Source organism: Phoxinus phoxinus (assembly GCF_949152265.1).
Source record: "Phoxinus phoxinus genome assembly, chromosome: 17".
Classification (NCBI taxonomy): Eukaryota; Metazoa; Chordata; class Actinopteri; order Cypriniformes; family Leuciscidae; genus Phoxinus; species Phoxinus phoxinus.
Genome location: NC_136892.1, coordinates 3,135,217 through 3,603,637, shown reverse-complemented (window position 1 = coordinate 3,603,637; position 468,421 = coordinate 3,135,217). Strand labels below are relative to the sequence as shown.

The following is a 468,421-nucleotide window of genomic DNA, read 5'->3' as shown; positions in this document are numbered from 1 at the left end:
GTTTTGGGATTTGTTATTGTGTTTTTATGATTGTGATTTGATTTGCACCTCTCGGGCCACCATAGGTTTCCTAAAAATTTTTAAGTTAAAGGTTGGGTAGGTAAGAATTGTCTAAAGAACTTTTTTTCTTCAAATTGGCTTAAACTGTCTTTATATACCAATACATAATTAAAATGTAATTACTTTGAAAAAGAGAGTATACAAATTAAGTGACTATAATGTATTTAATCTTCAAAAAACACAGCTCATTAATTCCTACCGGGACGAAACAAGTGATTGGCTTGCGCGACTGTCACTCTCCGTCGCCATGACTACCGCCGCTATTACTGGCTCCGCCCACGTGCGCGCAGTCGCACACCCGTTTTTAGCTGGGAGTGAATGGAATTAATGAGCTGTGTTTATTGAAGATTAAATACACTAGAGTCACTCAGTTTATATACTCTCTATTTCAGAGTTCTTGCATTTTAATTATGTATTGGTAATTGAAACAAATTTGAATAAAAGTTTTTTTAGACAATTCTGACCTACCCTACCTTTAAGTCAACTGATCACTTTTTTGCAGTGTTCAGTAAACCTTTACGCATTTATGTTTTTAAGAATCATTTACATAAAAAAATGTTGCTTGTGATGGAGGAATGAGGCGCGATACAATACAAAATAAATATATTAAAAACCAGGCTAGTCAGTATTAGTTTTCCCACTGAACAGCAGGTTGGTTGCAGTCGTCTACGGGTAAACAAAAACTGCTAGTGTGGATGGTTTGTAGTGTCTCTCTCTCTCTCTCTCTCTCTCGATCTGTCTCTTTGTCCGTTCAGTTTTCCGGCAGTGAGGAAGACGCCTCTCCTCAGGGGTCCTGACCACAGAGATGCGGCAGTCACCTCACTAACAGGCCCTGAGTCAGCACACATCACTCCTGCAAAGGCGTCCATCTCGCTTTTCATTTCCCAAAGTGTGTGTGTGAGTGTGTGTGAGGAGAGACGGAGAGAAAGAAAGGGGTTGTGGTAGATCACGGCGGGTCCCTGCATGGCAGAGATAATCCGTGATCCTCCAGTTGGGTCGATGATTGTGTTTTTGTCACGCTTGTATTGATCTGTACGTGTGAGTTCAAGCATTCGGTCCTGGTTCTCCGCAGAGGTTTGATCAAATCCAGTGCGGATAATCCCAATAAAATCCATCGTCATTAACTGTGAATTTCCCACTTCTACACAAGCAAAAACAAAACAGCCAGTAATACACCTTGAGTCGTGGCAACCGGACGACTGCAGTTGCATGCGACAGCTCCAGGTTGCTCCAAATCCTGTGTGCGCAAGGACAAAACCTCAGATCAGTTCAACACACCGTACCGTACTGTCCTGGACCAATCAAATCCTACAGGACTAATCAACAATATTATCCAAAAGTCCAAAAATGATTCCAAACTATTGTGAAAAAATAAATGTTTCAGTAATTTTATAAATGCATGTAAATATATAAATTCTTTATAAAATGTTGATATATATATATATACCGGTATGTATATAAATCAAGTAGTGTGATACAAGATGTCAGAAGAATGCATCGTTTGCTTTGGGTTCATGTAAAGTAGCAGCAACTCATCTATTGCTACAGTTATTACTCATATATGTTATGTTTAAATGTGCTTTTTCAAATTAATCCAAATAGAATCCACAGGATAATAGGAGTATCATTTAACCCTCTGGTGATGTTCGGTCATGTCTTTTTTACTTCATCGTGAATGGTATGAAATTTGGTAAATGTTTTAGCACTTGCTGTGTACACACACACACACACACACACACACACACACACACACACACACACACTGGGAAGCTATTTTCGTCTAGTGGAACCGTTTGATAGCCAAACAAAATTGGTTTAAGTTGGAAATGAAATTTTCAGGTCCATGCTCAAAAAGTGAATAAATGGATTATAACTATTGCATGAATATAATTTAGTACCATAAAAATCCCCTAAAAATACAAAATATTAAATAAAAAACATTGTCAAACTAAAAGAGTACAATAATTTCATTGAAATAAAAAACGGTCATTTTTGACCGACGGATGAACAGGACCACAGAGTTAAAGAAAGTATGGATGCTGAAATACCAATGTGCAAGTAATTATGGTTTTAACTGCTGGCAAATAAGTAAACAATAAATAAAGGTCATGATTCATGTAATGTCCTTATTAGCGTACTCAGCTAGTGACTCATGAACCCCTAATACTACACTGTAAAAAAAAAAAAGTTGGTCTAACTTAAAAAAGCAAGTTACCTTGTTGCCTTAACATGTTGAGTTCATTGTAATTAAAAAATGTGAGTTAATACATTGAAGAAGAATGGTTTAATAAACATGTATGTTATCTTCACACATTAGTTATCGAGGTTGATTTGACAAAAGATAAAAAGTTGTGATAACAAATAATGAAAATATTTGTTTACAGTGTAGTCTCAGTCAGGGTCTGAATCAATTATATTGAACTGATTATACTCATAAACACTTGAACACAAGGAAGAGTCTGCACTCACCTCTGCAGGAGATGTCACAGACATCAAGGCCAAAGAATAAAGGCAAGAGAGAAGAATAAAAAGAGAAATAGAAACTGAAAGAAAGAAAGAAAGAAAGAAAGAAAGAAAGAAAGAAAGAAAGAAAGAAAGAAAGAAAGAAAGAAAGAAAGAAAGAAAGGGTATTAATTAAGGTTACAGCCAGGAAAATTAGCAATATTTAAGGGATAGTTCACTTTAAAATGAAAAATTGTCATATTCTCACCCTCAAGTTGTTTCAAACCTGTATGAATTTCTTTCGTCTGCTGAACACAAAGGAAGATATTTTGAAGAATGTCGGTAACCAGATAGTTAACTGGTCCCATTGACTTCCATAGTAGGAAAAAAAATTACTATGGAAGTCAATGGGACCAGTTAACTGACATTCTTCAAAATATCTTCCTTTGTGTTCAGCAGAAGAAAGAAATTCATACAGGTTTGAAACAACTTGAGGGTGAGAATATGACAATTTTAATTTTAAAGTGAACTATCCCTTAAATATTAGAACAAACAATGGAAGACATGATCATTCTGACAGATCATCTTCTGTAAATCATTGGTTTAGTCCGCTAGTAACCACAGATGTTATACGTCCGCCATACCTTCTCCTCTAGATCTTTAATCTGCCTCCTCTGAATGTCAGTCTTATCCTCCAGGTCTCGGATCCTCTGCGTTGACAGAAACACTCATATCAGTGTGATCATCTCAATACGTTATTATCGCTCAGTGATCTCGCTGTGAAGCTGAGGTCAGAGGTCACAGTGTTATCACAGAGATCAATCATAGAAATCACAAACACAACTGAAAAGATGTGGGTTTTATTATATGCTTTGGTATTATATTTGGTATTTCCTGATCATTTGCTGCCCTCTTCTGTATATAACAGCGATTGCATCTGACACACATCACACAAAACCAACACATTAAACCAGTATGAGAGGTTTGTATACACATTAACTGCCTTTTATAGTGTCTGCATTACAGATTATCACTGCATTTCACTCGCATTCATCAGTGACTGGGAAATACTGCAGCGATATTTCCATTTGTTTATTGTTTGATGGTATAATGCCCTCTAATGTTTCCCAAAAAACAGTTTATAAATCGACTGAATAGTTAAATAAACTGAATAGATGACTCTGAGAGAGACCGTTCGGTAACACTTAACTTGAAGGGGTGTGTGTAAGACTGACATGACACCTTCATAATCAAGACATGACGGTTTTATGCATGTTTATGACAACTGACAACAATTATGACATTTTTTATGCAAATATGACATTGTTTGAGATGTATTTGTTATGACACCTTGACATTACTAAGACAACATAACCTGTCATAAATATGACATAGCAGATTAATGATCAAACTTAAGAAACCACTTAGCTTTATGGGTTAACATTACATTAAACTGTCATGTGGAGGTTTTGACATTGGCTGTCATGAGGACATTATAACTGTGTCATGAATATGTTTCTTGACCTCAACTACAGTGGTACAAATTTAATTTGTCATTAAACGGTAATTTAATGACATTATGTAGTTTCTTAACTACTGAAGCTAAGTCGTTTCTTAAGTTTGATCATTAGTTGATCAAGTTTGATGATTAATTATTGATCATTAATCTGCTATGTCATGTTTACTACATATTTATGACAGTTTATGTTGTCTTAGTAATGTCAAGTTGTCATAACAAAGACATCTCAAACTATGTCATATTTGCATTAAAAATGTCATAATTGACCCTTCGCAGGGAGTTTGATTGACAGGTGATCTGCTTTTGTCCGACAAAGCAGTCAGGAGAGTTAGTAGATTAACGTTGGAGGATTTGAGCTTGAGAAGCGGAGTGTACTGACGTCTTTCCGCGGTTAAAACAACATTCCTTCTGATGTTCATTCATGTTTATTTGATGCTATAAATGAACTAGAAGGAAGAGATGATCGGTTCACGAGCGGCTTTAACTGAGGCGACACAGCGATCTGACACACACATTAAAGAGCCACAAAACGCTATTCATTGTTTACATTTCTTTTAAAAAAAAAATCCAAATTTGAAAGGTGAGACTTTGTTTAATACGTTTAATATCAAAAGTAACCGAAAAGTAAACTGGTCTGTCCTAAACTGTCAGTGTGTTGTCAGTGTCTCTGCTCCGCGATGTGTTTTTCACTGCGTGAGAACATGGTGTGTGTGTGAGAGCGATGTAGCTTGTTGGACATAGCAACAGTAACTAAGGGGGGCGGGTCTTTGCCAACGGTCAATTGACAGTTGTCATAAACATGCATAAAACTTCCTTCATATTCAGTCTTACGCACACCCCTTCGAGTAAAGTGTTACCGGCCGTTTTCATGATGATCACTCGCTTAGGTTTTGTTGTAGTAAAGTTGTAACCTTGTTCCTTGAAAAGTCAATAGAATAATTTTAAACGATACTGAAATGTCATTGTTTATATCAGTAATGAAGCAACAACACACATCTGACTCTTATTGAATATCATATTAAGCGTATACGGTCGCAGTTTGAGGTTCCTGAGGGAGTTCAGTGGATCACTTCATGTTGTCTGTGCTCTTCTTCTTGCATTTGGACATTTCTTCAACAATGTATCATTTATTAATCAGTGGGTCGTGCTACAACACACACACACACACACACACACACACTGCAGATGACGAATACAATGATGATTGAGGGATGTGCAAATAAACACTCCTCAAAAGCCTGATGTATCATATTTGATACATACATTTAGTCATGCCAGCAAAATGCCCTCAACCACATCACAGAGCAACTGGGTCTCCTAGATTTTCCTCCAGTCCTTACAAATTTTAAGAAAAAAAAAGAAAGAAAAAAACCTTTATATGATTACTTACCATGATAAACTTAAAGTTATAATGTTTTCATCATGAGGATTCATTGGCCTGTCTCTTTGAAAGTATGGCACATGCATTTTGGAAAGAAAGTGTGTGTTGTGCGCAGTACCTGATGGGCCTGATGGAGCAGCTCCATGCGCTCCTGCAGAACCTGGCAGTCGTACTCTCGGCTCTTGCGCAGCATCTGTCTGCGCAGTCTCTCCACGGCCGAGCGCAGCTCGTCCTTCTGCAGCTCGTCCAGAGGCTCTCCGTACTTGATCACTTTATCCTGTTGCAGCGCGTTGTACAGAGTAGCCTCCAGCTCCTGGATTTGCTGTTGCACACACACAGGTACAGTTACATATTGCAACTGTAAGGTTTTTTTGCATTGCATTTAAAAAAATTACAATAAAGTAGAGGTCGACCGATTCATCGGTTTTGCCGATTAATCGGCACGGATAGTTGATTGGTGGAACTATCGTTATCGGCAAAAATATATACCGATAGTATTTCCTGGTTGCGTCCGTTGCTGGAGCGGCTGAGAAGCGCGCGCTGTCATTCATTACACAGTGTAAAGAGCTGAGAAGGGTCTGCTGGCATGATGCAGTACAAGAGCGGCCTCTAGAGGTGTAATAAAAACTCGTGCCTCGTGTTGTTTATTTCGACGCGTGATGCTGCGTGCTGCACTGAGAGCACATGCTGCGTGGAGAGCGCTGACATCAGATGCGCGTTTAAAGCACCGACAGCTCAAATGTATGTATACAGTACATTTTGTCATATCATTATAAAGTGATTAATTTGTTGACTAAATGCTGCATTAGTAGAGAAAGAACAGCACAACAGTATGTTTGTTTGCCTTCGAGGCAGAGAGGACGCTAACATTAGTAGTAGCCTACCTCAAGCGGTTAAAACACTGACAAAAATAAACGTAAGTCCCACCCGAATGTTTAATGTCACAATTGTTACCTCTATTTGCATTAGTTCATATCCACCTGGTCTCTTTTATGCACTTAATATGCAGAGAAGTTGCATATTTAAAGCTAGAGACGTAAGCAAACTGATATGTTCATACAGCCGACAGAAACATAAACGAATCAGAAAAGCATTCGATTTCGGTTATTATTTTTTTTCATCTTCACTTTAATACAAATTTAGTTACTTTTTTATTAATTAAGTTGGCTTGAAAAGAACAGTTAAATAGTTACATTTTGAATGTAACTGGTTTTATTTGTTATTTAGAGTATTACTTTTTGTTTCAGTTTGAATGAATGTCTTTTATTGACTTAAATATTTATTCACATTTATATATTTATTTCATTTAGCATGTTTTCATGGTTCAATACAGTTTTATTATTTTATAATAAAGTTCAGCACTGTTTTACTTGGAGTGTTATGTTTGTTTTTATCCAGTATCAATTTTAGAAACTATCGGTTCATTAATCGGTTATCGGCAAGTATGGCCCAACCTAGCTATCGTTATCGGTAAAATCCACTATCGGTCGACCTCTACAATAAAGTATATACTGTATATACACTATACTTTATACTATACGTGACCCAAAGACCACAAAACAAGTCACATTTTTGAAATAGAGATTTATACATCATATGAAAGCTGAATAAATAAGCGTTCCATTGATGTGTGGTTTGTTAGGATAGGAAAATATTTGGTCGAGACACAACTATTGAAAATCTGGAATCTGAGGAGCAAAAAAATCTAAACATTGAGAAAATCTCCTTTAAAGTTGTGCATTTATGTTCACGATTGTGCTGCATTCACTCACAAAAATACATGTTTTATATATTTACGGTAGGAAATTTACTAAATATCTTCATGGAACATGATCTTAATATCCTAATGATTTTTGGCATAAAAGGAAAATCTATAATTTTGACCCATACAATGTATAGTTGGCTATTGCCACAGATATACCCGTGCGGCTCCAGACTGGGTTTGTGATCCAGGGTTACATTTTTGAAAGTGGCTATGGTCAGTAGAATTTTTATTGGAGAGAATCAAAATAAAGAGAAAGTAGATATTAAACAGTCCACTAATACTCTAATGAGAGTTAGTTGACATATAGTTGCAAAGTTACTTATAGTTAGTAGAATGTCTAAAGTGGACCATCAAAATAAATTTACTGACTGAATGGTATAATGTACTTATTGTATTGCTAAATACTTTTGCTGTTCTTGAAGTGGGATACGGTTAAGCTGAGGGACATGTTAGGTTTAAAAGAGTTAGTTCACCCAAAAATGAGTCAAAAGTGTCATTAATTACTCACCCGTATGTCGTTCCAAAGCCATAAGACTTTGGTTCATCTTCGAAACACAAATTAAGATATTTTCAATGACATCTGAGAGATCTCTGTCCCTGCACTGACACTCTACGTGACTACCAAAACTTTCCTAAAGAGTTCATAAAACTAATCCATGTTAATTGTCCAATTCAGTCCAACATTTCTGAAGAGGCTAAATACCTTTATATAATGAACAGATTTAATTTAGGCTTTTATTCACATATAAACATTGATCAGTGAACATACACAGAAGCTCAAACGTACTTGCTTGATGTGCAAGAACAAACCTCATTGGTTATGTGAATAAAAGCCTAAATTAAATCTGTTCATCATATAAAGCGATCGAGTCTCTTCAGAAAATTTGGACTAAAACGCTTGATTAATTCTGATAAGTTTTACGATCTCTTTATGAAGTGTTAGTTGCGTTGACTGTCAATGGAGATATACAGTATATCTTAATTTGTTTCTCAAAGATGAACGAAAGTCTTACAGGTTTTGAACGTCATGAGGGTGTGTCAATTATGACAGTATTTTAATTTGTGTTCACCCAACCAACTCTTAACTAACACTTTAAGGGTAAGGGAAGGTTAACAGTGTAAATATAGATGTAATTACAGAAATTAATTATTACATACAGGTATTTTTCTGAATATTGTACAATGTAAAAACAAAAACATGTATGTACACAAGTGCAGTCTATCAAATGATTAATTTAAATGTTAGTACATTGTATTTAAAGATACAATATAAAAGTGGGACTATATAGTTTTTCATATTTGGATTAAAATCAAATAATGGTTGGTTTGGTTCATGGTTTAGAGCACCAATGCAGAAAATATACAGTAGTGCCAAAATACACTTTGGAAGAAAGAAAACGTTGTTGGCTGCCGTTGAACTGGTCCATGTGAATTTTGACAATATACAACCCTTTCATGGCACTATGATGAAAATCTGTTTGACTACCAAATTAAAAGTCATATAAAAACACTAAAAATGGTACATCATAAGCAGATGAAGATTTTACCGCTATGTCTTTCTAACAGTCTCGAAAACCCAAAAAATTAAAATGAACACAATATAGACCCTTTTACTGTTTGTACACAATGATGACGTTGCAACGTATGCGCACGCATATTGGCAACGGAAGTATGGCGAGAATCAGCAGCGTGTCAATTTTTTATTATGCATTTTTTATTATGTCCTCGCTCCAATCAACACGTTTAATCGCCTGCAGCCACAGGCGCTGCCGGTTCTTCTGAAACGGCCGTGATCCTGTCGGAATCCTACAAAACTTAAGCCCCTTGGTGGAATATCGATTAGTGCAACCGTAAACGCAACAACCAGACATTTTGATGCTGGGAAATCGTTTTGATAAACTTTTGGAGTTGCTAACACGTTAGAGCCAGTGGGGAACAACACCAATCCCGTTGCCAAAATGCGCGCGCAACTATTTGATCACATGGGCTGTAAAAGGGTCTATATGTCACTTTCTAAAACAGAACATCATAGTAATTGTTCATAAGTTCATAAAAGTCTGAAAATGGATGAATATTTTACCATATAAGCCTGGTCCAGCGCCTGCTTCCTGTAGTCCAGCTCCTCCTCCAGATATCCCTTTTGTTTGCAGAACATCTCCTGCAAGTCAACCGTCAGTGCTTTTAATAAGCATGTTGTAGATGCCATTAAAACATTAGTCCGAGTGTGCCAAATTAAACGACTTAATTCAACAACTTAATTAAACTGATAGACTCGTTACATATAATGCAACCCCTAAAAGTTCAGTTCACCAAAAAGCTACTGTTAGTGAAAGAATAACAATGATAGATTTTCCATTTACCTTTTAAACAAGTTGAGTCGTGAACTCCCAGAGCCAAGTAACACATATCTGAGTGGTCTGTGCAGATCACTAATGCAAATATAAATCTGCAGCAACATATTTTGCTTAGTTCATAACTGTAAATGTCTTTTTTTTTATGTTTTGTTTTTTTAAACAGAGGAATTCGTTCAAATTACACATTAAAAAATATTTGTTCATCAGATTAATGTTATGTACTGTACACTTCTACCTGACTGAATTTACATTACTCAAATCTTAAAGGTTTAATCTGAAGGCTTATGTCTAAATGTTTGACACTGGTTTTGTATATAAAAACTGTGTGTGAAGCAGGGCCGGGCCGCAAGCCGCGAGGACGGAGCGAAGCCAGTGGCGCGACTGTTAATGAGCTACTTTTTCTCACATTTTTAGGGCCCAAGCCTTGAAAAGGCGAAGGCCCTATTGTTTTCCTTCGGATTATTATTATTATTCTTATTATTATTATTATTATTATTATTATTTTTCTTACGACTATTCGGGCACTTTTGGGTATCTTAACGTGCTCAAAAACTCTTGAAACTTTGCACATGGGTCAGAACCCGCGGCCATTAGGGCCGGGCTGAAGTTGGGACCCGGACGTGGCAGGGGGGCTCGACAGAGCCCCCTGGAACGGGGTCCGAAAACTTGGTCCATAAATCAAACACGCTTGCATGTAATAATATGAAAATCGATATACTTATAGATCTCATCGGTTCATATATCCTTCGTGCTTTTACTTTTTACGCCAGCCCAACAGGAAGTCGGCTATTTAGGGTAGTTCAAAAACGCATGTTCTGGCATTTGAAATACTCCTTCCTAGAGAATTAATCCAAACACCACGAAACTCGGTCAGCATGAAGTCAAGACATTGAGGATGATAAATTGCCAGGGGATTTTTGATATCTCGAACGGTTTGGCCGTGGCGAGGAAACGAATTTATGGCGAATATTGGAAACAGGAAGTGTGTTATAACTTCTGCATACATTAATTGATCTTGATGAAACTTCAGCAGTGTGTTCATTGTAAGAGGCCGATCACATGGATGTGACTATTGTGAGTCAACGTTATAGCGCCACCAACTGGCAGCAGGAAGTGTGTCACTTTCAAAATGCTTTAAAATCACCCTCTTATTTTTACCCGATTTGCTTCAAACTTCATCTGTATAATGTAAACACACGGCAGATGTGGACCTGTGAAAGGATTATTGATATCTTAAATACTGTTGCCATGGCAACGCATCAAACTTTAATATTTTTTTCTGATGTTTTTGAGACTCTTAGCATGCTTGAAATTGCATGAAACTCAACAGACACATTACATTTTTAAGCTAGTAGATACGTGCAACGTTTCAGAAACGGGCGTGGTGAGGGGCTCAGTAGCGCCACCTTTAGTCAAAAATGGGGTATTAGTTTTACCTACAGTAACAAAAATCAGTATGGATATTGTTCTCCTCGAGCCGGACAACTTTCTAATTTACACTCATTAGCCCCGACCAACAGGAAGTCAGATATTTTGGTTTGAATGGGAGAAGATCTGAGAATTTTGCCAGTCTCTCTCAGTGTCTGTGTGTGTGAGAGAGGAGGGGGGCTTTGTTAATCCTTTCTCTGCTGTGTGCGACTTCTCGGGCACTTATGGGGCACTTGACGTGCTCAAAAACTCTTCAAACTTTGCACACAGGTCAGAACCCACGGCCATCAGGGCCGGGTTGAAGCTGGTACCTGGGCGTGGCATAGGGGCTCGACAGCGCCCCCTGGAATGGGATTCGAACACTTGTCCATATATCAAACACGCTTGCATGAATAAGTATGAAACTCGGTACACATTTAGATATCATCGGGCCGAACAACTTTCGTGCTCTAAGTTTTACGCCAGTCCAACAGGAAGTCGGCTATTATGGGTTGTATGAAAACGCATGCCCCTGGAATTTGATATGCTCCTCCAAGAAACATTATCCTATCGCCACCAAACTCGGTCAGCATGAAGTAAAGACATTGAGGACGCTAAATTGCGGACGGATTTTTGATATCTCGAATGGTTTGGCCGTGGCGAGGAAATGAAGTTATGGCGAGAAAAGAAAAACACAATGTGTTACAACGTCTTCATACATTTATTGATCTTGATGAAACTTCAGCAGTGTGTTTGTTGTAAGAGGGCGATCACATGGATGTGACTATTGTGAGTCAAAGTTATAGCGCCACCAACTGGCAGCAGGAAGTGTGTTACTTTCAAGATACTTTTGACTAAAGTGGTGGGGTTATTTTTACCTACAGTCACAAAACTCGGTCTGTATATTGTGCTTATCGATCCGGACAACTTTCTCATTTACAGTCATTAGCTCCGACCAACAGGAAGTCAGATATTTTGGTTTGAATGTGGTTTTGTCTCTCTCTGACAGAGTTCCCCCTGCCATTCTCTCTGTGTGTGTGTGTGTGTGTGTGTGTGTGTGTGTGTGTGCGTGTGTGTGTGTGTGTGTGTGTGGGGAGGGAGGGAGGGAGGGCACACACACAGACAGCCCCCCCCTTTTCTGTGTGTGTTTGGAGGGGAGCAGAAAGACTCACACTGATACAAGCTCTAAAGCAGACTTCTTCTCGACAGTCAAAGCGGGGTTACGTTATTGCCCGTCGTGCACAGAAACCCGAAAGGCAACGGGGTGGCGGCTTTTTATATATATATATATATATATATATATATATATATATATATATATATATATATATATATATATATATATATAAATATAGCTGCAAGCAGCGATGGAGGGCCCAAGCCGGTGGCAGCGCCAGCCCGGTGCCTTTAGTGTAACTAAAGGCACCAGGGTGGCGGTGCCACCGGCTTGGGCCCGTAATCGCTGCTTGCAGCTATATTATTATATATTTAATTTATTTATAAATTAATGATTCAAAGTGGATAGTAAAGTGGCATACATGGGTATAAAAATTACATTGGTTGTCATTAAATAAGAACAAAATGGTTCTTTTTTATTATTCTAAAATGTGTCCAAACTTTTAACCGGTACTGTATGTAAAACAAGTAATGTGTAAAGATAAGACTTGTTGTTTGTACCATCTCGATCTCCAGGTCCATCATCTTCTGATGCAGAGCTGCTTCTGTTCCTTCAATCTGCTGAATCCACTAAACCACAGACAAGAATACACACATTCTGTCATCTCCTCATTGCAAATCATTACACTGGTCTACAATTTTCAAGAAGTCGTCAGCTTCAGAAATAAAATGTGCTATTTATTATGTTATTTTAATGTTTTTAATCCATTTTTTGGCCAAGTTTTTATGTTTTTTTTTTTACTTTTACACTGCATTAGTTCAGCAGAGTGATGTAAGCTTCGTTATGATTGCATCATCCGTGACTTCTAGGAATACCACAATGCAATTCATACCAGCTTCAGATTGCATCATTCATTGTTTTGCCTCAAAAAAAGTCCTGCCCAAACCTAGTCATAGATTTATTCATGGGTCTACACTGTAAAAAAATAATAAAAAAAAACTGCCAGCTGTGGTTACCAGAAATTTACCGTAAAAAATACGGTAGCAACATTTTAGGTTTTACAGACTTTGCTTAAAATTTACAGCAATAAACCGCATTTTATTATCTGATATAATGTTAATTTACTGACCTATTGAAGTATTTATATCTGTTTTGTTCCATACACTTACAACCAATAATCACAGTAGTAATGAGAGTCACATGTTCAATCACAGCTCATCACAAGCATCTCTTCCTCAAGTAAGTAAATACTAATATACAAAAGCTGCACAGTGTCATTCACACAAACACTAAACACCACCATGGTAACTTGATGAAATTTTTTAAATGCAATAAACATTAATTTAACAACATTAAATGTAACATAAAACCCTAATGTACATAAATAATTAGAAAACTATGAAGAAACATTGTTAAAAAAACATAAACTTTGAAGTGTCACGCAGGGAATTGTGGGAATGTCAATTTACGTTTTTTTTCCCTGAAAATTATACAATGTTATTTGTACTTCTTCTTTTAGTTCTTTTTCACTAAATTTAACGGTATTTTACAGTAAAATTACATTAAATGTACCATTAGATCTATCACAGTAATTTACCGTAAATAGTAAGGAAACTTTCTGTTAACCAATTTACAGTTTTTCACAGTAGCACTTTTACAGTTTTTTTACCGTTAAAATCCCAATCATTTTTTTACAGTGTAGTCAAAGATGTATTTTAGTAATTTCTGATTTCAATTGAGATCCCTCCCCTTTATTACTCACTTATCCTTCGCCATTCCCAAGTCAAGGGTCGTATACTCACCCAATAGCATATCTTGAAAACTAGAGCCAATCAACAATTTTAAGCATCATTTTCATTTCGAATTAGTAAAGTTTGACATTTATTTCAGAAGCCCTTTGGCTGTAGACCAGTGTTATTATTGTCCTTTACTAACAGATTGAGAAAAGTAAATGTGTATGCATATGTATATGTAAAGAAAAGTAAATGTAATGACAGTCAGACTGTTTTTGGTTCTCTAGTGTACTTAAATATCCTGAACCCACGTACCTTCTCAGCGAGAGACAGCACAGTGCTCGCTTGAATAATGGCCACCTGCTCCTCATTCCTCAAGTTCTGTGTAAAGCCAGAAACACATACTGTGCATTTACACTACAACTGCTCATCATCTAGCCTATGACAGAAAGATGAATGTTGTGGTGTGTGACGTACCCCGTTATCCCCGAGTATATCCAACAGCTTGATGAGGTCTGGTATACACACGTCCTGTTGAGAGAAGGGGACAGCAGAACCGGCTCATGAGTTCTTACTGTTATTAAAAGCAAAGAGGCAGTTCATGAATGCATACTTACCTTCACTCCCTCCTTTATACAGTAGATCTGTAGTGCACTCACTCCCTCAGAGAAAGGATGGATTTGAAGGTTAAACGGAGGCGATCTCCTCTCACGCTCCTGACAGATTACATCAAACACACGTTACACACACCACCACCACACCAACAGCATTATCATGTGCACTCCAGTCTAATGTCTCCACTATACTGTCCACAATAATAGATCATTTAAAGGATAATTCCGGTATTTAACACCTTGAGTCTATATTGTAGTTTGTTTTGGATGAACAAGAGTGGTGGACAACATTTTGACAATGGTTCCTCTCTCGAGTTTTTGACTATAATAGAATTGGCCATGGACCCATTTAACATTGGAGTCAATGGGCATGTCCGAAAATGTCATTAAAACAGCCAATAATGTTCGTTTACAAAATTGTTAAACTCACCGAGTGGTTAGTGGTGTTAGTTGATGTTCCAGAAACAAAAAGTGTTGCGAAATACAGTTTCTGTCGTGTTTTATTCGTCATTTTGTAAAATCCCATTGAATTCTGTTGAAGGACTGAGTGCTCGTTAATATAAATGCGCTACCGGAAACGGAAAGGGGGCTGTTTACATTTGGTCGATGTAATCTTTTTGCTCGCTTCCGTTTCTCATAAGGCTAGCGAGCAGAGCAACTGTGCTCCGGGAGAGTAAGCCAAATAAACAAACAAAACCTTCATTGTTACTTGTATTATGAAGTTGAACTCGACTGTGACCGTGAGTGTCCCGCGAGACATAGACATCGGTTATCGCCATCAAGTGGTCGGGAGTGTGCTAACGCTTCAGATTCAAATATTGAGCGGAAGTTACACGGTTGTGAAGTGTCTGCAAAATAGTTCCACTATAGCAAAATAAACGGATTGGAATCAAATATATCGCGACGATATATTGTTTATAATCATCAACGAACACCACTAACCACTCGGTGAGTTTAACAGTTTTGTAAACGAACATTATTGGCTGTTTTAATGACATTTTCGGACATGCCCATTGACTCCAATGTTAAATGGGTCCATGGCCAATTCTTTTATAGTCAAAAACTCGAGAGAGGAACCATTGTCAAAAAAATGTTGTCCACCACTCTTGTTCATCCAAAACAAACTACAATATAGACTCAAGGTGTTAAATACCGGAATTATCCTTTAATTACAGAAGGCTGTTGCATTTCTGTACTTCCACCACTAGGTGGATGCATGCATTTGGGAATGTAAAACGAGATGAGAGACAAAGAGTGTTTTTGTTAGAGGGAGCATTTTTGGCACATCAACTATCCATGGAAGTATGAGCTTTCCTTTCCATGTTTTACTTACAGATAAATAAAGAGCTGTGCAAACTTCATGCTGTATGATATATAATACTTGCTCAAACAATTAAATTCTGAGTTTCTCACAAACTTGTATGTATTGTAAAGCTACACTGTGTAGGAATTACTCCCATCTAGCGGTGAAATTGTATATGACTACCAGCTGAATATTACTCTCTAGCCCCTCCCACTCCGAGGGCGTTTTAACTCCTACGGTGGCCGTATTATTTCAAATCTGCCGGCAGTCGCGAGTAATCTCCACTTGCATTCGTCACGGCGCCACTGAGTGTAAAAACACGAAAGGCGAAGCTTGAATTTCCACGTGTGTCCCTCTTTGGCAAATGTATTTTCAAGATGGAGGCGCAACATGGCTTCCGCCATTCGAGCAGCTCACCCGTATTATTAATGGCAGATTCTACGCTTACGAGAATACTTGATTAGTTGGTAGAAGTAATTATACATTATTGAGCACATATAATTTTGAAAGAACTAAGTGTTTTTTTGCGAAGAATCAACTTAAATTACACAGTGTAGTTTTAAGTTGCAATTTAAAGAGGACCTATTATGCAAAATATGCAGTTTTATATTGTTTTTGAACATTTGTCCGCATGGTAAAAAATCCATTCACTCAGTTTGTTACTTTCCTCATAAATCTGAAACAGTGTCCCAAAATGAGCTGTTCAGGAATGTGCTCCAATATGACATCACATCGTCACAAGCCCCGTCCATGATTGCAGACAGACTCCGCCCTATTAGCTTAGCCCCGCCCCTCAGTGAGCTGCAAACAGTCCGCCATGTTTATCTCCTCGCCAGAGCATTCAAGTAAGAAATATATTCTCATTAAAGATACTAAAGTTATTCAGTCGAGAGCAGTGAGGGATTTTCTGTTTTTCTTTTGTTGTTTGGGTCATGTTTACAGCATATATAGCAGTAGGTAGTGTATATTACGCTGCTTTTACTTTAATACACAGATCTGATATACACACGTGATTTCTTTCCCTGCTGTTTACATTCATAGACATAACGACTGTGTTTATAAGCTCTGTGTGTTTTTGGCAGTTTACTTCGGATGTGTGTGCCCAGAAAATGCAATGTCATGTGAGTGTGACCATGTATCCGAGGCACGAGCTGTACAGGCTCCGCCCTCTTCTGGAAAGGGGGCGGAGCATCATCTCATTTGCATTTAAAGACACATGCACGAAAACAGCATGTTTTTCCTTCCACTCAAAAATGGGACAACATGGTATAATAACTGATCTGTGGGATATTTTGAGCTGAAACTTCACCGACACACTCTCGGTACACATGAGGCTTAGGCTATATCACATCTTGTTAAAAGGTGAATATTTGTGGACAGAGATAGAGCTCAAACCTCCAGCTCAAGTATGCGAAACTCCAGAAGTTCATTCTGATCTCTCGAGTCCTGTAGTTCCTGCTGCAGCTTTCCGTTTTCAGTCTCCAACTTTTCAACCTGTCAGAGAAACATTACAAAATGTGACTAATGGACCTTATGCAAGACTTTCATTGATTGTGCTTTTTACAAATGGATGTTTTTGAGTCCTACGAACCTCTCAGTATGTATACACTATATAACTGTATACAACAGAATTTGCTTGAAATAGAAATATTTTGTATAAATGTCTTTACTGTCACATTTGAACAATGTAATTCATTTTTGCTGATTAAAAGTAATGTTTCAAAATCATCAAAGTCCCCCTGTAGTGAAAATCCAGCTTTTAATGTTGTTTATATGTCTATGTGGTGTTTTTAATGTTGTTTATATGTCTATGTGGTGTTTTTAATGTTGTTTATATGTCTATGTGGTGTTTTTTAATGTTGTTTATATGTCTATGTGGTGTTTTTAATGTTGTTTATATGTCTATGTGATGTTTTTAATGTTGTTTATATGTCTATGTGGTGTTTTTAATGTAGTTTATATGTTTATATGTCTATGTGGTGTTTTTAATGTTGTTTATATGTTTATATGTCTATGTGGTGTTTTTAATGTTGTTTATATGTCTATGTGGTGTTTTTAATGTAGTTTATATGTTTATATGTCTATGTGGTGTTTTTAATGTTGTTTATATGTCTATGTGGTGTTTTTAATGTTGTTTATATGTCTATGTGGTGTTTTTAATGTTGTTTATATGTCTATGTGATGTTTTTAATGTTGTTTATATGTCTATGTGGTGTTTTTTAATGTTGTTTATATGTCTATGTGGTGTTTTTAATGTTGTTTATATGTCTATGTGGTGTTTTTAATGTAGTTTATATGTCTATGTGATGTGTTTAATGTTGTTTATATGTCTATGTGGTGTGTTTAATGTTGTTTATATGTCTATGTGGTGTTTTTAATCTGCTTTAAGACAAACCATGTGTAAGTTCATAAGTCGACAGCATTGCTGAGTATTTTCTGCTTAAAACTGCAGTGAACCAAAGACAGTCTCAAAAACACGGTTTGAAATCGCTGGTGTTTCTGACGTCACAAACTACCTTGACCAATCAGATCAACGTGTGATCGTCAACCAGTGGATCTCTGAGTGAGTGAGTGAGTGGAGGCGGGGCTCATTTGCATATTCATAGAACCACGTATACTAAATGAGGCAAGGGTGTCGAGTTACATTCAAGATATTTTAAGACATGAAGAAAAATTTTCAAGGAAAAAACATTTAAATATATAATTTTGGTGATTAAAGATGAGTTTTAAGTGATACAATTATTGACTACAGGGGGACTTTAAAAAAATAATCTTAAATATTCCCAAACTTTTGCATTTGATACAAATATTGTAACATGTTATTACAGTTTACTTACATTAGCTGAATGTAACTACATGTATAATAAAACTCTTGATCCTAAACTTGCCCGTGAACCTCCCCTACAATTTTAAAGACACCTAATATAAAGTAAGACCCAGACTTTTGCTGGAATATGATGACATTTGGTGACTTGTTTTTAATTGCTACTGCCACATTAGGGGCTTTCAAACCGGAGGAACATTTTCATAGTTCCTAAAACTATTGGCGGAAGTTCCCGGATTTGGGCGCGTTCGCACCGCAGGAACTAGGAACTCCTTTTGGATTAACTACTTTAGCTCCTACTTCAGATTCGGGTCTAAACCAGCACTATAGGAACTACCAGTGACATTAGAGACGCTGATTGGCCGAACGCACGCGAAACACCAGCACACGCCATTTTTAAAAAGGCAGTGTAAACACTCAGATTATAACCTGCCGGTATATATTTACTCCAGAAACTAACTCTACAAACATGGAAAACAGTGATAGATGATCCTCTTAACCTTTACGCTGAGGAGAAAATTCAACTTTGAGGAGACCAAAAGAAACATGATTATGTATTTCTGCTCAGCTAGCAATATTGAACATCAACCACACGGTAAACGCTAATAACTTTTCAATACTGTCTACTTTCTATGTATAATAGTTATATCTAATAACATATTAGACAGGACTGTTAGATCGTAAACTAATGAACACGGAGAATGCAAGTGCTGCCGTTCTCAGCAGCGTCAAAATAAAAGCGAATGCAACCAGGAAAACATTCCTATGGGAACCATTAGTTCTGTCAGGACCACTATCGTCAAATACGATTGACCATTAGCATATAGTTTGGATTGGCGGTATGGTTCTGTTCTGGGCAAGATCTCCCGGCGCATCCATACAGCCTAGCATAGATAAGAGCAGCAATAACTCCCCTTGGGGAAAACAGAACAGAACCAACATGAATGTATTGCAGATATCATTAATTCAAGATTTTAAAGTACAAAGTAATTCAAGAATTTAGTCAGATTCAAAGGGAACTCAGAATGCCAAATCCTGACTGACGAGCTGCTGAGTCTGTAGCCATTTTTAAGAAACTGCTGAAGACGTATCTTTTTCGGTAGCACTTGATCCAGTCCTACTAACACTTTCTTATCTATTCTAAAAAAAAAAATTGCGTTGAATTGTACTGTGAAGGGTCATAGCACTTACATACTGTTGTCCTACTGCTAGTTTAATTGCTTCTTTTGTTTCTCATTTGTAAGTCGCTTTGGATAAAAGCGTCTGCTAAATGAATAAATGTAAATGTAAATGACGAGAGGAGCTGGGGAGGGAGGAGGGTAATCGTCTCCTTAAATATGTATACAGTGATAGGCGTCATATTCCTATAGGTAGACGTGGATCAGCTGAGAGTCACTGATGCGAGCTTGACTAACGTGACCTGCCAGAACTGGCACTACGCTTGATTTCTCGGGGATCCATCCTGATGGCTCGTTCCTAGAACTACATATACATTAAACCAGGGTTCCTCAAACTCGGTCCTGGAGGGCCACTGTCCTGCACAGTTTAGCTCCAACCCTGATCAAACACACCTAGCTGTGAGTTTCTAGTGATCCTGAAGACATTGATTCGCTTTTTCAGGTGTGGACAGTGGCCCTCCAGGACCGAGTTTGAGGAACCCTGCATTATACATAACCTCCAGTTATTGTTACCCTTTTCCTGCAGAGTCTCATGAAACCAGCACGTAGAATTGAGGGAATGATCTCTTTAGTCTATCATTAGTTTGTTCCTCCTCTGAGTGTGGCAGTGTTGAGAAGACAGCGTGTACACACACCTTATCCAGCAGCTCTTGATTACGCCTGAGGAACCGTTGCTTCTCCTCCACCCATCTGGAGTCCTGCGAGTAAACGAGGAAATCATATGGGAGTTAGTCAGACCTGTGCCATACTGTGCTTTGTGACCAGATACCCAGAACAAATCAGTTTGTAAGTATGGAGAATCACTCAGCAAGATAAATACCACACTAGATATTGATTTCTTAATTGCAAGTAACTGTGTATGAATTGTGCATCGCTAATACCAATAGTAGCAAAAGACATTTACCTGTCCTTTTACAGCAAGCTCTTTTTCCAGGTCTTCGATTTTAGCTTTATACCTGTGAGAGTCGGCCTGGAGCTGCTCATGAGCCTACAAACATAAAGTAACGATTAAATACAACAGTCATTTACCTGAATATGCACTATATAGTAGAGGTCTTCAGGTGAACCCGTTGACCCGGGACCCGACCCGGGACCCGTACGGGTTCGGGTCTATATTTTAAATGATCAGCCGGGTCCGGGTCGGGTCGAATCTATTACTTCGGGTCCCGGGTCTGTTTAACATTGTGTGTAATACCCGTGCGAGTCATCAAATCTCAAAAATGCGTCTTGTCACACTCATATTTAATATATTTTAAATCAGTAACATAATCTGAGGTGAACTGTCACATGAATGTTTACTTTGACACTCAAAATAAATTGCGTTAAAAAGCATATTTTAGGTTGATCCATCCAGCTAGCGCGCATTTGCAGTCAAGCGCGTGTCATGTTTCTATGGCAACCAGTTACCAGAAGCAGAGCTTCAGTGAGGGACAGCCAAACCGCGCTTTAGATTTTACAATGTCAATTAATCGTTTTGTTCAATCTTAAAGTTTTAGTGGTCAGATTCAGACTCGATGATGCAGAGCAGAGAGCACGGAGATGATAAATAACGTCAGCGCAGCGGCCATGGCACTGAACGAGCAATCGTTATTATAGTTCAAAAAGGCAAACAGCCAAAAGTTATTGTGCGAGTTAGCAGCTAACTCGTTTAATTTGTCATCCGTCACCGTGAGTCCGTGACATCATGTGGACTTTTGAAGCTGAAATAACAAGGATTAAGCTTGGACTTGGTGGAATAACGAGAGGAATAACATGGATAACTTTCTTGTCGGAGCCGAAGGATTGTAATGCATCACAGCCAGTCAGGTAACGTAACGTTACAAGGAAAGGATGGAGAGACTACTAACTTTACGCTGCTACGGCTCCTTAAATTAGGTAAGACAAAAAGTTGTAATTTTTCGCAACAGGTTTATTGACTTGTAATAGCAGTTTAAGGTGGAAAATGTGACAATCGGGTCCAGTCGGGTCTGTGTCTTCCCGGCAGTTTCGGGTCCAGCTTACAAAAAATGTATCGGGTCTGCACGGGTCCGGGTCCAGCTTTTGAAATAATAGTCGGGTCCGGGTCGGTTCGGTGTAGCAAATTACGGGTCCCTTCCGGTTCGGGTAAGAATTTTTGGACCCGTGAAGACCTCTACTATATAGGCCTGTGGGTTCAATGTAGCTAAGCAATGTGTTCTTTTGAGCTCATAACCTTTCAGAAGCTCATCCACAGCTGTATTTTTACTGTATGTTTATTAAAATTTCAAGCAAAAATTTTAGTTTTTTTATAGTTCAGGAATACCTTAGCCTCCATCTCAGCATCCAGCACCCCCCCTTTCTGCTCCTGTAACAGGGCATACGCTCTTTGAAGAGCCTGATATTCACGAGTCAACTGCTTGAACCGCAACTCCGACTCTTCAGCCGCCAGACCCTAATAAAGAGAGCGTGAGAAATAATGCACAATAATGAGTATGCGAAATAACCCAGACAGCAACATAGTGTCGGCCCAGATCCGTGTGGCTTCAACGTGTACCAGATGTGGGCCGGATCTGGGCAGACACTGTTGCGGTTTTGGAAAGGCACAATAATAATACAAAAAACACCATAGAGAAGAAGTCGAGATAAACGCAGGAACCCTTAGTGAGAAATTAGTGAGTTAAAGAGATTTTTGCGGCATCTAGTGGTGAGGTTGCGAATTGCACTCAACAGAAGTTACGGTGGCCAACAGGAAGTGATGTCGTCGTCTGAGACAGCAGAGAGTAGCCACTTAAAGCTACACTGTGTGATTTTTACCCCCATCTAGCGGTGAAAAGGTATATGACCATCCAGTGAATATTAGTTTCTGTTCCTCTCAATTCCGATTTCGTTTTAACTCCTACGGTGGCCAATGTAGTCCAAGATTAACATGGCTTCCAGTTCGACCTCGTCCATGAGTGTTCCTTCAAGTGATGAGGTTACTTTAGAAAACTATTATAATTTGCAGTAATTTAATTTGTCAGTTAACATATAGGTTATGACATCTATGTAAAATGAATAATAGTTTTATGTTTTCGTTATTTTTTTTACCATTTCATTGCTAACATCAGCTATCAGGTAACTATTGGAAACTATGATACAAATTTTCATGATTCTTTGATGAATAAAAAATTAAAAAGAAATTTTTTATTTTCATTTATTTACAAACGAAATATTTTGTAACATTACACACGTTTTAATGTCACCTTTGATAACTTTAATGCATTCTTACTGAAAAAAAAAATCTGACTAACCAACACATTTTTGAACGGCAGTGTACATTCAGTAGGTTATTATTTATTGCAATATATACACTGTCAGAGTGATAAACAAGGTATCTCTTCATTTACCAGTCGAAGACGGAGCAACTTTCTGCTCTTATGTTTACTCCGTGCACTGTCAAGGTCTTCATCATATTTGTCGTGGTACCGCTCTTTGCAGCAATTATTTTACCGCAAATACTGCATCGCGCGCTGTTGGCATCGAGCCTGGAGAAATGTACCCACACTTTTGATCGACTTTTCCACATCTTTAAGGTATCATGTCAGTGTGCTCGCGTCTCAAATGAATATGTGCGCGGATCATTTGTGTGTGTGTGTGTGTGCTCGCGTCTCAAATGAATATGTGCGCGGAGAATTTGTTTGTGTGTGTGTGTGTGTGTGCTCGCGTCTCATATGAATGTGCGCGGAGAATTTGTGTGTGTGTGTGCTCGCGTCTCATATGAATGTGCGCGGAGAATGTGTGTGTGTGTGTGTGTGTGTGTGTGTGTTTCTCGCGTCTCATTTGTCTTGTTGATTTGCCTGTTGCGTTGCGTTGCCGTCTTAATTCTCTTTTTCGCTTCCTTGGCGACTCTGATACATATCCTCGAGAATAAGAGTGATCCTCCATCAGCAACAGACTTTCAAAAAGGCTTTCAGGTTTTTATATAGCAGTCTCAAGCAATCCCCCTCTTCACATGTGCCGACACGTGCCGTTCCATCGAGTGTTAAAACGCGAAAGGCGAAGCTTGAATTAACGGGTATGTCCCTTTTTGGCTAATGTACTTTCAAGATGGAGGGGCAAAATGGCGACCGACATTCGAACCCCTCACCCGTATGTATTTTCAATGGCATATTATACACTCACGAGAATACTTTATTACTTGAACGAAGTAAATATACATTAATGAGCACATATATTTTTGAAAGAACTAAGTGTTTTTAGCTAAGAATAAACTAAAAAAGTTACACAGTGTAGCTTTAAGCAATGAGGTTTCTTTACAAAGATAAATGAAGAAATTAGGTTTACTTGATTATTCATTAAAATGTTATTGCGAATATTATTGTCACTTGTTCATCATTGTGTCAGTGTTTTATTCGCTGACTTTAGCTTTAGCTTCTTTGCACTAAGAACAACATAGAGACAAAACGCGCTTGTCCGTTTAGGGCCACCGTAGAAACATGTCGATGTAAGCGGACCCGCGGTGTGTGTAGATAGAAATGCTCATTCTAAGGTAATAAAAACATAATGGTTCATTATGTAAGGTCTTTATACGCCACTGGAAACATAGTTATGTATATGATGTTGCATTTCTGTCAACAGGTCCTCCTAAATATTACACAGTGCACCTTTAATGTTCCTAAATGCTCACCTCATCTAAATCTTCATCTGGTGTAGCCGGGGTTCGATCCATGCGCAGAGAAGCCACTGAGGAAGTTTCCGAATCCATTGACTCTTCATCATACCCGTAGAATGTGTCGACAACAATATGCCTCTGCGAGGGAAACCACAAGGTAAATGCTTCGGCAGTCCCAAACCCAGCGTCACTGTTACGCCTAACGTTTATAGACAGACTGCAATGTCTTGAAAGCGGACAGGAGAAAGTATTGCAACACTTCACCTTTATAGGTCTGCTTCGTTTATGCCTCTTCTTCCTCAAGAGTTTTTCTCTATCCTGAAACATGGAGCACAAGAGAGATGTGATACCTGTGTGTTCAGTGCTCACATGACTTCAGTCTAGGGCTGTAAACGATTAAAGGATAATTCCGGTATTTAACACCTTGAGTCTATATTGTAGTTTGTTTTGGATGAACAAGAGTGGTAGACAACATTTTTTTGACAATGGTTCCTCTCTCGAGTTTTTGACTATAATAGAATTGGCCATGGACCCATTTAACATTGGAGTCAATGGGCATGTCCGAAAATGTCATTAAAACAGCCAATAATGTTCGTTTACAAAACTGTTAAACTCACCGAGTGGTTAGTGGTGTTCGTTGATGATTATAAACAATATATCGTCGCAATATATGATTCCAATCCGTTTATTTTGCTATAGTGGAACTATTTTTTCAGACACTTCACAACTGTGTAACTTCCGCTCAATATTTGAATCTGAAGCGTTAGCACACTCCCGACCACTTGATGGCGATAACCGATGTTTATGTCTCGCGGGACACTCACGGTCACAGTCGAGTTTAACTTCATATAGCACTGGTCAGTGGTTACGTCTTTCAATATTTTCAAGGATTTGTTTGTTTATTTGGCTTACTCTCCCGGAGCACAGTTGCTCTGCTCGCTAGCCTTATGAGAAACGGAAGCGAGCAAAAAGACTACATCGACCAAATGTAAACAGCCCCCTTTCCGTTTCCGGTAGCGCATTTATATTAACAAGCACTCAGTCCTTCAACAGAATTCAATGGGATTTTACAAAATGACGAATAAAACACGACAGAAACTGTATTTCGCAACACTTTTTGTTTCTGGAACATCAACTAACATCACTAATCACTCGGTGAGTTTAACAGTTTTGTAAACGAACATTATTGGCTGTTTTAATGACATTTTCGGACATGCCCATTGACTCCAATGTTAAATGGGTCCATGGCCAATTCTTTTATAGTCAAAAACTCGAGAGAGGAATACCGGAATTATCCTTTAATCGCGATTAATCGAATCCAAAATAAAAGTTTGTATTTACATAATATATGTGTGTATTGTGTATAATTATTTTGTATATATAAATACACACACATGCATGTATATATTTGAGAAATATTTGCATTTATATACTGCATATATATTTTTATATGATTTATATTATATATAAATAGAACTATTTTATATATAAATAACACATTTTTCTTAAATGTATACATGCATGTGTGTGTATTTATATATACAAAATAATTATACACAATACACACACATATATTATGTGATTACAAACTTTTATTTTGGATTCGATTAATGGCGATTAATCGTTTACAGCCCTACTTCCGGCTCAGGTTCACTCACTCGTGTCAGCTCGTCGATCATACTCTGTTGCTCCAGAACCTGCAGCTTGAGGAACTCAATCTCTTGGTCATCATTGGCCTGATCCAGATCATTCAGAGACTTGAGTTTCTTCAGCGGAGGATGCGATGTAATCTTTTCCTTCTGAATACAACAACAATACAACAGGATAAATGCATTCTGCACTCAAAAATATCAAAATTGTCTTGTGCAGCTACAGTTGAGGTATTTTCACTTGCAGAAACCGCTTTATTTATAGTTTACAAGAGATTTTGTAGTGATCATCCAATGATTATCAAATTATGGAGAATTATATCAGGCAAAAGCTACCGTAATTCTTTGTGAATTCTTACAGTCTGTCATGTCCATCTGAGAGATTGAGAATTCACATTAAAAAAATATTTACGTTAACATTTTTTTACAAAATAAATGTATACGCTACCAGTCAAAAGTATGAAATAATTAAGTCTCTTCTGCTCACCAAGGCTGCATTTATTTGATGAATAATACAATAAACATAGTAACATTGTCAAATATTCTAAAATACATTAAAATAAGCTGATCTGGTGCTCAGCAATCACTTCTTATTATTATCAATGTTGAAAAGTTTTTATTATTTTCTATGTTTTATTTATGGAATATTGAATTTATTATTACATTTTAAAATGTTATTTATTATTAAAACAATTAAATATTTAATTGTTTGGGGTAAAAAGTATAAGCAAAAGATTAAGATTAAAATAAAATAAAAATTTGATTTTAAAAAGTTTATTTTATTCCAAAAGGATGCAATAAAATTATCTTAAGTGACAGTAAAGACATTTATAATGATACAAAAGATTTCTATTTAAAATAAACTTTTTTTAAAATAAAAATATAATAAGCAGCAAAAAACATTATTATTAACTGAGTACCAATTATAACTGATAATAATTGAGCATCAAATCATCATATTAGAGTGATTTCTGAAGGATCATGTGACACTGAAGACTGGAGTAATGATGCTGAAAATACAGCTTTGATCACAGGAATAAATTACACTTTACTATATCACAATAAAATAACTGTAACTTTAAATTGTAATATTTTACAATATTTTTTTTAATAAATAGTCTAAATGCAACCTTGATGAGCATTAGAGACTTTAAAAAAACATAAAAAAATCTTAATGATACTTTTGAATGGTAGTTATATAAACATTTATCTCAGGTAATCTGAACACAAGTGATTATAGTGCTGAATACACTGTAAAAATGCCTCAAAATATTACGTGATTATGTGATCTCAAAAACATGCATTTATAGTTCAGTAAATACAGATGCTTAACTAAAATATCATTGAGCGGTCTACTCAAAATGTCAATGTTTGTGGTGAGATTAAAATCTGAGGAAGTTTAAGAACAACATTGTGCTTTGTTAGCATTTGGTAATACACTGACATACAGGGCCCTATCTTGCACTTAGCACAATTGACTTTATATGCCGGCGCATGTATCATTCCTATTTTACACCTGCGCACAGCGACGTTCCCCTCCACAGACGCACGCCGGTAAATTAGGGAATTAACTTGCGCTCGCGGGGGTTCAGTGAAAAGAAGAGCGTGTTCCGGCGCAAACGTTCCCTGGTGATATTCTGCAGTTTCAGAAAACAATTCATCCACTGACCAGGAAAAACCGAGTCTAAAGTCAGTGCCACGTTATTCAGATGCTATTTTAAGGGCGCATGCTTGGCCATAATGTAACGTGGGCACAACACACACACACTTTGTTTCTCTCATCTACACAGACTCAGCAGTTCATATTTTTGCAAATCATACATTATTACAAAGACAAATATTACCACACGAGGGAAATCATTGTGGTGTCCATGAAGATGTGGAAAAATAGGGATAAATCTAGCAACACATTTACCCAAATTATTCAGGCTAATTGTAGTAATGACGGATCAAACCAGTTTGATCAATAGTGGCAAGACACATCAGTATATAAGGACATCTGACACAGTGTGTTATCCGTCAAGAACCAGGAAACTAACTGTGTGCGCTGGCAAACCCGCCGTTATAATAGCAATCCGCCATGGAACAAGCGCGCCGGCTCTTAAAGGGAATGTGAGAGGATGCTCTGATTGGTTTATTTCACGTTACGCCCAAACCACACCTATGAATAATGAAGAGCTTCAGATCAAACCATTTTAGATTTGCGTCGAGATCCGCCCACAAAGTTACTTGCGTTTCGCGTTTGATACTTGCGTTTCAGATCGTGTAAATATGGCCCATTGAGTCGAAAGCTGTACATTTAATCACACACTACAACACTTGCAGATCATAAAGCTTTGACACGTGTTAGAAAGAAGAAGAAGAGGAACACACCATCTCCATGTTCTCCTTGGTTGTGGATTTAAGTTTATCCTCCATCCTCTGGAGGGACTGGCTGAGGTCGTCATTTTTCCTACTTAATAATTTGTTCCTCTCCAGTAACGGCTTACACTGTTTCTCTGTTTCCCGAACACGCTTCAGCTGAGAGGAGAAAAGCAGCGTGAGATATTCAGAGACAAAAGACAATGTTTCCAAGACCACACATAAAGAAGACACATAATGTTTTTATAATCCTGTACAACCCAACAATAATGACACAGTTGGCCCAGCTCTAAATTAATAACAATAAAAACAAACATAATAATAATGATCAAAAACACAAGAGAACTCTATAAGAACATCAATGAGAGATGTATCGAAACATACCAGCTCATTTCTTTCATCCACCAAGATTGAATTGCGGTCCTCCAGCTTACGAATGGTGGATTTAAGTTCACTCATGCGTTTCTGGTTTCTTCTCATGTCCTAAAAACACATATTTAACATTTTCAAGCTTGAAACACATACCGTATATTGTGCAATAAAGGAAAATGAACACAGCGATGTAAAATGTTTACAATATTAAGCAATATACTGGGAACCAAGCTGGCACAGAAGAGCTCAAAAGCATTAGTGTGTGTGTGTGTGTGTGTGTGTGTGTGTGTGTGTGTGTGTGTGTGTGTGTGTGTGTGTGTGTGTGTGTGTGTGTGTGTGTGTGTGTGTGTGTGTGTGTGTGTGTGTGTGTGTGTGTGTGTGTGTGACTGAGAAAGAGCACTCGCTTTTAAGATAGTCATTTAACTGGCTCATAACAGTAACGCTTCATTAATCTTAACTTAAAATGATACTTTACAAGAATTGACATAACCATTTAGATTAGCCCTAACCATTCAGTCGGTACATTTATTTTGATAGTCCACTTTAGACATTCTACTAACTATTCTACTAACTTTGTAATATATGTCAACTAACTCTCATTAGAGTATTAGTAGACAGTGTTTAATATCTACTATCTCTTTATTTTGATTCTCTCCAATATATATAGCCGCTTTCAAACATGAGACCCTGGATCACAAACCCAGTCTGGAGTCGCACGGGTATATCTGTGGCAATAGCAAACAATACATTGTACGGGTCAAAATTATAGATTTTCCTTTTATGCCAAAAATCATTAGGATATTAAGTAAAGATCATGTTCCATGAAGATATTTTTTACATTTACTAAATATATAAAACATGTATTTTTGTGAGTGAATGCAGCACAATCGTGAACATAAATGCACAACTTTAAAGGAGATTTTCTCAATGTATAGATTTTTTTGCACCCTCAGATTCCAGATTTTCAATAGTTGTATCTTAACAAAAATATTGTCATATCTTAACCTTAATTTAAATAAATTGACCCATGTTTTGTGGTCCAAGGTCACATATAGTCTTTACTAGTAAATTACTGTTAAGAGATCATGTGTGAACAGGGCTTTTTCAATAATACCAGTAAATCGGTTCTGGTAACTTACCGGTATAAGAAGTTGTAACATTACCAGTAAATGACCAAACGCACTGATGTCAGAAGTCTGCTATGGGCCAATCATAAAGTTCTTATGGAGATGACGTGATTACACCGCGCTGTTTACAGTAACTTGGACACTTAGGGTGTATTCACACCAGGAAAGTCCGATAGTTCACTTGCTTTGGTCCGGACCAAATAATTTTTTTTGTTTTTTTGTTTGGTACGGTTCGCTTTCACACTGCTCTTTTTGCAAGTGAACCAAAATGTGTAAACAAAACCACATGTGTGCTAAGGTCGTCCATTCATTGGACAAGGATTCTCAAGTAGGGAAATCAGGAAGTGCAACAAAAAAAGGCTCGGAGATATAAAAAATATAAAAATTAATTAAAAATAAATTTGGAGATATTTCGTAGGCTACTGCAATATTTGTTATTTTACTGTCTCGTTATTTCGAAATAATATGTGTGCGTGCATCTGTAAATCCGGTGACGCGTGTATTGATTTTTATTAATAAACAAGTGTTTTCTCTAAAAGTGTCGACTCGGCTGCAAAGATGAAGTTGACGATCGCCATCTCCGTGAGAACGCGCTTATAGAGAGAAATGCACATAAATAAGCCTAATAATGGATTACATAATCAGAGAGTAGCCTTTTTCTTTTTGAATTATTTCGTTTAAAGACATTTCAAGCTTTGTGTATTTGATGTATTTGTCATGTCTGTGTGAGGCATACACTGAGATTCGTTAAGTTAGGATGTGCTCAGTTCACGTGCAATGCAAGTGAGCGCGCGGGCGCCTCCGTTATATTTGTTTCGTTGGCCTATTCATTAAATACAGGCAATTGGTTGATGAAAAATGTATTAAAATTAAGATACAATTTATACAAAACGAAATTCACTTTAAAGAAAGGCTTTCTATAACAACTTCAACTTCAACGGTCAAAATCATGTCTGACCCGCTCCATGTCTCATATTGCGCATCCTATCTCGGTCGTGCTGTTCACTTTTCATAAATCAACATAAATTAACAAATATGAAACGCGCTTTTTTAAATGGCTACAACAGTATATTAGGCCTACATATCCTACTCTCTATTTGTACAAATTTCTGCACATTAATTTAATTCTGAATTTTGCACACACAAGTTGAAAGGCATTTGTTCAAATCAAGTTCACGGATAATTGTGCGTGCATTTATTAGCCTAATCATTATGATACTAAAATCCTAACAAATAGGCAAATATGTACAAAAAAATCAGATGAGTTCTCTCGAAAAATCTCTCGTTCACGTTCATTGTATTAAAAGTGATTCGTTCAGCGTTCGGCGAAAATATGAACGCGTTCAGTGAACACGTTCATGCACAACACTGCCAATGATGCACACACGACGCGCAGAATGACGCGCAACAGTATCGTGTGGCCAGACAGCGCGCCGGAATGGAATTCTCTTTCGCACTTGAATGAACAATATTGGGTCGATATTGATATTGGGCCGATATTGGGTCGGTTCATGTTCACATCGTAAACGAACCGTACCAGAGTTCGTTTGGAACCGTACCGAGACCACCTCTTCAGCTGGGTCTCGGTTCGATTGTTTGGTCCGCACCAGAGTTCGATTGCTGTATTCACACCTGCCCAAAAGGTCCGCACCAAGGGGGGAAACGAACTAGAGTTCGATTCAATCGAACCAAACAAGGCAGGTGTGAATACACCCTTAGAATTTATATGGAAACAAGCTTTATTAGCTTTCCATCTTTACTCTCCTCATGTTACGTTGCATTCGGAGATCGACTACTTTTGACTGACAAAATTCCAGCCACCGGAAACACTGACTGATAAAGTGAGTCGTACAAAACCTTTCTTTTTAGTAATCTCTGTGAACACAAATAATGTAGTCAATGCTGGAGTTCATGTGAAGAGCCGCTGGTGACACTTCAGCACAGTTTCATGTTGTGTCGAGCCGCATTAGTGTTTAAAAAACAGCGATTTTGATGCTATCACAGAAGAGCCGCTAGCACTCCCATTCAAAAGCCATTTTGACCGAAACCGAAAATACGGTCAATCTTAAAAGTGGCGTTTCCATTCTAATAATGCTTTTACACGAATGTTTGACTCAGGTAGATTAACAAAAAGAGCCTAGGTTCAATGTTGGGGACAGTTACCCTTTAACGGTAGAAACTGGAATGCCATTGCTTGTGTGAACAGCATAATTGTGTATTTACCAGTAAAGTCATTCTAATAGTTTAATGGTAATTTACTGGGATTACTGCGTGAGTAATTTTGCTTAAAAGTAATTTTGCAAGTCATCTTATTCTACTAAACCTAACCTAACCTAACAGTCTACAAATACTCTAATGAGAGTAAGTTGACATGTAGTTGCAAAGTTACTTGTAGTTGAATGTCTAAATTGGCCTATCGAAAATAAAGTGTAACCTTTCATTCTTTTAATCTTACTCAGAAATAGTTTGGTTTAACATTTTATTTTTTGAGTTGTAGATTGTATGTTTAAAACTGCAATGACTTATAATACAAGAACGTGTATCTGCGTATTGGAACGTCCATTTGTTTATGCGCATGTAAATCTGACAAATGTCCAAATCTGGTTTCTTTACCGGACTCCCACAATGCTCTGCTCCATCGCCGGCGCGGCCGGGGATCTCTCTCTTTGGGCTTCCCAGGTTGCATTCGGCCTCTTTCACCAGAAACAGCTGCTCATCGAGCAAATCCTTCTGTAGCTGCAACTTCTGCACGAAACCTGTCGCCGTTTCCAGCTCTTTCTCCAGCGAGAAGATTGTTCTGTCCTTTGCCTTGATCTCATCCACCTGGACAGTTTAACAAAGGTCATACTGGATTAGCACAAGGGGTCAGGGTTTGGCCAGTCAGATTCGGTAGTTAACACCTAACACTACAACATCACGCAGGTCTAGACCTACAATACCGGAAGCACATATGAAATCATAGGCCCTGTTTACAGCTGGTTTTAAGATGCGTTTTGGTGGATCGGATCACAAGTAGATGAGGGAGACACATTCCCGTTTACACCTGGTGTTTAAATCCGTCTCTTCTGTCCACTTTCAACCACATCCGTCCTGATTTCTTCGAGGGTCTATGGGCGGGTGTGTGGGTGTGTGTGGGTGTGTGGGTGTGTGTGTGTGTGTGTGTGGGGGGGGGGGGGTCAAATCTTTTGATCTAATGGACAAAATTAGCTCACGCAATTTACATATGAACACGACCGGAGAACATCACCTTTAGTTTCTGCTCTAACAGCCACAAGAGTGTGTGTTCGACATCAGGAATGCTGAGAGAACATTGTGTTTGGTACGTTTTTCATCTTCACACCAAACTTGTGTCTTCAGCCGATAAAGTTTAAACCCCGTCCGGCTAGATCTCTTCTCATAATGTTCACTCATTATTCAGTAGACGGAGAGAAGACGGCCTTTTAGTGGCTGTTTAAACACATTCGATCACATGAGCGTTTACACTACGAAAGCAATCCGGTCTAATGTTTACAACTCCCTCTGGAAGTGGTGAAAGTGGACGAGCTCAAAACATTTTAGACCCGTTTACTCCTGTGTGTAGTGTCGTCCACTTGTGATCCGATCGACCAAAACACATCTAAACACCAGCTGTAAACACGGCCTCATGGGACCACAGAAGTTATTAGAAATTTCTACCTTAAGAATGAGAATGACAGCTTACCAATCGACGAATATCTTTCTCAGAGTCCCACTTGATCTTGGTGATTTGTTCCTGGTGCGCTTGATGTTCAGTGCGCAGGTCCCCTGCCTTCATCTTGTCGGCTATAATCATAGTGCTAAGCGCTTCATCCGTCTGCCGTTTGGTGGACTTTAGCTCTGTTATTTCTTGCAGGAGCTTCACACGCTCCTGGTCGAAGAATCGCCGGGCTTCTTCTCTGGCCTCGAGCGTCAGCGCAGTGCGTACTTTCTCTCCACTGCCATCGCGCAGCGCACTGAGTGCAGTCCGTAAGCGCTGGATCTCGCCTTCTTTAATCTTAGCGGTGCGAGATATTTCCTGTTCATGCTGCCGAGTTAGCGATTCCCTCAGCGCAGCGAGCTCCTTTAGCTTCTCTTCGTGCCAGCGGGCCCGTTGCTCTGTCAGCGCCACCGTGTGCCGATGCTGCTCCTGCTCGCGGATGCGCTTGCCTTCCTGCACCTTTTCTCGCTCCAGTTTGGTCACCTGCAGAAAAGAGTTCATGAATACCTATGCCACAAGCAGGGAACTACACTGCATATGCATATGCAACCTTTTGAAATGCCATTGCGACCCTAATTTTTAATGGGTCTCAAATGTATCACTGATTATTTTTGTACCCTATGTTTTAGGCAATATGCTATGATTTACTATGAGCAATTATTAAAACAGAAATGTGTATTTTAAGAATACGTTTTATAACGTGCTCTGAGCATTTAACACATCAAGTTGGCTTCAGCCCCGCGATAATATCGATAATCAAACAGCTTATCCATAAATCTAGTGGAATAACACTAACACCGGGAGAGCCGCGATCGGATTGGGGTAACGTAACCTTAAAGTTACTCAGGGGTAGTAAGCCGTCGATTAACAAAATGCTTAAATATATTTTAAAGTACGTCAGTGAGCCTCCGTCTTGCCTTTAATCGTCTTATTTTACGTTCAAATATATGCATTATGCACACAGAACCGTCATTATTTCCAAGCAATATTAGGTTAGGTGTGTTTGTTAATCCTGAGGACATTAGTTGTGATTGGGGCGTCCCACACCGCTTGATCCACGCCCGGCATTTCTCCCCTCGGCTTTTAGGTTTCGGGAAGGAAAAAAACTCCACCCCACCGTCCAAACTTTTAGGATACCGGGTATCAGATTTGCACAATCCATACGCACAACGCTTCGGCATGTTTCCCTCGCTCGAAACCTTGCCAGACCTCCCGCGCATAGTTACGGTTGCTAAGCCACGATTGGCCAGTGGCGGTTTTCGGGCGTGGCTTAGCGAAGGGTCAATTGACTCCTTTTTTAAGAAGGGAAGTTCAAGTGTAACAGAACCATCACTTGATGTCGATTCGATATGTCAAACGGAGCCTGTGAGTGAGAATGATGAGGCTGAGGATTCGTCAGGAAAAGCACACGCGGAAAAAACGATACGGATATATGAATTTCGACACCAGTGGCTCGAAGAATACCAGTGGCTAAGGTACCAAGACGAACCAATGTACTGTGTAAATTATTTGGGCCTTCAATTGCAGGACTGTCCAAATTTGTAACCTCGATAACTAATGTGTGAGGATAACATACTATTTTGAGTTTCTGTTTATTAAACCATTCTTCTTCATTGTATTAACTCAAATTTTTCATTACAACGAACTCAAAATTTTAAGGCAACAAGGTAACTTGCTTTTTTAAGTTAAACCAACATTTTTTTTTACAGTGTATGGTAAAGTTTGTTACTCCAGAAATGCCTTATTACTCAAGTACGGTTTTCAAGTACTCTTTACACCTCTGCTGATTCTGGAAGGGATCCAAGACATGCACTTGTTAAAAATGGCATTTTTACATTTTGGCAGAGAGTATGAAGGGTTCGTTGTGAATGCTACACTTTCAGATTTCACTAGTACTCTATGTAAATTTGCCTACCTTGCATTTTTCTTGATGCAGTTCAATTTGAATATCGGTTAATTTGGACCTGAGATCTTCATTGGCCGCCTGTAAGGCTGAGATGAGTGCTTCAGGCTTCTCGCCCTTGGCGCGGCCTTTCTTTGCCATTGGGTCAGATGTAGGGGTTCCTCAAACACTCGTATTATTATCCATCACGTCAAGTTACACTGTCATTTCCAGTTCCGTCTTTTCCTCATTATCCTTGGAGTCAGAAAACCTGTGGGTGTAAATGGGAACACAAATTTATATTAGGATTTACACTAATGGTAATAACAGAGGCCCAACTAAGCATGCACACTGTAGACTAGAGATGCAAGATTAAATTACAGATTTCAGATCTGTGTTTGCGCTGCCGCTGACCCAGAGAGAAGAGTCATCATCTTCACACAGACAGTCTTTTAAACCACACATTATTTATTTCGTACAGTAATTCAAATGATCACAGAAGTACTGCGATAAAAGTTTATAGTTCGGATACAAACAGATCAAAATATACCCCTTTTCCACCAAGGCAGAGCTGGTGCTGGTTCGGAGCCAGAGCCTAGTTTCAAATCGGTTCTTTGTTTTTCCACCGCCAAAGCACCAGCTCCGAACCAGTAAAACTGGTTCTTAAGTAGCACCAAATCATTGCAGGGTCTAGAACGGAGCCAAGTAAGAACCGCTTGCGTCAGGGGCTGGGGGGCGGGGTTACCGTGACCAACACGTCGAATAGAAACTTGTGACCGCCATTTTTAAATAGCAGCTAGTCGAGCTAATAGCAGCTCGATTATAATATACGTCTATGTAAGTTACGGCGCGCTGCACGGACGCGTTAGATTCCGATGTATTTTTGCAATCCCACGAGCATCCATAGTATTGCAACGTCCGTTATTGTTGATGGCTTGTTCGAGATGCATCGGAGCGGCGAGGACCGATCGGAGCTGCGGTAGTGTTTGGAGAGCATAGGACTCTTTGTGCTTTTAGATCGCTATCACAGTGCTTTGATGTCATCTGCAAGAAGCCGATGCATCTCGAACAAGCCTGGCGTGTTTGTGTTTGGCGCTACCGCGCTAGCGTTGCTGGGCAACATGAGACGTATACAGTGACGTAAGATCTGGCTCTGTTGTGGCTCTCTAGCCGGTGGAAAGGCAAACCGGTTCTTAGTAAGCTCGTCAGTCGAACCAACTCTGAACCAGCTCTGGCTCTGAACCAGCACCTGGTTCTTGTTGGTGGAAAAGGGGTAATAGAGCAAATCACCTTTTGAAAGTAACTTGCCGCTTCAAATAACGATTGTATCGATTGCATCGTTACACCAGTAGGTGTACTGCGACTGTTAAAGGGGCTATGTGTAGTTTTTCTACTAAAATTAATCCTTTTTTTATTGCCTGTGTGTGAAGGGGTTGTAATCTCACATTAAAATGATCCACTTGGCGGGTTTTCCTATTACCTCTGAAAGCAAGTATTCCTATTTCTATGTGATGTTTCGGGTCGGATTTACCGCGAAATCCAGTGCCGTGACTGAGACCTGCATGCGCACTCCCGAGCCTCTCGCCTCGTCTACTGACTAACAGCGACGACACTGCAAATTATGACATGAAGTCTGCTAATACTAAGAAACGACCGGCTCCCAGCACAACACAGACTCCAACACAAACTCCACATAATGATAAAAAACATTGTGAATCGGCCAAACGTGAATCGGATCAACTTCAGACGAAAACACGGATCAACATCGGCAGGGCTTTTGAATCACGGAGAAACCTCTGCTTTGTTTTGGGTATTAAAACAGACCCGGAGTTGGCTTTCATCCTATTGGACAGGTAAGCTAACATTACTACAAAGCATGTAAAATATATCTTGATTTTATATTTTGCACGAGCACTCGCTTGTAAACGTATTGGTTGCAATCTGAAACATCACCGCTAGAGGCCGCTGAAAACTACATATAGCCCCTTTAAAAAATGTATTTGTCATTGAATCATTGATTCAAGAGATTTGTTCAAAAATTACAGGATTCATCCTGTAATGAAACAAGTGAAGTTTTTATGAGTGAGTTGAATCATTAATTCAAACCATTTTTGTATATTTTGTAATTCATTCTGATTAATTAAACATATTTAAATAGACTGCAGCAATTAATACTTTGTCAGCACCTCTAAAATGTATTTTATTTAGTTGTCTGTTCAGAATCTGGGATAATCATGGAGCTCAATTTATCCAAAATAGTGCAGCTCTCCTGTACACTATTTAAATTAAAATGCAATGATCTGTAATAAAAAATAATAATAAAAAATAAATAAATCAGATGTCCTTTGAGCTTCTGGCACTTGTTGTTCCTGTGGTTCAACCTGTTTTTTGTTAAAACTGATTTCAACTTCAAATTTCTATTTTTTGGTTATAAGAGGAAAACTTTGAATTCTTGGTAACTTGGACCATGTCTTATTTATTTTTTCATAAATAAATTTTGCTGCTTTTTTTCAAATGCTTTAAGTGTGGATTTCATTTGACCAGACCAGGGGTGTCCAGTCCGGCTCCTGGAGGGCCACATCTAGCAACATTGAGCTCTAGCCCTAATCAAACACACCTAAACCAGCGAGTCAAGGTGTTCAGGATCACCACAAACTTCCAGGCAGGAAAATGGGCCTATAGGAGGAGTTCACACTTTCAGTCTTAAAAAAACCGAAAATCCATAAAAAAATATATGATTACATGTTATGATCTAAACAAAGAGTGAAATAAACATAAGCCATTTAGATTTTTATTGGACTTTACATTTAAATATGGTTATTGGTTACACTTTATTTTAAGGTGTCATTGTTACAGAGTACTTAAATATTTAATAACTGAGTAATATTAAGCAACTACATGCACTTATAGGGTTAGGGTAGGATTGGGATTTGGTTGAGGGTTAGTAGGGTTAGGACACTGTAAAATAAAGTGTTACCTTAAAAAACTATGCAATAAAATAGCCAACTTCATGGTTTTTGCAAATTAATTTGAATGTGGTGGAAAAAATACAAAAATAAACAGAATTTCCTGGTGACATATTTATGTAAACACTTCAAAAAAGCCAACACACTGTAACACTGAACAACATACTACATGAAATGAATGAAACTCACTGCATAATCCAATAAAGATTCAATAGTGATACATTTTAAACAAGAAAAAAGCAGAAAACGAGAATATAAAGGAAAAAAATAATGAAATGTTTAACAAAATTAGCCAAATTCCCCCGACATGCTTGATCACAATATTTAAATGTGTCCCGACAGCCTGCAGATATGAATCTATACAAACAAATACAAATAATATGATCGTTTCTGGGCTATTTTTCAGTTAGATTTAAGAACACAGCTAGACATTGTTAGTAGACTAATTAAATCGACAAGAAAAAATAGCACAAAAATCTTGAATAGGAAACTATCTATACTATTAATAATAAACAGCTTTTCTTTGTCCAGTTTAATTTTGGAGGAGACTACGTAGAAGCTATTGACAGCCAAGCGTTGCCTTGACAACACGTGCTGTAAACCAGTCTCCCACACACACACACACACACACATACACACACACACACACACACACACACACACACAGGCGCTGTCACACAAGCAGTGAGATACTAAATCTAGGCTGCTGACTGTACTAAACAACAGGGGATGTTGCTCGTGTCAAACACACTTCACAGGCAAGTCAGTCTACTTCTACAGCGAGACAAACTCAAGAAGACCTTCATTACATAAACAGACTACAGTATGCAGAGGAGTTATGATGATTAAGAGATTGTGAATGATGATGATGATGAGGCATGACGGTGATTAAGAGATTGTGAATGAAGACTGAGACACTGTTTCTGGAGCTAATATAACAGTGCAACACACCAGACACCCAAACCAATACAGATAAGCCACAAAATAAGATGTGCTGGTGGTGCAAGACAGCATTTGACAAAGCACTGAACATTAGAGCATCTAACAACACCTAAACGGTAAAAAAAAAAGTCACGGGCTGAGTCAAAAACATCTTTATGATATTCTGTCTCTGAATCTGAATATGACAGTATGGAGGTGTTTGGTAATATGACAAAACAAACACCTCCACGTTGTCCCTATTTAAATACAGTTACACGAGTGGACCGAGTGCTATTCCGCCATACATTATAGTTATCCTTTTTAACCCGCTTAGAAAAGCGCCACGTTTTGTTTTGTGTCACCACACTTGGTCGTGTAACTACTCGTGTAACTGTATTTAAATAGGGAAAACGTGGAGGTGTTTGGTCGCTTCTAACTTCATCTCTGTTTGGTCCCTAATGAATGAACTGGGCTAAGCTAAGTGCTATCAAAGTGTCGCCGCGCGCCAGAGCGATTGAGTGCACACACTGAGACGAGAGAGGTATGTATCAACTCGTCTTAGTTAAGGGAATAATAGTTTAATATGAAAAAAACGGTGGAGTACCCCTTTAAGCTTTATTGTCGGCCCCACAGTTCTACCAAATACTAACTCAGTGGCTTCGATGCGGCTGCCTTCAAATGATATTCTGCAGGCCTGTGAATTTAAAATAAAACTGCACATTGTAATTTTTGTACATTAATCAGTTCAAAAGCAAAACGAGTGAAAAAATTGATCCCGAGAGTTGTCATGACAGATATTGTATTACTGTAGTTTTCTCTGTGAAGGTCTGGCAGTCTTATTAACAGACCAGAAATATCACAATCTGACTTTGACAGAAGTTAGTCAAATATAAAAACACTAAAATATACTACATAGCAGGTAATTCACATATACGGTATTTGCAAATAAAATAATTAGGGCTGTCAAAAGATTAATCGCGATTAATCGCATCCAAAATAAAAGTTTGTGTTTACATAATATATGTGTGTGTACTGTGTATAATTATTATGTATAAATACACACACATTCATGTATATATTTAAGAAATATTTGCATTTATATACTGTATATACATTTATATAATTTATATTATATATAAATATTTTGGTAACACTTTACAATAAGGTTCATTTATTAAACATTAGTTAATGTATTAACTAACATGAACTAACAACGAGTAATACATTTGTTACAGCATTTATTAATCTTTGTTAATGTTAGTTAATATACATAAAGCTGTTCATTGTTTGTTCATGTTAGTTCACAGTGCATTAAGTCATGTTAACAAGATTTTAATAAAGTATTAGTAAATGTTGAAATTAACATTAACAAAGATGAATAAATGCTGTATAAGTGCAGTTCATTATTAGTTAATGTTAACTAATGAAGTTAACTAATGTTAACTAATGAACCTTATTGTAAAGTGTTACCAATATTTTATATATAAATATAACACATTTTTCTTAAATACACACTCTAAAAAATGCTGGGTTGTTTTAACCCAATTTTGGGTCAAATATGGACAAACCCAGCCATTGGGTTACATTTTTAAATTGCATTTTTGTTCCAACGTTTGGGTTTGTCCATATTTGACCCAAAATTGGGTTAAAACAACCAGGCATTTTTTAGAGTGCATGATTGTGTGTGTTTTTATATATATAAATAATTATACACAGTACACACACATATATTATGCAAACACAGACTTTTATTTTGTATGCGATTAATCGCGATTAATCTTTTGACAGCCCTAAAAAAAAAAAAAAATTTAATTCTAGAATCCAACATGAATTGGCTGCAGTGAGTGCGCCCAAAATTAGAAATGTTGCCACAATGGCTTTAGTAGACAATGCATCATCGCACCGCTCGATTGATTCTCTAATTCTATAATGGTTCTGGAGACATTTCCCATCGAACCAAAGTACTTACTGAAACCATCAAGCACATGAGGGATCAGGCACAGAGTGTGTTAGAGATGTTCACTGTCTTGAATATATATATTTCACAGGTCATCCACGCAGGGTGTTTATATTCTGAGCTCAAAGCGAGAGAAAGTGTGAATATGAAGCGTGATTCGCACACTCATCACTTTAATACACAATCTATCAGCACTTTTCAACTGACAACTAAACACAACTGGACTAATCTCTAGAGATTTCATGTAAAACTGCCAAACAAAGAGATCTGTAATATATCAAACAATACAAAAAAGTAAATCTTGATTTATATTGTCCATAAAAAATGCCTATCAAAGTTGAGTCCTCACTTTGTGTCAACACAGAATAAAAAAATTATAATTCTGAATCAATCAGGCAATATCGTGGTCGACTTTAACTCTGAGGACCCCTTTCCTATTTCCTGCTCATTGTGCATCTCACAGTAGTCCCGAAGGTTTTATGTATTTATTGTTTTATATTTTATACAAACAATGTTGAAGTCTTTGCTGTCACAGCTTTAACATTTCAACTCCATCATCCCGCCACTGTACAACAAGTGGTTACGGTGGAAAAATATTACGTTTTGTCAAACGTTGTAAGCCGATGGAGTTGACAAGTGCTCACAAAACTATATATATATATTGCATATGGGGAATTATTTTCATAATTAGCAGCATCTTTACATCTACTGTCATCATGAAATCAAAATTGATCATTCTTATTTTGGCAACACTTTACAATAAGGTTCATTAGTTATGTAATGTATTAACTAACATGAACTAACAATGATCAATATATTTGTTACAGTATTTATGAATCTTTGTTAATGTTAGTTAATAAAAATCCAGCGGTTCATTGTTTGTTCAAGTTAGTTCAAACACAGTACATTAACTAATGTTAACAAATACAACCTTTGATTTGAATCATTTATTAGTAAATGTTGACATAAATATTAGATTAATTAATGCTGTAGTATATTGTTCATTCTTAGTTCATGTTAACTAAAGTAGTTAACTAATGTTAATTAATTAACCCTATTGTAAAGTGTCACCCTTATTTTTTTATGGAATATTGCAGTTGTTATTATAAATAAATAATCTGTACACATCTTTTTTTTTTTTTTTTTTTGATTAAGTCATGCAGGTCAGGCACAAATCAAATGTAATTGATGTGGTTTACATTTACATCACATTTTTTTACATACATTTTACATCTGTGGCTACAGATCTTTCACATTGGGCACATAATAATGATCATCAATAAACTGACCCGAACATATGATTCTTGTATTCTGAGATCTACTGGAGAGCCAGAATAAGACGTCCTGTACAACTAAAACCAGTGGAAGGGTTGTGGTATTAAATTAAATATTAACTTAAAAAATAGTTGTCTATCAGTTGTTGTACTCCAGTTTTTAACATCCTCAGATAAAGGTTTCTGAACATTTTGAAATAAATATTTTATTATTATTTCCATTTAATGTGTTAAAATATTAAAACATCAACTCAACTACATGATATTATGTCTGATTTGCCTAAGGACATTGGTTATGTATGTTTCATAATAAAAAGGACGGTAGAGAATTGAGGAGTTTAGGAACTGGATTGTTCATAACCCAGGAAAACATTTTTTAGAGAATGTATTTTTCCACTTATCCCCTTTACTGAACACCAATTATTACATCATTGAAGACTTTACACTGTTGTTGGATGAATCAAATTAAATTAGCATGCTTTGTAATGCGTCTGATGGAGCTGACACATATTATGAAGTAAATAAATGTACATTTTTAGAAAAATTACACCGTAAACAAATTCTAACCTCCCCAACTCAAACTTGTCTAGTGACTGGTCACATCTAAGTCTACAAATATATCAGTTTATTTGTGTATTATTCAATAATAAAAACTAACTTCTAACATGTTTTGTCCCGTATTTAGAAGATCAGTGATATCATTGGGGAAACTGCTACATTTACTGTATATTTTCTTACACCGACTTTGTTGGCATGATGCTGATCGTCTCGGTTATGTCATGTACCAGCTGATAGTTTGGTTAATCGTTCTGCCCACCAGAATCTAAGATTTAACAGCTTTACATGTTTTGATTATACTGTGCGAGTCTGACAGCAAAATCCACCAGATTCCTGATGCTCTGTCCCTCCAGAGAAGCTCATGCCAAACTCACTGTCATATCCCAATACTGTACAACTGACATACATTTCTCTCATATCCTGTTTCATAATTAATATGGAGGAATAATATCGGTCACAGAATTGCCTCTCTGGACATCAGGTTCAAATGGGTTCGGTTTATTTGTACACCAAATTCTACTTTTAGCAGATTATGCTAACTTTAATCATGCATAGATTTTATTTATATGTATTTAATTAATCAGGCACAGTACACATTAATAGTACATAACAATATGTACAATGCGCCAGATTTAGACAACACGGGCTAATTTTCATCCGTTGTCCTTTTTGCAGGTTGATGTTAAGGACATTCACCACACAAACACACACACACACACACACACACACACACACACACGCACGATATATATATATATATATATATATATATATATATATATATATATATATACATACAGGTGAAACTTGAAAAATTTGAATATGGTGCAAAAGTTCATTTATTTCAGTAATTCAACTTAAAAGGTGAAACTAATATATTATATAGACTCATTACATGCAAAGTGAGATATTTCAAGCCTTTATTTGCTATAATGTTGATGATTATGGCTTACAGCTTATGAAAACCCCAAATTCAAAATTAGAATATAGAAAAAAAATTAAGGCTTGAAATATCTCACTTTGCATGTAATGATATTAGTTTTACCTTTTAAGTTGAATTACTGAAATAAATCAACTTTTGCGCCATATTCAAATTTTCCGAGTTTCACCTGTATTATATATACATGTTTTAAGTATATTATTATATCTAATCACTGTACACATGCATAAAAGACAACAATTTACTATTTAGAAAAACAGAATGCATCTTGACGCCACACTGACTGTACAATGCCATAAAGACACGATCACTAATACCATATTAACCCAGAAACCACTGAATCACAAAAGCGCACACTGTAGCCACTGGATGCTAAATTTAAAAATATATATTTGTGTGGGGCAATAATCTGATTTCTCCTCTCCCATCTGTCTGCAGACCGTCCAGATTAGCTGTGCATCCGGTCGGATTTAGCCGTCTATCTATCATACGGTTCTGCATCCATAAAGCCCTCTGAAGGAGTCTGTTTTTACTGTTTATGCATGATAAGTATAAGTGGAAAACATATTTTTTTAAAGGAGCTTTGCATTCTAGTAAGTGCAACATTTACTGTAAATCTGCTAACACATCTAACACATCAGATGCACAAATTACCACAGATGCATGAAATTACATTCAATGCTGTATATATTTAGTGAATAATCACATTATCCCACTCTTATATTCATGTTATTTATACAGAGAAGGCAAAAGTACAGTTATATTATATGGCCTATTATAAAAATAAACTATATTTGTCAAATCAACGTTATTTCTATACCGCTTTTTATACAATACAGATTGTTTCAAAGCAGCTTTACAGAGATAACGGGAAAATAATGCAATAAAGTTTGTTTCCGCAGTACAGCAGATCCAGATGCAAGTCATTGTCAAGTCCTCCTGTGGTGAAAATCCAGCTTTTAATGTAGTTTATGTGTCTATGTGGTGTTTTTAATCTGCTTTAAGACAAACCATGTGTAAGTTCATAAGTGGACAGCATTGCTGAGTATTTTCTGCTTAAAACTGCAGTGAACCAAAGACAGTCTCAAACACACTGTTTGAAATCGCTGGTGTTTCTGACGTCACACACTACCTTGTAACCAATCAGATCAACGTGTGATCGTCAACCAGTGGATCTCTGAGTGAGTGAGTGAGTGAGTGAGTGGAGGCGGGGCTCATTCGCATATTCATAGAACCACGCATACTAAATGAGGCAAGGGTGTCGAGTTACATTCAAGATATTTTAAGTCATGAAGACTTTTTTTTCAAGTAAAAAAACATTTAAATGTGTCATTTTGGTGATTAAAGATGAGTTTTAAGCGATAAAATTATTGACTACAGGGGAACTTTAAGTAAGTTTTTAATTGTAAAAATCATTCATTTAGGGGCCGCTTACACGACACCGTTTTCAACTGAAAATAGAAAACTTTGAATGCGTTCAGGCCGATCATTTACATGAACACGGCATTCTGGTGGCCTGAGAATGCAAACTTTGAAGTAGATTTCAAAGTGCAAGTTTTTGAAAACGACACCCTTACCATCTCCGTGTAAACCACAAAACAATGAATCTGTGAACACGGTGACGGCATGCACATCCGTACCACAGGGCGTTTCCACACCTGAAAGTCTGACCCAAAGTTCATGCTTTGATACATTTTATACATTCGGTAAGTTGCATACATTGCAATTATGCGAGCGCACTAAATAACTTTACATGACAGACCTGCGTCCTGTCGTCATCATCTCTGTGGGCGGCATCTCGACAGTGATCGGTTTGTAAACGGACGTGCGTCTGACGTCAGCGTGTTGTCGAATCGGCAGGTAACTTTGACAACAATGAATGAACAGACGCATATCGTTGCAACTACACTGTTACTATTACAGCATTACTGCCTGCAGCTCCAACTACTGTATACTCGAGGCTAGTTCAAATTCCCCAAATGAACATCCTCGTTGTGCAAGCAATCCTGCGAGAACCAGCGGATCTTCCTGTAAATGCTCTGAAAGTCTGAACCATACAGGAAATGCGTTCACACTAGAAACGAACCAAACCTTTGTTCAGTTTGATCCCGACCGAGACTACCTCTTTTCGTCTGACCAAATTTCGTGTGTTTGGTCCGGCCCGTGGTCAGGGGGAGGAGGTTTCACACCTGTGATTTTGATTCGGATCAAACTGGAAAGTCAGAAAATCCGGACCAAACAAGGCAGGTGTGAAAGTCTATAGGCGTGCGTGTTTGACGTATGTGCGGAGAAACTTCTTGGGAGAAACCAGGATCATTCAGAGGGTCAGTTCTCCTCTGGCCAATGAACAAACATGCTGTGATTATGATTCACAAGTCAGAAATCAGGTTGTGGATTGCAGCATTCAAATATCAATTTAGTTATTTTTGCTTGAAGATCGGATTCATTGGTCTGTGCAGAGGACCTGTCTGGATCTTGTGGTCTTTTCTGAGGATCCGTGCGGATGGCTGTCGTGTCGAGCGGTCTCTGTTGACATTCTGGGCTCTGGTGTGGTCGTGTCTACGCGCAGATCTTAGAAAATATTTGTAAATAGTGGCGCTTGCCAGAGCAAAATTTGCTGCCACCATGTTAGAGAGATGAGGTGTTTGCCACAGGTGTGGGACGCACCCAAGTTTAACACTTGACCCCTCCACAGTTTTTGCTGATTCCAAACCAAATCATACCAAAAACATTTCTCCGGGTTCGAAATGTGACTAGGTGGTTGCTCAACTTCTATATGCAAGCTTGTCATGTAGCGTTGTCTCTATGATAACCATGACACTCATTCATTCTAAAACCTCTCAGTAACCAGTATAAAGACACAAGCACGATGAGTTATATAGTATCTACATATTCTGCCATTGATTAACAATTTGCGTAGGCATGCACTGATATGAACATTTTGGCCGATACCGATAACCGATAATTCTTTATATTTGGAAGCCGATAACCGATATATTGGCCGATAAATCTAAATCTAAATTTGTATATTGTTTTTGAGAGCCTGATTACAAAAACAAAAGTCTCACCATTAAAAGCCATGTCCCAAGCACACAATTATAATGTTCTCTATAATTTTATTAAGCCTATACAGACTTGCACATGTTGCACTGAACTGTATTTTCCTTTTTTGACATGATTCCAATCATATTTCAGGCTATTCAAAACCATCATGTTGAACAGTGCGCATCTGAAGTGTCTCAGCTGAAGGAAATAATACATTATTTATCGGCTTTAATGTATCAGCCAATTTTTCTTATCGGGCCGATAACGATAACTTAAAAAATTAACATATATCAGCCGATACCGATATGGTGGCCGATATATATCGTGCATCCCTCAATTTACGATTTCTTTTTTCACTTTTATTCTATATTTCATAAGCAAGCTGAAATGTGCACATTAAACTCTTATTTCATAAACACATTGTTTTTCTTTTTTTTTATTCTGTATTTTCTTAAAATCTACAGCTTCCTTATCGTTTTTGGAAAGGTATCTCGTCTTCTCTTTTATATTTTGTTGGCAAATGTGTAAGCCACTTAAATGAAATGGGCCCAATTTTTCAAAGCAACAAAAGATCTCGCCAGATTTACCTAAATAAGCTTTAAAAACAAACGAATACATAAAAGAAAAAAGAAAAACTGAGGTTTGGTGTGTTTTACTTCCACTTTTCAAATCATTCGTACTACTAAAGTTTGTCAAATCTACAAGTATGCATGAATGGTGATGCTTGCCTTTGCAAACACCACTAATAAGTCTGCATGTGACGAATCAGTAGACTGAAATTTAGCAATTTAAGGTAAAATTGATGAATAAAGACATTTTCACTGAGCAAGAGCCGCACATTCTTGGAGGTACTGGGATGTTAATGGGATGTTAGAGTCTTCCAGATGCACTGGCCCATTTCCTGTCAGCATGAGGCAACCGTACAAACACACTGGCATCATGACCCAGTTTTACATCCACTGACACCAGACGCCAGACCCCACAAACACAATTACAGAGGGTTACAGAACACTTCACTATCCTTGGCTTGGGTCAGGTTCACCCACGCAATGAAAAAAAAATCCTAAAATCCCTGTTTTCTGGTAAGCTGGAAATTGATGCCTGTGCAAAAACACACAATACAATTCTGTTTCAAAGGGTTTCTCTGAAAACAGTCTCTAACAATAATTCAGTTCAATCTAAGTTAAACCAGTGCATAATGATCCGCTGTCTACAATATCTATACAAAATGTTTTCACTTGATTTCGTTTTTTTAAGAAAATATCACATCAAAAATCACCCAAAATCATACAGACAACACTTTGAATGTTGTTCTTTCAGAGTTTTAATTAAACAGATATATTCAGAATAATAATATGTACAATTAATATAGTATAATTGTATTCATATGTTTTAAATGGTTAAATATGTTGAATCCATATACTAAGATGCTAAGAAACAATAACTGTAAAATGTAAAGCACACTGACCATTAAGCTTATCGACATTTATTTTCTTTGTAATATATTGAAGACTAACAAACTGTTAATCTATAGAGTACAAAAAAATGCAATATAATATTGTTTTTAATAACAATAAGCATTTTAATAAAAAAAACTAATCACATAATCAGGCCTACTGCTTTTTCACTTTTGACTGAATCCAATAGAAGCTCGTATTTGGGTCCCTATTAAATATGCTAAGGATTCCTATTAGTATTTCTATCATAATTTGGAACCAATTCTAAAAAATAAAATAAAAAAATAAAATCCAATCAACTAACACTAAGTTTTAATAGGACTTCCATGATTCCCAAAAGGATCAAATTCCACTGTAAGACATCAAAATTAATTTTGAGAAAATCTTTTGGGATTTTAAAACTCATACATCTTCCCAATCCCAAGAGATTTTCTTTAATTTAAAGCAAGAGTAGAGTTATATTCAATATTCAACAGGATTCTAAGATTCAGTTTATCCATTTTAAGTGATTCTTATTTGACCCCATAAGTAGCCTATGGGTCACAAATTATAAATAATCGAAATCCCAATAGGAATCCTCCCTTATGAAAATTAACCATGGTTTTATTATAGTAAAAGTGAAGAGGGCTAACCATTTATTTTTTTTAATATTTTTTTTGTGGATTGAATACCATTTGTATAACCACAGTAGGCCTATTAGGACAAATACCATGGTTAAAGTATGGTTAGTGCAGCAAACCCATGGCTAATTTGTGGTTACCATGGTTTAACTACAACAACCTTTTTTTTTTTTTTTTCTTATTTAAACCTGGTTAATTTTCATAACGCTGTACACAATCCTAAAGCATTTTTAAGTAGGGATGAACAGCAACAGCCGTATTATAGGCCATATTATTATAGCCATATTATTATGTATTAAATAGCCTATATTTTTAAAATATTTGAAATATCTACATGCTTTTCCCCCTTTTATAGGAGTCACCGTTTCGTTTTGACACAGCGGTAGATGTCACGTGACTGACTGCCTTAGGCCTGTCAAATGATCCGTCTTTGATGAGAGCTGGACGCTATTGAATATGAGTAGCATCAGTGAAGACATGTATGTGACTGCATAATAACCGGTAATGCACCGCATCAGTGTGTCCTCATCACGGCCTGCAGGGCTGGATCACACGCGTCCTGATGCAGGCCGAGCTCGCCCATTCACACTCACATATCCACACAAAAATAACACATCACACGACAACCAAAGCACACACAGCAAGCTTGCTTTCTCACATGCCTTCATTTCAGCCGTTTTCCACCCGTCTGCATTTGCATTCTATAAGCCATTAATTCTGTCCGGTGGCTCTCTGAAGCACATCTCAGCGACGGCGAACACACAGTTAAAACAGCAGAGACTCAAATGCGCCCAGAATAAAGCTATGCTTACCTAAAAAACAATCCGCCACGATGTGCCACAGTCCACAAACCTCAAATCCACAATCATGGTCCTACATATTTCTCATCGCGACCTCTCAGCATCTGCAGCCGTACAATAAAACGACAAGCTCCGATGATGCTGCGTAACACCGCCCTCCTTCTCCTTCTGCTGTCGGGATGATGCTGCGAAACCACGCCCACTCAGGCTGTCAGAATGATGCTGCGTAACCCCGCCCCCTTCGAATGTCCGGAGTCAGAATGATGCTGCGTAACCCCGCCCCCTTCGAATGTCCGGAGTCAGAATGATGCTGCGTAACCCCGCCCCCTTGTCCTGTCAAAATGACCTCATCACATTCACAGTTTACTCACTGCAGTCCTGATTTATTTACCTCATACTTAAGATGAAGGGAAACTTTCTATCTATCTATATAGCCTATCTATCTATCCACACACGCACGCATGCAGGCGCACACACACACACACACACACACACACACACACACACTCTCTCTCTCTATCTCTCTGTTTTCATTTGAGTTATTAGCATATGTGTTTATTATTATTTTATGTATTTGTTCAGAAATGTTTTCACCTTGTTTGCTGTTTAAAATATATATTTTTATCTAATTGAATTGAAATAGTGGTGTGGTTGGGGGGAAGGGACTGATGATATAAATGGTATATTGTATAAAATGGTAAAAAAGTTAAGTTCAATAACAAACTAAATTCGTGCAAAAACCTTGATGTCCATGTTTTCTCTGTCTTCATGCCTATCTCGCAAATGTTACAATCCAACACATCGTTTAATTTGAAGCAGATAAATGTAGAAACATTATATCACAACACTCCAGTTACAGACGTTAAAGCAAAAAGTGTTCCTCTAAATAACTGTTTGAATCCATTGTCTCCTTACTGGTTCTCATTACTGGGATCATGAATGTTTTTTTGCAGTCTGCTTTGGGTCTTTTAATCAGATTTGATTGTAGAGCACTTTCTTCTGAACTCTTGCCCATAGGTACGAATCCACTTGTTGGCAACTAGAATGAAGAATTAAAAGTAAGAAGTTTTACATTGTGTAATAATGTCTAGTGCACATATATTGTTTCTTTGATTTTGGGATGAAATGTGACCTGGTTGTGTTTTCTTGATTTATTTTTCACTAGTACAATACAAACCTCACAGAACACTTACCCCATTTATTGCCTACAAACACAGGACACGCTGCATGTAAAGTTCTGGCATCTTCATTTCCATTTCTCAGCAGGTTAAACCACACCACTGCTGTACCCTTGTGGAATAGATTCATGAACATGTGGGCACAGATTAAAGAAAGTCATTTAATCCATTTCATATTTTAATCTGAAATCATTGTGACTGGTAAATAAAGGTGCTTCAACTAACTCTCTTTGGCTGAAGTGCTGCGCCAATGATAGGGAACACTGTTGCCCCACCAATGTCCACATCACTCATCTAAAATAAAGCAGTTAACTGTCAATAATCTGAAAAGTGGGAATTATTTAAAATATATACATGATTGGTTAGATTATACTCCATAGATTACACCCTCACATAAATTAGGACAGTTGAAATCCGGCCTCCTCTGAGTTGAAAGTCTGAGTCATTTGTCAACTGTGGAGAGATTGTGTAACAAAGTTATGAAATAAAGGCAGTACATGCTCTATTCCAGGTACATATCTTCAAAAAATAAATTAACACCTTCATACAATATTCTACCTTTGAGTCATAATGTGGCTCATACTGGCCTCCAATTCCATAATTTGCAATCTGTAAAAATAAATAAAAAAAGTGCATTTGTAGTTACAGATCGACTCCTTCCTGAACTTTAGCCAGCTCCTTTGTTTCCTGTCTGCCATTATTGGACAAACTGATTAATCCAGGTGTGCCTGACCAACAACAATAATCAGACACACCTGGATTAATCAGTTTGTCCAATAATGGCAGACAGGAAACAAAGGAGCTGGCTAAAGTTCAGGAAGTAGTGCAGCTGTGCATAAAGTCCATTCTCACATGAACAGTCAATTCTGGCCTCTGTTTGAATGTCTCAGGAACCAAACAGGGTGCGCTGTACGTTCTCCAGGTTCACTCATCACGGAGTAGCGGTGATGCAATGGGAAACGCCTCGTGCGCTGCTGATTGCCTGAACCCATATAAAATCACGCCAATTTATTGTCGGATGGCGCAGGAGCCGCCTCAGAGGCGCTAAGTCACTCACTCTTGATTTAGTGATCGTGCCATCTGCTTCTCAGATTTTCTTCTTCAGAAGGGGTTTATCTGGTCCGTGCTAGTTAAGCTATTTCCATTGGATGTACTCAATTTGCGTTCAGTTGAACTTGCCTTTATTCTCCTCTCGATGAAGAACATGGATCTTCGTCATTGCGACGGCCCGCACATTAAGTGTGTGAAATGCCTCTGCCTGTCGCATGCACGTGAGGCTATTTATGCCACTTCTGGCTGCATGTTTTGTGAAAATGTTAAACTCTCTGGCCGAGGCATGCTTGCTTTGATAAGGATTCATTCGCCCTTCATGAATGGGCCTGGGGATCGGATGTTGAGCTATGAGCAGGCCAGTTTCTCCCTCTCTCTCTCTCTCTCTCTCACACACACCAAAGCGCTCGCACCCTGCTGATTCGTCTGTAAAATTTCTCCACGATTATTTATACCCAAGTCCAGAGGACTTTCGTTTCAGTCATTTATACCCAAGTCCCCCTGTGTTTCGTTTCAGTCTTGGCCATCATGTCGCAGTGGGCACATGCCGCAAGGCTTCTGGGTCTCATGGCAGCAGACTCTCCTGTGCTGCCTATAGGTCTGCTTCACGTGAGGTTTTTCCTGTGGTGGATGAAACTCAGGGGCATCCGTTCTTTATAGCCAGCTTCGTGCTGTCTGGAGGAGGAAAGACCCTCTCTTTTTGTTACAAAGGGTCAAGATGTGTGTGGTCTGCCGCCGTTAGGTTAACAGGACGGACGCCTCCCTGACTAGTTGGGGTGCGGTCTTGAAGGGCAGACTGGCTTGCGGTGTTTGGACAGGCAAGCTTCTTTCGTGGCACACAAACTGCCTAGAGTTGCGCACCGTCTTTCTGGCTCTGGATCACTTCCATCCGGCCTTGTTGGGCTCTCATGTTATTATCAGGACAGACAACATAGCAGTGGTGTCCCACATAAATTGCGTGCCGCCTCCTCCTTTCGAACCTTTGGAATCAGCTCCCGACCGGATTCTGACCCTTAAGGTGGTGTTTTTACTATTGTTGGCTTCTCTCAAGCATGTGGGGGATCTGCAGGTTCTCTCTGTGAGTGGGCCTTGCAAGGAATTCGCCTTTGGCTAAGCCACACCCTAGAATGTAGATTGACCAATCACAGCGCAGCCAAGAACGAGCTCGCACAGCGGTCCGACACTTTTTCACAGCGCTCCATTGACTTTAACACAGGCGTCTCATATTTTTGGTCTCGGCAGGCTATTACCGTCGTAGTTTTATTAAAAATATGGTTAGACGTTGTGCCTGGGGCATTTGTAACACAGATACGCGTTTCCCAGAGAGGTTGGAGGCGGGTGTCCGTTTTTTTCCCTTCCCAAAACCGAAGTCAAATCCTGACAAGTGTCGTCTTTGGATTAAACTGTGTGGACGTCCTCAGTCAGCGAAACCCCTCAAGATCAACAAACACACTTTTGTGCTCTAAGATACATATAGCTTTTAACCTTACTGTGAAGTTATACTAGTTAGACAGTTTTATGCTGGTTTAGGTTATGATTTCGGTTCTCTACCCAAATTGTTGATACGCTAGCACACGCTGCTAATAAATACAACTTTATACTCGCGTAGTCCGTTTGCTTTGTAATAACGATTATAGAAGTGAATAGATCTACCCAGCTTTGCATGAACAGTGTTGCTCCTGATATTGTTGAACACTTGACAGTGTTGCTCCGTCTCGATATGCGGTGGTTCATTTTTTGACTGTGACCGTTATGCTTTTGCCTCTATTTGGATGCCTTGTTGTTGCTTGCGTTTCACCGGTATGTCTTGAATATAGCCTTCGGGACACTTTATTTGCTGCTTTATAAAAGTTTGATAAAATTTCAGCAGGAAGAGCTTTCACAGCATAAGCCATGTTGATACCAAACCAGAACCCAGATGAAGTTGATGGACGTAGCAACAGTAACTAAGGGGGGGCGGGGCTTAGCCAAAGGTGAATTTGCCCCGGGTCTTGTGAAGGTGTTTCTGCGACCCAAGCGTTCTGTCCACGTTTTTCTGGCCAGTGGTGCAAGTCGTCTCAATTATGTGTGTGCTCTGAGCACAGGATCTCTCACTGATCTCTCATTGGTTTAAGAGACGCAATTTCTTTGGCTTATGAGGTGCGAAAGCTCCCTGCACCCCTGGGCATTATAACTCACTCTACTAGGAGTGTCGTGTCTTGCCAGGCTCTTTTTAGAGGAGTCCCTTTGGAGGACATTGGTGTTGTGACAGGTTGGTCCTACCCGCACACTTTTATCAAGTTTTACAAACTGGTTCCCGGGTTTTTCTCTCGCATGAACCAGTCGGTTTGGTTGAGTTTGGTCTGGTTAAAAAAAAAAAAAGTTCTTTGGGCCAGATTTGGCAGCCCTTAGCTTGGCGTATGTGGTACATAATTCCCATTGCTTCATCACAACGCAGCGTTGAATGAACCTATGAAAAATAACTTCTTGGGCTATTGATGTAGCCGATGTTCTCTAAATAGGGATAATAGCGTCTCGTTCCCTATTCAGAGAAGATGGGTTACGTAAGTTACCCTGAGATGTTTTCTTGTCAGAAACTTTCCCATAAAATGGGAAATGTAACCTACAGTACATGTTTGATTGTGGTCTCTACATTCATAGATCTACAAGAAATCTGATAATGCTATTAAAGAAAATCATATTACAGTAATTAAGAACAATTACATGATCAGCAATTACATGAACAGAAACAATCTGTATGGTTTGATCCAGTTGATCCAGTTCTGTAATATTCATGGACTGAAAGTCAGCCATTTAAAATTAGCATGCTATACAGATCAATCCATTATACTAGTTTATGCTTGAAATTCAACCAAGCATTTTGATTCGGTTAAAACTGTGAATACCTGGAGCTTCTCTGCTGTCTCCAACTCTAGACCAGTGACATCGGCAATTCTTTGGTTGACCTGTGTGATCACAGGATCTTCATCTTCAGAGAGCCACGCACTGAGAGACATAAAGAGGACGATCACATTAAAGAGGCTATATGCGTTTTTCTGAAATTTAAACTCGCGACTGACACCTGTGGCCAAAAAACAGAACTGCTCTTCCTTTCTGCTCGCTCTCTCAGCGCGCTTTGTACGTGCACACTTCACAAGTCATCTGCTGCAAGGAGGTCAACATTATGTTTACAGAGGTAAGAACAGTCAAATACATATATTGTTTGAGATAAGTGTTCTGAGTTATCTTAAACGTTTAACATGAACGCGCTTGACGTCACATCCGCAGACAGCGCGGGAAAAATCCGACCCGACAGAAAATAGGAAAAATAGGATACAGGCTTATAGGTGCACCCACTGTGAGCAGACAAGGTGTCCGTATGCTCATCAGGAGATGTTTGAGTCATAAATGGTAAAATAAAAAGGCTATTGTTACGTTTATTTTGGGAGGAAAGTTCCATATAGCCCCTTTAAGAACTAAATGTCCTGTGTCCTTCTTCTCAACTGCTAACTGCCCTGGACTATAAGTATTCCCTTATGGAGTAGTTTTCTGTTTTTCATGTTTTGCTTTGTGTTTTTTTATTTATTATTATAAGCCCATACTAGAACACACTGCACATGAGTCATCAACCTTGACATTAATAACATAACTCATTGTACACAGCTAAGCTCTGCATACAGTATTATACAAATGTACAATTATGTGTCATGCCAATGACTATTATTTACTGTATATCAAATAGACAAAATGTGGGGGAAGGGTGTCACACCACAATCTTGTGTGCCCGTTCTTCCTTGATACCCTCAAGGGTCTGTCTGGCTACACATGCCACAATCTGGGATTCAGCAAGTGGCAGTTCCCAGTGGGTCATTTACCCATTATCTGCACATCACTGCTGCTGGGACATAAGAGACTGTTAGAGCTGTTTGCCCCTAGAGAATACTGGCACTGCCTTTTCAAAAAAAGTCCCTTGGTCCAAAAGTTTGTCTGTTCCCTGCAGTTCAATTTCAGGACGCCGAACCGAACATTTCCCGCCTCCTTATTTCAGGCTTTGCCCCAAGTCAGTTAGGTTGACCAGAACGGGCACTAGACACCCTTTTCAGAACATTTGCCAGCATGGCATTTTCTGAAAAATGTGTTATTGGGATCTAGAAAAAGGAAAGCACAGTCCAGTTCTAGAGGTATCCGTCCCTCTTTAACGGTGTGCTCCCCACTGTAGTAAGCGTTCGGGAAACCCTGTTTTTAGCACAAGAAGTGCAGTGTCTTTTGGAGAGGGGCCATAACACCTGTGGGTGCAGCCCTGGCTCCTCTGTAACTCCAGGGCACCCATGTTCTGAATTACCTTGATGACTGGCCTAATCCTAGCTCAGTCCAAGGCTTTAGCAGTTTAACATCAAGATGTTGTTCTAGCTCATTTAATGTGACCATTATAATATGGACTCAAGAGCAGAGGGATTGCTCTTGGTGTCACCCTCTGCAAGCCACAAGGGTTACACGGAGGTTCAGAATTTGATTTAGGGTGTCCAACTGGGACAATTTATCATCCAAAGATTATTTCAATGGAAGCCCCATATACGGGCTGCGGTTGAAGCCTGGAAGCCGGACTCTAGGAAGGCCGTAATCTCACTTGGCACATAAATTGCTTGGAAATGATGGCAGTGCTTCTGGTGTTGAATTACTTTCTCCCAGACCTGAGGGGCTGAACAGACAACATGTCAGTAGTGTCATATATAAATCACCAAGGCAGGTTGAGTTTGCACCTACTGTTCAGGTTGGCGCAGCATACTTTGTTTTGAGCTCAGGGTAAACTACCTTCACTGAGAGCAGGGTTAGGGTTAGGGTTTTTCCTGGGATGTCTGAATGTGCTTTCTCCAATAATACTGCTCCCAGTAGTTCTGGCAAGAGTATGGCAAGACAGAGTCTGAAGCGACCTTCTGTCTCATGTACAGGTTTAAATATGGTACCCTCGTCCTGATATATGGAAAATATGGGTTTTGTCCCTGAAGAGGACCTATTTCTAGAAAAGGGTCTCTTGACTGAGGTTGTTGATACCATTTTGAATGCTAGAACTCCCTCCACAAGGAAATTGTAGACTCTGGGTCCTATCATACACCCGGGCGCAATGCAGCGCCAGGCACGACACAAGTGTTTTTTGCTAGTTTGAGCCCGACGCAGTTATAATTTTTACGTCCTGCACCACATTGCTTAAATAGCAAAAGCATTTGCGCCCATCTGTTCGCCCACGGGCGTGCTGGTCTGAAAACGAGGTGTGTTCAGGCGCATTGTTGGTGCGTTGCTATTTTGAGGAACTGAAATGGACTGCGCCATTGACCGACTGAAACCTGCTCTAAAGTCTATTTGTTTTTGTGATTTAAAGAGCGCATCAGTAATATGCACCTTTAGGCGGGTCCACAACGTGCGTACACTTATTACACACACAGGGACTACAACTAAACAGGGACTAAAAATAAAAGGATTACAACATAAAATATTATTATTGTGTACATAAAGATATGGTGGAATCCGGATTGTCCCGTAGATGGTCTCTTTAACCTCGTGCTCGAGCAGATCCGTTTTCTCTTTGGAGACACGTTCAGTCTTTCCGCTTGCAAATTCTGCCATAAAGCCGAGTGCAACTGCACTGTAAAAAAAAATGCTGCGATTATTTAGCACAACTTAAAATCCAACATTGTTTCAACTTTAAAAAGTATGTGTTCAAGCTTGACTTAAAATATTAAGTTTAGTTAACTTAAGTTTAGTTTGGTTAAGTTGGATTTTTAAGTTATCTCAACAAATTTTAACTAATCGCAGCCACATTTTTTACAGTGTGGCTTTTAAAGGGAATGGGAGATGAGACTCTGATTGGTTTATTGCACATTATGCCCAAAACACCCATTACTATTAAAAGAATAGGGACAACCATTTTAGACCATGCGCTGGGCGCGCCAATCTTTTTTCCCGTCATTAAACTAGCAAAAGTGGATTCCGACACGCCCTAAGTGCACTTGTGCCGTGCGCTTTAGGCCGTGCGCTTTAGACCATGCGCTTAGATCCTTAAAATAGGCAAACCAGCACTTGACTGCAAACACAGGGAGAATAAGGCCATGTCCACACGGACACGGGTATTTTTATAACCGGAGTTTTTCCTCCTGCGTTTTTGAAAAAATCTCTGTCTACATGAAAACGCAAAAACATGCTATCAAGCGCCGTCAAGAGCATTCCACACCAGCAGTCGGCGATATAACCCTAACCGTAAAGCCACGTTGGCCAATCAGAAGCCGTCAGCGACGCACAATCTGACGTCAAACACAGCGGATAACGGCTCGCACTTTGACGTCGCAAGGCAAAAACTCCGGTTTTACTGTCTACACGACAACACTGCAACCGGCGTTTCTGAAAATCCTCACCCTGGCAGGGGTTTTCAAAAATGTTCGGTTTCAGTGACCTGATTCTGCGTTTCCGTGTGGACGAACGGGCGAACCGCGTAAAAAAAGTACCGGTTATAAAAAATACCCGTGTTCGTGTGGACAAGGCCTAAATAGGGAGCAAAAAAGGCAGGTAACAAGGGAGGACAGGTGGGGCAAATGAATCAATAATCAGGTAACAAGATGGGAGGGGATAGACAATCGACAGGAGAGCACATGGCACAAGGAAACATACATGACAAGCCATGTGCTCACAACAAACAGGACTAGAACACAAGCACATGGCCAGTAAAACAAATCACAAGTCACGTGTTCACACAAAACATGACAACATGAAAGCACACAGCTAGTGTAAAACAGGAGTTGTCAGAGCTCTGTCACAAAACCAAGAATGAACTAGACAGAAGTGACAGAACCCTGACAAATATCTGCCCATCAAAAGTTCCTTAGGATCTTTCTTTAGTCCTGGAAGGGTTATCAGGTGTTCTGTTTGAACCCGTCTGAGAAACTTTTGACCCTTAAGGTGGTTATTTTACTGGCCTTAATGCTCCAGTCCGTAACTTTTTTGGGTTAAAAATTATCCAAAATAAATTTTGGAGCAAGTACATAACCAGCCAGTGTTCAAAACTAGCAGCTTGCCTTAGCTCGATTCAAAACGGTAAGCTTGTAATAATGTTTTTAATTCCAGTGGTACTGGTGGATTTCTGTGGGAAATTCGAGCATGTCTTTGCGTCATTACGTCACATCTGTACACATAAAGAAGAGTCTCGGCTTGAGTCGGCTAGTTGGCTATATTGCGTGTGAGGATGCTGGAGGTGGAGATTTATAGCCTTTACTCACAGCACTTGATATGATTAAACTTATCAATTTGATGGCGGATCCAGAAAGGTTCAAACGACAATCACCAGAGACGAGATTCACCCGTTGTAAAATACAAAAGACTTCAGAGTGGCTACAGAAAAAAAGACACTGCAACCGGACCCATACGAAAACGAGGATAAATATCGGAAGGGCTTTTGAAAGGTCGCTTGAACTCTGTGTTTTGAAGGGGGTCAAAACAGACGCAGAGACGGCTTTTTTTTCTGCTGGACAGGTAAGAAATTTCAACAGTTCAATTATGTAACAGTAGCGCTCTTGTTCGCATAATTCATTCAATTACTGAGTAGGCTACTGAAATACATGTAGTCATGCAATGTTGTAGTTCAATAAACAATATAATAATATGGTCTAAAATGTATGTCAATAGTTTCAAACAAAGCCACAGGTTGTGATGTGTTAATTCAGTGCATTTGGGGAAAAAATCGGTTGAGTAACTGATTCAAAGACTCTCAAGAAAGGATGTGAGTGTCCCTACAGTGTGTCCTACTCACTCCAAAGGTCAAAGCACTGAAGTGGGACTCTGGAGGGAGCAGGGTGATTGTGTCTTTTACTCTTCAGCTGCACCCAGAATGTGATTCACAAATATAAGTAGCCTGAACTAGTAACACTCATATTATTATAAAGTATAATTTGCACGGTTTGACGTGATATAAGCGATCGTTAGATTAAATCAGCGTGATTTACTGCAATGCTTTTCCCCCCTTAGTTGGTCAGAACAAAAGTAGATGTTACTTATTTGTTCAGATGACATTTTCCGGTGAAAATGATTATGTTGGTCATACTTCCAAAAAGTAGAATCTGTGATTCTGAATGACAGCATCCACACCGGCGCGGTGACATAATATACAGCCGCACATTCTCCTCAAAACATTGTGTTCATCCGCGCTGTTTCATGCCGAGGCACAACTCACGTAAAGTTGATAATCCGCGAATAACTGCAATTGCAGATTTCAAACAGAGATGGCGACAAAGAGGAAAATCTACGGACTGCAGCTTTAATGTCCCTTAAAAAAAAAAAAAAAGAGTTGGAGATTTGCATGCCCTTTCAATTGTTTCATCCTGCTTAGACTATGCCCCTTGTCAGGTCAAAGTATTATTGCTCCCTAGGCCGGATAACGTTCTGAAGGTGTCATCTTGTACTGCTCAGTCGGTCATGTTTCAAGTATTTGGTTACCCTTTATTTGACAGTGTCTTTGTTATACGTTACACATACTTATTGTAGTAATAACTATAGTAATAACTAAATAATAAGCATAGTTACATGCAGCTAGCCCTAAACCAAACCCTAATCTTAGGCCCCGTTTACACGATGGGAAAACGCAGATATTTCTCTGCGTTTTGGCCTGTCATTTACACGAAAATGCCGTTTTTATCCCAGAAAACGATTATTTCTAAAAACTCCGGCCAAAGTTGAGATTTCTGAAAACGCCGGTTATATGTTGTCGTGTCAACTGGGAGAAACGGGGTTTTAGGTTCTCTCGTGTCGATTCTGAGGATTCTGATTGGCTTGCATGGCTTTATCCTTCTCCCTACACTGCCGCCCATAGGTTTGGCATAGTTATAAAGGCGCTCGACGGCGTATTTATGCGGGTTGTGTGCACGATGTTATTATTGAAAACGGATGGGGGGAAATATTCGTTTCTTTAAATACCCGGCTATGTGTAAATGTGGCCTTAATGCTATAGTAAGTACATGTTTTTAATTAATATTACTCATTTATCAGATTATATTGGATATGGATTTGACCCAAGGATTAGGTCCTTTTGGGTTAATAAATTTTATTTATCCACAAAACTTGTGCAAGATTTCTATTAACAGTTTGGGCAGGCATTTTGCAGTATGGCACAGTGGGTATAAAGCTTCCCATAGTGTCAGCTCATGATGCAGCATCTCGTTCCCTACTCAGGGAACCAGGGTTACATGTGTAACTAAGACCTTTCCATCTAGGGATATCACATTAAAAAAATACTGGATGGAAACTCCAAGATGGCCATGAATTAAAAACATTAGCATAATAACTTATGCCCTCAATTGAGGCAATTGATAAGCCTCAACTATAAACATGTGCATAAACTACATTTACAGAATAAATTCCTTGATGTGCAACAAAATCTCACGTGACTTTGCCTTAACAGAGTATGTGATTAGATAACTCGACAAACCAGCAGATCAATCACATCACGGCAACTCAAATGTGGGTTTGGTGGTTCTGAAATGTCTGAGCCAAAGTCGGTCATCAAAATGGTTAGGTATAATTACCTCCCAGAAATATCTCACACAATTCTGTTCCCTAACATCAGGCATCCACCTCCAAACACACGATAACATGGCAGTAGCGTGGTTTCCATTAAAGGATTGCACAAAACTTTTGCAATATTTTCTAAATGTCGATATAAAACTATTGCGGAACGACAGCGTTTCCATTAACCGATCTCATGCGACTAAATTATTAGTATTTTTCTCAGAAAATTAGTACGATTATTAAAACTTTCTAGTTATTGTCTTGGCTGTGACTGGTCCTTTAACATACTACAAAAAAAACAATGATGCAATGATGCTTTAATTGCTGACCCATACATACTTACAGTTTACATCCTTAAAGTTCAAAAGGATGTAAACACAAGGAAAAGTGTAAAGAAGAAGAAAAAAAAGTTCACTCACTAGCACTCTGGTTTTGCTATATTTGTGAGGCTATCTAAGAATCACATGCATTTTAAAGGGATACTCCACCTAAAAACAATACAAAATAATAGTAATAATAAATTAGCATTTACTTACCCTCATGTGGTTCCAAACCATTTTTTGCAGAACACAAAAAAATATATTTTTAAGAAAATTAGGAACCAAACAACAATGAAGTTCATTCCATTGTATGAACAAAACAAGCAAACAAACAAAAAACAAAACAAAAATTAGACATGTCTGAAATATCGTCTTTTATGTTTCACAGCAGAAAGAGAATAATGCAGTTTTGGAAAGACCGGAGTGTGAGTAAATGAGTTTTTATCTTGGGGTGGAGGCACATACCTCTTTGACACACGGGATGCAGCAGAAACTTTTTTTCCAGAGACTGGATCTATGACTTTAGCTCTGGAAAGCTAAATATAAACAGAGTTTTGTGTTGCATTAGATGAAAATTGTTAATTACTAATAATACATATTCTATATTTTAAAAAATGTGCAGAAAAGTATCAATAATACCAGTTATCAATTACAAATGTATTTAATTCCATATACAGTACATTCCCTATAATTCCCCTACACACTGATACACACTGGCCATTGTGATATTTTGAGAATGAACATCTGAATATTTTGTTTTATGAACATCTGATCTGAACATGCAATATATATATAAAAAAAGAACAGAACCTATGCTCTGTTCTGTCAATGGCAGAAAAAATGTAAACATGTTTACACTGAAATAATACTTTAAAAGAGCAGTTTAAAATATGTAAATGCAACCTGTTGTAATTATTTTATATAAAGATTTGATGAACATGTTGTAGTGCTACTTAATCAAACATAAATGGCATTTAATGTACCTTTTATATTAAATTTGCATGTACCTTTGGCCTGGCCAGTGTTTTGATGAGGTCCATTTCTCCTTCAGAAAGAAAGTCATGGTAGCGTAGTATCGTAGGCTGATCCCACTCCACTTCCTCTTTAAACAGCACCAGCGGGTTTCCTCTTCCTGTTCTGTACCTGCACACCAGTTTTCTCTCTCTCTGAGGCGTCTATAAGCCATAATGCAATGTTACTCCACATTGACACATTCAATCTAATCTTCACCACTTTAGATTACAGTATTAAACCAATTTTCCAATTCCAATTCCAATTCCAATTGGAATTCCAATTTTCCACTTTGATGTGTAATGTTTGTTTTATGAAACCTTTTGCTGCATAGATAGTCACAGACTCTGGGCAGCGCCATCTTTGGCTTAACCTTGCAAAGATGACAGATGCTAAGAAGGTGTGCTTTCATGATGCTCCCATCTCCCAAGTTGGCCTCTTTGGCGACTCTGTCCAGGACTTCTCTCGGCAGGTAAGAAGCAGACGGAGATGATTAGACACATATTTCCCCGGCACAAGTCGGCAGCCACTTACAGGCTTCTGCGGTCCCGAATCCCGTCTGCCCATCGCAGACGCACAGCCTCCCTAACAGTCACAGACCAATTCCATTGCGGGCTCTTGGAGTAAGGTAGGCATTTCAACACCTCTATGGCTACAGTCACTAGACCGGGACGCAAAGCCTTGCAACATATCACCCTGTAGCCCAAGACTGGTTTCCCACTGAAGCTAAGCGGGGCTGAGCCTGGATGGTTAGTACCTGGATGGGAAACTCCTGGGAAATCCAGGTTGCTGCTGGTAGAGGTGTTAGTGAGGCCAGCAGGGGGCGCTCACCCTGTGGTCTGTGCGGGTCCTAACGCCCTAGTGTAGTGACGGGGACACTATACTGCCAAAAGAGCGCCGTCCTTCGGATGAGACGTTAAACCGAGGTCCTGACTCTCTGTGGTCATTAAAAATCCCAGAAAGAATGTCTTTCGAAAGAGTAGGGGTGTAACCCCGGCATCCTGGCCAAATTTGCCCCATTGGCCCCTGTCCATCATAGCCTCCTAATCATCCTCCTATATATATACTAATTGGCTTCATCACTGTCTCCTCTCCACCAGTAAGCTGGTGTGTGGTGGGCGTTCTGGCGCAATATGGCTGCCGTCGCATCATCCAGGTGGATGCTGCACATTGGTGGTGGTTGAGGAGATTCCCCCCTTCTATGTAAAGCTCTTTGAGTGTCCAGAAAAGCGCTATATAAATTAAATGAATTATTATTATTATTATTAACATGGCAACCTCTGCTCCGCCTCATTGCGAGGCACCAAAAACAGTTACGTCAATAACGTTTGTCCCCTTGGTGCCCCTCCGGCGGACATCAAGATTGGTTTGTGGCAATTTACCTAAAGGACGCATACTTTTACGCATCACGTTTTTCTCTCGACACAGACCATTCGTACCATTTCCCTTTGATGAACAAACATATCAGTGCAAGGTCCTCCCCTTCAGGCTGTCCCTGTCACCTCGCTTCTTCACGAAAGAAGCCCCGGTTGGGGCTTCAGGTCCACTGGGAAAAGAGAAAGCTATCCCCAGTACGGAGTTGGACTCAGTCACAATGACAGCACATCTCACGTTGGCTTGCGCCCAGTCGCTGTTAAGCTGCCTGAATTCATTACACCGCTCGGAGTGATGCATATGAGATCGCTTCAGCACTGGCTTCAGACTCAAGTCCCGATATAGGCATGGCACCGCCGCACACATCGCGTGGTCATCGTAATGACGGTATCCATTCTCGTTGCATGTCACAACTCGCCCTCCATCTTCTCCTTTGGAGTCAGCTGAAGTCACTGCATGTCACTGCATGTCAACCCTAATTAAACAAGCCTGACTAACTAAACACCTGAACAAGGCAATCAATGTTTTCAGGATTACTAGATATATACAGGCAGGTGAGTTTTCATCAGGGCTGAAGCTAAACTCTGCAGGACAGTGGCCCACCAGGACCGAAGTTGCCTATCCCTGCCCAAGGGTGTCCAGCTGATCTGGAGTCGATTCTCAGAAGTACAGATAGATAGGTTTGCTTACCAGGAGTCTTCCCACTGTCCTCTGTAGTATTCCCTGACAGAAACTTTAGGAGTCACAGCTGGACCAGGGGTCTGCGCAAGCATACGTTCCCCCCAGTGAGCCGGATTGCACAGACGCTGTGTAAAGTCAGGGAGGACCGTGAGGAAGTCTTGCTGGTTGTACCTTACTGGCCCACCCAGACTTGGTTCTCGGAGCTCATGCTTCTCGTCTCAGCCCCTCCCTGGCAAATTTCTCTCAGAAAGGAACTCCTTTTGCAGGGGAAACAATCTGGCACCCACGCCTAGACCTCTAGAACATCCACAGTGACATACACTATCACTCAAGCCAGAGCCCGCTATACGAGGCGGCTGTATGCTTTGAAGTGGTTTCTTTTTGCTAGTTGGTGCTCTTCCTGAGATGAAGACCCACAGAGCTGCACCATTGGGTCAGAGCTTTCTTTCCAGCAGAAAAGGCTGGAATGGTGGTTATCCCCTTCCTCCCTAAAGGTGTACATGGCTGTTATAGCGGCACATGACACAGTGGACGGTAAGGCCCGGATCACACCTAACGCGTTTTTTGCAGTGAGAGCCGCCTTTTTTCTATTGTTTTCCTATGGCAGTGAGCGTTCTGCGCGCTGTTTATGCGCCCGCTGAACCTCGAGTTTTACCGCCTGCTGCGCCTCGCGTTTTTGACGTTGAAAAAAAATAAACTCAGAGCGGAAAAAGCGCCCGACATCATCGCGTTTTTTCCACTGTCCAATCGAATGAATGAAGAGGCGGGACTTCCGTTGTGGTTGTGACGGAAGTTTACAGTTGCTTCAACGTCCACAGACTACGATGGAGGAGAAACTTGTGGTGGCCGTTTCGGGTTACCCGGAGCTCTACGATTTTACAATGTGACAGTTTACTTAACAACAAACCAAAGTTTTTTTTGCGTGCACGCCCGCTATTAGACTGACAGCTGACTCAGTGGTTGCTTAGCAACATAAAAACCGCAGCGAACTGCTATTTCAGGTGTGATCGGGTATTTTTTTAGCAGTGCTGTGCACCTCGCGTTTTCGAACCTGAAAAACGTGTTAGGTGTGATCCGGGCCTAAGTCCTTAGAAAAGCACGGCCTGATCATTAGGTTTCTCATTCCCCTTTTCCACCAACAAGAACCAGGTGCTGGTTCAGAGCTAGAGCTAGAGCCGGTTCGGAGTTGGTTCTACTGACGGGTCTTCTAAGAACCGGTTTGCCTTTCCACAGGCTAGAGCGCCACAACAGAGCCAGATCTTACGTCACTGTGTGTACATCTCATGTTGCCCAGCAACGCTAGTGCGGCAGCGCCAAACAAAAACACACCAGGCTTGTTCGAGATGGTTCGGCTTCTCGCAGACCGATCGCCGCATGACATCAAAGCACTGCGAAAGCGATCCAAAAGCACAAGGAGTCGTATGCTCTCCAAACACTCCCGGAGCTCTTATCGGTCCGCGCCGCTCCGATGCATCTCGAACAAGTCTTACATCAACAATGGCGGTCGTTGCGTTACTATTCATGCTCATGGCTTTGCAAACCTACATCGGCATCCAAACACGGCGAATCAAACACGTTCGTGCAGCTCGCCGTAACTTGCATAGACGGAGATTACAATCGAGCAGCTATTAGCTCGATTAGCTGCTATTTCAAATATGGCGGTCACAAGTTTATTTTCGTCTTGTTGGTCACGTTAACCCCGCCCCCAGCCTCTGACGCAAGCGGTTCTTACTTCTAGCCCAGCAATGTTTTGGTGCTACTTAAGAACCACTTTTGCTGGTTCGGAGCTGGTGCTTTGGTGGTCGAAAAACAAAGAACCGATTTGAAACTAGGCTCTGGCTCCGAACCAGCACCAGCTCTGCCTTGGTGGAAAAGGGGTATCAGAGGCACCTTTGGTGCTTCTGGCCCTACAGAGAGCTCCATTTGAGCCCTTGGAGTCAATTGACCGTTCGCAAAACCCCGCCCTCGAACGGTTCTCGTCCAATCCTGGCTTAGCAACTGTAACTAAGGAGAAGGACCTCCGTCAAACATTCCGATTTCAGCAAGATCGTGAAACGATGCGCCTATGGCAGTGAGGTCTGCACGGGCTTAAAACTTGCTGTATTTTATGATTGCTTGCAACTATTATAAAAAAATAGGCTACATGTACAAACACCGTTTCACTACGGCACTGCGGCCCCTCATCAGTCAGCAAACGAGAAAAAAAAGAGAAAAGCATGGACTTACTAATTACGAAACTTTGATGTGGTTGAACAGGAACACAGTCACAAATTCCTCTGGAACTCAAACATTAAACTTCAAAACAAAGTTCGCGCAGTTGCACAACTATTTACACAAATATATCCTTCTCAGTCGGCTGAGTTATGAATAAAGAGAACCGCATCGAGAGTTGATGTTTCAGCGCGTTCTCTGATTGCAGTGTTGTGACTGAAATAGCGCGCGCGGGAGCACATGCGCAAAACAGTTTTGTAAAATTATATATGATCAAATAAAAATGATTGATGTATAATTTTACAAAACTGTTTTGTGCATGTGCTCCCGTGTGCTATTCTGTCGTGCCCTGGAGGATATGTCCGCTGCATTACTCCAAAACCAATCACTTAATGTATGGATCTCAACCCAGCCATGGCTATGGTTCTCAATTGTTTGACGGGCGTAGTAGCAATAACTAAGGGCTTTGGCTTTTGCAAACAGTCAATTGAGCTCTTTGAAGACCGCACAGAGAGCTTCAGATGCTCTGAGCAGCTTTTTGTCTGTTTCGGGGGACAACAGAAGGGAAAGGCTGTTTCCAAACAGAGGATTGCCCACTGGATTGTGGATGCCATTTATTTGGCATACTCTGGACGCCGTCCTATTCTCCATTCAGGATGTGGTCTCTGCAGTGTCCTTTTACCCAGTGTCCTTGAGTGAGTGACAAATAGGGAACAATTTGGTTACTATTGTAACCCCCATACTCAGACGGAGGCAACTAAACATTGCACCCCTCCTGTCACAACACTGAACTACCCGCTGAAATGGTCAGGACATACTCCCAGTTCCTCAGCACAAACCTAAATGAGTGGAGCCAGCTGTGATTGGAAATCAGGTTTATTTCACCAAACATTGATTTCTTAACTCTTCCTAAGTTACGAAATTTGTGTTGTCTTGTTTAAAAAGAAAATAAACTTGTTTTCTTTGCTTTATTTGAGGTCTGAAAACATTGCATCTTATTATTATATTATTTATAATTATATATTATATTATTATTGCCAGTTGTCATAAACAAAGCTCTTAAGGACAGTTTTTACTTGACACAACGTATAGTAAATCCAGAGAAACTGCTAATTTTATATTAATAAAATTAATGTTTAATGTTTTTTCCAAAGCTATACAATATTTCTAGATCATCTCGGGCTTCTACTCACCATCACAATCCCCTTTCCTGTGCATAGAGCCTCATATGCTTTGTCCATGGAGTGAACAGGTGAGTCCAAATGAGTAATGTATTTTGCAGTCCAGGTCTTAATGGTTTCTTTTATGTTTTTGTAAAGTGCAGGCTGAAGCAGATCTCCCTCTGTGTGGTCTAAGAACAATTGCAAATTAGATACATTATACTGTATACATGAGTGTGAATTAGTGCATTTGTTTCAGGTGATCTTCATTTAACCTTTGTTGGTTATTGTTAAAGCACACTGTTAGCATGTTGTCACAGGTGGTTGCAGTAAGGCAGACGAGGATATAATTCCAAAACGAAGGTTAATGGACATTCAACACAGGACAGTTGAACAGGCAGCAACACACACTAAACATAACGGAGATCAGACAAAGACTGACTGAACAGACAGACCTTAAATGCAAACACAGATGACACTGATTAACAGAACACAGGTGTCACAGATGATGATGATTAACTACACAGGTGATACAGCTGAACTAATGACAGTGAAGATGACATGTGACATGTGATGACAGGCAGACAAGTCCAAATGAAAACAAACTGGGGGGATTAAGTCTCTTAGCTCCTCTAAGGAACCGAATGACTAAACCGTTCCTTGCTATGGACTGGCCATGCGCAGTTTCAGAGAACGCCGCTATGGCTGCCACATATACTTTGAGCGTGGAAGGGGATCTCCCTTTGTCCAACAGCTCTTGTAAGAAGGATAAGACCTCCACCACTCCGCAGTCTGGAGGTGACACGCCACGAGACGTGCACCAACCAGAAAATACTGACCACTTAGACGCATAGAGACGTCGCGTAGACGGAGCTCTAGCCTGTGTGATCGTGTTTAACACTCCCTGTGGGAGGTCAGCGGATACCCGTTGATGGCCAACACGTGAAGGGACCATAGTTCCGGGTGAGGATGCCAAATCGAACCATTTGCTTGAGAAAGGAGATCCCTCCTCTGAGGCACTGGCCACGGGGCGGTGCTGGCTAACTGCATCACAGCTGGGAACCAGGGTTGATTCAACCAGAGCGGCACTACTAGCAGCACTGAGCATCCCTCCTCCCTGATCCTCTCCACCACTTGGGAGAGGAGGGAGACAGGGGGAAAAGCATAAAGAGGACGGCGGGGCCACTGATGGGCCAGGAAATTTTGCTTTTTGAGAAAAATTCTGGACAGTGAGCGTTCTCTGGAGACGCAAACAGGTCTACTTTATATGAGGCAGTTTATATGAAAGAGCTTCTCCCGCTCTGACCATAGGCCAAATAGTGGTCTGCCCTCGAGCAGCGCTCTCCATCCTGCATTGGATGCGTCCGTAGACACCACCCTCAGTCTCGAGGAAGTCCCCAGGCTTACACCTGAAAGGTACCAGTCTTTCGACTTCCAAGGTTTCAGAGCTGCGACGCAAGCTTGATTGACCTTGAGGCGAAGCCGACCGGTGGCCCATGCATTGCGGGGCACCCTCCCTTTGAGCCAGATCTGCAGTGGGCGCATGCGCAGCAGGCCCAGCTGGAGGACTGACGATGCTGAGGCCATCAGACCCAGCATCCTTTGAAAGCTCTTTAGAGGGAGAACAGCGCCGCAGCGGAATAAGCTGACTGTGCGCTGAATATGTAGTGTGCGCTGTTGTGACAGCTGCGCTGTCATTGACAGCGAGTTCAGTTCTATTCCCAGAAAAGAAATAATCTGTCTGGGGAATAGCGAACTTTTTTCCCAGTTTACTGTGAGACCGAGATTCTCGAGGTGACTCAGTAACAGGGCTTTGTGCGCCATGATCTCTGAGTGAGATTGGGCTAGAATGAGCCAGTCGTCCAAATAATTCAGTACTCGAATGCCCTGAAGTTTGAGGGGAACGAGTGCTGCGTCCATGCACTTCGTAAATGTACGGGGTGCTAGAGACAAGCCGAACGGCAGGACTGTGTACTGGTATGCCTGACCCTCTAAGGCGAATCTCAAAAATCGCCTGTGACATGACGCAATCTGTATTTGAAAATACGCGTCTTTTAGATCTATTGACACAAACCAGTCTCCCTGGCGAACATGCGCGAGGATTTTACTGGTCGTTAGCATCTTGAACTGGCGCTTCATAAGCGCTTTGTTCAGTTGCCTCAGATCTAATATGGGTCTCAGACCCATGTCTTTTTTGGGTACCAGGAAGTATCTGCTGTACAGCCCCCCTTCGCTCTGATCCTGAGATAAAGGTTTGATAGCCCCTTTTCTCAGAAGTTTCTGAATTTCGGCTCGAAGTAGGTGTGCTACATTCGAATCTACCGAAAGCTCGACGCACGCCTACATTCTTATCTTATTCTTATGTGAATCTTCATTCGCGGGCCACACGGCGCGGGGCGGCGACAAGAAGAACGAGAGCGCGGCCTCGAGCTCTGTGTCTGGCGGCGTTGAGATGAGGCGCTGGGCGGAGGCTTAGGCTGAGCACTCTGAGCAGACGGTTTCGCACGGCCTGCTGCAGAGTTGGAGCGCTTCGGAAGGAAGTGCTTCATCGCCTGAGTCGCCTTCTGAACCTCAGCGTACCTGTCGGTGAAGTCCTTCACCGATGTCCCGAAGAGGCCAGCAGGGGAAAGCGGCGTGTCGAGGAACGCGGTTCGCTCCGCATCCGGCATGTCTGAGAGCGTGAACCAGAGGCCTGCGCCGCAGACTTCGAAGCGCGAAGAGCTAGGTCCGTAGCGCTTCTCAGGTCCGCCACACCTTCGGGTCCGTTCTCGTCCATTTTCCGGAGGAGATCGGCCTGGAAGATCTGCAGTGTCGCCATAGTGTGCAGCGATGACGCAGCCTGTCCGTTGGTGGCAAAAGCGCGGTGGAGCAGGGATGACGTCATGCGGCAAGCCTTTGAGGGCAGCGCCATCTTAGCACGCCGTCCAGCGGAGGGCGGGCATAAGTGCGCTGCAATAGGCTCTTCGACCGGCGGGAGGGAAAGGTAGCCTCTGTTCTTAGCATCGTCGACCTCGGAGAATGCCATCGAAACAGAAGACCTCGTCCTCGTTGAAAACGGGGAATTCCAAGCCCTCGCTTAGAAGCGGGTGAAGACCGCTCCCCGGGCAGAAAATAGCCGTCCAGTCGGTTGTGGGCGGGCTGCTCGGGCAAAACCCACTCAAGGCCAAGGCTCGCCGTGGCCTGAGTGAGCACGCGAATAAGCTCCGCCTCAATGCTTGCTCTCTTCCCCGTCGACGCACGGGCACGGGGCGCGAGGTCCACGGAGCTCGCCCAATCCTCACTGCCGGACGCCAGGATAGAGCAGGAATCCCCATCTCGCAGCATAGCGTCGAGTTCATCCGCGTCGGCGACGGAAGCGGCGGCAAGCTGCGGTCGCTGTCCGTCCGGAATCGACGATGAGGAAGCCGGAGAAGAAGCTCGCGGGCGCACTGGCGAGCTTTGGCGGCTGGCAGATGGTTCGGGGTTCCGCTGAGCACGGCGCTTTTTACGGCGCGGCACTACAGCGGAAAACACGGGCTCCTGGAACGATGCCAAGCGAGTCCTCAGAGTCGCTAAAGGCAAAAGTTTGCAGTGATTCGCAGCCGCCATCAGAGAGAGCGAGAGCCGCGTGTTGCTCACCCAGGCAGGAAGCGCAGATGACATGGCGGTCCCCGTCGCTGAGTGTGGCCCGGCACGAGCCGCAGGGAGGCATCTTAAAAAGACGCTACTCTTTTAGATCACAAGCGTGAGTCGCGCCGGGGAACTCAAACACACAAAGAGCAGTAAAGAAAGGATATAGGCGCCGGATAGCGCAGCTGGAAGGCGATGAAGGCGGCGAGGCCAGCAGCTTCTCGACTCTTTCCGCTGAGTTGCTTCTTCGACGGCGCAGCTTCTTCTCGGATCAGCGATGTGATGTCTTCGCTTGAAGGATTAAAAATCAGAGATGATAAGCCTGTGAGCGCATTATATAGACCTAAGCCACGCCCGTTTCGGCGGGACGTGACTCATTGGGTGTGACGTCACTCAAGGTCTCGCTCGATAGGCTTAAGCAGTTGCCCTCACAGCAGCCAATAGGCGTGCGAGCTGTCTCGCCTAGGTCTGTATGCTGTGGCAATGCGTTTTACATTTATACAAAATTAAGGATAATTTTTGGCTTCAGTATTCTCGTGGAAAAGGATTTCCCCCAATGCGTTGCTAAGACAACGCAGTACGAGAGTATCTCTCGTAAGAGAACTAAACCAAACACCACTGTGACACATGTAGCATTGTTTTGGTTTGCATTATTACACATAATGCATTAGAAGTCCACATACAGTGGGGAGCAAATGTGTAAGACCACTTTAAAAATCATGGTTTTTTATTTATTTTTGTATCCACTTTGGAAATTTGTTTAAATAAAGAAAGTAGTCAAATAAGTTAAGTCAACTTAACTTAAACTTAAGACATTTGGATGGGGCGTTTGTTTCTGAGATCTTTGGGCTCCGCACAGTATTTAAATACACATTGTTCAAAATTATTATGTAAGTGACATATCAGCAGGATTCTGTTATATATGTAGCTAAATGTTGTGCTATATGAGTAGTGACCACTAGGGTGCATCATGTTCTGTACTGGACTAAGTTCTTGGTTGTGAATAAAAACAGTTCAGAATAAGTGAGTGAACAAGCAAGCGCGTGTGAGTAGGCTTGGGAATAGGTTCCAGGTTCCGGTTTGGAACCGGTTCCAAACATTCCGATCCATCGGAATCGTACACGTCCACACGTTAACGATTCCATTAACGATTCCTAATGTTGCTTTCCATTAGGGCTGGGCGATAATTTGATTTTATTGATTAACTCGAATGTGTAGTGTACGTAGATATGTTTGAATTAAAATCGTTTTTCTCTTTAACATCCGCCGACGCTCCCCTCTGGGCTGGGCTCCCGTAGTTCCGAACGGTGCTCAGCGCGTTTGCCATAGAGATACACAAACAACATAGCAAATGAACAAGACCGCGGCTGCACAAGCACACCCGCCAAAAACATTTACAAACTGAATCTGCAGGGCTGCCAACTCTCACGCATTCACCGTGAGACTCACGCAGTTGTCACTTTCCACTCGCTCTCACGCCACACACCCATTTTCTCACGCAGAGAAAATCTTGAAGCAAAGAGGACACTGACACCGACAGAGAAGCTTACGGTACTATTGACATGAAACTAATTCTCAGATTCTGTCAATTTAATTACAAAATTCAAACAATAAACACTGTTTTGGCGCTTGTAAATGTGATGTGACAGATCTCAGTTTAAGCGGCACGTGAACCGATCATCTGTTACTACTAACTAATAGTAAATGAACTTCGAATGATCAATAGGTAATTTGAAAGATACAGTTCAACTTACCGAAATGTAATAAAATCGATCGATCAAGTGTTTTTCAACCGCAGAAAGAGGTCCATAAACAGCTCAGTCACGTAACGTTATGTTCACCTCAGGAAAGCCATTTAATAACCATAGCACGTAGTTGGACTTAAACAATTGTCTGTAGAGATGAGTATTTTGCTAAATATTTATTTAGCTAAATATGATAACTATATTACATATTTATTATATTTTTACCTATATCATTAAAATATTATAAGTATTTATATATTATCATTATAAAAAAACGCATTTTATTATAATTTGAGATGCTATTTGTAATCCCAAGTTACCCCAAGTCACACTAAGTGTGATTACAATACAAAGCTTTGTTTTAGAAATGTTTACTTTTTTTTTTCTTTTTTTTTTCAAAGCTTTCAACTTCTGTATTGATATTGCACACTTGGTTTTCTTTCTCTAAAACCACTTTAAATTAGACATTCAAAGCCAACAACTCTCAAAGCCACCCTGTAAGTGTTCAGCAAATGGTACAGGAATCGATATGGGAATCGATAAGGAATCGCATCGATAAGCAGACTTGAAAATGGCATCGATATCGATAATTTCTTAACGATGCCCATCCCTACGTGTGAGTGTTACTCTGTGTACAAATATTGTTTATATCAAGGCATTAAGAGTAAACATCACAGATTCCAGTAAAATAAACATTCAGATTTTAGTTTTTCAAAGAAAGTGTTTGTTTTATTTCTCATATATTTTCGTGCTTAAAGAGGTTGTTCCACATTACTAAGTCAGTTCTCGTGTAATATAGGGAAATCTTTCCTAAGATGAAAAGTGTGAAGTGCAATATCTTGCAAAAGTCAATTATCCTAGTATATTATGGAAACTGTAGAGATTATTGTACTGTCAAAAGATTTGTGAGTCATTTAGAGCACAGAAGAACTTGGTCAGTTAAAGGTAGGGTTAGATTTAGGGGTAAGGATATATTTAGGATTTTTGGAGAGGAATGTTATTCCAGGATCAACAAATTATATTGACCCAGAATACGTCTAACCCTAAAAAAAGGAGTCATGGACTATTTTAACAATATTTTTACTACCTTTCTGATCCTTAAAAGTTGCAATGACGTTAGTGTCAATGGATGGACAGAAAGCTCTCAGATTTCATCAAAAATATCTTCATTTGTGATCTGAAGATGAATGAAAGTCTTACGGTGTTGGAACGACATGAGGGTGAGTAACTAACTAATGACAACATTTTCATTTTTGGGACCCTTTTTTCAACCCTTTAAATAGTATAGTAGTACAATTTATATTTTTGTACTTTCATATTATTATGATTTTATTAGTTCTGAGCTGAAGAGGTAGATGAATATAGTGGATAAATCTCTGAATTAATTACCGTTTGTGTAAACTCCTCACCTTGCCCAGATGACAGCTGGATCTGATGGGAAAATGAAGCAAGCTGGTAAAGAACCTGCTCTTCAGTAACAACGGCTTCCTCGCCCTGACTGAGTTTCCTGGCGGTTTCTTCCATCCAGAGGAGGGCATACTGAAAGCGTTGATGGAGATAAGAGATCATGCCGATGTGGAACGTTTCATCTGGATCCAATCTTAAGTTGTGGTTCGTTTCTGAAAAGCCACACATCAAGTTGACGTCACTAAAACCCTCAGAGCCTCAAGTACAAACTGAACAAGATTTTTTCGTGTTAGCAATGTGTGTGGTTGCTAAGGCGTTGCTAGGTGGTTTGTTACTCTTCGCATATTAAAGTGCCCAACCCAAGTCTCTTTTCTGGTCTCTAGATATGACTCCGTATGGGATTTTTCATTTAAAAGCAGCTTAACTGAAAATCACAGTGTTAAAGGTGAAGTAGGTAAGATTGACAGCTATCTATTTGAAATGACTTCTGCAGTCCAAATTACGATGTATTGGAGAGGGTTGTTTCTCCCGCCCTTCCTCCTCAGACTCGATGCTCACGCGGGTTTCCAGATTGAGGACAAGTAACATGACCGGGTGTATTGACAATGGAAGGCGAGGAGATATACACACTTTTAAGTTGATATGTTGATTTATCTGTGTTTTATTATGCTCCCGTTCATAGAGATTTTTAGATGGATGCCGATGCTTTTTAGGTCGGGTAGAATGTGCGATCTCTGACCTAGTTTGTTTGCTGGTTTCCAAGGCTGCAATATGCTGTGTTAAAGGAACACTTTTGTTGGAAATAGGCTCATTTTCCAACTCTTCTGTAGTTACATCGTGTACTAAGGCCAACAGAAAATGAAAAGTTGTGATTTTTTAGGCCAATATGACTAGGAACTATTCTCTCATTCCTGCGTAATAATCAAGGAACTGCGGCCATACCAGCAGCGCAATGATATTACAAACTTAGTGCCGGTCACGTTGGAAGTTACCGAGCTCGGGACTATTTTCAGGCGCTGTGTAATATCATTGCGCTGCTGGTACGGCTACAGCAGTTCCTTGATTATTACGCAGGAATGAGAGAATAGTTCCTAGTCATATTGGCCAAGAAAATCGCAACTTTTCATTTTCTGTCGGTCTTATTACACGATGTAACTACAGAAGAGTCAAGCTTTAAATAGGAAAAATATCTAAACTCTTTGGACATTTTTGAGAAAGATGCTAACGGTCTAATCAGATTCAATGATCTATGCTAAGCTATGCTAAAAGTGCTACCGCCAGACCCGGAGATCGGCTGAATGGATTCGAAAACGGTAAAACTGTTTAACTCTAGGGGAGCTGGAAAATGAGCCTATTTCCCAAAAAAGTGGAGTGTTCCTTTAAGGTCCTTGCTCACCATTTACTAATAAGGTCCGAGGCCAATATTTGTATTTTTTTGTATTCGTCATTCGGTGGCTCTGAATTTTCAAAACACCTTTGCAAAATGCTTGCTACGGATGTGAAAAACACAGAAAATGTAACCCGCTACAAAAATATTTTATGACGGACGAAGACAGTGTGTAAACGTGACTGACACAACGTGTCAGTTTTTTTTTGTTTTTTTACGTGCTACATTTTTGGACGAGAATTTCTGACTTACTATTGGGTAAAATGGCAGTGGGCGGAGTCACACAGATCAAAACAAAAACACACATTCTGACGCAGAACGCACATTTCAAAGTAGAATAACTGGCTGTAGAAATGTTTTTCAGAGAAATAAGTATGTGAACTTAGAATCTTTCCTAAATCTCTGCAAACATATTATGGTACTTTTATGCTTTAGTAGTCAAAAAGTTACACACAGCACCTTTAATGTTTATATTGTTAAAATGTTAATGTCATGCCTTATGGTTGCATTTAGCAGATTAGAGCTCGGTGAAAATATACAGTAGGCTAGTTTACATTTTGCGACAATGCAAGCAATCAAGCAGATAGAGCTCTATGCAAGAATATGTGCCGATAAAGTGATATACTTATATATCCAACTTTATATAAAGAACTGGGTGATAATAAAGTTACATTTTGTGATGAAATTAAAAAAAAAAATCAGGCTTTATAGTGTTACACTGTTATACTTATGGTTAGGGGTTTGTTCAATCACTAAGCAAACCTTAGCAAACAACACTAGTCAGGAGAGTGTTAAAGAACAAATAAAAGCACATGAGACGCACCAGAAAATAACGTGATGCTCCTCGGATCTAATCTGTACATTTCTTGCAGTCTGACCAAAGCCATCACTACTCCTTCTACATCATCGGCACCGGGGAGCGTCCGAGCGCAAGATTTCAGGTCTTCAAACGCATCTGTGAGAAACTAGAGATGTTACTGACTGTCACCGGTTTAGTTTTTCCTCCCGCAAATGATTATAGTTAGTCTAAAAAACTGATGAAACCCGTCAGATAACTCAATAACAGCACAAGTCACATTACATTTCAAGCCTAAATAATATAATAATGGACTAATAATTAACTGCACTTGCAGCATTTATTAATCTTTGTTAATTTCACCATTTACTAATACTTTATTAAAATCTTGTTAACATTAGTTAATGCTCTGTGAACAAACATGAACAAACAATGTTATTTTTATTAACTAACATTAACAAAGATTAACAAATACAGTAAAAAATGTATTGCTCATGGTTAGTTCATGTTAGTTAATACATTGACTATGTTAACTTCTGAACCTTATTGTAAAGTGTTACCATAATAATTCGGTAACGCTTTAGTTTAGGATCCAAATCTCACTATTAACTTGCTTATTAGCATAATGATAGGATATTGGCTGTTTATTAGTGCTTATAAAGCACATATTAATGCCTTATTCTGCGTGATATTCTACATTCCTTAATCTTACAATACCTAAACTTATCAACTACCTTACTAACTATTAATAAGCGTTAATGAGGAGTTTATTGAGGCAAAAGTCGTGGTTAATAGTTAGTTAATAGTGAGAATTGGACCTAAGATAAAGTGTGACCAATAATTGATATCATAATGAAAGGTTATGAGAAGTTCCAGTGTCTGAATGATATATTGTGAGTTTCTACAGTTGTGCTTTGACCTTGTGCATGTCTTTCTTCTATAATGTCCAGTGTATTCGGCCAGACGTGACTTAGCTTCCTCACAAGCTGGTACGCTGCGAGAGGGTTGCTGATGAACTTCTCTGGATCTTCAGGAGTGTCATCAAAGTCCTTCTCAAATGCATTCAGAATCCTGAGAAATAAAGTATATCAATAATTCAAATATTTACAGACTGTGGTAAAAAACAAACAGAGAAAAACACTCTGTGTCCTGTTATTTAACTTACTGATAATTAACAGACACTAAACTAAATTAAATGCACCATATTTAGGCTAATTAACGTAATATAAACTTAATTCAAATGTACTATTTGTGTAGTAGTTGCTCAAAAAATGCTTTTTGCATTTTGTTAATATTGAACGCAACTTTCATAATCCAGTCTCAACTGGATTTAAGATTTTAAACTATCTTCTTTAAACTTTTTCTTGGTAATTCAACTTAAAAGGTGAAACTAATATATTATATAGACTCATTACATGCAAAGTGATATATTTTAAGCCTTTATTTGTCATAATTTTGATAATAATCATCAAAATTATAACAAATTCACCATAAATGTTCACCATTTAAGTTGAATTACTGAAATAAATGAACTTTTGCACCATATTCAAATTTGTATGTGTAAATACACTATCGCACGCATAATAACACTCACCTTTTCAGAAGGTCTGCTTGTCGCTCCAGCGCTTCTATATATTCATGAAAGGATGTGGCAAACCTTTTTTTGATATCTATAAGTTGAATCATATGATCTGCAGAAAGCATATCACAGTCAGCACTTGTTCAAAAACATACATGGTTAAAGAGAGAAGTGTTTTTGACAGATGTCATAAACATGCCGTTCTATCATCTTGGTTTCACTTTATTTGAAGGTTTTATTTTAATTTGAAGGTCCCTTTAACACATTCTGTTGACTATAAATAACATTGCACCTACATGTCTACTAACTATCATTAGAGAGTATTAGTTTAGTAAACTGCTAGGGTCAGAATGAGTTGACATGTAGTTGCAGAGTGACTTATAGTAGCGGCACCCCCCTTTTTTTTAATAGACATGAAAATGCACATTCCGAACTTAAATGGTTGTAATTCAAGAATGCTTTGGAATATAGATGTGAGATTGGTCTTGTTTTTAAGAAGACATTTGCCAGATTTTTGTAGAAGTGAAATAAATTAAGAAAGTTAAACAGAAAAGTTTGAGTTCATGAAAATGTACAATGTTAAAAATTTAATTATTCATATTTTATATAAAATATATATTTTCAAAACCTGGTGGACTCTAAAAATGCAAAAAAAATCAAAGCCAAAAATCTGAACAAGTTGTGTTTCAAATTTTAGGTTGATATCTCAAAAAAATCAGCTTTCAGTGAGATTTAGTTTGGGTGCAGTACCACACTTCTCCACTAGTGGACATTACTGCCCATATAAGGGCGCCTTCATTTCCATATGTTGTTTGAGTGATCCGAACCATTATTTTTACAATTTTCATACAATTTATGAAGTAGACATCCTATTCAGAAGTAGTGTTGGAAGTTTGGCAGATTTTGAAATGAATTCAACCTCTAAGAAACACAAAAGATCACGTATGTGCATTATAGCTCGCCGCCACATCACTAATGCTGGATCTATAATTTTTTTCTTTATATTTAAAACATTTTCAGACCTTTTTTTCTAAAAGAATTGAATGGATGCAATCTTTTGAACTCTTGGCATGAAATCAAACGGCGGTTTCTACCATTCTTTCATGATTTTTCATGTTCATCACTATTTCAAAATAAAGGTCTGAACACGCCTTAGGAGTATGAACATATTCTTGTTCCAAATTGATGAATTACGGCTCCTCTGTCATTTATTTTGAAAATCAGTCAATTTCTAAACTAGAGATTGTAAGCTTTGAAATGATATATAGTTTGTCAAGATTAGTTTAGGTTTAGTATAGGTCATGATATTACTGTTTTAAATATGTAATGGCCGTGGTATGCCAATATAAGGGGTTAAAAAGACCATCAAAATAAAGTGTTTCCATCATCTAATAATTGCAATAGACTAACCTGTTGAAGAGTAGAACTCATTTACAGCAACACAGGAAATCCAGCATGTTGATAATAACAATACAATCCACTTTGCTTCCATTTCGAGCCGTTAGTTGAGCTGAACATTCAGTCTCATTCTGTTCAAGGCTAAACTAGTCTCTATATATGTAATGATGCAATATGGAGAGTCTTTCAACACCTTTCAAAAAACAGATTACAGCTAATTGTGTTATTGTCTGACTCAATAATCTCCTATGATTAGACAGTGACAGGTTAGACTTCTGGGTAATTACACCAGGGAACATACTTAGACTGAGGTTTTCATGTTGAAAAGAGAGCTGTGGTCGCAACAAGCAGTAAAAACATTACAAAATCAAATCCAACAGAGAAACCGGTCATTACAGACGCTGCTTATGCTTGAGTCATTTCATAATTTCTCAAAGAACTGAGAACTGATAAGAATGTAAAAATGTGTACGTTGAAATGCAATGTAAGTCGCATTGGATAAAAGTGTCTGCCAAATGCATAAATGTAAATGTACATTTCATAATCTTATCGTTATTCCTGGTTTATATTCACTTGAATTCTAAAGACTATAATAATAACTGAACACAATGTCACAATAAAAATTAAATATATGAAGAGTATAATAAATAAATATATACTCGTATAAATTTGTGTGTGTGTGTGTGTGTGTGTAATGCAGGAAGTTTTCTGTGAGGGTTGTGTTTAGGGGTAGAATTAAGTGATCAAATATACAGTTTGTACAGTATTAAGATCATGTCTATGGACAATTTCCATAAAAACTGGAAAAGTGTTGCAGACAAAGAAGCATAACTTAAAATTTAGATATTTTTATTGCAAAATAATACAAAATAAACACTGAAGAACAATAATTTATGCATTACATGAACACACCGAGTTCTGTTATGACGTGATACTCCAGTTTAGTCTGCTAAGACTAGTTAAGCAATGGGAAAAAGAACGTTGTGGAATAAAAGAGAAATCCCCAACTAGTCCTGACTGGATCTGAAGCGTGTCCTGGAGTGTCTGATTGTGTCCGTGTTTGCCGAGTCAAGGCACAGACGGCAGAACTGAGCTCGAACGCTGGATCAGTCCACGTCGGTCAGGCCACACGGCCGTCTGAACTCTTGACCTCTCTCGTGGATCCATTTGTTTGAAACTGCCAAATGAGAGGAACTTGTAAATGCAAAGTGATATTTGATGGTTTTAAAGGTACAATATGCAAGATTTTCTGCCGCTAGAGGCGCTACATTCCAAATAACAACACCGGCGTAGCTTGATGACGATGTGAAGGAGCGAGGAATGATGGGAACTGTTGTTTTAACTCCACCGTGGATGTAAATCAGTCAGACGGGAATCTAAATCATGTTCATGGATGAGGTAAAGCTCTATTTTTATAAATGTTGCGTTTAATGACATGCTTTTATTTCATTAAAATGAATTAACCGCAAGAAAAGTAAGGTTTAATAATAAATTGGTTATCATAGATGTTTCTGTATTTGTCGAATTCATAGTTGTGATAACGCTGCACAGTTTTACGTGTTCTAAACAATTGTTGTAAAAGTGCATTCGAACATTTCCACATAATTTGCCAAAAGACGGATTAATCTTTATGTATAACACATGCTATATTTATTTACATGGCCATAAACACCAGACGTGATAAACAATGTTAATAAACTAAACACAAACCTAAAGCAATAATACTTTCCTTACATAAACATAACTATTACCGAATGCTACATTTGGAATATATAAAATTGACCCGTACGTTTATGGGACTTGTCTTTGTCGACAGAACCGGCTGCAATCGGTAAAGAATAATTGTGTTCATAACGACTGCACGAAACAAGCTAACGTTTGTTGCTTGATAGACGCTACAACTACAACTTCCGCATTTGTCCAGGACTCCGCGCAGTGCGAGCGGAAACCGAGGGTAACGCGGATATGACGCATTGACTGGCGACTCCAGCTCACCGCCGCTCACACGCCCCGCTTCCTCGGTTACAATCACAATTTAAAAATAGTTGGAAACATTTGGGATATTGTAAGTAATCAACTTAATAAAATATATAACACTGGCCTCGTGATTTTGGGATATTTTAATGCAAAAATCTTACATATTGTACCTTTAAAACAACCAACTGTTCATCCCATGATAAAAAAAATAAAATAAAATGAACATTAAAAAGTAATTGAGAACGAGAATGAGCATTGTTCACACGAGTCTGTATTTAGTCCACTTACCCCATTTACTGCCCACTAGAACAGGACAGGCTGCGTGTCTCGTTCTGTAGTCTCCTTCTCCACTTTTAAAGAGGTTGTACCAGAACACCGCTGTCCCCTACAGAAAGAGGAGGATAGGAGTTCAAACCAAGCGGCAACCTTCCAGTCTCTCTCTCGAAACTAACACTGAAGTGACTTAAACTGCAGTTCATCGACTGGCCACTAGAGACCGGCTGCAGAAGAGTCAATCCCATAAACCCCCATGTTAAAATGGCCAACTTTACAGCAAAAAAAAATATCTTTACAGCCTGGTGCAAAAAGTGCTTTTGGTCTATATAGCTAATTTTGCCCTTTATGACGGCTGTGAGGGGGGTGAATATTTTTATAACTTTTTTATAAGCCCCGTTCACACCGCCAGCGACACACAGGGACAAAGCGACACGATCCCATTCATTTCAATGGAGCGCTGGCGACTTCCGGCGACAGTGACCGTTGGCGACAGAATGTGGGCATGTCAAGCGACAGGAGACAAGCGACAAAAGTTCAGAAATGTAAACTTTATGCAAATGAGAATCGATTTTTGTGAGCGACAACCAATAGGAAAGAAGACTTTCAGTGGAGCTCACGTTACGTCACCGTCTCGAGTGCAGGCGAGACAGAGTTCAAGGGCGATTTCACTGTTTTATATGATTTGACTGTAACCACATTCATGGATATAATAAAATGATGCATGGAAAAGAAACTGTCGACAGTCTCAGTGAGTTTAATTCATACATTTATAGTTCGAGCATTCATGCATTTATGCAAGTTTTTGACACATTCACTTTACAGTTCCCCCTGCATTGTGTTGACTATTAGAGACAAGAAACTGTATTATTTGTCAAATACGAATGATGTTTTAGTCATTTATGACCGTATGAGTGAGTTTAATTTGTTGCTTGATCGATCGTTAATCTAGTAAATGATTTAATCCACTGAACACTGCTGTGGTAATATAATTTTTTTTTACATCCGTAAAATGTAAAACACTACAAGCTGACGTCAGATCCGATTGGCCGATGGTCCATATGATTCCAATATATGAAATTAAACGGTAACACTTTATTTTATTTTTCTTGTTACTAGTAACTGTAGTAATAGTAAGAACTATAACTGATGCAACATTACATGCAACTAACCCAAAAACCAACCCCTAATCCTAACCCTATACATGTAGTTAATTATTATTATTACTCAGTGCTTAAATATATCATTACACTGCAACAAGGACACCTTAAAATAAAGTGTAACCAATTAAACCAACCTATATTTACTTATTATCACAAAATATTTATTAGACATTGATTGGCAAGGCATTTAGTAGATTTTGAAATGGACACAAGAGAAAGATGACAGTTCGGGAAAGCGGACATTGTTATTCGCCAATGCAATACCCCAACCCCCAGAAAAATGTGTTAGTTCCTGTTATCTTAATCAGTTAGAATGTGAGTAAGGCAGTCCCATCATCATTGACATTGATCATGTTTTATTTAAGGTTTGGTGTCCGTACCTTTCTAGGCCAGATAGCAGCACCAAAATCCGGAAACACCGTCGCTCCACCCGCCTCAACATCACTCATCTGTGGCGTACAAAGATTATTAACATCAACACTTCATTTCAAAGAAATACAACATGGCATGTCATCAGTGTTTCCGTGTCTACTAATACTCTAATGAGAGTTAGTTAGTATCATTCAGAAGAACGTCTAAAGTGGGCCATCGAAATAAAGTGTCGAACCAAGAAATATCACAATTTGTAGATGTTGGAATTATTTGAATGCTTGTTTTGTGTCCCTGGCTGAGATCCACTGGAGTGTGTGTGTGTGTGTGTGTGATGGGCAGGTTTAGGGATAGGGGCAGTGTGTGTGTGTGTGTGTGTGTGTGTTGGGCAGGTTTAGGGATAGGGGCAGTGTGTGTGTGTGTGTGTGATGGGCAGGTTTAGGGATAGGGGCAGTGTGTGTGTGTGTGTGTGTGTGTGTGTGTGATGGGCAGGTTTAGGGATAGGGGCAGTGTGTGTGTGTGTGTGTGTGATGGGCAGGTTTAGGGATAGGGGCAGTGTGTGTGTGTGTGTGTGTGTGTGTGTGTGTGTGTGTGTGTGTGTGTGTGTGTGTGTGTGTGTGATGGGCAGGTTTAGGGATAGGGGCAGTGTGTGTGTGTGTGTGTGTGATGGGCAGGTTTAGGGATAGGGGCAGTGTGTGTGTGTGTGTGTTGGGCAGGTTTAGGGATAGGGGCAGTGTGTGTGTGTGTGTGTGTGTGTGTGTGTGTGTGATGGGCAGGTTTAGGGATATGGGCAGTGTGTGTGTGTGTGTGTGTGTGTGTTTGTGTGTGTGTGATGGGCAGGTATAGGGGCAGTGTAAGGGGATAATATACAGTTTGTACAATATAAAAACAATTACGCCTATGGAGAGTCCTCACAAGGATAGGAAAACAAACGTGTGTGTGTGTGTGTGTGTGTGTGTGTGTGTGTGTGGATCCGCAGTAGCCGATGACACAATACCTGATGCCAAGTCAAGAAGAGTAATCATATAACACATGAGTTCTGGAACCAGGCACCACAAGATACACATACTTACATAATTTAAAAAAGTAGCCACACGATTTCCAGTGCCTAATGATTTGAAAGCATCAGGTTCGTCTTTCTATGAAGATACAATTTTAGAGTAAAGACAGGCAGAGAGGCAAGAAACGCTCGTCTCCGAGCGCACACACATGTACTTACGTAGTTCAGAAAGGTGGCAAGTCTATTTCCATCAACCTTGAGGTTGCTGTCAAAAGGACGCTGCAACAGACGTGTGTAACTTTTAAACCAGACTGAAGTGGGCAGGGGACATCTCTGCCTCGCAGGCAACTTACTCTACACTCGATATGCTTATACTCACAACAACACAACTGAGTGTTGGGTGTCAATCAATTCACAAACATGTACTCAATCTAAAACAATAGGAAAATACTTTAGCTCTAGTGATTTGTCAATCAAAAACACTAATGCATTCAAGTGTTCAATCAATCAATCAATCAATCAATCAATCAATCAATCAATCAATCAATCATTCAATCTCTTTCAATCAATCAATCAATCAATCAATCAATAAATAAATCAATAAATCAAAATCCAAGTCAATCAATAATATACAAGCTTATATTCCAACATTTAAATCACAGGAAAAAAAGTTTGCCATCAAGTGACACACTATAAACACATAAACATATTAATAAATATAAATAATAATTTCAAAATTCAATTAAATGTACCATGTCCTAGGCCAAAACAAATCTTCTATGGATAAAGATGAGACATGGATGTTGTGTGTCAATTGACAGTAAAAAATAGAATTAAAATATTATTACTAACAATTTTTTTTACTAATATTTCTACATGCACATGCCCATGATTGTTTTGGTCTGAAATATCATGTCACATTTAATTGAAAGAAATGCAGTTCTTACCCTTGAGAAATCATAATGCGGTTCATATTGACCTCCAACGCCATAGTTAGCAACCTAAGATTCAACAGAATTCATAAGAAGATTGTTATCGAATCAGAACAGAGATGATTCATAATCACATAAGCAAACAACAAATCATGTGCCTTGCACTAGTGTACCGTTTACCACAATGCAATGCATCATTCCCAAAACATCCGTTTCAATTTGTGTTTTAATACCTGGAGAGGCTCTATACTACTAATTAAAACTGTTCATTGAGGAATATTGTGTACATAATTGTACAATTTTATTGTTTAAAGTTTTTTATTCTGAAACTCTTTATTGTGCATTGTCCCTGTTACACATCTTACATGTCCATACTATAGTATTAACAGTAAATTATGAATAATTGCAAGCATAAATATATATGCTATAGTATTACACTGTTTGTCCGACTGTTAGTACTGTATTTTATTTTAAAAAATTATTCTAAACTGCTTTAATTATTCTTATTTCTTTTGATTATTTTAATTTCTTCTATGTTAAGCACTTTGAATTATCATTGTGAATGAAATGTGCTATATAAATAAACTTGCCTTGCCTATTAACATTAAATTATGAATAATTACAATCAACTAACCCTAAACCAAACCCCAACCCGAATTATATAGCAAGTACATGTTAACTAATATTACTCAGCACGTATTTGTATAATTACACCGTAACAAGGGCACCTATTCTACATTACACTGGTGTGAGCCTGAAGTCAATGGAGAAGAGACGTGTCTGGAGCAGATGTGAGACCAAGTCATTGTTTTGCAAGTCACAAGTAAGTCTCGAGTCTTTGCATTCAAGTCTCGAGTCAAGACAAGCAAGTCCAAGTCAAGTTGCAAGTCCTCGATTATAAGCTTCAAGTCTTAAACAAGTCGTCAGTGCTTTTTGAACAAATTAGTGTCTCAGTGTTAATTACTGTAGTAAATGAAATGTATACTAATTTATCTCAGGAAGGCTTTTTTTGCAATGCAGATTTAAAAATAAAAGTAACTGTTCATTGGGAAAATTAAATGTGATTTGCTACACAAAAAGTATTGAGTCCCTGGTTAAATTATTTTGTTAACGCGACCGTAATTGTAGAACATTCCTATTTTCATGGCGACGTATCATACGCCACGTGAAACTTTTTGGAGCTACGTGCCTGTCATATACAAAAAGTAAATCCATCCATTTCTCCCGAAAGACATGAAAGTGAGAGTCTGGTGAACAGGGAGAAGACTTTATAGTTACCTATAGGCTTCCGCTTACTTAGACACTGCAGTGTTTTTTTTGTGTGTGTTTTTTTTAAATAGTTTGCTAGTACTTGTGTATTTAAATGCCTGAAACAAAACAAAAAATAACATTATTTGGTTGAAAACTGTCTTAACGTGTGATAAATGACAACACACAAGCGCTGCTGAACACTATCAAGCGCTCTCTGGCTCAGTGCCAAAAGTGCGAAAGCCGCGCTAATCAGCGCTGTGATCATGCGTCAATGATACAGTGCTATACTACAGTGATTACAACTCTGATCTGTGGTTTTAGAAGGTAGGTCAAGTCTTTCCAAGTCACAGGGCTCAAGTCTGAGTCAATTCGCGAGTCATTGTTGTCAAAGTCTAAGTCGAGTCGCAAGTCATCTTTGATTATGTCAAGTCGAGTCGCAAGTCATCAAATTTGGGACTCGAATCCACAACCCTGGTCTGTCGTATTGTGAATGAATCACCTGTAGCAGTTCTGCAGTGTCCACAGTTAATCCAGTGATGTCCTCTATTCTCTGATTGACCCGCGCGATCACCGGATCATCTTCTGCTTCTAGCCACGCGCTGTAGACACACCAGAACACAAACTAATAATGACAAAACCACTAATAGACAAAATGCTGTTAAACGTTTGTATCTCAAGTACGTACACTCATTAATGTAATACATAGGGGTGAGCACTATGACCAAATCACTAAATATTTTTTTTTATTTCACAGTCAGGGTTTCCCATACACTGATTTATTTGTGGCGGCATGCCACAATATCAACATTAGCCGCCAAACATAGATTTCAGTGCGTCCCGTTCATTATCCAGACTGTGGCGGCCCGAAAATATATTTAAACTTCTCATAATAACATAAAAGGTCTTTAATGTCGTGTTTTTCGCCATTGCTGTCAAGCTAACTAAAACCAAAAGCACAATAAGGCTTTGTGTCCTCATCAAAAGACTGTCTGTTTGCACTTCGCTCACGTGATCAGCTCCGTGTCTCAGTTCACAGTGAGTGAATGCAGTGAACTCCATCTGTGCATGTGCTGAGTTTAGCGTGCATTTGGGAACGCAGTTACGATTATTTTATTACATTTGCATAGTTGTGATTACAGAATTTCACTAGATTTGTAATGAGACGAGTTTGTAAATTTGTTTTTGCCAAAATAAAAGCTTGTCTGCAGTTTCCGTCAAAATAAAAGCTCACGTGTTTATCTCTTGCATGTATAGAAATTAGGACAAAACTAATTATGAAAGTTTCAGTGGATTTGTTTTACAATATATGACTATTACTGTGATTGGAATAATAACAACATTATTATTATAATTATGTAGTGAAATGTAGACTGAGACACTATAGACCCCTTTTGCGCCGACGTCACAGTCACAGTTTGCTGGAGGCAAAACAAAGTGAAAACTGGAGGCGGCCAATACAAACCAGCACAGATTCGACTACATAATAAGGAGCTTACATTATTATTATTATTAATAAATGTCATTTTGTTGTGTTGTTGGGTTCTAGAATCGATGGAGTACAGGCTCCAATTTGACATTTTATCGCATAATGTTTTCAAAATGATTGTGATTATTTGTGAATCATCTATGATTGTTTTGATTGATTGTGACTAGACTTTTTGAAGAACCTGGTAAGAAAGAGTAATCAAACACATAGTTAAAAACTGAATATGCTGTATCTGGAATCTTTATTTCTAGAAAATATTCACATGATTAAGATTGCACCGTAATGTCACTCTTTACATCGTCGTCTTCTTGGCGCTGGATATGCAGAATCTCGGGTCGTACCACACAAGTCTTGTAAGTGACCATTCAGCACACAGTTATTGGCATCTAAATATTTATATACACTCAGTTTCTCTTTACGCTCAGTTTCTTCATCTGGTCGGTGTAGAAGTCAGGCTTCTCGACCGGAGGCAGCGCTAACGTTAATCCTGTCAGATCATCCATTGACTGAGCGTGTACGGGTCGGCCAATATGGTTCCGTCCGTTAAAATTAACTTTACAAATAACAATCGTGGTCCTGGACAGTGAGTGAGCTTGCACATTAAGATCAAATCTGATTTTCTCCAGTCATTCTTAAAAAACAAGCTAACAAAACTTGCTAACTAGCATTAGTGAAGCGGCCAGAGGGATCGCTCCGCCTCCACCTAAGCTCCGCCCACAAAAAAACGTCACCATGTTTACTAACTGAAAAGGGGTCTATATCACAACTAAAAAGAGACTTTAAAGTTCAGGTACAAGTCAATGCACTGACTTTTTCTTTGTTCAAGTTGCACACTGAACATGGGTTGGAGCTCTTAATTTTGGACTCTCAAAAATTGCACCAGATTGACGAATTTAACCAAAAATTTTACAAAATTTTCTTTTCTTTGGGGGAACCCAAACCCCCCTAGAAGGACCGAGGTCCACCCACCACAGTTTCACTAAATCCTGTGGGAAACACTCAGGCATGAAAACAGGTCAGGGGTAAAAAAGGTGAGAAGGATGCGGCATATATCCCCCCCCCCCCAAAAAAAAAAAAATGAAACAACAACAACAAAAAAAACAACTTGTAATCTGCATTGGCATTGTAGTAGGCTACCAGTGTTTCTCACAGGATTTTTGGATCACTGTGATGAGTGGTCCTCTGCCACTCTAGGGGGGTTCGGGGGCATGGTCCCCCGTAAGAAAATTTTGTGCTTTTTAATGTGAAATTCATCAATCTGGTGCAAATTAAACAAAGAAAATTTCAGAACTCTTTTAGTTACAGTGTCTGTCTACATTACTACTACAATAATAGTTATAATATTAATCCCATGATAGTAATAGCCATATAGCCTATTGTAAAACAAATGCACTGAAAAATAAAGGAAACTTTCATAATTAGTTTTGTACTAATTTCTATACTTGAAAGAGTATATTTCTATACTTCACATTAAAGATGTGATTGGGCTAGCCCAGTGTCAATCAAGAAAAGAACCAATGGGCCGCTGATCTACATATTTCATCGGGTCTCAGAGAAAAAAAACTATTTACTACTACTATTTATCCCAAAAATGCCCCAAACCAGTCGTCTGTATGATAATCTGAAACAAGCACTGGTGAGCCGTTGTCCTGCTTCACTTCACAGATGCTGAGTGAAAGGAGAATTATAGAATGAAAGGATATTCATTTATATGACACTTTATTAATCAGGAGAACAGCTTGTTCAGCGCGTCATACGTCGTCCTTTCAGTTTCGGTTTTCAATCGATCAAGTTTTTTCACGTTCTCTCGATAAACCACCCCTTTCAATCCGATCGAAATAATTTGTAATAGAGCTGACACTTTGAGTTTTTAACGGGTTATGTTAAAGCCCTACTTGTTATGTTTTTATAAAATATCTATAGTGAATGCATTATCATATCACCGTATTATTTACCGCCATGCAACTGCGAGCCACAAATTAAAGCTTGGCGAGCCGCATGAGGCTCGCGAGCCGCGCAATGAATACTTGTTCCTGCTCGCTCAGCGCTCACGGCGCCCGCGCCCACTCGCGATATTATCTCGCCCACTTCTATGTCAAAATAAAAAATAATGACATTGGCAACATCGCTGTCTGTATCTGACTGGACAGTTAACATTGTAAGCTAACTTACCTCAGGCTTGCTTTCCGACGTGCGGTTCTTTGTTCGGCAGTGTGTCCAGTTCTCAGACTCGCGGTGTAAAAGACTTTGAAAACATTTCTGCCCTAACGTTACTCTGACTCGTATTGGCTGTCATGTTTCGGCATTCGGAATGATGATTGTTTTTTAAAGCTTATAGTTTTGTAAAGTTTATGGTAACTTTATAGGGGATAAATGCTGGCCTCGACCTCGAACACCCCCCCCCCCCCCTCCCACCCCTAAAATATTTTCTCATCGGATCTGCACAAATCACGTAGGTGACCCTTTTAGGTTTTAAAACGGCGAATTTCGCCGAAAGGTGAGGAGTTTTCATGCCTGAACACTGACAGTACAGGTACAGTATCTATCATAATCTAGCTAGTTTGCTGGAAATTGAATGAAGAAACCAGCAATATCACCATGAGCAAGAGCACTGTTGTTCTAAAGATCCGCAGCGAACCACAAGATAATCGCAGATGTGGAGATGTCTTCTTATTTTCACATTACTTCATGCTTCTTTTTTGGTTATACTTAAGTGCAGAATTGTATCTATTCTATCTATTGTAATATAAATGGTATGGCAAAAATCAGTTAACAGTTCGACCACCATATCGCCCAGCCATAGTTTCCTCACATTATGTTCTAATAAAGCCAGACATGAACACAATTAAATGATCTGAGGTATATGAGATGTGCTCACCTTTTGGAGACTCTATAATGGGCAACCGTCAACACGCCGGTTTTAGGATCTCTCACTGTGGCCCTCGCAAGCTATAGAGAATAACTCATTATTAGCCAAACATGCAAAATATTTCAGTTTCTTCACATATCACAGAGACTGAGCACTGGGAACTAGATTACAAAACTTGAAAAGGATAGTTCATCCAAAAATAAAAATTCTGTCATTGTTTTCTCACCCTTGTGTCATTCATTCCAAACCAGTTTGGTGATATACTATTTTATTATCTGTGATGAACAGACCAAAACTTCAGTAGTTGTTCACTGATCATCTTAATTTTAGTCAAACCTAGCATTCATAGCTTGTACACATGTAGTAGTAGTAGGCTAATTTTTTGTAAAGAGAAAATATTTAGAAAATACTTCATGATGTTTTTGTTTTTTTGGAGTTAGTCAGACATGTTCACCATGAACTGCTATTGTTTTTTAAAAAGCTGCTTGAAAATTCTTTAAAATGTATTTTTTTTTTTTGCACAGATAAAATAACAGCATACAGATTTGAAATGACACAATAGTAAGTAGTAAAAGTGAGCCTTTCAGGTTTAAGCTTTACATGTTTTCTTCGATGTCATACACAGGCAAACAGAAATGGCCTTGTTTAACTATGAACTGGTCTCTTAACCTGTAAAAAGCCTTGAAAAAGTCTCACGTTGTCAATGCAGCAAGTCTATGAGACGTTATTTTTAGTATAGTGACTGTAGTCAAGTCAAGTCAAGTGACCTTTATTTATATAGCGCTTTTTACAATACAGATTGTATCAAAGCAGCTTCACAGTGATAACATGAAAATAATACACAAAAACAATTTCATCATCGTCCACCTTAAGGCAGATCTATAATATTGTTGAATATTAAATGTAATACATTTTTCTCAGCTTGCCCAGTTTGTCTCCACAACGTATCTGTGTAAAGTTCAGGATTAAATCCGCTAATGCTTTTTGTATGACGTTCTTAGCTTAGCGGGTTTATTATAGGAGAACAATGGTGCAGTTATGTTTACCGGTGTGTTCTATTGACCAAAAAAAAGTGATATTTATGGATTATAATAACAGATAGAACATTAAATCTGTTTGGCTCAAAAGGATTGTAAATAGGTTTAATTTCATATAGGGATCAACTGTTTTCATAGAGTTTTATTGTTTTACAGCATCTTGTTCAACTCCCTAAACCATAAATGATTGCTATTTATTTACATTTCTCTTTATAGCATTTTTGAATTCCTATCAACACTGAGCCAGTTCCTTATAAACAGTTTTATAAACACACAAATGGGCTCATATGGTACAGTATGTGTGATTTTTGGATGAACTATTCCTTTAAACTGGTCTACTGGTTTAATACGGACCTTGGGTTTGGCTAACTCCTTGATCTTCTCGATCTCTTGGTCAGACAGGGCTTCCAGAAAGCGGACGATGTGAGGACTGTCCCACTCGTCCTCCTCCTTCATCGGCTTCAGCAACAGACGCGGGTTCCTGTTGCCGTCCTGATAGCGGCAGAACAGTCTGCTACGTCTCTTCAGAGTCTGTTGGGGAAATTAAGATTAAATAAAAAAGCTTCCCAACATTTTAGGCAAGGCAAGGCAAGTTTATTTATATAGCACGTTTCATACACAATGGTAATTCAAAGTGCTTTACATAGAAAAAATTAAAATAATCAAAAGAAATAAGAATAATTAAAACAGTTTAGAATAAGAAATAAAATAAAATACAGTACAAACAGTCGGACGAACAGTGGCACAGTGCTCATTCAGTAAATGCACAGCTAAACAGATGCGTTTTGAGTCTGGATATTTGAATATTAGGATTTTTAGATATTTTATAAGAACCTACAGCTTACATAGGTTGAATTTAATTAATCAAAACTTGTTCATACAAACAACTTGTTTAGATTTAGATAAATGGAATTCTTTGGCAATACACTGAAAATTAAAAGAAAAAGAAAAATACATATTTGTGAATAAAAGCCCAAGTTCAATTTGTCCATCATATAAAGCGATCATGTCTCTTCAGAAAATTTGGAGTAAACCACTCGATTCATATGGATTAGTTTTACGACTTTTTGAAGCGTCAGAGTGGTAGATGCGTAGCTGTCAATGGAGAGACGGAAAGCTCTCAGTGAACTATCCCTTTATGCCCTAAATCCGGGGGTTTCAAAGTCTGGGCGCCAGGGGGCGCCACAGCAAGTTTTTTAAAAAAAACTTTAAAAAATTTATATTATTATGAGAATTGTTATGAAATATCATTATAATAATTTGTCGCATAGGCTATCTGAACATTATACTTTTAATGCTAATCTTTTAGAGATTAGGCAACCGGCCGGTCAGTCTGATATATGACCATTTTATGCCGGTCAAATGCAGTCGGGCACTGCATGATCAACATCGCGCAACATCAGCATCACACATGCACACGGAGCGCACATGTGGGAAACCTCGTGAATTACGGCGCGTGAGCAGCGCATATTTTTTTCGCCGCGCATGTTAATAAATGAGTGCATTCACACCGCGAGCAGGAGCGTCACGTGAGCAGCAGTGAAGCGCGGGTTTCGTTGCGCTGCTCACGCTCAATTAAAGTGAAAGCACACTTTTGATGGACAAAGTAAATATGATTTCACACAAAAAGTGCCTAAAATGCACATTATTTGCATGTCTAGTGTGTTTTAACAAGAACTGGAGTAGGCTATGTCAGAAAAGAAAAGACTCTAAAGAATATTTATAGATATATTTATAAAATTTAACCATTTAAACTTGTTTTTATTATTCAGTTTGGGTAAAAGTATATGGTGTTTTATAAAAATAAATAAATAGAAAATATTTTTTTTTGTGTGCTGTAAAGTGGTTAGAAAAATTAAATCGGTATCGGCAGCTCAAACTCAATGAAAAATCGGAATCGGCCTAGAAAATTGTAATCAGTGCATCTCTATAACTTTCTGATTGGCTGGTATCAAACACCATCACATAATCTGATGTTCACAGATGTTTTATTTATTTATTTCAACATTTGCCGTAGTATTGTCGATGGGTTCAATAACACATCCTGCAAAAAGGGGGCCTTGGCCAGAACCTCGTGGTATTTTCTATTGTCATGGAAAAGTTTGGGAACCCCTGCACTAAATCATCATATCAGAATGATTTCTGAAGGATCATGTGACACTGAAGACTGGAGTAATGATGCTGAAAATGTAGCTTTGCATCCCAGAAATAAATTACATTTTACACTATATTAAAATAGAAAACGGTTATATTTTTATCAGAATTTATCAGAGAATTTTTTCAGAAACATTAAAAAAATGTGTCCTGATCCAAAACATATGAACTGTAGTGTACATATTAATATATTCACAATACTACACATTTTTGCTTTCGTAAGCTGATGTTATGGAGTTATTTACAGTGTCTCATGTTTCAAACTGTGTTTATTGTGAAGTTTTTAAGTGCAAATAATTGAGTGCTCACCAGCTTGACGCCCTCTCCCCTGCACAGCGCCTCATAGACCTCTCTCTCGGGCAGGTAGTCTTTGGGCCGCTTGTACGTGTCGAGCTGGATGGGCCTCTCGTCCGTGAGCTCCTGCTGGCTGCGACCCATGTCCCTCAGCTCCTTCGAGAGCAGACGCTCAAAGTAGTGCAGATTTCCTCCTGCCCTCTGGTGGCTGGGATCTGCACGTACACACACAGCATAGGACACGCATAAATCACAATGGTTAGTTTACTTTTTAAATATGATGCACTGCAGCCAAGAAATACAGCCAAAAAATGTATCTGGTATTAAGGATATTTTCTTTATAATCTATTTAATATTTAATTATATGCAAGCAAAGCAAGGTACGAGAGGCTGTGCTGTATCGTGAATAAGTCACGGCTGACTCCGCTTCGAGTCGTGCCTAACAACGCCCTTCAGCCGTGACTTATTCACGATACATCACTAGCCTCAAGTACCTTATAGCTTTTATAAAACAGTTACCACACACACAATACAGATATTAAAGCCAAAAAATATGTATCAATACAACTTTCATGAAGTAATATCATAAAAGCCTTCATTCCGCTGGGAAAAAAAAGTCCCTGACCGTGAAGAGCAACAGAAGTTACATTATAACGCCATTAGATGGCGGCAACGACTAAAGGGAGTCAGTCAGTAGAAAAGACTTTTACATTGAAAGGACTGAAACTTGTGAACATGGAGAAGCAAGACACAACTGACAAATGACTAATGTGTCGGGCCACGGGAAAACCCCTTAACTGTTATCATAGATATTTACACTAGATGTCGCCTTGGCTAAGGCAGTTCATTGGAACGAATGCGTCAACAGAGCCGCCATCATGGAACAGGGAAGCCCCTCCTCTTTAATGCATCAGTGTCAATGTAGGCAAAGGGTTAGGGTTAGGGTTAACCCAACGGCCAGATTTATCATTGAGTCCAGAGAAAAATGTAAAAAAAATAAATAATTTAAACATTCTTCCTAGTTCAGATTTCGTTCGTGTGAACATCCATCCGCAGCACAAAAGTCCGGCATCATCCATGAATTCGAAGTACAGGCGGAGATAGCAGCGTTGCCTAGCTACTTCCTATGACAAGACCCCTGTTCCAAGATGGCGGCGGTTTTGACGCATGCTTAGAACCCCAAGGCGACATCTAGTGTATATATCTATGAACTGTTATGAGGACAAGATATCGCAGTGGACATTCAAACAGCGGATTTTTTCATTACGAATGTAGGACTGACCTGAAGGAAAATGCTATATCTCCTGTCAATGCAGGTACACTCGCTCACTCACAATACTCTATAAGCTGAACAATATCAATGAGAGCATATGTTTACGTTGCTAAGAGTGGTTGCTAAGGGCGTTGTGTAGTGATACACAGAACCGTTGGGTGAAGCGGTCATAGCCATGTTTTATCGTGAATAAAACACAGCTATTTACCAATCAGAATCAAGGACGGGAACTAACCGTTTTATAATATGATATGAATTACATTATAAAATTATCTTAATGTGCTTTTTATTTGGAGATTACACTTCCAATATAGAGAGACAATGGCCTACCAATGGCCACCAGGCGTCGGGTGAGTTCGATGGCTCGTGGCAGATCCCCCATCTGATAGACAGAGTAACTAAGATAATCTAAAACATCAGCCTTGATGGTCTTGGCGTCTTCTCCCGAGTCCATCTGTCTCAGCGCCTGCTGCATCCACAGCACTGAATGATAGTAGTCATTCTCATTGTAGGCCAGTTTCCCCATGTCAAAGCAGTCATCCACCGTCAACAGAGCATTGTAGCGCACCCCTGTGGACAGAACATCACATCATTTATCATAGGACTTGGTAAGGATTTGATATTGGACCTTTATATTGGAAATCTGGCTTATTTACTTACAGTGTTGGGCAGTAACGCGTTAGAAGTAACGCGTTACTGTAATCCCATTACTTTTTTCAAGTAACGAGTAAAGTAAGGGATTACAATAGCAAAAACAGTAATTAGATTACTGTTACTTTCCCGTAAGGAGGCTGCGTTACTGTGATGTTGTTTCGTTAGACTGTCTCGTGAGTCGTGGCTTAATTTGAGCCGGAACACGCCCGACGTTGGATACGGAACCTTTTTATTGGATCCGGCACCTCCTATGTCACTAATTAATCGCCTAAATAAAAAATAATAATACTATTTGTGTAGCCTAGTGTTCAATGTTGTTATCGATAGAGCTGCGCGAATGGGGTATTATTTATTTAATCCGCAACCGCATCACAAAACTCATCATCCGTTAATGCTGATGCGAGCCGCGAGAAAGCCCTTGTCTTTTCTAGAAAGGATGCAGCAAAGATATTTAATGCTAATGTATGAGACATCGGCCTACGCTGAGTTTCATTCATTTATGAGGTGCGCGCTCTAGTTAACAATGAAAGTGAAAGTGAACGCGGCGCGCCGGCTCCTCCATGTCACGGTTATTGTCTGCTATATTTGCCTTGTATTTGTTAAATACATGCAAATGGTTGATGAAACATTTATTAAAATAAGATACAAAAATAATTGAATTTATACAAAACGAAATTAACTTAAAGAAAGGCTTTTAACAATGCAATGCCAGTGAACGCGGCGCGCTACCGCCTCAATGCATGGTTATTATGTCTGCTATATTTGCTTTTTATTTATTAAATACATGCAATTGGTTGATGCAATATTTATTAAAATTAAGATACAATTTATACAAAACGAAATTCACTTTAAAGAAAGGCTTTCTACAAAGGAAAACTCCATGAAATGGTAAAAACATGTCTGACGATTTACAAAAACAAAACGAATCTGCTCTTTAATGTTAAAAGACGTAGGCTAACTGTTAATAATTTGGAATACAGTCATGACAGACTTTCATTTTAATTAGTTTATTGCTGTATTTTATTTGAATCTAATCGAATAGAGGATTTTACAAAAAAATATTTGCATTTTATATGCTGGAATATGCAGAAATATAAGTTAACAGAAGAAGGACTTTGTGTATTTCGTTAAAATATGGTGGACTGCAGAAATTGGTTAAATGTTCAACATTTTTCTTCAAGTCTGAGACTGTTGCATTTAATTAAATTTTTGGTTGATGCAATGTGCATAAAGTTAAAATATTTAAACTAATTAAACAAGTTTTAAAAAAGAGAATGTTTAATTTGATTCAATTTTAGATGATGGAATATGCAGAAAGAATATAATTAGGCTGAAAGGTCTGCTTTTATAGCATTTTCAGGTCGTGCATCATGTTTTTGAAGTAAAGTAACTAGTAAAGTAACTAGTAAAGTAACTAATTACTTTTGAAAATAAGTAATCAGTAAAGTAACTGGATTACTTTCTTGGAGAAGTAATCAGTAATCAGTAACTAATTACTATTTCCAAGTAACTTGACCAACACTGTTTACTTATTATCTTTTCAGGAAAATTCACATAAAGCACATAGTTAGTGGTTATTCACTGACATACTAAAACTTCGGGCTTGTTCACAGACAGCACAGAATGACGCACAGTTGAATGTGTCTTATGTAAAAGAAAGGAGCAAAACAAAAAATATCCTTAGTATTGATGGAGAAATATAATACCATATTACCAAAACAAGTTACAATTTCAATTTAAAATAGAGGGATTGAGTTAGAGACTCCACATTTGGTGTGATGACAGTTTAGACCGTCCTATATCAATGTGCCAAATTTCATAACTTTCCTGCAAGCGGTTCCATTGGGGTGCCATAGACTTCCAGAGCGGAAGAAGAAGAAGAAGAAACGGAATAATAATAATAATAAGAAGAAAGCCAACGGATACAATAGGTGCTTGATGCCCAAATAAAAACTAGTGAAATACATTCACTAAAAAATATTCAACTTCTCATGAAGACGCTATTGAAGTCTCAGAAACCCATTGCACTGATAGTGAGGGTGTATTTGATTTGTTCCCCATTTAAAGTGTTGCGATGATGGGTTGCGTTTTATCACCGCGACGGAAGCCGTGTATAAAATGAACACAAAGAGATCTCGAAACAAGAGTGTGAGTTACCCGCGTGCTGCCTCTGACCTGGCAGTTTGCCTTTGGAGAAACTCTCCGAGTCCAGTTTATACGTGTCCTGCAGACGCATGAGCGCTTTGGCTGCTCCCTTCTCATCCTCCTCGTCGGGGAAAAACTGTCTGTGCACTGACATGTTTGATATGAAGCCTTCAGGGGGAAAGAGAGAGAGAGAGAAATATATTAGACATGGCTTGAAGGTATCTGGTGTTTGCTGAAGAAGAAGAAGAAAAAACTGTTTACTTTGACAACCAATTTGTTTACTTTGACAACTGGTGTTTGCTGAAGAAGAAGAAAAAACTGTTTACTCATTGACAACCAATGAGAATCAAGTACAGTACACCAATGGCAGTGTTATATGGTCAAATATTTTTGATTAATGAGTTTAACTGTATAAATGTCCTGCTCTTTCCAGCTGTGGTAGTTGCATGTCTCTCGACTGCATGCATCTTTCTTCTCACATTATAAAGAGATTTTAACTCAAGAGTATGTACATGTATGTATTTCATAATAATCTGCTTCATGTCGGGGTCCGGATCTCCCTGTCAGGGTTACTTGGCTGACTGTACATTATCCTTGGCTTTCATTTTAAGTGGAAACATTCTCAAGAACTCCACGTGTCAACATGTTGCAAGTGCAACACATGCTCACACAAGTTCACATTGGTGAGAGTGAAAATAAATGAGAGCTGCAGTGACTGACTCTATTCACAAGCAATCAGGCCGTTGAGATTTGCTATATAGTGTATATGAGTGTACTACTGTATATGCTTGCAGATTTGCAGTTTGAGTTGTATTTAGGTTGCGTTTTTGTTAATCCTGGTTTCTCACAACTTGTGTGTTTTTCTGAGCTGAACTGAGACGCAGTTCACAAATGTGACCCTGGATCACAAAACCCAGTCTCGAGTCGCATGGGTATATCTGTGGCAATAGCCAACAATACATTGTATGGGTCAAAATTATCGATTTTTCTTTTATGCCAAAAATCATGAGGATATTAAAGCTACACTGTGTGATTTTTACCCCCATCTAGCGGTGAAAAGGTATATGACCATCCAGTGAATATTAGTTTCTGTTCCTCTCAATTCCGATTTCGTTTTAACTCCTATGGTGGCCAATGTAGTCCAAGATTAACATGGCTTCCAGTTTGACCTCGTCCATGAGTATTCCTTCAAGTGATGAGGTTACTTTAGAAAACTATTATAATTTGCAGTAATTTAATTTGTCAGTTAACATATAGGTTATGACATCTATGTAATAGTTTTATGTTTTTGTTATTTTTTTTTACCATTTCATTGCTAACATCAGCTATCAGTCCCAGACGAATGCAAGCTAATCTTAGTAAAGAAACTTTTATCAGTGCTATCGTTATTCTGTATATTGTACAACATCACTAGCGTAAGGCAAAGTTTACATTGTAGGCTATATCATTTTCTCCGTGAGCAGTCAGCTGATGTGACGGAGGTGCGAGGGAGAGGGAGAGGGAGAGGGAAAGGAAAAAATAAAAACAGGGCCGGTGCCAGTGAATTGCGGAGACGCGAAAGGTGAAGCTTGAATTAACGGGTATGTCCCTCTTTGGCTAATGTACTTTCAAGATGGAGGGGCAAAATGGCGACCGACATTCGAACTCCTCACCCGTATGTATTTTCAATGGCATATTATACACTCACGAGAATACTTTATTACTTGAATGAAGTAAATATACATTAATGAGCACATATATTTTTGAAAGAACTAAGTGTTTTTAGCTAAGAATAAACTAAAAAAGTTACACAGTGTAGCTTTAAGTAAAGATCATGTTCCATGAAAATATTTTGTCAATTTCCTATCGTAAATATATAAAACATGTATTTTTGTGAGTGAATGAAGCAGAATCGTGAACATAAATGCACAACTTTAAAGGAGATTTTCTCAATGTTTACATTTTTTTGCTCCTCAGATTCCAGATTTTCAATAGTTGTGTCTCGACCAAATATTGTCCTATCCTAACAAACCACACATCAATGGAAAGCTTATTTATTCAGCTTTCAAGTGGTGTATAAATCTCAATTGCAAAAAATTTACCCATGTGACTGGTTTTGAGGTCTAGTTTCACAAATGTGCACGTCGTGCAGCTGTGCAGAGAAGCCCAACAGCCAAAGTCAAGAATTTCATTAAATAATACATACATTTTTGGTTTGTTTTCCACGAAACCCTATCATATACCCCTAGAACTCTAGAAATATATGGCATGTGTCGCATGGGATCATTCTGTGATACTTTTGCGTCTTTTTTTAAAAGCTTGATGCTGGTTGCTATTCACTGCCATTATATAGACGAGCGCGAGCGGTACATTTGTTAAATTCTCCTTTTGTGGTCCATAAAAGACTGGAGGGCGTACGGCATTAGAACAACACCAGGGTGAGTAAATGATGACCTAGGGTGAACTATCCCTTTAATGATTACAAACTTTTGACCAGTAGTGTGAACTGTATATTTGTGGGCGACTGATATATTGGCAAGGCTGATATATCGGCATTTTATAAATATCGGCATCGATAAGTTTCTCTGTTTGGCCGATGTGTCAGAAGCGGGACTTTTATTTTGAAGCTGGTGAGTATTTGTTATTTTACGTAACTGTTTTAACAGTCCTATCTAATATGTTATTAGATAGAATTGTTAAACAAAGAAAGTAAACTGTATATGAAAAATTATTATAGCGTTTGCTTTTATATTATTAGTAATATAAAGGCAAACACTATAATACTTTCTCATTTACCGTCAGCATTCAGCAAATAAACATTTATATCATTTAAACAAATCTTTAAATATCTACTAAACATTTCATTGCTCAAACCTTGCAGACTTAGTTGAATTAGATCAATATCGGTCGACCTCTAGTATATATATTGTGACGAGTGTCTCTGGGCTCATCAGCGTCGCCCTGGCAATCAACACGCTACACCTGCACGTCCTCATCACAGGCCGATCGCTCCCAGCTGCCGCGCGTCAACACAGAGCTTAAGAAGCCAGCACCGCTCTCACTCAGGGAGACTAACGTCTCATGCAGATCGCTCTGGTACTAACGTTCCCTCTCTTTGTTACGCAGAAGACAGCGAGTGACCGACGGCCGCAGCACGCACGCCTGGACGCCTCTTCACGGACACCGTAGAAACACCAGCCACGATCGCACCGAGCACCCCTGCTTTTCCCCACCACCTTCACTTCAGAGGATTAATAAAATCCACCCTCCGGGGCCATTGCACTGAGCTACCTTGTTGTGTGTTTTCTCACCCGTGACATCTGGTGGAGAATGCGAGCAATGCATGAGAAATCACACACAAGTGTTGGCATTTACCCGCACTAAAAAAAAACAAAAAAAAAAAAACATTTTCTGTTCTCTTTCTCCAGCACTGGTCGGCGTCCTCTCTCCCCATGGAAGTGGATGAACTGTTGCAGCGCCTGACTGAAGTCAGCGTCCGCCAGCAACAGATTATGGAACATCTGGCCACTCGACAGGGCGGGACCGAGGCGGAACTCGCCGCCCTCCGCGCCCAAGCGGCCCCGCACGTTCCACCACCTGACGCCCGGATGCAAGCGGCCCGGCTCTTGCCGAAGATGACAGTATCTGACGATGCGGAAGCCTACCTCCAAATGTTCGAATCCACAGCTCACCGTGAGGGATGGGATCCGAACGACTGGGCTTCAGCGCTGGCGCCCCTTCTCACTGGTGAGGCTCAAAGGGCGTTCTTCTCGCTACCCCCAGAAAGGGCTGGTGATTATGGAGAGGTGAAGCGGGAAATCCTTGCCCGACTGGGACTTTCCCCCATTTGTGCTGCACAACAGTTTTTCGAGTGGGAATATAAAGTCCGGGTGCCAGCGCGAGCCCAGGCGGCCGAACTCGTCCGCTTGGCCCAACACTGGTTGATGGAAGGAGAGCCCACCGCCGCCCAGATAGTGGAACGTGTGGTGGTCGATCGCCTCCGACGAGCTCTGCCCCGAGCCCACCGCCAAGCCGTCGGGATGAGGAATCCCGCCACTGTCCTGGACCTAGTCGAGGCGATCGAGCTGGCGGACGCTGTCCAACATCGGGAGTTTGGGGAGAGGGCGCCGCCGTTTCCCCGGAGGGTGGTCCAGGAGCGACGCACGCCGGAGGGCACCCCGCGCGCAGTTGGCAGGCCGACGGTTCCCTCACCGATGGACGAGCCAATGCCCACCGCTGACCCCACCACGTCCCCGCGGACCTGGCTGCCGGGGTGCATCGTACATCAGCGCGTCCCACCTGCGGCCCCAGAAGCGGACGTCACCGTTAATGGCCAACCCATACGGGCGCTTCTGGACTCGGGCAGTGCGGTCACCCTCATTCAAGCAAGACTGTGCCCTCCACGTCGCAACCAAAGGAGTCTACTACCCATTACTTGTGTGCACGGAGATACCCAACAGGTTCCAGCTCGTCGTATCAACATCGCTGCAGCTCATGGCAGTTGGCCTGTGGAGGCTGGAATAATGGAGAACCTTCCGGTCCCTTTACTCCTCGGCAGGGATTCGCCCGGGTTCGACCGCCTGCTCGCTGCCGCCGCCCAGCCCGCCAGCCAGGAAGGGAACCGTCGTCACCGTAGGCAGCCACGAAGACCCCGCCGCCGGCCGGCACTGCTAGCTTCGGACAGCGGGCGAGATGGTGAGTCCCCCTCTCAAGCTACTAACCTTTTCTATGATGTTTTCCGTCAGGCCAGTGTGAGGGGCTCTTTTGCCAAAGAACAACGGGAGGACGATCGGCTGAAACATTGCTGGGGACAAATCCGCGCTGTGGATGAGAAAGACGTCCTCCCACGACCCCATCCTCTCCCGCACTTCATTGTCCGAAGGGGCCTGCTATACTGCGTCGCCCAGCGACGGGGGGAGGAGAAGGAGTTGTTAGTCGTCCCACGGACCAAGACGGAGGCCATTCTGGAACTTGCACACTCCCATCCTATGGCGGGTCATCTGGGAGCCGCGAACACCAGTCAGCGTATCCGAGACCGGTTTCACTGGCCAGGCATGGAAGCGGAAGTGAAGAGATTCTGCCAGGCATGTCCTACCTGTCAGCGCACCGCGCCCAGATCTCCTCCCCCCAGTCCGCTCATTCCTTTACCCATCATTGAGGTGCCCTTCGAGCGGATCGGATTGGATCTTGTGGGGCTGTTGCCTAAGTCTGCCCGAGGTTATGAACACATCCTTGTCATCGTCGACTATGCCACCCGCTATCCGGAAGCAGTCCCCCTGCGTAAAGCAACAGCGAAGGCCATCGCCCAGGAGCTGTTTCTGTTGGCCAGCCGGGTCGGCATCCCCTCCGAGATACTGACTGACCAGGGTACACCGTTCATGTCCCGGCTAATGGCAGACCTCTGCACCCTGCTGCGGGTGAAACAGTTGAGGACGACTGTCTACCACCCACAGACCGACGGACTTGTAGAACGCTTTAATCAGACCCTCAAGCGGATGCTCCGTAGAGTAGCGGCCGAAGACAGACGTGACTGGGACCTCATGCTCCCCTACGTCCTGTTTGGAATCCGGGAAGTACCCCAGGCCTCAACTGGTTTCACCCCCTTCGAGCTCCTGTTTGGCCGCCAGCCACGGGGGCTGCTGGATGTCGCTCGGGAGGCTTGGGAGCAGCAGCCGGCACCCCACCGCACGGTCATCGAGCATGTGAAGCAGATGAGGGAGAGGATCGACCGGGTCATGCCATTAGTCCGGGAACACCTCAGCAAGGCACAGCAGGCCCAACAACGCCACTACAATCGGACAGCCCAACCACGGGAATTTCAGCCGGGAGACAGGGTGATGGTCTTGGTCCCCACCTCTGCGTGCAAGTTCCTGGCGTCCTGGCAGGGTCCCTATACGGTAGTGGAGAAGGTTGGACCAGTAACTTACCGACTACGCCAGCCTGGACGAAGACGAGCGGAGCAACTGTATCACATTAACCTACTGAAAAAATGGCAAGGGACCAACGAACAGGTAGCTGCCCTCAGTCTCACCGATCCCGTGGTCGTCGACATGAATCCCCATCTGTCGGCTGCCCAAAAGACAGAGCTGCAACACCTGGTCAGTCAGTTTAAGGATGTGTTCTCCTCCCAGCCAGGGCAGACCAACGTCATCCAACATGACATCAGGACGCCCCCTGGAGTGATCGTCAGGCAACGGCCCTACCGAGTCCCAGAAGCCCGTCGGCAGGCTATTGAGGAGGAAATTCAGCAAATGCTGAAGTTGGGGGTAATCGAACCGTCACGCAGCCCATGGTCCAGCCCCATCGTAATGGTACCCAAGCCGGATGGCACCCTCCGCTTCTGCAACGACTTCCGTCGTCTCAATGAAGTTTCCGAGTTCGACGGCTATCCCATGCCTCGGGTAGATGAGCTGTTGGATCGGCTGGGGAGGGCCCGGTACATTTCTACTCTCGACCTGACGAAAGGTTACTGGCAAGTTCCACTCACCACGTCGGCCAAACCGAAGACAGCGTTCTCCACTTCCAGCGGACACTGGCAGTACCGGACCCTTCCCTTCGGCCTGCACGGAGCACCCGCCACCTTCCAGCGTATGATGGATATCCTCCTGAGACCCCACCAAGCCTATGCAGCCGCATACCTGGATGATGTCGTCGTGCACTCCGAGGCGTGGGATGAACACTTGGAACGTCTGCGGAGGGTGCTCTCGGAGCTCCGGCGGGCTGGACTAACCGCCAACCCCCGAAAATGCCACTTAGCGCTCTCCGAAGCGAAGTACCTGGGCTTCCAGGTCGGCCGTGGCCTCATCCGACCACAGGAAAAGAAGGTAGAGGCCATACTTACCGCTTCCCAACCCCAGACGAAGACCCAGGTACGAGCCTTCTTGGGGTTGGCGGGGTACTATCGCTGTTTTATCCCCAACTTCTCCTCCTTAGCCGCCCCTCTGACAGACCTGACCAGGAAGGGGCAGCCGGAAAAGATACAGTGGACAACAGCCGCCGAGGAGGCCTTCGCCTGGCTCAAGACGGCCCTTACCTCGTCACCAGTGCTCCGCGCCCCCGACTTTAGCTGCCCCTTCCTGTTGCAGACGGATGCCTCCGACATCGGACTCGGGGCCGTTCTATCACAAATCCAGGAAGGTGAGGAGCATCCTATTATTTATATCAGCAAGAAGCTGTCCCCGGCCGAGAAGAACTATGCCGCCGTTGAGAAAGAGGCCCTGGCCATCAGATGGGCAGTCCTGGAGCTGCGGTATTACCTCCTCGGCCGTAAGTTCACCCTGGTAACCGACCATGCCCCCTTACAGTGGATGGCCCGGGCTAAGGACACCAATGCCAGGGTGACCCGCTGGTTCCTCGCGCTCCAGGACTTCCACTTCGAGGTTCGTCATCGTGCAGGGACCGCCAACGCCAATGCAGATGGGCTCTCGCGGATGTGGACAGCTTACGCAGGTCTGTCAGGGGTCGTTCCCCACCCACCCCTTGTTTCACCCCTACTATCTCCATTCGTTCCCAGGGCCAGAACGACGCTTAGGGGGGGGGAATGTGACGAGTGTCTCTGGGCTCATCAGCGTCGCCCTGGCAATCAACACGCTACACCTGCACGTCCTCATCACAGGCCGATCGCTCCCAGCTGCCGCTCGTCAACACAGAGCTTAAGAAGCCAGCACCGCTCTCACTCAGGGAGACTAACGTCTCATGCAGATCGCTCTGGTACTAACGTTCCCTCTCTTTGTTACGCAGAAGACAGCGAGTGACCGACGGCCGCAGCACGCACGCCTGGACGCCTCTTCACGGACACCGTAGAAACACCAGCCACGATCGCACCGAGCACCCCTGCTTTTCCCCACCACCTTCACTTCAGAGGATTAATAAAATCCACCCTCCGGGGCCATTGCACTGAGCTACCTTGTTGTGTGTTTTCTCACCCGTGACAATATATATATAAAACGGTTTATATTCTTATAAGCGTTTTAAATGGTATTAAATTATATTTGACCAGGTCTGGAGTCTCTATCTTCCATCAGTCAAAAAGTTGCAGACCCTTCCAGACCATTTTCTTTGATTATATGATTCTTCAAAACAACTTTCTCAAGTTAAATCTACCACGACTTGTTTGTGATAAACGTATCCACCTTTTTCCTGACGAGCCTGTACTGTGTTTTAGATTATCAGAGCCACTTCCGGTTTGGGGAAGTTCCCCTCAAAAAGACTGTAACAAATGATTTCAAATCATAAGGTTGTGCTACAAATAATCCTTATCCATCAGTTTGACTGAATGAGCTGTAAAACGTCCTTCTGTTCTCATGTTCAGACTTTAAGAGAATAACATAACGTTTGGTATTTTAATGTGACGTGGGATGACAAGGATATCTGTGGAAAAGCTTTTCAGTCGCTGCTTTTTTTTCCTCCTGATCATTTTATTTTTTTCCTTTGCATTCTGCAGTAACATTATGAAAAAGGACAACATATACTGAGCATTTGTGGCCTGCTCTCCGGATTTAATTCACGATATATTCCATAATTCACTGGAATACACGAATAATATTTAGTTTTTCTCCCCAAATCCTCATGTCTCTTTCCAGGTTTGTTTTCACACAGATGCTTTAAAATGTAATCGCCTCCCCTTTTCACTTTCAATCCATATTATCAGTGTTTCCTGGAATCTTTCTAAAGAATGTACAACATTTAATGTCTGTCAAAATGAGGAACATTTTATCACTCAATCTTCCAGTTAGTGAACATTTTTGATTAAAGGATAATTCCGGTATTTAACACCTTGAGTCTATATTGTAGTTTGTTTTGGATGAACAAGAGTGGTGGACAACATTTTTTTGACAATGGTTTCTCTCTCGAGTTTTTGACTATAAAAGAATTGGCCATGGACCCATTTAACATTGGAGTCAATGGGCATGTCCGAAAATGTCATTAAAACAGCCAATAATGTTAGTTTACAAAACTGTTAAACTCACCGAGTGGTTAGTGGTTTTCGTTGATGATTATAAACAATATATCGTCGCAATATATGATTCCAATCCGTTTATTTTGCTATAGTGGAACTATTTTTTTCAACAATGGGATTTTACAAAATGACGAATAAAACACGACAGAAACTGTATTTCGCAACACTTTTTGTTTCTGGAACATCAACTAACATCACTAATCACTCTGTGAGTTAACAGTTTTGTAAACGAACATTATTGGCTGTTTTAATGACATTTTCGGACATGCCCATTGACTCCAATGTTAAATGGGTCCATGGCCAATTCTATTATAGTCAAAAACTCGAGAGAGGAACCATTGTCAAAAAAATGTTGTCCACCACTCTTGTTCATCCAAAACAAACTACAATATAGACTCAAGGTGTTTGTGATGATGAACCAGGTTAATCTCATCATCACTAGAGTGCCAGCCTAGGGCTAGTTTGAATTTATTTGGTGTGCTGCTTGCAGAATGGGTGTATTGAGTATAATGTATATGTGGATAGACAGTCCCAACATCAAGTATTCAATGTGTTAATGTTGTGATGGATAAGAGAGAGTCATTGTTTGTTTTAAATGATTTCTTTATTGTGTAAGTTTGCATGTTATAGCACATTTTAGATCTTACCTGTCTGAGCCTGTGTTTTGGAGGTGGGTTCTGGTAGTGCGCATAGCCAGAACGTACCATTTTACAAAATGGAGGGGGACATTAGTGCTATGAGGTGTTAAGTATTTGAGTTTTTGGTTGTATGTTATGCATGTTGGTATTATTATCATTGTATGTCAAAAATGAGTTCTTGAACAGTATTTATATTATTTATGTACTAATGTTTTGCTGGGGAAGTCAGTAATGAGTGTCACGGGGAAAGGTTCCACCCCGTGATAATGGTTCAACCCACTAGTGTTTGGCGGGAAACTGGTATATTTAAGCCATTGTCTGAGTATGGTTATGAGAGGTTGCAGCCTGTGTACACTGTGCAAACGCTTGAACTTGTCTGAGGTGAGACATGCTGAATATTTTTGTGGACGTGCCACTAGGCATTGTTTAGTGCCAGTTTTTGCTGCTCACAGCATTTTTCTTTTGTTTTTAGCACCAGTATGTTACATTAAGTGTTTGTTACTTTGTTTTGTTATTTGTGCTTTGAAGACTACACCTTCAGCTGTGAAATCCAGCTTCTAAAATAAACCACCACTAACATTTTTGAAAACCACTCCTGTGTACTGAGCCTTCCTAACTTCTCCCAGGCCTCTCGACAATTCCCTACATGACACATGGTGGCAGCGGTGTTTCCAGGCCAATAGGAGGCTAGTACATGGGAAGGCTGCATGTTTGGTGGTGCAACAAACCCTTTTTCAAGTTGGTGGCAGGAGAAACTGTTGGTGTTAATCGAAAATGCCACCAAAGAAGCAAGATGCAGCAAAGGCAAGGGATGAGTCTAAAGTTCCAGATGAGTCCGAAGCTACGGGCACAATGCCAGATCAAAGTGAAGTTGTAACTGGGAGCACAACTGACCAACTTATGGATATGCTGCAAACGTTTTTACGTAGGCAACATCAAAGAGAGGATCGCTTGGAAAGAGAGGCGCAGCGTCAAGAGCATAAATGGCAGGTGCTTCACCATCAGTTTACACAACTGCAGTCGGAAGTTCATCAAGACCAACAACAACGACAGTCAGTGGCACAGGTAGCAGTACCAGCAGCTACATCAGCGGATACAGCTGTGCATCGGCCTTCAACCATTCATACAGGTCGACAACCCTTACAGGATGAGGGATCTGCGTCGGCGGGCGAGAATCCAACTGAGGGACAAGGACCTGCAATGCCATGTTTCCAAAACCCGAGAATGCTTCCTTGGACCCATGACGAGGATATAGAACACTATCTAACAACTTTTGAACGTATTGCTCAAGCGTGCAGATGGCCAAGACAAGACTGGGTGTTGCATTTGTTACCTCTCTTATCTGGTAAGGCGAGGGCAGCTTATGTGGCCATGGAGCCTGACGACTCATTAAACTATGGCTTTGTCAAACAGGCTATTCTTGACAAGTTTGAAATCAATGTTGAAATGTATAGACAACGCTTCAGATCGTACAGCACTCAAGAAGAGGAGACCCCAAGAGAACTGCAAGTAAGACTAAGAGACTTGTATGAGAAGTGGATGGATCCTAAGAGTCGTACAAAGGAGGAGATCGGTGACCAGATAGTGCTAGAACAGTTCCTCAAGTTACTCAATCCAGAGACAAGAACATGGGTGAGACAGAATAACCCTACCTCATCTAAACAAGCAGCAGAAATGGCAGAGACCTTTATGGCTGCAAGACGATCGGTGTATCAACCAAGACGATGGCGGAGCTATAACAACAGCCCAACCGGTAAGTCTGGGGATGGTTGGGGTAGTGGTCTGAGCAATATGGGTTCGAATACCGGTGTATCACAGATCAGTTCTGGTATGAACACTAGTAAACATCAGGGGACAGTTAATCAGTATAAGGGTAAAGCTGTGATTGTTTGTCATGGATGTGGCCAGCCAGGGCATAAAAAAGCAGATTGCCCTTTACAGAAAGTTACTAATACCCGCCTTTGTTATGTACCAAGATCTGCTTTGGGGTTAAAGGAGGTGGAGTCGAATACAGACACCGTAATAGAGGTAAAAATCGGGACTAAATTCTTTAAAGCTTTAGTTGACTCGGGTTCAAGCCAAACGTTGGTAAGGACTGAATGTTTGGGTGAAGCTAACGTATTGAGGCAGGACAAAGTGAGGGTCCGCTGTATTCATGGTGAGGAAAAAGAATACCCGAAAACTGATGTGGTAATTGAAATAAGTGGTCAGGCTTATTATCTGTCAGTTGGTGTTATGGACCAGGCGCCCTATCCAGTTATTTTAGGTAGAGATGTGCCCGTACTTGTAGATCTTTTGCAGAATGACAGGGAGATAGCAGAAGCTAGGGTGGTAACAAGAGCCCAGGCTAAGCATGATAAGACCTGTAAACAGCTGTTGCAAGACTTACCTTTTGGTGGGGGTACTAAAACTAGGAAATCAAGACGTGAGAGGCGTCAGAACAAAGTTGAGGGTACAGAAATGGTCGAAAAGTTGCCTGAACCTCATATAGAGGATATTGAATGCTTTCCTCATGATATAGTGGAACTGCAAAGGCAAGACAAAACCCTGAAACCTTTGTTTGAGAAGGTAGACAAGGGAAACACCGTATCAGCTTTTCTGCAGAAAGATCATTTTGTGATTAAAGAGGATAGGCTGTACCTAGTAAGCGAGGAGGGAGAGAGGTTGGTGGTCCCTGAATCTATGAGATGGAAGGTATTGCAGTTGGGTCATTCGGTACCGTGGGCGGGGCATTTAGGCCAGCAGAAAACGCTAGCCAGAATTGCTAGTAGATTCTATTGGCCCAGGCTGTATATGGACGTAATGGATTTTTGTAAGTCTTGTCCAGAGTGTCAGTTGGTAAGTCCAGCTAGAAAGGGCGATAGAGCACCGCTAGTAAGTCTCCCTATTATTGACATCCCGTTTTCTCGTATTGCTATGGATATAGTGGGTCCGTTAGAAAAGAGTAGAACAGGGAATCGGTATATTCTGGTTGTCGCAGATTATGCTACTAGATATCCAGAGGTTTTTCCTCTTAAAAACACAAAGACGAGACAAGTTGTTAATGCCCTTGTTCAGCTATTTTCACGGGTAGGCTTACCCAAGGAGATAATTACAGACCAGGGGACCAACTTTACATCTAGACAAATTAAGCAAGTATATTCAATGTTGCGTATACACCCTATTAAGACCACTCCTTATCATCCTCAGACTGACGGTATGGTAGAACGATTCAATCAGACATTGAAAACAATGTTGCGCAAGTTTGTGTCTGATACAGGTGCAGACTGGGACCAGTGGTTGCCGTACTTGATGTTTGCCTATAGAGAAGTCCCACAATCATCTACAGGCTACTCACCCTTCGAACTGCTCTACGGACGTCAGGTTCGTGGACCCTTAGATGTCTTAAAGGAGGCCTGGGAAGGAGACAATGCAAGTGAGCAAACCAATATCTTGTCGTATGTCATTAAGATGAGGGAGAAGATGGACTCGATGGCAGAGTTGGTAAGAGTCAACATGACTAAGGCGCAACAACATCAAAAACAATGGTACGATCAGTCAAGCAGGAAGAGAACGTTAAGTCCAGGTCAGAAGGTGCTACTGCTCCTCCCCACATCTGACTGCTCATTACTGGCAAAGTGGCAGGGGCCATATGAAGTGTTACGAAAACTAAGTGCTACTAATTATGAGATCTCTCTACCGGATCGCAGGAAGAAGTCTCAAGTTTTTCATATTAACCTCTTAAGACCGTGGCACGAGAGAAAAGGCTCATGGTCAGAGCAGCTGTGGGCAAGAAAGGTGGATGAAGAAGAGGAACTGGAGGAGCAATACTTCCCAGTGGATCAAAAATCCATTACCTTTCCAGCAGTAGATCATCTTACACCTAAAAAGCAGAAAGAGTTCCTGAAGCGAGTACCAGAGAATCTCTTCAGTGATCAGCCTGGAAAAACGGATCTTCTACAGCATGATATTCGCCTTCTGCCAACAGAGCCTATTAGGCAGACTCATTGTAGAGTGCCCGCCCGCCTGATTCCTGCTTTGAAAGAGGAAGTGAAAGTGATGCTTGATTTAGACATCATAGAACCATCTAGGAGCGAATGGTGTAGTCCAGTGGTACTTGTACCAAAAAAGGATGGTTCACTTCGGTTCTGCGTCGACTTCTCGAAGCTTAATGCAGTGTCAGCTTTTGATCCATACCCGATGCCAAGAGTTGATGAGCTAATTGAACGACTGGGCAAAGCTAAATATTTAACAACTCTTGACTTGTGCAAAGGATATTGGCAAGTGCCACTGACTGACTCTGCTAAAGAATTGACTGCGTTCCGTGTTCCTTCTGGATTATATCATTTTAAATTTATGCCTTTTGGACTGCAGGGGGCAGCAGCAACCTTCCAGCGCTTGGTGGACCAGGTGCTGAGAGGAGTGGACAGTTTTGCAGCAGCTTACATAGATGACATTGTCATTTTCAGCGATTCGTGGGAAGAACATCTGGAGCATCTTGCTGAAGTGTTCAATAAGATCCAACAAGCAGGTTTGGTTGTCAATGCCAAGAAATGCCAGATCGCCAAGCAAGAAGTCTCTTATCTAGGCTACGTCGTGGGAGGAGGATCAATCAGGCCTCAGGTAGATAAAGTGCATGCTATCTTGTCGTGTGCACCCCCAACGACGAAGAAGAGTGTTCGATCATTTCTGGGCTTGGTGGGCTGGTACAGGAGATTTGTTCCTAATTTTGCTAGCAGAGCTGCAGCGTTAACTGATCTTACAAGGAAGAGTAGCCCCATAAAAGTCAAGTGGACCTCAGAGTGTGAGCAAGCTTTTCAAGATCTAAAGGGTTGTCTGTGCAAAGATCCTGTCCTTCAGAGCCCAAACTTTGACCTTCCTTTTGTGGTTCAAACCGATGCATCTGGACTGGGATTGGGTGCAGTACTGTTACAGGGTGAAGGGCAAGATCGACACCCAGTACAGTACATTAGCAGGAAGCTGTTTCCTCGTGAGACTAACTATTCAACTGTTGAAAAAGAAGCTCTGGCCATTAAATGGGCCTTGGACACGTTAAAATATTATTTGATTGGCAAAGACTTTGTTCTCGAAACTGATCATAGGGCTTTGCAATGGATTAATAAAATGAGAGACAGTAATGCAAGAATTACAAGGTGGTATCTTTCCCTCCAACCTTTTAAATTCAAAGTCCAATATAGGGCTGGAACATTGAACATTATTGCAGATTTTTTGTCACGCCTCTCTTGAAGAGTGGCTGTCTTGAGGAGGGGGGTATGTGATGATGAACCAGGTTAATCTCATCATCACTAGAGTGCCAGCCTAGGGCTAGTTTGAATTTATTTGGTGTGCTGCTTGCAGAATGGGTGTATTGAGTATAATGTATATGTGGATAGACAGTCCCAACATCAAGTATTCAATGTGTTAATGTTGTGATGGATAAGAGAGAGTCATTGTTTGTTTTAAATGATTTCTTTATTGTGTAAGTTTGCATGTTATAGCACATTTTAGATCTTACCTGTCTGAGCCTGTGTTTTGGAGGTGGGTTCTGGTAGTGCGCATAGCCAGAACGTACCATTTTACAAAATGGAGGGGGACATTAGTGCTATGAGGTGTTAAGTATTTGAGTTTTTGGTTGTATGTTATGCATGTTGGTATTATTATCATTGTATGTCAAAAATGAGTTCTTGAACAGTATTTATATTATTTATGTACTAATGTTTTGCTGGGGAAGTCAGTAATGAGTGTCACGGGGAAAGGTTCCACCCCGTGATAATGGTTCAACCCACTAGTGTTTGGCGGGAAACTGGTATATTTAAGCCATTGTCTGAGTATGGTTATGAGAGGTTGCAGCCTGTGTACACTGTGCAAACGCTTGAACTTGTCTGAGGTGAGACATGCTGAATATTTTTGTGGACGTGCCACTAGGCATTGTTTAGTGCCAGTTTTTGCTGCTCACAGCATTTTTCTTTTGTTTTTAGCACCAGTATGTTACATTAAGTGTTTGTTACTTTGTTTTGTTATTTGTGCTTTGAAGACTACACCTTCAGCTGTGAAATCCAGCTTCTAAAATAAACCACCACTAACATTTTTGAAAACCACTCCTGTGTACTGAGCCTTCCTAACTTCTCCCAGGCCTCTCGACAATTCTCTACATGACAGTGTTAAATACCGGAATTATCCTTTAACAACGTGTTAATGCAGACACATATTACCACAGTAATATTTAACAGTCCGTAATATTGCTGTGGAAATAAAAAAGCTTTTGCGGTCTGTTGTAGTTAATTTATTAATACTTTTACACTTTAAATTTTCACTGGTTGAAGGGCAAGTAGAATAATGTCATCTCATTATACCCAGGATTTGAAAATGCTTATTATTGTGTTCATAGAGCAAACCTTTCACTGACTGTTCACAGTTTAACAGAGGTTACTCCCATAATTTACACATGCATCATGAGGCTTAGGAAAAAGATGGATAGACTGTACCATCTGACGGGTCTTGTAGCACCAGGCTCTCTAACTCCGACCACTCAGTGTTGAGTCTCTTCATCAGCTTGTAGGCGTTCACCGGGTGAGCCAGGAAGCCTTCGGGGTCCGACGTGGATGCATGTGTCAACAGATCTAGTTTATTAGCCCAGCTGAAGCCAGCAGATGGGCACCAAGAAAAATAAACACACCAATGAGTCATGGGTTCACTTCAAAGTCACGTGAAAGTTATTTTAGTTAAAGATTCACCTCTTCACAGCTTCAAGTTTCAACTCTTCCGCCTCAATGTATTCTTTCAGGGATTTGACGAGCTCTCTCTCTGTAAATATCAGGTCTGTCATTTGGCCTATGAAAGAAGGTGGAACAATTTTACCATAAGAAAAAAAAGAGCACAAGACCAAAAAAGCACATGATTTGGCACATTTATTTACCATCAAGCTTTACCACATGATATATATTACCACATGAAGCATGTATTACTGGTAAGTGTGGAACACTTTGGAAAAAATTGACTTTTTTAAATATTTCAGCTGTCGAGACATAATTAAAGTGTTTATTCTTGCATTATATTTAGATCTACTCCCATTGCATTGTCCAGTGTAAACAGCATCCCAGCAAATGGGAATTTTGGTAAAGTGTAGAAGAGATAAAGTCTTGATTAGAAGCATTCCTTGATTGCTTTCTGTATATAATCATAATTTAAAATATAGCTGCAAGCAGCCATCATTGGGCCAAGCCCTTCCAATGGTCCCATGGGTTACAAAAGTAGCTAAGAAATATTTAAGATGTTGAATGTGATCAGCATGATGAGATCAATGGGTTCAAGAAGTTTGTAGAAGTACTTTGTTTTTTTCTTCATTTTCTTTGTATGTTGATGTTGATATTTGTAAGTTATGTTATGTGTATATGTGTAAGTTAAAAAAATGTTTTGACAGAACATTGGTAAAATTGTTCCGGTAAAAATGGTTTAAACTATTTAAACATGCTTTTGTTTGGAAATTCTGTAACTAAGCTTAATGTGTCTCAGAGATGACAGCCTTTTGTTTTGATATGGGAGAGAGATTCAAGGTGAGAATTAAACATTTTTAAATGACAGAAAAAACTAGATAAAATATACTAGTTTCAATAGAGAATAAAGTCAAATAAAGTCTTGTATGAACTTGGCATATAAGTACTAATTTGGACTTTCCGCCATATGGGAAATGAGCACAGATTTTCTGACAAACTGTTAAAAAGTTATTAGCAAAATAGCAATTTTTCAGATCTCATGACCTATAGGTGGCAGTGGCACTGTTCCCAAATTTGGCATGGCCTCCTAGATCATGTTTCCAAAGAAGCGTACCAATTTTCATTTTGATTGATCAAAGTTTGCCTGAGATACAGCCTCTGAACCAATTTTGGGTCGACCTAGTTAAGTTCACAACATCATAACTTTTTTTTGACCAGTGGGTATTGAAAATCTGTGTCTCGTTCCAAAGACAATTTCTGCCAATTTACGTAAGAATTGCACAAATTTTGAAGGATGAGTAGTGAAAAAACAGAATACTGTACTTTTCAAAATGGCCACTACTGTAATAGGTGGAGTCTTAATGTATGATGTTGAATGTGATCAGCATGAAGAGAGGAATCAGGTGTAATAAACTTAATTTTTCTAGATCAAAGGGCTTCAAAAGTTATAGCTGTTTCAAATGTGATTTTTTTAACTGGTGGTGGTGCTATGGAGTTGATCCTAGAGACTCCTAACATTGGTCAGATTACAATTCATTACCATCACTACAAGTGAACCAATTTTCATCATTTTCCAACTAACGGTTCATAATAAGGAGGAATAATAAGCAGAAAAAATGGATACAATGGGGCGTGGCCCCTAAAAAACAGGTGATGTACATGCTACTAAGGGGAACAGTGTTAAGTTTACCATTTAGTCACTGGCTTGGCAAGAAGAAAATTAGTTGTTTTGGCAACTTGGTTTCAAAAGAAGCCATTTTTTTGACTAATAAGGAAGTTTCCAGTATGTTTTATAGCATAATGAAAATATTTCTTGAAATGTATATCATTAAAGAATCAGTGTGTAATTTCTGCAAGATTGGTATCACCAAATGGAATTACAAAAGGAATGTTTGCCAAACACTCCCCTCATCTGCCACTTTGCAGACAAACAGCTGTGTTGGGGAGGACAAGAAGCTCAAACAAACAGCTACATTGTATTAGCACTACAAAGCCACAGTATTGCCACGGCTTAGGAAGATCAACCTTCCAATGGTTTACTCACAGTACAGTTGTCTCTGCAAGTTCAATTGAAAAATAGAATGACTTAATTCAGAAATTTTACCGATTGACGTGAAGATTTCTGCTTGCGTGGGTGAAGAGAAGAACAGAGTCAACAGCGTTAGCGCCAGAAATGTAGCCATCGTCAAGCAAAACCTACGAGAAAACCAAACAGATATTTTAGAAATGTGCAGATGTACTGTATATCCCAGTGGACTTAAAGTCTTTAACTGAACATTGCTGAGGTTGTCAAAATAAATGTTGTATATACTGTACACAATATCAGTAAAAAGTTTGAAAACACATTTTTTTACATGTTTTTGAAAGGAGTCACCAAGGCTGCATATATACTTGCAAGTCTACACATATGCATGTTAAGTATTTTATTTTTACTATTGAGGGCAGACATAAATACTAAGTCAAGTCAGAGCATAGACTGAAGAAAGCTCTGGTGTTTAACCACAAATGGGTCAAGAAACAGCTGCAGGGTTTTTCTTGAAGACCAAATAGAACATTGTGCTTGTGTACTGTAGATTGGAAAACTTGCCATGTAACTAAGCGACTATACAACGATATATTTTTATACAGCAACCAATTCAACTTGCATAGAGGAAAGAAATTAAATAAAATCTGAGACCAATATATTCAGCTTGATGTCTGACTCAAAAAGTTTCTAAACATGTTCAATGCATTACATTCATAAGAACTGATGGCTCAAGTTGGCTGAATTGAAGAAGGAACCTGCTGACTTGCATCTAGGGATTATATCTAGGGACCAAACGTGAGGCCAGTAAAGCAACCTCAAAGCAATGGGTAAAAACTACAGAGCAAACACTTTTATAAATCTACCAAGAAATGGGGCCAGTATACAACTATGCATTCACCAGAATAAAGTTTACATGTAAAGTAGCTTATTTATTATTAATGCTTAAATATGATGTAATATAGATAACAGCCACTGAATAGATTATATATATAACTTTTTATGGTTTTAAGAAGTGGAATTAGTTACTGTCACAAACAACAAACGTTTTGGTACAAATGTGACCAACTCCTTTAGCTAATGACCAGTCATTACAGTCAAAGCATAAAACCCGACAGAACGAAACGGTTTAACTGGGCGTGGGTGAAATTGGTTAAACTCGAAATGGAAACCACAGAGAGAATCCACAAGTCTCTTAAAAAAGTTCACCAGAGACCTCACGATTCCATTCCTTTTTAGATTCAGGAAGTCACAATCCAGATTATGTATAAAACTACTAACTACTAAAATCTGTTTACGTCGTTTATGGATCAAACCACCATAGTCTGAGAAAAAAACTGAAAGTCTCAGTTTATCTATTTTTTCTTCACTCCTAAGAGTGTGTGTTATATTTGTGCCATTCAGTTAGTAAAGAGGTTAGAGGTCACACTTCCGCCGGAACTAGACTTGCATATGGCCGTTACCGTAATCTAGTGAGTATATAAAAGTTAAAAATATGGATATTTTTCAAACAAAAACGCATGGTTTGCTTCAGAAGGCCTTCATTAACCCCGGGAGTCGTATGGATTACGTTTTATAATGGATGGATGCGCTTTTCTGAGCTTCCAAATCTAAATTCACTCGCATTATAAATCTTGGAAGAGCCAGGATATTTTTTAATATAACTCTGAATGTGTTTGTCTGAAAGAAGAAAGTCATACACCTAAAATGGCTTGAGGATGAGTAAATTACGGGATAATTTCCAATTTTTTAGTGAACTAACTAACCCTTAACTTGACTCCAGCACTTTGGCAAATAGTTAATTAAACAGTAATACACAGTCAGATTCAATCTACTTCTTAAACATCTGGAGTTCAGATTGACTCTGCCTTCACACCTACTTTAAAAGTAATGTAAACTCAGCTGTGTTTGACTCTTTAGCCGTTCATGTTTGTGCTAATGGTCCTTAAGGGTTCTGAATGCTGACAGCTCATTGGACGAAGCTGAAGATTCTTCCGTGTGGGAAAATAGGACACAATTCCCACTTTACCGATGACCTGCATGCTCCATCTGAACAGAGTTAGGAATTCAGATGAATAAACCAATGTTCACCAAATACCAAAGGCAAATCATGTAAGCGTACTGTTAGAAAAAGAACAATTATACTTTAAGAGCAAACCAACACTTCCTCTAAAGTTAACTCTCAAATGTTTCTGAAGTCAGTGCTCAAGAGCAATGACGACATCTTCTAGAAAATTTCCTGTCCACCCCATGAGGATTTGCCTTGAGTTTCAGCCGCTGCAAAATATCAGCAAAAATCTACCATCACTTAATAAAACGATCAATTATTTTATTTCACACCTTCAGCTGAATTCAGACACCGATGTTAGCTCTTAAAAATACAGTAGATACTACATTTATTCATATTAATTAGACTCATCACAGCTAACTGTGAGCCTTGAATTCAATGAGTGAAAAGTGAAATAAATACAGTATATTATATATTTATATTATATTACACACACACACATATATATATATATATATATATATATATATATATATATATATATATATATATATATATATAACCTAAAACATTATATTTAAGGTGTTCAATGAATGAAAATAAATATAAAGCAGTACTAAACGTACAAGTAGGCTAACGTATCCACACTTATTTTATTACAGGGTTTAACGTTACATGAATTAAAACACCGCTTTACTTCTTACATTTCACCATCTGCTGATAAACTGCACTTTCAAACGTGCGTGCAACTGATTGCAATAGCCTAACGTTACTCTGAATAAAACACGGATAACGTTAGAATAAGAAACATTGGACGTGAAATGTTAGAGGTTTCTAATGATGTTGCAGATTTAAACAATCGAGTTTGAACCATTAAACATTAAACATGTATGAGCTCTTACCTCGTTTTGAGTTGAAAGTAAAGTGTGATGGGGCAGACCCAGTAAAAGAGTTTTATAAACACCCCTCCACTGTTTGTGTTTCAGGGTTTGCAGTGGTTTTGGTCGCTGCCACGTACAGAAGACCCAACACTTTCCACTCGCGCCCACAATCCTTATAATAAACGCGCACTCACATTCCAGAACTACGTGACGATCCACTATATCAGGGAAAACATTCGGCAAACAGCATTTAATGTCGTGAAATACATCATTTTATCATCTGATCCATACTTCACTACCACCAATCTTCATATTAAAGGTCAACGAATCTCTAATGACGTCAAAAGACAACGTGTAAACTCAGATGAAGGATAATCATTTGTCCATTTTTCGTCTCTGCGTCGCCTTAAAGCCTTGATAGTTTGAACGAGAAAAACGTTTCGACAGAATTAACTGTTTTGATCCTGTTATGTCCAAATGAACGGCAGGTTGCTGGATCTTAATCGAGGCACTGAACTAGAAGAATACCCCTAAAGTCGACCATCTGAGATCGACACGACACAACAGATCAGGGAATATACGGTGGTTTACGGTAAAACAGATTCATGCAGGACTGCACGTTCTCTTTTTGACTTGGGGCTCTGGTGAATCATTCAGCTGTGATTGATGTAGTGGGCTATGTGACATTATGGGGGTAGAATCATTCCTTTATTTCAAATAAATTGATTGGGATCCACAAATATAGGAGTTAACAAAAATGTAGCTATGAAAATAACAAAAAAAATGAAAATTGGCAATAAAAAACATTCACAAACAGTTTTTTATGTGACAAACACAACTCTGACTGGCATTAATTTGTGAATGACTTCCTGTGTGTTTGTGGATGGCTTGTGGATTTCGATGTGCAATCAAATCAACATAGACTCCACTGTCTACTTAAATTAGTTAACTTTCAAAAAATGTTTTGCTGATAATTTACTCACCCCGATGTCATCCAAGATATCCATGTCTTTCTTTCTTCAGTCGAAAAGAAATTAAGATTTTTGAGGCAAAAATTCCAGGATTTTTCTACACAGAATGGACTTCAATGCCAACCATCTATCCCAATGTTTAAAAGAAGCAATGAATGTCCGTCTCAATGCAGCTTCAAAGTCTCGACACGATCCCAGTCGAGAAATAAGGGTCTTATCTAGTGAAACAATCGGTCATTTAAAAAAAAAAAAATATATATATATACACTGTAAAAAATGATTTGTTAGTTTGACTCAAAAAAGTAAGTTACCTGGTTGCCTTAAAATTTTGAGTTCATTGAAACTAAAAATGTGAGTTTTTACAACAAGTGATTTTGTTGTTTCAACTATTATTTTGTTATTTCAATCAAAGATTATTTTTTAACTTAACGTTGTTTTGTTGTCATAACTTAAGATTACATATTATATCAACTTATTCAAGCAATCAAAGGAATTAAGTTAACTTACAAATGTAAGTTCACTCAACTTAACCTTAACTACATATAGTTTGTTGTAACAATTAACTGAAAAGTTTACACGGTTGCCTTAAAATTATGAGTTAAATCAACTACATATAGTTTGTTGTAACAATTAACTGAAAAGTTTACACGGTTGCCTTAAAATTATGAGTTAAATCAACTACATATAGTTTGTTGTAACAATTAACTGAAAAGTTTACACGGTTGCCTTAAAATTATGAGTTAAATCAACTACATATAGTTTGTTGTAACAATTAACTGAAAAGTTTACACGGTTGCCTTAAAATTATGAGTTAAATCAACTACATATAGTTTGTTGTAACAATTAACTGAAAAGTTTACACGGTTGCCTTAAAATTATGAGTTAAATCAACTACATATAGTTTGTTGTAACAATTAACTGAAAAGTTTACACGGTTGCCTTAAAATTATGAGTTAAATCAACTACATATAGTTTGTTGTAACAATTAACTGAAAAGTTTACACAGTTGCCTTAAAATTATGAGTTAAATCAACTTCAACACAACTTAACATGACAAATACTTTTTTGTTAAAACGAATTCTGGAATAACAGCACAAATAAACCATAACTTTAACATTTATTATAACATTCACACAAATATGAATTCATTGAATTGTCTGACAAGTATATTTTAGTATAAATGAGTATGATAGAATTAACTGCTGCTTCAATAAAAACATTAAAACACATTAAAGCAGCAGGACACAAGCTGTTGCTATAAATGTCAAGCATGTGTGAGAATAAACAAATGCCAGTGTAGTGACATTAACATCAGCTTGAATTAAGTGCAATAGAATAAAAAAAAAAAAAAAACATTTAATGAACATGACATGAAAATTTCATTTTTCAAATTTCAAAAATCCTTTGCTCAAAACAATATTTTGTCTGTTCAATAAAACAAAACAAGTATTGAGTATGCGAGTATGTAGAACCTCATAAAGTGAATGAAATAAGAAAACTGTTGACAAGATAACCACAAAATATCAGGCCAGTGAGGCCACATTTCATAACAAATCTCAACAAATATTAAAAAGCATTTCTCAAACAGCATTAAAAGGGTTAGTTCACCCAAAAAATAAAATTGTCATTACTCACCCTCATGTTGTTCCAAACCTGTAAGACATTTATTCGTCTTTGGAACACAAATTAAGATATTTTTAATAAAATCTGAGAGCTTTTTGTCAATCCATTGACAGTCTATGCAACTACCACTGTCAAGCCCCAGAAAGGTAATAAAGACATCATTGAAGTAATCCATGTGACTCCAGTGGATTAACCTCAAGTTTATGAAGTGACGCGAGTGCTTTGTTTGCTCAAAAAAAAAAATATATTTACAAAATATTAATCTATCAATCTCCAACGCACGTTCAAGTTTTTTTTGTGCAAACAAAGGACTCGCGTCACTTCATAAACTTGAGGTTAATCCACTGGAGTCACATGGATTACTTCAATGATGTCTTTATTACCTTTCTGGGGCTTGAAAGTGTTAGTTGCATAGACTGTCAATGGATTGACAAAAAGCTCTCAGATTTCATTAAAAATATCTTAATTTGTGTTCCAAAGACAAATGAATGTCTTTCAGGTTTGGAACGACATGAGGGTGAGTAATGACAATTTTAATTTTTGGGTGAAATAACCCTTTAAAACTAACCCTGCAAAGCAGGTTTCTTCATCTATTCCAGATTTTTAAAGGCTTATACCAATTTATAACATTTTATAATGAAAGGGTTAGTTCACCCAAAAATGAAAATTCTGTCAGTAATTACTCACCATCATGTTGTTCCAACCCCGTAAGACTTTCGTTCATCTTCGGAACACAAATTAAGATATGTTTGATTAAATCTGAGAGCTGTCTCACTCCTCCATAGGCTTCTTAAGGGATTGAAACTTGCCAGCCCAGAAAGTTATTAAAAACATCATTAAAATAGTCCAAGTGGCTCAACCATATGTTTATCAAGCGACGAGAATACTTTTTGTGCGCAAAAATAGGGATGGGCATTTTTGTCATTTTCTCATTTCGATCATCAACAGGTCTCAAAAACGAGTAATTAGGGGGGCGGGGCTTGTGCGGGGGGCATGGTGTGTCCGTCATGAAAATGTTAGGAAATGTTACATGTAAGACTGTTACGATAATTAATGTTGACAAATAAAAATATGACATTAAACATGAAAACATGAACATCAATGTTTTCGAAAAAGAAACATCTAAAAGGAATAGCTGCTTGAGGTAAAGCTAAAGAGTAAATGATAGTAAACTGAAGCACGTTCTACGACAACCTATGAGATTAATAATCAGATATCCTAGATACAGAACATAAACGTAACATTACAACTTGCATTAACAAATATACTATTTGATATTCTATTTGCGTAGTATATCTGCGCAGCGCGTCTGTGTTGCACGTCACCACGTAGGCTTACTATTGGCCGACGCTGGTCATGTGTGTGACGCGTGTGACGTGCAACACAGACGCGCTGCGCAGATATACTACGCAAATACACTCAGGCCAACGGAAAATATAATAAATAGTGGAATAAAGTCATTAGTTCTGTTTGTTTTTTTGCGCACAAAAAGTATTCTCGTCGCTTGATAAACATACACAAGATATTCAGCATTATAATGAGAACAGGATTGTGATAGAATGTTGTAAATTCTCTGCTTTAGTTGCTCGTGTATCAGCGCGCTGTTAAGGGAATAGCGCATCCAAAATTTCCCTATCAAACCACTAGTTCACATGCGCATTCACATCCTTTTGTTCATGCAAGTTGTAATGTTACGTTTATGTTCTGTATCTAGGATATCTGATTATTAATCTCATAGGTTGTCGTAGAACGTGCTTCAGTTTACTATCATTTACTCTTTAGCTTTACCTCAAGCAGCTATTCCTTTTAGATGTTTCTTTTTCGAAAACATTGATGCATCATAGTGTTATTTTTTCTAGTCATACGTTCATGTTTTCATGTTTAATGTCATATTTTTATTTGTCAACATTAATTATCGTAACAGTCTTACATGTAACATTTCCTAACATTTTCATGACGGACACACCATGCCCCCCGCACAAGCCCCGCCCCCCTAATTACTCGTTTTTGAGACCTGTTGATGATCGAAATGAGAAAATGACAAAAATGCCCATCCCTATTTTTGCGCACAAAAAGTATTCTCGTCGCTTGATAAACATATGGTTGAGCCACTTGGACTATTTTAATGATGTTTTTAATAACTTTCTGGGCTGGCAAGTTTCAATCCCTTAAGAAGCCTATGGAGGAGTGAGACAGCTCTCAGATTTAATCAAACATATCTTAATTTGTGTTCCGAAGATGAACGAAAGTCTTACGGGGTTGGAACAACATGATGGTGAGTAATTACTGACAGAATTTTCATTTTTGGGTGAACTAACCCTTTCATTATAAAATGTTATAAATTGGTATAAGCCTTTAAAAATCTGGAATAGATGAAGAAACCTGCTTTGCAGGGTTAGTTTTAAAGGGTTATTTCACCCAAAAATTAAAATTGTCATTACTCACCCTCATGTCGTTCCAAACCTGAAAGACATTCATTTGTCTTTGGAACACAAATTAAGATATTTTTAATGAAATCTGAGAGCTTTTTGTCAATCCATTGACAGTCTATGCAACTACCACTTTCAAGCCCCAGAAAGGTAATAAAGACATCATTGAAGTAATCCATGTGACTCCAGTGGATTAACCTCAAGTTTATGAAGTGACGCGAGTCCTTTGTTTGCACAAAAAAAACTTGAACGTGCGTTGGAGATTGATAGATTAATATTTTGTAAATATATTTTTTTTTTTGAGCAAACAAAGCACTCGCGTCACTTCATAAACTTGAGGTTAATCCACTGGAGTCACATGGATTACTTCAATGATGTCTTTATTACCTTTCTGGGGCTTGACAGTGGTAGTTGACAGATTTCATTAAAAATATCTTAATTTGTGTTCCAAAGACAAATTAATGTCTTTCAGGTTTGGAACGACATGAGGGTGAGTAATGACAATTTTAATTTTTGGGTAAACTAACCCTTTTACTGCTGTTTGAGAAATATTCTCCTTTAATATCCTTTTTAATATTATTTTAAGCCATCAAGCACAATGTCCTCCTCTAACACCACAGCCACATCAATTATTTCCTTTGGGAGGAGGTTTGCAGTGTTCTCCTCTGTGACCACCAAGAGTCCAACATTCATCCCCTTCACCACCTCTTCCTCATCAGTTGGCTAATAGGAGAAAAAGGAAATTATTATGAATCACAAAATTACAAATTTACAAAGCATTTGTAGGTAACAATGAATGTGTTTTAAAGGAACACTCCACTTTTTTTGAAATAGGGTCATTTTCCAACTCCCCTAGAGTTAAACAGTTTTACCGTTTTCGAATCCATTCAGCCGAACTCCGTGTCTGGCATTATCACTTTTAGCATAGCTTAGCATAGATCATTGATTCTGATTAGACCGTTAGCATCTCTCTCAAAAAAATTACCAAAGAGTTTTGATATTTTTCTTATTTAAAGGGATAGTTCACTTTGAAATTAATTTTTGATATGTTTTAGCTTACCTCAAGGGCATCCAAGATATAGGTGTCTTTGTTTCCACAGTATTTTCAATTTTGATATTTTTAGGTCAAACCGTTCTTGTCTGTCAGTCATATAATGCAGGTCTATGGGGTCCACCTCAAAGAGCATGCACAGAGAAGTCCAAATTAAACATGACTTAATGACTCGTAAATGTAAGTACACATTGATGGCCTAAGACACGAAACGAGCCGTTTGTGTGAGAAAACTAACAGTATTTATATCGTTTTTACCTCTTGTAATCACAGTCACGTCCTTCTGTGTGACGTGTACGCAAACTGATGCATAGATATATATACACTAGAAGCCGCATTAAAGACATTCGTTCAAATGAACTGCCGTAGCCAAGGCGGCATCTAGTGTAAACATCTATGCACCAGTCTGCGCACACGTCACACACCAGGATGCACTCGCGCCCTCAGATCACTTTGGACGTGGCTGTGTTACAAGAGGTAAAAACGATATAAATACTGTTAGTTTTCTCACACAAACGGCTCGTTTCGTGTCTTAGGCCATCAATGTGTACTTACATTTACGAGTCATTAAATCATGTTTAATTTGGACTTCTCTGTGCATGCTCTTTGAGGTGGACCCCATAGACCTGCATGATATGACTGTCAGACAACAACGGTTTGACCTAAAAATATCAAAATTGAAAATACTGTGGAAACAAAGACATTTTTAAAGACATATAAAAATGCCCTTGAGGTAAGCTAAAACATATCAAAAATTTATTTCAAAGTGAACTATCCCTTTAAACCTGGACTCTTCTGTAGTTACATCGTGTAATAAGACCGACGGAAAATGAAAAGTTGCAAATGAAGAGTATAGTTCCTAGCCATAACGGCCTAGAAAATCGCAACTTTTCATTTTCCATCGGAAAATGAACACATTTTCATTAATAAAAATTCAATAATCTATATTCACCTTTCATAGTTCACTTCCAAAATATTCAAACTGTTTAAAAATACAACCTATAATATTCAACAGGCAATTTTCAGTCCATTTTATTTCGTTTTACAAATTCACTTCCACAAATTCGACAGTAAATTCAACATAGACATCCAGGAACTGCAGGAAAAAGCAGTAGATTACCGAGCATAATCTCCATCTGCTGTTAATCAACCTCACCAGCAGGGGGCGCAAGCGTGTGTTGTTGACGAAGACCAGAGCAACAGTTAGAGCAAGCCATTCATTCATAAAAACTGATTTATAGAAATGTAAGTGTATTTGTGATTATTATGAGGACTGTTTTTATGTTTAATTCAGTGTCTTCACGGTCCCTGTGTAGCCTACATGCATCTTTCTCTACCGTGAACGAGATTATAATGTTATTCCCCGATGCTGATGTACAGAACGAATGTTACATTTGAGGTAGAAATATATTTCTCTTGGTTGTTTAGTTGCCTTAACTTTATATCGCGGCGATGTGTTGCAGGCTACTGGGTTTCCCTCAATAATTCAGGATTGCTGGACATATAAAACGCTTAGCTTAAAGGACAATTCCGGTGCTAAATTAACCTAGTGGTAATTAACACATGGTTACCGAGTCGATGGTTCTCTGGGATGCGTTTTCATGATAATCGAATGTAAATAGTTTTATCTCTAAAAACAGATTAGCTTATAACGCTAGTATATGGGGCATCGAATATAAGTAAAAAGAAGTCGCTAGTTAATACCACTAACACGGCTCAAAATAGCCTCACACTAACACGGTAGCATAATGAGGGTCCCTACATGCAAACCGAAGCATTTAGAACTTTGTAAGTGTACAGACAGTTTAATAAGAAGATACTTTATAAAGACAGTACACGTCGCGTATACAGGCAGGAGCCATCTTTGGAAAACAGTCTCGACCAGTTGAGCCACGAACGGCGTGCTACGTGAGCTGAACTGTGACTTAAACCTATCGACTAGCACAACGTTCGTGGCTTGACTGGTCGAGACTGTTTTCCAAAGATGGCTCCTGCCTGTATACACGTAATATACTGTCTTTATAAAGTATTTTCTTATTAAACTGTCTGTACACTTACAAAGTTCTCAATGCTTCGGTTTGCATGTAGGGACCCTCATTATGCCACCGTGTTAGTGTGAGGCTATTTTGAGCCTTGTTAGTGGTATTAACTAGCGACTTCTTTTTACTTATATTCGATGCCCCATATACTAGCGTTATAAGCTAATCTGTTTTTAGAGATAAAACTCTTTACATTCGATTATCATGAAAACACATCCCAGAGAACCATCGACTCGGTAACCATGTGTTAATTACCCCTAGGTTAATTTTTTCGCCGGAATTGTCCTTTAATAGACGAATACAGTGATATAAAAGTTAGAGGATGGATACCCGACCCGAGCCCGACGGGACCCGCCGGTACCCGACGGGCCGGGCCGGGTTCGGACAGATAACGTTATTTAGAAATGATGTTCGGGTTCGGGTCGGGCTCGGTCACATCAGAGAGATAAGGCATTGAACATTTTAAATTTAAAACAGCTTATTATGTAGGTAGCCGATGTGCCTGATGCTTTCGTTTCACTTGATGCAAACGTTCGTTTTTGAGATTAAAATACATGTAAAATATTACCATAACATCTGTCTTCCTGTGTGCGGACATTTGTTTATGTAGCCGTGACAACGAAACGCGTGCATAATGTGCGCGCGCCTGTGTTAAGAGCGCTTGTTGCTCCGCGCGCTGATGCGCTTGTCCTGTTGACATTTCCGAGTGCCTTCCTACAGTTGCTTAATAAAAGCGGGCTTTCCACACAAACAAACGTACAATTGTCATTAGTATGAGAAAAAAATGGGATTTTAACTGCCGGTCTCGGGTCGGGCTCGAACATAAATATCTTTATGCCTGTCGGGCTCGGGTCGGGTTCGGTTACTGCTCTGTCGGACGCGGGCCGGGCTCGGACTGAAAAATTCGGCCCGATCCGCACTCTAATAAAAGTCCAAACTCGCACCTTATTGAGAAGGCTGTATTATTTGGCTACAGGCAAGCATAGTCAGAATATGCACAAAATTTCACACCAAGCGTTTCCCAGTGATATACTGGTTATAAAGTTGGCTTGACGTTGGACATTCGCGCATTTAGGGGCCGTCTCTAAAGTTACACGACATCGGTATACACGTTTCTAACTTCAATAGCATTGGAAGAGAATGACTTCCAGTCATAAACCAACTCTAAAGTGTTCATGTAGGTGTCAAGCATGATGTACACCTTTTTCATTTATTTATATTTATTCAAATAAATAGAAGTTTGCTATTGAAGTTAGAAACGTGTATACCAATGTCGTACGTAACTTTAGAGACGGTCCCTAAATGCGCGAATGTCCAACGTCAAGCCAACTTATAACCAGTATATCACTGGGAAACGCTTAGCGTGAAACTTTGCGTGTTAAGTTCATATTCTGAGTCTGTTTGCCTGTAGCCATATAGTACAGCCTTCTCAATAAAGTGCGAGTTTGGTCTTTTATATCACTGTATTAGTCGATTAAGCTAAGCGTTTTATATGTCCAGCAATCCTGAATTATTGAGGGAAACCCAGTAGCCTGCAACACATCGCCACGATATAAAGTTAAGGCAACTAAACAACCAAGAGAAATAATGTCTACCTCAAATGTAACATTCGTTCTGTACATCAGCATCGGGGAATAACATTATAATCTCGTTCACGGTAGAGAAAGATGCATGTAGGCTACACAGGGACCGTGAAGACACTGAATTAAACATAAAAACAGTCCTCATAATAATCACAAATACACTTACATTTCTATAAATCAGTTTTTATGAATGAATGGCTTGCTCTAACTGTTGCTCTGGTCTTCGTCAACAACACACGCTTGCGCCCCCTGCTGGTGAGGTTGATTAACAGCAGATGGAGATTATGCTCGGTAATCTACTGCTTTTCCTGCAGTTCCTGGATGTCAATGTTGAATTTACTGTCGAATTTGAACCACTGAATTTGTGGAAGCGAATTTGTAAATAAAGTGGACCAAAAATTGCCTGTTGTATTTTTAAACAGTTTGAATATTTTGGAAGTGAAATATAAAAGGTGAATATGGATTATTATTATTATTATTTAATTTGTATTAATGAAAATGTGTTTGAAATGAAATATTCACAGCTTAAATATACAACCATGTTGAATTTCAGCCCATAAAAATGCAATGCATTAAAATGCAAGCATGGTTAATGCAATGCATTTTTTTTTTTCAAGTAGTGCAATTCAACAGGCTTTTTTATTTCAAAAACATTTGCCATTATTTTACTTCCATACGACTCGCTTCTGCTTCGTTCATGGTTTTGGAGTAGGCGTGGGTTTGGACATGATTTGCAAGGAGGGGGATCTATGTTTTCAAAGCTAGCAGGCTAAAGTTAGCATTTCCCAGATGACCTATTCCACCTTTAACTTATATTATTTAACTGTACAGTTGTGGAGTAAAATTCACTTTAAATAAGATCCCCATTACTCATTTTCATTCATGCAAATAACATGGACTATTTCTGCCACCTGGTGGAAAACAAACACTTACAATTATATGAAATTTCTGCTCTTGGCTCATTTACCATTCATTGCTTTTGGATTTACTATAAAATTACTATGATAACAAACTGTAGCACTTTTACTGTACTGAAGTATAGCAAGTATAACGTTAGTAAAGTCTCATGCCATTTAGATGAAGCGATTTTTTTTTTTTAACAATACCAGACCTCGACAGCCTAGAAGGGTAATAAGTTAACTTATTTTAATCTTAGACTAAACCAGTTGAGACAGAGACATATTGAATTTTAAAATGAACGTTACTTACCATAAACAGCCCAGCTGTGAAGAAAATGGCGTCTTCCCGTTCTGGTGTGATCCAAGTTAACTGTTACGTCGTGTGGCAAACATGTCCATAAGCTTAACAAGTCTGAAATATCACAAAAAACACTTATTGCTTCAAAAGCATAAGTATAACAGTAACGTTAACGTTACAATCTCTATAAGGCGACTTATTGCTGTTCAACCTGAATGCATTATTAACGTTAGCTGCTATTACTTTAAAACGGGCAATAACGTTACGCATTCGTGTTTAATCACGGGGAAAATGAAAAATGACTAAAATATTATTATTTATCGGGATTATTTGAAGGTTGAAACGCTTCACTAACAGCCTTACTAAACTGTAACGTTAAAGATGACATAAGAAACACTATTTTACCTCAATGGAAACTTCTGGAATTTCTGAGGGGAAATTATTACTTATAGATTAATTTAAACCATCTTCTGATTTTCTAGGAAATAAATTTAATTACCCTTAGACAAAAACAGCTTATAAGACATTGAATTTAAAAATTACTTACCATAAACCGTCTTTCCTTGCTTCTGAAGAGGCTGAGAAGAAAATCGCGCCTTCGCATTCAAGTGTCGTCTCTGTTGTTTACTCCCGGTCGTTCGGCGCATGCGCAGGGAAAATTAAGACTCAGAGGTCTTGTGAACTATCTCTATTAGTAGAATCAACTAATGTTTTTATTTTATATCAGTGCATTGCCGTCAAGCCATTAGTTTAATCAACCTAAACTAAAAATGTTTTGTTATCTGAACAACCTTAGTGAATCTAAGTTGATTTGACAAAAGAAAATTTGTTGTGTTAACAAATCATGGGAATAATTTTTTACAGTGTACAGTCATGGCCAAAATTGTTGGCACCCCTGGTAAATATGATCAAAACTGGCTGTAAAAAATAAATCTGCATTGTTTATCCTTTTGATCTTTCATTCAAAAAATTGCCAAAATTATAACCTTTCATTGAAGCAAGAGAATTGAAAGTGGGGCTAAATCACATTATGAAATAAATGTTTTTCTCCAAAACACGTTGGCCACAATTATTGGCACCCTTTTATTAAATACTTTTTGCAACCTCCTTTTGCCAAGATAACAGCTCTGAGTTTTCTCTTATAATGCCGGATGAGTTTGGAGAACACCTGACAAGAGATCAGAGACCATTCCTCCACACAGAATCTCTCCAGATCCTGCAGATTCCCAGATCCATGTTGGTGCTGCTTCTCTTCAGTTCAGCCCACTCATCTTCTATAGGGTTCAGGCCAGGGACTGGGATGGCCATTGCAGATCTTGGTTTTGTGCTCAGTGACCCATTTTTGTTTTGATTTTGATATTTGTTTTTGGATCACTGTCCTGTTGGAAGATCCAAACATGGCCCGTTATAAGATTTCTAGCACAGTCTGTTAGGTTTCGATTTTTTATCTGTTGGTATTTGATCCAATCCATGATGCCATGTATCTGAACAAGATGTCCAGGACCTCTGGCAGAAAATTAGGCCCACAGCATTAAATATACAGCAGAGTATTTCATTTTACACATGGGGTACTTTTTTATCCCTGTGTGCACCAAACCCATCTTAAGTGTTTGCTGCCAAAAAAGCGATTTTTTTGTTTCATCTGACCATAGAACCCGTCCCGTTTGAAGTGCCAGTCGTGTCAGGTACTTTTCAAACGTTCTATGGACAGAGGAACCAAAAAAATCGCTTTTTTGGCAGAAAACACTTAAGATGGGTTTGGTGCACACAGGGATAAAAAAGTACCCCATGTGTAAAATGAAATACTCTGCTGTATATTTAATGCTGTGGGCCTAATTTTCTGCCAGAGGTCCTGGACATCTTGTTCAGATACATGGCATCATGGATTGGATCAAATACCAACAGATAAAAAATCGAAACCTAACAGACTGTGCTAGAAATCTTATAACGGGCCATGTTTGGATCTTCCAACAGGACAGTGATCCAAAAACAAATATCAAAATCAAAACAAAAATGGGTCACAGAGCACAAAACCAAGATCTGCAATGGCCATCCCAGTCCCTGGCCTGAACCCTATAGAAGATGAGTGGGCTGATGAGTGCGTGTGTCCGTTAAGTCTACAAATAGGATCCCATTTGTAATATGGAAGTAATGTTTATTTATAATGAAGGTAGCCTATAATCGTGAGTTGGCTGACATAGCGCTAGCTCTAACCCTATAATTAAACACACCTGGATCAGCTCAAAGTCTCCAGGATTACTGGAATCTTCCAGGCAGGTGTTTTGGAGCTGGTTGGATCTACATTATGCAGGACTACTAAATGTGAAGTCTTGATTTTCTAATAAACTCATAAATGGTTCTTTTGGCTTCGTCTGTAGCCAGAACATGACATGCTTTTTTTCATCTACTCGACAGTAATGATCACTATTACAACATCAGGAGAGATAATCAACAATAATGCTTTTGTGATGATATTGCAGCTTCACCCTTATATGAGTTATTTGCATTATGCATTTTTTGTGTAAATACATGTACATGAACAGCATTAAATAGTCTGTGTAAATTAGCATATGCCATGCATGTCATGGCATAGTATATTCCAAATGTTAACATTTAGAGTTATTATCATTCATGTTATCAGTCTGAGGTCTATCTGACTACATGTCATTGTCGGTTCCCCTTTTTGTCTCTCTTTCTGTCAATCTGTCCCTGAAGTTTTTTCTTTCTTTCTTTTTTTCTTTCTTTATTTCTTTCTTTATTGTTTGTATGTGTTTTTTGTTCATTATCTGTATGTTAATGTAAGGTTTCAAATCAATTCTCATATCACTCATATTTGCGTTGTGTCATTTTTACTTCAGGAAAAGGAGCACATATAGATGTTATGGGGTAGGCCTAATTCATGAGGTGGATGCCATAAAAAAATAAAAATAAAAACAGGGTTGAAAAAGTTGACATTTTTAGTTTATATGTATATGTATTATAAACATGTAGGCTTAACAAGGACACTGTAAAAAATGTTTTGATATATTTTATGTTAGTAGATGAGGTATATGCCGTCTTAAGCAACAATGTCATTTTGTAGAAAATCAGAATGACCAGGCTTGAAGATAATAAATTAAGTAGTAAGCCTATTTAAATTCATTTCAAATAAAAATGTCCCGACTCCAGGGGTTGCCAGGGAGCATTAGGAGGTCCACAGAAAATGTCAGGGGAAAAAGTTGCTTTGCACTAATATTTGTAAAATATAGTAGGCTATACAAATGAAGTTTAACCATTAATCAAACCAAAATTAGCAGTAGCCTAGTATATTCCAGATATTATTTTAATTATTTGTAGATTACAACATAAATTACAATTATTACGTATTAAATATGTTATGTTTAACGTTTTAAACAAATGTATAACATCACTCTTACAATTTTTCTATATAAATAAATCCTAAATAATAAAAAATATAATTATTATGGTATTTTTGCACTCCCGCGTGTCGTGTGACGTAAGCGCTGACGTTCATCCAACTTCCAACGGAATCAACGGAAACTACCGATCGAAATGTGAAGAATCGACAACTTTCAAGCGTACAATGTAAGTAAAGTTAATACAAATGAGTTAATTTTAGCATTACAGTAATATCCAAATACGTTGATGTAGTTTTTACTTGATTCGTAAAGGTTTTAAGTTGTCACTTGGTTTGAATTCAGTAACGAATCAGAAAACTGAACTGACTGTCGACATTTGTTGACAGCGATCGCTTTTTCTCTTCTTACTGCTCTAAAATGAGATCTGCATCGTTAGTGTAGCTACTCTTATGTTGTGTCAGAGATTAAAGCTGAGATCTTGTTGCAGATGCACGAAGCTAAGGAGCTGGAGGATGAGGAGTCTGTTTATTCTCCAAAGCAGCGTAATGTTCGTGTGTGGAACGCGTTTATTTCCTTGACATGTCTGGCAGCAGTAACAGTGGCTCTGTATGAGGTAAGATGTTTCTTTAGGCCTTAGTATGTTAGTTTGAGTCAATTCTTAGAGGTTGTAGTAGTGAAAAGTTAATGCGTTTCATGTAAAGTTAGTTTAATCAGGGCCAGGGATGTCAAGGTATGGCAGGGTAACGTTATTTTAGTCTGGTCAGGGGCCACAGTTGCCAACTCTCGCGAGACAAATAAGCAACTGGAGCTTCAAAAACAAGCCCAAAACACGCCCAATATTATTATATTATTTAACTTTCAGCATTATCATTTATTACCAATAAATGAGCCTGCAACATATTAAACTGAAACAACTCCTTTATTACAAAAGGATAAACAGATTAGGAAAAAAAGGATTAAAAAAAAATCAGTGAACTGCAACAAAGCGGAGGGCACGCACTAACTTATCCTCATCTCCGATCACCTGTGAGGCTGACCTATCCAGTCTTTAAGTTGTTTATCCTTTTCCCAGTCTTTGTTGTACTTTTTGCCATACTTGGACCACTTCGTTGGAGGCATATTTTGTAGAAATTGAAATGTTTGTATTTATTTACGTCTATCATAGCTTACAGCGTTGCGCGCGCCTGCACGTTGAACGTGATTTTTCCTCCAATGAGGGGGATAAGGGGGCGGATTCGGCGGAATGTTTTGCCACAGCACTTATATTATTGCACTGATTGGCTATAGCTATAAGCAGACAGTGTCAATCATTGTATTGGAGATTGTGAAAACGGCAACCGTGACCATAGATGTAAAGAAAACTAAGTTGCCTGTCAGATTTTCCTAACAAGCAACCATATTTTTTTAATAAGCCCAAAAAAACGCAACCCGCAACCCGTGCTGTTTTAACGCGACTTACTAATAAAAAAAGCCCAAAGTCGCTTATTATAAGCGGACTTGGCAACTATGTCAGGGGCCTCATTTATAACCGTTGCGTAGCAGCTACGCACAAAACAGGCCCAGAAAGAGGCGTACGCCACTTCCGACGCATAAGTTGTGATTTATAAAAACAAACTTGACGGGAAAATACATAGACATGTATAGAAAGGCTAACGTTAGATGGCTTACCGGCGCTGAGAGCCAATGGGACCTGACGACGTCACACGGCGGCCATCTTAGGACAGGACCGCTCGTCCAGTTATAACATTAAAGTCTATTGTGCATGTAGTGCTGAAATAACTATATTTTGCTCAATTTTCAACCGATTTTCAAACGGCTTGGTGTGTCATAAAGGTCAGGGATGCGGCTATTTAACTGCATACTTGTGAAAAATTATAGCCACGGAGTTTATTAAGCTACAATTTAAACATCGGCATCAGCACAAATCATAGCCACGTTAATAAGGTTTGTAATAAACCAAACCGTTTGTAAATCCGTCAAGAATTCAGCAAGTTACGAGCATTTTAGTTGGCGTATGTCACTCACCTTCCGTCCACAGCAGCAGGGAGCAGCAGCGCAGTCTCCTGACCTAAGATGGCCGCCAAGTGACGACACAGCTGACTCCGCCTTGAGCCATCTAGCCTTTCTATACATGTCTATGGGAAAATATGCGCACCTGCACGCAAACTCTGACCCATGCGTACGAACGTTTTGGAGACGGAGCAGTTTGGCGACGGCGTGCGCACGGTTTTATAAGTCTCCATTTTTGGCTTTCGGGAGCACGTCCACTTTTAGTAAGGATCCTACGCACAGTTTTATTAATGAGGCCCCAGATCAATGCATGTAAGATGAAAAAAAGCATGTCATGTTCTGGCTACAGACGAAGCCAAAAGAACCGTTTATGAATTTATTAGAAAATCAAGACTTCACATTTAGTAACTTTAGCTGTCCTGCATAATGTAGATCCAACCAGCTCCAAAACACCTGCCTGGAAGTTTAACAGGAGACTTTGAGCTGATTCAGGTGTGTTTAATTATGGGTTAGAGCTAGTGCTATGTCAGTGGCACTATTATCTCGGTTATGGCTTAAGTAAACAGCAGAGAAAGAGCATATGTGCTTATATTCTTGCTCTTGTCTGTGGTCTTAATGTTAATCTAACTACAAAAGACAAAGAACTCTCTCCCTGCTCTTCACTGAATAAATAAATAATAATTTCTGTACCTGAAAACTACTTTTAGACTTACCTGAAAAAGCACTGGTTATTTCATTTGTATCTTTGTTCTATTGTATTTATTTATTTGTGTTATTGCTTGTAGTTTAATTTTTTTTAATTTTTTTATTATTAATAATGACTGTTTACTTGTTTTTTAATAATCATTTAAATTTATATTAGAAGTTTTAGCTCTGGTATTGAAATTTGAATCGAGAATTGTTAAATTTCACTGGTACCTAAAATTTTGGGTGTCATAGCCTTATTTATTACATTACAATACAAGGATTAATGGGTCAAAAACAATAACTATTTTATTGATTTATTACTTTCTTTTTGGTGGGGCCAGTGAAAATGAAATCATTGAAATTAGTGAATCGAATCAAGAGTCGAATTGAGATCTTATAAATCGGAGTCGAATCGGGACATCTGAATCAATCCCCAGCCCTAGTCTTGTGTCAAATATGAACTCAATCAACATTTTAAGAGATACTGAGCAGATTCTCAGATCCTCTGATTGGTTATTATTTTCAGCAGAAATCACTGTGATTGGCTACAATACTCAACGCTGCAAAATCAGGTTGTAAATAGACAGCGCCGTTTTAACTCATATGGCAAGAATAACAACCATATTCGCTTTAATTTAAAATACAAATTCTATGTTAAACGTAGTAATATAACTATTAATCCTGCTGCAAAATTATTTTTTTTATTACATGGCTTGGTTAAATTCTAATGTAGAATGCGGTCTGTTATTTCTTGATAACAACCGCTGCTAAGTATAACACACCGTTGCCATGAAAAAACAGAGCGTTGCCATGGACACGATGTTCTTTAACGGAAGCAGTACAATCGTTTTTAAATCAATAAACTCCTTTTTAAATCAAAATTTTGTGTCAAATTATTGATTTATTTGGCAGGTAGCCATGTCATAAGCAGGATAATATATAGCGAGGCGGTTGTTATAGCAGATACAACCCTTCAGGCTCTGCTTCGAGCCGGGGTCCCGATCAGCCTGTCGGGGTTGTATCATAGACAGTATACGATGGACACAGTGACCCCATAGATTTCAACGGAGAAAAGTGAAGTCAATTACTAGAAGCACTCACTTCCTGATCGCCAGGCGAACTGTGCAGACTCAAACTGAGCTCGACGACTGTAGATGTGACGTGAGCCTGTCTGACAGCTGTCAGTCTTCTAGTAGCTGTGCCGAGAGAAATCTGAATCATCTTCCGGATCTCGCAGAGACGGAGAGCGTGAGTATTAGCTGTCCATGAGCTAGCAGCAGGAGCAACTTTATCACTCTCTATGGGCTTCTCCCTTGACTTTATCAGACTTTATGCCTCCACGTCCCCCCTATTGCCCGTGAGCTTCTCCGCCGGTCTATACGGTAATTTCTCGACTGTGCAACAGAGAGTCGCGTTGTTATGACGCAATCGTTAGCCTATTTTTACAAAAGCTGCTTCTGCGGGGCCATAACGTGAGATACAAGGTAATGGAGCCTTTTATACATTATCGTGTTTCTTTAGAAATAAATAATGGACAAATGGAGTCTTTGGACGCCTCAGATGTAAAGTTATTCGCTGTCAAAGTGACGCCAAAATGAATGGGAGTCAATGAAATGCTAACAGCAGGTGGGGTCCGCTAATCAATGGCGGCCCCGGGGAAGCCTCAGTTTCCGGCTGATGGATTACACCCTTGGGTTGTATCATAGACAGTATACGATGGACACAGCGACCTCATAGGTTTTAACAGAGAAAAGTGTAGCCAATTAGAAGCACTCACTTCCTGATGGCTGAGCGTACTTTCAAGCTGAAAGCCACACCTGCATCACGATTTAAAATATTAATTGTGCAGTTTTGACAGATTCATTGATTAAATCTGGAGTTTTTTCACTAGATGACTTTGCACTGAACTGACTGACAGCTTCAGTGATTATAAAGTAGGGGTGGGCGATATGGCAAAAATATCATATCACGATTTTTTTCAGGAAAATCACGATTCACGATTTTATCACGATTCCTTTTCATGTTGGTTTTACTATTTTGCAAGTGACTGAGCATCACTGCCAAACTAATGTCCCTATTTTAAAAACAAAGCCTTAGGTAACAACATATAAAATAAAAAAGAATGGCAGACATTTAGGCCAAAGTGGCGAAGATAAAAAATATTTAGGGCCCAAGCCTTGAAAAGGCGAAGGCCCTATTGTTTTCCTTGGGATTATTAGGGCCCAAGCCTTGAAAAGGCGAAGGCCCTATTGTTTTCCTTCGGATTATTCTTCTTTATTATTTATTATTATTATTATTATTATATTACTACCTTTTGGGCACTTTTGGGGGCCTTAACGTGCTCAAAAACTCTTGAAACTTTGCACAAATGTCAGAACCCGCGGCCATTAGAGCTGGACTGAAGCTGGTACCCGGGCGTGGCAGGAGGGCTCGACAGCGCCCCCTGGAACGCGGTCCGAAAACTTGGTCCATAAATCAAACACGCTTGCGTGGAATAATATGAAACTCGGTACACTTATAGATCTCATCGGTTCATATATCCTTCATGCTCTGACTTTTTACCCCAGCCCAACAGGAAGTCGGCTATTTGGCGTAGTTTAAAAAACACATGCAATGGAATTTAAAATACTCCTCCTAGACGATTTAACCAATCACCACGAAACTCGGTGTGCATGAAGTCAAGACATGGAGGATGAAAAATTGCCAGGGGATTTTTGATATCTCGAACGGTTTGGCCGTGGCGAGGAAACGAATTTATGGCGAATATTGGAAACAGGAAGTGTGTTATAACATCCTCATACATTAACTGATCTTGATGAAACTTCAGCAGTGTGTTCGCTGTAAGAGGCCGATCATATGGATGTGACTATTGTGAGTCAAAGTTATAGCGCCACCAACTGGCAGCAGGAAGTGTGTCACTTTCAAAATGCTTTGAATTCACCCTCTTATTTTTACCCGATTTGCTTCAAACTTTATGTGTATAATGTAAACACACGGCAGATGTAGACCTGTGAAAGAATTATTGATATCTTAAATACTGTTGCCATGGCAACGCTTTAAACTTTTATATTCTTTTTGGGTGCATTTGAGGCTCTTAACATGCTTCAAATTGCATGAAACTCAACATGCATATCAGATTTATTAGGTACTAGGCATGTGTGAAGTTTCAGAAACGGGCGCGGTGGAGGGGCTCAGTAGCGCCACCTTTAGTCAAAAATGGGGTATTAGTTTTACCTACAGTAACAAAAATCGGTATTTATATTTATCTCCCCGAGCCGGACAACTTTCTAATTTACAGTCATTAGCTCCGACCAACAGGAAGTCAGATATTTTGGTTTGAATGTGATTTGATGGGAATTTTGCCAGTCTCTCTCAGTGTCTGTGTGTGTGAGAGAGGAGGGGGGCTTTATTTTAACCCTTTCTCTGCTGTGTGGGACTTCTCGGGCACTTTTGGGGCCCTTAACGTGCTCGAAAACTCTTGAAACTTTGCACACAGGTCAGAACCTGCGGCCATCAGGGCTGGGCTGAAGCTGGTACCCGGGCGTGGCAGGGGAGCTCAACAGCGCCCCCTTGAACGTGGTCCGAAAAACTTGGTCCATATATCAAACACGTTTGCATGTAATAATATGAAACTCGGTACACATATAGATTTAATCGGGCCGAACAACTTTCGTGCTCTAAGTTTTACACCAGTCCAACAGGAAGTCGGCTATTATGGGCTGTATGAAAATGCATGCCCCTGGAATTTGATATACTCCTCCAAGAAAAATTATCCTATCGCCACCAAACTCGGTCAGCATGAAGTCAAGACATTAAGGACGCTAAATTGCGGACGGATTTTTGATATCTCGAACGGTTTGGCCGTGGCGAGGAAACGAAGTTATGGCGAGAAAAGAAAAACACAATGTGTTATAACGTCTTCATACATTAATTGATCTGGATGAAACTTCAGCAGTGTGTTTGTTGTAAGAGGGCGATCACATGGATGTGACTATTGTGAGTCAAAGTTATAGCGCCACCAACTGGCAGCAGGAAGTGTGTTACTTTCAAGATACTTTTGACTAAAGTGGGTGGGTTATTTTTACCTACAGTCACAAAACTCGGTCTGTATATTGTGCTTATCGATCCGGACAACTTTCTCATTTACAGTCATTAGCTCCGACCAACAGGAAGTCAGATATTTTGGTTTGAATGTGGTTTTGTCTCTCTCTGACAGAGTTCCCCCTGCCATTCTCTCTCTGTGTGTGTGTGTGTGTGTGTGTGGAGTGGGGGGGAGGGGAGGGAGAGAGGGCACACACACAGACAGCCCCCCCCCCCCCTTTTCTGTGTGTGTTTGGAGGGGAGCAGAAAGACTCACACTAGAGTGCGGATCGGGCCAAATTTTTCAGTCCGAGCCCGGCCCGCGTCCGACAGAGCAGTAACCGAACCCGACCCGAGCCCGACAGGCATAAAGATATTTATGTTCGAGCCCGACCCGAGCCCGACAGTTAAAATCCCATTTTTTTCTCATACTAATGACAATTGTACGTTTTTTTGTGTGGAAAGCCCGCTTTTATTAAGCAACTGTAGGAAGGCAATCGGAAATGTCAACAGGACAAGCGCATCAGCGCTCGGAGCAACAAGCGCTCTTAACACCTGGCGCGCGCACATTATGCACGGGTTTCGTTGTCACGGCTACATAAACAAATGTCCGCACACAGGAAGACGGATGTTATGGTAATATTTTACATGTATTTTAATCACAAAAACGAACGTTTGCATCAAGTGAAAGCATCAGGCACATCGGCTACCTACATAATAAGCTGTTTTAAATTTAAAATGTTCAATGCCTTATCGCGCTGATGTGACCGAGCCCGACCCGAACCCGAACATCATTTCTAAATATCTGTCCGAACCCGGCCCGGCCCGTCGGGTACCGGCGGGTCTCGTCGGGCTCGGGTCGGGTATCCATCCTCTAACTCACACTGATGCAAGCTCTAAAGCAGACTTCTTCTCGACAGTCAAAGCGGGGTTACGTTATTGCCCGTCGTGCACAGGAACCCGAAAGGCAACGGGGTGGCGGCTTTTTATATATATATATATATATATATATATATATATATATATATATATATATATATATATATATATAAATAAATATAGCTGCACGCAGCGATGGAGGGCCCAAGCCGGTGGCAGCGCCAGCCCGGTGCCTTTAGTGTAACTAAAGGCACCAGGGTGGCGGTGCCACCGGCTTGGGCCCGTAATCGCTGCTTGCAGCTATATTTATTTATATATATATATATATATATATATATATATATATATATATATATATTTATTATTATTATTATTATATTACTACCTTTTGGGCACTTTTGGGGGCCTTAACGTGCTCAAAAACTCTTGAAACTTTGCACAAATGTCAGAACCCGCGGCCATTAGAGCTGGACTGAAGCTGGTACCCGGGCGTGGCAGGAGGGCTCGACAGCGCCCCCTGGAACGCGGTCCGAAAACTTGGTCCATAAATCAAACACGCTTGCGTGGAATAATATGAAACTCGGTACACTTATAGATCTCATCGGTTCATATATCCTTCGTGCTCTGACTTTTTACCCCAGCCCAACAGGAAGTCGGCTATTTGGCGTAGTTTAAAAAACACATGCAATGGAATTTAAAATACTCCTCCTAGACGATTCAACCAATCACCACGAAACTCGGTGTGCATGAAGTCAAGACATGGAGGATGAAAAATTGCCAGGGGATTTTTGATATCTCGAACGGTTTGGCCGTGGCGAGGAAACGAATTTATGGCGAATATTGGAAACAGGAAGTGTGTTATAACATCCTCATACATTAACTGATCTTGATGAAACTTCAGCAGTGTCCTCGCTGTAAGAGGCCGATCACATGGGTGTGACTATTGTGAGTCAAAGTTATAGCGCCACCAACTGGCAGCAGGAAGTGTGTCACTTTCAAAATGCTTTGAATTCACCCTCTTATTTTTACCCGATTTGCTTCAAACTTTATGTGTATAATGTAAACACACGGCAGATGTAGACCTGTGAAAGAATTATTGATATCTTAAATACTGTTGCCATGGCAACGCTTTAAACTTTTATATTCTTTTTGGGTGCATTTGAGGCTCTTAACATGCTTCAAATTGCATGAAACTCAACATGCATATCAGATTTATTAGGTACTAGGCATGTGTGAAGTTTCAGAAACGGGCGCGGTGGAGGGGCTCAGTAGCGCCACCTTTAGTCAAAAATGGGGTATTAGTTTTACCTACAGTAACAAAAATCGGTATTTATATTTATCTCCCCGAGCCGGACAACTTTCTAATTTACAGTCATTAGCTCCGACCAACAGGAAGTCAGATATTTTGGTTTGAATGTGATTTGATGGGAATTTTGCCAGTCTCTCTCAGTGTCTGTGTGTGTGAGAGAGGAGGGGGGCTTTATTTTAACCCTTTCTCTGCTGTGTGGGACTTCTCGGGCACTTTTGGGGCCCTTAACGTGCTCGAAAACTCTTGAAACTTTGCACACAGGTCAGAACCTGTGGCCATCAGGGCTGGGCTGAAGCTGGTACCTGGGCGTGGCAGGGGAGCTCAACAGCGCCCCCTTGAACGTGGTCCGAAAAACTTGGTCCATATATCAAACACGTTTGCATGTAATAATATGAAACTCGGTACACATATAGATTTAATCGGGCCGAACAACTTTCGTGCTCTAAGTTTTACGCCAGTCCAACAGGAAGTCGGCTATTATGGGCTGTATGAAAATGCATGCCCCTGGAATTTGATATACTCGTCCAAGAAAAATTATCCTATCGCCACCAAACTCGGTCAGCATGAAGTCAAGACATTGAGGACGCTAAATTGCGGACGGATTTTTGATATCTCGAACGGTTTGGCCGTGGCGAGGAAACGAAGTTATGGCGAGAAAAGAAAAACACAATGTGTTATAACGTCTTCATACATTTATTGATCTTGATGAAACTTCAGCAGTGTGTTTGTTGTAAGAGGGCGATCACATGGATGTGACTATTGTGAGTCAAAGTTATAGCGCCACCAACTGGCAGCAGGAAGTGTGTTACTTTCAAGATACTTTTGACTAAAGTGGGTGGGTTATTTTTACCTACAGTCACAAAACTCGGTCTGTATATTGTGCTTATCGATCCGGACAACTTTCTCATTTACAGTCATTAGCTCCGACCAACAGGAAGTCAGATATTTTGGTTTGAATGTGGTTTTGTCTCTCTCTGACAGAGTTCCCCCTGCCATTCTCTCTCTGTGTGTGTGTGTGTGTGTGTGTGGAGTGGGGGGGAGGGGAGGGAGAGAGGGCACACACACAGACAGCCCCCCCCCCCCCTTTTCTGTGTGTGTTTGGAGGGGAGCAGAAAGACTCACACTAGAGTGCGGATCGGGCCAAATTTTTCAGTCCGAGCCCGGCCCGCGTCCGACAGAGCAGTAACCGAACCCGACCCGAGCCCGACAGGCATAAAGATATTTATGTTCGAGCCCGACCCGAGCCCGACAGTTAAAATCCCATTTTTTTCTCATACTAATGACAATTGTACGTTTTTTTGTGTGGAAAGCCCGCTTTTATTAAGCAACTGTAGGAAGGCAATCGGAAATGTCAACAGGACAAGCGCATCAGCGCTCGGAGCAACAAGCGCTCTTAACACCTGGCGCGCGCACATTATGCACGGGTTTCGTTGTCACGGCTACATAAACAAATGTCCGCACACAGGAAGACGGATGTTATGGTAATATTTTACATGTATTTTAATCACAAAAACGAACGTTTGCATCAAGTGAAAGCATCAGGCACATCGGCTACCTACATAATAAGCTGTTTTAAATTTAAAATGTTCAATGCCTTATCGCGCTGATGTGACCGAGCCCGACCCGAACCCGAACATCATTTCTAAATATCTGTCCGAACCCGGCCCGGCCCGTCGGGTACCGGCGGGTCTCGTCGGGCTCGGGTCGGGTATCCATCCTCTAACTCACACTGATGCAAGCTCTAAAGCAGACTTCTTCTCGACAGTCAAAGCGGGGTTACGTTATTGCCCGTCGTGCACAGGAACCCGAAAGGCAACGGGGTGGCGGCTTTTTATATATATATATATATATATATATATATATATATATATATATATATATATATATAAATAAATATAGCTGCACGCAGCGATGGAGGGCCCAAGCCGGTGGCAGCGCCAGCCCGGTGCCTTTAGTGTAACTAAAGGCACCAGGGTGGCGGTGCCACCGGCTTGGGCCCGTAATCGCTGCTTGCAGCTATATTTATTTATATATATATATATATATATATATATATATATATATATATATATATTTATTATTATTATTATTATATTACTACCTTTTGGGCACTTTTGGGGGCCTTAACGTGCTCAAAAACTCTTGAAACTTTGCACAAATGTCAGAACCCGCGGCCATTAGAGCTGGACTGAAGCTGGTACCCGGGCGTGGCAGGAGGGCTCGACAGCGCCCCCTGGAACGCGGTCCGAAAACTTGGTCCATAAATCAAACACGCTTGCGTGGAATAATATGAAACTCGGTACACTTATAGATCTCATCGGTTCATATATCCTTCGTGCTCTGACTTTTTACCCCAGCCCAACAGGAAGTCGGCTATTTGGCGTAGTTTAAAAAACACATGCAATGGAATTTAAAATACTCCTCCTAGACGATTCAACCAATCACCACGAAACTCGGTGTGCATGAAGTCAAGACATGGAGGATGAAAAATTGCCAGGGGATTTTTGATATCTCGAACGGTTTGGCCGTGGCGAGGAAACGAATTTATGGCGAATATTGGAAACAGGAAGTGTGTTATAACATCCTCATACATTAACTGATCTTGATGAAACTTCAGCAGTGTCCTCGCTGTAAGAGGCCGATCACATGGGTGTGACTATTGTGAGTCAAAGTTATAGCGCCACCAACTGGCAGCAGGAAGTGTGTCACTTTCAAAATGCTTTGAATTCACCCTCTTATTTTTACCCGATTTGCTTCAAACTTTATGTGTATAATGTAAACACACGGCAGATGTAGACCTGTGAAAGAATTATTGATATCTTAAATACTGTTGCCATGGCAACGCTTTAAACTTTTATATTCTTTTTGGGTGCATTTGAGGCTCTTAACATGCTTCAAATTGCATGAAACTCAACATGCATATCAGATTTATTAGGTACTAGGCATGTGTGAAGTTTCAGAAACGGGCGCGGTGGAGGGGCTCAGTAGCGCCACCTTTAGTCAAAAATGGGGTATTAGTTTTACCTACAGTAACAAAAATCGGTATTTATATTTATCTCCCCGAGCCGGACAACTTTCTAATTTACAGTCATTAGCTCCGACCAACAGGAAGTCAGATATTTTGGTTTGAATGTGATTTGATGGGAATTTTGCCAGTCTCTCTCAGTGTCTGTGTGTGTGAGAGAGGAGGGGGGCTTTATTTTAACCCTTTCTCTGCTGTGTGGGACTTCTCGGGCACTTTTGGGGCCCTTAACGTGCTCGAAAACTCTTGAAACTTTGCACACAGGTCAGAACCTGTGGCCATCAGGGCTGGGCTGAAGCTGGTACCTGGGCGTGGCAGGGGAGCTCAACAGCGCCCCCTTGAACGTGGTCCGAAAAACTTGGTCCATATATCAAACACGTTTGCATGTAATAATATGAAACTCGGTACACATATAGATTTAATCGGGCCGAACAACTTTCGTGCTCTAAGTTTTACGCCAGTCCAACAGGAAGTCGGCTATTATGGGCTGTATGAAAATGCATGCCCCTGGAATTTGATATACTCGTCCAAGAAAAATTATCCTATCGCCACCAAACTCGGTCAGCATGAAGTCAAGACATTGAGGACGCTAAATTGCGGACGGATTTTTGATATCTCGAACGGTTTGGCCGTGGCGAGGAAACGAAGTTATGGCGAGAAAAGAAAAACACAATGTGTTATAACGTCTTCATACATTTATTGATCTTGATGAAACTTCAGCAGTGTGTTTGTTGTAAGAGGGCGATCACATGGATGTGACTATTATGAGTCAAAGTTATAGCGCCACCAACTGGCAGCAGGAAGTGTGTTACTTTCAAGATACTTTTGACTAAAGTGGGGGGGGGGGGGGTATTTTTACATACAGTCACAAAACTCGATCTGTATATTGTGCTTATCGATCCGGACAACTTTCTCATTTACAGTCATTAGCTCCGACCAACAGGAAGTCAGATATTTTGGTTTGAATGTGGTTTTGTCTCTCTCTGTGTGTGTCTCTGTGTTTGTCTCTCTCTGTGTGTGGGGAGGGAGGGAGGGCACACACACAGACAGCCCCCCCTTTTCTGTGTGTGATTGGAGGGGAGCAGAAAGACTCACACTGATACAAGCTCTAAAGCAGACTTCTTCTCGACAGTCAAAGCAGGGTTACGTTATTGCCCGTCGTGCACAGGAACCCGAAAGGCAACGGGATGGCGGCTTTTTATATATATATATATATATATATATATATATATATATATATATATATATATATATATATAAATAAATATAGCTGCAAGCAGCGATGGAGGGCCCAAGCCGGTGGCAGCGCCAGCCCGGTGCCTTTAGTGTAACTAAAGGCACCAGGGTGGCGGTGCCACCGGCTTGGGCCCGTAATCGCTGCTTGCAGCTATATTTATTTTTCTTTATTATTATTAGGGCCCAAGCCTTGAAAAGGCGAAGGCCCTATTGTTTTCCTTCGGATTATTCTTCTTTATTATTTATTAGGGCCCAAGCCTTGAAAAGGCGAAGGCCCTATTGTTTTCCTTGGGATTATTCTTTATTATTATTATTATTATTTTACTACCTTTTGGGCACTTTTGGGGGCCTTAACGTGCTCAAAAACTCTTGAAACTTTGCACAAATGTCAGAACCCGCGGCCATTGGGGCCGCGCTGAAGCTGGGACCCGGGCGTGGCAGGGGGGCTCGGCAGCGCCCCCTGGAATGGGATTCAAAAACATGTCCATATATCAAACACGCTTGCCTGTAATAATATGAAACTCGGTACACTTATAGATCTCACCGGTTCATATATCCTTCGTGCTCTGACTTTTTACCCCAGCCCAACAGGAAGTCGGCTATTATGGGCTGTATGGAAACGCATGTTCTGGCATTTAAAACACTTCTCCCAGAGAATTCATCCGATGACCACGAAACTCGGTGTGCATGAAGTCAAGACATGGAGGATGCTAAATTGCGAGGGGATTTTTGATATCTCGAACGGTTTGGCCGTGGCGAGGAAACAAATTTATGGCGAATATTGGAAACAGGAAGTGTGTTATAACATCCTCATACATTAACTGATCTTGATGAAACTTCAACAGTGTGTTCGCTGTAAGAGGCCGATCACATGGATGTGACTATTGTGAGTCAAAGTTATAGCGCCACCAACTGGCAGCAGGAAGTGTGTCACTTTCAAAATGCTTTGAAATCACCCTCTTATTTTTACCGATTTGCTTCAAACTTCATCTGTATAATGTAAACACACGGCAGATGTAGACCTGTGAAAGGATTATTGATATCTTAAATACTGTTGCCATGGCAACGCATCAAACTTTAATATTCTTTTTTAAAGTTTTTGAGACTCTTAGCATACTTCAAATTGCATGAAACTCGACAGACACTTTACATTTATTGCCTAGTACACTTGTGCACAGTTTCAGAAACGGGCGTGGTAAGGGGCTCAGTAGCGCCACCTTTAGTCAAAAATGGGGTATTAGTTTTACCTACAGTAACAAAAATCGGTATCTATATTTATCTCCCCGATCCGGACAACTTTCTAATTGACAGTCATTAGCTCCGACCAACAGGAAGTCAGATATTTTGGTTTGAATGTGATTTGATGGGAATTTTGCCAGTCTCTCTCAGTGTCTGTGTGTGTGAGAGAGGAGGGGGGCTTTATTTTAACCCTTTCTCTGCTGTGTGGGACTTCTCGGGCACTTTTGGGGCCCTTAACGTGCTCAAAAACTCTTGAAACTTTGCACAAATGTCAGAACCCGCGGCCATCAGGGCCCGACTGAAGCTGGTACCCGGGCGTGGCAGGGGGGCTCGGCAGCGCCCCCTGGAATGGGATTCAAAAACATGTCCATATATCAAACACGCTTGCATGTAATAATATGAAACTCGGTACACATATAGATCTCATCGGGCCGAACAACTTTCGTGCTCTAAGTTTTACGCCAGTCCAACAGGAAGTCGGCTATTATGGGCTGTATGGAAACGCATGTTCTGGCATTTGAAACACTTCTCCCAGAGAATTCATCCGATGACCACGAAACTCGGTGTGCATGAAGTCAAGACATGGAGGATGCTAAATTGCGGACGGATTTTTGATATCTCGAACGGTTTGGCCGTGGCGAGGAAACGAATTTATGATTAAAAAAGGATGCATAAAGTGTGTTATAACTTAGTTATAGTTTTACCTACAGTTACAAAACTCATCGTGTATATTGATCTTATCAAGCCGAACAACTTTCTAATAAACAGTCATTAGCTCCGACCAACAGAAAGTCAGATATTGTGGTTTGAATGTGAATTGTGTCTCTCTCTGTCTCTCTGCCATTCTGTGTGTGTGTGTCTGTCTGTGTGGGGTGGGGAGGGGAGGGGGGATCTGTGTATGTGTGTGTGTGTGTGTGTGAGGAGGGGGGCTAGTTTAGTTTAACCCTTTCTCTGCTGTGTGGGACTTCTCGGGCACTTTTGGGGCCCTTAACGTGCTCGAAAACTCTTGAAACTTTGCACACAGGTCAGGGCACACACACAGACAGCCCCCCCTTTTCTGTGTGTGTTTGGAGGGGAGCAGAAAGACTCACACTGATACAAGCTCTAAAGCAGACTTCTTCTCGACAGTCAAAGCGGGGTTACGTTATTGCCCGTCGTGCACAGGAACCCGAAAGGCAACGGGGTGGCGGCTTTTATATATATATATATATATATATATATATATATATATATATATATATATATATATATATATATATATATATAGCTGCAAGCAGCGATGGAGGGCCCAAGCCGGTGGCACCGCCACCCCGGTGCCTTTAGTGCATTATTATTATTAGGGCCCAAGCCTTGAAAAGGCGAAGGCCCTATTGTTTTCCTCCGGATTATTAGGGCCCAAGCCTTGAAAAGGCGAAGGCCCTATTGTTTTTCTTCGGATTATTATTTATTATTCTTTATTAGGGCCCAAGCCTTGAAAAGGCGAAGGCCCTATTGTTTTCCATGGGATTATTATTTATTCTTCTTCTTTATTATTATTATATTACTACCTTTTGGGCACTTTTGGGGGCCTTAACGTGCTCAAAAACTCTTGAAACTTTGCACAAATGTCAGAACCCGCGGCCATTAGGGCCCGACTGAAGCTGGGACCCGGGCGTGGCAGGGGGGCTCGCCAGCGCCCCCTGGAATGGGATTCAAAAACATGTCCATATCTCAAACACGCTTGCATGTAATAATATGAAACTCGGTACACGTATAGATCTCATCGGGCCGAACAACTTTCGTGCTCTAAGTTTTACGCCAGTCCAACAGGAAGTCGGCTATTATGGGCTGTATGGAAACGCATGTTCTGGCATTTGAAACACTTGTCCTAGAGAATTCATCGGATGACCACGAAACTCGGTGTGCATGAAGTCAAGACATGGAGGATGCTAAATTGCGAGGGGATTTTTGATATCTCGAACGGTTTGGCCGTGGCGAGGAAACGAATTTATGGCGAATATTGGAAACAGGAAGTGTGTTATAACATCCTCATACATTAATTGATCTTGATGAAACTTCAGCAGTGTGTTTGTTGTAAGAGGCCGATCACATGGATGTGACTATTGTGAGTCAAAGTTATAGCGCCACCAACTGGCAGCAGGAAGTGTGTCACTTTCAAAATGCTTTGAATTCACCCTCTTATTTTTACCCGATTTGCTTCAAACTTCATCTGTATAACGTAAACACACGACAGATGTAGACCTGTGAAAGGATTATTGTCATCTTTAATACTGTCGCCATGGCAACGCTTTAAACTTTTATATTCTTTTTGGATGCATTTGAGGCTCTTAACATGCTTCAAATTGCATGAAACTCAACATGCATTTGACATTTATTGTGTAATAGACATGTGCGAAGTTTCAGAAACGGGCGTGGTAAGGGGCTCAGTAGCGCCACCTTTAGTCAAAAATGGGGTATTAGTTTTACCTACAGTAACCAAACTCGGTACGTATATTCTTCTCTTCGATCCGGACAACTTTCTAATTTACAGTCATTAGCTCCGACCAACAAGAAGTCAGATATTTTGGTTTGAATGTGAGTTTTGGTATATTTTAGACTCCGAGTTTTTAGCGGTGGTTTATTTTATTCACACCAAACTTTTTCAACATGATGAAAATACATTAAAGATGCTAAATTGTGAACGGATATTAAATATCTCAAACGGTTTTGCTATGGCGAGGGATTAAAGTAATGTCCAAAAAAGGAAACACTAAAAGCCTCATATCTTCTAAAAAAATTATTATACACCATTTATTTCTATATAAAAGTATACAAATATCAGAACTAAACCCATTTTGTTCTTTTATTTCAATTTAAGAATTATGTATAAGTTAAAAAACAGCCAGAATGCACTTTTTAAGTAAAAAAATAAGTCATACATAGGGCAATACTGCCCTCTTGTGGTCAAAATCGGGTAGGCCCATTGTATATTGTATCTATATAAATAGTGACTGTTAGAATATTTTCCTACCGGTTAATCGATGTGCAATTAAAGCGGGGGCTTTGAAATCGCTAACTTAAAAGCCAAAGTAGTACTGGACGTCCAGTAGGAATGAACTAAAAACATTCACTCTGTTCTGCTCGTTCCTCGCCGTGAACGCGTTATTGCCCGTGCAGCCATGAGCATTTAGTTTAATTTTAAACATAGCGCCATTTCGGGGATGGGATTGCTTGAATTGCGTGTTCAATAGCCTATTATTCTTAATCTTTTCAGTCAGCTTTTCACCCATGATTAATGAAATTGGACTCCTTGTGCTGATGTTTGCTGCGACTCATTCAGCTCACGATTTATTAAGCGGACACATTCAGGTTTTAATAGGCTAGTGCCCACTATATTTGAATATCTGTATATTGTAATATCTACACCTAGTCACACCCTACTCTTATTAAATGTATGCTTCATAGTTCATTTTTAATTTCTAAATTTGATCAATAAATTAAATTATTTAGAATAATAAGACACTATAGGACTGTTAGCCTACCCTGTGGCTGATCAAATTAAATATTTTACACTGAAAAATAACAATGCATTAAATAATGTTTTAAGATTGTTTTAAATATAAGTTAATTAACGATCGTTGCAAAGAATGAAAGGCTACTTTTAAACATAACACTAAACCTCCTATAGGTGTCGCCAGGCGACCGTCTTAATGAGCGAGTCATTGATTCATTCGTTCAAACGAGTCGTTCGAACGACTGAGTCATTCATGAATGACACAGATCTTTATGGATTGATCATTGAATCTTTGAGTCAAGCGATTCTTTCAGAATGCGGAATCATTCACTAATGAAAAAACACGACCGTCTTAATGAGCGAGTCATTGATTCATTCGTTCGAACGACTGAATCATTCATGAATGACACAGATCTTTATGGATTGATCATTGAATCTTTGAGTCAAGCGATTCTTTCAAAATGCGGAATCATTCACTAATGAAAAAACACTGTGAGATGCGCGATGGTTCTGCTGTGACCTTTGTTTAACTATTTTCGCTGCTGAAACAGAACAAAAATAGTCAACATTGTTGTGTGTGTGTGTGTGATTTTGGTTGGGTGACATTTGTATGTTACAGTTTGACAAGAGTTTATAGAGTTAGGGTTAGCACAATGTTGTGTTTTATTGCAAGTGCACACAAATATAAGGAAACACTTTGCAGTTTGAATGATGTCCTGTATGAACAAAATGACGGAGTATGTTTTTCGATCGATCCTCGTATACACACACACACACACACACACACACACACACTGCAATCTTGACATCGCAGCCACACACACAGACAGCCCCTCCTGTGTTTGTCTGTGTGGGGAGGGGGGCAGAAAGACTATTAAAAATAGGTATATTGTGCCATCTAGTGTTTTATACTATGTATAAATGTGTTTTTTCTTTTAAACAAGTGTTTTAAAGTACACTAATTTCAATTAATTCAATGCTGCATTTTTATGTATATTTAAACATTATCAAAGACTACTTTCTGTCAAAGTTAGGATGTTATTTTTTTAGTAAAATATTTTCAATAGTTATCTGTCTCTGTCGGTCATTCCCCTCCCCTATTCCTGTTTTTCATTGCACGCTTTTAAATGTAAAAAAATCTTTCTGTTTTGATATATTTAAACTTTTTTAAAAATCTAGCAAAAAATGCGCCTTTTTGCACAACCCATTTTTATTTTTTTTATTTTTTCACTGTTCTAATCAGGTCAGGCAAGTCAAATGATCTGTCTTGTCCCTTAAAAAAATTAATATATACCACACTTCATATGAATTTTTGGTCTTGTGTACTTACAATGGCTGCTGATTTCATGTGTCCGTTAAGTCCATGAAACTGTAGGGTGTCTAATTTTTCATTTTAGTTTTCAGAACGGTGCTCACGCCCTCGATGCGCACTTTTGCAGAACCCACACTGATGCAAGCTCTAAAGCGGAGATACGTTATTGCCCGTTGTGCACAAGAACCCTAAAGGCACCGGGGTGGCGGTTTTTTATATATATATATATATATATATATATATATATATATAAATAAATATAGCTGCAAGCAGCGATGGAGGGCCCAAGCCGGTGGCACCTCCACCCTGGTGCCTTTAGTGCAACTAAAGGCACCGGGGTGGCGGTGCCACCGGCTTGGGCCCGTAATCGCTGCTTGCAGCTATATTTATTTATATATATATATTTATTATTATTTTACTACCTTTTGGGCACTTTTGGGGGCCTTAACGTGCTCAAAAACTCTTGAAACTTTGCACAAATGTCAGAACCCGCGGCCATTAGGGCCGGACTGAAGCTGGGACCCGGGCGTGGCAGGGGGGCTCGCCAGCGCCCCCTGGAATGGGATTCAAAAACATGTCCATATCTCAAACACGCTTGCATGTAATAATATGAAACTCGGTACACGTATAGATCTCATCGGGCCGAACAACTTTCGTGCTCTAAGTTTTACGCCAGTCCAACAGGAAGTCGGTTATTATGGGCTGTATGGAAACGCATGTTCTGGCATTTGAAACACTTGTCCTAGAGAATTCATCGGATGACCACGAAACTCGGTGTGCATGAAGTCAAGACATGGAGGATGATAAATTGCGAGGGGATTTTTGATATCTCAAACGGTTTGGCCGTGGCGAGGAAACGAATTTATGGCGAATATTGGAAACAGGAAGTGTGTTATAACATCCTCATACATTAACTGATCTTGATGAAACTTCAGCAGTGTGTTCGCTGTAAGAGGCCGATCACATGGATGTGACTATTGTGAGTCAAAGTTATAGCGCCACCAACTGGCAGCAGGAAGTGTGTCACTTTCGAAATGCTTTGAAATCACCCTCTTATTTTTACCCGATTTGCTTCAAACTTCATCTGTATAATGTAAACACACGACAGATGTAGACCTGTGAAAGGATTATTGATATCTTTAATACTGTCGCCATGGCAACGCTTTAAACTTTTATATTCTGTTTGGATGCATTTGAGGCTCTTAACATGCTTCAAATTGCATGAAACTCAACATGCATTTGACATTTATTGTGTAATAGACATGTGCGAAGTTTCAGAAACGGGCGTGGTAAGGGGCTCAGTAGCGCCACCTTTAGTCAAAAATGGGGTATTAGTTTTACCTACAGTAACCAAACTCGGTACGTATATTCTTCTCTTCGATCCGGACAACTTTCTAATTTACAGTCATTAGCTCCGACCAACAAGAAGTCAGATATTTTGGTTTGAATGTGAGTTTTGGTATATTTTAGACTCCGAGTTTTTAGCGGTGGTTTATTTTATTCACACCAAACTTTTTCAACATGATGAAAATACATTAAAGATGCTAAATTGTGAACGGATATTAAATATCTCAAACGGTTTTGCTATGGCGAGGGATTAAAGTAATGTCCAAAAAAGGAAACACTAAAAGCCTCATATCTTCTAAAAAATTTATTATACACCATTTATTTCTATATAAAAGTATACAAATATCAGAACTAAACCCATTTTGTTCTTTTATTTCAATTTAAGAATTATGTATAAGTTAAAAAACAGCCAGAATGCACTTTTTAAGTCAAAAAATAAGTCATACATAGGGCAATACTGCCCTCTTGTGGTCAAAATCGGGTAGGCCCATTGTATATTGTATCTATATAAATAGTGACTGTTAGAATATTTTCCTACCGGTTAATCGATGTGCAATTAAAGCGGGGGCTTTTAAATCGCTAACTTAAAAGCCAAAGTAAGTACTGGACGTCCAGTAGGAATGAACTAAAACACATTCACTCTGTTCTGCTCGTTCCTCGCCGTGAACGCGTTATTGCCCGTGCAGCCGTGAGCATTTAGTTTAATTTTAAACATAGCGCCATTTCGGGGGTGGGATTGCTTGAATTGCGTGTTCAATAGCCTATTATTCTTAATCTTTTCAGTCAGCTTTTCACCCATGATTAATGAAATTGGACTCCTTGTGCTGATGTTTGCTGCGACTCATTCAGCTCACGATTTATTAAGCGGACACGTTCAGGTTTTAATAGGCTAGTGCCCACTATATTTGAATATCTGTATATTGTAATATCTATACCTAGTCACACCCTACTCTTATTAAATGTATGCTTCATAGTTCATTTTTAATTTCTAAATTTGATCAATAAATTAAATTATTTAGAATAATAAGACACTATAGGACTGTTAGCCTACCCTGTGGCTGACCAAATTAAATATTTTACACTGAAAAATAACAATGCATTAAATAATGTTTTAAGATTGTTTTAAATATAAGTTAATTAACGATCGTTGCAAAGAATGAAAGGCTACTTTTAAACATAACACTAAACCTCCTATAGGTGTCGCCAGGCGACCGTCTTAATGAGCGAGTCATTGATTCATTCGTTCAAACGAGTCGTTCGAACGACTGAGTCATTCATGAATGACACAGATCTTTATGGATTGATCATTGAATCTTTGAGTCAAGCGATTCTTTCAAAATGCGGAATCATTCACTAATGAAAAAACACGACCGTCTTAATGAGCGAGTCATTGATTCATTCGTTCGAACGACTGAATCATTCATGAATGACACAGATCTTTATGGATTGATCATTGAATCTTTGAGTCAAGCGATTCTTTCAAAATGCGGAATCATTCACTAATGAAAAAACACTGTGAGATGCGCGATGGTTCTGCTGTGATCTTTGTTTAACTATTTTCGCTGCTGAAACAGAACAAAAACAGTCAACATTGTTGTGTGTGTGTGTGATTTTGGTTGGGTGACATTTGTATGTTACAGTTTGACAAGAGTTTATAGTTTAACAAAAGCACAATGTTGTGTTTTATTGCAAGTGCACACAAATATAAGGAAACACTTTGCAGTTTGAATGATGTCCTGTATGAACAAAATGACGGAGTATGTTTTTATGTCTCCATTTTTCGATCGATCCTCGTACACACACACACACACACACACACACACACACACACACACACACACACACACACACACACACACACACACACACACACACACACACACACACACACACACACACACACACACACACTGCAATCTTGACATCGCAGCCACACACACAGACAGCCCCTCCTGTGTTTGTCTGTGTGGGGAGGGGGGCAGAAAGACTATTAAAAATAGGTATATTGTGCCATCTAGTGTTTTATACTATGTATAAATGTGTTTTTTCTTTTAAACAAGTGTTTTAAAGTACACTAATTTCAATTAATTCAATGCTGCATTTTTATGTATATTTAAACATTATCAAAGACTACTTTCTGTCAAAGTTAGGATGTTATTTTTTTAGTTTCAAAAGTTCTCTGTCTCTGTCGGCCATTCCCCTCCCCTATTCCTGTTTTTCATTGCACGCTTTTAAATGTAAAAAAATCTTTCTGTTTTGATATATTTAAACTTTTTTAAAAATCTAGCAAAAAATGCGCCTTTTTGCACAACCCATTTTTTATTTTTTTATTTTTTCACTGTTCTAATCAGGTCAGGCAAGTCAAATGATCTGTCTTGTCCCTTAAAAAAAATAATATATATATATACCACACTTCATATGAATTTTTGGTCTTGTGTACTTACAATGGCTGCTGATTTCATGTGTCCGTTAAGTCCATGAAACTGTAGGGTGTCTAATTTTCATTTTAGTTTTCAGAACGGTGCTCACGCCCTCGATGCGCACTTTTGCAGAACCCACACTGATGCAAGCTCTAAAGCGGAGATACGTTATTGCCCGTTGTGCACAAGAACCCTAAAGGCACCGGGGTGGCGTTTTTTTATATATATATATATATATATAAATAAATATAGCTGCAAGCAGCGATGGAGGGCCCAAGCCGGTGGCACCTCCACCCTGGTGCCTTTAGTGCAACTAAAGGCACCGGGGTGGCGGTGCCACCGGCTTGGGCCCGTAATCGCTGCTTGCAGCTATATTTATTTATATATATTTATTAGGGCCCAAGCCTTGAAAAGGCGAAGGCCCTATTGTTTTCCAAAGGATTATTATTAGGGCCCAAGCCTTGAAAAGGCGAAGGCCCTATTGTTTTCCTTCAGATTATTAGGGCCCAAGCCTTGAAAAGGCGAAGGCCCTATTGTTTTCCTCCGGATTATTATTATTATTATTATTATTATTATTATTATTATTATTATTATTATTATTATTATTTTTCTTACGACTATTCGGGCACTTTTGGGTCTCTTAACGTGCTCAAAAACTCTTGAAACTTTGCACAAATGTCAGAACCCGCGGCCATTAGAGCCGGACTGAAGCTGGTACCCGGGCGTGGCAGGGGGGCTCGACAGCGCCCCCTGGAACGCGGTCCGAAAACTTGGTCCATAAATCAAACACGCTTGCGTGTAATAATATGAAACTCGGTACACTTATAGATCTCATCGGTTCATATATCCTTCGTGCTCTGACTTTTTACCCCAGCCCAACAGGAAGTCGGCTATTTGGCGTAGTTTAAAAAACACATGCAATGGAATTTAAAATACTCCTCCCAGAAAATTCAACCAATCACCACGAAACTCGGTGTGCATGAAGTCAAGACATGGAGGATGAAAAATTGCCAGGGGATTTTTGATATCTCGAACGGTTTGGCCGTGGCGAGGAAACGAATTTATGGCGAATATTGGAAACAGGAAGTGTGTTATAACATCCACATACATTAATTGATCTTGATGAAACTTCAGCAGTGTGTTCGCTGTAAGAGGCCGATCACATGGATGTGACTATTGTGAGTCAAAGTTATAGCGCCACCAACTGGCAGCAGGAAGTGTGTCACTTTCAAAATGCTTTAAAATCACCCTCTTATTTTTACCCGATTTGCTTCAAACTTTATGTGTATAATGTAAACACACGGCAGATGTAGACCTGTGAAAGGATTATTGATATCTTAAATACTGTTGCCATGGCAACGCAGCAAACTTTAATATTCTTTTTTAAAGTTTTTGAGACTCTTAGCATGCTTGAAATTGCATGAAACTCGACAGACACTTTACATTTAATGCCTAGTACACTTGTGCAAAGTTTCAGAAACGGGCGTGGTAAGGGGCTCAGTAGCGCCACCTTTAGTCAAAAATGGGGTATTAGTTTTACCTTCAGTAACAAAAATCGGTATTTATATTTATCTCCCCGAGCCGGACAACTTTCTAATTTACAGTCATTAGCTCCGACCAACAGGAAGTCAGATATTTTGGTTTGAATGTGATTTGATGGGAATTTTGCCAGTCTCTCTCAGTGTCTGTGTGTGTGAGAGAGGAGGGGGGCTTTATTTTAACCCTTTCTCTGCTGTGTGGGACTTCTCGGGCACTTTTGGGGCCCTTAACGTGCTCGAAAACTCTTGAAACTTTGCACACAGGTCAGAACCTGCGGCCATCAGGGCTGGGCTGAAGCTGGTACCCGGGCGTGGCAGGGGAGCTCAACAGCGCCCCCTTGAACGTGGTCCGAAAAACTTGGTCCATATATCAAACACGTTTGCATGTAATAATATGAAACTCGGTACACATATAGATTTAATCGGGCCGAACAACTTTCGTGCTCTAAGTTTTACGCCAGTCCAACAGGAAGTCGGCTATTATGGGCTGTATGAAAATGCATGCCCCTGGAATTTGATATACTCGTCCAAGAAAAATTATCCTATCGCCACCAAACTCGGTCAGCATGTAGTCAAGACATTGAGGACGCTAAATTGCGGACGGATTTTTGATATCTCGAACGGTTTGGCCGTGGCGAGGAAACGAAGTTATGGCGAGAAAAGAAAAACACAATGTGTTATAACGTCTTCATACATTTATTGATCTTGATGAAACTTCAGCAGTGTGTTTGTTGTAAGAGGGCGATCACATGGATGTGACTATTGTGAGTCAAAGTTATAGCGCCACCAACTGGCAGCAGGAAGTGTGTTACTTTCAAGATACTTTTGACTAAAGTGGGTGGGTTATTTTTACCTACAGTCACAAAACTCGGTATGTATATTGTGCTTATCGATCCGGACAACTTTCTCATTTACAGTCATTAGCTCCGACCAACAGGAAGTCAGATATTTTGGTTTGAATGTGGTTTTGTCTCTCTCTGACAGAGTTCCCCCTGCCATTCTCTGTGTGTGTGTGTGTGTGTGTGTGTGGGGAGGGAGGGAGGGAGGGCACACACACAGACAGCCCCCCCCTTTTCTGTGTGTGTTTGGAGGGGAGCAGAAAGACTCACACTGATACAAGCTCTAAAGCAGACTTCTTCTCGACAGTCAAAGCGGGGTTACGTTATTGCCCGTCGTGCACAGGAACCCGAAAGGCAACGGGGTGGCGGCTTTTTATATATATATATATATATATATATATATATATATATATATATATATATATATATATATATATATATATATATAAATAAATATAGCTGCAAGCAGCGATGGAGGGCCCAAGCCGTTGGCAGCGCCAGCCCGGTGCCTTTAGTGTAACTAAAGGCACCAGGGTGGCGGTGCCACCGGCTTGGGCCCGTAATCGCTGCTTGCAGCTATATTTATTTATTCTTCTTCTTCTTTATTATTAGGGCCCAAGCCTTGAAAAGGCGAAGGCCCTATTGTTTTCCTTCGGATTATTCTTCTTTATTATTATTATTTATTATTATTTATTATTATTATATTACTACCTTTTGGGCACTTTTGGGGGCCTTAACGTGCTCAAAAACTCTTGAAACTTTGCACAAATGTCAGAACCTGCGGCCATCAGGGCCCGACTGAAGCTGGGACCCGGGCGTGGCAGGGGGGCTCGCCAGCGCCCCCTGGAATGGGATTCAAAAACATGTCCATATCTCAAACACGCTTGCATGTAATAATATGAAACTCGATACACATATAGAACTCATCGGGCCGAACAACTTTCGTGCTCTAAGTTTTACGCCAGTCCAACAGGAAGTCGGTTATTATGGGCTGTATGGAAACGCATGTTCTGGCATTTGAAACACTTGTCCTAGAGAATTCATCGGATGACCACGAAACTCGGTGTGCATGAAGTCAAGACATGGAGGATGCTAAATTGCGAGGGGATTTTTGATATCTCGAACGGTTTGGCCGTGGCGAGGAAACAAATTTATGGCGAATATTGGAAACAGGAAGTGTGTTATAACATCCTCATACATTAACTGATCTTGATGAAACTTCAGCAGTGTGTTTGTTGTAAGAGGCCGATCACATGGATGTGACTATTGTGAGTCAAAGTTATAGCGCCACCAACTGGCAGCAGGAAGTGTGTCACTTTCAAAATGCTTTGAAATCACCCTCTTATTTTTACCCGATTTGCTTCAAACTTCATCTGTATAATGTAAACACACGGCAGATGTAGACCTGTGAAAGGATTATTGATATCTTAAATACTGTTGCCATGGCAACGCATCAAACTTTAATATTCTTTTTGGGTGCATTTGAGGCTCTTAACATGCTTCAAATTGCATGAAACTCAACATGCATATCAGATTTATTAGGTACTAGGCATGTGTGAAGTTTCAGAAACGGGCGCGGTGGAGGGGCTCAGTAGCGCCACCTTTAGTCAAAAATGGGGTATTAGTTTTACCTACAGTAACAAAAATCGGTATTTATATTTATCTCCCCGAGCCGGACAACTTTCTAATTTACAGTCATTAGCTCCGACCAACAGGAAGTCAGATATTTTGGTTTGAATGTGATTTGATGGGAATTTTGCCAGTCTCTCTCAGTGTCTGTGTGTGTGAGAGAGGAGGGGGGCTTTATTTTAACCCTTTCTCTGCTGTGTGGGACTTCTCGGGCACTTTTGGGGCCCTTAACGTGCTCGAAAACTCTTGAAACTTTGCACACAGGTCAGAACCTGCGGCCATCAGGGCTGGGCTGAAGCTGGTACCCGGGCGTGGCAGGGGAGCTCAACAGCGCCCCCTTGAACGTGGTCCGAAAAACTTGGTCCATATATCAAACACGTTTGCATGTAATAATATGAAACTCGGTACACATATAGATTTAATCGGGCCGAACAACTTTCGTGCTCTAAGTTTTACGCCAGTCCAACAGGAAGTCGGCTATTATGGGCTGTATGAAAATGCAAGCCCCTGGAATTTGATATACTCCTCCAAGAAAAATTATCCTATCGCCACCAAACTCGGTCAGCATGAAGTCAAGACATTGAGGACGCTAAATTGCGGACGGATTTTTGATATCTCGAACGGTTTGGCCGTGGCGAGGAAACGAAGTTATGGCGAGAAAAGAAAAACACAATGTGTTATAACGTCTTCATACATTTATTGATCTTGATGAAACTTCAGCAGTGTGTTTGTTGTAAGAGGGCGATCACATGGATGTGACTATTGTGAGTCAAAGTTATAGCGCCACCAACTGGCAGCAGGAAGTGTGTTACTTTCAAGATACTTTTGACTAAAGTGGGTGGGTTATTTTTACCTACAGTCACAAAACTCGGTCTGTATATTGTGCTTATCGATCCGGACAACTTTCTCATTTACAGTCATTAGCTCCGACCAACAGGAAGTCAGATATTTTGGTTTGAATGTGGTTTTGTCTCTCTCTGACAGAGTTCCCCCTGCCATTCTCTGTGTGTGTGTGTGTGTGTGTGTGTGTGTGTGTGTGTGTGGGGAGGGAGGGAGGGAGGGAGGGAGGGCACACACACAGACAGCCCCCCCCTTTTCTGTGTGTGTTTGGAGGGGAGCAGAAAGACTCACACTAGAGTGCGGATCGGGCCAAATTTTTCAGTCCGAGCCTGGTCCGCGTCCGACAGAGCAGTAACCGAACCTGACCCGAGCCCGACAGGCATAAAGATATTTATGTTCGAGCCCGACCCGAGCCCGACAGTTAAAATCCCATTTTTTTCTCATACTAATGACAATTGTACGTTTTTTTGTGTGGAAAGCCCGCTTTTATTAAGCAACTGTAGGAAGGCAATCGGAAATGTCAACAGGACAAGCGCATCAGCGCGCGGAGCAACAAGCGCTCTTAACACCTGGCGCGCGCACATTATGCACGCGTTTCGTTGTCACGGCTACATAAACAAATGTCCGCACACAGGAAGACGGATGTTATGGTAATATTTTACATGTATTTTAATCACAAAAACGAACGTTTGCATCAAGTGAAAGCATCAGGCACATCGGCTACCTACATAATAAGCTGTTTTAAATTTAAAATGTTCAATGCCTTATCGCGCTGATGTGACCGAGCCCGACCCGAACCCCAACATCATTTCTAAATATCTGTCCGAACCCGGCCCGGCCCGTCGGGTACCGGCGGGTCCCGTCGGGCTCGGGTCGGGTATCCATCCTCTAACTCACACTGATGCAAGCTCTAAAGCAGACTTCTTCTCGACAGTCAAAGCGGGGTTACGTTATTGCCCGTCGTGCACAGGAACCCGAAAGGCAACGGGGGTGGCGGCTTTTTATATATATATATATATATATATATATATATATATATATATATATATAAAAATAAATATAGCTGCAAGCAGCGATGGAGGGCCCAAGCCGGTGGCAGCGCCAGCCCGGTGCCTTTAGTGAAACTAAAGGCACCAGGGTGGCGGTGCCACCGGCTTGGGCCCGTAATCGCTGCTTGCAGCTATATTTATTATTATATTACTACCTTTTGGGCACTTTTGGGGGCCTTAACGTGCTCAAAAACTCTTGAAACTTTGCACAAATGTCAGAACCTGCGGCCATCAGGGCCCGACTGAAGCTGGGACCCGGGCGTGGCAGGGGGGCTCGCCAGCGCCCCCTGGAATGGGATTCAAAAACATGTCCATATCTCAAACACGCTTGCATGTAATAATATGAAACTCGGTACACATATAGATCTCATCGGGCCGAACAACTTTCGTGCTCTAAGTTTTACGCCAGTCCAACAGGAAGTCGGTTATTATGGGCTGGATGGAAACGCATGTTCTGGCATTTGAAACACTTGTCCTAGAGAATTCATCGGATGACCACGAAACTCGGTGTGCATGAAGTCAAGACATGGAGGATGCTAAATTGCGAGGGGATTTTTGATATCTCGAACGGTTTGGCCGTGGCGAGGAAACGAATTTATGGCGAATATTGGAAACAGGAAGTGTGTTATAACATCCTCATACATTAACTGATCTTGATGAAACTTCAGCAGTGTGTTCGTTGTTAGAGGCCGATCACATGGATGTGACTATTGTGAGTCAAAGTTATAGCGCCACCAACTGGCAGCAGGAAGTGTGTCACTTTCAAAATGCTTTGAAATCACCCTCTTATTTTTACCCGATTTGCTTCAAACTTCATCTGTATAATGTAAACACACGGCAGATGTAGACCTGTGAAAGGATTATTGATATCTTAAATACTGTTGCCATGGCAACGCATCAAACTTTAATATTCTTTTTGGGTGCATTTGAGGCTCTTAACATGCTTCAAATTGCATGAAACTCAACATGCATATCAGATTTATTAGGTACTAGGCATGTGTGAAGTTTCAGAAACGGGCGCGGTGGAGGGGCTCAGTAGCGCCACCTTTAGTCAAAAATGGGCTATTAGTTTTACCTACAGTAACAAAAATCGGTATTTATATTTATCTCCCCGAGCCGGACAACTTTCTAATTTACAGTCATTAGCTCCGACCAACAGGAAGTCAGATATTTTGGTTTGAATGTGATTTGATGGGAATTTTGCCAGTCTCTCTCAGTGTCTGTGTGTGTGAGAGAGGAGGGGGGCTTTATTTTAACCCTTTCTCTGCTGTGTGGGACTTCTCGGGCACTTTTGGGGCCCTTAACGTGCTCGAAAACTCTTGAAACTTTGCACACAGGTCAGAACCTGCGGCCATCAGGGCTGGGCTGAAGCTGGTACCCGGGCGTGGCAGGGGAGCTCAACAGCGCCCCCTTGAACGTGGTCCGAAAAACTTGGTCCATATATCAAACACGTTTGCATGTAATAATATGAAACTCGGTAAACATATAGATTTAATCGGGCCGAACAACTTTCGTGCTCTAAGTTTTACGCCAGTCCAACAGGAAGTCGGCTATTATGGGCTGTATGAAAATGCATGCCTCTGGAATTTGATATACTCGTCCAAGAAAAATTATCCTATCGCCACCAAACTCGGTCAGCATGAAGTCAAGACATTGAGGACGCTAAATTGCGGACGGATTTTTGATATCTCGAACGGTTTGGCCGTGGCGAGGAAACGAAGTTATGGCGAGAAAAGAAAAACACAATGTGTTATAACGTCTTCATACATTTATTGATCTTGATGAAACTTCAGCAGTGTGTTTGTTGTAAGAGGGCGATCACATGGATGTGACTATTGTGAGTCAAAGTTATAGCGCCACCAACTGGCAGCAGGAAGTGTGTTACTTTCAAGATACTTTTGACTAAAGTGGGTGGGTTATTTTTACCTACAGTCACAAAACTCGGTCTGTATATTGTGCTTATCGATCCGGACAACTTTCTCATTTACAGTCATTAGCTCCGACCAACAGGAAGTCAGATATTTTGGTTTGAATGTGGTTTTGTCTCTCTCTGACAGAGTTCCCCCTGCCATTCTCTGTGTGTGTGTGTGTGTGTGTGTGTGTGTGGGGAGGGAGGGAGGGAGGGAGGGAGGGCACACACACAGACAGCCCCCCCCTTTTCTGTGTGTGTTTGGAGGGGAGCAGAAAGACTCACACTGATGCAAGCTCTAAAGCAGACTTCTTCTCGACAGTCAAAGCGGGGTTACGTTATTGCCCGTCGTGCACAGGAACCCGAAAGGCAACGGGGTGGCGGCTTTTTATATATATATATATATATATATATATATATATATATATATATATATATATATATATATATATAAATAAATATAGCTGCAAGCAGCGATGGAGGGCCCAAGCCGGTGGCAGCGCCAGCCCGGTGCCTTTAGTGTAACTAAAGGCACCAGGGTGGCGGTGCCACCGGCTTGGGCCCGTAATCGCTGCTTGCAGCTATATTTAGGGCCCAAGCCTTGAAAAGGCGAAGGCCCTATTGTTTTCCTTCGGATTATTCTTCTTTATTATTTATTATTATTTATTATTTATTATTATTATATTACTACCTTTTGGGCACTTTTGGGGGCCTTAACGTGCTCAAAAACTCTTGAAACTTTGCACAAATGTCAGAACCCGCGGCCATTAGAGCCGGACTGAAGCTGGGACCCGGGCGTGGCAGGGGGGCTCGACAGCGCCCCCTGGAACGCGGTCCGAAAACTTGGTCCATAAATCAAACACGCTTGCGTGTAATAATATGAAACTCGGTACACTTATAGATCTCATCGGTTCATATATCCTTCGTGCTCTGACTTTTTACCCCAGCCCAACAGGAAGTCGGCTATTTGGCGTAGTTTAAAAAACACATGCAATGGAATTTAAAATACTCCTCCTAGACGATTCAACCAATCACCACGAAACTCGGTGTGCATGAAGTCAAGACATGGAGGATGAAAAATTGCGAGGGGATTTTTGATATCTCGAACGGTTTGGCCGTGGCGAGGAAACGAATTTATGGCGAATATTGGAAACAGGAAGTGTGTTATAACATCCTCATACATTAATTGATCTTGATGAAACTTCAGCAGTGTGTTCGTTGTAAGAGGCCGATCACATGGATGTGACTATTGTGAGTCAAAGTTATAGCGCCACCAACTGGCAGCAGGAAGTGTGTCACTTTCAAAATGCTTTGAATTCACCCTCTTATTTTTACCCGATTTGCTTCAAACTTTATGTGTATAATGTAAACACACGGCAGATGTAGACCTGTGAAAGAATTATTGATATCTTAAATACTGTTGCCATGGCAACGCTTTAAACTGTTATATTCTTTTTGGGTGCATTTGAGGCTCTTAACATGCTTCAAATTGCATGAAACTCAACATGCATATCAGATTTATTAGGTACTAGGTATGTGTGAAGTTTCAGAAACGGGCGCGGTGGAGGGGCTCAGTAGCGCCACCTTTAGTCAAAAATGGGGTATTAGTTTTACCTACAGTAACAAAAATCGGTATCTATATTTATCTCCCCGAGCCGGACAACTTTCTAATTTACAGTCATTAGCTCCGACCAACAGGAAGTCAGATATTTTGGTTTGAATGTGATTTGATGGAAATTTTGCCAGTCTCTCTCAGTGTCTGTGTGTGTGAGAGAGGAGGGGGGCTTTATTTTAACCCTTTCTCTGCTGTGTGGGACTTCTCGGGCACTTTTGGGGCCCTTAACGTGCTCGAAAACTCTTGAAACTTTGCACACAGGTCAGAACCTGCAGCCATCAGGGCTGGGCTGAAGCTGGTACCCGGGCGTGGCAGGGGAGCTCAACAGCGCCCCCTTGAACGTGGTCCGAAAAACTTGGTCCATATATCAAACACGTTTGCATGTAATAATATGAAACCCGGTACACATATAGATTTAATCGGGCCGAACAACTTTCGTGCTCTAAGTTTTACGCCAGTCCAACAGGAAGTCGGCTATTATGGGCTGTATGAAAATGCATGCCCCTGGAATTTGATATACTCGTCCAAGAAAAATTATCCTATCGCCACCAAACTCGGTCAGCATGAAGTCAAGACATTGAGGACGGTAAATTGCGGACGGATTTTTGATATCTCGAACGGTTTGGCCGTGGCGAGGAAACGAAGTTATGGCGAGAAAAGAAAAACACAATGTGTTATAACGTCTTCATACATTTATTGATCTTGATGAAACTTTAGCAGTGTGTTTGTTGTAAGAGGGCGATCACATGGATGTGACTATTGTGAGTCAAAGTTATAGCGCCACCAACTGGCAGCAGGAAGTGTGTTACTTTCAAGATACTTTTGACTAAAGTGGGTGGGTTATTTTTACCTACAGTCACAAAACTCGGCATGTAAATTGTGCTTATCGATCCGGACAACTTTCTCATTTACAGTCATTAGCTCCGACCAACAGGAAGTCAGATATTTTGGTTTGAATGTGGTTTTGTCTCTCTCTGACAGAGTTCCCCCTGCCATTCTCTGTGTGTGTGTGTGTGTGTGTGTGTGTGTGTGTGTGTGTGTGTGTGGGGAGGGAGGGAGGGCACACACACAGACAGCCCCCCCCCTTTTCTGTGTGTGTTTGGAGGGGAGCAGAAAGACTCACACTGATGCAATCTCTAAAGCAGACTTCTTCTCGACAGTCAAAGCGGGGTTACGTTATTGCCCGTCGTGCACAGGAACCCGAAAGGCAACGGGGTGGCGGCTTTTTATATATATATATATATATATATATATATATATATATATATATATATATATATATATATATATATATATATAAATAAATATAGCTGCAAGCAGCGATGGAGGGCCCAAGCCGGTGGCAGCGCCAGCCCGGTGCCTTTAGTGTAACTAAAGGCACCAGGGTGGCGGTGCCACCGGCTTGGGCCCGTAATCGCTGCTTGCAGCTATATTTATTTATATATATATATATATATATATATATATATATATTTATTATTATTTTACTACCTTTTGGGCACTTTTGGGGGCCTTAACGTGCTCAAAAACTCTTGAAACTTTGCACAAATGTCAGAACCTGCGGCCATTAGGGCCGCGCTGAAGCTGGGACCCGGGCGTGGCAGGGGGGCTCGGCAGCGCCCCCTGGAATGGGATTCAAAAACATGTCCATATATCAAACACGCTTGCATGTAATAATATGAAACTCGGTACACATGTAGATCTCATCGGGCCGAACAACTTTCGTGCTCTAAGTTTTACGCCAGTCCAACAGGAAGTCGGCTATTATGGGCTGTATGGAAACGCATGTTCTGGCATTTGAAACACTTCTCCCAGAGAATTCATCCGATGACCACGAAACTCGGTGTGCATGAAGTCAAGACATGGAGGATGCTAAATTGCGGACGGATTTTTGATATCTCGAAAGGTTTGGCCGTGGCGAGGAAACGAATTTATGATTAAAAAAGGATGCATAAAGTCTGTTATAACTTAGTTATAGTTTTACCTACAGTTACAAAACTCAGCGTGTATATTGATCTTATCAAGCCGAACAACTTTCTCTTTACAGTCATTAGCTCCGACCAACAGAAAGTCAGATATTGTGGTTTGAATGTGAATTGTGTCTCTCTCTGTCTCTCTGCTATTCTGTGTGTCTGTCTGTGTGGGGTGGGGAGGGGAGGGGGGATCTGTGTATGTGTGTGTGTGAGGAGGGGGGCTAGTTTAGTTTAACCCTTTCTCTGCTGTGTGCAAAATCTCGGGCACTTTTGGGGCCCTTAACGTGCTCGAAAACTCTTGAAATTTTGCACACAGGTTAGAACCCGCGGCCGGGCTGAAGCTGGTACCCGGGTGTGGCAGGGGGGCTCGACAGCGCCCCCTGGAATGGGATTCAAACACTTGTCCGTATATCAAACACGCTTGCATGTAATAATATGAAACTCGGTACACATATAGATTTAATCGGGCCGAACAACTTTCGTGCTCTAAGTTTTACGCCAGCCCAACAGGAAGTCGGCTATTGTGGGTGGTATGAAAACGCATGCCCCTGGAATTTGAAACACTCTTTCTAGAAAATTTATCCAATCGCAACCAAACTCGGTCAGCATGAAGTCAAGACATTGAGGATTCTAAATTGCGCACGGATTTTTGATATCTCGAACGGTTTGGCCGTGGCGAGGAAACGAAATTATGGCGAGAAAAGAGAAACACAATGTGTTATAACGTCTTCATACATTAACTGATCTTGATGAAACTTCAGTAGCGTGTTTGTTGTAAGAGAGCGATCACATGGATGTAACTAATGTGAGTCAAAGTTATAGCGCCACCAACTGGCAGCAGGAAGTGTGTTACTTTTGACAAAAGTGGGGGGGTTAGTTTTACCTACAGTCACAAAACTCGGTATGTATATTGTGCACATCGAGCCGGACAACTTTCTCATTTACAGTCATTAGCTCCGACCAACAGGAAGTCAGATATTTTGGTTTGAATGCGGTTTTGTCTCTCTCTGACAGAGTTCCCCCTGCCATTCTGTGTGTGTGTGTGTGTGTGTGTGTGTGTGTGTGTGTGTGTCCGTCTGTCTGTCTGACCCCCCCCCCCCCCCCGTGTGTGTCTGTGTGGGGAGGGGAGGGAGGGCACACACACAGACAGCCCCCCTGTCTCTGTGTGTGTGGGGAGGGGGGCAGAAAGACTATTAAAAATAGGTATATTGTGCCATCTAGTGTTTTATACTATGTATACATGTGTTTTTTCTTTTAAACAAGTGTTTTAAAGTACAGTAATTTCAATGAATATATATACCACACTTCATAGGAATTTTCGGTGTTGTGTACTTACAATGGCTGCTGATTTCATGTGCCCGTTAAGTCCATGAGACTGTAGGGTGTCTAATTTTTCATTTTAGGTTTCAGAAGGGTGTTCACGCATACTTTGTGGTTGATATGTGCCCTCGATGCGCACTTTTGCAGAACCCACACTGATGCAAGCTCTAAAGCAAACTTCTTCTCGACAGTCAAAGCGGAGTTACATTATTGCCCGTCGTGCACAGGAACCCTAAAGGCACCGGGGTGGCGGTTTATATATATATATATATATATATATATAAATAAATATAGCTGCAAGCAGCGATGGAGGGCCCAAGCCGGTGGCACCGCCACCTCGGTGCCTTTAGTGCAACTAAATCACTTTTGCAGAACCCACACTGATGCAAGCTCTAAAGCAGACTTCTTCTCTACAGTCAAAGCGGAGTTACATTATTGCCCGTCGTGCACAGGAACCCTAAAGGCACCGGGGTGGCGGTTTATATATATATATATATATATATATATATATATATATATATATATATATATATATATATATAAATAAATATAGCTGCAAGCAGCGATGGAGGGCCCAAGCCGGTGGCACCGCCACCTCGGTGCCTTTAGTGCAACTAAAGGCACCGGGGTGGCGGTGCCACCGGCTTGGGCCCGTAATCGCTGCTTGCAGCTATATTTATTATTATTTTACTACCTTTTGGGCACTTTTGGGGGCCTTAACGTGCTCAAAAACTCTTGAAACTTTGCACAAATGTCAGAACCCGCGGCCATTAGGGCCGCACTGAAGCTGGGACCCGGGCGTGGCAGGGGGGCTCGGCAGCGCCCCCTGGAATGGGATTCAAAAACATGTCCATATATCAAACACGCTTGCATGTAATAATATGAAACTCGGTACACATATAGATCTCATCGGGCCGAACAACTTTCGTGCTCTAAGTTTTACGCCAGTCCAACAGGAAGTCAGCTATTATGGGCTGTATGGAAACGCATGTTCTGGCATTTGAAACACTTCTCCCAGAGAATTCATCCGATGACCACGAAACTCGGTGTGCATGAAGTCAAGACATGGAGGATGCTAAATTGCGAGGGGATTTTTGATATCTCGAACGGTTTGGCCGTGGCGAGGAAACAAATTTATGGCGAATATTGGAAACAGGAAGTGTGTTATAACATCCTCATACATTAATTGATCTTGATGAAACTTCAGCAGTGTGTTTGTTGTAAGAGGCCGATCACATGGATGTAACTATTGTGAGTCAAAGTTATAGCGCCACCAACTGGCAGCAGGAAGTGTGTCACTTTCAAAATGCTTTGAAATCACCCTCTTATTTTTACCGATTTGCTTCAAACTTCATCTGTATAATGTAAACACACGGCAGATGTAGACCTGTGAAAGGATTATTGATATCTTTAATAATGTCGCCATAGCAACGCATCAAACTTTAATATTCTTTTTTAAAGTTTTTGAGACTCTTAGCATACTTCAAATTGCATGAAACTCGACAAACACTTTACATTTATTGCCTAGTACACTTGTGCACAGTTTCAGAAACGGGCGTGGTAAGGGGCTCAGTAGCGCCACCTTTAGTCAAAAATGGGGTATTAGTTTTACCTACAGTAACAAAAATCGGTATCTATATTTATCTCCCCGATCCGGACAACTTTCTAATTGACAGTCATTAGCTCCGACCAACAGGAAGTCAGATATTTTGGTTTGAATGTGATTTGATGGGAATTTTGCCAGTCTCTCTCAGTGTCTGTGTGTGTGAGAGAGAGAAGGGGGGCTTTATTTTAACCCTTTCTCTGCTGTGTGGGACTTCTCGGGCACTTTTGGGGCCCTTAACGTGCTCAAAAACTCTTGAAACTTTGCACAAATGTCAGAACCCACGGCCATCAGGGCCTGACTGAAGCTGGTACCCGGGCGTGGCAGGGGGGCTCGGCAGCGCCCCCTGGAATGGGATTCAAAAACATGTCCATATCTCAAACACGCTTGCATGTAATAATATGAAACTCGGTACACATATAGATCTCATCGGGCCGAACAACTTTCGTGCTCTAAGTTTTACGCCAGTCCAACAGGAAGTCGGCTATTATGGGCTGTATGGAAACGCATGTTCTGGCATTTGAAATACTTCTCCCAGAGAATTCATCCGATGACCACGAAACTCGGTGTGCATGAAGTCAAGACATGGAGGATGCTAAATTGCGGACGGATTTTTGATATCTCGAACGGTTTGGCCGTGGCGAGGAAACGAATTTATGATTAAAAAAGGATGCATAAAGTGTGTTATAACTTAGTTATAGTTTTACCTACAGTTACAAAACTCAGCGTGTATATTGATCTTATCAAGCCGAACAACTTTTTAATTTACAGTCATTAGCTCCGACCAACTGAAAGTCAGATATTGTGGTTTGAATGTGAATTGTGTCTCTCTCTGTCTCTCTGCCATTCTGTGTGTGTGTGTCTGTCTGTGTGGGGTGGGGAGGGGAGGGGGGGGATCTGTGTATGTGTGTGTGTGTGTGTGTGTGTGAGGAGGGGGGCTAGTTTAGTTTAACCCTTTCTCTGCTGTGTGCAAAATCTCGGGCACTTTTGGGGCCCTTAACGTGCTCGAAAACTCTTGAAATTTTGCACACAGGTCAGAACCCGCGGCCATCAGGGCCAGGCTGAAGCTGGTACCCGGATGTGGCAGGGGGGCTCGACAGCGCCCCCTGGAATGGGATTCAAACACTTGTCCGTATATCAAACACGCTTGCATGTAATAATATGAAACTTGGTACACATTTAGAACTCATCGAGCCGAACAACTTTCGTGCTCTAAGTTTTACGCCAGCCCAACAGGAAGTCGGCTATTGTGGGTGGTATGAAAACGCATGCCCCTGGAATTTGAAACACTCTTTCTAGAAAATTCATCCAATCGCAACCAAACTCGGTCAGCCTGACGACAAGACATTGAGGATACTAAATTGCTGACGGATTTTTGATATCTCGAACAGTTTGGCCGTGGCGAGGAAACGAAATTATGGCGAGAAAAGAGAAACACGATCTGTTATAACGTCTTCATACATTTATTGATCTTGATGAAACTTCAGTAGCGTGTTTGTTGTAAGAGAGCGATCACATGGATGTAACTAATGTGAGTCCCCCCCCTTTTCTGTGTGTGTTTGGAGGGGAGCAGAAAGACTCACACTGATACAAGCTCTAAAGCAGACTTCTTCTCGACAGTCAAAGCGGGGTTACGTTATTGCCCGTCGTGCACAGGAACCCGAAAGGCAACGGGGTGGCGGCTTTTTATATATATATATATATATATATATATAAATATAGCTGCAAGCAGCGATGGAGGGCCCAAGCCGGTGGCAGCGCCAGCCCGGTGCCTTTAGTGTAACTAAAGGCACCAGGGTGGCGGTGCCACCGGCTTGGGCCCGTAATCGCTGCTTGCAGCTATATTTTATTATTATTATTATATTACTACCTTTTGGGCACTTTTGGGGGCCTTAACGTGCTCAAAAACTCTTGAAACTTTGCACAAATGTCAGAACCCGCGGCCATTAGAGCCGGACTGAAGCTGGTACCCGGGCGTGGCAGGAGGGCTCGACAGCGCCCCCTGGAACGCGGTCCGAAAACTTGGTCCATAAATCAAACACGCTTGCGTGGAATAATATGAAACTCGGTACACTTATAGATCTCATCGGTTCATATATCCTTCGTGCTCTGACTTTTTACCCCAGCCCAACAGGAAGTCGGCTATTTGGCGTAGTTTAAAAAACACATGCAATGGAATTTAAAATACTCCTCCTAGACGATTCAACCAATCACCACGAAACTCGGTGTGCATGAAGTCAAGACATGGAGGATGAAAAATTGCCAGGGGATTTTTGATATCTCGAACGGTTTGGCCGTGGCGAGGAAACGAATTTATGGCGAATATTGGAAACAGGAAGTGTGTTATAACATCCTCATACATTAACTGATCTTGATGAAACTTCAGCAGTGTGTTCGCTGTAAGAGGCCGATCACATGGATGTGACTATTGTGAGTCAAAGTTATAGCGCCACCAACTGGCAGCAGGAAGTGTGTCACTTTCAAAATGCTTTGAAATCACCCTCTTATTTTTACCCGATTTGCTTCAAACTTTATGTGTATAATGTAAACACACGGCAGATGTAGACCTGTGAAAGAATTATTGATATCTTAAATACTGTTGCCATGGCAACGCTTTAAACTTTTATATTCTTTTTGGGTGCATTTGAGGCTCTTAACATGCTTCAAATTGCATGAAACTCAACATGCATATCAGATTTATTAGGTACTAGGCATGTGTGAAGTTTCAGAAACGGGCGCGGTGGAGGGGCTCAGTAGCGCCACCTTTAGTCAAAAATGGGGTATTAGTTTTACCTACAGTAACAAAAATCGGTATTTATATTTATCTCCCCGAGCCGGACAACTTTCTAATTTACAGTCATTAGCTCCGACCAACAGGAAGTCAGATATTTTGGTTTGAATGTGATTTGATGGGAATTTTGCCAGTCTCTCTCAGTGTCTGTGTGTGTGAGAGAGGAGGGGGGCTTTATTTTAACCCTTTCTCTGCTGTGTGGGACTTCTCGGGCACTTTTGGGGCCCTTAACGTGCTCGAAAACTCTTGAAACTTTGCACACAGGTCAGAACCTGCGGCCATTAGAGCCGGACTGAAGCTGGTACCCGGGCGTGGCAGGGGAGCTCAACAGCGCCCCCTTGAACGTGGTCCGAAAAACTTGGTCCATATATCAAACACGTTTGCATGTAATAATATGAAACTCGGTACACATTTAGATATCATCGGGCCGAACAACTTTCGTGCTCTAAGTTTTACGCCAGTCCAACAGGAAGTCGGCTATTATGGGTTGTATGAAAACGCATGCCCCTGGAATTTGATATACTCCTCCAAGAAAAATTATCCTATCGCCACCAAACTCAGTCAGCATGAAGTAAAGACATTGAGGACGCTAAATTGCGGACGGATTTTTGATATCTCGAACGGTTTGGCCGTGGCGAGGAAACGAATTTATGATTAAAAAAGGATGCATAAAGTGTGTTATAACTTAGTTATAGTTTTACCTACAGTTACAAAACTCAGCGTGTATATTGATCTTATCAAGCCGAACAACTTTCTAATTTACAGTCATTAGCTCCGACCAACAGAAAGTCAGATATTGTGATTTGAATGTGGATTGTGTCTCTCTCTGTCTCTCTGCTATTCTCTGTGTGTGTGTCTGTCTGTGTGGGGTGGGGAGGGGAGGGGGGGATCTGTGTATGTGTGTGTGTGTGTGTGTGTGTGTGTGTGTGTGTGTGTGAGGAGGGGGGCTAGTTTAGTTTAACCCTTTCTCTGCTGTGTGCAAAATCTCGGGCACTTTTGGGGCCCATAACGTGCTCGAAAACTCTTGAAATTTTGCACACAGGTCAGAACCATCAGGGCCGGGCTGAAGCTGGTACCCGGGCGTGGCAGGGGGGCTCGGCAGCGCCCCCTGGAATGGGATTCAAACACTTGTCCGTATATCAAACACGCTTGCATGTAATAATATGAAACTCGGTACACATTTAGATCTCATCGGGCCGAACAACTTTCGTGCTCTAAGTTTTACGCCAGCCCAACAGGAAGTCGGCTATTGTGATTGGTATGAAAACGCATGACCCTGGAATTTGAAACACTCTTTCTAGAAAATTCATCCAATCGCAACCAAACTCGGTCAGCATGAAGTAAAGACATTGAGGACGCTAAATTGCGGACGGATTTTTGATATCTCGAACGGTTTGGCCGTGGCGAGGAAACGAAGTTATGGCGAGAAAAGAAAAACACAATGTGTTATAACGTCTTCATACATTTATTGATCTTGATGAAACTTCAGCAGTGTGTTTGTTGTAAGAGGGCGATCACATGGATGTGACTATTGTGAGTCAAAGTTATAGCGCCACCAACTGGCTGCAGGAAGTGTGTTACTTTCAAGATACTTTTGACTAAAGTGGGTGGGTTATTTTTACCTACAGTCACAAAACTCGGTCTCTATATTGTGCTTATCGATCCGGACAACTTTCTCATTTACAGTCATAAGCTCCGACCAACAGGAAGTCAGATATTTTGGTTTGAATGTGGTTTTGTCTCTCTCTGACAGAGATCCCCCTGCCATTCTCTGTGTGTGTGTGTGTGTGTGTGTGTGTGTGTGTGTGTGTGGGGAGGGAGGGAGGGCACACACACAGACAGCCCCCCCCCTTTTCTGTGTGTGTTTGGAGGGGAGCAGAAAGACTCACACTGATGCAAGCTCTAAAGCAGACTTCTTCTCGACAGTCAAAGCGGGGTTACGTTATTGCCCGTCGTGCACAGGAACCCGAAAGGCAACGGGGGTGGCGGCTTTTTATATATATATATATATATATATATATATATAAATATAAATAAATATAGCTGCAAGCAGCGATGGAGGGCCCAAGCCGGTGGCAGCGCCAGCCCGGTGCCTTTAGTGTAACTAAAGGCACCAGGGTGGCGGTGCCACCGGCTTGGGCCCGTAATCGCTGCTTGCAGCTATATTTATTATTATTTTACTACCTTTTGGGCACTTTTGAGGGCCTTAACGTGCTCAAAAACTCTTGAAACTTTGCACAAATGTCAGAACCCGCGGCCATTAGGGCCGGACTGAAGCTGGTACCCGGGCGTGGCAGGGGGGCTCGGCAGCGCCCCCTGGAATGGGATTCAAAAACATGTCCATATATCAAACACGCTTGCATGTAATAATATGAAACTCGGTACACATATAGATCTCATCGGGCCGAACAACTTTCGTGCTCTAAGTTTTACGCCAGTCCAACAGGAAGTCGGCTATTATGGGTGGTATGGAAACGCATGATCTGGCATTTGAAACACTTCTCCTAGAGAATTCGTCCGATGACCACGAAACTCGGTGTGCATGAAGCCAAGACATGGAGGATGATAAATTGCGAGGGGATTTTTGATATCTCAAACGGTTTGGCCGTGGCGAGGAAACAAATTTATGGCGAATATTGGAAACAGGAAGTGTGTTATAACATCCTCATACATTAACTGATCTTGATGAAACTTCAGCAGTGTGTTTGCTGTAAGAGGCCGATCACATGGATGTGACTATTGTGAGTCAAAGTTATAGCGCCACCAACTGGCAGCAGGAAGTGTGTCACTTTCAAAATGCTTTGAAATCACCCTCTTATTTTTACCCGATTTGCTTCAAACTTCATCTGTATAATGAAAACACACGGCAGATGTAGACCTGTGAAAGGATTATTGATATCTTAAATACTGTTGCCATGGCAACGCATCAAACTTTAATATTATTTTTTAAAGTTTTTGAGACTCTTAGCATACTTGAAATTGCATGAAACTCGACAGACACTTTACATTTATTGCCTAGTACACTTGTGCAAAGTTTCAGAAACAGGCGTGGTAAGGGGCTCAGTAGCGCCACCTTTAGTCAAAAATGGGGTATTAGTTTTACCTACAGTAACAAAAATCGGTATCTATATTTATCTCCACGAGCCGGACAACTTTCTAATTTACAGTCATTAGCTCCGACCAACAGGAAGTCAGATATTTTGGTTTGAATGTGATTTGATGGGAATTTTGCCAGTCTCTCTCAGTGTCTGTGTGAGTGAGAGAGGAGGGGGGCTTTATTTTAACCCTTTCTCTGCTGTGTGGGACTTCTCGGGCACTTTTGGGGCCCTTAACGTGCTTGAAAACTCTTGAAACTTTGCACACAGATCAGAACCTGCGGCCATCAGGGCCGGCCTGAAGCTGGTACCCGGGCGTGGCAGTGGAGCTCAACAGCGCCCCCTTGAACGTGGTCCGAAAACTTGGTCCATATATCAAACACGTTTGCATGTAATAATATGAAACTCGGTACACTTATAGATTTAATCGGGCCGAACAACTTTCGTGCTCTAAGTTTTACGCCAGTCCAACAGGAAGTCGGCTATTATAGGTTGGTTAAAAATGTATCCCCCTGGAATTTTATATACTCCTCCTAGAAAATTATTTCGATCGCCACCAAACTCGGTCAGCATGAAGTCAAGACATTGAGGATGCTAAATTGCGGACGGATTTTTGATATCTCGAACGGTTTGGCCGTGGCGAGGAAACGAATTTATGGCGAGAAAAGAGAAACATGATGTGTTATAACGTCTTCATACATTAACTGATCTTGATGAAACTTCAGCAGTGTGTTTGTTGTAAGAGGCCGATCACATGGATGTAACTAATGTGAGTCAAAGTTATAGCGCCACCAACTGGCAGCAGGAAGTGTTACTTTCAAGATGCTTTTGACTAAAGTGGGGGGGTTATTTTTACCTACAGTCACAACGGTATGTATTTTGTGCACATCGAGCCGGACAACTTTCTCATTTACAGTCATTAGCTCCGACCAACAGGAAGTCAGATATTCTGGTTTTGTCTCTCTCTGACAGAGTTCCCCCTGCCATTCTGTGTGTGTGTGTGTGCGTGTGTGTGTGTGTGTGTGTGCGTGTGTGTCCGTCTGTCTGTCTGACACCCCCCCCCCCCCCCCCCCCCGTGTGTGTCTGTGTGGGGAGGGGGGCAGAAAGACTCTATTAAAAATAGGTATATTGTGCCATCTAGTGTTTTATACTATGTATACATGTGTTTTTTCTTTTAAACAAGTGTTTTGAATATATATACCACACTTCATAGGAATTTTCAGTGTTGTGTACTTACAATGGCTGCTGATTTCATGTGTCCGTTAAGTCCATGAGACTGTAGGGTGTCTAATTTTTCATTTTAGGTTTCAGAAGGGTGCTCACGCATACTTTGTGGTTGATATGTGCCCTTGATGCGCACTTTTGCAGAACCCACCCTGATGCAAGCTCTAAAGCAGACTTCTTCTCGACAGTCAAAGCGGAGTTACGTTATTGCCCGTCGTGCACAGGAACCCTAAAGGCACCGGGGTGCCGGTTTTTATATATATATATATATATATATATATAAATAAATATAGCTGCAAGCAGCGATGGAGGGCCCAAGCCAGTGGCACCGCCACCTCGGTGCCTTTAGTGCAACTAAAGGCACCGGGGTGGCGGTGCCACCGGCTTGGGCCCGTAATCGCTGCTTGCAGCTATATTTATTATTATTTTTCTTACGACTATTCGGGCACTTTTAGGTCTCTTAACGTGCTCGAAAACTCTTGAAACTTTGCACACGGGTCAGAACCCGCGGCCATTAGAGCCGGACTGAAGCTGGTACCCGGGCGTGGCAGGGGGGCTCGACAGCGCCACCTGGAACGGGGTCCGAAAACTTGGTCCATAAATCAAACACGCTTGCGTGTAATAATATGAAACTCGGTACACTTATAGATCTCATCGGTTCATATATCCTTCATGCTCTGACTTTTTACCCCAGCCCAACAGGAAGTCGGCTATTTGGGGTAGTTAGAAAAATGCATTCAATGGAATTTAAAATACTCCTCCTAGACGATTCAACCAATCGCCACGAAACTCGGTGTGCATGAAGTCAAGACATTGAGGATGAAAAATTGCGAGGGGATTTTTGATATCTCGAACGGTTTGGCCGTGGCGAGGAAACGAATTTATGGCGAATATTGGAAACAGGAAGTGTGTTATAACTTCTGCATACATTAACTGATCTTGATGAAACGTCAGCAGTGTGTTCGCTGTAAGAGGCCGATCACATGGATGTGACTATTGTGAGTCAAAGTTATAGCGCCACCAACTGGCAGCAGGAAGCGTGTCACTTTCAAAATGCTTTGAATTCACCCTCTTATTTTTACCCGATTTGCTTCAAACTTCATCTGTATAATGTAAACACACGGCAGATGTAGACCTGTGAAAGGATTATTGATATCTTTAATACTGTCGCCATGGCAACGCTTTAAACTTTTATATTCTTTTTGGATGCATTTGAGGCTCTTAACATACTTCAAATTGCATGAAACTCAACATGCATATCACATTTATTGTGTAATAGACATGTGCGAAGTTTCAGAAACGGGCGTGGTAAGGGGCTCAGTAGCGCCACCTTTAGTCAAAAATGGGGTATTAGTTTTACCTACAGTAACCAAAATCGGTATCTATATTTATCTCCCCGAGCCGGACAACTTTCTAATTTACACTCATTAGCCCCGACCAACAGGAAGTCAGATATTTTGGTTTGAATGTGTACTTTTAGGAGCATTTTCCCTCTGCCCCTCTGCGTCTGTGTGTGTGTGTGTGTGAGGAGGGGGGCTAGTTTAGTTTAACCCTTTCTCTGCTGTGTGCAAAATCTCGGGCACTTTTGGGGCCCTTAACGTGCTCAAAAACTCTTGAAACTTGGCACACAGGTCAGAACCTGCCGCCATCAGGGCCGGCCTGAAGCTGGTACCCGGGCGTGGCAGGGGAGCTCAACAGCGCCCCCTTGAACGAGGTCCGAAAACTTGGTCCATATATCAAACACGTTTGCATGTAATAATATGAAACTCGGTACACATATAGATTTAATCGGGCCGAACAACTTTCGTGCTCTAAGTTTTACGCCAGTCCAACAGGAAGTCGGCTATTATGGGTTGTTTAAAAACGAATCCCCCTGGAATTTTATATACTCCTCCTAGAAAATTATTTCGATCGCCACCAAACTCGGTCAGCATGAAGTCAAGACATTGAGGATGCTAAATTGCGGACGGATTTTTGATATCTCGAACGGTTTGGCCGTGGCGAGGAAACGAATTTATGGCGAGAAAAGAGAAATGTGTGTGTCTGTGTGGGGAGGGGAGGGAGGGCGCAGACACAGACAGCCCCCCTGTCTCTGTGTGTGTGGGGAGGGGGGCAGAAAGACTCTATTAAAATAGGTATATTGTGCCATCTAGTGTTTTATACTATGTATACATGTGTTTTTTCTTTTAAACAAGTGTTTTAAAGTACAGTAATTTCAATTAATATATATACCACACTTCATAGGAATTTTCAGTGTTGTGTACTTACAATGGCTGCTGATTTCATGTGTCCGTTAAGTCCATGAGACTGTAGGGTGTCTAATTTTTCATTTTAGGTTTCAGAAGGGTGCTCACGCATACTTTGTGGTTGATATGTGCCCTCGATGTGCACTTTTGCAGAACCCACACTGATGCAAGCTCTAAAGCAGACTTCTTCTCGACAGTCAAAGCGGAGTTACGTTATTGCCCGTCGTGCACAGGAACCCTAAAGGCACCGGGGTGGCGGTTTTTATATATATATATATATATATATATATATATATATATAAATAAATATAGCTGCAAGCAGCGATGGAGGGCCCAAGCCGGTGGCACCGCCACCTCGGTGCCTTTAGTGCAACTAAAGGCACCGGGGTGGCGGTGCCACCGGCTTGGGCCCGTAATCGCTGCTTGCAGCTATATTTGTCATTGTCTTTGTTATTAAAAATTAAGAACAAAGATACACATACACAACTTAAAGGGATAGTTCACTTTAAAATTAAAATTCTGTCATCATTTACTCACCCTCAAGTTGTTTCAAACCTGTATTAATTTATTTCTTCTGCTGAACACAAAGAAAGATATTTTGAAGAATGTCAGTAACCAAACAGTAGTCTGTACCCATTGACTTCCATAGTATTTTTTTTTCCTACTATGGAAGTCAATGGCTCCAGTTAACTGTTTGGTTACTGACATTCTTCAAAATATCTTTCTTTGTGTTCAGCAGAAGAAATAAATGAATACAGGTTTGAAACAACTTGAGGGTGAGTAAATGATGACAGAATTTTAATTTTAAAGTGAACTATCCCTTTAATATACAAATTAAATAAACAGTGCTTTATTTTTTCAGCTACAGGTGTATTTAACAGCATTGAAGAAAGTAATTAAATGAACAAATATGAAAATAAAACACAACATCGACTTCACTATATAAATTTTACATTGATTCTTATTAAAGCTACTATTAAAGTTCTTAGTCAAGAGTGAGTGAGATGCTCTTTGTATTTTGTTGTTTTATTAACATAGTTCTCCCAAAAATTTAAATTCTCTCAAGCCGCTTTAAACCCGAATAAGTCTCCCTCTTCTGTTGAAAATAAAAGTTATTTGGAGGAATGTGGGTAAACAAACAGTTGATGTACCCCAGTGACTTCCATAATAGTTTTTTCCTACTATGGTAATCAATGGGGACCAGCAACCGTTAGCCACACTCCTCAAAATATCTTCTTTTGTGTTCAGCACAAGAAATAAATTAATACAGGTTTGGAACAACATTAGAGAGTGAGTAAATAATGACAGAATTTTTATTTTTGGGTAACTGTCCCTTTAAGGACAAGCGGCAGCATGTTTACTATTAGGGCTACTGTCACTTTAAGATCTGCGCGCAACGAGTCTACACGCATTTGACAAGGCAGATTTTTTCTTCATTTTTTCTATTGTTCTTTCACTTTAGACATAACCAACTTTGTTTATGTAAACCTTGTGTGTATTTGACAGTATTAGCGCAATAAGATAACTTAGTTCAGTAACGGGTGCTGTTAGACAGGCTTTTAGTGCATGTGCGCGTCGGGTCTATTGCGCTCAGAAAAGCGCCCGTTAGAACAGCGCATCAGCAGCGAATGACATGTTTAACCGGCAAGGCTTTAATAAAGCACATGCAAATAATTCATTTTTATGAACTACAGTGTCCCGTTCCTCTGCATTTCATGTGGATATACGTCGCGCTGTACAGTATGTTGAGACGGAGGCGCCAGAAATGCAAACTGATAAAATGGACGATCCTACGATATTTCTTCAAAAGCAGATCGTGGAGACATTTTAATCGTCCACGATCAAAAATCGTAATATCGCACACCCCTATTATGAAGCGCTCTTTACTCGCTGTGTAATTTCATTCGCATTTTGAAGAGACTTTGTGACTTTTCCTACATACTTTTACATACATTTTTAATTATTATAATAGTGTTTGCTGATCACTAAAATTTAAAATACATATTTTAGTTTTTCATCATTTTTGTCAATTGACGCCTCTGACTTGACACCATTTTCTTTGACTGGAAAATCCAGTATAGTGCAGTCTTAGCACACCTCCTGTTCATAAGGCAAACCTTATGAACACCTTTGAAAACCTTTTCACAATATTCTAATTTTGAATTTGGGGTTTTCATAAGCTGTAAGCCATAATCATCAAAATGATTTGTCGACTTGAAAACTTGATAAACCGATCGGTCTGTGCAGCGCCGGTTCAAGTCGACAAATCTTTTTGATGATTATGGCTTACAGCTTATGAAAACCCCAAATTCAAAATTAGAATATTGTAAAACATTGCAGCTCTTGAAGGAAGAGGGGGGAATGGGGTTACCTTATTTTAAAGGATATTACTATGCTGCCCAAATTAGACCCTTTATTAACCTATGTTCTCCAAATTTTCAAGCCAGGTGGAAGGATATTGAACTCTCAATCATGAAGGATCCTCCAATTCAAGCACTACTGGCCTGTACGAACCTAGACAAGCTTATAAAAGATACTCAAAATCCGTGGATCAAAACCCAATAAAAAATTTGGAATAAAGTAAAAAGAGAGTATCACTTAAATGATAAAATACAGATAATCCAATGGTGTGCTTTTGACCCTGGTTTCAGGCCAAATTTGACGGATAATCGTTTTAAATCATGGATTTCTAAAGGTATAACAACTTTCTATACACTCACAGAAAATGGGAAATTAAGGAATTTTGAAGATCTGAAAAAGGAATACCATCTTGAAAACTCAGATTTTTTCCGATACTTGCAAATACGCAATTATTTTGAACACAGTATTAAACCTAAATAAGATCTTAATGACCCAATATTAAAAACAATTTTGGTTGCATACAAAAATGTTTCTGTTAAAGGGGTTATTTCTAAGTTTTACAAAGGTATCTTGGGGAAAAATACCCACTCCACAGACTACATAAAAGAAAAATGGGAGAAGGAAACTAATGTGTCAATATCTAGAGATGACTGGTTAAATATATGTGAGTTTCAGTGGAGATGTACAAACTCTTATACTGTATATGGCGTGAATTTAATTGGAAATGTCTTGTTCGTTTTTTTATAACACCGAAACAAAAAGCACATTTTGACCCTGGTGGTAGTAAATGCTGGAGGATGTGTGGCGTTTGGGAGGCTGGTCACTGGCATGTGTTTTGGGATTGCCCAAAGATGAAATTATTTTGGGCAGAATTTCACAAGATCTTAAATACTATTCTCAACAGTAGGGTACCTTTAGAATTTTCCTCTCTTTTTTTGGGGAACTGTGAGTTTTTGACCAGAACTACTGATAAGTATTTGTATGCCATTCTTACTTCTGCCTGCAAAAAAGCATTTACAGGACGCTGGCTGCTTCCTGAACCTCCCACGATCTCAGAATGGATAGATATTGTAAATGACATGTATGTAATGGAAGCAATTACTTTTTCCATTCGTTTAAAGAAAAGTACTTTTGTTAGCCGGTGGTCTAAATGGGTCAAATATGTAAAGCCTTTAAGATTGGACTTTGTTGAGGTACTGAATTAATGATCCTGTGCTTTATACTATATTTTATTTATCTTTTTATGCCACAAATATTGTAGTAATTGGTACATTATGTAATGCACAAGTTTCCTTTTTTTTCTTTTTTTTTTTCTTCTTCTCTCTCTCTCTCTCTCTCTCTCTCTCTCTCTCCCTAATTGTTGTATATGTTCTGTTAAAAAACAACATCAGCAAATTGACAGCTATTGTTACTACTTGTGTACTGTAACTCAATTTTGCTGTTTGAAAATAAAGAATATATAAAATTAGAATATTGTGAAAAGCTTTTCATAAGCTGTAAGCCATAATCATCAAAATTATAACAAATAAACTCTTGAAATATCTCACTTTGCATGTAATGAGTCTATATAATATATTAGTTTCACCTTTTAAGTTGAATTACTGAAAGAAATGAACTTTTGCACCATATTCACATTTTTTGAGTTTCACCTGTGTATAGGCTACATTTTTTTTTTTTTTTGAAATTATGATGTATCAAAAATGAGTAAATATGAAATAATGAATAGCATTTATGCTATTCCTCCAAGCAAGACCATGTATGGTATACAATTTCTGCTAATAATCCCAGATATTTAATATTTACAACATAATTACATACAGACATTTTATATTAGCTCCGAACAACAGTTAGCTTTTCACTTTACACCTACCTTACCATAAGATTTAGTCTCAGATGTGCGCTAGGCCTTCTACGCAGGCACATTTAACGTCCAGCCTAGTCTTACAACTGGATGTACGTCCGGGTGGCATTCCTGTAAGGGTGTGACGTCACAAGAAAATTATGAATCGGTAGAGGCTACTGAAATTTAAAAAAATCTAGTATACAGCTCCTATGTTAGACACACCCATTCTATAAGAACGGGTCGACACTATGTCTCAATGGCTTGGTGACAGAGAGCAGTGAATCATTCTTAGTTAATCAGTTCTAATCTAATGTATTTGAAATAACTCATTTGTTTTAATTCATTTTTTTCAGCTGTTTTTCAACTCTACTGTCACAGCACTCATCTTCACGAGATACTGTCTTGATTTGATCTTCGTCCTTAACATCATTTCACGGTTTTACATTGGATATGAAACCCATGGAGTGGTTATAACAGACCCTAAAAGAGCCCGGAAAAAATACCTCAGGACTTGGTTTTTATTGGATCTCTTGTCTGTTTTACCCCTTGAAACATTCAAAATAGCTGCGTCAGGGCTGAGGTTTATGAATGCAAATAGATGTCTGAGAGTGTTCAGATTGTTTGGCATGATATGTAAGTTATTTATTTATATACTTTATATAATTTATCATGCAATTCAGATATATTCACCAGTTAATGTTTTTTGTTTGTTTCTAGCCTCGTTCAATCAGGAACCAGACACCAACAAACTTCATCTGACGATTTTCAAATCGTTTTCCATTATGGTCCTGTGTATACAGACCTCAGCCTGCCTTTGGTAAGCCTGATAAATGAACAAATATTCTCTTTGAAAAAGGGTCCTTTTCATCGTTGTTTGATTTATCCAAAGATATTGGCATATAACTGTATTACTTTTCTTTATTTACTTGTAATGCAGCAGTTTCTCTATTTCTTTTTTAATGTTAGAACAGAACAATGGCAATGGTTTGTTATCGTTGATTCCCAGATATCTCAAAGAAAACATTGCACAGCTAAAAAGTAATGATGTCTTGTTCCTTCAGGTTTCATCAGGCATGTGTTGCAGCTTATGGTGGTCATGTCAGGTATTGCCCCAAAGAGGAGAACTGGTTGCAGCTGCTACCAGACTGTAAGGGTTTTTTCCCATTCCATTCCCAATAACATATAAAAAGGCCATTCTTTTTTTAGAGGGGAAACAAAAACCTTAAAATGCACTATGGAAGATTTTTGTTTAAAATTGATTAAATGTAATTATTAGGCAAATTCAAAAAAGCGCATTTCACATGTGTTCTTACCTTAGCCCTGGTCACCATGTTAAAGGCACAATATGTAAGATTTTTGGATTAAAAATATCCAAATATCCAAATATTAAAATATCCAAAAACCTCTAAAAAAAATTATATTTTTTGTTGACTTATGTAGTTCTACTAACATTATCCCAAATGTTTCCAACAATGTTTAAATGTAGAGATATCAGCATTATATTATTTTAAACCAGTGTAACTGGTAATGTACCGTGTCATTGCGTAGCCTGTCAATTACATCATATTCTTGATTTCTGGTTTTACTTCCCTAGAAACCATGGAAAACATCAAAGATGCTTTTATATATTATGGGTGGGTTACACCAATAAGGAGTAAATTAAGCAAAGTTTAGAGCTAATCAAGGATTTGTTGATCTGGATTTGATTTTAAATCGAGTTGTGTTGCATCATTTTATTTTAAATAAAGAACAACAAATCAGGGTTTGGAATTCTAACCTGTGATTAAAACCTTCACTAACGATACATTTTCTCAGCCATGATGAATTCGCCATTGTAATTAAACCGCAACAATGTTAATATTCCATTTCCTTCTTTATTGACCACCAGAAACTCTCTCTCCCATTCTGACATAAGTTGCTCTTGCCGATAAAGGAAATAAACTTGTAAAATGTCTTTATAAACTTTTACGTTGAGAGACCGTTACTGATCAAGCAGGTAATGAAAACATTGTGGTAGTGTGTGCGGATTTAATAAGCCTGGAAATATATTTATAGTGTCAATTAATGGAGTAATATGGCAGCATAACATATGACAAAACAACCGAGATAAGAAAAAAAACAACTGGCATGATTCACAGAGTGACTAACTCTGCTCTCGGTAGCGTCGCCCTGTCCGTGTGATCGCCACGCGTGGAGTGGGCATGAATACTGGCGCTAACCTCATCATTACCCGTATATTAAATATATTAAAATATATTACTCTTTTTTTTCTTCTTTGTCCGACACCGAGGTGCACCAAGATGAGTGAAGGATCCGCATCCCAGACTTGATAGCAGGTGTAAGATTTAGGGCCGCCATGACCTTCATACTCTGCACTTTGATTTTCATTTTTATTTGTACTGGTAATAAACACCTCTTTTGAGACCTGACGACATACCCACTGTTTCTATCTTTGTTCAACCAACCACATATTTTAAGCACAATAAGACGTATAAGAGAACTTAATTTGATATTCAGGTGAAGTGCCGTCTGACAGCCAGCTTTCTGTGCGTGTGCTTCGGATGTGTGTGCTCAGAAAACCATATCTTTAGATTGATATGGCTTTAAAACGCTTGCAAATAATAAACTTTCATGATGACGAAGAACTGCAATGTCAGGTGACCGTGACCACGATAGAGATGATAATCAAAACCAAACAGATGATTTGTTCGTTTTTGGCAGAGTAGTCAAGGCACAAGCTGTACAGGCTCCGCCCTCTTCTGGAAAGGGGGCGGAGACCAGCAGCTCATTTGCATTTAAAGACACATGCCCCAAAACAGCTTTTTTTTCCCCCCTTCTACTCAAAAATAGGAATTTACAACATGGTATAATAAATGATCTGTGGGGTATTTTGAGCTGGAACATCAGACACATTCTGGGGACACCTGAGGCGGCATTAAAGGGGCATAATAGGTCCCTTTTAAATCTCCCTGTGACATGTTTCTGAATGATGATATTTTAAATGACATGTTTTTTCCTACAGTTTCAGCCAATTCGTCAGGAGTTACAGACATGGAGTTCTATGCTACATCGCTTTACTGGGCATCCATTACACTATGTGCCATAGGGTGAGAATTGTCATTGTTATTTGTTATGTACAGTGTGCTACAGTATTTGAATTATCTTATATATTTTCTAAAATAGTTTTTTCTTGGCTTTTTTAAAAGAATCAGTTGTATATCATCCGTATAAACTCAATAGCAATAATATCAATAATATCAAAGCAGTGATATTAAACACAGATTTCATGACCATTCACACATTTACTCCTCAAATTAATTTAGCCCAAGAACTAAAATTCTGTCACTACCTATCATTTAGAATTTTCATTTTTGGGTGAACAATCCCTTTAATGTAATGTGAAAAGTTCTACAAGAAATTGATTTAAAAAAAAATGATGTATACTTTTCCTTAATATAAATAAAAGAAAAATAAATCGTTAGCATGCAACGTCGTAGTTACGTTGTCAATTAGTACGTCATGTAATAAAATAAAGTAAAGTACAAAAAAAATTATGTAACTGGTACTTTGTGTGTTAGCTGGTATGTGCATGTAGGTTTTATGTTCATTCTTTTCATCACAGTATGGGTCTCATGGGCAAACCAGTTCAGAACGATGATGTAAAGGACATGAAACACGAAATGCAATAAGAAAAAAAAATGTTTTTCACAAAAACATTTTCTTAAAATGCTCATGTGCGTCCCACATAATGTGCATTATCTTCCAATGCATGTTTCCCATTAATTACATAAACTCTGGCAGCCCAACACAGTCTAATCTGTCCCGCCACATCTTCATAATGAACTAAAAATATTTTTATACTTCTCATATTAACATAAACAGGCTTTTGACACATCGTTCTAAACACCGCTCTTAACCCCCATGTAAAGGAGCATTTCACATTTGTAATTTAGATGTGGGGTTAATTTAGTAGTGGTTGCGGTGCCAAACTTGTAAAGTGTGAAACGATGCTGTGTTATAATGTAACTAGATGCTCAGCAACCGACAACGAATCGCGTGTCTTATATTCACACGCTTTGGGCAGTCATGGAAACACTGCGCAATGTATATAAATAGTCGTTTCTGAATATGATAGGAAAAATGTCAAACGGCGATGGAAAACGCGAAGAAGAAGAGAGTTTCATTCTTACCTTTATAGTGCGAAAAGTTCACTAAAATTAAAACCCTTAATATTACAGTCAGTCTGTAATGTGTAATATAAGCACACACAATGCTAGAGCCTTTATGTAAACAGGTCATATGCAAATAAGGACTTTAACCACAGCAGCTTATGAATACCCAAGATTAACTGTTAACCTTGAGTATTGTATCTTTTCTTGTCAAAAGACATTTTTTCATCATATTGTCTCATTAAATGTATTGAACAGCTATGGAGATATACATGCCACAAATTTGGAAGAGGCCACAGTTGCAACACTGGTGATGGTGGTTGGATTTCTTGCCTTTGGAATCAGCATGTCTAATATGAGCTCGGTTATAGGCAACATGATGGCACAAAGAGGAAGATTCTACCATAGAATGGAGGCTGTTCATCATTATATGGTTTGTAATAAGAAGATTTTAGCCTTTCATCTGTCATTTCTACTAGTAATTTCATCTTTATTTCCCCCTTTTAATAAAAGAGACATATGGAATTGCCAGAGGAAATCCAGACGTGGGTGCACGACTATTATTACTATCTTTGGTACCACCACAGGGGTCGTGTCATTCAAGGACTCCTGGATGATCTCCCATTTGTCCTGCGTTCAGATGTTTCAAGTTGGAGCCACAAATCTCTGATTAAAAAGGTGAGTAATCTAATAAATTGTCTGAGGCCATAATGGCACATAATAATAATGTTTTTGATTAACTGTTGATACAATTACAAATACTTTTTATGTATATCATAAAGTGGTTATCCATCTTTCTAGGCCAAGTTGTTCAGAGACACAGAACCGGGCTTTAAAAGGGCTTTGTCGCTGAAATTAAAAACCTACATGTACAGTCCTGGACAAATTCTGGCTGAAACTGGAGAAATTAATCAAAATCTGTATTACGTCAAGCATGGACTTCTAGAGGTATGCCTAACATTAGTCTTTGAGGACAATGATTTAGTACGTTTTGACGTACAAGGTTTTCTGAACTCATTTGCTTTATTTTTCAGGTTCTAAGGGAGAATTCTGGGGATGAGATTGCAAAACTGCTTCCTGGTACATTGGTTGGAGAGGTATGACGCTCAGATCCATGTTCTCTATATTCTATATATGATTTAGTAAAATATCATAGGTATAATATACCTAATTATTATATCCTAAAAATATTTTAGTCTAAAATGCTTGTTTCAAACTGAAAATATATAATTTGAACAATAATAATCTCTGTTTGTTAAGGTATTTCGGGTCAAAAATGGCCCGAAGCGCTTAAATAATTTTTTTTTTTTAAAAATCGTAGCTTCATCGGAATGGTCCGAAACTTGGTGACTTTATTGGTACTTGGTATATGAACACCCAAAAAAATTGGGGACAGGATTTGATAATTCTAAGTGGTCGTAAAAAAAATAGTCACACTCAGGACCTTCGGGTCAAAAATGACCCCCATAGGAAATGAATGGGAAATTGGCAAAAATATGAAAATACAGAGTTTTTTTGTGCATACAATCTACAAATCAGCCAGGATACAGAAAAAAGGACTCAACAGTGAAGGGGTGAATCTCTAAAACATCAAGAGTGAGAAACAGACAAAAAACACACATACACACTTATACACACAAAAACACACGCACACACAAATGAACGCGTGTCATTCCAAAAGCTAATTTTGGGAAATGTGTGAAATAAAAGCAATTATTAACCAACCAAACAAATAAAAAACTTTACAAAAATAGTCTTTGAGAATCTCTTATTATATATTAAAATCCACAACCTGAAAAAAATAGGGAAATCTGGCAAAAACAACTAGAATTCACAAGCCTTTCTTAAAATATGATATTGCACAATAATTATGCTCACTACATCCACCAGATGGCACCAATCTAAATTGTTTTCTATAGGCCTAGTCTCTACTTTAACCTGAAATACAGCATTAATAATAATAATAAATAAAAAAATCTATTATGTTCAATGGGGAAAAAATGGATCTTAATTATTGCATAAATATTAATTATTATCATCAAATTCTCTCAAAACACCAAAGAAAAAAAGAAAAAATATTATTGAACAAAAATATATTTCATTGATTTTGCTGAAGAAAAAAAAATCTGAATCCCGCCCTCCGGGTCATTTTTGACCCGAAAGTTCTGAGTGTGAGTCATAAATGAAATACCCTAGGGCAGGGGTTGACAACTGGCGTTCCGCGGGCCAAAACTGGCCCGCCAGCAATATTTTCTGGCCCGCCGGATTATTTTGGAAGTCCGTTTTTTTTTTTTTTTTTTTTTTTTACTATAACGGTTTACAAATAGGCCCTGTGAATCAGTGATGCGCGGGATGATCCAAAATGAGCGACGAGTGCCTGCGGTCACCCGCGGTTACGAGTCATCCAAAAATATTTTTAATGATATTCGGGTCGCGGTCGGTCGGGTCGTTTGAAATAATGCCAATTAAACCATTGTAATTTCTATAGTACTAGAAACAATGTTCTATGAAATTCATAGGTCTACACTTTATTGGCTGAATGCGCGAGGATGACGCACGAGCTCAGTCTGCAGAGATGACAGCGGGAAATCCTTATTTACCTGAATGTTGAGCTCGTTATTAACTTTTGAATAAGAGCTGAAGCGGGACAAAATGCCCGATTTCCCAAAACGTTGAACTGAGCAATGCCATTGTGCCATTTTAATAGGCTACTTTTAAACGCATATAGCTCAGTAATGCGAGTTTTATGTATTTTCTGAGAGGGGGCAGGGGGGATTTTTGTTGGGAAATTCGGAGGAGAGACGCACACTTCGATTAGACTGGATAATCACATGCAGCATCTTAATTGTTAAGAAAATGAAACTAAATAAATGAATAAATCAAGCCTTTATTACAAAACACAGCATTCAGAAAAATGCGCACCCCTAGTTCCTACGTCTATGGACCAATTTGCGGGCCAGGAAGCGGGTCGGGTACAATATTTTCTTTCTTTTGTTTGCGGTCCGAGTTGCGGGCGGGTTGAAAACGTCGGTCGGGTGCGGGTTGTTTATACATTGACCCGCACATCACTGCCGTGTATCATTCGTTCAATCGTTTTTTTCCCCCCAAATTAAAACCAAAAATAAAAAAATGAAAAACGACTTGTTTTTGAGATTTGAGATTCTGAAAACGAGATCAAAATTTTTAAAGCAGGTGAACACTTTTAAGCTTTCACTTTTAAGTATTTTAAAGGACAAGTTCGGTATTTTACACTTAAAGCCCTATTTACAGATCGTATCTGATGAAATAGAACGGTTAAGTTTAAAATTTGGACACATGTTCCAGTCCCGAGAATTTTGGGTTTATTTCGCTTCCCCCCCACCCCCACACAATGGTTGTCTATGGCCACTGGAAGATTCCTTCCTAAAACACATTAAACTTTCGTTTACAAAGACGTGAAACTCACCGAGTGGTCAGGGGTGTTCACTGATACGGGCCCAAAAAAAATCGCTGAAAAAGATGCTTTCCAACAGGTTTTATCGTAGTGTTTGTCCACCTCCATTGACTTGTATTGAATGTGCTGTGTGAGGTACGATATTCCTCCGCCGCTTCTTCTTCTGCTTCTTCTGTGTATTAAATGAAATGCCAGCGGTTTGCTTGCAATCGGCAAAGGTGCATTATCGCCACCAACTGGTGTCTATTATTCAAGCTCTCAACGGAAGAATCTGGGTGTGACGCGTTTGTCAAAATAGGTCCACAAACGCTAAATAAAACTAAAATTCTCGGGACAGGAGCATGTGTCCAAATTTTAATCTTAACCGTTCTATTTCATCAGATACGATCTGTAAACAGGGCTTTAAGTGTAAAATACCGAACTTGTCCTTTAAGCGGTTGCTGAATTGAACCTTGTGGGAGCGGGACGGAAAAAAACAGTCCCGCGCAGACCTCTTGTGTCCCGAATAAATAATAATTTAAAAAAAGGAATAAAGTTCAAAAGTTGTACAGTCCATTGGTAATACAATACTAAATCAGATATATGTACAATAACATGTCCAACAATCGATTTAAATAGTACATGGGGTTTAATTTATCGTTAATAACATGTATCCGCGGCATTTTCTTGTGTGCTTAAATGGTCCAGTGGTAGAACTTTCGTCAAGTGTGTAAAAGGTCCTGGGTTCTAATCTGCATTCGTATAGTTTTTTTCTTTTCTTTTTTTCTTCTTCATCAAAACCGATTATGCTCATCAGTGGTTGTATATAAGTAGTAGGGACACGTTTGTGTGCATTATATTTTGTGATTTCACCGTAACGAATAGACCTATTCCATGTAGCTGGCCCGCCATCTACTGGATAAAAAAAATATTGGCCCGCGGCCAAAGTTACTTGCCGACCCCTGCCCTAGGGTTAAGAGGTTAACACTTTTCATTACTAGTGTATGTTGTTTTTTGAAAACCTAATTCAATTGTATATTTTGTAAACATTTTTTTTTTTCAGTTCCATTTGCTGTACAAAATCCCTAGAAATGTTACAATGCGTACAACAACACTGTGTGAGATTACGGTGTTGAAACGCAAGGATTTGTTTTCACTCTTTGCCGAGTATCCTGAAGGTAATAACCTTTTGGAATGCTCTGGGATTTATCATGATTTGTTTTTTACTACAAGAATCCTCAATTGCTGCACACTGATCATATATTTTTCTAAAGCTGGTGTTAAGATTGCCAAAACTGCCAAGACACTTCTTCAAAACTTCAAGAGTCCCTTACGAGAAGCACATGCATATGGAGTTGTCGCCGTCCCACAAAATGTTGCATTTGAAAAGGACCAGGGCATCAAACTTCAGGTTAGTGACTGAAGGACTGCGTTTTACTTATGATGATAATCACATTATTGGTGCACAAGTAGGACTTAATCACCGTTAGTTATTTACATGACACGAGCAAACCTCTTCACTCCAGTTTACATGCGATTTTTATTATTCTGAATTATTCGCTAAGAATTGTGGTTATTTTTACCGCTATTTTTCAAATATGCACATAATAACTAATTCACATACATGTGTTATTGGCATCTTTTTTTATCTATTTCTTCAAATGCAAAACACATTTCTATGGACTAGGTAATGCTCTTTAAATGTTTTTTTGTTTTTTTAACCATCAATATACTCCATTATATTAATGTCGCACTCGCACAACATTGTCAACATGAACTCTTGCCTTCTTTACCGCTATCTTTACGAATCTGCTCATGATAACATGCGTGTACGTCAGTAGCACATGTGCACTTTGATCAGAGTGGAGTAGATGCGATGTGTTTATAAGTGCTTACATGTAGTGGTCGACCGATATTGTTTTTTTGATGGCCGATGCCGATATCTTAGAGAGCAGGGTGGCCAATATATATATATATACTTTATATTTATTTTAATCAATATTTAATAAATTATAAATAAATTAGAAAACAAATCTTTAAAATAAACATGGTTATACTTTAGATGGCAGTCAACTTTCTTGAATTCTTGAATCTGCAATCCTATTACAGTATTTTTCACAAAGTAATTGTGTAATCTGTGTGATCAGGCGTTTGCCGTTCTCTTCTCAGCGCCGCCCGTCAAAATAAAAGTCCGGAGTGCCGTCAAAATAAAAGTCCGGCTACCAAAACATCGGCCAATCAGAAAAACGTATCGGCCGATGCCGATATAAAAAAAATGCTGAATATCGGCCGATATATAGGCCTTGGTGATATATCGGTCAACCACTACTTGCATGCATGTTTAGTGTGATTAAAATCTGCCAACGCCGCATATTTTACTACAATTATGAGTTTAATCTCATCAATTTGATCGAGATATTGTGAACATAAGATAAAATTTTATCCCAATATTGCCTAAACCTCATTGCAATCACATTATGAATATGCATGCAAACATTGTCATTGACTATTTTTTAAATGGATCCAAGTTTTGTTTTAGGGTAAAAACCCTTTGAAAACCTGTTAGGGTATTGTCACAATATTTGTTCAGATGTCATAAATGACTGCAACACTTTTGTTATAGACAAGGGATCAGAGGATTTTTGATGCATTCTTGGAATATGTTCCAAACCAGGTTCCTGAAGTTGATGTGAGTTTGGTGGATTTATATTAGAGCTGTCAAAACGATGAATCGCATCTAACATAAAAGTCTGTTTTTGAATAATGTGTGTGCGTGTGTATGGGGTATTTTACAGAATTGGTTCAAAGTCAGAGTTGGAAACGTCTTTAAAAAAAAAAAAAAAAATCCAAAAATGTTTGTATGTATGCAAACTGTATAATATCCAAGGTACACATTTCTAGTAATTTTGCAGTTAATTATCATATTGTATTTTCAGAAAGTTTTGGAATATTTTTCCTCTCCCCACATTTGTCACTACCGAAACACAATAATAAATAATTTAATAAGAAGGCTTATATTGACCTATAAATATTTTGTTTACATCATCCTTGTAAATATATGTTTTGCTATAAAAAAAAATTTTGTCACAGGTAAATCAATAACAATTACAATTTTAACAATATTTCAAGTGTAATTTATAAGATTTGTTGTATTTTGAACCCAATCTTTCTTTATAAAAGGAATTAAGTTAATCATACTGATTTCAAAGTTAAGGATTCATTAGTTTAAATATAAATTGAACCAAACACTTTAATAACATCTTAGTTGATAATTCAGTATACTTTATTTTAGACAAAACATGCATGTTTCGGTCGTGATGGCACATTTTATGTAGTGACAGTAATGTTTTTTTTTACAGAATTTTAACTCGCATATTAATACATAATAAGATACTAATTATTTGCATATATTGTTTATTTTCCCCAAATAAATGATTATGTGTTCCCTTTTGTCACTCCTACCAAAACAATGATGACATGTTTCGGTCATGACTGTTTCGGTAGTGACAATTTAAGACACTTTTGAGCCTAGTTCAAAGATGATAGCCAGCACATGGTTACCTAGCACAGTTCTGAACAGTTGTACACACATACAAACTACATTTTATGGAATAACACGCAAATAAGTTGTCTTAATTGCAGAAAAAAAGGTGTTTGGTAGTGACATCCTTTAAAGTTACACACAGATTTTCAGACTTTTGAACACATTTCCCTCACAATGATGGTACCTATCTATAATGAAAGAGAGGCTATGAGAGAGAGGCAAACAGGAATATTTCCTGCTAAAAAATGCAGGGCTGGGGGTGGTTATAATCAGTCTCAGCCAATGGACTAAAACACACACTGTTTTGGTAGTGACATGAAAATGATTTTTTTTGACACATTTTTTTTTAAACATAAAGTTCCATGATTTAAAGGTCACGTTCTTCGTAATTCCATTTTTTAAACTTTAGCTAGTGTGTAATGTTGCTGTTAGATTATAAATAATACCTGTACAATTATAAAGCTCAAAGTTCAATGCCAAGCGAGATATTTGATTTAACAAAAGTCCCCTTTCAAAGTCCCCCTTTTTTTTTTTTACACGCGAAACATGAAAACGTGTTATATTGCACACTGTAAACACAATCAAAGCTTCAAAAACTCACAAAAAACTGGACCTTTAAATATAAAATAAAGGATTTTTTTTTTTACTTTACTTTAAAATAAATCAAAAAGATATTTTTAAAAACAACAATGGAAAAAATTGGGGGGAAAAAACATTTCAATATCATTTCCACAAGTTGAAATTTAGGGGTTAGGGTTCGGGACAGCCACCTCCCAATTGAAAGTACCCAATAAATTATGATTTTATATATATTAAGCTTACTTATATTTTAAATATTATTGTGGGATTCAATAGATAATAGAAGGATCTTAGTAAACATCTAAAATTGTAATACTTAAATGCTTTTTTGGTTGTCGGACAGCAGTTTGCACCAATTCTGTTGAATGGCCCATACTGTTTATATATATATATATATATATATATACATACATACACATGTATATGTGTGTACTCACACACATATGTATGCATATATACAGTATAAATATACACACACACACACATATATATATATATACTGTATATATATATATATATATATATATATATATATATATACACACTAATTTATATGTATTTGAATTGTTATGCCATTTAATATCTATTACATTTCTCTAATTTCTCTAGTTATTTTGGAAGAGAACTTTCCACCCTGACAATGCTTTTTTAAAGGTCTGGAAGGTCTTTTTTTTTTGGTGCATCATTGTTTCAGTTTTCCTGAAGACATGGGTGTTTTTTTTCACCAACAATGCAGACCTAGTAGGTACGTTTCTGTTTGCTTTAGAGCATTGAGAGGTTTACATCATTATATTTCACTTTGAAAAATTAAAGTGCTAGTTCACCCAGAAATTAAAATTATGTCAGTAATTGCTCTCCCTCATGTTGTTCCAACCCCGTAAGGCTTTCGTTCATCTTCGGAACACAAATTGTGTAACCTACGTTCTGACGTACGACCCAGAAGCGCTGCGCTGTTACACTACGTGAACTCACACAGAGGCCCACACAGAAGAAAATGAAGAGTTAAATAAAGTTGTTATTTTTTGCGCACAAAAAGTATTTCCGTTGCTTGTAAAACGTAGTCACTTGAACTATTTTAAACATTGTCTTTACTAAATTTTTGGGCCGGCAGGTTTCAATAACAATAGAAGCCTATGGAGGAGTGAGACAGCTCTCAGATTTAATCAAAAATATCTTTATTTGTGTCCCGAAGATGAACGAAAGCCTAACGGGGTTGGAACGACAAGAGGGAGAGGAATTACTGACAGATTTTTAATTTTTGGGTGGACTAACCCTTTAAACAAAACCTTATTTATAAAAACAAAATTGTAGAAATGTAGTACAAACTTGAAAATATTTTAATAAATACTGTCATCATTTAATAACTGTGCTTAGGCTTTCCGTAGTTGCAGTCCGTACCTTTTTTTGTGTTAAAAATGTACAAAATCTATATAATGAGCGAGTACATCATGAATCCATTATCCAAAGTGTGTTTTTGTCTTATCCTGAATCACTACGATACGCCTATAATAAAGTGTTTATATTCAGACTATATTAGACCGGTCGGGTTGTACTACTGCGGAGTAGCCCAGTACCTGCGTGACTCGTCATAGACATAAACAGAGAGAAGTAGCTCCGGCTACAATGTTCTTCCACAAGACACATGCAGTTTGTTTATTAACGGCTAAATCGTCAAAAGTTACGGACTGCAGCTTTAAGGTTTGAAATGTTTTGTCTAATATCAATGTCAATTTTAGGGTTTTTCAGTGAAGGCACGGTTGCCAATTACTTTGCAGTTGATGGCATTACTAACATTGTTGCTGCATTTGACATACTGATGAATCTTCGCACTGGCGTGTTTACAGAAGACGGTAATGTTTAATGTACATGTTCATTTTTGTAATGAAGGCTCATTTAAAATATCTCAGTAAATTGTTTATTCAAAAATCTGTTTAATAACATGTGTTCTGTAAATACTACATCAAGACTATAATTTGGTCTCAACATATTTAGTTCCCTAAGATTTGATTTATTTATTTTATGAAAAGTTTGATTTTCAAATGTTTTTGGTTTAAATTGCACTAATCGTACGTGTCCACTAACCAAACAGCTCTGATTTACGGCATTAACATTACACGTTTAATCAATTCCAAAACTGGTTTACATCAATTTAAAGTGTCATAGTAGCAGAAAGTGAACCGTAGGGAATTCAAAACCGTGTAATAATCATGAAAATCTCCAAACCAATGTTTTAGGATATATCAGGGGTCAGCAACCTTTTTGTCATGAAGTGCCATTTTTAAGTTTCCGAGTTAATCACTGTGCCGGCTTATTTTTTGACATGCTTGCAGAGAAGGGTTTATCAAAACAAAGTTAGTGGGTTGTCACTTTTCACGTTTTCTGGGTTGGTAGAAGCACCGGGGGCAACGATTATAGCACTTAAACATGGAAAAAGTCAGATTTTCATGATGTCACCTTTATATATTCATAATGGACATTGGTTAACATATATAACAAATATTTCTGAAGCAATTTTTCATTATTATTCTTTTCAAAATCCTTTAGTTTGTTTTCATGTTTAAATTATTTCCAATGGGCCTACACCTGGTCATGCATTTTAACTGATCAGATAGCCATCCGTTTTGTTAAAACTGTTTGATTTACACTTTAGGCAACATATGTGTCTCCTCAAAACAAGTTGCAATGTTATTGTTTGATGCCTAAAACTTCCTTCTTTTTTTGTTTTTCAGGATTCGTAACAGATTTTGGAGTAATATTTCAAGTGTATCGAAGGTCTTGGGACGCGTATTATGATGTTGTTGCAGTTTTACCCTTAGAATTTATTTATTATGCTTTCGGCGGTACAGAACACTTGAGAATTTTAGGCCTAATCAATCTGGTTCTGATTCACAAGGTATTTTAGATATTTTTATGTACAGTATTTATTTAAAAAAAAAAATGTAAATGTTGTAATACTAATTATGAAAAGTAAAATTGCAGAGCCTAATGCCTGGCTCACACTACAAGAGTTTTAAAATCCCAACCGATTGTGGAATCTGGTTGCTGCACACACTTAATGAGAATCTTTAAAGGAACAGGCCGACTTTTTGGGACTTTAGCTTATCCACCGTATCCCCCAGAGTTAGACAAGTCCATACATACCCTTTTCATTTCCGTGCATGCCGTAACTCTATCTGACGCACCCACCGCTAGCCTAGCTTAGCACAAAGACTGGAGGTAAACGGCTCCAGTTAGCATACTGCTCCCAATAAGTGACCAAATAACGCCAATTTCCTATTTACATGTTGTGATTCGTATAGTCACAGCGTGTACAAATAACAAGGTCACATGAGACACAGCCATCTTCTAACCGTATACATACTGGGAACTATATCCTCAGAAGGCGAAGCACTGCTACTTCTGCGGAGTGATTTGCTCGTAGCACCTGAGGAGCCCCGTGGTGAGGAGCAGAGAGTTCGCTCAGAGTGTTGCGCTAATCACTCCGCCCAAGTAGCAGTGCTTCGCCTTCTGAGAATACAGTTCCCAGTATGTATACGGTTAGAAGATGGCTGTGTCTCATGAGACCTTGTTATTTGTACACACTGTGACTATACAAATGACAACATGTAAATCTCGTCTCGTTCTCGTAAACCCAATCTCGTGTCTCGTCTCGTGAGATAAGTGTCTCGTCACACCCCTACTGAACATTTCGTGCTTGCAGACCACAGCGTAACACTCATTTATATAGCAATAAATAAATAAATGGCGATTATACCGCATATCACACTGTTGAGTCACTCAAAATGACCTTAAAGGAAATTCCTTTATTACGACAGCCCTACTTGGCTGACGTAATCACAGTCTTGCTCATCCCGATTTAAAATCCTAAATACCATACGTGTGACAATCAGCGGCTGGAGTGCCCGCTTGAGCCACTGGGGGGCACTCCTTCTCTATTTTTCATTACTTCTTATGGTTTTATTTGGACTGATTATGCTTTATGTCTTTCACCTGGTTTTGATTATGCTTGTTAGCTTCTATGATTTAAGCCTTGGTTTTCCTTTGTCTCTTGGCTAAGTGTTGTTAGTGTCATACTGCAAGCTGAGCGTTTTCCCAGTTCCTAGTTTCTTAGTGTTTCACAGTTCCCGGACTCCCTGCCTGTATCTAGTTTTTCCGTTTGCCTTGCCCTTGTATTGTACTTCTGCTGTATTGGACTGCTTACCTGGACTCTGACCCTCGGCCTGTGTACTCGTTGTGTATTCTGGATCATCCTTTATTAAAGCCTGCATTTGGATCACCACTGTCTGTTCCATGTGCAGTTTCATGACAGAACACTTAGCCAATCTCGATCCAGCGGCTGAGAAGGACCCCGGTATGCCTCCAGATCCAGTAGAGATCATGCGTCTCCGACAGGGGAATTGACCCATCGAGGACTACGTGACGGACTTTCTGAAACGGGCTCATAATCATCCCCTGAATGATTTATGTTTGTCGTTTTTTTTCCGTGGAGGATTGTCTGAGCCCCTCTACTCGTCGATGTCTATGCCTGACCCTTCCGGGACTCTGTTTCAGTATATCGAGTGCGCTCTTTCTATGAGCGGTTCTTCGTTTGCAATGGGCTTAGCGGAGGAGGTACGGGTGCTTCACGTGGGCTACATTCAACCGGTGCTTCTCACGTGCTCGGCCGAGCCTACGCCGCGGGAGGTTCCCACCGAGTCAGCGCTTCGCGTCTGCCCAGCCGAGCCCGCGCTCTACGTCTGCCCAGCCGAACCCGCGCTTCACGTCTGCCCAGCCGAACCCGCGCTTTACGTCAGCCTCGACGAATCAAGTGAATCAAGTGAGTCAAGTTCCGTGTCCAGTGAGTCAAGTTCCATGTCCAGTGAGTCAAGTTTCGTGTCCAGTAATGAATCAAGCCCAGTGAAGCGCCGTCGCAGGAGAAGGAGAAGGACTCGTTGGGCTCGCCAGGCTCCGGAGGGCGTTCCCAGACTCCTCGCCCTGCCGGCCCCGCCTCTGTGCCTCGCACTGCCGGCCCCGCCTCTGCGCCTCGCCCTGCCGGCCCCGCCTCTGCGCCTCGCCCTGCCGGCCCCGCCTCTGCGCCTCGCCCTGCCGGCCCCGCCTCTGCGCCTCGCCTTACCTGCGGCCTTCAAGTTCCAGGAGGCTTCTGTTGAACCCGGTTACAGCCCAGAGCTTCCTCCCGTAGATTTCCCCAAGTATTTTTTTGGGGGGGGGGGGCAGGATGTACCCTGAGAGGGCCATGGGGGTGGCGTCTACATGGACCTTTGCCAGTAGATGCCCTGAGAGGCCCATGGGGGCGGCGTCTACATGGACCTTTGCTCTACTGCCGCCATCTGAGCTTACCATGTCACTGGTCCTGTCCAGCCCTGTGCTCCCTACGTCTTGGTCCCCTGTTAAGTGTGCTACGCCCTGGTCCCCTGCCAAGTGTGCTCCACCCTGGCTCCCTTCTGAGTGTGCTCCGCCCTGGTCGCCCACGCTCCACGGCCCAAGCCCGCCTTGCCTGTGTCCTGGTCCCGTTCCCCTGCACGGGCCTGGCCCTCCATCCCATCCCCCGTTGACCTCCCCCCGGAGCTCTTAGGAGCGTCTGGAGGCCGCTCCTTAGTGGGGGGGTTATGTGACAATCAGCGGCTGGAGTGCCCGCTTGAGCCACTGGGGGGCACTCCTTCTCTATTTTTCCTTACTTCTTATGGTTTTATTTGGACTGATTATGCTTTATGTCTTTCACCTGGTTTTGATTATGCTTGTTAGCTTCTATGATTTAAGCCTTGGTTTTCCTTTGTCTCTTGGCTAAGTGTTGTTAGTGTCATACTGCAAGCTGAGCGTTTTCCCAGTTCCTAGTTTAAAACTCGGCCTAAAACTCCTGTAGTGTGAACCAGGCATTAAAGTTGACTTTATCTTTGTAGAACTAGTGTATAGACTAACTGGGGTTCAGATAGGTAGTTGAGTTAATATCCTGATTGATACTCATCATATCAATTGTATTGTGGTTTCAGGTTTATAAGCATTTCAACAAAAATGAACAAGACATCTATAAAAACGTATATGAACAAAGGATAGCAAAATGCCTCTTCCTCTTGATTTTCTATGTGCATTTTTGTTCTGGCTTATTGTACTTATCAGCATGCCATGAAGAAAGGTAAGTGTGTTTTATTACAGTGCTTGCCTAGAAAAAAAATCTATATTTTTTTAGAATTATTTTATAGAAATTCAGTTTTATTCAAACCTTTTATTTATTTTTTAAGATGTAATGAGGAATCATGGGCATGGAATGCTGGACTTAAACCTACTCAGTCCAAATTCGATCACTATATAGTTGCAGCATATTGGACAACTACGACTATCACTAGTGTTGGTAAGTACCATTAATCTAATGTATGTCTCCATTGACTTTGCATTGCGAGAGGCTGCCTCCTTGTCATTTACTTCTAACTAAAGACAGAAAAATGCCTAAAAGCTGCTGTGACAAGGTGTACAGCAAACAAGCTAAGAAACCCAGAAATAAGTTTTTATAAGCTGTCGACCCCAAAAAACGAGTGTTTAAGGACTTAAAAGTGGATCAGGCGGTTGAGACAGAGCGTAACGTGTCTCATTACTCTGAGAACTAACGTACGCCCGCTGGAGGAGAACGTCATCGGCAACACAGGATAGCTTATTTTACAGAAATATAATATATAAAACTGACATTTGGATATTTGACTCATCAGTGACCAAATGTTTAACTTACTGCACACGTAACTGTGTTTTTAGTGCATACTGAGTGTCAGGATCCCACAATTTACCCATTCGTTCCAGCCTTTTAAGTCCTTAAAAACTCGTTCCCTATCAAGGGAACTCCCGCTGCGTTTACGCAATGGGAACACTTCCAAGTGTTTTGCGTCATGAAGCACGTGTATAATCAGTCCAATGAAAGAGCGAGACGTCATAGGCAGGTGACGTCATAGACCAGGAAACTATTCTGTTTCTTCAGCGAATTCAGCGAAGCAGATTCTGTGTGAATCTGTCTTGTCTTATTTATTGTTGTCTGTCAAGTTGCAATATATATTTTATGGCAAAAAAAGAGCAAGCAAGCGTTGTGTTGTTCCCTGCCCACGTTATATCACGAGCGGGGACACACACATCAGCTTGTTTGGGAGTGGAGCATGCCAACAGTCAGTTCTCGAGGGGACTACCTGTGAGCATTGCGAGAAGGTGTCCGCGAGTAAGGACGCTCCGCTCCCGCCGGGCGTTCTTCGAGGAGGACGGTTCGGTTCGCGTACCGTTCAGTTATATTTCGCGTACCGTTCGGTTATATTCCGCATACCGTTCGGTTATATTTCGCGTACCGTTCAGTTAGGGCTGGGCGATATGACCAAAATCTCATATCACGATATAAGTCATCTCATATCCCGATAACGATATATATCACGATATAGTACCTTTTCTGTAAATTCAATCAATTATTAATTTATATATATAATTACTACATGGAAAATACTTTTAGCATATATCAAAGAAAAGAAAAGTTGATATATATATTGAGTATATATTAAGTATATCCTCAAAAATGTTTTTATATATATATATATATATATATATTTTATATTCTCAAAAAAAAATGGGCAAATGTTTGATTAAGAATGTAGAAATATAAAATATGAACGAAATTTAAAACACTTTTCAAAAACAAATGATTACAGGCCCAACATAAAATATTGCTATATAAAATACCAAATGTAAAAATTCAATGGAAGATGTTTAAAATGTAGCAGAAATCAGGGCTCTGAACCTGTTCAATGAACGAAAACAAACAAACGAAATTTTGACAGGAGCATAACCAGAAACGGAAACCAAAGCAAATTTAATCGTTCTGAACAGACCGTTTATATACTGTCTATGGAACAGACACGCTTATTTGAAATGGCCATTACCCGGTTAACAACGTTATTTTATCGTTCTGTTAACTATTTTAATTTGCCAGTCAACCAATCATGTATTCAAATAGTACAGACTGAGCAAATTTGATATTGACGCGCATAGCCTATCCAACGTGAGTGAAATGCCCATGCTCAGCTGTCAGTCATCATCGATAAGTCGCAATGGGAATGCGCTGGCGTTAGTTTTCCATACTGTATGTCACCAAATGTCAAAAAATTAGGCCTACATTTCAGTGAAAATGAATAGCAGGTAATATGCAACTTTTTGTTTTTTGAAACCAGCGAAAATTGCAGGATAGTGTAGAACATGGATCCACACAACGTCACATCACGCACTTAAAGCGCTTCTGTGAACGGAGAAAACAGAATAAAGCTAAATATATAAAACTAATATATAACGTTAGGCCTATATGCGAAATATAGGCTATTTGCCTTAAATAATTACATATTAACAAAACGAAAGGAAGCATTTTGCTGAGCTTCGGATCATGCGACAGGGTCCAAAGTTCACAAAAAGGAAACCGAGATGTTAGAAAAGGGAATCGAGCTTGTTTTCTGTATTTTACGGCTTTACAGTTTTGAATCATTTCTTGCTTCTATCCGTATGACCATAAATTACGGAGTAACGGATTCCTGTTCCTGTGATCGCGCCGACGCTTCACGGCACGCGCACACGTTATTGCATTGCTAACTTGACATAGCAGCATGTTCATTATCAAAATATAATAGTCAACTAAACATAAAGAAATTTTACCAAATCATGTTCAGGCTACAGAGGTAGGAACGAGCTCCTCGGTTTGTCCTGGCTGGTCCTGCTCGGAAACACCCGGTTCTATCACCCTTCACTCGCCATGTTATTCACGTTTCTGCCTGCATTCTCATGGCGGCGTGTAAGATTGCAGTCCTCCAAATGATGAAAAAAGTTTTGCCGTAAACAATGTTTTTTGCGACACCACGATATGAACGATAGAGCATAATATGAATCGATAGACTTTTTATATCGTCCATCCGATATATATCGTCATATCGCACAGCCCTACGTTCAGTTATATTTCGCGTACCGTTCGGTTATATTTCGCGTACCGTCCGGTTATATTTCGGAGGACGTTTCGGTTATATTTCTTGAATGGTGACAAGAATGGTGCTTACATTATTATGAACCAGTAAAGATGAAACCAAAGTTGACTAACACATTATGACACAATTTTTATTTTTCAGGATATGGAGACAACATTCCTGGCTCTTTGCTTGAACAATGTCTGGCAGCAGTTATTGGTCTTATTGGTTTGCTGATTTTAAACTATATAGTTAGCCAGATGTCTTCCACAATATCTGGTGAAAATGCTAACAGGTAAATGCTTCTGATAACAGAAACTAATTTTAATCTAGTTTTTTTGTGAAGCAAAAGCTCATTTAACATAGTAAGGTATTCTGTAGTACAAGGGCAAAACAAAGATACACATTTTATTAAAATGTATTAAATGACTTTATTGACATTTTATTGATTGAATGAGATTGGACTGTGGTCTGTCCTATGACAGACATTTTGGGTCACTATGCTGAAATTCTAAGAAAATTGGGTGTGAAAACAGTTTAAATCAATCAAGAAATTGTAATCCATTTTTCTCAGTACCACTATTGCATTTTGCCTTTGTACAGCAGTAAACTTCTTTCTTTGGTTCTTTGGTCACTGCAAACTGTTTACTTTTTATAACAGAAAATCTGATAATAAGATTCAGTAATTTAGCTCAATTTATGCACATATTGATGCTTTTTTTCTTTCTTTTTTTTTGGCTTAGGGAGAATTTCCAGAATCTCTTTTCAGAAATGCGTCACTTCATGGAGCGACATGACCTCAATGCTTCCCTACAGATCAGAGTTATGAATTATATGAATCTCCTGTGGTCCAAATATCGGTATGTTTATCTTTTTTGTTCTTTTCCATTGTAATATTTGTATGTGCACCATTGGTTATGGTCAAGGAGGTTAGCATTATGGTTATCTGTTAGCATTCCAATTAATCTCAATGGCAGTTTCTCAGCTGGTGTAAGACCCCTGGAAAAAGCCGATACGCTGGGAAATCATTACTACACTGTTTACATCATTACAAAACAAAGTGACTGATTGCACCTCAAGAATGCGTACCGTCGCTAGCATTTATTTTGAGCTATGATATTAAAGGCAGTAGACAAAGAAAAGCTAATGTCATGCTTTTAAGAGTAACTTTAAAGTTACCTTTAAGTAAAGAGATCCAGCACTGGCAAATTATTTCTCAGGGTTTACTTTCAGGGTTTTCGGATCCAAGTGGACTTGTCAAGACCTCTACACCGCTGTATCAGCCAATAAACGGTATCGGCTGATAAAAGCAATTATTTTCACTATCAATTATTGGCTGATTGTTTAAAAACAGCCAATGATCAGGGCCAATTATATCCTGTCAATCAGGAGGCAGAAAAACGCGTCAGACTGCAACTCATTGTGTGCTAAGAAAATGTCCCTTGTGTTGAATTTAGGGCTGTCGAAGTTGACACAATAGCATGTAAAAGTTAAAGCAGGCTCTATTTGACCCTATTAATCACCCGTAGTTGAAGCCAGTGTTGCCATGTCCACGTATTTTCGTTACTTCTGAATGTTCTTAGAAACAAAGTCTCAGCTTTCAAAATCTGTCTATTTTGTCCTGAAATTAAAACGATAAATGGCCTTTTAACGTTCTTAAATGTGACGTGACAGATCAATGTAGCCTCAGTTCAAGCGGCAGCGCAGAGCGCAAGTCTTTTCTTCCACTTTGATACAAGTTATAGTACAAATAAACATGCATGAACATCAAAAGGTATGTTAAAAAATACAGTACAACTTACCGAAATGTATCTTGTCTCATATGATCGCTCAATCTAGAGGTCTGTGCAGGATGGATTTTTCAATCCCGCTCCCACAAGATTATGTACCACTCCCGCCCGCTTTCACCAAAAATATGTTCGATTTTATCCCACTCCCGTCCGAAACTTTCACGTTATGTCCCGTTCCCGCCCGCAATAGCCCATAGGTGTCACAGTTATGTTCAGTTTGTGTTAGTTATCGTGGACTTTTAGTTTGTTTTCATTCTTTCTCATGTGAACTAATCTTTGTTTGATTTTTTCCGTCACACTTTTGTTTCCATGTTCACTGTCATTATGAGTTTGTTTGGTTCAGCTGTGTTCTATTAATCATCTTGTTTGAAGTCCCTATTATAGTTAGGGACTAGTCACGTTTACGTGTAGCTCTCGTCTGTTTGCCTGTTTTGAGAATTATTGATATTAAACTTGTGTTGAAACCTTATTCTTCATCTACCTGCAACTACCTGTGTCAATAGGAAGAGGTCTCTGATAGGGATGGAGAAATGAAGCATCAAGAGTGTCGAAAACAGCGCCATCATGTGGCATGTCAAATTTTACAGCAGCCAGAAACCCGAGTGCGCAGCACCGTTGTTTTATCTATTAAGCACAAAATAAAATTTGTGACACTGAATGTTCAGTTTTCTGATAATATAATGCACATATTAAAGTGTGGCAATAAATTAAATGTAAAAATAATTATAATAATACTAATTATAATACCAACAAGAGTTGTTTTATGCAAGTAAATGGTGCTCTAATTATTTTATAGTTTTTATACTGTTTATATTGCAGAATATATGATAATGTAATGTCAGGCTATATGTTTATATATAAAAAATGTTAGTAAATGGACTTAAACTTCCAAAAACCCATAGATTAGTGGTCTGGATTCAAACATTCCGACACGCAAAGTGAAGCATCGCTCTTGCACGGAGCTTCATGAGAAATTGCGCTGCGAACTCGATGCACGCTTTGAAGCTTCAGTATCATATGTAACATCACTAGTCTACGCTGATTTTTCAGTCCCGGTCTGGTTAGATTCTGTCTCGTTCTGGTGTCTGTAGGCTATCTTTTTTTTTTAAATTTCCACACACACAACACTTCAGATCCCCAGTTACAGAAACTTGTACTTCAAACTTCAAAACTTGTCCAGCGCTGCACTCTAGCTCAATCAGTGTTTCAACTACGGAAAGATGTCAATAAAACAGCTTGTGATGTCACTTAAAGGTGCAGTGTGTTATTTCTCAAAGTCGTTGCTGAACACTGTTGATATTTGAAATCAACCCAAACAAACACACCCCTCTCTTTATTGCCCCGTCTCCAAAGCTCAGCCTCCACTGCTCCGAATGGGTCTCGAACCCCGATCGCTGACATGCAAGGCTAGTGCACTAACAAGGACTCTAAACAGTAAACATTGCATTCAGTAAACACTAGCAGTCAGCCTGCACAACTCTCACTAACTGGCCTCCATTACACACTCAATGCAAGAGTGGATGTCTATTTATTGTAGCAGAAGAGCAACAAAATAATGCTTCACGAAAAATAAAGTGAAGATGATGAACGAATGACAAGGAAGCACAAAATATGAACATGCAGTACACAAGAGTTAATACAAGCAAGAGTTTTTGTTAGTTGCCAACAGCACAGCAGCTTCAGACAAACAATGACACTCAAAACCGCTGTTTTATTGACTCGCGTATGGAGCGCAATCAATGCAACCTCCGCGTCTGTTTTCAGGTCTTCCCACTTAGCTCTCTCCAGCGCTGGAAAGCGTATAAAATGAACGTGGGTCCTAAAGCTCTTTCCTGATCATAACCTTACATTTTTCAGTGATATTCTTATGAGTTTTTCTCTTTTGTAATGTCTCTCAGCCATTTCTCTTTCTACAGTCTTTCTTCAATTCTGCCTCTTGCTTGTTTTCTCTCCTCCACCGTCATACGCCCCCTAATGCTGATTGGCTACACGTTTGTTGTTGTGTCGGTCCGAATATCGCTTACCCCACCTTTACCAGCCCTCTCCCTACCATCCATACGGATTAACTATTTTGATGACATCATTTTGCACTTTGATTTTCTGTCCAATCAAATACTCTCTAGAATCTGAAATTTTCTGCCCCCTACATTATAAGCTGTGGCTGAAATCGGATATGACAAAAACATTTTTTTGAGAAGCCTTATTTATTGATCTTTTCTTTCTTTTTTATCAGAGGTGAAGCTTTCCCAGGAGGACCTTTTATAATGCATGACTTGCCAGATGAACTTAGACAGAATGTCGTAATGGCAGAGAGAGGGGAGCTTCTGTCACAGGTCAGTATTTTTGTAAATTAATTTTAAAAAAGTAACCTATTTTTGTTTCTTAAAACCACTAACTGTCTGTGGGCCCTATTTTAACGATCTGAAACGCAAGTGTCAAAGCGCAAAGCACAAATAACTTTGTGGGCGGATCCCGGCGCTGTTGCTATTTTCCCGGCGGGATAAATGCCTCTTGCGCCTGGCGCAAATCTAAAAGGGGTTGGTCTGAAGTAGCTTCATTATTCATAGGTGTGGTTTGGGCGTAACGTGAAATAAACCAATCAGAGCGTCCTCTCACATTCCCTTTAACAGGGGTGCAAACAGCGCGCTTTTCGGCGGCTCCCGCTTTTTTCACGTCAGTTTGGGTGACTTGTGTGAATCGTGCAGATCCGAAGAGTTGTTTTTTTTTACGGGGGGTTGAGAGGGTCTGATTATAATTTAACCAACAGTAATTCTGGATTGCGTCCACGAACAAGTAAATAGGAAATAAGCGAATCAGAACACTGCGCGCCAAACCAGCAGTATGTTTGCAAGCGTGAACCACTAGTGTTTCTGTCTCACTCTGGATCTGCCACTGCATCACATTTCTCTCTGCGTGGCGTGGAGTGTCCGTTTTTATGTCGGCTCTCATGTTAACTGGTTAGAGCACAATGCCTGCGTGACACACACACTTCTCGAGCCGCGCCAAAACCGCGTGCTAGAACCGCAACCGACGCCTATTTTTCACGCGACACGCAAGAGTGTTGGAAGTTTTCAGACAAAATAGAAGGCGCAAATACATATTAATAAATTACATTTTGATGCTTGAAAGTCTCTCGGTTTTGACAAATGCATATATAATTGTAATTAAAAAAATAGGCCTAATTATCGATTTTCAAATATTGCCCCTGTCAGGCCTACAGAACGAAATATTCTGTAGCCTATTTTTCCGTCAATACTGCCGACGTTGTCTTTGCTGTATCAGGATATATATATATTATGTTTAAAATCCAAATGTAGATGTTCTGTCGGCGCACAGAGCCACGCAGTCGCAGACAGCATGTGAAGTTCGTGAACACCGAATTCCCTTTTCTATCTTATCTATTTGTGTTTGAACAGACATGTGCACGAAAAAATAAGCCAGTGTCCGTCTCAACGAGTTTCCCCGTAAACGCAGTCAAAACGGATGCGTGTCATTAACGTTACCAGTATTAGATACGTGCATTCGTCTTAAAGGGACAGCACCCAATATACCTGCAGCTGTTTGTGTCAGCAAAGTTAATCAAACAACAAAAGAGAAAGAGAAAAATCACGTTTTGTCAAAAGATAAACTGTATTAATACTTAATACAGGTAATTTACCTGAAGAACATAAAGCACTGCTTTATCTCTCATGTATTTGTGTTTTATTGTATTTATATTTGTATTTTGTTTATTAGTTTCTATGCAGATGCACTAGGCCTACCCTACACAATTACCCCAATCATCCTAGAATTATTAATTCTTTACAAAAAGAGCTATTCAAATCATCAGGTGAAATTGTTTTCATGAAATAGCAGTAATATATACCGGATATTTGCCGCGGGACGAGGGCTTCGATTACCTCTCTCTTTTTTGACCATACATGTGTTTGCACCCCTGCTTTAAGAGCAGGCGCGCTTATTCCATGGCGGATCGCTATTATAACGGCGGGTTTGCCGGCGCACGCCAGGAGCAGTTCACGGCCGAGGAGACCGACGTTCTGGTCAGGGCCGTAAAACACAGAGAAGTGACATTGGGGATGATGGGAGAAACCCACCCACATTAGCTTCGGTTAAACAGGCGTATAATTTGGGTAAATGTGTAGCCTAATCTAGATTTTAAAAAAAAAATCTAGATAGATCTTTTTCACATCTTCATGAACACAACAATGATTTCCCTCGTGTGTTAATATTTTTTCCTTGTAATAATGTATGATTTGCAAAAATGAAAACTGCTGCGTCTGTTTATAATTATTAGAGAATCAAAGTGGATGCGCGTTAACACGCTACATTATGGCCAAGCACACGCCCTTAACCCTCTGGGGACCAAGGTGTTTTTGGGGTCCTTGAATTGTTTTAACATTACCTGATATTTGTATTTTTTTCAGTTGCTTATAAACATATTAATGGCAAAGGTGTAATTACACTATATTTAGCACGAACATGGCTATCATAATATGTGAGCAACATGTATGTACATGTTTGCATTTTTGAGAGAATATTATTTATGCGTGGTTATTCAAAAAACTCAAACTTAAATTTTCTGATATAAGACCACAAACGACCAACTTCACATATTCCCACAATACTTTTGACTAATGGATGTTATCGGCTAGAGTTTTTACTTCAAAATGATCTGAAAATCATCCGGGCTAATCGGTCACATTAAACAATAGATTGATTTAAATTTTGTAAGACACTTTTTGTTTGGAAAGGCAATATGCAGGTGGGCGTGAATGATCCAACAAGGTCATGAATAATGTCCTAATTCACACCTGAGAGAAGACAAAGACCTGCTAATGCTGCATACTAATGAGCCTTTCACTGAGTGTGTCACTGAGCCACAAGAAAGAATGCAAAGACAACACACACATACATACATACATACATACATATATATATATATATAAATAACTACAGAATTGGTTCAGAGTTGGAAACATCTTGAAAAAAAGTGTATTTTTCCACAAACTGTGTATGCTTGCAAATTGTATAATATCCAAGGTAAACATTTCTAGTAATTGTGCAGTTAATTCTCATTAGTATTTTCAGAAAGTTTTGGATGTAGGCTATCCTCTCCCCAAATTTGTCACTAATAAAACACAAAAATAATTTAAAGAGAAGGCTTATATTGACCTTTTAAGATTTTGTTTGCACCTTGTAAATTAGGTTTTGATGTGGCAGTAAAAACTTTATAATCTATCCAAAACAAAATGTTGTCTTTCATATTTCGTCTGTAACATATCGTCTTTTATAATATATATTAGGGCATAAATGTTAATTTTCAGTTTAATATGTTGCTTATACAAAGACATTTTATTTCAACGTATTCAGTCGATTTTTATTCATCTCAGTAGGCAATATAGATAGTTTCATTCACACACAGACACGCGCGAGCTGTAGTGAACAACAACATGTGTCTGTGCCGTTCATTCATTCAAACACAGAAACGCGATTCAAATTTAAACAGTCTTTTGCGGTTTGCAGACGCCATTTCATATCGCGATTAGAACAAAGCACTTACTGATCATCTGCAGCTGGATCCGTTGTTAGGCTACTCCAGCACGTTTGAGGTAAAATTTCCAGGATTATCACGATATTATTATTCCTCTCAGCGAGTGTGTTTTCCAGCTGTTGTGGGCGTTGACTGGTTTGCATGTGTTGCCTCAGATAATCTGCATTTGAATAGCGCGCGTTCTCCATGGGCATGTCACATTAGCAGAGTAATGAGCTGCCAGAACCATAATGAGAACGGCTGATCTCTCTCTCTCTTTTTATATAGATTGCATAAACAGAGAATATTTGTTTTTGTTTTGAATTAGATAATTTAAAACTACACACTTATATGATTATAGAGATATATAGCTCATGTCTGAGTGAATAGTATTCGCTGAGTTTTGTTTAAGTTTAGAGACGTGCACTAGAAAAAAAGTTCACGGAGACGGAGAGGCAGAAAGCACACCCTGTTTACTTTCTTTATTTTACAAAAGCACAATGTTTTATTTCGATTTTAAGTGAACCCATAAATAAGAAGACATTTAATAGTTTATTTTTTCATATTTCTTAAGCCTGTATGACAAAAAATGACGGGAGTATTTTAAGTCTATTTTGCTGCTATGTGAAAAAAAACGAGGAAAACGCGCCGGCGCGTTTTTGGTCCCCAGAGGGTTAAAATACCATATCACTAACGCGCAACGCGCCACTGTCTTTAGACTGTTTTTTTCCTGGTCAGTGGCGCAATTGCTTTCTAAAACTGGAAAATATCACCAGGGAAGTTTTGCGCCGGAACACGCCTCCTCTTTGCGCTGAACCGCCCCCGCGAGCGCAAGTTCATTCCCTAATTTACCGACGTGCGTCTGTGGAGGGAAAAGTCCGCTGTGCGCTGGTGCAAAATAGGAATGATACATGCGTCGGTGTTCAAAGTCAATTGTGCTGGGTGCAAGATAGGGCCCTGTATGTATGTAAAAAAAAAAAAAAACTTATATGGGTTTTGGATATAACCCTGTTTACTTGAATGAGTGAATGAGAGGCTTCATCAGCAGCTTATGCTATGGGAGCTCTGAAATCCAAATAGAGTTTGTTGGCAGATTCCTCTTAAGCTCCGCCTGAGTTGTTCAGGAATGCTTCTAAAAGTTTCTGAGTGACCATTCTGAATAAAAATGTCCTTCATGTCTGTTTTCAATGTCCTAAAGTCCACAAAAGACCTTTTTTTTTTCTTGCCCAGAAAGTAATGGCTGCAAAAGCTGCACATCACATAGCCTACTTGGTGAGGCATCAATTTATATCACTTATGGCTCGGATGGACAAGCTTTCATGTGGCTGCAAAGTTGGGCTATAATATATAGCCACATTCAGTAAAGTTGAATGCCATGAAAAAAGACACTCCAGACATCTAGGTTTTTCAAAGTAGGGAACTTAACATTCTCATTGTGCTACTTGGGAAAGAAAGGCACCCAGCAGAAAGCATTAATCTAGCATTAAGTCTTAATTTCTCGACCTTGCAAAAGAGGACATTCAAAAGATCTGTTTCGGTGGCAGAAACCCTCTTTGCCCAAGGCCTTGATAGACAGCATATCCATTTCTTCATGTTCACTGACATGAAAATATTTGACAAACCCCTGCAACCTGGCATCGGGACTTAATGAATCTGGCAGGTTGCAAAGGCTTTCTTTGGGGAGAATGAGAAGAGTCTGAACCCTGGGAAAAAGGAGAAGAAAATCATTTCTGTCTCGCTGATTCAATCACAACCATGAAGACAGAAAATCTAAACCAAATGGCGCTGAGCAGGGTTATATGCACATTCACAACAACATGGTGGGGCAAAGCTTAAGAAATTACAGTTCTTCTCAGACTTCGCGTTTGTCACTCCTGGGTAGGGATGCTCGATCAGGATTTTTTTGCAGCGATACTGATTACCGATTTTTTTTGTCATCATGATTAGCCGATCCCGATCATTCAAGCTTTACAAGTAATTAAGCTCTCTGTTGAATGTCAGTGGATTTTCTTCTTCTTCAGATAAGTAATACCTCAGACGTTATTTAATAATATAGATTGTTTTAATTGAGAATCAAATAAATAAGCACAACAATTATTAATTTTACAATGATGATTTTAATAGGCTTTTAATAACTGGGCTGAAGCAAAACACTATCCATAGGATACTCTGGCTTAATAAAGAGCCTAAAAGGTTAAATTTCAAACTGAACATAATTACAACCCATAAGGTGTTATTAAACATTGTTCAATATGTGACGTAGGACAAAACAAATAGAAACACTGCACCTCCTAAATAAAAATATTGTTGTCTGATACACAAATGATCAAAAATATTCAGCAAATGCTGAGTATTTTTGTCCTTCCTTCCTACGTCCTACTTCATTAGGTAAGGCAGGGTTTTCTTTATAAATTAGAGCGTTTCTTTTCATCCAAAACATATGCAGCTGTACTGAATAGTTCCTCATCATCATCAACATTCGAGACATAAACCTTAAGCATTAGAAATGTTATGATTTTCAGGATGAACCCAATCGCAGACAGCTTGCAGAACACACAAGGTTTATTGGTGACAAAAACGGGGAAAACAAAACCCACGAGGGTTTTGTTTTCCCAAACAACAGGTAACAAAACAGGACACATGATAGGGGGTGTAGCAGGCGGCTGTGGAGCAGGAACAGGAACAGACACCGACTCAACGGCGGCCATCTTGTCAGGGGACACCGGCTCGGCAGACGCTGGCTCAGGAACCGTCACCGGCTCAGGAACAGCAGTGTGAGCGGCAGACTTAGGGACAGCGCTCTCTGCAGCAAACCCAGGAACGGCACTCTCCGCAGCAGACTCAGGAACGGCGTCGACAGAAGCTGACTCTGGAACAGCATTCACTGAAGCTGACTTGGGATCAACGCTCTCAGACGCAGTTGGCTCTGGGCTAAAAGACATGGCAGTTCTGGTAGGAACATCCAGGATCTTGACAAGACTAGACAAATATTCAGACAAAGTTTTGGCAGCAACGACGACTGGCATCTCTTGACGAGCTGATACAGCCCGCAGTACCGCTTCTGCAGCAGAGTCGGCCACAGCTCTCTCTTCAGCCAGCTCAGGAACAACTCTCTCCAACGCAGACTTGGAAACTGCGCTCTCTGCAGCAGGTTCAGGAACAGCTCCTCCTGCAGCAGACTCCAGAACCGCGCTTACAGCAGTAGGCTCGGGAACAGCGCTCTCAGTTGCAGCGGCGAGTGGGAGAATCATCGCGGACTCAGGGGAAGACGGAGGACAGAAAGCTCCCCTCTTCTTTCGCTTTCTTCTTGGCCGCGGAGCAGAAGCCGTAGCCGGACTTGTGACCGGTAAGGGGGGCGCAGCGGAGGCCATTGCAGGAACTGGGGAGCCCACCACAGGCAGGGAGGATTCGGTGGAGGACGACTCCGACTCCCACGACAGACGTCTTCCACGCTTTCCGCAAAGACTGATGGACACGGATGGTGTCTCAGGAGTCGTGGTGGAACAAGCCTTGTCCCCAAGCGTCGTGACAGCCAGAATGCGACCCTCCGGGATTACGGGCAGCATGCCAGGCGATGAAGACACGGTGGGACCCCGCAGCTCCTTCTGAGACAAACAGTCCACCACGTCGCGGAACGGGCGATGGACCAATCTCTCCCGTTCAGCCAGAGGAGGAGGGACATTGAGACCCGTGATGAGGTAGCGATTGACCAGGATCTCCGGTAAGAAAAACCTCCTCTCCTCCACGACCTGGGCATACTTCCTCAGGGTCAACTCACCCTGGGGAGGGAAAGGAAGCTTGCCCTTTATGCTGTCGGCGATAGCTGACTGTCACCATAGTTCCTGGTCAGTCGGTTGTAGAATAGTGGGAAAAGACACACTGTCTGCTGGGTTCTGTAATGGCCGGTTCATTCTGTTATGATTTTCAGGATGAACCCAATCGCAGACAGCTTGCAGAACACACAAGGTTTATTGGTGACAAAAACGGGGAAAACAAAACCCACGAGGGGGCAAAACATAGACTGGACAAGGGTGACTAAACTTGACAAGGACTATACAGATTACAAGACAACAAACAAACAGCAAATACAGAAACAGAACTTTCACTAGACAATAAGCTTGACAGAATACTCACTAGGTTTCACAACGTCAAATAATGAACCGGCACAGGACAGCAAACACATGGGGATAATATAGGGAACACTAATGACGAAGACAGGTGAAACTGACTAGACAATAATCACAAGACGAGGATAACAAGGGGGTGGGGTTACGTAACGAGACAACACAAGCACATGGCCCAAACAGGCCATGTGCTTGCACACAAAACATGGGTCTGTCATGATCAAGCGGCAACCTCCCTGTCTCTCTCTTGAAACCAACACGGAAGTGAATTAAACGGCAATTCATCGACTGGCCACTTGAGGGTGGCTGCAGAAGGAAGTCAAATCTGTATCTCCCCCATGTTAAAATGCCCAACTTTACAGCAGAACAAAACATGTTTACAGCCTGGTTCTCTCTGTGGCTTTGGTCTATAAAGCTAACTTTTCCCTTCATAACAACTGTGAGGGGGGTGCATTTTTTTATAACTCGCCCGTGTAGTTGATTAATATTTAAAGTTCTGCAAAATTAAGGGTGTGTCCACTTTTGAGTGACAGGTGGATTCCCGCTGATGTAAATGCTAGCCGGTTAGCAGTCACTTCACTTCAGCAAATTCCAGCTGCTAAATTTGCCATCTCTGCCATAAATGCACATCCTTGAATGAGCGCGTATTTCTAGCGCATTTACTTGAACTTCACAGGTAATATATCTATGTTTTGACCCATTTGAGAATTGAGATGCGGCCAAAATCAGAATTTAAAATGGACTGAATAATAAAGCTCTCTACGAACTTGACGAGCGATGCATAGACTGTAATAAAGAGTGACTGACATGTATGCACATAATCACGGTCACACACACTCTCAGAGTAGCCTAATATTGTAAAGTTACTGCATAATACATTTTCAACAAGCAGAATAACTTAGCTGCACAGAATCGCGATACACAGTCTCACTTGTAGCTATGTCTTTTAACTATTACAATATTTTGAAGGGCAAAAACAGGACCTTTTAATTGCCATTCAGATTTTAATCATCAACTGTCAGTGTCACTTTAGCGCGAGCCCGTGTGCAGTCGCAGACTTGGTACTGTGAGTAGCATATAGCATTAGCTCCCAAGCCTGCTAACTCCATAACGTCGCGCTAGGTGGGCGTGGTTTCAGATAGCCAGGCTCCTCAGCTCCGCCTCTTTGCCCATATTCTGTTATCCGGGAGTGACGAGCGGTGACGCGAGGCCAAGATGGCGACGGCCGGCTCCGCCCACTTTAGGCTTCAAAAATGCTCTTCAGAAACCTACGGGTGACGTCACGGACACTACGTCCATATTTTTTTACAGTCTATGGTCATGATCCTGCCTCAAGACTAGAGAAAATCAAGGACACGAGGGCAGAATCATGACAAGAAATAGACATACAACATAATTTGTTTAAAGTAATTAAATGTACAAAAACAGTGCATAATCTTCAAAAGTGATTTAGTTGTGAGCAATGAGAGACTGATTAACATGAATGGCAAGGAGCTTTGTTAGCCTGCTTTCACTTTAACACCGAATGCTCTGTTTACAGTCACCTAAGACTTAAACAACTGTTTACGAAGATACTCGCAAAGATGGGCGTTTTGACACATAATTTCACCGTTCAAGCCTCGTAAGCACTGTTTTGCTGCTTACTGCACATGAACTAGAGCCCTGCACGGGCCTCAAATCTAGGCCCTAGCCCGGCCCTGGCCCGAGACGCTCAGGCCCTAGCCCGGCCCGTGTCCGACAGCTCATCATAATTATCAGCCCGAGTCCGACCCGTGCCCGTTTTTTTTTTTTTTTTTTTTTTATAAATATACACAGCTGTAGCCTGGCCTAGGGCAAACTATCTATTTGCAGCCATTAAAATAGGTCCGTTTTTCTTTTCATTTCTTTATTAAGTTAATTTAGACAAATGTTCGGTTTCTTTTTGTTTTTTTATTGACGACCAAGCAACCGACAGCGAGTTAAACATGTTTGATCCATTTAGGCTCTCAAATCAACACTTTACTTGGCTACAATAAAATCCATAAAATACCTTAAGCATATCACACATAGACAGTTATAGTTTAAACGTTTATTATCATTTTTTAAAAGCTGAGGCAAACTGCTCTGCTGCTCACAGTGGCAACAGCGCTCGCAAACGAAATGAGCTATAGCCTATAAACAAATCAAATAAATGGCATTAAATTAAAAACAAACATGCTCATTATCTTACCTCAAAAATCAAGTCTTCACTACAGAACATGGCCATTCTTATTTCCAATAGTTTCCAACAGACTGATGAAAATAAAGTCGTTTTCAAACGAAAGCCAACAAGACAGCCCCCTAACATGGCTAAGAACAGTTACAGAGCATCGTGAAGAAAAATCACAGCATCCACAGTGGAAGGTTTTAATCCAGTCAGCCCGAACTATCTTGAACTATTCCAGCTGCGCTGAAGTCACGCTCGCTATACTTCTGCTGCTGGCGGGGACACTAAAAACAGCGAGCTGGTCGCGCAAATCTTGGGTCGCGCCGCCGGGAAACCTGTGTGCGTGCGTGCGTGTGTGTGTGCGCGAGCGCGAGCAGACTGTCATGTGTCAGTCATATGTCAGTGTGATAGGTTTAAAACGTCTTTCTATGTTTGTTTTTCCATCGTCAACTTCTCATATTTAATTTTAATACATGTCAAAAATAGGCTAAGAAGGATAAGCCTAAAACAGGCCCGAGGCCCGGCCCGAGTGTGAACTATGACGTGAAAATTGGCCCGAAGCCCGGCCCTAGGGGCGTAAATAAGTCGGGGCCCATCGGGCTCGGGCTGAAATGCAGGGCTCTAACATGAACGGTTTATCAATCTGGAAAATTGAGGGCCCAGAATCATTTTACTCATTTGCCAAAGAATATGATCATAAGGGTTGGTTCATTAATAACAATTTTTTTTCCTCCTTACAGATTCCCTACTTCGCACAAGCTGGACAGTCATTTATACAGGACCTTGCTTTATCTTCAGTTATGTACTTTTTTCCTAAAGGGGAAATCATCCAGTACAGTAATGCTCTCACGAGAGAACTATTTTGCATTCTTAGAGGAACATGTCAGGTGAGCATATAAAGTTAATTTCTTTATAAAAGTTTTATATCTACGTTTTATGTTTGTAGATTTTGAAATTAAAGCTAACAGAAACTAAACTTCATTCGTTCATCAAAACACACATTTGGGTAAATCCACATTTAACCAAAGTTAGTATCATATCTAGCTGAGGAATCAACAGTTTTGTACACTAAATTTAAAACCATTGATTTGTGCTGATAATTGATAAGCATTAAAGGGGTCATGAACTGGCTTTTTAAAATTGTTTATATTGTTGTCTGAGGTCAACTTATTCATTTTGATGTTTTTAAATGTAAAAACCAAGCAAACGTCTTAAGTAATATCATGCTATTTTCTACCCTGGTTTTGAGCCTAGCTTCTGAGCTAGGTTTTTATGGGCGTGCCGCATTGAAGACTCGGAAGTAAACGCCCACTGCTATGATTGAATAACAGTTTTGCATATTATAATGAGTTTCATGTAATGTGCGAATCCGTGGGCGGGGCTAAACAGGCGGTGTTTGATACCCTTTGACGTCATAGATCCCCACTTTGAAAAACCTGTCGTTCGCTGTGCCTGGTGTCAATAAAGCTTTTATTGGACTAACAAGGAACTTTTCAGTTCTGAAACTTATAGGATATTCTTATAGTATGATGACCTCTTATATAGCAAAAGCTCAATGAAAATTTGATTTCTCAGTTCATCATCCCTTTAACAATAGATCAGGTATATGTAAATGTAATGTAAGATGTACAAAACTAATTTATTATTATCATCTGTGCAACAATCGCGTTATGGTTCTGCTGTGATCTTTGTTTGAAACTATTTTCGCTGCTGAAATATAACAAATACAGTCAATATTGTGTCTAAAATGTAAGCGACTTAAAGTGTGTATGTCAGGTTAAATTTGTAATTATGATTAACACAAAATAGTTAGGGGAAATGCACGTTTGACAAGTTGATGTATTGTTTTGTATGTTTTTAAATACCTGAAGGCAGAATATAAGATGAAAAAGTTTGTTATTTTCAGTCCTCCCTTAAAACTGCTCCTCCTTCCAAACGAATCGTTTGACGTCATATGAGGGAGACGTCTCCCCAGGTCGCTGAGCTGTGTTGATAATTGTACGAGTGATAGAGCGAGAGAATTAGTGATTATGACATTTATTTAGTTATTTAAGTTAGGTAGTTAGTATACGCAGGCGTATTTTCACGATGGTGAATTACTGCGTTTGTGCTGTGTGCAAAAACACCGTTAAAACCGGTCACAGATTACACTGTGTTCCGTGCCTGGGTCAACTTTGTTCGGACCAAACGCGCCGACTTCAGTGCTGCTTCGGTATCCAAGACTTCGGTCATTTGCAGCGCCCATTTCACTGAGAAGGACTACGCGGTTGGAGATCTCATGAGTTATAAAATGGGATTTAAAACCCGAGTGAGACTGGTAACGTTAGCTGATGCGGTGCCTACGGTGTATGCTACTGTAGAAGCAGTCGATCGCGCCCGCGCCCCCCTCTCTCTCCCTCCCACACACACACACACACACACACACACACACCAACCAACATATTCCAGCATTGCAATCTTGACATCGCAGCCTGTTCATTATAGCCGGAGCTTCAGAGCTAAGGCGGAGCTACAGATTAGGTGTCCCTAAATAACCCACGTATCTAACAGTAGTTCCGCATTAATTAATTTGCACGCAAGTTTTATTTATTTTTATACCATGTATTCTCCGTATATATTCATGCACCGAACCGTGACGCCCGTACCGTTTCGGTTCAATACGAATACATAAACCGTTACGCCTATACTTACCAGACACCTGACCAACTCTCCACTGGTTCTCTTCTTCACACCAAATATTTATTTTTCTTCGATAGGAATTATTTACATTTCTGTTTGGCTCCTCGTCTGTCTCCCGCCTGGGAGGCTCAAAATTGTATGGCTGTGGGCCATCGTATAGGTTTGAGGGGGATTTAGGATCTCCTCAGATTCAAAACTCTCCATAATTGAATAGAACTTTGTTGGCACGTCTCCCTCATATGACGTCACAGCTCAGCTGTGTTTTAAAAATATGATCTTGACAGAAATGGCTATAAAGTTTATTGTAGGGCAGTTACAGTAATAATTTTAATGATAATTACATTTTCACTCAGACATCTAAACCTTATTTAATATATCTAAAAAAAAAATTAAACCTGACATACACACTTTAATATTAATTACTTGTTTATTGAACCTGTCATATGAAATCAGTGTCACATTTTCAATCGTGGTGGTATTCAGCACTCTTGGTCGTGCAATGTTGCTGATTTCGTGAACTAGTGTCACATGTGCCTGGATTGTATTTAACGTCGTGGCATTGCGGTGGTGGTCCCCGTGGTGGTAATATGCGTTTTAGTTGACTACTATAATGAACAATAAAACTCGGTAACACTCATAATAAAAAAACTTTGTTATTAAAATACAGCCTATAATTTGATTATTTTAATCATTGTTATTGGTTTTTTTTTTTTACCTTTTTTTTTTATAGAGTTTGAATGATGACCTTTCAGAAGTGGTTGGACAATATCAGAAGGGAATGTATTTTGGAGAGGTAAATATATTGTTAAATATATTGTGCCGCGCACAGACGCCGAATGGTGCCGCCAGTGTGTGTACACTCATAGAGAATAATGTGTTCGAATTTTAAAGGCGCTGCGCTTCTCGTACGGTGTGCGACCCCCTTGAGCCACTTTATGAGACTATTGGATAACACTGGTAAAACGTACCAATGGAAAGGGATGCTACGGAGACCACATGCTGCCCATAGGGAGGTATCATGTGGGAACTTATGGACTGGTCAACAGGGCTGTGCTACATATGTAAAGTCTCTGGTTGATTCAGGCTAGTTAGGGGGGAGTTAAATACCAGCAGAGACGGCAGAGCGAACTCTGCTCAGGGAAAGACACGGGCTCGCCAACAGTGAAGCCGTACCATGGAAGAATGCACATATGAATCACAATATATGGGGCCCTCCCCACTACTGGCTATTAGGGTTGGGTTTCAATTTTAGTGATTACGATTCTGCTTATCAAATCCGGTTCTTATCAATGGCAAATACTTGAATAATAAATATTTCTTCCTTTTATTCTTGCCAATTTTAAGCAATAATCAATCAAATGGCTTAAGTGAAAGGCGTCTCTTCAAATAAAGATTGTTGATTACATTATTACTCCAGCTAGGTGGCAAAAATTGACTGTTAATTTTTTATTTATTTAAATGTTTATTCAAGAAGACTCAAGAGATTCATTAAAAAACGGTGAATCATCCATTAATTAAACAGGTGTTTATGAATGAGACTGACCTAATTCATATTAAACGTGTTTGAATTAATGGTTCAAATTAGTTTTTAAAAAAAAATAGACTGGAACATGTTATTCTGTGTAGTTGTCTGATGTATGTAATCGTGATCTCCATTTTAAACCAAATAGATTCTCAGTGTGACACACCCTGACGAAGGCATGTAGCCGCAACGCGTAGGTGGATCTGTCACCATTTTTAATGTTTAGAGCCATTCATAAAATAAAGGCTTTTTAACTTTTTTTCACACATTTCGAGTGCCTTGGAGTTCCTAATTCAATTAACGAGATTCTCAGTTTATTAGGAATTAGGTTCACATATTGCGTCTAAAAACGTATGGAACACTTGCCGCGCGCCTACATTTGAAATAAGAACTTGCACGCAAAAAAAAGCGATATGTGAACGGCCCCAAAGTCAGGAATCGATAAGCTGAATCAAAATGCGTGCGTCTTATAGAACCCCTGGTTTTTGGAAATTTGTTACCGGTTCTAAAATGGAACCGGTTCTCGATAGCCAACCCTACTGGCTACAGGTGGCAAAGTACATGGAAGGACACTGGCTCTACACAGAGATTATAAAATCTCACCCAGCCCCCAGCTCTACAGATGTCTGCCAGCACTCAGGAGGAAGCAAAACTCCTGGTAGAGTAAGCTCTCACCCCCAGGGGGCACGGCTCGCCTTGGGTCTGAAGACGATAGCATTCATTATTCAGTGGGGCAACCTGTGCTTAGAGACAGCCTTTCCCTTCTGTTTGCCTCCATAGCAGACAAAGCTGTTCTGAGGTCCTGAAGCTCTGCGTTCGGTCCACTACAGGCGCAAAGCGTACATAACGGTAACATACACTTTCAGGGTGGAGGGAGACCGTCTTTGCTCCAGTCCTTCTTGCAGGAAAGAAAGCACTGCCCTGATCGGCCATCTCCGGGGGCCATCCAAATGCCTGAGGCTGCATGCCTGTTGCACGTGCCGCCCCAGCCGGTGTTGGAGGCATCTGTTAAGACAACGACATGTCTGGACACTTGTTCTAGGGGAACTACTGCCCATAGAAAAGCAAGGTCTGACCAGGGGCTGAAGGTTTGGTGACAGACCGGGGTGATTGCTATGTGTGTATTATCACTCTCCTGTATCTTTGACATAAATGTCATTAAACAAAATAAAATTGAATGGTACAGGGTATTGTATATGGCATTTTCAAACCTGAAAAAGAAAACATAAATCACTGCTTTCTAGGGCTGTAATCTCCCAGTCGATTAGTCGATTGTTGGTCGATACGTTCTGGATTGACCAAAATTCTGATTGGTCGATTTTTTTGCCGCGTTCATTTCATCAGTTTTGCCGCGTTCATTTCATTCGTTTTGCACGTTCATTTCATCAGTTTTGCCGCGTTCATTTCATTCGTTTTGCACGTTCATTTCATCAGTTTTGCCGCGTTCATTTCGTCAGTTTTGCGCGTTCATTTCATCAGTTTTGCGCGTTCATTTCATCAGTTCATCAGTCACCCGGTGCGTACCACGGTTCCATGCCCATCTCGGGACTCAGTCGTGGAGCCAGTGCTGAAGCGGCCTCATATGAAGGAATCCGAGAGGCGTTACTGCGGCAGGGAGAGCCCAAAGGGGAGGACTTTGTATATGCTCGACCCTCGAACGCAAAGTGTAGGAATGGTCTGTCGAGGGAGAATCAAGACATAAAAAGTATGTGTCCTTCAGATCGATTGCTGCAAACCAATCTCGGGGACGGATGCATTCGAAAATGCGTTTCTGTGTTAGCATTTTGAACGGGTGCTTGTGAAGAGACCGATTTAGGGATGCAAATTATCGATTAATTCATTAATCATTAGTTGATTGACCTTATCGATCGACTAACGATTAACTGATAAGCAGCTATTTTCCTGAGAATGTAAATTTCTCACAGTATCAATAGTGTCTTTAACATAAAAGCAAAATATTGCTTATATACTGAATAAATGGGAATAGGAGCGGGCTTCACTCATTGATTAAAATAAACTTTAAGAGTGCTGGCCTGAATAATTGGAATAGTTTGAACAGGAGAGAGGCCGCACTATGCATAAATTATATTTTTATTTGCACAAACGCGTTTCGGCGCGTGCCTTCTTCAGTGTGCTAAATAATATTATATACTGAATAAAAATGGATGTTATATTGCTCAATTGATGTTTTATTGTTGTTTAGGGATGTCAATTTTCACAAATTCCCATGATCGATGGATGAATGTTTCGATGTCATTGATTATTTAATTATCAAATATAATGACTACTATACAACGTGTCACCAGCGCCGCCTCAGATGCAGAATGTGTGACTGTGGACATGCTCTCCCTGAACACCGCACTGAACACGGCAACTAAACCCAATGCATTCACAACCATTTAATACAATAGTGTTCTCATGTTATGTAATATGTCAGTCCCAAATTATTCATTGTTATTTTTAGTCGTGCATTTCTGTTTGAGCTGCGCGCGCTGAATGAAGGCTACCGTTAAACTTGAGCACCCTAGCGCGTTATTTAACTCAAAGAAACGCATCCTATATGAGATTCATCAGATATATTCAAAATAAACATAATATTAAAAAAAAAATTCTGCACAAAATGACACGAATGCACAAGTGAACTTGAAAAGTTACGTGCCATTCATTCAGAATGATCATGTTGTGGACGCGCTCTTCCTGGAGCAGTGCGACACGGCAACTAAACTCAAAATAATGCACAATGTTTTATTACAATATTGTTCTCTTTATAATGTTATGTAATATGACAGTCCTGTCAATAGTCATTATTAGTCGTGCAGTGCCGTTTGAGCCGCCCGCGCGCGCATCACGCGCACTACAGCGTTCATTCAAGGGATGCATCCGATATAAGATAAATCAGATATAGATAGGCATACGCAAAATAAACACAATATTACAACTTACATTTGCACGAAACAAAAGGCTGCGAATGAACACGCAAACTTAGTCATAATGAAGGTGTAAAATGGTCCCAAACAAAACGCGCTCACTTTGTTTTGCGGTTGAGCAGCAGCACGCCCATGAACCTGCTTAATCGATGATCGAGAAGTTGTATCGATTAAATGTATTATCGACAATTAATCGATCGTCGATTAATCGTTGACGTCCCTAGACCGATTCAAAACACGCAGATCCAAGATTGGCCGTAATCCACCATCTTTCTTGGGTACAATGAAGTAGGGGCTGTAGAACCCTGACTTCATATCGGCTGGAGGGACCAGCTCTATCACGTCCTTGGAGCATCCTTGTCCAGCACGGGGGTGAACTGAATGCCCCTGAACTTGGGAGGGCGGCGGGTGAACTGAATCACATAGCTGAGTCTTATGGTCCGATTGAGCCAGCGAGGAAGCGCTAGCCATGCCTCCATAGACCGTACAAGCAGAATCAGAGGGACCACAGAGGTGACCACAGAGGTACCCACAGTTGGGCCTTCCTGGGCCACCAAGGTGGACATCGTCTGTCTCAGGGAGCGCGTAGTGACTTTCGTCGGCAGAAAAAGGTGCCTTCCACGATCTGGTAACCTCGTTGTGCACTTCCGGGAAAAAAGACTACTAGTGCCCCGCCCCAAGATACCAATCATCCAGCCTTGAACGTTTGGGACACGGTGGAGGATTCCACTCGAGCCCGAGGCTCTCAGCGGCCCGGGAAAGCATGGTTGTCAGCTTTGGGTCAGACTCGATCACTCTACTCTCCCCGAATTGAGCAGCACAGTCGAGTCTTCATCCCCTGAGGAGTCTAGCCCACTCTCCAATGGTTGATGATTGCAGACCAGAACAACAACAACCGCTCTGCTCCGAAGCTAAAGTTTGAATGTGCGAATGCATGCGCTCTACCTTATATACCTGCTTCGTGGGGCGGAGTGCGTGATGCAAATCTTGCACGCCAATGTCCATTGTCTCAATTAGTTTACACTCAAAGGTGATTGGGCTCTCAGACGAGATTTCAATTTGTCAGTTCCATTCTGACGTAACTTTAAACGTGACTGACTGAAAGTGTACCTGCCTGGGTTATTATACCATGTACAATTTTTTTGTGTACATCATTTAAATAAATTAACTTTTCTTTTCTTTTTTCCATCAGGCAAGTTTTTTGTTTGGAAAACCAGCCACATTGACAGTGCAGGCTTTGACATGCTGTGAAATTGTAGTAATTGATTTTTACAAGGTCAGAGTACTTCTTGAGAAACATCCCCTGTTTAAAAGGTATGTTTTAAAAACTAAGTAGAAACTAATTATATAATAGAAGTAAAATCTTTGTAACATTAAAGAATATTTTTATGAGAACATTTTAAATCCTTTAGGCAAATTGACGAATTCCAAGGAAATCCAAAATGCTCTGAGACATGGATAGGGACTGCGGCGAAAGTACTGAAAAGGCAATGCAAAAAACAAGAATCTGATGTTGTACAGACACAAAAAATCCCATTGACATTTCAAGGCCGTAGATATTCCAAGAAGTCAAAATGCTGTGAGTATTTTGAGACATAACTCTTATGTTTTGCTTTTTTGTTACAAATTACCGTACTGTCAGGTATGGAGGTGGTGAAATAAAACAAAACAGACAACAAAAACTACCCCGAGGGGAAAGACTTGACTTGACTTGACTAGGAACACACTTACGAGGTAAACATACGATGACAATCTGGCACGTGGCTGCAAACACGATGGCTGCATCCCAATTCGCCTACTTATGCTACGCCCTAAAAGTATGTACTCTTTTTGTGAAGAAAAAGTATATCCTTTTGAGTGTGTAGCAAAAGAGTAGGCAACCTTTGGGACATACTACTTCCTCATCTTTAACGGACAAACCTGTCGCGTGCATCCTGTCGGTAAATTGCCCTCTCAATACTCTTGTCAAAGTTAAAATCCTCCTTTTAATTTAATTTCCTACCGTTTCAGAGAGAAATGTATAATAATATTAAAAAAAAAATTCTGCACAAAATGACGCGAATGCACAAGTGAACTTGAAAAGTTACGTGCCATTCATTCAGAATGATCATGTTGTGGACGCGCTCTTCCTGGAGCAGTGCGACACGGCAACTAAACTCAAATAATGCACAATGTTTTATTACAATATTGTTCTCTTTATAATGTTATGTAATATGACAGTCCTGTCAATAGTCATTATTAGTCGTGCAGTGCCGTTTGAGCCGCCCGTTCATCTGCCAGTCGCTGGTCTTTCATGCGGAGACTCTCCTCATGTGTTTGCAATTTGAATGTAATGATGCATTTAAAAGTTAATGGCTAAACGTATCTTTACAAAAGTTCACAATGCTGCTGCAGATGCAATATAATGTAGACAACATTGAATAAATACATTTTTGTCAGGTTAGATACTGATAATTAATCACTCAAACCCCTTTATCTAAACCTCTCTACATAACCGCCAGACTCGCGCATCCTCCATGTCTGTAGTGTTTTTTTAAACACTTTTCACTCGTGTTTGTAGTTCTAACCGAGTCCTCGTCCAACGCGTGATGGGTTGTGGGTAATATTAGCCGTAGGAGAGCGCATCGATCTGCACTTCGGATTCTGACCGGAAATAGTATACCATCCGGGTATTTTTGGAACACTCATTTCAACATACTACGATTTAGGACGTACTAATTCTATTTTCAACTACTATTTAGGACAGATAGTATGTGAATTGGGACGCAGCCAAGGAGAATAAATAGAATGGGGCGTGGCTTATAGTTTCATAAGCCCTCATTCAACCATAGAAATCAGTTTAAATCGACTGAAGCGATCCCCCGATCAGAAATGACGGCAGGGGTTGTGTCGCCCAGATTTGCTTCCCCCGGTCTGCATTTTTCCCAGACATAAGTTCTCCCACACAAAAACAGAATTTTATTCCAAATAGGTAAAATTCCACGTTAACACTAGATTCCGCGTTAATTCGCCAATTATATACCAATTATATATATATAATTGGTATATAGTTTTCCTTATTCTTTTTTTATAAATAATAATAATTAATATGAACTTTTGTAGCCGTATGAAAGAAACACAAACTCGTTTGTAATAAGTGAGTTTGAGAGATTTAATGTGTTCATTTAATTAGCAGTTGATTTCATCTAATGTTGTGGTGCTATAAGTCAGATGTAATTTTTGTTTTTTTTCTGTCTGTTTCTTCATGACAATTTCATGACCTTATTTTAAAACAAAATAAATGTTTGTTGACAGTCAGGTTTAGTACCTGATGTCATATTACAGTATCCTTCCATAAAAAAACGCGTCTCTGTAGGCAGCCTAGGCTCTGAGATCTGCACACAAAAACAAATGGTTTCTCCAACACTCAAAACCAAAATAAACAGTGTTCCAACCAATCACCGACAGGGGCTGGGTGTTGTGAGGTTTTGCGCTCGTGCACGGCTGCACGCGAAGTCGGAGCTGAAGAAGAAGCCAGCGTCTATCAATGAACAAGAGAAATTGAACATGGCAATCCCCAAGAGGAGGAGGATTAGGGCGAGGGAATACCATCGTGTTTATTCCAAGACACAGCTTCTTCTTCAGCTCCGACTAAACGTGCAGCCGTGCATTTTCGGACCTGAAATCGCTGATACAACCTTTAAAATCAACCCAATTCGGGCCAAATATGGATGTTTGTTAAATGTTTGTTTTATTTAACTAAACTATTGTTAAAAAAGTACTATATTGCTGGGTTAAAATGAACAAAAATAAATTAGAAATTACAATCAAACAAAGAATTACTAGAGTAACAATGCAGACAACAGTAATAATCAAGAGATTAACATTTAGCCCAGGAATTGACTAAAGTATAAGCAGGAGTAAATACAATATGTACACGTGTATGTGAGTGAGAAAAAGTGCAGAAAAGAATGAAAACTCAACAGTTATACGGTTTATACAGATAAACGAAATAGATAAGTTTAATGTTTAACAAATTGCATTTAAGAACAAATTTGACCATATTTAGCTTTTTTTCTCTGAAAAAAAAAACAGACTGAAATTCTCTAATAAATGCAATAAGTTGTGAATAAACGATGTTATATTGTAGTGAATCTACAGGATTTTACCCTCTTTGTTTAACTTTAAAGCGTTTATAAGCACTCCTCTCACGTGCGATTCTGGCTTGATCACAGGTCAGAGAAATGGGCATGCCGAAAAGTAGAGGAGTGCCGTAAGGTACAGAAACGAGAATAAGGCGTTTTTTCCATCATGTGAAATGACCAATGCTGACTGGCACATTTAGCTGACTGACATTTCATCGCTGTATGTTGCGCTGCATAAAATATTTACTTCCAGCACAATAAAGACTTTATAGGCTAGGTAAAATGTATACAAACCTTTATTTTACTGATATAATTGCACCAATTTGGCACAGTTGAGAACTACTCTCTCCTGACGAGGATGCAGAAAGCCTGCGTTTTGTGTAACTCAACAGCTGTGTTGTTGTCTCGGATGGTGGCTGGGAGAAGGTTGTATTGTTTCAACTGTCAGTGAGATTGACCCAGCCACTAACCCAACAGCTGGGTAACACAAAAACTACCCAACCATGGAAAAATAACCCCAAAACAGCCAACTGGCTCAACCCAGCATTTGAGTAGAAAAAAAATCATCCAGCATTTTTTAGTGTATTAATCATATTTAATCTCACGTTAAGGCATTCATGTTGACACTTGGATGCACTTGTAGAATGGATTACAATTATGATCTATCTCAGAATAGGTTTGTTTTAGCACCACCGATTGAATTGGAAGGAATTTGTTTTTATTTAGCCTTACAAATAACCGTTCTGTTTTTGGAGTGAACAGGCTGTAAGGATTTTGGGTAGCACTTTACAATAAGGTCTCATTTGTTAACATTTTTGAATGTATTAAACTAACAATGTAACATTTGTTTCATTATTTATTCATATTTGTTAATGTTAGTTAATACAAATACAGTTGTTCATTGTTCATGTTAGTTCACAGTGCATTAAAAATACAACATTTGATGTGAATAATGTATTAACTAGAGTATTTAACTAATGAAACCTTATTGTAAAGTGTTACCTTATTTAAAATCAGCCAAAGCGGAAGCCTTAGATTATTTTACCTACTGAGAATTTACATATAAATATCTTTCTAGATGTGGAGGACTTTGGAAACATTCCCATGTATGCTGGATCAGAGGAGGAAACCATTCAAATGAAACTGTTCAGACAGAGGCCAAAGTAAGCAGAAAGTTATTTTGGTGATGTGTAAAATTATACAGCACCATCATGTAGAACTGTTAATGACTTGATTTTAATGTGAATGAGACCGTTCATAGAATGTAATGTAATTGTCCTTTTCATTAACACATCACATAGTGCCCTTTTACGTCAAAACTAGGAAAAGTAACTTCCTGGCCTGTTGCAACTTATTGCTTTATTTGAACAGCCCATTTAGCTGTCACATATAACTATGCTGGAAAAGCAAAACCACTTTAGCTTAATTTAATTATTTGTTATTTTAATCTATTTACAGGTCCAACATTTTTTTTAAATAGTTTAGACAATTTTGAAAGCATTGTCACTTCATTGCTTAATTGATATGCACTCCATTGCATTGACAGGGTTCCCGCGGGGTCTTAAAAAGTCTAAAATTCTGAACTTTAAATTTAAGGCCTTAAAACCGGCCAGATTTTCATCCGAAGTCTTAAATTTAACTTAGTCAGGTCTTAAAAAGGTTTTACCCTCGTTCATTTCCTGAAATGCTGGCCACAGAAAGTTATTACAAAATAGCAAAAAAGTATCGAGTCGTAGCCTACAAAGTGGAGCTGTAGCAGGGTTCTCCAACACGTCGCTCGCGAGCTACCAGTAGCTCGTGCCCTGATTGGCGGTAGCTACCAAAGAGGCCGTTCACATATTGCGTCTTTTGCACGCTCAAGTTCGTTATTTCAAATTTAGGTGCGCGGCAAGCGCACTCATATTAGAAGCAATGCGGTCGTTTTTTCCAGGCGGAGCGAGATAAAAAAAAATACTAAACTTTTCAGAATTCTGCAAGCGCACCGCAGGTCTTGTGACAAGAACCAACCAATCCACTTCACCCTTTCCGTAACAACATTGAAAGCTCAGTCAACATGAAGGATGGGGGTGCACCGTGCACCCAAACACTACAGGGGCCCTATCTTGCACCCAGTGCAATTGACTTTGTACACCGACGCATGTATCATTCCTATTCTGCACCAGAGCACAGCGGACTTTTCCCTCCACAGATGCACGTCGGTAAATTAGGGAATGAACTTGCGCTCGCGGGGGCGGTTCGGCGAAAAGAGGAGGCGTGTTCCGGCGCAAAACTTCCCTGGTGCTATTTTCCAGTTTTAGAAAGCAATTCCGCCACTGACCAGGAAAAAAACAGTCTAAAGACAGTGGTGCGTTGCGCGTTAGTCATATGGTATTTTAAGGGCGCGTGCTTGGCCATAATGTAGCGTGTTAACGCGCATCCACTTTGATTCTCTAATATAAACAGACGCAGCAGTTTTCATTTTTGCAAATCATACATTATTACAAGGAAAAATATTAACACACGAGGGAAATCATTGTTGTGTCCGTGAAGATGTGAAAAAAATCTATCTAGATAAAAAAAAACACAAAATCTAGATTAGGCTACACATTTACCCAAATTATACGCCTGTTTAACCGAAGCTAATTTGTGTGGGTTTCTCCCATCATGTCACTTCTCTGTGTTTTACGGCCCTGACGAGAACGTCGGTCTCCTCGGATGTGAACCGCTCCTGGCGTGCGCCTGGCAAATCCGCCGTTATAATAGCGATCCGCGTTCGAACAAGCGCGCCGGCTCTTAAAGGGAATGTGAGAGGACGCTCTGATTGGTTTATTTCACCTTACGCCCAAACCACACCTATGAATAATGAAGTTACTTCAGACCAACCCCTTTTAGATTCGCGCCAGGCGCAAGAGTCATTTATCCCTCAGGGAAAATAGCAACAGCGCCGGGATCCGCCCACAGAGTTATTTGCGCTTTGCGCTTTCACACTTGCGTTTCAGATCGTTAAAATAGGGCCCCAGGTGTTTTTCTCTTCTCCGTAAATAAATAATGGCTACAGCAAGCGTTTATCAGTGGTGGAAATCCATTAGCTACACTACTGTCAGAAAATGTCAGAAAATCGGACCAAATCTTACTATTAATAATAAAAGATAAGCTAATGTGCATTGTAAATGTCAGTAATTTATCTTTTTTTTTGACACATTCTATAAAAAACTATTTAAAGGCTGAAATACGTGAGGTTTATCTTTTTATAAAACCTTTTTTGTCAAAACTTTATTTGAACTTGTACATGTTAGTAGATAACATGTTGCAAGACACTCTTTTAAAATCTAGCCATCATTTTTTTATGTTATTATTTAAATTTTTATGTAAACAAAAAATGCATATTGATGCTAATTTTATTTGTTATTTGCTGGTTAATGCGTCATGTAGGTCTTAAATTTAAATCTTTATGGTCTTAAAATGTCTTAAAAAGGTCTTAAATTTGACTTACTGAAACCTGCAAGAACCCTGATTGAACTGATAAATTATTGAGGAAATAGTGTGAGTAAACGGTGTGGATGAACTATTCTTGTTTTTGTCTCTACAGCACTTTAATGGAGCACATTGTATATTTCTTCATGTGGTCATGCCCATCCTTTTTCTTAATGAGGTAAATGCAGTGCCACTGTGGTGTTTTAATTATACTGATACAGTTAAAGATGTTTCCTGAAAATAATGACCTCACATCAGGAGGAAACCTAGAAAAATTGGAAGCTTCAGTATTTTCTTGCAATTATTAAAAATGTACAATATTTTTGTTACATTATTTTAACTCAAAAGACTACAGTGATTTTGAGCACCCTAATTTATAAGCATTGCAGTACTTTCAGTCTTGAGCAATATGATATATTTATTTACTTTTTTATTTTGTTGCAGGAGTTCCATTTTGCCCAGCTGCTCATTTTATGTTCAATGGGAGCTTTTCCGGAGCATGTTGGCTGTCATCGTCAGCATCTGTTCCTCTTTGCTTTTTTCATTTCTACACTTCAATATTGAGCTGTGGATTGTTTGTTACATACTCGGATTGTTTTGTTGGGTGGACATATATATCCGCATGCATGTTGCTTTCTATGAAGGCAATGAACTCAAAGTTGACCCCTTAGAAACGGCACATCATTATATCAAAACCGGGTTGCTTATGGATTTCATAACCTGCTTTCCTTGGGAACTTGTGGGTTGGATTTTGGTTTCACCATACAGTGAGAACGGATTTTATGCCAGTAACGAAGCGTTGCATCTTTATGCATTCTTCAGGATTCCACATATTTTCCAGTTATATCGCATTCCCTTTCTATTTTCATTCTTGCAGGCTGACATTGCTGCAGCAACGAACATCATTTGTTTTTTTAAGTTGTTTTTATATTTCACTCTTTTTGTGCACTTCAGCACTTGCATTATCTTTGCAAGTGCATGCCCTTTAGGGAATCTTTATGGAAACATGAGTACCGATAAATATTTATTACCAGAGATAAAGCACAACTGTACAAAATTGTCCTGGGTGACACACTTGGACACCTCTTTTAATATTGATTTTGGTACGTGCTTGTTCATCAAACCTTTGACAATTGAAACTAATTAATGATTTATTCATCATATTTTTCATATTCCTAGTAAATTAAAATAAATCTGTTTATTTAAACTTTTTGTATATATTGTTTTATTTCAGGGACTGTTACTTTCCAGGAGCTGTATTTAATGAGCTTGTACTTTGTCACTACAACAATATGTAGTGTTGGATTTGGGGACATCCATCCATATGTAACTTCATCGGTAAGTATCGTAGCAGTCAAATATTAGATGAATTTTACTAAGACGTGTAGCTGACATTTCACCCCTAAAGTAAAAGCAATCAATCAATACATACATATGAATAATAAATTAATTATTATAATAATAATTTTGCTTTAAAAAAAAACATTTATAGTTTTAATAAATCCCTCCCCTGAAACCTTTTCTTTCTTTCTTCCGTAATGAGAATTGGAAGGAGAGAAGGTTTAAAACAATCATAAGCTTTGTTTTGCTATTTTTTCTCTTCCATTTTGAGATGAAATAGAACCAGATTTTGTAATATTCTGCCATATTGTAGATTGAGATACATTTAGATTTAGTTATAATGCTGAAAGTTAACTTTCAGACTTGAATTCACTCTTTTTGAAATTTGAGCCTCTTAATGTTATACTATACTATATTTGCTTACTATATTTTTTTCGTATTTCTCACAATATTTCTGTCATATGCATGTACAGTATATAGACTTGCTTTCTTTATGCATCTCCAGCTGCTGACTTTTCATTGTGCATAAACAACATTTTCAGAAAGTCCTGATGATTTTCCTCATGATTGCTGCGACACTGTTTTGTGGCTGGTTGTCAGGCACTGTAACTGCGATGCTGGCGAACACAGATGCTATGAGAGCTGCTTATACAGAGAATACTGACAGCATGAAATTGTTCTTGAAGGTATCTATTTTCACCCTGAGTCTGTTTATTAGAGATACAACATTTAAAAAAAATATATATGAATAAAATAAATTAATTTTATTGATAACTAATGTATCGTTTAATTAAAATACAATAAAAAACAGTAATATTGTAAATAACTGTTCTTATAAAGTACTGTTTGAAAGTCTTTTTCAGTTTTTTTAGCTGTAATGGCAAAGCCTTATTTTCAGCAATCATTAATCCAATCTATTTAGAACAATATGTGTTGTATAATCTTTAAGAGATGCTTCTAATGTGCTTTTTTGGTCACTAAGGATAAGGAACATTCTTATTATAAGCGATGATGAAAATGATTGTGCTACTTAAAGGTTGTGTAGGTAAGAATTGTCTAAAGAACTTTTTTTCAAATTGGCTTAAACTGTCTTTATATACCAATACATCATTAAAATGTAAGTACTTTGAAAAAGAGAGTATAAAAATTGAGTGACTATAGTGTATTTAATCTTCAAAAAACAGCACAAAAACAGCTCACACGTCATAATACAACTCTTGACCTCTGTTATGGATCAATTAAGGATGCATATAAGACTTTTATTCAGCCTCCAGTGGGGTCGGCGGATCATAATACTGTCCTACTTGTCCCTGTATATAAAACTGTTTTAAGAAGAGTACGGCCACAGACTAAGAACATCAGCTTGTGGTCTGAGGAGTCTACTGCATCTTTGCAGGGATGTTTGGAGTGTACGGACTGGGATGTTTTTTATGACTCTTGCTCGAGCATAGATGAACTTACAGATGTCACTAGTGACTATATCTCCTTCTGTGAAGAGATGCTTATCCCCCGCAAGTCTGTTAAAATATTCCCAAACAATAAGCCATGGTTCACAAATTCCCTCAAAGCACTTATGCACGAGAGATGTAGAGCATTTCATGAGGGCAACTTGGCTAAAAAACTTGAACTGCAAAAGGAAATAAAATCAGAAGTGAGGAAAGCAAAGTTAAATTATAAAATAAAGCTTGAGAAAGAGTTGAGTATGAACAACTTGGGGTCTGTTTGGAAGGGGATGACGCTTATAACTGGAACTAAGGGGCGTGAGATCAAGAAAGTTCAGTTACCTGAGTATGACTCTAGTAGTAAACTGGCAGAGGACTTAAATAAGTTTTATTTACGATTTGATGTGCCTGATTTTGGTCCAGCGATAGAGTCTATGAAATCTAAAACTAGTTATGGTTGTGCTTATAACTTCTTTGATGAATTGTCTGTACTGAAAGTCTTCAAGGGTTGTAATGTTAGAAAAAGCCCCGGTCCTGATAAAATCGGAGGGCGTTTAATTAAGGTCTGTGCAGAACAATTGGCGCCAGTGTTTTGTAACATCTTTCAAAGATCAATTGCCCTTCAGAGAGTTCCAAAACTTTGGAAGGAAGCCACTGTAGTGCCAGTGCCGAAAACTACACATGCTGTAACATTAAATGACCTTAGGCCGATAGCATTAACATCCCTTATAATGAAATGCTTTGAGAAACTAGTAAAAGAAGAATTAATAGACAAAACTAAGGATTTGTTAGACCCTCTTCAGTTCGCATATAGAACAAAGCGAGGTGTTGAAGATGCAACAGCAACTCTACTAAATATGGTATTGCAGCACCTGGAGGGTAGTAAGACTCATGCAAAGCTCTTATTTATTGACTTCTCATCCGCTTTTAATTCTTTACAACCTCATATTTTAGCAGATAAGTTAATTACTAATTTTAGTCTTGATCTTAATTTGGTAGGTTGGGTCTTAGATTTTTTAACTGAACGAACTCAGAGAGTGAGAGTAAATGGTAGTCTTTCAGCCCCCCGGACAACATCTACAGGTTCTCCTCAGGGATGTGTTTTGTCTCCCTTATTGTACATTTTATATACAAATGATTGTCTAAGCAAACATAAAAATAGGTACTTTTTAAAATTTGCAGACGACACAGTTATTGTAAGTCTTCTAGAAGAAAATGAAACGTGCCATGGTCCAGTGGTTGATGATTTCGTGAAGTGGTGTGATGATGCCTGTTTGCAGATTAATGTATCCAAGACAAAAGACATGCGTATTGATTTTAGAATACAAACACATCCCTCCCAAGACACATTTGTTAAGAACAATAAGGTTGAATGTGTGGATAGTTATAAATATCTCGGAACAATTATTGATACAAAACTGAGGTTTGATTTGAACACAGAGGCCCTGTGTAAAAAGGGACAGCAGCGCCTATACTGTCTTAGAAAATTAAGATCGTTTAACATAGATAAAACTCTGATGGAATTATTCTATAAGTCTTATATAGAGTCAGTGTTGTCCTTTTCCATTATCTGCTGGTTTGGAAATCTTAGTGTAAAATACAAAAATGCACTAAAAACATTAGTTAAAAACAGTGGGAAGATTATAGGTAAAGAGCAAAGAAGCTTGACAGATCTGTTTAACAGAAATGTTTTGAGTCGAGTCCATTCTGTGATGTCAGACAGTGGACACTTTCTATACCCAGAGTTTTCTATGTTGCCCTCAGGTCGTCGCTATAGATTACCAAAGATTAAAAATAATCGATACAAATACTCTTTTGTTCCGAGTGCAATTAGACTATTAAATAAGTCTTAATAGGTATTTTTAAGGTTTTTTTCTTTTATTTTTAATTTTTTGTAATACGTGTTATTTATTACCATAATGTATTGTATGTGTCAGTTTCTTTGTCTGTTTACCTGTGCTTGCAACCAAATTGCCCAAAAGGGATCTTAATAAAGCTTGACTTGACTTGACATTAATTCCATTCGGGACGAAACGAGTGATTGGCTTGCGCGAGTGTCACTCTCTGTCGCCATGACTACCGCCGCTATTACTGGCTCCGCCCACGTGCGCGCAGTCGCGCACCCGTTTTTAGGTTGGAGTGAATGGAATTAATGAGCTGTGTTAATTGAAGATTAAATACACTAGAGTCACTCAGTTTTTTATACTCTCTATTTCAGAGTACTTGCATTTTAATTATGTATTGGTATATAAAGACAGTTTAAACAAATTTGAATAAAAGTTTTTTTAGACAATTCTGACCTACCCTACCTTTAAAGAAGTCTGGAAACAGCAGTGCCGTGTATGCCATGTGCATTTCTAGCAAATCACTGTTCATTTTTAAGTGGTATCTCAGTATAAAAATGGCTAAACAGAAACACATCCACGCTGCACAGGATTCTTTGAATGAACTGACATTTTGAATACAGTATTTATTTAAAATGTAAATAGTTATTTGTTACATTATAAATGTCTTTGGAGGGACTTTTGATCAATGTAATACATTCTAGGCGAATTAAATTCTTCCAAATGATGTCTCTCATGTAATATGTGTGTGTTGTATTAACTCATGTTCCCCCCTTTTTTTTAAGAGTCACAAAATAACCGGGGCTTTATATGACCGAGTAATTGGATTTTACACATTCCGATGGGTGCACACAAAAGGATTTGATCAGGATAAACTGTCTGAGTATTTGCCCTCTTCACTAGTCAGTGATATTTCAACAGTTCTTTATGCTGATTTTATAGCAAAGGTAACATATTTTCTTGGCTATCACTAATGTAACAATGACTGTAGAATGCCACATTAATTCTGTAAATGCATCATCTCTTTTTCTAGCTGTTCGGTCTTAAAATCCTGAGGAAGTCAACACACGAGTCTGAGACATGTCCTTTGTCTAATGTGGCAATCGCCAAAGCAGGGAAACTCAATGTAATAACATGATTGAACTTCATTTGCTTGATCTTGTGCATGTGATGCTACTTTTACTTTTTGTTTAGAATTAAATACATGTTGAATTTGGCTGATTATTTTAATAAGCTAAAACACTCTGACTTACAAGGTGTTGTTTGCAGGGGCCATTTTTTGAGAAGATCTTAACAAAGGAGGGTCGCGAGCAATTAGAATCTGATGGATGCTTCATTCGCTTATTAGCCAGAAGTATGTCGCAATGCCTGTACAGAAGCGGTGACCTCATATACAAGCAAGATGACATTGGATCAGAGGTTATTATCATTAATATTATTACTATTTATGAAGGGTGTAAATGCAAATAGATAGTTAGGTACTGTGGATCTATAGAGCCACAAAACGTTGATTTCTATGTACAGTATAAAATATGTAAAATTATAAAACGTAAAATTATGATCTTTTCACCAAATTTTTAATGTTATACGAAATTTTGCAGTTGGTCATTTTGAATTAATTTCTTGCAAGCATTATGAAAAGTTAACGGAAACTTAAGGATTGGATTTGATATTAGACTTTTGATATAATTGATATTTTCTCTGGGTGACCCTTAGGCTCCAAGTGTACTCACCGTTACACCAAGGTGAAGACCACTGTTAGACGTTTACCTCTGATTGCTGTTATGTTCATGGTGTCGAGCTGAACACACTTAAAGGAACACTCCGACTTTTTGAGACTTTAGCCTATTCAACTTATCCCCCAGAGTTAGATAAATCCATACATACCTTTTTCATCTCCGTGCGTGCTATAAGTCTGTTTGACGCACCCACCGCTAGCCTAGCTTAGCACAAAGACTGGATGTAAATGGTTGCAGCTAGCATACTAATCCAAATAAGTGACAAAATAACGCAAACATTTTCCTATTTACATGTGATTTGTATAGTCACAGAGTGTACAAAAAACAAAGTCATATGAGACACAGACATATTTTAACCGTATAAATACTGGGAACTATATTCTCTGAAGGCGAAGCACTGCTACTTGGGCGGAGTGATAACCGCAGCACCTGAGACGCGCCGTGGTGAGGAGCAGAGAGTTCGTTCAGAGCGCGTCTCAAGTGCGCTGCGGTTATCACTCCGCCCTATATTCAGGGGATATAGTTCCCAGTATTTATACGGTTAAAATATGTCTGTATCTCATGTGACTTTGTTTTTTGTACACCCTGTGACTATACAAATCACAACATGTAAATAGGAAAATGTTTGCGTTATTTTGTCACTTATTTGGATTAGTATGCTAGCTGCAACCATTTACATCCAGTCTTTGTGCTAAGCTAGGCTAGCGGTGGGTGCGTCAAACAGACTTATAGCACGCACGGAGATGAAAAAGGTATGTATGGACTTATCTAACTCTGGGGGATAAGTTGAATAGCCTAAAGTCCCAAAAAGTCGGAGTGTTCCTTTAAGATCAAGAGCATTGGAAACATGTGCATCGGAAAACTTTTGCAAAATTTTGACTGTCCATAATATGAGCCTGAAAGTGAAACAGAGCATGCTTATGTTTAAAAATTGCACTTTGTTTTTGTTTTATTTTTTTAGATGTATTTCATCCATAGGGGCGAAGTGGGGGTTTTATCAAATGATGAATCAGCAGTTCTTTTCAAACTGAAACCTGGACATTATTTTGGTGAGAGAGGTTTGCTGTTAGGAGAAGCAAGACCTGCCACTGCAAGGTTAGTATTGCTTTTGCTTTTATAGTTAGTTAGTTAGCTGTACATTTAGTATGTTGGTATGTTTGGAGTAATGAGATAGGATTAAAGGCTTGCATGCTCAACTGTGCACGAGATGGAGCAGAAGACGGAAAATGTAGTATACCCGGGCCTTAACTGTGTGCTTTATGCCAATGAGTTCCACAGGGGAAAGTAGGATGTGTCTCCCCTCAGATGCCAGCAGCCAATCACAGCACTCGAGTGGAGAAGCGCCAAATTTGCAATCTCGTACTCATGAGAAAGGGATAAAGGTACCCTTGCAACAGACACTCCTTGTTCTGAGTCTCTGGTCTGTTATGGGGAGACGACAACAGATACAACACCGTTCTGGGTCTCAGTCCTGTAAGGGGAGAGATTAACAGTTACGCTGTCCTGAGTCTCCAGCCTGCAAAGGTGAGGCAGAAACATGTCCCATGCTCTAAACCTCCAGTCTGTGAGGAAAGAGACATTAACAAACACTACATTCAGAGTCTTTGTTGAGCGAGACAGTAACAACTACAGCACGTTTCGAGTCTCCATGCCAGAGAGACAAAAGCGGATTGACTAGTCTGAATCTCTAACCCGGAGAAGCAAAATGCATACAGAGACATTTGCAATAAGGTTAAGCTCAAGAGAGCAAACCTTCTTCACTTTAAGGTAACTTCGTCTGCATGTTCTAGATTGTTAAGGAACTTCTGCACCTACTTCAAGGCCTCATCTGCGTGTTCCAGATTTTAGGACCCAACATCCCACAGAGCTTCGTGTTCAAGGCTGTCGAAATGTATTGTTACCCAGCACAACCAGTGGAAAACGTCACCGCCATCGGACTGGTCACTCGACCATGTGGAACATAAATATAACTTAACAAACCTCTTTCCAGAGACCTTGACATTGTTGTAAATTATCAGTATATGATTTTCTATTATTCATTAGAGGTAATGTAGATGATGTTAGTTAACACAAATAAACAAAAGGTTCTTCGGCTGATTAGTTTCAGAGATAACAAGGATATTTTTATGTCTTTAAACTTAATCAAGAAGTTGGGTAGCTGGGGCTGTTAATGCTTCCCGCTGAAAAGTGTGGTTGTGTGCACAGACTCTTATTGATTCTCCCAAAGACTATGTAAATGAAGCCTGCAACTGAAAATTGGCTAGTCAGACACTAGCCTGTAGGAAATGCTAAACGGACAATGGACACAAACTAGGAATATAATAAAAAAAAAAATCCATTTGTTTTTCAGGGCTGCAACAAACTGTGAGCTGTATGTGTTATCGAAGAAAAGCCTTGATGAGATTTTGAAGCATTATCCTAGCATTTACAAGCATTTGCAAAGGACAACTGACACAATAAAAGACCGGTTACACAAAGAAAATCATCATAGAAACACATGTACAAAGCCTGACTCTACAGCAGAGACTTTCCCTCGAGCTGGGTGTAAGTAGCTTGAAATCCTTTTTAAAGTTTATCTATTGCTTTTAATGTATGTACTAAGATGGGCCAGTTGCATAAACATAGCCGCTAAGTTAAGACTGTCTTAAGAACTAGTCTGACTACTAGAAATTAGTTAACTTATGGCTAATCAGTCTTAGTTTTCAGATTCTAAATAGACCAATCTACCTTTTTATGTAACTGGGAAGAAAAAAGATGACCCATCTTGGAAAAAAAATTAGATGACTAAATTGTAAAACTAGTCTAAGCAGTTTATCTTGATATGCATAATAAAAGAGACCAGGGGCCTCATGTACAAAGACTTGCGTTGAATTCATACTAAAACATTGCGTACGGACAAAGCTGTAAATCTGCGTACGCACAAAAAAAAACAGATGTATGAATCTCTGCGTACGAAGGATCCCACGCATATTCTCTTTGTACATCCCAATTAACGTAAAATTGAGTGCACATGCACGAGCACAACGCCCCATCCAGTCTCCTCCCTTAATTAAATACATTTAAATATGGTAATGAGTCCACTTTGGCAAAAGAAAGCAGCAAGAAAATGGCTAAAAGCAAGCGGCAAGAAACGAAACTTTACAGAAAGTGAATTGGAGGTGCTATATCGGAGGTAGAAACGAGAAAAAATATTTTATTTGGAACTTTGTCCTCCGGAATTATTAACAAAAGGAAAAAATATGAGTGGGAGAGTTTGGCTGATGCCGTCAATGCGGTGGGATCTGAAAGTCGCACTGTAAATGGCCAGAAAACCCGCCCGCAACTCGGACCGAAAAAAAAAAAAAAAAAATATTGTACCCGACCCGCTTCCTTTTTTAAAGTAGCTAGTAAATGCTCATCGTGGCGTCATTGTGCCATAGACGGAGGAACTAGGGGTGCACATTTTTCTGAATGCTGTATTATATAGCCTAGTGTTATTTAATAAAGGCTTGATTTATTCATTTATTTTGTTTCATTTCCTTAACAATTAGGATGCTGCATGTGTTTATCCAGTCTAACCGAAGTGTGCGTCTCTCCCCCGAATTTCCCAACAAAAATCCCCCCGCCCCCTCTCAGCAAATACATAAAACTGACATCACTGAGCTATGCGTTTAAAAGTAGCCTATAAAAACGGCACAATGGCATTGCTCAGTTCAACGTGTTGGCAAATCGGGCATTTTGTCCCGCGTCAGCTTTTATTCAAAAGTTAATAACGCTCAACATTCAAAAGGTAAATAAGGATTTCCCACTGTCATCTCTGCAGACTGAGCTTGTGCGTCATCGCACCAGTTATTCAGACAATAAAGTGTAGACCTGTATTTCATAGACAACTGTGTCTAGTACTGTATAAATTACAAAGGTTTAATTGGCATCTTTATTTCAAACGACCCGACCGACCGCGACCCGAATATCATTAAAAATATTTTTGGATGACTCGTAACCGCGGGTGACCGCAGGCACCCGCTCATTTTGGATCAACCCGCGCATCACTGACTTGTAGAACAATTCGTTGTGTAATGTTTGCCACTTCACTTCATTGCCTGTAAGAGTCGCCAACGGACAAAAACAATTAGAAATGTACGTACGCCAGACATGAAATTGGCGTGGAGGAACGCACATTCTCGCGTTAATTTCACTGTTAGTACATCCGACCGTGAGCGTGAAAGCTGGCGTACGCAACGTTTTTGTGCGTACGCTGTGTTGATACATGAGGCCCCAGGGGTGTACTTCACATGTTATATACAGGGTTTCATTATCATGGGAAAACTTGAAAATATTAGGGAATTTTTCTTTGAAACCTGAAGGACTGGAAAAATTGTGGCAATTTCTGTAATGGCAATTTGGCTCTAAAAATGTAACAATATATAAAACAAACAAAAGGAGCAGAAGAATCACTTAAAAGACGATATTATATGTGTTTGTGTGAGTATTGTCTTTTTAAAATTTTAATGTGTTAAGGGTATCGATGTCACGGTATTGACAAACAGGGACAAACTCCTTTTGATAAAATGTTTTCGCCCTTATGCGTCAGATAGAGACACATTTAATTATTTGTATTTGGATATTATAAATATGTATACTTTTATATTTTGGAGCAACTAACCCCACTCCTACCCTAAACCTACCCACTTCTCAACAATATAAAACCTGTAACAGGCAAATACAAGTACAAAAGTACATTCACGGGTATTTATTGCAAAAACTGACCAAAAACAGTATAAACGTATTAAAAATGACTCATGTTGCATTCCAAGTCATCTGAAGCTATGTGATATCTTGATGTGAAGAACAGAGTGAATCTTAATGTTTTAATCGCTGAAAATAACCCCCCTCCGTGAACGCACGCAGTCATATCTCATTCAAAATATATACCCAACTTTTTAGCATGATGCAGTCGGTCACGAGACACACGACAGCTAATGCTCAGAATCAAAGCTGACGTAACGCTTCTTGGGGCGGGAACTTTTGAATGTGTGCATGGATAGGATGTACGGTAGATAACAGAGATGATGATCTCTTTTGAGTCTGTTCTTCACTCTAATCAATTGCTTGGACTCGGAACACTTGGAATATATATATATATTTATATAAATTGAGCATGTAGTCAGTCATATCTGCCTGTTATATCCTGTGTTTTATATTATATAATACACAAATGGGTTGTAGGTTTGGGGGTTGGGTTGGGTTGGGTTACATGGTCAAACTTGTGTAAATAACATAAATAAATGTAAATAAAATTATCCTGGCTCATTAAATGGAGAATAACAACCCAACATTTCATAATGGTACAATTATAACCCAATATATAATTTCATCATGGCGATAACATTCCCATGTCTAATGAGTCTGTGTATGATGGCACAGTATACTCATTGAAAGCAATGGAGTTCCCTGTTTATTGATACCGTGACGCCTAGGGATGCCTTTAGCGTCTTAATTGTGACTCTGCAGGAAATTGACCATGCTTCAGTAGTTGATGCCTTGGCAGGGAGAATGGGTTGTTTGGTGCTTGAGTAAACACAAGAAGGAGTTCGATATCTTTGCTCTAATCAGTGCAGAATACTATTTACAAAGACCAAGAAGCACCCGGTGTTGAGCAATTACTTTTTCTGTAACATTCCAGTATAAAAAAAGGATTTCTCTTCTTTTTTCTTTTTTTTTTTAAGGATAAACATCTTGCAGGTTCTGCAAAGGGTATGCAGGCACGTGCCAAATTGTCCATATAGTTTATCCGGCTCAGTCTGTCTCTTACACAAACACACTACGTTATTAATTAGGGATGGGCATTCGATTAAATTTTCTTAGTCGATTGTCTGGAGAATTAACGATCGACTATCGATTAATCGTTTATATTTTTATATTAACATGTAGGCTATTATTTATTTAACTTTTTATTTTTATTTCAAAGTGTTTTTATTGTTTTAAATGTACATAACACAGACAAACCAACACACATTCTCTTTGTCATACAAGGCATCTCTATCCACAAACCCCATACTTTGAATACATTATCTCACATATCCCCTTTCATCGTAGATTGGCATCCAAGGTTCGTACAAATAATGAGAATGCACACAGAACACACAAAAAATAATAAAAAAATTAAATAAAAAAAGGAAAGGGAGATGAGAACCTAGATTTTTTAATCTAAAGAATTAGCATCAAATGCATTTTCATAATAATCCAAGAAAGGTTGCCATACATTCTGAAAACTTTCTGCTGAGTTTTGGACTGTAGTTCTTAACTTTTCAAGCTGGAGGAAGGACATAGTTTCGCACACCCAACGTGAGTGTTTTGTGGGTGAGGGAGATTTCCAATTTGTAAGAATTAGTCGGCGGGCTAACAGTGTAGAGAATGCTATTAATTTATTTAACTTTTTATAAATTAAAAATTCAATGAAAATACAGCGTGTTTTTTTCCTCGATGAGATCTTTATCACAAGAAGATCAACTTGTGGCAGTTAAACTGGACGTTCGGTTAGGCCAAACTTGAAGATATAATGCGCTGCGGTGCTCTAGCAGCGGAACCTGCAGCTGCGAGCCGGCGTTCTTAAACGGAGACCCTCGTTTGTTCCAAAATAATAAATAAGAAAAAAAAGAATCATGTTAAATAGGGCGATTTAAAAGCGAAATCGCGATAGACCTACTCAGATCCACGAACCTGTGTCGCGGTGTGGGAAGGAATCACGACACACCCCTTCCAACTCCCATTATCCTTCCCGTCCAGATCTACCACATCTTTAAATTAATATTTGAAGTTAACATTATAAAAAACGTAGACCTACACACAAACCACAAAACTAGTTGAGGATAAATTATGTATAATTGGGTAATTCCAGCGTTATGGACGTGATATTTGCAGTCAAAACTTGAAATATAAATTCTCAGAAAATGCATTTAATATATTGAAACATCTGTTTATATATCATACTCCTTAATAAAGGAGTCCAGCCTAGGTTGGCTCTCCACAGAACATAATATATTCATTTTTTTTTGTCGTGTTCGCATGTATGAGGAAAAAACAATGGACGTGACAGTTCCCTGAAAGACTGCTTTAAAACTTTCACAGACCTCAAACAGAAAGCACAAAGCCTTACTTTAAAGTGAATTTCGTTTTGTATTAATTGTATCTTAATTTTAATCAATGTTTCATCAACAAATGATTACCTGGATTTAATAAATAATAAGTAAACATAGCAGACATTAGATAATCACGACACGGAGCCGCCGGCGCCTGAAGTGCAGCTCGTCTCATAAATGAACCGAAACTCAGCATACCCTCACAGACCTGAGAAATATATCTATTATCTACAGAACGCTTGAAATCTCTACTTTTGAACAGAACCATTCAAAACGAAAGAGAACCTATGTAATCCGTATGAAATGTGCATTTCTCTCCGGCGCGTTCACTACAGTGGAGATCGCGAGTCAGCATCTACATGATCCGTGTCTTGTGACTATACCTTTCCATGTGACGCGAGTCTGTTATAGCGAACTCACATACAACTTCTGCACCAGTCTACTGATTTTTGTTGAGAAAGATAAGCATGTTGACATGATCTGGGGTCAGACGCGACCGCAACCTGTGACCGTCAGTCCAGCAGCCGAAAACACCTCTTATACCCCTTTTCCACCAACAAGAACCGGGTGCTGGTTCAGAGCCAGAGCCAGAGCTGGTTCAGAGTTGGTTCGACTGACGAGCTTACTAAGAACCGGTTTGCCTTTCCACCGGCTAGAGAGCCACAACAGAGCCAGATCTTACGTCACTGTATACGTCTCATGTTGCCCAGCAACCGCTAGTGCGGTAGCGCCAAACACAAACACGCCAGGCTTGTTCGAGATGCATCGGCTTCTTGCAGATGACATCAAAGCACTCCGATAGCGATCTAAAAACACAAGGAGTCCTATGCTCTCCAAACACTACCGCAGCTCCGATCGGTCCTCGCCGCTCCTATGCATCTCGAACAAGCCATCAACAATAACGGACGTTGCAATACTATGGATGCTCATGGGATTGCAAAAATACATCGGAATCCAACGCGTCCGTGCAGCGCGCCGTAACTTACATAGACGTATATTATAATCGAGCTGCTATTAGCTCGACTAGCTGCTATTTAAAAATGGCGGTCACAAGTTTCTATTCGACGTGTTGGTCACGGTAACCCCGCCCCCAGCCCCTGACGCAAGCGGTTCTTACTTGGCTCCGTTCTAGACCAGCAATGATTTGGTGCTACTTAAGAACCAGTTTTACTGGTTCGGAGCTGGTGCTTTGGCGGTGGAAAAACAAAGAACCGATTTGAAACTAGGCTCTGGCTCCGAACCAGCACCAGCTCTGCCTTGGTGGAAAAGGGGTATTATATAGCCTACTATGGAAAACACCCGCTCTGAGGGGACTGACGTTGCCGCGATACACAGTTACCTCTGCGCTAACTTGGCCAGCCCAGGCCATGACCTCTTCATGACTCTTCTTTATAAACCAAAACGGAAACTCGGAGGTAACTTAGTATGGCGCAAAATGTTTAATTGCTGCCACACAGTGAAATTCACTACGCATCGCAACCTGCATTATGGCCTAGTTTAATCGATAACAAATGAACGTGATCGACGAAATTCTTAATGATCAATAATCGATCGTCGATTAATCATGCCCATCCCTATTATTAATTGCTGCGTTATGTGAAGTCGGGATGAAACAGAAGTTGAGATAGAATTTTCTTCCCTATTGTGATGTTTATATGTGAAACGGCTTCTGGAATGAGAGAAAAAAGGCGAATTTCGTCCTCAGGAATTAATTGGATTGTAGTAAGTTGGCCATTTCTAACTAAATTGAGGCAGATCTGAATGCCAGTTTGCAGTCAGTTGTGGAGAATATTTAGTCCTACCCTCCGCCGGGACATGCGTGTTGAAGAGAACAGATGCTGTTTTTAAGGGGAGGTTCATGTATTTGATTTAAGATGACGAGGACATATGATTATTTGTGCATTTGTGTATAATTTATCATTTAAAAAAAGACTGCAACATTCTGTAAAAAAAGAAAGAAAAAGAATTATACATTTTTATTTCATGGTGACTTGAAGATAAAATAAATATTTACGATTCCTGAAATTGGCAAAATCATAGCCAAAAATTATACAGTGTGCTGTTAACACACTTGCAATTATTATTCATCTGCCACTTTTCTCTTGACTGCATTTTCATCTGTTGAACACAATATGTAATATGATGTTTTTGTCTCTTACAGGTGCAAAATTCTATAGGGATAACATGGCTGAGAAAGAGCACAGAGCTAAACTCCGCTCACGTCCTTTGGCCATTAGACTGTGCTCATCAATCTCATCAACGCTCATCCAGTTTTTCCTGAAGATTTTCAACAACATGAGAGAAGTACACAACAAAACCATTGCTCCTGAGAACAATTTCCGAGTGATCTTTCAGTACATTTCCTGTCTGCTGATCACAATTCTCTTCTGGGCAATAACATTCATGGTGTGTATCTTTTGTGCAATTTAGCAGTTCTCTAAGTTAGAGGCAATGCAATGAAATTCATACATTTTAAAATTGACAGACCAGCTTTATATTTTTAATGTCAGTAGTACGGCAGTTTCTTTTAGTTTTCCCCCTCCGTTTGGCCTAAAAGTTTGAAATGTATACTACAAACACGGAAGTTTTCAGGTTTTCCGTTCCCTATCAAATCTTAAATCTCCATAGTTACGATTTTTTGCAGCCTTTAGCCACACTGTCTACAACGCACTGGATCATTCACCAGAAACCAAAAGTAACTCAGTCCCGCTAAATGTTTACTCATTGAATTCTTACACCTGGGAACAATTCAAAAGTATCCATAGTACATTGCAGATTGGTGGGAGTGGCCTTGGATGGCAACATGCCCAGTGCATTATGGGTGTTGGAAGTTTTCCTTCCTATTTGGCAAAACATCCTGTTTTCTCTAGTCAGGTAGCACCGATTTTGAATTTTTGTCTTTCTACTGTATAGGCAGGCTAGTTATATTTTGCCAGCGGTAAAGTAACCCTTTAAGTGTCAAAATACCTATTGGGGCCTGTCACGCCCGGCTATGCAGTGCTGGGTGTGTCTCTCCCTGGTTTGGCCAGGTGTAGGTAATCAAGCCTGTATTGCCTACTGCTGATGTTTTGTCACTTTTAGGTGGAGCTGTTGCGGTGGGTCGTGTGATGCTAATTGGTGGACTGATGAGGGAGTTGTTAAAATCACTGCCTTCCAGTTGGCTTGCTCTCGCTTCCTGCTATTTCGGCCCGACAATGAGAGGCTGGCTTCGGTCGGCGCTCCTTGCCAGCTCTGTTTTGTTTTGCTTTCCACTTACTGTGTTGTTTAAATCATTCATTAATAAACCAGCGTTTTAATTAAATATTAAGTTCAGTGTGGTCTCCCCTATGTCAACCCTACCTTGAGCCAAGTGGTCTTGACATATGGGGGCTCGTCCAATAAGTTTTGATCCCGAATATTGGTACGTATTGTCTACTTTGATGATCATTGTCGTCTATGGCAGCGTAGTGCGGTGTGTAGCTACGTCATCGGTGTGATTTATTTATTTATTTTTTCCGCCGAATGTTTGTTTTGGGGAGATCTACACTGATCTGTTTGGTTTTGAATTTGGATTTGAGGTAAATTGGGAAGCATTATGTTGTAGATTGGAGCATTTAGTGCAGCCACTTTGTTTGTAGTGTGTGATCGCTGTTCACGTAGTAGGGCGACTAATCTGCTGGAGCTATCGTAATCCCCGTGCTAGAGCGCTTCCGCGCTGGGATTTAGGTTGTGTTGTCACTGGAGTCTGGATCGGGGCACCGCCGTAGAGAACCGGCTGAATTGGCTTCGGTCGGGGCAGTACGTCTCTGTCGGTATTGGTGAGTAAATTATCCTGATTCTTGGACTCAGTGTGAAGATAGATTAGTATAGTGGGGGGTAAATGTTTAGGGGGAGAGCTCTGTGATTGGTTTGCTCTGCTGCTTGAACTGCTTTTCCATTTTGCAAAATTGTTTGTTTATGGTTGTTTAAGAATAATTGGAAAACCTATACTTTAGTTTGGTTGATAGGGTACGATATTATTGAATAGTCTGTAAAATGGGTGTGTTGGAGGATTTTTTTGCTGCTCCTTCGGAGAGTTTGTTAGTGGCGCTAACAAAAGAGCAATTGGTGAATGTTGCAGATTTTTATGAGATTGAACTGACACTGCAAAAAACAGCAAAGAAAGATAAATTGATAGATTTTATTCGTGATCGTTTGAAAGAAAATCAAGTGTTGCCCGAGGGTACTCTGGCAGAGCCTACCCCAGCAGCGGCATTTCCAACAGACCCGTCTGTTTTAAATCCCCCAGCTAAAAGTAACGAATTAACCTATGAACAACAAAAAATACTTTTGCAGATGCAATTGGATCAAAAGAGATTGGAATTTGAGCAAAAGAAACTTGAAATAGAACAAGATTTAGAACGCAAGAAAATGGAGTCTGTTGAAAGAGAAAAAGATCGTGTGTTTGAAAGGGAAAAACTGAAGCATTTGGAGTATGAACAGGAGCGGGCTTATGAACTTGAACGCACCCGGCTTAAGCTGATGGCTGAAGGTAAAGTCGGTGGACATTCCACTCAGAAATTGGGTGTAGCAAATATGATAAAGTTTCTTCCAAAGTTCAACGAACAGGATCCGGATATATTTTTCTCTTTGTTTGAAAATGTTGCGGCCGACCAGAATTGGAGTGATGAGGATAAGACTTTGCTTTTACAAACGGTATTACTTGGGCGTGCACAAGAGGCATTTGTGGCACTGCCTTTTGTAGAAAGAAAGAGTTACCAATTAGTAAAAGAGGCTGTGTTAAAAAGTTACGAATTGATTCCGGAGGCTTATAGACAACGTTTTCGCAATTGGAGAAAGTCGGAAAAACAAACTCATGCTGATGTGGCCAGAGAGCTTAGTAGTTTTTTTAATCGCTGGCGCACAGCGGAGGGGATTGATTCGTTTAATGATTTGTGCGATTTGGTTATTTTGGAACAGTTTATGAACATTTTGCCCGAACAGATTGCTACATATTTAAACGAACATAAGGTGAAGACAGCTGCCGAGGCTGCTGTCCTCGCGGATGGATATGTGTTGACGCATAGAATTCATATGCGGGATTTTTCTCCGCGTTACGATAATCGTAGGGAAAATCGCCCTGTCCGCGTTAATGCAGGTTCTCCTGGAAGGTTTTACCCTGCGTCTCGTAATAAAACATGGGAAAGTGATGCCGACAGTAAGTGCCATTATTGTTTTGAATTAGGTCATTGGAAAAAGGAATGTCCAGTCTTGAGTGCCCGTAATAAGAGTAAAGTAAGCAATATCAAAGATGTTGCCTGTGCCTCGTTGATTCCTGCTGCACAGTTGAGGAATGTTAAGTTAAATGGAACTCAAACTGACCCTGAGTATTCTAAAATGTTGTGGAAGGAACCTAAAACCACAGTGTCTGATTACGCTCCTTTTATCACCGAAGGGTTTGTTTCACTAGTGGGAGATGCTCATAGAGTACCAGTTAAAATATTGCGTGACACTGGAGCTTCGGAGAGTTTCATTTGCCAATCGGTCCTGCCTTTCTCCTATTTGTCTGATATTGGGAGTTGTGTGTTAATTCGAGGAATTGGGCTTCAACCGTTTCCAGTGCCATTGCATAGAATTCAGTTGCAGTCTGGGTTTGTGAATGGAGAGGTGACTATAGCTGTACGTCCGACTCTACCAGTTGAAAATATTGACCTGATTATCGGAAATAATTTGGGAGGGGGTTGTGTGTGGCCGGAGAGGTCATGTCCGCCCCCTGTGGTTAAAACAGTGGCTACGCTATCAGTTGAGCCGGACAAATGTCTTAAAGATTTTCCAGAGGTGTTCACTGCCTGCGCGGTGACGCGAGCAATGGCTCGTGCTCAGACAGTGAAACCATCTGATGTATCTAAGGCTAGTGCAGTTAAAGTGTTTGTACCAGATTTACCAGCACCGTTATCTCCTAGTGAGGTAATTGAGGCGCAAAAGAATGATCGTAATCTCGAGAAGTATTTTGCGTTGGCCTCGGGCGATGATAATGTTGATCATGGTTATCTGATCCAAAATGGTTTGTTGCTGCGCAGGTGGTCACCTCGGGCGGACAATGATGTGGCAGATCAGGTGTTGCAGGTGGTGGTGCCTGTGAAATACCGGGAGTTGGTGTTAAAAGCAGCGCACGGAGAAGCGTCTGGTCATTTTGGGGTGAGGAAAACCTACAATCATGTATTGCAACATTTCTATTGGCCCCGGATAAAAAGGGACATAGCGAGTTTCGTAAAAGGTTGCCATGCGTGTCAAATTGCAGGTAAACCAAATGTTTCGATTAAACCTGCACCACTACAACCCATTCGGTCCGTGGGCATTCCGTTTGAACATCTAGTTATTGATTGTGTGGGTCCTTTGCCACAGTCAAAGTCTGGCAGTGTTTATCTTTTCACTGTGATGTGCCAAGCGACACGTTATCCTGCGGCGTATGCTTTAAGGACTATAACCACAAGGTCAATTGTGAAGGCTTTGTCTCAGTTTATATCTATTTTTGGTCTACCAAAAGTAATACAAAGCGATCGTGGGTCAAATTTTACGTCCAAGACATTTGCGGCGGCGTTAAAAGAACTGCGAGTAAAACATAATTTAAGTAGTGCATATCATGCCCAGAGCCAGGGGGTTCTGGAACGTTTTCATGCCACATTGAAATCGTTGTTACGTGCTTATTGTGTAGAACTTAAGAGAGATTGGGAAGAGGGCTTACCGTGGCTACTACTGGCAGCCCGTGCGGTAGTACAGGAGAGCACGGGGTTTAGCCCTAATGATTTAGTTTTTGGGCACAAAGTCCGTACCGTTTTATCGGTGTTGAGTGGTGATTTAGATGGTGGTGTGGTGGAGATACCTGGGAATTTGGCCGATTATGTTCATGGCTTTCGCCGAAGGTTGTTCTTAGCTGGGAAGGTGGCTAATGAAAATCTATGTGAAGCGCAAACTAAAATGAAGCGACGATACGATCTTAAAGCAGAGGTAAGAGTATTTAGCCCTGGTGATCAAGTTGTTGCATTGTTGCCAATTCTGGGTTCGGCATTAGAGGCTAAATACACTGGTCCATATACTGTTGTGCGGAAAATATCAGATAACAACTATGTGGTGTCCACCCCTGAGCGGAGGAGGAAAACACAACGGGTTCATGTTAATTTACTTAAACCATATTATTCCTCACCATTGCAGGTGGTGGGTGATGATAAGACTGCTTATAGACCTGTTGGACTGGCTATTGGGGAGGGCGCATCCGACGCTTCTGAAGTGGCAGTTGGGGATGGGGTGCGGGATCCGGATGATGCGGTCCTGCAGGCTAGGCTAAACAATTCAGACACGTTGGTTAGCTTGGACAGCCTCTTAGGGCATTTAGTTGGGGAACAACGTGATCAGTTAAAATATTTACTTTTTGAGTTTTTGTCTTTATTTTCCGACACACCAACCTGCACCAGTCTTATTGAACATGACATTGACGTAGGGGATGCAAAACCCATTCGACAGAGATTTTACCGTGTTGCTCCGGACAAACGAAAAAGCTTGGATGCCAGTGTGAAATATCTGCTTGATAATGGTCTAGCAAAACCATCATATTCGAGCTGGGCATCACCATGCTTACTTGTTAAAAAACCTGACAGCACATTTAGGTTTTGTACAGACTATAGAAAGGTGAATGCGGTGACAAAGGCTGACTCCTTTCCTTTGCCACGTATCGAGGATTGTGTGGATCAGGTTGGTAGTGCTCGATATGTAAGTAAATTTGACTTATTAAAGGGGTATTATCAGGTACCGCTTACGCCTAGGGCGCAGGAAATTGCTACATTTATTACACCTTCGGGGTTGTATTCTTACACCCGTATGAGTTTTGGACTCCGGAACGCCCCCTGCACATTCCAACGTCTTATGAATCGTGTCATTGCGGGGTTGGATGGGTGTGCAGTTTACATAGACGATGTGGTGTGTTACGCAGACACCTGGGAAATACACCTGGCGCGTATACGTTCGCTGTTTGAGAGGTTGGTGGCAGCAACGCTCACGGTTAATCTTGCGAAATGCGAGTTTGCCCAGGCCACTGTGGTATTTTTGGGTAAGGTGGTGGGGCAGGGGCAAGTGCGGCCAATTAGGGCTAAAGTATTGGCCATTGACCGGTTTCCTTCGCCGACTACCAAAAAGGAAGTGATGCGTTTTCTAGGGATGATTGGGTTTTATCGAAATTTTTGTTGTAATTTTTCAACCGTTGTGGCCCCACTTACCGATTTGTTAAAACAATCAGTCAGGTTTGTGTGGTCCGATGATTGTAAGCGGGCATTTGAAAATGCAAAGCTTTTGTTGAGTTCTGCGCCTGTCCTGGCGGCACCAAAGTTAGATGACCCTTTTCAACTTCAAGTGGATGCAAGTCAGGTGGGGGCTGGCGCAGTGCTCATACAAAAAGATGAGCAAGAAATTGAGCGACCAGTAGGTTATTTTTCACGCAAATTTAATCGCCACCAGCTTAATTATTCGACGATTGAAAAGGAGGCTCTAGCGTTGATCTGGGCGCTCCAGCATTTCGAGGTATATGTGGGGGGTGGTTTACATCCCGTTGTGGTTTATTCAGACCACAATCTGCTCACATTCCTACAGTCTTTACAAAATGCTAATCAGCGTCTCATGCGGTGGGCGCTGTTTTTGCAGCCCTACCGATTGTCTATTAGACACATTCGTGGCGCTGACAATGTGGTAGCAGATGCACTTTCTCGGGGCCCGGATGAGTCAATGTGATGTTTTTTTTCTACCCTGTCTTTGTCTCGTCTCTCCTCCCTTAATTAGCTATCCAAGGTGCCAGGATCTTGCTGGGTGGTAAGATACAGTGGAGATTTGGGGTGAGGATGGTCAGTGTTGGTTATGGGGTGTAACAGACTTGTTCACACAAATAAATGAGTGAATGTGCACGATTGAATGTGGGTATGGGATTCCAGTGTGATTGAGTTTGGTTTAATGTTTGTTTAGTATTTATTTGTTACTTTGGAGATTGGGAGTGTTTATCCAGAGTCCCCTTAAGGTGGGCCTCTTTTTTTTCGGGGGGAGTGATGTCACGCCCGGCTATGCAGTGCTGGGTGTGTCTCTCCCTGGTTTGGCCAGGTGTAGGTAATCAAGCCTGTATTGCCTACTGCTGATGTTTTGTCACTTTTAGGTGGAGCTGTTGCGGTGGGTCGTGTGATGCTAATTGGTGGACTGATGAGGGAGTTGTTAAAATCACTGCCTTCCAGTTGGCTTGCTCTCGCTTCCTGCTATTTCGGCCCGACAATGAGAGGCTGGCTTCGGTCGGCGCTCCTTGCCAGTTCTGTTTTGTTTTGCTTTCCACTTACTGTGTTGTTTAAATCATTCATTAATAAACCAGCGTTTTAATTAAATATTAAGTTCAGTGTGGTCTCCCCTATGTCAACCCTACCTTGAGCCAAGTGGTCTTGACAGGGCCACTATATATGACACACAGTGGTGGTTTTTCAGACAATTCGAAAAAGGAATATTTTGCAAAACTGCAATGGAAACGTTTTTTTTTCAGGTCACCTGGCATACGTAAAAGTCGATCATTATGTAAAGATGACGCGGTATTTTTGGACAGAGGACGAGACAAAGTTTTTTTATTTAACTCATAAAAGACAAAAGTATCACAGGAATACTGGATTCTAAACAACAAGGACATGCCACAATTTATCAAGACCTTGAAGCAGATAGGAGGGAGAAACTCAAGTATGAGGGGCTTTCCTTGCCATTAATCTCCTATTAGTCTCCCATTAAAAATAATGGCTATTGCGGTGGCTGTGATATGCGTAAACCTACTAACATCTGTTGCCATGATTGTTGGAATGACGTCTCACAAGAGAAACTATGAACATAGTTGTGGTGTGGACTCAGCTACTAGAGTGATTTGTAAGCTTTATAACGACAAAACCGGAACAATACCATTGGAATCACATTCAGAATTATTTTTGTTTCCTGCTGATGAATAATATAAACATCGACAGCCGATCAAAATCATTTAAAGGGTTGGTTCACTCAAAAATGAAAATTCCATCACTAATTTCTCACCCTTGTGTCGTTCCAAACCCGTAAGACTTTTGTATATCTTCTGAACACAAATTAAAATCTTTTTGATGAAATCTGATAGCTTTCTGTCCCATCATTGATAGCATATGCAACTTAAAGTAATCCATGTGACTCCAGTGGCTTAAATGTACAATATAAAATATCCAAAAATCACTTGCACAGTGTGATATATTTCCTGCAGTTGTGTACTTACAATATCCAAAAAGTTCCCAAAGATTTTTAATTTCAGAGAAATTCCTATTTTAAATGGCTCGTCCCTGACTCCCTGGTCACTGTCGCCAGTCACTGACGTAATATCCGCGTTAACCCTGGTTTCCGCTCGTACAGCCATAGTAACTGTGGCGACAGACGTGGACAACTGCTTTACGTCTAGCGGCACCCTCGTGCTGTTGTTGCTTCGTTCAAACATTATGGACCATGGCAAGCAGACTTTGGGACAAAAGGAGAACTAAAACGAGGATCAATATCAGCGTGTCGTTTTCGAGACGCCGAGAGCTAGCGTCCGCGACTAACTTCGACTTGACAGAGACGCCACTCTTGCATGTACTTTATTAGGTGAGCAAATGTACATAAAATGAATCAATGTACATGATGCTCAACATGATGAAATGTTAGAATATGATCTGTATGTTATTCTAATGTTGATTAGTTTACTGCTAGTCTCATACAGACAAACTAACACAGAATAACATTACAACTTTCAACACACTCAAATGCAATTTAGTGTGATAGTGTATAGCGAGTGAGACAGCGCTGCGTTACCTCACAAGTTTAATTCGTCTAATACACTGTCCTGTGTGAGTATTAATTCAGCACTTGCGTTCGGTAGAATGAAATGTCCTCATTCCTTTATATCTGCGGGACTCGCGTGTGGCGCTGAGATCTCTCTCTCATTAGCAATCGCGCCCTGCTTCATCCCACAGTCATGTTAAAAACATCAATGTATTCACTCATCCATAAACATTATTACAGTAGATCTATCGACATGTCGTCAAGTTCCATAATTCCGCTTAAGCGTCATCAACCTACGCCTTTGTTATTGCATGAGTTTAGCGACCCCTAGTGGCGGAAAAAAATGACATATTGTAGCTTTAACCTCAATTTTATGTAGTGACAGGCATAGATATCATATAATACAGGCTAGATGTCTCGTCCGCGCTGCTGGCCAATGGAGGTCGACGTCCGCACACCGCGGCCATCTTGCCACAGGGGGCTCGCTCACTCATAACATTGTTTTAATGGTGCATGTACTTTTTAAATAACCATAACTTGCTCAATTTTCTACAGATTTTCAAACGGGTTGGTTTGTTATAAACGTCAGGGATGTAGTTATGACTCTGCGTACTAATGAATAATTATAATATTATATATTTCAACATGTTCAAGCATCCAGAATTATAGCCACTTTAATAAAGTTTGTAAGAAACTAAACCGTTTGTAAATCCATCAAGATTTCAGCGAGATAAGAGTATTTGTGTTCGTGCAGATCACTCACCGTACAGAAAGCTTCCCTGTGACAAGATGGCCGCCGGGTGATGACATTCGAGACTCCGCCGTAAGACATCTAGCCTTTATTATGTATATCTATGGTGACGGGTGCTTTGCGGAAGAAAAAAATAACTTTATTTACAAAATATTCATCTTCAGTGTTTACGCAACAACGCCTGTTTTTGTGTAAACACAACACACATGCACCGTGGTGCTCTCATGGAGATTAATATTTTGAAAACCTCAGATTTCATCAAAAAGGTTTTTATTTGTCTTCCGAAGATAAACAAAAGTCTTGTGGGTTTGGAACGGCATAAAGGCGAGTAATTAATGACAGAATTTTTGGGTGATCTAACCCTTTAAACTAAAAGAAAAAACCTTATTCAAAACTCTTTTATTTCAAGTATATTATTTAAGACAGTTAGGCTGTGGTCTTGCATTACTGTAAAAATAGTTACAACTACGATTAGAGTTGTTAAATAAAATACCCCGTGCACTTTCACACGTTTTGTGATAGGCTACAATTTATCTCCATAAATACTATTTTCTCAATTCTGCGCATATATTTTCACTTAAGTTACTTAGCCTACATCAATTGCTCGATCAATATTATCATCACATATTTTACATTTACATTTTTAACTGTAAGTACCACAAACAATGTACTATAAGTTTGTGTATATTTTACATGTATAAAAATACTGTGCTGCTTATAAACACCAGACAGATAATGATTTATGAAACAGATGCTCTTTACTCATCTCACTTGCACAATATGAATGCAGTAATAGAAAGCATAGAAAAGCTCAGGTGAAATACACTGAAAATGATATGCATTTAAAAATTTTGTTGGGTTGAAGTCATCCTTCTGGATCTTCTGCATCCACTCAGCCCATACCGCAGCGTCATTCCCGCAGGGGAATGCATGAAAGCTGACTTTGTTGTAACGTGACGAAACGGTACATAACGGCACACAACAATGAAGTGCTGAGGCTGTCCTTCTGAAAGGGAAGTCGCCTCTCTTGAATCCTAAAAACACCCATTGTGAAAATGTCCCATGTGCCCAATGGCTGTAAGGTGCTATGCAATATCTGCATGCGTCGCATGTCACAAATTGTCTCGGAATATGCCTCCAAAGACGCCATGTCATCCAGATGACAATATCAAAACAAAACCATCCAAAGCAATTCCCAACCCGCCCAAAGAGTAGTACTTCCAGGTCAACCAAAACATAGGTCAAAAATAGACCCAAACGCAGTTCAGTATGGCGCTTTTTTTTTTTTTTTTTCAATGGTTAAGTATTTTATTTTCAATCCCTAAAACAGATGAAAACATGACATTCACTTCCATTTAACAAGTGTTACAGAAGTGTAAAATATTCATATATCACTTATTTTTCGTTTCCCATGTGACCTCCAAAATAGAATAATGAATGAACGAAAAAGTACACGGACCGGCTGTCTGTTACAGAATCCCTTACTCTAAAGGATTCTCTTAGTTAAACATTAAGTACTGGCACAAAAACTAAATTACATTCTGTTCCCTCTCTCTCTCTCTCTCTCTCTCTCTCTCTCTCTCTCTCTCTCTCTCTCTCTCTCTCTCTCTCTCTCAGCCTGCTGTGTTTGATGTGAACTGGTATTTGTTATTGCTCACAAAAATTGTTGAGATCATTCAGATATGTGAGGTAAGACAAAGATTATCACATATTTAACTCAAGATTATTAACAAAAAACATAAAAATAAAAATATTATAGCTAAGGATGAAGACCTTATTAAACTTAATTCTTCCCACCTTTTTTTCCAGATCTTCCTGAAGTTTCACTTTTCTTATTATGATGAAAGTGGAACAGATATTTCAGATTACAGATCAACGTCCCGTAGTTACATGAAGAGGAAATTAGGATATATCTTTGATATGATCTGTTCATTTCCATATGGCCTTCTAGTTATGCACCACATGAAAAATGATCCAGCAAATTATCTGTCTATGATAATTTATGTCCGGATTGGTCACTTGCCACGCATTTTTTCACTATTAGTGTTTATGTGGAAAGAAGAACAATCAATAACATCCAAGTATGTCTTTTAGTGATACTTGTCCATTTAATATTCCTTGCATGTCCCTAAAATCCATTGGTTCTACTTTAACTACTGTGTATAAAACATTTAAACAAACTAGTACATGTTTTTACATTGTACTGATATAAAATAAAATAAATACCTACATGTTATTACAGGTTTAATTATACCACCAAACCTGTCCCTAATCTAACTCGTATTCCAGCTAAATAGCAGCACAAGTGTTTCACAAAACAACATAAACACAATAGGTACATTGCACCTAACTCATTTTTGTTTTAATGTAAGTGCATAGTAGTTAAAGACACCTAATATAATGTGTAAATTTAAAATATATTATATTACTGTACATTTCGTTTTTTCATCTGCAAAACCATGTCCATTTGCATTTTTCCTTGTTTTTTGTGTTTTCAGTGTTCTGGCCATTAGGATGATCAAGTACTTTGTACACTCAATCCTCTTTGTCCACTGTGCGGCAGTGCTCTGCATTTCATTTGTTGAAAGTCATGGAATAATGTCATGGATTGCCAAAACAGGTGAGGAAATAAAAAACATAGGACAATTTAAAGGAGTCAGAGCATGAGACATCAAAATCCACTTAATCTTTTGAAATAATGTTAAAAGAATATAGCATAACTTTCAAAACGTCCATTTGTTTTATTTCAGTCTTCTCTTACTACAGCTTCTACAGCATAAAAATAAATAAATAATGGCATTCAATTATTAAAACCTTGACTAACATCATAAGCAGACACCAGTCAAAAAATAAAGGAATGAAAAAAATATAATGTGAACTGAGGCAGCTGGTATCAACATCATAAGCGGTTCCTAAGTATCGCGTAACATGATGTATATAAACTCCACGATAAGGAATACTTCAAGGAGACGGGCTTTAATAACAAATACTCAGGAAACAGGCTTAACTCAGGAGAAATACACATATACATTGACGCTATCATTAACGAGAACTGAGGGCTTATAAGCATGAGCTTTACTAACAAGACGCAGGTGAATAAAATGACTGAGGAAAACTAGGTCACAGGACAGAACCAAAAACACAATGAAGGGGGAACACAGAACATGCAGCACATGTTGCTCTAAGTTATTTCCACTTTAATTTTTTTATTATCATGTTCCTTGTTTTCCTTGTTGTTGTTTTTTTTTGTGCACAAGACAAAATGTGTATCGATTTAGATTTATGCATTTGGCAGACACACGTTACATTTATTGTCATTAACTGACAATAAATCCAGAATAAATGCAAAGAAACAATTTGTAAAATTAACTTATCCGATTTATTCATGAAATAAAAAAGAACCACTGTCAGGACAGATCATAAAACAAAGTGCTTAGAATTATTTTACATTTAAAAATCTGTAAATTTGTGTGTAAAAAAATTTTTAATTTGAAAAGTTAGTTATAAAATGATCAACAAAGTAGATAATTTGACACACAGTATCAGTTTGTTTTGTTCGGTCCATTGCTATGGTTATCACTGCCATTCGGTTTGAATCGCGCATTTAAATACAATCCAGAAACTTTGCAATGTGTAGTTAGCAGTCTGTATAGCAAAGTGGAGTGAACATTGTGTTTATACTTTGTTGGTTATACAGAACTCGCTCTGAACAAACTCAGCGGTGTTGAGCGGGTTCTGACTAACTTAAACACATCTGATTGGCCATTGCGTTCATACGTTCAACAGAGATGTCTGTGATTAGCTGCAAAGCTCAACGCTACAGAAACACGTTGTGAATAGAAACGTTTGGCGCTCTTTACAGAGCACTTACCCGAACAGTCACGGGAGTGATTTAAAGCAGCCGGCTATCAGCGGTACTGCAGAACGGCAGATATCCTCATATTGAATCATCAAATGGCGGCTGCTAAAATATTTTCAATTCAGGAAAAACCCTGGGTGCTTTAATAATAGCATTGCATATATGTAATATAACTGTATATATGTGATATCATTGCGTGATTACATAAACTGTTGAATTGTTTTATTGAATCACTTCATTGAAATGAACTGTCCGAAAGAACCAGTTTACTGAAAAGGATCAGACTTCCCATCACTGTGGTCCACCAGCACAATACCAGCTCAAACCAGCTGGACCAACATGGTTTATGTTGGATTTTTCAGCAGGGCTAATTGTTTTTTCTCTCCTTTGCAGAGATCTATGACTTCACAGAAATGTATAGATATGCTACATACTGGTTATTACAAATTTACACAACAACAGGATATGGTGATATAAAGGCAACAAACTTTGGAGAAGTGATAGCATGTGTTATGCTAATGATTCTGTCTAAAATTCAAGTGGTTTATAAAATTGGACTTCTCATCGCTACACAAACAAACAAGAGAACACGGCAGGAAGCCTTCGAGGAAAAACTGCAGGTAATTGTAAACATTGCATCTTGAAGAACAACAGTCTCAAATACAGTGTGTATGACATTGTAAAGTGTTTGATAATTTACGAGTAATTGATTTACTTCCGAATAACCTTGTTATCTGTTCCAGACTATTCAGGGGTACATGATGCATGAGAGAATCCCAACTGCATTACAAAATCGGGTGACACAGTTCTACAGTTATCGGTGGAACCGCACTAGAGGGACATGCGCAGAGGTTTTGTTCCAAGGCATCCCCGTCTCTTTGAAAATGGAGATTGTGTCAAGGTAAAGAAGCCTAAGGCCGGGTGTCCACCAAAGCGTTTTTAGCCACCTGAAAATAGCTAGCTGTGGGAGCGCTCAGGCAGTGCAGAATTTTTTGTTTTGTTTTTTATTTCCAGTTGAGACGCTTTGCTTGCTATGCTTCTTCCCGAATAGGAGTCTATAACAGCCCTATAACCTGAACATGAGAAAAGTATTAAATTGGCACAATTGTAGAGATTGTAATGATTAGTGATTTGGCCCATTTTGTCTCTACCAACTCTATAGCGCCACCAATACAAAAATTTACTTTAGAACCCTTTGTTCTGGGAAAATGATAGTATACCCTAGTTAACCTGATTCCTCTGATCATGCTGATCACCAGTGTTGGGCAAGTTACTTAAAAAAAGTAATTAGTTATAGTTACTAGTTACTTCTCACAAAAAGTAACTCAGTTAGTAACTGAGTTATATCATTACAAAAGTAACTAATTACCAGGCAAAGTAACTATTGCGTTACTTAAAAAAAAGAAAGTGAAATATCTTGGATACCCCCAATATGTTAAATGAATGAAATGGACACTAAATAGAACAAATTATTATTAGAAAACATTGTACACTAATCTACACTAGTTTGATGTTGCTGTGGGACAATGTGAGAAACATTAAATATTAAAATATTATCATTACTATAGTGCGGGGGTACTCAATAGGCGGACCGCGGTCCGGATCCGGACCCAGACACGATACAATTTGGACCGAAGCCAAAATAAACAACATTATAATTTAGTCATGATCCAAGCGAGTTTTCATTGCGTGATTTCGCGCCTATATTGTTTTCCAACTAGATGTGGTTTATCTATCTACTCTGTGTCCAATCCAAAGGACTCCGAGCTGTAATAACTGAAATCACCATGACAACTCACTCACTCACTCGCTCGCTGGCCGCAACGTCTGTGGGACACGCAGGTTGTGTGTGTCATTCACAACAACGCAAGCGCTAATCCGTCTGTGAAAATCATGGCGTGCTCAAAACCTGACAAGAAAAGAAAAGTTGATTCTGAAAATCGTGAATTTAAGACGGAGTGGACTGACAGTTATGCATTTGTGCTGCCGGTGGGGAGCACAAAACCAATGTGTTTAATTTGCAACGAGACGGTTGCCATCGTCAAGAGTGGTAACGTGAAACGTCATTATGACTCAAAGCATGGACACTTTGATCACAATTACCCCCTAAAATCCGAGGTAAGGGCCAGAAAAATCAAACAACTGCAATCATCATACCAAGCAACATGCAATGTAATAGTTAGATCAGCCACCCAACAAGAGCGTGCAACTGAAGCCTCATTAAGAGTGGCATGGGTCTTAGGAAAGCACAAGAAACCATTCTCTGACTCAGAGATTGTGAAGGAATGCATGAATGAAATAGCGATTGCTCTGTTTGAGGGAACTCAAAAAGATGACATAATACAAAAAATAAACCAAATATCTTTGTCTGACTCCACTGCTGTAAAGCGAACTGAAGTCCTTGCTGATGATTTGCTTGACCAAATGAAGTCTGCAATAAAAAAGGCTAAATGCATTTCAGTGGCTTTGGATGAATCCACAGACAACACAGACAATGCACAACTTCTGGTGTTTGTCAGATTTTTTGATGAAGAGAAAGGAGAATTCTGTGAAGATGTGTTAGGCCTCACAGCCCTCCATGGACACACAAGAGGGGATGATATTTATGAAGCACTGATGCAGATGTTGAGAGACAGAGAGATAGATCTGAAGCATGTTATTTCCATTGCTACTGATGGAGCTCCATGTATGACTGGAAGAGAGAGGGGATTAGTGGCACGCTTGAGAGCTCATCACCCTGACCTCATTGCATATCATTGCATAATTCATCAGATGGTTTTGTGTGCCAGTCTTGGAGAAAAGTATGCAGAGGTCATGACAACAGTAATGAGACTTGTGAACTTTTTGAGGGCATCATCTGCTCTGCAGCATCGCTTGTTGCGCTCATTCCTAACAGAGGTGAACGCAGAATTTGATGATTTGCTCCTCCACAACAATGTCCGGTGGCTTAGTAAAGGCAAGGTACTGGAGCGCTTTTGGACATTACGGAAAGATTTGGAAACCTTTCTGTTGGATCAGAAGAGTGCAAAAGCAAAACAATTTGTGGAATTCATACAGAATGAAGAAAAAATGGAAATTGTTGCATTTCTATCTGACATCACCTCCCATCTCAATGATCTGAACATGAAGCTCCAGGGCAAAAATAACACAGTGTGTAACCTCACATCAGCTGTCTGTGTCTTTCAGAAGAAACTGGAGCTGTTCAAGTGTGACTTAAAGCAGGACCTGCTTCACTTCCCAAAGCTTTTGAATCAAACCGCAGGAAAACATCATCATCACAATCATGCTGAATTCCTGGACAAGCTGATTGAAAATTTCCAAACTCGCTTTGGAGATTTCCCTGTGGGAAAACAAGTCTTACTATGCATGGAAAATCCATTCCTTGTCAAAAACATTGCAGAATTTTCAACTGAAGCCCTGAAAATCTGCCCATGGGCTAGTGCTGCTTCTCTTCAATCAGAGATTATTGAGCTTCAGGAAAACCTTGCACTGCAGGAGTCTCTCTGTGACCCTACCACCTTCTGGACTAAGATGGTCCCTGCAGCAGGTGTTCCTTCCTTGCAGAAGATGGCCCTTCAAATTCTCACCATGTTTCCCTCAACATACTGTTGTGAGTCTGCCTTTTCAACCATGAATATGGTGAAAAACAAATACAGAAGCACCCTCAGTAATGAACACTTACATCAGTGCCTCCGCCTGGCCCTCACACCTTTTATGCCCAAGTTTAAAGAACTGGTGGCACAAAAAAGGTGTCACTTTTCACACTAATAAGGCCAGACCACATCCCCTTTTGTACATAGTTTGAACGTTTTGGGGCATTTACCACCTTTTTTGTTTGAGTTCTGTTTTTGGATTTTGAACCATCACTGTTCCGGACCCTGGGCGTAAGGAAAATTTGGTAAGTGGACCTTTTAGGTTTCTAATTGAGTACCCCTGCTATAGTGGAACAACTAAACACAATAGATGGTTTAGAACTTTTAGTAATTATTGCAAAGACCACAACTGGCCAACAAATCCAAAAATAAATGGCCGGTATGCTTCTTAAGAAATGTACCAAAAATAAATAATAAAAAACATACATACACATACACTCTTTGTAGTGCAAATTAAAATGATAAAACCTTTACAACTGGTAGACATACTGTATAGCCTACTTAAAGTATTTTCTTCCTCACAAAAGTAAACAGTTTAACTAAAAGTGTTCTCAATATAATACTGAACAATGTACCAACATAAATAATAATAATAATAAAATATAATATTTTGGGGGGTTATTTTTTATAACCTAGAACGTCATCATCAGAGGATATTTAAGCCAAATTCTAGTCGTGTTTGCCGCACGTGTTCACAAGCGGTCAAACAAAGATGTTTTCTGGGAACGTTCCCTGCAGGTTATTTTGGAGTTTTATTTTATAACCATGTAAACTAATTAAAACGTTGCAGATGATAAACTCTATTATGCTCGGACACACTCGGTTTCTCGCGAACTGTCGAGAGCGCTCTCGGACGGACACACTCGGTCTCTCTCGCGCGCTGACGACGTTCGCTCTGCTTTCGTCCAGTCCGGCGCCTCGAAACACACACACACACACACATACACACACACACCAGAGAAAAAAGTTTGCAGTTCCTATGGCGGAGAAAGAGCCCGATCGGTGAACCGAACCGCTTCAGTGAACTCAATTATAGTAACAGCGCATTTTATTGTCAGTAACGGTAACTGCGTTGTAACGGAGGAAACAGTAATTAGTTTGATTACTCGTTACTGAAAAAATAACGCCGTTAGTAACAGCGTTTATTTATAACGCCGGTATTCCCATCACTGCTGATCACATTCAACATCTTACATTAAGACTCCTCTCTCCACGAAAATTGGCTCAGATGATCTTTGGACCAAGCCACACAGACATGACTAAACAATTTTCATATTCATCTTGGTTAAAAATTTATGACATCATGAACTTAACCATGCAGACCCAAAATTGGTTCAGAGGCTGTATCTCGGCCAAACTTTGATCAATCGATATGAAAATTGGTACACTTTATTGAATCCATAATCCTAGAGTCCATGCCAAATGTGGGAACAGCACCACCTACAGGTTATGAGTATTTATATTTTTGATAATACATTTTGAATTTTGTCAGAAAATCATGATCTTGGTGTCGTGCTGAATCCGTAGAAACTGGTTTATCCAGGATCTGATGAACCACGTGCCATTTTGAATCTTGTCATAAATTGTGATTTCTTTTTAACAATTTGCAAAATTTGGTACGGATCTTTGACAGGTACCTGAGAAGTTTGATCACAGTGCCAACTAGTGTTCCAGAGATTTTTTTATAAGCAAAAATGCTTATAACTTTTTAAAACATTGTTCAAAATTAGTTTGCTCTGTGTCATGTTCCTTGGTTTATGCCAATTCATTCGATATCTCACTTTTAATTTTTCATCAGTTTGCAATTTTTTGCTCTGATAATCTTTGGATCGAGCCACACACAAATGACTAAACGGTTTTTTGATATTCCCTAAAGTTCCTGAGAAATGCCTCTCCGAAGTTGAGTGTGTTTGTTGTTAACATGCTAAATTTTGTCCATTCTTTCTAATAGGCCCATAAGCTAGGTTAATGGCTAAATTAGCTTAGCATGCTAACCAGATAACATGCTAACTGATGTATTTGTGTGCTCATTCTTGTTTTAAAAACCTTTTTTTCGGTAAGGCAACAAACGTTGGATGACACGGGGGACGCTTTGGTGTGCACATGGCCTAACTAGTTTTTTGGGCAACATTTATTTTTTACAGAATAAGAGATTTTCTAAGGTGATCAACAGCACACCATTTCCAACAGACATTAAGAAGAAAATAATAGGGGTGCACAATATATGGATGGTTATGATCGTATCTGCCATTTTTTTCCCATTTAAATAACATTAAAAAAAAAATTTATTTGGTCATTAATATTACTTTTTTGTTTCTGATTTAGAATCTGCATACAGCATTTCAAGAGGCATCAGTTATTCTCCCACTTTACAGAACCTGTCCTGAGGGAACTTTCCACGAAAATCCTCTTCCGATGTTTCCCTGCTGGTAATCATTTTGATAAATATTTGATTGTCTATAACTAAAAGAGATATTTACATCTTTACAACATTACTAAAGAACTATTGTTCCATATTGATTTTTTTTCTTTGTTTTTTAAGGGGAACATATTTACAGAAAGGGAGACATTAGCACTGGAATGTATGTGATAATAATTGGCAAGGTTAATCTGTGCCTGGACACAAGAGGTAAAAACGCTTTTCAGCGTCTCTCTGCTGGATCAGCTTTCGGTGATCACTCTTTACTGGAATGTACACACCGTGACACCGCCGTAGCCTCAAACTATGTGGATATTGCCCTACTCTCCAAAGACTCTTTGGACAGTCTAGGTCTCTTATTTCCAGCTGCTGTGAGCATAGTGCTAAAGAAAGCATCTGATATTCTACATCCGTAGTGTACTTGTCACGCTTCTTTACTGTTACTGATAGTAGTTTGTTGATCAAACAGATAGCTGTGTGGTAGGTATATTGTTAAGTGTTACTGCGAGTCCATATTATTTTAGGATATTTTGTTCATTTACTATAGTAGATTTTGTATAATAGTAATGTAGTGCTGCTGCTGATAAAAGTGATAGTGTGTTCTTTTGTTATGTTCTATTTGTCTGATATATAAATAACAAAATTTCCAAATGAAATAAAAATCTTCAAATTTGCATATCATTACTTTGTGCTGACGATTTATCCTCCAGTGTATTACTCTATGAAAATTCATATATTTACTTATTTTATATGAAAGGATTTGAAGAGGAAAACATTTTCCTCTAAAATGATGAGGCTCTTTTTAAGGCTAAGTGCAAAACGTATTTAATGCTATTTACAGTAAGTGAATATACCAGTATTTTCTTTGCATAATTAGTGTGGAGTGCTATTTATAATAACTACATATGAAATATAAAGTTATTGTCGGAACAGCGATGACGTGATCAGAACTGTGCAGAGAGCTGAATTCAACAATCCAGGACCATTAAATAAGAGACCTATCAATTGGGACGCCAGCCGGCCTGAAACAAACTAACTCCACAATGAAATGGTTTTGAGACTAAGAACACTTGTTTGAGGTGGTCACAATTATAGAAAGAACTTTTAAAACGTCAACTTTACCCAAGACAAATCGGTTAGAAGATGGCACATCCTGATTATCACGGGGAACATCATGAGACAGAACTGCTTTGTGTTTCATGTGGAAAAAACTAACCCCCAAATAAAAATAACTTATTATTTTTTTATCCACTCGAAGATAGAATATGATAAACAAGTCCACAGATGGTTGAAAATATTTTCATTGGGCTAAGAGATAACATTCTGAGAGTCAAGACTATAATAGAGGAAGGATCCCCTCCCCTCACTGTCACACTCTGTGTGCCTGTATGACTGCTGATCTTTTCTTGCAAGAAAATAAACCCGATCAAAGACAATTTGTATATTCGTCTCTTATTCAGAATTGTTTATTTGACACAACATATTAAAGCGAGAACATACATAATCAACACATTTACTGTCGCTATTCCAGAATATTTTGAATATTAGGCCTATTATCGATTCAGTCTTCCAAGTATTTTGTAGCTTATAGAAACAAACGAATTTAAAGCACTGACACCGCAAGGCAAAAATAAACAGTTGCACGAATCCAAGGGGGTAATCCATCCGCCGGAAACCGAAGCTTCCCCGGGGGCCGCCATTGGCTATTAAGCCATCACCTGCTGTTAGCCTTACATTGACTCCCATTCATTTTGGCATCACTTTGACAGTGAATAACTTTACATCTGAGGCGTTTAAAGACTCCATTTGTCCATTATTTATTTCTAAAGGCAAGGCAAACTGTATCACGGTTCAGGGTGCTTCATCGGCTTCCCTGTTGTCTGTGTTGTCCTGTCATTTCCTGCAGCTCGTGACCTGAGCAATCAGCACTGGTGCACTGGAGCTGATTGCCCTAACCTGTCGCTTGTTCCTTTCCTCCCTTATAATCTCTGCTGTGTCTGCCCCTTGTTGTCAGTAGATTTGTGCTGTTCATGTACGGTTGTACCTGTGCTGTGTGTCTTTCTGTTTTACCTTCCTCCGCTGCTGTGCTCAGGGCGCTAGACGAGGAGTCTTTTTACTGGCGTGTGCTCGCTATCCTCACTCCCGTTCGTGCCGAACCTCGTCTTAATCCACCTGCTCCATACTCCGGTGAGCCCAATTCATGCCGTTCCTTTCTGTCACAATGTTCTCTGACTTTTTCACTCCAGCCCTCCTGTTTTCTCATGGAACGATCTAAATTGGCATTCACCATCACGCTTCTGATCGGACAAGCGAGAGGATGGGGAATGGCCATGTTTTCGGAGGAGCTCCGCAAGCTGTTCGATCGCTCCGCACTTGGGACGGAGGCGGCGCAGGTGTTGTCTTTGCTGAAACAGGGAGATCGGTCTGTGTCGGAGTACTCTATACTCTCGCCGCGTCGTGCGGATGTAATGCTAAGGCGCAGTGGGATCATTTTCTTCACGGGCTGGCAGATTACATCAAGGACAAGATATATTCTCTCGAACTGCCTCTCAGCCTCGACGGATTCGTCGACCTCGCCATCCGCGTTGATAACCGGATAGCTCTCCGTTCCCGGCATCGGAGGGGCTTGGCCTCTCACAAGCTCTTCTCCTACCTGGTCACTGGAGCGGCGGGTGATGTGACTTCTCAGCGCAGAGGCGGGGCATGTGGCGTCCTCGTGTCCAGTGAAGTGGGCGGCGTTTTTCGACCAAGGAGGGGCGTAGAGTGAGCGTCACTAGCACATTGCTGCCTTCTGGTGGTCGTTCCATCATCCAGGCTTTATTACAGTTTAATAGGGCTGTTCATCAGGTGTCAGCTTTGATTGATTCTGGAGCAGAAGGAGATTTTATGGACACTGAGCTGGCTGCCCGATTAGGTGTTCCATCAGTTCCACTGGCTGAGCCCATTTCAACCAGGACCCTCTGCGGCACCCATCTCACTAGAATTACCCACTCCACCAGGTTTATTACTCTCACCTTTTCGGGTAATTATGCTGAGGAGATTCGTTTTCTTCTTATTCACTCTCCCTCTGCTCCAGTAGTGTTGGGACACACATGGTTGGTCAAACATTACCCTCACATTGACTGGGCTCTTAATTCTGTTCTGGCATGGAGTCCTTTTTGTTTATCTCAATGTTTGGGTCCTGCGTTTTCTCCTGTTATGTCCTGTTCTGTGTTTCAGGAGGAGCCGGTGAGCCTGGCGAATGTACCGGATGCTTACCATGAGTTGAGAGCAGTTTTCAGTAAGTCCCGAGCTTCATCTCTTCCTCTGCACCGCCCGTATGACTGTGCAATAGATCTGTTGCCTGGCACTTCTCCCACTAGGGAGGCGCCTTTACTCACTTTCCGGGCCTGAGAGGGAGGCCATGGAGAAGTACATCAATGATTCTCAGGTAGCTGGCATTATCAGGCCCTCTTCCTCTCCGGCTGGGGCGGGGTTCTTCTGGGGAAGAAGGATGGATCGCTCCGTCCCTGTATAGATTATCGGGGCTTGAATGACATCACGGTAAAGAATCGTTATCCTTTGCCGTTGATGTCATCGGCCTTCAAGCTCTTGCAGGGGGCGACCATCTTTACGAAGTTGTATCTTCGCAATGCTTATCACCTAGTTCGGATTAGGGAGAAGGTTGAATGGAAGACCGCCTTCAACACCCACATGGGGAACTTTGAGTATTTGGTTATGCCTTTTAGACTTTCTAACTCCCCGGCGGTCTTCCAGGCACTCGTCAATGACGTGCTCAGAGACATGGTCGACCGGTTTGTATTTGTTTACCTCGACGACATCCTGATCTTCTCTCAGAACGAGCGCGACCATGTCCAATGGGTCAGGTGAGTGCTCCAGACCCTAAGTCAACAACCAAGGCTTCCTCCATATAACCAAGGCGCTGAGACACCTCCGTGTGACCCTGATCAAATGAAGTGGGTTCCTCCTTGGGGAAAACCCCTTGGTCTTGAGCCACCACTGCAAGGGCCCTTATGTACAGCAGGCCAAAAGTAATGTTGAACGCAGCTGCCATCATGCCTAACAGTCTGCTAAACTGTTTCACAATGAGTGACTGGCCTAGCTTTACCTCTTTTACGACAGTGAGGATGGCAGCAATACGAGCAGGCGATAGGACGGCTCGCATCCTCACTGAATCCCACATCACACCAAGAAAAGTGGTCCTCTGAACTGGAGAATGCACACTCTTCTTGGCCTTCTCAACCCCAACAAGACCGACATCTCAATGCTGAACCGCCAACTGCTCCGACTCTACTAGATTAAGCCAGTCGTCTTAAGTAGTTCAAAATGCTAATATCTTGCAGTCTGAGCATTGCTAGAGCTGCATCTATGCATTTTGTGAACGTGTGGGGTAATAGAGGTAGGCCGAATGGAAGAACCCGATACTGTTATGCTTCCCCCCCCCCGAAAGCAAACCTTATGAACTTCCTGTGTTGTGGAAGGATGGAGACATGGAAGTATGCATTCTTTAGATCTATCGTGACAAACCAGTACTCGGATCTGTTTGAGTCTCAATCTGCCTCAGTCAACATTTTGAACTTGAGCTTCTTCACTGAATGATTCAGACAAAGAAGATCTAATATAGGACGCAACCCCTCATCCTTCTTGGGAACAATGAAGTACCGGCTGTGGGTATAGGAACCGTTCTATAGCTTCCTTTGCTAATAGAGATTTTACTTCTTGTTCCATAACCCGGGATGCACCGCCGTGAGTAGTGCCCCGTTGTATCGCAGCGGAGAAGAACTAAACTGAATTCTGTACCCTTTTCTACAATCTGCGGGACCCATCGAGATGGTGAATGAGCATCTGTTTGCAACCCTTCACATCTAACATTCTTTTAAAAAAGTTATTTCACTTTTGGAGAGTCTTTTGTTTTTCCAACATCTAGGCTATATTATAGACAGTGGTCTGCAGGAAAGTGTAGAAGTTGATGAAAGCGTTGTCATGGGATTGTTAAAAACAAAGTGCACTTTGAGGAGCTCATCTAAAGCACCCATAGAACCAGCTGTTTGACAAGGGATAAGCTTATTATCCAGTGCAGTGTAGGGCAATCTCATCTCAACTCCTCCCTATGGCCAGAAGTAATGATGCTGTGATTGACCGGGCGCTGATTGTTATCAGCTGATAAAAGCTTTATATAGTTTGATCGGTGGTCTCTATAAAGGCCGATCAAATGACACAAAATTCGAGAGACAATTGGCTGTTCGTCCTACCAGTTGTCTGAAAAGGACAATACATTTGCAACGTCTTTTTGGAGGGCGGAGACATTGCAACTTGCAACGACAGCAAGAATCTAGGGCTGTGCGATTTTAGTTTTTTATTTCTGTGACAGCGATGCTTTCGTTCCTCCCTAAAAGGCCAAAATTAGATCAGTGATTGCCGTGAAGTACTACTGTTTCTAAACTGCAGAACTTGCTCGATAGATAGATTTAGATTAAAGGAACACTCCGACTTTTTGGGACTTTAGCCTATTCACCTTATCCCCCAGAGTTAGATAAGTCCATACATACCTTTTTCATCTCCGTGCGTGCTATAAGTCTGTTTGACGCACCCACCGCTAGCCTAGCTTAGCACAAAGACTGGATGTAAATGGTTGCAGCTAGCATACTAATCCAAATAAGTGACAAAATAAAACAAACATTTTCCTATTTACATGTTGTGATTTGTATAGTCACAGAGTGTACAAAAAACAAAGTCACATGAGACACAGACATATTTTAACCGTATAAATACTGGGAACTATATTCTCTGAAGGCGAAGCACTGCTACTTGGGCGGAGTGATAACCGCAGCACCTGAGACGCGCTCTGAACGAACTCTCTGCTCCTCACCACGGCGTGTGAATATAGTTCCCAGTATTTATACGGTTTAAATATGTCTGTCTCATGTGACTTTGTTTTTTGTACACTCTGTGACTATACAAATCACAACATGTAAATAGGAAAATGTTTGCGTTATTTTGTCACTTATTTGGATTAGTATGCTAGCTGCAACCATTTACATCCAGTCTTTGTGCTAAGCTAGGCTAGCGGTGGGTGCATCAAACAGACTTATTGTCACGACACACACACAGGAGAAGGTAAGGTCCAGGCGCAGTATATTTATTAGGGTAATCCGTACTCACAACCAGTCCAGGCAAGGGTCGAAATCCAAAAAGGCAATCCACAAACATGAAACACAAACACAAGAAACAAGCTCAAAGCACAACGGAAGTGTGGGGACAATATACACAGGGAAATGACAATGCTAATGGGGAATTGGCTGAGTGCAATGATTAGTGACAAGGGACAGCTGAGTGTAATGAGAAGACAAGGATCGTGGGAAATGTAGTTCAATAGTGTGATGGACACCGTGGGGAAGGAGGACATCTAGTGGTGACCCAAGGAACATAAACCAGACACTGTGACATAACCCCCCCTCTACGGAGCGGCTACCAGACGCTCCAAGACCACAAGAAACAAACAAAACAAGAGTCCAGGCGGGAGGAGGAAAGGTGGAGGATCAGGGGGTGGGATGGGGGACCAGGTCCATGGAGGGGAACAGGAACAAGGGGGAACGGCTTAAGCGCCGGCCAGGGCGAAACAGACAATCCATCGGGCGGCCAGGGCGAAGCAGACAGTCCATCGGGCCAGGGCGGTGAAGACCCCTCGGGCGGCCAGGGCGGTGAAGACCCCTCGGGCGGCCACGGCGGTGAAGACCCTTTGGGCGGCCACGGCGGTGAAGACCCCTCGGGCGGCCACGGCGGTGAAGACCCCTCGGGCGGCCACGGCGGTGAAGACCCCTCGGGCGGCCACGGCGGAGACGACCAGGGTGAAGACGACCACTCGGGCGGCCACGGCGGTGAAGACCCCTCGGGCGGCCACGGCGGTGAAGACCACTCGGGCGGCCATGGCGGAGACGACCAGGGTGAAGCCGACCACTCGGGCGGCCATGGCGGTGAAGACCAAGGCGGAACAGAGACAGACCCTGGCTCAGGAACAGTTACAACCGGCTCAGGAACGGGAACAGCAACAGACACCACCGGCTCAGGAACGGGAACAGCTACAGACACCACCGGCTCAGGAACGGGAACAGCAACAGACACCACCGGCTCAGGAACTGGAACTGCAACAGACACCACCGGCTCAGGAACTGCAACAGACACCACCGGCTCAGGAACAGCAACAGACACCACCGGCTCAGGAACTGGAACTGCAACAGACACCACCGGCTCAGGAACTGCAACAGACACCACCGGCTCAGGAACTGCAACAGACACCACCGGCTCAGGAACTGCAACAGACACCACCGGCTCAGGAACTGCAACAGACACCACCGGCTCAGGAACTGCAACAGACACCACCGGCTCAGGAACTGCAACAGACACCACCGGCTCAGGAACTGCAACAGACACCACCGGCTCAGGAACTGCAACAGACACCACCGGCTCAGGAACTGCAACAGACACCACCGGCTCAGGAACTGCAACAGACACCACCGGCTCAGGAACGGCAACAGACACCACCGGCTCAGGAACGGCAACAGACACCACCGGCTCAGGAAGGGCAACAGACACCACCGGCTCAGGAACTGCAACAGACACCACCGGCTCAGGAACTGCCACCCACACCGGCTCGGTGGAAGTGACGTAAGAAGTCTCTGGCTGGCCGGAACTCATGTGCTTCCTCCGTGCATGCAGTACAAACACCACATAAAAAAGGAAGACAGCCCTCCTTGCTTTGGCAGGACTGATGGTGTAAAGCCCCGGGGCGACCTCCGGGACGACAGCGGGCTGTTCGGGGGCGACCTCCGGGACGACAGCGGGCTGTTCGGGGGCGACCTCCGGGACGACAGCGGGCTGTTCGGGGACGGCCTCCGGGACGACAGCGGGCTGTTCGGGGACGGCCTCCGGGACGACAGCGGGCTGTTCTGGCACGGCAGGCGTGACGCGAAGCTCAGGCTCGGCAGGCGTGACGTGAGAAGTTTCTGGCTGGGCGGAACTCATGTGCTTCCTCTGTGCGTGCAGTACAACCACCACATAAAAAAGGAAGACAGCCCTCTTTGCCGTGGCAGGACTAATGGTGTACAGCCCCGGGGCGACCTCCGGGACGACAGCGGGCTGTTCGGGGACGGCCTCCGGGACGACAGCGGGCTGTTCGGGCACGGCCTCCGGGACGACAGCGGGCTGCTCGGAGGGGACGGCCCTTGGGACCTTGGGGAGGCTGAAGGTCTTCCTCCTCCTCCGCCGTTTCTGGCGGAAATGTGCAGGCTCTGGACTGGACGGGCACCACGGCGAACAGAGCTCTGGGCTGGGCGGAATCAGCGGCGGATGGAACTCTGGGCTGGACCTCCCCATCCCAGGGCCGAAGAGGGGCCAGAGTGGAGAATGGTGTCTTGCTTCCACTCGACCACTTCCTCCACTGCGGCCTCCACGGGTCCCACGAAAAATGACCAGACGGGTTCCCTCAAAACGCTCTCTCCTCTCCCGCTCGGTGGCTGGGGCAGAGAAGTTCTTAAACATACTGCTGGATCCTTGTGTTTGACGGAGTCCTTCTGTCACGACACACACACAGGAGAAGGTAAGGTCCAGGCGCAGTATATTTATTAGGGTAATCCGTACTCACAACCAGTCCAGGCAAGGGTCGAAATCCAAAAAGGCAATCCACAAACATGAAACACAAACACAAGAAACAAGCTCAAAGCACAACGGAAGTGTGGGGACAATATACACAGGGAAATGACAATGCTAATGGGGAATTGGCTGAGTGCAATGATTAGTGACAAGGGACAGCTGAGTGTAATGAGAAGACAAGGATCGTGGGAAATGTAGTTCAATAGTGTGATGGACACCGTGGGGAAGGAGGACATCTAGTGGTGACCCAAGGAACATAAACCAGACACTGTGACACTTATAGCACGCACGGAGATGAAAAAGGTATGTATGGACTTATCTAACTCTGGGGGATAAGTTGAATAGGCTAAAGTCCCAAAAAGTCGGAGTGTTCCTTTAACAGAGTCAGCAATTTATAAATAGTAAAAGCGTAGTTTACAATCATGGATTTTCGCTGTATTGTAAAGAGCTGTGACAATAAACAGGGAGACCAGGTAATACCATGATGTTTCATAGAATTCCAACTAAAAACGCTGACCGGATGAAGAAATGGCTATACTTGCTCTGGATATTGATCAAAACACACCTAATGAGATTATCAAGGGACATTATGTTTGCTCGGTACATTTCACTGAGGACGACTATTTTCAAAAAATGGAATTTGCCACAAGGACCATGAAACGTGTGCTGAAGGATACGGCCATCCCATCGATATCACATACAGGACAAAGTGGAGCGGCTGCAGTAAGTGTTCCGTTATATTTTTTAATGTTTAGCCTAACGTTACTGTAACAGTGCCATTAGCTAACTTAGATCAAATGTAACGTTAGTGACACTATTATATGAATAGGGTGGTAACTACTATTGCAGTTGTTTACGGGCTCCATGTATCCCCTGTAATGTTAGTATTGTTGCCTCGAACGCGCTCTGTCGTCCCAGTAACACTTGAGCGGAGCTAGAGGTCACGTATAGTCACGTTGGTTTTGTTGACAGAAGAAACAACGGCGCGTCTCAGGTGCTGCGGTTATCACTCCGCCCAAGTAGCATTGCTTCGCCTTCAGAGAATATAGTTCCCAGTATTTATACGGTTAAAATATGTCTGTCTCATGTGACTTTGTTTTTTGTACACTCTGTGACTATACAAATCACAACATGTAAATAGAAAAATGTTTGTTTTATTTTGTCACTTATTTGGATTAGTATGCTAGCTGCAACCATTTACATCCAGTCTTTGTGCTAAGCTAGGCTAGCGGTGGGTGCATCAAACAGACTTATAGCACGCACGGAGATGAAAAAGGTATGTATGGACTTATCTAACTCTGGGGGATAAGGTGAATAGGCTAAAGTCCCAAAAAGTCGGAGTGTTCCTTTAAGAGCATTGAGCTTGGCCTTTTCAGTTCTGGGACAGTTTTGTGCAGCTTCTTCCTGACGCATGCACATGCTCTCAAGAGCTAATACCGCAAGTGTGTGTATTAGGACAGACCCTTGGTGTCACATTAAACTCAAACTAACCAGGATAATTTATTTTAAACTACACATTAACTGTTAGAAGCCAATGATTTGTAGTTAAGACTGCTTTTTGGCCTTAGAGTGTATGTGTAGTGTTCAGTGGTCCATCTTTACCTTTTGTGTGAACTTTCCTTTGTCAGCAGGGTTTCCTTCAATCTTTACAATGGTTCCCACTTCCGTGGCTTTTGGTGTACCTTGTCCCACATTTCAAACTTGCACTCTTACCCCCTTTGAGTCTTCCTCTTTGTTACGTGCTTGATGTTATATAGAGGGATGATTGTGTAACATGATTTAAGTGAGATATAGCAATTACTATTTGATACAACATGTGAAATCGATAGAAACAACCAATCAGGGCTTAAAAATGGGGAGGAAAAATTGCATTTTAACGTTTCTGTTCATGCGTACCTTCTTTAATATTACAGTTCCAAAAATTGTTTGATTAGAAAAAAAATACCAATTAATAGCATTTATTAAAAAAAACAATTGCCTATACTTTATACCAGAAATTAAATGGAACTTTATACAAAATAGCTTTATACTAGAGCTTGTAACTAAACCTTGTGACTTCAGGCAGAGGATCCTCAAACTGTCGGTAAAACCTCATACAGTAGCTCCTGGTATTTATAGTCTGGTATTTTCCCTCTAATCATAGCCAATACAGCCTGTTCATAATCACTTCATCTTTTATAACACAATATTTTGGCCAAATATATTAAATGACAGGAAAAGCTGAGTGCCCACATAGCTACAATAACCCTTGTAACATGTAAGTTAATATAAACTTAATGCTGATGTTACTGCCTCAAATGCGGCCGTTAATGACAAAACACAAATCTTCAACATTCACTGGTGAAAAACCTTGATTTTGGGTAAATGTTAATAATATAATGACACACGCAAGTGCCACAATAGTAACTTCTTTCCTGTTAAAATCTTTGTTTCCGGTTCGGAGCCCTGCAACCAATGAAATGGAATAACATGCAGTACTGAGTACAGTTTATTAGAAAAAAATTTAGTATTAACAAGTTACAAAACAATAAATAAAATAGAATACAAACATTGAAAACAAGAATGTCGCCAAATCAAAGAAATTATCAAAACCAAATGATTCCCGTAACTGATGACCCACACCCTCTAAACTAACAACCAAAAAGAAAATGTAGAACCAAAACTGAAATCTTCATCGTATTCGATGCTTTACATAAACTACGCTAACTAAAACAAAAAAATACAAAAAGTGGCGATCACTCTTAACCTAATTAAAAACTAAGATTCTACCTGTAGTTGTTTGCAAATTTCTGTAAGAACACCAATCGACAGAATTAGGAAGTGGTACAAAGTGGCAAAGTAGTAAGCTAAACAAGTAGTAAATTCAGAATTAGGCTAGATAATTAACAATAACATGATGTAAGTGGTAAGACCACAAACACACCTCACTATAACTTTGGCTAATCAAAGACTACACATATTTGGCTCTGATCTCGTCTACCCACACTCACGTTGCACTTTACACAAGACTTAAAAGGAAACGAGGATGCACAAATAAGAAATGCGAAGCACCCAATGATCTTCTCCTGCTGAGGTAGTCTTTTGTCGCACTATGACTCAATGACATAATCCGTAATGAGTTGTTTTTTGAGCTTCCATAAAAGCTGTTTTAGTACGATGACCTCTTATACCCCTTTTCCACCAAGGCAGAGCTGGTGCTGGTTCGGAGCCAGAGCCTAGTTTCAAATCGGTTCTTTGTTTTTCGACCACCAAAGCACCAGCTCCGAACCAGTAAAAGTAGCACACAAAACATTGCTGGGCTAGAAGTAAGAACAGCTTGCGTCAGGGGCTGGGGGCGGGGTTACCGTGACCAACAAGACGAAAAGAAACTTGTGACCGCCATTTTTGAAAATAGCTGCTAATCGAGCTAACAGCTGCTCGATTGTAATCTCTGTCTATGCAAGTTACGGCGAGCTGCACGAACGCGTTTGATTCGCCGTGTTTGGATGCCGATGTAGGTTCACAAAGCCATGAGCATGAATAGTAACGCAAATCGCCTTTGTTGATGTAAGACTTGTTCGAGATGCATCGGAGCGGAGCGGACCGATCAGAGCTCCGGGAGTGTTTGGAGAACATACGACTCCTTGTGCTTTTGGATCGCTTTCGCAGTGCTTTAATGTCACGCGGCGATCGGTCTGCGAGAAGCCGAACCATCTCGAACAAGCCTGGTGTGTTTTTGTTTGGCGCTGCCGCGCTAGCGTTGCTGGGCAACATGAGATGTATACACAGTGACGTAAGATCTGGCTCTGTTTTGGCTCTCTAGCCTGTGGAAAAGCAAACTGGTTCTAGAGGACCCGTCAGTAGAACCAACTCCGAACTGGCTCTAGCTCTAGCTCTGAACCAGCACCTGGTTCTTGCTGGTGGAAAAGGGGTATTATAAGTCAAAAGATCAAGGAAAATTTGATTTCTCAATTCATGACCGCTTTAAAATGTTTGTGAATACAGGTCCAGTTTAGGATGAACATGAACGTGAAATCAGAGTTTAGATTCCCAGCAAACAAAACATTTTTTAATATTTTGCTAACTTTCCAGTTAAGTTATGAAGTCTTCTGAATGTTTAAAACTTTTAAAGACTTTTAACATATGGGGCCCTATCTTGCACCCAGCGCAATTGACTTTGTACAGCGACGCATGTATCATTCCTATTTTGCACCCGCGCACAGCGGACTTTTCCCTCCACAGACGCACGTCGGTAAATCAGGGAATGAACTTGCGCTCGCGGGGCGGTTCAGCGCAAAGAGGAGGCGTGTTCCGGCGCAAAACTTACCTGGTGCTATTTTCCAGTTTTAGAAAGCAATTGCGCCACTGACCAGGAAAAAAAAAGTCTTAAGTCAGTGGCGCGTTGCGCGTTAGTGATATGGTATTTTAAGGGCGCGTGCTTGGCCATAATGTAGCGTGTTAACGCGCATCCACTTTGATTCTCTAATATAAACAGATGCAGCAGTTTTCATTTTTGCAAATCATACATTATTACAAGGAAAAATATTAACACACGAGGGAAATCATTGTTGTGTCCGTGAAGATGTAAAAAAGATCTATCTACATTAAAAAAAATAAAAAAATCTAGATTAGGCTACACATTTACCCAAATTATACGCCTGTTTAACCGAAGCTAATTTGTGTGTGTTTCTCCATCATCCCCAATGTCACTTCTCTGTGTTTTACGGCCCTGACGAGAACGTCGGTCTCCTCGGATGTGAACCGCTCCTGGCGTGCGCCGGCAAATCCGCCGTTATAATAGCGATCCGCCATGGAACAAGCGAGCCGGCTCTTAAAGGGAATGTGAGAGGACGCTCTGATTGGTTTATTTCACGTTACGCTCAAACCACACCTATGAATAATGAAGCGACTTCAGACCAACACCTTTTAGATTTGCGCCAGGCGCAAGAGTCGTTTATCCCGCCGGGAAAATAGCAACAGCGCCGGGATCCGCCCACAAAGTTACTTGCGCTTTGCGCTTTGACACTTGCGTTTCAGATCGTTAAAATAGGGCCCATGGGAACATTCCATAATTTTGAAAACACTATGGGAATGTTACTTTTGATGTTCTAAAATGTTCTAAACATTCTAAAAGAAGAGTTGATATTTAAAAAATGTTAGGTGAACGTCCAACTAAAACATTTTAGAGAAGAAAAAAAATTGCATTGATGATATTGTCACGCTTTAGCAAAGCATGGTGCGGAACACGATGAAGACGATTAATGTAAACAGGCTTTATTAACAAAAGGAAAACATAAACAAACTCAGCATAAATGTTAACGAGAACCGACAGATGAGAACGGAAACACAGGCAAATAAATTATAAGGGCAAACAAAGATGATTGAATGAACACGTTTCTGGAATATGTTTGTTCATTACAAATCTCTGAGAACATTCCCTGTTAGCTTGGTTTATTTATAGCATTTTTGGTTACCAGCTTATATTTGACAAACTTTTTTTAAAGTGCACTTAACAAAACCGTTGTTTTCTTATTCATATAAAAAAAAAGTAAAGAAAGAGACTTATCTTATTTTCTCAACGGGTTTCCTCAAGGTCACTTGTTCTGCACAAGCTCTTTATGAAAATTCCAGTGCCGGGGATTTTAATCAGATTAAAACTTATTGCACTCTGTGTGTGTGTCATGGAGGGGGTGACTTTTAATTCTCTTCAGCTCAGTGTTTGGAAGAATGCTTTGTGTTCAGAAATCAGAAACTCCTTTGGCATCCATTAACCCCAAAATTAATCATTCAAAGTTTTAAATAGCTTTTGTTTTTTGCGTATTTTTCATTTAAGGTAAAGAGTTCAGTCGTGGTGAGTTGTGTCAATCCGCTGATAGAAATATTACGGGAGTCTCGGATCAGTATGGGCTTTGCGGATCTTCTGGAGGAAGTTGGTGGGTTTGGACGCTTTCAGATGATCCATGTCATGCTTCTGTCCATCCCGGGTCTTCTGATGGCTTGCCAGAATTTACTAAATAACTTTACTGCTGGTGTACCGGAGCATCACTGTCGCATACCGAATATAACGGCTGCACTGAATGAGAGCGCCTCGTCAGTCCTGCGCGCCTTCATCCCACTGGATTCATCACTCACACTGTCCAAATGCACTCGCTACACTGAGACTCAGTGGCATTTAATCTCAGACCAACCGAGTCACACAAATGCGACTGAACTGCAGACCGAGGCTTGCGCTGATGGCTGGACATATGACAAGACTGAATTCAGCTCATCTATAGTATCAGAAGTAAGTTGTTTAATTTGCTCTGACACAATGTAGGCCTATTTCTCTACATTATAGGTCAAAATGTATATTGTGGTGTACCAATGTTTTAGGAGAAAAAAAAACAGAAAAGTTTTAAAGGGCACCTATTATGACATTTAAAATGTTCCTAATGTTGTTGTGGGAGTCCCCAACAACAGTTTTACGTGCATGCAATGTCAAAAAAACACTTTTGTTGTCGTATAATATGCATTTATTTTTACCTGATTTGCTCACCGACTCCCAAATGAATCGTTCAACGACTCATTTTTCAAACCCCTCCTTTGCGCGACGCTAATCTGCGATTGTTCAGATGACCCAGCAGTGTTTACAGAGATAATACTTATTGTTTAACACGGAGTACAATGATGCTTTTATCAATTAAATTGTGTTATAATAATGATTATAGTCCACTGCTTTGTAGTTTGTAGTAAAAAACTAAAAATAAGATAAAGCATGTAATGTTATGTTAGCGAGCATAGCCCAGAGTTCATATTGTAAAAGCACAATCAGTCTTTGTTTGCGTTAGCCCGATGCATAAACATAACGTTTTTAAAAAAAAAAAGAAAAAAAATGCAGTTACGTTACTACGAGGTATTACTCTATTCTTTAAGACAACTCCGAAAACAACGACAAACACTTCACATATCTCAATACAATTGCCATTGAAGACCTAGAAGCTAAACGGTGCTTACACAACAAACAAAATAATTATTAAGCATGCTACATAAAACATAAAAGCAACAATTATTAATAACACTTACAGGTTGTGATACGGAGGAGGAAGCTGATGCAAATACACTTGGAACTGAACCTTCCTTCAATATCAGCCGACTCGCGAATCCAAGTTTGATTGCATTTAAGTTGGTAAAGCAATCTTCTTCAAAATGGCGCGAGCAAAGCACAAGGCTCGGACTATACTTCTGTGGTATAGTTGTATATTGTAGCCACTTATTCTTCAAATGCTCCTCCTTGGGCAGATGAAAAAAGTTTGCTTTTGAGCCGCACTTCAGAACACAGCGTCTCGTCGCCATGATGTTTCCCTGCTGGCCTTGGAGCGCAATAAGTGGGCGTATCGTATTCAAATAACTTGACAAGTTGACGTCATCTAGTCAGAGAAAAAGCTTCGGTCTTCTAACGATTCATAAAAATGACTCAGAGTCGACTCTCACTTTTGAAAGACAATAACTTTATATACGGTGCACTTTCATATTTCAAACTTTGCAGGATGTTTTTGTTCACTTAGATCTATGTTACACACTACATGAAAGGTAAATTTCAAAATTCCATAATAGGTGCCCTTTAAAAGGTCTAAATTTGGCCAATTCTGCACTTCTAGGTTTATGCGGCAATGAGATATGTGAACAAATTGCAGACATGGAGCCATGTCATATTTAAAAATATATATATATTGCTGCACAAGATGATCTTTTCAAATCATTCTAAAGGCAAGTTCACACTACAGGATTTTAAAACGTCGGGCTGAGCTGTGCGGTTCACACTACATGACTTGCTCTCTGAAATCAGGAGTGTTCAAGTTGTTGAGCTGTTCACACCACACGACACAACGTGATTGATTGGTTGACTGTTTTAATGATATTAAAGCCTGGATGGCCGTACATTTTTTAAACTTTAACGAGAGTAAAACTGAAGACATGATTTTTAAACTTCTGATGTCACACAAATAGATCTGACCGTGTTGCAACCGTATGTTAAGTCTGTTGTAACAAACCTGGGAGTTAAAACGGACAGTGATTTTTTAAATGGAGAAGCAGATCAATTCTGTTGTGAAAGCCAGTTTCTTTCAACTTAGGCTTCTTACAGGAGGTAACGCACTACAGGAGTTGACAACAACTATGTCACCCAACGATTCTATCTTGTCTACAAACCACGTTTTGTCACGAAAATCACGCGATAATACGAACCGGAAATGACACAATACAGCACGCGCGCCACTACCCAGTGAAGAAGAAGAAGAACACAACACGCGAGTCTTTGTTTGAATATGGACGTCAGACAGAAATTAGTGCTGCAAACTGTTTGCGCGATGATTTGCTCTAAAAAAAAAAAAAACGTTTTTCTTTGAAAACCGCGTATTTTCCCGGTGACCTCAACCCATGCCTTGCTCTGATTGGCTGATTTTAGCCTCTGATTTGAATGCTCTGTTTGAAGGGGCGTGTCTGTGTGAGACTTCAGTGTAAACGCCCACTGCTGTGATTGGCTGCTGTGAGACTTCAGTGTAAACGCCCACTGCTGTGATTGGCTGCTGTGAGACTTCAGTGTAAACGCCCACTGCTGTGATTGGCTGCTGTGAGACTTCAGTGTAAACGCCCACTGCTGTGATTGGCTGCTGTGAGACTTCAGTGTAAACACCCACTGCTGTGATTGGCTGCTGTGAGACTTCAGTGTAAACGCCCACACTGCTGTGATTGGCTGTGAGACTTCGGTGTAAACGCCCACTGCTGTGATTGGCTGTGAGACTTCGGTGTAAACGCCCACTGCTGTGATTGGCTGCTGTGAGACTTCAGTGTAAACACCCACTGCTGTGATTGGCTGCTGTGAGACTTCAGTGTAAACACCCACTGCTGTGATTGGCTGCTGTGAGACTTCGGTGTAAACACCCACTGCTGTGATTGGCTGCTGTGAGACTTCGGTGTAAACACCCACTGCTGTGATTGGCTGCTGTGAGACTTCAGTGTAAACGCCCACTGCTGTGATTGGGTGCTGTGAGACTTCAGTGTAAACACCCACTGCTGTGATTGGCTGCTGTGAGACTTTGGTGTAAACACCCACTGCTGTGATTGGCTGCTGTGAGACTTCGGTGTAAACGCCCACTGCTGTGATTGGCTGCTGTGAGACTTCAGTGTAAACGCCCACTGCTGTGATTGGCTGCTGTGAGACTTCAGTGTAAACACCCACTGCTGTGATTGGCTGCTGAGAGACTTCAGTGTAAACACCCACTGCTGTGATTGGGTGCTGTGAGACTTCAGTGTAAACACCCACTGCTGTGATTGGCTGCTGTGAGACTTCAGTGTAAACACCCACTGCTGTGATTGGCTGCTGTGAGACTTCAGTGTAAACACCCACTGCTGTGATTGGCTGCTGAGAGACTTCAGTGTAAACACCCACTGCTGTGATTGGCTGCTGTGAGACTTCAGTGTAAACACCCATTGCTGTGATTGGCTGCTGAGAGACTTCAGTGTAAACGCCCACTGCTGTGATTGGCTGCTGAGAGACTTCAGTGTAAACGCCCACTGCTGTGATTGGCTGCTGTGAGACTTCACTGTAAATGACCACTGCTGTGATTGGCTGCTGTGAGACTTCAGTGTAAATGCCCACTGCTGTGATTGGCTGACATCTTAGCAAATGAAATAGCTAAGTTTTACATGTGGAATTCTCTCGAAAACTTTTAGCTCGTTTTTACTATTACAGTTCTCTAATCGTGTAAAGTGTTGATTATAGCATATTTAGATCGTGGCATGAACGGTTGCAGTGATGAGCATTGTAGCCGATCACAGACATGTATGCAGCGAACTCGTCATTGTAACTCTATTTCTGCACACTAACCATCATAACTAACAGTGCCAACATAATGTAAATAAGAGATTCGTTGATTCGAACAGGAGTTTTGGCGAAAGTCCAGAACACTTGCGCTGTTTGATTGACAGTTCCAGCGATTGTAAAGAGACTATCTATTCTAGATGATCATTTAGTTAACAAAAATGAGTTACACTTGATGCCCCATAGGGATCACAACGAGTAAAAGGCATGTGTAATGTTTTGCAGTAACTCTTTTCTCTCATTTGTCACAGTGGGATTTAGTTTGTACACTTCGTCCACTCAAACAGATGAGCCAGACCATTTACATGGGAGGAGTCCTGACAGGTGCCATTATATTCGGAGGGTTATCAGACAGGTAAAGCATCCATAACTTTCTGTGTACACGGTCACGTCTTTGGACACAACATATTCACATATAATGCCTTTTTTGGAAAGATTCAATAAATAGTACACATTATAGTATACATGATGTGCAAGTGCATTTAAACATTTTTTTTACAAGAAAACAACACCACAATCTTTAGCTGCATAAGAACACTAATGACCTCGAATAAGACTGGTAATAATAAGACTGCTTGATAAAATATGTGTAACATGCAAGAAAGTAAAATGAGAACTGAAAGGTAGCCACCATGGATGAGATAATTATGATGCATACGTCATGAGCTCATATGCAGGATTGCCACCTTTTTCAGATCTTCGAAACAACGCGTTGGATTAAATGAAAATATAAAATAACAATGTGACAACTCACCTCTCCCCGCAGGCTAAATCGCAAACAATTTCTGATATCTCAATCTTTTTTCAAACTCATTTGACCAGTTAGACAGAAAATAACTGATTCAAAAGAGTGATTCATTCACAACTCGATAGTTCTGATTAAACAGCTGATAGAAAACACACACATACACACACACACCAGTGATTCTCAGGTCGGTATACAATAATTTCCCTATCACAGAAATTTTAATATAGAACTAAATTAAATATTTGTAACAATCAACTTATTGACTAGAAATTTATTTTAAAATGTACAGACCCCATGAGACAAGTCTACATGAAATTTAAGTGTTTTTGCTTTCATTTATTTATTTATTTATTTTTAACAGGGACAATGCACATTAATCAACACCGTAGTAAAACTTCAATGTAAATGTGCTAGAGTTAAGCTAAATAGCTCATTTTCATCCATAGTCCCTGAGCAGGTAATACTTACTAATGTCCAACATCATCAATACATAAGTTCAGCGCTTCAACAAATACATTATCAAAGAAAAAAAGAGAGAGAATTTTTTTTTTTATAAACATAAACCTTGAGATTATCTATAAGCTTGTGTGCTCCAAAACATTGACAAAACACATTTACTGTTTTCCTTATGGTGAATGGCACATAATCCACTATATAGGGTATAGGGAACGACTCAGAGAGCATAAATATGCGTTCTATCGGGGCGAATTTAGGCAGCTTGTAACGACGAAAATACTGTTTGTAACAATATACAAAAATCTTCACTAAATGCGAATACATAAGTTATTTCTAACTAGAAGTTGGTATTACTAACAAGTACAGGAGGCAACATGCACTTGGAGTGAATTGAGGTAGCAGTGGCAATCCTTAATTTGATGTGGATAATTGAAGAAAAAGAGATAATTTTGAAAATGATTATTATACTACATTACAGCATGTAATATCTATGCTTATCTGCACCACATCCCAATATTGTTAACAATTTTATGGATTACAAAAAACACTACAGAACCATTTTACAAGAGATTTCAGATTCAACTCTTTATTGTGTGTTTATATTCTTGTGTAGGTTTGGGCGAAAGGCTATTCTGATTTGGTCATATTTTCAGATCGCTGTCTTAGGCACATTTACAGCTCTGTCTCCGTCGTACGTGGTGTACTGCATCCTCAGATTCCTGACAGGAATGTCTGTGTCCGGAGTCATTCTCAATGGCGTCTCACTCAGTGAGTGTCTCTCTTCACTGTCATCCAGCATGCGTTATACAAAAATGATTTACAAAGTAAAAATACAATGAAACTAATCTCTCAATCTCTCAAGGCAATTACTTATTTAAATGTTTAAATGTGTATGCATATGCTATTGTAGCCTACTTCAAAGCATCACAAAAAAAACTATAAAGATAAATGTTTAAAACAGTCGTTACCTTTCAAGGGAACTTGACGCTGCGTCATGGTGTTGACGCTATGGGAAAGCCTCCTACATGAAATGTTGAATAGGCATCTGACTCAGAGGAGTTAGATGTTCAGTATGTGATATGTACATTGTTTCCGCACACTTTTTTTTATTAATTTCATTTATTCATTAATTGCCTTAATATTGGGTGTATAGCTACAGTACGGTTCTGCAAGTGTACCACACTGATCTCCTGAAAGAGATACAGTATACTTCCTTTCTGCGGGTTCTTGGATGTAAATGTTGTTTGGGTATTGAGGGATGTGTCCAATTCTTACTGAATATTGTGTCCCAATTTAAGGATTGGTGTGTCACAATTGACCCTTCGCTAAGCCACGCCGAAAACCGCCACTGGCCAATTGTGGCTTAGCAACCGTAACTAGGCGCGGGAGGTCTGGCAAGCTTTCGAGCGAGGGAAACATGCCGAAGCGTTGTGCGTATGAATTGTGCAAATCTGATACCACAATCCCTAAAAGTTTGGACGGTGGGGTGGAATTCGAGTCCGAAACCTAAAAGCCGAGAGGAGAAATGCCGGCGTGGATCAAGTGTGGGACGCCCCATTCACAACTAAATGTCGACAAGATGAAATAATGACGGTTCTTTGTTTATAATGCATATATTTGAACGTAAAATAAGACGATTAAAGGCAAGACGGAGGCTCACTGACATACTTTAAAATATATTTAAGCATTTTGTTAATCGACGGCCTACTACCCCTGAGTAACTTTAAGGTTACGTTACCCCAATCCGATCACGGCTCTCCCGGTGTTAGTGTTATTCCACTAGATTTATGGATAAGTTGTTTGATTTATAATTATTAGATTATCATTTATTTTCACATTTCACTTACCCTGCTGTGAATGAACAGCTGTTCCTCAATTTGTGTGTTTCCCATTTGAATGGTCAGCGTATGAGGCGCTGCTGCTTGCGCTGGGACTAACGTTAAGCCTAGTTAGGCTCTAATCGGTTGCATATTATGTCATGGATATATCCCTCGAATGCAATCTGCAGTCCCTTCTGTCTCGCTCTCTCATATATTTCACCTGTTCGCCAATAATGACTAATTATCTCCTTGGGAATGTCTGACACCGGTGCATACACACTGTAATAGACGTGCCAGGCGCGAAAGCTTGCCAGGCGTAGCAACAGTAACTAAGGAGGGCAGGGCTTAGCGAAGGGTCAATCAATCAAGACAAAAGGGTACATATTTCTCTGCCTGAAAATGGGAAGTTCCCCAGGCTGCTTCACAAGTAAAGCATGTTTATGTTGATTCTTCTGTCAATCTAGCCCGAGGGTCCCCAACGGCGAACAATATTTGATGTAACAGGTGGAAAAATATTTATGCTGTCATTTGGGATGCGGGTCAACAATCAATATAGTCTGGCTATCACCAGACCAAGCTCAATCTTTTAAGATTGAACATTGACGTCTGCTCTGTATTTCTACTGCACAAGAGGCGTGATCAACAGGCATAGTTCAAATGACTCTGTACGCAATTGGATAGTCCTTCAACCAATCAGATGCGAAAACTCTAGTTTGTACAAAGCAAACATGTTGGTTTGTAGCATTGATCAGCAGTTTGATCAACTGATCAACAAGCCCCAAGATGGTGCGACTTATTGTCTCTAATTCTGAGGAAACTTTCTGGGCACAGGGCTTGGTTCTGCCACCCCGGCTGGGGATACGAACAGTTCTGGGAACCATCTTATGGGTCTGGTTAATGAAAGCACTTTAAAGAGTGTTCAGTTATGACTTGATTAGACACTCAGATTATGAGCTCTCCCTGTCAACCCTGTTAACCCTAGGATTGGATATTTTTGGGTTAACTTTTGCTCAGCCAGTCTGTGATTGCTTTTCACAGCTTGGTTGAACAGGCTTTTTAAGAGTCTTTCAGCCATGGTCTGCTCAGTTGATTGAGGTCATTAGAACATATGGCAATTATAGGAAATGCAAGCAAAGGGCCAAGGCATTCATTTTCAAGGCCCGTGATGGTTTTGTAAACAATATCTCTCTTTTTGAGCAAATCTGATCTTTTTGGCTCTGATATGATATGATTTCCTTTATGGTGGTGTTGGTATTAATATTCCCACAGCGTCAACACCAGGGGCCTCATTTATAAAACTGTGCGTAGGATCCTTACTAAAAGTGTACGTGCGCCCAAAAGCCAGAAATTGCGTGCGCAAAAAAATATTCAGACTTATAAAAGCGTGCGTACGCCAGAACCTGCGCAGAATTCACTTTATAAATCCCAGTCAGCGGAAGATTGTGCGCACATGCGTCTCCTCCCCGAAATAACCATATATGGAGCTTACAACGCCTAGTTTTACTATGCATATCCTCATCTGCATAGCATTTGCATATGATTATTCATCCACGTGATAACATGTTTAACGGTACAAGACATTAGGAAAATATGAAATACGGATGTGCCGTCACATTACATTAATAAAAATAATTTACCGGTAGTAGCCTATCCTTGCCTTGTTTTTGAATAAATAAATCAAATAGTGTACAATGCATTTCAGATAAAGTTTTTCTCAATCTTTTCCACTGGCCAAATAGTATTTTTAATTGATTTATATTTGTAATGGAAACAGATAGACCTTGTGCATTATTTGCACAATCTGCTATTATCATGATAAGCATTATCTCTGTAGCCTAGTTAAAACATTAAAACACAGCATGCCAAATGAAAAGAGTTAAAAAGCATCGCATGCACAACAAATATGTATAGGCTATTCATTGAATAGGCTATATATATTTTTAGCTTTTCAGTAAATGTCATAAAGTTTAAGTGTTTAGCCTAACTCCATTAATGAGCATATTTAATCTAAATGTTTATATAGTAAAACATAGTTTAAATTATATTTTATTTAAACTGTTATTGTGAATGTGAACATGCACTGTAGCCTATTTATGATTAGGACTCATAATGAAGATTTACAGTTTTACTTCATCTGCCGTTATATATGCGTCAGTTTCACTAACGGCCCAACGCGCTCGCTGGCGCGGACATTCAAGCAAGGTGTGGATATTTCCTTCAAGTGATAGGCTTGGTGAGTGAAATTATATTTGTAGCAATTATCTTTCTATATATCTATAATTTTATTTCGATTTTCTGTCTAAAAGTGACCAAAAAGACATTTAACTCCAGCTCACCATCGGTGTCGCCAAACTGCTCTGTCTCCAAAATGTACGTACGCATGGGTCAGAGTTTGCGTGGAGGTGCGCACATTTTCACGTCAAGTTTTTCTTTATAAATCCCACCTTTTGCGCAGGAACTGGCGTACGCATGTTTTCAGCCCCGTTTTGTGCGTACGCAAGCTTTATAAATGAGGCCCCAGGACACAGCATTGAGTTCCCTTATCTCAGGCTACATATTCAATTCAATTCAAATGTATTTGTATAGCGCTTTTCACAATACATATTGTTTCAAAGCAGCTTTACAGAAAATGCATTTCAGAATTGTACATACAAAATACAGTTAGTTAATCATGTATAAATTTAGGGCATAACATATCGCCGGCGTTGGGTCGTCTCTTCACAAGCGTTGGGTCGACTTTTCACAAGCGTTGGGTCGTCTCTTCACAGGCGTCGAGTCGTCTCTTTGGGGCATCTGAAGTCTCCATGAGGGGCTGGATACATAACTGGAGCTGACGAACTCTATTTGAGTTATAGGGACAGGCGCCCCGAGATAACAACAAAAAAGGCAGATGGGAAATAATTAGGGTAGCTGCTGTTCATAATATCAATGCATTTGATCTGATTTAACTGTAGTATGTAACCCGGTTCCCTAAGAAGGGAACTAGATGCTGCGTCACATTGCCATACTTCTGGTATGTCTACATCATCGGATCTGCGTTAACCAATAGAAGTGGCGTTTTCACACGTGCCTCAGACATCGGTCATGCTGGAGGTGTTCCCATAGCATCAACACTGTGATGCAGCATCTCATTCCCTTCTCAGGGGAGGGTGTTACATATGTAACCTGAGATGTTTTCAGTCCTGGTCCTGGGGACCTACCGTTCTGCACACTTTACATATATCCCCTATTTAACACACCTGGATCAAATCATCAGCTGATTAGTTGAGAGCTCCATGAACTGAACTGAGTGTGTCAGACAGAAAATGCTTAGAGCGGTGTGTCCCCAAGATCAGGATTGAAAACTGCTTGGTTAAAAGACATTTAATATTAGTGTTGAGCTGACTGCACTGACACTATTGGATGAAAATAAAACTGCATTGAGCTAAGTAATTACACTATTGTTGTTTCATAATGAATGAGTTTTGCTTTGTGTGACTCACTGTGAAGCTGCTTTTAAACATTATATATTGTATAAAGCTCTATATAAATAAATGTGACTTGACTTGAAATGTTTGTATATATTGTATAAAGCTCTACAGGTATATAAGTAAATGTTACTCGACTTGACTTGAAATGTTTGTGTTCTCAGAGGTGGAGTGGATTCCCACTAAGACTCGAACTGTGGTGGGCACCTTATCATCTTTCTTCTTCACGTTTGGTCAGATGCTTCTAGCTGGAATTGCATACAGTTTGCAAGACTGGCGTAAAATACAAGTGGCCGTCTGTCTCCCTTTCTTCATCTTCTTTTTGTACAGCTGGTGAGAGATTATTCAAATAACTTCATAAATAATGACATTCTATATTACTGATGTTTGTGACTAACTGGAATTATTAGAACAACCCATGCTCAATGAAAAAAATTTGCTTTTGGTGACATTTCGGCAAAATTATATTACATTTCTATTTGCACGTTGAGTGTTTCAAATTTTGACAAATTTCAACAAATTTACTGTCGCTGACTCTGAAACTGTAGGGTTTAAATTGAGTTTCTCACTCGTAAATATGACATTGTCAACATAATTTGAATGCACCATTAATCAGCAGAACCAGGACTAATAATTAACACTGTTGCTGAATTACTACAAATAAATTGAATTAAATGTCAAGAGGTACACAGCAGTAGTTACCAGCATTTTACTGTAAAATTATGATTTGTTACTATTATTGAAAGTAACAGCACAATACTGTTTTGTCAGCTATCATATATAATTGCAATTTAGCAGCATATAGTTGTTAAATTATAAACTAGTTAATGTACCATCATCAATTTTAAATGCATATTATACCATGCTGTCACAGATACTCGAGACAGGAGATGAACTCAAAAGCAGGGATTTATTTTCCAAAAATCAATCAATCTATAAACAAAACCAAAAACATGTTTGTAGCAAAGTTCAGGGAAGGAGGAGATGGGAACTTTCAGACGTAAACTTTAATGTGAAAATAAAAAGTAAACAATAAAACAAAATGAAACGGCAGCCACCTCACACCATACATAAAACATAAAATGGCCCAGGATTTGTCCTCTCTCGGCCTTCATTGTCGTCTGTCCTCCGTACATCCTTCTGGAGCTCCTTTGTGGGACTCAAGAAAAAGACTTTAGACTTTGTTCAAGACTGGTGTCACTCATTAGCCAGGGTTGCCGAGTTTAGCTGGAGTGAGATTTTTTTGGTAACCCTAATTTTAAAAATATCAGTCTTTGTTTACTTAGTATAAACCCTGATTTATGCAACAAAAAAACTAATAGAATGGAAACGTTTTTTCAAAATGTACAATTAATGTATTGATTGCACTATAAAAAAATAAAGATTGAGGTGATTAAATAACAAACATGTAAAACAACAACATCAAAACAATAAGAAATCTCAAAACAAAAAGGACACATAATAGTTTCTCCACCTCCCCAGAAAACCACAACACACAAGTTTCACACATTAGGCCTGTTGTGCCACAGTGGCAGGAGTCATGTTACCTCTGCAGGAGTCATGAGTCGTTCATTGCGTCTGTCACGTGACAAATGAACGAAAGACTCGGAAGGTAAATTAATTATTTATGTTCCCTGTAAATAATTTTTGACTGCATTATAATGATTTCTTAATTCAGAATATGATAAAGACTGCGTAGGTGGATGTGTTAGGGGAATTTAGCTGTTAAAAAGTATAACATTTAAAGCCCCTTGAATGAACGAAATGACTCGAAAAAAGATTCGTTCATTTTAATGGACGAGATTGAACAAGCGAGTCAGTAAAATGATCCGAACTTCCCATCAGGGTGCCATCAAGTGACAGTCTTCGTGTCAGTCTTGTTTAGGCCAATAACTGAAAAGCATCCGCATTTGAGTGTGGCAATCTGGGCAACCTTTGATCATTTGGGGAATTTTAAAATGCCACTTGCCCGATTTGACAAAACGTAATTTGTACCATGAGCCTATTTTTATTGAGCAATTAGCTAGCCCACATAACGCACGTCAGACAACGTTTGCAACTATAGTTGAAGTCTGTACTCTCGGCACACACACTGAGTAGGCAAGGCTACGTCTGTAGTGACAAGGTACACCATTTTATTTTCTGCTTACCTTGATTGTCATCCAAACTTTCAAACGTGCATCAGTGTGTTCTCCGACTCCTAACATATGCTCCGAACTCTCTCTGAACTTCTCACACGCAACTGACGTATCAGGTGCAAGGGTTTCAGCGAATCAACGATCAGAGAATACTGCAGTGTGAACGTTGTAGGCAGATGCTACAGCAGTGGGCCTTAAACTCCTCTCCTTAATATGCTCACTGTGGTCTAGTCTCATCAACAGAAAATTAACGTATTGAGAGGGGAGACAAATGGATGGCGTGACATTTCTTGTCCGTGAGCATGAGATTGATGCTGAAAGCGTGAGTGTCACGCCAGAGAGTTGGCAACCCTCCATTAGCATTCGCTCAAATTTCCTTTGCAACATCTCCGGGCAGCTATTTTGGGCGTCCAAGACCAAGGGCCTTAAAATGTTGAGTAGAAACCGTCCTAAATTTGATCTTGCGATCATTTCTCAAATGTGCATATGTGTGATTCAGATGCGTACGCCTCTGTTCCAGAAGTGAAGTTTATAAATTTTAAATGATCTTAAAATTGTGCGCAACTGAATGGTTTCCGATCTCCGCTTTGTAAAAGGCGCCTATTTAATGCCATTGACATATAACAGAGCACCAGTCAACGTCCAAATCCAAATACTTGCAGTACTCCCGACTCTCTGCCACAAGGAAAAGTGCATACGTCTGCTCCGACCCTGTCATGGCGCTAAGCACTTTTTCACATCAAAGACCATTTTTATAAACATGAACGTTGGCCTGGCGTTTTATAAACGAGGCCTTAAGTCCTATCTACTTGATTGGGAGAATCCTGAAATCCAGTTGGTAAAAAGGAATGCCAGCCCCAGCTGACAGATCACCAAAGACACAAAACATAAGTTCCACAAAAAGTATAATTTATTAGGGTGGAAAAAGATTCATGGTGCCCCAAGGGCAAAAATAATAAACAAAATAGACTTATAAATAAAACGTATAAATTACCTTATCGGGGAATAAACTAAATTACAAAGATACTTCCCTAACTCCCTTTAAATAAACAAATCGCAGACAAAGTCAAAATAAATGGCAGGACACCCCTATGCTCCTAAAACATGAGAAAGAACCAAATTAAATCATCACAAACAAACGAACATGATCAAAAGAAGGTGTGGCGAGCAGGACGAGGTCGAGGGACGTGAGAGAGATACGAGACCGGTGTGTCGCGCCGGTGTCGTTCATCATTAATCACGCCACCGGTCTCGCGCCGCTCTCTCACGTCCCTCGACCTCGTCCTGCTCGCCACAGAAGGTTTTGGGATCTTTCGACAGGAGGAGGAATCCGGAGCTCTTCCCGCCACAAGGCCAACGCCAGAATGAGCTCCTCATCTTCGATTAGCGTCGCCCTTTTAAAGCGGCGCATCAGTAGAGTAAGAAATTAATGAATGAATGAACAATGAATCTTCTTGGCAATGATTTTTCCGGTGTGGGTCGTCTTTCCCTAATCAAATGCAATGATTGGGTAACAGTTTTGCATAACATAAAATATCTTGTTACATAGTTAGTTTGCCAACAAAGTGAAACATTTATGTGTATTAAACAAACATTATTTGTCACAACCAAGACATATAAAGCATAAGTACTTGGAGTTATCACAGTTATTATTGACAGGATAACTTACAGTGAATTTATTTGTTCTTATAGGCTATTCATCGTTCATCCGGTCTGGTCTCGTCTGTTTATTTCATTTTGTTTGTATGTCAAGTTAATCTCTAACCATCTCTTTGTCGTCTTTCCTCAATTGTTATTTGTGTGTCTTTCAAAGCAATATTTTTCTTGTCTATCTCTCTTATTTTTTTTAGGTGGAAGAATCAGTGTGTCTGTTTGACTTGAGTGCATCAAATCTGTTGATTACTCTTCCTGGCTCAATCGAGTTAACAGATTCCTTTTCAATTGAAAGAACATCAAGTCTTTCCTGACCCATAGTTCGCCTCAACCATGTGTGCAGGTGTCTCAGGGCACTGAACGATCGTTCACATGTACAACTGCTGACAAGCAGTGTTAGTACAATCTGAAAAAGTTTTTTGAGAGAGGGGAACCTGTCACAGTCCAGCAGGCGGTATAGAGTGAGTATATCTGGAATGCTACCTTTTTCCTTCTTCCAGATTTACTTTTGGATGTTTGTGCTACCCAGACACTCAAACATTACCATCATGTAGAGCACAGGAACACTTGCACAACTTCACCCTGAGGGCTACTGCAACAGGTGTTCCCATTTCTTCAAGACGCATTAAGACAGCACTGTAGTTTTCTAGCATTGCGGTAACAAATGCAAGCTGACAGGACTAGCGGGTTCTTGAAAGCTGAGCAAGTTCATGGCCACGTAGTCCAAATTCGCCTTTGGCTAAGCCACACCCTAGAATGTAGATTGACCAATCACAGCGCAGCCAAGAACGAGCTCCCACAGCGGTCCGACACTTTCTCACAGCGCTCCATTGACTTTAACACAGGCGTCTCTTATTTTTGGTCTCGGCAGGCTATTACCGTCGTAGTTTTATCAGAAATATGGTTAACCGTTGTGCCTGGGGCATTTGTAACACAGATACGCGTTTCCCAGAGAGGTTGGAGGGGGGTGTCCGTTTTTCCCTTCCCAAAACCGAAGTCAAATCCTGACAAGTGTCGTCTTTGGATTAAACTGTGTGGACGTCCTCAGTCAGCGAAACCCCTCAAGATCAACAACACACTTTTGTCTCTAAGATACATTTAGCTTTTAAAGGGGTCATGACATGGTTTATTTTATTTTATTATTATGTTCCCTTAGGTGCAATTATAGTATTACTATAGTTTTTTTTACAAAAAACTTTTAAAATGTAGTGATTTATGACCTTTTCCCACCCTGTTTCTCATCCTCTGGTTCAAACAGTCTGTTTTGGGGGTGTTTCCCCTTTAAGAGTTCAGTGTTAACGCCCACTGTTATGATTGGCTAACGTCAGTGTCTATGCATCGATTATTAACGCCCCCAGCCAGAACGTTTGAGGATTCGGCGTAACTGTTTAATAGCGGCTGATGCATGCGAAGCGATGGCTCTTGCAATGATAAAACCTTATATGTTTGAGCCGGAATCAGATGAGGAATCAGAGGAAAATGAACCATCACCACAACAACGAAGACTGGATCAGCCCGTGTCCACATGGAAAGTGAAACTATTTTGAATTAATAAAAAAAAATTAACCAGAGACACTTGAAAACGGATTATTGTTGCATAATTATCCTATAGCTTCATTTGCTAACAGTTTAACATTATTTAACTAATTCCAATGAAATGATAGGGTGTACCACGGACAAAAATGCATGCACAGACAGGCCATCTTTGAAGATGCAGCATTGATAAAGGCAACATTTTTAATTTTCTATCACATGTAGGCCTACTAGAAAGGCGACATATTTTCAAGATTCTCTTATACAAATGTGTTTATATTAGCCATGATAAAAAGTAAGTTTGCGTCGTCGTTATTGAGCCCAGAATATCGGCACGGACTTATCTTTGAGCAACAGTTTTCTGGCAAAGCCAGCATCATATTGGGATTTTTTCCTCAAAACAGTCATCCTTCAAATGTATAGAACACTGTCGTGACTGGGACGTCCGCAAAAAATAAAGTGCATCCATTTTTCCCTGACGACTGGATCTTTCAGCGTATTTAAAAAGTAGTTTAAAGTTTTAAATACATTACTTACAGTTTGCGTCGTCGTTGTTGAGCCCAGAATAGACGGCACGGACTTATCTTTGAGCAACAGTTTTCTGGCAAAGCTCAAAACAGTCATCCTTAAAATGTATAGAACAAACGCTTAAACTAACACTGCCGTGACTGAGACGTCCGCAAAAAATAAAGTGCATCCATTTTTCCCTGACGACTGGATCTTTCGCAGCGTATTCAAAGATGTAGTTTGTCCACAGCCAGGAACAGCACATCTGCGGCGTCGTAATCTCCCTGTACACAGACCCACTCGCTCTCCGTCGACTGAACACTCGTGAGGCGCGCGGCGCGCGGGCGCGACAACGATACGAAGTGAGCGTAGTTGTCTTGCGCTTTAAGCGTAGCTGTCTTGTTCTGGAGGCGGTCATATGCAAACGCTGGTACGTCACTTCGTACCGTGACGTCACTTCTTACCGTGGATCCAGAACGAGCTGTATTTAGAGCTTGATTAAATAAATGATTCGTTTATAATGGGGAGGACGTCTTAAGCTATGAAACTTGCAGGACGTTTTAATGGTACAAAGACCTCTTATACACCGAAAGATCAAGGCAAATTTGGTTTCTCATGTCATGACCCCTTTAACCTTACTGTGAAGTTATACTAGTTAGACAGTTTTATGCTGGTTTAGGTTATGATTTCGGTTCTCTACCCTAATTGTTGATGCGCTAGCACACGCTGCTAATAAATACAGCTTTATACTCGCGTAGTCCGTTTGCTTTGTAATAACGATTATAGAAGTGAATAGAGACCCAGCTTTGCATGAACAGTGTTGCTCTTGATATTGTTAGTCCCAGCCTCCGTCTCCATTAGGATATGCGGTGGTTCATTGTTTTGACTGTGACCGTTATGCTTTTGCCTCTATTTGGATGCCTTGTTGTTGCTTGCGTTTATGTCTTGAATATAGCCTTCGAGCGCACACTGCAGCCCCTTTTGCCTACTTCTATTGGACACTTTATTTGCTGCTTTATAAAAGTTTGATAAAATTTCAGCAGGAAGAGCCGTCACAGCATAAGCCATGTTGATACCAAACCAGAGCCCAGATGAAGTTGACGGACGTAGCAACAGAAACTAAGGGGGGCGGGGCTAAGCCAAAGGTGAAATGTTTCTATACAGCAATCAGCTTCTCATGGTTTAAGGGAGAAGTGTTGAAAAATGTGTGAACACATTGTTCCGTTTTCTTCCCACGGAAAGGGCAACCAAGTGTACAAAGGATATTACTGTGTTTCACTTTTGTTTGTTTATTTTTCACAAACAGATAACCAGGTAATAAACTTAAAATAATAAGAAATACAACATTTAAATTTTACATGATGTGCATACTACAAACAGCCCCAGTTCTTTACCTCAATAACACAATAACAATAAACAACAATAAATAACATTAATCAAAATACAAATATATAATAATATTAATATACTATAATAATAATTTCATAATTTTCATGTACACGCTTCACACTTCAAACATTATGCACCATACTCAAGTCCTACCAAACCTATGCAAGAGTCTTTTCTGCAAGCTAGAAACTACAGTTCCCAAAATGCCCCGCAGCAAACCAGGAAGAACAACGTTACTTACATGAAATACCGGTCCGCGATTCATACTTCATCAAACATTTATAAAGCTAAAGAAAGTAAACATGAATGGACACGTATGGTATAGCAATGTTATAAGTAAGTCTAAATGTTAGCTTTATGTCCCACGGCTACGCCACCTCGTCAACTTAATAACTTTGGAGCATAGCGTCATCTTTATCAGTTAACTAAACTGCTTAGATCTACTGGAGCATAGCGTTATCTTTACACAACGGACATAAACACAGTACAACAACATAGCATGGTGACAGCAGACAACATGAAGCGTACATTATAAAAGCAGACAAGAAAACATTTGAAATTAAGAGAGCTTACCAAGTGGCTGCACACCGGGTTGAAAGTCATTATAAACTAAATGAATCGCGCTTCCTTTTCACGTAGTAAACATTTCACATGTTTCACAGCACACTCTTCTCTTAAAGAGGCACTACACTATTAGGCTACTAAACCTCAAACGTTTCCCCATAAGTGTTACTTGCAACATTTGTAGCTCTGGTTTAAGGTAAACATTTGATTAAACATGTAAATAAAAATAACAAAACTTCACAAATGACAGAACTCAACAGAAAACACAACACACATACTAGGCATTCAAAAAAATCTGCTGCTTCTTGACGAGGTTTAGTTAATGTGCACAGCAGTGTATGTAAATTACTTCCGGGTGATTGGCTCGGAAAAGAGTCTGCACACCACCAGATACGCGCTCATCACAGATGGACCGTAATACGTCTGAGCTACACATGTCAGATTCCCAACTCGTAGTGGAGCAGTGCCTCAATTGACCTATCGGTAAGCCCCGCCCCCCTTAGTTACTGTTGCTAACTCGGACAAACAAAAGGAGTTGCTATGACAGTTGTCAATGTGAAAACCTTGTCCCAAGATGTTTTTGAAAAATTTTGGACACAGAAGGACCACTTCTCTTCGAGGAGCATTCAAGTGGGACTTACTTATGCCATGGAGAGATATATAAAAGATTTTAAAATAAATATGGTGGGTAACAAGATTAATTTGGAAACAAGGGTTTACAGATCACAATGCAAGTGGGAGAAGCCTCATGTTATGGTCGTCACAATCACGTATGACAACATCCAGGATCAACACTGTTCATGTACCAGGGTAAGACTAAATTCATTTGCATTTAACTAGTTTAATATGGAGAGGCACTGAAATGTAGACTATTGTTTATGTGTTTTTGACCTACACACCTGAAGTGAGAACAGTTAGCTATTTAGGTTTGTACGTTAGCATGGACTCACTAACTTTAATTGTAACTTGTATGTTTTCATCTTCATTGTGATTGGGGTTGAATCCTTAGGAACCAGGTTACTGCGCAGAAGTCATTGATATTATAAATAAACCGGGCTTCAGTCGTATTGCGCAGATAATTGGTTCGTTCGCACAAATCTTATCATACTTTTTAAATGCACTGGGGAATGTGCGCACGGTACGTTGATTCAATACATGAATACCCATGCCCATCCTCTCAGGATACCTGGATTCGATGTCACAAGTACCCGAGGCATATCACTTTACCATTTTTGTAGCATAAACACCATCAAACCGATGAGAGCTTCAGATCTTGCAATGTTTCTCTATGGCGCTAAAACCTAAAGAGTTCCGGTCCTCGTGCAACTGATACTCAACTGCTATTGGCTCATCTGCATTCGAGGGGAGGGGCTTATCGATTGTCAATTGTGTTTGTAATTGACCCTTCGCTAAGTCACGCCCGAAAAATCGTCATTGGCCAATCGTGGCTTAGCAACCGTAACTAGGTGCGGGAGGTCTGGCAAGCTTTCGAGCGAGGGAAACATGCCGAAGCGTTGTGCGTATGAATTGTGCAAATCTGATACCCGGTATCCCTAAATGTTTGGACGGTGGGGTGGAATTTTTTCCCTTCCAGAAACCTAAAAGCCGAGGGGAGAAATGCCGGGCGTGGATCAAGCAGTGTGGGACGCCCCAATCACAACTAATGTCCACAGGATTAACACAAACACCTATTGCTTGGAAATAATGACGGTTCTTTGTTCATAATGCATATATTTGAACATAAAATAAGACGATTAAAGGAAAGATTAAAGTATGTGCTCACTGACATACTTTAAAGGTGCTCTAAGTCACTTTTTTTACGTTAACCGAACAGCTTCGGAGTCATTGGAATAGTTATATGACTTTTTTCGGGTTGAATGGTGGTCGTCTCGCACCCCCCGAGCGCCTGTGAGCGGAAAAACCAACCTTGCAACTTTGGGCCGCGTCAGAAAGTATCGCGTGATATCAAGTCTCGCGATGTAACAAATTGCTGTACGGCACTCCACACGTACATTTATATGATATCATTCTGAGTATCATACATACCTCAGTTGACATGGCTCCGTGCGTTCGCCGGCGGCTTCTCTGAAAACAAATGTACGTGACCAGAGGGAGAAGATGGGAGGGGGGAAAGTTGCCAATGGTTTTACGACAGTTTTCTCAAATATCTATTCCGAAACTATAGGGGGAGCTCTACAACGAAACCTGCGAGAAAACAGCGAAGACATTTCCAAACCTACTGAGTGCTGCTTTAAAATATATTTAAGCATTTTGTTAATCGACGGCCTACTACCCCTGAGTAACTTTAAGGTTACGTTACCCCAGTCCGATCGCAGCTCTCCCGGTGTTCGTGTTATTCCACAAGATTTATGGATAAGCTGTTTGATTTATAAGTATTAGATTATAATTTATTTTCACATTTTACTTACCCTGCTGTGCATGAACAGCTGTTCCTCAATTTGTGTGTTTCCCATTTGAATGGTCGGCGAATGAGGCGCTGCTGCTTGCGCTGGGACTAACGTTAAGCCTACTTAGGCTTTAGCTTCAATTTTGATGAAATTATTCTCTAATCGGTTGCATATTATGTTGTGTATATATATGCCTCGAATGCACACTGCAGTCCCTTCTGTCTCGCTCTCTCAGATATTTCATCTGTTCGCCAAAAATGACTACCGGTAATTATCTCCTTGGTAATGTCTGACACCGGTGCATACACACTATAATAGACGTGCCAGGCGCGAAAGCCTGCCAGGCGTAGCAACAGTAACTAAGGAGGGCGGGGCTTAGCGAAAGGTCAATTGTCTTTGCATCAAAAACTTTTAGATCTTGAAGGCCCAGTAAACGTTACATCACTTTACCATCACGTATTGTACGCAAACAGCTAATTGTTCTGTGTTCCCATCTCCGGCCTTACTGCCAGTACAGCATACATGTCGGATAACTTAATTTCCTTCCTGAGCTCCTCATTAACCTCTTCAGCAAAGCTCTGAATGAATTTTGTTTGAGACAGGAGAGAGATATATAGTTCTGAAGGAACGGATCAAACTGAGACAGCGGTTTGAAGTACTGTAAGAAATGTCCTTTCTTCTCACTGCTCTCTCCTTTACTATGCCCCCCAAAATGGTGTACCGGTACCTTGTTTTAATAGAAGTCCTGTTATTGCAACAATGGGACGAAGGTATTCACGCCTTCCCTGGATTTCATTTACACGGGCTGAGTGCAGTTGCATGCATATCTCCATACTCTTCTGTACTCTTAAAGCCTTGCCATGATGGCACTGTGAACTGTGTTTTTTTCATGTTCTCTGAATGAACTGAGGACTTCGAATTTGCAATAGCAAAATGCTAAATTTGTATCTATTGAGAGACAAAACTGTCATACCATTTTGAGTTGAATGCTTTCATTTGAAACTTAAATTAGCTCATTGGATATTGGGCAAGCTTCACTTATTTAGGGCCTGTCTCAGTCACCTAGGTCATCCTTCTCTTTTCTGGCTCTCTCCAAGTCATCTCCTGTTCTTTCCACAGTCTCATGCTCTTCCCTTCTGGATAATCCCAGATTTAAAAAAAATTGAGATTCTGGGGGAATATATTTGATTTAAGTTAATGAGTTCAGATTCAACCCTTTGTATATATATATATATATTTGTAACGTTAGATATTCAAGGTAAATTGAAACCCAATACTTACATTTAAAATTATAATCTGACATTTTCTCTCAAAAAATCCAGTCGACCATGTTTGAAAACCACTGGCCTAATTACAATGCTAAGTACAGAGGTCGTTTTTAAACATGAGTCTTTCGTAATTTTTCAGCCTGTACAGAAAATGACAGTGTGATTGTGTTAATTCTGAATATGATTCTGAAAAGTTCACCAGTGTGTTGAAAATGTATGTAGAGTAAGTAGAACTATATATATTCTGCACACAGTGACAATAATGTAGCATGCATTAACTAACTGAAAAACTGTCTCCATGTCAAAGGTGGTTCTCTGAGTCTGCTCGCTGGCTGGTGCTGAACGGCCGTTCTGAGGAGGCACTGAAGCGTCTCCACCACGTTGCTAAAACCAACGGCAGGCCCGAGATGGCAGAAAAGATCACTTTAGAGGTTCCACATCAGCATAATTAAACACTATACTTAACGAAAGTTTAGGGTTGTTTTTTAAATTATATTTATTCATGTGATGGCAAAGCTGAATTTTCCATTTTTCATTACTCCAGTCTTGAGTGTCAAAAAATCCTCCAGAAATCATTCTAATATGCTGGTTTGGTGCTTTTATTATTTTCTATTATTATTATTATTATTATTATTATAATAATGTTATTTCAGTTGAAAAAGGTTGTACTGCTTAGAATGTTTTGGGAAACTTTTGAAAACAAATTTTTTTTTCAGGATTCTTTGATGAATATAAAGTTCAAAAGTTTGATGAATATAAAGTTAATATTTATTTATTCGAATATTTGTAATTATGGGTCTCATTCATGAAACATTCGTAAATATGAGTAAATATGTGAGTGATTTGCGCGTAAAGAGACCTTCCCGAAAACTGATTCACAAATATTTCGTAAACGTCAGATGTGATAGTGAAATGTGTGTGTGTTAATGTTAGTGTGTGTTAGTGTGCACGCTCATTCTCAATTACCATAAATCCCGCCCATTAAATCCGACTGACAACTAGCATCATATTATGACACCAAACTAAGGATTTCAACATGTCTTCTTAAAAAGCTAATGAAAAAGAAAAATTTCTCATTATTAGATAATATTTTATTATCAGAAGTTCATTCAAAACGCCACATTTTATTTTCAAGCGTACATAGGCGTATCAGGTCCTAAAAAAAAGGAAGCTTGGCAGCAGATGCATTAATTAATGGAGTTTCATCTGTTAATCGAACAGTCCCAGAAGTGAAGAGAAAATGGTTCGACGTGAAGCTCGACTGCAAAAAACGAATTAGTTCACTTCGAAAAAATAAAGCCCAGCCCTATGGAAAGCAATTAATTATTTGATTAAAGTGTTCCGTTTGCAGATGCTATCACTGGCTGTCATAATAAAAGTTAAATGAAAAACCGTATGTAATTACTATATATAATATTTTTTCAAAATGCTGTGTAAATATGTACCCGATTAAGGTGAATTAAAATGCAGCCTTATTAATGAGCAAAACGTTCGGATGTTAAACGCACTATTTACGCGTGGCTGGCAGCAGGTGGAGATTTCTTTCGTACCAACTAACATTTGGAAAATACCAACATTTTAATGAATCCGAACCACTTTACACACGATTTACACAAAATTTGTTCTGCTCTTGTTTCATGAATGAGACCCAATGTGTGTATTTACTTTCACTTATTTAATGCATCCTTCCTGAAGATGTTTAATTTTGTTAATAATAAAAAAAGAAAAAAAAATGAACCCAACTTTTGACCAGCAGTGTAATGTGCTTCATGTATGTCGTGCTGATGTTTAGGTGCTGGAGTCACACATGCAAAAAGAAGTTCAGTCTAGCAAGAGAATTTATACTGCGTTAGATCTCCTGAAAACACCAACCATGAGGAAGATATCCATGTGCCTTATGGTCGTCTGGTAAGAGTCAATGTTTCAATGTCTGTATGCAAGAAATCTGGATGGTGGTTACGCCTCTTATTTTATAAATATAAATACATAAATCTACATTAATTATATAAAAATCAATAATAAAAATATCGACTGTTCTTCCTAACAGGTTTTCGACTAGCTTTGCATATTATGGGCTGGCCATGGACCTGCAGAAGTTTGGGGTGAACATATATCTAATGCAGGTCATCTTTGGGGCGGTAGATTTTCCCGCTAAACTGGTTGCTCTTCTGATGTTGAGCTTTCTGGGCCGACGTTTGACCCTAGGCTTGTGTCTCCTCGTGTCAGCATCTGTAATATTTTCCAACATTTTGGTTCCTAAAGGTAAGACAATAGCTCTCTTTCTATTATGATGACATTGTCGCTACAATCATTCACCTAATGCAACGGCTAATCACCTAATGTGATGACACGGATTTTAAAAATAATAATTATAAAATGTAATAAACCCTGCTACCTCCCTACAGGCTTCAGACATTGTTGGATTTGGTTTTCAAGTAATCCTGAGCACATTAACCCTCTGGTGCACTTCAGTCATTTTTGACCGAAAATAATTTAGTAAAGGTTTTGGCACTTGTCTTGTGAGCAAAAACAAAAAAATCATGGGCGTGATTCGAAAAGGTTAAATGGTCCTGTAGAAAATAATGGTCACGCTTGTATTCCTCGCGGTCAAAAATAACCAGATTGGAAATGAATGGTAGGCCAATTTCATCTAGTGAAAATATTTAGTAACGCATCCAAACCAAATCTTACTGAAAGCTACATTTTTGAGATATCAACCTCAAATTTGGAACACAACTTGTTTAGACTTAGTTTTGAAAATATATGTCATGTAAAAATTGAAAACAGTATTTTTATAAATTTTTCATAACCATAAACAAACTTCTATAACTTTTTTAAGTTTTCAAAAAGAGACCAAACTTTAGAGACAATTCTTTCACAAGATTTATGACAGTTTAAGTTGTTACCGACTACAAAAAGTGGTTACTGGCAATAAATGGATTATAACTAGAGCATAAATATAATATAGTACCATACAATCCCCTAAAATACTAATTATGAAATAAATAAAAACATTATAGAACTAAAATATAGTACATTTATTTTTTTATTTTTTTTATCTGTAATTTGTGACCACCATGGGAGGAGCACCAGACGGTTGATTCGGTGGTTCAGGTGTGTCTGTCTGATTATGGTTGGAGCCAAACTCTGGCTGCGTTTACACTTATTAACATGCGATCACTATGATGGATCAAGCTGATCGGATCATTAGCCAATCAGGACACCGTGCGTTTACATTTGTTCATATTAAGTAGCCTCTGTATCAGGATAACTGATCGGATTTCTGTTTCCTGCACAATATTTAAATTAGGTCTGTAGCACGACACCAATAAGAGTAAAGATTATACAAATTAAGCAATGTCCCAGTTGCTTTCACTCACTCACTTTACTTTCCTGTGCAATCTCCAGTCTTCGATCAAATTACGTTTTTTGAATAAAGGAATATTTCCAGAGTTGATCATACAAAAATAACTGGGTTGATCATGTTAAACTGTCACATCTTCGATCATCGGGGTTTAAGGTTATAGCATGCAATGACTATATTAACAGAAATGGGAGATTAATAAACATGCTGAAACCATAAAAACATTCAACATTTAAAACATAAAAAAAATTAAAAGTTTATTCCCATTATTCCTCTGGCAAAGCAGCGCACGCTCTTCATTAAGATCTCATGATCACAGCTGTGATTGTACAGGCGATCCCTCATTCAGATAATGTTGCACAATTAAAATGAAAAATCACACACACAGTATCATGTAAGTCTAAATAAACTGTTTTAAATATTGACGTTTATTGTAAGGTTAAAAAAATAATAATTTATTGTCTAAACTGCGTCTGGCCATTATTTTCTGACAGCACGTGGGGAGACTGGGCGGGGATTTATATGACGTCCACCTGTGAATGCACACACACACACACACACACACGACGGCTGATTGCGTTTACATTACACTGAGATCCGATCACAATGCGTCCTCGACTACCTCCGAAACTGGACACGCTGATCGGATAACATTCCCATCAGAAGCGCGTTTACACTCGTCTTTTCAATGTGTATGTGGACAACATCCAGATACAGGGCGCATGTTAATGCCAAGTGTAAACGCAGCCTGCGGGATGAGCCGGACTAACAAATCTGATCCATGAAGTGCTCACTTCACAACTTGCAAGAGTTAAAGGATCTGCTGCTTATGTCTTGGTGCCAGAGACCACAGAACACCTGCACAGGTCTTGTAGAGTCCATGCTCGACACATCAGAGCTGTTTTAGAAGCACGTATTAAGCAGGTGCTTTTAATGTTGTGGCTAATCAGTGCAATAGACAAATTCAGCCTTATACTTTTTAGTACTGAAATGGGTAACACTTTACAATAAGGTTCATTAGTTAACATTAGTTAACTTCATTAGTTAACATTAACTAATAATGAACTGCACTTATACAGCATTTATTCATCTTTGTTAATGTTAATTTCAACATTTACTAATACTTTATTAAAATCTTGTTAACATGAGTTAATGCACTGTGAACTAACATGAACAAACAATGAACAGCTTTATGTATATTAACTAACATTAACAAAGATTAATAAATACTGTAACAAATGTATTGCTCGTTGTTAGTTCATGCTAGTTAATACATTAACTAATGTTTAATAAATGAACCTTATTGTAAAGTGTTACCCTGAAATGTATCAGAGGTGTAACTGGTTGTTGAGTACCTGTGAATGTACAGTACACATGTTGTCTGTTCTGCTTTAGCACCCGATTCACTAACAAATTAAGCTGATCAGGCAATGGCGCAAATATGCCACCACAAAATCTATGCTGAATCCATGCAAAAGTCAATTTTTATTATTTCCCAAGAAACAAGATTTGGAAAAAAGTTTTGTTAAATGTCATGTGACAACACAAGCTACAAAATCACACACACGTGTGTCTAATATTGATAATTCATACTGACTGCTAATGAAGCTGCTTGTCATTGCAGAAATGCAGTTCACGAGGACAGCGCTTGCCGTTCTTGGGAAGGGCTTCACGTCAGCGTCCTTTACTTGTGTCTACCTATTTACTGGAGAGCTTTACCCTACTGTCATCAGGTCAGAATAAACATAAACTATAGAATCTGTCTGAAGCATCCAAATGTTTTAGTTTTGTTTAAACCATTAAGCTATTATGCAACTATGTACAATATAGTACCATGGAATCTTGCACCATAATACCATTGTATATGAATATATTAATTCAGTATCATGGTATTGTTATCATATAACATCACTGTAAAATGGACGGTACATACATAGACCTACTAAATATAAGTGCCACAATATAGTAAAATCGTCTCGGTTACAAATGTTTCCCTGGTTCTCCGAGAAGGGGAATGAGATACTGCGCCCTAGGGAGCTTTGGGGAACGCTTTCAGCGCGACCGGAGTCTGAAGCATGTGTCTAAACGTGACAATAACATTGGCCGGCGATAAGCTATGACGTCACTACCGGTGTGACCAGAGTATAAGAGGGGTGCCTGTGTACATGTCAACAACTTCTTTTGTCTGAAGGAGACATGGGCAGGCATACCCGAAGCATGGCAACGAGACGCAGTGTCTCGTTCCCCTTCTCAAGGAACCAGGGTTACATATGTAACCGAGACGGTCCCTTTTAAATTAGAAAATTTTGACACTTTGGGGAACAAATACAGACACTGCAATGCTGAAGGAATGAATGCCGTAACATAAATTATATGATTCCACGGAGCAAGGTCCGGAGTCACCGTTCCCAGTCTTAAGGCCATTGCACACGGAGTCCGAAATTTTCGTATGCGTTTTTTCGTATTGGTGATTCGGTGGCTCTGAATTGTCAAAGCACCAAATCAAACTGCTTGTTACGGATGCGAAAAACGCAGAAAATCTAACCCGTTTCGATTTTTTTTTATGACGGACGAAAGTTTCGGAGGCAGTGTGCAAGTGTGATTGACATAACGTGATGTCGTATTTATTTTTTAACGTGCGAAAATTTTGCAGGCGAATTTCAGACTCAGTGTGCAATGGCCTTTAGATGGTGCGCACCGGCGGCTGTTGTGAATATTCCTTAGGGCTAGAAACCCCGTCTACACACCCCACGGGCAGAGCTCAGGGCCTGGTATTCTTACGAATACCTTCAAGGTAATATGGCCAAGGATAAAGAATATCCTGCTTGTCACTTCAAGGGACACTGGCGAGTGGAGGTCTCAGAAAAACCACTCTCAATCGAGCGGAGACCTAGCAACACAAGGAGGCTCACAGAGAGCCAACTACGTGATAGTAACCGAGGGGAGCTCTTCGAATGGAGACCTCAGTAAGATGACTCTCTAAATGAGATCTACGCTAAGGACTGCTTACTAAGAAGGCTAACAAAAAAAGCCTACAAGCCAGTCTACTGCCTCCACTGAGCTCTCTTCTCTTCACTCGGCTTTTGCAACCTAACTACACTCTGTTAAAAGATACCAAGGAGGCTCACAGAGAGCCATACAACTTGGACATGTTATGCGGAGCTCTGGGGAGCGAAGGTCTCAATTTTTGCCTTAACCGCTCGGGCCAAAACCCCTCTCCTCGGACAGCACGCCAAATACGCATACTTCTTTACTCTATTTGTAAGTGTGAACTCGTGAATGTAATGAATAGAACTTTATTATTGTAGTAGTGGTACCAGAAGGAGAACATAAACACTGCTAAGGTACAATGAGCTGAATGAGAGAAAGCAAGACATGAAAAAAAAACCCTGTCACGGGTTTGCCAGCTAGGCTCTCTCACCTCCACCACTCTGCGATCCCTCTCGCCGAAGGACTAAACACACACACCTGTCACCAATCACTCTCCTCCGCATAAAAGCACACACATCAGTTCACTCATTGTCTGGCCTTTAACTAGGAAAGACTCTCTACGATCTCTCAATGATTCCTGTTCTGCTACCACGATTGATATCCTTGTGTATTTTCCTCATGTTTCCCTGTGTGTTTGTGGATTATTACCTGTGATACTCGCCTGCTCCAGCGCAGCTTCACTGATCCGTTTACACAACACCATTTTCAACTAAAAACGGAAGACTTGTTATGCGTTTTGGGCGTTCATTTACATCAACAACGTCATTTTGATGGCTTGAAAATCCAAACTTTTGAAAACTGGTTTCAAAGTGCAGGTTTTTGAAAACGACAACTTTATCTCCGTGTAAACTATGAAAACTACTATACAGGTGAAAATTGAAAAATGAGAATATGGTGCAAAAGTTCATTTATTTCAGTAATTCAACTTAAAATGTGAAACTAATATATTATATAGACTCATTACATGCAAAGTGAGATATTTCAAGCCTTTATGTGTTATAATTTTGATGATTATGGCTTATTTATTTTTCTATATTCTAATTTCTATATTCACAATATTCTAATTTTGAATTTGGGGTTTTCATAAGCTGTAAGCCATAATTATCAACATTATAACAAATAAAGGCTTGAAATATCTCACTTTGCATGTAATGAGTCTATATAATATATTAGTTTCACTTTTTAAGTTGAATTACTGAAATAAGTCAACTTTAGCATCATAATCTAATTTTTCGAGTTTCACCCGTACAATCACTTTGTAGGCCAAAATGGGGAAACGAATTTGTATTTTAGGTTTAAGTTATATATCAGACTAAAGACGGAAAGGCTTAAAACTATCTTAGGTGTCATTAAAAGCTCTCTTAGGTTAACCCAACAATGTATATGAAGGAACATACACAAAATTTGCAGTGAATTGCACGTATATTATATTCAACAACACAATCACCATAGTTACAAATGAAACTATCGAAATAATCAGGAAATGTTCAGTGGTTGGGGGATGTGGACCAGAAAAGAGAATGATGAAACTTAGCTGACGATGTCGGCAAACATGTCTTTCTTTACAAAAGGACATCGCCAACTACTTGTCTGGCATTAATAATACAGCATGATAACATTGTCATCTGTACAAAGAAAATAAGTTTCCGTTTTTATCACATCGTTGTCATGTAAACGTGCCCTGAGGTGTGTGCCCTGCTGTCAGCATCATTATTCATCATATCATACGTATCATCGTCGGTCTGCTGTTCTCCTGTTTACTGCGCGTCTGCTGTGTGACCACAATAAAGTGTTTGTCTGGACTCACTTAATACCTTCCCAGTGTGTATTTACTGACAAAGTGAATATAGCATAGCATATTTTCTAAGTTCAAATAGAGATATATTCTATTTACACTATGTAAAAAGTGTAACTAGATAATAAATAACTACAATGTAGTTGTTAGATACTATAAAACAGTATGCAATAATAACATATTGAGTGTAAATTATTATATTTATTAAATAAATGCCACCTTATTAGGAGAATAAAGCCCTCCCTACATGACCTACCCCTTACCCTACCCGATAAACACTTTATTGTTAAATCACCGGTAGGCACTTTAATTCCACTTTTCACATTTGTGACCCTGGATCACAAACCCAGTGCACGGGTATATCTGTGGCAATAGCCAACTATACACTGCATGGGTCAAAATTATCCATTTTTCTTTTATGCCAAAAATCATTAGGATATTAAGTAAAGATGTTAAATGAAGATATTTAGTAAATTTCCTACCGTAAATATATAAAACATGTATTTTTGTGAGTGAATGCAGCACAATCGTGAACATAAATGCACAACTTTAAAGGAGATTTTCTCAATGTTTACATTTTTTTGCTCCCTCAGATTCCAGATTTTCAATAGTTGTGTCTCGACCAAATATTGTCCTATCATAACAAACCACACATCAATGAAAAGACTATTTATTCAGCTTTCATACCGTATAAAGCCATTTTTTTTTATTCTGGTTGAAACTCGTGTCAGAAGTTTCTTCTACGTGCCACGCCACCGCCTCTGATACATTACAGGCTTTTTTTGTCCATCCCAACCAACCAGACACTGGTGGGTGGAGTTAGTGTAAGCTTGTGCCAACAAGGAGGACTATTTGCACTTGGTGTAAATAAACACTCGAAATGTTATTCCATGGTGTACGTACACTGACTAAAAAATGTTTGTGGTGAAGAAAATACTACAGAAACAAAACTATGTAATTTCTACATGAAAAAGTTATGTCAGGCAAGAATGAAATAAACTAAGTAAATCCTATATTAGTACTCAACTTTTCTGATACTGGTGTTCCCATCATGCACTGGGCCTTGAATAATTAATGAGGTTGATTTTTCACTGTTTTCCAGCTGTATTTACACTGTTTCATCATTGCTTGTGTTGTTAGGATTAGTAACTTGCCATTTTGTGACATTTGGAGTTAATTAACGATCAATCAAATGTTACCGTCATTGTGTATTGAGGTCTCTGCGTTCAGAAGTAGTGCTACTACTAATTTGTTGATATGGTGTCTCACACAATATATATTATGTTATATACTTAGATATTTCTAATTAAAGTAAATACTTAAAAAGTTAGGTTTAATTTAATGTTATATTGTTTGAGTGAAATGTATTGCAAAGGAAACTTCAACTAAATAGATATTACTCAATCTTTTACTAGCCAAGTTAAAATTACTTATTTTCTTTGTTAATTTTACTTAACTTAGTTAAGTAGAGTTTAGTTAAAGGGTAACTCTCGCCAAAATTGCAACCTGCTCTTTTTGTTAATCTACCCGAGTCAAACATTCGTGTAAAAGCATTATTAGAATGGAAACGCCACTTTTAAGATTGACCGTATTTTCGTTTTGGCTCAAAATGGCTTTTGAATGGGAGTGCATGGGGCACTTCTATGATAGCATCAAAATCGCTGTTTTTTAAACACTAATGCGGCTCGACACAACATGAAACTGTGCTGGAAGTGTCACCAGCGGCTCTTCACATGAATAGGACTCGATTTTTCGATTAATCGATTTTTAAAATGTGGTCGATTCAAAATCGATTCTCAAAGGCCAAAAATCTTTTTTTTTTTTCATATTTATTTATACCTATCACCCAAAAGCCAGTATTAGTTTTCCTACAGTGTTCATAGGCTTGCAGCCTTTATGCTACAGGTAATGCTGTGAGATTTTATGTTAGTTTTCTCTTAAACATAAAATAACCTGATCCTGATTGATCAAGGCATGCGACTGTTCTGACTTGTCTAATTTTCAGCATCAATTTTTCATCTTGCCTCAAAATCCTGTCTATTCATTGTATGCATTTGAAGTTGGGTTTTAATGTCCCCAAGAGTACCTAAAATAAAAAAAAGTTTAATATACAGGTTTGTGGCTCTATTTCTTTTTTATTAATTAACCACTCGTAAACTTATGTTCAACGTTTAAAAATAAATAAATATAGGATTTGTATTAAATCTATATTCATTGAGTCGAATCGGGAATCGAAATCGAAATTGAATCGAGAATCGAATCGAATTGGAACATCTGAATCGATACCCAGCCCTACACATGAACTCCAGCATTGACTACAGTGTTTGTGTTCACAGAGTTTACTAAAAAGAAAGGTTTTGTACGACTCACTTTATCAGTCAGTGTTTCTGGTGGCTGGAATTTTGACAGTCAGAAGTAGTCGATCTCCGAATGCAACGTTATGAACTGACTCCATATGAGGAAATGTCATGAACTCTTAATTCCAATGTAAAGCAGGATAACTCAGACACTTAGAATTTATATGGAAACAAGCTTTAGGAGTTTTCCATCTTTACTCTCCTCATGTTACGTTGCATTCGGAGATCGACTACTTTTGACTGACAAATTTCCAGCCACCGGAAACACTGACTGATAAAGTGAGACGTACAAAACCTTTCTTTTTAGTAAACTCTGTGAACACAAACACTGTAGTCAATGCTGGAGTTCATGTGTAGAGCCGCTGGTGACACTTCAGCACAGTTTCATGTTGTGTCGAGCCGCATTAGTGTTTTAAAACAGCGATTTTGATGCTATCATAGAAGTGCCCCTAGCTCTCCCATTTTGACCGAAACCGAAAATACGGTCAATCTTAAAAGTGGCGTTTCCATCCTAATAATGCTTTTACACGGAAGTTTGACTCGGGCAGATTAACAAAAATAGCCTAGGTCGCAATTTGGCGAGAGTTACCCTTTAATCCCATAAGTGAGATTTACTTTAAAAATCTGTGTGCAAAAACTTGCCAAAGAAAAGAAAAATGAAGTAACTTTTACACCAAGCTCTCTTCATTGTTACTCCAGTTTTCATGTTTGTTCCACAGGCAGACTGGCATGGGCTTCGTCTCCACTATGTCCAGAATAGGATCCATGGCCGCCCCTGCTGTCCTGATCCTGGATGAGATCATGCCGGCTCTGCCTAGCATTATATACGGCGGATCCGCTGTCATTGCTGGATTAATAGCCTTTCTGCTTCCTGAAACCCACAACATTCCTCTGCCTGACACCGTAGAGGATGTAGAGGAGAAGTGGTAATGTCAGCTGTCTCGATCAGATCATGTGATTACTAAGTATCGGTTTCACGACTTCGTATGATAATAACACTGTACTGTACATTTCACTCATACAGGGAAAAGAAAAAGCAAGGTCTTCAGGAACAGACACTGAGTGAATCGCTGGCCTTGCAGGACTTAAAACAAGATGGAGGACAATATGAAGAGAACAAGTCTCATCTCCATCCACTGTCAGAGAATCCGGTTCAAATCAAGGAGTAGTTATTACACACCGAGACAAACACTCAGAGACTGTTGAGGACGGCTGTCTCGATCTAGACCGATAACACTGGACTAGCTTTTTTTCTTAAAGGAAAAGGGGAATGGGTTTCTGATTGCTTTAAAAGTGAAGTGGTGTATACATTAAAGGTAGGGTAGGTCAGAATTGTCTAAAAAAAACTTTTATTCAAATTTGTTTAAACTGTCTTTATAAACCAATACATAATTAAAATGCAAGTACTCTGAAATAGAGAGTATAAAAACTGAGTGGCTATAGTGTATTTAATCTTCAATAAACACAGCTCATTAATTCCATTCACTCCCACGACTGCGCGCACGTGGGCGGAGCCAGTAATAGCGGCGGTAGTCATGGCGACGGAGAGTGACAGTCGCGCAAACCAATCACTCGTTTCGTCCCGGTAGGAATTAATGAGCTGTGTTTTTTGAAGATTAAATACACTAGAGTCACTCAATTTTTATACTCTCTTTTTCAAAGTAATTACATTTTAATTATGTATTGGTATATAAAGACAGTTTAAGCCAATTTGAAAAAAAGTTATTTAGACAATTCTTACCTACACAACCTTTAATGCACTCATTGTTATTCTCCAAAAGTGCATAGGTAATTTATGCGACACTATTGTGTGATAAACAGACTGAAATATGAGTCATTATTCAACTGATAATCTTTAATTGTTTCTTTTTTTTCCCCTTTAATGACATTGTAGAAAGATCATGAGAAGTTGAAGTTAATGCGTAATTGCAGGGCTTGATTTAGTTTGTTTGTTGAAGTCTTATGTTATTATTATACAGTAAAGCAATTATGCTCAGTAATACCTTCTGGATGATTATTTCAAATGTGAGTAATGAAGGATCTGCAGTCTGCTTTGTGAATTTAATTATGTGAAACTTAATGATTCTGCTTTTATTGTAATAACTAAATGTTGGTTTACAATAAAGCTCAGTTCATTGGCTAATGCATTATCATGAACTAGAATTGAGCAACACTTTTTATAGCATTTAACACTAGTTTAGTGCTAATTTATATATATTTTTATTACTAATTTATGCTCATTCATAATACATTAGCTAGTATTATATTATGAGGCTGTTGAATGCTTGAATCTGATTGGTTGACGAACGTTCTAATGTGTGGAATTATTTAAAGTAGTTCCAGGCCGGTCTCGACCGCATTACAGTGGCATATATCACTCCGCCACACGATGTCAGTTATTTCAAAGTCCTCACAGCCGACAGCAGCAAAATAACAAAACAACAACACTGACCAAGCAAATAAATAGTAAACAAAAGGATAAAAAGGACAAATGATTTCCATATTTTTTTAATCACAAAAATAGTTTTTTATTATGTATGGAAAGCACATACACACTCTCTCTCTCTCTCACACACACTCACTCTCTCTCATTCACACACTCTCACTCACTCTCACACACTCTCTCACACACACTTTCACTCAAACACACTCTTACTCTCTCTCACTATCTCACACACACACTCTCTCTCTACACTTTCACTCACTCTCTCTCTCTCACACACACACTCACTCTCTCTCATTCACACACTCTTACTCTCTCTCACTATCTCACACACACACTCTCTCTCTACACTTTCACTCACTCACTCTCTCTCTCTCACACACACACTCACTCTCTCTCATTCACACACTCTTACTCACACACACTCTCTCTCATTCACACACTCTCTCACTCACTCTCACACACACTTTCACTCACTCTCTCACACACTCTCTCACACTCTCTCTCTCACACACTCTCTCACACACACACACTCTCACTCACACACTCACTCTCTCACACACTCTCTCTCTCACACACACACTCTCTCTCTATATATATATATCTCACTCTCTCTCTCACACACACACACACACACACTCTCTCTCACACACACACACACACACTCTCTATCTCTCTCTCTCTCTCTTTACCTAATTTATGTTAAAAATGTATTGAAAAAAATAAAATGTAATGCTTTAAAAGTTAAAAGCTCATTGTTAAGGTTTTCTCAACATTCAGAGCCTTAAATTACAATTAATTTATCTCCATTACTGTAAGTATGCCTAAATATTGTTACTGGATTTACAAGAAATATAATTTTTCTTGAATCAGTCTTCAATTTGAATCAGTGCAACTGTAATTGGTGAAAGAGACAAAGTGACAGCCAACGTTGTTTCCTATCTTTACGATCTTAAACACTATTATCAGTGCGTGTGTGTGGCATATGGGTGATGATTCATAAGTGGACAGCATTGCTGAGTATTTTCTGCTTAAAACTGCAGTGAACCAAAGACAGTCTCAAAAACACGGGTTGAAATCGCTGGTGTTTCTGACGTCACACACTACCTTGTAACCAATCAGATCAACGTGTGATCGTCATCTCTGAGTAAGTGAGTGAGTGGAGGCGGGGCTATTTTGAAGCAGGAAGAAAGGGGAGGGGGGAATAAATTTGTAATTGAGGGATCAGAGTTTTAAGGGATAAAATTATTGGGGAACTTTAAATAAGGTTTGTCTTCCAAATGGGTTACATCATGTAGGCCTACACTGATTTTTAGACTAAAAGGACTAAACCAGGTAGTTATTTTAAGGATAAATTTTTTACAGTTTTTAATTGTAATCAACTAGAAATTAAAATGAACACTGCCTTGTTTTCTAACACTATTTAGCCTATTTTTAAGCCAAGAAAACGTGCACAGTGTGTATAAGGTATGCTAATGCTACACTTGTTAAAGTGACTATCATGAGTGATAGTGTTGACTGTTGTTTCTCTGTAAATAAAGTTGCAAAAGTCCTCTGTGAGGGTTTGGGAGAGAGGTTTATGAGGGTTGGCAAAGCACAAATTATGCCAATGTTGCTATACCACTCACTATTTGCGCATTAGATTATGGACAAATTGTAGATTTCAATATAGCGCGGAAAAATATTAGTTATAAAAAGCTAATGCATAATTTAATTTGGAGATTAGGCTGAAAATCTAAAACACACTTTCTTCAGCTGGCCTTTGAATGAGGGGGAAATGACATGTTGTTGTCCATACGTGCAGTTCAGCTTTTATTGTACTGCCGGCTATCGCGTCATTTGTCTTTCAGTTCTTGTCTAGTAGGTTTAAGTTCACCTGGTTATAAATTATAACCCAACCCACATGCGCGAGAGTGTGTGTGTGTGTGTGACCGAGTGGAGAAACCGGTAAGACTCAAAACACGTCAAGTCACAAACACGCTGTCTAACAACACATCAGCATTCTTCGTGAAGAACATCACGAAGGTAAGCTACTCTCTCATATAGATATATTATGCTATTTATGTTAGTCAAAGTTTAATTTCATTAGGACTGTTTTTCATAAACCGAAAAAGTATGTTTACAAACAGTAAAACTAGCTGTCAAGTTTCATATCAAATGTAGCCTATATAGCCTAGAAGCCTATTTGTAAGGATTGTTATGGATATTATTAGATTTTAGTCGTCGTCGTATAGTAGCTAGCATAAACACAATATAGAATAGGCTAAATTACATTGAATATGACGACCTGAAAGTGTCCCGTTGAATTAGACTTGGTGGCTCTAATAAACGTTTTTGGGGGTTATAGCCTATTCTATAAACTAGTTTTAGGTGTTGTATATAAACAAGAGTTTTATATCCCCTTATGCTCATATATCGCCACGTTATTTCCGCTTAGGAATTGACAGTATTTGTATGAGAAAGATAGCCGTTTAAAAACTAAAGGGGGCGCTATAATAACAGTGACAAACATGACAGCATTGGAAGGAACATGAAATACTGGTAAAAATTTAGAAGTTATTGTTTCATAAATGATGAACTTAAAGACTAAACCCTGATAAGTTTAGCTTGCAGCAACATATTTGTATTGTCTATAAGGTGCAGTTATCCAACATTGTTGTGAAATACAGTAGTTTTACATTTAATTATGACCATCAAACACTACATTTATTACATTGTCAGGTGAAATATTAAAATATGTAACTCATAAGTTCAATAATATTTGCCACTCATCATCACAACATATGTAACGTTAAGTGCTAATTCCCTTTATACACTTACTATATTCATAAATAAAGCTACATAATTAATATAATGGGGGGTATTCCTGGAGATTTGGACTGAAGCATCATGGGGGAAAACTGCATTATAAACAAGCCGTCGTCCAACGATGGGTGTAAGTGACCAGTTGTGTGTGTGCTAATCATTGAGATTAAACTAAATCGTTAGGCAATGAACTTTTAATGAATATGTCTGGATGGTTTTCCCCTTTCATGATGAGTGGAAATATTCAGCTAAATACGTCATGTTTCTAAGAAATTGAAAGGCAGTGAATACGTGTTATCACTGTATTCAAATCTTAATGTTTAAATTCTTGCCATTTCTATCATAGTCCTGCATAGTCTAACATGTTATGCATTGTACTTTTTTTCTGCAGATGTCTGTGTCTGATCCTCCTGTTCTCATACCTGTGCCAAAGCCACGGTCGAGATATTTAAACAGGGCCGTTGTAGGACAAACATCGACTGAAAGGTGAGCAGATGCCGTTCAACTATTGTCTGTAAAGTCTTTATCAGAAAGCAAGCTTACCTTTGTATGCCTTAATACTACAAATAAAGGCATTTTAAAAGGAACAAAGGACTGGCATTTTCTATCAGGAGTCTAATCCTAATCCAGGATATCTAATGTCAAGTAATATTTCTTTGGAAAGTCAATACACTTACTATACTTGAATATCTTACAGAGATGGTGTTGGTCCGATGCCTTGTCCAGATGTTCAGGTTGATGGACACATGAATTCTGAAGGTACTTTTTATTATGTGTGTGTGTGTGTTTTTTAGTTTTTTTTTTGCAACAAAATATCAGTAACATGTTTATCCTATAGTATTAGTCGTCCTCCGTGTTGACCCAGAATACATTATACTTCAAATATAAAATGTTCCTTTAAATTGAAAAAGAAAACAATAATACATTAAGTAAAGTGGGTACAGAAAGTCACCACAACTTTCAAAATAATAACTTTTTTTATCCCTATAAAAGATTTAAATGAAAACACAGCCAAACAGTAACCCACAATTTTTCATATTTCAGGAAATCAATTAAATATAAAGCCATAAAATACAATATTTACATATAAATTCTTCTGTTTAGCAGAAGTAACAAACATCTCAAGCTGTTTATCATAAGTAGAAGTGTTCGATTGCAGGTTTCTCTGCGACTCCCACCGTACGTGCCACACTTTCTGTGTAATCCAACACCAATGACTCGAAATGTTGAAGGGATAGTTCACCAAAATGAAATTTACCCCATGATTCACTCGCCCTCAAGACATCCTAGGAGTATATGACTTTCTTCTTTCAGACGAACACAATCGGAGTTAAATTAATAAATGTCCTGGCTCTTCCAAGCTTTATAATGGGAGTGAATGGTAACTGAGATTTTTAAGCCCAAAAATGCGCATCCACCATCATAAAATTTATCCATTCGACTCCAGGGGTTAATAAAGGCCTTCTGAGATTAAACAATGCGTTTTTGTATTTAAAAAATCCATATTTCTAACTTAATAAATACCATAATGTACTGTGAGAGTCACGTGCCAAATTAATTCCCGCGTCCATCCAACTATTTTCCAAACCGCTGGTCCACTGTGGTTACAGCGTAATATCATACAGGTATAAAATAAATTGTAATTGATTATTAAATTGTTTAATTAAGGTTTATATATGCTTTGACAGAGCTTAAGATAAATCTTTTCATCTTACTACTTGAGCTGCCAGTTTGCTAAGTTTCAAATGATTATTAAACAGCAATGCACAAACTATATGTAAAAGTGACAGTCTTAAAGGGGGGGTATAATCCCCTTTTCACAAGATGTAAAATAAGTCTCTGATGTCCCCAGAGTGTGTGTGTGAAGTTTTAGCACAAAATACTCCGCAGATATTTTTATATTGCATGTTAAAGTTTCACTTTATGAGGATTTGCAAAAACGCACCGTTTTGTGCCTGTCCCTTTAAATGCAAATGAGCTGCTGCAGAGGGCGGAGCTTCAAGAGCTTGTGTGTGTTAGAAGCTGCGATTACCTCACACACACACACACACACTAAAATGACAGAAACTGTTCTGCCTTTAATGTTAAACCGGAGTCAGACAAAGATGGAGAGACTCCAGAAGAAGTGACACCATGTAGAAGCAACAGGACGTCTCTGAATGGTTAGTTGATGAGTTTATGTTGCTGATGTGGAGTTAACGATCTGACTCACAAATGTGCTCGACTACAGCAACTCTTCCTCTTCTCAACATGGACTGTGTGTTCCGGGGGCGGGGCTTATGTAAATTATAGGGTTGGTGATGTCACTAACCCGTGAGGAATGTCGTGTAGTTCCTACCAGCCGTTTGTTGTAGTCCTTAAAAAGCGATTTCTTTAAAAGCAAATATCTTCCTTTGCTTTGAACTTTGAGCGTTGTAACTTTGCAGATGTTGTTTATGATCAAACAGCAACATTTCACACTCACTACAGTTAGAAAAGTGAAATCATAATCAACCATGCCTTTAACTCAGTGTCTGTATTCTCTCCTTTTAGTGAGCTATATTAGTGTAGTTGGGAAGAATGAGGTATATTTGTGACACACTGAAAAACCTAATAAGTTGATTGAACTCAATTGATTTGAGTAAACTCGTTCCCTCAATTTAATTGAGTAATGGGTTCTCCCAAAATGTGCATATTTAAGTTTAATTAACTTGGTGCTTATGTAGACTTGACTTAAATTGTTTAGTTCACCAAACGTGACGATTATTTAATGTACTTAGACAATAAAGTTCACTTAACTTAGTGTTAATTTCCACTCTTAACCCGAATTAGTTGACTTTACTCGCAAATTGCGAGTTTTTACTAAACATAAAAGAAGGTCCCACTTTATAATAAGTGGCTTTAAGTACTATGTACTTACATCGAAAAATAAGTACATTGTACTTATTGTGTTCATGTTTTATTGTAAAACACTTTTGCTGCTATTGAGATGTGATACGAGTAAGGTTAGGGACAGGTGTGGTGGTATGGTTAAGTTTAAGGGTGGGTTAAGGTATAAGGGAAGGGTCAACAGTGTAATTACAAATGTAATTACATACATTAATTACAGCTGTAATTATATGCAGGTATTTTAAAAATATAAGTACAATGTAAAAACATGTATGTACACAATAAGTCCATTGTATCAAATTAGTAATTTCAATGTAAGTACATAGTACTTAAAGCCACTTAATATAAAGTGGGACCACCTTGTGATACACACTAAATGTCCATCACCAGAACATAAAACTGATTACAGAGTCAATGGAAAGGTTTACTGTAAATCAAAACATGGTCAGGAATAATACAAGATCGCAGTTATTATCATACAATAAAATATGTTTTCCCCTCAACACAAATCCTTAAGTTCTCCTTATTGTGATTAAAACAACACACGTTTAGCAAGATTAGTCCAATTTAGCGATGACATTACCTTGAAATGATGAATCGTTTATCGTTGTTGCCAACACAATTTTACTGAAGTAAAAGTCACAAGAAACAGCCGTGGTCACATATGATGTCAGAATTAAACGAGAGGTGTGTGTTCTTTAATGAAGTCATTTACTTTTTATTGATGGCGCTAAACACCCATGATCATCTCGTGTCTTACGTGCAAAGATGCTTGGACAAGAGTCAACATTCGCCTTAAGTGCCTTTATTGTTTCTTTAGTATTGTGCTTATGGTCATTGCCATTTAAAACACATGACAGAGAGCATATAGACTTTTCTCTTCTCATCTCATCTATTTTTTTTAGCCTACCCATCACAGAAAACTCTCTGCATTTTACATTTAAATAAAAATTAACTTAGCATGATTTATAAGCTCATGGGGACCAAAGACGTAGGGAATACCTGATTACTCAATCATGAAGCTTTCTGCTAACGAGCTGATGATCTGAATCAGACGTGTTCAATTAGTGAGATGTACAAAATGTGCAGAGCGTCCGGTCCCCAGGACTGAAAACTTCTGCTTTGCCAAGTGTGTCCCAAATGGCTTCATTATGGGTGTGTCTGAATCAGCTCCTGTGGTCAGTGGTCAGGGCACTGATCAGGGAGTCGGCCATTTTAAAGGTAGGGCAATAGAAGTGGTCTAAATATACAAAAAAAAATTTTTACATATAGCTTCTGTAGAAGTCTGTGGACCAAAAGAATGATGGTGTGCCTCCAGGAACGGGGTTGGGCAACACAGCCTTAGTCATTAGTGTCTGATTAATCCCACTCCTGTTTCTGTTCTGGTTAATGAACTGTTTAAGCACTAAGTTTACACGTACATGGTTATTTTGAAAAACAGAGACATTTCCCTTCGGTTGTGCCCCTCGTTTACACGCGAACAGAGAATTCTCCTCGGAAAACGATTCTTTCTCAAAACTCCGGCCAAAGTGGAGATTTTGGAAAACTCCGTTTGCACGTTTGCATGTAAACTGAGAAAAACTGAGTTTTAGGCAGCCGACGTCACAGTATACGACAGAACTTACACTGCGTCAAAAGTGCGACCTATATTTTCGGGATTCTGATTGGCTAACGTGGGCTTGAGCTTCTCGTTACACTGCCACCTATAGGTTTGGCATGCTCTTGACGGCATATACACGGGTTCGTGTAAACCAGGGGTGCCCAATCCTGCTCCTGGCGATCGACTGTCCTACACAGTTCATCTCCAACCCTAATCAAACACACCTGCCTTTAATTTTCAAGTGATCCTGACGTGCTCTGAAGACCTTAATTGGTTGCTTCAGGTGTGTTTGATTAGGGTTGGAGATGAACTGTGCAGGACAGTCGATCGCCAGGAGCAGGATTGGGCACCCCTGGTGTAAACGAACACTTTTCTGAAAACGGAGAGGGTGAAATGTCCGTTTATGAAAATAATCGGCCACGTGTAAACGTAGCCTAAGGGTACTTGCATGACAACGAAATGCTTAAAACAGAAGTTTTTCCTTTGAGTTTTCCGTGTACAGACGACACCATTGTCAAAACGATCCGCGAAAACTATTAAAAACTGTATTCTGCTGCCAGGACACTAGATGGCGATGAAACGCTATAGACTGAACACGTAATGTGCATGACGTCATCGTCTTCAGAGATTCCTGTTTTTGTTGTTTACACGGAGACCGTTTTCAAAAACTTGCACTTTGAAACCAATTTTCAAAAGTTTGCGTTTTCAGGCACACAAAACGCTGTTGTCGTGTAAACGAAACGGTCAAAACTCCTACAAAGTTTTACGTTTTCAGTTGAAAACGGTGTTGTGTAAACGGTTCTTTGTCCGGTATTGTCTATGGTTTAACATGCTTGTGTTCTCCTGAGTTTCTCCCTGGATCTTTTTTTATTTATTAAAGACTCTTTATTTCTCTGAAACCCCAATGAAGACAAATGTTGATGATACTCTTTTGATTACATACAGTGCAGCTGTTGTGAAGCTATGAAAAGGACACAAATATATAAATATTAATACCATTGAAATGTATAAAAGTCATCAATATATCTCATCCCATACAGTGGCTTTGTGTGGGAAACATGTTATTACTTAGTATAAAGTCATTATTGTCAGCACTGGTTGCAGCCGGATCTGTATGTGCAATCTTTTATAAATCCAAAATTAAAAAATAATCAAAATACTCAGGATTCTCATATATGTAAGATATCAAAAAACAAGAACAGAATATCCAACATGGAGCATCTGAAACTGAGGGCTATAAATGCACACGCACACACCAGGGACTAAATGAGACCATTAAGTAGACACAGGTGCAACACATGAGTGCGAATCAGAAACCATGGCAACAGTGGAACTGGGTCGAATGAAACTGAACTGGGAACAGTGCAAAACTAAACACAGCGTCCAACTCAAGCAACACACAAACACAGATCCAAGCTTACAGCATCTTGCCGGTTCTCGCGTGTCTTGTTAGCCAGTTTGATTACGTAGTGATGATGAGATTTTAACGCATCAGTATCAGTGAGTAATGATGACATCACACAAATCTGCTTTCATTGTTTCAGAGCTGAATGGAAATTGTTGAACATTTCTTCTTTTTGGTTTTGGAATGATATAAATGTGTGAGATCATGATGGAAATGTCATATTTATAATAGTCTGGGTCTCTGTCAGCATGGCTTAAAAGGGTTTGTTTACTCATGTTGTTTCAAACCTGTATGAGTTTCTTTCATCTGTTGAACACAAAGAAAGATGTTCCCTCTGTGGTGAAAATCAAGGTTTGGTGAGTCGTCGTCTTCTTCTTCTTCTTCTTCTTCTTTTCGATTAATGGCAGATTGCAACCATGACTATAAGGTGCATACCGCCACCTACTGTACAGGAGTATGTAACATGAGTTATATTGTGACTATATAAAAAAAAAAAAAAAAAAAAAATCCTACTATATAACCCTATATTTTTAAGATATTGTACCACTGCTTCCTGAGTATCATTAACCCCATCTCCTATTGTTCCTTTGGTGAGTCAACCAGTGGATCTCTGAGCTGAGTGAGTGGAGGCGGGGCTCATTTGCATATTCATAGAACTGCGTATACTAAATGAGGCAAGGGTGTCGAGTTACATTCAAGCTATTTTAAGACATGAAGAAAAAAACGCTTAAATATGTACTTTTAGTAATCAAAGATGAGTTTTAATGGATTAAATGATTGACTACAGAGTTATTTAAAAGAGTGTTGGTAACCAGACACTAGACAGGTGACGGTAGCCATTGAGTTTTTTTTTTTTTTTTTTTTTTTTACTATGAAAGTCAATGGCTACCGTCAACTGTTTGATTACCAACATTCTTCAAAATATCTTTTGTGTTCAACATAAGAAAGAAACTCATACAGGTTTGAGGTTTGTAAGTGAAGACAAAATGTATTATTGGGGGAACTATCTCTTTAAAACAGTGGTCTCAAACTCAATTCCTGGAGGGCCACAGTTTAGCTCCAACTCACACCTGCGTGGAAGTTTCTAGTAATCCTGCAGAAACTGATTATCTGGACCAGGTGTGTGTGATGAGGGTTAGAGCTGTGACCCTCCAGGACTGGAGTTTATGACCACTGCTTTAAAAGGACTTACTGCTCACAGCCACAAACAAGGCAAACCCTTATCAAAGTGTGCCAAAGGTATGGAAGCTTGTTTCCGCCACAGAATAAAACATTTACAAGCCAATTGCAACTTTTTTCCTCACAATTGGGTGATATAAAGTCAGATTGCGAGATATAAACTCGCAATTGTGAGAAATAAACTTGCAATTCTGACTTTATAACATGCAATTGTGAGTTTATAAGACGCATTTCTGACTTTATATCACGCAATTGTGAGTTTATATCACGCATTTCTGACTTTATATCACGCAATTGTGTTTATATCACGCATTTCTGACTTTATATCACGCAATTGTGACTTTATATCACGCATTTCTGACTTTATATCACGCAATTGTGACTTTATATCACGCATTTCTGACTTTATATCACGCAATTGTGACTTTATATCACGCATTTCTGACTTTATATCACGCAATTGTGACTTTATATCACGCAATTGTGACTTTATATCACGCAATTGTGAGTTTATATCACGCAATTGTGACTTTATATCACGCAATTGTGAGTTTATATCACGCAATTGTGAGTTTATATCATGCAATTGTGAGTTTTATAGAGTTTATATCACGCAATTGGGAGTTTATATCACGCAATTGTGAGTTTATATCACTCATTTCTGACTTTATATCACTCATTTCTGACTTTATATCACGCAATTGGGAGTTTATATCACGCAATTGTGAGATAAAAAGTCTCAAATTATCTTTTAAAATGTTTTATTCTTCCATAAAAAGGTGATGTGCTGATGACTTTTTTTTTTTTTTCTCTCAGTAGAAACGTATATCAAAAACGAGGTTAGTGCGGATGATCCATCGAGTCAGTTGCATTCCACCTCTGAACCGCCTGATCTTCAAGCTGTTCAAACCAACTGCAGTGAAACCAGTGAAACATTGCCTTGGCCAGCATCACTCCCCATCAGTCCCAGTTCAGATCCGGATCCAGTGAAAACTGCTGACTTGATGTCGTCTGACGATTCCTCTGTGACTCTAAACTCCTCAAAATCACAGGATGACCTCAATAAGGATGACCTCAATTCTGATAATGCAATGTAATGTATCACGACTGTTTCCCTCACAACTGTGCTTTTATTTTGTTTCTGAAATGGCATGTTTCTTGACACAACTTGTCTTTGGTAACTTCTCTGTCTGTATTTTCCCCTGTAGTTTCACAGAGAAGTTAATGGATGCTCAAACAGAACTTGGCACCAGTCAAGTGATCCATCAAATTCCCAAATCACAGAACATTCAGATCAAAACTGAGAGATTCAAGAAACCACGGTACATTATGATTACTCCTCTGGAAACAACGTTCCCTATCATGTCTCGTATGACAATCTCGTGTGCCAATATTATATATTTAACGCCTAATGAAATAAGAAATTAAATTTTGCATACTTTTTGGGCATTGTGACATTAAAGTCCCCCTGTTGTGAACATCCAGCTTTTAATGTTGTGTATATGTCTATGTACACAACATTATGTGGTGTCAAAAGGCATCTATGTGGTGTTTTTAATCTGCTTTAACACAATCCATGTGTAAGTTCATAAGTGGACAGCATTGCTGAGTATTTTCTGCTTAAAACTGCAGTGAACCAAAGACAGTCTCAAAAACACGGTTTGAAATCGCTGGTGTTTCTGACGTCACAAACTACCTTGTAACCAATCAGATCAACGTGTGATCGTCAACCAGTGGATCTCGTGAGTGAGTGAGTGAGTGGAGGCGGGGCTCATTTGCATATTCATAGAACCGCGGATACTAAATGAGGCAAGCGTGTCGAGTTACATTCGAGCTATTTTAAGGCATGAAGGATCTTTTTTCAAGGAAAAAAACGTCTAAATATGTCATTTTGCTGATCAAAGATGAGTTTTAAGGGATGAAATGATCGACTACAGGGGGACTTTAAGCACATGTACAACTCTAATATTAAAGCAAACTTGACATTGCATATTTAAATATGAAATATCTTGAATTGTTGGTCTGCAGGGCTGCAACCATTCGTGTGAGCAGGAAGAAGCAGACGTTACCCGGCTCACGCCAGAGAACCAGTGAGTGTGCGGTGACACAAACCAGCTGGCTCGACGTATGGAAGGGACGCAAGTAACTAACTTTACACAATCTCAGAAATCACATGACAACTTCAAAGACTAGTCAACTTCCTGTAATTTAGGCCTTTATCCATTAAAAAAAAAAATTAAATAGCTGTTCAACATCTAATTTAAATAATGCATTTCAAAATAACAATATTTATACTAAATATTAATAAGAAATAATCAAACATCTTTACAAAATAAAAAAGTACATAAAAAGGCTTTCACTTTGTGAAAAAAAATTAAATGCAGTATTAGTCAATTTATTCCGACAGCCAAACAAATAAGTTGGCTTAAGGAAATGGAAAATTGTGCACATTTGTACCCATAGAAAGACACTTATGGTAATTATGAAATTATATATAGGCCTGGTTTCACAGACAGGGCTTAGATTAAGCCAGGATTTAGTTAAATTAGGACATTTACGTTTTTTTTTTTTTATATATATATATATAACGTGCCTTAGAAAGAACATTACCGGTTGTGCATCTTGAGACAGAACCATGACACTGATATATTTTAAGATAAATCAGTGCAAGTTGCTTTCAGTTAAAACAGCTCAAACATGCATTTTAATCTTTAAATCCTAAGAAAGTGGTTTGGTTTGATAAATCACTAATTGCATTTAATATAATACATTTTCATTTAATTGCAAATAACATGTAATTAAGTGTCTGAAAACCTAACTTTAAATTACACTTGTGTATATGTGGGTATGTGAATAATATATGCATGCATGTATGTATATATATTAATATATATTTGTGTGTGTGTGTATATATAAATAATGTGACCCTGGACCACAAACCCAGTCTGGAGCCGCACGGGTATATCTGTGGCAATAGCCAACTATACATTGTATGGGTCAAAATTATAGATTTTTCTTTTATGCCAAAAATCATTAGGAAATTAAGTAAAGATCATGTTCCATGAAGATATTTAGTAAATGTCCTACCTTAAATATATAAAACATGTATTTTTGTGAGTGAATGCAGCACAATCGTGAACATAAATGCACAACTTTAAAGGAGATTTTCTCAATATTTAGATTTTTTTGTACCCTCAGATTCCAGATTTTCAATAGTTGTGTCTCGACCAAATATTGTCCTTATAAACCATACATCAATGGACATACTATTTATTCAGCTTTCATGTGATGTATAAATCTCAATTTCATAAAATTGACCCATGTGACTGGTTTTGTGATCCAGGGTCACATATATGTATATAAATAATGCATATACATGTATGTATATAGATAATATATATTTATATAAATAATATATATATATTAGTATAATTTGCTTCTGAATAAGTAGTCTTTTAAAAAGTATACTAACGTGTACTACTTTTTCACAAGGGATATATAGCAAAGAAAAAGATATAAATGTTAAACTGACTGAATGACTGATTTCGGTAAGAGTAAAAATGTTTTACACACATGCCGACTTTGTTCTGCAGGCACAATGTTCTGTGGGCGGCTCTAGATGGGCAACTCATGTCATTGTGGAAAAAACGCACAGTGAGTTGCTTCATCATAAATGCTGAATAAATCAGTTTTTGCCTCTACCCATTTGTCCATATAACCATATTTTCAATGTGCTCCAGGACAAGTTCACAGAATATGTGTTTCATGTCACAAGCATCACCAACATACGGAAGCAGGACCAGGGACACTTCTCCATCTCTTTACAGAAGAAGCAGTTTGAGTTCATGGCTCATAGTGAGGGTGAGTGTTATGGAGAACTGGAAACTCTGTGGCTTAGTGAAGTGAAACATGTCATTTCCTAAATCTGTGATTGATTCACAGTGTTAATATTAGCATCAAGCTACTGAAGGTCGTTGCGTTCAGCTCTCTCTTGTGAATGTGTTTTGTCGTAGCTGTGCAGGAGAGCTGGTTAGCGTCTCTCTACGCCACTCGAGGGATGGATCCGGTCACTACACCCAAACAACACGGACCGCTGGTCATGAAGGACCCGAGGAAGAAGGTGTACACTGCTATCTGCGGATACACCCTTTGGATTTACAGCAGCAAAGAGGTGTGGAAACTTGCTTACTAATGTGAAACTTTCAAGAAGGATTTAAAGTCCCCCTGTAGTCAATCATTTTATCATCTTTGGTCACCAAAATGACATATTTCAGTGACGTTAGAAACACCAGTGATTTCAACCTGTGTTTTTGATCACCTAAATTATATATTTAAATGTTTTTTTCCTTGGGAAAAAAAAAGTCTTCATGCCTTAAAATATCTTGAATGTAACCCGACACCCGTGCCTCATTTAGTATACACGGTTCTATGAATATGCAAATGAGCCCCGCCTCCACTCACTCACTCACTCAGAGATCCACTGGTTGACGATCACACGTTGATCTGATTGGTTACAAGGTCGACTTATGAATTTACACATGGTTTGTTTGTCTCAAAGCATATTAAAAACACCACAAAGACATATAAACAACATTTAAAGGCTGGGTTTTCACCACAGGGGGACTTTAAGAGATAAGAGTGGAAAACTTGGTTACTAAGCCAGAGTGTTTGTAGCTCAGAGCTCACGATCTGTATTGGCGCCTTTACACCTGGCGTTAACATGCGTTCCTCATCCGGATAGTAGAATACAGATATGAAAGTGGCGTTTATCCTCATTTCAATGCAACTTTATTGCCGTGGGAAAGAGTGCTGATCACACTTATAAAATGCAAATCACCACTTACATATAACTTGAGTTTGCATAAACTAATAATTTGTAAAATGACAGAAATGTTTAAAGCATTCACAGATCGTTCTGTCATTTTCTTTACTTGTAATCTATAGTGTCCCTCTCTTTACTAAACGGCTCAAAACTAAAATAAAACACAAGAAACAACAGTTTTAAAGCACAAAATAAAATAATTAGCCAATTAAATCAACAATATTTAATATTTTATCTGAGTACATAATCTACAGGCTCAGTCTATCAAAGTGACGTTTATGATTATTTGAAGCATAACCTCATTACATATTACTGTGTAGCTGAATCCGGATTACGAAAATAAGACCAACTGTTCATCATAAACTGATGAAATAATGACTGGAAATCATTTCAAATGAGTTGAGTGAACTTGAACCCAAAACTAAATTGTTTAAAGTTACCCTGTAGTCAATAATTGTATCCTGAAAACTCATCTTTGATCACCAAAATTACATATTTAAACATTTTTAACTTTAAAATATCTTGAATGTATCTCGACACCCGTGCCTCATTTTGTATATGCGGTTCTATGAATATGCAAATGAGCCCCGCCTCCACTCACTCACTCAGCTCAGAGATCCACTGGTTGTTGATCTGATTGGTTACAAGGTAGTTTGTGACGTCAGAAACACCAGCGATTTCACACCGTGTTTTTGAGACTGTCTTTGGTTCACTGCAGTTTTAAGCAGAAAATACTCAGCAATGCTGTCGACTTATGAACTTACACATGGTGTGTCTTATTAAAGCAGATTAAAAACACCACATAGACATATAAACTACATTAAAAGCTGGATTTTCACCACAGGGGGACTTTAATAACATGAAGTAACAACTGTATGGTTAAAAGTGTGTTTAAAAGTTATTACTTAAATGTTATATACTGTTTGTCAAACTTAAAGCCAGACTGTAATGTATAGTTGTTGACAAGGGAAGTTTGCAAATTGAACTTGTTTGAATTAACAGGACTTCAATATAGGTCTTGGCATGATGTTTGTGTCTATGAATATAGCAGCTGTGAAGTCGACAGGGCGTCACAGCTTCTCTCTCATCACTCCATACAGGACCTTTAAGTGAGTCTTCATTACTCAGTTTACACAGTTGTTTTGCATCACCTCTACACACTTTGTTTACCGTGGGTTGGTTTGTCCAGTTTCTCCGCAGACTCTGCGAAGGACGCGACCGCGTGGCTGGAGAACCTGAACGACGTGATCCGCAGCGCTCTGTCCTACAGCGAGGTGGCTCATCGGCTGTGGTCGAGTCCCTGTAATAAAGTGTGCGCGGACTGTGGCGCCGCCCACCCCGAGTGGGCTTCAGTGAACCTGCTGGTGGTCATCTGTGAGGCCTGCGCCGGCGCACACCGGTCCATGGGCAGTGACCGCTCCAAAGTGCGAGGTCTGAAACTAGATAACAAGGTTTGGACGGAGCCTTTAATTCAGGTGAGTTTTGTCATGTTGCAACAACAAAATGATTATATTTCCTCATTTCACAGTGCTCTGAAAAGTAGTTTTTTGCCCATTCCTCCATGCGGAAATCATTTAAACTGTGATTTTGGGTGGGTTTCTTGCATATACAACCCACTTCAGTTTTTCCTACAGCATTTTGAGTTGGATTAGGATCTGGATTTTTGACTTATGGGTAACACTTTACTTGAAGGGGTGTGCATAAGACCTAATAACCATAAACATGACAGCAGATTAATTATCAAACTTAAGAAACCCCTTAGCTTTATGGGTTAATATTACATTAAACTGTCATGTATTTGGTTTTGACATTGGCTGTCATTTTAATGACAAATTAAATTTGTACCACTGTAGTTGAGGTCAAGAAAAATATTCATGACACATTTATAATGTCCTCATGACAGCCAATGGCAAAACCTCCACATGACAGTTTAATGTAATGTTAACCCATAAAGCTAAGTGGTTTCTTAAGTTTGATCATTAATCTGCTATGTCATGTTTATGACAATTTATGTTGTCTTGGTAATGTCAAGTTGTCATTACCAAGACACTGAAAGGTTATGATGTATTGGTTTAACACAGACATCTCAAACAATGTCAACAATTTGCATAAAAAATGTCATAATTGGGCGAATGACACTTAATGACAGTTGTCAAACATGCATAAAACCTCCTTCATATTCATGACGTGTGTCATGTCATGATTATAAAGGTGTCATGTCAGTCTTATGCACACCCCTTCAAGTAAAGTGTTACCCATGTGGGTTACTTCAAATTTTGGATTTTGAAATCTGCATAAACAAAATGTATAAGAAAAAGTAAAACATTTTTTTTAATAATGTTCAAATTAATGTAGTCATTTGTTTGTTTAAAGTCCCCCTGTAATCAATAATTGTATCTCTTCTTTATGCCTTAAAATAGCTCATTTAGTATAGGCGGTTCTATGAATATGCAAATTAGCCCCGCCTCAACTCACTCACAGCAGCTCTGAGGTAAACGCTGCACAATGATATCGCTCTTTACAACGTCGGACACCTAACAGTAATTCATGTGATTAGCCTTTTGCTTGACTGTTATCAAACAGCAAATAATGTGTTGCAAATGTTACACAAACCATGTTCCTGTTCACCATCTCAGAGTCTTAACTGTCATCAGAGACACTATGAACAACTCGCGTCAGTGGAGAAAGGCATATAGTTCATCATAACATCGTAATATACATCACACACCCGCTATATTGCTAAATAAACCCGATTTTTCATATAAACAGAAAACAGAACTTCTCTTGAGACACTCCCCTGCTAGTTTGCTGTTAATGATATGCCAAACCCTGCCGGAACATTGATCTGATTGGTTACAAGGTAGTTTATAACGTCAGAAGCACCAGCGATTTAAATCCGTGTTTTTGAGACTGTCATGGTACGGCACGGTTCGGTACGGCTCACTTTGATGCTTTTCCACTGCACGGTACGGCTCGCTTTAAATGGGACCACCTCTGTTGAGCGTACCGATACTAAAATGTGACGTGAAAACACTGCAGATCACTGATTGGTCAGACAGAATCGTCACTTCCAGCGTCATTGTATTTGCGCGACACGAGACACCAAACCCGCTAGATTTAAATAGCCAGTAACAGCCACCGCTGTAGCGCCTGTTTTTAAACTACTTGCTTGAAGAAAAAAAGAAGAAAAAAACTTCCAAAAAAGAAATGGCTGAATCGTGGTCAGTGGACGAAGTGCAGACGTTCCTCTCGTTGGTTGCCGAGGAGCGGATAAACTATAATGATCAGTCTATAATCCCACCCACTTTGAAGCGGTACTAACTGCAGTGGAAAAGCAAACCGAGCTAAACCCAGTGGAAAAGCGCCAATAGACATATAAACATTTTAAAAACTTGATTTTCACAACAGGGGGACTTTAACAATAACATCTAATCAATCAATACATTTGATTGATTGGCTGATTGATTGACTGATTGATTGGCTGATTGATTGGCTGATTGATTGGCTGATTGATTGGCTGATTGATTGATTGATTGGCTGATTGATTGGCTGATTGGCTGATTGATTGATTGGCTGATTGATTGGCTGATTGATTGATTGATTGATTGATTGGCTGATTGATTGATTGATTGGCTGATTGATTGATTTGGCTGATTGATTGGCTGATTGATTGATTGATAGGCTGATTGATTGGCTGATTGATTGATTGGCTGATTGATTGGCTGATTGATTGATTGATAGGCTGATTGATTGGCTGATTGATTGATTGGCTGATTGATTGGCTGATTGATTGGCTGATTGATTGATTGATTGGCTGATTGATTGGCTGATTGATTGGCTGATTGATTGGCTGATTGGCTGATTGATTGGCTGATTGATTGATTGATTGGCTGATTGATTGATTTGGCTGATTGATTGGCTGATTGATTGATTGATTGGCTGATTGATTGATTTGGCTGATTGATTGGCTGATTGATTGATTGATAGGCTGATTGATTGATTGGCTGATTGGCTGATTGGTTGGCTGATTGATTGATTGATTGATTGATTGATTGGTTGAACAATAACATCTAAAAATGTGATTTGTCTTTTAACAGTAGATGCCAATGTTTTGTTTCTCAGTTGTTTATACTGTATGGCAATAAAGCTGCCAACAGTGTGTGGGGTCACAACATCCCTCCAGCGGAGCAGATCAGACCTGATGTCTCACCAGATCAGAAGGCAGAATTTATTCTAGCCAAATACCGTAAAGGACTTTACCGCAAAGCTCACCCGCTCGCCGCAAGCCAGAAACTGCTTGACCAGGTCAGAAATCTCATCAAGGCACGCTGCAATCTCATTAGTTTCAGACCTATCTCATATTGACCACTGCATTATGTTCTGGTGCTCTCCAGAGGTTGCGTGAGGTGGTGTGTGGCCCTGATGTAGAGGAGACTCTGTCTCTGCTGTGCTCCGGGGCAAGAGTTTTGTTCAGCGCCACAGATCCTGCGGTTCCCTCCGCCATCAGCGTGGCAGAGGCTTCTGGACAGGCACTGCAGACAGAGCTACTCCGACATAATGAGTTTGTGGGTTAGTTGAGTCCTGATCAGGGCAAATTAAACATCTAGGCTGAATCTGAAATTGCCCCCTAAACCTTCATTCACTATTCCCTACGTTAGTCCACTAAACAATACTGTTCACTTGAAGGAATGAATTTGGACCGCTGTTGAGTGTACACTCGATATTGCAGTGCAATGTGGGATTGAATGAGTGCACTCAATAACGTCCACTATGGTTTTGGACTGCACTACAAATGTAGCCTGACTTCGTCATACTCATATTCTCGGCAGAATGTGAGTCTGATACTGCTCCATAGGGCTTTGATTATGAGGCGTGTCTTAACCAAACCAGAAAAAAAAAAACTCAATTGGATAGACCTACAACAACCAATCAGAGTCATGTTGAGCGACGCATAGTTGTCCGCAGAGCTCAACTGCACGCACGCTGGAAGTAGTAAATTAATGAGTGTAAACGATCTTTGCCGTTGTTGTAAAAAATAATTAAAGAATTCGCGGAGTACTTACAAGCAAAAAAGCATTTTTGAGAGAAATACGAAAGGTGTATGTATATACGAACAAGTTCTCCGTTTAGGATTAGATCTCGACAATAAAGCAAATAAATCTTGTCGTATTTGTCGGCCCTGTCTCAACTTTATAACACGGTTGCAACGTGACTTGACTGATTTAAAAAAAAATGGAAAGACTACGAAAGAGAGCCGGCTGAAGAAGCGTGTTCATCTGAGGCTGAAGAAGCGTGTTCATCTGAGGCTGAAGAAGCGTGTTCATCTGAGGCTGAAGAAGCGTGTTCATCTGAGGCTTCAGCGAACAGAGATCGTGAGCGCATCCCTTCCATTGGTTTTCATTGCGTCTCGTCTTCTTAGCGACCATCGGAGCCAGCTGACAAATTACACTTTTGCTGAATCCCGTAGGAAGGATGGCAAACATCTTTCCGATCGACAAATGCCTTGATTGCGGTTCTGTTCGTCTTTTAAAATGAATGCGCTGTCGGTTTCTGTTATAACAGACGTGATAGCGGAATCTAAACATCTCGATCCTCCAGCTGCAGTCGTCTTCATCTTTGCTGAAAACCAGTTCAACCCAACCGCTCTTTGATGACGTGGTGATTACGTAACCACAGATCATCTGTCCATCATCGATTAAAGCCCGCTCTGGCAATTTGATTGGCTCGGCCTTCTGGCAGCCGAGCATAATTACTCCTCAACGGATCGAGTCCAGACCGAACTTCCCGACCAAAAAATGTTGTGGACGGGGTTCGGGCCGGCACCCAGGCTACTACAAATGGCTGTCCCCTCAAATAACGCCCTATTTAAGGGTATATGGGGCGATTTCGGATTCAGTCATAGTGTATCAGTGTGTTTACCATGTTTTCCATGGCACATTTGAACCCCTTTTTGAAGATATAGACCATTCATATAATTTGCATTGTGACATTATTTCATGACAATTAAGTACAGAAACGAATGTACGCTTTATAAACACAAGCAAAACTGGCTGTGGAATTAAAAATTTCATCAAATTTACATTTAATAAAATCCAAATAATTGAAATAAAAAAAGTTATTGTATAGGTCAACTCGTATTTTTATACAGAGAAACATTCAAGTGGTAAATCATGACTCCCCGTTTCAATTTAAAATGTATAGGAATATACTTTATTTAGATTGTTACTAATAAGAATCTCTAAGGGTGCTAATAATTGAGCTGTTAGTTCAATTTAATGCTACAATACAAATTTTTATGATCTTATGATAAATAAATAAAAACATCTTGAAGTGTAGCTTGGACATGTTTTAGTTAAACTGACTCTCTTGTCCATTATCTAACATAAGTGCAATATTTTTTTCTATAAAAAGGATGTTTTTAATTCATGTTGCTCTGTTTTAAAGAGGCACCTGACTTTGAGCAAACAAGACATTCAGAGGAACAGATGGGTAAGAATACAGTTCACCTTTCAGATTATTATTGTGAAATACGTTTTACCAACGCAGAATCAGCTTTATGAAGCCACTTTGATTAAAGTAATGACGCTGCTACATAATTAATGTTTTTTTTCTCTGATTTCCACGTGTGCAGAAGAACTCCACGGAAAGCTGGATGAGGAGCGTTTCTTGTTCTCACAGGAGAATGAATCTGCTGCCTGTGATGTGCTGGATCTGACGGAGGTCATCGCAGTGTTTGACTGCTCTGCAGGGTAAGCTCATGCCACAATACTTATTAGTGTGTGAAAGGATATGTGACTATTTACTATCCACAAGTTAGGACAGCATTAAAGGTCCTGTTTTTGAAGCTTTGATTGTGTTTACAGTGTGCAATATAACATGTTCATGTTTCACGTGTTAAAAAACCCCAGTATTTTTCACAAAATGTACTTATCACAAAATGTACTTATCTATATCTGTATGCTGGTAACGTGTTACTTAGTAACGCATTACTCCAATCTGATCACTTTTACAATTGTTGCTATTTCCAATCCAGTAATCAGATTAAAGTTACTTATCCAGGTCACTGTGCGTTACTATTTTTGCCATTTTCCTTAGTAAAAATTAGTGCTGTAATGCGATATGAAACCGAAATCTTGACACTAAGATCCACGAACCTGTGTCGCGGTGTGAGAAGGCAGAATTGCGACACACCCCTTCCAACTCCCAGAGTTATCCTTCCCGTCCAGATCCAATGCACCACATCTTTAAATTACTATTAGTATTATTTGAAGTCAACATTATAAAATGCGTAGACCTACACCACAAAACTAGTTGAGGATAAATTCTTTAAAATCGGGGAATTCCAGTGTTATGGACGTGACATTTGCAGTAAAAAAAATTAAATATAATATAATGAAATGAAAATGCATTTAATATCATTGTACAATCTGGTTCGTTGTACAATCTGGTGGCGACAAAGTGCTATCTAGCTAAAAAAAAAAAAACACTACATCAAATTTGAAGAAACATTTGGAGTCAGGTCAAGAAAGACTGTCATTATTTATTTTATTTTTTTAAACATGCATTTATGTTAAGTGAAGTCAAGAAAGACTATCTTTATTTACTTTTTTTTAAAATAAAAACATGTATTTTTTTCAGGAAATAGTTTTTAAGTTCAACTTAAAATGTCAGGAGATACATGTTGACATTACTGTTGAAAATGCACTTCTAATAAAGTGAGTTGGCAAAACCGGTTGTCATTTTTATGTTGAGGCGGCGGGGGTGTTGTCGGCAGTTGCTGAATGTAACTAATAAAGTAACTTGTAATCTAACTTAGTTACTTTTAAAATCAAGTAATCTGTAAAGTAACTAAGTTACTTTTTAAAGGAGTAATCAGTAATCGGATTACTTTTTCAAAGTAGGCAAGGCAAGGCAAGCCTTGTTCTATGAAGTCCCTCCTTCAGAAATACGTAACGAGTTCTGATTGTGCCAGCGGTTCCTGTGTTGTGATTGGACAGCAGCTTAGCGCACGTTGCCCGGAAAGGTCACGCCTCTTACCGTAACGTGGAGACGTATGCGCTCAGTGTTACTGTAAACATGGCCAAACAAAGGTGATTTGACTCCGGGATGAAAATAACAGCGTCTCGACAACATGGCGACAAACACTCTCTACAAACGCAACTCTTCCTCTTCTCTGTAGGAGCGCAACAAAACCACGCCCCCTTTTTTTGTGTATTCCTGTGTGCGGAGGTTAGTCAAAAAACTGTTCTAGTGACGTCATTACAGGGAGTGCAGAATTATTAGGCAAATGAGTATTTTGACCACATCATCCTCGTTATGCATGTTGTCTTACTCCAAGCTGTATAGGCTGGAAAGCCTACTACCAATTAAGCATGTTAGGTGATGTGCATCTCTGTAATGAGAAGGGGTGTGGTCTAATGACATCAACACCCTATATCAGGTGTGTATAATTATTAGGCAACTTCCTTTCCTTTAGCAAAATGGGTCAAAAGAAGGACTTGACAGGCTCAGAAAAGTCAAAAATAGTGAGATATCTTGCAGAGGGATGCAGCAGTCTTAAAATTGCCAAGCTTCTGAAGCGTGATCATCGAACAATCAAGCGTTTCATTCAAAATAGTCAACAGGGTCGCAAGAAGCGTGTGGAAAAACCAAGGCGCAAAATAACTGCCCGTGAACTGAGAAAAGTCAAGCGTGCAGCTGCCAAGATGCCACTTGCCACCAGTTTGGCCATATTTCAGAGCTGCAACATCACTGGAGTGCCCAAAAGCACAAGGTGTGCAATACTCAGAGACATGGCCAAGGTAAGAAAGGCAGAAAGTCGACCACCACTGAACAAGACACACAAGCTGAAACGTCAAGACTGGGCCAAGAAATATCTCAAGACTGATTTTTCTATGGTTTTATGGACTGATGAAATGAGTGAGTCTTGATGGGCCAGATGGATAGGCCCGTGGCTGGATTGGTAAAGGGCAGAGAGCTCCAGTCCGACTCAGACGCCAGCAAGGTGGAGGTGGAGTACTGGTTTGGGCTGGTATCATCAAAGATGAGCTTGTGGGGCCTTTTCGGGTTGAGGATGGAGTCAAGCTCAACTCCCAGTCCTACTGCCAGTTTCTGGAAGACACCTTCTTCAAGCAGTGGTACAGGAAGAAGTCTGCATCCTTCAAGAAAAACATGATTTTCATGCAGGACAATGCTCCATCACACGCGTCCAAGTACTCCACAGCGTAACTGGCAAGAAAGGGTATAAAAGAAGAAAATCTAATGATATGGCCTCCTTGTTCACCTGATCTGAACCCCATTGAGAACCTGTGGTCCATCATCAAATGTGCGATTTACAAGGAGGGAAAACAGTACACCTCTCTGAACAGTGTCTGGGAGGCTGTGGTTGCTGCTGCACGCAATGTTGATGGTGAACAGATCAAAACACTGACAGAATCCATGGATGGCAGGCTTTTGAGTGTCCTTGCAAAGAAAGGTGGCTATATTGGTCACTGATTTGTTTTTGTTTGGTTTTTGAATGTCAGAAATTTATATTTGTGAATGTTGAGATGTTATATTGGTTTCACTGGTAAAAATAAATAATTGAAATGGGTACATATTTGTTTTTTGTTAAATTGCCTAATAATTATGCACAGTAATAGTCACCTGCACACACAGATATCCCCCTATAATAGCTAAAACTAAAAACTACTTCCAAAAATATTCAGCTTTGATATTAATGAGTTTTTTGGGTTCATTGAGAACATGGTTGTTGTTCAATAATAAAATTAATCCTCAAAAATACAACTTGCCTAATAATTCTGCACTCCCTAAAGCAGTAAGTAGAGGATGTAGTCTGAACCGGCCGTTCGCTGTCAGCTTTGAAAGGGGACTTCTGTTGAATAAAATATCTCGCTTGGCATTGAACTTTGAGCTTTATAATTTTACAGGTATTATTTACGCTCTAACAGCAACATTACACACTAGCTAAAGTTTAAAAAATGGGATCACGAAGAACAGGACCTTTAATTCAGGAGTGCTTGATAGGCGTGCGTTACAGACATTATCATATGAATAAACCTGTTTAGACACATTGGCTACGTTCAGACTGCCAGTCCAAATCGATTTTTGTGCATATCCGATTGAAATCAGATTTAGCAAGTGTGAACAGACAGAAATCACACAAAATGCGTTTTTTTTTTTTTTTTTTGAGCTACATTCATATGTAATTTGAAATCCTATTTAAATCGCATTTCTGGAAATCCGTTTTAGTCTGACCGCTCCGATCGGGTTTCGCGTGGTTTATGTGACTTTCTCATGCCATGTATCAGATTGTCAGACGTTATAAAATCTTCTATATTCTCCATAGTTACGTTATAAACCATTTCTTCTTCATTTGTGAGCAACTCCGATCATCACTCTTCACACACACGACGCTCCTCCACCTGCACACTTCCGTTGTATTGTAGCCGGAAAGGTAAAAGTGTGCAGGAGGAGGAGCGTCGTATGTGTGTGAAGAGTGATGATCGGAGTTGCTCACAAATGAAGAAGAAATGGTTCGTAGCGTAACTATGGAGAATATAGAAGATGTTGAACACATGGAAGAGGCTTTTGAGTTTGATCCTTATTTATTCACACCGGAGTATACAGACGAAGAACCAGCCTCACACTCTTCAGTCAACAATACCTTTTCCGGCTACAACGGGAGTTCCCACGGGACTTCAGCGCGAGACTACAGCTAGCCGTCTAAAACACTATTTAGGTGAATTTAAACAATGGCTAAGTTGCTAAACGCATCTTGTTGTCATGTAAGGACCCTGTTCGTGTTGGACAGACATTTTAATTGCATTTTGTGTCTGTTAAAGGGATAGTTCACTTTGAAATAACATTTTGGTATGTTTTAGCTTACCTGAAGTGCATCCAAGATGTAAGTGTCTTTGTCTCCGCAGTTGTTCCAATGTTGATATTTTTAGGTCAAACCGTTCTTGTCTGTCAGTCATATAATGCAGGTCTATAGGCACTGTCTCTAATAGCATGCAGAGAAAAGTCCAAATTAAACAATTCCCCATGGTAAGTGCACATTGATGGCCTAAGCTCGCGCGAACTCATCCGGGAGTGTTGAGTTTTCACTTATTCCCAATTTGTAAGCCTTCTGACTCGCTTCATTGTTCAGGTCAATCAAAGGCATACGTTTAGTTGAGCCGTACAGCCAATCACACGCGTTTCTGCTGAGTTTAAAAATGCAACGTCCAATCGAAGGCGGTTAGATTAGTTTCCGGGGAAGAAATCCGGTGTAAACAGATCACTTGGACATGGTTGTGTAAAAGAGATAAAAACGATATAAATACTGTTAGTTTTATCACACAAACCGCTTGTTTCGTGTCTTAGGCCATCAATGTGCACTTACGATGGGGAATTGTGTAATTTGGACTTTTCTCTGCATGCTTTTGGAGACAGTGCCTATAGACCTGCATTATACGACTGACAGACAAGAACGGTTTGACCTAAAAATATCAAAATTAAAACTACTGCGGAGACAAAGACACCGACATCTTGGATGCACTTCAGGTAAGCTAAAACATACCAACATTTAATTTCAAAGTGAACTATCCCTTTAAGAGGCACAAAAACACTCTTTATGAATATGCCCCATAACTGCCGGTTTAGCTGAGTGGGAGCTCTGGGCATTAGCGGTAGCAGCTCCGTGTTGCAAGCACCAATCCGGTTAGGTTTTTTTTCTATAGACAGTACTCACAAAGGTATAACGATCAAGATTAACTTAAAAATTGCCCGGAGTTCTCTTTTAACACCTGTGATTGGCCATTGTGTTGACGCGCTCAACATATATGTCTCTGATTGGCTACAATGATCAACGCTTCAAAAACATTTTGTCTTCTCCGAGCGCTCACACAGATACACACACAGGAGCGTTTGAAAGCGGGCATCTATCAGCAGATCCATAATATATCCGCTGATAGACGCCTGGTGCCTTTAGCGGTGATTAACTATGGCCAAGTCACCGTTGTGCTGGTATTCAGCCCACTTACTTGAATTATACTGTTATATTTCGGTAATAATGAATTGTTAATAATCCAGAACCATTCTTTGGAGGTTCTCTTATTTATATTTTTCTTATTCCGTAAAAAAAAGTAATTTCGTTTTGTCTTATAGGCAAACCCATGAGTTTGAGGTGTTAACTTTGACAGACAGACTGACTTGCTCGGCAGACGAACGAAACACCCTCCTTGGTCACATGTTGCATATCATGAAGGTAATGTGGTTAACAATCTCTTTCCTAGTGGATACAATTGAGCACTTTTTGCAGGTAAATGTGTCCGTGTCAGTACAGCAGTGCCTGAAGAGAGCGTCCTGCATGTGTGTAGATTCTGCTTGCGGGTGCAGTGGTGGATGACGATCTGCTGGGAGTGTGTGCCGTGTCGAGAGCGTGTCTACGGGAGGGGGCCGCTCTACAGTGTGCTGAGGTGTGGTGCACACTTCAGGCCGGAGAGATGACCATACACTCGAAGCAGCACGGCTCCAGAGACACCGTGATTCTGGGCGCTCAAACACACTGCCGTCAGTATTACCCCAGTATGATCAGCTTAGCAAATACTGTCTTAATAATGTCATTAAAAAAAAAATTCTTCTTTTGCAGATCTGCAGCGCTCAGAGAAATGCATCCTGCTGGAGTTTGCTGGAAGGTCAGTGACAGGCCTTTGTGCACTTATGAATTGTGTCTCAAGACCTAGTGAGTAGGCCTGTTCGATTTTTGAGACATAAGTGTTCATTGAATCGATTGTAAAATCGATTTTCCATGTCTAAAGACGTTTCCATTTTCCAACCAAATATAGGCAAATCCACGGACAACTAACAGGCATTAGGACGAGCGTAAAGAGGGCGCTTGAGATGCGCACAAGTCAGCAATATTTCTGATTTATTGGCGTGAAGTTTCGTGCACAATGACAAACAGGAGTGCAACATTCAGGGATTGAAATTAACACCCGCCAATCCGCCAAATGCGGGTAAAAATTAACTTTGGTGGGTAACGCTGTCAAATCACGAGCCAATTTGGCGTGTTTCTATGTTTACTCATAAACACGGAAGTTCGTGTAGCCAAATCTGCGCGGATTTAGCGCAAATATGCAACTCGTGAGTCATCATGATATATAAAATACAGCGTATTGTGCAGAATCTGCGCATTTCTGGCTTACTTGAACACACACGTCACTAAGCAACAAACAACGGTGCGCTTGCTCACTTGCATTGAAGTAATAACGAATATTAAAAAGCATTTGGTTAACAGAAAAGACATTGTTATTTTCCAACATCCTACATGTTCTGTGTATTGTATTGATCTGTCCACCTAAAACAACTTTTTTGGTAAAAAAAAAAAAAAAGGCCTTTAAAATCGATTCCCTATTTTCATTTTCGAATCTTGGGTTGGTTGGTCCGATCGATTGTGCAATCGATTTTCGAACGTAAAGTGACAGCCCTACTAGTGAGCTGCTTACATGGACCGCATCGTAGGCACCAGTAACAAATACACACACTGCGTACCCTAACATTACCAGCATTTCAGCTAAAAAAGCGAAATGGTCAAAGATGACAGTCTAGCGCAGTGTTATTCAAATGGCGGACGGTTTGGTTCCATCCGGATCGCGGGACATAATTACAAAATGTTTACGTATCTACAGATTAAAGTGAGCAGCGCGAGCACCAACAAATGTTTAATGCATAACGATTCTACAAGAAGGTGACTGTTAACTGAATTGTCAAAACGCCATTCAAATGCTTGTTACGGATGCGAAAGTAACTTTTTGCGTTACTTCTCACCTGGACTGAGCTTGTTTGTTTGTTTGTTTGTTTTAATTACAAAAAAGTTTTTTTTTTTTGTGAGCCATAGTTGTAGAGTCGATAACTGTGCCCAGAAAGATCACTCTCTGGCTGGGTGTTAGTTTGCTCTTGGATAAATTGATTTTGAGTCCCAGCGCTAAAACCAGCCAGTCGTCGAGATAATTCAGCGCGCGCACTCCCAGATACCTCAGGGGAGAAAGTGCCGCGTCCATACAGTTCGAAATTGTGCGGGGTGCTAGGGACAGACCGAACGGCAGAACTGTGTATTGATAAGCCTGCCCCTCGAAGGCGAATCTCAAGAATGGCCTCTGACGGGGGGCTATTTGGATGTAAAACTACGCGTCTTTCAGATCCACAGTGAAGAACCAATCCCCTGGGGAATGGCCGTCTCATGAGGGCTTTGTTCAGATGCCTTAAGTCTAATATGGGTCTGATGCCGCCATCTTTCTTTGGTACTAGAAAATATCGGTTGTAAAACCCCGAGTGTTTTAGTGTGAGGGGAACCAACTCTATTGCCCTTTTGCTAACAGATTCTGTAGTTCGGAGCACGTGACGCGCTGCTTCTCACCGAAGTCTCGAGAACCACCTGAAACTTTGGGGGTCTGCGAGCGAACTGGAGCGAGTAACCTCGCTTTATTGTGTTTATAACCCAACTCGACACACCGGGAATGGCTTGCCAGGCCAGAGCCCTTGTGGCTAGGGTTTGACACACATTCTGGGATGGGTTGCCTAACACAGGGGAACCAGATACCCTTATATTGTGATTTGTGCACATAGTGTTGGACTGACTGGAGGGGCTTTCGCCCCGGGCAAAGTCAAAGTGACAACTGGGAGGGGGCCACCTAGTGAAGGTGTCTGTGGCGAGGGGCCTGCTGGCGCCCCAGCAAAAACCAGCCGTCTAGCAGACTTCGAGGAGGTTCACCAGCATCCCTGCATCAGAGTTGGTTCTGGTAGCTGAGACGCTGGCACCCGACTGAGAGACGAGGGTGGGGTCAACAGAGCCCGACCATTCCTCCGAGAACAGGACCGGTGATGGTGTTCGAGCCGGAGAAACTGAGGCACGCGGGGTCGTGGCCGGCGTGGGCTCGCTTGCCTCTATGCTCTTGGGCTGCCACTGGCTGCGACGCTTCTTCCTCGGTAGAAGTAGCACGGGAAACGGAAGAGCGGGAGGTGCGGCGTCACCATCCTTAGAGAGAGCTAGCCACGTCCGCAGCACCGAAACAGGCATGCCCTCGCAGAGAGAGCAGCCGCCAGCAGAAAGTACAGATTTAGCATGGGAAGGACCCAGGCATGAAACACACTCCGAATGCCCATCGCCCTCATGCAGATGGGATCCGCACGTGGCGCATGTTGAACGAGGCATTCGTAACAACGCTCGTTCAGCTCTTTCAGACTGTATAACGTAACCGTATTTTAGACAGAAAGGATACATGTCGATCGCCGGATGGCCACTGGAGAACGACGACAGGAGAGAGCGGCTTCCAAAATGAGAAAGGTCCACTGTGCAAAGGCTCGTTCTGGCAAAGAAGGCTTGTTTCGACGACAATAGCTTCAAAGTTTCCTGAGGACACAGAGACATAAGTTGTCGTGGAAGTTGAGCGAATTCGGGCTCATTTTATAGGCTCAGCCACGCCCAATTCGGCAGTCTCTGACGTGTTAGGCGCCTTCGCCATTGGATGTACAGTTGCTGCAGCACAGTCACTCGCTGTGCAGTTGAAATGTGTTTAAGCTTCAATAAATCTGAGGAAAGGCGGTTCCCCGCTGCGTATAGCTACGCAATATGAAGTGACCGTTCTCGAAAGGGAACTCAAGTTTCTTGTAATGCGTTATCCCCAACACTGTATACCAGTATACCTCGTAAAACACTGAACGCGGTGTGTGTTTCTCCCGCAGGACGTTACATATGCAGTTTGAGCTGGAGCTCAGCTGTGTGAGGTGGTATGAGCTCGTGAACGGGGCCGTGAGCTCGACGACAGACGGACGGCAGCGTACAGGATCTGTGCCGTGTGCTGTAGACCTCTGTATATCTCACATCACACAATACGGTGAGTGACTGACTGGAGTTAGGCAGGTTATGAAAAAGTGCAGATGTAAATGAAGGTATGAGAACAGCATTGTGTACATACAGCTTTAGTTTGGCTAGTTTAACAATGTGACCCTGGATCAAAAACCAGTCTGGAGTCGCACAGGTTTATTTGTGGCAATACACACAACATTACATTGTATGGGTCAAAATTATCGCTTTTTCTTTTATGCCAAAAATCATTAGGATAATTAAGTAAAGATCATGTCCCATGAAGATATTTAGTAAATATATAAAACATTTATTTTTGTGAGTGAATGCAGCACAATCGTGAACATAAATGCACAACTTTAAAGAAGATTTTCTTTTTTTGCTCCCTCAGATTCCAGATTTTCAATAGTTGTGTCTCGACCAAATATTATCCTATCCTAACAAACCACACATCAATGGAAAGATTATTTATTCAGCTTTCAGGTGCCTCTGGTTAGCTCTTGTGCAAAATAAATCTGCTTAATTGCATTGAATATGTACTTTTAGTGTACTTAAATAAAAAACAATTTTTAAATCTGTACATGCAGACAATATGATTTAAATAAAAGCTCACTTAAGTGCATTTAGAGTAGACTTGGAAACGCTTTTTAAAAAGTATGCTTTGTTGTAATGTTAAATTAAAAGTTTTACTTATTACATTTTAAATCATTTTTTTATAAAGTCCCCCTGTAGTCAATAAAAAAATATGAGTTTTAATTGATAAAATTATCACAAAAATAACATATTTTAAAAAAAAGATCATGCCTTAAAATATCTTGAATGTAAGGGTGTAAGACACCCTTGCCTCATTTAGTATACCTGGTTCTATGAATATGCAAATGAGCCCCACCTCCACTCACTCACTCACTCACTCACTCACTCACTCACTCAGAGATCCACTGGTGGACGATCACACGTTGATCTGATTGGTTACAAGGTAGTTTGTGACGTCAGAAACACCAGCGATTTCAAACCGTGTTTTTGAGACTGTCTTTGGTTCACTGCAGTTTTAAGCAGAAAATACTCAGCAATGCTGTCGACTTATGAATTTACACATGGATTGTCTTAAAGCAGATTAAAAACACCACATAGACACATAAACAACATTAAAAGCTGGATTTTCACCACAAAGAGGGACTTTAATATTGAAACCTGTATGTCATGTATTTAAAGTATATTTTAGTTTACAATAAATGTGTGTCAGTACATTCACCAGTACACTTATTTCAAATACAATAGAAGTAATTATGAATTTGCATATGAAGATGCACTAAAATCCTGCTTATTTGGGTCAAAAAGCACTCCTAAGTTCAATTAATTGTATTTAATATAAGTTTAAACTATAGCACATTATTATTTAAATGCAAAAAAACATCAAAAGTATATTATTTTACATTACATATTTTTCCAAAGTATACTTTTTTCTCAAGGGACTACATAACAAAAAATATTAACACATTTCATTAAAACATTGTTCTGTTAGGTAAATGAATGAATGAAATCTTTCTCCTGGATAGAAGGTTAGAGTTTCGTGTCATAGCTGGTGCTATATTGTGTATTTTAGCGCAGCTGGATTGACCAATCAGCTTCCAGGACCACATTTTAAAGCTTGAAACATATCCTGAAAGATTTAATTTGTACAAAACCATCAAATGAAAGTATCTTCCAAAGCCAGATTTGAGAAGAGTTGTGCTGTTTGTTTCAGGGTTAAAGGTGGAGGGCTTGTACCGGCGCTGTGGCGTCGCTCCTCAGATCAGTAAGCTGGTCGATGCGCTGCGTGTTTCTCCACGAGGAACCGTTCTGGAGACCGACGAGTCCTCCGTCCTAGATGTTTCAGGAGCACTGAAGCAGATCCTACGGCAGGAGATGGAGCTCATACCGAACACACACAGACCACACTGGCTGAGAGCTGCAGGTACGTCTGTTCTCCGCTGCCGTTATCAGCGTTCACATTGGACATCAAGATCATCATTCCACTGGTTTGGTCTAAAATGAGTTTAATGCTCATAATGTTCATGAGTTACCGAAGTGTTTAAACCAAACAGGCAATTTATTTAGTACATTAGCGTTCTTTTAGTCCCCTTAATTCAAGTATGTTTTATCAGAATTGATCTTTCAAACACCTATTGTTTCAAAGCAGTTTTACACTGATGAGATGAGGAAGATCCTTTGGGATTAGGGATGCTAATATTGACCGTTTAACCGTTAGCCGAAAGTAAACATTTTGACAGATTAAAGGTAGGGTAGGTCAGAATTGTCTAAAAAAAAACTTGTATTCAAATTTGTTTAAACTGTCTTTTTATACCAATACATAATTAAAATGCAAGTACTCTACACTATAGTCACTCGGTTTTTTATACTCTCTATTTCTTTTAATCTTCAATAAACACAGCTCATTAATTCCATTCACTCCCACCTAAAAACGGGTGCGCGACTGCGCGCACGTGGGCAGAGCCAGTAATAACGGCGGTAGTCATGGCGACGGAGAGTGACAGTCGCGCAAGCCAATCCTGTGATTCGTCCCGAATGGAAATAATGAGCTGTGTTTAATGAAGATTAAACGGTCTAGAGTCACTCGATTTTTATACTCTTTTTATCAGAGTACTTACATTTTAATTATGCATTGATATATATAGAAAGTTTAATCAAATTTGGTAAAAAGTTTTTATATAAATCCTACCTACCCTACCTTTAATACTATCAGTTAAACGGTTTAAAAGTAAAAAAAAAATATATATATATATATTTAGCTTTTGTTTGCTGCATGGTTAAAAAAAAATAGTATAGCCTATATTTGTTAACTCACTCATGGGGTGCGTCGGCACGCACAACCGCACGCGCCTAAAGACATATTTCGCTGAGCAAGCTAAATGCAGCAAGTGAAAAGAAGTAGCCGACTGTGTGGGACCATTTTGACAGAAAGGGCGACGAAGTTACTCGCACTACTGCTTTATTTTAATACCGCGTAGCATATTTTGCAAGTACAATGCAATCGGCTATCACTGCGAAGCAAACATCCACAAGCAAATGAAAGGCGCTTTCCGAAGTTGGCCACTCTAGCGATACGCTATCTCTGTATTCCCGGGACATCTGTGCCATCGGAGACCCAGACTAACCCCACATCATGTAGACGTGACTTTTTTAAATAAGAACTAGACAAGCTGTGGATTGAGGATGGCCTGCTATCTTTATTTGACGAAAAAACGTAGTCTGATGGAAAAAAAAAACTGTTTTTGAACTGATTCAGTGTTTTCTTCTTGTCATCTTAATTTGTTAATTATTTAAGTTTAAAAATATATATTTAGTGTAGGCCTATTTTAGTTTTTTTATATATATTATTTAATTCTGTTTTTCTCTGTTGTCACTGTCAGAAACGCTGCAGGTGCGTGATCATTGGATGTGGATCCAGGTTCTGTTGTTGTTGTTGTAACGGGTCACAGACACTCGTTAATTTAATTTTTATTTAATGCCAATTCAATATTATAATCTTATCAGTTAACGGTTAATAATCGGATAACGAGCGGCGGTTGTCGTCGGGAAAACTAACCGAAATGAGCATCCCTACTTGGGAATATAGCAAACATCTAAAGCGACTCGACAGGAGCATCTTCTGACACAAAGAAGAATTGCGTTCACACCAAACTAAAATAATATAAAGTGTATGTATATAAATATTGGCTTTATATCGGCCATCAAAAAACCTGGCTCAAGAGCAAGCTAGCATCCAAAAAGAGACAGAGCAACAATTGTAATCGACTTTTATCCTTTCCCCCGACCATGTGACTAACACCCAGGTGTGAGATATTCAAACTGACCAATCAGACAATCACAACTTCCCCCATTGTTCAAACAGTGTGGCTACAGGCCTTGGTTGCTATCAGCATGGTCCTTGCGAGAGAGAGAGGGTGAAAAGCAAATGTCTTGGATTATTTCCAATCTTACAACCACTAGTCCTAATCATAAATACAGTACATGTTCACGATAACAGTTTAAATGCATAAAAGATTGATTTAAACTGTTTTACGTCTGATATACACATTTAGATTGCTTAACTCCATTAATGGGAGTGACATATGTACTTAAATGACAATCATTACCGAGAAGTTACAAAAAAAATATATATTCTAATAAATAATATTAGTAGTGTATGCGATGCTTTTGAACACTTTTCCTGTGGCATGCTGTGTTTTAATGTTTTAACTAGCGCATGTTAATAGCAGAGCTCGTGGTCTGAGGAAATATTTGAGCGATCAATAATGCACGACAAGGTCTATCTGTTTCCAGAAAAAATATAAAGCAATTAAAAATACAATTTGGCCAGTGGAAAAGATTGAGAAAAACTCTCTGAAATGCATTTTATACTAATTTATTTATTTATTCAAAAACAAGGCAAGGATAGGCTAATGAATGATTTTTAGCAATGTAATGTGACGCATATCCATATCTCATATTTTGCTAATGTCTTTTACCGCGTGGATGAATCTGCATATGCAAATGATATGCAGATGAGGATCTGCATAGTAAAACGAGGCGCTGTAAGCTCATATATGGTTATTCCGGGGTGAAGACGCATGTGCGCACAATCTTCCGCTGACTGGGATTTATAAAGGGAATTTGGTTTTACAAGTCTGAATATGTTTTGCCGTTCACCATTTTTGGCTTTCAGGCGCATGTCCACTTTTATTAAGGATCTTACGCACAGTTTTATAAATGAGACCCCAGGAGTTTATCAGAGAACAGTGACCAATCAGCAACCCAACATAACTGGCAACCTTCAATTCAAGTCACATTAATTTTCAGACGAGTGAACCATTCAGTTTGTGCCAAGTAGCAAACAATGTGAATATCATCAGATTGCTTTAAGGGTGAGCTGAAGATTCTGGATGGATGGCGGAATGGCCTCAGATCTCGTTCATCATCCTTATTATACATGTGAAACTCGAGAAATTAGAATATTGTGAGAAGGTTTTCATAAGCTGTACGCCATAATCATCAACATTATAACAAATAAAGGCTTGAAATATCTCACTTTGCATGTAATGAGTCTATATAATATATTAGTTTCACATTTTAAGTTGAATTACTGAAATAAATTAACTTTTGCACCATATTCTCATTTTTCGAGTTTCACCTGTAAATTATAGGAGACGTTTCAGAGCTGTTATCTTAGCAAGGGGACGTTACACAAAATATTACATTAATTAATTGAATACATATAGTTCAGAAAAAAAAACTTTTATTAAAGGTTAGATTTTTGTGAATATTTTGAATGAAAGACTTGAGAAATTGTAAAAATAAATTTGCTGATATTTGTGGAGTCCACTGTAAATATGACTGTTCTGTATTGATGTATTGATCCACAGTTCTGTCAGATGTAAAACACCGACTGCAGACGTACCGCAAACTCCTGAACCAGCTTCACCCTGACCAGCACGCGACACTGGCAGCTCTGTGTGGACACCTGCACATGTAGGACACCGACTGCATATGTGCAGCTAGAACTATACACTGAATATATAGTTGTAATTGTAAACATGTATTTTATAAATCTGAATATGTCCAAAACTTACTTTGCAGGCAGCTTGGGTATAGTGATTAACGCTTGTTTTCTATTTTACATTAAAATAGTAACCATGCTTCATCTATATATTAATTTTTATGCTGCATTACGCTAAGATGCTTTCAACTTTATCATCAAATGTATAATTAAAAAATAAATAAATTCCAGTATCACTTTGACTCTAGTATTCTTGACATGTATAAATGTTAAGAGGGGAAAAACAAACTAAATGAAAGCATTTTAGCATACGGCTGCAACATAAATGTGGTAAAAAAAAAATCAAATGAAGGGGTCTGAATACTTTCAGTGTGTAATATGTTGTGCAGTGATCTCTAATGTTCAGGTTTTCAGGCTGCAAGTTACAGCAATAAAGCAAACCCAAAGAGAGACCTTAACTTTTAAAACAATGTAATGATTAACTACACCTGTGTCCGGTTAGGGAAACTGATGGGTGATATTGATGGATTGAGCAGCATTTGAATGGAGAGGACTTTATGCTTTGCATTATATGAAGTATTGGTGACTGAGTCATGTGTCCGTCTGCTCTCAGGGTGCAGATGCACAGTCAGGTGAACCGCATGACGGCTCATAATCTGGCAGTGATATTTGTGGTCACGCTGTTCCAGGAGTTTGCCATGAACACAGGCATGGTGCAACTTACCCGAGAGCTGATCATGCTCCACGTGCAGATCTTCACGGTGAGCATGAGCACACACACACACACACACACACACACACTCACTGTAATACATCTCATTGTGTCATTAATGACGGTGTGATCTGCCATTGTGTGCAGAATCACGTGGAGGCCGAGCGAGAAATCATCACGGCATTGTGAAGAGCTCAACAGTGGATCCTGCTTTATTGTAGCTCAGAATTACACAATACATTTGTATTAGTGAATAAATGCGCAAAAAAAAAGATGAGAAAAAGTGCATTTAAACAGTCAGAAGGTGTTTGTTTCCAGAGGGTATCTTTAGGTATACGTGGAGCTTGTTCACGTGAATGCTGGGAATAAAACTGTCAACATTCAAGTCTTAGAATAAAAAGGGAAAGTAAGGATTTAGTTTCTAGAAGCTCTGGCATCACAATTCACACTGCATCTATTTATTAAACACTTCCTTAAAACTGGGACAAAACAACACTGGTAGAGAAAGGATGTTATACATTTTACTATTCATCCAATGTATTTGGTTGTATGAAAATAAACAAAAACAGCACAAATGGACAATTAATTTACTGTTACATCATAAACATGCAGCGGGAAACATCTCTTCTCTCCTGAAGCGTTAATATTTGGGCCGTTTTACGTCCACCCTGTACGAGAGAAGAAGAAACAATCATGAACACACACTGCAAAATAACACACACACACACTGATCTGATCATAACGGCTATGCCACACTAGCCGGAACATTCCCGTTAGCTGCTCAAATCTCATCTTTTTTTAAGTTATTTACATGAGCTTTTCATATATATCAGACCCTAATGTCACTTCTAAAGCAGATCTGCATTTATTTTTTAAAATAAATGTGGTTCAAAAACCAGTTTTACTCATAATTATTGGAGCCTTACATACAGTTTTTTTTATTAATCGCGCATTAGTTTGAACGTTGAGCGATGCATATAACTAAAAAATAATAATGCAACACAAAATGCAGTCTGATGTGCCATTAGAAATCTGCTATTGACCCGTAAGAAGCTTGATCCGCTTCACGAGATCATTTACCATAGGCTACTCATGACACTGAAATTAATTTAAATGTGAAGTCTGTACAAATACTAGAAATCGTGAAAAATGGAAATAAGTGGGAATTGTGTAACAAACATTTGATTTGTCTATTAAAACTTTTGCAATTTTGCCTGGCTGTTTCCTTTTTTTAATTATGATATTACATTTTATTGTCTGGCCTCCAGCCAATCGCTGCATTGCTAATCATTGTTTCAAGTATGGATATATCTGCACTTTCCATCCAATGTTGTGAATTTTGGAATATGGCATAAAACATTTGCGAATACGGTTTCCATCCCATCTGTTCAAGAACAAAATGGTCCCTTCCTGGGAAATTGATGCAAAATATCTGCAATAAAACCAAGTTTCTGCAATCTGCTGTTTTTCCCTCCATCATAAACGAGTGTGTCTCGTCGCGTCAGACGACACTAACTTTAAACACTGTCGTGTTCTCTAGCGTTCGGGAACACACTCGTGTGAGACGCTTCTGGAGGGATTACACACATCATTCTGATCACACACTTTGATTCCGGCATTTCAGAAACACCGAACCAACATTAGAGACGCTGCGATTCTATTGGTCTGCTGGTTACTCCAGTTATCCAATCACAGCCTCAGCTGAGGTTGTTGTTGCGCAACGAGGGATTTATTCAGTAAATCGATTTCCATCATATGCGCACGTCTTATCAGATGAAAAAAAAAAATCATTGGCCTCAATTGAGCGCATACATTTATGCAATATCCCAAAATTCACATAAAAATGGGTGGATTGGATCATGGCTAACATCCTCCAAGACTAAATCTTAGGAAAAAGATAAATGTATACATATCTGATTTCATTTACATATGAGTGGCCAAGATTTTTGCTGTTTACGTTGTTTTTTAGGATTTTTTTTAGACTGAAAAAAGAAGAGAAGAGAAAAACCAACAACACTCACCCATCTGCCTCCATCTTCTTTCTCTTCTCAATGATCTGAAATAAACAGACAGTGTGAACATGCTGCAGGATTGAGTGTGACATCACCATATGGTGTTCACTGTTTACACAGCGTTAAATTCTTACACATTACACTAGTGTTGTCAAAAGTACCGACTTCGGTACCAAGTCGGTACTGGAATTTTAAAAATGTGACGCTTTGAGCGCTGTTGAGCGGAATCGTAAACACTTCGGAATGGCCGGCCATTGTCACGCGCTCATCAAATATGTCTGTGATTGGCTACAATGATCAGCGCTTCAAAAACATGTAAATATACATCAATAACGCTCTTCAGCGAGCGATTACACACATACACACGGGAGCGTTTGAAAGCAGGCGTCTATCAGCGGATCGATCCACTGGCGCTGATAGACGCCTGCTTTTGCTTTCAATACACTTTCAAACGCTCCCGTGCGTTGATCATTGTAGCCAATCACATATCCGATGAAGTCAGACATATCCGATATCCATCAGACATATACGATGAGCTCGTGAACACAATAGCCAATCAGAGGTGTTTGTGATTCCACTCAACAGCGCTCAAAGCATCACATTTTTTAAATTTCAGTACCGACTTGGTCTCGAAGTCGGTACTTTTGACAACACTACATTACACAGAATGTTGTTGAGAGCCGGTAAACTCACCGCACTGATTTTCTTCCACTGTCGGTCTAACTCGGCTTTCTCGTTGGTTTCTTTAAAGCGGCGAGTCTTTCGGCCCTCGGACATTTTGATGCCGTACTGGAAGGCGGCCCTGCAAACACACCATCATCATCATCAGTGTGAACACACAACCTCACATGACCAAACTGAGGAAACAGAGCCTGTGTTACTTTGGCAGCGCCTCCTTGTTGTTCATGTAGTCGCTGTACTCCTCTTGAGTGTCGAAGTCCCAGCGGCCCAAAGGACCCTTCTTATTACCCTGCAAACACACACACACTCATGAACACGCCTGACCAGAGACACTCGGAGACATTACAACTCATCAAACTCAGTCATGCCTGGTCCATCTTGCTGTAGTCCACTTCTTCATCGCTGTCCACAGCCAGATCATCCATCCTGCAACACACAGCAGCATCAACATCATCATCTTTAAAGGAGTACTTCACCTCAGAATTAAAATGACCTGATAATCCAAGATGTTCATGTCTTTCTTTCTTCAGTCGAACAGATATGAAAGTTTTTGAGGAAAACATTGCAGGATTTTTCTCCATATAGTGACTTCAATGGGGTCCAAATGTGAGTTTCAAAGTCTCGACACAATCCAGCCGAGGAATAAGAGTCTTACCTAGACAAACCAGCGGCCATTTTATAAAATAAATAAACATTTATATACTTTTAAACCACAAATGCTCATCTTGCACGTCCACGACTTTACATAATCCCGATGGAAAGGTGGAAAATGTAATGTAGAGTGAAAAACTCCATCTCATTTCCTCCTATCTTCAAAATCGTCCGCCATCGTTGTTTTACCTTTTATTTATTTATTGTAAATGCCGTTTGACTCAGTCTTTGTACATTTGCTTTGTAAACACTGGGTGTTCTTCCACCTACGTCACGCTTGACCTTTCAATGTGATTACGTAATGTGTGGCGCATCACAGCTAGTGCAAGACGAGCATTTGTGGTATAAAAGTATATAAAATGGCGGCTGGTTTGTCTAGATGAGACTCTTACTCCTCGGCTGGGATCGTGTCGAGACTTTGAAACTCACATTTGGACCCCACTGAAGTCACTATATGGAGAAAATCCTGCAATGTTTTCAAGACATGAACACTTGGCTGACGTGAGAGTGAGTAAATGATCAGGAAATGTTCACTCTGAAGTGAGCTCCTCCTGTAAGTGTTCCTGAGAGGAATGCAGTGACTCACGTGGCAGGGTAGCATTCGGCGTAACTGTTGGACATCCCAAAGAAATCGCCCAGATGCTTCTTCTCTTCACGTCTGCTTCCAGTGCTCACGGTTAAAGAAGCAAACTACTGACTCAACACTGCAGTGCTACAATCACACACACTAATGCAGAAATCATATACGATAGTCATGTCTGCAGCACAAACCATGTTAATAAATAAGGATTTTGCATATCTAAGCACAACTGGGAATATGCATCTTCATTATAAACTTTCCGAAACATTATATAAAGGTTAATGAAACCAATTACTGAAAACACAGGTATCGCATGATTCATTGTGTGGTCACTTCAGCCGTCTCGTGAAGGATATGGTTCCTGACCGACTCCAGCAAACTTCTCGTTGATCAGCTTGATCTGGTCCTTCACAGAGCTTGGACCTGCAAGACAACATCACAACTACAGCATTCAAGAACTCAAGCATTCAAAATGTGTTTATTTGCTCATTTTTCAGTGCACTATTCCTTAAACGAAGCATTTTTAATGAGGAAACTATGAGGAATATGAAGATTGTGAACGCTTACCTTTATCGATGTCTATGGGCTGAAAGTACAGAAATATTAGACAATTATTACTTATGATTGTGATATCCATAAGTTCTGCACAAATATTCTAAAGCAATGAGAATCATTTTCTCTGCTACTCTTCAATCTTTGAAAAAGTAAAAAAAGTATAGATTTTCATTGGATACAGAATGGTACGAAACTTGGTAAAGGTTTTGGCACTTGCTGTGTGAACACAGAAAAAAAATAATGGACATGATTGGAAAAGGTTAAATGGTCCTGTATAAAACAGTCACACTTGTGCTCCTCATGGTCAAAAACGACCACATTGGAAATGAATGCGAGACGAATTTCCTCTAGTGGAAGTGTTTGGTACTGCAGCCACACACACTGACTGAAAGTTCATTTTTTGAGATATCAATCTCAAATTTGGAACAACTTGTTTAGATTTATGGCTTTGCTTTTCTTGCAGTTTTAGAGTAAAACATGACTTTTGAAAATATACATTTCATATAAAATAGTATTTTTGTGCATTTTTCATAACACACGTAAAAATCTGTTACTTTTTTTAAGTTCACTTTTTTAAACTTTTCACTTCAGCAATAATCTTGAAAAGAGATCAAACTTCAGTCTGTTGCTCTAAAGCATTCAACATTTACGACAGTTTAAGTTGTAAATGTAATTTTCAGGTCTATGCTCAAAAAGTGAATAAATGGATTAGAAATACAGCATAAATATAATTTAGTATAATAAAACCCCCTAAAAATAAAAAATAAAAAAAACATTATCAAACTAAAATATAGTAAATTCATTTCATTGACAAAAACGGAATAAAATAATCTGTAATTTTTGACCGACACGAAGAGTACCAGAGGGTTAAACAACGGCGATCAGCTGACCTCCTCATCGGCTCGAGGCTTCTCAAAGTAACTGTGTCGTCTTTTCTCCTCGTCCCGATCTCTCTCTCTCTCCCGCTCTCTCTCTCTCTCCCTCTCCCGCTCCCGCTCTCGGTCTTTCTCCCTCTCCCTCTCTCGCTCACGGTAGCGCTCTTTCTCTTTGTCTCTGATGCTCTTGGAGGTGGAGGGTATGTAGTCCCCGATGTCGTCAAAGATGCTGCGCACACACACACACGTGGTTAAGAAGCTAATGATCAGATCATAAATGTAAAGCACTTTGACTGCATGTGAGCTCACCTTAAGTCAGCCTCTGGTGCTTTCTTCTCATCCAGACGCACTGAAAACAGAAAACTCAACTTTCACACTTACACAAGCACTACACGTGTGTGAGAAATCCACTAGTTACGCACTATTACACTTCTGAAAAATGTACTTTGCGCTGTGATGAAAAATGTCCAAAATGATAATGATAAAATGAGCGGATTTTTCATCAAAATGCATTTGAATTTGGTCATTGAGTTACTCTACATTATGGAGCCTTTTCAAAGCCTATGATGACACGTTTCCACAGTTAATATCAGATCTTGCAGAGTTTTTTTATATACACAGTACTGTGCAAAAGTCTTAAAGTCACGTTAGTATTTTTGCCCCCCAAAAATGGTTGAGCCAGTTATTTATATCTTTTACACAAACTGTAATCTGACACACTAGAGCAACAGTAAACCGTCTGTTGTCAAGACTCTATGTGCATACAAAAAAAAAAAAACTCACAATTAATGTCAAAATGAATTTGTGGAAATGTAAACTGATATTTCCTACTGACTCTCTACAACAAAAGATATAAACTACTGACTTAAAACCATTTTTTTTGGGGGGGGCGAACATGCCCAAGACTTTTGCACAGTACTGTATTTTCTTTTCTTGTTTTTAAAATGGCGATCTAAGGCCCCGATCACACCTGACGCGTGTTTTGCAGTGAGAGCCGCCTTTTATTCAATTGTTTTCCTATGGCAGTGAGCGTTCTGCGCGCTGTTTATGCGCCCGACGTCATCGCGTTTTTTTCCACTGTCCAATCGAATGAATGGAGAGGCGGGCCTTCCGTTGTGGTGATGAAAGCTACAGGTGCTTTGAACGCCGGAGAGTGCGATGATGGAGGATAAACTTGTGGTGCTCTTCGACTTCATGGACCGTAACTACCACAATGTTAACAGAAAGTAAATAAAAAGCTGATTTGACGTTAACTTGACTGACAGGACAGCGGTTTCGGTGGTTGCCTAGCAACATAAGAGACACCGCACTGCTTGATCTGTGTGATTGGCCAGTGCTGTGCGCATGTGTGATCGGGGCCTTAACACTGCCGCAGAGTTTCTAATGCAACGGCTATGGGCGTGATGCTTTCTCTCTTCTGACCGTCGTAATCAATCTCTCGATACTTTTATCAGTGATATCTAGGGCTGCAGGTAATAAGGTGACTTAATAGACGTTGAGAACCACTGTGTTAGAGTCCTTGACTCAAAAAGCTGATCTGTAGTGAACATTCAGCACTACCTTTGTCCTTCTTCTTGATCTTCTTGTTGCGTGTGCCCTGCCTCAGGTACGACAGGATCTGTGTCAGTTTGCTGATGACGATGTCATTGGTGGTGAGTGTCGTCTGAGCCTGAGGAACAAAAACAGCAGTTTGACTAGACATTAAAAATTAGCTGAAGAAAGAGTTTAAATATGTAATTTTGGTGATCAAAGATGAGTTTTAAGGGATACAATTATTGACTGCAAGTCTGATCATGTTGAAAAGTAAATCGCACACCTCTGCTCAACAAACCATGTGAATTGAACAGTGCAGGATCAGTTATTCGCCATATATACTTTAGCATGAGCAATAGCACTAGAGACGCTTGATTTGGCAACCACCACTAATAAAATTTCGTCCGAAAATGGCATTATCGGTTTCGGGCCGAAATAAAAAAGCCAGCCGAAAATGTCAACCGCGCCCCTCCCATCCGGGATATCCGCCTATCTATATCTGATTTATCTTATATTGGATGCATCCCTTGAATGAACGCTGTAGTGCGCGTGATGCGCGCGCGGCTCTAACGGCACTGCACGACTAATAATGACTATTGGCAGGACTGTCATATTACATAACATTATAAAGAGAACAATATTGTAATAAAACATTGTGCATTATTTGAGTTTAGTTGCCGTGTCGCATTGCTCCAGGAAGAGCGCGTCCACAACATGATCATTCAGAATGAATGGCACGTAACGTAGTTCAAGTTCACTTGTGCATTCACGTCATTTTCTGCAGAAATAATTTGCAATATTATGTTTATTTTGAATATATCTGATGAATCTCATTTAGGATGCGTTTCTTTGAGTTAAATAACGCGCTAGCAAACTAAGTGCTCCAGTTTAACGGTAGTCTTCATTCAGCGCGAGCAGCTCAAACAGAAATGCACGACTAATAATAACGATTAATAATTTAGGACTGACATATTACATAACAGGAGAACACTATTGTATTAAATCGTTGTGAATGCATTGGGTTTAGTTGCCGTGTTCAGTGCGGTGTTCAGGGAGAGCTCGTCCACAGTCACACACTCTGCTGCATCTGAGGCGGCGGTGGTGACGCGTTGTATTAGTAGTAGTAATTATATTTGATTATTAAATAATTAAATGATCAATCACATCGAAACATTTTACAATCCTACTAGCCCTTTATTTAGATTAAAAACCATGCTCATTCAACATCGCGTTTTGAGCAGGATTTGCAGAGACTGTCATGCTGTTGGCCATCACTGCAGCAGACACGTATGCAGTATTAAGGCTAACGATTAATCGATTAATTGATCGTTAATTTAAACGACGATCGATCATGGGAATTTGTGAAAATTGACATCCCTAGTGTTAATAAAAGTTTGATGATTATTCTATTGGTTTGTGATTTTTCATTTAAAATCCATTAAAAATTAAGCAATATAAATATATATTAAAGTTTTTAAAAGAAGCCATTTTCGGCTTCAGTTTCGGTTTTCGGCCAAGCGCATCCTAAATTTTCGGTATCGGTTTCGGCCCAGAATTTTCATTTCGGTGCATCACTACTAATAATTCACTCGGACAACTCCCAGCATTTGAAAGCACGTTAAGTGAGTGTAAAACATGTTAGCATCTGTGTCCTTAAGCAACGTCCCGGTTTGTGATGTTGTGTTCGGGGTGTGTACCTCCATGGTGGGGCAGTCGGCTTTGCTGCGGATGAGTGTGGTTGGGATGTCTGTGTCCGCGTACTCGTCTTCCAGGTCCACCACATACGCCATCCGGCCCGGCAGGAACAGCTCGTTACGCTCTATCGGACGACCCTTGAACAGGATACGATAGATGTTTCGTCCTAGGAGAAGAACAATACACACAACTCACATGAGTTCAGTCTTATTGCTGTCAGAGACATTAGGGGCTTTTGCTCTGGTAGTTTTAGGAACGAGCCACAAGGATGGTTCCCTGAGAACTGAATGTTCCCCAATAGGGCTGTTTTCCTGGTTGCATTCGCACTGACAGTAGGAACTCTGAAGTGACGTAAGCCGCGCTTGTTGGTCTGCCTTATTTTGACGGCGCTGAGAACGCCAGAGCTTGAGCAAACACACAGCGCTCGCATCCTCCCGTGTTCATTAATCTACGATCCGTCTAATACGTTATTCAATAGAACTGTTATACAAAGCAAGTAAACAATACCGTATTTTCCGGACTATAAGTCGCTCCGGAGTATAAGTCGCATCAGTTAAAAAATGCGTCATGAAGAGGCAAAAACATATATAAGTCGCACTGGACTATAAGTCGCATTTATTTAGAAATTTATTTCACAAAATCCAAGACCAAGAAAAGACATTTAATCTGGAAAGGCAAGTTATTCAGCTCCACAACAGCACACAGAACAACAGCTGAATAGTGTCCGGTGTGTTAGCGTAACTCAGGGTTTCCCGCAGCACTTTGGAACTAAGCAACACACGCCTGCCGCCTTATATACTTTTTGTTGACGACGTATCTGAGCGATATCCGCCGTGTTACTCTGTCCTGTTTAGAGCTTAGATTCTTCCGAGCCCGATATTTCCCCCCACTATACTCGGGCCGGGCCCGTGATCTAGAGACGTGCGGCGCGGGACTAGATGTGATGGCCGAGTGCGAGCGCGGGCGGTAGCCTAATGCACTCACTATGTGTGTGTGGGCTGCGGGAGAATGAAACGATTAAATATAAATATCTATGAATAAAACATATAAAAACAAATAAATTGTTATTCATCTGTTGCAGAAACGCAACAAGAAGAACTAAAACAAAATAGAAACGATTTACAAGCCAGAGTTTCTATTTGTAACAAGTTTGCAGCGTTGAGCGATGTAGCCAATCACAGACATCTGTGATGATATCTTGAACGCAATGGCCAATCAGAAGCATTTAAGATAGAATCCCCTCACCGCTCAAAACGGACTTTTTGTTCAGTGCTGAATTCTGCATGCTGGCAAATCCTCGGATTATAAAATATATTATGAAAGATTCATTATGCAGTCAGCTTCATTGATAATAACAGAGATGTATGAGATTGCGATGAACTCCTGTCAGCTTTTTAAGAATTATTAAGAGAGCGCGCATTTGCGCACATTCATGTCAAACCATAGGCTACACGCAGCCTGCTTGCTTTTATGTTAAATTAACAGTGGATTGTGAATGTTAATGCTTTAATAACATAATTTATCAGGAGCATTTATGTGTATGGCGACACGTAGGCTAACACAAAGTTAAGTTACACAGAGTTATCCGCTGATTGTTTAAGGTCTATGTGCGATGCAAGGCAAGATATTTAACAGCTAAAGTCCGTAGTATAGCCTATTGGCTCTGTTGTATCCCCAGAATTTTGATCGCCGCACAGGGACAAAAATAAATAAATATTTTCACAGAGTAAAGTCTTCTCTACGAAATGCAATGCAAGAGATCGCACGGGCACTTCCGCGTCCTGATTATATATCTGCTATATTTGCTTCTTATTTATTAATTCCAGGCAATTGGTTGATGAAACATTGATTACAATTAAGATACAATTTATACAAAACGAAATTCGATTTAAAGAAAGGCTTTTTACAAAACAAATCTTAATAAAGTGGTCAAAATAATATCTGACCCATTTTATGATCCTAGTCATGCTGTTCACTTTTCATATACCGTAATCAACATAGATTAAATTAAAATAATAAAATAACATATGTAAACATAAATATGGAATATAATTTAATTACTGCCTGATGAAAATTTTACTATTTCAACCGCTATTTAAAGCAGTTTATTTATATACCGGGGGAATTTCTTGCTTTTCAACCACGGTAAGAAAAAATCCATACCAGCCCTAGTAGACGGTAATGTTTTCTCTTGGTTCATCTCAGTCAGTTTGAATTAATTTTGATATAGAAGTCGCACCTGACTATAAGTCGCAGGACCAGCAAAACTATGAAAAAAAGCTACTACACCTCACTAGCTGAGCAGAAATACAGAGGTCGTTTCTCAATTCCAAGAACGCAAGACTAGCGTTCTCGTTGAGAGTGGTCTTGCCAGGCGACCTTAAAACACGGAACTAATATTTCTTTCATATTATTATAGACATTGTTTTCATGCAAGTTTATATCTACACACCAAAAAGCGGGTGCTCCCACCAATAGTTGTAGGAAGTATGAAAATGTTCCTCCGGTGCAAAAGCCCCTCGTGAGATTAAACACAGACTGAACTCACCCAGGCGGGTCTTGAACTCAATCTTCTGCTCTGGATCTTCATCTCTCCTGTCAAACACAAACATGTCAAAAGAGACTCGCAACTGGGTTAAAGGGAAACCAAAAATGTAAACTCTGTCAGTAATTACTTTAATCTTAATCTGATTATTAAAGGGGGGGTACAATGGTGTTTCATGTATTCAGAGTTGTTTACAGTGTTAAAGAGATGGATTCTCGTGCTAATAATGGCCAAAGTTTGAAAAGTTATTTTGAACGAATAACAGAGAATTTCTGTGCTGAAAATCATACTTCCGGATTGCAACACGTTTCGGCTGTTTTTTTTCTATCGTAGATCTAATGACGTAGACCAGAGTGGAACTCCTTATATGAGCATTGCTCTCGGAAAAGCGCGTTCACGCACACGTCGACCAGAGGAGAGAAAGACCGCGCTCATCGGCGCATAGACATCATATATCTCTATATAATATCTATGCATCGACGCGCTACTACCGGAAATCATCATCAGCAGCGCTAAATAGGAATGGTTGATGTCAAGAATGTCTCCAAAAAAGTGTGTTTTGGGATGTGAGGGAAAGTTTACCTTGTTCAGCTTCCCAAAGAACCCAGTGTTACTGGAACAGTGGATGCAGTTTGTATTTCCGGGACAGCAAAGGAGTGTGGCAAGTGCGGTTTTGTGTTCTGGTCATTTCAGTGACGAATGTTTTATTAACAAGGCCGAGGTCGTCGCTGGATTTGCAAACCAAATACTATATATATATATATATATATAGTAATATGGCCTACCGCACCACGATCGATAATAAGCAAACCTTCCCGGGCGCTCCCGCTTGACTCTATAGCTCCGCCCACGCCCAGAATCAAGGACCTCGGCTTTTTCCGGTTAGAATCGGAAAGCTGTATTTTTATTTTATAAATATGATGAAACTAAAGACTTTTTGGAGATATGAAGGACGCACTATTACTCTATAGGTACTCAAGATTAACATGAGATTGACTGAAACTAAGTATTTTACCCCCCCTTTAAATCCTCTCAGTTCTCGCGCATGCGTCGCGGCGCTCTCGTGAACTCACTCAGAGGAACACACTGAAGAACATCAAGAGTTTAATAAAGTCGTTATTTTTGTGTGTTTTTTTGCGCACAAAAAGTATTCTTGTCGCTTGATAAACTTAAGGTTGATCACTGTAGTCACTTGGACTATTTTAACGATGTCTTTAATAACTTTCTGGGCCAGCAAGTTTCAATTACAACAGAAGCCTATGGAGGAGTGAGACAGCGCTCAGATTTAATCAACGATATCTTAATTTGTGTTCTGAAGATGAAGGAAAGTCTGACGGGGAACAACATGAGGGAGAGTAATTACTGACAGAGTTTACATTTTTGGGTGAACTATCACTTTAAGTCAAAAATAAGAGCTTATGAAACATACTTGACTTCCTTCTGCACTTTCTCAATCATGTCCTCCTCTTCCCGCTCCTTACTAGTGATCTCAGCTCTGACCTGGAATTAAAACAGCACATTAAACACAAGCATATATGTGGCAGTGGTATGATTCTCAATCTATGGTTACGGTGATGTACCTTCTGTAGCAGGGCGAAATCCAAACCTTTCACCAAGTGAGTGTGCTCCATATCACCACCCAAGAACTTGGACTCCTGGATCAGCTGACGCCTCTTCTCTGCGGCCGATTTGTCCCTGTACAACAACAGTGCAGGAAAAAGTCAAACAAAATGCACATTCAAATCCAAACTAATGAGAAAGCACCTTTTTACTGATAATTGACCCTTCGGAGGGAGCTTGATTGACAGGTGATCTGAACCATCATACTTCGCCATCCGCCATTTTGTCCAACAAAGCAGTCAGGAGAGTTAGTAGATTAACACGGGAGGATTTGAACTTGAGAAGCGGAGTGTACTGACGTCTTTCCGCAGTTAAACAACATTCCTTCTGATGTTCATTCATGTTTATTTGATGCTATAAATGAACTAGAAGGAAGAGATGATCGGTTCACGAGCGGCTTTAACTGAGGAGACACAGCGATCTGTCACACACATTAAAGAGCCACAAAACGCTATTTATTGTTTACATTTCTTTTTAAAAAAATGACCAAATATGAAAGTTGAGACTTTGTTTAATATCAGAAGTAAGCTGGTCTGTGTCTGTCTGTGTGTTGTCAGTGTCTCTCTGCTCCGCGATGTGTTTTTCACTGCGAGAGAACATGGTGTGTGAGAGCGGCGTAGCTTGTCGGACATAGCGACAGTAACTAAAGGGGGCGGGTCTTTGCGAACGGTCAATTCCCAGCCAATAATCAGTCCTATAATAAGCATTCAATTGCTAATATTAGCCTCGACAAAATAGCATACGGGCATTTTTGTTCACAGCTGCTAGACACAACACTAGCCGTGTTTCCATTACCCTTCAAATTGCGAATTGAAAATATGCCCAATGGAAACACGTCAATTTCGCAAAAACTCCCATTTATCGCAAAAAAGTTGTTACGCTCGCATGAGGTGGATTTTCCGGCAATTCGAAAAATGAATATTTAGCAAAACTGCAATGGAAACAGTTTTTGCGCATTTACAGTCACCTGACGTAGCTGACGCGGTGTGTTTGGACAGAATACGAGACAGAGTTCTTTATTAAACTCATAAAAGACAAAAGAATTACAGGAATACTGTATTCTAAACCTCAAAGAAACAATCAAGAGCTCGAAGCAGAAATGAGGGAGAAACTCCTCATATGTGCCGCTCACAGTATAAGGGTATTTCCTTGCCATTAATGCTTGGATAACACACAAACGTCTTCTTCCGTTAATAATAATAATGGCCAGTGCGGTGGCTGTGATGCTAAACCTACCAACGTCCGTTGCCATGATTTTTTTAAATGACTTATCGCGAGAGGAAAAAATGACGTTTCAGTCACATAACATCGGTTAATGGAAACACCGTCATTTCGCAATAGTTTTGTATCGATATTTAGAAGAAGAAAGAAAAAAAACACAAAGGTTTTGCGCAAATCTGTAATGGAAACGCGGCTAGTGTCAACCATGTTCAGCGATTTTGGGAGTAATGAAAATAAACAAATAAATTACTTCATACTTCAATTATAGAAAACTGCAGCAAAACAAATGCAGAAAATTTAATAAATCAGGAATATCCCGGTGCTTTTCGGGGCAGAGCCTTCTGACGGAAACTTCTGTTACAGGGACCGGTGGATGAAATCTAACAAGCAGCAAGAGGATTTCAAGCAATGGTCTACAAACAATGACCAAATTTTAAAAGATCTTGTTCCTTTAGGGAATTAGTCGTTTTACTAAAACGGCCAGAATTGTTTAGTCTCTGGCAGCCATGTGAAATACAAACTTCAAAAATATGATTATTAGGGATGCACAATATATCGGTATCGGCCGATATACTTTCAGTTTTAATCTTATTGTTATCCAAATAAGAAGATTTGGCTGATATATTAAAGCTGATAAATAATGTGTTATTTCCTTCAGATGAGACACTTCAGATGTTCAACACAATGGTTTTGAATTGCTTGAAATATGATTGGAATCACTTCAAAAAAGGAAAATACGGTTCAGTGCAACATGTCTGTCATATCGGCTACATACAATTATAATGAGAACATCATTAGTATTGTGTGCTTGGGACATGTATTTTAATGGTGAGACTTTTGTTTTTGTAATCAGGCTCTCAAATTAATATAAAATAAAAATGTGGATTTAGATTTATCGGCCAATACATTGATAATCAGCTTTCAAATATAAAGAATTATCGGTATCGGTGCATCCCTAATGATTATTGACAAATACACTACAACCAACATGCAAAGTTGGTACAAAATAGGCACACACAAAAAAGCCACTACAACTAGAACTGGGTTTCTAATAAGAAAGAACCCATAATAACATAATCAACAGAAACAATAAGTGCCTACACATCTTCATATGGTCACAGCTAGAGAAAATGAACTGATTATTATAACATGCAGTAAAGAAATGAACGGGACAGGAAACTCACGCCTCTGCGGTGGGTCCCACGGCTCGATAGTTGGCAGTGGTGCTGATGAGCTCGGTCTCCTCGTAGTCTTTATTAACACCGTCACGCCGCTCTCGAGCGCGATCACGGTACTTCTCAGCCAGCTCGCGCTCTCTCTCCATCTCCTGCTGCCGCAGTTTAGCGTAGTAGCTACAAACAGAAGCGGAAGAACAGAGAAAAATCAGCTCAATTCATCTTCAAATTCTGCCTGGTGTGTTCATACATAAACTTTACATTCGCTAGCACAGGAGGTGATTAGCTACTGTAGAAATACTGTATTGTGTGTTGCATGCAAGTAATAGCTAAAAAAAAAAATATATATTTATGAAATAAAATTGTGTGTATTTATTGAGGGGTTAGAGTGTGGATCTTAAAGTAACCGCAGTTTTCATTCTATGTCAAAGGACTTAAAAACATCATAACAAAAAAAACATCTCGATATTTTCTGGGATTTGGTCAATAATGATAATTAGATGATATTTTGCTGTGTGTTTATTGTGTTGATACATTGGCAGGTTTAGGACTGATTACTAAAGTTTTCCATATTCTTTGTATTATGTGCGGTGGTTAGTTAACAGCAGTGACTAATTACATTTTCCAATCAATCTAAAATTATTTTTACCCTTTATCTGCATTTTTACCTTTATAAGTGCAATTTTTCCTTCCCTAATAAAATTTAGGGTATTTCCAGAGCACTTCATGCTTCCTTCATTTCCCAGCAGGATTTGCACCTGCCCACACTGCCAAAACAACCAAAACCTGGTTCAATGACCATATTACTGTGTGATTTTATGTAATATCCTAATTTTCTGGGATTTTGATTTTGTGGGTTTTCATAAGCTGTAAGCCATAATCATCAAAATTATAACAAATAAAGGCTTGAAATATCTCACTTCGCATGTCATGAGTCTATATAATATATTAGTTTCACCTTTTAAGTTGAATTACTGAAATAAATCAACTTTTTGATGATATTCTAATTTTATGACCAGCACCTGTATATAAAATATAGTCTATAGACATACTCATACGGGGGCAACGTTTTTATTTGATAAAATGCTTATTGATGAAACAGGAAAGTGTGCCGGATCAGAGTCCTGCACGGGTCCATTTTTGGAGACCCGCGCCCGCAAAGTTCAGCACCAGATCCGACCCGTCACCCGTGATAATATCAAAATTAAATCCGCACCCGCCCAGACCCGTTAATATTTGGCCCGTTACGCGACCCGTGCCCGCTATAAATCACACACGCTAAAATCATTCCAATTAAAGTCCTTTACTTTTTATCTCGCACCTCTCTCAACATATGAAACAGGCTAAAGTGCGCTTTGTTTTGCGCCATTCAAGTAGCCTACATTACATCGCTCAGCACCTAAATAGGCTATGGAACCTGATAATGCGCAAATAGACCTTTGAAAAAAAAGAACAAGAAAAAAAACAATAGCTTACTTTTACATCATCCATAGCTACTCCTGTCTCCTGTAACGCTCCAACTAGGCTATGAGAAGCATCAACGAAAGTCGCACTGTCGCAGTGGTGATGTGATGGGTCCAAAGGTCATATTGTTGTTGCGTATGTGCAATGGTAATTTAGACACAAATATTGCACATATTTTTCATCCGCTACTACTCGCCCGCAAGGAGTTAATTATCCGCCCGCATCCCCGCCCGTGAATTTTAGGAATGTCACACAATCCACCCGTTTTAGACACTTTTACGCGGGTACCCGCGGGTGCCCGACCCGTTGCAGGACTCTGTACCAGATAGACCAAAGCAACAGCAGGATTAGATATTAAAGCAGTAGTAGTGTAGGAGGATTCATTCACTGTTCCTCAACTCACCTTTTTTTCTTACGTCTGCGAGCCGCAGGATCCTCGTCCTCGTTATATTCCCGTGGCATCCTGGGAAAATCATCGCAACAAAAAGTTAACGGGACTGTTATCATAGAGACATGCAGTGCACATATGACCACAGAAAGATCTCAGAAAGCAAAGTACTCATGTTGTCGTGTTTTGGAGGGTGGAGCGGAGGACGGGGTCGATCTCGGGGTCATCAGAAGCTTACGGAAGTCATCATTGGTCAGCTTGGATCTGAGGGGGACAAACAAATTTCATTAAGACACAAGAACAGATCAGACTTGACTTGAGAATGAAGATAGTAACACCACTGAATCGTCAACAACATATATGTGACCCTGGATCACCAGTCTGGAGTCGCACGGGTATATCTGTGGCAATAGCCAACTATACATTGTATGGGTCAAAATTATAGATTTGTCTTTTATGACAAAAATGATTAGGATATTAAGTAAAGATCATGTTCCATGAAGATATTTAGTAAATTTCCTACCGTAAATATATCAAACATGTATTTTTGTGAGTGAATGCAGCACAATCGTGAACATAAATGAACAACTTTAAAGGAGATTTTCTCAATGTTTACATTTTTTTCAACCCTCAGATTCCAGATTTTCAATAGTTGTGTCTCGACCAAATATTGTCCAATCCTAACAAACCACACATCAATGGAAAGCTTGATTATTCTGCATGTGATGTATAAATCTCAATTTCAGAAAAATGACCCATGTGACTGGTTTTGTGGTCTATGGACTGCCACAAAATAATACTAAGATAATAAAAACTATTACATTTAGTCATTAGAGAAGCAAGAACCTATGCATTTTATAAGGCATTTTAATGTCAGATGTTCATGCGATTAGCCTGACTACGTCAGACTTCCTACTTCCGCTAATTTCATTTCACTCCTGTAGTCAGTCTGAGATAGCGGCCTATCTTTCAGTTTTCCAGCGGCCTTCGGACGGCCGGGCCAATCAACGAACAGAAGGCGGGCAGAGAGCCGTGACGGAGACGCTAAGTGCCGAGTTTTACATTGTAGTTTAGAGAAATCGAAAACCGAAATGACCGCGGAAATGGGAAACGAGACACGGGATGCAATTCGCTCTGTTATGGAGAACATTCCGGGGTCGTTTACAGCCATGTTCACTCCGGTATTTCGCTCGAATCATCACGTGTTTACAATGGAAGTTCGATCATAGATTTGAGTTCGATGCATGATGCCTGTGGTCTGATGCGGCTGTACAGGCGCATAACATACGTCATAACTAAACTTATCTGATTGGCTTACAGGTAACCAATGATTTTAAACTTCAGAGAAGTGCCCCCTAGCGAGAGAGAAAACTTCTCTATTATGCCATTCCAGACTCTGTCTACGAAGCAAAGTGAAGTAGCAGAGTCTGGTATTACCAGGCTAGCATGCGATTGCTCCTGCACGTGTCTTTGAATACTGTCACTGCTGATGCTTCACTAATTTAATCACATGAGAGGAAAAAACAGAAAACACCTGAAGTTATTTAGAAATAAATAAAGGGAGGTTACACTTTATTTTAAGGTGTCATTGTTACAGTGTAATTATATATTTAAGCAGGGAGTAATATTAATCAACTACATGTGCTTACTATAGGGTTAGGGTTTAGTTGAGGTTTAGTTGCATGTAATTATACATAATTTAATGTTGTTACTATCAGTGTTTGGAATAACGCCGTTTAAAAGAACGGCATTAGGTAATGACGTCATTTTTTCAGTAACGAGGTAATCTAACTAATGACTTTTCCCGTCGTTACAACGCCGTTAACATTACTGGACGTTAAATGCGGTGCGTTATATGCATTGATTGAATAAACTGTGTAATACGGTTCCGAACGCACCCCTGGCTCACAGCTAGTGAGGAGGTGGGTTAATAACGATGTAAGCGATTATGATTGGCTAAGGCAGAGTCATGTTTCATGGTAGCCAATCAGAGCCAATGGTTTTACACACATGCCAGCACACACACACTCACACACAACAGCTAAACAGATTCGACGGAGCAGCAGAGATGGCGAGTCAGGAGCAATCCGATGAAAAGTTGGTGGAGATATAAGCACTACTTCAAATTCATTGTGGTCAAAGGCAAGAACGTGCGTGTAATGTGTACTTATGTCCAGGAGCGAAGACTTTGTCGACATCCGTTGTAAGCAACTCTAATTTAATGAAGTATCTCACATTGACACACGCATCTACAAAGCTAGTGGCAAAAACACACAGATACCTCCACCACAGACGCGAGTTCGCCAGGTTGTTTTCTTGACCAGTTGTCTCAGGTTGAGAGAGTTTGATTTAATTTGCTAGAGTTAAATGCACTTTATATGGTGTCACTGTTTACTTCTCTTACACAGATAATACTTGAAGTGCAGGATAAACCTCTTGCTGTCTGTCGACGTGCAATAAATATCGAAAGTTATGTACAAACACCCGTCTGTTCTACTCATTACAACCGACTTGTGAAAACTGCTCACAAAAATCCAAATTCTTTGTATTATAGGAACTTTTTTTTTTAACAGTAACGCATAGTTACTTTCCCTGGAAACGAGTTACTTTTATTATAGAGTAATTCAGTTACTAACTCAGTTACTTTTTGGAACAAGTAGTTACTTTTTTAAAGTAACGTTCCCAACAATGGTTACTATAGTAAGTACATGTAACATAAAAATGACACTGTAAAATAAAGTGTTAGCTAAAGATTTTAACAAAAGAATGTACTCTGCAGAAAACGAGTCCACGTCTCTGAATTTCCCACTGATCATCAGCACATTATTGACACAGGTGAAGGTGAGGAGCACTTACTGTAGCGCTGAGCGATGATCTTCCACCTCATGGCCATCAGGAGCCAGAGGATTGGAGTACACCTCAGCTGAAAGACACACACATCCACAGATTCATTTAAAAACTGCCTTTAAATGTTTCCAGTAGGGCTGGGTATCAATTCAGATGTTCCAATCCGATTCGCTTTCGATTCCCGATTCGACTCAATGAACATAGATTTAATACAAATACTATATTTATTTATTTTTAAACGGTGAACATAAGTTTACGAGTGGTTAATTAATAAAAAGAAATAGAGCCACAAACCTTTATATTAAACTCTTTTTATTTTAGGTACTCTTGGGTACATTAAAACCCAACTTCAAATGCATACAATGAATAGACAGGATTTTGAGGCAAGATGAATAATTGATGCTGAAAATTAGACAAGTCAGAACAGTCGCATGCCTTGATCAATCAGGATCAGGTTATTTTATGTTTAAGAGAAAACTAACATAAAATCTCACAGCATTATCTGTAACATGGAGGCTGCAAGCCTATGAACACTGTAGGAAAACTAATACTGGCTTTTGGGTGATAGGTATAAATAAATATGGAAAAAAACGATGTTTGGCCTTTGAGAATCGATTTTGAATCGACCACATTTTAAAAATCGATTAATCGAAAAATCTATTTTGTTTTGCCCAGCCCTAGTTTCCAGTATGGTTTACAGCATTCGATGAGAGGTTTTGTCTATCTATGAGATAAACTGACATGTACTGTATGATCTGATGTACATCCAAATGAATCGCTATCGAATCGAAAGTGAATCGGAACCGCAAGCTTGTGAATCGAATCATTCCTACTAACGTTAACTTACTCGACTATACAGTGTTGTAAACAATGAGGGTTTCGCTGCAGGAGCTTTGCTGTAACTTATTTGTGTCAATGTATATTTTATTTACACACAGACAATCTTCTAGCATATATATTACATATTCTTTAACTTATCAAACGTGCACATTATCTTTGAAATCTACACAGAATCACTAACAGTTACTTCGCGTTAAGCGAACGGCACAGGCACGTTCATAGAATGTAACCGCGTATATATTTTCATACGATGAGAACATATATGATGTGATTATTCATCCGCACACAACATGAACTTAATAAACGGTATGTAATACTTACATTCGCGTTCAGGCATGATGAAAGTAAACGAGCCGCTCTAAAACGCGACTCGACGCACTTTAATGTTGATAGTAGGTCTGATGACGTCACGCTGCTTCCGGTTATTTGTGACACGTGACATCAGCGCCGCCTGTTGGCCTGGAGGAGAGCCGATCACACTCGTCGTGTGATAAGGAGTAATACTATCAATAGTTCACCCTTCCAAAAAATAAACAACTCTGTCAACATTTACTCACCCTAAAGTTGTTTCAAACCTGTATGTGTTTCTTCGTTCTGTTAAACACATAAGAAGATAATTTGAAGAATGTTGGTAAGACAGTGGTTGGACCCCATTGACTTGCATAGTTTTTGTTGTTATTGTTGTTGTTGTTGTTTCCATAAATTATAGAATTTTTCATTTTTGGGTGAACGATCCCTTTTAAAGGGCAAAAAAAAAAATTTGAGTTACAGACACGAAGGTAAAAGTTGAGAAAACAATATTGTCTCGTGGATTAAAGCATTATGATTTCATTCCATTGCTATTTATCATCACAAGCAACATCACTGTTTGGATTAAATGAAGGAAGAAATATAAAATACAATGTTTTAATGATGCCATTAAAAGAACTGGACATTCAATGAACACGTTTAAAAGCTCAAGATTTCACTCTACAATGAAGGAAGGTATACTTGAAAGCCCTAATTGTGTTTATGAATGAATTTTCATATGTTTTGAGTTGTGTTTTAGGGTTAAAGAAAATAAGATTTTGTTTTCTTATAGTGTATACAAACTGATTTGAATTTATGTTGAAGAAGAAGTTGAAGAAGAAGAGGGCTTCCATCCTCACAATTACAACAAGAATTTGAACTGGATGTACAGGACTAAATGGGAATCTAACTCAAATCAAAAAGACATCCTAATAATTGTTCACGTAATTATGATTGGATTACTCTGGATTATGATTATGAGACCGAGTCTGTGGAGCATGTCAAAGGGCAAATAAAGACAAATAGGCCTACTGTAAAAGTACGAGAAAATCGGATGCAGAAAATGACACCGAAAAGGACGTCAAAATATATTTAAAAAAAACAACAAACATCCAGTTCGGAAGGTGGCGGTAATGCAGATTAAGCGTGTTTTAACCCGCAGAAGAAGAGCTCCACTTCCGGTTGCTGAAGGTGACAGTAATGGCGGCGGCAGTGGTTCGCGGGATCGGCTCGAGTCTGTCGAAGAATCTGCGTGAGGTCCGCCTGCAGCTGTGCCAGATCTCAGCGGCCAGCCAGGGCACCAGGTGCAGTACTGAGGGCTTTACCAGGGGGGCTTTTAGTTACTGAGTGACTGTTCTGTGCGTATCACTCTTACACAGTGTACATGTATTAGATTTACATTATAAATACTGTCTGAAATCCTAATAAACAATATGACAAAACGATTAGCTTTTACTCATCCATTGTTATATACAGCCGGAGAGACAGCAGGTTAATGTGTGTGTAATGTGTGTGTCTGACCTCAGTGTGTTTCCCTACTGTCCACCACAGTGACCCTCAGTAATGTGTGTGTGTGTGTGTGTGTGTGTGTGCGCGCGTGTGTGTGTGTGTGTGTGTGTGTGTGTGTTAAAACACTGTGGTAATCAAATGTTCACCCATGTTCTAATTTGTTACACTGTTTATTTAAATTTAAGTTATGTTATAATATTTTGTACAATTATTTTGATGTTTTTTTATTATTATTCTATGTATTCCAAGCTTTGACAATACTGTATTATTTACAGTTATTCCTATAAAGCACTTTTGAATGAGAGAGAGAGAAAAAAAACATTAAATAATGTATCAAAATATCAAGGACATTTGTATTCCACAAATAACACATAATTTCTATCAGATGTAATGAAAATATTCTGTCAACTCAGATTCTTCATCTCTGATATTCTGATGCCAATGCCAATTTTCCTAGCATTATCAGATTTTATGCATTATCAGCAGACATCAAAATTAGTGGTTGACCGAACTTAGGTAAAGTTGGTTTTATATTCGCATATTCGCACATTCGCGGACTTCCGCGTTCAATAACTCGTGAACTAAACGTTGTTGCTACACAAAACACCTATCACATATAACTACACATATAACACCAGAAGCTACAACCTATTTTTCCTCAAATCGATCTTTCCTTCGCAGTGGACAAAATACATTGATCTCTATGCGCAGGCTTCTAAGAAGGGACCATCTGCAAAGTGCAAACCTGAAGGAAAGCTCGTTTTGAGGAAGATTAAAATATTGAAACAATGTTATTTGTGTAGGAACAATATTCAGCTCACGAGATATTGAATATCTCGGTGAATATCTGAATATAAAACCAAATTTACCCAAGGTTCAGACTGGATCATGACCTTCAGTACCACATACGTGGACAGCGCCACGAACATAGTCAAGTTTTCAAAAAAAAAAAAGTTGCCAAACAGGGTAAACATAGTTATAGGTTTGATATTTGATGCGTATTCACCTAGACTGCTTTAGTTTACTTTTGTGTATTCTACATACAGTACGCAAATATTTTTATGTAAAACTTACAGTAATTCACCAAATGGATTTTTTCATGTTCCAAAGGTTGTAGTACTTTCCTTGTGACCAGATTGACTTACTACAGGTCAAACTGTGACAACAACTCCCTTACTGTACGTACAATTGACAAATAAGTTTATGAAAAAAATACTGTGATTCGCTGTAAGTATTTTTTCGTGTTTCAAAGGTTGTAGTACTTTCCTAGTGACCAGACTGACTTACTACAGGTCAAATTGTGACAATACCACCCTTACTGTACGTACAATTGTCAAATATGTTTATGAAAAATTACTGTAATTCGCTGTAAATATTTTTTCGCGTTTCAAAGGGCGTAGTGCTTTCCTAATGACCAGACTGACTTACTACAGGTGAAATTTTGCCAATAACCCCCTTACTGTACATACAGTACACAAACATTCAGGCTAACCATAAGCTACATTAGCATTAAGCTAATTTAGCTTGCTAATCTGGTTAACATGCTTTTGTGTTCTCATTCTTACATTGAAGCCTCTCCTCGGCAGTTTAGTAAGACAGTGTCAACTGAGTGGCACAAGCTGCTAAACCACGTATCACGAGCCCCGAACCATTCCGGTCGTGGGTTCGAATCCTGTGTGGCACATGCCCAGACCGCAAGAGGTACTGTGGCCTTAAGTGGTGGTAAAGTTGCTTCTTTTCCAGATATGGTGTCTATATGTAAAGGAACTCAATAAATACCAACATGCAGCAAATGTATATAAAAATGTATAATTTTGAGTTGCTTCTCACTTGAAGTATGGACCTTATGCACTAAAACACAACTTCCCAGTGGCGCAATGAGATGAGAGTCAGGCATCTGACCCAGAGATAGTGGGTTCAAGCCCGTGTGGAACGACTTTATAAAATTGTGTGTAATGTTGTGTCATATCGATTCCTTTATTATTTAACATTGTACTAATCTTTCTTCCTCTTGGGTTAGAAATAAGTTTGTCTTGTTCATTATGTGTTCATTCTCATCTGAACTTCTGTTCATTTTTAGTTAATTTTCACCTGTACTTCTGAACCAGCTGTTTTTTCATGTATGTTCAATTTCTGCTGTTTTTACTCTTCCTGCTCTTGCTGCTGCTTCAGGGGCTTGGCCCCGTATCGCTGCTTGCAGCTATATTTCCACTTGTTCCTTAACCTGTAACCAAGAATACTAACACACACAGACACAGTTTCTTCAAGATTGGATTTGGCCAGGCTTTAACAATAAACAGGAGAGTATTCTCAAAACATCAAGATAACATGTTCTTTCTCTCACACTTTAAATCAACTGTAAAGTAAAGACTTTAACTAAGAAATGGTCTCTCAACTATAGACTTCAATGACCCCTGCTGAGACCATTGCTATCAGGGAACCCTAGAAAAGCAGATGGATGTAGTAACACCTGTTAAAGAAGTCCATATTTCATCTCTGGAAGTCGGGCTAAATGAGCAAGCACTGTTACTGCATTACTGGCATGGGCCAGACCCTTCAGTCACACCTCAGATATCAAATACAGACATTTAAAGGATACATTAAATTACATTTTCGATAATCACACTGGTAATTTCTATAACAAAGTAAAATCTCATAAGCCTAGAGAAGTCATTCAACTCATTTGATATTTAGAAGGAAAAATATTGATTAATACCTTGATTAAAATCACTCATTAGAATCCAGAATCCACTTCTTTGGGACTTCATAAAAAAAACTAAACTTGAATCATTACAATAAGGGTGTTGCTTATTTATAATGTTGAAAATATGATTAAGCTAAAATCTTTACCGTTATTTTAATCAATGAAAGAAATGTGTTGTACAAGGAACAGCAGTTCTAATACTTACTTTTATCTAAAACATTTATCAAAATGAATTGAGTAGAGTGATCACTAGGAACATACTATAATCTTTGGAACATGGAACAAGCTGAAATTACAGTAATTTTTTCATAATACTATGTATGTACTGTACTTACAGTAAGGTCGATATTGGCAATATTTAAACTGTAGTAAGTCAGTCTAATCACTAGGAAAGTACTACAACCTTTGGAATATATAAAAAAAAACATTATAGGTGAATTACAGTTTATTACATAAACATATGTAATAAACATGTAATAATGTGTATTACATAAACATATTTGATGATTGTACAGTAAGGGAGGTATTGTCAAAATGTCACCTGTAGTAAGTCAGTCGGGTCACTAGGAAAGTACTACAACCTTTGGAACATGAAAAAATACTTACGGTGAATTACAGTAATTCTTTCATAAACATATTTGATAATTGTACGTACAGTAAGGGTGGTATTGTCACAATTTGACCTGTAGTAAGTCAGTCCTTTCACTAGGAAAGTACTACAACCTTTGGAATATTAAAATAAAATCACTATAGGTGAATTACAGTTTATTTCACAAACATATGCAATAAAAATATGTAATAATATATGTAATAATATGTTTATTACATAAACCTATTTGATAATTGTACAGTAAGGGAGGTATTGTCAAAATTTCACCTGTAGTAAGTCAGTCTGGTCCGTAGGAAAGCACTACAGCCTTTTGAACACGAAAAAAAACTTACTGTGAATTACTGTAATTTTTTTAAAAACATATTTGTCAACTGTACGTACAGTAAGGGAGTTTTTGTAAAAAATCTCACCTGTAGTAAGTCAGACTGGTCACTGGGAACATGCTACAACCTTCGGATAGTAAAAAATCCCTTTGGTGAATTAATGTAATTTTATTCTAAAAAGTACTTATGTAAATTATGTACAGTGAGGCAGGTTTTATAAATACAATCATTATAATGCACTTTTTATTGTTGCTAAAGTACAATCAAGAGCATTAGAACACATAATGTGAGAGATATTTGCTGGTACATCTGTAGTTTGCGAAAATGTAGTTGTCTGTTTGCACACAATGAAAAAAAGAGACAACTTTTTAGACGGTCCCTATCTTGTTCACCACACTACATTGGACATTCAGTGAACATTCGCAAGTTTGTATGCCATTAAAACAATACTTGCCCATTTTGATCGATTGTGGAAAATGTTGTAGTTCACCATCCTTGTCCTAAAGATCATGTAGCTGCTTTTATTTTGCAAAAATATGCTTTATTGCATATGTTATTGAGACACTTTTTAAGCAAAAAAGTGTGAATGTGCGAATATAAAACCAACTTTACCTAAGTGTTGACCGATAGCTTAGAGAGCAGGGTGGCTGATATTTCAATATAATTTATATTTACTTTAATTAGTATTTAATAAATTATGAATATGAAAATACATTTGAAAAATAAATCTTTTAAATAAACGTTATACTGATACTTTAGTTTTAAGTGAATGTAAACAGTTAGTTGAGAAAACGCATGTGTAAAAGTAACGGATCCGCAGATCAGGTCTTAAAGTGACAGCAGCCTAATAAACCTGCTGCCAAATTCTGAGATAATATTAAAAATATCTATATGGCAGTTTTTCCCCATGGTATTGATTGATGTCAAATTTGTGTCCAGTGAAAATGCTGAGTGGCTGTAACTTTGGGAAACCACTAATCGCAGTGACTGGAGAGCAAAAAAGTTAATGTCAAGCCCTGCCGTTCTTCCATTTAAAGTTGCCAGATTGTGCAAATGTTGCTACATTACGAAAATTATGTCAGGACTACAGAGGAGTGTTTGAGGCAGGTATTTTTTACATGCACAAACTGTTACACACTAGCAGAAAGGTGGATAGTAAGTCCCCTTTAATAATGGAGGTCGAGTCCTATCCACAGTGAATGTCCCTGCTCTGAGCTTGACCACGCATGTTGATGATTGGTCTGTACTGTGCAGTTTATTTCTGGTTTTGAAGTGTTCATTGAGTCGCAGTCTGGATCCCTCTATTGACTTGAGGAATGGATTGTGTGTGCTCCTATAAACCAGCCTGACGATTGTTAAGTTCAACATGGACCAGGTTCTTAGTCTCATTGTAATGTTTTGCTAATTATAATTAGTTGATGTTGTTATTTCAGGGATTTTATCGAGCAGCATTATGTGACATTAAAGAAGGCAAACCCTGAGTTTCCCATCCTGATCCGAGAGTGCTCTGGAGTTCAGCCCATGCTGTGGGGTCGATATGGTAAGAAAACACTCTAGAAAACATAAGGCCGTGTGTCCACCAAAGCGGTGTTAGCCAGCTGAAAACGCCGAGCTATGGGCGCTTCAGAGCGTTTTGAGCGCAGCTTTTTTTTCAGTTGAGACTCTTTGCTTGTTATGATACGCAATATCCGCGAAAATGTTACTAGTAACTTATTTCGCACATATTTTGTTTCTGTGTTGATTCTATATTAAAATGTCGATACAATGTAACGTATTTTCTCTGGCTCTTGTTTTAAATTATTTTGTTCCGTTATAATAATGCTTGTTGTTGTTGAGGTTGTACCATAGATATATACACTAGATGTCGCCTTGGGGTTCTAGGCATGCGTCAATACCGCCGCCATCTTGGAACAGGGGTCTTGTCATAGGAAGTAGCTAGGCAACGCTGCTATCTCCGCCTGTACGTCGAATTCATGGATGATGCCGGACTTTTGTGCTGCGTATGGATGTTCACAAGAACAAAATATGAACTAGGAAGAATGTTAAAAATTAAAAGTATTTTCTCTGGACTCAATAATAAATACATGTCTGACCGTTGGAACGAACCAAAAAAACTAGAAAATCGCATTCATGCCGATTTATGCTGATTTTATTTCCGTTAGACCTTTGCCTACATTGACGCTGATACATTAAAGAGGAGGGGCTTCCCTGTTCCAAGATGGCGGCTCTATTGACCCATTCGTTCCAATGAACTGCCGTAGCCAAGGCGACATCTAGTGTATATATATCTATGTCGTTGTACAAGCAGAATGTGGCGGTTGGTCGGTGTGGTATTAGCCCCGCCCCTTCTCCACTGTGATTGGTTAAAAAGTGACAGTGATGCGTTTTACCCAAAGTTGAACATTCTTCAACTCTCGGCGACCTGTAAAAAACACTCAGCGCCTCGTTACGCTCATGGCGTTTTAAAAACACGCCGCTCTCATTGAAAACGATTGAAAAAATACGCCAGCCGCATGAAAAAAAAAAACGCTTTGGTGGACACACGGCCTAAAGCATATTCATACAAATGAGCATATATACATAATGATGCATCATCTCTCTGCCGTAGGTTTTGGTAAAGAACACAGTGTTTCGCTGGACAACATGAGCGCCGACCAAGTGGCCAAAGCACTTGAAACTGTAGTAAATGCAAAATCCTAAGTAAGCCTCATAATGTAAAATGTTGTAAATGTTATGCGTGTCACAAATGGAAAATAAATGTATATTCTAAAATGCTTGGATTTTTTTTTTTTTTTTTTTTTATGCCTTTGCCATGTGACTGCAGATAAGTGTGTGGATTTCCCATTGACCCAAAATAGATATTTTCCAGTAATCATAAATGAGACCCTGGACCACAAAACCAGTCACATGGGTACTTTTTTTAAAAATTGAGATTCATACATCATATGAAAGCTGAATAAATAATCTCTCCATTGATGTGTGGTTTGTTATGATAGGACAATATTTGGTCGAGATACAACTATTGAAAATCTGGAATCTGAGGGAGCAAAAAAATGTAAACATTGAGAAAATCTGCTTTAAAGTTGTGCATTTATGTTCACGATTGTGCTGCATTCACTCACAAAAATACATGTTTTATATATTTACGGTAGGAAATTTACTAAATATCTTCATGGAACATGATCTTTACCTAATATCCTCATGATTTTTGGCATAAAATATATTTTTTTAAATTTTGACCCATACAATGTATACTTGGATATTGCCACAGATATACCCGTGCGACTCCAGACTGGGTTTGTGGTGCAGGGGCACAAATGAGAATTAATTTTTCATGCTAGCCTGGTAACAATACAACCATATGCATAAGGATATTTTAGAACCAAACTTTCATAGCCTGTTCTCCGAACGATTGAATGTGACCACATTCCCAAATACAGTGTAAGAAAGTAGTACCTATATGCCACCGGACATAAGTTATCATTAGTATGTTTCATCCGAAAACATTTTTATGGAGTGTGGTGTATTGTGTGAACAATACACAAATATACTTTGTTTATTTTGCATATTCCCTGCACCTATATTTACTGATAATTTTTCAGAATCAACTCTGTCACATAGGCCGTTTACACCAGTTTGGTCGATCGGGTCACAAGTGGATGGCATTCCCGTTTACACCGGGCGTTTTAACCCGTCTCTTCTGTCCACTTTCAACCACTTCTGTCCTGATTTCCAAGGGAAGGGTCTATGGGCGGGTAAATGTGTTTTTTCAGATCTTTTGATCGAATTGACGAAATAAGTTTGTGCAATTTACATCTGAACACGACAGAAAAACACACGGAGAGCATCAGCTTTAGTTCCTGCTCTTAAAGCCACAAGATCAGCCGAACACTGTGAGTGTGTGTTAGACATCAGGAATGCTGAGAGAACATTGTGTTTGGTAGGATTTCTCTTCAAACCAAACTTGTGTCTTCAGCCGATAAAGTTTAAACCCCGTCCAGCTAGATGTCTTCTCATAATGTAAGGAGAGAAGACGGGCTTTTAGTGGCTGAATTTAAAAACTCAATATTTGAAAGTGTTCATATATCTTCATATATAATGTCAACTGTACTCTATTTTCAATGAACAGTATTTGTGATATTAACATCATTCTGACATACAAGAGTAGAAGGTGAACACAACTTGTATACAACACTTTTTTATTTTTTTCTGCTAAATTTTCATATTTTGCTATTTTAGCCACTGCAAAAGCTAAAATGATGTAATTTGACAGAAAAAAATAAACATTTCTCTTTGGTGGGACATGACTTGATTTAACCTTTTCCCAGCGAAAAGGATTTTTTTTTATTTTGTCACTTTTTTTTTTTAGAGATTGTGGTTGATGTGTATTGACAGGTTTGTAGTTTAATTTGAGGGGCCACTGCCATTTTTATAATACTGGTTAAACTTTTTATCATCTTCCACTTTTTATATTAGTTTTATTACTTTGTTAAGAGGTGAATGAATGACAATGTTGACAATGACTGTTTGTATAAAACAAATAGAAGTTTTATGAGGCACAATCGTAAAAGAAGAGTTGCATGACAAATTAATGACTAACAATATATTGTAATGCATGGGGAGCAAATTAATGCTGGGTGGCCTTGCAACATTTGTGTGAAGCAGGTTTTTATCATTTTATTGTTGAATTATCAACAAAAATGAACCATCACTGAACTTGCGTAAACTTCTTCTAGAAACCAACTTGTTGCATTATTTTCCTTTTATCACTGTGAAGCTGCTTTGAAACAATCTGTATTGTAAAAAGCGCTATATTAATAAAGGTGATTTGACAGATTAATGCATGCAATGGAAAGAATAGATCATTATTTAGCACAAGCATTACCAGTTCTTCTCCTAATAACGTGACAGTTTGAAATGTTAAAGGCTTTATTTCGTGGTCCAGGTTCATGAGCATCGTCTTAAAAACTTTTACGGTCACTTTAAATGACTGTGTGACTATGTAGTCTTTATCATATTCACATAACATAAATGTGACTTAAATTGGCGGCTATAAGGTAAGAAAAAGCATAGGCTAAACCCCCAAAAATTAAATCTCTACACTTTCGCAAGATAGACAATCGACTATTTAGTTCTTATACCGCCTTCCTCATGTTGGGGTTGGACTGTGAAAGATAAAAAGGAGGGGTTGATATTAATCTATTTTCTCTTTGTCAGTCTTTAAGACGCATTAAATCTCCCCGTACGCAGTAAACAACTCTGGATTGAATATAAAAACGCACAGTATGACCTATTTGGCGTTCCGTGGTCGGCGTGTTTGTTGTTGGTCAGTCGCTCGGCTGGGTTTTGTCTCGAGCTTTATGGAGGAATCCACGATCATAACGCCACGTCGCAGTGACTGACACCAGGCAAACTCAAAGCAAAGCCCGAAGAGCTTCTCCTCCTCTTCTCTCTGACCCGATGAGTGCGCTGTTCGGGTTACAACTCTTTCCCAGGTGGATGGCATTATGTTTGCTCTTCGGACTCTTCCTCGATCTCCAAACTTCTGCGTCGTCGTCCAGTGGCGTGAGATCGAGCCGAGAGGACATCGCTACAGCTTTCAGACCCAAACAACCTCCACACATCATCTTCATCCTGACAGATGACCAGGGGTTCAATGACATCGGGTATCACAGTCGGGACGTCCGAAGCCCGACGCTGGATAAACTGGCGTCCGAGGGAGTGCGACTGGAGAACTATTATGTGCAACCGCTGTGCACCCCGTCCCGCAGCCAGCTCATCACAGGCAGGTCATTCACACAATACTTTAATAATAATAACACAAAGTACGAGTTTTTTTTTTTTTAATGAAAGAGATTCAACTGAAATCAGAATCTAAAATCAGCTTATAAAAACAGATAATTGTGTAAAAATCCAAGCAAACCTTACAGATCTTTATTGGAAAGGGTTTGGGCCAGTCCTGCACACACACACACACAGTTTACAGGCTAAGGTCATGGTTACAATAACATATAATGATCTGATGGCAGATCATTCTCATCACCTCTTTCACACAATAGGCCTACAAAAGGTTCATTAATTAACTAAGAATGACCAATACTTCTTCGGCATTTATTAATCATAGTTCATATTAATGTCAACATTTAGCCTACTGTTAGTTATTAAAAGCAAAGGTTGTATGTTAACATTAGTTAATGCACTGTGAACTAACATGAACAAACAATGAACAGATGGGTTTTATTAACTAACATTAACAAAGATTAATAATAAATACTGTAACAAATGTATTGCTCATTGTTAGTTCATGTTAATACATTAATGTTAACTAATGAACCTTGATTAAGAAATTATGAAAGCGGTTCACTGAAATCAGAATATAAAAGGGTTATAAAAAGTCCCTTATTTCAGGGTATTGTATTTTAAAGACAATTTTGTAAAAATCCAAGTAAACCTTACAGATCTTTAATTGGAAAGGGTTTGATCAATGTTTTTCATGTTTGCTTAATGAACCATAATCAATTATTGCACATGCACCTGTGGAACAGTCCTGTATACACACACTAACAGTTTACAGGCAGTAGACAATTAGGGTCATGGTTACAATAGCCTACCTTAAAGGAGTAGTTCACTTTAAAATTAGCCCATGATTTACTCGCCATCAAGCCATTCTAGAGCCATAGAGAGAAAGAGTTGCGACACTCTTTGATGTCGCCGCTATGTCTGTCACGTGGTTCATGTAAGCCCCAATAGTTTCAAAACATACTCATAATCATGTTCTTCTATGGGACAGACAGCAGCGATTGCATTATTGAGCGGTAAATATAAAATAGAACACACACCAAAGTACTTTTCAGCTGTTATTGCATTATGTTAATGTCAGTTTTGCATTTGGAGAGGCAGGGTGACAACAAAATACTGTATATTACTTAGATAAGTTTTAGGCTATATTTTTGGAGGGAAAAGCTTAGTGTTCATGTTCGCATGGGTAGTAGCACTGGCTTTAGCGGCTCTAACTTAACTTTTCCATATCATTCATCTGATGATAGACATCTCATGATATTTATTTTAGCACAACTTGACAATTCAAAAGAGGTCGATACTTCAGAAACTTACGCTCGACGCGCAGCATCAAACTCAGCCAACACGTCTGTCAAAGAGCAACTAGCGATACCATCTAGGAGTTCTTCAAATCAACACATGGAGGACGTTAAATGCCAGTTTTCCAGTTTATTCTCCCAAGCCAGGAAAGTGCAAGGTGCTCACAGGTGCCAAAACATGAAACATCAAAAAGGAAAAAATAAATAAATAAAAAGACTTCAATGTACCAAAACAATCACTTTGGATCAGGTATCACAATTCAATCAGAGTACTCAGCAGATACTGCACTCACTACCACCAGTCTTAGACTCCTTGTCCACTTCCTCAGGTGAGCATTTATACACATGGGTACAACCATTTCTCAATCATAAAATGGGGATGTATTAAATACCATAAACATGTATTAAAGATCATATAACCCAATTCCCTTCAACACACAAATTTAAATAACACAGCACAAACTTCAGTTCAACCATAATTATAAAAAGTATAAATATAATTATATCAATCAACAATAATTATACATAAATAACTTCAGAACAATTCCACCCCTTACACACCATACTTGGTATCTCCCACTCCCATGATGCAACACAGCACAGGTACAAAAAGCACAACAAAAGTCCATTCCGGTCTTTTACTAAAATCAAGATGGCCGCCACCATGCATGCGTGCTCAGGTGGCCAGTCTGAGACACAACAGTCTCGTTGTAGGTGCATGTTTGTGTGGGTGTGGGTGTAATCCATCTCTCCCTTCGCTGGTACATCAAGGTAAATAAAAGTGTCTTTTAAAACCCAAGTATGTGTGCATGTGTTTTTAGCAAGGGTTAACAAGGGGAACAGAGGGCAGCTCTGTGACAACGTCACATAATGAAAAGTTAGTATATCCCAAAAATTAAATTAAATAAAAGTTGCTATAAAGGTGGCAGCGATTCATTGCCGAACTAATTAGATGCTACCTTCACAGCTGGCGAAGTTGCGCTTTAAACTAGCAGGCAGGCAATGCAAGAAAATTGGATGAAACAACCAAGATAAAATATAAATATTTACGCTGTGCATATACAAATGAAGACCAGTATAAGCATCGCAAAGGGCCTCTGATACAATATAGACAGTTGACAATTCAAAAGAGGTCGATATTTCAGCAACTGGAACAACTCGACACAATGTAAGTGAATGGGGTTCAGCGCCCAAATGACAGTGTTTGGAACTAATCCGATCTTCTAATCCCGGAAGTAGGCGGTTAAAAGCGCCGCCATTTTTTACAACGGAGGTCTATGGGAGTGTCGCAACTCTTTCTCTCTATGGCTCTGAGCCATTCTAGGTGTTTATGACTTTCTTCTTTCAGACAAATACAATCGGAGTTGTATTAATAAACACTGACGCTTCCAAGCTTTATAATGCCAGTGGATTGCAACCATCAGATTGAAGTCCATCAAAGTGCATCCATCCATCATATAAGAACTCCACACGGCTCCTGGGGGTTAATAAAGGCCTTCTGAAGCAAAATGATGAGTTTGTGTAAGAAAAATATACATATTCAAAACTTTAAAAAGTAAAATAACTAGCCTAGCTTCCGGCCAAAACGAAAATACGGATCCGTCTTAAGTGTAAAGTGCGAGTAATGCGGCGCACTGCTGATATTTACACTACGCCATGACGCACTTCACTACTTCCGACATCACAAGTTGCGCTTTACACTTAAGTCGGATCCGTATATTCGTTTGACCGGAAACTAAGCTAGTTATTTTACTTTATAATTTTTTTTATTCATTTAGCTTCAGAAGGCCTTCCTTAAAGGATTAGTTCACTTTTTAAAAAACTTTTGCTGATAATTCGCCTTTGGCTAAGCCACGCCCTATAATGTAGATTGACCAATCACAGCGCAGCCAAGAACGAGCTCCACAGCGGTCCGACACTTTTTCACAGCGCTCCATTGACTTTAACACCGGCGTCTCATATTTTTGGTCTCGGCAGGCTATTACCATCGTAGTTTTATCAGAAATATGTTAAACGTTGTGCCTGGGGCATTTGTAACACAGATACGCGTTTCCCAGAGAGGTTGGAGGCGGGTGTCCGTTTTTTTCTCTTCCCAAAACCGAAGTCAAATCCTGACAAGTGTCGTCTTTGGATAAACTGTGTGGACGTCCTCAGTCAGCGAAACCCCTCAAGATCAACAACACACTTTTGTGCTCTAAGATACATTTAGCTTTTAACCTTACTGTGAAGTTATACTAGTTAGACAGTTTTCAGCAGGAAGAGCCGTCACAGCATAAGCCATGTTGATACCAAACCAGAGCCCAGATGAAGTTGACGGACGTAGCAACAGTAACTAAGGCGGGCTGGGCTTAGCCAAAGGTGAATTTACTCACCCTGATGTCATCCAAGATGTCCATGTCGAAAAGAAATGAAGGTTTTTGATGAAAACATTTCTCCATATAATGGACGTTAATGGGCCCCAAACGGTTCAAGGTCCAGATGACAGTGTCAGCGCCGCTTCATATATATTCACTTTTATCATGGATATATTCACTTTTATCATGGATATATGCACTTTTATCATGGATATATGCACTTTTATCATGGATATATGCACTTTTATCATGGATATATGCACTTTTATCATGGATAGATGCACTTTTATCATGGATATATGCACTTTTATCATGGATAGATGCACTTTTATGATGGACAGATGCACTTTTATCATGGATATATGCACTTTTATCATGGATAGATGCACTTTTATCATGGATAGATGCACTTTTATCATGGATAGATGCACTTTTATCATGGATATATGCACTTTTATGATGGATAGATGCACTTTTTTCACGGATAGATGCACTTTTATCATGGATAGATGCACTTTTATCATGGATATATGCACTTTTTTGAGTTTCAAGAAACTTGAGGCATGAGGACTGGAAAATGCAAGAGGCCTAAGACAGTATAGTGTTTGAGAACTTGCAAATCTGGTGCAGTCCATGAGGATGAGATGCACTTTAGTCCTTAAAGCAGCTGGTGGCCACAAAAGATACTGACTGATATCATACATTCGATATATATCACTGAATCTTGAAATAAGGGACAAAACATGTTTTAGACATTAGTTTTTATTATTTAATAATACATTATTATAAACTGATATATTTATAGACTAAGGTCTCAGCTAATGAACCATGTGAGGGACCAGTTTTTTCAAAAAATTTACATTTATTCACTTCATAACTTAATTTTTTGTCAAGTCTTCAATTATGTAATAATGGTGTTCAGTAAAGGAGCTAAGTGAAAAAATTCATTCTCTAAATAAAAAATCCTGGGTTAGTGTTATTATGAACAATCCAGTTCCTAAACTCCTTAATTCTCTGCCCTCCTTTTTAATATTAAACATATTTAACCAATGTTTTTATGTAAATGAGACCATATCATGTAGTTCAGACAGTTGATGTTTTAATATTTTAACACAATAAATGGAAAAGAATACACAGAATCATACACAGAATACAAGAATCATGTTAAGTTGAGCGTTATTATGTGCTGCCCTGTAGAAGAAACGTGTGTGTGTGTGTGTGTGAGAGAGAGAGAGAGAGAGAGAGCTCAAAGCGCAAAGCAGACCATCTATGGGACACGCTGGATTCACCATATCTTTATGTACACAATAATAATCTTTTACATTGTAATCCTTTTATTTTTAATATTTGGAATGTGTGTGCGCTGGTTTTTGTTGGTCAATGGCGCCAACAATGCGCCTGAACACACCTCGTTTTCAGACCAGCAGCCCATGGGCGCAAATGTATTTGCTAGTTAAACAACATGTCGCAGGACGTGAAAATGATAACTGCGTCGGGCTGAAACTAGCAAAAAACACTTGTCACGTCTGGCGCCACATTGCGCCGGTGTATGATAGGGCCCATAGAAAGTAAATAGGGTCAGACTTAAGGTCATGTCAACTTTAAAACCGGGTGTAAAAAAGCGTATTGTTTCAATTCTTGTTTTTTCTCTCTTTCTGAGCATTATGAATTAATGTTTGCTTTCTTTTAGATATCAAATTCACACCGGCCTCCAGCATTCCATCATCAGACCACGTCAACCCAACTGCCTCCCTCAGGATGCGGTCACACTCCCTCAACGCTTGCAGGAGGCTGGCTACTCCACTCACATGGTGGGCAAGTGGCATTTGGGCTTCTATCGGAAAGACTGTTTGCCCACACGTCGTGGATTTCACACCTACTTCGGTTCATTGACTGGCAGTGTGGACTATTATACATATGGCTCATGTGACGGCAAGTCATTGTGTGGCTTTGACCTCCACGAAGGTGAGTCAGTGGCATGGGGGAGAGCGGGGAAGTACTCAACTCACCTCTACACCCAGAGAGTGCGCAAAATCTTAGCAACGCACGACTCAAGCAGTCAGCCTCTTTTTATCTTCCTCTCCCTTCAGGCAGTGCATACACCTCTAAACCCTCCCAAAGAGTACATCTATCCGTTTCGCCACATGGGCAATGTTCCCCGCAGGAAATATGCAGCCATGGTTTCTATCGTCGACGAGGCGGTCCGAAACATAACTTACGCGCTGCGCAAATATGGCTTCTACCGCAATAGCGTTGTCATCTTCTCCACAGATAATGGAGCCCAGCCGCTCACAGGGGGCAGTAACTGGCCCCTACGAGGGTGCAAGGGAACATATTGGGAAGGTGGGATTAGAGGAGTGGGTTTCGTGCACAGTCCCTTGATACGCCACCGAAGAAGAGTCAGCAGAGCCCTTATTCATATTACTGACTGGTATCCAACTCTTGTTGGACTTGCTGGGGGGAATGTGTCACAGTATCAGGGATTAGATGGGTTTGATGTTTGGCCTACCATTAGTGAAGGGAAGGAATCTCCACGACTGGAAATTCTTCACAACATCGACCCTCTCCACCGGCGCAGTCAGGGTTCAATCAAAGAGGGCTATGGACTGTGGGACACAACCGTGCAAGCGGCCATTAGAGTCGGTGACTGGAAACTCTTGACGGGCGACCCTGGATATGGGGATTGGGTGCCACCCCAGGTTCTCACAAACTTTCCTAGCAGCTGGTGGAACCTGGAGCGACAGACTGGAGGAAAAAGGAAATCAGTTTGGCTTTTCAATGTTACAGGCGACCCTTGTGAACGCCATGACCTTGCAGTGCACAGGCCTGATGTTGTCAAGGAGCTACTGGCACGTCTAGTATTATACAATCGCACAGCAATACCTGTTCGCTACCCACCTGATGATACCCGTGCCAACCCTAGTCTGAATGGTGGTGCTTGGAGACCTTGGGTTGGTGAAGATGAAGAGGAGGAAAACTGGGATGGGATTTATTACAAGAGAGGAAAGAATCGCAAAAGATCTTTCTTCAAGAAGTTTAATTTAAAGATCATGTCAAAACAGATATTAGACTCTTCTGTCATTTAACATCACTTACAACTTAACTTAAACCCAAAATATCTTAAATTAAATCTGTACATCATGCTTTTGTTTAGGACATAAGCTAAGCTCATTAGGAAACTTATGTCATCAAAACATGGGTGTTGTGTCTCCCTGAGAAATTGATTTAAAAGAAATTGATATTGAAGAACAACGGCAAATTGCTCGATTTCATGCTAAGATAACTTTTTTTTTATATTGGGAAGACAGTGTAGTATTTTTTACAACAGCCCTACACACAACAAAACAGAATATTGTTGTTTTTATTATTTCATGGACTGGAGTATAGTTGCAGATGTTAACAATACTGAGCAGTTTCTGCAATAGACATAGCTCAACAGAGGCATTTACTTGGTCACCATTCCCCCCCCCCAAATTGGCTTCAATAGTTCTGTGGTAAAAACAAAGTCTAAAATATGCATATTTCTCAATTTATGTGAGCTTATAAAAACTGCATGTATACTAATTATACAATAATTGTATTGATATATGCTGTTTACAAGGGTTATGTATATTTAAATCAACTTATTCCAATTACATCTTTTCTTTTAAATGTTTTGAAAAAATAAAAGCTCTAATAAAATGCAATTTTAAAAGGCTTTGTATGAAAAACAGTAACTGCCCACATTATTGTCAATAAGATGACTTGATTGATGGTGCATTACACTTTTTTTCCATCAAACCAAACGTCCGTTAAAATATATTCTTTGGAGCAAGTCAAGTCAAGCTACATTAATTTATATAGCACTTTATACAATACAGATAGTTTCAAAGCATCTTCACTAAATAAACAGGAACATTTATTGTCAGATCAGCTCGAATACCTAGGCATTGAGTTACCTCAACAAAGTAGTCCTCTGGAGTAGTTTTAACTTTTCATTTCGTCTTCTTTGTGTCACACTTTAATGCAAAATCCAAATGCCTTGGCTGCTGAGCACCAGGATACCACAAGGAGACCATGGCAAGACATGTCTCTAAAGGACTTATTCTCCTTCCCGTCAGTGGTGATCTACATGGGTCTGGTAAAGGTATGGACAGTGAAAGATTACTAGAATGGGTCCAGACTCTACAGTATAAGCTTTCAACACTTCATTACAAGTGTAAGCTGTTAGTTGTGCCCGACTTACACCATGCATATACATGGATTTTTCTTATCCACTATGAAGACACATCCTCTGTAGCACAAAAACAACAAAGCAATGGATGTAAAGCAGTCATGGCCCTCGTTGATGATAAGGTCTTGGGGTCTGGCCCAATAGAACATCTTGGACTGTGGGACCATTTGAAGCTTTCCACAAATCACCTTTAAAAAAAACTGCCCAGTGTGGAAGCATGAAAAGAATCAGACAACCAGCTTCTCTGTGGTGAATGGAAATACAAAAAATCAAGTGAAGGTGTAATCAAGTGATGGATAATGAACAGAAAGGACTGTTCCAATTCCTGCTACAGTGTGAGACTGCAACAAGTGAGTAGAATTTATTATCTGTTGTGTAGATGTTTTCATATTTTATCTATTGACCTGAGACGTGTTTTGCATTTGAATATATCATTCTGAAATATGTCCCATTATTTTCCACACAGAAACATGGGAGGAGTGGATGTATCCAATGGCCTCAGTGGGTAGTATTCAGTGAGCAAAAACAGATTGTGGTACTGCCCCTCGTGAAAAACAATCTAACATACTTTTCAGAAGAGTACAGAAATAACATACTTCAAAATAATATACTGTACCTAACTGAATGCAATGTTTTCCGACACTTATTGTTTTTTACAATTTATTGAAAATGTATTATAGTTTACATTTACATTGCAGACAATTAGTTTATTGAATCAATGAGGTACGCAAACATTTTACGGCAAGTTTCTTTGGGGAACGCAAACATTTTATGCAAAAGTTTCTCAGTGGGGGGGGACGCAAATTTTTTGCGATGAATGCAAAGTTTCTTGGGGGAACGCAAAAATGTTTATGGCTATCACGTAACCCTGCTGGTTCCCTGATATAACGGTTTCACATCCCTGATTGATTCACGTCTGTGCTTTACATAGACAAATGGAATTTGAGCCCGCCAAAAAGGGCAGGGTTGGCTGCCTATATAAGCCATGCAGAATCACCAGAATCTTTCAGCTGAGGAGCGCTTAGCATGACTCGCTGGGCAGCGTAATAGCACAACAAGCTATGCAATGCTCGTTCCTATTATCTCATGACACCAGGGTTACATGAGTAACCATAAACGTTCCATTTCGATACGGTTCACTCTCTTTGCTTCAGTATTAGCTAATGCTTATAGGGAACTTAATCCAAAAGTGCTGTGCTACGAGCACAGAATAGAAGTCGCTCTGCGAGCCGACAGCTTGGAGGGGCTCGATTGAGGGCCCTTTAGGCCAGCTGCATAGGGAGAGGCTCAGACTGCAGTCGGAGCCTGCTACACAGTCCATAAGCGTCTCCGACTGACAAGACCCTTGAAGAGCAGGGATGTCCAGGTTGTACAATCTGACAAAGTGGACGGTGAGGGCCTTCTGGCCACCGCACGGATATCTGTGATTGTGACTACGCTGAACCACGCCCAAAAGGAGGCCATACCTCTAGTGGAGTGGGCTCTCACTCCTAAGGGGCACAACAAGTCTATGGACTTCTAAACCAGCACTATGGACTAGTTGCACGTGGCCGCCATTTTGGATTTCTGAACAGCGAGTCTGCGGTTAGACACTTCCGGTTTCGCATTATGCCCAGTGCAGGGAGCCGGAGAAAGCCGAAAATGACCTTTTATAGTTGTTTTTAGAATCAATTATATAACTTAAAATACTACCAAGATCCATATTACTATCACACGAGCCAATGGCAATTAAATGCGTGGATGTATAGTCAGATTAATGAATGAAATACAACTGTTCACGAACAGAAGATTGTATTGGACTCATGCTGCATACGCAATGAGAATTATGCCAACTGTAAATAGTTACAACTACGATTAGAGTTGTTAAATAAAATACCCCGTGAACATTCACACGTTTGCCCTGTGATGGGCTACAATTTATCTCCATAAATACAATTTTCTCAATTCTGCGTATATATTTTCACTTACTCTATCAATATTATCATCACATATTTTACATTTACATTTTTAACTGTAGGTAACGTTACCACAAAAATGTACTATAAGTTTGTGTATATTTTACACGTAGTAAAATACTGTATACGCTGCTTATAAACACCAGACAGATAATGATTTATGAAACAGATGCTCTTTACTCATCTCACTTGCACAATATAAATGCAGTAATAGAAAGCATAGAAACGCTCAGGTGAAATACACTGAAAATGATATGCATTTAAAAATTTGGTTGGGTTGAAGTCATCCCTCCGGATCTTCTGCATCCACTCAGCCCGTACCGCAGCGTCAACGGGGAATGCATGAAAGCTGACTTTGTTGTAACGTGACGGTACATATAATGGCACACAACAATGAAGTGCTGAGGCTGTAGCACTCCGAAAGGCAAGTCGCCCCTCTTGAATCCTAAAAACACTCATTGTGAAAAATGATCTCTCTAGTAATGGAACTTGGTCGCTGTTGTCTCTTGCTCTCGCTGTCTCCTGCTCTCGCTGTCAGGGTGCCAGATCGTCTCTCCTCAGCGGTATGGGCCATGGAGTAGCTGACAGTAGTTGGACTAATTCTGGGAACCAGGGCTGGTTCTGCCAGCGTGGTGCCACCAGAGGAACAGCTCATGCTTCTTCCCTAATTCGACTGATGACCTGCGAAAGTAGGGCTACAGCATAAAGGTACAGATGAGGCCAGTTCAGGACCAACGCATCCATTTCCTTCGAAAAGTATGTATGGCAGTGGAAGTTCTCTTCCATCACGAAGGGGTCCACATCCGCCTGACCGAAGGTGCGCCATATCGCGTTGACCGCCTGGGGGTGGAGTCTTCACTCCCCCGGGGGAGGTCCGCCACGTGACAATATGTCTGCCCCTTCGTTTGGGGAGCCCGGCACGTGAACCACCCTCACTGAGCGTGAGCGGAGGTTCCTCTGTGCCCATAAGAGAAGACTGCTAGCCAATCTGTACAGAGACCTGAGAACTGAGACCTTCTTGGTTGTTTATAAAGGCAACCACCGTCCTTTTGACCGAGCTGACCAGATCATAATGACATTTCCAGACATCTCAGATCGAGGATGGGCCTGAGGCCCTTCTTGGGGATAAGGAAGTAGCGGCTATAAAAGCCTGACTCTACCCGGTTAATGTTGGGCCGGGCAGAGGCGTGACTTTCGGCTGGGGCTGGACGGGTGCTGAGGCTGGCCTGGTTCGCTGCTGAGTCGGCAGGGCTGTCTTGGAGTGACTGGAGGCAGTGGCAGAGCTGGTTCTTTTAGGCAAAACTTCTGGGCCTTGATGTATCATTCCGCGAAGCCGTCACCCGCGGAGCCAAACAGGCCCGACGGGGAGACGGGGGAATCTAGAAAAGCCGTCCTGTCAGCATCCCTAATCTCAATGAGATGTAGCCACAAGTGGCACTCTAGAGCCATAGTTTGGCCGATGGCTTGGCCTGGTAAAGTACCGACAAAGGCAGCCTGTCCGTTAGCGGCGAAAGCTCTGGAAGCAAGCGCTGACATGTCCTGCAGGGCTGAAAAGGGTGGCTGGCCTTGGTGTCCCAGCCGATAGCCGTGGGCGAGCAGAGATGCATGTCAACAGCTTCTTCCACTGGGGAAAGCTTCGTGTAGCCCTTTTCTTTGGCACCGTCAACCGTGGAGAGAGCGCCCGAAGAAGAAGAGTGGACGCGCCGAGTAGGGGCACGCCACTTCTTGGTGAGTTCCTGGTGGACCTCGGGGAAGGATTGGGCTGGACACTGGCAAGAGGCCTGCTTGTGGTTCCCCGGCTGCAGGAACCATTCCTTGAGTCTGCTGCGGGCTGGCTCTTCTGAGTCCATGCGAGGCAGTTCGTCACTCTGTTTAGGTGGTAAAGGGGCGGAGTCATCACTGGAGTTTGCCCATGGCCAGAGTGCTCATCTAGACCAGGCAGGTAAGCCCTGAACGAGCCGCATTTACGGCATTTGCAACACTGCCGCTTGAAATGTGCTCTAAAATTTGCTCTTTTATTTTAGTCGCTGGATGGAAAAGCACAGAAATGAACCAATCAGGATTCAGAGAAAACAGGAGTTTTCCCCATAAGTGTCAGCTAAAACGGACGCAATGTGATTGAACCGTATCAAAAGGGAACATTTGAGCTATAACGCAAGTCCATTGCCAAATAATTTTTCCTCCCATCTAATTTTTTTTCTTCATCGTGTCTCTAGGGGTTTCGGATTCATGATTATTTTTATTGTCTTTGAAATATTATTGTAGATAATTGTTTTTGAAATATGGCTACTAATAAGTGTACTGTCAAATGTACTTACAAGCATTTATAGTAAAATAAAATATCTATATACTTATATTGAAATGTGAATTCCATTAAATATATTTGTAATTACACATTTGTAATGACAAAGTTACAATTTAGTAGCCATTTAAAATATATTGACTTATATTATAATAGGCTATATAAATATTTTAATATATTTACACTCTACAATTAAAATATCAATTACTTTACATGTACTTTAGTTTGTTATTTAACTCATCAAATGACTTCTTTAAAGCAAACACAAAATATGTAAATGTACTTTAAAACAATATTTTTTTGTAAATGTACTCTTGACATTGTGTGAGAAATGTAGTTATGAAACTGTAGTCTCTATGTACACTTAAGTTGTCTTTTATTTCATAATATATATTATCTGCAAGTACCTGCAAGTTAAGAACATTTCTTCCCAAGAGCCTCTCTCTTTTTTATTATAATTTTATCAATGTCTTTGTGAACATTGCGGTGGTGAATGCGTTCATCCCCTACAACTGTAAAACAAGAAGGCATAAAAAGTTCCAGGAAGTTGTAGTTTTGTTGTTGATTGGACGCCTCCTCTTGCTCCTCCTTCTCACAAAAGGACACTCTTGTCACGCATGCCACAAACCAAAGCCCATCGCACCCATTATACCGGTTCTGTACTATATTTGTGTTTAATAGTCAACTATTCAAAATGTTATATGTATGTGTAAAATGTTTAATAAAAACTGATCTGTGTGTTCTGGTGTCAGATCAAGTGGTAACCACTTCCTGTTCTTGAGGAATCACCAGTGAGGCTGAGTATCTCAGTTGTTGCTATAGCAACTAGTTTTTAATTTCGTAACATTTGAAACCATATAAAAGCAAATTATTGCAGTACATATTTTATTACACTGCTATAACTTCATTTAATTTACGTGATTTTCATAATTTCCTTTAAAATAAACTCACAAGTGTCTTTTTTAAAATATAATTCAATTCACATTTATTTGTATAACGCTTTTCACAATACATATAGTTTCAAAGCAGCTTTACAGAAAATACATGTTTCTACATTACAATTTAGAGTGATCTGTTATCAGAGGGGATTGTGTCCAAGTTATGTCCATAAGTGTAGTTCTAAGATAATACAAATCATGCAGTTAGCTAACATTGTGTATTAATTTAAGCAGAAACAATGATCTCATTAAAGCAATTATTACAAGGTGTGAACATAATGATTACAATCATTCCAGGGTCAAATAAAAATTTGGCAGTGGTGCATGTTGATTGAGAGTTGAAGTTTTCTCTTCACATCTAAAGTCTTCGTAATAGGCTGGATCCAAACTGGAGCTGACATAGTCTCTAGTTACCTCGGGATAGGCAACCCGAGATAAAACAGAAAAGCAAATGGAAAATAATTAGCATATCTGCTGTTCTTGACATTGCAAGCAATACGAGTCATGTGCATTGCATCTGATATATCTGGAGTACATGGTTATGAGATGCATTATATGAATGCTTGGCTCCAGAGACGCGTCTTTAATCTTTAAACTGGGAGAGTGAGCCTGAGTCCCGGATATTATCAGGAAGGCTATCCCAGAGTTTAGGAGCCGAAAGAAAAAACACTCTCCCTCCTTTAGTAGACTTAGATATTCTAGGTACTATCAGAAGCCCAGAGTTTTGTGATCTTAAAGAGTGTGATGGATTGTAAGGCGATAGAAGATCAGTTAAATTAAATACACAGGAGCTAAACCGTTTAGGGCTTTATAGATCAGTAGCAATACTTAATAGGTAACCAGTGTAGAGATGATGAAATTGGTGTTATATGATCATATTTTCTTGACCTGGTAAGAACTCTAGCGGCTGCATTTTGGACTAACTGTAGCTTGTTTATTGAGGATGCAGAACAGCCAGCTAGTAATGCATTACAGTAATCTAGTCTCGAGGTCACGAATGCATGAACTAACTTTTGTTTTCTGCATCAGAAACTGATAGCATGTTCCGGAGCTTAGCCATGTTTCTAAGGTGGAAGAAGAATTTTTGTAACATATGAAATACATTTTTTGAAAGATTAATATAACATCCATTCTTTAACTGTAGACTAGAGGAGGAAGTTACACAGTACATCCTTCTGAATGCAAATTGTTTTCTAAGAGATTCTGTGTACAGGTTTTTGGTCTTATCCAAATGTAATCAAAACAAAACGTGTCATCCAATATTATATATCTATAACACACTCCGTCAATATAGATAATTTAGAGATCTGGTCATGGTGAAATATAACTGCATCATCAGTGGAAACTAATTCCATGTTTTCTTATAATATTACCAAAGGGAAGCCTGAATTTTGAAAATAGCAGAGGGCCTAACACAGATCCTTGTGGCACTCCATAATTTACTGACGTTATTTTAGACATTTCCCCATTTAAATAGACACAATGGTAATGGTCTGTTATGATCTAAACCACCTTAATGCCTGTCCCTGAATACCAGTGTAATTTTGTTGTCGATCTAAGAGTGTTTTATGATCTATAGTGTCGAATGCAGCACTAAGATCAAAATTAGTATTGAGATGCAATCTTGGTCAGACGCGAGAAGTAAGCCGTTTGTAATTTTAACGTGCATAGTTTCTGTGCTATGATGGGGAGTAAATCCAGACTGAATTTTTTTAATAGATATCAATAGATAGATAGATATATATATATAGATAGATAGATAGATAGATAGATAGATAGATAGATAGATAGATAGATAGATAGATAGATAGATAGATAGATATAGTTTGAAGATAGATAGATAGATAGATAGATAGATAGATAGATAGATAGATAGATAGATAGATAGATAGATAGATAGATAGATAGATAGATAGATAGATAGATAGATAGATAGATAGATAGATAGATAGATAGATAGATAGATAGATAGGAAAGTTTGTCCAGTTCATGGAATTGAGTTACAAAAACTTAATATTCTTGATAATACCTATAATCCCCTGCATGCTATAGATAGCACCATATTTAGTCACAGATTACACCTGGACCACTGAATGTTATAGAATGTTTGTTTTTTTTCATGGCCATGAACTTCTGTATCATTCCCCCCTTCTTCTTAAATAAATAATTATTTTGCAGCTAATTATTTCATTATTTATTTGTTATAGCCTGCATATTTTAAGTAGCCTACTGTTTTAATTGACTACTAAAATAACATAATTAAATGTAAGTAACAAAAGTACAATTACGAGTTTGACTGATATTATGTTACGTTATGTGGCTTTAATATTGTGATATATTGTGAGCCACACTGAGTGTAATTTCGCGGTTGTCCTGCAGGGGACTGCATGAGACTGTTTCTTTGGCACTGGATTCACATGGCAATAATCCAGAGCACTTTTCAGTCGCTTATAAGTAACGATGATTTTGTGAAACATTTTGTGATCCCTACGATCGTTTCTACAGTGTGATACGATATGCTTTTAGGAAACACGGTAGACTATTACTAAGCCGAAAATAAAATAAAAAATATAGTCATGAATTGTAGCCATTGTAGCCATGAATTATAGCTAAATGAACACATTTTAAATGTGTGACACATTTGAATTCGTTACACTAAAAATAAGGATATATATATATATAAATTAGGGCTGTCAAAAGATTAATCGCGATTAATCGCATCCAAAATAAAAGTTTGTGTTTACATAATATATGTGTGTGTATTGTGTATAATTATTTATATATATAAAAACACACACAATCATGTATATATTTAAGAAAAAAATATATATATTTATATATAAAATATTTATATATAATGTATATACAGTATATAAATGCAATTATTCCTTAAATATATACATGAATGTGTGTGTATTTATACATAATAGTTATACACAGTATATTATGTAAACACAAACTTTTATTTTGGATGTGATTAATCACGATTAATCTTTTGACAGCCCTAATATAAATATATTAATATAAAAAAATACAATGTGTTTCTCATCATACCCACTTAAACAAGCTTAGTTTTTTATTTTATTTAATTGAGGTTATTGCCAAAATATGGAAGCACGGATTGGTGAATGGTCGAAGAGAGAGTGAGATGTCTTGTAAATGCAAGAACGAATTAAAATGTTTTTTTCACAGCTCGGTGTTAACAAGGGCGACGAGCTCTCTCTGCCATGAGACATTTACTTTTTACCTGGATTATTATCAACCATCAGCGTTTGTTACATTGTTTTTCACTCCAAACAGACTACATTTGTTTTAATCAACACTGAAATATTTTGTTAATATATATATATATTGCAATTCATGTCGACCATTGAAAATCAGTTCCGTCTGTTGCTTTCTCAGGGTCAGCAAGTCGATGAAGATATTCTCACCCTTCTTGTCGAAAGCTCTTCCCATTTCAATCACAAGGAAGTCACACCTGGTTGTGAAACGTGTCCCACACATCTAAATCCTCTCAAGCCGACTCCAAACCCTTCTCTCCTGCTGCACTGACAAAAATCGTTTGCATTATTGTTTCTTCAATGTCTTTTTTGGATGGGAGAAAACAATAGGCTGTTGTGCAGGGTTGTACATATTGTGGTTTTTGTTTGGTTTTCAGATGTTGATCTGCTTGAGTCACAATGTTAAATGTCAAGTGGAAAAGTATGAGTCAAACTATGAGAAATGACTAAATTCTGAAGAAATAGATGTTAGATAAGATTAAATCCTGATTATTTGTGTACATACTAACTCATTAAGTTTACGAAATAGGCCCATAGATTGGATACAACACATTTCTAAACTATTTAAAAAATCTAATATGAGCAGTCAATACCAAAGCAATCTTCAATTACAGTGTTGCTGTCTTATCGATAGCTACAGTTTTTCTAATCGAACTCTGAAGTTTAATAAAGCTACACCGATTATATAATTATTTGCCCACGAACGCACTCAATGTTTGTCACATTATCTGCATACACAATCATAAATATTATTGATTAGCAGCACTTATCTTAAAAATCAGCCTGAGACGCATCGCAGATCAAATATGTGCCCTAAAAATGAAACAATGTTCACTAAGAAATCGCCAGTAAATTTCACAAGTGGCCTAATTAAAAACACGTCTGTATTAAACGTGCATTTTTAAGTAGAAAGAAAGACCGAAATAGTCTAATATTTTCGTGTAGCTACTCCAATAATTAATTTTAAAATATATATTATTTTTTTTACAGCATAGCTTCACACACACATTTGCAGATGTTTCTCTCAAATAATCACGTTTGTCCAGTATGGTGTCTTGAAGTTAACATGACATCAACATTTACTTTCTCAATAAATGTTTGATCTCGCAGTGAACGATTCATAAAGACATTTTTTATAAAGCTCTAACATTATTTAATATCTTTATAAATCTTTTGATATCTTTCTTATAAATGTAGGCTAATAATTTATATATTTATGCTGGTTTCATTAATCTCCATCTTTTTTTTTTTTTAAACAGGTCATATTTTAAGATGTTTTGGATGATATGGAGACTTGATATAAGACATTCTGAAATATAATTTGCAATAGTATTATTTGTATCTCTGTCCACCGACACCGACGCTTTTCTTCTTAAACACGCTTTGAACAGAGAGCTCAACATCTGTAAATATTCATCAGGCTATACATGGCTGATCATGCAGAATTGTACTATAGACATCAATGCCTGTTCACTGTCACTGATTACATAAATGAACACAGAAAAAAACACATTTCTATAATAAGCCGGATGATTTTTCAGTAAAAAAAAATGTAGGCACACTTTACTAAAATCTGTTGAAAATCAGATATTTGCCATAACCAGAACTAACAAATACATAAGCTCTGCTATTCAGCATTAGCCTATATGTAGCCTAGTGTTTAAAATGAAGCCTGTCTAAACTTGAATTCCGTCTCGCGCAGATTCACCGTCGCGAAGGTTCGGAATCGAACACCTGCATTCCATAATTCAGCAGAACTCGAACAAGACGAGACGATTCGGGATCCAACACTGAGGAAATCCCATTCCATGTGTAGCCTACTAATATCAGCATTGAAATAATCTTTCTATAACATCCAGTGTATTAAGAATCTAAAATGTGTCTGCAAATGTGTCACATTTTAACGCACATCCCATAAAATCTAAAATGGCATAAATGTAAATGATTATATTATGGCCATGATCTTTGCCTTCTTCACACTGTAGCTGTTCCTTGTTTTAAATCCAATGATAATCAAATGTCGTGTGTGTGTGTGCGTGTGCGTGTGCGTGTGCGTGTGTGTGTGTATGTGTGTAATTATAGGACAATTGTATATTGTATAACCTACTTTATTTATGCTACAGTAGGCATAGCTTAAACTGCAATACTTTTTTTTAAAGAAATATGGTATAAACTGGTAGTTTATTAAAATAGTGACAAAGTTATTACGGCATGTCATTTAATTATAAAATGTTCATTTAGCAATATATATATTTAAACGAATCTTTTTTTTTTAAATGTAAAATTATATTTGAAAGCCACATTATGACTTAAAGTTTATGATAATTATTTTCTCCAGCCATGTTGCCAATAAAAACAAAGACAGAGCACAAGCGACACTATTAAAACAATACAAACACAATATAAAAACAAGCATAAGAATAAGTTTATTTTTTAAACAAAATCCAAACAAAAAGCCTATGCGAATTTCGTGAATGCTTCTTTCCCTATAAGTTGACCCTTTCACATAAGTGACCTTTTTAACAATATATATTACAAATATAGCGATACTTTCTAGTTAAATATAATTTTATCCGTACTAAATGATAAGATAAATCACATTTAACATTTAATCACATAATTGAGGCTACATGTATATAGGCCTTTAAATGCAATAACATTTTTACATTTTCCTAAAAATCAGCCCATGTTTGCAGTGGACAATTATATAATAAGTAATTGCATTCTTGCATGGCCCGCTGTGTTTCGAGACCGTGGGAGGGTGACGATCGTGATCATAAACGTGACGTCACCTCGCAACCTTTAGCAGGCGCTGAGGCTGAAGGCTTCCGAGAATCTGTCCAGGTAGACGAGCCGTCAGGTTATAGGGAAACCTGGGTCTGAGGAGCCAAGATCAATCGTGCGGGTGCATATTATGCACTGGAGTCATCAGGCGGGAAAATGTATGTGAGTTATCTCTTAGAGAAGGACACCAGCATGTACCCAAATCCCGTGAGACACCCCAGCCTAAACCTGAACCCTCAGAACTTTGTCACCGCACCTCCACAGTATCCGGACTTCACTGGATACCATCACGTCCCTGGGATTACCAACGACCCTCACCACAGCCAAGCCGGAGCCTGGAACCCCGCGTACCCTCCTCCGAGAGAGGAATGGACACCTTATGGCCCGGGAACCGGACCTTCGGCTTCGGGCACCGGTCAGCTCGGCTTCAGTCCTCCGGAGTTTTCATCTGTCCAAGCGTCAGGCCTTCTCCCATCGTCCATAAACTCATCTGTCGGTCAGCTGTCGCCGAACTCGCAGAGACGGAACCCGTACGACTGGATGCGTCGGAGCGCGCCCCCGTCAAACTCAGGTGCACTTCAAATCTGAATGCAATCATTACACTTTAAAAAAGTGATTATTATTAGGCTATTATTATAATAGAGACACATAACTAATAGCACGAATTGTGTTTATCGTGCAATACGCAAAACAATTATGTCACGTGCATTACGCACTTTATGGCACCACTAATCCAAGGGGTTTACAGTGCGTGTCATATGCACGTAAAACTTTTTTTTTTTTTTGGCGTAGTGCACGATAAATACAATTCGTAACACAGATACGCATTTTCATGAGATCGTGTTGACATCGGGTTCGCAAAAAGCCACTTTAAATAAGTGCAATTCCAGCCCACTATGCCATATGCACCGTCGAAACTGGTGTGCTCGGCGCCACGGCCACAGTTTTACAGCTGACACAACTCCTCTGCATTCACGCGTTTGTCATGCTAATAGAGATGTGTGTGTGTGTGTGTGTGTGTGAGTCCCTAAGCTTTGATGTCACTCTTTGTTCTTTTTTATGCCTGGATGCCGAGAAGTCTGTTGAATACACGGACGCGCACGTGTAATTAACAACATACTACAATACGGTTACACTTTATTTCACAGTGTCATTGTTACATTACATGCAGTTACTAGTATAAATGATGTAGAATTACATGCAACTAACTAACTAAACCAATTCCTAATCCTATGGTAAGTACAAGTAGTAGGTTGCTTAATATTACTAAGTAGGCTACTTATAATTAAATTACAACAAAACCACCTTAAAATAAAGTGTAACCCTTTATTTTTAAGGTGTCTGTGTTACAGTGTAATTATACATTTAAGTACTGAGTAATAATAATTAGCTACATGTATGGTTAGGATTGGGGTTTAGGGTTAGTTGCATGTAATTATGCATAATTTATTATTATTACTACATTAACTAAATGTAACATGTGTAACAATGAAACTGTAAAATAAAGTGTTACATGAAATAGCAGTAAGGATGTTTTTTAAATAAACCGGAAAAAAGCTGTAAATTAAAATAAATAAAAAGTGTCAACACTTAGATCAATTGCTTAAACTTAAATTCATGGATCTCACTGATTATTATTAAAAAATACATTTAAAAAATGCAATATAAATTGAGAACATTTAATATGTTCACATGTACAGTTGGACCTAATATTTCCATCAGATGGGAAACAGTGAGATTAGGAATTATCTCAGTATATTGCATTCTAAAAAATAACATTGATATTTCAGCATTTTATTAAAGAAACTTTAGGGACCAACAATGACTCTCATTAATTAATAACATGCCATAACATCATAGAAAACCTGGGAAAAGTCGTGCGTTTAATTGGACATATATGGGTGGTAATGTCCGTGTGAACAGTATTTCACTCACAGTCTATAATACGTATGAAAAATAAATGGATTTGCCATAAAACTATAATCTTGAGGCGATTCCTAAGACAGTTTTAATTACTGAATATTAATCTCAGAAACCGAACTGTCAAAAGTCTGGAGCCAATATTATTAGCTCAATAGCGTTCTCAACATGGCTTTAAAATGGAGGATTGTAAGAGTTGCCCGGCTGAGTTAATGATATCTAGAGATTATGGTCTCTAGTGAGATTTTGGATGAAGATGCTGTATGGTTGAGAAGCTAATTATCTGGAGTTCCTCCCTGTGTGTGTGTTGCCCTAGACAGGCGGCGTCCTTCCCTTCGCCGTGTGTGTGTTTTAATATTTAACCTGCCGGCCACTTAAGTCCCCTCTTGCCACTGACAGGGTAAACTAAGTTTGAAATATAGAGACGCGAATCCAAAGACCTTTATAACGTGCACATCTTGGTGTTTTATATATGTGTGCTCTCAACGATTGGCTTGATTAAGGGAGCAAACACTATGTTCCCATAGTTACTTTTTAATAGAGAAGATAAACACATTACTGCATTAACTCAAAAAGACCCTTTATTTTGATCACATTATCATTAATTATAGGCCTAGTCAATTTTAGCATTTCTCACTTATTGTTTCAAAATCATCCCCTCGTGAACGCCATGTTTACGAGAGAAAAGCCTTGAAAGGAACCAGATTTACATTGAATTCTATGATATACAAAAAATATGTGAAAAAATATGAATCATACGCAGTGAAAAGCAAAGAGACGTGTTGGGTTAATTCTTAAATGGAGTGATTCACAGTTATGTGTTTACATTTTTACTCGATTATTAAGTAAATAATGAATTTGTTGTGGTGTTTTTCTTTTAGGAGGAAAGACCAGAACAAAAGACAAATACCGGGTAGTGTACACGGACCACCAGCGTCTGGAGCTGGAGAAAGAGTTTCATTACAGTCGTTACATCACGATAAGAAGAAAAGCAGAGCTGGCGACCACACTCAGTCTGTCAGAGAGACAGGTGCGCTGCTTTAATACAGTCTTCAGAAATATCATTTCATATTCTTAGCCGAATCATGCATACCTAACTAGTTTATGATTATATAAACTAGTTTTACATTACAAGTAATCAGATTACTTTATCAAGTATCACTCTAAAAAATGCTGGGTTGTTTCAACCCAATTTTGGGTCAAATATGGACTAACCCAACCGTTGGGTTACATTTTTACATTACATTTTTTAACCCAACGTTTGGGTTTGTCCATATTTGACCCAAAATTGGGTTGAAACTTGAAACAACCCAGCATTTTTTAGAGTGAAAGAAACATTACTTTTTTAATGTACAACTAAATATACGAGTTACTTTTTCAAATAAGTTCTGCAAGTTATTCCCATTTATTGATTGACAGCTCTCCCGTCCCCATGTCGAGACTCATCTCTCTTGCACAAAAACAGATTCAGTATTCTTCAAAATTAATAAAAAACATTACGTATTACGTAAATCTTGATTAATTCAATGTTAAATAATACAAATATAATTTATGTATTTAATCTCAGTTTATTGACTAAAATATGAACAGATTATTATTTATCTCACTTGCACAAAAACAGATTCAGTATTCTTCAAAATGAACAAATACAGTGAAATGCAAACACTGAATATTACACAAATCTGGAATAAATAAATGTTAAATAATACAAATCTTCCGGTGAAACTCGAAAAATTAGAATATGGTGCAAAAAAAAGTTCATTTATTTCAGTAATTCAGCGTAAAAGGTGAAACTAATATACTATATAAACTCATTACATGCAAAGTGAGATATTTCAAGCCTTTATTTGTTATAATTTTGATGATTATGGCTTACAGCTTATGAAACCCCCAAATTCAAAATTAGAATATTGTGAAAAGGTTTTCATAATCTGTAAGCCATAATCATCAAAATGATAACAAATAAAGGCTTGAAATATCTCACTTTGCATGTAATGAGTCTATATAATATATTAGTTTCACCTTTTAAGTTGAATTACTGAAATAAATGAACTTTTAAATTAAGTTTTCAAGTTTCATCATGTATTTAATCTCACTTTATTGACTAAATGTACTTTGCTGCTGACCTTCGATGATCCAATTCAACCATACTCTAATAAGCAAAAATGACTTTAGATGAACATCACGTTTGTGTTTCATGTTGAAGTAAGTGATGAACTATTTTACGTTTTGGCGAATTGGTGGCTAATTGGTACAGTCTCATTTGTACGTTTCCGTACGATCTGTTTAGACCAGTGACGGGTGTGTTTAGGGACGGGGTTATGTGTGGTCCTGCACAATGACTTTTTTAAAACACAGTTCAAATTTATATGAAATCACCACTTCGTACAATACTTTTGTTTTCCTGTGAGATCGGGTTAACATGTTTGTTTTTTTAGCTGCAGCCTCTACTGTACAGCCGTGAATGTGCATTTCCTTCACTTTAAACCCGAATAAGTTGGCAGAACTCAAAACATTTAAGCCAATCAATTACCTCAATTTTTTTAAGTTCTGAAATTCAAAGTTTAAGTAAGCAGAACTAGCAGATTTTTATTTTGTGCTTAAACATTTCAAGTTAAGAACAATTAAAATGTATTAGTACACTAATTCATACAATTAACTTAAAACTTTCATGTAATCTCAATGGGAACACTTTTATTAGTATAAACTTAGTTTTAACAAGTTAATACGCTAACATACTAATTTGTTAACATATTAGCATGTTATACAGTTGTTGTATATATGAGTGCTACAATATAAAGATATTATTTGCTCTCAAATCAAGATCATGCTCCACTCGTCACCATGGTAACTATCCTAAAACCAACATTAACAGAAATTCTTCTAAATTAGCATAACACAACATTAATCACTACTAAATCTCCCACTTAACATTAATCTTGCACAAAAAAACCCCATTATATTACATTTAATTTTAGCATTTACTCTCCCTTTCAAGTGCCATCGGCAAAGCATGCTGGGAAATAGACATCCCAGCCGTTTCAGTTAAATTTAATTTCATCTAAATTAAAATAAATAATTTCATAAAACTCAAAACAATGAAGCAGTTCAGTTTACTTAAAATATATCAGTTCTGTGAACTTGAAAGAAAAAGAAAGTGCTAAATACTCATAAAAGTTCATTTGACTGAACGAATTAGTTTAATTTAAGTTTGTCCAACTCAAACCAATTCATTATTTAGAGCGTGTAGTGAATCAGTGTTCGGCATGAGGCGTTTGTGAAAAGGACTTTACATTTGCCAAAAATACAACTGTTGTTGTATTTGAAAAAACAAATAAGCAAGCCCAGTCCAGGTGAAAAAAAAAGTAATGCAAAAGTAACGTAACGCATTACATTTCATAAAAAGCAACTAACGCAATAAGTTACTTTTTTAGGGAGTAATTCAATATTGTAACGCATTACTTTTAAAGGAGACCTATTATGCCCCTTTTTACAAGATGTAATATAAGTCTCAGGTGTCCCCAGAATGTGTGTGTGAAGTTTCAGCTCAAAATACCCCACAGATCAGTTATTATAACATGTTTCAAATGCCCATTTGTTGAGTGGAAGAGAAAACATGCTGTTTTTGTGCATGTGTCTTTAAATGCAAATGAGCTGCTGCTCCGCCCCCTTTCCAGAAGAGGGCGGAGCCTGTACAGTGACTCTGATAGTCTGCCAAAAACTAAACTAAACAAAAGATCTCATTAAAAAAAAATCCAAGGCACTCGAGTAATTTGTTTTTAGAAAAATGTAAAAAAGCCTGAATTTACTGAATTTACGCAGAGCACTTTTTGTATTCCTTGTAATTATAAAAAAAACATCTGTTGATCATCTCTATCGTGGTCACCTGACATTGCAGTTCTTCATCATCATGAAAGGTATTATTAGAGTTTTAAAGCCATATCAGTTTAAACTAATTTTTGAATAATTCCACCCGAAGCAGGCTGTCAGATGGCACGTCCCGTGAGTATTAAACTCATTTACTAAACTAAAAACACACAGAGCTTATAAACACAGTCGTTATGTCTGTGAACGTACGCAACAGGGAAAGAAATCACGTGTGTATATCAGATCTGTGTATTAAAGTGAAAGCAGCGTAATATACACTACCTACTGCTATATATGCTGTAAACATGACCCAAACAACAAAAGAAAAACAGAAAATCCCTCACTGCTCTCGACTGAATAACTTTAGTAGCTTTAATGAGAATATATTTCTTACTTGAATGCTCTGGCGAGGAGATAAACATGGCCGACTGTGCGCAGCTCACTGAGGGGTGGAGCTAAGCTAATAGGGCGGAGTCTGTCTGCAATTGTGGGCGGGGCTTGTTACATTGTAGCACATTCCTGAACAGCTCATTTTGAGACACTGTTTCAGCTTTATGGGGGAAATTATTTTAGCACAATAGGGTTGTGTACACATAACACTGCAGACACAAAAGTATGTTCAAAAACAATATAAAAGTCAATTTTGCATAGTGGGTCCACTTTAAAAGTAATTTTCCCCAACACTGCTAATATGTCAGATATACCGGTGAAACTCGAAAAATTTTAATATTGTTCAAAAGTTAATTTATTTCAATAGTTCAACTTAAAAGGTGAAACTAATATAGAAAACAACTTTTACCTCAATAACTCTCGAGGGATTTTTCCCCCCAGTCTGACTCATGGCATGTTGTTGACAGGTGAAGATCTGGTTCCAGAACCGGCGTGCTAAAGAGAGGAAAGTCAATAAAAAGAAGATGCAACAGCCTCAGCCAGCGTCCACAACCACACCAACCCCACCGGGATCATCTCTCCCAGGCAATGTGTCCATGGTCACCAGTAGCAGCGGTGGACTGGTCTCACCGCCCATGCCAATGAACATCAAAGAAGAGTACTGAAGAGAGACGGACGTGCAGACTTTGACTGTTAATATTTTTATACTGCCCTTTCACACTTAGACATACACATGGTACTTTAAAATCAACACATCTTTGTCGCGATGAAAAAGAAACTGTGACAAACGTGACAAAAGACTGTCTTGCTGCATGGGGGTTTATTGAAAAATACGAATAAAAAGTCGTCAACTACCATTCCAAAGTATAACGAAGCAACATAAATCTGCAAGGTTGTGTAATATTTCTCTGGCCGTGTTGGTTTCTTTATATTAGTACTTTATTACCGCTGTTGTTTTGTTCATCATTGTAAACTTTAAGATGTTTTGAGATTATGAAACGGAATTCAAATAATTGTGTATTTCTAAAGTAATTTGTATTAATAAAATAAATGTTTTATTGTGGCAAATCGATTCATTTCAAAAACAGTTTGAAACTGTTCGTATCAAGCAGTGATTTGTCAGTTTAATATTCTTTTAAAATGTTCTTCTTTTTTGCAAGGACCACTGAGAAAATGTCAGATGTTTACGCACATTTAGAGAGAAAACCCCGCTGAGCTGCATCTTAGGCCCAGTTTACTGATATTAAGATGCGTTTTGGTCGATATCACGTAGACAAGGGAGATACATATGCGTTTACACCTGGTATTTACAATCTGTCTCTTTTGTCCACTTTCACCCAGACAGCCACATAGTGTCGGCCCAGATCCGGCCCACATCTGGTACCCGTTGAATCCACATGTACCAGATGTGGCCCGGCCCGGATCTGGGCCGACACTATGTGCAGTCTGTGCAACCACTGTCCTGATTGCCTTCAAGGGGAGGGTCTTCAGATCTTTCAATCTAATGGACAAAATAGCAAAAAGACAAAATAACAAAAAGCTCATGCAATTAAGCTACATATGAACGCGACCAGAGACGTTGGGAAAACATATGGAGAGCATCAACTTTAGTTTCTGTGAGTGTGTGATAGAAATCAGGAATGGTGAGAGAACATTGTGTTTGGTACGTTTTCTCTTCAAACCAAACTTGGGTCTTCAGCCGATAAAGTTTAAATCCCACCTGGCTAGATAGATAACAGATAATGTTTACTCATAATGTTTATGAGTTGTTTTAACCCAAGTTTGGGTCAAATATGGACAAACCCAACCGGTGGGTGAAATTTTTAAATTGCATTTTTAATCCAATTACATTCCAATTTACAAATATGGGTTTGTCCATGTTTGACCCAAAATTGGGTTAAACCAACCCAGCATTTTTTATAGCGTAGGTCTCGTTTACACTGTCAGTGAAATGTGACCCAATTCAGATTTTTTGCTCATATTGCTCAGATCGGATGTGTTCTATGACCCTGATAGTTCGACATCGCTTTCAGGCGTCATTCCTATGTGGAAATAAATCAGATATGTGCCAATGCGCCTGTCATGTAAACAGGCAGATCGGATTTTCTGAGGCATTACACTATAACATTTCCCTAAAAATACGGTAGGCCTACAATTTCGCATATTAATTTGAAGGAATGTTCCGCATTTGTCTTTTACCTGTATTTTGAATTACGCGTTGTATTGTGGGAACAAGAACCTGATCGGCGCAAAAAGTTTGAGTCGCAAGCCCCATTACACACGCAGATGATAGCGGCCAAAGTTGCTTTTTAAAGTCGGATTTCAGATGTGTGGGAGCCATTCTGACACTTCGGTGGTATAAAAAAAAACCCGAAAATTAAAAAAAATTTACATTGGAGGCTACGTCTCCGTTTGACGAGAGCAACCCCGACGCGCATCTGCAAAGGGACAGATGGCCCAACGAAACGTCGTGAATGTGGACACGTTAACAAAGGTAATCAAAAACTGGCTTGCTCATATCAAAAGTTTGGCTTGCTCATCCTAAAATTTCGGAGCCACTGCTCCTCATTAAAGCCCGCCACAATATGCTCCTCCCACCAGTCCTTAGATCTCTATTGAGAGCCTAAGCCCCTCCCCTTCCGGTGGACCACCATGGGACCTTATTTCGGAAAAATATTGTATGGGAGTCAATGGCGAGAGACAACAAATATTTTGATCTCGTTTGAATTGTGCTCTGAATTACACATATGATGTTTGTCAATTTAAAAGATACATTTTAAAGTCTAGAAAGTCGCAGTTTGATGTAAAACTGTTGAGCTATAAGACTGTGAAAATACGTAATTACAAAGACTACAAACCCAAAAGGCGCAAATGTGACGTCATACCTTTTCACTCAATGAATGAAGCTAACTTTACTGAAGCTAACTTTACTGCTAACTTTACTGAAGCTAACTTTACTGAAGCTAACTTTACTGAAGCTAACTCTACTGAAGCTAACTTTACTGAAGCTAACTTTACTGAAACTAACTTTACTGAAGCTAACTTTACTGAAGCTAACTTTACTGACGCTAACTTTACTGACGCTAACTTTACTGAAGCTAACTTTACTGAAGCTAACTTTACTGAAGCTAACTTTACTGAAGCTAACTTTACTGAAGCTAACTTTACTGAAGCTGACTTTACTGAAGCTGACTTTACTGAAGCTGACTTTACTGAAGCTGACTTTACTGAAGCTAACTTTACTGAAGCTAACTTTACTGCTAACTTTACTGAAGCTCACTTTACTGCTAACTTTACTGAAGCTCACTTTACTGAGGCTAACTTTACTGAAGCTAACTTTACTGAAGCTAACTTTACTGAAGCTAACTTTACTGAAGCTGACTTTACTGAAGCTGACTTTACTGAAGCTGACTTTACTGAAGCTGACTTTACTGAAGCTAACTTTACTGAAGCTAACTTTACTGCTAACTTTACTGAAGCTCACTTTACTGCTAACTTTACTGAAGCTCACTTTACTGAGGCTAACTTTACTGAAGCTAACTTTACTGAAGCTAACTTTACTGAAGCTAACTTTACTGAAGCTAACTTTACTGCTAACTTTACTGAAGCTCACTTTACTGCTAACTTTACTGAAGCTCACTTTACTGAGGCTAACTTTACTGAAGCTAACTTTACTGAAGCTAACTTTACTGAAGCTAACTCTAGGCTACTGAAGCTAACTTTACTGAAGCTCACTTTACTGCTAACTTTACTGAAGCTCACTTTACTGAAGCTAACTTTACTGAGGCTAACTTTACTGAGGCTAACTTTACTGAAGCTAACTTTACTGAGGCTAACTTTACTGAAGCTAACTTTACTGAAGCTAACTTTACTGAAGCTAACTCTACTGAAGCTAACTTTACTGAAGCTAACGTCTGTCATTTTTTCTAAAGTCTTACGTTAGTATTTTGTACCAGACTGCACACACACGAGCAACGTGCGAGACGAGAGATGTAGGCTAGTTCATTGAGCGATTTTCACATAAAACTAAATGTTACTAAAACTGCGACTTTCTTGACTTTCATCTTTTAAATTGACAAACATCATATGTGTAATTCAGGGCACAGTTCGGACGGAATAAAAAGATAAGTTGTCTCTCGCCATTGACTACCATACAGAATTTTTCCGAAGTAAGGTCCAATGAGCCGGAAGCGGAGGGGCGGGGCTTAGGCTCTCTATGGGCAACCAATCAGAATTGGGAATCAAAACCTGCAGTGTTTGAACACATTCGATCACATGAGCGTTTACACTAAGAAATCAATCCGGTCAAATGTGTTTTCAACTCCCTCTGGAAGTAGTGGAAATTGGACGAGCTGAAAACGTTTTAGACCCGTTTACTCCTGTATTTAGAGTCGTCCACTTGTGATCCGATCGACCAAAACACATCTTAACACCAGGTGTGAACAGGGCCTGAGAAGAAGACCTGTCTAGTCTGAGATCCACTAGTGAACAGACAGCACTCGAGCCGGAGCTCACGCTGTTTGCTCAGTGTAACGGCATCGCTGGATAAGAGACGAGCGCACACGGAGAAACTGTGAGCTATTTCATTATCAAGCACACTCTGGACTCTCTTATCAATGGTGTGACAGAGAAGCTCAGCTTGACGGGCACTACATATCTCCTCCGCGGCGTCGCTGAAACAGGACCTGTTTTATGACCACGTTAACAAAGCCAGGGTGTGGCGTCCAAAGGCCAGCGAAAGCCACTGTTGAGCAAACAATATCATCTGCCCTGTACATATCCAGCAGAGTCCATATGCCCACACTCAACACTATTATCTTCATCTCCGTGAATTTATAAACGAAAGAAGACATTTCACATCGTTCAGAATCAGATCTCCATCTCTGAATCATCTCACAGGGGACCAAAACCAACATATTATATACTTGTTTTTTTATACGTATCCTGATTATACATTAATGGATATAAGAGAAATATAGTGATTCTAATTAATTTAATAAAACTAATAAAGATGTTTGAATGATTTGGTAAATCTGTCTTGTTTCCTTGTGTTGTTCCATTGTCTTTATCATTGCTCTATTTCTGGTAAGGGGAGAAGTGTATAAACAAGCTTGCTGATAGCTCCCTCATGTCATAAACTTTATTGGGGGCATGTTGTAAAAATATTCTCACCACAGTAACAAAACCTTGTTGATATGTGTTCTACATATGCGATTCTGATGAATAGATACAAAACTTTTTTGGTAACACTTTACTATAAGGTTCATTAGTTAACATTAGTAATAACTAACATGAACATGAGCAATATATTTGTTCCAGTATTTATTAATCTTTTTTTAATGTTAGTTAATAAAAATACAGCTGTTCTTTGTTTGTTCATGTTAGTTCACAGTGCATTAACTAATGTTAAGAAATACAACCTGAGATTTTAATAATGTATTAGTAAATGTTGAAACTAATATGAATTAAGATTAATAAATGCTGTTGAAGTATTGATCATTCTTCATGTTAATGAACTAATTAACCTTATTATAAAGTGTTAAGGCCATTGCACACTGAGTCCGACATTTTCGGAGGCAGTGTGCAAGCGTGATTGACATAACGTGAGGTCGTATTTATTTTTTAACGTGCGAAAATTTCGGATGCGAATTTCGGACTCAGTGTGCAATGGCCTTTAGCCTACCACTTTTTAATTAGGAAATTAAAAATAATAATTTCTTGATGCATTTATTAATAGAAACTGAACATGTGTCTATTGTAATTAATTGTGATTAATATATGTTTTTAATGCCATCACACAAAATGTGTTACCCAAGTATCTTTTTTTATCAACAATTTTTTATTTATTGCATAATTATAATTCAGTACAAAACTAAATAATACAGAATAATGTTCACGAACATGTGGGGATTCAGAGAAAAAGAAACAATTTATAATAATAAAAAGAAGAAGAAAAATTACAATTCACATAAAACTTGTTCTATAATACAAGATGTTTTCAAAGCTTTTTTATTAGAGGGGATTTTTTTTTTTAAAGTGATGACAATAATAATTTTAAATCATGAGCAAATTACCCAAGTATTATTGAACAACTGATTTTATCGCATACAAAAAAAGTCTTAATTTGAGGTTGAAGATTTGTTTGTTTACCCATCTTAAAACCTCTTTTCAAAACCTACAATTGAACAGGATTATCTATAAATATAGTTAATTAGGGCAAAAATAATAAAAGAAGAATACCCATGTCTATCTTCACTTAAAAAGGCTAAACAAACTCATTACCCGTCTAGTATTACTTATATAGCTTGTTTACGAGGCTATTGTATCATAAACTTTCAATTACAATAGTTATACCCACTAATAATCTCTATAATGGCGAGAATAATTCTACATAAACACTGGAGCTGTAAAGCAATGATTCTAGTGTCTCTCTATAAATAGCAGATATGGTTAAGTGCCCATGACACCTTTTCATTGAACCCAGCGGAATTTACTCACAGAAATACTTCTGTCATCATAAAAATAACTGGAGTTTTTACTAATGCTATATAATATTATTATCAAACAAAATACAAAAAGCAACAAAGCAAGGCCCGGTTGTTTACCCTATTTCTGGAAGCTGCCTTATTAAAGTCAACATTATTCATATATATATATATATATATATATATATATTAGTGGTGGGCAAAGATTAATCTAGATTAATTGCATCCAAAAAAAAAGTTTGTGTTTCCATAATATAGCCTATGTGTGCTGTGGATAATTATTTTGTATATGTAAATACACACACATGCTTTATTATATTTAAGAAATATTTGCATTTATACTGTCTATATATTTATATATAATTTATATTATATAAAAATATAAATATTTTATATATAAATAACAGATTTTTCTTAAATATATACATGCACCTGTGTGTAGTTATATATAGAAAATAATTATACACAGTACACACACATATATTATGGAAACACAAACTTTTATTTTGGATGCGATTAATCTAGATTAATCTTTGCCCAGCACTAATATATATATATATATATATATATATATATATATATATATATATATATATATATATATATATATATGTATATATATATATATATATATATATATATACAGTATATATTGAGAATATTAAAAAATGAAGTGTAATAAATTGGGACATATCTGTCAACAGTGATGAACGGCCAAGAGGAAGCATAAAATAGTTGACTAAATTGCATAATCGTGACATGCCATGATATCAAACGTCAGATTTTTGATAGTAGTGTGAGTACATTTCCTCGGGTCTCTTTGAAAGCCTCATCCTTCACCTTGATAATCAACCTTTGCCTTTGTGGATAATTTCGAGCATTTCAACATGACAATGTATCGATGTCAAAACAAGTTCATGTTTGGCAATCTCAAGATAGACGTGCAAGAAACAAACCTCAGTTTCCGAGATGTGAAGTGTGAATGATTAACCCGCACAACATGCTCAGTAAACTTTAACATCCATAAAATAGCAGTGTGACTTCAACTGTCATTCTGGACATCATTTTTCACAGCACTACTAGTGGAGTCGTAAGATTTTGAAACGATTATAAATCACTGTGGGAAATGCAGTACAAATTAAATAATAGCAATTGCAAAACCACAAGCTCAAATTAGAAATGTAGTAAACGCACATCTTAAACGTCAAGGCACATAGAAAAAGAGTAATATTTATATAACAGTGATATATATATTACAAATTGACTGTTTCTGACTCACATCTGATGTCAGAGGTCAGAGGTCAAAATGCGGATCATCCAGGATAGGACCCTTTTCTTTGTACATGGAGTTATTTAGACTTCATTTGGTTTAGACATGATCCTCCGTTCTTCAAAACTCAAAACTAATCTCAAAGTCCGTGAATTTAAACTTGACTGAGAGCAGGTTTAGTTCAAGTAAACTATACTGTAGCTTTTTAAAGCAAATAATAATTATAATATAAAAATAATATGGGGCCTAATGATAATAATGACAGGCTAATAACAATAATAGGTGTAAGTGGTGTAGCCTACTTGCATGTTTTTACATTATATTTAAAAAATACCTGTTTGTAATTACAGGTGCAATTAACTTCTGCATGTATAATTACACTGTTGACCTTCCCTTACACCTTAACTTACCCTTAAACATAACTATACCACCAAACCTGCCCCTAAACTAACCCGAAACACACCTTAAAAGCACCTCAAAAGTTTTGATAACACTTTTTTTTTTACAGTGTCCTTATTACATATGTATGTTACATGTACTTACAGGAATAACAGTAAATTATGCATAATTACAATCAACTAACTCTCAACCAAATCCTAATTCTACCCTAACCCTATAGTGAGTACATGTTGTTAATTACTACTCAGTACTTAAATATATAATTACACTGTAACAACGGCACCTTAAAATAAAGTGTAACCAAAGGTTTTCACGATTCACAATACAACATCAACACAATAAGAGTTAGTACATAGTTAATGACTAATATAAAGTGTGACCTAATACGAATATTTGTATTTGAATATATACTATAATAGTCACAGCCAAATTACTGACTGACATTTATTAGTGACACTTTTTTTTGGGGGGGAAATAATACTTTTATTAGAGCCTTGCATTAGCTGTACAGAGCTGGGCATTCATTTGAACAGAGACAGAGAAAGATGGTTTTACTTTTTTGCTTTATACAGAAGAAGAGAACGTGATAAAGCGTAGAGAATGACACGCCATTAGAAAAGTGCTCTTGGTTTTTGCAGTTTCCAAGTTTTGTAAGAACGTGGACAGATGTTAAGTCAGTTTACATAGGCTACTACTAGAAATAAAATATTTATGAATCCTATCGCAAACCGTTTAATTGATCGGTTGTCGAGTAGGACCGGTTATTTTGGTGCCGTGACCCGGATGGGAGTGAGTATTAGGGGGGTGTACATATGCGTTCCCCTAGAAACTTTTTCGCAAAGTATATTAGGTTTAAAAAGTATTATAGGATCATATCCCTATAATATTTCTGCATTCATACCTAATCCCCACTCGAGTGTGCAGTCACACGGTCTTCACTTCCGTAAAGGGTTGAAGACTCTTCATGCTGTAAATCAAAGGTCTTCAACCCTGCTCCAATGACCCACTGTCCTGCAAAGTTTATTGCAACCGGCTTCAGCTCACCTTGATGTGTGTGTTCAAGCAATCCTGAATATCTTGATTAACTGCTTCACATGTGTTTCACTGGAGCTAAACTCTGCTGGACAGTAGTTTCATCAATTGACCATTTGAGAATCTAAAGGTAAGACTTAAGACTGAATTTAAAAAGGTAACACAGCATTACAAACTGCATGGTTGCATGCTAAAGACTTACATGTCAACGCAGCTTACAAAAAGTGCAAGTTTGGTGGACTTTTACCTGTGAAATTGCATAGCCAAAAGTCATTTGACCTCTTTTTGGTGACTTTCTGGATGGTAGACAAAATAATTTAATGTTACAGATCGACTATAGTATTATCACTGTGTATTTAAACTATGTACTAAGGTATATGTCATCATCACCACCATTTCCTAAAGGAAATCTTACTAGTTTGCGGAGGGGACAGGAATATCCAAAGGGAACTTGTGTATCACGCTTTAAAGGTACGAGTCAAGTTTGGTAAAACAGTGCCGCCCAGTGGACAAAATCTTATTTTAAAGTCACAACATTGACCTCTTTAAATTTGTTTGGCCATACAGAAAACATTAGGCCTGGTATTTTTCCACAGCCAGTCATATTTCCTTTACAATGTATTGAGTTTTATAGAAGTAGGCCTACTTTTTATAACCTGTGGTGGACTGGTCATCCATCACGGCGTCTCCTGCTTTAGGCTGCCGAGACAATCTCCAGTGACCCTCCACAGGACAAGCAGTTTGGAAAATGTATGTATGTATACTTAACCCCTAACATTGAAATTAGCTTGTGATATTATCTCTTCTATCAGCTCAAGAGGTGCAGGCAGAGGCAGGGGAAGAGAAGGACAGATCAAGTCATGAAAAAAATGAGCATCTATTCAATAATCTTAGTTGCAAGAAATTCAGATCATATAAAGCACACAGAGACGTCTATTTGATGTGCGTTTACATCTGGAAGACGTATTTTTTAGAGTGTTTGCTCTTCTGCAAAACGTCTGACGTTTCCTGTCAGATGTCAAATAGACGTTTAGAAAATGTCTTTAAGATGTAATGATTTAGAATGTATGTTAAACTGACATCTTAAAGATGTCTATCAGATGTTAGTAAACAGCAGATGCTTTCCAGATGAAGTGATCTTTAAAGGGACACTGTGTAGTTTTTTAAGTATTTTATTAACTAAAATCAATGTCTTTATTCATATGTCCTCAATGGTGTACAATTACCTCTCCCAATGATCCGAATTATCCTCGTAAGCGAAGAATTTCGTATCTTTATTTACATGGGACGGGTAAGTCCATGTCGTTCCTCCATCTTGAAAAACTATAATAGCAGAGAGGGACAAAAAGCACTAGCCTACCTCAACGTGTTTCCACAACGCGTGTTCGTCCAGAGCCAGCGTAACGTGACTGACACTGAAGCGGACGAGGAGAGAGGCGTAATGCGCGTCACTGCCCCGGTAAATTTGAAAGGTTGCACTGCACGGTACTTCATAATTCAATCATACTTATGCCGAGCCACAGGAGAAATGCCAAAATTGAATTTAAAAGGAAACGTGACCGGCGAATTCAAACACAGAGGGTAAATAACGGGATAGCTTTTCCCAGGTGGAAAGAGCTAATGAAGGAGAAAGACACTGAAAGGGACTGTGAAGTTCCTGCTTTCTTCTCGACGGGTAAGTCAATGTTACGGTCTGAATTACAAGCTTTTTTTTCATTGCTTGGTTGTGTAATTCATTATATAGGCAGCATAACAGTTGTTAAACTCAACGAAGAGCTATTGTTGTCAGAGCTTCTTGGCACATAACGGCTACCGTAGTTGCAACACGCATTTGAAAAAGCGAGGCGCTAGAGAGCACTATTCGCTTGAATGCAAAATACAATTTCACTGCTAGATGGGAGAAATTCCTACACAGTGTCCCTTTAACAGACATCTTGCAGATGTTCGTGTGCTATCTGGATAGGTCTGATTCACACCAAATCAAGTTCATACTTGCATATTTTTTTAACTCTACTAAGTTATTAGAAATTAAATTTGAAAAGGATTTCATAGTAGGCTACATGACGGTTACTAAATTTGCCTCTGGCTCTTATGTAGATAGTGGAGATAATTCATTTGGGGTTGGCTATATCAAACGGGCAATCTTAGGTCTTATTAGCTAATCTAGGCAATTACATGTTCCAAAACAAATCAGTTTGGGTTAAGGGGAAAATTAAGTTTCATAACTTTATATTTAGGTTATTTAACTTAACTCCTGTACACTGTAAAAAAAATTGGCCCAAGTGAAATTCTGTAAAATAAATAGAATTAATTGTTGCAATAGTCTGTTAACATTGGCTCAGTGAGAAATAATATGTCAGACTAAGTGAATAATTTAGATGTGACCAGTCACTAGAAAATTTTGACTTGGGGATGTCATTTTTTTTACAGTGTAGCAGATTGCTGCTTTTGTACGTTTGACTGAATTGTTTGCTTGTGTTTATTTCCTATTGTCTTTTATAATGGCCATTGTTGTTAATTTAAATATTTAAATATTGTTGTTCAATAAATATTATTTTATATAATATGCCGTATATGGTATTGAGAAAGAGTCAGTGATCGTGAGATGGACTTCAGTGAATATTACATTATTACATCAGTAGATGGCGTAAAATACGGTCTTTATGATTGAGTCAGAACAAGGAAGTTGTTTAGCGCTGTCATCGGAAGGACGAGGACGAACATATCGCTTTCCTCAGCGGAATTCAAACTGAACTTTTGGATATAATTTGACATCGACCTGAAGAATGAATGCTATCAGATGCAGGTAATACACTCGTTTAGTCGATCTCTCTCTCATAATACTCTACTCATAATACATTAAGCTTCAATGAAGCGACTCAACGTTCCTCCATTACTAGTTTTGAAGTGATGTTTCAGAATTAGTAATGGAGGCTTGGGCTCAACTGTTAAACTGTCAACTTCAGATTTGAATCAGTGGCGGAAGGAAGTAGTTCTGCACCAAAAGAGGGTTTTTAAAGAGTTGTTCCTTATTTATTTTGTGTCGTCAAACTGTTGTAAACGCAATATCACACTCGTAGCCGTGAGATAAGGCTGTATATCAGCACAGATGTGATTAACTGCAGCACTCGGCCTGAATCACAGCCGTGCTGATATACAGCCATATCGCACTGCTACTCCTGTATTATTACTCATCGTTTATGGTTTCGTGTGCATATTGCAGAAATTTGTTTGCTTTATTTATTTTAATGAACATAATTAGAGGCAAATAATTATATCAAGCATCCTTGTTGAGTATCACAGTTATTGGCTAAGTAAAGAAGTGCCTTTATGCAAGTTTTAGGCTATTTTAAATGGCTGCTAACCTGGACAGAAGATAGGCTATATCTCTTCATAATTCATGGTGGATTAGCGAAGAAAATTAGCGTATTAAATTGACTGCAGTGTGAGAATACAGCCACAAGATGGTGATGAGCATCTCGCCACTAAAAGTACAAAAAAGTCAAGTCAAGTCAAGTCATCTTTATTTATATAGCGCTTTTTACAATACAGATTGTATCAAAGCAGCTTCACAGTGATAACATGAAAATAATACAAAAAAAAACTATTTCATCATCATCCACCTTTAAGGCAGATCTATAATATTGTTGAATATTAAATGTCCCCAACTAAGCAAGCCAGAAGGTAAGGCAACAGCGGCAAGGAACCAAAACTCCATCAGGTGACAGAATGGAGAAAAAAACCTTGGGAGAACCCAGGCTCAGTCGGGGGCCAGTTCTCCTCTGGCCAATGAGTGAACAGTGTATGAAGTTCAGAATGAATCAGAGTATTTGTCCAGTTCCGGTTGGTTGAAGTCGGAGTGGAGAGGAGGAGAGACTGGTTGACACTTCAGGTCAGCGGCGTCGTCGTCGTGTCCTGGCGCTGGTCCTTCATCAGATCTGGATACGGCCTGGTTCCGGTGGACAGCAGTAAACCTCGGGATAGACAGAGAGACTAATATTAGCGTAGACGCCATCCTTATTATGATGTACCAAGTACATCAGGATTTACGGGAAGTGTTCCCGGTCCCGGCTGTTCTAAACTATGCAGCCTAATTATATAAGTCTATAATGTGTTATGTGTATGCTAGGCCGAAGAGATGTGTTTTTAGTCTAGATTTGAACTGACAGAGTGTGTCTGCTTCCCGGACAATGGTAGGAAGACTGTTCCAAAGTTTTGGTGCTAAGTAGGAAAAGGATCTACCGCCAGCAGTCGATTTTGATATTCTAGGTATTATTAACTGGCCGGAATTTTGAGATCGCAGTAGACGTGAAGGACTATAATAAGTTAAGAGCTCGCTCAAGTACTGCGGAGCTAAACCATTTAGTGCTTTGTAAGTGATCAGCAATATTTTAAAATTTATACGATGTTTAATAGGCAGCCAATGCAGTGTTGACAGAACGGGGCTAATATGGTCATACTTCCTGGTTCTAGTAAGAACTCGAGCTGCTGCGTTTTGAACTAGCTGTAGTTTGTTTATTAAGCGTGCAGGGCAGCCACCCAGTAGTGCATTACAGTAATCTAGCCTTGAGGTCATAAACGCATGAACTAATTGTTCTTTATTATTCATTGAGAGCATATGACGTAATTTAGATATATTTTTAAGATGGAAGAAAGCGGTTTTACAGATACTAGACACATGACTTTCAAATGAAAGATTGGTATCAAAAACACACTTATGGGTTTCTTCATGATCTGTATTTTCAGTGTTTCTGGATGTTTTAGTGTCAGTTGGTTGAGGATTAATTATTGTTTCTGGTTTATGAAAGAGAAACCTTTTAACGCTGATATGTTGGTCAGTTGTATTGAAACTATTTATTGATATATAAGCTATATAAATATTCAGTCTTTCATCCAGACACCCAGGTTCTCAAGACTCATAACCTGAGACGTTTTACACTCCAGGGCAGGCACAACGTATACAAAATATGTAATAAATATTCAATAAAAAGTTTGAATAAAGGGCGAAGAAGACAATTTTCCTAGGTCAGACTAGTTTTGCGATATCTCCTAAAATAAACCTAGATATTTTAAAGGTACAGTACACTAATCTTCATTAAACACTGAATAAGTTTAACTTTACATCAATTAAAAAATGCTGTTTTATATTATATTCATATAGTTTAATGACAGGTAGCCTAGTATTCTCTTTATTGCACTCATTAATTTCTATGGTATCCACAAACAGTAATTGACTGTCGCACAACTTTTGGAAATTGTTCGATTTTCTAGCATTTGTTTGGGTGGCTTGCCAATATATTCGATTTCTCTAATACATAAAATAAGTAGATAGTAGTATAAATAATAGAATAGCACAGTGAGTCTTTCAGCAGAGACATTAACGTCAGCCTTCAAAGAATCTGTGGGGCAGAAATTTAGACAAAACAGAACTGAAAATACACAATTTTTCAGAAATAAATGAAACAATCTGATATGGACCTGTTATGTGGTCAACCGACCCGGATGTAAAGAAATACCCGGAAATACTTCATAGCTGTGAGTTTACTGAATGGGAGCGCATCATGTGATGGGAATATACCATGTGATTGCTTGTCAGAAACACATGGTATAAACACACAGGATAATAAGGTGGAGCTAAAACAAGCAATAATCACACCACAAATTGTATGGTAACTTCCATCTGTATGATTTCTAACCATTGTAATTTTCTGATGAACTAAACTCCCATTGACTGGATCTTCACCAAACTTGGCACAGGTCAATGCTAGACCGATAGTTATCAAAATAACTTTCATCCATTGAATTGGCTATTATGACTAAATAAAGCAGAAAAGTTAAAAGTTTTATAAGTAAGAGTACCGAAGAAAATATTTCTCTGTAACATTAGCAGTTATTATAGAAAAGTCTTCCTCTCTAAAAAGCTGTTTAAAATATTTGTTGGCTAATTTCACACGAGTAAACACCATGAAACACAAAACACAAACTACCACTCCACCCCTTTTTTGTAAAATGTTTTTTATTGGACTTCTAACAGGTTAAGATATTATTATTATTATTATTATTATTATTAGGCTATGTCCTGAAAGTGTCTGTGCATCCCAATTCCCATCCCAAACTTGGTAGGTGTGAATGACAAATGACAATATCAGCTAAATATCAATATTCTCCACTAGAGGGAGCCATAGGATACTAGGATGAAAAGTTTAAATTTGACACCAACACAACATTGTCTACTCCACAGCATCTAGTGTGGATAGTCAAATTCTGTCATGCTTTTGCTTCTGCTTGGCCCGGTGACAGTGGACATGGGAGGCGGGTGCGCTAACAAGGACCGACGTGAAACCACCTGCCTAATATTGTGTAGGAACTCATTTCGCTGCTAAAACAGCTCTGATGATGGAGTTACATGACTGCTGATTCACGCCAGTTACTTGTCAAAACAATACCAGAGTTACTCGAGTGCTCGTTATGTTACCCTTAAAAAAAAGACATAATAGTTTGTCAACAAGCATTTTATTAATTCACAGCTCAATGTTTGCAGCAATTATGTCTCTTACATGTTTTGTAAAAAACAAACAAACAAAAAAACAGAAAAAAATTTCACTCTGAGGAAAGACAAGTTAGACAAAGCAATATTAATATGATCTATATCTTTACACTGATATATAATAATAACCAACAACAAAAAAGGAGCTACTCCAAATACCTATAATATTACTGCACTTATAATATTAATATAAAATTCCTTCATCATAATATATTGATTTAATCAATCTTAAACCCATTGCGAATCAAAGACAGCTCAAGATTTGTCAACTGTTGTGTAGAAATACTAAATAAATAACAAATGTTTTTTGAAAATGTATGTCTGACTCTAAAGTGGATGACTAATGTAATCCCCAAAGGGAGACAGAAATAAAATACAAAAAGTACTGCATAGCAAATTATTAATCACAAAATGAATGCAACCTGGCAACTTACAGTAGAATGCCAAATGTAAGGTGTGTGTGTCTGTGACAGTGACTGGTTGCTATGAAGCAGCTCGGGTGTAAGTGACTTGGTTGTCATGGAGACGACACTACATGTCAGAATGATGTGCATAATAGTGTGGGCATTATTTTTCGTTTTGTTGAGAGTGAAAGGGGTTTACTGATGAAACATTACAGATGTGTTTGCAATAGGCAAATGGGAGAAATATCCTACGTTTAAGTCTCTTTGGATTAAAGCCTCTGTTAAATTAATGTCTTACAAAAAACAGTAACATTGGAAATAATGACCTGTAACCATGGTAATCACACCAGATCATACAGTATCACATCAGATATGCGGTTTAAATAAACAATTAATAGTCTTTAATGCATCTATGAATAATCAGAGCTAATGTCAACGAGTTTATGTAGGTTTAAATGAATGATTTCTAAATTGAGAGGGGGATACAATTTAGTGGTTTACTAAACTCAGAACTGTTGTTAAAGATTGTGAAATTGAGGGTGCAGTTTACACATTTGGGAGTGCAGATTACTAAATTGATGGTACTTGATTCAGACTCTGAAATAGCAGGATCAGATATATGGATGGATTCTAGCTTCTGCCATCTGGAGGTTTGAAAAACGTTTGAACATTTTAGGAGGCATTGAGTATTTCTCATGTAAAGATCTCTTCTCTGTCTCTCTAAATCATGTTATTGTCAGGAGTATGTTATTTTCGTTGTGTTTTAGTTTGGTTCTGTTCCTGTTTTCCTGTTTCCAGTCATTGTTAGTTTCTTTGGTCACTGATTATGTCATTGTTTGTTTCCATAGTTTCTGCTTATGTTGCACACCTGTGTACTGTTCTGTAGATTAGTCTCCTTGTGTATTTAAGCCCTTACACCGTGTCCTAACTACACGCGACGCGACACGCGATAAAAGGTATCTTTTCCATGTTAATCAGAGTTTTTGTCCTAACCAGACGCGACGGCGACACGCGAAGTTTCTAATTTAGAAACGGTTCCTATTTCTGCGACGTCGCGGGTGACAGATCCGCCCACACAGAGATCTCATTGAATAAACTGATTGTCATATGAAGAAATTACACTGGTTATGAGTACACATTACTTATTTTTTAGTTAAAAATAGGTCACTGTGCCACAAGCGATAATGGATAATTTACCTCAGATTTTGAAAGCATATAATATAGCGTTCAAACTGAATTCTATGCAAACATACAACTGTACTTCATAACAAAATTAGTCAATAAGTATATTTTGTTCATGAATGTTTTGATTTTTAATAATGTTATTTCTTGATTTGATTATGTCCTTACCCATTTCCAATGCGAGTGCGGGCCAGCAGTGCGCTTTCACAGAGAGACTCCGCCCACACGCTGTTCTGAATGGCTGTGATTTTTTGATTGACGTGTGCCGTCTCACAGTCGCGTCGCGTCTAGTGTGGACAGACACACTTGCTGTCGCTGGAATTTTATCGCGTCGCGTGTAGTTAGGACACGGTGTTAGTTTATCTTTGTTCAGTGTCTCGTCTATGATTATTGTTGTTGTAATATGTATTTCCTGAGTTTCTCAAATGTGTAATCTATTGGATTTATTTATTATTAAAGACTGTTTGTTTCTCTTACGTACTCTCTATCATCAGGCTTTGACTATGACCAAATCTGACAAAATACCAAACCTGAAGATACGATTTTTGCTGCGTTTTTAACCATGGATTTAGCTGTAGTAGCTACACCTGTTCTTGTTGGAGCAAGAAGACCACATGTTTTTGTTCTTGTATATCTGGCGTGCCTCACCCACTATCCGGACCGCTCACTCTGCATGTTTTTTCAAACAAGCCTCAATGAGTGGTCCAAGGCACGCCTGCCTGACTGTGAACGGTCCTCGGGGGAATTTCACCAGTTTCTTGGAGTGGGTGCTGGCTAGGGCTGGGCGATATGGCCTAAAAAAAGTGATTTTTTTCACAAAAAATCCGATTTACGATTTAAAGCTGGTATTATTATTAAAGGTTAAAAATAACATCTAAAATTAAATTGAATGCGTTTTTTATAATGACAACGTTATAATATTTTAATTATATAGGTAAAAATATAATAAATATGTAATATAGTTATCATATTTAGCCAAATACTCCTCTTTATAGAACCTTTTACAGCCCACGTGATCAAATAGTTGCGTTGATACTTCCGTTGCCAATATGCGCGCGCATACGTTGCTACGTCATCATTGTGTACAAACAGTAAAAGGGTCTATAGCCATTTTTTAAGTCTTAAGTCTTTTTTAAGCTCCCTGAGCCCACCACAGACATCGAGTCTGAGACCGCCGTGGTGCCAACGCCAGAGTGGACGCCTGAGCCAATCCCAGAGCCGGAGCCATACGAAAAGTCTGACGGTGCGTGAATATTATCCGCTCTTGTGGGTGTCCTCGTGGAGTATGAGGGGATGGATTGGTGCCCCACCCATACTCGCACTGCCAAGGGTGAGCTTTGAATTATTTGAAGAAGTAGAAGCAGAGCCCGTCTACGGAGAGCCTGGGCACTCCCTATTAAGTCTTATTGTACCGAATTTTGGTTGTAGTTCCACCAGAGTTCCACTGGGGGCGATCGTCCGAGTGCAAAATTAATGGGAGTCTATGGAGCTAGACGGCTAAATGTGTCTCTTTCACCCGATTGCTGTTGAGAAATCTCAGATTTGATTGATAACACGCTAGCATTCTGCTAATGAACGCTGATTGGTCAGTGAAGACTGATTACGACCAGAGATACCGCTTGATGGCATCGTGGCATCCGAAGCGAGACAAGAATGTCTTCTAGCAGAAACTCTTCTAGCACGTGTGTTTACCTGTGTCCGCTGTGTTGTGTTTACCTGTGTCCGCTGTGTTGTGTTTACCTGTGTCAGCTGTGTTGTGTGTTTACCTGTGTCAGCTGTGTTGTGTGTTTACCTGTGTCAGCTGTGTTGTGTGTTTACCTGTGTCAGCTGTGTTGTGTGTTTACCTGTGTCAGCTGTGTTGTGTGTTACCTGTGTCAGCTGTGTTGTGTGTTTACCTGTGTCCGCTGTGTTGTGTGTTTACCTGTGTCAGCTGTGTTGTGTGTTTACCTGTGTCCGCTGTGTTGTGTTTACCTGTGTCAGCTGTGTTGTGTGTTTACCTGTGTCAGCTGTGTTGTGTGTTTACCCGTGTCAGCTGTGTTGTGTTTACCTGTGTCCGCTGTGTTGTGTTTACCTGTGTCCGCTGTGTTGTGTGTTTACCCGTGTCAGCTGTGTTGTGTTTACCTGTGTCAGCTGTGTTGTGTTTACCTGTGTCAGCTGTGTTGTGTGTTTACCTGTGTCAGCTGTGTTGTGTGTTTACCTGTGTCCGCTGTGTTGTGTGTTTACCTGTGTCAGCTGTGTTGTGTGTTTACCTGTGTCAGCTGTGTTGTGTGTTTACCTGTGTCAGCTTTGTTGTGTGTTTACCTGTGTCAGCTGTGTTGTGTGTTTACCTGTGTCCGCTGTGTTGTGTGTTTACCTGTGTCCGCTGTGTTGTGTGTTTACCTGTGTCCGCTGTGTTGTGTGTTTACCTGTGTCCGCTGTGTGTTTACCTGTGTCCGCTGTGTTGTGTGTTTACCTGTGTCCGCTGTGTTGTGTGTTTACCTGTGTCCGCTGTGTTGTGTGTTTACCTGTGTCCGCTGTGTTGTGTTTACCTGTGTCCGCTGTGTTGTGTGTTTACCTGTGTCCGCTGTGTTGTGTGTTTACCTGTGTCCGCTGTGTTGTGTGTTTAGCTGTGTCCGCTGTGTTGTGTGTTTACCTGTGTCCGCTGTGTTGTGTTTACCTGTGTCCGCTGTGTTGTCGATGCCTCGAGAGAACAGAAAGTGCAGAGCGTGAAAGCACCACAGTGACTGATGGATTGCCGTAAAGCAGTATCTCTGGTCGAACGATGTGTATGACGTCATTGACATTTTTAAAAGACTTTTTAAAGCAAATAAGTGACTCTAAAAAATCTAACACCCAGCAATGTGTCATTTCTTTGCATCTCCTTTCGAATACAACATTCAAATTACTAGACAAAAAATTATATCCTGAGAAAAGTGGATTTTGAGGGGTATAGCTCCATAGACCTCCATTCATTCTGTACTCGCCTGCGAGCGCCCCCGCATGGACAGAGACGTGTTACTGCATCCAGTCCAGAAACCGGAAGTAACCAGAGAGCGCCAATTCTCTTCCTATTAGATATTCTATGGTAGAAGTAATAAGAGGAAGGAGGCTTTTTCCCCAAAGCCTCCAGTCACCGCTAGTCCTGCCGAGCTCCAAGTCTCCTTCGTCTCTGATGGTCCCATCTAGCCTACCTCTCCCACATCCTCTACCTAAGACAGCCAGTTCTTCGGCCCTCCTCCGCTGGCTCTTTTAGTCCCTCGGCTCCTCAGTTTACCCAATTCTGCTGTGCAGATCCCCTGACTCCACCTCAGCCGTCGATCAGTTGGCACCACCTTGGCTCCACCTGGGGCCGTTGTCCTCACAGCTCCACCGGGCTCCCTCATCCCTCTGGCTCCACCTTGGTCAGTTGTTACTCTGCCTGCTCCACAGACTTCCTGGCCTTCGGCTGAATCTCCTCCCTCCACCCCTTCAGTTCTGTCTGGCTCCGCTTTCCCTCCGATAAGGGTTTTATATTGTATAGTGTGTCATAGAGGACGACAACTGACGTCACATCTACAACGCTTCACAACATCAAAACAGACAGACTAGCATGCTTCATTTCTTTCCGGTCCTCCACGACGGGTTCCGTCATATCTGTGACGATGGCCAATAGGAGCACAGAAGCTCTTCTGTTCACAGTTTTCAAACATGGCGAAACTAAAGAGAGACTATAGTATTGGCGCAATGGAGGAAAGATTTTTGGAGCTATGGCAGCACTCCTGCCTTTATGATGTTTCCTCGAGGGACGATCACGGACAGAGTGAAAAAAGATAAATGTTAGCGAAGGTGCTTCAACAACGTGGTGAGTAGGCTACATATATTTTTTACTACTGTTCTAACAATGCTCTGTTGTTCATTTTTGTATTACTAAATGCTAGCACACAAGTTCTAATTTTACAGACAAAGTAAAGGATAGCACATACAATCATTGGGCTTGTGTGTGAACATGAGCAAAGGGGCTTTGTAAAGAGTAAAGAGCATGAAAAAAAATATTTTACCTGTTGGTGAAAGGCACTACAATTGTGGGTCCCACTTTATATTAAGTGGCTTTAAGTACTATGTACTTACATTGAAATTAATAATTTGATACAATAGACATATTGTGTACATACATGTTTTTACATGGTACTTATATTTTTAAAATACCTGCATGTAATTACACTGTTGACCCTTCCCTTTCCCTTATACCTTAACCCACCCTTAAACTTACCCATACCACCAAACCTGTCCCTAACCTTACCCGTATCACACCGCAATAGCAGCAAAAGTGTTTAACAATAAAACATGAACACAATAAGTACATTGTACTTATTTTTCGATGTAAGTACATAGTACTTAAAGCCACTTGATATAAAGTGGGACCCAATTGTGCCTGCACTGGCTTATTGCCCAGCCCAGCATTTCCCAACCCTGCTGCGAAATGTACAGTTACAAGTATTCAAATGACTAAACCCACATTCCAAATAATGTTTATTAGAAAAATGTAAAGACTTTCAACTGTTTGCAATGAACAAATCAAACTAAAGTAATTGAAATAGCTCAACACAACAAATGTTTCAAGTGGTTTCCCCAAATTCAACTGAAAATGCAACTCTTAATGACTTCACATTTTTTGCTCTTTTTCGCCAACGAAAATAGTTCCAAACAAAGCAACAGGTTATTTGTCTCTGAGCATCACAATTAACAAATCGTTTGAATATAGCCTATGCCTCGAGCACCCAATATATGCGGGTTATTTCTGTTTTATGTTGCTCATTTCAAGTTATTTTGTTTATTAAGTAACGCTGTGGATTGTAGAAAGTTTGTGATGGATAGTTACACAAGCTACAGAGATGCGCTGTACGGCGCTCAAATTACTTCAGTCATAGACCTCTTGATGCGCGCCTATGAACTGCACTCTGCTTTTGCCCCTGACAGCCGCAATGAACCGGTAGTGCAGAAAAGCAAGAACATGCGTGAAACTTACTGTTTCAAATGTTCTGCATCGGGTTTTTACATCTAGAAACTGTCCAAACTACAACTTTGTGCAACAGACTGTCTTTTCCAGCCACTGACAAACAGATAAGTCCAGTTTTGAATGAGCCACAGAACCCTAAGGAGGATGCTAAAGCCGTGACATACGGAGTTTATCTGAATATATATTTTTTTACACAAGTAACAATGGAATGGAAAAATAAATATTTCAAATAATAATGTAGCAGCCTATGCAAAACGTGCAGAAAACAATGTGTAAAATGTGTATTAAAAAGCACATATTTCAGGAGCAAAAGCTAAATTATGTTCAGTCGAAGGTAAACTCAAAGGGGAGAGGACGTTTCACCGAGGCAATCCTTCCTGCAGAAGATAAATGCGCCTCACCCTTGTCTTATGTCCCCGCCTGAGTTGCTTGTCCATACTTCTACTTCATTTTGGGATATACCATTTATTGTTACAGTCAATTTCTGTCATAAGGCCATTGACGTAGCGCTGCCTCACTTTTGGCGGTTTGTACAAATATGATTTCTGATGTCTTGCAACATTATCAGAAGATTCAACCTTGGACTTTTCCCCCAATTCAGCTTGCCAACAGTAGCCACGTTTCCATTACAGATTTGCGCAAAACTTTTGTGTTTTTTTTCTAAATATCGATACAAAACTATTGCGAAATGACGGTGTTTCCATTAACCGATGTTATGCGACTAAAACGTAATTTTTTCCTCTCGCGATAAGTCATTTAAAAAATCATGGCAATGGACGTTGGTATGTTTATATATCACAGCCACCGCACTAGACATTATTATTATTAACGGAAGGAGACGTAGGCGTGTTATCCAATCATTAATGGCAAGGAAAGACCCTTATACTGTGAGCGGCACATATGAGGAGTTTCTGGGTGTTTCTCCCTCAGTTCTGCTTCGAGGTCTTGATTGTGGCATTTCTTTGAGGTTTAGAATCCAGTATTCCTGTAATTCGTTTGTCTTTTATGAATTTAATAAACATCTCGTCTCGTATTCTGTCCGAACACGCCGTGCCTTCTAAGTCAGGTGACTGTAAATGCGCAAAAACGGTTTCCATTGCAGTTTTGCTAAATATTTCTTTTTCGAATTGCCTGAAAAACCACCTCATGCGAGTGTAAAAACTTTTTTGCGATAAATGGGAGTTTTTGTGAAATTGACGTGTTTCCATTGAGCGCATTTTCAATTCGCAATTTCAATTTGCGCAATTTGAAGGGTAATGGAAACACGCCTAGTGCTGCTTGCACTCCAACTGGTGTTGTCTGGCTGAACATTGGCCTCCAAGGCAACATTTCTGTCATCGGTATGTCATTATCCTTGATCTGTCCTCTTCACTCATCTTAGGGATGGATTTTATGCTATGAGCTTCGGTTAGCATTCATATCAGGTGACCCTGGGTGAATCTACATCCCAAGAGGTTTTGAGTGAGTGGTTGGAGGCACCTGAGCTTGGGAGCTTGATGTTATTGGATGTCTGCCTTGGAAAAGAAAGTTGAGACGGCTTGTCTGAAAATGGAACAAAAAGGGAAATTGCCTTAAAGACGTTTGGAGCTCGTTTGACGGACTGCTGAGGCACACCTCATTGGGGCACATAATCAACACGGGGGATGCGAAACCAGTTCACCTCCCACCATACCGGACCTAAACAGCTAAGAAACAAATCATTGAGGATCAGATTCAGATGATGCTGGAAGAAAACATCATCGAACCTTCTTCTAGTCCATGGGCTGCATCTGTAGTAATTGTCAAGAAGCCGTGTGGAGACCACAGGTCTTGTGTAGAGTGCAGAGGCCTTAATCACTTGACACTTAAAGGGTTAGTTCACCCAAAAATGACAATTCTGTCAGTAATTACTCTCCCTCATGTTGTTCCAACCCCGTAAGACTTTCGTTCATCTTCGGAACACAAATGAAGATATTTTTGATGAAATCTGAGAGCGGTCTCACTCCTCCATAGGCAGCAAGGTCATTTCATCTGCCGGCCCAGAAAGTTAGTAAAGACTTTGTTAAAATAGTCCAAGTGACTACAGTGGCTCAAACTTTAGTTTATCAAGAATACTTTTTGTGTACAAACCCCCCCCCCCCCCCCCCCCCCCCCAAATAACGACTTTGATTCTATATATCCTAATAATTTCTAACTTTCTCATTGTGTCTGCCACGGCCATTATATATTTAAAACAGTAATATCCTATACTAAACCTAAACCAATCTTGACAAACTATATATAATTTGAAAGCTTACAATCTCTAGTTTTGACTGATTTTTAAAATACATTACAGAGGAGCCGTAATTGATCAATTTGCAACAAGAATATTTTCAAATTTAGAAAAAAAGATCTGAAAATGTTTTAAATATAAAGAAAATAATAATAGATTCAGCATTTGTGATGTGGCGGCGAGCTATAATGCACATACGTGATCTTTCTGTGTTTCTTAGAGGTTGAATTCATTTCAAAATCTGGCAAACTTCTAATACTACTTCTGAATAGGATGTCTACTTCATAAATTGTATGAAAATTTTTAAAAATAATGGTTCGATCACTCAAACAACATATGGAAATGGAGGCGCCCTTATATGGGCAGTAATGTCCACTAGTGGAGAAGTGTGGTACTGCGCCCAAACTAAATCTCACTGAACGCTGATTTTTGAGATATCAACCTAAAATTTGAAACACAACTTGTTCAGATTTGTGCCTTTGATTTTTTTCCAATTTTAGAGTCGCCCAGGTTTTGAAAATATATATTTTATATAAAATATGAATAATTTAATTTTTAACGTTGTACATTTACAATAAACTCAAACTTCTATAACTTTGAATTTTCTGTTTAACTTTCTTAATTTATTTCACTTCTACAAAAATCTGCCAATCTGTCAAAAACAAGACCAATCTTACATCTATATTCCAAAGTATTCGTGAATTACAACCATTTAAGTTCGGAATGTGCATTTTCATGTCTATTAAAAAAAAAGGGGGGCGCTTGATAAGGGGTTAAATTAATACATTTATTTAAATCAATACATTGTTAGGTAACTGCGCCATTTGTATGTGTATATTTATGAAGTGCATAACTTGGACAGTTTCCTCTGATAACAGATCAATCTAAATTGTAATGTAGACTCATGCATTTTCTGTAAAGCTGCTTTGAAATGATATGTACTGTGAAAAACGCTATAGAAACAAATGTGAATTGAATTTAATTGAAAATGTAATTATTTGGGAACCTCTGGCCTAGTCCCTAACCTGACCCTTGGGTAAATTGTGTATTTTACTTCACTATTTTTCTCTATATATCCTGTATCTCTTTAATATTTAGGTCAGACATAATCAAATCTGCATGCAAGGGAATTTCTACTAATGAGTAATAAGAAATCACAGGCCCTACTAATAACATCTCAAATGAGTTGGATTAGTAGATATGCTGCAATGGTTGCATTTGATTGAAGGGATTTCAACTGATTACAAATATAAAGAAGTGAACTGTGCCCATCATTTTATCCAAGAGCTTTTAAAATATCTATTTTGGACATCTATTCATACAGTATAAGCAGACTGCTGTGAAGTAACAGTGTGATGCACACTGAAGGTGTGTGGGTGTGTTTCACTGTCTGCATGGCTTCATGTGTGTGAGCATGTGAGGAGAGGAGGAGGATGCGGCTGCCATGGTAACGAGGGCTGTGTATGGAGAAGAGCAGCCAGTCGCAGGCAGCCACAGAAAGATCTATCTTTTTTTTTTTTTATTCTCATTCCACTTCCACTTTTCCGATATAGAAAACGATCTCCAGACCAGGCGTTTGATCGCGCTTCTGTTCCTCCTGCCTGACGACACTCTCATCAGACGCAGGAAAACACACACACTTCCAGGATGGCAACCATCACCTGCACACGCTTTACTGAGGAATACCAGCTGTTTGAGGAACTGGGAAAGTAAGTTGGAATAGCTTCGTTTCTTTAAACCAATGTGACATGTTTGAGCTGGCCCGAGATGTTGTTTTCAATAACATTTTACAAATCAGCTAATGTTAAGAGTTTTAATTGTTAAACATCTTGTCTCTTAAAGAATAAGGACAACATATCTGGAAAATGTCCTCGATAGACTCTGAAAGATTCCACTTTCCAGTTTGAATTGAAACCAGTTACAAGGCAAATTTTGGTTTTGAATATTGGTTCAAAACCAATATTGGTCAGAATGTGTGGAAATGATGCATGGGTATGTACTAACTTGAGAATGCACATAACGCAACTTACATTACATAACAGAACAGACAGACATTGAGATCCACAGAGGAGATTACATTACTTAAAAGTTCAGACGTAAGATCTGATGAGTGATTCTAACATCATGCATTAAACATTACAGTGAAACGATCTTATGCTTACAGAGAGCGCACGCCGAAGAAGAAAAATCCCTGTCTAGTGTCTTTTTTATTTAATTGTAGTCCGAGCCTAATTAAGTTGCAGACAGCAACCTAACTGGGTTTTGCAAAATTCACTGACTGCTCAATGCAAAAGAAGAAACATAATATACTGACTGCACTCAACCCATTAACAACATCGAGATTAACGTTCATCTTTAAAGATGGCAGAAGAGAAAGTGAGAAAATGCCATATATATATATATATATATGCTCTCAAATCAAGAAAATAAGTGTACAGTGCACTCGCTCAGGAACAAATGCTGTAGTACAGAGTGGGTGGATGGAAAGAGGGAAGCAAGCAGATATATCACACACACACACACACACACACACACACACACACACACACACACACACACACACACACACACACACTATATTGCCAAGTAAGATATGTTCCTGGGTCAACATATTTTGTTGATCCTGGAACAACATTCCTGTCCAAAAATGTAGTCCCATAATATTATGGATATACCCATAAGTTATTCCTAAAATCAGAAGGAAATTATAGATTAATAACACTGATAAAGAAGCATATAACCCTGGTTCTAAGCCTAAACTTAACATAAACTATAAATGTGTCCCTCAAATCTGATTGGTTGATTGGAATGTTGTTCAGGGATTTAAATGTTTTTTTTTTTTTTATGATCCAGGAACACGTTGTACTTCATATGTGACCCTGGATCACAAAACCAGTCTGGAGCCGCACGGGTATATCTGTGGCAATAGCCAACTATACATTGTATGGGTCAAAATTATTGTTAGAATCTTTTATGCCAAAAATCATTAGGATATTAAGTAAAGATCATGATCCATGAAGATATTTAGTAAATGTCCTACCGTAAATATATAAAACATGTATTTTTGTGAGTGAATGCAGCACAATCGTGAACATAAATGCACAACTTTAAAGGAGATTTTCTCAATGTTTCGATTTTTTTGCATCCTCAGATTCAAGATTTTCAATAGTTGTGTCTCGACCAAATATTGTCCAATCCTAACAAACCACACATCAATGAAACGCTTATTTATTCAGCTATATTTAAATGTATAAATCTCAATTTAAAAAAATTGACCCAGGTGACTGTATTTGTGGTCCAGGGTCACATATATCTATATAACACAATACAATAAAATGGACTGTTACACACAATAAATTGTAGATATTCGTATATCAATGCATGCAGTGCCGGTAACAATGCTCTGAAATGTTGAGGCAGAAGTACAAAAAAAAAATCTGCTTGCTTCCCTCTTTCCATCCACCCACTCTGTACTACAGCATTTTTTCTGGAGCGAATGCACTGTATACTTGTTTTCTTGATTTGAGAGCATATAACACCTCTACAGAGATGGGTCTTCAACTCCATCTGGCCTTGTGCCCACTGCTCTACTCCCACATACACCCTCATACTGAACACACACACACACATCTTTTTCTGTGGGCAGTCAAACCGCTTACATAATTGCCTTTGTGGGTGGCAATTCAATTCAGACATTGAAATATTGCATAATTCAATATATTACTGCTTGCCTAGCAGGTAAACCTGCCTTTCTTTCTTGAAGTTTACATTCACAGTGAATGTTCAACATGTAGACATTGCTTCCATGTTCTCTGCTTTTTAGGGGAGCCTTTTCTGTGGTGCGAAGATGTGTGAAAGTTCTCTCAGGGCAAGAGTACGCTGCTAAGATCATCAACACAAAGAAGCTGTCGACTCGGGGTAGGTGCACAGATTAGTTCAAATGCATTATTACCCGCTCATGGATCAGGACTGCAAGCAATCAACAGAACATCAACAGTGGACTCGATTTACAGTTGATTTATTGCCAGTCTATAGATGATCTGTAGTCAGTCTAAAGCCCCCATTCACAAAACTGGTGATTTTTTTTATTTTTTTTATTTTCTTTGATTGACTCATTCTGTGTTATCTGGAACAGGAATTACTTAAAGCGATAGTTCACCCAAAAAAATTAAATTCTGTCATTAGTTACTCACCCTCATGTCGTTCCAAACCCGTTAAGACTTTCGTCCATCTTCAGAACACAAATGAAGATATTTTGAATGAAATCTCTCCATTGACAGCTACAATGACCACTTTGACGCTTCAAAAAGTTCATAAAGAGATTGTAAAACTAATCCATATGAATTGAGCCATTTAGTCCAAATTTTCTGAAAAGACACGATCGCTTTATATGATGAACAGATTTAATTTAGGCTTTTATTCACATATAAAGATTGATCAACTCACACATCAGTTGCGGTAAACGGAAGCTTTAGCATGTTCGCTTGACATGCAAGAACCAATCAGGTTCATTCCTGTGTTACGCATCACGTTTGAGCTTCTGCAAGAACCAATGAGGTTCATTCTCTGTTACGCATCACGTTTGAGTTTCTGCAAGAACCAATGAGGTTCATTCTCTGTTACGCATCACGTTTGAGCTTCTGCAAGAACCAATGAGATTCATTCTCTGTTATGCAGCACGTTTGAGTTTCTGCAAGAACCAATGAGATTCATTCTCGTGTTACGCATCACGTTTGAGCTTCTGCAAGAACCAATGAGATTCATTCTCTGTTGCGCATCACGTTTGAGTTTCTGCAAGAACCAATGAGATTCATTCTCTGTTGCGCATCACGTTTGAGTTTCTGCAAGAACCAATGAGATTCATTCTCTGTTGCGCATCACGTTTGAGTTTCTGCAAGAACCAATGAGATTCATTCTCGTGTTACGCATCACGTTTGAGCTTCTGCAAGAACCAATGAGATTCATTCTCTGTTGCGCAGCACGTTTGAGTTTCTGCAAGAACCAATGAGATTCATTCTCGTGTTACGCATCACGTTTGAGCTTCTGCAAGAACCAATGAGATTCATTCTCTGTTACGCATCACGTTTGAGCTTCTGCAAGAACCAATGAGATTCATTCTCGTGTTACGCATCACGTTTGAGCTTCTGCAAGAACCAATGAGATTCATTCTCTGTTACGCATCACGTTTGAGCTTCTGCAAGAACCAATGAGGTTCATTCTCTGTTACGCATCACGTTTGAGCTTCAGCGAGAACCAATGAGGTTCATTCTCGTGTTACGCATCACGTTTGAGCTTCTGCAAGAACCAATGAGGTTCATTCTCGTGTTACGCATCACGTTTGAGCTTCTGCAAGAACCAATGAGGTTCATTCTCGTGTTACGCATCACGTTTGAGCTTCTGCAAGAACCAATGAGATTCATTCTCGTGTTACGCATCACGTTTGAGCTTCTGCAAGAACCAATGAGGTTCATTCTCGTGTTACGCATCACGTTTGAGCTTCTGCAAGAACCAATGAGATTCATTCTCGTGTTACGCATCACGTTTGAGCTTCTGCAAGAACCAATGAGATTCATTCTCGTGTTACGCATCACGTTTGAGCTTCTGCAAGAACCAATGAGATTCATTCTCTGTTACGCATCACGTTTGAGCTTCTGCAAGAACCAATGAGATTCATTCTCTGTTACGCATCACGTTTGAGCTTCTGCAAGAACCAATGAGGTTCATTCTCGTGTTACGCATCACGTTTGAGCTTCTGCAAGAACCAATGAGGTTCATTCTCGTGTTACGCATCACGTTTGAGCTTCTGCAAGAACCAATGAGATTCATTCTCGTGTTACGCATCACGTTTGAGCTTCTGCAAGAACCAATGAGGTTCATTCTCGTGTTACGCATCACGTTTGAGCTTCTGCAAGAACCAATGAGATTCATTCTCTGTTACGCATCACGTTTGAGCTTCTGCAAGAACCAATGAGGTTAATTCTCGTATTACGCATCACGTTTGAGCTTCTGCAAGAACCAATGAGATTCATTCTCGTGTTACGCATCACGTTTGAGCTTCTGCAAGAACCAATGAGGTTCATTCTCTGTTACGCATCACGTTTGAGCTTCTGCAAGAACCAATGAGGTTCATTCTCGTGTTACGCATCACGTTTGAGCTTCTGCAAGAACCAATGAGGTTCATTCTCGTGTTACGCATCACGTTTGAGTTTCTGCAAGAACCAATGAGGTTAATTCTCGTGTTACGCATCACGTTTGAGTTTCTGCAAGAACCAATGAGGTTAATTCTCGTGTTACGCATCACGTTTGAGTTTCTGCAAGAACCAATGAGATTCATTCTCTGTTACGCATCACGTTTGAGTTTCTGCAAGAACCAATGAGATTCATTCTCTGTTGCGCAGCACGTTTGAGTTTCTGCAAGAACCAATGAGGTTCATTCTCTGTTACGCTTCACGTTTGAGTTTCTGCAAGAACCAATGAGATTCATTCTCTGTTACACAGCACGTTTGAGTTTCTGCAAGAACCAATGAGATTCATTCTCGTGTTACGCATCACGTTTGAGTTTCTGCAAGAACCAATGAGATTCATTCTCGTGTTACGCATCACGTTTGAGCTTCTGCAAGAACCAATGAGGTTCATTCTCGTGTTACGCATCACGTTTGAGCTTCTGCAAGAACCAATGAGGTTCATTCTTTGTTACGCATCACGTTTGAGAGTTAATTTATATGTGAATATAAAAGCCTAATTTCAATCTGTTCATCATAAAAAGTGATCGAGACTCTTCAGAAAATTAGGATCTCTGGATTAATCTCTTTATGAACTTTTTGAAGCGCAACATTTCAGTTGTGTAGCGGTCAATGGAGGGACAGAAAGCTTTCAGATTTCATAACAAAGTTCTTCATTTGTTTTCCGAAATTGAACGAAAGTCTTACAAGTTCGGAACGACACGAGGGTGAGTAATTAATGACAGAATAAAATTTTTGGGTGACCTATCCCTTTAAAGGATTTGACATGCAGTCATTATTAAGCATATAAAGGTCAAAAACATGTAATAAACTGTTCCTTTCAAAGACCAAACACCGCTTGCATAAAATGATAAGATTAGGCTTACAAGTATGTCATCTAATTTTTTTCTTTAAGACTGTTTATAACTTTTTTATATCAGTTACATAAAAATGTAGATTGGTCTAATTTAATACAGAAAAAGAAAGACTGATTACCTCTAATTAACTGCTAGTTGGTCATTCTAGTTCTTAACATAATGGTAGTTATGCAACTGGCCCCAACAAGTAATACATCTTTTTTTTACCTCATAACAATTTACATTTATTGGCAGGCAGTTTCCTACACAAGAACATTGCATGTATTGAGTTGTATGACGTATTATTGCTGGGTTAAGGACAAGTGCAAAAACAAATTCAGTATTAAACCCCAAAGTGCTCAAATGCAGATGTGTTGCCTTTATTACCATGTGACATCTTAGTTTAAATAAGTAGGAACTGTCAAGGTATAAGCACTGAACTTTCTAATTTTTCAACTATTTAATCAAGGTGGATGTTCAACAGTTCCCTTCTTATTGTGATAGAGAAATGTGACCCTGGATCACAAAACCAGTCACATGGGTACATTTTTGAAATTGAGATATGAAAGCTGAATAAATAAGCTTTTCCATTGATGTGTGGTTTGTTAGGATTGGACAATATTTGGCCGAGATACAACTATTGAAAATCTGGAATCTGAGGAGCAAAAAAATCTAAACATTGAGAAAATCTCCTTTAAAGTTGTGCATTTATGTTCACGATTGTGCTGCATTCACTCACAAAAATACATGTTTTATATATTTATGGTAGGAAATGTACAAAATATCTTCATGGAACATGATCTTTACTTAATATCCTAATGATTTTTGGCATAAAAGAAAAATTTATAATTTTGACCCGTACAATGTATTGCCACAGATATACCCGTGCGACTCCAGACTGGGTTTGTGGTCCAGGGTCACATATAAGCTTTTGGAACCGGAGGGTTCGTATGAAAAAAATAGACAACTAGATGACTAAATTATTAGACTAAAGAAATTTCTGTACAAATGGCGATTGTTGTATGATTGTCATAGCTGATAAAGAAAGGCTTTTTTTCTCTCTCTCTGGAAGCTGATATTGTAAAAGCTGAAAGTCAAGTAGAGAAGTAGGAGGCAGTGATATACCCTGAAGGCAGCCGCACACCTCCTACACCAAGTTGCCAAGCACACATCATATTATATGCTTCAAATAGTAGCTACTGTACTTGCATTGTTGTTTTAATGGGTTTTTAAACAATGGAGTGTGCATGAGATCCATTATTGCTGCTAACAGCTTCTCCATCAGTCTTCAATAGCCAACCAATTCAAGCACATTATATGTGTTTTTTTATTACTTTATAATAGTAATACATATTCTGTGAAGGTATATTCTATTTTGGACCTGTTTCTGTGCATGTAAAAAGTACATTTAGTGAGAAAATAATGTGAAAATCTCTATAAGAGGGAAAGAAAAAATCATTCTGTTTTTGGCAGTGGTAGCAACAAATACTGGCATCTTTGCAAAAAAAACAAAGATTCATAATATCTTCCAGAATTAAAACATAATTTGGTATATGTATGAGTGCAGTTGAACAAAACAAAATTACCTAATTCCACAGAGAAATCCTAAAATGCCCTGGAAAATATTAATGATGCCTTCTAGAGGAAAGATATTCTTATTTACTTTGGGATTGAACTTTCTTTCTGGTGAGTTGAAAGAATCATGAATTCAGACAGTTTTAATAGAGAAAATGACTCATTCTCCTGTTTTATGTTACTGTTTGTACTGCACTGGGCATGAATAACATAAAGCAAACCAGAGAACTATCTGAGGAAAATCTCAAGGCTACAAGATCATCTCCAGAGACCTTGCTTTTCCTGTTTCCACGTACTTAATGTTAGCAAGAAGACACTGTAGTCGACCGCAGTGGACGAGGCCACAAGAGGAAACTTGCTGGAGGAATCAGTGGTGGAGAAAGCACTTTAGCCCGCTGGTTTCTGCACCGGCACACAGCTTGCACCATCACTCAAAGAAAGAGAGTTATGTGGTGAGGGAAACCCAGGAGAACACCACTGACTGACATAAGAAAGCCAGACTGATTTTAGCCAGAACACACCTGAACGCATCAAAATATACCCACGTAAGAGAGGACGTTCTCGCGACCTTGTAAAACATTCCCTAAAAGAGACGAGGGGACATTTGGGACGTTAACAGAACGTTCTCACGTGGTCCTCTGTTGGTCATATAATAACGTTCCCGATATTTGACCCTGGATCACAAACCCAGTCTGGAGTCGCACGGGTATATCTGTGGCAATAGCCAACCATACATTGTACGGGTCAAAATGATAGATTTTCCTTTTATGCCAAAAATCATCAGGATATTAAGTAAAGATCATGTTCCATGAAGATATTTTGTAGATTTCCTACTGTAAATATATAAAACATGTATTTTTGTGAGTGAATGCAGCACAATCGTGAACATAAATGCACAACTTTAAAGGAGATTTTCTCAATGTTTACATTTTTTTTGCTCCCTCAGATTCCAGATTTTCAATAGTTGTATCTCGACCAAATATTGTCCTATCCTAACAAACCACACATCAATGGAGAGATTATTTATTCAGCTTTCATGTGATGTATACATCTCAATTTCCAAAAATTGACCCATGTGACTGGTTTTGTGGTTCAGGGCCACATGTGTCTTTATTGGGACGTTCCATACACTAGAGCTGGAACTACAGTGCTCCAGGTGAAAAGTGTTAGTCTGGAGACCTGTGCTTAGATAAACACGGGAGCGACCAAAAGCATCTGCCTATTAGTGGGTACTGAATATACTCGGTACTCTGTACTACTGGTACTACTGAAATGCTGGTATCGTCACATTTTTACAAAAAATTCAGTACCAACTTGGTATCAAAGTACCTTTACTTTTGACAACCCTAGTCGAGACCTAGAGGGAATGTCCTATAGTAATTGTCCCCTAAACATCCCCAGAACGTCCTGAATGTTCCCTGAAGGTCCGCCAAATAACGTCTCTGAACATTCTGGGAACGTAACCAGGCGACGTCCTTGATACCAGCGGGAACGTTCTGGGAACATGACATTTCCAAGTAAAATATGGTCCCATAAACATCCTGAATGTTCTCCGAAGGTCCGCCAAATAACATCCCCCAATCCTTTAAAGGGGTGGTATAATGCCCTTTCCACGCAAGATGTAAAATAAGTCTCTGACAGAGTGTGTGTGTGAAGTTTTAGCTCAAAATACCCCACAGATATTTTTATATAGCATGTTAAAGTTGTCATTTTTTAGGGTGAGCAAAAACACACCGTTTTTGTGTCTGTCCCTTTAAATGCAAATGAGCTGCTGCTTCCGGCACAGGGGGCGGAGCTTAAAGAGCTTGTGTCCTTTTACCTCACACACACATGCACTGAAAATTTCAAAAACTTTTAGACTTTTATGTTCAAACCGGAGTCAGACAATGATGGAGAGACTCAAGAAGAAGTGACAACATGTACAAGCAACAGGAATTTATGCAGCTTATATGTAGTTATCTTCTAGTCATTGATTAGCATATTCTGTCATGATAATCAATAAATCTTGTTCCGGGGGCGGGGTTTATGTAAATTTTAGGGTTGGTGATGTCACTAACCCGGGAGGAATGTTGTGTAGTTCCTACCAGCCGTTTGTTGTAGTCCTTTTTTAAAAAGGAAATATCTCCCTTTGCTTTGAACTTTGAGCGTTGTAACTTTGCAGATGTTGTTTATGATCAAACAGCAACATTACACACTAACTACAGCTAGAAAAGTGAAATCATAATCAACCACGCCTTTAAACAACTCCACATCATGAACATCTGGGAACGTTACCAGGCGACTTCTTTGACACCAGTTTTGAGAACAAAATTTCTAGCGGGGTATGGAATAATGTCCTGAGCTTTTGAGTAAACCATGCCATCACAGAAAACAAAATAAAGCTTTCCAAGAAAAGCGAAGGTTCCCTACAGTCAAACATGGGGGTGGTTCACTGGTGTTTTAGGGATGCTCTGCTGGCACTGGGTGTCTTTGTGTGCTTGGCATCATGAAATCCAGTGAAAAGCGTATTTTGGGGCACAATGTTGGACAGAGTGTCAGAAAGCTTGGTCTCCATTGAAAGTCAAAGGTCTTTATGTAGGGCAAAATGCACCCAGGAATCACTCAAGACACAATTCTGGACTGTTCAGCAATGAGTCTAGATCTAAATCACATTTAGAAAGCTTGTGGAGAGGTCTGGAAACAGAAGTTATGGGAAGACGCCAATCTAATATGGGGGAACTGGAGCAGTTTGCACAAGAGGAGTGGGCCAAAATTACAGTACAGCGGTGCAGAGAGCTTGATGATCGTTTTAGAAAGTACTTTATTGCAGTTATTTTGACCAAAGGCTGTTCTACCAAATATTAAAGGGGTCTTATTATGCTTTTTCACTTTTTCAACATTAGTTGTGTGTAATGTTGCTGTTTGAGCATAAAAAGATCTGCAAGGTTTCCAAGCTCAAAGTCCACTCCAAAGGGAGATATATTTATTTGACAGAATACACTTTCCAGGCTCGTTTGGACTACAACCCATTTTTTTCCGGGATTTGTGAAGTCCCGGAAAATAATATTAAAATGAAATAATCCCGCCCACTGACTACGCAAAAAAAGGGGACAAGGCCTGGTTGAGCTGCAATAGAGAAGACAGTGTCGTCGTTGTCAAAGAGACGCAGTTTTTTCACCTTGTTTCTAAAACTCAACCTTATTATTTCGACCTTCCTAAGACTGACACACTTATTAGTGTTGATATAGTGTTTACTGTATCTTCTGTAAGCTCCCGAACCTTAGGAAAATGAAACATGGTTTTGTGATCGATTACTGTTTGTATTACCATAGTTTTCCGACAAGTATCATGATTAAATAAGAGGTGGATGTCTACAAATTTTCTGTGTCTAAATGAATCGAAGACTGATCTGATTTTATTTTAAAATCTGAGTCTGCTGATACATCCAAAATTTAATTGGGTACACTATCATCTTTTCGGATAGCCTGGAAATCCAGACCTAAATCTGAAAGATTAATAGTCTGGTGTCGCTTAATGAAAATCGGCCAGCTCGAGGGGCGGCACCAAGCATGCATTTGAAAATCTCACTGCACGCAATTGGCTAACACTACGACCAATCACAACAATACACGGGGCACGTATCACTAAGCCCCATGCGCTGAGCTACCAGCGGAGGAGTAGTGAGAAGTTCGGATCATTTTACTGACTCGGATCTATGAATCTCGTTCAGCAAACAAATCTTTTATCAAGTAATTTCGTTCACTTCAGCAGAATATAATTAAAATGTCATGTTAAATAGCCCAACACATCTAGTACTTAGGAAACCGTTGATTACATTTGAAAAGTTGGGTCCAACTTAAGTTCAGGCTATCGCAGTGTTAATCACCTCCTGATCCACGCCGTTCTTTCTTCTGCAACTTCACATTTATCACGTCTCTGTTCCCGCCTCTCGTGTCTGTCTTCGGGTTTGAACTTGAGCGGAGCTAACTGGTAGATTATACCTTTCCCGTATCCGGGCGGGAAAACAGCAAAAACTTCCTTCTTGCAAAGGAACGATTCGAGCGTCGTCTTCTGTTCCTCTTTTAGAGAAAAAGCCAAGTCTAAATCTTTCATTGTAGCGGCCAAAGCCGTTTCAAACAACTGGTGTTCATCCACAGCCATCCTGCAATGTTTACTAATGACTAATGTCATCTCGCCTCTGGCCCGCCGATATCAGATAACCCGATGTGATTGGTGCAGCTCAGATAGAGGGGCATATTTAATGAGCATCATTACTCGACACCAGAGTAAACTCGCTGAGCAAATTCAAATTGTGCTCTCGCGAGAACTCTGGGTTTCCAGGTTACTTTTCGGATGCATCATGTAAAAAACGTAGGTATAGTTTGCGATAGTGCACTGAAATTTGATAAATGGCCAAAATAAATTTTTTCCAGTTGAGACTAATCGCAAAAATTAAGCCCTTTGTAACACGGAAGGACCTGGAAAAGGTAATTCATGCTTTTATTTTCTCAAGATTGGACTATGGTGATGCACTGTACTAATGGTGTTCAACACAAAAGCTTAAACATTACAGCTGGTCCAAAATAAGGCCGCAAGACTTCTGACTGGCCCTCGGAAAAATCATATTACTCCTGTATTAAAGGATTAGTTCACTTTAAAAAAATCTTTTGCTGATAATTTACTCACCCCGATGTCATCCAAGATGTCCAAGTCTTTCTTTCTTCAGTCGAAAAGAAATTAAGGTTCCCTTTCGTCCAGGGAACTCCGACGTACGTCGGGTTCCCCTGACGAATTGGGATCACGCTAGGGAGCCTATTACCTTCGAGAAACTAAACAAAAAGCCAATGAACATTGGCATGCAACATTTGCATTCCGCGGACCCGCCCGTCAGAGCGGGTATAAAAGCCGGAAGTAAACATTGCATCATCGCCTTTCGCTTCGGAGCCTCAGTTTCCTGTGACTTCCAAGCCTTCTGGAGAACGAAAACAAATACCTGGAGAGCAGAAATCGCTGGTGTGACGGCGCGGTGCAGCGATCTTCGTCTTCAGCAGCAAAGGGTTGCAGTTTCCCCCGCCTGTCTGCTGCGTTGGTCCCTCGGCGCTTCGGCGTTTTCTCTCTCTCTCTCTTGTTTTTCTCTCTCTCTCTTTTTCTTTCTAAAAGAGCTGGCGGGTGTTTCGCGTCCTTTTCAGGATGTCGACTCACCCGTGCGTTTCTGGATGTGGTAGACTTCTCCCTCCGGATGATGGCCATCAACACTGTCTCGCATGTTTGGGCTTAAGGCATGCTGAGGCAGCGTTGTTGGATGAGTCATGCTCTCTCTGTGGGAGCATGGCCATCGCGACGCTCCGCTCGAGACTGAGATCCCTGAAATATGGGGGAGTCCCTTCGGAGAATGCTCGATCTAGTTCGTCTGTCGGTTCAGTTCGACAGGCGGCTACTTCGGTCATTCCCGTTGGTGAGCGTATGAGGGTTACAGTGCGGAATGTCTCGTGTGGTGAAACATCCTCGCGAGCTTCCCACTCCTCTAGCAGCTCGCTGCCAGCGGCGCTTCCGGGGGAACTTCCGGGGCCGTCCCGCACGGTTCCGGTTGTTTCCTTTGGAGCGCCCCCGGAGGACCAGATGTCTATCGCGGCATCGGAAGAGGCGCAATCATCTTCGGGTGAGGAGTCAGCGGCTCCACCCCCTTCGGGTGCGGTGGCTGCAGCTGACGCTGATCCCGAGGTGGTTGCTATGCTCGAAAGGGCGGCCGCGAATGTGGGACTCGAGTGGAACCCTCCGCCCGGGCCCTCGCATTCGCGGCTTGATGATTGGCCTGCTGCGGTACGTGCGGATGCCCCGCGTACCGCTCCAGTGCCCTTCTTCCCTGAAGTGCATGAGGAGTTGAGGAAGTCCTGGTCGGCGCCTCTGGCGTACCGGCGGGGGCCTCCTCGCCCCTCCCTCTTCACCACCCTTGACGGCGGGGCGGCGCACGGGTACGAGGGAATCCCCACAGTGGAGCGGTCTATCGCGATGCAGCTGTGTCCGAAGACCGCTTCCACCTGGCGGGGTGCCCCTTCACTCCCCTCCCGCGCCTGTAGGTTCTCCTCGGGTCTAACCGGGGAGGCCTATAAGGCGTGTGGAGACGCCGCCTCCGCCCTGCATGCCATGGCTCTGCTTCAGGTCCACCAGGCCAAAGCACTCCATGACCTGCAGGGGGGTGGTCCCGACCCAGCCTTGCTGCAGGAGCTGCGTGCGGCGACCAACTTCGCTCTACGGGCGACGAAGGTTACCGCACGTTCGCTGGGTCGGGCGATGTCCACACTTGTGGTCCAGGAGCGCCACCTATGGCTCACCCTTGCGGATATGCGGGAAGCCGAGAGGAACAAACTTCTCGACTTCCCCGTGTCCCAAGGGGGCCTCTTCGGCGAGGCGGTGGATAACTTGGCCCAAGAGTTTTCCGCCGCCCAGAAGCAGTCGGAAGCTATGCGGCATGTCCTGCACAGGAGGAAGGCCGCTGCTGGCCCAACTCCTGTTGCTGCACAGCCTCCGGCCGCTCGTCGCCGAGGTCGTCCTCCTTCGGCCGCTCCCCCTCCAGGCCAGCAGCCTCAGCCTGGGGGACGGAGGTCGGGCCGTAAGAGGGCGGCCCAGCCCGCTCCGACGCCACCTGCACCTTCCAGGAAGAAGAGAGGTGGACGTCGTTCCTGATGCGGGCGACCTGGATCAGGATGTTGCTGCTCTGCGGGAGGCTGTCCCTATTCGCCTCCTTCCCCCGGGGGAGGGCCGGGTGGAGAATCTTTGGTTTGTTTTTGTTCCGCCACTGACACAGTCAGTGGTACCCACCTTTTCAATAAAAGAGCAGTTTCCGAAACATCCTTTTCCAGGTCATCCACGGCCGAGACTGTCGGGCACGCAGTCTCCCCCGTGCGAGAGGGTCGCAGCGGCGGCGCGTGTCGTTTCAGTGCGACACGGCCCCCGCTCCCCTCTCCCCAGCCTGCGGGTAGCGGCCTCGCGGAACCCTCCGCGTCGCCCCGGCCTGCGGCTGGCCACGGAGGTGCAGAGACGGGGTTGCGAGGAGTCAGGGCCTCGTTCCTCGTCTCTCCCCCTCCCCTCGCCATGGGGCGGCCCGCAGCAGAGGGTACACGAAGAACCCTCTCTGCCGTCTGCCCCCCGGAGTGGACAGGTGAGTGTCAGTACCTGCGCTCAGACCCCGCTCGCGGTCGCCACGTCGTCGCTGGAGCCGGGTCCCTGTCCCCCGCCCTGCTGCCCCTCCGCGGGTACGCCGGTGGTCCGGGTGGGTCTACTCGCTCGGTTCCTGGAGGCCTGGCTAGCGCTTCCAGCTCCGTCCCGGTGGATCCTCCGCACCATCCGGCTCGGCTACGCAATTCAGTTTGCCCGCCGGCCTCCCAGGTACAGGGGCATTCTCTTCACCCGTGTGCGGTCAGAGGATGCCCCTGTCCTGCGGAAGGAGATCGATGTCCTGCTGGCGAAGGACGCGATCGAGGCGGTCCCTCCTGCCGAGATGAGGTCCGGGTTTTACAGCCCCTACTTCATTGTACCCAAGAAAAGCGGTGGGTTACGACCAATCCTGGACCTGCGTTCCTTGAATCGGGCCCTGCACAAACTCCCCTTCAAGATGCTCACGCAGAAGCGCATTTTCGAATGCATCCGTCCCCGGGATTGGTTTGCAGCAATCGACCTGAAGGACGCTTACTTTCACGTCTCGATACTTCCTCGACACAGACCGTTTCTGCGGTTTGCGTTCGAGGGTTGAGCGTATCAGTACAGAGTCCTACCCTTCGGGCTGGCCCTGTCCCCCCGTGTCTTCACGAAAGTCGCGGAGGCGGCCATTGCTCCCATGAGAGAGCAAGGCGTTCGCATCCTCAATTACCTCGACGACTGGCTCATTATAGCTCACTCTCGGGATGTTTTGTGCGAACACAGGGACATGGTGCTCCGGCATCTCAGTCAGTTGGGTCTTCAGGTCAACTGGGACAAGAGCAAACTCTGCCCCACGCAGAGGATCTCTTATCTCGGTATGGAGCTGGACTCGGTCGCCCAGACTGCGCGCCTCACAGAGGAGCGCGTCCAGTCAGTGCTCACCTGCCTCAGGTCTTTTCGAGGCAGGACAGCGGTTCCACTGAAACAATTTCAGAGGCTCCTGGGGCATATGGCGGCCGCAGCGGCGATTACACCGCTCGGCCTGTTACATATGAGACCGCTACAGCGCTGGCTTCACGATCGAGTCCCCAGGTGGGCGTGGCAGAGTGGCACGTTCCGGGTCCAAGTGACCCCGCACTGCCGCCAAACCTTCTCCCCGTGGTTGGACCCTGCGTTCCTTCGGGCTGGAGTGCCCCTGATCCAGGTTTACAGGCATGCTGTGGTTTTCACAGATGCCTCGGCCACGGGGTGGGGGGCCACGTACAAAGGGCATGCAGTCTCGGGTCTGTGGACGGGGCCCCAGCTGCATTGGCACATCAACTGCCTGGAGTTGCAAGCAGTACGTCTAGCTTTGTGTCGCCTCGTAGGGGTTCTCAGACACAAGCACGTACTGGTCCGTACGGACAACACTGCGACCGTTGCGTACATCAACCGTCAAGGTGGTCTACGCTCCCGTCGTATGTCGCGACTCGCCTCCCACCTCCTCCTATGGAGTCAGAAGCATCTGAGGTCGCTTCATGCCGCTTACGTGCCGGGGGCTCTCAACCGTGTGGCCGACGAGCTTTCACGGTTCACCCCCCTGCCCGGAGAATGGCGACTCCATCCCCAGGTGGTCCAGCTGATTTGGAGTGTCTTCGGAGCGGCACAGGTCGACCTGTTCGCCTCTCCGGACACGACCCATTGCCAGTGGTTTTACTCCCTGTCAGAGGGGACCCTCGGCACGGACGCCCTGGCTCACAGCTGGCCCCGGGGCCTACGCAAATATGCGTTTCCCCCAGTGAGCCTTCTTGCGCAGACTCTGTGCAAGGTCAGGGAGGAAGAGCAGCAGGTCTTGCTAGTGGCGCCGTACTGGCCCACCAGGACTTGGTTCCCAGAACTCATGCTCCTCTCGACAGCCCCTCCTTGGCCGATTCCTCTGAGGAAGGATCTACTTTCTCAGAGACGGGGCACTCTACGGCACCCGCGTCCAGACCTCTGGAAACTCCATGTCTGGTCCCTGGACGGGACGCGGAGGTTCTGAGTGGACTGCCACAGGCAGTGGTAGACACTATCGCTTCCGCTAGAGCCCCCTCTACGAGGCACCTCTATGCGTTGAAGTGGAACCTGTTCGTCGCTTGGTGCTCCTCCCGTCAGGAGGACCCCCGAACTTGCCCGATCGGCGTTGTGCTTTCTTTCCTGCAAGATGGGTTGGAGCGTAGGCTGTCCCCTTCAACCCTCAAAGTGTATGTCGCTGCCATTGCGGCGCATCACGATGCAGTTGACGATAAGTCGGTGGGAAAGCACGACCTGGTCATCAGATTCCTGAAGGGTGCTAGGAGGTTAAACCCTCCTCGCCCTGTACACTCTGTACCCCCTTGGGACTTGACTCTGGTACTGAGAGCTCTCCAGAGTCCTCCCTTTGAGCCTTTGTTGACAGTAGAGCTTGATATCCTGTCTATTAAGACAGCGCTCCTGTTAGCATTGGCTTCTTTTAAGAGGATCGGGGATCTGCAAGCATTTTCGGTCGACGAATCGTGCCTAGAGTTCGGGCCGGGCCTGTCCCACGTAACACTGAGACCCCGCCCCGGATATGTGCCCAAGGTTCCTACCACTCCGTTTAGAGATCAGGTAGTGAACCTGCAAGCGCTGCCCCAGGAGGAGGCAGACCCAGCCCTAGCTTTTCTCTGTCCCGTCCGCTCTTTGCGGTGTTACGTTGACAGAACGCAAAGCTTCAGGACCTCAGACCAGCTCCTTGTCTGTTACGGAGGCCGGCAGAAGGGGAAGGCCGTCTCCAAGCAGAGGTTAGCCCACTGGATAGTGGATGCCATCACCCGAGCGTATGAGGCTCAGGGTGAGCCTTGTCCCCCCAGGTTGCGCGCTCACTCAACTAGAGGTGTTGCCGCTTCCTGGGCGTTGGCTCAAGGCGCCTCGCTGACAGACATTTGTAGAGCGGGGCGACACCTAACACGTTTGCTAGGTTCTATAACCTCCGTGTGGAACCGGTTTCCTCCCGGGTTCTGGCTTCGTCCAGTGGGTCGAGGGAATAGGTTGTGTCGGCTTGCTGCGCCACTCTGTAATCAGATAAGTGCGTCTCTTCCGCTCCGCTGGCCCCTAAGTGGTAACCTCGTTGAGCTCCTCCATCACCCCCCCGGCGCCCGGCGTAGCGGACCGCCCGGCGCCAGGTTTGCTCCTCTAGCTGAGTCGTAGCAGACTGGGTGTTCAGTGTCTTGAGTACCGTTTTTTGCCACGTGCAGTCCAGCCGTGTCTTCCCCCGACGGACTCGCGCCGTCGTCCTTGTTGTATGCGCTCCCAATTCCAGTGGTTGGGACCATCTCAGGGACTCCATATGTTCACTATGTGAATTCATATGAGTATTCCAGGCCAGTTCAGGCATCCTGGTTTCCGTAGTGTGCCTCCCCCCCCGGGGGTTGAGGCACGCTTCCCAGTGTTATCCAATGTCCTCTGTGTGGGTCTTGCGGAACAGCAGTGGATTCCTAGCAGCCCCCAAAATTTATTGAAACTGCTGTAGGGCGGCTTAGCTGGGCACTGGAAGGGGCCAGCACCATGGCGTTTTATTAGGGATCCCAATTCGTCAGGGGAACCCGACGTACGTCGGAGTTCCCTGGACGAAAGGGAACGTCTCGGTTACGTATGTAACCCTCGTTCCCTGAGTACAGGGAACGGAGACGTACGTCCCTTTGCCATGTGGCTGCACCTTCGCAGGGGTCCGTTACTTCGGCTCCTCAGCGAAAAGCGATGATGCAATGTTTACTTCCGGCTTTTATACCCGCTCTGACGGGAAGGGTCCGCGGAATGCAAATGTTGCATGCCAATGTTCATTGGCTTTTTGTTTAGTTTCTCAAAGGTAATAGGCTCCCTAGCGTGATTCCAATTCGTCAGGGGAACCCGACGTACGTCTCCGTTCCCTGTACTCAGGGAACGAGGGTTACATACGTAACCGAGACGTTTTTGATGAAAACATTTCTCCATATAATGGACGTCAATGGGCCCCAAACGGTTCAAGGTCCAGATTACAGTGTCAGCGCCGCTTCAACGGGCTTTAAACGACACCAGACGATGAATACGGGTCTTATCTAGCGAAACGATCGTCATTTAAAAAATAAATAAAAAAGACCTTTTCAACGTAATCGCGTATTACGTGACGTCATGAACGCGCATCACAGAACAGAGCAAGCATTTGTGCTTATAAAACTTAAACTTTTTTATTTACTTTTGAAATGACGATGGTTTCGCTAGATAAGACCCGTATTCATCGTCTGGTGTCGTTTAAAGCCCGTTGAAGCGGCGCTGACACTGTCATCTGGACCTTGAACCGTTTGGGGCCCATTGACGTCCATTATATGGAGAAATGTGTTCATCAAAAACCTTAGTTTCTTTTCGACTGAAGAAAGAAAGACATGGACGTCTTGGATGACATCGGGGTGAGTAAATTATCAGCAAAAGTTTTTTTTAAAGTGAACTAATCCTTTAAGAGAACTACATTGGCTGCCGGTTTACCACAGGATTAATTTTAAGATACTTTTATTGGTTTTTAAAGCACTGCTCCAACATATATAGCTGATCTGATCGAGGTGAAGAAACCGAAGAGAGCATTGCGCTCCGAGTCATTAAATCTCTTGTGGTCCCGCAGACGTACCGGAAACTGAGAGGAGACCGCTCCTTTGCGGCCGCTGCTCCCAGGCTGTGGGATAGTTTACCTCATTATATCCGCCATTTAAAAGCATATTTTTTTCATTTTGGCATTTGATCATTCATGAGTGCTGTGTTAGTGGTGTAACGGGTTATTATTAATGCTGCATTGATTTTGAGGTTTTGTTTTGTGATGGTCTGTGGCAATGTTATAGAATTTGAACGTGAATATGATTATTTTACTTTGTCCCATGTATAGCACTGTAGTCAACTTTCGATGTATTAATATGTGCTTTATAAATAAATTTAACATTGAACATTAAATTGTGTATAAAGTATCTAAAATGTATAATTACAACAACAACAACAAAAAACACCCCTCTGAAGTGTCCTGTGAAATCCGTGCTTGCTGCTTAAAGGAGAACTCCGGTCAATTTTAACATTGAGCTCAATTTTTTGTAAATTTGGAGTGCTGTCAATACAGAGAACAACGACAAAAATCGGTGTTGCCTACACCGTGTTATCCTCTTTTTAAAATTTGCACCCAATTGACTGTATTTAGTTCCTGTTTTCGGTGAAAGTCCAAAGTAGTCGATTGTCGAGTTCACGCGCGTAATCATAGGTAACTAAACCTATGCGCGTGAACTCGACAATCGACTACTTTGGACTTCGACCGAAAACAGGAACTAAATACAGGTCTGTGCGCTGGCTGATATAACATTATTTTTATTCATATCTTTCACATCTCCTGCAGTCAGATTCACTCGTGTTCACTCTGAAGGAATCACTCAACATGGCTGGGCACTTGTAATGACATATCAAGGATGTTAAGAGGCTAAAAGCAGGTTTAAAACTTGCCCCATTCAAGTCAATAGGGTGCAAATTTTAAAAAGAGGATAACACGGTGTAGGCAACACCGATTTTTGTCGTTGTTCTCTGTATTGACAGCACTCCAAATTTACAAAAAAATGAGCTCAATGTTAAAATTGACCGGAGTTCTCCTTTAACTACCACAGTACGATGCATCGTTGGAGAAATCAACTAGCTAGTCACGACTGTTTCCCGAAACCGTATGTCGCAAAGAATCGTTCAACCACGTTGGTTCATGACGTCTCGCACGTGGTGGACTAATAACTTATTTTAATGAATCTGTTTGAGATCTAATTAACGCTAGATTTTGTCATATAAGTTACAGACATGGCATCTGAAGACCATTTCTGTTTGTTCTCAGTTATTTTGCTTTATTACCAGACTCAATATTTGGCTCGTTCTTACATAGTAGAGCACGTTCGCACATGCGCAGTCTTCAAAAACGGTGCTTTAAATCTTTAAATAAAAGATTTAAATAAAGACGGAAATTACATTATGTATTATAAATAAATAACACGGGTTGTACTGAATGTCCGCTTGCTTATTTAGCTAAAGATAAGGATTTATTCAGTCTACATCTCTCGTTCCAACCACACAAGTTTGCGATGCTGTTTGCGAACGTTCGTTGGAACGATGGTTTCGGGAAACACCAAATCGTTGAACTGCTGATAACGACGGAAGGAGCATTTCGGAAGGAGGGGCTTCAAAAGGGGCTTTTCAGTGAAAAATAATGTGTTTTTTTAACAATCAAATATAAAAGCATATTCTAGTACACCCCAAAAACTAAGTCAAGACTTCGTAAAAGGGCATAGTAGGACCCCTTTAAGTCTGGTGGGGCCAACATTTTGGTCAGTTCTGTCTATTGTCTTACATAAATCCATTTTTCTGAATAAAAAACAAATATCCTTTAATATTGATAGTCAAATAAAGAATTGTGGAGACCAAATACTTTGTTAAATTTCAACTTAATATTAGATAAAATTGTGTTAAACAGAAAAAAGTGCTGGAGTGCCAATGTTTTTGGACACCAATGAGTCAAATTTAGGCCACATTTACACACAGCCGGGTATTTAGAGAAACGAATATTTCCCCCCCTCCGTTTTCAATAATAACATCGTGCACACAACCCGCATAAATACGCCGTCGAGCGCCTTTATAACTATGCCAAACCTATGGGCGGCAGTGTAGGGAGAAGGATAAAGCCATGCAAGCCAATCAGAATCCTCAGAATCGACAAGAGAGAACCTAAAACCCCGTTTCTCCCAGTTGACACGACAACACATAACCGGCGTTTTCAGAAATCTCCACTTTGGCCGGAGTTTTTAGAAATAATCGTTTTCTGGGATAAAAACGACGTTTTCGTGTAAATGACAGGCCAAAACGCAGAGAAATATCTGCGTTTTCCCATCGTGTAAACGGGGCCTTAGTGACATTACAGAGGCTTAAATCATACATTTCACATATAGATCTGACCAAGCTGTGTCAATAATAAGGCACACTTAAAATTGCCAACATTATGTTTTTGGCTGACTGAAAGTGGATATCATTGGAAAGCCAGGGCTGTGTTTCTCAAAAACATCACGATCTAAGTTGATTGTAGAGACCATTGGTTCTTCTAATCTACTTTTCTACAAAGCTTTCGAGAAACGAATCCCTTTGCAGTTTCCGCAGCGGTTATTGAAGGTAAACTAGTCTTCTAAGATGACTAGATCAGTAGTTAAGACGTGACTATAACTTTAGCTCTCTCACACACCCTGTTAAACCACTTACAGCACACATAACTCGTTCATACACACTAGTAGTTGAGTTATGATTTATGACTCATGATTCATTATTTATAGACCATCCCTGTCAGTCATGGGGTTTGGACAGATCTGTTCTCTCAGTCAATCAACTTTAAAATGAATTGAATTGAACATTTTGTTTTTGCAAAACCAGGGCAGTTTGTGTGCATAAGCTCTGATGAAATACTGCAGGTAACTCTGTATATTAAACGAAATGCTTTATATTCTATCATTTCTCTTGCTTTAATCTCTAGTCTAGCCTGTATTCAGAATAATCTTGGCACTTTGCATTATAGCCTGTCTCATGTTACTGCCTCCTTAAAACGAATCACTTTGAATTACTTTACTACTTCCCTCATTTGTAAGGAACTTTCGATGGAAAGGTAAATAAATGGACTGTAATTGTAGTGAGAAGTATTCATGTGTCAGAGGAAAGGTGTAATCTACCTGACAGGTGTTCTCAGGATCACACTTCAGGCAACTAATCAAACCCTAAGTTATGCAAAAACATCTTATGTAAGGAATAATTGACTCCAGACGATTGAATTATTAAAAAATATTACCGTTACCACCTCGGGTGTGCATTTTTTTTCAATAGTTTAAAGGGATTGCTTATTCTGCTTACTACCGTTACCACACCTCTCAAAACAAGTGTTATACCTTTAAAAAATCCACATTCAATTCAAAATAGTTGGCAGAGCTTATGACTGTCATTTTGAAAGATGTCTAGCTGGATGAGAACAACATATGTACCAAGTTTGGTGACTGTAAGTTAAACTGGCTAGACCATTTTAGTCACAAGGCGGCGCTACAGAGCCAAACTCCCCCACTTCTCGACACACTCATTTCTTAACTTTTTCTGTGACGAATTAGATTTAAAGCAAATCAATCATCTTTTTATTCAAGACATCACAAGTCCATTTGCAGTTTAACATCAGCCGTGTCTCAAATTTTCGGACCAAGTTTGACGTTATTCGGATAAATATTAAGTCTGTCGTAAATTAAATCCAAAATGGCCAACTTCCTGTTGGATAGAGGTCAGTGTAAATACCCACAGTGCCGTCATGGGCCTTTTCTGTTGTTGTATCAAATCAGCGTTTCTCAATCTGTGTCAGGTTCAAGAGCCATAGAGTCACAATCTCACTCAGTTTGGACTTGGTTTCTGTCTGCACTTTTCCCCGTTGAGTTTGTTGTCATGGTTGTTAATTTGATTTCGTCACTCAGTTCAGATGTGTGTCATTAATTATCCTCGTTTGCATGTATACTTAAGTTCCTCTGTGTCTGTTCATTGCTGTTGGGTCTCGTTTATATTAGATGTGTTGTGTGCTGTTCTCATTGTGTGGATTATTGCCTTGTACCTTCATTATAGTGTTTGTGTGCACTCTACTAGGGATGGGCAAATTACGCCTCGTGAAGCACTGTGGCTTTCCCCTGATTGTTCCCGTGAAAGATTCGAAGCATCAAGAGTGTTGAAAACCAAAGCATCATGTGGCAGGTCAAATTTATAGCAGCCATAAACCCGAGTGCGCAGCAGTGTTTTATCTATTAAGCACAAATAAAAGCCTGACAACGCTAAATGTTCAGTTTTCTGATAACATAATTCTCATAATAAAGTGAGGCAATAAATTAAATGTAACAATTATATTAATACTACTTAAAAAAATACCAACAGATTTGCTTGATGCAAGTAAATGGTGGTCTAATTATTTTATGGTTTCTATGCTGTTCATATTGCAGAATATATGATCATGTAACATAGGCTATAGTCTTATTTATATAAAAATATAAAAAATTAGTAAATGGACTTAAACTTCCAAAACCCCGTAGATTAGTCTGGGTCCAAACACTCCAACACAAGATTCAAGATTCACTTTATTAGCCATTTGCAGTATAAAACCACATTGGAAAAAAATGTGCAAAGAGCTCAAAGTGCAATGTCAACACATAAAATAACACAACATAATAAACAAACCAGCAAATGCCACATAAAAACTTAGAAGTAAAAAGCTATGCACTAAAAGTTTCTACAAAAATTCAAAATGCCTAGTTTTAAAGTGCTTTGTTTAAAGTGATCACAGCTTGGGGAAAGAAACTGTTTAAATGGCGACATGCAAAGTGAAGCATTCACGTGACTGGAGAGAAAGTGAGGCTTTGTTTTTCCTTGATCACGTGTTTCTCTGAAAACAATACGCGCTCCGGCACGGAGCTTCGTGAGAAATGGCATTATGCAATTGCAAATTACACAATATCGATTATGTCATTAATTATCCTCGTTTGCATGTATACTTAAGTTCCTCTGTTTCTGGTCATTGCTGTTGGGTCTCGTTTATATTAGATGTGTTGTGTGCTGTTCTCATTGTGTGGATTATTGCTTGAGGATTTATTAAATACTGCCATTTGCATTCATCACAGTGTTCATATGCGTTCTGCAACACAATATATTACACATCGATGTGTTGACTTATGGCGCTATAGCTCCTTCTGAACTGTCCTATCACAATAAAGGCAGAAAGACCAAAAACATTATTTAAAAAAGGCTTTTTCTGTGAAACGTGCACCATAAATGTTATGTGAGCATGCATACATTTCTTGTGTGAATGCAAAAGCTTTCCTTTTCTGAAGCGTAGGTGAAGAAATTCTTTCTTACTGGGAAGGTCACTCAGGGCAAGAGAGAGAAAAACAAACACACACACACACAAACAAAAAACTATATATCGACTACTAATAATAAAACAGGCAGTTATCCCCTACCTACCATTAATACCAATAAATATTCTAATCTTCAAACATCTATATAGATCTTAATCTTCAAACAGAAACCTACTGAGGGTACGTATGCAATTAAATCTGGAAGAGCAGCCAAGATATTAGTGACTCCCCCGCAGCCTCAGATGTGCAGTGCCTACTTGTATGATACTGTTCAAGCTCAACTATAAAAAATGCATTGCTATCTCTAATTGGGGAAAAACTGAACTGCATTTATAAATATGTACAGTTCGTTTTTCAGTCGCCCCCAGTTCTTGCATAGGTTGACCAATCACAGGCTAAAGCCCCGTTCACACCGCCAGCGATTTTGTCGCTGTATGTCGCTAGTCTCTGTACTGTGAAGTCGCTTGTGGGCGTTGGTAGTGCTGTCGCTCTAATGTTATTGGTTGACTGGATGTCTGGCCATATCTATACTAAATACCATCACAAGTGACACAACTAACGTTATATTATTTTAATTTGACTAGAAATGATAGGCTCAAAAGAAACAGTATGCTGTTGGGAGAGTGTTTTTATATTACCACAGCAGTGTTCAGTGGATTAAATCATTTACTAGATTAACGATCGATCAATCAACAAATTAAACGCACTCATACGGTCATAAATTACTAAAACATCATTCGTATTTGACAAATAATACATTTGCTTGTCCCTAATAGTCAACACAATGCAGGGGAAACTGTAAAGTGAACTGCAGTGTGCTAAACTTGCATCAAAAACTTACAACACTCGAATAAATGTATGAATTAAACTCACTGAGACTGTCGACAGTTTCTTTTCCATGCATCATTTTATTATATCCATGAATGTGGTTACAGTCAAATCATATAAAACAGTGAAATCGCCCTCGAACTCTGTCTCGCCTGCACTCGAGACGGTGACGTAACGTGAGCTCCACTGAAAGTCTCTTTCCTATTGGTTGTCGCTCGTGAAAATCGCTTCTCATTTGCATAAAGTTTAAATTTCTGAACTTTTGTCATGTGTCTCCTGTCGCTTGACACGCCCACATTCTGTCGCCAACGGTCACTGTCGCCGGAAGTCGCCAGCGCTCCATTGAAATGAATGGGATCGTGTCGCTTTGTCGCTGCGTGTCGCTGGCGGTGTGAACAGGAATTGCAGTCCATTGACTGAACCCCCAACCTGCAGAAGATATCATCCTTAAAGATGTGACAAATTCACAGTGTTTCTGTTTCCTAACGGGAAATGCACAATACACTTTATGAAACAGTCGGCCATAACTAGAAAGAAAGTACTGCCATTATTGCTTTTTGAAAAGTGGCCCATCAGGTCAACCCAAAAGCATATATCCTGGTTCTTTCCCTTCTGTCGAAGAGATTATATGTGGGGGTTTATACTACTTCCATTTAGAGCCGGTTTCCATACATCAGGGCTTGACAAACTTGTTGAGAAACTTGTTCCTCTTAGCCATTTACCAACTTCGGGCAGACAACACTCAATTAATTCCTCTGTCTCCCTAGCAGAGACAAAACTAGGAAATTCTAGGTTAATGTGGGTCTAATATTGGAAGCGACTGGCATATTTGAAGATGTCATTCTCTGAAGAGGTTGCTACAAATGGAAAATGGATCATCTGGTTTTCCTGAGATGAGCCACTTCCTATTTCCATTGCTCACCCCTTCTTTGTAGATGTTTCTCAACTCCTTGCTCTAATTTGGATCATGCATAAATGTTCACAGTATATATCTTCAAATTGCTGACTCATTGTGTCGCCTTACAGCGAGAAGGTCCGCAGTTTGAATCCCAGATGAGCCAGGTGTGTGTGTGTGTTATTACTGTGATGGACTGGTTGTCTCCCATACGCCCTGAAATACTGGGATAGGCTCCAGCTTCCTCACAACCCTACATAGGAAAAGTGGTTTGGAGAATGAATGGATGGATGGACTTAAAGTCCCCCTGTAGTCAATCATTTTATCCCTTCAAACTCATCTTTGAAAAAAAAGTCTTCATGCCTTAAAATATCTTGAATGTAACTCGACACCCTTGCCTCATTTAGTATACGTGGTTCTATGAATATGCAAATGAGCCCCGCCTCCACTCACTCACTCACTCACTCAGAGATCCACTGGTTGACGATCACACGTTGATCTGATTGGTTACAAGGTAGTGTGTGACGTCAGAAACACCAGCGATTTCAAACCGTGTTTTTGAGACTGTCTTTGGTTCACTGCAGTTTTAAGCAGAAAATACTCAGCAATGCTGTCGACTTATGAACTTACACATGGTTTGTGTTAAAGCAGATTAAAAACACCACATAGACATTTAAACTACATTAAAAGCTGGATTTTCACCACAGGGGGACTTTAAGAGACCGTATTGTAACGGTATGATGAGACTACACAATATGTGTCAATCAAGCTTTAAAGATTTTTGTAGCTGTGGGTGATTCTGTCAGTTACATGCATGTGTTAACTTTCTGTCTGATAAACAGGATCAGTAAAATTGTAAATGTTGCATTTAACTGATCATACAATGTTGTGATGGTATAGATAGATTGCTGCTTTATATTCAGATGACTGAGATCTACTTACCTAGGTAAATATATAGCAAATGTCCCACATCATTGTTATGGACATACAGTAAAAAAGTAAATAAAAAGAAAAATGTGGGGGTGTAAAAAGCAACAGTTTCCCAAATTTCGCAACAGTTTCTAAAAATCTTTTTTTTTAAACATTTCCATTCCATCATCATGAATATATCAAACACAAGATCTGTAGTTGAAGCCCAGTGCACTAAACCAGAGGAAGACTTAGGGCCAGATTTACTAAGAGCTTTCTCAAGCGCAAACCCTCTTTTGCCGCTGTTAAAAAACTATTATCAGGATTTACTAAAGACACACAGTGAAAAATGAGTGCGGCTGACCTTAATGCATATGCATTTGTTGGTTTCCCTTTCAGACACAAAATGTATGAGGAGAGTATTTAAATGAAACACACAAGGTGATTTACTAAGGTTTGCGCTAGTCAATTTACTGCTATTTACTTATTTAAACTTATTTAACGCCCAAAAAAGCATATCTTAAACCAGACGCTAATTTGCGCTGCTCTTGGTAGATTGCGTTGGTTTGCGTTGCATTGCGTTGCATTGGATTGTGTTTAGTAAATCTGGCCCTTAGGGTACGTTTACATGACAGTTTTCAACTAAAAACAAAAAACTTTTTATGCGTTTTGGCCGTTCGTTTACACGACAATCGCGTTTTGTGCGCCTGAAAACGCAAACTTTAGAAAACGGGTTTCAAAGTGCAAGTTTTTGAAAACAGTCTCCATGTAAACAACAAAAACATGAATCTCTGAAGACAATGACGTCACGCACATGCGTATTACGTGTTCAGTCTATAGCGCTTCACCGCCATCTACTGGCCTGGCAGCAGAATACCCCGTTTTTTTGCCGTTTTCGCGGATCCGTGTGAATGGGGATCGCTTTAACAATGGTGTTGTCTGTACACGGAAACCTCAAATGAAAAACGTTTCCGTTTTAAGCATATCGGTGTTGTGTAAACGCACCCTAAGTCTGCTCTGAATACCTCCCCTTCTTTGTATAGTCAAAGTAACCAGCTGTCCACATTCCACACTATTAGTAGTGTAACTGAGAACTGGGGAAACCAAGAGGGAAAAATGCCAGAAAACCCGTACACTGACTGCGTTGTGCCGAGCCGTTGACAGTAAATGACACCCGGTTCTATTTGTGACGTACTAAACGCTTGCTCTACTTTCAACAACATGACAAATGGATGAGGATAGACGTGTCATAAAATGACCTTATTTGAATGAACATTCACTTCGACACTTCTTACTTGCTTAATGATCTTATCGTCAGTAGGTTCATAGGAATGCATCTCAGGCCACAGGCAGGGAATACCCCAGACAGATGGCCAATCCGTCACAGCGCTCACACACACACACACACACACACCACACTAGCACGATTCAGTCGGACTTGGGTTTCCCTGCTGTGACGATCCACTGAGCCAACATGATTTATTCCTTATTCAAGAAGAGTTTTACCAATTTGCTTTTTCCAAATTTAACATGTTTTTTTTTTTAAGTCTAAACACAAGTCTTGGTGGCTTTAATGTATTCTCATAGCACATAAGCACATTTTGCTCAGTTTTTGTAAAGTAATGCTTATTTTAAAACTATACTAATATATTATATATATTTAGTAATGTTTACTATAAGTATTTGGTAACACTTTACAAAAAGGTTCAATTTGTTAAAAAAACTAATCTTAGTTATTATTACACATCGTTATACAGTAATACTACCGGTACATTAACAAAGATTTAATAAATACTGTAAAAAAGTATTGCTCATTGTTAGTTAATATGTTAATAGTTTAACCAACAGTAACTAATAGAACATCTTTGTAAAGTGTTACCAAGTATTGTATTATACCAAATATTAATACTGATAAAATACACTGTAAAAAAAAATTTACATCCCCAAGTCAAGATTTTCTAGTGACTGGTCACATCTACATTTTTCAATTAGTCTGACATATTATTTCTCAACAGACTATTGCAACAATTAATTCTATTTATTTTACAGAATTTCACTTGAGCCAACTTAAAAATTTAGATGTGACCAGTCACTAGAATATTTTGACTTGGAGAGGGTCATTTTTTTTTACAGTGTATCTGAACATGAGCCAATAACATTGACAGACATTTTACATAAATATATTTGTTCACACTTTAGATTAGGGTCCAATTCTCACTATTAACTAACTATTAACAATGAGGCATTATTATGTGCTTTATAAGTACTAATAAACAGACAATATCCTCATCATTTGCATGCATTAAGCAACTAGTTAATAGAGAGAATTAGACCCTAAACCCTTCACTTTTTAATTTATGTCTCAATTGTAAATATATTATGAATACATTAATAAATAAAACAAAAAAAGGTAAGTATGAAACATAAGATCAATCTTCTGTCCACAATTCTTTTTTAGCCTTTAAAATCAAAATAAGTTAGATAAGATGGATGGATGGAGGATGGATGGATGGATGGAGGATGGATGGATGGATGGAGGATGGAGGATGGATGGATGGATGGATGGATGGAGGATGGAGGATGGATGGATGGATGGATGGA

General features: G+C 39.7%; 11 protein-coding genes and 1 long non-coding RNA gene across 23 annotated transcripts in view; 7 read left to right on the top strand and 5 right to left on the bottom strand.

The window, feature by feature from the left end:
• Positions 1-568: 568 nt before the first annotated feature.
• jakmip2 (janus kinase and microtubule interacting protein 2) lies at positions 569-50,117 on the bottom strand. 3 transcript variants are annotated; one of them, XM_079585092.1, is made up of 22 exons: positions 49,963-50,117; positions 35,446-35,683; positions 33,516-34,013; positions 32,429-32,638; positions 28,701-28,799; positions 28,329-28,475; positions 25,965-26,105; positions 24,571-24,624; positions 24,322-24,444; positions 21,979-22,107; positions 20,602-20,685; positions 20,333-20,395; positions 17,091-17,189; positions 14,396-14,494; positions 14,256-14,309; positions 14,094-14,159; positions 12,606-12,674; positions 9,248-9,325; positions 5,521-5,724; positions 3,147-3,212; positions 2,530-2,603; positions 569-1,297 (listed from the first exon to the last, which is right to left on the bottom strand). In XM_079585092.1, the coding sequence occupies exons 2-21, from the start codon at positions 35,572-35,574 to the stop codon at positions 2,553-2,555; spliced, it is 2,463 nt and encodes an 820-aa protein (XP_079441218.1). In that variant the 5' UTR covers positions 35,575-35,683; positions 49,963-50,117; the 3' UTR covers positions 569-1,297; positions 2,530-2,552. The 3 variants fall into 3 exon arrangements, 2 of the variants coding, with proteins under 2 accessions (XP_079441218.1, XP_079441217.1); XR_013794477.1 differs by lacking the exon at positions 2,530-2,603 and adding an exon at positions 5,285-5,356 and having other exon boundaries at positions 1,240-1,297; XM_079585091.1 differs by lacking the exon at positions 2,530-2,603.
• Positions 50,118-50,738: 621 nt separating this feature from the next.
• Positions 50,739-75,809, bottom strand: LOC306985223 (prolyl 4-hydroxylase subunit alpha-2; the record flags this gene model as incomplete). Its single annotated transcript, XM_079587212.1, has 11 exons — positions 50,739-50,989; positions 51,144-51,240; positions 51,354-51,422; positions 51,522-51,581; positions 51,687-51,737; positions 55,064-55,163; positions 62,489-62,559; positions 63,031-63,198; positions 68,494-68,651; positions 75,224-75,433; positions 75,725-75,809. The coding sequence occupies 11 exons, from the start codon at positions 75,807-75,809 to the stop codon at positions 50,919-50,921; spliced, it is 1,140 nt and encodes a 379-aa protein (XP_079443338.1). The 3' UTR covers positions 50,739-50,918.
• Positions 75,810-81,213: 5,404 nt separating this feature from the next.
• On the bottom strand, positions 81,214-136,757 carry p4ha2 (procollagen-proline, 2-oxoglutarate 4-dioxygenase (proline 4-hydroxylase), alpha polypeptide 2). 7 transcript variants are annotated; one of them, XM_079585087.1, is made up of 16 exons: positions 136,716-136,757; positions 117,631-117,722; positions 115,548-115,644; positions 115,299-115,450; positions 99,271-99,426; positions 96,790-97,029; positions 95,202-95,401; positions 93,093-93,269; positions 91,711-91,781; positions 87,846-87,945; positions 86,111-86,164; positions 85,383-85,442; positions 85,237-85,302; positions 84,175-84,243; positions 82,647-82,743; positions 81,214-81,558 (listed from the first exon to the last, which is right to left on the bottom strand). In XM_079585087.1, the coding sequence occupies exons 2-16, from the start codon at positions 117,707-117,709 to the stop codon at positions 81,488-81,490; spliced, it is 1,689 nt and encodes a 562-aa protein (XP_079441213.1). In that variant the 5' UTR covers positions 117,710-117,722; positions 136,716-136,757; the 3' UTR covers positions 81,214-81,487. The 7 variants fall into 7 exon arrangements, with proteins under 7 accessions (XP_079441213.1, XP_079441212.1, XP_079441214.1 ...); XM_079585086.1 differs by lacking the exon at positions 136,716-136,757 and adding an exon at positions 136,359-136,380; XM_079585088.1 differs by lacking the exon at positions 136,716-136,757 and adding an exon at positions 120,460-121,005 and having other exon boundaries at positions 99,289-99,426.
• On the bottom strand, positions 125,926-132,052 carry LOC306985033. Its single transcript, XR_013794728.1, has 3 exons — positions 131,879-132,052; positions 131,344-131,445; positions 125,926-126,184 (listed from the first exon to the last, which is right to left on the bottom strand). It is a non-coding gene; the product is annotated as an uncharacterized lncRNA (long non-coding RNA).
• cngk (cyclic nucleotide-gated potassium channel) lies at positions 134,828-270,244 on the top strand. Its single transcript, XM_079585083.1, has 43 exons — positions 134,828-134,916; positions 135,178-135,303; positions 185,953-186,232; positions 186,317-186,416; positions 186,661-186,746; positions 188,622-188,706; positions 190,027-190,201; positions 190,282-190,446; positions 190,570-190,716; positions 190,803-190,865; positions 194,244-194,358; positions 194,455-194,591; positions 195,804-195,869; positions 197,913-198,048; positions 199,040-199,153; positions 200,033-200,196; positions 203,291-203,433; positions 203,540-203,649; positions 206,429-206,561; positions 207,010-207,126; positions 210,290-210,389; positions 220,636-220,782; positions 223,305-223,367; positions 228,216-228,337; positions 228,436-228,602; positions 232,226-232,310; positions 234,716-234,778; positions 235,045-235,703; positions 235,835-235,938; positions 236,484-236,627; positions 240,013-240,174; positions 240,261-240,353; positions 240,497-240,646; positions 241,928-242,061; positions 243,317-243,510; positions 250,246-250,490; positions 261,250-261,321; positions 261,442-261,713; positions 262,131-262,252; positions 263,885-264,111; positions 264,235-264,392; positions 269,470-269,573; positions 269,687-270,244. Exons 2-43 carry the CDS (start codon positions 135,178-135,180, stop codon positions 269,977-269,979), a joined length of 6,342 nt encoding a protein of 2,113 aa, XP_079441209.1. The 5' UTR covers positions 134,828-134,916; the 3' UTR covers positions 269,980-270,244.
• A 13,165-nt stretch (positions 270,245-283,409) lies between these two features.
• On the top strand, positions 283,410-318,658 carry oatx (organic anion transporter X). Its single transcript, XM_079585001.1, has 10 exons — positions 283,410-284,474; positions 288,302-288,405; positions 289,868-290,022; positions 294,706-294,874; positions 306,309-306,432; positions 307,794-307,909; positions 308,049-308,263; positions 310,990-311,098; positions 317,228-317,434; positions 317,533-318,658. The coding sequence occupies exons 1-10, from the start codon at positions 284,094-284,096 to the stop codon at positions 317,675-317,677; spliced, it is 1,725 nt and encodes a 574-aa protein (XP_079441127.1). The 5' UTR covers positions 283,410-284,093; the 3' UTR covers positions 317,678-318,658.
• A 2,193-nt stretch (positions 318,659-320,851) lies between these two features.
• On the top strand, positions 320,852-356,277 carry LOC306984066 (arf-GAP with Rho-GAP domain, ANK repeat and PH domain-containing protein 1). Its single transcript, XM_079585072.1, has 23 exons — positions 320,852-320,976; positions 322,148-322,242; positions 322,454-322,515; positions 329,625-329,901; positions 330,017-330,130; positions 330,837-330,950; positions 332,402-332,462; positions 332,549-332,669; positions 332,822-332,979; positions 334,633-334,739; positions 334,820-335,105; positions 337,753-337,935; positions 338,025-338,199; positions 340,075-340,119; positions 340,262-340,379; positions 345,781-345,880; positions 345,993-346,185; positions 346,265-346,310; positions 349,357-349,508; positions 351,222-351,431; positions 354,880-354,985; positions 355,627-355,774; positions 355,873-356,277. The coding sequence occupies exons 2-23, from the start codon at positions 322,148-322,150 to the stop codon at positions 355,912-355,914; spliced, it is 2,913 nt and encodes a 970-aa protein (XP_079441198.1). The 5' UTR covers positions 320,852-320,976; the 3' UTR covers positions 355,915-356,277.
• ik (IK cytokine) lies at positions 355,922-376,866 on the bottom strand. Its single transcript, XM_079585073.1, has 20 exons — positions 376,729-376,866; positions 375,577-375,643; positions 372,892-372,984; positions 372,736-372,795; positions 370,878-371,045; positions 368,433-368,547; positions 368,282-368,352; positions 366,856-366,902; positions 364,310-364,473; positions 362,640-362,748; positions 361,389-361,428; positions 361,095-361,308; positions 360,217-360,235; positions 360,006-360,072; positions 359,656-359,736; positions 358,787-358,844; positions 358,619-358,707; positions 358,431-358,539; positions 357,747-357,781; positions 355,922-356,393 (listed from the first exon to the last, which is right to left on the bottom strand). The coding sequence occupies exons 1-20, from the start codon at positions 376,742-376,744 to the stop codon at positions 356,366-356,368; spliced, it is 1,650 nt and encodes a 549-aa protein (XP_079441199.1). The 5' UTR covers positions 376,745-376,866; the 3' UTR covers positions 355,922-356,365.
• Positions 376,867-377,845: 979 nt separating this feature from the next.
• Positions 377,846-384,613, top strand: ndufa2 (NADH:ubiquinone oxidoreductase subunit A2). Its single transcript, XM_079585624.1, has 3 exons — positions 377,846-377,999; positions 383,275-383,381; positions 384,450-384,613. The coding sequence occupies exons 1-3, from the start codon at positions 377,896-377,898 to the stop codon at positions 384,539-384,541; spliced, it is 303 nt and encodes a 100-aa protein (XP_079441750.1). The 5' UTR covers positions 377,846-377,895; the 3' UTR covers positions 384,542-384,613.
• Positions 384,614-386,274: 1,661 nt separating this feature from the next.
• On the top strand, positions 386,275-404,235 carry arsib (arylsulfatase family, member Ib). 2 transcript variants are annotated; one of them, XM_079585623.1, is made up of 4 exons: positions 386,275-387,630; positions 392,983-395,855; positions 395,972-396,006; positions 404,103-404,235. In XM_079585623.1, exons 1-2 carry the CDS (start codon positions 387,302-387,304, stop codon positions 394,376-394,378), a joined length of 1,725 nt encoding a protein of 574 aa, XP_079441749.1. In that variant the 5' UTR covers positions 386,275-387,301; the 3' UTR covers positions 394,379-395,855; positions 395,972-396,006; positions 404,103-404,235. The 2 variants fall into 2 exon arrangements, with proteins under 2 accessions (XP_079441749.1, XP_079441748.1); XM_079585622.1 differs by lacking the exon at positions 404,103-404,235 and having other exon boundaries at positions 395,972-400,508.
• A 2,601-nt stretch (positions 404,236-406,836) lies between these two features.
• Positions 406,837-413,882, top strand: cdx1b (caudal type homeobox 1 b). The gene is made up of 3 exons (XM_079586547.1): positions 406,837-407,336; positions 409,567-409,715; positions 413,410-413,882. Exons 1-3 carry the CDS (start codon positions 406,922-406,924, stop codon positions 413,605-413,607), a joined length of 762 nt encoding a protein of 253 aa, XP_079442673.1. The 5' UTR covers positions 406,837-406,921; the 3' UTR covers positions 413,608-413,882.
• Positions 413,883-424,782: 10,900 nt separating this feature from the next.
• camk2a (calcium/calmodulin-dependent protein kinase II alpha) overlaps positions 424,783-468,421 on the top strand; it is a 113,481-nt gene continuing 69,842 nt past the window's right edge. The window contains exons 1-3 of one of the 3 annotated variants that reach the window (XM_079585074.1): positions 424,783-424,934; positions 439,041-439,196; positions 441,311-441,405. In XM_079585074.1, coding sequence (XP_079441200.1) covers positions 439,135-439,196; positions 441,311-441,405 — 157 coding nt within the window. In that variant the 5' untranslated portion in view covers positions 424,783-424,934; positions 439,041-439,134. Of the gene's footprint in view, positions 424,935-439,040; positions 439,197-439,354; positions 439,480-441,310; positions 441,406-468,421 lie in introns of those variants that run through there. The other 2 variants (XM_079585075.1, XM_079585076.1) reach the window with 2 other exon arrangements.

What these genes read in the sequence shown, in the direction of transcription:
- jakmip2 (XM_079585091.1), bottom strand. Translation starts at nt 35,574, where the DNA reads ATGGCAAAGAAAGGCCGCGCCAAGGGCGAGAAGCCTGAAGCACTCATC. An exon ending in AGAAAGATATTCGTCGATTG is followed by an intron (nt 32,639 to 33,515) that starts GTAAGCTGTCAT and finishes TAAACTGTCCAG; the next exon opens with GTGGATGAGATCAAGGCAAA. An exon ending in TGGACCTGGAGATCGAGATG is followed by an intron (nt 9,326 to 12,605) that starts GTACAAACAACA and finishes GTTGACTTGCAG; the next exon opens with GAGATGTTCTGCAAACAAAA.
- p4ha2 (XM_079585087.1), bottom strand. Translation starts at nt 117,709, where the DNA reads ATGGCTACATTTCTGGCGCTAACGCTGTTGACTCTGTTCTTCTCTTCA. An exon ending in AGGTCAGAGGCAGCACGCGG is followed by an intron (nt 97,030 to 99,270) that starts GTAACTCACACT and finishes TTCTGTCCACAG; the next exon opens with GGGTGCGCTACAATGCTCTG. An exon ending in TTGCCACCTTTCTGAACTAC is followed by an intron (nt 85,303 to 85,382) that starts GTAAGTACATGT and finishes GTATCTTCATAG; the next exon opens with AAAGACGAACCTGATGCTTT.
- cngk (XM_079585083.1), top strand. Translation starts at nt 135,178, where the DNA reads ATGCACGAAGCTAAGGAGCTGGAGGATGAGGAGTCTGTTTATTCTCCA. An exon ending in ATCCATATGTAACTTCATCG is followed by an intron (nt 235,939 to 236,483) that starts GTAAGTATCGTA and finishes CAACATTTTCAG; the next exon opens with AAAGTCCTGATGATTTTCCT. An exon ending in TCTGGGCAATAACATTCATG is followed by an intron (nt 250,491 to 261,249) that starts GTGTGTATCTTT and finishes TCTCTCTCTCAG; the next exon opens with CCTGCTGTGTTTGATGTGAA.
- oatx (XM_079585001.1), top strand. Translation starts at nt 284,094, where the DNA reads ATGGGCTTTGCGGATCTTCTGGAGGAAGTTGGTGGGTTTGGACGCTTT. An exon ending in ATGTGCCTTATGGTCGTCTG is followed by an intron (nt 307,910 to 308,048) that starts GTAAGAGTCAAT and finishes TCTTCCTAACAG; the next exon opens with GTTTTCGACTAGCTTTGCAT. An exon ending in CTTTACCCTACTGTCATCAG is followed by an intron (nt 311,099 to 317,227) that starts GTCAGAATAAAC and finishes TTTGTTCCACAG; the next exon opens with GCAGACTGGCATGGGCTTCG.
- LOC306984066 (XM_079585072.1), top strand. Translation starts at nt 322,148, where the DNA reads ATGTCTGTGTCTGATCCTCCTGTTCTCATACCTGTGCCAAAGCCACGG. An exon ending in GGACGGAGCCTTTAATTCAG is followed by an intron (nt 335,106 to 337,752) that starts GTGAGTTTTGTC and finishes TTTGTTTCTCAG; the next exon opens with TTGTTTATACTGTATGGCAA. An exon ending in GCCAGAAACTGCTTGACCAG is followed by an intron (nt 337,936 to 338,024) that starts GTCAGAAATCTC and finishes GGTGCTCTCCAG; the next exon opens with AGGTTGCGTGAGGTGGTGTG.
- ik (XM_079585073.1), bottom strand. An exon ending in TGAGTTCAAGACCCGCCTGG is followed by an intron (nt 364,474 to 366,855) that starts GTGAGTTCAGTC and finishes TTCTTCTCCTAG; the next exon opens with GACGAAACATCTATCGTATC. An exon ending in CCGACTGCCCCACCATGGAG is followed by an intron (nt 362,749 to 364,309) that starts GTACACACCCCG and finishes TTTGTTCCTCAG; the next exon opens with GCTCAGACGACACTCACCAC.
- ndufa2 (XM_079585624.1), top strand. Translation starts at nt 377,896, where the DNA reads ATGGCGGCGGCAGTGGTTCGCGGGATCGGCTCGAGTCTGTCGAAGAAT. An exon ending in GCGGCCAGCCAGGGCACCAG is followed by an intron (nt 378,000 to 383,274) that starts GTGCAGTACTGA and finishes TTGTTATTTCAG; the next exon opens with GGATTTTATCGAGCAGCATT. An exon ending in CATGCTGTGGGGTCGATATG is followed by an intron (nt 383,382 to 384,449) that starts GTAAGAAAACAC and finishes TCTCTGCCGTAG; the next exon opens with GTTTTGGTAAAGAACACAGT.
- arsib (XM_079585623.1), top strand. Translation starts at nt 387,302, where the DNA reads ATGAGTGCGCTGTTCGGGTTACAACTCTTTCCCAGGTGGATGGCATTA. An exon ending in AGCCAGCTCATCACAGGCAG is followed by an intron (nt 387,631 to 392,982) that starts GTCATTCACACA and finishes GCTTTCTTTTAG; the next exon opens with ATATCAAATTCACACCGGCC.
- cdx1b (XM_079586547.1), top strand. Translation starts at nt 406,922, where the DNA reads ATGTATGTGAGTTATCTCTTAGAGAAGGACACCAGCATGTACCCAAAT. An exon ending in CGCGCCCCCGTCAAACTCAG is followed by an intron (nt 407,337 to 409,566) that starts GTGCACTTCAAA and finishes TTTTTCTTTTAG; the next exon opens with GAGGAAAGACCAGAACAAAA. An exon ending in TCAGTCTGTCAGAGAGACAG is followed by an intron (nt 409,716 to 413,409) that starts GTGCGCTGCTTT and finishes TGTTGTTGACAG; the next exon opens with GTGAAGATCTGGTTCCAGAA.